Genomic DNA, 432,500 nt, shown 5'->3' on the forward strand with positions numbered 1-432,500 from the left:
ATGTTATTTTAAAATTCTAAATTAGTTTTCTGTGAGTGTTGTGTTTTGGAAAGAGGGATAAGAATTACAGTTTAAACAGTATAAAAAAATCTTTATGTCTCCAGGGAGTCTCTATAGACCACAAACAGTATACGAGTCTGTGTATGTGTGTAAATGTGTGTATGTGCGTGCATGTGGCCGGAAGTGTGCGTCTCTGTGGTTCAGTTCTGTAGGTGTGAATGTGTGTGTGCGTCAATGTTTCTAATGAATCTATGCATGGCTTCTGGTGGGCCTCCAAACAAATGTGATGAAACTCACCATTTATATTAGGGAGATGTTTCAGAAGTCCATCATTTAGGCATGCTCTTATGTAAAATAAAACCATCATTACAGTTTGTAAATTGAAATTCTATTGTCACGTTAAAAGAAGTGTTCTTGGCAGTGTTCAGTATAATTTAGGTTTTTACTTTCATCTGTTCTTCCTATGCAATAATGTGCTTACAAGAAAAAAAAAGTATGGATTAAAAACTTAATCTATTGAACTGCTATGCTGCAATGCTTTTAACTATCAAGTATAAAAATAAATGAATGTGTAAAACTTAAAAATGACAAAAACTTCATAAAATTAGATACATTTTTTATTTTTAGATGAAGTTAGACAAAAATTCTAATTGCTTCTACTTGTTAGACTGTATTTGATGTTATTATTCAGTCTGAACTTCAGTTAATTTCTTCCATGATTAGGGGAAATCTGGAAACATCAGAATCGTCAAATTGTGTTTCAGCTTTTCGGCTTAGTCCCTTTATTATTCTGGGGTCGCCACAGCGGAATGAACCACCAACTTATCCAGCATATGTTTTAAGCAGTGGATGACCTTCCAGCTGCAACTCATCTCTGGGAAACATCCATAGACACTCATTCACACTCATACACTACGGACAATTTAGCCTATACCCAATTCCCCTGTACTGCATGTCTTTGGACTGTGGGGGAAACCGGAGCACCCGGAGGAAACCGGAGCAAACACAGGGAAATTATGCAAACTCCACACAAAAACGCCAGCTGACCTAGCCGAGGCTCGAACCAGTGATTGGTTCTTGCTGTGAGGCGACAGCCCCACCTACTGCGCCACTGTCACACAAATTGTGTTTCATTCGTTCATTTTCATTTTCGGTTGTCCCTTTATTCATCTGGGGTCATTCCACAGTGGAATGACCCGCCAACTTATCCAGCATGTTTTACGCAGTGGATGCCCTTCCAGCTGCAACCCATCAATGGGGAAACACCCGCACACTACCATTCACACACATACACTATGGACAATTTTACTTGCCCAATTCTACTATAGCGCATGTCTTTGGATTTGAGGGGGAAACCGGAGCACCCGGGGGAAACGTTACATCTCACGGAAAGGACATGCAAACTTCCTCAGAAGGACGAACTGCGAGAATAGAGAACGCGTCCTGTGAGAAATGAGATGCTGCCTTCTTCCTGATGGTCACATGACCTTCATGTGTTTTTAAATGGAAAATTATTTAAACATTACAATATTCATATAACGATTTATTGTTTTTTTCCCCCTTTTCAAAATATATACTATGCATAAAGACTTTACAATTATACCTTGCACAATATAAATAAAACAGATTTTTATAAGAATTTCAGCAAATAAAAACACTTAATGTGTTAATTCTTTTATTAAGAATTTCATGGTGATGTTTACATTCACGTTTCATTTAGGGAAACTCCTAAAATAAATAAGTTATATCTCTGAACTTTAATAGTAAACCTATATAAAATGCTGCGCTTCCCACATCCAGTTGCAATGACATCTGGGACTTCTAGAGCGAGTTCGGTGCTCAAGTCTGCATCGGTGAGTCCTTGATATCAAGAACACATCCGGGAAGTTTTACGCGTCCTCTGTATCTAGAGTATTGGAACTGAACTTTGGCGAATGATGATGACGTTACACGAGAACACGAGGACGCAAGATCGCTGAAGAACGCATATTGAGAAACAGCCAATGTCTATATTATTGGTAGAGTGCCACTGAAAAATATGTGTTAAAAGGGAAATAAAAAGTAAGAAAAAGAAATGTGTAATCTGGCTGAGCAAAGATCTCTAAAGATCTCATTTTCCTTCAGCTTAGTCCCTTATTTATCAGAGGTTGCCACAGCGGAACGAACCACCAACTATTCCAGCATACATTTTATGTAGCAGATGCCCTTCCAGACACAACCCAGTACTGAAAAACAGCCATACACTCTCACACTAAGAATAATTTTGTCTATCCAATTCACCTACTGTATAGCACAAGTCTTTGGACTGTGAGGGAAACCGGAGCACCCAGAGGAAACTCACATGAACAAGGAGAGAACATGCAAACTCCAGACAGAAATGCCAACTGGCCCTGCCGAGGCTGGAACCTGTGACCTTTTTGCTGTGAGGGGACAGTGCTAACCACTGAGCCACTTTGACACCTCAACTGTATAATGTAATTCAACACATTCATAAGTAGAGCCTGTTTTACGGTTATTAAATGGTTCACCCAAAACTTGTTCCAAACCTGTATGAGTTTCTTTTATCTGTTGAACACAAAATATGTCCTTCTGAAACCTGTAAACATTTGTTTTTTCTACTATGGGAATCAATGGTTACAATTTTTCTACTTCAAAAATTAAAAACTAAGAAACTCATAAACCTCTTAAAAGGTGATTAAATAGTAAGTAAATGTTCATTTTGGGTAACAAACAATTAAGAAAGTAGAGAAAAATAAAAACAACACACACACAAAACAAAAAAATTATTAAAAAAAGGGTGAACTATATCTTTAATGGCTGGAATATTGAAATGTGATGTTTCAAAAATCTTCAGTTAAAAGTTTATTTAGTAACATTTCTGTACTACAGACATGTTAAAATGTAGATGACCAGCGCCATCTAGAGTAATAAAAGAAATAAGAAAAATATTAAATATGAGCACAAAAACAGTTTCTTTAGCAATAAATTAAATAAAAGTAGATATTAATTATATTATATTATATTATATTATATTATATTATATTATATTATATTATAAAGTCTGAATATGAAAGAAGACAGACTACTTTAGTACATTTGGGTATGTTAATGTTTGTACAATGTTTGCACATGGTTAAATAAGGTTCATATCCCCCCTATCAAATCTTGCTGACTGCTCGTGTGTTGATACTTAAATAGCTTATTATTTTAAAAGATTCACGCACCTATAACAACTCTGGGTTTTGAAATTGAAGTGTTTTAATTTTCATAAACCTTAAGTATTATTTCTTTTCTAATATACAGTATGGAATATTTAAGCTGCTTGTTGTAGTGAAATCTGTATAGGATATTAGTCAAAATCAATGTGGCCCCGCGTATTTGTCAAGCCTGTGCTGTTACAGGAAGGCAAGGATTGCAGGAGTTATGAAAACACGTAGATTTGTTGATTAACATTCACATGAATGGAAACACAGGAACGACATGGGGTGACGACAATGCACTGAACACAGGGACTTAAATACAAGGATTTGACTGATAACATACAGGGGAGAGACGCAGGTAAAACTCATAAGACATTAACAAATGGTGGGAACTAGAACAAAGGGGTCACATGATGAAAACAAACACACATGGAGAATGGAAACATGGGGAGGGTCACATGACGAACATACAGGGGCCTGACAGTATTGCAATACATATACTATTGTGAAACTATAGGCAATATACCCAGCTAGGCCAATCACAATAATCAATTAATCAACATATCGCACACCACATGGACATGACCTCAATCATTTTTGATGATGCAATATATATTGCTGAATAGGGATGTAACGGTATCAAGATTTCACGATACGGTAATACCTCGGTATGAATGGCACGGTGTGGTATTTATTGAATCATTTAAAGGAAATACCAAACTATTGAAGAGACTCAAAAAAAGTGCTAGAATGTTCAGGTTACCTCAACACTGAACAGATCAATGACATACAAATGATCTGTCTGTAAACTTTCAAACAGGAACTTAAATTATTCAATTTTAACAACAAAAAATATAAACCATGTAAAAAAAAAAAAAAAAACACCACTCGAAAGGACAAGCCATGAGTGAGATAGAGGTCTCTTGGTGGTACAAGTCAATGTCTCCATTAATCTGAGCAGTGTGCTGTGTTCTGCTGTCCCCTTGACTAAAAGAATCCCCATCATGTTAGACATATTCCCCGACTTGTATTTCAGCACAGCCTGGCAGTGTCTGCATATCCCTTTTTTCTGTCACCTTTTCTTCCTTCTTGTTTCTTTTCAGAGAGAAACTGAAATGCTTCCACACATCTGATTTAAAACCCGCTTTAAATTCGACCATTTCTAGCTCTTTTTCTTTGCCGCTACTAGCAGCACCCTCCATTTCTGCATTACTAGATCTGTAGCGACAACAGACCGCAAAGGATAATGGCCACGCCTGGGCTGAGGAAAATTGTAGTTTCCGCTACCTCCCATTCGCTCCATTCACCTGAGCAAACTTTTCACCAAAAGACCTATGATTTTATCGAGTCACAACCACAATAATATTGAAGGAAATTGCTATTGCGGTATGACGGTATTTACAATATTGTTACATCCCTATTGCTGATACATACTGAAAAATACAATTCTAGCAACATTTTAGTTAATTGCGCAGCCTCCTATCTCTATTAAAGGTGTATAGTATATCCTCATGTGGGAGTCTGACAGCTGAAAATAAATCTTGTTGCAGATATCAGAGCCTCTGCTACTTTTTACCTTGCGCTTTTATGTTAACATTTATTATTATTTATTTAGGATATGCGTTTTCACATTCTGATTCCAATGCCTGATTATTAAATAGTTAAAATGACTATAATTAAATGAAATATTGTTAAGAATAAAATATTATGTGTTACTTGGAAGAGTGTACCTACCTATAGCTGGTGTGTGGAGAGCGCACTTGCCTCTTTGTCCTGTGGGTGCCATTGCATCATGCAAGTAAATGCTGCACACTGGTCGTGTGTGGAGAGACCCCCCTCATGATTGTGAAGTGCTTTAGGTGTATGGCCATACTCGATAAATACGCTATATAAATACATACACATTACATTGTGATGATTTTATATTGTTATTCTGGCTTTATTTACTTAATTGAAAATGACAATAATGACGTTTATCGCAATATGTTTTGGTTCAATATATTGTACAACAGAAATAGATATCATGACAGGCTAATACCAAGCTGTATCTTACAATACTGTTGTCTGAGATAACTTACAGATGATGTTGAGGTGGTTGTTTGTGATATCTGTTGCTGTTTCTGTTGAAAACATTTCTCAATGTGATCTGAGAATACAAACATTAAAACAATTGAATGAGATACATTAGTTGAATTAAACAGTTGTTATGTGACCACAATATGTAAAGATGTTTGGCTCACATTGATTGATCTGCTGTTTGTGCTGCCAAGACTGAATGCTGTGAGAAAATACAAGGAGAGAGAGATAAGATATATACGAAAAGAGTAGAAAAACAGAAAAGTCTAGTCTGTTTTGCAGTGGTTGAAGGAACTCTACAGATTTTGTTATGCTATTATACAAAGTTACTGTTGTAGTAATAGTTCAACAGGCCTGTAGCCAAGGGGGGTTCAGGTGGTTCAGAAGAACTACCCCTCACTGACAAAAGTCCAGAATTTGTCTCAGAAATTAACTCATTTGTCCTATTTTGACTGCTATGCCATTATAAATAGTGAAACTAACCCATCGAAAAGAGCTTTAAGGCCAAGCTGAATCCTCTGTTGGCTGTCATTTTGGCGTTTTTAGCTAATCAGTTTTGGCCAATGCTAACACATATTTTCAGTTTACAATCTGCCGTAAGTGAAGTCATCTTTCGCTACTGCAATGTTTTTAAACAGAGAAAATATTTACAAGTAACTTTTATTCTAAATTTTGGACCTTATTCTTGAAACTAAAAATGACCAATAAAAAGGTGTGAAGCACCAAAAGTGACCCATATTAAAATTGTTTGAATACTAATTTGGCTATTGTTCTTATTCATGAACTTTCAGATGTCTTTTTTTAACAAAAGAGGCTAGAAACATTGTGAAGCTCTACATTATTAATATTAGTATTATGTTTTAATAATTTTTATTTTTATTTTAAATGGCTGAATTCTGACTGAGGAAAGTTGAACGTGCTGTCCAGTTTATTTGTCTAATAAATGACAATAGACTACAGTTTTTAATTGTAAACTTTAACAGATTCCTATTTTTTTCTAATGATATATGAAATCATATATGTCATAATAATAATCATAATAATTATAAATATGTGTTTTAAAAATAAGTACAGCATTATTTGACATTTCTTCACTGTAAATCTTTAGGCAATTGTTTTGTTATATCAAAAACTGTGGTTATAATGACCATCCGACAAACTAATTCAGCTAAAGATTATGCTTAAAATGTCTCTAAAGTCCTTTAATCTCATAATTAAATAGAAAATTGGGCGTATAATCGCAAAAAGGTCTACTTTTTGAAAAGAACCACCTCTTTCACTAGGCTGGCCACGGGCCTGTTTAAGTACTGTATGAAGTTTCAAATGGCGATTTTAGTTAAATAACATGTAGAGCCCCCCAGCCCACACGTGCATTTCTTTAGTCTCAAACACCAACATGCAAGAAGTGGACGTTATATACACAGCAATTTACAACAGGTGCGTATACCCCTTCGTCTTTCTTGTAAAAATAACACTAGTAAACAAACAAAAACACCACCGAAAGTTATTAACGTTACCTGTGGCCGAGGCGAGCAGGGAGAATTTCTTTGAATGTTTCCTGAGGGATCGTCGCGGATGACGTCAACAAGTGAAAGGTCATCATGTGTTTGTCGTTGTATTGACGTTTAATTTATTTTAATGTTACTAACAAATAGTTTAGACTTCGTAAAAGGCATTTAATTACAAGGACATTATGTCTTGACAAAAGTGTGTTTAATCAAACACCATCACAACTCCACTCAGATGTTAACACCACAGGTTGCACACATTAGCCAGGTGAAGTTGGTTTTACATTCGGATATTCAGACATTCTGCTTAATAATATACTTTCAGTAAAGTATTATTTGCAAATTATAAATTGGAAAATCATATTAGCAGCCAATGACTATCAAAGCATGTTTACAGTAAAATAGATAGTGTTGTTTTGAAGTCATACTTACATGCTGCTAATTCTGATTAAATATTCAAATTATCGTGGTAAACAATATAAAGACAGTAAATTAACGAAAGTACGAATATAAAACTTTACCTCAATACATAGCCAACTAATAATTTACAAGTATCCTAATGTAAATAAGTAAAAAATAATTTGTGTATACTTTGCTTGTTTTTATTGTAAAGTTGTAGAACAACAGCCTCCTAATGTAGGCCACATGTATGGACTGACTTTATTTTTATGAAAACACCATCAAATTTTTCCTTGAACTTTCTTGTTCAGGTGGAAACACAAGGATTTGTTTTGTGTTTTTCTCGTTAACCAGAGGAAAAGCAGACCAATAAGAAACCTTATCACCCTTACGAAAGTAAACCATGTTATATAATAAAAGTACACCCTGCTGATAAATCCAGCTTAAATCAGCCTAGGATGGTTGGCTAGTTTTAGCTGGTTGACCAGCCTGGTTTTAGAGGTGTTTTGGCCACTTACAGGCTGGTTTCCAGCCATTTCCAGCCTGTTCTTGACCGGTCAGGCTGAAAAGTGACCAGCTAAAACCAGCTTGACTATCCTGGTTTGAGCTGGACATGGCTGGGCTCCTTGCCTGGCTAGGCTGGTCAAGCTGGTTTTAACTGGTCATCTCCCATCCTGTCCAGCTAAAACCAGGCTTGAAATGGCTGAAAGCCAGCCTGGAAGTGGTAAAAACCTCTCTAAAACCAGGCTGGTCGACCTGCTAAAATCAGCCAACCATCCAAGGCTGGTTTAAGCTAGATTTTTCAGCAGGGTAGTAGTGTGGTTTGGGCACATTGGTTACCATTTGTTCTGTATAATACCATTTTACTAAAAATGTCATGTTTAACTTAATGTTTAAAAACCATAGTGAATTTGTGGTTATCATAGTCATTGTAGTGATTGTCATGTCAATAGGCCTGTTTCAGTAAGGAGGTTCAACCAACTCGGAGTTTAAACTTGAACTGAGTGTGAAATTTGACTGAGTTGACTTACCGAGAGATTAAAAGCTCAGAGTTTTCGGTTTCAGAATAGCTGATCTGAGTTAGGTCAATCAATTTTGAGTAGACTAACTCAGAGTTAAGCGCGCACACTGCAATTATAAAAAGGCATTATCAATGCAGCGCAGATATTACGAGTCTTTACAGGAAGTCTATGGGGAGAAAAGTCCAGTGTGACCAGAGCTTTACAAACTAATGCTGTGGTCACACTACAGTTTGAGCTTGTGAAAAGGGATGGGATTAAACCAGATGATTAGACATTAAAAAAGTGAGCGATTGCTCTATGTTTTAAATTTCTGTCCAGAGAGGTCATGTTTTGATCCTCAACTGGTCCCATGCAATCATGTGATGCGATTTCGTTGGTCAGAGTGCACCAAACTTAAACTTTCCGAAGTAGCGAACTACGAAACTCGTCGCACAAGCTTGCATTTCAGGTCCGACGCATTCACATGCATATGAATGGAAGTTTATAAGGAGAAAAGTGCAGTGTGACCTCAGCTTAATTTCTAGAGGATCACGTGCTATGACTGAACACGGCTGGTCTCACATCAACAATCATTAAAAAACCAGATGAATCCAAGCCTACATACAGTTCAAAGATAGTTTTTCTATATAAAATCCCCATCGACCCTTTCTACTCCTCGAGACCTAGCTGATCTCAGACATCCGTCTGTGCTAAATGACCAGTTGGGAGCCCTGGGCTCTAGTACTGTATCGAGCTCAGGGTTCTCTCCTGGGACAGCATGCCAAACTTGCAATTAGTATCAAGCATTAGCTAAGTGAGAGCTCTTGAAATAGCTAAGAAAAATGTGATATAATTAAAGTTCTTTAATTGTTTTACACAGAATGTTATATATATTCTGAATCTTTTATTAAGTACATTCAGAATCTCTTCCTCATTTCCTAAGCACAGATTTGCCCACTTTGAGACACCAAACCCTCTCCCAAACCGACAAGAGCAGGGGAGCTGCTTCTCCGTGTGTCTGCTGAGGATCTGATGTGTTCAATGCTGAGAATAAACACATGTAAAGCAGCAGAATGGACAATGTTGCCAGTTTGTCTGAAGATGGTCTGCTATCATCCCTGAGCCCATGAGTTCAGCGTCACATGCAAATAATTCTAAAGGTTAGTCATGGTCCACAGAAAAGACAATTGCCCCTTTCACACTTACAGACTTTTCTGGAAAATTACCAGTAAACTGCTGTGAAGTATTGGTGTGTGAACAGCCTTTTAAAATACCAGAAAATTAGTTTATGCAAATGTCCTGAATGAGAGGTTTAGATCTGCTGTGTGTGAAAAATCACAATTTTTAAAATTGTGCTGGTAAATTTGTTCTGATAATTATTTTGCAATTTACCAGTTTTACTGTATTAAAGGGGCTATTGTCAATATGTTCACCATTTTAATCCATTTCTCGAATTATTATTTAAACTTTGAAATACTTTTTTCACTTGACCAGACAAAGTCAATGGTGTGTCGTCTACCAAAACAAACAAATTACTGTTTATTACGGAGTTCTCTGAATTTTTTAGGGGTTTTACTCTCAATTTTGACTAAAAAACTTTTAGTTATTTTATGAACCAGCACAAACACATGGACAAAATTTAGATTTGTTGGGAATAAATGGCCTTTGTATTTCAGATAAATATTAAATCACATTGGTGGCTTACGTTTTTCAGGTCATAAACCTGTTTGCTGTTTGTTCTCATATCACTGTTATAATTTGACCTTTAAATAGTCACATGTTGGCCTGCCTGGCACAATTTTTGCAGATAATTTTTTTAATATTTGTGTAATTTTAAACAATGGGGTAAAACCAACAGTTTAATGCTACTAAACAAAAAGAGGTTACACTTAATGATCTATTAATATGTAAACTAAACGTTACTTTATTATAAACTAATGATGAGTTAATGTATGTGCTAATCATGAACTAACTCACGCCACAGCCATATCACCCTGCAGCCCAAGACCGGTTACTTACTGAAGCTAAGCAGGGCTCAGCCTGGTCAGTACTTGGATGGGAGACCACTAGGTTGCTGTTGGAAGTGGTGTTAGCGAGGCCAGCAGGGGGCGCTCAACCTGTGGTCTGTATGAGTCTTAATGCCCCAGTAAAAGTGAAGGGGACACTACACTGTCAGTGGGCACCGTCTTTCGGATGACACGTTAAACTGAAGTCCTGACTCTCTGTGGTCATTAAAAATCCCATGGCACTTCTTGTGAAAGAGTAGGGGTGTAACCCTGGTGTTCTGACCAAAGTCCCTCTATCGGCCCTTACGATCACGACCTCCCAATCATCCCCTTCCACCAAATTGGCTCTATCACTGTCTCTCCACTCCACCAATAGCTGGTGTGTGGTGAGCGCACTGGCGCCGTTGTCCTGTGGCTCCCGTCGCATCATCCAAGTGGATGCTGCACACTGGTGGTGGTGGTGTGGAGAGACGCCCCTCATGATTGTGAAGTGCTTAGGGCAGGGGTCCCCAATCCTGGTCCTGGAGGGCCGGTGTCTCTGCAGGGTTTAGCTCCAACTTGCCTCAACACACCTGCCTGGATGTTTCAAGTATACCTAGCAAGACCTTGATTAGCTTGTTCAGGTGTGTTTGATTAGGGTTGGAGCTAAAATCTGCAGGACACCGGCCCTCCAGGAACAAGTTTGATGACCCCTGGCTTAGGGTGTATTGCCATACACAATAAATGCGCTATATAAAAAATAAACACTACATTACATTACATTTTTAACTACAACATCACTTGAGTTCATGTGTGAATAATGGCCACCTTAATTACTTGTTAGTACATGTATAAACGAACATTTAAGTGTAAGCTAAAGTCTTATGCAAAAATTTGGGCACCCCTCTGTGGCTGCATAATAATGTGCTCTTTCTTTATAAGAGAAGATCGCAGTAGATGCCATTCACTTTCTGCAGAAAGACAATGCCATGATTTTTTTAGACAGAAGTACAGAACGTAGTGTAGCTGTATTGAGATGTGTGAAATTAAGTTGAAACTCTTTAGTGTGGATTTAAAAACCTGTAGTCACTTGGTTACAACAAAACAATAATTGATTTGAGGGACTTAATGAAACTTAACAATCCTAACAAAGGTGCAAGCAATCATGAAAAAGGATATTTAAGATAGCTGATTGCTAGTTGTGCTTCTCCTTATTGTGAACCTGAAAGTAGCAACATGGAAATCTCAAGATATGTCACCAACATGAATTATAGGAGCTCCAGGAACATCTTGCTGCTATAATATCATTGTACATGGTTCTATAGCTCACTCAAAGACCAGGTCAATGAAAGGTGATGCAGAAGAAACCTTTTCTGGAATCTGCAAACAAGAAGAGTCATTTGAGGTATTCAAAGGCTCACCTGGACAAGCCTGAATCATTTTGGAAAATGTGAATGTGTGGCACGCACAGGTTCTGGAAACTTTGTCAGAGTTGAAGGTCGCATGGATTCCATCCAGTATCAGCAGATTCAGAAGAACAATGTTCAGGAATCAGTCAAGAGGCTGAAGTTACGGCAGAGTTGGATGTTTCAGCAGAACAATGATTCAAAGCAGTTCCAGATCTACCAAGGAATTTATGCCCAGATATGATACAATAATCTAGAATGGACATCCTAGCCCTCAAACTTGAACATCATCACAAAATTTATAGATTGGTTTGAAAAAGGCACCCATCAAACCTGACTGAACTGGAGAAATTTTGCAAGAAATGGTCCAAAATGCCTTCAGCAGGAATTAGGGGACTTATCCCTGACTATACGAAGCATTTACAGGCTGTTATTTCAGCTAAAAGTGGCTGTGCAAAAGATAGTAGATGTCATTATTCTGTCATTATTCACTGTTATTTAGTGTAAACGCAATAGACGGACGTGCTTAAGGAGTTCATGAGTAGTTAAGAATGGGTTAATGATGACTTGCCCCTCTAAAGTCATGATATAAATATACATTAACATATCATGGGTTTATGATGGTAAAATTAACCATTAAGTAATGAGGTAATTTTACCTTTTTAACCTTTTTTTTTTTGTTAGTTCAATTTGCAAGAAAATGCCCTCAGCAAGAATTTGGGGACTTATCCCTGACTATAAGAAGCATTTACAGGCTGCTATTTCAGCTAAAAGTGGCTGTGCAAAAGATAGTAGATGTCATTATTCTGTCATTATTCACTGTTATTTAGTGTAAACGCAATAGACGGACGTGCTTAAGGTGTTCATGAGTAGTTAAGTAAGGGTTAATGATGACTTGCCCCTCTAAGTAAAGTCATGATATAAATATACATTAACATATCATGAGTTTATGATGGTAAAATTAACCATTAAGTAATGAGGTAATTTTACCTTTTTAACCTTTTTTTTTTTGTTAGTTCAATTTGCAAGAAAATGCCCTCAGCAAGAATTTGGGGACTTATCCCTGACTATAAGAAGCATTTACAGGCTGCTATTTCAGCTAAAGGTGGCTGTGCAAAAGATATTAGATGTCATTATTCTGTTGGGGTGCCCAAATTTTTGCACCTGTCTGATTTTGTTAAGACTTAAATTGCATTGCATCTCTTAATTAAACAAATTCTGTATCAGAACTGAAATGTTCCTATTTCTCTAGGGTATAAAATATATCCAAATGAAATAGTTGATCTGAAAGGCCAGCAGGCTATGGCTTGCAATTATGAAAATTGTCAGGGGTGGCCAAACCTTTGCATAAAACTATAAATGTAACCAACTCATGAGCTGTTAATGTATAATTATGTCATGACTTTACTTGGAGGAGCACATCACCGTTAACTACTCATGAACTCCTGTGTGTAAACTGTTTATGTTGACAAAACACTGTTACTTAGTGTAAACGCAATAGACGGACGTGCTTAAGGTGTTGATGAGTAGTTAAGAAAGGGCTAATGATGACTTGCCCCTTTAAGTAAAGTCATGATATAAATATACATTAACATATCATGAGTTTATGGTGGTAAAATTAAGCATTAAGTAATGAGGTAATTTTACCCTTTATGCGGTAAAGTTAGTTCATTATTAGTGCATGCATTAACGCATCAGTTCATAATAAAGTTATGTTTAGTTTAAATATCAACACATCATTATTTATGTACTGTTATTGTAAAGTGTTACCAAAAATAGATTGGTGTCTGAATATATTTTAGTGTTAATCAAATATATTTTAACTCATGTTTAAGAACAACAAATAAGTACAACTTTATTCCATTGTGAATTTAAGACATGCCAAAGCCAAGAAAGTCAAACAGCGTTTTGTTAAAAATTGGTCATTTATTTTTAAAGCATCAGTCACATTGCATTCATACATGTGCTCAGTATCATTTATCAATATCATCAGACTGAGGAAGAGCAGGATCGTGCCATGCTGGTCGGTTTTCAAGCTTTTGCAAAAAGTCCGAAGTGACTGGATCAAGCTGACAATTCATGAAGAGGACAAAAGAAGTCACAGATGACATGCAAAATGTACAGTATATGCTCATATTGCTTGTGGTGGTGTGAAGTAAACACTGCGCATGAGCAGAATGGGTCACACTTTACAACATGGATAATATTTTATAATACATGAATCAGTTAATGTATTTACTAACACAAACTAAGAACAAACAATACATGTACAGCATTTTTAATCATAATTCAGTATTAAATAATGCATTAATAAATCTAAAGTTGTACTTGGTAAATAAGGCATAGCCTATATAGGCTAATGTCCAAACAGAGCACTTCTGTATTAGACTAAAGTGCTTTATTCTGTGAAAACAACTGGCTTTATGTACATTATTCTGCTTATTACATGGATACTTGGCACAGACTTAAACTTTCAGATGACAAAAAATATTGATCTGAGCTGTAGTAGTTTACTAGCTCTTTTAAAAAGCTTGCAATAAGAATTCTCAGCGGGCACCTTGATATAAAAACAACATCAAACATGCTAATCGATTTGATGCTAGCTACCCACGTAGCAAAATATCTCTAGCCCACACAATCAGCTTTTGCTTGGCCCACATGCCGTAGTAAATTATGGTACATGATTGGACCAAGCCGGTCTTCCAGAAAAGGGCCAAACATAGACTATATCTGGGCCAAGTTAATAAAAAACTGAGCCTGAACTGGGCCATATATGTTGGTGTGTCATGACAATGCAATGTAACTGATAAACCCATGAAGCACTGCTCTTTAGGCGTGCTGTGGGTGTGCTTTTTACTTGATTGGTAGCCTTTTTTTCTGTATTTGAACATAATAAACATGTATTTTAAATGTGAATGGCACACATATCAATTATTAATATCTGGGCCAAATACTACAATTTACATCTGGCCCAAGTATTGTGTGCCACCTCAGCCAAACCAGGGAGAGGGCTTTGCATGAAGACCTGGTGCAGTGCAATCTGAGCTGCATCCAATGCTTTTTAATGCACTCACTAACCCACCCCTAACCCTACCTATCACAGTGACATCTGTCATGTCTGCTGTAGTGCCATCTTGTGGTTTTCTGGACACTAGTTATGTTTTGGTTTGTTCCTGCTTTGTAGTTCACGTGATCACTAATTGTTTCCAGCTGTCTGTCATTGTCTAATTATTGTTGTCTTTATAAGCCTTGTTATGTTGTGTTTAGTTTGCCTTTGGATTTTTGCTGTTTTGCTCGTGCACCCTGTTCACCCGATTCTGGTTTGTTTTGTCCGGCTCTTATCTGTACCTAGTCTGCTCACTGACTCATCGTTCTGGTTTGTTTGTTTGTTCACTTTGTTTCATGTTGTGATCATATTTTTGAATTCCTGTTCTAACTTTGTTTGATAAACTTTTGTTTATTGTGTTGTACTTTTGTCTCTGTTCGATTTTTGAACCTGGCCTGTCCCCTTATTTATTATTAAAACTTCTATTGCTGCATTTGGATATCTTTTTGTATTTTTGTAAGCCCATCGTGACAACATCACTCACTCCATTGAGTGCATTGTGTCTGAGATTGCATCGCTGAGTGATGCAATCTCAGCTTGCAGCATAAAGGCTGCATCCAGATACTATTATGTTTAGCCCACATGCTGTATGCCAGTGCCGGATGGATGCCTGCTGTGACAGAATCTGGGCCAGAATTCTTTTCTTCCTGGGTAACTAACTTGATGTCTAATAGACAACAAATTCACATCTAACACTGGCATCAAAACACGTTAAAGCTTGATTAGCCCACAGAACTGTCCTTTAATCGATTTTGGACGTGTTTTCTGTCATATCAATTAGACATCAAGGTAATTTACATGCGTTGTAGGGATATGAAATGCAGTGGAAATTTGGAGTTTGGAATTTAAGTTTCAGATATTTCCTTTATTATTAATGTTTGTATGTCCAATGGACATGGTTTTGTTTTGACACTAAATTGATTTGCGTTTTTTGACGTGTTTTTGATGTTGTTTTGACATCAAGGTGGTCGCTGGGTTGTCAACAAACAGTATCTTTTAAAATATTACACAGAATTTATCCTGTAAGAGTTATTTGAATGATTTAAAGTGGATACAGAGAACTCTTGTGATTTTTATGGTATTGTTAAGGAATCTGTTGCTCATCTTTTTTATGTGTATACTCAAGATTATTTTTGGATTGATGTTTCTAACTATTTCAAGAAAATTTGGTACACTAATACAAATTGGATTATTTGATCTCATGTTTGCTTTAGTACAAGATGGGATTGATTCAAAAAGTACAAGCTTTTTTTCTTATACTACTAATAATATTACTTGGAAAATCCAAATTGTGAACATTTTATAAAGAAAATTAAACAATATGGTACTACATATGTAAGATTAGAAACAGAAAAGCAAAAAAAAAAAAAAAAACATATAAAGCATTATGTACATTTCACTTGATTAAATAAAAGTTTATTATTATTATTATTATTATTATTATTATTATTATTTTCTTATTTATTTATCACCCCTGGCGTCTGTTTTTACTTTGATTGTTTAACTAAGATAATTTTTCTCATTTTATTTATTTTATTTTTATTTTATTCATAATTGTTGTGAGATCTATTCTCTTGTACTAAGTTTGTACATATTTACAATAAAGGAATTGAATTTAAAAAAAAGTTTGTAAACAAACAGCTGAAAGCGACCACAACCTGCTTAGTTTTCAGCCACAAGGTGGCGCCATATTATAAGAATTTATTATAAATATTAGATTCACTAAGGGTCAAGATTATTCAAAAGTACCCAGATGAGCCCGTGTTATTAGTTTCAGCAGTTGTTTTCTGTGAATAAAATATATTGGAATCTCATAATTGACCAATCAGAATAAAGTAATCCAGAAAGCCATCTACCAACATTCGTCATTGCACTGTAAGTTGACAAGTACTAACGATGAACTGTATGTTTATTAACAAATATAAATAAATACTGTAATAACTATACTGCTCATTGTATGTTCATGTTACTAAATACATTAACTAATGGAACCTTATTGTAAAGTGTTTCCACTGAATGAATGACTGTTTAACCTTATGAATGTTTCAACTAATGAAAAACACATTTGTCAAATACATAATGAAAAATTAGTACAAAACAAAAATGGAAGGAAATTAATGAGAAAAATGCATATTAATCGAGCTCTCAACTGGTTGCTGTGACATCTCAATTATTAATAATACATACTCACACTCATGTTCTTTTTAAACATGCTCTTTCAATCAATAAATCCACCATTTAACTAGCATGTTTTTCTTATTAATCCACTTCATACATTTAACAAAACTATCTTGGAAGTACAAATACTATGATACAAGTTATTGCTTCACATGTCGTAAGATGAATTTTTAGTCAATGATATAATTAAAATTGGCACCAATGTGGAATTAAAGGACGGCAGTACCGCTTATACCACCTTATGCAAAGATGATTGTTTTCAAATATGGTGATATATAATTTGCATACTCTATGTTCTGGGTTGCATAATCACTGAGAAATGTCGTAATAGTAATGCCGCAGTCTGGGTTCGACTACAGAAAATCCAGGTCTCTCATCTGGCCTGCAGAAATGAAACAGACAAACGTTAATTATTCCAAATTTTTTTGTAACAGAGTTTCAAATAAATGCTGATTAAAAGAAGCATCTTTACAATTACACTGTATGGTTGTTTACACTTGTTTCAGTTTGATCATATTTTGCCAATGGTTAACAATTAAATTGAGGTTCAATCAAGAAGATTTATACACGTTTAGGATTACTAATTTAAAAATGTATAGATTTTTTTTTTACTTTGCAATTCTGATCATTTTGAGTGTATCATACAATTTAATTTAACAATTTTTTCCTTTTGTTTTTGCAATTCTTGCTTTTTTAAATGTATTTAAATCCTGTCCTTGCAATAATTACATAATCATTAAGTAAGTTTTTTATTTTATTTATGTGATTGTGAAATTATATATTGGATTTTTGAATTTATAAATCCCTTTGTCTTTAAAATTCTAAGTTTATATCTTACAATTCCTTATTCCACCCTTTTTTTTCCAATATGGCATGATTTAGCATGAAATTGTTTCACACTGTTTTTTGGCATTGATTTACAGTGTGATAATGCTAAAGCCTTGCTTATCCTGTTTTCATTCATTCGTTTTCTTGTCGGCTTAGTCCCTTTATTAATCCGGGGTCGCCACAGCGGAATGAACCGTCAACTTATCCAGCACATTTTTACGCAGCGGATGCCCTTCCAGCTGCAACCCATCTCTGGGAAACATTCACACACACACGTTCACACTATGGACAATTTAGCCTACCCAATTCACCTGTACCGCATGTCTTTGGACTGTGGTGGAAACCAGAGCACCCGGAGGAAACCCATGCAAATACAGGGAGAACATGCAAACTCCACACAGAAACGCCAACTGAGCCGAGGATCGAACCAGCAACCCAGCGACCTTCTTGCTGTGAGGCGACAGCACTACCTACTTATGTCGCTCTATCCTGTTTAATAACCCAGTAAAAACAATGATGCTAACACTGCTACTGAATTATAACTGTAAAATGTTGCTTCCCTCAAAATTAAAAGTGATGTTCAGAATGGTATTAACCCATGGTTTTTCTAGTAAACGTTGACTTACTTGTATGTCCAGCATTTCTTCATGAGGTCGTACATCTCAGGTGGGCAGTCGGGCGGTGCGGACATCCGCTGGCCGTTCTCAATCATTTGGATGACTTCATTTCCCTTCATGCCCTACAAAAGACAAGATGAATAAACCAACATGAGCATCTTTGCTATTATACACTTGCCGGCCACTTTATTAGGTACACGTTACTAGTACCAGACTGGACCCTTTTTTGCCCTCAGAACTGTCTTCATGGCATAGATTCAGCAAGGCACTGGAAATATTCCTCAAAATATTTTGGTCCATTTTGACATGATAGCATCACGCAGTTGCTGCAGATGTGTCGGCTGCACATCCATGATGTGAATCTCCCGTTCCACCACATCCCAAAGTCCTCTACTGGATTGAGATCTGGTGACTGTTGAGGCTAGTACAGTGAAATCATTGTCATGTTCAAGAAACCAGTCTGAGATGATTTATGCTTTATGACGTATTTCTGCTGGAAATCATATCCTGCTGCCATCATAAGATGTGTACACTGTGGTCTTAAAGGGATGGACATGGTCAGCAACAGTACTCAGGTAGGCTGTGGCATTGACACGATGCTCAATTGGTACTAATAGGCCCAAAGTGTACCAAGAAAATATCCCCCACACCATTACACCACCGCCACCAGCCTGAACTGTTGATACCAGGCAGGATGGATCCATGCTTTCAAGTTGTTGATGCCAAATTCTGACCCTACCATCCAAATGTTGCAGCAGAAATCGAGACTTATCAGACCAGGCAACGTTTCTCCAATCCTCTATTGTCCTATTTTGGTGAGCCTGTGCCCATTGCAGCCTCAGTTTCCTGTGTTGAGTTGACAGTAGTGGCACTGGGTGTAGTCATCTGCTGCTGTAGCCCATCTGCCTCAAGGTCTGATGGTTTGTGCATTCAGAGATGCTCTTCTGCATACCTCGGTTGTAACAAGTGGTTATTTGAGTTACTGTTGCCCCTCTATTATCTCAAACCAAAAGTCATCTTTATTCCCCATTTTGATGCTTGGTTTGAACTGAAGCAGATTGTCTTGACCGTGTCTACATGCCTAAATGCATTGAGTTACTGCAATGTGATTGGCTGATTATGAACTTGTGTTAACGAGCAGTTGGGCAGGTGTACCTAAAGTGACCGGTGATTGCAAATTCACTACTATTAACACTTATAAAATCATGCTTGATAATAGATGGATTAAAATTTCAGATATAATATATACTGTATATTATATAAAATTTCTAAATAAATATCAACCCCATTAGGGCCACATTCCTTACTATATAGTAATCACAGTACATGAAATACAGCAGTATCAATCTTTTATTTTGAAATAATACTTTTTGTGCAATAAGTATTTTGCTACATTTTTACTCATTGTATCGAATAAGTTTTCCTAAACTAATTTCTAATAACTGATTTATTTTATCTTTGCCATGATGAAAGTAAATAATATTTACTTATACACAGCTTAAAGTGATATTTAAAGGCTTAACTAGGTTAATTAGGTTAACTAGGCAGGTTAGAGTAATTATTGTGTAACGGTCGTTTGTTCTGTAGACTGTCAAAAAAATATAGCTTAAAGAGGCTAATAATTTTTTACCTTTAAAAGGGTTTTAAAAAATTAAAAACTGATTTTATTCGTGCCAAAATAAAACAAATAAGACTTTCTCCAGAAGAAAAATATTATCATACATATTGAGAAAATTTCCTTGCTCTGTTAAACATCATTTGAAAAATATTTTAAAAAGAAAAAAAAGTTCAAAGGGAGGCTAATAATTCTGACTTCAACTGTATATTCTACAATATAAATATATTAGTCAATATTTGACAATACGATGTTACATAATGCATAACAGAAATGAGGGGCCCTTAATATGTTTCCTCCTTCTGAAACATACTCGTAATCTATACACATCAACTGATCTGATACAAAATATGTCGGTCAAAAATGTTTGAAAGGATCCCTGCAGCACTGGTCAACATAACACACAGATTCTACTCACCTTGTATGGTTTCTGTCCGTATGAAAAAGCCTCCCACATCAGGACTCCAAAGCTCCACACGTCACTCTTTGAAGAAAATTTCAAGTAGTTCATGCACTCGGGTGCGTACCATTTCAACGGCCATTTACCATGACTTTTGGCCTGAACAGGAGTAAACAAAGAGTGGTTAGGTTTTCACTCTCGTACACTATAAATAAACCATCACTTTGCACATTACATCAGTGAGTAGTGCCGTACATTAAAATAAAAGGCCACGACTAAACACGGAGGATGATCTCCAAATCAAAATCTCCTAAACAAAATAATAATGATTGAAAAATTATATGGTTGTTAGACTGCTGCACTTTTTTGTGTTGCCAATATGCTCATGTTTATATAGTTCCTATTGGTGTATGTACACGTTATGTGCAATATGTGTATGTTTATAACCACATTTGAGGATAGTGGGGGTCGCAAATATCTGGAATTGTTATTTTGGGGGTCCTTGGCTAAAAAGTTTGGGAACCCCTTGCCATAGAAGAACCATCTTCTACGTTGTGTTTTCCCAAAGTACATTTAAGTGAGCAGTTCTTAAAAATGCTTAAAAATGGAGTAGAAAGGTTCCATAGATGTTTAAAGGTTCTTCATGGAACCATCACATTCCTAATCTAAAATGTACATGAAAATACATTATTGTTGTAGGTATTTAAACCAGAATTTGTGAAAAAATAAACAAAACCAAACATTGGTTTGACGTGAATACTAACCCCAGGGGTTGAAAGTATTGCAAAGAATTAATTATTCTTTAAATTAATGAAGGGAAACTTTAAAAAAAAAAAAACATATTGTACCTTGTAATAGTTCTCATCCTCTGTCAGGGCTTTAGAGAGGCCAAAGTCGCTGATTTTTGCATAATGCTGAGTGACTAAAAGCACATTCCTGGCTGCAAGATCTCTGTGAACAAAGTTGTGCTCTTCCAGATATTTCATGCCCATTGACACCTGATGAACCAGCTCTGTGAGGTTCTTCACAGTGATGTGCCTGAAAACACAAGCATAAACAAAAAAGCGAAAACATTACAATGTAAAATGCTGTTATATAGGCCAGCTAATTAAATGTATTGAGAGTTACACACACTGCAAAAATTGCTTTTCTTACTTAGATTTTTTGTGTTGTTTCTAGTCTATATACCTAAAAATTCTTAAATCAAGAAGCATTTTTCCTTAAAACAAGCAAAATAATCTTCCAATGGGGTAAGCAAAATAATATTGTTTTTCCTTTTGGCATAAGATTATTTTGCTTACAGCGTTGGCAGATTATTTTAAGATCAAAATGATTAGCCCCTTTAAGCTATATATTTTTTCGATCGTCTACAAAACAAACCATCATTATACAATAACTTGCCTAATATACCTAACCTGCCTAGTTAACCTAATTAACCAAGTTAAGCCTTTAAATGTCACTTTAAGCTATAAAGAAGTGACTTGAAAAATATCTAGTCAACTATTGTTTACTGTCATAATTTTAAAGATAAAACAAATCTGTTATTAGAAATGAGTTACTAAAACTATTATGTCTAGAAACAGGGAGCTAATAATTCTAAAATAAACTATATATATATATAATAATCTAAAAAGACATTAACCATTAACTGCTTTTTTACAAATCGCCAAGAATCACAAATTTAGTTAAGAAATCTATAACGTGCTACTGAGGAAAAAAAGTCAGCTACATCTTGGATGACCTGAGGTTGAGTAAATTAACTGTAAGTCTTTAAAAAAGATCTTTAGCCATCACCATATTCATAACAGCACAGTATCTCAAGTCTCATTACATATTTGTAGCATGACGTACTTGTTCTTCTGCAGAAACTTGTGAAGCGGCCCCAGTTCAGCGAGCTCCATAACCAGCATAAGGTTTTCCGCTTCACAGATCCCAATCATGCGGACTATGTATGGATTATCCAGCTGCTGCATGACGTTCGCCTCCCGCAACATCTCGTCCTTTACTGCTGCATTATCGTCATCATTCTTCAGGATCTTAACAGCAACAACCTTCTGTGTTCTGAAGTAAACAAACCACATACACTCTTAAAATGTGTCTTAAAGAAACACTCAGTTAATTTTTGAAAATAAAAACATTTAGAACCCATTAAGCCAATTGTTTTAGTCAGGCAGTGGCACTTTGAACTTAGCTTAGCATAGATAAGACCATTAGCATCTCACTCAAAAAATCCAAAAAAGAAAATTAAAGCTTGACTCTTCTGTAGTTACATTGTGTAGACCAACCGAAAATGAAACGTTGCTATTTTATAGGCTGATATGTCCAGGAACTATAATCTTGTTCTGGCGTAATAATCAAGTAACTTTACTGCTGTACCATGGCTGCAGCGGGCACAATGTAATTACCTACTGCTTTTGCTATACATTTTGCTGTTTGTTCAAACAATTTTTTTTTAAATGAGCTGAAACAACACAATTATTGAGAGTTTTTTGACACATTTTATGTTCAATCCACTTAAATTTATAAAAAAGTATAAAAAGTTAAATTGATTGTGTGGAACCCAGCATTTTCAACAGTGTGTAGTTACCCAGCAAGGGGCTTTCATTTTTGGTCAGTTTTACAGTACACGATGTAACTACAGAGCAGTCAAGCTTTAAATAGGAAAGTGTTTAAAACTCTTTTTAAAGATTCTGAGATGCTAATTGTCAAAGAAAAATTCCATGATCTATGCTAAGCTAAGCTAAAATTGCTCCCGCCAGAGTTCAGCTGAAGGGTTTCAAAAATATTTGTTTTGTAAATGATTTATTATATGTTTGAAACATATTGAAACAGACCGCAATTTATGCAAATATGTCGTTGCACCATGCCTGATCATGGTAGATCATCCGCATTTTATGAGCATCGGCTCTGCTTATTTGCCACAATGCTAATTTGTTCTGTGCTTTTTGCATTTGTCAATATATAAATAAGATGCTACTGTTTGTTCTTTAATCTGTGCATTTTCTGTAAATCATCAGCAGATATTTTTACACCCATCAGCCAGGGGTGATTCTAGGGTTGACAGGTTAGGCTAAGGACTTTTCAGCAACGACCATGCCATCGGCACTGTTCTAAAGTTGTGCTGTCGCTCAAATTTGTTTTGTTTGTTTTTAAAGAGCCCCTATTATGGGTTTTTGAAAATGGCCTTCCATGTAGTGTGTAACACAGCTCTAAGTGAAGTGAAATATTCAGCTAAGACTTAAATCTGAAAGTGCGCCGTGTTTAAAACTATTGATTCATCTACAAAAGAGTTGACTCATAGTGCTTCAAATGAATCTTCTTGATAACATGTCTTTAGCCGTTTTGGCGTGATGTCGATAGGAAACTTAAGCCCCGCCCAATTGTTGCACGCGCAAACCCAGGAAAATTAAAACCCCAGGCCCCGCCCACAAACACTGTAGCATGAAAGAGGAAGACAAACACTGTAGCAGATCCCGATTGAATCAAGTAATGAAAGCGCTGTGCTCAGCTGGATATTATTGGTAGTGTGAGGGAAAGTTAGTGTTATTTTCTCTACCCAAACCATTGGTTGAGGTCCTTTTTCTGATGGGGGATTCATCAGCCGTTTGTTAACCCTTAAAGACCGAGACAGCCGCCCGCGGCTAAAAATAAGTATTGCTCTTAAATGTTTAATAACTTTTGATCCGCTGATCCGATTCATACAATTCAAAGATTGGCATAAAGGAGAGAATCTCAGCTTTCCAGCGCTGTAACATAGTACATTCGCGGACTTTCAGAGGCTCCGGAATCAGTGCGGTTACGTCATCAAAATTTGACAATGCTGATTTGACAAAGAAACGCTCGTCACTGTGTCTCCGGACAAACCAGAAATGATACATTGATGCATTGTCCCTCCTCCATGCCCAGATTGGTTCAAACTCACAATCTCTCAACCAATAAGCATAGGTTTCGCTTTCTGGACCAACAATGAGCTTTTTGAACAACACGGAATGAGAGATAGGCATACATTTACGCGCGGCTAAATAAAACGCAAAAAAAAAGTTTTGCATGAAATAATTCTCATACTAAGTACTTTTGCATGCACATCTGCACATAAACATGACAAAACAGTGACACAGCAAAGACGAAGTGCTGCTCTTGCTTTTTTCAAAAGACGCAAATGAAGGTGCGGCTGTTTGTCTGCATTGCAGACAGCCATATCCAAATCCATAGACAATCATGTCAATGCTGGCACATAAAACCTAAGGATGGTCCATATTGAATCTAGTTTAGTTATGTAACTATTTATAGTATAGTAAATATTTATATCTATTTTTTTTACTGAGGATTTGCACCATGTTTATTTGGACTTTGACGCATTATTTATTATTTTCTTATTTTTTTATTTGTTCATTGTAAGTGGTGTTGTTTATAGTAACTGAAAATATATTATTTGGAAAAAGTCAAAATTGCTTCACTGTTCTGTTATTTTGTAACATTTTTTTTTCTGTTTAGTTCATTCCCAAAACTTTTGGGCAAATACATTGTCAGTAAATAAATGCATTTTTTCCCCCATTGAAAAACGCCTTGGAATAACATTGAAATAAATTGCTATAACTTGCTCAGGGAATGGTGGATGTAGACAAAATTTATTTTGGAAGTATAAAACATCATAGCATGTATTTCTAAAGAAAGAAAAACAAACTTCATAAGGTTTTGTTTGTAACAACTAGAAAATGCCACTTTTTTAAAAATCGTTTCTGGAAAATTCTGGAATATTTTCTGTCTGTTCATATGTTTTTGGACCAAAAAATTTTTTAGACTGGACCTTTAAATGATACAGATTGAAACTTCAGGTTCTCCTGTTTAAAATGATATATGACACTTGAGGCTGACTGCTAAAATAAAAATAAAAACTGCTTTTAAAAAAATAATAATATAGGCCTATTAGGTGCCCACAAAATACCTCTAGGTCTTTAAGGGTTAAAGGAAGGATCAGAAAAGACTACTAATGTGTGGGACTTTGCCAGAGCTTGACAGGAACTTTATCAGTACACAGTTCATGGACCTGTTTCCTTCTCCATTTCACAAGTGTAAGTAAGTGTGATTAAAATGGTAGCCTCTTTGTTTTCTCTAGCTTGCAAGGTATGTATTTAATTGTGTTTTGTTTCTTGTAATCGCTTGTAGTACAGGAGACTCCTGGAAAAAACAGGAGTTTTGGCAGGTATGTTCACACTTACACTCTGCACTCTGACTAATTCAATATTGTTGATAAGCCGTGGTGGGCATTTCACTCTGTCTCGCGCTGAAAGCTGTCGACCAATCGCAACAGACTGTCATTGGTCCAATCAGCACAGATAAGCTTCTCGCTAAGGAGGGGTTTGGGAACAAATGAATCGCTAAGCGAATCATATGCGAGCCGCTGGGATAATTAGATAAAAATAAATGCAGATTATAAGACAATGAAAGTGTTTTTTGACCTTGCATGCATATCAGCCTGTTGTTGGAGACCCCCATATCCAAAATATGACCATTTTAATAGATAATAGGGGCTCTTTAAATCTGGCCCTTGATATTCTTATTAATGACAAAAATCCTCCTGAAATGATGTTCTACATAAACTTAGTTGACTCACTTTTTCATCTGGTAAACACCTCTCAGGACAGTGCCAAAGTTGCCTGAGCCCAGTTCTCCATCTTCCAGAGTCAGATCACTGCGGTTCACTTTAGTCGATCGCAGCTCATCGGGATCTGCATATGGACTTTCATACACCTGTGTGTCCATTGGCATAGCTGGTATGAAGACAATACAACAATAATTAAGAAGACAGAAAGAAATAATTACACCACAGTCAGGTTTAACCTAGCAGTCAATAGTTTGAACACTCATATTCAAATTTAATTTTATCAAAACTATAGAAATTGAAGTATGATTACAGTTCAGCACTTGTTAGAAAATATGTGGACATGGTGAAAATTTAGCAAAAATGATATGACCTTCACACACACAGTTGTCACTTAATAATGTTAAACTTTTTGTTCCTCTTTAAAATCCTGCCTAGATGAGATCTGTCCTCTTGCCACCAGGTCAATATTCTCTTTTCCCTGTAATCCCTGACTGTTCTGAGAGAACATTGAACAGCACTCAAGACAACAGAGCAAGAATGGTGCAAATCAAATCCCCCGCTGACCATAGTCCAGCTGGCATCATTCGCCTCCCAAATCCATTCGGCCAAAACCCTATACTACAGTAACAGCACTTTAGACCCCCGAAAACCTTTCAGGACACTTAATACCCTGCTCTGTCCTCCTCCACCACCTCCTTGTTAGCTGATGATTTGGCCTCCTTTTTTACACAAAAAAAATCTTAAATTAGCAGTTTATTTCACACCACATATATCTAAAATTTCCACCAAACAACACCCTCTGAAGAAAATTCACTCTCCCTTCTCCCTCCTCACTGAAGAAGAAGTATCTAAAGTTATCCTCTCTGCGCATTTCGCAACTTGCCCCGTGGACCCAATTTCCCTCACACATCCTGCAGGATGTTTCCCCGGCCATAGTGCTAGACCTAATAGACATCATTAACACTTCATTCCACACTGGCACGTTCCCGACTACTTTTAAGCAGGCCCAAAACTGGAAAATTACAGAATCACTTTCTATGTATTGCTGAAACACCGGAAAGAGTTGTTTTCAACCAAATTTCTACATGTTTACCACACAAAAACCTGCTGGATGCAGTCTAATCAGTCTTCAAATGTGGACATTTCACTGAGACTGCACTACTTTTGGTCACTTAAGCCCTGCACCCTGCTTTTACTGGACCTGTCTGCTGCTTTTGATACGGTGAATCATCACATTCTACTGTCTTGCCTTTCCTCAATGGGAACACTGGAACCCCGCTCTGCTTGTTGGAGTCTTACCTCACCAGCAGATCATTTAGAGTTGCCTGAAAAGAAGAAGTTTCTAAAGCTAATCAGTTGGTCACTGGGGTACCTCATGGATCTGTTCTGCTCTGCCTTTTGAGGTCCCATATTACTCTCGTGAGTGATTTTCACACCTGCTCCCCTTTGGTAAATCGACTGACTGACTGACTGGCTGACTGAGGGTGTACTTACACTATGCTATCCGAACTGTGCCCAGGCTCATTTCCCGGTCCATTTGAGAAGTGTGAGTGCTCTGAATTGGGCTTAGGCATGGTTCGCTTGGCCAGCCCTGGCCCGGTTGGAAGAGGTGTGCCAGACCGTGGTTCACTTGGGCTCAGTAGTGTGTGTAAATAGCATCTGAGCCCGAAACTGAAGATGAGACGTGACTTTTAAGACATGTTTCATATGTGTTTATTAATCATTCTTACTGTTCAATGAACGCAAACTGTCGTAGTTTATTAAAGACAAACCCCTCACTGCACCACAGCTGCACCTTCAGCAAACCTTCTAATTCCTGCAGCACAAGGACTTTGTAATTGTTTATAAGCATCAAAGTTGGCTGATCTGTTCGGCGAAATATTTGACTACGTGTCTAAACGACTAAAACAATACAACGATATAAAGCAATCTCCCTGTTTTGAGCAAGAGGGCTTCTTAAACTGAACAGCCCCTCATCGATGACGTAAGCGTGCTCAGGCCTAAATGCAATGTGAGTGCAGGGCCTTCGGGGGAGACGGGAGTGGGGGTTCAAGGCAACTGTACAGTGTGAGTACGCCCTGAGTGATTGACTGACCTAACCTCCTCCATCCCTTAACCCAACCAATAGTGTTTTCAAAACCCCCGGTTGACCAGCGTCCACCCACTTCCTTATACACAACTAATAGTGTTTTCAAAAGCAATCCAGAAAAGGAAAAACTGTCTGATTTTTACTGCATTTTCCAATTTTACCACATTCTCACTCTGTTTTTTACATTCTTTTTTGCTTTTGTTTTCCCCGCGTTCTTGAACTGTTCTTCACCAGACTCAAACCCCGTTTTCACGGTTAACTTCTCTCTTGTGTCCGTCGATATACGTAGCGAGCCAATGAGCAAACTGGTAACAGCGGGAAAGCCGTCCATATAAAGGTAAGAGGTCAGCTGGTCATATCACTCCGTAGCTTTCGTTTTAAAGACGAAGGGCAGCCATACATACTTCTGGTTACATAATTTACAATCTCCAGAAATCTATATAGGGCTACGCTTTTCAGAATGAGCCTATGTTGGATCTGTTCTAGATCTTCTTCTATTTTCTTTGTACACCACATCGCTGGGAGCCAAAAGGCCATTTGACTTCACAGCTCCATCTTTCATTTCATCCTGATGACCCATACTGTAGGTAGCTGCAAGGATTTTACACTGTCTGGAGATTATCTCAGTTTGGAAAATCACCTACAGCTTAATCTGGCAAAAACTGAACTTCTCGTCTTCCCTGACACTCCACACATTCAACAGAATTTCGTAATCCAATTGGGAACATCTACTATTACCCCATGTAGTTTGATAAGGAATCTTGGGGTGTCAAGAAACTCATTGGTTTGAGGACAAAACACAAAAACACACCTAAACGGTGTCTTTAGGTGTGCCAGTGTATCTAAAGATCACTAAATATCACTAAAATAAATTGAGTGATGTGTTCAAACTTTGACGGCTAGTTTGAGGGTTGAAGCACACCAACCTGAATCCAAGAAATTACCCTGCTTGGAATAGTCGTCTTTGCCGTTAGATGTGATTTTATAAGGGTTTTCAGCAGAACCCTACAAGCAAAGAACATAATTATATATGTGAAAACACACAGGTCCACGTAGCAAAAGCTGAAAGGACACAGGCAGGTAATCTGAAATGCCTGCATGCATCAATGGGAAAGAAGGACAGGGTCAAACCAAACGTTCCTGTGTTCTTCATGGCACCTTGAATCAGAACTGTAGAAATGCAAAATTACATTTACTAAGATGAGTCAATGTTATGTAAATGGAAACTCATTGATACAGCGTTTTACATGATGTGGTCAGTGTCCATGAAGAAGAGGAGAACCTTCTTCCAAAGGGTCAAAAAGCCAAAATGTAGTGTATAAATGAATAAAATAAGAAAAGAGATCTCTTGCAGATTGATAATTATGTCATTGGTACCATTAAATAGGAGTGATGGAGAAGGAAAATGGAAATATGCATGTATGATTGGGGCACCATTTAGAAGCTGAAAAATCAACAGATATCTAATATAATCATAAATGATTGCCATATCTTTAGACAATGATCCAGCCATTGCCTTTTTCCCAACCCTGATTTTATGCAGTTGGAAAAAAGCAGTCGACAGATGTGAACATTTGATTTATAATAGCATATATCAACAATGTTACTTTCACTTCTGTCAATTTAAATGTAAAACACACACAAGAACAAAACTGACCCAGTTTATCGACCAGTTTTGCATATAAAGGCAAGGTTTAAAATGACTTAAAATTATCCTGACTAATGCAGTCTCAATCTTGAGTCAATATGATAACCAACCTTACAGATGAGGGTTTTATTTTTATTTCACTGTTTTGGTTTTAATGTTGTAGAATAAAGGTTATGATTTATTTTACATCCTTGCTGGAGAAAAGAAAAACATCTTAAAACTGGACTAGCTGGTATATGATTGTGGTAAAATAAAAAACACCCATCTGTAAACAAATATTAATGCTGAAGTAACATACAATTGAAGTCAGAATTATTAGCCCCCCTTTCAATTTTGCTTGCTTTTTTGAATATTTCTCAAATGATGTTTAACAGAGCAGGGACATTTTTACAGTATGTCTGATAATATTTTTTCTTCTGGAGAAAGTCTTATTTGATTTATTTCGGCTAGAAAAGCGTTTTTTTATTATTATTATTATTATTATTTTAGGTCAATTATTAGCCCCTTTAAGCAATTTTTTTTCTCCATAGTCCACAGAACAATCCATCATTCTACACCGACTTGTCTAATTACCCTAACATGCCTAGTTAACTTAATCAACCTAGTTAAACCTTTAAATGTCACTTTAAGCTGTATAGAAGTGTCTTGAAAAATATCTAGAAAATATTGTCATCATGGCAAAGATAAAATAAATCAGTTTAGTACTAATTCAGGGGGGCTCATATTTCTGACTTCAACTGTATATGTATATAGTTTCATTGAAGAAAAAGAAAAATAGACGCAAGTTAAAATAATGTACCTTGACTTAAATCATGTATCCACCTTATTTTTTAAGGGACATGTAAACTATTTAATTTTATTTATAAAATAAATAAAATATAAATACAAGTGAATTGTGACTCACATACTGTAAAGGTCTAAGATCTAAGATAAAAGTGCTCCCGCCAGACCCAGAGATCAGCTGAATGAATTCATAAATGGTAAATCTTAACTGTTTAACTCCAGTGGAGTTGTAAAATGTGCCTATTTATTATTTGTTTATGTGTTCCTTAAGATTACATTGTGTTTAAAAATTAACAGTGTGTTAAGTTTTTGTTTCAAGTCCATATAGTTCAAAGATTTATAAGCATTACACAGTCCAAATTTGGAGAGTTGTTGGAAAAAAAAGGGATTAAGTTACAGACCTAATCTCTCTCTGTGTGCCAAATTTCATTAGACAACAGAAAAAATGACCAGTATATATGAATATATAAACTTCAACACAAACATTAAGGACACATACTACAACCGCAAATCAAAAGTTTGGTACTGTATGGAAAACGCAAATAAAAAAGAAAGTAGTGATTTCCAATGATTTACTTTGTCTTGTATTTCAATGCTGACAATATGAACACAAAATGTTTCATGTTTTGTGTTGTAAACTTCATTTCATTTGTAAATATACATCTTTTCCTGTCATTCAGACCTGCAGGACATTCCAAAAAAGTTGGGACAGAAGCAATTTAGAGCTAGTAACCAGGTAGATTTGGTTAAATAATGATGTGATTTGAATCAGGTGATGTCAATAGATGATTGTAATCATGATTTGCTACAAAAGCAGCATCCAAGAATGTTAATCGCCACATGGGCTCAGGACTACTTTGGCAAATCTTTGTCAGGTACCACAGTACATAGATACATCCACGAATGGAAGTTATAACTGTACTGTGCCAAAATGAAGCCCTTTGTTAACAGTGTCCAGAAGCACTGTCAATCTCTCTGAGCTCTAAGGCATGTATGATGAACCATCCCACAGTGGAAAGTGTACTGTGGTCAGATGAATTAGTATTTCGGGGGAGAAATGGACATTGTGTGTTTTTGACCAAAGAAGAAAAGGATCAAAACTCCAAAAGCTAGGGTCTGTAATGGTATGGGTTGTTTCAGTGCCTTTGGCAAAGGTAACTTGCACTTCTGTGAAGGCACTATTAAGTACAGAGAGTTTTTGGAGCACAATATGCTGCCTTCTTTTCCATGGACGCCCATGCATATTTTAACAAGATAATAACAAAACACATTTTGCACAAATTACACAGTCCTGGATGTGGAGGATACGGATGCAGGTACTTGACTGGCCTGCCTGCAGTCCTGACCTGTCCTTAATAGAGAGTGTGTGGTCATTTTGAAGCATAAATTGTGACAACAAAACCCCAAACTGTTGCCCACTATAAGACTTGTTTGCAGAAAAAATGGGACAAAATTACATCCCAGTTGGTGTCTTCCGTCCCTTAACATCTTTTAGGTGTTGTGAAAAGGAATGGAAACATTACAAAGTGGTAAATTTTTACTGGTGGTATTAATTTTTACTTTACTGGTCCAACTTTTTTTTTAAATGTGTTGCAAAAACCAAATTCTTTAATTAAAAAAGCTAAATCATGAGGAACACATTAAATAAAGTGCTGATGTATTGTCTGTAATCAAATACACGTTAAGATAAATTTAGAAATCACTTCTTTCTTTTTTATTTGTGTCAACCTTTCCTGATTTGGGGTTGGAATGCAATGGGTGCTTCTGTATCTTTAGTGCTTGGCTCCTAATAATCTGAATAAACAGATTGCTGTTTATGATCAGCTAAATCAAATGAAAGTGACTGACAATGGGGTCATCAAGGTTAAAATGCCTGTGTGATAGTGACATTAAAAATAAGGTGGATAGGCAATCAAGGTGAAAATGTATAAAACTGTCTGAAAATGGCAAGTGTACTGTGAAAGTGTACTGTAAATGGCAACCATTCTTTTAACTGAACTCTTAACTTCTTTAAAGGTCCCCTGAAGTGCCTTGAAATGCAGATTTATTTGATGCACAAAGTAATTTTAATCCGAAAGCTGGGTGGGATGTTAAAGTAGCCCCTCCCCCCATTTAAAAACTAGCCAATATGGTTTCGTTACTGTCCCAGCTCTACATTTTTGTTTCTATCACAGCTCAGACAAATACATTAAGCTAAAGTCAAAGACTATACAATAAACAAAATTTGTAACTTGTGTAGTTTTGTATCGGGAAAAAATGGTCAATGTGGCTGCTCTAGTGAAAGATGTCTAGTAAAGCAGCCAATCATTAATTACTATAGACTTACAATTATCCGGGGGAGGGGCTCGGTCCAGACATGCGTTCTCTATGACAGTTTCTGCAGCTTCTTTTTTATGAATCCTCTTGGGTTGGCAAATACACTGAATGAATGAATGAAGGCAATAACCCCATCAATCCGAAAAGACCCAGTCTTTCTCGTCTGACCTCTTTGTTTTAAAATAATTCCCACCTCCGCCATTCAAATGCAAGTCACATAACCAACCCAGGCTCAATCTGGAAACGTAGCCCCGCGGACGTTTCTGGAGGCTGCGAAATACGTCCCGGGAGGTACGTATTTGTGCAGTTTTTGTTTTCGCGAATCCGTGAGAGGCCGATATGCACGCTTTTTCGCGTCTTGAACGCCCCCACACTGTTCGCACCCGTGGTGTTCTCGCGTAAAAAGTCAACGGATGCTGCTTTCAAGGGACCGTCTGTTCGACTGAATGACTGAATGATTGACTGGGTGGCCTGCCAATAGGCCGACCCAGCCACCCTCCTCCTCCTCCTTCCATAAACCCAAGCGACGATTTACAAAAGGCGTCCAGAAAAAGAAAAGACCTTGTCCGATTTTGACTGCATTTTCGGATTTCACCACATTCTCGCCCTGTTTAAACTCGTTCACTTTCTTTTTGGATTCTGTTTTTTGTCTTACCTGATTTCAGGAACCGCTCTTCCCTGAACTCGACCCGGTCGTAGCCGCGGCCGGCTCCTCCTCCGGGCCTCCGCTCCGCCGACATAACACGACGAGCTAACTGGACAAACTGGTTGCGGCGGGAAAGCCCTCCACACGGAGGAGGTGAGCTGTCAGCCGGCGAGCGCGAAGAGGAGCAGCGTCACACCGCCCCATTGCGTTCGCTTGAAAAAACTAAATGCAGCCATACGTACCTCCTTCCACGTAAATCATGGTCTCCAGAAACATCCGCGGGGCTACGTTTTCAGAATGAGCATGAGTTGCAACATAACAGCAACCACTCGAACACCCACAATTGTTTTTGGAAGAGATTTGCCTTTAGGATTAAAGTTGCTAGTTACTTCAGAAGACCAACGTGAATGAATGCAGTGTTAATCCAGGAATTATATTGTGCAACATGCAAGTTATTGGTAATTATGTTGGTTACACAGTTTGACTGCCATGTAATGCCTAGTTCAGACTGCGTGATTTTAGCCCCGATTTTGGCTCGCCGACAGATTTTGAGAAATCGCTGACAAATGCCTGAAGTCACAGGCAAATCGCTGCTCGTGCACGTGAATGACAATCACACAGTATGAAGTATCAAAGACGCGATCTGAGAGAATCGCCGATGAGTCGCCGATGCCTGCGAGATATTTGGCGTGCTAAATATCTGGAGCTGTCGGCGATTCAAATCATGCCGTGTGAATTGAGTTTTGACTGAAAATAACATCAGCGATCGCATACAGCCAATGAGAGAGCGGCATTCACTAGTGTGTGTGTGTGTTTATACCTGCTGCAGACCAGCGGGAGGCTGGGGGAGAAGTTAAAAGCGCTCTTTTTTGGTTTATTTGGACCCACGAAATGGAGGAAAAACTAGTGGAGGTTTGACAGGACTCAGGAGCAACTGTCTCTGTTTGACGTTTCATACAGAAAGAAATTAGTTTATTATCAACGTTGAGGAGAAATGGCTAATTCCCTTTAAACCCAGGTGAGCAAACATGTACACGTTCTACCCCATTAAAGGCTTCTTTCTCATTATTTAGTTAATAACAAAAGATATACTACGTGTTTTTGGCTGTTAGACGTAGTTTGGACGAAGTTGTCGGCGAATCTTCCTATGGTAAAGTCATGCAATGTGAAAGTCCCTGTCACTGATCCATCTTGCAGTGTAAACAAAGCAGCGACGAAATGCTAGCCCAGATAGTCATGCAGTGTGAAAACATCTGTGACACGACTACTTTGAAAATCATGCAGTCTGAACTCGGCATAAGACACTTATGCTGCCTTTAAAATTCGATCAGTAAAAAGAACTTAGGAGACAGGAAGTGAAGCAGAATTTGAAATCAGATGCCTATTTCCGAAGGCACCCTTTAGCTTGCAGCCATAATTTTGAATGTCCTAGTTGCCTATACAATGAGAATGCAGTGCATTTCCTAATGCATTTTTGGCAGTACACTTGAATGCAGATATTAGAAAGCATCTAATTGGTCAGAAGATTTGATGAGATAATAAAGTATGAGGTGGCGTCATAAAAATTGTTGATCTATATTGGGGAAAGCGAGAAACTGCAAGTTTTGAATTTCGCATTTGTTTTGGAGTGCACTAAATTCTGTCATCATTTACTCACCCTTCACTTATTTGAGTTTCTTGTAAAATAGTACTGGTTCCACTTACTGGTTCTTCAAACTATATTATTTTGTGTCCAACAGAAAAAAAAGAAATCTCAAAGGATTATAATCACCTGAGGATGAGTTATTAGTGATTTTATTTTCACTGTTGGGTGAACTATCCCTTTAAGACTAACATATTGAGACCAAAAAACTTGTGTTTTAATTTCAGGGGACCTTTAAAAGAAAGTACTTATAGAGTAGCTGTATCTCTGTATCTGTAATTATGTCAGAGTGCATGTGACTGGATGTGATGTACAGGGCAGTGAATGGAGGAAGAGATCAGAGAGGGGGTAGGCATCCCACAGACGAAATCAGAAGCAAAAACCAAGCAAGGCGGGTGTCCTACCACTGCCAGTGGGGGATAGAGAGGAAGAGAGGGGTGTGTTAGTGCACCTTTTTTTGGCCAGGTTTTGGGAAGGAGTATGATTTGAGTCTGGAGATAATCCCACCTGTGGCACCCCGCTAGAAACCACAATTTTAAAGAGCACATGGTTATTTTTCTTTATCCTACCCTCTTATTTAATCTAACTATGACCCATTAGTGTTGTGTTATACATTACAACAGCAAAGCAAAATGCGGAGAAAATAGTGTTCTTTAACAATCAGCTCTGATAATGCACTAATTCAATGTACTGTATATTGGGTGTATATACGTGTGACCTTATATTCAACAACCCTAATGTTAAATTGGTCAGTGGTTCTCAGCGGGCTTTGATTCAAGACCCAGATTTAACTTTGAATGGCAAGTCCAACGCAGTCTCAGATTTCTTTAAATGTTGAATAATTAAATATAAATATAAGATATAGTATTAAATATAACGTTTATTCATTCACTCATTTTATTTTCGGCTTAGTCCCTTTAACCGCCAACTTATCCAGCATATGTTTTACAAAGCGAATGCCCCTCCACCTGTAACCCATCACTGGGAAACATCCATACACTCCCATTCACACACATACACTACAATCAATTGTTTTTAGCCTGCCCAATTCCCCTATACCACATGTCTTTGGACTGTAGAGGAAACCGGAGCACCCGGAGGAAACCCACTTGAATGTTTGAACATGCAAACTTCACACAGAACTGCCAACTGACCCAGCCAAGGCTCAAACCAGCGACCTTCTTGCTGTGAGGAGATCATGCTACCCACTGTGTCACCATATATTATTTATTTATTTTATTTTATTGTTTTATTATTATTTTTTAGGGGTTTTCACCTTTATTGATAGGACAGTGGAGATATAGAGACAGGAAAGCGTGGGGAGCAGAGACAGGGGAAAGATCAGCAAAGGACCTCGAGACGGGACTTGAACTCGGGTCGCTGCGAGCACCTCAGTGCTATGTGTCGACGCACTAACCACTAGGCCACGACAACACCATATATTATTTAATAATAATTAAATTTACTATCCAAATAAAAACTTTTCAGAGCCAATGCACTGTTTCTATGAAGATTTAAAATAGGTTTTGTGGAAAACTCAATAGTTCTCAATGAATCCAGATTTTCTCAGATTTGGGCTTTATTTATTTATTTAGCTCAGTGTAAAATGTGATTTCACAAGGAAACAACTGTTTTTCGTGTCGTCAGAAGAGTGGATAATTCATACAAATTCATATGGTGTATGTTTAGAAAACGTACACATTTTAAAAGGTGGCATGGCCGCAAAAACCCAACCCCTAAACCTACCCCTTATTGCAAGTGGTGCTCGCTGCAGAGCCATTTGGGCGAGCTGAGCTCCAGCGAGGGGGAGCATGAGCTTGAGCTCCACCTTTTTTGCACTTCTTCTACGAGTGATGTCACTGGGGGTAAGGTAAGGGATGGGGTTGGTGTACGCATTAAAACAGCTTACAGGAGGCAGAGCGAGAGCTCATGCTCCCCCTCGCTGGAGCTCAGCTCTGCTCAAATGGCTCTGCAGCGAGCACCCTCTCCCTTATTGTGAAATCAACTAATTATACTAAAACGGACAAATCCGATAGTACTAATGAATACAAATTGACCACAAAATTAAAAGGTTAAGTAAAACTATGAGATTGCATTGGATTTTTTTGTTGCATTTAGCAGTGTTTGTCCCTGTTGTCTGTCACAGTTTTGGGTCACAACTCACCAGCTGAGAACCGCTTTTTAATTTTTCCTGATAGCTTACATTGAGATTAATCGGTAGATGAAAAAAAGTCATTTCTTGTAGTTAAACATGTCAGTTCACTTTAAAAGCATGATCACATATTCAGGCTAATGCACACTGCACTGACAGACACTGACCAACATGATCAGAGAACTCAGTCTGGTTTTGTTAGATATTGTGAGTCATCCCAGCAGGCACAGGACGTCAACATGACGTTAGGTTGACGCTGTTCCCACATGTTGTGGGGACGTTGCATTTTGTTTTGTTTGGACATCAGGCCGATGTCCAACGTCCAACCTAAAATGAATCAACGTCTAATGATGCTACAGCTTGACGTTGTGTGGATGTAACCACTTTGACGTCTATCAGACGTTGGAGTTTGGTAGCCTTGCCCAACGAAAAAAATGTCAGTGTTTGACATCAATATGACGTTGGTTTAAGATTAACATATGATTTTGGTGACTTTTTAACAAAACCTAAAATCAATGAAATATCAATGTCATTTGACGTCATTATTGGACATCAAAATAATGTCCTTAGATGCTGACTAGACATTGAATTTCGGTCACCTGACTTCACAATCGAAATCTAACCTAATATTAACATCTAATGACGTTGTGCGCCTGCTGGACTGAAGTGTCTGAGAAGTGAAATACTATTATGTGGAGATTGTCCACATTGATTAGCATCTGTTGGAGCAGTGCAAATGTGGCTGTCCATCCAAAAATGAAACTTTGCTGTTAACTATCTTTTTATAACACAGCATTTAAAGCGCATTTTGACTGTAGTGTGCGTTTTTGATGATAGTTGTGGATGTACGTACCTCAGAATGATGTGATTTTCTCGGGCAGGACTCGGTGAGCACGCGGAGCAGGCCGTCAGGCTTGTAAGAATAGTGTTCTACCAGCTATAATATACAACACATTTCACATCAAATCAGACTCTGGTCACCATCACAGGCCATCGCTTCAGTGTTGTGGTTACGCTTTGTAAGCTAAGGCCATTTTGTAGAAAACTTTTGTTTTTCAGCGAACGGTATAAAAACCATCAGTGTGCGTGTATGTTTCTCTGCTATTGGCTGATCTTCAAACAATACACAGAATAAAACTTTTCCGTTATACTAACACAAAGCATGAAATCTATAAATACACTGAAAAAACATACTCCAGATTGACACACTTTTGTTGTGACGCATCATCACCTACTGTATATCTTAAAAAATTCAACTATTTCCATGTTAACATGCTTTAAATACACACCCACCTTGTTGAAATCTCATTTAAAGTTCTTCTAATCACAATGTGGCTGGAGTTTGTCAAGGCTACTGTAGTTAGTGGCCTTGCTATAGCCTTAACCTTGCTAAAGCTTTGATGCTTTGTGCTACGCTCAATCACACAAGCAGGAAATCTAAATATAACACGTCATTTGTCCCTTTGGTCACCACATACAAAGTCAATGTCTACCTCTGCAAGCCTGAAGAACTGAATTCTCCTTTTTTTGCCATAGGTATCAGAGATTCTTATTTTCTGTATAAGGGTCAAAGACAAAAAAGTGTTTTAAATTAAAAGGCTCTTTTAAAGAATTACAATAATAGCCCAAAATACTTGTTAATTGTCATTTTAAATTGTTATTATTTGCTGAAAATGTTTTGATTTATACCCGTTAAATATCACATTATCTGTATAGCAAACATTGGTACTTTGAGGAATAGCATTGAATTGCACTTGCTGAGTCATTAGATATTGAATTGCGTTGTACATTGAAAATCTACACTATTACAGACCTCGGGTTACCAGCGACCCTATTCTCCTTTCACACAAAATCATTATAAAACCTACATCTTTCAATAGCTGATTTTCCTTGTTGTATTGTTAATAAGGGATATATTGATGCATATTAAAAAGGTAGATTCGTTTAAGAACAAAAAGGGGGATGGTGGGTAGCGAATGGTTTTGTGGGTCATTTAAAATCTAATGCAGGGGTGTCCAAACTCAGTCCTAGAGGAACTTTGTCCTGCATAGTTTAGCTCCAACTTTCCTCAATACACCTCACTGGAAGTTTCTAGTATACTTGAAAAAGCTTAAATAGCTTGTTCAGGTGTGTTAAATCGGGGTTGGAACTAAAATATGCAGGACACCGGACCTCCAGGACTAAGTTTGGACACCCCTGATCTAATGTATGCACTTAATGCAGAGGTGTCCACACTCAATCCAGGAGGTCTGGTGTCCTGGAGAGTTTAGCTCCAACCCTAATCAGACACACCAAAACAAGCTAATGAAGCTCTTACTAGGTATTCTAGAAACTTCCAAGCAGGTGTGTTGAAGCAAGTTGGAGCTAAGATCAGAAGGACACCAGCCCTCCTGGACCGACGTTGGACACTCCTGACTTAAAGCATACCTGTCAACATTGGGATGTGAATATAAGGGATTCCCCAGCCCACACACAAATTACTAAATCGTTTTATCTGGAGCTGTTTCATTGTAAATAAACAGTTGAAACTGTCAGTAATATGTTTTTATTATTATTATTAATCATTATTGATAAAGGATAGAATAGCATACATATACATTAGAAAAAGCTGCAAATAAATTAAAGTTTAGCCTTTTAAACATGCTAGCTATTACAAATAAATTGAATCAAGTTTTCAAGCCTCAATCATTTCTTCCCTTTAATTTAAACATTCTGATTAAAGAGCAGCGATTGAATCTCATATAGCACATGAACTTACTGTTTTAAGTATTGCATAGGAGGGGCGAAGATGCCTTTAATGGAAACTAAGGAAATCCCGCCTTTTTATATTTATTTTAAAGTGTTTTCATGCCTAAATAAAATTAAAGCATAGAACAGATGCACATTTAGGAGCAAGGGGCGTCCCCTGGTGGATCGCCGGTATGGGTTGCATACTGATGTCTATTGCCACCCTTCATAGAAATATTAAAAATATGGGAGAAATATGGGGAAATACCTTTACGGGTTTATAGCGGCATTGAATTTTAAAATACGGGAAAATCCCGGAAAAAACGCGAGGGTTGACAGGGATGACTTAAAGCCACACCATGTATGATTTTTGTATTTACATTTCCAAAAACACTAGTACAGTGTTATATATTTTGCTGACTTATGTACTTACGTTATTCAAGATGTTTCATAGAATCCAGTGAAATAGGCAATATTAAATGCTGGCCAGGCTAATTACATCAAACACTCTCAATTTCCAGATTTATAGAAAACAAAAAAGAGATTTTAATATGTTGTGTGTTTTATTAAACTGCACTATAGCAGCTTTATAATACAACTTTAAAATCTTTTTACTTCTTTGGCATTCAGCATTCAAACTACCATGATAAGAATTTTGACTTCCCAGTTTAACTACACCCTTTGTTTGTCTTAAATAAGCGCCCTCTAGTGACAAAAATGTACATACCGTGCCTTTAATCAAAAATCTAAAGAAAATGAGAGGATCATTCACTTGTTTTCAATGAATAATTATCATTATACCTGAATGTTTGCTTCATACCGTGACTAATGTAAGTGCTTCCCTTGTTTAGTTTCTGTAAATTATTTTACATAATATTTTTAGCAGGCTAATTGTTCATTTTAATCTGTATTTTCCCCAATAAATAATGTTTTTCTTTTTTTTTAGATTTTACTGTTTCGACTGTTTGTTGACAACAAAACTCCTCTAAAAGAACACACAAAAAGTAATGTCAGGGTTTTTATTAACACACTCAAAAGGGTAAAGATTTACTTTGGCTCCCTAAAAGTTGAGGAAAAACACTTTTAAATGGGACATCTTGACTTCGACACACAAACTGCTTACATTTAAACAGTCATAAAATCCCTCAACACGTTTTTGAGACAGATTACACATTATTGAAAACAGCATTAGGAAGTTAAAATGGGTTGTTTTGTGGTTTTCCCAGCAATTTCAAAAGCATCTAAGGTCACAAAATGTGAGGTAACTCTGTCAATTCTGAGTTGTGATGGCTGCTGGGACTCAGCATTTGACAATTTTCTCTGCATTTATTACTGTGGAAGAGAGCTGTTTCAATCTAATCACCATGTCTAATCATCCCCATCTGCTCTAAAATCTTTTGTCATGTCTCTTTTTATTACCTGCCATAGTGTGTCGAATTTCTTGCCATCAGGAATGGAAAGCTTTCCAGCCCTGTCCTTATCAATTCGATAGTGCATGACTTGATTGTTATGCAGGAGACACAGCGCATAGGACTCGTTTCTGCCACTGTTTTCTCTTTGTCTGATTCTGTAAGAGGGAGAGAAAATTACAAATTTCAAGAGAATGGAAAAAATCCACAATACACTACAGCACTGTTAAATGCTTGATTCTGATTGGCTGATATGAACATTCTAAGGTGTGTATTTATATTTGGGGAACCATACAAACTACTAAAAAGCAGTGCTTGACCATATTTACGGTACAGAAGTACTTACCGAAATTACAGAACTATAGAGATACAAAACTACTTTACAATCTACAACAAACAAACTTCAATCAAAATATAGTAAACGTCTTAGGAGGAAATGTGTAAGAAACTAGTACTACACATTGGAGCTGGACAAAAACGTGACAAATATCTTGAAATACAGCATCTGAATTTGAGTAATATAAGCTGAATAATTCACTCTAGTCTATTGAATTGATTTATTTTGAGCAGCTCATCTTCGATTACTCTTCCTTCTCTGTATTATTCTATACTACAGGGCTGTTAAATGCTTGATTCTAATTGGCTGATGAACATTCTAAGCTGTGCCATAATCTTCATATAAACGCACATCTAAAGTAGTTCCAGGCAGGTTTTGACTACATTAGTTCAATATCACTACGCTGAATCATTTCAATTAAAACAGAACATTTTAGAAAATATGTGTAAGAATGTACAATACTACACACAAGAGCTGTTTGTGGATGAACCCAGCCTGATCTCACGAGAAAACGTAAGTATTTCATGTTTTGGCAGTTTAGTGGCTAATTTGTACGAGTTCAGTCGTACGAAATTGTACGATTTTAAAAAGGAGGCGTGGCACCTAACCCCACCTCTAAACCCAGCCGTCATTGGGGAATGAGCAAATCGTACTAAATTTGTACGAATTTGATCGTACAAATTCATACAAAGTAGCCACTAAATCAAACAATTACGAATTGCCGTGAGATTGTGTTGTGAAAACCTCCTGATCAATGTCAATGTAGGTGTGGTAACCATAGTTTAGTGCGGTAGAGTCTTTACTGTGGTAACTGGAATAACTGACCGCGATTTGTTGAACTACGGGAAAATAACGCACATCCGAGGTTTCCACCTAGCATTGTAGACACATCACAATGTCAGGTGTTCATTAAAGGGGACCTTTCATTCATATCTTTTCTTTTCGACTTAGACCCTTCATTAATCAGGAGTTGCCACAGGGGAATGACCTGCCAACTTATCCAGCATGTTCTATGCAGCGGATGCCCTTCCAGCTGCAACACATCCCTTGGAAACATCCATAGACACTAATTCACACTCATACACTACTGACAATTTAGACTACCCAATTCACCTGTACCGCATATCTTTGGACTGAGGGGGAAACCGGAGCACCCGGAGGAAACTCACGCAAAACCGGGGATGCAAACTTCACAAAGAAATGCCAACTGACCCAGCCGAGGCTTGAACCAGTGACCTTCTTGCTGTGAGGCAACAGCACTACCTACTGCATCACTGGGAGGCCCCCTCCTCCGGTCCTCACTTCCTCACTTTCATCCACGACACCCAAACACTTTCACTTCGCGGCACTTCCGTTTTCACTTTCGGGTTGAGGATGGCGTGATTGTCCTTTGCCTAGAGCGCTAATTCAGCTTGCTCCGTCCCTGCAAACATGCTCTCCTACAAAAACGTTTTCAACCTATAAAACTCATTCTTGAGGTGCAGATGACCACAGAGAGTTGGAACAGATCTTTTAATCCCAGTTTCTTTGTAAATCCTGTTCTATGGACATGTTTAAACGCCTTACAAAGGGAAAACCACACTGCTACATCAAGTTGTGGTGGACATCAAAATGACTGCTATTTGGATCCTATTTAAACGTCAGGTAATTTTAAGAAAGAGACTTATTGTGTTTATTTTACTCCAATATGACTGTGGACACACTATACACACAGCTCTGTCCAAACAGCTTCTAAAAGGTGATGTTGAATCATGGGTAAGGATGCAACGATTATAGATTTTGGTTGTACGACTATAGTCTGAGAAATAATCATGGTTTCACGGTTATCACGATTATTATGCATTTATTATTTTCAAACCCCACTAGTTTAGATAATAAGAAGAAAACTCTTTATATTTTACAGTGTTATTTACTGCTGGTCAGTAACTAATTAATACAGCACAAAATAATATAAAAAACAAACAATAATAAATTTCTCTCTTTGTGCTTAAAAATAAGTTAATTTTTTGACATTTAAACTGAAATAATTTTACACCATAAATACATGAACGCTCTTATCGGCGCCATTATTTGTAACTTTAAGTGGGTTTGCAAACCCGTGTACTCTTCATGTACTGCTTCTTCCTCAGACTTTAGCCGTTTGTAGTTCCCACAGTCTGTCATTCCAACGAGGTACGCCTGAGAAGCATGTGCGTCCCTACATTCAAAACAATGAACTTACACAAGTTTTTTCTTAGTTAATAGCCTCAATTATAGTTATTCTAGTGTGCGTGGTTATTAGTCTCAAACTAGCACACAAAAAATAGCACACAGTTTGCATCATTGTTTAGTTGCAGTAGTTTTGTTCCGTGCAGAAACAGTGTTGAGAAGCCTTTACGATTAATTAACTGTGACTAATTAAAGTGTGGTTAACAGTGAAACCGGTTAATCATTGCATCCATAATCATAGGTGGTCTTAAATACAACGTTTAGCTTTATAAATGTACATACATTTTTTTTTTATGGAAAAAGTTTCAAGGATTTAAGAAGCATTTCACCCTCTGGTTTTTCTGTATTCCTTACATAATTAACCAAGTCTGACTTTTTTCCTGATTATATTACACACAAATCAACACTAGATGGAGCTGTGGATGTTTTTAAAAACAAAGATTCAACGTTCAGATTCAGTATAAGGTTGGGGTATTTGGTAAACCACTAATAAATGCTTCACAAAAGTGCAAAATATACTAAATAAAGAGCCAATTGCTATTTTCAGAATGATATTTTCCTTTTTAAAAGGCTTCAGTAAATACTAGAGCACTGAAAGATGCAGACGCAACACTTTGATGACAAAAGAGTCTTTGTCTTGTAAACCAACATTCATCTTTTTCCATTATTCTGAGGACTACATACCCATCCTTTACATGCAAGTGTTCTATTTAAAGCAAACACACAGTCTACACACACTCACACTACCCCCACCTAGCCTGTTTTTGTTTTCCGCCTTCGGTCAGTTCAGGAAGTCCCTCTCAAACAGTGTCAGAGCGGAAACCACACAGCGCCTCTCTCTGCCTCATTGCTTTCACTTTAACTGCAGTCCAAAACCTCTGCCTTGAGCTTCATCCAGCCTCCTTTTCAAAATTCAGTGACAAATTTGATCTATACCATATACTTTTATTACTGAATAGTTTTGCTGTTCTTGTTTTGATATTTAATCGCACTAGTTTTGGATTCATATTTTAATATTCATGACGGCATATACAATTTTAATCAAGGTGTTACTGTATTTAACAATCGCTTTGCTACAAGTTTCAGGACCCTAGTGTCAACGTTCAAAACTCTAAACACAAAATTCACAACTGTAGACCTGATAGCACATTTTTACAAAACACTTTTTAGTAACACTTTATTTTGATGGTCCATTTAAGTATTAGTAGACTGTCTGCTTAATATATGCTGATACTGCTCCTTCAACAGACATTTAACTGACTATAAGAAACTTGGCAAGTACATGTCAACCAACCCTAACCCAAACAGTCTACTTAATAATCTAACGAGAAATAGTTGGCATGTAGATGCAATGTAACTTAAATTCAACAAACAGACCATCAAAATAAAGTGTGACCCAACTGTTTTCTTTTTAAAATGCTTGGATACAATAAGTCAAAGATATTTTGGTCATTGTATTAAAATCCCCTGTTCAATAACAAAATTTGACATCCAGTTAATTCTGTTTCAAAATGCGAGTCAGACTTTAAATCTGAAATAACCGTGCATTCACTTTAAATTTACAATTAAAATTATGGGTAACAAACATGAGAAAGGCTACCAAAAGGTGGAGCTACAAGCGCAGCTGAATGCTGACTGGTTACAGAGATACGTCACGATCTCGTGGAGCTAGCCAGAATTAAAACAAAGGAACTGCCATGTTCTAATACACAGCCAAGAGATTACATGGAAATACTATATGCATATAATGATGAGCCATGAATGACCCATGCTCAAACAAACTTTGTTGTTGTCTTGATGAACAGCCACAAAGCCAAGAAGAACAAAATCTGCCGTGTCCTGTTGTTGTTTTACGAGCCCGTCTAAAAGTCTCCAGGGATCTCATGATTGCTTCTATATTTGATATAGTGAACTTCTTAAGCTGATGACAATAATGTGTGTGTGATTATTAAAGTGTCCCTGTCATCTAATCTATTCAGAAAGAAAAGGACAAACGCGAGAGTGAAGCGCGAACAAAGGAGAAGCCTGACAACACACAGAAGCAAATTATTTCAGCAACCTGAATCACGAACAAACTGCCATGTCTTTCCTCGTCCTTTGGGACTATTATGAACTTGGAATGACGGAGTTACTCTCTAACAGAGCTTACATGTGCTGGTGAAGATTACAGACACAGATGAGAGGTCTGCTCTGACTGCGGGCTATGTAGCGTGTTGTTACTCAAATAAGGACTAAATGTCTGCTGTGTGTAGTTCTTCTTTAGTTGGTAACATATCAGAGACTGTAAGGGTCTGTTTGTGTTCATATATGTTGCATTTATTTATTTATTTTATATAATTGCAGATGTTACAGTAGTCATTAATCTGCAGTTATAATCAAATCATGTACATAGAAAAGTTAGTAATAAACATTTAGAAGCATGTGTAAAGCATCTGTTTTATTAAAAGTGCTTCTCTTATAATATGTGAACGATCTGTACAGCTTTACTGTAGACATTTATTTGAGCGAGAATGATGTTGACTTAATTTTTTTTCATACACCACGCCCACCAAAAGAGTACCCTTGGTAGTGGAAACGCAAGTCTGATAAGGGTGACCAGTACCTACCCGAACCGTACCGTACTGTACCACTCAGTGGAAACGAGCCATTTTGTAATTGTGTGGGGTTTTTTTTTAGCTGAATCTTCAGACACACTTGTAAAAATTTTAAAGAAAACACAAATTACTTTTCAAATGTTTTAAATGGCTCTCATATCCACTGTTAGTGAGTCTAAAAACATTTACATTAGGATCAGATGTTTCTTGATGTTCCACATGTTATTCAACAAGTGAAGAAGACTTACAGAAATTTGCCGTTGACCCGTGAGGTATTGAGCAAACGCAGCTCTGAATCCTCGCGATCTATCTTTCCGTGAAACCAGGGCATCTTCTCATGTGCTGTTGTGGCGATGAGTTTCTCCAGCTGAGGCCTCTGGCTGATGATGGCCTGGTCCAGCGCTGAACCCTGACGCACAACCAAACAACAACATTTTTAAACACCAAAACACAACCCTAATGTGCAAAGGCTGTTGTGAAAATTCATACGAGAAATGTTCACACCTTATTTTATTCTCAAAACCTAACATACTTCCGAGTAAAACAGTATATTTAGCACAAAACAAAACAATAATTCATTATTAATTGTGAATTTGATGAAGATCGAATGGGAAAAATGAGTTATGTAAATTAGAAAGGTGATTGAGTTGGAAGATAAGAAACATTTTTGTAATAAAAAAAGGAAGGCTTTTTTCACCACACACACACACACACTTGTATAACTATTTTTAAGGACTTTCCATAGACCTAATTCTTTTTTATTTTTTTATATTTATATACTGTATGCAGATATTTGTACTGTATTCTATCCACCTACCCCTTGTCATGATCACCAGTGATCTAGCCTGTGCAGATCGCTGGAGAACTACACATGTGCCAATTTAATGAACTACAACTCCTATCATGCACCTCACACACACACCAGTTCCTGATTCCCCCTGATTACACACACAGCTGGAAGCTCATGAGGATTATGAAAATTCATGGTTAGAAAAGTATGTTATATATTGTATGAATGTGAATAGTATGAATGAAACTCCGCTGTTCGGTCATGATCGCATGACCTTCCCACGCCAGTTGTCGCTTCACTTCCATTCATGAGTTCTCTAGTGGTGCATCGTTTCAAATTCTATGAATCCGGCCATACTGCTCGGCTTGCACACTGATTTTAGTGTACTAAATAAAATAGATGAATGAGATTACAGATGCAGCCTATGACTTCGCAAGAAATGCTGACAAAAGTCAAATATTTTCAATTGTCATGAGATGTTGAGATATTTACAAATAAAGAGTTTAGATGCAAAAACCTATATAAGAACGATACGGAGTGGTGCGACGCCGTTCTTTTACCGCTGTAACCAGTTTGTCCTGTTAGCTCATCATGTAGATTGGCGAACTTGAGACGCACAGAGGAGTTGACCATGACGACGGGGTTTGAGTCCAGTGAAAAACGGTTCCAATAAACGGGCAAATAACAGGGTGAGAATGTTGTAAAATCTTAAAACATGGTAAAAATCAGACGAAGGTCTTTTTCTGGATTGCCTTTGAAACTTGTTGGTTGGGTTTAGGGAAGTGGGTGGGTGGGCGGGTCAGTCAAGTCAGTCAACAGCAGCCTCTGGTGGATTTATGTGAAAACAGCAGGCGCAAACTGCATTAACAAGCGAAATTTGAGATCTCAAACGTGTGCAGAGGTACATTTTCAGAATGAGCCTGAGTTGCTTTAAAAAGTGACTTGTAATTTGTAATTTTCAATCAGGTTTAGATCAGGCCCCTGGGCTCTCATTTCATTATTTCTCTGTGTTAGATGACATAAATCCATTCATCTTAATTTAAGTCATTGGGTCTGCTAAGAAAGATTTGTAAAAATACAATTAATAAGATAATAATATTACAAAGATTCGGATTTTGTTTAGAAAAGATACAAGCCAGGGATTAAGTTATGCTAATATAATTACAAAAAAAAATAGTAAGGAATTACTATTTATTATTATATTATAAGTTTGTCCAAAATATAGAGGTATTATGAGGTATAAAAGGTATGACTATTAATTTATTCGTTAATGTATTTATTAACATGAACTTATAATGAACAGTACTTGTAAAGCATTTGTTAATAATTTACTTACACTTATTCAAATTAGTTAATGCACTGAATTAACATCAACTAACAATAAACAACATTATTTTCATTATAACATGAACAAATACTGTATTAAATGTGTTCATTGTTTGTTCAAGTTAGTAAATGCATTAACGAATACAGCCTTATTGTTAGTGTTACCAAAGAATGAAATGAAATAAACTCTTAAACTCTGTCACCAACCTTTAAATTCCAGGTTTGCTGGACATACTGCCTTATGAGCTGCTCCTTCAGGTCTTCAAAGGGCCCGACTTTAGGCTCTGTGCCGCGGGGCCGGTGAAAGGGCTTCTTCAGCAGGCAGATGAGGCCGTCAGACTCCTGAGAGTGGTAGTTGATCACATCTATAGGCGTCCGGTGAGATTTGCCTCCAGCGATGGCGTAGGTGTCGTTCAGCTCCCTCTCGATGGTATAGTGGTAGAACTGGCGGCCGTAGGACAGTGACAGGGCATAGCCGCCGAGGAAACTGCGGCTCTGGCGGAGCAGGTACAGGCCGTCTCCTGATCCTCCCTGTTGCAAATAAACCTCGGACTCCTCGCGGGTGATGTTGCCGAAGAAGTACGGCAGCAAATGCACCTTATCCACCATATCTGCTCAACCTTCTGGGAAACCTAGAGGAGCGCTAACAACCTGGAAAGGAAAAAGGTGGAGATCAGTTTTGTTGTTGTTGAAATCTATCTATCTATCTATCTATCTATCTATCTATCTATCTATCTATCTATCTATCTATCTATCTATCTATCTATCTATCTATCTATCTATCTATCTATCTATCTATCTATCTATCTATCTATCTATCTATCTATCTATCTATCTATCTATCTATCTATCTATCTATCTATCTATCTATCTATCTATCTATCTATCTATCATCTATCTATCCCATAGGATATAAACGTTTTCCTCCACTAACATCACATAGTGACCTGGCCGCTATCATGCAAGAAGAATGGCTCAGAATCTCTCTGGCTACTGTGCAGAACTCGTATCTGTCATTCCTAAGACCAATTGATGCTGTATTGACACTAAAGGGTGACCTAGACCTTACTAATGAATTATTGTGATCTAAAAACAGACATTCCAGTTTCATTGTCCATTATAGGTTCAAACCAGTGAGCCAGCAACCTTCTTGCTGTGAGGCGACAGCAATACCTACTGCGCCACTGCCTCGCCCACATACATACATACATACATACATACATACATACATACATACATACATACATACATATATATATGGACGAGGCAGTGGCACAGTAGGTAGTGCTGTTACCTCACAGCAAGGTCGCTGGGTCGCTGGTTCAGTTCATCCTCGGCTCAGTTGGCGTTTCTGTGTGGAGTTTGCATGTTCTCCCTGTCTTCGCGTGGGTTTCCACCGGGTGCTCCGGTTTCCCCCACAGTCCAAAGACATGCGGTACAGGTGAATTGGGTAAGCTAAAATTGTCCGTAGTGTATTAGTGTGTGTGAATGTGTGTGTGTGAATGTTTCCCAGAGAAGGGTTGAGGCTAGAAGGGCATAAGTTGGCGGTTCATTCCGCTGTGGCGACCCCAGATTAATAGACAGACTAAGCCGAAAAGAAAATGAATTAATGAATGAAAATAGAATATCTGCAGATTCTAATGCCAGGGTGTGTAAAATGAATTAAATCATCATGGTAACATTTTATTTTATCTCTTGGAAACAAGCAGGTATTAGCCTCTCAAGAGTAGCACTAAATAAAAAGTGTGATCTTATAACAGTATATGAAATTTTTACCCATTTAACCCCTGCTCTTTATTCAGTGTGTTTCTTTCTTGAGCACGGAGAATATTTAGTTTATCTAGAGCAAGAATATGTCAAACTCAATGACTGGAGGGCCACAGCCCTGCACAGTTTAGTTCCCACCCTGCTTTAACACACTTACTGGTAGTTTTAAACAAGCCTGAAGGACTCAATTAGTCTGATCAGTTGTGTTTAATTAGGGTTGGAACTAAACTGTGCAGAGCAGCGGCTCTTTGGGAACTCAGTTTGACATCACTGGTCTAGAGTCTATGTGACCATCTTTATCTTATTCAGGACTGTAAATAAAAACAACATGCAGTGTTATGCTTGATCAAAAGTATTAAGTAATTTGCATATTCTGCGTGGTGGACTGTATGTAAATTTAGGAACAGAAAAGGGATGTACCTTTAGATGCTTTTGCAGATTGGACATAATTAGCCTTCACTAAAATTATTCATCAGTATTACAGTCAGACATAGGCTAAAAATTGTCAGTAGTGTATGAGTGTGAATGAGTGTTTATGGATGTTTCCCAGAGATGGGTTGCAGCTGGAAGGGCATCTGCTGTGTAAAACATGTCCTGGATAAGTTGGCGGTTCATTCCACTGTGGCCACCAGGGATTAATAAGGGACTAAGCCGAAAAGAAAATGAATGAATGTTTAACTTTCAGGCTGGTATCCTATTCCTCCTCCCTGATGGCATCAGCTCCTATTCCTTATAGAGAATTTGGCTTGGATTACTAATAATTTCAATGCTCTGCTTCTTTACAGACTCAAAAATATCATGAAGGGAGGGTAAGACACCACCCCGGCTCTATAAAACACATTCAGAAGTTGTGTCCTACACTGTAAAAAATACACAGCATGATTTTGCCAACGATGCGATCCTGGATTACAGATTTTCTTGATTGCTTTCATGCAGCCTTCAACTAAAACTCCACATTTTCAGGCCAAAACAGCAGCACTCATGGTCATAATGACACATTTTGCTTGCAAAATACACATACCGGGTTAAAAAATTTAAAATATGCAACAAAAGCTAATTTTACCTTCAAACAACACAACTTGCAAACAGGTATATGAGCTCTTTCAATCAATCATTACACCATGGACAACAAAATACAGAACTCAGTGTCAATCCGTGCACCATTGCTTGCCATTGTAGCCTATTGGCAATGCCATTTGTTGTCTTTTTATCTGGACTGTCAAATTTGCCTTTTTGCAAAGAATTGGATCTAGAATAAGAAATGCTTTGATTAAATTTATACTGAATTCATGACATTTTTCAAACTGTGGCTGAAAGCTGAAATACTGTTAAAAAAAAACTGACAAAAGAAAAAAAACTGTAAATATTAGAGAAAACACATGTAAACCAATATACAGTCAAATTTATTGATCTATTGGGAGTATAGGACATAGCCAATATTAAAACTCCGTGCTGGCACAGAACAACACGGACCGTCCACGAGTTTAAGGAGTGTTAAAATAGTGCTACAGTGATTTCATATCGATCTTGGTAGTTTCTAATAGTTAGGAATAGATGGTTTCTGTTTGGTTACCATTGCCAAAACAATAGAGTTTGGACTGCTTGATTAACGTCTGTGTTAACTGTTTTGAAAAACGTTAGGGAAAATGTGTCACTCTAATGAGAAAGAGTTTATTCATTTGCAAGACATGTCTTCTGCTCTGCTGGGATAGTGATGAGAAAAATGGAGGGGATCCTAGTTTCCTTAACCAGGTCAAAGCAAACAAGAAAAACTGAAACATCTACAGTTGAAGTCAGAATTATTAGCCCCCCTGAATTATCAGACCGCTTGTCTATTTTTCCCCCAGTTTCTGTTTAACGAAGAGAAGACTTTTTCAGCACATTTCTAAACATATAGTTTTAATAACTCATTTCTAATGAGACAGTATATAATATTTGACTAGATATTTATCAAGACACATCTACAGCTTAACGTGATATTTAAAGCCTTAACTAGGTTAATTAGGTTAACTAGGCAGGTTAGGTTAATTAGACAAGTTATTGTATAACGATGGTTTGTCATGTAGATTATTGAGAAAAAATATATAGCTTATAGGGGCTAATAATTTTGAACTTAAAATGGTCTTTAAAAAAATAAAAACTGCTTTTATTCTAGCTGAAATAAAACAAATAAGACTTTCTCTAGAAGAAAAAATATTATCAGACATACTGTGAAAATCTCCTTGATCTGTTAAACATCATTTGGAAAATATTTTTAAAAAAGAAAAAAATTGAAGGGGGGCTAATAATTCTGACTTCAACTCCTGGAACATAATTTTTATTAGAAAACGTAATCCATACCTATTCCCTACCCCTAAACTAAACCATAACTGTAAATTATTATAAAAATCAGTGGGGAATATTCCAGCTAACAATCAAGTAGAAGTGCAAAAACCTAACCTTCTGTTTCATAACACAAATTCCCGGTAGTCTCTTACTCTGGCAACTTATGCTGGAAAACTAGCCTGGTCTGGGGCAGGTTAACTCTCAGGCTACGTCTTAAGTTCAAGCTTAATCAAAGTAATGTTAATATTCGCCTGCTGTAACTTGATGCCATTTTATTTCACCAAACCTCTTAATAATGAGTAAAACTTAAAACTACCTACTGCGCCATTGCGTTGCCCACTTGGTAAATATTTAGAAAATAATAGAAATTTCACAGGAGAGCTAATAATTTTATCTGTGTATAAACAATGAAGATTGTGCCTAACAACATTTAGCCATAAATACATGAAATACCTTAAACATAATGCATTTTCAAAGAGAATAAATATTGTACCAGTGCCGAAACACGTAGTGTGGGAATTATAGTTTCTGCATGTGGTGAACACATCTGCCTTTTTCTTATTGGTTTCTGTGAATTTAAAGTCGCTCACGTCACTTTCTTATAAATTAATTTCATATTTTTATCTTTACCACATCTATTAACATCTTTAGCATTTCATTTTCTCCCTTTCGTTTCATTTTCTTTTATCATAACTGTTTCAAGCTGTGTGTTCAGTCAGAATTATTAGCCCCCTTCAAATTTCTTTCTTTTTTTTCAAATATTTTCCAAATGATGTTCAACAAATTCAGGAAATGTTCACAGTAAATAGAAGCTTTCAGACGTCAGAATAAACATTAAACATGAACTAAAAACAATTAATGGACAAAACAACTATTAGTTAAAGCTAATTTAGACATTTACTATTGCATTATTCAAATCAAAAGTTGTGTCTTTTAATTAATTAATAATCCGAGATATTGCAAATATTTCATGCAAGTGATCAAAAAATTATATATTATATAATAAACAATACATAAGAGCACCTTTGTCTTCACTAGGAGACCAAAATTCAATAACATATAGGCGTTCACAGTAATATGTAGCCACATTTTGCACCAAAAAAATAATTTAAAGAGGTCAAAGATATTTAAAATTATTGCTATTGTAATTATTATTATTATTATTATTATTATTAAGCATTTTTAAGTGAATTAAGCTAATCAAATTACAGAAACAGAAAGTATTCACACATATGCATATGCGACACTTAACTTGTGAAAGAAGTTAAAAGACACGTGGCACCCAGAAACTAGTTCATGCAGGAAGTGGTCAAGCTTTTGCAATAACATCATATTTTTACAATAAATTAAGCTTTTTGCTACACTGAGCTTAAGGGTAATTCAAGATGACAAGTCCAAGTCAAGAACACAAATACAAGCATCCTATTTTTACATCGAAATTACAGAATCTGCGCCTAATAATATATTGTGCATAATGTACTAACATGAACAATACTTTCGCCCTTTATAGATCTTATTCCAAATTCAAATTTCAGCAAGGTACTAAACAAAACAGGAAAAGACTAAATTAATTGACTCTAGCTTGACCTTTATTCCCCCATTTCCAAAAATTAACAAACCATTGTCATATTGATGATCTTATGCATGCCTTTATGGATGTATTTTCAACAATTTCTTCCTAATATCTTATCTAGAATAATATGTTTCTAAAACAACCCGTGATTCCCCCTCTGCCTTTTTTCATAAATTTTTTAATCCTCTTTTTAATTTTGTATGTTTTTTTTTTATTGGTGCTTGTTTATTTAAATTAAAAACAAAGATGTAAATATGATTGTGATGTGTTATAGTCACATTTTTGTTATGTGGTTGAAAAAATAACAAAAAAAAACATGAACAATACTTTTTTGCATTTATTAATCGTCATTTAACATTTCCCAATGCATTATTCATCTTCAAAGTTGTGCTACTTTATTTACTTTACATTCATAAATGACTATCATCAATAAAGATGAATAAACACTGTAATAATTGTATTGTTATTTATTATTTTAATATATGTAATATATTATTGTTGTTTTATCTCGTCTCTAAACTAACATTAACTAATGCAACTTCAGTGTTACTATTTACACTGACAAAAAATATTCATTGGATTTACTTTATTTATTTGTAAGGTAGTTGGTTGCAAACAATTTATATGAGTTGAATTTAAATAAATTTATGAAATTTAGTAATGTTCAACTTAATATGTTTGTTTAAATTCAGCCCAAATTAATTGTTTGCAACCACCTACCTTAAAAATGTAATTCAGTGTTGTCTAATAACTAAAGACTGATTACAGTTTGATCAAATGTCCTGACAGAAATAAATGACTGAAATAGCTGCTTTACATTCTGCTTCCTTGTCTCCAATAATGAGCGCTTATAATGTGACTTGAGCGACCAGACAACATCCTCTGGCCCTTTTTTGCTGGCCAAAAAGCCACCTCAAACTCAGACGCTAATGCTAGACCTCAGGGCTTCGAGCGTCTGCATGAAAGAGAAGCGAGTTTGAGCAAACGCGATGAATTCAACCGCAGAAAGATTCCATGAAGAAGAAAGCAGATTGGCTGAGAAAGAGCAGGTCAGTGTTATTGTAACACGACTGATGTTTGTTATGGAAACTGTGGTCACAGACTTGTGAGCAAAGCAGCAGAAATCGCTAAAAGCAACAAAGCAGCAGAACGCCTAATTAAAATGAATGAGCGCAACTGGTCAGATGTGTAGGTTTACTGTATATTACAGTACGTGATTTGGGGATTTTCTGCTGAGATATTGTAAGATGTGCTTCACTGAGGCAAAATAATACCATTTTATTGAGTGCTATTATTTAGATTTAGTTATCAAATGAAAATATGCTAGTCAATATGGACACATAAGAACTTTTATAGACAATATTGAACATTTCTTCTAAAATTTAACCTTTGATTCTTAATTTTAAGTGTTTTTTTCTACTTTTTCCTGTTTGTAAGTTCAGATATTTCACTTTTATGCTGATGAATAGGTTATTTTCATTGCATTTTAAATGAAATAACAGCATATAAACATAGGAAACTAATGCTAATTTCATAATAATAATTATATATATATATATATATATATATATATATATATATATATATATATATATATATATATATATATAAATATAAATCTCATTTAGAGGTTTTTGCATCTGTTCTCTTCATATATTTATTTATTTTTTTTTTAAATGTGTCATATAAATAAAACTGAAATGAATATTCATAATATAATATATAAAAACGAAATAATAAAAAAAAAACATTTTTATTTCTGTCTAACACAAAAGAAGATATTTTGAAAAATGTTGAAAACCGAAAACCATTGACTTCCATAGTATGAAAAATAAATACTATAGAAGTCAATGGTTACCAGATTCCAACATTCTTCAAAATATATTCTTTTGTAGTCGACATAAAAAAAATGTATAAAACTAATTGAAAACACTTGTCGGTCAATAAACATTAAGTAAATTAACTTTTTCTGTGAACTTTCTTATTAATTATAGTTAATGTACTAACATGAACAATACATTTAAAGGTTTTTTCATTTGTTCTCTTCATATATTTATTTATTGTTTTTAAAATGTGTCATATAAATAAAACTGAAATTGAAATGAATATTAATAATATAAGATATATAAAAACGAAATAATTAAAAATATATAAAAAAAAATTTTAACACAAAAGAAGATATTTTGAAAAATGTTGAAAACTGGTCACCATTGACTTCCATAGTATGAAAAATAAATACTATATAAGTCAATGGTTACCAGATTGCAAAATTCTTCAAAATATCTTCTTTCGTGTTTGACATAAAAAGAAACTCATAAAACTAACTGAAAACACTTGATGGTGAATAAACATTAAGTAAATAAAATTTTTCTGTGAACTTTCTCTTCAGTCTTAGTTTATCTACTAACGTGAACAATACATTTAAAGGTTTTTGCATCTGTTCTCTTTATATATTTATTTATTGTTTTTGTGCATTTAAATCCGTCATATAAATAAAACTGAAATTGAAATGAAAAAAATAAGATAATATATAAAAACGAAAAAAAAATTTCTGTCTCAAACAAAAGAAGATAGTTTGAGAAATGTTGAAATCTGGTAACCATTGACTTCCATAGTATGAAAAATAAATACTATAGAAGCAATGGTTACCAGATTCCAACATTCTTCAAAATATATTCTTTTGTGTTCGACATAAAAAAAGCATAAAACTAATTAAAAACATTTAACAGTGAAAAACCATCAAGTAAATTTCCTTTTTCTTTGAACTTTCTTATTAATTATAGTTAATGTACTAACATGAACAATGCATTTAAAGGTTTTTGCATCTGTTCTCATAAATTTATTTATTTATTGTTTTTGTGTGTGTTTTAAGTGTGTCATATAAATAAAACTGAAATTTAAATGAATGTTGAAATAATTTAATTAAAAAAAAAACAAAATGATGTTAAAATGGTTAAGACAAACGTTGTACATAGACAAAATTTCATTCATACAGCGTAAACAATACTGATTGCCTTCATTTTTTAAGCTGAATCAAATTAACCTTGAGTCATTTGAACTTAAATTATAATAAACTGACTTAGAAAATTAAGTTAGAACACGATTAACTTAGTTTAATAAGTTACAATAAACTAAAAACATGTTGTCATGACTTATTGATTATATATATATATTTTTTTTACAGTGTAGTTTTAATTCAAATGATTACATCATAATTTAAAACAAATTGATTGAGAAGAATCGATATAAGGCCCTTTAACTTTAATTAATTAGCATTAACCAACACAGAGCTACACAATATTTTGAAATCTTTAATCATTACTTTATTGTTAGTTCATGTTAGTAAGTTCAGTTTAATAACAAACAAATACAGCGTTTGTTTTTTAAATGTAGAAATTGGGATTAATAAATGTTTTAGACAAATAAAATGAGATGTTTATTAAATGTAACCTATTTTGTATTAAAACTAATTCGTTCATTCATTCATTCGCCTTCAGCTTAGTCCCTTTACTTATCAGGGGTCACCACAGCGGAATAAACCACCTGTATTTAATCTCAAACAGTGAAAATGTGTTTAGTATAAATTATACATTTTAGTTATTTTAAATTATACTTTAAAACAAATTGATAACAATAGGAGTACAATTTCAAATAAGTTTCAAATAAAAACTTTTAAAATCTTACAAATCGTAAACATTAAACTACACAGTCAAAAATTCAGACTCAGATATTTAATCATATAAATTGCTTGTGAATTATTCAAATGACATCTGACTTTAAAACTGATAATGGCTTTCTTCTTTAAAAGAGTTGCGAAACAGCGACAACAGCGAAACATCTGAAATATTTCTACAGCTTTCTTTTTCCACTACCCTCAAAGCTACAGAAGTAATGACAGATCGATGCCACAACAAAGTGCTCTTATTATACTGATCATTTAAAACACGTCGCAACTTTTATCTATTATTTGCTTACTGCCACATCAAAATGGTAAGTATTCTAATAATAATAATAACCACAATTAACGTGAGGATCATTTCAAATGGAATAATCAAACCATGCTTATGAAATATTTCAAGAGCCAATCATGTGAAATGCAATAATATAATAATTTTCTTCAGCTTTTTCAGTCATTTAGGGCTTAAAAATTGTTCAGTTAAGGTCATACTCCAGCACAACATTATACACACATTACACATTCATAAAACACACATTTCATAGAAAATCAGGCAGATTCATGTGTTTAAATGTCTTTAGTTTTGGCCAATGACATTATTTTTTAAAAAATATTTTTCAGTCATTTAGTTTCATAATTTGCTATAGAAATTAGTTCAGCTTAGTTTAGCACATAATACACATTTTACATTAATAAAACTACATTTTTATATACAATCAGACAGATTCTTCTTGTATAAAGTGTTTTAAATGTCCTCAGTTTTGGCCAATAACATTATTTTTAAAATCTTTTTCAGTCATTCAAGTTCATAATTTGCTTTAGAAAATTAGTTCAGCTTAACATCATACTTTAGCACAACATTATACATTCATAAAACACTTTTTGTAGAGAATCAGACAGATTCTTACAGTATAAAGTGTTTAAATGTCCTAAGTTTCGACCACTAACATTATTATTATTTATATTAGTATTATTTTCTTTGTTTACTTTTTAAGTCATTTAGGCCTCATAATTTGCTTTAGAAATTGGTTCAGTTTAACCTCATACTGCAGCACAACATTATACACACATTTAACATTCATAAAAGACATATTTCATAGAAAATCAGACAGATTCTCACTGTATTTTGTGTTTAAATATCCTCAATTTTGACCAACAACATTATTATTTTTATTATTTCGTCATTTAAATTAATAATTTGCTTTACAAATTAGTTCAGCTTAACATCATACTTTAGCACAACATTATACACACATTATATATTCATAAAACATACTTTTTGAAGGGACTAAGTCTGTATAAAACTGTATACTGTATAAAGTGTTTAGGTGTCCTCAGTTTCAGCCAAAAACTTTATTATCATATTATTATTATTATTTATATTAGCATTTTGAGTCATTTAGGCCTCATAATTTGCTTTAGAAATTTGTTCAGTTTAACCTCATACTGCAGCACAACATTATACACACATTACACATTCATAAAAGACATATTTCATAGAAAATCAGACATATTCTCACTGTATTTTGTGTTTAAATATCTTCAATTTTGGCCAACAACATAATTTCTTATATATTTTGTGATCATTTAGTTTAGCTTAACATCATATTTTAGCACAACAAACATTCATAAAACAATCTTTTTTGTAAAGAATCAGATTCTTACTGTATAAAGTGTTTAAGTGTCCTCAGTTTCAGCCATTAACATTATTATTATTATTATTATTATTATTATTATTATTATTATTATTATTATTAGCTTTTTGAGTCATACAGGCCTCATAATTTGCTTTAGAAATTTGTTCAGTTATAGCCATACTCCAGAACAAGATTTTACACACACACATTACACATTCATAAAACACACATTTCATAGAAAATCAGACAGATTCTTACTGTATTATGTTTTTAAATGTCCTCAATTTTGGCTAATAACATTATTATATTTAAATTTTTTTGTCATTTAAATTAATAATTTGCTTTAGAAATTACTTCAGCTTAACATCATACTTTAGCACAACATTATACACACATTATACATTCATAAAACATACTTGTTGTAGAGAATAAGACAGATTCTTACCGTATAAAGTCTTTGTGTCCTCAGTTTTGACCAATAACATTATTATTATTATTATTTTTATTATTATTATTATTATTATTATTATTAGCTTTTTGAGTCATTTAAGCCTCATAATTTGCTTTAGAAATTTGTTCGATTTACTCCAGCACAATATTGTACATGCATTGCATGTTCATATACACACAAAGAAAGTCAGACAGATTCTTACTGTATTATCCGTTTAAATGTCCTCAGTTTTGGCCAATAACAATATATATTTTAGCTTTTTCAGTCATTTAGGCCTCATAATTTACTTAAGGAATTAGTTCAATTCAACATCATACTCCAGCTCAACATTATACACACATTACTCACTCATAAAACATACATTTCTTAAAGAACCAGACACATTCATTCTGTATGAAGTGTTTAAGTGTCCTCAGTTTCAGCCAATAGCATTATTTTTTTTTTTTAGCTTTTTCAGTCATTCAGGTTCCTAATTTGCTTTAGAAATTAGTTCAGTTTAACATCATACACCAGCAGAACATTACACATTTATAAAACAAATCATTCATACAGGATCAGACACATTTTGACTATATGAAGTGTTTAAGTGTCCACAGTTTCAGCCAATAAGATTGATATTTTTATTATTAGCTTTTTCAGTCATTTAGGCCTCATAATTTGCTTTAGAAATGTATTCAATTTAACATCATACTCCAGCACAGCATTCATAAAACAAATCATTCATAGAGAACCAGACCCATTCTTACCGTATTAATTGTTTAAGTGCCCTCAGTTTGGCCAGTGGCTGTATACCATGTTCAACTGTCTGTAACTGAACAGGATGTGGAGCCTCTTTAAACTCAGTGGATAGTTCAAAAGAAGCTGCCAGTTCAGGAGTTCTCGCTCGCAGACTGAACGCTGAAACTGTAAGCATACACTGATGCCAGAAGCGCAAGATTTTTCGCCTTTTCTCTTGCCTTTTTTGTACTGACACAAACCTTTTCTTTAGTACTTCAGTAAGAGCGGCTATTTGCAGACTTCCTCATTTTAAGAAACTTGCCTACTTCCTTCACCATTTTTTTGTCCTATCTTTAACTTCCTCTTCTATCTCAGAACATAAATATATATTATGCAATACATGAATAGTCATGCAGTTAGTTAGGCCTAATGTACTGTACATTTTCTTATATTAGTATATTAATTAAATGAATCAATCATCATAGTATGTACACTCTTTAAAAAGTGATTACTTGCAATGACTATCGATTAGTAGTTGACTTTACTTTTTACTTTAAGAAAAGTGGGTAGGTCACACTTTACAATAAGGTTCATTAGTTAATGTTAATTAATGCATTTACTAACATGAACAAACAATGAGCAATACATTTACTACTGTATTTGTTATTATTAGTTAACGTTAGTTAATGAAAATACAGTAGTTCATTGTTAGTTCATTTTAACTAATGGTGCATTAACTAATGTTAACAAGCATGGAGTTGGATGTTAATAATGCATTAGTAAATGTTCAATTATGATTAATAAATATTGTACAAGTGTTGTTCATGATTAGTTCATGTTAGTAAATGCATTAACTAATAAACCTTATTGTAAAGTGTTACCAGTGAGTACAATTGATTTGTCTTAGAATTATTAAGTAAATTTACGGCGTGCATGAGTGAAAAAGTAAGGTCAACTTGAGAGTTCCACGTTACAAAAGGATTTACTCACATATTTCGGTAAAATCAATGAATTGCTTTTAACAGAAAGTGCTGGGTTGCTTTAACTAAATTATAGGTGGAATATGGACAAACAATTTAACCCAGCAGCTGAGTTTGTCAACATTAAAAAAAATGAACTGCTTGTTGATTTATGTTCAATCCACTTAAAAAAATAATAATAATTATCGCTTTTGTGTTGGGAGAACATGAATGATTTGTGTTGAGTTTTACTGTGAAATTTCACCCAAAACTTGTTTGTTTGTTTTTTAGATTGTTTGATTAGAATAATACTGAATACTTCAAAATGATTTTGCTTGTTCAAACTACTTATTCAAAATGAGCTGTATCAACACAATTCTAGACTTTTTGTAACAACTTAAGTGTTTCATGTTCAATCCACTTGAATTTGTAAAAATAATTACGTTAACTAAATCGATTTGTGTTAGGATGACATGAAGGAATTGTGGAATTGTGTAGTGAATATTTAACTTTTTGCTCATTCCTTCACATCACTTTTGTGCCAAGATGTACATTTGGCACATATTTTAAAAAAGTTTATTCAATATGTACGATTTTTCTGAAATCAAATCTCTCCTTAAAGCATATAGTTGAAGTCAGAATTATTATCCCCCCTTTGAATTTTTTTTTCTTTAAAATATTTCCCAAATTTTTATAGTTTAAATGTTTCCCAAATGATGTTTAAAACAGCAAGGACATTTTCACAGTATGTCTGATAATATTGTTTCTTCTTGAGAAAGTCCTATTTTTTTATTTAGGCTAGAATGAAAGCAGTTTTTAATTTTTAAAAAACATTTTAAGGTCAAAATTATTAGCCCCTTTAAGCAATTTTTTTTTTCCGATAGTCTACAGAACAAACCATCATTATGCAATAACTTGTCTAATTACCCTAACCTTAACCTTATTAACCTAGCTAAGCATTTAAAATGTCACTTTAAGCTGTATAGAATTGTCTTGAAAAATATCTAGTTAAATATTATTTACTGTCATCATGTCAAAGATAAAATAAATCAGTTATTAGAAATGAGTTAAGTGTAGAAATGTGTTGAAAAAAAATCTTCTGTCCATTAAACAGAAATTGGGGGAAAAAATAAACAGGGGGGTGAATAATTCGGACCTCAACTGAACATCATTTTTATTGATTTTATTTATTTATTATTTATATTTTGATCTTTATTATTGTTGTTATTATTCTACTATTTTTATTGATTTTCTTTATTATTATTGCTATTGTAAATATTGTATGTCTTCAGCACCAGAAAGGCGCTATATAAAATAAACATTACTGTTAAAATTATATACAATAAACATTATTATTAGTATTACTATTGTTCACCCAGGGATGGGTAGGCATCCGCTGCATAAAAATATAAATATATAAATATCCTGGATAAGTTGGCGGTTCATTCTGCTGTGGCGACCTCAGATTAATAAAGGGACTAAGCCAAAAAGAAAATGAATTATTTATTGTTGTGATTGCCAGCAGTGTTTTCTCTGCTGGAGATCACTTCCTACATTCCTGCCGAACTACAAATCCCAAAAGTCATTGCATCAATCACTCCTGCCCAGTGGTGAAAAGAGTACTGAAAGATCATACTTAAGTGCAAGTACTATTACTAAATCAAAATATCAATGTTGAATTGTTCCAATATCATGCAGCCCCATACTGTCAAAGCATTCAAAAATAGTAAACACTTAAAGATACTCCATGAACCAAACTGTATGTTCACTAGTGGAAAGTGTGTGATCAGGAAAAACAGATGTGTGATGCGGTTCATTGAGCTGTGATGGACACAGTTTACTGTACTTCTGTAATGAGTCTTCAGTGCATCTGTCTGCGTGATGGAGTAGTATATCTTCTGTTTACACTGAGGCTTGTTTCATAAACAGAGAGAACCGCGGCACACCTGCAAGAGCAATCATCAGAGGATTTCACAACCCAGTGACATTTCCACTCTGAATGGTGGATTGCAGGTTAAAGAGACGGTTCACTCAAGAATGAACATGTGCTCACTATTTTCTCACCCTCAAGGGGTTGCAAATCTGAGCTTCTTTCTTCTGTTGAACACAATAGAAGATATTTTGAAGAATGGTGGAAACCGGTAACCATTGGCTGTTAGTGAATACCGTTACTGAAGTGAGTCTCCAACATTCTTCAAAATATCTTCTTTTGTGTTCGACAGAAAAAAGAAACTCAGTCAGGTTTGGAACAAGTAGAGTGGACAGAATTTTCATTTTGGGGTAAACTATTATGGGTATTATAGGATTAAGTGTTGGGTAAGTTACTTTAAAAAATATCTTTACTGATAAAATATATTTAATATATATTTATAATATATATTTAATTATATATTTAATATATATTTAAAAATATATTTACTGATAATTAAAATTGTATTTAAATGAATTTTCTAATTACTTTTTGACTGAAAAGTAACTCGATTACTCAATAAGTAATTTCAGCATGACATTTTAGTGTTTAACAGTGAAAGAGAGTCATGTGTAGACCAAGTATGTTACATATTTAATATCTGACAACATTGAGAATTCGGTTTGCCTCAACTGTTCAGCATATCAGCATTCATGGGCTTCAAAATGACTGGCCAATCAAATCAAAGAGGGTGGAGTCTCAGTTTATCTAGCAATGCTCAGTTTTTAACAGTGAAACAGTGTCAGTTATAAGATGTAAGCAGTATTGCAATGTTTATTATTTGACCACAAAGGAAATTTAGTTTGCCTCAATTGTATTACAGAATTTATGACAAACCAAATAAATAAATGAAAGAATGAACAACTGAATGAATGAATAAAAAAATATGAAAATTTAATGACAGCAAACATGAATTTCAGATAGCAAATATGATTTTTATGCAGTGCTTCAGTTTTTGTCACAAGTTAAGCAGGCCACACATAGCCGGAAACTTGGTAATAACTAATTATAGACATTGTATTTATTATTGTTATGTAACATATAATAAATGTATAAAAGGAAAAGGTTTAATGCAAAATACTGGACTTTTTTCCTCTTTATTGAAATATTTTATGAAATATTAACAAAATGTTTGTATTTTTAACATTGTATTTGGAGATTATTCTATATTTAAAATTTATTATTATTATTTTTTTTTTAAATAAAAGTAGGTATAATTTTGGGTCAGTTTTTTTTTTTTAAAGTAAATTATTTTGTTTACCACAGCGGCAAAATTAAATGTAATTTTAATTTGAATGTAATTAATTTAAATGTAATTTAAATGTAATTAAATGTAATTTTTTGTAATTTTATGTAATTTTTTAAAATATTTATTAAAATTTTAATTAACTGCTTTCTTATTTTATGTAGTTTCAAATTAAAATTATTACTATTATGCTTTTATTATTCTCACCATTATTGAAGTTTTTTCTGAAGGATCATGTGACTGAAGACTGGAGTAGTGAAGCTGAAAATTAATTTTTAAAATCACTGGAATAAATGTTTAAATTAAATTATAAACTACGTTTGAACAGTTAATTTATAGTGCAATATAATTGCAGATAAATGCAACCTTGGTGAGCAGGATAATCTTATTTTAAAACATTTAAAATCCTACTGACCCCAACCTAAATATAGTTGAAGTCAGAATTATTAGCCCACATTTTAATTTTAATTTTTTTTTTTTAACAGAGCAAGGAAAGTTTCACAGTATGTCTGATAATATTTTTTCTACTGGAGAAAGTCTTATTTGTTTTATTTCGGCTAGAATAAAAGCAGTTTTAAGGTCAATATTATTAGCTCCTTTAAGCTATAATGTTTTCGATAGTCTACAGAACAAACCATCATTATACAATAACTTGCCCAATTACCCTAACCTGCCTAGTTACCCAAATTAATTTTTTTTTTTATATTTATTAAAATATTTTAATATTTTAATACACCCCCACTCTCCTCTAACTTAAACTCCTCACAATCACTGCACTGTTTAACATTTGCACATTTAAAATTTGCACATTGCACAATGCACATTGCACCACATTGCACTGATTTACTTATTTGAACTGTACATACCCACTGCACATGGACATTTGTAATTAAATACACACCCACAGCACATATACATTTGTAATCATGTTTATTTATCTGCACACTTCTGATTATTAATAGCAACCTGTACATTCTACACATAGCAATACATACATATTCATTGTAAATCTCTGTTCATAGTACAACCTGTATATAATATTGATAGTACATCCATCTGTAAATATCACCATCGTTTTTCATGCACTTTATAACTTACCTGTATCCTGCACCTTCTGCTATTGCACTGCTGGTTAGACCTAACCTGCATTTCGTTGCATTGTACTTGTACATGTGTAATGACAATAAAGTTGAATCTAATCTAATCTAATTAACCTAGTTAACGCCTTTAAAATGTCACTTTAAGCTGTATAGAAGTGTCTTGAAAAATATCTAGTAAAATATTATGTACTGTCATCATGGCAAAAATAAAATAAATCAGCTATTAGAAATGAGTTAATAAAACTATTATGATTAGAAATGTGTTAAACAAAATCTCCCCGTTAAACAGAAATTGGAGTAAAAATAAACAGGGGGGCTAATAATACTACAACTGTATATTGCTGTCAGTTTTGAAGTATAAAATATTTTTTATGTTCACAGCAGGGGGCAGCACAATACCTCAGATAATCTGAAACACGTTCATAGCAACCACATCTAATATAGCAATAGATGTTGTGGTTAGAAGCCGTTTATTTTCCGAAACTGATCAAAGCTGATCTCATCAAGCCCACATGTACAGTACAGAAATCTCTGAATTGTGTCTGTAAATCGTTTACCGTAATACACAAATGTAAATGTGAAACATTATACAGCAGCTTTTGTTTTTCATTTAAAAGCATTGTATTAAATAATTTCCATAGTGTTTTAAAGAAAAAAAAATACTTTTATAAAGGGTTTATACACAGATGTGTGGCAAAGTCTGTCAATAGAACCAGCTTATATGGATAAAAATTATGCATTTTATTTTTTATAATCACACTTCATAAAAACAGTCTGCAGAAACATTTTGATTGACAATCTTCCATTGTACGTGTCAGAGGTGGAAAGCCCCGCCCATAAGTCATGGTCTCTAACTCATTAGCATAGGATGTTAGTCTTGTTTTTAAATCTGTCACAATGCTGACACATATAGTTGAAGTCAGAATTATTAACCCCCCTGAAATATTAGCCCCCCCCCCTCCCCGTTTATTTTAGAATTTAACGGAGAGATTTTATAAACAGATTTCTAAACATAATAGTTTTAATAATCTATCTCTAATAACTGATTTATTATATATTTGCCATAGGGACAGTTAATAATATTCAATTATTTTTCAAGACACTTCTATACAGCTTAAAGTGAAATAAGCTTAAAAGCTTAACTAATTAGGTTAACTAGGCAGGATAGGGTAGTTAGGCAAGTTATTGTATAACGATGGTTAGCTTTGTAGACTATCGAAAAAATATATAGCTTAAAAATATTAAATAAATTCTATATATAATTGACCCCAAAACTTCAAAGAATTTCTCAAGAAGCTGTTTTTTTCTAGTCAAAGTAAAACAAATAAGACTTTCTCCAGAAGAAAAAAATATTATCAGACATAATGTGAAAATGTCCTTGCTCTGTTAAACATCATTTGGGAAATATTTTTTTAAATTAATAAAAATTCAAAGCAGGGCTTTCTGACTTCATCTGTAGGCAGTTGTAACTCCACCTTCTTTTGAAAAGAGCACAATCTCATTTGAATTTAAAGCAACAGTCACCAAAATGGCACAAATAAAATCAAAGCCTGATAAAGGGCAGTTTTAAAGTGTTATAAAACATTATTTGCTTGGTACTTTAAGCTAAAGCTTCACATACACACTCCAGGGTAATCAGAGATTTATTTTAAATCTTGTAAAAAGGGTAATAATAGATCCCCTTTAATATTTTGTTTAAAAACTCTACAGAGAAAAAAAATCAGGGGTAAATAACTAGCGTAGACTGCCTGCTGCACATACTGTACGGTTAGCCATTGATAAACTTGTTCTAGTTGAGCTGTAAAACATGTCATTAAATCTAAAGTCACTTAAAAAAAAGGCCACTAAATGTGTTAATTACTCTATGGAAAACAATGTGACAGTTTGTGTTACTTCAGCATTTTAAAGAGTAAAATAGGATTAAGATTGTAATATACACACACACACACACACACACACACACACACACACACACACACACACACACACACACACATACATACATACATATACATACACTTTTTATGCTACATGCCAATACAAAGAGTGAATAGTTTGACCACAAATAATTTTGTCAAAGGAAACCTTTAGCAACATCGGTTTTAACTAGAGAACAGAATAATTTATCAGAGTTTATCATAATTTAAAATTTATGTTTGTTTTTCTAAGCTAACAATTTCATTTTATAAATACATTCACCGGCCACTTTATTATGTCCTATATATACTTTATTATAACCCAGTTAAGCCTTTAAATGTCACTTTAAGCTGTATAGATGTGTCTTGAGACTTGAGTCTTCAAAGATAAAATAAATCAGCTATTGTAAATTAGTTATTAAATATATTATGTTTAAAAATGTATTGAAAAAAAATCTGCTCTCCGTTAAACAAAAATTGGGGAAAAAAACAGGGGGGCTAATAATTCTGACTTCAACTATATATATATATATATATATATATATATATATATATATATATATATATATATATATATATATAAAAATATATATATATATATATATATATATATATATATATATATATATATATATATATATATATATATATATATATATATATATATATATATATATATATATATATATATATATATATATATATATACAGACCTCCTCTCCCTCAGTCATCTTTCCAATAAGGAAATTTCTCATGTTAGCCTATTTCAGCCTACCCTGTTCCTGGAGAGCCACCTTCCAGATTTCAGTTGCTACCCATATCAAACACACCTGAACCAATTAATTAGGACCTGAACATCACATGATAATTACAGGCAGGTGTGTTTGGGTTGCAACTGAAATCTGCAGGAAGGTGGCTCTCCAGGAACAGAATTGGCCACCCCTGGCCTAATTGGTTGGCGACGACACAGACCAGAGCAAGAGGTGGCAGTAACACACCAAAAAGTTTGTTATCGACCACCGAGAAACAGGAAGAAGAAGAAATCGTCACTCTCGCCATTATATGGATTTACTTTGATCAGCTAGACACCGGCCTCACAGCTCTGTGAATCTCGGTGCCGTCACTTATTTATCTGCGATCGGCAAATGTAGCGTGTGTTACTGCTATGCACTTAACTAGTAAAACAGCTTCGCTACTGAAAATCTATTTGATTTATAAAGTAGTGACGCTCCCGCTACGCTACTGAGAAATGTAGTTAAGCATCATTACTTGCAGCAGACTGATTGTAGTGGCCTAATGCTTTCAGCGGCAGAGAGGATTAACAGAACTGGTAGGAGCACCGCAAACAAACCGGAAAACCAATCAAAAGCATCAGAATAGCACCGCTCTAATAAACGGCCTTAGCAGAAGGCATCTTGCATATCAAAAACAGACAAAGCAACAGATTAATATTATTCAACATATTTAGATGTAACCCCATTTGTAATCTTTAACATTTTCATAAGTATCTGTAATTTAATTACACATTTTTTTAACCCAAGCTCATTCTGAAATGTAGCCCCACGGACGTTTCTGGAGACCGCGATTTATGTGGCCGGAGGTACATATAGCCGCATTCATTTTTTTCAAGCGAACGCTACGGGGCGGTGTGACGCCGCTTCTCTTCGTGCCCGCCAGCTGGGCTGACGGCTCACCTTCTCCGTGTGCAGGGTTTTCCTGCCGCAACCAGTTTGTCCGGTTAGCTCGTCGTGTAACGTCGGTGGAGTGGAGGCCCGGAGGAGGAGGAAAAGCCAGGCAGCGTTCGACGACCGGGTTCGAGTCTGAAGAAAAGCGGTTACAGAAGTCAGATAAGACAAAAAACAGAATCCAAAAAAATAAAGCGAACGAGTTGGTAACGGGGCGAGAATGCGGTGAAATCCGAAAACGCGGTCAAAATTGGAAGAGGGCTTTTCTTTTTCCGGATGGCTTTCGTAAATCGTCACTTGGGTTTAGGGAAGGAGGGGGAGGAGGGTGGCGGGGTCGGCCGATTGGCCGGCAGCCCAGTCAATCGTTCAGTCATTCAGCCAGTCGGTCAGTCGGACAGGCGGTTGCTCAACAGCAGCCTCCGGCGGCTTTTTACGCGAGAACAGCGCGCTCGCGAGAGGCGTTTGTGACACGAAAAAGCGCGCACAGCGGCCTCTCGTGGATTCGCGAAAACAAAAACTGCAAAAATACGTACCTCCTGGGACGTATTTCAAAGTCTCCAAAAAACAATTAAGTTAATTGAATAATCTAAATTGGCACCATAGATATGCTTCTAGTACGTAGTTATCTTCAAGAGCAATCACTTACTGTTCATTGGTTACTACAGCAGGGGAGTTCTCGAGATCTACCTGAGCTCAAACTCCCCTCCCGCCTTGCAACGGGAGGTAGCCCTGGGCTCGAGGATCTCATGAGCTCAGGGCTCTCTCCCGGGACAGCATGCCAAACAAGCTTTTATAATTAATCATCAGCTAAGTGTGAACTCTTGAATTATATTTGAAATGCTTGTCATTCAACAGTAAAAGCATATCATAAATACTGCCCATCCCTGCTCATAGTATCTTTAAGATAAAAAAGTGAACCTTCAAGGTACAAAAGTGTATACCCTAAAGCAGTGGTCACCAAACTTGTTCCTGGAGGGCCGGTGTCCTGCAGATTTTAGCTCCAACCCTAATCAAACACACCTGAACAAGCTAATCAAGGTCTTACTAGGTATACTTGAATCATCCAGGCAGGTGTGTTGAGGCAAGGACCGAGATTGGTGACCCCTGCCCTAAAGGTACTAATAATGGGCAACTAGAAACAAAAGAACAATAGTGTTTTTTGTTGTAAAGTTACCCCTGTGACAGCTTTTGTACTTGGATTTCTGAGAGTATGATGCTTTGGGGTCATTTTTAATCTGAATTAAATATGCTAGTAAGTAGATAAGGCGACAAGGTGGCGCAGTAGGTAGTGCTGTTGCCTCACAGCAAGAAGGTCGCTGGTTCGAGCCTCAGCTCGGTCAGTTGGCGTTTCTGTGTGGAGTTTGCATGTTCCCCTCGTGTTCGTAGTGTATGTGTTGTGTGTGTGAATGTGAGTGTATGGGTGTTTCCCAGTGATGGGTTGCAACCTGAAGGGCAACCGCTGCGTATGACATATGCTGGATAAGTTGGCGGTTCATTCCGCTGTGGCGACCCCTGATTAAAAAAGGAACTAAGCCGAAAAGAAAATGAATGAATGAAATAAATAAATCAACAGTAATAAAATATTAAAATAATGACAGATGTGCAGTACGCTCATATATCACCAACACAGGAACGGCAAAAGCCAACCTCAGCGCAGTACACAACCATGGCAATACTTTTCCAAAAGAAAGTGTGAATGAACTCATCGATGCCCTTCAAGATCTGTAAACTGTACAAACGGAAGCGCGGCATATAAATAGCCTCCGGGGTAATGAGGCAGGGCTGCTCATATGTGTTTTGCAGCAGCAGGAGGGAGAAGTGCTGAAATCCCTCGTGACGTCACGGAGAGATAATGGGAGAGGAGTCAGCAGCAGATGCAGGAAACAGCGCTGCCCCTTTAAATATCGCACTCATGCCTCGGATGGAGCTTTAGAGGAACCGCAGAGCTCCAGAAAAACAGCCCAAAAAATCCATCGTGACATGACAACCGGATTTTAACACTGCGTCTTTCATACGTCAACATTTGGGTGAGTTTCTGAATAACACTACCTGAATAACATCTAATTGTGTATGTTTTCCTTTTGTAACTATTATAAATAATTGATTATATATTATATAATCTTAAAGGAGTAGTATATAGGCTGTACTTACAGTCTGCGGCTGTTTTCTCTTTGTCTTTTATCCCGTCTGTGTTTTCTGCGCATCCTCATCCTGCCCGCACCATCAGCAGCGCTGCATCACATCCTTATCGCTTCACCGTCGGATTTAATCCGTACTAATGTATTCAAAAATCGTCCCCGTCGCCGTTTTTGCTCGCATCCATGTGCTCAGCAAACAATCGCTGCTCGTGAGGCTTTGATATTCGTTCTGGTGGCTCCACTAATCATGTCAGACTGGAAGAGAGTCTCATTGGCCAGCAGTCTCTGTTGACTCTGATTACTGTACATAGCGTATACAGTTTTAGTATGGAAGCTGAGTATGGAAACATTCATTTGAACTGTTTAATAAGATTTGTTTTTGTGCCTTATACTTTATATGTAGTAATATTAATAGTATATACTTTAATAAATGTTTATGAAAAGGTTTCTGTATTGAAACAATCATGGTTAAAGGCCCACTTATAGTACACCAAGAACGATAATTATAAGGCAAGGCTTATTTATATAGCACATTTCATACACACTGAAAAAAAATGATTCAAAGATGATTCCTTGGATTTACTAAATTGTTTTACGTTAAGTGGTTGTAAACAATTTATTTGTGTTGAATTTAAACAAACAAATTAAGTTTAATAATGTTTAACTTAATTTGTTTGTTTAAATTCAGCCCAAATAAATTGTTAGGGTTAGGGATGGACACTGTGTTTTTTGGACCAAAGAAGAAAAGGACCATCCAGATTGTTACCAGCAACAAGTCCAAAAGCCAGGGTCTGTCATGGTTAAGTGCCCTTGGCAAAGGTATCTTGCACTTCTGTGATAGCACCAGTGTTGCTGAAAAGTAGAGAGAGATTTTGGAACACAATGTGCTTGCTGCCTTCTTTTCCAGGGACATATTTCATAGGGGTGTAACGATATATTACAAACCGAACCAAATTATTGCGATACACCAACCACAATACGTATCGTGAAACTCTCGTAGCGTTCCACTGTACTCTCATGCCCCCTGCTGCCCATTGTTGAGGTTGATGTCACTTGTCTCTTACTAATTGAACCAATTTAAACATCTTTATTTCATCACATTTGATTAAATTGTATTAGTAATGATGAGCTTTTGTTCTAAATAGTATATTCTAAAGTTAGTATTTTCCATGAATTGAATTGAATGAGTTGAATGCCATGTCATGTGACTTGAGTGAGCGATCACTCGGTTACTGTATGATGGCTGCTTCACATAGTATTAAGACTGCAGATCCCTCAGACACATTTAAGTCGCCTGTGTGGGAACATTTTGATTTTTCAGTGGAGTACAGGAGTGGAATTCGTGTGATAGACAAAGCGCATGCCTTTCTGTCGTAACTTTACCGAAACTTACTTATAAGTATTAATATTGTGGTAATTTCACAATGTGAGGGTGTAAGCAAAAGACAGACAACAGAACAGCCAACAACAGTGATTTAATGTACAAAAGTGAAACCAGAATAATGCCCAAATATATGCTATAAACATAAATATTTACACTAATAAAAAATAATATAATAAATTAGCAAATTCAAACAAAGTAACTAACAAAATTTAGTTAAACTCGTGTAGGGGGACAACAGTGAAGCCAAACAAAAGAAAGAAATATAATTTCAACAAGACGATGCAAAACCACATCCTGCACACATTACAAAGTCCTGGCTGTGGAGGAAGAGGACTCACATACTTGACTGGCCTGCCTGCAGTCCTGACCTGTCTCTAATAGAGAATGTGTTTTGCATTTTGAAAGGCAAAATGTGACAATGAATCTTAAGACTTTGCAGCAAGAATGGGACAAAATTACACCTGAAACACTTCATCACTTGGTGTCTTCAGGCCCTAAACATCTTTTAAGTGTTGCGAAAAGGAACGACTACATTATGAAGTGGTAAATGCTTTACTGTTCCAACTTTTTTGAAATGTGTTGCAAGAACCAAGATTGGAATGTTTTTATTTTTGAGGGGAAACAATAAAAATCATGAGTAACACATTAAATAATGTTTGTTGTATTGTCTGCAATGAAATATAAGTCAAAGTATATATTTTTTAAATCACTACTTTCTTATTTTATTCGAATATTCCATACTGTCCCAACCTTTTTTGATTTGGGATTGTACTTGTATTTCAACATTTCTTCTTCATTTGCCTTCATCCAGGTCTTAACCTTCAGAATCATGCCAGAACAGAGCAATGATTATCGGGTGGTTGTATTTGGAGCCGGCGGGGTGGGCAAGAGCTCGCTGGTCCTGCGTTTTGTGAAGGGGACGTTTCGAGAGAGCTATATCCCCACTGTCGAGGACACCTACAGGCAGGTGATCAGCTGCGACAAGAGCATCTGCACCCTCCAGATCACAGACACCACAGGCAGCCACCAGTTTCCAGCCATGCAGCGTCTGTCAATCACCAAAGGCCACGCATTCATCCTGGTCTACTCCATCACCAGCAAACAGTCTCTGGAGGAGCTCAAGCCTATATTTGAGCAGATCTGCCAGATTAAAGGCGACATCGAGAACATCCCCATCATGCTGGTGGGCAACAAGAGCGATGAAATGAACATTCGTGAGTTGGAGAGCGGTGACGGAGAGGCCATGGCAAAGAAGTGGAAATGTGCCTTCATGGAGACGTCAGCCAAGACAAATCACAACGTCAAGGAGCTGTTCCAGGAGCTGCTCAACCTGGAGAAGCGCAGGACAGTCAGCCTTCAGATCGACGGCAAGAAGAGCAAGCAGCAAAAACGGGCTGAGAAGCTGAAAGGCAAATGTGTGGTCATGTGAAGAAGTGTGTCTGAAAAACCAAAACGTTTTCACATTCATGATATTGAAGGATTGGTTAACCCTAATATTTAAAATACTTTCATTATGTACTCAAAGTCGTTCCAGAAACATTGAGAGTGCATTATTTTCTAATCATTCAAAGTAATTATTCCACTTATCCAGTGGTTCCCAAACCTAAATACACTCGGATGTTGTATTTCAAGACATTTGTCAGGGTTTGTTGTCAACCCTGCAGGCACAGGACGTCAATATGATGTCATATTGACATTGTATCCAAATATACCCCAACATCATGAGGACGTTGGATTTTGTTTGGAAATAAAAATCAGGTTGACGTCAGAACCCAACGTCAGGCTGGCATCAATATCCAGCGTCAAACCTAAAATCAACCAAATATCAACGTCTAATCATGTTACACCTTGACGTCGTGTGGACGTTACCACTATGACATCTATCAGACGTTGGATTTTGGTCATTTTCAAACAAAACCTAAAATCAACCAAATACCAACGTAATTTGACGTCGTTATTTGACGTCAAAATAGCGTTGTCCTTAGACGGTGACTACATGTTGAATTTTGGTCACTTGACATCATGACCTAAATCCAACCTAATATTGACGTCTCATGATGTTGTGTACCTGCTGGGCAAGCTGCTTCTCTGTAGACATTGTAAAAAAAGTGATTGATTATCTACTTAACTTTTTTTAAAAGGTGAGTAAACCTATTGCCTTATGCGCAACAAGTTGATTCCACTTTCAAAAAAGTCTGTAAACCCAATGGCTCCCAACTTAACTTTTAACATTATGCACATAGTTTGTTCACTTACACTTAAAAAATTACTCCAAAGTACTTATTTAAAATGAGTTGAAACATTTATTCATTTTCTTTAAAACACAATTCAAATCTTTGAATGACACAACTCAAATCATTCTTTAGGAGACTGGAAAATATGTACATGTTAACTGATTTGTTAAGTATTTTGATGAAGTTCAATCTCTTCATACAAAAAACAGACTTTAAAAACCTAAATGAAATCTGTTGTGTCTTTTTAGAAGACTTGAATTAAGCTGCTTGATTCTAATGGATTTATTTACTTTTAATTTGGGGAAAATAGAGTTTAATTAAGAGACAGAAACACTTTCATTAAAAACGTTTATTTATGTTTTGAAGATGAATGAAAATCCTATGGTGTCTGGAATGACTTGAGGATGAGTGTATAATGACTATTTTTTGGGTGATCCAACCCTTTAATGCTTGGGTTTACACTGTTTACACATGAGGACAGGAATGGCAGACATCACTCAACCATTGTACATTTCCAGGAGCAAGGATTACATGAGGTGACCTTCATATACTCAAGTACCTTAAAGTTAATCCTAAGACTTTTCTTCTTACATGGAACAAAAGTTACAGTTATGAGAAATATCCAGGCCATTATTTATTATAGTGAATAGGAGAATGTCCAAAATGACAAAAAAGCATCATAAAAATGTAATTACAAACTTTGACTAATGATTTAAAAGGAATGCATCTGAAGTAATGTAATTTTATTCTCAGTAAGTTCATGTTTTTATGGTGCTTTTTCCATTATTCACTAAAGAGTGATATACATGTCGCAGTCACCAGCAATCTAGCCCATGAAGATTGCTGGAGAACTATAAATCTGCTGGTATATGGACTACAAGATCCAGTCATGCACCACACACCCACACCTTCTCCAAGTCTCCATTGATTACACTCCTATAGCTGACGCTGCTCATGGACTGATTACACCACACATACATACTGTATGGCTCACTCATGGCTGAGTCTTTTATAATGTGAAGTGATGATAACAACAGAGGTGCGGATCCAAACGCAGGGTTTATTAGCAGGCAAGCAACAGTCAACATAGGAGCAAACAGATGTATACAGGCAATCCAGAGTCGTGGTCAATAAACAGACAGATGGTCAAAATTCAAGAATAAACAAACAAAACAAAGCAAGGTTCAAACATGGAAGGCAAGGCAAGGAATACGCGTTGTAATGTCACAAAAACAGATAACAAGACTCAAGAATCTTAAAGTGACGCTGCGGTCACACTAGAGTTAGAGCTTGCGAAATTCTGTTGTACAGTGCTGCGAAAAGGGGGCGGGAATAAACAAGATTATTAAACATTAATAAAGCAAGTGATTGTTCCATATTTAAAATTTCTGCCGGTCGTTTTCGCAGGTTAGAGTTCACCAAGCTTGAACTTTCTATCGCAGCAATCTGTGAAACTTGATGCACAAGCTTGCGCTTCCGGTCTGATGCATTCGGATGCATATGAATGGAAGTCTATGGAGAGAAAAGTCCAGTGTGACCGCAGCTTTAGCCGCATATATGTGTGGTGTAATCAATCCATGAGCCGCATCAGCCGTGGGAGTGTAATCAATTGAGATTTGGAGCAGGTGTGGGTGTGTGTTACATGACCGGATCTTGTAGTCCATATACCAGCAGATCTGCATGGGCTAGATCGCTGGTGAATGTGACAATACTGTGGTCAAGAGAGCTTAAACTTGCTACAAGTTAAAACAACACATGCAAATAGAAAAACCCTAACAAACTGAGAATACATCTTAAATTTGATAGCACACACAAGTTCTCACATCACATGCAAATACAGAAACATTCTGCAAATAGCAAACACTACAACTGAAATATATCTGGGGACCATAAAGATGAGGAACCAGTCTGCTTCCTGTTTAGAGTCAGTAGTGTTGTTGGAGATCTGTGAGTTCTTTTTGTTTATTTTAAAGTCCTGATCCTATGGTTACTTGCTGTTTGTACATTTTCACTCTAATGATGTGAAGAATTAACGTTAAATAACTGCTCACTCTAAACAGGAAGTATCCATGTTCATTACTTTTTAACATCCCCCAACATATTTCTGTTGTGGTCTGCACTATTTGCAGTGTGTATCTGCATTTGCACATGCTGTGAGAATTTTCTTGCACTTGTATTGTCAAACTGATGCCCTTTTTTTTATTTGTTAATGTTTTTATATTTCCAAGTGTTTTTTTTTTCTTACCTTGCAGCGTGTTTGAGCTCTCATGGCCACCGTAGATATACCTTAAAAAATTCATACAATTTTTTATGGCGAAATTCTTACACTGCAAAAAAAAGTCAACAGTTGCCTATATTTTGTGATTCATTGCTGTTTTCAGGTACTAAGCTGATTAAATTAAATTAAATTAAATTAAATTTAATTTAATTTAATTTAATTTAATTTAATTTAATTTAATTTAATTTAATTTAATTTAATTTAATTAAACTATAAACAGTTTAAAACATTTTATTGTACAAAAAACAAATACATCTGTCCAATTACTGTATTTTTATACAATCCAGTATATATATTATATTATATATGTATATAATATTTAGACCAATCCAGACGATACATAATTTCAGACACTAATAAAATAAAAGTTTTTTATTTATAGTCTAATTTCGAGAGGATCACATGCTCATGACTGCTTGTGGCCGGTCCCACATTATTCAATTTATTATTCACCAATCAGACGATTCCTCAGCCACTAAAATACCCTACGTTCCTTAAAAAAGCCATCTTTCACCCCTACTCCACCTTTCCTAGATGGGTGGCACGGTGGCCCAGTGGTTAGCACTGTTGCTTCACTGCAAGAATGTCACTGGTTCTAGTCCTTAACATGCCAGCTGATGTTTCTGTGCTGAGTTTAAATCTTCTCCCGGTGCTCACGTGGGGTTCTCCCGAGTTCCCCCAGTTTTCTCCTACAGTCCAAAAACATGCAACTTGGCACCAAATCGGCACCATAGACATGCTCCTAGTATGTAGTTATCTCTTAGGAGCAATCACTATCTGTTCATTAGCTACTACAGTCGGGGAGTTCTTGGGATCTACCTGAGCTCAAACTCCCCTCTCACCTTGAAAACAGGAGGGAGCCCTGGGTTTGAGGATCTTATGAGCTCAGGGCTCTCTTCCGGGACAGCACGCCAAACATGCTTTATAATCAATCATCAGCTAATTGTAAAGTCTTGAATGTCAATGTGTTAAACTTATCAACAATAAATTTCTGAGTAGTCATAAAGTCATCAAATACAATTTTAGATGCAGAAATATACTGATAAAACATGCATAAATCATGAGCTATGGGCTACTGTGACTTAACAGATATTTATTACAGTATCAAAAACTAATATTAATGAAGTAATCATTGTAATAACTAAACTCTCCTAGATGTGATTGTGATGTAACTGAACCCGCTGAAGGTTTGCACCGGATTTCAGCATTACCTGGCAACCGCAAACTCTAAAGGGAAAATCCCCAAGTGTGCATGACCTCAATGACAGTACTGTAATGTACACTTATGACTTTTCAAAAAGCAGTAAAAACCAGTGCAAAGGGTTTTAAAAGCTCTATATCGATTCCAGGGATCGATCGAAATAGTCGGCTTTATAGCAGTTGTGGGGATAACAGCACCGGCTGGCTGAATTAAAGGGACGGTTCACTCACAAATGAAAATGTACACATCATTTAATCACGTAGTTTTCTATCTTCTGTTGAACACAAATCAAGATATTTCGAAGAATGTTGAAAACTGGTAATCAATCAGCAAAAATGCTTTTCTTACTTAGATTTTTTTGTCTTGTTTTTAGTCCAAATATCTAAAAATTCTTAAATCAAGAAGCATTTTCTAGGCGAGCAAAACATATAGTCTTGTTTTCAGAAATAATATGCCAATATTAAGTCAGTTTTTCCTTAAAACAAGCAAAATAATCTGCCAGTGGGGTAAGCAAAATAATCTAGTTTTTCCTTTTGACAAAGGATTATTTTTCTTACCCCATTGGCAGATTATTTAGCTTGTTTTAAAGAAAAACTCACTTAATTTTGGCATATTTTTCTAAAAACAAGACTATATGTTTTGCTTGTCTAGACAATTCTTCTTGATTTAAGAATTTTTAGATATTTGGACCATAAACAAGACAAAAATCTTAGTAAGAAAATCATTTTTTGCAGTGCCTTGACGTTCATAGTGGGAAAAATAAATACTATAGGAGTCAATGAATACTGCGTTCCAGCAATGTTCACAATGTCTTTATGTTTTACTAAACAGGAGAAAGAAACTCAGGTTTGCATCAAGTCAAGTGTGAGTAAGTGATCACAAAATGTACATTTCTGAGTGAACTTTCGCTTTAACATACTACAGTATACACTTTAACCTGATAAAAGTCTTGATAAAATTTGTGACTTATTAATAAAGTCATCTGTAATGGCAAAGAAAGCATCCCCGCAGGACTCCCAGAGTTCATTAAGATTCTTTGGATTCATCTTTAATGCCTCTTTAAACTTAGCACATATATGCTCAATAATGTTAATGTCTGGTGACTGGGCTGGCCAATCCTGGAGCACCTTGATTTTCTTTAGTCTAGGGAACTTTGATGTGGAGGCTGAAGAATGAGAAGTTGATAGGTTAACTGACACCAAACTTGACTGATTTCTGTGAGAATCTTGCGGATCCCAATAGGTCTTCTCAGTATTTCATGATGATTGGGATGCAGTGCGACAGATGATTCATCAGAAACATCTACCTTCTGCCACTTTTCCAAATGATCAACTAGAAATACTAGAACTAGAAACAAGTTTTTATTTGTTGCTCTTACAACTGGGATCATCGACAAGACTTTTATCAAGTAGTGTATAACAAATACATAATAAAAGGCCGTTTATAATTGCACATCAACTGAATGGTAACAAGTCAAGGCATGCAGCCAGTAGTGGATGTAGTAGCCAGCTAAAATAAGCTGAATGTTGCTGTGTTAGTTGTGCCATAGCTTCATTATACTCCCTATGCCTTAGACTCGGTTTGTATCAGAGCTTTAGAAAGAAAACTCTACAAATGTTAACTATTTTCCAAGTAATATATACAGTATTTTGTATGGATATTATGGCGTGAAAGGCTATATTCAGAGTGGATCTACTGTAATTGTACAGTGAACCTAACATGAATATGGTCTGAATATGAAATTTGTAATTCTATTGCTTATACAAGGTGACAATAGGTGGCTGTGGTTTTTCAAAGCGAGCTAACATGTGTTTACACGTATTTAGTGAAACATCAACAAGTGCTTTTGAGAGTAATAGCTTTTATAATGATATATTTTAGCATGACCGGTACTTGTACAGTGAGATATTTATCAAAATCAAGTGCTATGCTATATTTGTCACAAGAAGAGACTCACTTGTGTGTTTCTATCGAAGTAAACCGCTGTACTGTACACTCTCAGAAATAAAGGTAATAAAGGGGTGGTATCTTTTCAAAAGGTACATATTTGCACCAGTGGTGTAGTGGTTAGTGCGGTGATACCGTGTGGCGACCTGAGTTAGATTCCCGCCTCGCGGCTCTGTGCTAATCCTTCCCTTCTCTCTGCTCCCCATGCTTTACTGTCAATAATCTCTACTGTCCTATACATTAAAGGTGAAAACCCTAAAAAGTAATATATATATATATATATATATATATATATATATATATATATATATATATATATATATATATATATATATATATATATATAATAGTACCTAAAACTTTTAAGAGAAACACTTTTGTACTTGTTAGGTACCAATATGTACACTTGAGGTACTAATATGAACCATTTAAGTACAAAATTATTCTTTTCGAAAAGGTACTACCGCAATGACACATCGCGTACCTTTGTTTCTGAGGGTGTATATACAGTAGTATGCCTTTAACAAGTGCAATGTTTAAAGGATAGTCCACCCCAAATATTATGCCACCGTTTACTTTTGAAACCATTGTTTGTTGCAACCCGGGCTCATTGTGGAAACGTAGCCCCGCGGACGTTTCTGCGGGCCGCGATTTACGTCCCGGGAGGTACGTATTCCAGCGTTTTTTTGTTTTCGCGGATCCGCGAGAGGCCGCTGTGCGTTCTGTTGATGCCGCCGCGTTCTCGCCCTCATTTTTCAAATTCCATTGTTCCCCGGACTCGATCCCGGTCGTCGTCCACCGCGGCCAGCTCCTCCTCCTCGTCCGGGGTCTCCGCTCCGCCGACACAACGCTGTGAGCTAGGCGGACAAACTGATTGCGTCGGGAAAGCCCTCCACTCGGAGGCGAGCCGTCAGCCGGCGAGCGAGAAGAGGAGGGGCGGAGCGGCGCCACACCGCCCCGCAGCGTTCGCTCGAAAAAAACCAAACACGGCCTTTACTTACCTCCGGCCACGTAAATCGCGGTCTCCAGAAACGTCCGGGGGCTACGTTTCCAGAATGAGCTTGGGTTGGTTTGTTTCTTTTTTCTACTGAATATAAGGAAGATATTTTGAAGTTGGTTAAAAACCAGTACACTGCAAAAAATGCTCTCCCTGCTTAAATTTCTGTATTGTTTCTAGTGCTAATATCTACAAATTCTTAAATCAAAAGCATTTTCTAGACAAGCAAAAACTGTTGTCTTGTTTTAAGAAATATTAGGGAACATTAAAGGACACCTATGATGAAAATCATTCTTTGTAAGCTGTTTGGACAGATCTGAGTGTAGGCAAAGTGTGTCCTCAGTCATATTGGGTTAATATAATGATAATAAGTCTCTTTAAAATTTTCCTGATCTTAAAATAGGATCCAAATCCCTACTGTTTTGAGGCCCGCTGCAATGTGATGTAGGAGTACAGTTTTCCCTGCACAACAATTTGATTGACAGCTTTGTATTAGCAAAACAGAGAGTCTGTCTACCTCAAAAAAAAAAAAAGAAAGAAAGAAATTTACAGTTGTTACCGTGAAAATTGGTTACATTTTGGCATGGATAACAAACAACTCAATAGGCTATATAACATTTATTATAATTTTAAAGGTAAAAATAAAGATTTATGTTAGGCAATCATAAGTAGTAGTTGTTGTTGTTGTTGTTGTTTTTTTTTTTTTTTCTTCATGAAATTGTCCGGTTGGCATTTGCAGGTGCTCAGAGATGAAAATTCCAATACTCTGAAAGCTAATGAATAATTTTATTTGATAATTTGAGTGTTTTGAGCTGAAACTTTACAGACACATTCTAGAGCAGGGGTGGCCAATCCTGTTTCTGGAGATCTACCTTCCTGCAGATTTCAGTTGCAACCCTTATCAAACACACCTGTCTGTAATTATCAAGTGGATTTCAGGTCCTAATTAATTGGTTCAGGTGGGTTTGATCAGGGTAGGAACTAAACTGTACAGGAAGGTAGATCTCCAGGAACAGGATTGAGCACCCCTGTTCTAGAGACACAAAAGACTTTTCTGAATCTTAAAAAAGGGGTAAAATATGTCCCTTTTAAGTCATTATATAGCTTCCCTTCAAGCTATATAATCTGCCAATGGGGTAAGCAAAATCATCATATGCCAAAAGGAAAAACAATATTAGTTTGCTTACCTCATTGGCAGATTATTTAGTTTGTTTTAAGAAAAATATCACTTAATTTTGGCATAAAACTAGAGAATATGCAGTCGAAGTCAGAATTATTAGCCCCCTTTGAATTGTTTTTCTATTTTTTAAATATTTCCAAAATGATGTTTAACAGATTCAGGAATTTTCACAGTATGTCTGATAATATTGTTTTCTTCTGGAGAAAGTCTTCTTTGTTTTATTTAGGCTATAAAAGCAGTTTTAAATTTTTTACAATTTTTTAACATTTTAAGGTCAAAATTATTAGCCCCTTTAAGCTATATATATATATATTTTTCGATATTCTACAGAAAAAATATTCTACAGAACAAAGCTGTATAGAAGTGTCTTAAAAATATCTAGTCGAATATCATTTACTGTCATCATGGCAAAGATAAAATAAACCAGTTATTAGAAATGAGATATTAAAACTATAATGATTAGAAATCTGCCCTCCGTTAAACAGAAATTAATTCAGGGGGGCTAATAATTCTGACTTCAACTGTATATTACATGTCTAGAAAATGTTTCTTGATTTAAGAATATTAAGATATTTTTCCTAAAATCAAGACTATAAGAAAAACTAAGAAGAGCTTTTTTTGCAGTTTACCCACTGACTTCCAAAGTAGAAAAATGAAATACTACAGAAGTCAATGGATATTGGTTGTCAACATTCTTCAAAATATCTTCTTTTGTGTTTAATAGAAAAAAGAAACACATGAAGGTTTGAAACAAATGATGATGTGGGGTAACTATCACTTAACTTGAATATCAGAATGTGCGCAAACCCTTTATGAAAATTAACCAATATATTATAGTGTAATAAACATGTTTTGAACAGTTGACTACTTTGTATGATAATGACAGTTTTCCATCAAATACAATGGTTAAACTATGGGAAATGTAACAGATTTTGTAGCTACCATGATTTAGGTACGATAACATGTTTTTTTTTGCTGTAAGTATATGGTTAATTTACGTAAAGGAACGTTGGTGATCAGAATTGAATTTCAGGTACAGAAATTGCTTACAGTCGGTTTCTGTTTTACATTAGGAGATCTGATATACGAATTGTAATATTGTTTGGATGAAATGCCTGTATAAACATCATGTGTGCCTACACGTTTATATGATTGTACTACGCAACAAAAATAAATAATATTATGCAATTGATCGCATGACTTTATACTTCAGGGTTAAAAAAAACAATCCAACGTTTTTATATTTTAAAGGCTGCAGTAGATAGTTCTGCTTCCTTTTTGTGTAAACAATTACATAAAGGTCATTCTGCCAGCTAGCCGGTTTGTTTGTTTGCTTATTCAAACGGGATGAATAGTTTGACCCGGTGCTGGTGTGTGGGAGGAAGGTAGAGGAAGAATTTCTGCGGTATTTAGACATGTCAGAGTAATAAAGCCGGTGAGGCTCATTACCGCCATGTCAAGTGCTCTGCAGTATAATAGAGCACCTGCAAGCACTTAACCAGCATCTCGCCGCCAGTGCCATTAATCTGAGCATTAATCAGTAGCTTCACTGTAAGAGCAGCTTTTATAGACTATCCCTGCTGCTTATAGTGTGTAGCAGTGGTGTAGTCCTTGCTATACGCACGTATACTCAGTATTTTTTTCATGAGCTGTTTGGGTATTACCACTTCTGAGGATCAATAATTGAGTATACCCTCAGTATACTCACTTGTTTTTCTGATTAAACTTCCCTAATTTACATGTATTTGCGTCCCCTTTAACTGTATACCAAACGGGTTTTTGTTTTAACTCACAACTTAATTTGTTAAGATGTGCATATTTCTTACAATTCTTACTTAAATATTTATATGACACATTCTTTGTTTACCTCCAAAATGATCTGATCCTGACCCACACTAAAATTAAAATCCTAAAATCGCCCCTGTAAAACAGTATTTCACATTTGTCTTAATTGTGCCGCTAGTGAACGACACTATACCGTATATAACACTAAAAACAATTAGGCAAAGACTACTCATAAATCGCAAAACAATGTGCGATTTAAAAGGGTAACTACTAGTATGTAATAGCGACAACAGAAGACAGACTCCAAATAGTTTGGTTTAAAACAAGCATGCACGAATGTGACAATTAAAAATAATTGCTGATTGATGTTTAAAGGAACCTATAAAATGTAAAGTAATAAGCCAGTAAAGAAAGTAAGCTAAAAAGCTGTTTTTCCATGTATGCACAGGCTCTTTTGAGTTAACTTAAATACAGGTAACTAATGTAAAAAAAAAAAAAAAATATATATATATATATATATATATATATATATATATATATATATATATATATATATTAGGGATGTAAGGGTATTGTAAATACCGTCATACCGCAATATTAATTTTTTTCGATATTACCGTATAGTCGCATGACTCGGTAAAACTATAGGTCTTCTGAGAAAATTTGCTCAGGCGAATGAAGCGAACGGGAGGTACCGGAAACTACAATTCCCATCAGCCCAGGCTTGACCATAATCCCTTGCGGTCTGTTGTCGCTACAGATCCAGTAATGCGGAAATGGAGTGTGCTGCTATAAGCGGGGATGAAAAAGAGCTGGGTGTTGTCGCCGCGCGCGTACTGAATAGTGGTGTTGTCGCACGAGTTCTTATCAGCTGTGTTGTCCCGCGCGTACTGAATAGCGGTGTTGTCGCACGAGTTCTTATCAGCTGTGTTGTCGCGTCGCGGGGGCACTTTTGATCATTTTGGAAGGGAACTTTCTATCCAAGACTAAAAAGGGCATGTGCACTGCACAGGTTGAGCCCTATGTGTGCACGTGCCTGCAAGTTGGGGAATACGACTAATAACAGTCATGGGGACTGCAGAAACACAGCACACTGTTCAGATTGATGCAGACATGAGATCTCTATCTCACTTATGGTTTGTCCTCTCAAGTGGGGGAAAGACAATGCACAACGTTACCCACTGCTGTCAACCTGGGCCAAGTCATATCTCTCTTGTCCCAGAAACCTCAGTCCCAAATGAGAGGGTTTTTTCTGTTGCAGGGGACATTGTAAATACCCAGAGATACCAGCTTTTACCAGATTATATTTATATGATAATTTTCCTTTAAACCCATCTCTATCTAAGTAAGTGAGCGATTAAATGTTGAATGTGATGAGTTTTCAACAATACTAAATTGAAACTTAATTTTTTTTACATGGTTTAATATTTTTTTGTTATTAAAATTGAAGTTCCTGTTTCAAAGCTTACAGATAGATGGCTAATTTGTATGTCATTGACACTTTTGGCACTTTTTTGGAGTATTTTCATAAGTTTTGTTTTTTCCTGTAAATGATTCAATAAATACCGTACCGTGACATTCATACCGAGGTATTACCGTACCGTGAAATTCTGATACCGTTACATCCCTAATATATATATATATATATATATATATATATATATATATATATATATATATATATATATAATCTCCAATGAATCGAAGAAAACATTGACTTTCGTCGTTTCTTTGCCTACTTTCATTTAAAATTTGTGTCGGGTGTAGTAGTATACCACCTTTTTTTCTAGGACTACACCACTGGTGTGTAGTAAGCAGCATCGGAAAGGTTACTATTAAATTAAAAGTGTTATAAATACATTGAATAATTACAAAATAAATAAATATATACATACATTTCCTTTATTGAAGGATTGTTCACCGCAGAAAAAACATGCGTCATCTGTCATTAAATAAAACCAAATCACAAGGCTATATCGTAGTCGGAGAAGCAGGCCAAGTTTTAGATAAATAGTCCAAGCTTGTGCAAAAACAATTGTCCAAAAGCCAATAGTTGAAAAAGCAGACACAATGGTCATATTTCTAATAATAATCTGATGGTACATTAATATTGTGAAGGCAGCATTAAGCTTGGGCTTACATCTAAAAGTAAACACTGGCTGGGTGAGTGGTTACCAGTCCTGTTTGTTATAGCTGAGTGCTTTCGAGAACTAAGAAATATGATCATGTTACTCCAGTTCTGTCACCATTGCATTGGCTCCCTATTAAACATTTTATACACTCCAGAAAAAACAAACAAAAAGCGCTCTGGGGTAAACTCAAATGTATGGTCGGTGCTCTTTGGGTAAGGGATTCATCAAAACAGCAACAAGAATCAGTCCAAGGCACTCGAATAAAGTGAAAAAATTAAAAAGCCTTTATTCACATGGCTAAATCTCTAAAAACCTACGTGTTTCGGCAGAAGTCTGCCTTCATCAGGGTAACAGTGATATTACCACTGTTACCCTGATGAAGGCAGACTTCTGCCGAAACGCGCAGGTTTTTAGAGATTTAGCCATGTGAATAAAGGCTTTTTAAACATTTTATACATTTTAAAATCCTATTGACAACCTACAAAGCCTTGAATGGCTTAGCCTCCCAGTATCTGAGTGAGCTCCTGGTGCATCACAGCTCCTCACATCCACTACCATCAATTAATTCAATTGAGTATTGCAAAAATTTGATTTTCAGTCAAAACTTCTTCTCACCATGCAAAATCAAAGCAACATAAAGTTTCCACCCCAATAGGGAGACGTTCAAATGTTAATATCTAAGAAATACCCTGAGGTACAAAACTAGGTATTTAAAGAAAGGTGGCAGTAAAGTCAGGGAATCTGTATGCAGATCATCCGCACAACTTCTGTGTGTAGTTCTCATCTTCAGGTAAACATCTCTAAATTCTCTTTTCATTATGCTTATAGGTTTGATTTGATTAATTTGATTTGCTTAGGGTTGGGTTTAACACTATTGGTTGGGTTTAGGGAGGGGTTTAAGTCAGTGGTATGCATAGCTCACTTTGGTGTTGTACTTGTGAAGCAGAGCGCTCAGGTTTGAGTTTGAAAAAGTATGGTTCAAAAAGTAAAAGAAATAAAAGCAATATAAAATCAAGGTAAAACTATGTTGCTCTGGTGCACTTTTCTCTTATGTTTGCTTTGGAAAACACTATTGGTTGGGTTTAGGGAAAGGTTTAAGTCAGTGGTTTGCAGATCAAGACAACAAGTGCTGCCTTCTCATGGCCATGTACAAGAAGGACATGCATCTATGATGTAAATGACAAAACCCTGACGTTTAAAAAAACGCACCCATTTTATAGTATCTAGACAGCGCCCTCTAGTGGATTTGTCATCTGAAACGTGCAACAAAACGTACCCAGAGCAACATATCTTAGGTTTCAAAAAAATGTACAGTAGGCTGAGGCAGGTTTTTCAATGAGCCTGGGTTGCATTCCTCCATGGAAGAGAGTGTGTCAACAGAACACCACTGAATACGTAAAGATATCAACAAAACAATGTTCAATCACTCACTGCTGCTGCAACACAGGCTCATTGGAAATGCATGCTTCAGCCTACATTGTGAAACCAAGAAAATGTACTTCAGTAAATAGATAAATACCACAAAACAGCTTACATGCTTATGATGTGTAATCAAATATGTTTGCCTCTCTGTCTATCTTCATTTGGACAACATTTCTAGTGTGGTCATTTTAGTCGATAGCTCACTTTGGTGTTGTACTTGTGAAGCAGAGCGATCAGGTTTTAGTTTGAAAAAGTATGGTTTAAAAGCAAAAGAAATAAAAGCAATATAAAATCAAGGTAAAACTATGTTGCTCTTGTGCACTTTTCTCTTATGTTTGCTTTTGAAAACACTATTGGTTGGGTTTAGGGAAAGGTTTAAGTCAGTGGTTTGCAGATCAAGACAACAAGTGCTGCCTTCTCATGGCCATGTACAAGAAGGACATGCATCTATGATGTAAATGACAAAACCCTGATGTTTAAAAAAATGCACCTATTTTATAGTATCTAGACAGCGCCCTCTAGTGGATTTGTCATCTGAAACGTGCAAAAATACGTAGCCAGAGCAACATATCTTAGGTTTCACAAAAAATGTACAGTAGGCTGAGGCAGGTTTTTCAATGAGCCTGGGTTGTGTTCCTCCATGGAAGAGAGTGTGTCAACAGAACACCACTGAATACGTAAAGATATCAACAAAACAATGTTCAATCACTCACTGCTGCTGCAACACAGGCTCATTGGAAATGCATGCTTCAGCCTACATTGTGAAACCAAGAAAATGTACTTCAGTTAATAGATAAATACCACAAAACAGCTTACATGCTTATGATGTGTAATCGAATACGTTTGCCTCTCTATCTATCTTCATTTGGACAACATTTCTAGTGTGGTCATTTTACTCGATAGCTCACTTTGGTGTTGTACTTGTGAAGCAGAGCGATCAGGTTTGAGTTTGAAAAAGCATGGTTTAAAAGAGATAAAAGCAATGTAAAATCAAGGTAAAACTATGTTGCTGTGGTGCACTTTACTCTTATGTTTGTTTTGGAAAACACTATTGGTTGGGTTTATGGAAGGGTTTAAGTCAGTGGTTTGCTGATCTAGTTGACAAGTGTTGCCTTTTCATGGACATGTACAAGAAGGACGTTTCTAATATGTACCCTAACTAACATATGTAGACAGCACCCTCTAGTGGATATGTTATCTGAAACGTGCAATGAAACGTCTCCAGAGCAACATATCTTAGGTTTCGCAAAAATTTACAGTAGACTAGTACAGGAGTGGGTTGTGTTTCTCCAAGGAAGAGTGTGTGTAAACAGAACACCAGTGAATATGTGATGACGCACAGATGGTGTTTAATTGCGCCTCATCACAGGACCATAAATCTTCCATTACATCAGCTCACCAATGGAGCTGTGCATGCATGAGGCCACTCTAGTGTTTACTTTCAGATGTAAGCCCAGGCTTAATTCTGCCTTTAAAATATTAAAGTACTAAAAGATTATTATAAGAAATATGAGTTGTTAGAAATTGGAAAAGAACAGAATCTGAAGTTAAATGACTAATGGGAAACTCAAAGATAATTTTGATGTTTTGTGTGTGTGTGTGTGTGTGCGTACGTGCGTGCGTGCGTGCGTGCATGTGTGCGTGCGTGCGTGTGTGTGTGGAAACAAAAACAGTGTGACCGATTGCTGTGACTTTTCTTTTTCCACAGAAATTGCATCATTTGGATTTGTTATTAAAGTAAAGCGAATGCATATTTATGTTTAATAAATCGTGAAATCAGCATAGGACTTTTCAAGCATATTCCATAAATACATTTCACATATATGTATTATATATTGTACAAATGTATATGTATAATTTACATTGACCTTATACAAAATAGGGGCGTCACGGTGGCGTAGTGGGTTGCACGATGGCCTCACAGCAAGAAGGTCGCTGGTTTGAGCCTGGGTGAGTTGGCATTTCTGTGTGGGGTTTGCATGTTCCCCCCGTTTTGGCGTGGGTTTCCTTTGGGTTTCCTTCGGTTTACCCTGTCTAAAGACATGCGCTATAGGTGAATTGGGTAGGCTAAATTGTCCGTAGTGTATGTGTGTGAATGAGAGTGTATGGATGTTTTACTTGTACTAGGTTGCCGTTGGAAAGGCATCTGCTGTGTAAAACATATGCTGGAATAGTTGGCGGTTCATTCCGCTGTGTCCAACCCCTGATAAATAAGGGACTAAGCTGAAGGAAAATTAATGTATGAACGAATAATGTAAAATAATGCAAAATGCTTAACTGTAAACTATTTTGATACTAATAATTATTCATTCATTCATTGATTCATTCATTCATTCATTCATTTTCTTTTCGTCTTAGTCCCTTTATTTTAGACTGAAAAAATAGATCTACGTCTGCGCCTGGGTCTGCGCACGTCTCTCTGGTTCATGGTGAATGATACACTTTTTTTGCAGGTGCTGTGACATTAAGTCGCTTACAAGCGACCTCTAGAGGCTGGATGCAGTACAGGTCATAAACTCCATGAACTTCAAATCATTTTTAATCAAATATTTTTACTATGATATAATAATAATAATAATAATAATAATAATAATAATAATCATCATCATCATCATCATCATTCATTCATTTATTCATTTATTCATTCATTATCTTTTTGGCTCAGTTCCTTTATTAATCTGGGGTTGCCACAGTGGAATGAACCGCCAACTTATCCTGCATATGTTTTTGCAGCGGATGCCCTTCCAGCTGCAACCCATCTCTGGGAAACATCCATACACACTCATTCACAATGGATTATTTAGCCTACCCAATTCATGGAATTGGAAACCCATGGAAACACAGGGAGAACATGCATACTTCACACAGAAATGCTAACTGACCCAGCCGAGGCTCGAACCAGTGACCTGCTTGCTGTGAAACGACACCACTACCTACTGCGCCACTGCGTCGCCGCTTAATAATAATAATCATATAAATAGTAACAATAATAATGATAATGATAATAATAACAATAATAATAATAATAGTAATAATAATATTGATGATGATAGTAATAATCATAATAATAATAACAGTAATACTTATAATGATAATGATAATAATAATAATAATAATCACGACAATAATAACAATATTGACAATAATAACAATATAAAAAAATAATGATGATGATGAGGATGATAATAACAATAATAATAGTAGAAGTTATAATTGTTATTGTTATTGATATGTTTATTTTATAACTTGGTTGAATAATAATAATAATAATAATAATAATGAAAATAATAATAACAACAATAATAATTATAACAGTAAAAATAATAATAATAACTTGAATACTACTACTACTAGTAATGATAATAATAATGATAATAAGAAGAAGAAGAAGAAGAAGAAGAAGAAGAAGAAGAAGAAGAAGAAGAAGAACGATATAATTCAAATTGTTCAATTTGAATTTCATTCATCATTCATTTTCTTTGGGCTTAGTCCCTTTATTAATCTGGGGTCGCCACAGCGGAATGAACTGCCAACTTATCCAGAATATGTTATAAGCAGCGGATGCCCTTCCAGCCACAACCCAGTACAGGGAAAAACCCACACTCACATGTGACATACACTCACATTCACACACACACACAGTACGGCCAATTTAGTGTATTCAATTCACCTACCGGATGTCTTTGAACCGGAAGCACCGGAGGAAACATATGCCAACACGGGGAGAACATGCAAACTCCACATAGAAATGCCTACTGACCCAGCCGGGGCTCGAACCAGCGACCTTCTTGCTGTGAGGTGATCATTGTGCTATTCACTGAGCCAATGTGCCGCCTTAATTTGAGTTTGTTACAGATTTATTTTTTTACTTTTAAAAATAAAAAATAATTCCAAATTTAAAGTAAATTACTATTATTATTGTTTATTCAGTCTGTATAATTTTATTTAACAACAATAATAATTGCAATCAAATGTGTTTCCCCGATACATTCTGCAGCATGTTTTTGTCATTGGTGTTTTGTTTGTTTAATAAAATAATAAAAATTGTATTGCTGTACAGTTTCGCAGCTGGTAAAAATTATTTATTGCTATTGTAAAAGTTCTCAAGATACTAGTTCCTGTAAGTTGACCCTGTGTTGTAAATGACATGCAGTTTACACTCCGTCCTGTAGGTGCAGCAGTTTCCACAGGGATGCCGTGAATGCTCTGAGTTTTTGAATGGATGTCAATGGAAGAGAAGCTTCAGTAAACAGCTCATAAACCGCTTATCACTAATGAACAGACAGCCTGGCCGCTAATCTGCCGCGTGTTTGCCATTAAACACTTCTTCTGGGGTCAGTTTTTTTTCTTCTTCTTTTTATTTTTTGCAATAGGTACTATTTAGTACTACTTGTTAATTTGATATCATATCCTATCATATTTATTTATTTATTTATTTATTTATTTATTTATTTGTTTGTTTGTTTGTTTGTTTGTTTGTTTATTTATTTATTTATTTATTTATTTATTTATTGTATCAAGTTTACAAAACCAATCCACTTACTGCCAAATGGTATTCTAAAATATTTTTAATATTGAAAAATATTCAGTTTTTTGAATATTGAAATTTTTGAATATTAAATATTTTTTGAAAACAAAATGAATCACACATTTTGTGTTTAATTAAATCATTCATTCATTTTCTTTTCAGCTTAGTCCTTTTAATAATTAGGTGTCGCCACAACAGAGTGAACCGCCAACTTATCCAGTATATGTTTAACGCACTGGATGCCCTTCCAGCTGCAACCCATCTCTGGGAAACATCCATACACTCTCTTTCACACACATACACTACGGACAATTTTGCTTATACAATTCACCTGTGCCTTAGGTCTTGTGGGAGAAACCGGAGCACCCGGAAAAACCCCACGCCAACATGGGGAGAAAATGCAAACTCCACACAGAAACGCCAACTAACTCAGCCAGGGCTTGAACTAGCGACCTTCTTGCTGTGAGGCGATTGTAATTAGGTAATGAGTTTATTATTGATTCGATCTTTTTGTTGTCCTGTTGTACTACGTAATGTATATGCAGGGCCGGCGCGTCCATAGAGGCAACCCAGGTGGCCATCTAGGGCGACAGAATAGACAGAGAAGGTGTCGGCTACATCTCCTCACTTTCGTCCGCAATAATTCCCCCACTGCCCCGGTTCTCGCTGTCGTACGTACAATCCCACCCCCGTCTCTCGTTTTCACTTTCAGTTTGAGGGCGACATTATTATCATCTTTTGCCTAGAGCACCAGTTCAGTTTGCTCTGGCCCTGTGTATATGGAATCTCACTGATCAAAATTTTAAACGAAACGAAGGTTAAAATAAAATGTCTTTAACATATTCAAAATTATTATTCAATACATATTTGAAAAAATTTTATTTATTGAGTAAATAAAATGAAAAATAGAGTAAAAAATAAAAATCTCAATATTTTACATATAAAAAATTATTGTAAAAAATGTTTAAAAAAATATTTATAATTTATTATGTAGTGATTTTATTATAGTTTATTTATTATTAAATTTATTCGCTCTTTTGGTCTATTACACGTCATGCACAGCAAAATATGGGGACACAAAACAACGCTAACAGAGTTAATTTCAACACTTTCTGAAGTGTTGTCATATTGACACTTACAATAGGGTTAATTGGACAAAATCAAACAAAGCAGAAAACAAATAAAATGAAATAAATTAAGATAAAATGGCTTTAATCTATTCAAAATTATTATTCAAAAATGACATTTGAAGGATTAATTTTATTGGTTAATGATTTTATTAATGATTCACTTTATACTGTATATGAAAACTCACTGGTCACAACAGTCAAACTAAATAATCAAATAAAAAAATCTCAAGTTTTAACTTATTGTTAAAAACCATTTTAAGAAATATTTCTAATTTAAAAAAATAAAACAAAGCCACTGATAAAATAAAACAAAAGACAAAATAAAATACAACAAAACAAAATAAAACAAGACAAAATTAAATAAAATAAATAAAATAAAATAAAATAAAATAAAATAAAATAAAATTAAATTAAATTAAATTAAATTAAATTAAATAGATAAATAAATAAATAAATAAATAAATAAATAAATAAATAAATAAATAAATAAATAAATAAATAAATAAAATAAAAAATTTCCTTCCAGAAATAATGTGGTCTGTCTTTGTGAAGGGAGTGTCATGTACCTGTAGTCTGAGGAGCTTCAGAGGATTAGATCAATTAAGCTCCTTCTGGGCTTTATGTCAAGAATAGAACAATAAGAAGTGGAGCAGTGCCCTGATATCAGCTCATGCTGCTGTTTGCTCAAATACTGGCCTTTTCTTCGATACTTCTCTCAAGAAACCACTGTGGAGACCTGCACTAACTGCCTTCAGGTGAGAAAACGCGTTTACATGGATTCTCTGTCAAGTTTGAGAGTCTCTCTGTAGTTGTCGACTGTCATTCTGTCATCGCAAGGTTAGGACTTTGCTGACTCGTGCAAACCATGACGAGGGAAACACACGCGATTGACGTCTTTCCTAATTCATAGACAAAAATATCAAAGTATCAAACCAGTAAAACTACAAAATACCTGAGCTAATGCTGTGTTTATGGAGTAGTTTCTGTTTGTTATGCTTTTGTACGTCTGTTTGTTGACTGACTTTACTGACCAGAGCCTTATGGCAAGAAATACTATAGTAATTTTTAAGTAAATCGAGTTTTTGAACCATACTAAAGTATAATAAAGTACTTTGAGGTAAAATATAAAATATTTTGAGGTAATTTTAAACTTGCTTCGGCAACAATCAACGACAGTAATAGCTATGAACAAACGACAGAATACGTTTTCTAACTACAAGGAGTATACTACAATTCACCAGTTTACTCATTGTCATAAAAACTATAGTACTTCTTACAGTATACTATCAAATTACAGTAGTATGTTGTAGCATTCATTTACAATATGTTGTAAATGTAAATATGATAAATGTTAACTATATAGGTATAATACATTTTGCTGTAGTATGGTGAAAAAATATAACAACATATAACTACTGTACGTAGTATTTAAGTAGCCTATAATACACTTTGCTATAGTATGGTTCAAAAGCACTATGGTAACTTCTATAAAATACTATAGTGTTTTTTTGTTGTTGTTGTTTGTTTGTTTTTTTAGTTTAATGTGGTGTTTTTGAACCATGCTATTGTAAAGTACTTGAATTAATTATTTGTGGTAATCCTATGGTAACAGTAATTTAACCAAATGACTCAAATACTGTTGCTCGTTTTGCAACTGGGTATATCATACTACACAGCAAATTATGAGGTGTTGAATTTCTGGTGTAAGTCCCTGTAGTGTTATAGTGTTAATATCCAAGTGTACATATACTGTTTTTAACACTGATGTGGGTTAAATTAAATACTTAAACACTAATTTTACTGAGGCAAAAGAAAAGAGTTATTATTATTATTATTATTATTATTATTATTATTATTATTATTCCAGGGTGTTAAAACATATACATTTTTCTTACTCAAGTCAGTTTAAAAAAATGAATTTATGCTAAATATGACCTGGTGGTGGTGATAGAATATTTAATCTAGTATACAGTTTTTGCACTCTTAGTGTACAATTATTTACTCTCCTTAAGTGTATATATTCAACGCTTATTAAAGTGTAACTTTTACACTGGGCTGGTGGGACTCGTACACCAGAAGAGAGTGTAATTTAACACCTCTGGAGTTATATGTAACTAGACAATTTGCCCTACAGGTGTTAAAAATGTTTCATGTGGTGTGCATTTTTACACTCCAAGTTTACAATATTTTTAACTGGGGAGGTGTATATATTCAACACTTGAAAGTGTAACCTGGGCACTTTGATGGATGGACTCATATATACACCAGAAATGTGTTAAATGCAACACCTGTGGTTTAAAATGTACACTGGCAAACTTGCTGTGTATGGTACAATACACCCTGTAGTTAGAAAATGTATTGGGTCATTTGTATATATTACTGTTGTTTATGTGTTACCATACCAACAATTAAATTACCACAAATGATTCAGGTACTTTACTATAGTATGGTTCAAAAACACCACATTAACCATCAAAATAATTCCATTTAAATTGTATCAACCCCACATTAAAAACACTCTAGTAATATATAGAAGATAGTAATATATTTATATGTAGTTTTGTTATATGTATATTTTTTAACCATACTACAGCGAAGTGTATTATACTTACATGTATCATATTTATACTGTATTTACAACACTTTGGTAATGAATCCTACAACAAACTGTAATTTGAACTATAGTGAACACTGTAGTATACTTCAGTTTTTAAAGTAAGCTGTAGTGAATTGTAGTATAATAGTTGTAAAAAAAAAACTACAGTATTTGAGTCATTTGGTTAAATTACTGTTACCAGAGGATTACCACAAATGATTAATTCAAGCACTTTACTATAGTATGGTTCAAAAACACCACATTAAACTTTAAAATAATTCAATTTCAATTTACACAGCCCCACATAAAAATACACTATTGTATTTTACAGAAGATACTATAGTTTTTTTTGAACATGTAGTAAAAACTGGAGTATACTACAGTGTTTATCAGTGCACTATAGTTCAAATTACAGCATGTTATACATGATAATGGAAGTATTTAAATACACTTTAGTTAAAAATACTTTGGTTAAAATACTATGATGTATTTTTATATGGGGCTGTATAAATTGAAATTGAATTATTTTGAAGTTTAATGTGGTGTTTTTGAGCCATACTATAGTAAAGTACTTGAATTAATCAATTAAAATAAACTGGGGGGCTAATAATTCTGATCTCAACTGTATATATATGTGTGTGTGTGTGTGTGTGTGTGTGTGTGTGTGTGTGTGTGTGTGTGTGTGTGTGTGTGTGTGTGTGTGTGTGTGTGCGTGTGTGCGTGTGTGCGTGTGTGCGTGTGTGCGTGCGTGCGTGCGTGCGTGTGTTGGTAGGTAGGTAGACAGACAGACAGACAGGCAGGTAGTCAGGTAGATGGATGGATGGATGGATGGATGGATGAATGGACGGATGGATGGATGGAAGGATGGATGGATGGATGGATGGATAGATAGATTTTTTAAAAAGCATACACAGATTCAAAGAGAAGCACAGGTCAACAGCGATTACAAAAGAGCAGCTACTGGTTTAAACTGGACTGACTATTCAAAAATATAGACAAATGTAAAATACAGTAAAACACCCTAAATCTGTTGAAACGCGTCGGTCTGATGGCGGTTGAGTGTGCGGCTGGATATTATTGGGAGATCGCTGACAGGAACAGTGAACAGTTCCACCAGAGCACTCCTGCTCATATGCAAGTTTATTTGACATTCTATCGCAGAAACACCAGAAATGTCCTCGCCAGATCCTCCTGTATGGGTGCGCGTCCGTTATAAAACACTCACAGGACATTAATTTAGACAATTATGTAGATATATTAAATAGTTCACACAAAAATACACTTAGAGAGACTTTCACTTTTACTTCACCCATAGTTTGTGAATGAACAGACTTGTGTGTACTAGCTGCAGACGCGATCATGAGGCTATTTTTGCAGCTTTTTAAAATTTTTATTATTTTTGCATTTTTGCGAGTTTGAAGTAATCAATCAGAGAACAGGAGAACGTACATTACTTTGATCGTTTTAACATAGCATATTAATAAAATAATAAAATTATAGTATAATATTGAGAGCTAATTTTAAGCAGCCCACCTGCAGGATCGCAGAGGCCCACGCCTACGGCCCACTGGTTGAGAATCCCTGACTTTAATAATATGATCATTTAAAATAACCACAAGCAATACGTTTCAAGTGTGTTTCACTGGAGTACTCCATAGCTTTATGAATAAACAAAACATGTTTACAGATTATGATATTAATATCATCAGGGCTTGATTTGTGCCGGATCCGCCACCTCTGAAATCTGATCCGGCACCTCATTTTACCGATCCCCCTCCTCACCCGCTCTTCTCCTCCGTCCACTGTTCACTTTAACTTTGTTCTTCGACTCCCCAACCCTCTTTACTTTCGTTCACGACAACCAACCCTGGCCCCAGCTACTAACTTACATCCACAACACCCTTCCGCTATCCAACGCCCCCCGCTCTCCACTTTCCTGCGTGACACCTCTACATCCTCGGGTAGCATGCCGGATCTGTTACCCCGATCTGTTCCGGGACCTCGCGATTCACAAATTAAGCACTGGATATCACCCAAGCAAAAAAAAATTAAATACTATAGTAACTTACATTATAGTAAATACGGTTGTGTTTTGAAAACATGCTATAGTAAACTATTTTAATTAATCTGTTGCTGAAATATGGTATAATATAAACCATAGTAATATAAACTACTCAATATTGTACTACATTTTCTACAACGATGAGATATACTATGTTAAAATATACTCTAGTAAAAACTATCCATATATAAGTATACAACAGTATTTATAACAGTATGCTCATTAACTATGTTCTACTATATCTAAAACATGTGTGTAAAGCTGATGAAATAAGGTGAGATTGCTATGTCGACAACCTTAAAACATTATGCATTTCCGAGTGTGCCTCACACAGGTGAGTGGGCTTGACAAACCACCTGTAGAAAATACACTCTTTGATCTCTCTGACACTTTAGCCCACACTAACACCAGACAATAGCCCCTTTCAAACATACAGACCTTTCCAAAAAATTACCAGCAATTTTCTGGAAAGGGCTGTATGTGTGAACAGGCCCTTTTTGAAAATACTGGTAAATTCGTTCTGGCTATTTTCCGGAAAGAGAAGTTGTAACATTACCGCTAATTTGCCGGAATACTGCGCTGTGTGAACGCAGAAGGAAGATTGCCGGAAGGAGCGTGTGCACGTCTAGAACGTGCTGATGTGAGACGTCTGCTTTAGCCAATCAGAACAGTCAGAAGCATTCACGTCCGCTAAGTTTATGAGAGTAAAAGCCTTTGATTATTTTCCCAGACACATTTAGCAGCTAGAAGTTAGTCAGACAACATTTATATGTTCATCTTAATGCCAACTGTGTAAATAATTATCGATAAGATGCTTATGATAAGCCGTTGTTTGTTTACTTTCAAGCTCTGCTTCCTGTAGTTGCTTGACGTGTCGCTTGTGCCTGTGAAGCAGCCTGTGAGCGCCAGCACACACATATCACGTACATCTCGACATGTGAAAGTGTTTCTCTATATGTTTTCATCGAATTTGTTCGCTATACTGATCCATCCACAGAGTTTGTGATGTAGTCAAATGTTTACAAATGCAAGCCGTTTAAAGGTCATTTCTGGTTAATGATGTCAGAATTTACCTGTATTTTGGAATGGATGTGTGAATGCTCTTTTCCGGAAAAAATTCTGTAACGTCCTCGCCTGTGTGAACAGCGCTTTTTTTAATTTACCGGTAAAGTGGTTTCGGAAATTACTGTGTGAAAGGGGCTATTGTCTTTCTATCTCTTTATATCTCTGAAAAACAAAAACATTTATGAAGTGTACTTCACACAGGTGAGTGGGCTTGACAAACCACCTGTTGACACACTCCTCTCTCTCTAAAAAGTTAAAGACACTTCTCCTCCTTACTCTAGCACTTAATTCCCTAAGCACAAACCGTTCCTGTGTACAATTAGCCCTTCTTGTGTGTATTTCTTCTCATTATTCAATCACTGAATGCCTCCTCGATTGCAAATGGCTTTGCAAAGTCGCGTCTGCTAAATGACTAACTGTAAATGTTTTACAGGAGTGTAGATGTGCCGGTGCGCAGCAGAATGAGCCGGAGGAAGAGGAGGAACAGCCGCAGGAGGAAGAGCTCCAGCAGCAGTAAACGTGAGTGTGGATCTAAATGCGTCTGAGGGTCCACGTGTGCAGGATTATCAGCTAAACTCTGTCTGAGTCACGCTTAACCCATGCCTGATGCACAACCCAGACACGAGAGCCCGATTTGCACACACACCAGCCCACAATGTGCTTCATTACAGGAAATGAAGCACATAACAGTTCACATTAAGGCACATGTCCTAATTTATCATTTGATTTTTAATCTCATTTATTTGGTCAGGGAGTCATTCATTCATTTTCCTTCAACTTAGTCCCTTATTTATCAGGGGTGGCCACAGCAGAATGAACTGCCAACCATTCCAGCATGTTTTTATGCAGCAAACCAGTACAGGGAAAGTTCAGAGATTAGTGTAAAATACAGTTGGCACTTAATTTAATGTACAGTATTAGCACTCAGAAGATTCTTAGGTAAAGTTGTGCTCATAAGTTTGCACACCTCTTGCTAAATATATACAAATATTATCATTTCAAATATGAGGGATCATACAATTTCATGTTGTGCTTTTTGTCCCACTTTTTCTCAAAACTAATGTTTATTTACAATTAAACTTACTAGCCCATTAAAAAATTATTGAATTTCCTCGGTCAAAAGTTAACATGAATTTTTATTGTCTGACATTACCAGGATGATACACATATTAATGTTTAGGGATAGTTGTTCTGGAGTTACTTGTTATTTGTTATTATTCTAATTAGTTAAAAAAGTTAAACATTTACGATAATGTTATTTTTGGAATGTTCTTAGTACATTTAAAACATCCTATTTTTTTATATGATGTATTAACATGATTTTTTTGTTATAATGGAGACTTTTCACAAGACACATTTAACAGTCATCATAATCTTAAATCCCTGAAAATGTTTCACATTTGTTTTTTTTTAAACAACAATTGAAGTCAGAATTATTAGCCCCCCTTTGAAATTTTTTCTTTTTTAAATATTTCACAAATGATGTTTAACAGAGCAAGGAAATTTTCATAGTATGTCTGATAATATTTTTTCTTCTGGAGAAAATCTTATTTGTTTTATTTCAGCTAGAATAAAGGCAGTTTTAAATTTTTTTATGAACCATTTTAAGGTCAAAATTATTAGCCCCATTAAGCTATATATTTTCCATTGTCTACAGAATGAACCATCTTTATACAATCACTTGCCTAATTACCCTAAACTGTCTAGTTAACCTAATTAACCTACTTATACCTTTAAATGTCACTTTAAGCTGTATAGAAGTGTCTTAAAAATATCTAGTCAAATATTAATTACTGTCATCATGGCAAAGATAATATAAATCAGTTATTAGAAATGAGCTATTAAAACTATTGTTGAGAAATGTGTCTTCAAATTCACACTGTGCAAAAGACATATTGAGTTTTGAGGCAAATTCTTTTACTTATTGGAGCTTAGTTTGCCACTTGAGCATGATAAAATGATCATTAAATGTAAGAATGGTTTTTAAACCACAGCGGTTCAAACTGTAGTTCTGCCGAGTGACTAAAAAGTTATCAGCATCATGGTAAAAAACTGTACATTTCTAGTCAAACCACGCCTCTGCAATCTCATACCAAAAACGAAAATAAGGGCAGTATTAGCTATAAATGTGGGAGAGCGTTGATGTTATGTGATTGTATTGTATTGCACAATTATATAGAACAATTAAATGTTGATTTAAAATCAAAAAGTAATTCACAAATATTTGAAAATGAGATGATTCATCTATCTATGCGGTGTAAACTGGCCTTAAAAAGCACCATCTTTTAGATGTTAAGGCAAGGTTCTGACTCTCTGATCCTTCTTGTCAAAGAGTACGGGTGTAACCCCAGTGTCCTGGCCAAATTCCATCCATATGTTGTTTTCAGTCGTGTCCTACTAGTAATCCCTATCCATTGACTTGTCTCAATCACTCACCTGTCCTCACCTCCTATCTGCTTGTTAAGTTGTGGCATGTTAAATACCATGCTCGTGTTGTTTTCCGGTCCATGTCTCTACTCATTTAAATTGATAAAACTCTTTTGCAATAGCCATTTTTGCCCTATTTACTTACATCACATATTAAATCATTTACATTATCACAGTTAATCATAGTTAAAGTTGCTAGTGCAGCTGAAGTTAGACCACAAAAACAACTGAATGGAATTTCAGTAGAGAGCATGGCATTACTGAAGATTTTTCTCATTCCTTTTGTCATCAGAAGATGTTTAAGGTGACCCTGAGCATGGAAAAATATGCATCATGTGTGATTTGTGCTAACTGTTGTTAGAGTTTGATATACTGCAGTTTGAGTATAAGTATAGGGTTGATTGTGTTACTTTTTAAAATAGGATTCGGGTGATGATGTTAAATGTATTTGTGTTACTTGTTCCCTTTTATGTGATAAATGTGATGATGGTGAATGTAATTGATTGGTGAAGCCAAACACAAATTTCCACATGTGGACACTAAACAGTCAAAGTCAAAAATTGACTTCAATATCTGGAGTACGTATCAGATGTACATAATTGATTACGTTACTCAAGTATGCCCATGTAAGTTGCACAAGTGTCCACTACTAGTGGAACATCTGAATGGGTTTAAGTGTGGTTTATTTATAAACTAATTTCGAGAGGATCACGTGCTTATGATCAACACGGCTGGCACTTCGTTAGCTCCGTAATCTGCCCTAGTAGATGATTACGGAAGCATTATAAATAACGTTCGAGGTTACTAAAGTAACCCTTCGTTCCCCGAGGAGGGGAACGGAAGCACTATAAGTGGATTTGATTGTAAAATCCACGCATTGGGGAGGTTCGGTTCAGAAGCTACTCGTCTGAAAGAGTATTGAACGGGCCAATTAAGAATGAATTGGCAGCGCAAGCCTGCGCAGGTGAGCGGCATAAGCAATCAACTGAGTATATAAGCTCACCTGGCGCAGCAGACGCTATCCTTTTTAAGCTGAAGAGACTTTCAACAGCTAAGGGACAGTCATTATGGCGACGGAGTATAGTGCTTCCGTTCCCCTCCTCGGGGAACGAAGGGTTACTTTAGTAACCTCGAACGTTCCCCTTCGGGGGGAACTTCAGCACTATAAGTGGATTTGATTGTAAAATCCACGCATTGGGAGCCCATTGAAAGCGCCATAATGACTGCACCTTACCAACACCCCCGATGAGGAGATAGTCAAGCAAGCGTGACGCACCCACATCATGGGGGGCGCGGTCCTCCAACGTGTCCCTGGCCCTAATTTATCCTACTTCAACAGAAGTTTTACGGATTTATATATATTTTTTGGGGTGTCGTGAGCATCTAGATAATTCTAGGAAATACGACAGTACGTTGGGAAGCGTGCAATCCCGATAGGGAGGACGCTGCGGAGGCCATCCGTTACCCAAGGGGGGATAGATGGCAGAATTTACATATGGACTAGCCCTAAAAAAGGGGGAGTACGCATAGCAAAAGAGTGGTTAGCGGGGAGGGAAGACACGGGTCCGCCCAGGGGGGGGGGGACTTAACCGTGGCTGAATAAGCATATGGGATCGCCTAGTGGGGACCACGCATAGCAGACACCTTTACCCAAAACGCGGGCTGACCAGCGGGCAGACCTACAACGTAGTGGGCCAGCAAGTGACTCCTCCGCTGAGTCAGTGCTTGGGGCCACGGAGGAATCTGCAGGGCTCACCTGACGGGGAACTTTACTGACAGATAAAAAGGCGCACGTATCTCCGTGTTAGGGAAAATGGCGCAGCAAGCGTGTTTCAACACCCTACCGAATTGTTTCCTCAATCACCAAGGGTTACCTAATACCCTTGAGGAAACCGGCTCCACTCGCAGATTGTAAAACCTTGCAAATGTGTTGGGTGTCACCCAGCCCGCAGCTCTACAGATGTCTGTTAGAGGGGCGCCGCGTGCGCGCGCTCGAGAGGATGCGAAGCTCCGAGTGGAGTGCGCACGCGCTCTCGGGGGACGCGGCTCATCTCGGCTCTGATAGTGAAAGAAAGGCATCCACAATCTAGTGGGAACTTATTTCGGTACGGCACTTCCCTGCTGCCGACCGCTATAACAGACGAAGAACTGCTCAGATGATCTAAACTCTGAGTGCGGTCCGGATAATACGCAAAACGCGAACTGGACAATAAATAAGGGCTGGGTCTGCCTCCTCCGAGGGCAGCGCTTGCAGGCTCACTACCTCGTATTAAAACGGAGTGGTAGGAACCTTGGGCACATATCGCGGGCGGGGTCTCATACGTGAGAGAAGCCAGCCCAATTACAGGCACGAGTCACTGACCGAAAAATGCCTCCGGGTCCCCGACCCTCTAATCGATATCAACGCGACCAGCAGAGCTGTCTTCAGGGACAGAAATATACTGAGTCGAGGATCGAAGGGATCTGACGCGAGGGCGAGATCCTAAGAGGGCATGAGAGGGGGCGGGGTGGATTAATTCGCTTAACGCCCCTGAGGAACCGGATGATGAGGTTATGCGTTCCCACGGTGCTGCCAGCCACCGCGTTATGAGAGCGGAGATGGCAGCCACGTAACCTTGAGTGTGGAGGGCGACAGCCTGCTCTCCAACTTCTCTCGGCGTAAAGAAAGCACAACGCTGATCTGGCAAATTACGGGGGTCTTCTCAGCGAGAGACACACCATTCAGTGAATAGACTTCACGTCAGGGCACGTCAGCTGTAAGCCAGTGCATCCGTGCCGAGAGCACTCGGTCAGGGAAAGAACAACTGGCAATGAGCGATCTCGGGGGAAGCAACAGATCGATCTGGGCTTCCCCGAATCGCGCCCATATCAGCTGAACAGACTCGGGGTGGAGTCTCCATGCTCCAGGACGCAAGGCTGCCGTGAGAGCGCATCGGCTGCACGGTTGAGCTTGCCTGAATATGAATGGCGTGCAGCGATTTCAGCCGCGGATGACTCCAGAGGAGCAGACGGCGGGCGAGCTGAGACATGCGGCGAGAGCGCATACCCCCTATACGGCTGATATACGCCACCGCCGCCGTACTGTCCGTCCTGACCAGCACGTGTTGCCGCTCCAACACCGGAAAAAAACGGTGGAGAGCGGGGAACACTGCCAACAGCTCCAGGCGATATGCCAATGCAACTGGGTACCTTTCCACAGGTCCGCAGCCGCATGCCCGCAACGCACAGCCCCCCAGCCCGTGTTGGAAGCGTCTGCTGAAACGACAACAAGACTGGACGCCTGTTCTAGAGACACCCAGGCCTGTAGGAACGAGGGGTCGCTCCAAGGGCTGAGGGCGCGGCGACACAGCGCAGTAACAGAGACTCGGTGTGCGCGCGCGTGCCATGCGCGTCTGGGGACTTGATCGTGAAGCCAGTGCTGAAGTGGTCTCATATAGAATAATCCGAGCGGCATGAAGCGGCTGCGGATGCCATATGCCCCAGGAGCCTCTGAAATTGTTTCAGTGGGACCACTATTTTACTGTCGAGCTCTCTCAGACAGTACAGCATCAGCTGAGCGCGCTCTCCGGAGAGGCGCGCTGCCATGGTGACCGAGTCCAGCTCCAGCCCGAGAGAAGAGATCCTCTGCACGGGGGCGAGTTTGCTCTTTTCTCGGTTGACCTGAAACCCCCACAGGTGGAAGTGCCAGAGCACTTTGTCTCTGTGCATAATCAACTCTGTGCATAATCAAAAGAGAGGGCAATTCAACCAGTCGTAAAGAAATTGAGTATGCAGATGCCCGCGAGCCGAAGGGGCGCTGAGGCACCCTCCGCGGGCTTGGTGAGGACCCGCGGAGACAGAGAGAGCCCGAAGGGGAGGGCTTTGTATTGCCAAGCTCGACCTTCAAACGCAAACCGCAGAAACTGTCGGTGGCGAGGAAGAGTGGAGACATGGAAATACGCGTCCATCAGGTCTAATGCTGCAGACCAACCCAGAGGACGAACGCACCGGAGGATGCGCTTCTGCGTGAGCATTCTGAACGGCAGCTTGTGCAGGCAGCGGTTCAAAACGCGCAGATCTAGGATTGGCCGTGACCCACCGCTCTTTTTGGGCACGATGAAGCGTGGGCTGTAAAACCCGCTCTCCATCTCGGCTGGAGGGAGCGGCTCGATTGCATCCTTCGCCAGGAGGACAGCAATCTCCTCTCGCAAGACAGGGGCGGACAGGGGGCTGACCCTGGTGAATACACACCCGTGACTTGGGGGGCCGTTTCGCGAACTGAATCGCATAGCCGAGTCTGATTGTGCGTATGAGCCACCGCGAAGAGCTGGCCCGCGCTAACCAGGCAGGCAGAGCTCTCGCTAATGGACTCATCGCTACAATCGCTGACGTACCAGCAGTGGGGCAGCGCGGAGTGGGTGTGCTGATCCGGGAAGCTCGCGGGTCCCACGGAAAAGCTGGAGGTGAGATATTTGCTCTCACTCCAAACCCGAGCTCCGGAGGGGAGGCTCGAGGGGTGGGAGAAAGGAGACCGTCCTCCCAGCGCTCGTGAGCCACTGGCGAAACGCACCGAATCTGCAAGCTAGAAAGCATAGCGTCCCAGACTGGCAGATTTCGGGCTGTCACATCTGGGGAAGTGAAAAGTGCCCTTTCATAATGTTTTCATGGCAGTAAAAAGTGCCGTTGGAAATGGGGCCCCGCCCTCCAGCGGGGAAAGAGCAAGTTCCCTCTTCTCCAGATGGCCTGTCCCAGGGGCGCTTCGCGGTCCGTTGCCGGACTTAGCGGCGTTCTGGGCAGGGGGGCTGCCTGCTTCCGAGGTGCCCGACGCGCTCGCTTCGCCTTAGGCGTGTGCGGGGGCGGAGCAGCTCTCGTAGGCGGACGCCTTCGGCGAGGAGCAGGTATGAATGGCACGGCGGGCGGAGCGGGCTACGGACCGCCGATAAGACATCACCCACCAACTGCTCTCTCACCGCCTTGAATTCCTGGGTGAATTCACAGACAGTGTCGCCGAACCTGGCTGGGGATATGGGGAAGTCAAGAAAGCGGACTTTGTCGACTTTGCGCATATCAGCCAGGGGTGGCGCTCCTGGACCACTAATGTGGACATCGTCCTCCCCAACGCACACGCAGCGGACTCAGTAGTCCGAAGAGCTAAGTCGGCGGCGGTGCGAAGCTCGTAAGCCTGGGTTGGACCCACCCTCGTGCAGCTCGGCCAGCGCCTGCGCTTGGTAGCGCTGGTAGGTGGCTATCGCATGCAAGGCGGAAGCAGCCTGGCCCGCAGCTATGTAAGCTCTAGCCCCGAGGGAGGTAGATAACTTACAGGCTTTGGATGGGAGACGAGGCGGACCCCGCCAAGAAGAGGCGCCGCGCGGATTTACCGCCATCGCGCACTCAACCTGAGGAATCGCCACATACCCCCTGGCTGTTTCACCGTCAAGAGTGGTTAGGGTGGAGGAACACGCAGCACGAGCAGAAAAAAGTGCTTTACAAGACCGCGTGAGCCTACTGTGCACCTCCGGGAAGAAGGGAACGCCCCTCTAGTCGGTCCGGCCGCGGAGCTGGGGGATAAACCATCTCCAACCCACGGCCGAAGCAGCCCGGGAAAGCACGGCTAACATGTCCGTTTCAGGATCCGTAGTGACAGCGCTCACCAGCCCGAAGGGGGCGAGCGGGTCTGGATCATCATCGGACAATGAAAGCCCACCCTCCGATGCCGCGGTGGACATCTGGTCTCCGGTGTCATCGGGCGTAAGGGCTACCATCTGTTAGACGGATCGCTTCCTCCGCCCGAAGCTTGGATGGAGCGCTTAGAGGAGCGGGAGGTCCGCGGGCCCGTGGGCGACGGATTATCTCTCGCTGAAACCCTCAGATCTGCCCGAGTGCCCGCTGCAGAGCAGGGGACAACTGGGGTGGTTCGCCTTTTTGCAAAGGCTAACCGCGATCTTGCGCAACAGTCATGGCATCGCAATGACGACATGAACTGCCCGCGAGCAGCGCATTAACATGCTGGACCCCCAGACATGTAACACAGTGCCCGCGCCCATCATCCGAGGACAGGAAACCACCGCATCCAGAAACGCACAGTCGGAGCGCCGTCCTGATAAGGACGTGCTGCACGACTGTGTTGCTCTTTCTGTGAAGTTTGCAACTTTATACGCACCGCTCTGGAGGACCGGACCCAAAGAACGCCAGGCAAGGGAGAAACCCAGCTCGACCGTCTGCCACTGCGTGTACACACTCTGGACCGGGAGAATGCTCTCGTTCGCTCAGAATCGCTGGTCACAGCAGGAGGAACCCTCATCGACTCGATCAGAAAGTCTCTGAAGCGAAAAGGATAGCGTCTGCTGCGCCAGGTGAGCTTATATACTCAGTTGATTGCTTATGCCGCTCACCTGCGCAGGCTTGCGCTGCCAATTCATTCTTAATTGGCCCGTTCAATACTCTTTCAGACGAGTAGCTTCTGAACCGAACCTCCCCAATGCGTGGATTTTACAATCAAATCCACTTATAGTGCTGAAGTTCCCCCCGAAGGGGAACCAGAGTTTTCCACTCCAGTTATCTTCGTCTTGAAGTTTCCCCTCCTTCCCTTCTACTTCCCACCCTTTTTTCGGATAGGGCGACATGGTATCCCAGTGGCTAGCACTGTTGCCTCACAGCAAGAACACAGCTGGTCTAACCTCCTATGGGGCCGGTTGGCATTTCAGTGCGGAGTTTTGATGTTCTCCCCGTGTTCGTGTGGGTTTCCCCTGGGTTCCCCGGTTTCCTCCAACTGTCCAAAAGCATACACCATAGCTAATTGACTAAGCTAATCGATCTGCCTTCTGGCCTCTGTCCATCATTGCCTCCTAAACTCTCCCCATATCATAATTGGCTTCATCACTCTCTCTCCTCTCCACCAATCAGCTGGTGTGTGCTGTGCGGTCTGGCGTAAAATGGCTGCCGTCGCGTCATCCAGGTGGATGCTGCAGACTAGTGGTGGATGAGGAGATTCCCCCCCATTGTGTAAAGCACTTTGAGTGCCAAGAAAAGCGCTATAGAAATGTAAGGAATAATTATTATTAATCCAAATTATCACCAAAGACAACCCTACACTTCTCACACAGCGACAAGCAGGGGAGTTCTTGAGACCTACCTGAGCTCAAACTTCCCTGTCACCCTTCTAACGGGAGGGAGCCCCGGGCTTGAGGATATTACGAGCTCAGGGCTCTCTGCCGGGACAGCTTGCCAACTGTGAACTCTTGAAATGGAATGCAATAAAAAGTAATTTGCTTAGCTTACAGCAGGGCTATCCAATTGGCGGCCCGTGCGCCGAACTCACCCCCTGAGGCAATTAGTTCCGGCCCTCCAATTAGTGTGACCAAGACATCAAAAATAAATTTAGTTCAGTAAAAAATGGCCACTATAGTTATGAAGTGACATGCAATACAGAACGAGGTGCAGTGATGTGACATTAAGCGAGAGAGTGGCGCGAGCAGCCAAAAACATTTGGATATGTTTGTAGAAAAGGGTTTTTGTACCTGGAATGAAACTGCTGCAACTAAACAAAGTTATGCCAACTGTGCGCTAGTTTAAAGTTCTGAGCTTGCACATCGAGGCTAATACTGTCACGGTACGTTGAAAGGACAGAAACAAAAAGGTAGGATCCAAATGTTTTAATGAAGAAATAATAGTGCAGATAACAGAAAAACAACAGGACGTCCAAAAATCAAAGTATCAAAACAACAATAAAAAACAAAACAAGAAACTAAAGCAAGGTAAGGGAACACAGCACATGAACAACATACCATACAAAGACAAGCGACTCAGCAACATCAAACGGGTGTAGGGTGTATAAATAGTCCAAACAATCAATAATGATTCAGCTGCGTGTGTGATCAGTGGAAGTGAAACCTGGTGTATGTGTAGCAGAATGAAGGGATTTGTAGTTCATGACTGAATTGTAGTTCCCCTTCGGGGGGAACTTCAGCACTATAAGTGGATTTGATTTGTAAAATCCACGCATTGGGAGGATTCGGATCAGAAGCCGCTTGTCTGGAGAGTATTGAACGGGCCAATGAATGAAATTAATTGGCAGCGTAAGCTTGCGCAGGTGTGCGACATCTGCAATTATCTCAGCATATAAGCACACCTGAAGCCAGCAGACGCCATCCTTTTCGCTTCAGATCCTTTCTGAGTGAGTCGATGAGGGTTCCTCTTGCTGATCAGCACTTCAGAGCGAACGAGTGTGTCTCCCGGTCCAGAGTGGGTCTTCGCGGTGGCAGACGGTCGAGCTGGGTTACTCCCTTGCCTGCGGTCCTCCAGAGCGGTGCGTATAGTTGCAACTTTCCTAAAAGAGCAACACAGTCGTGCAGCACGTCCTTTTCAGGATGGCGCTCCGACTGTGCGTTTCTGGATGCGGGGGTTTCCTGGCTCCGGATGATGGACACGATCACTGCATTGCATGTTTGGGGGGTCCAGCATGTTAATGCGGTGCTCGCGGGCGGTTCATGTCGTCATTGCGATGCCATGACCGTTGCACAGCTAAGATCGCGGCTAACTTTCGCAAGAGAGCGAGCCACCCCAGTTGCCTCCTGTTCTAAAAAAGCAGCGGGCGCTCGGGCAGATCTAAGGGTTTCAGCGGGAGATAATCCGGCGCCCACGGGCTCGCGGACCTCTCGCTCCTCACGGCGCTCCATCCAAGCTTCGGGTGGTGAGAGTGATCCGTCTAACCAGATGGTAGCTCTCACACTCGCTGACACCGGAGATCAGATGTCCTCCGCGGCATCGGAGGGTGGGCTTTCACTGTCCGACGAAGATCCGGACCCGCTCGCCCCCTCCGGGCAGGTGAGCGCTGTCAAATCGGATCCTGAAGCGGACATGTTAGCCGTGCTTTCCCGGGCTGCTTCGGCCGTGGGGTTGGAGATGGTTTATCCCCCAGCTCCGCGGCCGGACCGACTAGATGGGTGCTACGTAGAGGACCAGAAGGCGAAGCCTTCGAAGCCTCTCGTCCCCTTCTTCCCGGAAGTGCACAGTAGGCTCACGCAGTCTTGGAGGGCGATCACCATGGTAGCGCACCTCTCCGAGGAACGCGCTCGCCTGTTGCTGAACTGTCTGAGGGAGCTCGACAGCAAACTAGCGGTCCCACTGAAGTTCTTTCAGAGGCTCCTGGGGCATATGGCATCCGCAGCCGCCGTCAGTCCGCTCGGGTTGCTCCATATGAGACCACTTCAGCACTGGCTTCACGATCGGGTCCCCAGACGCGCATGGCACGCGGGCACACACCGGGTCTCGGTTACTGCGCTGTGTCGCCGCGCCCTCAGCCCTTGGAACGACCCCTCATTCCTACAGGCCGGTGTGCCTCTAGGACAGGCGTCCAGCCATGTTGTTGTTTCAACAGACGCTTCCAACACGGGTTGGGGGGCCGTGTGTCGCGGGCATGCGGCTGCGGGCCTCTGGAAGGGTGCCCAGCTGCATTGGCATATCAATCGCCTAGAGCTGTTGGCAGTGTTCCTCGCTCTCCACCGCTTTTTACCGGTGCTGGAGCGGCAACACGTGCTGGTCAGGACGGACAGTATGGCGGCGGCGGCGTATATCAACCGCATGGGGGGTATGCGCTCTCGCCGCATGTCTCAGCTCGCCCGCCGTCTGCTCCTCTGGAGTCACCCGCGGCTGAAATCGCTGCGCGCCATTCACGTCCCAGGCACGCTCAATCGTGCAGCCGATGCGCTCTCACGACAGCTGTTACGTCCTGGAGAATGGAGACTCCACCCCGAGTCTGTTCAGCTGATATGGGCGCGATTCGGAGAGGCCCAGATCGATCTGTTTGCTTCCCCCGAGAACGCTCACTGCCAGTTGTTTTTTTCCCTGACCGAGGGCTCTCTCGGCACGAATGCACTGGCCCACAGCTGGCCTCGGGGCATGCGCAAGTATGCGTTTCCCCCAGTGAGCCTGCTCGCGCAGTTTCTGTGCAAGGTCAGGGAGGACGAGGAACAGGTTCTGCTAGTTGCGCCCCTTTGGCCCAACCGGACCTGGATATCAGAGCTCTCACTCCTCGCGACGGCCCTCCCCTGGCGGATCCCTTTGAGAGAGGACCTACTCTCTCAGGGACAGGGCACCATCTGGCACCCTCGCCCCGATCTTTGGAACCTCCACGTGTGGTCCCTAGACGCGAGGAAGACTTAGGTAACCTACCGACTGCGGTAGTTAATACCATCACTCAGGCTAGAGCCCCCTCCACGAGGCGCGCCTACGCCCTGAAGTGGAGTCTATTCACTGAATGGTGCGTCTCTCGCAGAGAAGACCCCCGAAATTGCCAGATTAGTGTTGTGCTCTCTTTCCTTCAAGAGAAGTTGGACAGCAGGCTGTCGCCCTCCACTCTCAAGGTTTACATGGCCGCCATCTCCGCTTATCATAGCGCGGTAGCTGGCGGCACCGTAGGAAAGCATAACCTGGTCATCCAGTTCCTTAGGGGTGCTAGGCGAATTAATCCATCTCGCCCCCCTCTCATGCCCTCTTGGGATCTCGCCCTCGTTCTCACGAGTCCGATCCCTTTGAGCCACTCGAATCAGTATCTCTAAGATTTCTGTCCCTGAAGACAGCTCTGCTGGTTGCGTTGGCCTCCATCAAGAGGGTCGGGGACCTGGAGGCATTTTCGGTCAGTGACTCGTGCCTGGAATTCGGGCCGGATTACTCTCACGTCATCCTGAGACCCCGCCCCGGTTATGTGCCCAAGGTTCCTACCACCCCCTTTAGAGATCAGGTAGTGAACCTGCAAGCGCTGCCCCCGGAGGAGGCAGACCCAGCCCTTTCTTTACTTTGTCCAGTTCGCGCTCTGCGCATTTATGTGGACCGTACTCAGAATTTTAGATCATCTGAGCAGCTCTTTGTCTGTTATGGCGGTCGGCAGCAGGGAAGTGCCGTATCAAAACAAAGATTATCCCAGTGGATTGTGGATGCCATTTCACTCGCTTATTCGAGTCGAGGTCAGCCGTGTCCCCCGGGAGTTCGTGCACACTCCACTCGGAGCGTTGCATCCTCTTGGGCGCGTGCACGCGGCGCCTCTTTAACAGACATATGTAGAGCTGCGGGCTGGGCGACACCTAACACATTTGCAAGGTTTTACAATCTGCGAGTGGAGCCGGTTTCCTCAAGGGTATTAGGTAACCCCTTGGTGATTGAGGAGACAACTCGGTAGGGTGTTGAAACACGCTTGCTGCGCCATTCTCCCTAACACGGAGGTACGTGCACCTTTTTTATCTGTCAGTAAAGTTCCCCGTCAGGTGAGCCCTGCAGATTCCTCCGTGGCCCCCAGCACTGACTCAGCGGAGGAGTCACTTGCTGGCCCACTACGTTGTAGGTCTGCCCGCTGGTCAGCCCGCGTTTTGGTTATAGGTGCCTGCTATGCGTGATCCCCACTAGGCGATCCCATATGCTTATTCCGCCACGGTTAAGTCCCCCCCCTGGGCGGACCCGTGTCTTCCCTCTCCGCTAACCACTCTTTTGCTATGCGTACTCCCCCTTTTTTAGGGCTAGTCCATATGTAAATTCTGCCATCTATCCCCCCCTTGGGTAACGGATGGCCTCCGCAGCGTCCTCCCTATCGGGATTGCACGCTTCCCAACGTACTGTCGTATTTCCTAGAATTATCTAGATGCTCACGACTTCCCAAAAAATATATCTAAATCCGTAAAACTTCTGTTGAAGTAGGATAAATTAGGGCCAGGGACACGTTGGAGGACCGCGCCCCCCATGATGTGGGTGCGTCACGCTTGCTTGACTATCTCCTCATCGGGGGTGTTGGTAAGGTGCAGTCATTATGGCGCTTTCAATGGGCTCCCAATGCGTGGATTTTACAAATCAAATCCACTTATAGTGCTGAAGTTCCCCCCGAAGGGGAACGTTCGAGGTTACTAAAGTAACCCTTCGTTCCCCGAGGAGGGGAACGGAAGCACTATACTCCGTCGCCATAATGACTGTCCCTTAGCTGTTTGAAAGTCTCTTCAGCTTAAAAGGATGGCGTCTGCTGGCTTCAGGTGTGCTTATATGCTGAGATAATTGCAGATGTCGCACACCTGCGCAAGCTTACGCTGCCAATTAATTTCATTCATTGGCCCGTTCAATACTCTCCAGACAAGCGGCTTCTGATCCGAATCCTCCCAATGCGTGGATTTTACAAATCAAATCCACTTATAGTGCTTCCGTTCCCCTCCTCGGGGAACGAAGGGTTACTTTAGTAACCTCGAACGTTCACCAGCGATCTCTGCAAAACTTGATTCCTGGTGAACATGACAAATACACACGCATGATGGATTAACTATAGCAGCGAGTCGTTCACATATTGTGTCTTTTTCGCGTGCAAGTTTGTTTTTTCTAATATAAGAATATTTGCCAGTATGCGCACACAAGTGGAGCAGCGCACTTGCGGCTTTCCGGGCACACCCAGTAGAAAACATATCACACAATAGCGGTGAGACTTGTGCGTGGCTTTCATTTTGTTGGCTTAGTCCCTTTATTATTCTGGGGTTGCCACAGCGGAATGAACTGCCAACTTATCCAGCAGGTTTTTACGCAGCGGATGCCCTTCCAGCCGCAACGATGCCCTTCCAGCCGCAACCCATCTCTGGGAAAGCGTGGCTTTCAGTGCAGTGTAAACAAAAGATATGTCAGGGGAATTATTATAAAATGATTATGTATGTATGAATACAGATGATAACAGCTAATTTAAATACTTCATTAATACAAAGCTTAAACTTACATTAGATGTGATAACAGTGAAACCATGATTCTTCAGACTATAATCAAACCAAAATCTATAATCTTTGCATCCGTATTTGTTATGCACTTCAAAACAACATATGAATGTGTCTGAATGTAGAAGAAGCCTACTTAAGCAATAGACTGAAATACAACATTTGAATATGTTTGTAAAAAAAAAAAAGCCTATTGTACAATGCAGTGATGTTATGTAGTTTCAACATACAACATATTAACATTTTAATATAGAAAAAGCCAACGCGGGTGTCTTAAGGAGCAAAAATACAACTTATATGCTGTTGTGTCATCACTCCTATTGCAAGTCATATCTCCCCGGCCCCTCATTTGGGATGCTTTTCATGAACTGCCCCCTGTCCAACTAATTGAATAGCCCTGCAAGGAATTATTTGCTTGAACAAATTGTAAGACATCAAGTCATTTTCAACTTAAGGGAATCGTTTGTCACCCCCAACTGGCAGTTCTAGTGTTATATTTATTAGGGATGGACTGCATTTTCATATGAGTGCTTGGGAACTACAATGTTGTGACATCACAATTGCAAATTGGTGCTAGAGTTGACATATTTAAGAGATGATAGATTTTCTGTCAAAATCAAGGGGTCAAACAGAGTATGTCCATGTAAGCTTCCCCTAAATACTTGATAAAGTGGAACACAGTTTAAAATGGAAGTGGGGATTCCCCTGAGGGGAAGTGCTTAGAGAGGTTTGTGAGTGGAATGCAGTCATACTCAGTCTGTGCTGCACATGGTGCTTGGTGATATAAGACCTGACATGATTGTAAAATGCTTTGAGTAAATGGTAAAAATTGTCATAAAAGGGCCTCATCCAGATATTAAAAGAGATCTGTTTGATGTGTGCTCATTATTTTTGAGGGAACTTTCATTTTTTGACAAAAGTTAAGCAAATACTTATTAAAATGCGTAAATAAATCTTTAAATCTTGTCTTTTTCCTTAAAAACTGAACAAAGATTATATTACAACAAAAAACAAACATGAAAAGATAGTTATGTGCATCTAATGCATCTAAACCTCTTCCCTTTTTCACACAGAATGCATCTCTCCATATAATTTCCAAAGGCACACTGTAATGGATGCTGTGGTTCATGGGGAGGATTTAGCAGAGAAGGGAGAAACGGACTCTTTCTGTAAAGAACATATAGTGTCAGAGTCTGAAGATGAGAAAGAGACAGAGGCTCCAAGCATGGAGAAAGAAAACGAATCCACGAGTAATGAAGATTTCTTCGAAGACAAACAGATGAGGGACAGGCAAATGCCAATCTCAGATTCAGTGAGCAGAGATCCGGGGTTGAAGATAACTCATTCACTGACCTTCGATAATTTTGGACTGACTTCTCCCAGAGTTGTGTTCGAACGGTGCCATGAGGCTCCTCTAGGAGGAGCAGTTAGCAGTGTGATAGCTGTTACAACCACTGAGGTCAAGTGCATGGGCCCGAACGTGAGGCTTGAGATCAGTGAAGTAGTGACGTCAGATGATTCAAACTTCAAGACGACCGTTACCCTTCAAAACGACAGAGGAGAAGAGACTCATTTCACAAGCCGAATGGAGAAACATCAGAATCACAAAAATCCCCAAATCTACTCATGGACTCAACATGGAGCACATTACCAACAAAATGTAAGCTATAAGATTAGCATCGCAGAGCTAAATGGGGAGTCGTCATGCGCTTCCAAGAGCCAGAGCTCATGGGATGATCCTGAAGAAGTGGCTTGCCGTAAAAGCTGCTGTAAAAATAACTTTCATTGGGGTGGCCAAACTGACACTGATTTCACTCTGGTCGATGGATCTTCCCGATGTTCATCGCTCTCTGATTTTTGGCAACGTCAGAAACAGCCATCACTGCCTACCAGCCCCAGTAATGAGGCATTATGGGATATCCCTCCACCTGAACAATTCGCTGATGGGAACAGCAGTGCATTGGATGCTCTTGCAGAAAATGTTGCGTCATGTCAGATCAGTCCCAGAGAAAACTTCATTAACCAAGACAACATCAATTGCACACAGACAGCATCTGAGGTCCCCTTATGCAAAGAGTTTATCCGCCAGAATACATTGGAGGAGAATAATGAGCCAAGGTACTGTGAAGAACTATCTGAAGCAAGTCCTCATGAACATTTATTCATGAGTCCCAGAGTTTCAATCAACAGATCCTCTTTCACTAAAAACTTTATCAACAATCATGAAAGAAAGACACGCTTGCGCAACAACAGCATTGCCATTCTAGAAACCCAAACACATCCTGCAGGCTACATGGAGATACCTCCCAAAAGACGAAAGACTTTCCCAGGAGTATCGTGTCTTATGAGCCAAGCCAGAGACAGCATTCCCTCATACAGAGAGTCGTTTTCTTCTGGCACGCTGTCTTCCTTCTTCATGCAGTCTCTTCCCTGTCAAGCAGAGAAGATGGGCAGATTCTTTGCAGAAGATGAAAGACTCCGTCCAGTTGGGAGTCGCAAATCTTCTAGTAGCAGTAGCTACAGGCCGAGCTCAAGCTCTACAACTGGTCCGGACTCTTTTGGTCCAAAATGTAGAGCTTATAGCACGATCAAAAACCCTTTTTATCCATCCAGGTCAGATGAAAGTCCAGAAGAAGTCTTCTTTAGAGGTGAACAGTATCATGAGCAGGAGCATCTAGATGAGATGGTGGAGCCCAGTTTGGAAGCTGATGTTGGGATGATGTTTGCTGATCTAGACAGCACCTCGGGGGGACATACTGAGCTGAATGAAGTCAGCGAGAGTGGATTTGATGAGGAGATGGTGGAACTGGACGAGTCCATTTCTGCAGGCAACACCATGGACAGTCATCAAAGGGAGCTTCTTATTCATGTCATCCCACCTTCACTGAGCAACTCTGAAGAAAAAATCAACGAAGGAATACACTACAGCCTCAAGCCCAACACATTTGAGGAAGAGGAGACTGACGGCTCCATGCGAAGAGCATCAGTGATGACAATAATCACTGGGGATAACGAGCAGAGATTTCTACAAGGCAACTACGTCTTCTCACTCGATGGGGAGGTTTCGCCGGATGCTTTGAGCCCAGTAAGTGAGTCTCCAACTGGGTCTCCAATAGATGACCTCGGCAGCATTAGAGAAGGTGTAGAAGAGCTTCAGGATTCATCCCAAGCACCAAAGACAACAACTGTACAGATGAATATGTCCTCTCAGTCGCCGAATGCAACCCTGGATAAAATAAGCAGAGATGTCTGTAGAACACCAAAAGTGTATAAAAATGATTTGTCTGAACGGCCAAATGCCTCAAAAAGTAAGTACTGAAATGTCTGATACTTTCTTAAAGGTGGTGAGGGATTGAGGTTAAGGGCTTAGAAGTTAAGGTTATAGTTTAGGTTTGTTTAGGATTAGGGATAGGGTTACTGGTTGGTCACAACCAAAAAGATATGTCCTGTTAAAAAGAAATTGGGTGAATCAACTAAAGTCATTTCCATTTAATATATTGTAGTGCATTGATAGTGATAGGATACCTCTAGGGTGGCCATCTGTTCATGGGTGTGAAATCATGAAAATAGGCTTTGTTTAAATGGGCTATATACAGTAGGCAGAACTCCCACATCCTTGTTATTAGTGACTCTGATGGCCGTTAACTGAACTGCAGCCTGCAATTTATTGCTTTAGCTCAAACTCTTTTGCACAAAACATGTTATACAAGAGGCCGAGCATGATATAACATCCAGATATACCCACAGTAAGGTTCCTTTTGTTTATTTGGTTAAAAAGAAATGGGAAAATTCAATGTAGTTATGGTTGAAAATCACGATACAAGCATAACCAACATAAGCTTTTTCTGAAAACATGGCCCTATATCTCTTTCTGTAGATCGCGAATTATGTAGCCAGAAGTTTAAAGGGCGGCGTTGTGTCTTTAAAACGAATGCTACGGGGTGGTATGATGATTTTTTTTTGGCACTTTCGGCTTTCCCTGTTTGTCTAGTTGGCTTGCTATGTTTGTTGGCAGACTTGAAACACTCAAAGATGAACGATTCCAGAAAGTGTGTAAGACAAAGACAGAAACCAAAAAAAAAATAAACCAACAAGTAAATAACAGGTTAAGAATATGGTAAAATATGCAAATGCAGTAAAAATCAGGGGAGGGCTTTTCTATTCCTGGATTGCTTTTTAAAACTGTCAGCAGAGTTTAGGGAAAGGGGTGGGCGGATTAATCTGTGCTTTTGAAACCACTATTGGTTGGGTTTAGGAAAGGAGGAAGGTGAATCAGTCGATTGGTCAGTCAGTCAGTTAGTCAGTAAGTCAGTTAAAAGCGGCCTCTGGTGGATTTACGCATGAACAGCAGGTGTGAATGCACTCGTGAGAGAAATTTGAGATCTCAAAAAGTGTACACAGCTGCCTCCGGTGAATTTGCAAAAACAAAAACTGCAAAAAAAAAAATGTAGCTCCTTGGATTTGGTGCTTTCCAGAAATGGATATCGCGGTACATTTTCAGAATGAGCCTGGGTTGAGCATAACATTCAAATCAAAGATTTTTTGTTCTCAAGTTTGTGGTCGCTAAAAAGTATTTTGGAGTGTACCTAGCATAAGAGGAATTTTTAGATGAATATGTAAATATGTGATGCATGCTTTGTCTCACTAACCAGACAGACACACAACACAAAAATATGTTATATGAGCAGGTTTGTTCAGGTAGTTATCAAAATAAATAATTTTAGAATTGAAGCATACGTTTAAAATGTCAAAAATATAACAACAGGCAAATATGCCTAATGTAAAAATGTGATCCTAAACCTGAAAAACATGTAAAAACACTATTGTATAAGTCAGGGATACCCAAATTCGGTCCTAGAGAGTCGGTGTCCCGCTTAGTTTAGTTCCAACTTCCTTTAACACACCTACTTGAAGTTTCTAGTATAACTAGAAAGACCTTGATTAGATGGTACAGGTGTATCTAACTGGGGTTGGAAATAAATTTTGCAGAACACTAGTCCTCCAGGACCGAGTTTGTGCACCCTTGGTATAAGTGTTTTGTTGGCCTTGGCCTTACAGTGTTGTATTAATCAACTCTATTCATTTTTCTTTACTCTGTCACACTGTAGATACATTAGAGGTCAAAGAGCACCTAAAGCCTCCAACAGATTCCATTCATAAAGATTCAGAGGATCATTCAGACCACTGGGCAAAGAGACGTAAACTCTTCAAGGAGAGCAAACAGCGTAGTTCTGCAGGAGGAAATTCAATATCTAGCAATATCACAGAGGAATCGGGTAATCACCTACACCCATGCTCATTGAAGGATTAGTTCACCCAAAAATGTAAATTCTGTCATTAATTGCTCAATTTTTATGTTGTTTCAATCCACCTGAGAGATTCGATTATCATCTGAACACAAATTAAGATAATTTAGATGAAATTCAAGGAGCTCCCTCATGCTCTATAGACAGACAAAACAAAAAGATTGTCAAAACCTTCCATGTCTCTTCAATGGTTCGGCTGTAATCACACAAAGCTCCATCTTCTCTTCTACATCAGGTCAGAGTGCACATTTAATACCGGCAATAAGGCAACGTCATGAAGAATGAATTTGTCATGACAGTGTGAACAGCCCAAACCACAATGGAATCTGATCTTTTCAATCCTATTTGTGGCACTTTCATATGTGGTATTAAGTCTGATACTGTGTTCATACCAGACTCGGAACTTCCTATTCACGCTTAAATAGACGCGTGAACATTTTGAGTTTACTCGCTTCCTCCGCGTGTCAAAATCCGCTTTATTCACACGTCAAATTCACTTCACAACAGACGTGGATTTGCATCATGGGCAGGGCTTCTGTCTGCGCGATGACTGTAGCTGCGTTGCTAAATGGCTAACGTGGATTTTATTGGAGAGAATAAAACTGAACAACGTGGAGAGAATAACTGTATTTATGTGCTTTATGAAGGCTGAAAAACAGCGCAGATTCATTTGGAGCCGTGTCTGAGTCCACTAGATCCTTTCAGAGGTGCGTCCAGCTCTGTGAGCTCATAAACTCTTCCAAAAACTTAACCTGGAAGATGGAAGCTTTCAGTGGTGCTTCTGACTGAGCCGAGCCCAGTTTGATCAACTGTTGCCCGGTGTCGGCAGGAGGATTTCCCCCTGGGACACCCAACAACAGGCGCTACGTTATAAGCACCCCCTTTTAAGAGAAAGCTCCTGATTGGTTAATGCAGCACGAATGTTTGATAAGGTTCAGATTTTTGAACTTGTGCGTTTTGCACAAAACATGCGTTAAGCAGTCAGTCGCTTCAATCGTGCAAAACGCTCAGTTCGCACCACTTTATTCGCACCCAGGATATCTATTCGCATATTTGCATTTACTTTACATGTAAAACACTCATGCTTGACACTTCTTCTGCGTCTGGTGTGAATGCAGGCATGACACAGATCTGATGTTTTGATATGCGTCTGCAGTGATAATGGTCATGTTGGAGTTCACGTGACTTTTACATATTTTTCGATTAACGCGTCATTATTTTGTACTGGTTCATTCTGCAAACACCCTTTACTCCTCAGTGGCATAGCAGAATACAGGGCAAACGCTTTACCCCAAAAATCTAAGGTTGTTCATTTTAAATATTTTCTGAATGACTACTAGAGCTAGTTATCGAAACAATAACCATTAAACATTAGCCAAAAAAAATATTGTTCGTTACAAATAACACCATAATAAAATTGCATATATAAAAAGAATAAAATATATTGGCCTACATGAAATTTCATTCACATAAATATTTATTAGATGAACAAAACCAAATGCTACAAGTGGAAGAAATGCTTAATACTTAATACTTTATTAACTGCGACTCATTTGGGTTCTGACCACATGTGCTTGGTTGTGTACTATATCAATAAAGTGTTTAGACTTTTAAAAACACAGTCCATAAGCATTGTTCTATGACGTTTTTCTACAGGAGGTCAACGCGAATTACATCCAAATACTTAAAATATAGTGTGTGCTGGTGAATTCAAGGCTAATTATGAAGTCCACGAATAACACTGTATGACAACTTTTCAGATGACCGTTATAGCCTACAGCTAATCAATCTGTCAGTGGAGTGCATTACAGCTCTAAAGAAACATTTAAATGATAAATGATCTCAAATAAAACAAATACATTTATAGAGATGGTATGTAAGTATATAATTTAATAATTCCAAAAGGCAACTGACTTTGTAAAACCACATAAAACAGAACAAAAATACGATGTATATGCCAAGTTCAGCGGCTAATCAGCCGGAATTAGCTGAGTTGAAGTGACGGCGACCAGCGAGACCTAGCTGTCACTCAAGTGGCCACGCCCTTAATTATGCAGACTTAATAAAACCTAATATAAAGGAAACGAATGAGTTATATTAGGGTAATATTAGCTATATGAACCAAAATCGTTCTATGTACCAGGCTGTACACCTTTTTTTCTGCTGTAAAGTTGGCCATTTTAATAGCAGGGTCAATAGAAATTTGCTACTAGTGGAATTTCGATGAATTTAGTTACTTTCGTATTTGCTTTAAGAGGGAGAGCGGGAGGTTGCCATTTGGTTTTGACTGGACACAGCATATGCTGTTACAATATAATTTTTAACACCGGACGTGATTCCTGCCCTTGCAGTTCAACCTGCAGATTAACTCTTGATAACTTCACTACACATCTGTGGTCAGTGAGAACCATGATCTGTTCACACAAGAAATCTGATATTAGCCACATTTATAGCAGCAGTGTGAACAGCTATGCAAAATAAATCAGATCTGATAAAAAATAACATTTTATTTGTGTTCCAACGCTAAGCGAATGTCTCAGGGGATTGAAACAACATAAGAGCGAGTAATTAATAACAGATTCTTCGTTTTTTGGGTGAACTAATCCATTAAATTCCATTTAAATTCATTCAGAAAGAAAAATATGAAGTAGACACAATCAATGTATATTTGCTGCTCTGCTGCCAAGCCATAACATGCAATACAACAAGCTGAAAAATCTAAAGTGCTCTAGCTGAAAAAATACTAAAATAGATTTAACAAAAAACTAATTGAGTGCTGTTTTGAATATTGTTTTCTGTTTGTTTCATCATTTAGACACAATGAACTCTGAGGACACTCGTTCGGTGGATATGTCAATGCGAGATATTGAGGACAGAGGATTTTACACTGAAACATTTCACTCAGTTTCATGGATATACCATGGGGCTGAGGTCACCCAGAACGACAGTCCACACTGCCTCAGAAGCTGTGCTCGACCAGCAGCAAGTGAGTCCTTAGCAGACTAATATAAAAATATGCTAGAACTGACTATTTATGATTTACAGTGTTTAAAGATGCATTTCTTTATACATTTCAGTTCGTGAGCGGACAGTAAAAATCTGCAAAGGTGTGGGCGAGTATCCCTGGGGCTTCAGAATTCAGTTCTCCAAACCCATAGTGGTTACTGAGGTGGATACAAGTAAGTCATTAATATTAAATTTCCAAACTCTAATGCACAAAAGCAAATATGTCTGTAAAAACGATTAGAAATGCACTGAGGGTTATATTTGATCTTCATTCTTGATTCTTTATACCAGTGGTTCTCAAACTTTTTTCACCAAGTACCACCTCAGGAAAAAATTGTCTCTCCAAGTACCACCATAATCAGCAGTATTGAAATAAAGTAGCGTAGTTGGCCAAATTAAGCAGCTACAGCACTGCACAGTTTAAAAAGGAGTCATATTCATTGAACGAAATTATACTCCATACAAAATATGACATTTTTCAAAATAAATTTTTTTTCAAAATAAATGATCGTTCAGATTCAGATCATAAATAAAACGGAAATAATTAATGATTTTTAGTTCAACCCGGTACCAATTGATCTTTAGACTGGTGCCGGTCTGTGGCCCGAGGGTTTGAGAACACTGCTCTAGCAAGTATCTGCTTGCAAGAACCACGCACCTAGTTTTGGGCCAATTGAATTGATTTTTAGCAGCTGATGATGCGATGCACTAATGTAAACATTTTACGCACATCGCTTTGATCGTAGGCTTGCAGCCAAAAGCTGATCACATTGGTGTTATTGTACGCATCAAATTCATTACTCAGTGATTCCTCCGCGTACCACTAGAAGTAAGCCCACGTGCCACTAGTGGTACACGTACCACAGTTTGAGAACCACTGCTTTATAAAATTTTTATTAGTGCTGTCAATCGATCAAACAAAACAACTAATTAATCTGCCTTTTATGCAATTAATCGAGATTAATCGCAATTAAAAGACTGAAACTTGTAATTTTGGCGATTCAAATGTGAAATTAATGTTAACTCTAGACAAATAAAAAACTATTTCAATTCAAAATATGATTGTTTATCAGAATTTTTGTTCAACTAGTAACAAAAACCATCAAGATTCTCAAACTGTTGGCTTGAAAGCCATATTTGTAACAGAAATAAAAACATAGGCATGTAAGTGCCATTTGAATTTTAAAACAATCAATGCCAATAACAAACAAATTGATTTCCATGTTGGATTCTAACTGGACTGCAAACTAAATCCAAAATACAGGCATTGCAAATATGGAAATTGGAAAATTATAATAATTAAATATTGAATATTAAAAAAACAATTGAAGAGTTTGGTTGCAAAACGCGATGAACGCCATTTTTGACATTTGGATTTTATTATTGGAAAGGTTAAGATGTACCTTAATATATGTGTAAATTGCTGCCATTAACAACATTTAAGAATGTACATTTTACCTACTACAAAATGCATTTTTTCAAGAAACACGATATCTGCCAGAACAGTTCCTTTACAAAGTGCGATATAGCAGTTATAAAACGTTTAGGATGCTGATCTATTTTTATTCCTCTTTTTTGTTAATTTTTCTCATTTGCTGTATATTTTATTGATTTAATAATGTTAATATATTACATACTTTATACAAATGTCAAGGCAATAAAGCAACTTAGAGAGAGAGAGAGAGAGAGAGAGAGAGAGAGAGAGAGAGAGAGAGAGAGAGAGCCCTTTACCTGTCAGTGGGTGCACATGGCTCCTAAATAGCAAGTGCGAGAAATAGTGGATTTCATTCATTTCAATAGCCTTTTGTTAAAATAACTTTAATCCATTGAAAAGAAAAGGTGTCATAATAAATACAAATATAGATAAAAATCATATTATTTTTTTATTTGTCGCATGTAGTTGACCATTTATGTGCTGTGGGTAAAACGTGTTTCAATCTGGCTACAACCGCAAGTGTATTTCAAACCTGTGGGAAGCCCTGCAGCTGATCCAACTAATCAAGGTGTTCAAGACTACTAGAGACTATTAAGCAGGTGTGAGGTGGTTGAAGCAGAAATCTCTATAGCTGTGGCCCTCCAGGAATTGAGTTTTAGACTATTGGTCTATATGAAATTATGTTCATGTCATGAACTGTTTTGTTCAAAACACAGAGATCACAAATATAGTAGGATACAGATGATGGTGTGCTTTGCTTCAGATGGACCAGCAGAGGAAGCAGGGCTGCAGGTTGGGGATTTTGTGCAGGCGGTAAACGGCACGGATGTCACCAGTGTACCACACTCAGAAGCAGCTGATCTTGCACGACAAGGTAGGTGGACGCTCTCAGACAGCTCTTAGTTTTCTCATAGACAAGGTTCATTTTTAACCCTAGTGGTATATCTAGACTCTCATGCACAGTCAAACATTTGCAAACATTAGCAAGGAGAGATGTTATAAGTGTCTTAAGTGCAAGAATACTCCGTATTATTATTGTAACTCGGGGAGTGACACAAACAACAGAAGTTTGGACCAAAATGCAGGTTTATTCGAAGTCAGGCAAGCAATGGTCAATATGGGTGCAAACAGGTGTTTAGAGGCAGTCCAGAATCGTAATCAGAATCGTAGTCAAAGTATCAGGCTAGAGGTCGGAAGGCAGGCGGCAGACAGGGAGAACTGGATAAACAAGGCTAGGTCAAAACACGGGAAAACAAGACAAGGAAAACGCGTTGTAGTGCTACTTGACAGATAACAAGACTCGGCAATGTGAATGAGTGTGTGTGCTGCTTAAATAATGTGTGTAATCAGTCTTTGACAATCCTCAGGTGGTGAGAGTGTAATCAGTCTAAACGAGAAAGCAGGTGTTTGTGTGTGTGTGTGGCATGACTGAATATGTAGTCCAGGGGTCACCAACATTGTGCCCACGGGCACCAGGTAGCCCGCGAGGATCAAATGTGTTGCCCGCAGGCCTGTTCTAAAAATAGCTCACCATAGCGCCACTTACCAGTAAGCTTCATCTAATATAGAAGTAATCATTTAAAAATGTAAATATTTGCAGAGAAATATAAAAATAAAGTGTTGCACATTGATACATTAAATACAGGGTATTTCCTACCCTGTTAAATCATTGTTGATAACTTTTGTGAGAATCATTAACATGATCAATGTCTTCACATGGATGAATATCATTAATTATTACCAAAAACATGAAGTATATTTAAAAGTAAATTGAGCAAATTTGTTATTTGAGAAGTGTTTATCAAACTGGTAGCCCTCCACATTAATCGGTACCCAAGAAGTAGCTCAACGCGACCCCTGATGTAGTCCATTTACAAGCAGATTTGTAGTTCCACGAGAGTGAATGTTTTCCAGCGACCTCTGGTGGTTAGAGGTCGCTGGTGATTGTGACAATTATATTAGGTGATTCTAAAAGTCAGAGACAGTCTGGAGATTTTGAACAGTCTACGCCAGGGGTGTCAAACTCAATTCCTGTAGGGCCAAAGCCCTGCACAGTTTAGTTCCAACCCTGCTTCAACACACTTACCTGTAGGTTTCAAACAAGCCTGAAGGACTCAATTAGTTTGATCAGGTGTGTTTAATTAGGGTTGGAACTAAACTGTGCAGAGCTGCGGCCCTTTTGGAACTGAGTTTGACACCTGTGGTCTACGCTCTAAAAAATTATGGGTTGCCATAACTCAATGTTGGGTTAATTTTTTTAAATTCTATTTAAATGACACTTGTTAAGTTTGACCTTGTCCTTATTTGACTCAACATTGGGCTACAACAGCCCAGCATTTGTAGAGTCTAGACAAAGTGTTTCAAATTGAATTGTGTAGGTTTCAACTAGAAGTTTCTAGCTTCATGAACTCATTTTGTGATTTCTGGTTTGAACTATGAAGGCCCAGACCTTTTAACTCTCACCATCGGCTCGGACATTGGTCGAACGCCCAACACTCCACGTCCCGCGTGCAGGGGCTACTTACATAAGCGAACGCAGTCGAGTTTCCTGAAGGGCTGGAGAAAGAGATGGTTCGTGCTCAGACATGACTGCTGCCTCTACTACTACAGAAACAAGCGCGTATGTTCAGCTTCCTCTTCTCCATGCTTTTTTCTTCTTGGAACATCTGAAATAGAATGACATACGAAATGAAGCTTTTGTTTTTCCTTCCACAGGATGAAGGGAAGAGTCGGGCCCTGTCTGTGATGAGTCTGGAGGGGGCGCTGGTGGAGGCTGACAGCACTTTAGGAAAGCCCTTCGTCTTCAGATGCTGCCCTGTTTCTGGCAACAGAGCTTACTACTTGTGTGCTACATCAAACCAGGAGATGAAAAGGTGAGAACATGCCATGCTTTTTGAGATGAAGAGGTCAATTTGTATATTTGATAACACTTTACAATATGAGGGCACTTGGGAGTAAGGGTGTCACGATTTCGATTTTAAATTGAAATCGATCGAAATTTATGCTTAATTTCGATTATCGATTTAAAAAATAGAATCGTCGATGCTGCCACACCCCCATGTCACGTCAGCTTGGCTTGCCAAGCGGGGAAAAAAAGACGCTTGTTGAAGAGCTTGTTAAACTGCAGACGCAAGAGACCCCTCGACAGAGCTTAAACCCTCTCCTCTTTCAATGAAGTCGCCGGTGTGTAAGCATTTGGGATTTCCAGTGAGTTATGTTGACAACGTTCGTGTTGTCGACCAAAAAAACACAGTTTGCAAGCTCTGCTATGTACGTATTACGGTTCGTCCAATAGACAACACCGGCATCGCGCTCCTCCACTCCGTCCCCGTTGCAAATCCACTCGCGAAAAGTACACACTCAGGCCCTGTTTACACTAATATGTCTTTGTTTTTAAATTGCATTTTAGAACAACAACGTTTTGACATCCACAGTGGCGTGTAGCATTTCTGAGCAGCCCTCCTTCCTCACTACTGCTGAAAACGCACATCACGTGACCACACACACTCAGACAAAAATGCACACACAGCCATGCGCTCGAGACAGCAGGTCCAGGCAGAGGATCAGTAGAGTGCTTCAATCTTTCACTCACTTGTACCTAGTCATTTTAGCGAACACCTCAGACACTGTTGGCTGGTTCCTGTTGGTTCTGTGCCTTTTTTACCGACGCCATTATAACGACACAGATCACTGCCTATTCACGAGTCCCGCAGAAAAAGTGATTGACAGGTGGTAATTATGTGTGTAACTTGCCTTTATTCATTTACTGTATGATTTGTTTGTGGGTAAAACAAAGACCATGCAGGTCAGGTAGTTTAAACGGTAGGCTACAAATAATTAATTGCTCATTAATTAATTAATTATTCATAATCGAAAATCGAATCGAACCGTGACCTTAGAATCGAAAATGTAATCTAATCGAGGATTTGGAGGATCGTGACACCCTTACTTGGGAGTTTGTGGGTCAGTCGATAACAAGCTGATATATTATTATGTATATCATATTATATATAATATGTATTAGGGTTGCACTGTTTACTGGTACTATGGCAGTTCCATGATACAAAATGGCGGTGCCACTGTAGTTTGTAAACGGTATTATCGTTATTAACGGTTTATCTACAATGTAATAATGTTACATATGAAAAAGTCAAAATGCTCACCCATTTGTGCAACAATTGACCCTTTTATTTGAATAGACTTCGGAGACCTTTAAGGTTGCAAACTTTGTAGAATTTACGTATTTTATGGTGATGCTTCAGATCAAATCTGAATCAGTTCATTTCTGCTCCTGTCAATACGATTTAGTAGCTACAAGAACTGCGACAATCAAGTTAAAATTTAAATTACTTACCTGATAAGACAGGTAAGTAAAAAAGTTAAAAAAATAGATTCTGGAAACACTAAAACTGATTTTTTGACCACTTCATAAAGCCTAATTTGGTTAGAAAAATGCTAATTTGATTATTAATGCAAATTTCATTTGGTAAAATGGTAACACTTTACAATAAGGTTCATTAGTTAATGCACTTACTAACATGAACTAATCGTGAACAACACATGTACAGCATTTATTAATCATAACTGAACATTTACTAATGCATTATAAACATCCAAGGCCGTGCTTGTTAACATTAGTTAATGCACCGCGAGTTAACATGAACTAACAATAAACAACTGTATTTTCATTAACTAACGTTTACTGACATGAACAAATGCTGTAGTAAATGTATTGTACATTGTTTGTTCATGTTAGTAAATGCATTAATTAACATTAACGAATAAACCTTATTGTACAGTGTGACCGGTAAAATTTGTGTCTTTATTTTAATGTATTTTTTGTTGGTCAGTTATCTACAAAATAAACAAAAAGAATGAATACATTTTAGGTGATGTGACATGCAAATACGTTTTTCAAAAATAAGGGAATCATTCATTCAATTCAAGTAGGCCTTTTATAACATAAAATATAGTATTTCTGACAGTTTTCTTTATTTCATGGATTTGAGTTGTTAATTACAGTATATAGTATACTGTAGGTATAGTATTGTAACATGAATTAATGGTATGGTGGCAACCCTAATATTTATATTATTATGTGTAAGAAGAACGTTAAGACAACCAGAAATTTACACAGCTAAATTTAAGAGAAATTGCACAAATAAAAAAAACATTCCACAGTAGCGTGTTTGAGATTGTCAAAAATGTACATGGCGGCCTCAAGTAGATATGTGAAAGTAAAAACCCAGGGTACATATTTTTTGGTTCTCAAAAATGCAGCCCTGGGTACATATATTCAGTGAGCCTTGGATGAATAAATTATTGTATTTGTCATAAAGAACTAAATGAATTTAATATACTGAAGCACTTTTGTTGTATGGCAATGTATCAAATATAAATAAATGTGCTATAATGTGTAATACTTACTGCTGTATGACTCTACAGCTGTCATGATCACCAGCGATGCAGCCTGTGCTGGAAATTAAACTAAAAACTGCTTTTATTCTAGCCGAAATAAAACAAATAAGATGTTTACCAGAAGAAAAAATATAATCAGACATACTGTGAAAATTTCCTTGCTCTGTTAAACATACATTCATTCATTCATTTTCTTGTCAGCTTAGTCTCTTTATTAATCCGGGGTCGCCACAGCGGAATGAACTGCCAACTTTACAAGAACGTCACTGGTTCTAGTCCTTATCAAGCCAGCCAACCTTTCTGTGCGGAGTTTACACATTCTCCCCATGCTCACATGGGTTTCCACCGGCTTCCCCGGTTTCCCCTCACCGTCTATAAGAACATGCAACTTAAGTTAATTGAAATTAACTTAAGTTGCATGTTCTGCATGAAAGTTAATCCAAATTAGACATAGACATGCTCCTAGTAAGTAGTTATCGCTTAAGAACAATCACTATCTGTTCATTAGCTACTACAGCAGGGGAGTTCTCGAGATCTACCTGAGCTCAAACTCCCCTCTCGCCTTGCAAATGGGAGGGTACCCCGGGCTTGAGGATCATATGAGCTCAGGGCTCCCTCCCAGGAAAGCATGCCAAACAAGCTTTATAATCAATCATCAGCTAAGTGTGAACTCTTGAAATAAACATTAGAAATTTTGATTTCATGCAGAAAAACTTTTTGGGAAATAATATTAATAATATATTTTATTTGTTTTCTCTTTATTTCCCCTTAGGTGGCTGGAGGCTATGGGTAGAGCTGTTCATCCCATCACTCAGGTAATTTCCTGATCTTTCTTTAATTTCTTATATGACAGCTCTGTGTGAATGCACAGGATCAGTAAATTAATCAGAATACATTTGGCCAACTGAGACAGAGGTTGTTTACAGGCTTCCAACTGGTTTTAACACATGCTTTCAATAATCCAATCTCAAGTGGTCAATCACAAAACATCCTCATTTCTAACTATTTAATTGCATCTTTTTTTGACCACTCCTGTTTGTATGGTATTTCATCAAGACCCCTCTCTCCTTTTCTCTCAAATTTTACATCTCTTTCATGAGAGTGCTAATAGTGCACTATACCTGACATACAATTGAAGTCAGAATTATTAGCCCCCTTTTAATTTTTTTCTCTTTTTAAATATTTCTCAAATAATATGCAACAGAGCAAGGGCATTTTCAATGTATGTCTGATAATATTTTTTTCTTCTGGAGAAAGTCTTATTTGTTTTATTCCGGCTAAAATAAAAGCAGTTTTAAATTTTTTTAAAAAACATTTTCGGGACAAAATTATTAGCCCCTTTAAGCTATATTTTTTTCTGATAGTCTACAGAACAAACCATCGTTATACAATAACTTGCCTAATTACCCTAACCTGCCTAGTTAACCTAATTAACCTATTTAAGCCTTTAAATGTCACTTTAAGCTGTATAGAAGTGTCTTCTAGTATACAAATATCTAGTAAAATATTATTTATTATCATCAAGGCAAATATAATATAAATCAGTTATTAGAGATGAGTTATTAAAACTATGTTTAGAAATGTGCTGAAAAAAATCTTCTCTCCATTAAACAGAAATTGGGGAAAAAATAAACAGGTGGGCTAATAATTCAGGGGGGCAAATAATTCTGACTTCAACTGTATGTGAAATTCTCTAAATTAACATGAACATGCAAAATATGGTCGCTGCAAAAATTGGCTGAATAAAACGATGAATACAAGCAATTGCTCTAATGAAACGAGCTATAGCTCTATATTTACATTTCTGTACTGGGAGGTCAAGTTTTGATTCTCTATTTTTCTCACGCATTCACATTTTATGAACTTGTAGATTTAGACTTGTAAACAATTTCTCAACTCAAATGAGGGGCAGCTTGGACCCGAAAGAGTATTACATACGTCACCAACACGTCATCACTTGACAAGCGGATTCACTCCAGTGCATTGAATTTTTAGAAAATAAGGCACACTCAAGGTTTGTGCATTATTTTATATTTATTCAATGGCCCGTTGTCAATTATCCCTTATATGACTACTAGTGCTCTGCAATTAAGAGGTTTTAGGAAAGATGAAATCGCTTGATTGGATTGATGCATGAAATCTCTTGATTGGATTAGTGAAAGCACAATGTAATATCAAGTGTAAACAGGGTCATGGTAATACTCATCATGTTAATGTTGGTGCTTGTCATGGCAGAATCACGTGTGGGTGGACGTCACTCGGCACAACTCAAATCTGCCCCCGCTGGCGGTCAAGAACCCAGAATGCCTTGGTTTGCTCCATCAGCTGGACAGAAGCAAAGACTCATGGGTGCAGTACTACTGCGTGCTGAAAGACGGATGCCTCTATTTCTACGTCAGCATTCGCTCAACATCCGCCATAGGTATGTTGAAGAAATGTTCATGTTTCTGATAATGTTCATGTTTCTGAAAATCTGATACATGTTACAAATTGTTCTTAATATGTTTAAACTAACACAATATCACGGCAATTCGTAACTTTTTGATTTAGTGGATAATTCGTATGAATTCGTATGATCTAATTCGTACAATTAAGTACGACTTGCTCATCCCCCAATGACGATTGGGTTTAGGGGTGGGGTTAGGTGCCGCGCTTCCTTTTTAAAATCGTACAATTTCATACGACTGAACTCGTACAAATTCGTACGAATTAGCCTCTAAACTGGCAAAACGTAAAATATTTACGTTTTCTCGTGAGATCAGGCTGATTTAAACACATTTATAAACTTTATAAACATAAATGTTTTAATAACGAATGTATTTTGTCTTTGCCATTATGTTGCCATGATGACAGTACATATTATTTTGCTAGTTGTTTAACAAGATACTTTTATTTTGAAGACCTATTTAATTTAAAGGGTGGCTATTATGCAAAAATCACTATAATATTACTGTAATTAATTAAAAAACTGAATAAATATAGATTTACACACATTTACTCAAGTTAATAAACAGAAGTAATGATGGGCTAACAATCTGCGGAATTCTAAGATTCTGTGTGGCCCTAGTCATTAGACAACAGCATTTTGTTTGTAGCCAATAACAAAAGCATGCTTAAGGGAGCTAATATTGATCTTAGCATATTTTACATAAAAAAACATTTATTCAAGCCAAACTAAAAGAAATAAGACGTTCTACAGAATAAAAATATAGTTCAAAGTTATTTGCAAATATTTCAAAAAGGGCTAAAACTTTGTGCTTTGATAATTAACAACAGTTTTTTGTGTTGTTATTGCAGGAGGAATCTATCTACATGGATACACAGTGAAAGATCAGCCGCTGGGGTCCAGAAGATCCACCATTGAGCTCAGGCCTCCGTCTGATGAGTTTAAAGTCTTCTACCTCTGTGCCGAAAATGGAAACGAGAACAAACGGTAATGAACTTTTACTATTTTCTGAATCATCTTCATTGTTATAGAAAAGGAGGATATTTTAAAGATCATAAGCATTCAAATTTATACTATAACATTTTAGACAAATAGGGTTGTTAAAAAGATGAAATTATTTTGTTAAATCAACACTCCACACAAATAAATATCAACCAAACAGTTCCAAGTTCTATGCTATTTATTGTGGACTAAATATGACTGTTAATAAAAGTGTTCATGATTCACACTCATTAAATAATTACTTTATATAGCTTTATTTTACATTCTTAGGAGATATAAAATATTTTTACTACATAAAGTAATTATAAAGTTATTATTGAATGAGTGCGAATCATGACCTTCTGCTTGATATCGTTAACAAGATTAACGCACCAAAATGTTAAAAACCACTAGTGTGCAGTGCACTTTATTACTGAACTTATTAACAAAAGTACACACAAAATATATATTTGAATTGTTTTGTCATAGCATTCATTCCTTTTTTTATGAACCAAACTAAATGAAATATCCAACATTTACTATACGAGTTAACTGTTTGTTAGTTCTATGTTTGGTGAACTAAACAATTTAAGTATAGTCTAAGCCAGGGGTGGCCAATCATGTTCCTGGAGAGCCACCTTCCTGCAGATTTCAGTTGCAACCCATATCAAACAAACCTGCCTGTAATTATTACGTGGTGTTCGGGCCCTAATTAATTGGTTCAGGTGTGTTTGATATGGGTAGCAACTGAAATCTGCAGGAAGGTGGCTCTCCAGGAACAGGATTGGCCACCCCTGGTCTAAGCACTAAGCACTGGTGGGAGGCATGCGTTGCGGCCGAGTGCCTTAGCGTCCCACCAGTGCTGATATACAGCCATATCGCACTGCTACGAGTGTGATATTGTGTTTATACAACAGTTCAACGGCACAATCGTGTATATAAATAAGACAATCAAACACGGAGAGTCCTTTTTATGAGGAACTACTTTCTTCCGCCATTCATTCACATTGTCAGGGTTGGTGATGGGAAATGAGGAAAAAGAAGCGAGGACTCAAGTGCAGGAATAATGGGAATTTATTAAATAATAAAAATAAAATGCAAAATAAACTACCCCGAGGGGGAAAACATTAACAAAACAAATACATACACAAACAAACTTCACTGGGCTGGATGGTCAGGAACAGGGCTGGAAACATGACAAGACAAGGGTTCAAACAACAACAAGTGATGACGAACTGGCACAGGACAGCAAAAGTGAGGGGTATATAAACTGTAGAAAATTAACACACAAACAGGTGAACACAATTAACTAATAATGGGTTAACAAGGAGGGTGGGACAAGACAATAGACGGGAGAGCGCATGACACAGAGGCAGCACAAGCCATGCGCTCACTTAACAGGACAAGAACATGCAGCCAATGAGAGAACTCATTAACTGCATGTTCATGACAACAAACACAACACTGAAGCACACGACAAAAGCACGTGACCACAATGTAAACACCAAGCCACGTGCTTTGACAAGAGACGCACGACACGAGCACACGATAGATAAACACCTTACCGTGCGCTCACACATAAGCAACGCGCATGCTTCATCTCAGCGCCAACCAAAACTGAAACCAACTAGACGGAGGCGCCGAGAATAAAGCAGCGCGCTGCTGACAGAACAAACACAAACACTAGTACAAGAGCGCGCGCGTCTGAGGGACGCAGAGCGTGCGCGGCCACATCAAGTGGCAGCGCGCACACTCTGCGTACACCCACGACGGCGCGCGCACGCACACAGAGACAGAAACAGGACCAGACATGGTCAGAGCTCTGCCACCAAAACAAGAATTTACAAGACCAAAGTGGCAGAACCCTGACACACATCTGCAGCTGACATCAAAACAGCAGAAGCCGTTACTAATTCACCAACGTCACTTTAGAGCTAGAGTTTGAATGACTCTATGTCTACAGCAGGGGTCAGCAACCCGCGGCTCTAGAGCCGCATGCGGCTCTTTAGCGCTGCCCTTGTGGCTCCCTGGAGCTTTTTCAAAAATGTTTGAAAATGCAAAAAGATAGGGGAGGTTAATATATTTTTTTGTTTTAATATGATTTCTATAGGAGGACAAACATTTTTAACGTTTTTAAATGCTGTCAAAGTGTGTAGAATTAGTATTTAATTTCAACATTTCTGTCAACGAAGATTTGCGTCATAGCCTGCGACACACGTTTCTATCAGCAGGGTGGGATGCCAGGCAAGTGGCTGTTGTAAACAAACCAGGAGATTATAAAGCATGGAAAACTGTTCAAAGATGGTATGACATATTAGAACACCTATTTGCAAACTTTAAAAACAAAACCAAGATAATTAAAAAAAATAAAGATATACCTTTCTCCACTAAGACAGTGAAGGAAAGGGCTATTAAAATGGTAGGTAATATCACCGATCAGCAAACCAAGGACATTAATTCAGTGCCAGCATACTCAATTGCCTGTGATGTGACCGATATTCAACGCGCTTTTATGCAGGTATGTGAACTCTGATGGGCCGCAAGAAGAAATGATCAAATTAATAACACTAAAAGACAAGAGGCTGTGCTGAAGTGTTTTAATGACAACAAAATAAACACCAACCACCTGATTTCAGTGGCTATTTAATCATGAAGGCTCATTATGTATTTGTAGCCAATTTAGTCATTTTGATAGTAGGCTAATATAGCTAATATAGATACATACAGCATTGGTTTCCTTCATTATAAGGCTTATATAAGGCTTTACATTTTTTGTGGCTCCAGACATATTTGTTTTTTGTTATTTTTGGTCCAATATGGCTCTTTCAACATTTTGGGTTGCCGACCCCTGGTCTACAGTGATGACAAAACTGCTGACTTTTGCTCACACTTTAAGATTCTAATGCTGAACGTGACATGAAATGCCATCCATCTACAGAGATATCTTCTTACATTGTTACAGTCTACAGTATTTCTCTGTTGCAATCGGGATTTCACAATAATTAACCCGAAAATAACAACGAATTCACTACCAGACTGCTGTTGTGTTTGCGATTAAGGAAAAAACGCTAAACACATGCGGTCTTTGCTTATTTCAATCTGCCAACACAACACACATTCCTGATATGAAAGCAAATCGATATAAATACAGCACTACAACATACAAAAGAGAGAGATCGACTTATAATATCATTTGTCTCTGAAAATCAGCCAACATGTCTCAATCCGGGAGACTGGGGGGGAGGGGGTGTTCTGGGGTGAGGTTGAGAACCGGGACAGTATGCTGCGGGTTTTGGGCGGGTACTGAACCAAAGTTGGCATCCCGGGGGTGTTTAGTTTACAGACTGTACTAAAGAGGGGAGTGGGTGAATTTAGTTTTTTTAGGACGAAATAAAAACGGGATGGTTGCGGGAGACTGGTCTGAAATACGGGATGCTCCCATGAAAAATGGGAGTGTTGGCAGGTGTGCTTACCAATTTAATGGTAATCTTCTAAGCGTAAGGGCTTATTATGCGGTTCTGTCGCCATCTAGTGGATAGAAATCGTCAACCGTCGCCGACGAGTTCTCTCAGATATTGTAAATATTTTAAAATAGGCACTATTCTTACAAATAAACTGCATAGTTGCAATCTAAACAACTACATTCTCGACTACTTCGAATCAGTGACCAGTTTTTTTATGCATATATATATATATATATATATATATATATATATATATATATATATATATATATATATATATATATATATATATATTTTTTTTTTTTTTTTTTTTTTCTCAGATGGAAAATACGTTAAATTAAAGAATAATGTATCCAAAATAAAGTTAAGAAACCCCCAATATCTTTGAAACTTCTCTGAAAACAAACAAAAAAAGTCTTAGCTGTTGGATGATGTTCTTTTCCTTAAGTTAAGCATAAAATAATAAAATAAAATAAAAACTGGTCACTGATTCAGAGTAAAAAAACATTAAGTGCATTGAAATATGTTGATCTACTCTTGTGTTGCCTTAATGACTTCATAACTTCATAATGAAAGCATCAAATCTTGATCAGACAGCATACCAATACATTTTCCAAACATTCAGTTATCTGGACAAAAAGGAAGTCCTTAGGCTGAGCTTAAAATCTTAAAACGCAAGGTTTTCCAACGAGGACTTCATCTTGTTTAATCCCGCCCCTTTTCGTAGCACCGTACCACAGAATTTCGCAAGCTCAAACTCTAGTGTGACCGCAGCTTCATTCTGATGCTTGATTTTTTGAAACATCCATGAATCTACTGAGCTGCTCCCTGCTGAAAAATCCAGCTTAAACCAGCCTAGGCTGGTTGGCTGGTTTTAGCTGGTTGACCAGCCTGGTTTTAGAGGGTTTTTGGCCATTTCCAGGCTGGTTTCCAGCCATTTCAAGCCTGGTCTTAGCTGGTCAGGCTGGAAAATTACCAGCCAAATCCAGCTACAACCAGCTTGACCAGCCTGGATTAAGCTGGATATAGCTGGTTTTGGCTGGACTCCCAGCTTGGCTAGGCTGGTCAAGCTGGTTTTAGCTGGTCATCTCCCAGCCTGACCAGCTAAGACCAGGCTGGAAATAGCTGGAAACCAGCCTGGAAGTGGCCAAAACCCCTCTAAAACCAGCCTGGTCGACCAGCTAAAACCAGCCAACCAGCCTAGGGTGGTTTAAGCTGGATTTTTCAGCAGGGCTGCCATGTGATTGGCTGATCTGATATTTGTATTAAAGAGCAGTAAAACAGGTATAGCTAATGAAGTGTGAAGTTGACATCTCCAACAGCCAGACAGTGAAATATTAAGATTATTCTGATGAATTAACACCATTCTTCTCTCTACGATTTCTCTAGATGGATCAGTGCTATTAAATCCTCTATAACAAAATGGCTGCCACTGCATCAAGCAATTCAAGACTACATGAGTCGGCCAGCCGAGGAAACGAGAATGTAAACAAGACTGACCTCGATTCTGCCAGCGTTGATGACATGATGGTGAAGATCCTATGCCTTACAGACAAATCATACTACTGCGATCCAAATCAGCTGGACACTTCTACAACCCAATTCAATGCAATACCCAATACAATTTTACAGTTTGACGAATTGGTGGATTTAATCAATCTATATTAGGCAAAAAGGCCGCCCTAAACATAACTAATATTAAACAGCACAGATCAAAGAAAGTGTAGGAGTCAGTGGTGTGTGAGCTAAATGGGTGAAAACGTGCAAATGACTCTGCAGAAATTACCCAAAATTTGAAAGAGTTGAGATAAGAATTGCTAGATTGTGTTGAGTCTTTAAGGTTTTGATAGACTTCATGGTTTTGATAAACTAGTTGTTGATTAGATCATGGAACTGATTCTGAATTTGAGTAATTACACTCCATGGCTGCGTCCGAAACCGCATACTTCCATACTATATAGTACGCCAAAATCAGTATGCGAGCCGAGTAGTATGTCCGAATTCATAGAATTCGAAAATCAGTATGCAAGAAGTACCCAGATGACTTACTACTTCCGGCGAGATTCCGGAGTGCGCATCCCATGCATGCTGCGCTATCCCATGATGCCCCGCGAGCGAATTCATGAATGGAAGTAAAGTGACGCAACTGACGCAGGTAGGTCACGTGACCATGACAAAATGGCGGATGTAGTACGTCCGAATTCCATTCATACTTTTCACATTCATACTGTATTCACCTTATTCTCAGCTGACGAGTGGGCGGTGCCATTTGAATCTTTTTGTCTCGCGACTTCCGGTCACATTCACTTCCATTCATTTTTTGACGTTAACAACTGCTCGTTACGCTGCTTGATGTTGCAATTTAATATTTTCTTATTATATTATGCTACTTGGTCTGTGTAGTCATGCAAACATTTGTTTGTTGAGCAAGTAGTTTGGCCATTTTCTGCCGTTTATTATTCCTTGTCATTTCTCCCATAGACGACTGAATCGGAAGTTCTAAGACAATCGCGAAAACAGGCACACTTCCGCATTTTAGAATAAGGTCAATAGAACGTACTTTTCTAAAAGGCCGAGTAGTACGTTTAAATTGAAACGCAGTACCTACTGAGTAGTAGGCGGTTTCGGACGCAGCCCATAAATGGTTAGTTGGCTTGTTGTCATAGGAGATGCTGCATGTAGGATTGACACCTAGTGGTTGAATTAGGAATTTCAGTTTACCTGGTTTACCTGGTTCAGTTTAACAATTCAATTTACCTGGCCCCCAACAATGATTTAGACAAACACAGGTTGCCAGATTGATGACACAAACAGGAATGAGCTTGTCTGGTGATCAAGCCCCGCAATGCAAGTTGATCAGACAATATTCACATTTGTAATAATTTAATTGTTTGCGTTATTGCATTTAATTTCAGAGGCTCATACATTGAGTTTTCATGACTGAAATTAAATACACTGGCTGCGTTCAGAATCGCCTACTACTCAGCAGGTACTGCATTTGAATTTAAACGCAGTACTTGGCCGTTTGAATGTGAGAAGTATGAATGGAATACTGACGTACTACATCCTCCATTTTGTTATGGTCATGTGACCTACTTTACCTGCATCAGTTGCGTCGCTTACTTCCTATTCATCAATTCTCTCGCAGGGCATCATGGGATACCGCAGAGTGATTGGGATGCGCACTTCAGAATCTCGTGGGAAGTAGTAGATCCTCTGGGTGCTTCTCGCATACTGATTTTCAAATTCTATGAATTCTGACATAATACTCGGCTCAAATACCGATTTTAGCGTACTATACAGTATGGAAGTATTTTGTTTTAGATGCAGCCACTGTGTTTTCCACCAAGGCAACCCAATGTGCCAAAAATGATTGGATAACCTTGTAGTGGGCGGAGTTACATAGACCATAGACCACATTGTTTTACATAGACCAAAACAGACAGACAATCCCACATGGGACCCAAATTAAAAACGAGAATAACTGACTTTAACATTGTTTTTCAGATAAACAAGCAAGTGAAAACGAGCTGCAAAGATATTATGGCATGTTTATACTTTAGAAGAATCAAAAACTTACATACAGCACCTTAAACCACTCCAAAGATCAACTAAAGAACCATTAACAATGCTACATATACAGGTAGTAGCACTTAAATTGGTTCCCCTATGATTGCAAGCCAAGGGAACCGTTTAGCAGTCCTAAACAGTCCCTCAAATACAACAAAGAATTGACATGACACAAATGTGCATATACAAAGTCACTGTGCATTAACAAAAATCTAAATATAATTAAAATAATTGTAAAAAAAAAGTTAAAGTAGTAGTAGCAGCAGAAACAATACACCATTCATCGACCATAGGCAACATTTACGCCTAATTTTTTGTTATCTGACCAAAACCAATAACATTATACCGCATTTGTTAGCATTTATAGCATTTAGCATTTATTGGCCAATATCAATATGGCTGCCAATATCATGCATTACTATGCATTGCATCCTCACAACTAAATTTGAAAACTGTTTAGTGTTTTCTGCTAGTTAGCGAAGCACTAGAGAACCATCTAAACTGTTAAATAACACACTGGTGGTTAAAATAATAGCAGATTGCTCTCAGCTTATTCAAACTCTAAAATTCCAGCTAAATTAGTTTCCCTATTGTTGATAAATCAGCTAGTAAAGGACTTTAACGTTTTGTTATGCTAGGCTAGCATGTGTGGAAATGCTAACGTGTGTTTCAGCTAAAGTTTGTTCCCCACCAACAAATACAAATATCTGAGCAGTCAAAGACTTAAAAATGCACAAAAATTCTCTGCAAACGTTCATGATGAATCTTAAAATAGCTCCAGAAAAAGTTTTCAAGTGCTTTTATGACAGCAGAGCAGCAGTGAGAACATGAAGTTGTCACAGCAAGCAGAAACACTGCATGCTGTGCTGTGATAGGCACCATTTATGCCTAATTGTGTTATAAGACCAAAAACAATTACATTATACAGCATTTATTAGCATTTATAGCATTTAGCATTTATTGACCAATATTAACATGGCTGCCAATATCATAACTAATCTGTTAAATAACACACTGGTGGTTAAAATAATAGCAGATTGCTCTCAGTTTACACAAACTCTAAAAATCCAGTCAAATTTTCAGAACATTTTTGAATTAGTTTCCCTATCTAGTGTTGATAAATCAGCTAGTAAAAGACTTTAAAGTTTTGTTATGCTAGGCTAGCATGTGTGGAAATGCTAATGTGTGTTTCAGTTTGTTCCACCAACAAATACAAATATCTGAGCAGTCAAACACTAAAAAATGCACTAAAATTCTCTGCAAACGTTCATGATGAATCTTAAAATAACTCCAGAAAAAGTCTTCAAGTGCTTTTATGACAGCAGAGCAGCAGCGAGAACATGCAGTTGTCACAGCAACCAGAAACACTGCATGCTGTGCTGTGACGGCAACTAGAGGCTTAGGAACATATAAGTAGAAACATAAAGACGTACAAGGCTTCAGACTAGCTTTACTTATTCATTTGACACAAGCAAGTGAAACTGACTGACATTTTTTTGTTTCTATCCCAAGTTTGCATGATTTCCTAGTGTTATTTTGAGATCACTTGATTCTTTACATTCTGCTAACCTTTTTGTTTCATACTTTGCATTTTTATGACATGTTTTTCATTTTCTGGATTTATAAACTTGTACATAATACACATTCTTTTTTAAACGGTTTTGCTGTATAGCTAGGAGCAATGCGTTTTCTACACTTGTGTTTATTTACTTGATCTATAGACCATTTCAAAGTGGTGATGTCACATTTCCTGCTTCTCATGAACTTTTTCATAACTGTAACAAGAGGGGATTCAATCATATCTTGACATCAAAACAGCTCTCATCACAATATTTATTAAAATGTGGACCTTTTGGGCTTCTCAGAAGCTATGGAAAATAAAAATGTAAAACAGGAAATACATTAGGACCATTGTTATTGTTTACATCCTTCAAAATGCTCTATAATTATAAGACAAGATATTGAATAGCAAACTACAATACACTACTATGGAAGGTGATCAGGGTCAAAAGTCTTTTAATGACTAGAAGCATTAGAAAACCATCTAATCTATTAAAGTACAGGTACTCATAATTAAAACGACTCAGGTAAAAGTTGAAGTACTGATTACACTTTTGCACTCAAGTAAAAGTAAAAAATGTACTTAAGTAAAAAGTATCCATTACTACTGCATGTTTGGTTACTGTAGGTAGGTCAATATCCGGTTACCCCCACAGTCCAAAAACATGCAGTATGGGTGAATAGATAAACTGAGTTGGTGTATGAGAGGGTGTTTTCCAGGACTGGGTTGTGGCTGGAAGGGCATCCCTTGCGCAAAGCATAAGCTGGAATCATGGGTGGTTCATTACGCTGTGGCGTCCCCTGATAAATCAGGGACTAAGCTGAAATATAGTGAGTGAGAATAGGTAGATAACTAGACCTTACATCCTATTTTAAAGTAGCCAAGCAGCATCACCCCCTGTAATAAAGCTCACAACGTTGTTTAAAAAGTCGACCCATGTATCATCATCCTGACGCACACTCACAGCGTTCATCGTGTAGTTTTACGGGCCTGTTAGATAAAAAAAAAAAACAGCTGCCATTCTAAAAATAATTCTGTAGGCCTGTCTATCTTAATAAATAATGTCATAATAAATCGTTTAATCTGGAGGTGGCACAGTGGGTAGCACATTTGCCTCACTGCAAGAAGGTCGCTGGTTCGAGCCTCGGCTGGGTCAGTTGGTGTTACTGTGTGGAGTTTGCATGTTCTCCTTGTGTTCACATGGGTTTCCTCTGGGTGCTTCCCGACGCGGTATAGGTGAATTGGATAAGCTAAATCAACCACCGCCCCCCCCCCCTCCAGGTCTTTACATATTAAGCGGTTATGATCTTCCCAAGAGATGCCATCCTGTAAACCAACGTCCCCAACCAACTTTAGAACCGCCTATGATAGACTCCAGATTTACGGGCATATCTTTTGGCCTGGAATCAGTCACCTACATCGGGTAACACTGGTTTTCAAGAAAGCAAGATGCAGGAAAAGTTTTGTTACTAGTTAAAAATATACAAATAGAGTCATGTAAATGTACCCATAGTCTCAAATGAAGCAATTTGATTGGCTGTTGTTCTTGTTTACAGACTGACATGATCAAATGCCACTCATTTCATTCAAGACTTCTGACCTCAATGGCCTTCCATACAGAACTGTCCAGTCCTAGTGTCATCTCACACTCTTTAGATAAAATATCTTGAACAGACTTTCTGATTGTATTTGTAAATAAGAATACATGACTTTTTCTATTAATGTTTTAAATTAGTAATATGTGATAATTTTTACGTTATGTTATTACAAACTAGGGGAAATTTACACTTGGTTACACTGGGTCCTATGTACATGTGATGCAACTGAACTAAACACGACACGACAGAAACATTTGAATATCGGTCACTGCATTCCGGACAAAATGGCTATAGAATAAATACATTTAACATTATTTAAAGTAGATAGGATGAGTGACCGGGGTTTTTGGCTTGCACAGAGTCACATTTCTGACTTTTATTTTTAAACCATCTTATTTTCATTATCTGAGGTGAACCCTCAGCTGCTGCTTTCTGTAGTATGGCAAAACAAAGTCATGTAAAATGGCATTCAATCTCACATTGGTACATTTAACACTGAATAACACTGAATAACACTGAATAAATCACATAATCTGATGTTGTTGTGACGTCATAAAAAAGAAGCTGTCGCTGTCTCAGATGGTTAGGACAGAAACACGTTTTAATACGAAAAAGAAACATTTTATCAAGTGTCGCCGTGCCGCGTTGTGTGCAGTTAGGACTTGGTGTTAGATGAAGGTAATCAGAGGATCCCAAATATGAGTACCAGATTCATCAAACTGAAATGATCTTTAGACCCTGAATTACTGAATCCCTTTCAGATCAGTACAACAACACATGACGTGTGAAGTTGTGAATATTCCCTTATGTTTACTTCAGGGTTTGATGTATATTGAAGTGCTTGTATTGTATGTAAATAGCCTGTGCAACTACAGTATACGTAAGCTTGCCAAAATACAGACCTGCATGATGTTCTACCTCACAGAAGTTGTTCTTGTAAAAAGAGTTCCACGATTAAAGAGTTATCAGCAATATTTGACTTGTTTCATTTTTTCAAGCAAAATTAAATATATGAATTGTCGATTAATAATCAGGTGTCTGTAACCGCCGGGGATGACACACACAACTGGAGGTAAGATCCAATATGCAGGTTTATTCAACGTCAAGCAACCAATGGTCAAATCAGGTGTGAACAGGTATATTTGGGCAGTCCAGAATCGTAGTCAGTAAACAGGCAGAAGGTCAGAAGGCAGGCGGCTAAACAGGATAACAAGGGTATGCAAGACTAGGGTCTAAACACAGAGAAAACAAGACAAGGGGAAACACGTTGTAATGTCACTAGAAGCGAACAAGACTAGGCAAACTGGATGAGTGAATGAGTGGCTTATGAAGGGTGTCTAATCAGTCTCTGAAAGTCCTCAGGTGATGTGAGTGTAATCAATCTAGATGAGTGAGCAGGTCTGGGAGAGTGTCTGGGAGAAGTGCATGTATGCATACGTAGTTCAGAAGAAGGCGGAAGTGTAGTCCATGGTTATAGTGGAAACCAGCGTTCTCCGGAGAGTGATCACTGGTTATCATAACAGTGACAGTGGTTCATATAAAAAAGCATATGTCATTTGGTGTAACAATGTTTTGCTAACTCATTACATTTTCAAGCATATTTAGAGCAATCAGTTGTTGGATTCTATTATTATATAATTTATTATTACTTCTCCAGGAACTGCCACCTTATTGTGATGGAGGGGTTTGAGTGTCTGAGTGATCCAAGGAGCTATGTTGTTGGTGGCTAAATGCCCCTGGTAGGGTCTCCAAAGACAGAAGGCCCTAGGTGACAGGTCAGACTAAGGCCCAATCCTAATTCTACCCCTTAGCCCTTCCCCTTACCCCTACCCGTATTCGTTTTACCTTTTTCCTGTGAAGGGGTAGGGGTGTGCCAATTCTCTTTAGCTTGAAGACGTAGGGCTAAAGGGAAGCAGTAGATACCCCTTTACATGGAGATTTTTCAGGACCACACTTGTAACCAAGAGGTAAGAAAATTTCCCAGAATACACCAGCCACAGCAGCAGGATAGCTGCACCCGGAAGTAAGGAGACCACAAATTTGTATTTTTGTCATTATGACTAATTTTTACAAGGGGGTGCAAAAATAGAATTGGTATTGGGCCTAAGTGTGGTTCAAAAACCCCTTTTGGGTCTAATGAAATCAAAGACCATAGCGTAGCCTGGTATGGCACAGCCAGAGCCTCACCTTGGAGCCAGGCCTGGGGTTGGGGTTCATGTGCGAAACCTCGTCGCCAGGTTTTATTCAACAGGACCTGATCAGGCTCAGCCCAAAGGACACAAGGTTATCTTTATAATGATATAAATTGTGGTTATGTGTTTATGACATTACAAATGACAAATGTAGCAGGACATTAAATTACTGCTTATTTCTTTGCATCTTTACTTTGTAAACTATAAAATCATGAGTCTCCTCACGGTTTGTGTTTCATTTTGTGAGCTAACTGACAACAGTTGTTCACGCCCCTCCTTCTCCCCTGCTCTGCTGGCCATCCCACTCCTGCCTCTGATTGCAGAGCTCCACACCCATTATGATGCATTTTTTTTAAATAGTGGTCATGGCGCTTTAATAATAATTCATTCATTCATTCATTCATTCATTCATTTTCTTGTCTGCTTAGTCCCTTTATTAATCTGGGGTACCCACAGCAGAACGAACCGCCAACTTATCCAGCACATTTTTACGCGGCGGATGCCCTTCCAGCAGCAACCCATCTCTAGGAAACTTCCACACCCACATTCACACACACGCTCATACACTACGGACAATTTAGCTTACCCAATTTACCTGTACCGCATGTCTTTGGACTGTGGGGGAAACCGGAGCGCCCAGAGGAAACCCACGCGATGCAGAGAGAACATGCAAACTCCACACAGAAACGCCAACTGAGCTGAGGATCGAACCAGCGACCCAGCGACCTTCTTGCTGTGAGGCAACAGCCCTACCTACTGCGCCCCTGCATTGCCCAATAATAATTAATATTATTAATAATATTGTAATTTTTCATTTATATGGCTTACAGTCACTTTTTTTACTAAAATGGGTAAGAAATTAGCTTCCATGTGTTGGATTATATATGCAGTAATATGAGTGTACATATTAAACAATGCATGTACAGTATGTCTATCCTATTTAGTTTTACAGTGGCCGAGCAATCTAAAATGTCAACAAATTCACAAGACCAGAAGTTGAAGATTGTTTTTGTGTAAAATGTATTTTCTTATAAATCTGACATCTCAAAAGTACATCACAAAAACAGTGTATCACATATAAATCAAATTAAAAAGCACATAGAAAACCTTTCAGCACTCTTCAAAAGTACAAAATACATTGCAACATAATCAAAAGACAAGTAAAACATTAAAAAATACAAATCGATCCTTAAATACAAATGAATGAAGGCATTGCATGTGGTCTTTCATAAAAAACACTGCAAATGCAGCAGCAAATTTTGCTCGTCTTGTAAGATCAATATTAAGATGAATAAAATTAATCAACATAAATTGTTTAAAATGTTTTGCTAGTAATGTATCCTTAAACCGAGTCAACCAGTAATAAATCCAGCCTGATCTCACTAGGAAACGTAAGTATTTTACATTTTGTCAGTTTAGTTCATACGAATTCGTACAAGTATAATCGTACGAAAATGTACGATTTTAAAAAGAAGGCGTGGCACCTAACCCCACCCCTAACCCCAACCGTCATTGGGTGATGAGCAAATTGTACTAAATTGTACGAATTAAATTGCATGAATTCATCCGAATTAGCCACTAAATCAAAAAGTTATGAATTGCCGTGAGATTGTGTTGAATAAATCATATGATGTCACATTAAGAATTTGGCACATTATTTAAGTAACACGCCAGATACTCCAACACATTTGAGTGAAATGACTAGTTTGATACACACATACAGTATAAATAATAGAATGAGTCAGTTTGACAAATGTTACATTAATTTATATACCCGTCCATGATTTTTTATTTACTGACAGTTAATTAGAAATGTTTCTTTTTTTCAGATAGAAAGAATACACATTCACATTGATTGGTGTTCATTAAAAAGTCTATATAACAGGTGAAAGACTGTGGTCTGTAAGTTCTTTTAAATAAATAATGTATATTTTATACTAAATCTGGCTTTTGTTTGTTATACTTACAGCAGGGGTCACCAAACTTGTTCCTGGAGGGCCGGTGTCCTGCAGATTTTAGCTCCAACCCTAATCAAACACACCTGAACAAGCTAATCAATGTCTTACTAGGCATACTTGAAACATCCAGGCAAGTGTGTTGAGGTAAGTTGGAGCTAAATCCTGCAGGGACACCGGCCCTCCAGGACCAGGATTGGTGACCCCTGACTTACAGTATACTCACTGGAAAATCTAACATTTGAGTAAAACTCAAAAAACTATATAGTATAAAAACAAATCTTTGAGGTTTTCAGCTGAAATGAACAACACTTTTATTCTAGCTCACATATTTTAGGGTGGATTATCAATTATTGATGACTCCCTTTTGCAAGGCTCTTTGCACAGTGGTATGATTTTAATTTAAACACTTTTGCAGTGGTAATTGATTTGTAAACTAATAAATCTTACAATGTTTCATCACCTATGTATCTCCTTATTTATGGCTTTTTCAATGTGGTAAACTTAGTCTGTGTTTACACTGGTGCTGTTTTGTAATAAAATGCCATTTTGAAATGAAAACGCTCCTGGTCCATATTGGGTGTTTTTACTGCATTTAAGAATTTTTACTGTACTGTACACAGCATTTTCAAAATGCTCCATTTGAGAAGTTTAAGGATGGCAGAGAAGTGTGGATGCCAGGTGTCTCTGTAAAAAAAGCATTCTAAAACACAAACGCACTAATGTAAACAGCGCCTTTTCAACAGTTTACCAACTACAAATACCACTTAAACCTAATATTATCAAAAGAAAAGTTCAGAGAGGTTTCACTAAAGTCAAAGTGCGCTGTTTACATTTACCTAGTGAAATAAAGGCAACTTACATGCCGAATTCACAAGCGCTCTTCCTCATGAGCAATGAGTGTACAGCCATCTGCTCTTAGAAACTAACCTAGAGCGCCATCTGCTGTTAGAAACTAACCCAGACTGCCATCTGCTGTTAGAAACTAACCTAGAGCACCATCTGCACCAAAAAACTAACCTAAAGTGCCATTTGCCACTTAAAACTATCCTAGAGCGCCATCTACTGATACAAACTAGCCTAGAGTTCCATCTGCAGTTAAATTCAGCTCAGAACCATTAAAAACTAGTCTAGAGCACAGTCTGCTGTCAAAAACTCGCCTAGAGCATAATCTGCTGATAAAAACTAGCCTAGCGCTGTTAAAAACCTGCCTAGATCACTGTCTGCTGCTAAAAGCTAGCATAGAGCTACATCTATTGTTAGAATTAGCCTAGATCATTTAAAAACTAGCCTTTACCGCTGTCTGCTTTTAAAGACTAGCTTAGATTGCCATCTGTTGTTTAAACCTAGCCTAGACTGCATCTGCTGTTAAAAACCAGCCTAGAGCGCCATCTGCTGTTAAAAAACAGCCTAGAGCGCCATCTGCTGTTAAAAACAGTTGAGTGCCATCTGTTGTTAAAAATTAGCCTTGAACGCCACATGCTGTTAGAAACCATCTTGAAGCTGTTAGCCTAGAGCACCATCTGCAATTTAAAACTATCCTAGAGTGCCATCTACTGTTAAAAGCTACCCCAGAGTGCCATCTGCCTAGAGTGCCGTCTGCTGTCAAAAACTAGCCTAGATCTCTGTCTGCTGTTAAAGGCTAGCCTAAAGCGTCATCTACTGTTAAACTAGCGCCTTCTGCTGTTAAACAAACTATCCTAGAGTATTTAAAAACTAGCCTATATCGCTGTCTACATTTAAAAAGTAGTATAGATTGCCATCTGTTTTTAAAAAACTAGTCTAGACTGCATCTGCTATTAAAAACCAGCCTAGAGAACCATCTGCTATCAAAATTAGTCTAGTGTCGTCTGTTGTTAAAAATTAGCCTAAATGCCATCTGCTGTTAGAAATCAGCCATAGATATATACACTAGATGTCGCCTGGCCTATTATTGTCTATTGGACGGAATGCGTCAATATCGCCGCCATCTTGCTACAGGGTAGCGCTCCTTTGAAATGAATGCGGGACCAAGGTACAGTGGAGGACTGTGGCCATGCAAAGCCAGAGATATACACATATATCTATGATCGGGAGTTTTCCTGGATGTTAGTATGTAATTTTTATTTTCTAATTACGAAAATTATTTTACATAACTTTTCTACATTGATGGATCAGTGATCGCACGGGCATTCCTGACAAAAAGCTTGTTTTTGTGTGCATAGAAATGTACTATTCACCCTCCCTGTTGAATTTAATCTAATCCATGTCCTGAAACACAGCTCCTCTCCTGCTTTCACTTCTCATACTGACGGAGAGAGCGATTCGTTTGTGAATGAATCCCCCGAACGACTCTTTCACTAACGTTAGGCGACAATAATACAAGTTTCTGGCAGTGCAGCATCTCGTTGTCATATTTCTTTTGCATTGTTTGCTGATTTTATTCAACAAAACTAGCATTAGCCGAGTGTTTAGTGCGAGTTGGAGCTCCTTTGCCGTATGGTGAATTCAGTAAGTGACTGTTATCATCAATAACGTTACCTGATTAGCACAAAAGTTCAGAACATACAAAAACAGAAAAACCCTTAATATTAGCTATAAAATGTTCTGCCTTTGTGCTTTGTTTTCTTTGTTTGCTCGTTACTACACCCGTAGACAGTGCTAAAGTCCCGCATCTTCACGTAATAACACTGTGTTGACTAGTGCGGTTGAATGACATTTGTCCTAGGAGCACTGTACCAATGTGGCGGCGCTATTGACGCATGCTCAGGGTCCCTATGCGATATCTAGTGTATATATCTATGGAAACCAGCCAAGAGCTGTTAGCCTAGAGTGCCATCAGCTGATAAAAACTAGCCTAGTGCTGTTAAAAACCTGCCTAGATCACTGCTGCTAAAAGCTAGCATAGAGCTACATCTATTGTCAAAAATTAGCCTAGATCATTTAAAAACTAGCCTATAGCGCTGTCTGCTATTAAAAACTAGCCTAGATTCCCATCTGTTGTTTAAACCTAGCCTAGACTGCATCTGCTGTTAAAACCCAGCCTACAGCACCTCCTGCTGTTACTACAGATGTCTGAAACTATTTTTCACCACAGCTCTACTTATCTTGTCACTCGATCATTGATACACTGACACTTTTTTATCATGTTAAAATGTTTACTGGTGTTATTGTGGAGGGTATGATATGGCACAACCTTAACAGGAACTACAATGATGTAGAGGTACACAGATTAAATGCAGCTTACGTCATTTCAGAGTTCCTAGAAACTATACAAATGCAGCCAGAAAAATATGTGTAGGGAAATTAGTTCTCTGGAAAACAAGCCTGCTGGCTAGTAAGTTCCTATAATTAGTTCAGTGTGAAAGCCCCTATTTTGAAAGTTTACCACCACAGAGACAGTGCTGTACCCTTTTCTGAAGGTGTGAAAACAAATAAAACCACAATGTCTCAGTGTCTTTGGCATTTTTTGGCAAGATAAACTCACCAAACAGAAGTGTTTATCTGTCAGTAGACGATTCACATCTAAAACATTGCACTTTGTCTACAGTTTTCAGTTTCAAGGCACGTTGTTTGTCCAAACGTCTGAATTCTGAGTCTTCTGTTCACAGTAAAGGTGCAGTGTAGAGTTGGGTCGGTAGACGATGCCATCGTCCATCGCTGATGGCCGATAGACTTCACGATGCTGAGCCGGCATTGCGATCCACCACCCCGCCCCCTTTCGAAAACCCGCTCGCAAAATACACACTCAGGCCCTGTTTACACTAATACGTCTTAGTTTTAAACAGCCATTTTAGAACGAAAACAATCCACGTCCACACTGGCGTTTATTAAGGATGTACCACTGGATCGCGTCTCACTATAGTTGTTAAGCGTTTTATTTTATGAATCTTATCTCAATCTAATGACTCTTCGGTCTTTTGAATCTATCAAATAACATGTCATAGCATCAGCACACTGCTTCAATCTTTCGCTTTTACGCTTGTACTTAGCAAATTTAGCGAAAACCTTAGATACTGTTGGTTGGTTGTGCAACTTTTTTACCAACCAAGTTTGTCGACGCCATTATAACGACACTGATCACTCTGCCTTTCAAAAAGTACGCAAAAAGTGATTGACAAGTGTGTAACTTATCTGTATTAATTTATGATTTAGTTATGGGTAAAACAAAGACCATGCGGGTCAGGTAGTTGAAACGGTAGGCTACAAAAAATAAATTCATTATGAATAAATTAATTATTCATGAATAATTAATTCACCGACGCCTACGACAACTATGCCATCGTCCATCCTAATGTTACACATTAGACATCGTACAATGCCAAATTGGTTGACATCGCACAACCCTAGTGTAGTGTCCATCCATGAGCTGCAGGTTAAGTTGATGTGCATTTAGATGTCGTGAGTTTCAGCGCCCCCTTGCTGTGCAGTTTTTGCAGCGTTTGAAACTCCAGTGGCATGCGATGAGGACCCGCATTGGAAAAATATCGATATTTCAGTCCATCAAAGTAATGATATTGAACAGGATTTCCGCTGGCGTCTTTGGCAAAAGGCCAGAATCCATACAGGTAGATCTCGTCACAGAAGCGTGTAGCCATCGTGTACATCAGTAATCCAGTAGTGGGTCGTTTGATATTGATTTTATTTGTAAGCCAAAACCTGAGAAATAAACACAAAAGGTTTAGATTTTATCCACAAGCATTAAAGACTTTTACAGTATTTTGGCTTGAATATTGTAGCATTTAGGATATTTGTAAAAATGTATTAGCCAAAAAGGTGTATATATATGCACTGTTTATCAATTATATATGAAATATATAATGCTGATGAAGCCAATTATGATATGGGGATGGTTAGGAGACCATGATGTACAGAGACCAGTATGCAAGTTTGGCCAAGATGCCCAGATTAAACCCCTACTCTTTTGAAAAACATCCTGGGATTTTTAACGACTACAGAGAGTCAGTTAGACCTCGGTTTAAATCTTTCATCCGAAAGACAGCACTCGCTGAGCATTATAGAGTCCCCATCACTATACTGGGGCGTTAGGACCCACACAGACCACAGGTTGAGCGTTCCTGCTGGTCTCACTAACGCCACTTAAAGCAGCAACCTAGCTTTCCCATGTAATCTCTTATCCAGGTACTGACTTAGCTTCAGTGCTTAGCTTCAGTGGACCATGTGAGAGTTGCAGAGAGCTAGCTGCCAGTTTTGTTTGTATCTGTTTTTTTTATTTATTTATATATACAGTTAAAGTCAGAATTATTAGCCCTGTTTATTTTTTACCCCAATTTCTGTTTAACTGAGAGAAGATTCTTTTTAACTTTTTAACACATTTCTAAACATAATAGTTTTAATAACTTATTTCTCATAACTGATTTATTTTATCTTTGTCATGATGACAGTAAATAATAGTTGACTAGATATATTTCCAGACACTTCTATACAGCTTAAAGTGACATTTAAAAGCTTAACTAGGTTAATTAGGTTAACTAGGCAGGTTAGGGTAATTAGGCAAGTTGTTGTATAATGTTATTGTATGGTTTGTTCTGTAGACTATTGAAATAAAATATTTTAAAATAAATAATAATATTAAAGGGGCTAATAATTATGACCTTAAAATGCTTTTCTTTTAAGTTAAAATTTGTTTTTATTCTAGACGAAATACAAAAAATATGACTTTCTCCAGAAGAAAAAATACAAAAAAATAAATAAAAGGGGGTCTAATAATTCTGACTTCAACGATATATATATATATATATATATATATATATATATATATATATATATACATCTATAATGTGGGAACCTGCGCTTGCATTTGTTTTGATGCAGGTGTGCTACACCTAGTTCAACCACTAGATGTCAAACTTACATACTGCATCTTTAAGCTAACTTATTAGTTTTTACAAAATGAAATGGATTGAACCTAAAACAATTAAGTTGTCCCCAAAAAACTCAAGAATTGTGTTGTTTCAGCTCATTTTAAAGAAGTAAACAAATTCGTCAATTTTTGAGTCTACATTTTTGAACTCACCCTCGTACAGCGTGGATTAGGCGGAGTGAAGGGTAAGCTGTGCGCACTTTCAGCTTGTGTTTAAGGATGAGCTCATTGACCGTGTCCACATGCTTCATGCCACCCTTCACCATGAAGGCAGGAATCCAGAGCACGCTGTCATTCAGCTGCCGCAAGCGCTGGATGAGATTCTCCTGCTGGGTTTCCTCCCGCAGACCCCCGTACACCCGCTGGATCACAGATGGGTTCATCGTGGTGAAGTCTGACCGCAATCCTACATCATCTGCGAAACCCTCCAGAGGAGCCAGGTTACATCTGCTCACCAATCAAAGAAAGGGCAAATGTTAAAACCACAATACATCTCTTGTTAAAGGGGACCTATTATATTATAATCACTTTTATAAGCGGTTTAAACACAGTTGTGTGGCAACATTGTGTGAATACAGCCAACTTTCTAAAAGTAAAAATCAATTAATATTTTTTTTTATAATCACACTTCAAAAAACAGTTTGTAAAAACACTTTGATTAACATTCTCTTTTTGTACATTAGCGCCAATCTAATTAGGATAGACCAGGCCCAGACAACCCCCCCACCCCCCGAAAAAAAAAAACCCAGAGGACCACCATGGATGAGGTTGGTTTCAAGTGGTTCATTTAAACCTAATTATTTTAAACATTTTAAAATGTCGTGGTATTCCAGAAACTATAAGACTGGTGGGAGCCCTGCTCTTTGTTTATTTGTTTGTTTGTTCGTTTCTTGTAATGACAGAAAAGAGAAGAAGTGGTTGAGTGCAATCTTGAGTCATGAAACTTTGGTTTTAGCATTATCGCAAATGCAGCTTTAAACTGGTTTTGGTGCTAAAGGGTTTGAGCTTTCTGTGGTCGATGTTCAGATTCAGGTCCTCATTCTGCCAAATTTCATAACCTTCAGCAAAAACTCAAGACATTCAGCAGAATGTACAAGGCATGTACAAAGCATCTAAATCCCTCAGAGCTATCATCAAATAGCATTAGAGCTAATTGAAGCACATTAGCCTACCTTAACATGTCTGAAACATGTCTAAAAAACAAGACATTATCTGAAAAACATGTCTGAAAAACATGACATTATCTGAAAAACATGTCTGAAAAACATCTGACATTATCTGAAAAACATGTCTGAAAAACATCTGACATTATCTGAAAAACATGTCTGACATTATCTGAAAAACATGTTTGACATTATCTGAAAAACATGTCTGAAAAACATGCCATTATCTGAAAAACATGCCTGAAAAACAAGACATTATCTGAAAAACATGTCTGAAAAACATGACATTATCTGAAAAACATGCCTGAAAAACATGACATTATCTGAAAAACATGTCTGAAAAACATGACATTATCTGAAAAACATGTCTGACATTATCTGAAAAACATGCCAGAAAAACATGACATTATCTAAAAAACATGTCTGAAAAACATGACATTATCTGAAAAACATGTCTGACATTATCTGAAAAACATGCCAGAAAAACATGAAATTATCTGAAAAACATGTCTGACATTATCTGAAAAACATGCCAGAAAAACATGACTTTATCTGAAAAAAATGTCTAAAAAACATGACATTATCTGAAAAACATGACATTATCTGAAGAACATGCCTGAAAAACATGACATTATCTGAAAAACATGCCTGAAAAACATGACATTATCTAAAAAACATGTCTGAAAAACATGACATTATCTGAAAAACATGTCTGACATTATCTGAAAAACATGCCAGAAAAACATGAAATTATCTGAAAAACATGTCTGACATTATCTGAAAAACATGCCAGAAAAACATGACTTTATCTGAAAAAAATGTCTAAAAAACATGACATTATCTGAAAAACATGACATTATCTGAAGAACATGTCTGAAAAACATGACATTATCTGAAAAACATGTCTGACATTATGTGAAAAACATGTCTGAAAAACATGACATTATCTGAAAAACATGTCTGAAATTATCTGTAAAAAATTGCTTAAAAAACATGACATTATCTGAAAAACATGACATTATCTGAAAAACATGACATTATCTGAAAAAACATGTCTGAAAAACATGACATTATCTGAAAAACATGACATTATCTGAAAAACATGTCTAAAAAACATGATATTATCTGAAAAACGTGTCTGAAATTATCTGTAAAAAAATTGCTTGAAAAACATGACATTATCTGAAAAACATGACATTATCTGAAAAAACATGTCTGAAAAACATGTCTGAAAAACATGACATTATCTGAAAAACATGTCTGAAAAACAAGACATTATCTAGCTTTCTCTAGAAACTGAATTTCATTGGACTGCGATCTTCTCTTATAAAAAAGAGCACATTATTACACATGCAGCCACAGAGGGGTGCCCACATTTTTGCACAAGAAGATTTTCACAATGCGACTTTAAAATACAGTAACATACTGCAGAAATGTCCTGCTGTAAAAAGTTCATATTACAGGTAAATACTGTGTAATTTACAAAATTGTTCAGATTCAGGTCCTCATTCTGCCAAATTTCATAACCTTCAGCAAAAACTCAAAACATTCAACAGAATGTACAAGGCATGTACAAAGCATCTAAATCCCTCAGAGCTATTATCAAATAGCATTCAAGCTAAGTGAAGCACATTACCGTATAACAAAACTATGGTTGTCTATCTCCTTTCCACATCCGCTCTTCAGGAGAATGCCTGAGTTTCCCACCACTGCACATGTCTTGAACGTCTTGTTCTTCAGAGGAGAGACTTCAGGAAGTAAACTATGGAGAGTTTGAGATACGCTGAATGTCCTGCGTCTGTCCAGAACGTAGCGGATGGTGTCGCCCGGCTTAAAATTGCTCTTGATAACCGACACGTCTCTCTCTGCGTCCAAGTAGCGGAGTATGTCTTTCCTGTGCGTGTGAAAGATGTAAAAAAAGGTAATCGATTACAGGCTAATACTGACATTTCATATTAGTTTACAAAGCTACCAGCATGCTAAAGTTAACCAAATGAACGCCATAAATTTGAGATTGTCATAACACAGTAGTGTGATTTGCAAAACCCTTCAAATTTCCATATTTGATATACCACAAAAACTTTGATGTCTTTGACAATTCAAACATGAGCTGGAAACACAGAGACAATCGGCTCCACACCTCACCATGTGGGAATGTGTGAATATGGGAACGCCAACTTCACCTTTCCTTCATTTACATTTGAAGCATACCCCTCTCTTCACTCACTCTCTCTTTATACTTACTCACACAGAATGGTCCTTTCCAATAATATTTAAGTTTTATATCAATCCAAGTGACTTTATCTATCATGTTTGATATCATTTGAAATGTTGATTGGTACAATGGTCTCATTCCCTCAGAAATAGACATAATCGAAATTATAGATATACAATTTAAGGTATCTTTTGAACCACTGCTAAGGGTGTGCCTTTACCAAGGGGGCTTCAATTCAAATAACCATTTGTTTCCTATCTGCTTGTTAAGTGGTGACGTGTTTGTGACGTATGTAATACTGTTTCCGGGTCCAAGCCGCCATCTATTTGAGTGAAGAAATCATTTGTTTATGATCACGTTTTATTCCTATCACACATTAAAGTTAATTTTATATAAAATCATAGTGTACACGACAATCTCTGGGCTTGCTGCATTACAAATACCAAAAATGTAACAATTTATAAAATAATTAATCACTTTCTGGCCATTGGATATTAGGCATGGACATATACAGTATACTGCGATCGTGATTTTCGAAAGCATCAAATCGCTTTTTAAACAATTATTATTACCATTTCATGAGTCTCCCCATTCAGTTGAATAGAGCACTTGGACCCGGAAGCCGCTTCAGAAACTCTTCAGATCTAACATGCCACTAAATGCACAAACCTTTTGTTATTCAACACACCCCTTTCCTCGAGGAGATTCTGTGATTACCTACTTAAGGGAAAGTTTCTAAATGTTCAGAGCGATTCTGTAACCAGATTAGCCTGTAGTGTGGAGCTTCATGCTCCATATTATGTATATTTTGAAGTCAGATATGCATCTTTTGATCTTGGATTTATCTTTGAGAATTTAATGTCTTGTATTGATTGTTTATGAATTGACTGACTGAATTGGCATAACACACATTTACCTGACTAATACATTTTTATGTTTTGAATTATTCAAACAGAGTTTGTGCTATTATCTCTAGATTACGTTAAGTCCATAACACTACAAGCACCTGTACAGGTTAGTAACGGACTAAAACACGGTAGACGGAGCAGCGTGGCACGCTTTACGATGCTCTTAGAGTTCCGACTAACACATTGGCCTTAATTCAAGTAAACTGAAACTGTAAAAGGCCTATCTAAGGGGATAGCAGATCTATGGGGACCACATAAAAAATATTGTAATCTGAGTAAGTAGAGGTTAATCGCCTCTGTTTAGTGACCAAGACTGGCATGCTTGTGTTTAAGAGATTGTATACTCGGCCGGTACAAGACTCAGGATGTTATAGGGATCTGAATGAAAGAGAATAATATACAATAACGAACTGAAGAAAATATTCAATCATAATCTAAAGTAATATTAAAAAGAAGTAAAATAATCCTATCAACATTTTGTAATTGGAGTCAGATAAAACGAGGATAAATATATATTAATATTCTAAACCACCTCATACTAAAATTGGAGTCAGATATAAGTTAAATTTAAAAGTAAATCAACATTGTGCACTGGAAAGACCGAACAGGCAGTGAACCTTCATCCACCAGTCGACACCATCGTTGGACTAACTGGCTGGACCTTACAACTTGAACTTAAGTCATAAGACTTCATGTAAATATAAAAAAAAACTACTACTGTTTTACCTCCACTGTTAGCAATTACCTAAAATTGTAACAGTAAATAAAATCAACAGTAACTTACTAGCAGCAGTTCACTAGTAACATAATGTAAATCAATTACAGCAAAAATACAGGTTTTACATTTACAGCACCATTTAACTTGCTGAATATGTATTTACAGAGATGTATCTTTACTGCAAAATATATAGTCATTTTAACAATGTGACTTTAACATACAGTAACATACTGCAGAAATGTCCTAGAGCAAAACAGAGTTCATATTACAGTTAAATACTGTGTAGTTTACAAAGATTGTTAACGAAAACCACTATTTTGATGCAATTGACACAAATTTCCTCCTAGTTTTCTGATGCAGAGCAAAAAAAAGAGAAATACTAACACACTGAGAGGAACATATATCATGAAAAACATTTTGGATCACCTAACCAGACCTTTATTCATCCCAGGCTCAATGGAATTATGTGCCCAGTAGGCATGGGCCGGTATAAGATTCTGACGGCATGATAACCTTGGTTTCATAGTATCACGTTATTGTGATTACTGCTCAAAAAATATGCTCTTTTTAAATGTCTGGGTATAAAACTAAAACATTTTGCCCTTTTAAACACAATATATCTGATTTTGAGAAACATTTTAAATGTTTTGGAACACTAAACATGTCAGGCTAAATGAATTATTGACTTCTGATGTCTTCATTTGTTTCAAAAACAGATTTTTTTACTATTAAAAACAGCATATGTGGATATCTGTAGATGCTGAAAAAAAACTAAAATCTTACACATACTTTAGAAACAGTATAGCAGAAAATTTTGGCGGTTTTAAAACCTTGACTTTTCTACACCGCGGTATACCTTGAAAACGGTTATCGACCAATGCTTAGTCCAGTGTAGAACAATTCCAGACACAGAGTAAAACGGTTCTGATGTTATGATAACCTTGGATAAAAATATCACAGCTTCATGGTATTGTGATTAGGTATGGGACGATAACCATTTTTAAGGTATATTTAAAAAAGTGAAGGTATTAAAACTGCCAAAATTTTCTGCTATACCGTTTTTACGGTATTTATAAGGTTTGCTTTAGTATCAACAGTATCTTCAGCAGAAAAGATATCCAAGATGCCGTTTTAAACTGTAATGAAATCTGTGTTTAGAGAGCTTAACTTGCTACAATTTAAGAAAACACATACAATTATAAAAAATACCTGCAAATTAAGAACCAACACAAACAACTGAAGAAACCCACTGCATTTATTAAACGCATCGCATCAGTTTATTTAGGCTAATAATTTACAAAAGACAATGGAATCATGTAATCAGGATATTAAAATAAATTATTAATTTGAATTATTTAGCCTGACATGTTTACTGCTGGGCAACGCAGTGGCGCAGTAGGTAGTGCTGTCGCCTCACAGCAAGAAGGTCGCTGGTTCAAGCCTCTGCTCAGTGTGTGGCAACCCTTGGATTAATAAAGGGACTAAGCTGACAAGAAAATGAATGAATGAATGAATGTTTACTGCTCTAAAATGTTTTAAAAGTTTCTCAAAACAAAATATATTGAGTTCAAAGGGGAAAAAGTTTTAGTTTTTTACCCAGACATTTAAAAAAAGAATATATTTTAGAGCAGTAATCATAACATCAGAATCTTACACCGGCCAATGCATATACTAGACTTGAACCTCGGTCTGCTTCACACCGCAACCTAAGTCAGCCACCGTTCATGCTGAGCTACTGAGCAAACCAGTCTTACTGGAAAAGCCATTCATATGGAGATAAGTACCATCTCGTAGTGTTCGTTTACACAGAAAATGCAGATAACATGTACCCACAAGCGCATATTTCTCAGTTCTCAAATAAGTAGCCCTGCACACATTTTTCCCAATTAAGCCAGTGTTGCCTTTATTTATAGTCCAGGTTACCCACCTTATTATGGACACAAGGGTGGCATTAATCTTCCATCCAACTCCCAAGTCAAGACCATTCAAGACATTGCCGAAAAGTTTCTCAGAGCCATTGGCCATCAGTCTAGTAGCACTTGGCTTCAAGTACCTATTGAAATGAAAGGCAGTTATTCACCAGCGATTTCAGCAGTGTATCTTCATTGTTGATATATTGAAATAGTTTGCCTTGTACCAAGTTTGGTAGTTATTTTGTTATATATATAAGTCAGAATTATTAGCCCCCTTCGATTTTTTTTTTCTTTTTTAATTATTTCCCAAATAGTGCTTAACAGAGCAAGAAAATTTTCACAGTATGCCTGATAGTATTTTTTCTTCCGTAGAAAGTCTAATTTGTTTTATTTTGGATAGAATAAAAGCAGTTTTGAATTTTTTTTTAAACCATTTTAAGGACAAAATTATTAGCCCCCTTAAGCTTTTTTTTTTTTTTGGATAGTCTACAGAATAAACTATCAACAGTAACATAGTAACAGAACAAACTACAATAACTTCATAATGGCAATAATAAAATAAATCAGTAATTAGAAATGAGTTATTATAACTTAATATGTTTAGAAATGTGTTGAAAAAAATCTTCTTTTCGTTAATCAGAAATTGGGGGGGAAAATGAACCGGGGGGCTAATAATTCTGACATCAGCTTTATATATGGGTGGCACATTTATTAAATCTGAAGCAACATTACAGCCATGAGGTAATTAGAGAGAGGTCTGGATGCAGACCTGGTGCAGTGCAATCTGACCTGCATCCAATGGCACTCGCAATTGAAATGTGAGATTTCAAAAATCGTACACAGCGGCCTCTGGTAGATTTGTAAAAACCCAAACTGAAAAAATACCTCCTGTGACATATTTGCCGCTCTTAAGAAATCTATATAGCGGTAAGTTTTCAGAATGAGCCTGGGTTTATGTCTGATTTTATGTTACACTCTAATAAAAAAAGAGTTTAAAAAAACCAACACTGTTGTATAATCTGAATATTTACTAAAAGAGCCACAAAACTGGAAAAAAACTCAAATGTATTAACAAAACAACAATATGAAATACTCATTTTACATTAGTGTGTAACCTAGCTGTTGGTGAATGTAAAAAGTCTTCAAACAAAAAATGAATGGCTTCCCAAAATAAAACTACTCTGAACTGCCAGTATTTCCATTAATACCGCACAAACTCATGCAAGGTTGCAACAAATTTGCATAATGGAAGTCTATAATTTACACTTGCTATTTGCAAACAACTTCTGCTTTGATAGAAGTTGGTTCTTGTTGTTGTAGAGTCAAAGAGATGCTGAATTTCTGTTCGGTTTGGTAAAATGACTCTTAAGTAATGGCATTGTCCATTCTAACTTTGTATCTTTTGCATTAGCATACACTTTTCCTGTCATCTTTATTAGTTTCCAATTTTGTACAGTGTTATTTTAGTATCATAGATATTAGCACATCAGTTTCATGTTCTCATGAAGTGTATTTACAGCACTCAGCAGTACAGTTTTATTTAATCAGTGTTTTTGTAAGAAAGTGTCACACATTCTGTGAATTTGCAGTGAAAACCCCCCTTTTTGAACTTTTATTCGTTAGCCTGTACGCCCTTGTCCATTATTAAACCGTTATATTGCATAATGGGATTTGATGACTTGTTTCTGAAAATCTGTACATATTTTTTAAACCCAAAATTCATTTACAAGACTTGCTGTTGTTGTATGGATAATGTCACTTTATGTACAATGTTCAGACAACAACATCTAATATCTTATGTCACGTCGCTAACCAGCAGACTAAGGAACAGCTTTTTCCCCAGAGTTGACTCCCTTTTGAACTATGCCCCCCACTGACACTTTTGCCAGCCCCTCAACCGTAGCCCTGTACTTGTACATGTGTAATGACAATAAAGTTGAATCTAATCTAATCTAATCTAATCTAATCTAATCTAATCTAATCTAATCTAATCTTCTAAATATATTTAATTTAAAAAGGTTTACATATTTGTGCTGGAAAACCAGAAAAAAACACAATTTTGTTAACAGAAAAAAATATATATATAAAATCTATCTATCTATCTATCTATCTATCTATCTATCTATCTATCTATCTATCTATCTATCTATCTATCTATCTATCTATCTATCTATCTATCTATCCATCCATCCATCCATCCATCCATCCATCCATCCATCCATCCATCCATCCATCCATCCATCCATCCATCCATCCATCCATCCATCTATCTATCTATCTATCTATCTATCTATCTATCTATCTATCTATCTATCTATCTATCCATCTATCTATCTATCTATCTAAAGCATAATATTATATATATATATATATATATATATATATATATATATATATATATATATATATATATATATATAATATTATAATAATATATAATAAAAAAAATAATATTGAGAAGAGTAATGAGAAGCAAATCATTCTGTGTGCTAAACACAAGTGAGTGGGCTTGACAATCCCCACATCTCTCCAAATGCACCAGACACTTTCTTATCAACGCTCCATATTTCTGAAAACATTGGTTAATGCAAGCCATACATACCTCTGGCTACATAATTCATGCTCTCTAGAAATGTATACGGGGCTACGTTTTCACAATGGGCCTATGTTGGTAAATAATACAACTATTAAATGTATGTTTAACACTATCTCACGACAACTTTTTAAATTAACAGCTAATTCATATGAATTTTTTATCGATCTCATTACAAACAATCTCATTTGTAAAAATTTAATATGATTTGCTAATTTCCCTATAACGGTTGAGTTTAGAGGCAGGGTTTGGTGCCACATCTCCTTTTAGAAACACTACATTTTTGTACGACTAATTTCGTACGAATTAGCCACTTAACTGACAAAACAGTTACATTTCCTCATGAGATCAGGCTGGTCTGATCTTAAAAACGACTAACTGAAGGTTTCTTTGAAGGATAAGTCTTAAGCACACCATAAAATAATAACACAATGCTAGCAGTTGAACACACAAATACACACCCGGGTTCCAGATCAGCACTCTGTACCTGAGCCCAGGTATGGAAATCAGTATCGGTAACATAAAAAAGGGACACCCAGGACTTAAATGAATTGTAATAGTTTACAAATTTGGACTGAATGCTACCTGCTTAACATTTCTCATATAAATATCTAAAACCACGTACAGAAAATATGCTGTCCTAATTATATCTCTGTTTGGCTTCAAGTGTCAACTGTCGAAATGTTTCTGTCAGTTGTTTGTGTGCAGAGCTCAGAAAAAGGAAGTGCAGAGGATGTGGCCATCCGGCTGACCGAATATGAATGCGAATATGAATATGACTGACAGATCTACACAGAACGAGCACTGACTCATAACTCATGTGCATCAGTTGTTGCCTATTTGAGTATTTTGTAATCAGATTTGGCAACTTTCTCATTATGGCTGCAACGTTTTTGGTTGTTGCGAAAAAAATAAATAAGTAAGGCAGACAGTCCGTCACTTGCAATGTTGTTCCTCATTATCGTTTCACCGCTAAATATAACAAGCACGGCCATTGTGTTTGACTTGGGGTGTTGTGGAGGGATTTTGTCAGACAGCATTTTGTTTGTAAAACTCAATTTTAGCAAAAGATGAGCAGAAAAGGGCCACACTGTCTGATAACAGAAATCATAAAATGTAAATGAGAACAGTTTTTACTATATATTAGGCTGTATTAAAAGACAAATGGGCTGAAATACAAGGAGATGATACCATGTGATTGTGTGATGAATATGCTAATTGGAGCATGACGTCATCTAACGTAATTAAGTGACTTTTTCTGGTGCCAATTCGTAACTTTTTGATTAAGAGGCTAATTCATATAAATTTGGACGATCTCATTCATACAATTGAGTATGATTTGCTAGATTCCACACAATTGATTTGTGTTGGGACAACATGAAGGAATTGAGTTAACCTATTAATTTTTTACAAATTTAAGTGGATTAAACTTAAAACAATTAAGTTGTCTCCAAAAAGACTTAATAAAGTTCAGCTCATTTTATATATGTAGATTGAACAAACAGCAAAGGGAATTTTTTGAGTCTATTTACAGTAAGTATTATGGTACTGTAATGCGTTTAGTTACGATAAGTATTATGATACTGTAATGTATTTAATACAGCATCATATAACTAAATTCTTCTTTAAATTGCAAATGAGCAAGCAGTCCCTCCACATAAAAAAGCCTTTATCACACGTCAAATCAATTCGAAACCTGACAGGAGGCTCAACATCAGATGCAGTTGACATTTACGTTGAGGTTTTTCATTTTTGCACTTCTGTTTTCAAATCATGCGCGAGTCTGCAGAAGTATAAAGGAAACCACATCAGATGAGCAGAAGCTGTCTGCTGTCCTCTCACTTACCCGACAACACATAACTGTCTTATGCACACACGCACACACACACATACACACACAAACACGCACATTCACAGGCACGAACGTCACTACTAAATCAAAAACAAAGTAACCTCTATTTTGAAAGGAAATGTGTCGTATCACAAGCTGTTTGGGCTCTGAACTGAAATCCATGAGCTTCTCTGTTGTGAAAAACTAAAGCGGCCCCAATGTTGTAAAGTGAAACAAATTATGAGCATGTATAAACTTGACCACATTTTTTTCTCTTCTTGGAACAAAACAAGCGTACGTTCTTCAGTGAGTAAGTTAAATTCACCTTAGCGAAGTGAACTAGATGAGTGTCTCAAATGTACTTCTGAGAAAACATTTGAGCAGGATGTTTGACTAATGTTGACACATTTCGCTTTTAGATGTTATGATAAAAGATTTACTGAAGCAAAGACACATTTATCAAAGACATGTTGAAATACAATGACCGGAAAAAAATAAGTAAAAAATATGAAAGTATGAAGTGTGTGTGTACCTTAATGTTTCAAAAATGTAAATATGAAAGTTAAATATTAATTTACATTTCTATTAAATTAAATTGCTATCTTGGCCTGCTTACATAGGATTTAAGTTTAAATTAGATAATTTAATTACATAATAATTACATAATTATAATAATTACTTTAAATAATTACTTGAAATATGGTTTAAGCACAAACTAAAATATATGATATATTAAAACAAAATTATTTAAAAATATATATTAAAAGTTATTACACTTATTTAAAATTATAAGCACTTAAGAGCTAATAATAACCATGTTTTTATTTATTTCAATTTATTATTTACCATACATTGCTTCTAAATACACCATTCAGACAGGTAGCTACAATTAAGTGTTTGTTTGTTTATTTGTTTGTTTTTTTGCAATGGGATGTAAGCTACATGTTAGCTATGGGATGAATGTAAAAAATGGCTATTTCTACTGAAACAAAGAAAGACAGTGTGAATCAATCTTAATTTAATTGAGTTGGGGCAGAAGACACGTCAGTTTAAGTTGACGACAGGACGCTTGCTACACAAATGAACGAATAAATACTCACAAACGAAGTCTAGTGAAGAAATACACGTATCGACCATCATTAAACCTCGACGCGGATCAGATTTATATTAACAGAAGAAGAAGAAGAGCTCCTTACCATGTCAGACTAGCTTTCTGGTGCACTTCGTTTCTGCCAATGTCTGTCGTCTTGTAAAACAATACAAGCAGAACGCTAATGGTGCAGACCGTCCAGTGTTTGCGTGAAAGCCGCATTTCGCGCGTTTATCTTGATTAATTGTTTAGAAATGATAAGAAAATGAACATCATAACCACCCATCTCATCTGAACACAAGAACCAACACCGCCTCCCCTCTCTCTCTCTCTCTCTCTCTCTCTCCCGAACACACACACACACACACTCTCGCTTTCTCTCTGACTGACACGCACATGAGCCAATAACTATAAGCTACAATTGAGGTCTGAATTATTAGCCTTCTTGTATATTTTAGCCAATCTCTGTTTGACAGGATGACTTTTTTCAACATATTTCTAACAATAATATTTTAATAACTAATTTCTAAATAACTAATGATGACAGTAACTATTTTTCAAGATAGTATTCAGCTTAAATAGCTATTTAAAGGCTTAACTAGGTTAATTAGCCAGTCATTGTATATCGATGATTTGTTCCGTAGGAAACAAAATTGCTACCTAACACTGACCTTAATGTTTTTTGTAAAAAAAAAAAAAAAAAAAAAAAGTTGAATTAAAACGTGCTTTTATTCTAGCTAAAATAAAACAAAAGACCTTCTCCAGAAAAAAAAATATATAGGAAATACTTTGAAAAATTCCTTGTTCTGTTAAAAAATCACAGGAGGGCTAATAATTTTGGTTTGGTTTATATATATATATATATATATATATATATATATATATATATATATATATATATATATATATATATATATATATATATATATATTTTTTTTTTTTAATTGATTTTCAGTATTTAAAATGAGAAAGAACAACATTGCAAACCCAAACCCATACCAATCCAACAGCGGGATAGTGCTCACATTAGCCGAAAATTAACAAATATACAATGGTACATGTAAGTTTAAATACAAATACAAAGAAATATTAATAATAGCAATAAATAAAAATAAAAGCAAATAAATAATAAACAAATAAATACATTTTACAAACATATAACCATACGTACCATATGTACAACAAAACCAAATTATTTGAGATCTTCCACATAATCAATAAAAGGTTGCCACACCTTTAAAAAAAATCCCCTTCGACCCTCCTAATGAAAACCTGATTTTTTCCAAGTAAAGACATAGTTTCTCTAATCCACTAAGCATGAGTGGGAGGATGAGAATTCTTCCATTTCAGCAAAACAGCCCTACGTGCCAATCAAGTCGAAAAAGCAATGATTTTACACTCTGAAGAAGGCAACTGTATTTCCTCTGAAGTAACAGCAGAGCTAATAATTTTGACTTCAACTGTATTCATTCATTGATTTTCCTTCAGCTTAGTTTCTTATTTATCAAGGGTCGCCACAGTGGAGTGAACAGCAGATTAAGCAGCAGATGCCCTCCCAGCCGGTCTATCTGTCTGTCTGTCTTTCTCCATCCATCCATCCATATGCTTTAACCCCAAATACAGAAAATGAAACTAGTAATGACTATGTCTGTTGTAAGTCTGATGTTTATATCACACGTTTTAATGTATAATATGAGTGCAGGTTTAATAAACATTTCTGCATTGGTAATATTTATACGTAATAGCATTTAATGTAATGTAATGTAATGTAATGTAATGTGTATTTATATAGCGCATTTATTGTGTATGGCAATACACCCAAAGCACTTCACAATCATGAGGGGGGGTCTCTCCACACCACCACCAGTGTGCAGCATCCACTTGGATGATGCGACGGCTGCCACAGGACAACGGCGCCAGTGCGTTCACCACACACCAGCTATTGATGGAGTGGAGGGACAGTGATAGAGCCAATTCGGTGGAGAGGGGATGATTGGGAGGCCATGATCGTAAGGGCCGATAGAGGGACTTTGGCCAGGACACCGGGGTTACACCCCTGCTCTTTCACGAGAAGTGCCTTGGGATTTTTAATGACCACAGAGAGTCAGGACCTCGGTTTAACGTCTCATCCGAAAGACGGACTTTATTTACTGTAAATACAGTTTTTCTCAGTGGCTTTGATGCATTTCTCACAACACTATTCACATTTGCACAGCAGTTAATGCACTTGTCCAAACAATTAGTCATTTGTGCACATCATAGTAGCAGTTTCTCATTCCTTCCAACAAATTGCGAATGCTTTTGGACATGCATCAATTGTTGTCATACAACTCTCTGCTGCTTGATAACGTTTGCTTATGTCATGTCTGTCAAAATGAACTAAACTTGTGAATGCTGAATAGTCATTCCATATAAAACTAATAGTCTTCATTTCAATACTTGAGTCATTACATATTACAGTTTTTCTCGATTGCTTGGATGCAGTTGTCAACTGAAACTCCACATTTTCAAAACAGTTAACACAAAGGCCTAAACAGCAGCACTCATGGTCAAAATGACACATTTTGCTTGCAAAAGGCACATATCGTGTCAAAACATTTAACATATGCAACAAAAGCTAGTTTTACCTTCAAACAACACAACTTGCAAACAAGTATAAGAGCTCTTTCAATTAATCATTACACAATGGACAACAAAATACAGAACTCAAAATGCACCACCATTGCTTGCCATTGTAGCTTATAGCCAATGGCATTTGTTGTCTCTATTTGGGCTGTCAAATGCGCCTTTTTGCAAAGAATTTGATCAAGAATAAGATGTGCTTTGATTGAATATATATTGAATATATATATTGAATTCATGACATTTTTCAAAAACACATGTAAACTACAGTTTTTCTAGTTTGCTTTGAGCTGGTTAAAGAAACTAGGTTCCTCTTCATTTTCATTATCACTATCCCAGCAGAGCAGAGGACAGGTCTTGCAAATGTGTAAACCCTTTCTCATTGGGTTGACACATTTTCCCCACCATTTTTCCAAACAGTTAACACGGATGTCATTCAAGCAGTCCAAACTCCATTGTTTTAGTTTTGGTAACCAAACAGAATCCATCTATTCCTAATTATTAAAAACTACCAACATCAGTATGAAATCACTGAAGCACCGGTTTGACACTCCTTCACACAAATCTTCAATTAGCCATCATTCTGCAAACCTTATATAAACGATGGAAGGTCTGTGTTGTTCTGTGCCAGCATTGATGGAGGAGGTCAATATGTCCTATACTCCCAATAGATTTGACTGTATATTAGTTTACATGTGTTTTCTCTAATATTTACAGTATTTTATTACTTTTGTCTGTTTTTTTTATATACAGTATTTCAGTTTTCAGCCACAGTTTGAAAAATGTCATGAATTCAATATATATTCAATCAAAGCACATCTTATTCTTGATCCAATTCTTTGCAAAAAGGCGAATTTGACAGCCCAAATAGAGACAACAAATGCCATTGGCTATAAGCTACAATGGCAAGCAATGGTGGTGCATTTTGAGTTCTGTATTTTGTATTTTGTTGTGCATTGTGTAATGATTAATTGAAAGAGCTCATATACTTGTTTGCAAGTTGTGTTGTTTGAAGGTAAAACTAGCTTTTGTTGCATATGTTAAATGTTTTGACATGATATGTGCCTTTTGCAAGCAAAATGTGTCATTTTGACCATGAGTGCCGCTGTTTAGGCCTGTGTGTTAACTGTTTTGAAAATGTGGAGTTTCATTTGACAACTGCATCCAAGCAATCGAGAAAAACTGTAATATACAGTCAAAACTATTGGGAGTATAGGACATAATCATATTGACCTCCTCCATCAATGCTGGCACAGAACAACACAGACCTTCCATCGTTTTTATAAGGTTTGCAGAATGATGGCTAATTGAAGATTTGTGTGAAGAAGTGTCAAACCGGTGCTTCAGTGATTTCATACTGATGTTGGTAGTTTTTAATAGTTAGGAACAGATGGATTCTGTTTGGTTACCAAAACTAAAACAATGGAGTTTGGACTGCTTGAATGACATCTGTGTTAACTGTTTGGAAAAATGGTAGGGAAAATGTGTCAACCCAATGAGAAAGGGTTTACACATTTGCAAGACCTGTCCTCTGCTCTGCTGGGATAGTGATAATGAAAATGAAGAGGAACCTAGTTTCTTTAACCAGGTCAAAGCAAACTAGAAAAACTGTAAATGTTGCACTAGTTGTACAAATCTGTCAAACAAACTTTATAAAAAAATCTTTACATCTTTTTTTTCCCAAAAAATTCTTCTAAATTTAATAATTTCATGGATGATTTACAGACCTGTGAATGTTGTAGGTTCAGTTCCAATATGTACTGCAGTATTGTTTACAGTTGTGCACAGCTCTACACAAAGGGAGCTTATTGTGAATAAGGGTGTATTTATACTTTTGCACAATGCTGTGAATAAATTAGAATCATAAAGAGCATCTGCAGTACAAATGTGCACCATACATATTCAGTGACTTGTACACAGATACCTCACCAAATGCAGTGATGTCTAACTTTACTGTTGTTTCCAAAGGCATATAGGGCTGTCTTGAGCATTTTTCAGGAAGTGTCACCAAAATCTGACTTTTTTTTGCATTGGAAAAAATTAACAGAGTAAACTGTCATAATGAAAACATTTGACTATCTTGTTCATAAACAACAGGGTCAGGACTTTTCATCTTGATCACACTTGCATTTTCATGAATACTTGCTTTTGAGGAATGAGCTATCCATTTTGAGCAAGTGACACACTTTTGCAGGTTATCAGCTAATAATGAATTACTGTTGTGCAAATGTAGTGTTGTGGGAAATGCACCAAAGCCACTGAGAAAAACTGTAATCTGATTCATTATTGTTGTGCAAGTTCAGATTAAAAAAAAAAAAAAAAAGCATACATGGACATACACTTCTGATAAGCTAAACCAAAATACATAATTATTAGCTGCACAAATTAGGCTACTCAATTGCTTTGCAGTGCTCATAAAAAATAAACAGGAGAAAGGAAATTTGCTTAAATCTGTTCCGATATAAAACGTTTACGTTTAACATAAGAGTAACGCACACCACATGACTTTATACTTGAATGAACAGTCTGCATTGAGCAAAGTGAATCCGATCTTCTGATCCATTCATCCAAAAATATTCCCCGAGTGTTCTTACATGTTCAGGCCAGCAGGTGACGACTATGTGCTAAGAATTTTCCTCATGATATTAACTGTCTAATCCGTTTTAAATATGTGAATGTGTTGTTTTCTACTTACAATGTTCTGTTTTTCTACTCAGTTTTAAAATTGTGTAGACTACAGAAGTTGTCATTTTTGTACCAAAAATGTTGTCTGTCAGCCATACTGAACAATAATCATTATAAAATTATATATATATATATATATATATATATATATATATATATATATATATATATATATATATATATATATATATATATATATATAGCCTATATATTTTTTTGCCACTATCATTTTAACAACTAGGGTATAACATACATTTGTTAAGTCATATAAGTGTGGAAAAATCTTTAAATGTTTATTTATCTATCTTTAGTTAATAGCCTATGTTTATTCACTAATTTATTGTCCTACAGCGTAGTCGTTTTATTCATGAACCGCCAACTTATCCAGCATATGTTTTACATAGCGAATGACCTTCCAGCTGCAACCCAGTACTGGGAAATACCCATACACTCTCATTCTCATTCCACACATTATCACGTGGTAACACACTCCTGAGCTCATGTATCGATTACACTGGTCTGACTGAACACTGAACATGAACAAAACAAGCACAGAAAATGAAGGTAAATAACCGACGTTTCTTTGAGCAGGGTGTCTCTGCATTTAATCTTCACTCATGCTTATAAAAGTCTGCCGTGTGTCAAACTGATTTTCTCAGTTTTGAGCCGTATCAGTGAAGTTGACTGAACTTCACGCGACGACGTCATCGGTTAGCAAAGCAACCTAGCAACATACTTTCGGAAGTTATAATAAAGAGGTACATTACTGGACCTCTGGCGAAATTGTATTTATAGCTTATATGAGGAATTTTGGAGGAGTTTAATTTTAATTTGGCGTTTTGAACAAGGTTTATAGATGTTGCCAAAACAGCTGGTTACATCTGACGTTATTTATTTAATATACGTTTAACGTTATTGTAACCTTATTCCATGACGTTGAAATGATGTTGTTCATTTATTTGCTCATTGCTGGTGTGTTAAGATGTATAGTATATTTGTATTAACTGCTATGGCATTTTTATTAACTTATATTTATTAATCAACATCAATTACAATTAATACTTTAATTATTTACATTTCTTTCTTTCTGATTTATTAGAATACTGTATAGGACTGTTTCTCAAACTTTTTTTCTCCAAGTACCACCATAATGACCAATAATGAAATACAGGAGCGTAACAGGTCTAATTAATGAGCTACAGTTCAAAAACGTGGCAGATTAATTCTTATTATTATGAGTATTTTATTATTGTCAGCCACTTTAAACATTATAAATAGTTTGAACATTAACACTGCACTGTGCTTACAGGTAAAAAATAAATAAAATGTCAACGTTTAAATTAAAATGTGCTTTTAAAAGGTAATTGAAAATTGCACTGTTCTTAAAAATTAAAAAGAAAACTGCTGTGCTTAAATGTATAGCGTTATCATAAAGTTGCCTATTCATCCAAACCTAGTAATGTTGCTTGGATCTCATAAATATAGGCATTTTTTGCTATTTCTGCGCAGAATTGTGCTAAAAATCTGCGGATTTATACAGAATTATTTTGGAAATGTCATAACTAAATGAAATAAAAAGTAATACATTTTTAACTTTTATTTAATGTTTACAATGCAAATCCGATCCACTTTATTTGGTAAACCAAGCAAGTCTCTTATATAATATATCTACTAAAAGACAGAAAATATTACTTTACAAACTGTATAGTTCATATATCATATGAATATTTTCATAATAGTCAATAATATTACTGTAATTAATAAAAAAATGAATGAGTATAAGTTTACACACATTTACAAAAGTAATTAAACAGAATCAACGATGGACTAAAAATCTGCGTAATTCTGTGCGCGCAGATTCTGTGTGAGCCTAGCTATATGTCACTATATTCATATAACTCTTTTTGATCAATTTTGAAATGTATGATACATGTATCTATGACTTATTTATATATCTTTGAAATCTAAACATTAACTTGTATTTTAGATTTATGAACTGGATTTACATATTGAAATTAGAAATTAGATCTGCTTACTGGATGTTAGAGTAGGCTATTTGTGTCAGAAAAGTTTTTTATAAAATTTGACCGATTTACGATTTTGATTTCGATTTTTTTTTTTTTATTGTGTTACTAGTCTTCTCAAAACATTACGACAACATGACTGAAGTAGCATTCTCTTTATAAGTAACTTGAAAAACCATCTGGTTAAGGAACATTGTATTTTTAATGGCCATGTCATACAAAAATCGGTCAAGGTGTAAATAAATGTAAAACAAATTCACGAGTTGAATATCGTTGCAGAAGACTTGAATAAGAAATATTTGTGTAAATATTGCAGTTGCAGGAATACAGAGGTATTTTTTGCAAGTTTTGCTGAGCCTAGGAAAGATTGGCTGTCAGCTCGGCTTTGACTTTGTCTTCTGATTGAATGACAGGTTGTAATGCTGCTGCCTTTTTCTTAAAAAGATACAATGAAAGTAAAGGACTGAATATGGAAACTGTAAAGCCTAATTTAACCCAATGCGGGCTATTGTGGACGTATAGCAGGAGCAAATACAAGCACCAGATGTGTGTCTAATATAAAATAATATATTTAATCTATTTTTCTTTTCCCCCTTTTAAATACCGATCGTTTGATGCGATCATTAATGAACTACGTCCTGAATCGTGGCTGGGCTGTGCCGGTATGTGTATAGAAACCTGTTTAGAATTCTAAAATCCATGGCGCTGCGTGGTGCTGCGTGTCGCGTCGCCGAGGGGCGCTTCTGGTGTGCTTCCTGCTTCATTCAGAGAGTGAACCAAGGCGCATTGGTGCCATTATAATGTATTAAATGTATATTTTTAAAAAATCACGATTCTCGATTTAATATAAAATTAAATCGTCATCAAAACGTAAATTCGAATTAATCGAAAAAATCGGAAAAATCGCCCAGCCCTATTTTCATCCATGCTGACTCTTACGCCTTCAGTAGAGACAGGATGAGATGACAGAGGCTGTGCTATCAGCTAATATGTTGCTGACATTGGTTTTTATGTATGGGTGATGTATTGTATCATGAAAAATTATTGTCCATACGTTTAAGTCGATATATTGATTATTATGACAGGCCTATTAATGACCAAACAGGTTGGCCTCTCACATGGGATGCAGCATTCCTACACCTTTATTTCAGGGCATGGAGTTTCAGCAAATGATTTAAGTCGGGTGTGTTTGATCAACAGTCTTAAAATATACTATTGGTGTGCGTGCAGAAACAGGCTTGAGTAACTGCCATTATAATGTGGCAAAACTTCCCTAAAACTTGTCACTGCTTGTAGCTTTTATGATTCTTGAAGCAAATATAGCCTCTTTGTATGTTTAACTCCAAACTTTAGCGTGTGTACTGTGACATTGGGAGTCATTTGGAAAACAAACCAATGTGAAAATAGTTCTGTGTACATAGGGAACTTAAGGAGAGAGAGAGAGAGAGAAAGATTTCAAAAGTTTTTCATCGACACTGAAACAACATGCTACGATAAAGTTAAGAAATATATATTTCTATATCTAACTCATAAAAACTAAATATTTAAGACAAATCAAGGCAAGGCAAAGCACGTTTATTTCTATAGCAAATTTCATACACAGTGACAATTCAAAGTGCTTTGCATAAACAGGAATAAAAAAAGAAAAGTATAAGAAAAGTCATTGCTGCAATCAAATATGATTGTATGATTCAGCATAGCGTGAACTTACCTGATATCAGGCCCGGATTGGCTAATCGGGAGGACCGGGAGAATTCCCGGTGGGCCGGTCAGTTTTTTGGCCGCGAGGGCCGGTGTCCCTAGCTCCAGAATCTGTAGCTCTCAGCAGTTACACTTTTTAAATTAATTAATTTATTTACTTGACCAGTCTTCTTATTCATTGTTTTACCGCAGCTCTGCTCTTTTTATCTATTTTCTCGTAGCCTTGTGAACATGATGCTGCCTGCAGGTTAATGATGATATAACTCGGATGAGTCACCATTCAACGTACAACTGTTGTGGTCCAGTGGTTAGCACATTAGTTTAGAATGCCGCCGATCCGGGTTTGATCCTCGTCTGAGCAATTTTTTATTTTTATTTTTATTGTTAAGACATACAATACTGTTAGGGTTGTTGAACATTTGAAGTTCTAAAGCAGCTGTTTTCTCAAAAAAGACGTGATAGTGTCATTAGAAACTGAATTGGAAATTACCTTATTTTAATATAGCCAGTCGTGAACTGAGGTGGGCCGGTCTGAGGCTTGAAACTCCACGGCTGAAAAGGAGTCCCACTCCGTCCCTGCCTGATATGAAATGAGAACTGCAGAGTCGAGCATTTTTAATTAGGCCCTCACTCCATTCAGCTCCCTTTTAGCCAAAGACGTCTGCGGTTGGCATTAAAAGCAGTGTGGTGTACGGTAAAAGGCTAAAAGCTAAGTTTTCGAATTTGGCATCCTACCGCACAACACCACATGTTTGCTATTGCAACCAATCTTTTTTTGCATTCGGGAACCCACGTGACGTCATGTGTGACGTAGGTTGATAATTCCTCTATATTTTCTCACAATTTTATTATTAAAAGCTCTTTTTTGTTTCGGACTAAGAAACTGTGCCATAAATGTTGAAGATTTGGGATTTTAGCTAATATTGATAGGACAGTAACTAAAAAACAACATTACCCACAAACTGTGAAAGGAGCTCCACATGAGAAGCTGCTGTTACCATGGAAACAAATATTGCGTCATAAGCGCTTGTCATCCTGCGAAGCCTCGTGTTGCAATTAGACTCGATCTCTACATCAGCAGCTGCATGCATTTAAATATCCAGCCGTAAACGCACATTATTTTTGGCTCTTTTAACCGAGTCAGTCGTTTCATACAGCGATGCGCTTCACACACTGACTTGCGTGGGCGTAGTGTTCATGGTGTATTGCTGCGCATTAGAGTCACTGACGGATCAATGTGGAAAGAGAGGCTCATGGGAAGGTACTGATGGTGAATGCCAGTGGGTGTGCGGTGGTTGCCATGGTTACATTCTCCTCAGGTCTTGGGTGTGATGATGATGTCAGCCAGCATGCTGGGCTGTCTCTCTTTCTCTCTCTCTCTCTGCCGCTCGCTCGCTCAATGAGTCAGTCAGGCTGCACTGGAGCAGCAGTTCATTTCTTCTTCTCTCGAGTTCTCTCTATTTTTGCTTCAGATCTCAATGTGACGAGCGAGCGAGGTAGGCATGGATTTGCATCTTTTCTCCATTGTGTCCTGCTTTAATGCAGTGAAAGCTTCGGGGCAAGAGCGGCTCTCTGTATTGTGATTGTTTAAGTGGATTTATTGCGTCAGTGAATGTTTATTGGGAGATTCTGTCATGAGGGAGATTGATATTTGGAGGACGATGATCAATAGAAAGTGCACGGATCGTTAGAAACGTCTGTTTGTTGTCTCAGAGAAGTGCTCGTGTCCTATCATCCATGATACACCTACGTCAATAAAACATTATTGGTGTTTGGAGCAAAGGTTATAGTTAAACAGAAAGCATCATGGGATTTTTCAAGATTGCAGGCTGTAAGTTTTACATTTCGTAACAGGTATGGATGACGTGCAGAGTTGCGCGTGTGGAGATGATTCATACGCTGCTAATGATGGGCTCAATAGATCATGCGCTTTCTCTTTCACTGTTTGTTTTGATAATGGGAGATGGAGGCAGTTTACGGCGACTGAATTGCTGTTGCGTTTTATGCTGACCTTCCTCACATCAAACATCAACAATACAGGGTCCCGGGTCAAACACGAAAAGGGGGTTTCAAGCATTATTTAAAGTGTAATATGGTTTGTATTTTTCTTTATGTTAGCATGTGGACACTAGGTATGGGCTGGTGTAAGATTCTGGCCGTATGATAACCTTGGATAAAAATTTTATGGTTTCACGGTATTGTGATTACTGTTAAAATATATTTTTTTTAAATGTCTGGGTAAAAAACAAACACTTGTTTGAACACAAACCTGCAACACACTCTTTAACACAAAGTATTAGATTTTTTGAAAAATGTATAATACTTTATAAATATTTATAAAGCAGTAAACACGTCAGGCTAAATAATTCAAGTGAATGGTTGACGTTTGCTGACTTCATGAGTTTTAAAAACAAATTTATTTACAATTTAAAACAACATCTTTATATATATTTTTTCTGCTGAAGATACAGTTGTCCTAAAATCCTACTATTGTCCTTCTGTAAATATATATGGTAAAAATGGTAAAAACGTTTTTTATCTCTCTTTGAAACAGAAACATTCGACACTAGGGTTGTAACAATATACCGGTATGACGGTTTACCACGATTTGAACGTGCACGATTATCATACCATGAACAATTGCATATCAACGGTTTTAACCCTTAAAGACCGAGACAGCCGCCCGCGGCTAAAAATAAGTAACGTTATTGCTCTTAAATGTTTAATAACTTTTGATCCGCTGATCCGATTCATACAATTCAAAGATTGGCATAAAGAAGAGAATCTCAGCTTTCCAGTGCTGTATCACATAACATTCGCAGACTTTCAGAGGCTCCGGAATCAGTGCGGTTACGTCATCAACATTTGACAACGCTGATTTGACAAAGAAACGCTCGTCACTGTGTCTCCGGACAAATCAGACATGATACATCGATGCATTGTCCCTCCTCCATGCCCAGATTGGTTCAAACTCGCTATATCACAACCAATAAGCATAGGTTTCGCTTTTGTTTGTGGACTAAGGTTTTTGAACAACACGGAATGAGAGATTAAATAAAACTAAATAAAACGCAAAAAAACGCAAAAAAAAAAGTTTTGCATGAAATAATTCTCATACTAAGTACTTTTGCATGCACAGCAGCACAGAAACATGACAAAACAGTGACACAGCAAAGACGAACTGCTGCTCTTGCTGTTTTCAAAAGACGCAAATGAAGATGCAGCTGTTTGTCTGCATTGCAGACAACCATATCCACAGACAACCATATCCATGCTGGCACATAAGACCTAAGGATGTTCCATATTGAATCTAGTTTCGTTATGTAACTATTTATAGTATAGTAAATATTTATATCTATTTTTTACTGAGGATTTGCACCATGTTTATTTGGACTTTATTTGGACTTTGACACATTATTTATTATTTTCTTATTTTTTTATTTGTTCATTGTAAGTGGTGTTGTTTATAGTAACTAAAAATATATTATTTGGAAAAAGTCAAATTTGCTTCACTGTTCTATTATTTTGTAACATTTGTAACATACCGTATACCGCGAAACCGTCAAACCGTGGTATTGTTTTAGACGATTATCATACCGTGAAAAATTCATACCGTTACAACCCTATTCGACACACACCAGTGTTATAATAGTTATAATAATATAATATAATAGTTTTCATAGTTTTCGTTTTGACTTTTTGTTTTCAAATGCAGTTAGTTTAATTAGTTTTTTAAAGGCAGATTTACTAGTTTTTATTAGTTTCTGTATTTTGAAATTGCTTAGTTTTAGTTTAGTTTTTATTTATTTCAGTATTAGTTTTAGTTATTTTTCTAAATAAGGATGCAAGATTCAAAACCATCAGAATAAATATTGTATAATAAAAACTCAACCAAAGATACATTTTTTGAAACATTTACTCAAGAGGACACGACCACTATCATCTACCCCTACCATCTACCCATCCTCACATTCATATACAACAGCCTACTGTAAAAATGACTTGAGAAAAATTTCTTGAAAAAATGACTTGAAAAATTTCAACAGTAAAAAACTGTAAAATAACCTGGTTAACGGTATGTTTCCTTAATATATACGGCGAATAACCGTAAATTGACTTACCCAGAATTCCCTGTATGGCACATCACTGTTTATGCTTTTTGTTGACATTACTATGGATTTTTTTATTTGTTTCCCCATCATTTATGTAAATTAGAGATTTTTGTTACATCTAATGTTGATAAACAATGTTAATTTTAATTAATTTAATTTTATGCGTGTTACCATACTGGTGTTTAGTAGCTGTGTAAAGGACACTTAGCACCTTCTATATGCGGATACTCTTTTCAGCTTGTTGGTAAAGTTGTTTGTGATGAGCATTGATTCATTATGTAACTTCCTCATCACCACCTGGATGTGGGTGTGCTAACGTGTCTATCTGTGTAACAAAAGATGTGTATATGTTGGTAATTCAAAATACGGACATATTACGTCTAGAAATTAAGAAATTACGGTAGTTTACTGTAAAAATTAGAAATTACTTTTACGGTTTGTACCGTATTTTTAACGGTAAAGTACTGGCAACCACAGCTGCTGTTTACCGTAAATTTTACGGATTTTTTTTACAGTGTAAGATAGCAGCCTTAAGTAAAATATGTGTGCAAGGCTGCTTCTGAGGTTAGATATAATGTAGTGATTGAAAGTTCAGATCTTTAATGCGAAACAGATCTTTTGTAACATGCTTGGACTCAACATACCAAATATATGTAGTCAGCAATCATCATTTCAGCAAGTTAAAACATCACCATGATCTGAAAAAATTCTTATACAACAGTCAGGCTAAATAATTCAAATGAATCATTGACGTCTGCTGTCTTCACAAGTTTTAAAAGCAGATTTCTTTACAATTTAAAACAACATCTTTGGATATTTTTTCTGCTGGAGATACTGTTGTCCTAAAAAACAAACAAAAAGTTAATAAAAAAATCTTACACATACCTTAGGAACGGTATTACAGAAAATGTTGGCGGTTTTAAAACCTTGACTCTTCCAAACCGTGGTATAACTTGAAAACGGTTATCGTCCCATGCCTAGTTTATAGTGTAACAATAGTTTATATATAAATACAAATGAAGAGTTCAGATGCAAAACCTTCTAAATCCATCAAAGCTCTTTTCTTGTAAATTAGCATTTTCTATCCGGCTTCTATATTAGGTCCAGAAGTTTCATTTTATAGATAATGAAAAGGTTGGTAGCTGGTAAATAAAGTAGCTTTTTTTCATAAATGTCACTTTGGACAATTCTCTGGTTTTTAACAAGGTAAATTTTAAAACCAGCTAAATCCACATCTGCTTTTTTTTTTTTTTTTTTTTGCAAAAACCTCTAAATCCACTTGTTGGGACAAGACAGCGTAATTAGTTGAAAGATCACTAAAGATGCCATTAGAAATTATTTTACCAAACATAAAACACATAACACAAACCACCTAAAATAAAAAATACATAAATCTGTCAAGTAAGTGGCAGTTCATTCCGCTGTGTAAAACCAGGGGAAAAGCTGACATTAATTAAAACTGTTAACAATCTGTTGTCATTTAGATTTAATGTAAGTAGAGCAATATAAACATTGTAAACTAAGCTTGTTAGAATCAAATAATGTAGTGTAAAACATTGTGAAACATCAATATCTGTGCATTGTCCATAATTATAAAAAGTTTATCAGACGTAAGGGTATTATGAAGTAATACAATGTAGAGTTTTATACATTATATTTATCTTTTTAAAAATAGCTTACATTAGCAAATAAAATGCAAGGCCTACATTTTTTCAGTACCTTCATGATCACTTAAAAGTTAATTTAATTGGCTTAATTTAAAAAAAGAAATAGAATTATGCAAAAGTATTGTAATGAAATATGCACAGTGTTTTAATACTTTTACAATACTAAAAACTGAAATAAACAAATAAATAAACACCTTTTTTCAGCCTGGCAGGGTTCAAAGATGACTACAAAAAACCTTGAAAAAAGCAGAAACGTCTTTCTTTAGAACAACTGAAAACCCCAATAACCCAAAGTAAACAGAGCACAAGATTGAAGATTATTGAGGATAAGAGTTGGAGACAATTATCTAAAGGCTCTAGTGGATATATTCTGAAGTATGATGATTATGGTATTATGGATTGCAACCCTCAATTCAGCGTATTAATACAATTTTTGAGTGGAGAACGGTAAGCTTTTAAAAGTATTTTCTTTTGCATAATCATATATACAATCTATGGTCCATAAACATCTTTAATGAAGTTTGAATTTGTTTAGCAACCTAATGTTCAAGATATACTAGCCAAATAAATGTTTATTCAGAATTGTAGAGGCTTGTGATCTCTCTTTCTCTTCAGTAATGCCAGACTGCATGATTTTAGCCCCGATATTGGCTCGCCGACAGGTTTTGAGAAATCGCCGACAAATGCCTGAAATCACAGGCAAATCGGTGTTCGTGAACGTGAGCGACAATCACACAGTATGAACTATCAAAGACGCGATCTGAGAGAATCGCCGATGAGTCGCCGATGCCTGTGAGATATTTGGTGTGCTAAATATCTGGAGCTGTCGGCGATTCAAATCATGCCGTGTGAATTGAGTTTTGACTGAAAATAACATCAGCGATTGCCTACAGCCAATGAGAGAGCAGCATTCACTTGTGTGTGCGTGTGTTTATACCTGCTGCAGGCCAGCGGGAGGCTGGGGGAGAAGGTAAAAGCGCTCTTTTTGGTTTATTTGGACCCACGAAATAGAGGAAAAACTAGTAGAGGTTTGACAGGACTCAGGAGCAACCGTGTCTGTTTGACGTTTCATACAGGAAGAAATTAGTTCATTAGCAACATGAGGAGAAATGGCTAGTTCCCTTTAAACCCAGGTGAGCAAATATGTACATGTTCTACCCCATTAAAGGCTTCTTTCTCATTATGTAGTTAATAACAAAAGATATACCACGTGTTTTTGGCTGTGAAACGTAGTTTGGACGAAGTTGTCGGCGATTCTTCCTATAGTAAAGTCATGCAATGTGAATGTCCCTGTCGCCGATCCATCTTGCAGTGTAAACAAAGCAGCGACGAAACGCTAGCCCAGATAGTCATGCAGTGTGAAAACATCTGTGACACGACTACTTTGAAAATCATGCAGTCTGAACTAGGCATAAGAAAGATAATAAGAGAGAGATCCTAATTTAGCTTGCCAACAAAAAAGGCTACACCACAACCATAGCTACACACTACATCAAATCTAGGTCAGCCTCCAAAGTATAAATTATTGAAAGTATGAATACAAAATACATGCGCCACGATTGCATTCTCTTATGTTTAAGAAGACTTGATAAGACTTGACATCATTATCTTTTGATATTTATTGCTAATTTTTAGATATTCATTGTATACATTGTTGTGGAGGTTAAAAAGAAATGGTTTCACTGTTAGATACAGTGAAATACTGTATGATTTGCATAATGAAATCACATTCATTTGAATAAATTAATTTGTATATTACACATATTAATTCCTATTAAACTCATTCATTTGTATTAAGCAGAAATGCAGGTTTATTGTTGGAAAATAGTGCCATTTGTCAAATTATGCCGGTTTAGTGGTGAGAATAAGTCTCAAGAAGACTGAATTTGATGTGTCTTTTGAGCCGTGTGTGTTTTTGATAACGTACGGCCCATAAAGATCACACGGCTCCTTGGCAATATGTTAATTTCTAACAGTGTGTGTCAAGAGGATTATTTCAGCGATTAATTCAGCTTTCACTGAAAGAGTGTAAGCCCGTTTCTGAAAGCCTTCCAGTTCCTCCCAGTCTGGTTATGTTTTTTTTTTTTTCTCTGCCGCGTATTTATCTTTTTCTGGATCCGTCTCTCCTCCTCATCATAAGGCATCTGCCTTTACCAGTATGATATCTGTCACGATTAGCGTGGCGGCATCTGTTTTTCATCGTATCGATTGCGTTGAAATGTCTTGCATGCTGACACTGAACGTAGACATATTGGTGTGATGATGCTCTCACGATAAACACATGGCACATTGAAAAAGCACTCCACTGATACCGGCCGTAATTCCCAGTGGTTCAGCCCTGGTCAGTTACATCCAGATCAGATCAATGATGTCTCCCAGAAAATAGCTCTTGAGTAGTAGTCGTGCAGACTTAAAACCTGTTGAGATATTGGCTGTTTTTAAAGGCTTAGTCGCCTCTATGTCCTATCAGTAGGCCTAAAGTGTCATGATGATTAGGCCTCATGTAAAATTGTAATTCATTTTTAATATATTGCCTAAATGCTGTTTAAAGAGTTCACACTTAGCTGATGATTGATTTATAAAGCTTGTTTGGCATGCTGTCCTGTAGGGCTGCTCGATTATGGGAAAAATCATAATCACGATTATTTTGGTCATAGTTGTAATCACGATTATTCAAAACGATTATCAGCTGAAGTCAAAAATATTCATCCGCAAGTGAATTTATTTTATATATAAATATTTCCCAAAGGATTTTTTTTTACAGTATTTCCTATAATATTTTTTTCTTCTGGAGAAAGGCTTATTTGTTTTGTTTCAGCTAGAATAAAAGCAGGTTTGAATATCTTGAAATCTATTTTAATAGCTTGATATTATTAGCCCCTTTAAGCAATACATGTTTGATTGTCTGCAGAAGTAACTACTGTTATACAATGACTTGCCTATTTACCCTAATTAAGCCTTTGAATGTCACTTTAAGCTGAGTATCTTGAAAAACATCTAGTAAAATATAATGTGCTGTCATCATAGCAAAGATAAAAGAAATCAGTTATTAGAAATGAGTTATTAAATCTGTCATGTTTAAACTGCGCTTTAAGCATCTTCACTGTATTTTTTATGTTATTATTGATTAATAATAAAAACAGTCGGCAGCAGCAGGAATACCGCACGCTGTCACTTTAAGAATAGTGCGGCTCTGATATGGTTTCTCTTTCTCGTGTCTTTTGATTCACAACTTGTTAGTTTATTACACAAATGAGGGTTAATATGAATAATCACTAAACACCGCGCTCTGACACAAATGTGCATGTATTTGACCATTAAAGCGCTCAAATTAAGATCGCTCTAGATGAGCAACAGCACATGCTCTTTTGCGCTTTTAAAAATATGAATTATGCGCATTCCGTGCTGCAAAAGTTACATTACAGCACATGCTTTTAGTCATTTTCATGTGGAACTGAGCTTTGCAGAGGCAAAGTTTTCACACGTGTACAGCTGGAAAGGGGGCGGTACGTGATGGAATAAGCCAAAATCAAAATCGAAATCGGATTAATTGCAGAGCCCTACTGTCCTGGGAGAGAGCCCTGAGCTCATAAGATCCTTGAGCCTGGGGCTCCCTCCTGTTTGCGAGGTGAAAGGGGAGTTTGAGCTTAGGTAGATCTCGAGAACCCCCCCTGCTGTAGTACACTGAAAAAAATTATTTAAGGATTTATTATCCTTGGATTAACTAATTTTTTTTTTTACGTTAAGTGGTTGTAAACAATTTATTTGGGCTGTATAATATGTATAATAATAAAAGAAGAACTCCACTATGGTGTTACCAAGACTTTCAAAAAAATGAAAAAAAATTCTAATTCTTTTTTTTGTAATTTAAATCAAAGGGCTCTATTTTGACGGTCCATGCGCAGAGCGCAAATTGCAGGGCGCAAACGCTTTCAGGGTGTGTCAGAACGCATTTTTGCTAACTTAAGGACGGGAAAATCCGCTTTGCGCCATGGCTAAAAGGGTTGAGTTTATTTTTTTAATGAGTTATAGGTGTGTTTTGAGAATAAACCAATCAGAGTCTCATCTCCCATTCCCTTTAAGAGCCAGCTGCGTCGCGCTATAAGCGTATTGCTATTAACATGACGTAAAGTAAGTTCACTTTCGCTTTTGCTCTCGTGGATAGGGAAACCTTACCGCACAGACATCAATTAGCCTATAAATAATTAATTTTGTTTGTTAAGCGCAAATATTTGTTTCAAAACTATTTCTAAATTCAGTTCTAATTTCCAGCAAACGAATAAATGATTAATAATAACAAAGTGTGCTCAAAATACTGAGTTATTTCCAAATACACCTGCTATGCCCCATATCTAAAACCTGACAGGTGGACAAATCTAAGCTTGTATTTAATAAAACAAATATAAATATGGATATAATAAATAATACTGCTAATAATAATAACATTATACAAAAGCAAATTGAATGAACTGAAAAAGCCTCCCGAGATGAAGAAAGTATGAAGGCAGTGGTTTTTAAATTCATGTAGGCTAGAAATAAATATGTTTTGTAATATTTTTATCATTTATATTTATATCCTGTATATATCCTTATTATATATATCTATATCCTTAAGATATTATATATTTTTCATATGTAAAGATATTTGCTCTGCATCTAATGTGTAAGCCAGGCGCACTTTGCGCCAGACAATAGACAGACTTTGTTCTGGTCTAAAGAACAGACTATTTACAGTTTCTCAAAATAGCAACGCGCCAAAACACGCCTGCTTTTTTAGACCAGAAAGCCTATGTGCACATTTGAGCGCAAATGCATTTGCTATTTAAACAGCGTGGCGCAACACCTCAAAATGACCCTTGCGCCAAGGGTAAAGTAGCAAAAGAGTATTGCGCTGCGCCTTGCGCCACATTGCACCGGGTGTATGATAGGGCCCCAAGATGACATAATACATTTATAAAATTTCTTAAATAAAATATAAATTTCCGGGAGATTATCACTCGTTTGCGGGCATCCAGGAGCCTCTATGCATTTGCGGGAGACTCCCAGAACTTCCAGCAGACTTGGGATGTCTGAATATCGTGTTTAACAACTATAGTGAGACGTGATCCAGCGGTACATCCTTGATAAACTGTCCGACATGCACTGCTCATTGGTAATTTTAACAGTGTATAGTGGCAAATAAATCAGAAGTCTTAGCACATTTGCAGAGAAGACCTTTACAAAATAAGGTGGATAGAAGATGTGACGCAAACTTCGAAGTCAGACTTGTCTTCTGTAGACAACATTTTTAAAATCTTTCGGATGCAGCCCTTCAGTGTAATGCCGTCACGGAAGTGACAACCCCCGTCACGACGCACTGCCGAGGCCCCTTCACTTCCTGTGTCTCCCTGGGAGCGAGCAGACAGTATTGTTATGGGAATCCTCTTTGATTAGATTATTGTGTGCTCTCTGTTTTCTCTCTCCACCTCGTTCCCTCCCCCATCTCCCTCTCTCGCTTCTTCATACATGTATTTTTCATGAATGGTGTTCGGAGAAAAGAGAATTGATCTCACTAATGATTCTGAGTGGAAAATTGTGTGTTATATGATTAAAATGAGGATTTTACGCTCATCTTTTCTCTTCTGTTGTGTTTCCGCAGGTCGTGACAGGAGCCTGATGCTAAATTCGTGATATGCTCTGCCCGGCGTGAGGAGCAAGGAGCCTTTCTCCTCCTCCTCTCCATCCCTCTTGCTGGTGTCACACTGTATCCGGACAGAACTTGGTGTGGAGGCGACTGACACTTTTATGACACATTTTTAAAGAGATTGAGCAAGTGAGACGAGCAGAAGAGAGAGAGAGTCAGAGGAGTTGGAGAACCAGCAGTATTGTCATTGCTTATGGAGGAGGAGGGGCAGGATTGACGTGGAACTCGCATCAGCTTGCTTTCAGTTTTATCATTGATCGCTATTCCGTCCAATCAGAGATGGGCGTCCTGTGCTGCAGCATCCTCGTGCTTGCACTTTTTTTGCAGTGCCATAGTCACAGTATCCAAAACCACATGTACAGGTTCAAGAGGTAAGTCAATTAGTGTCCTTAAGGAAAATGTAATTGGTGGTAATGTTACGCCCCCCAAGCTGTTGTTTTATTCGTGCATTGATCAGATACATGTCGGAAAAGAACAAACATTTAAATTCAGAAGTCCATCTTATACGTTTGAAACCAGAGGTTTACATACAACATAACCATTTTTTAAAAATGTCTGATAGTAAATCATACTAAACGTTTACAATTTTAGGTCCGTTAGGATTACCTAAATGATTTACATTTTCTAAACGCCACAATAATGAGAGGATTTTTTATGTTTTTGAGAATTTTTTTATATTTTACATTTCCTTGGTATTTTTTTAGCTTTGCTTTTAAACTGTATAACTTTGGACAAATGGTTTGTTCTGTAGACTATCGGGAAAAAAAATAGCTTAAAGTGGCTTATAATTTTGTCCCTAAAATGGTTTTTAAAAAATTAAAAACTGCTTTTATTTTAGTCGAAATAAAACAAATAAGACTTTCTCCAGAAGAAAAAATATTATCAGACATACTGTGAAAATTTCCTTGCACTGTTTAACATAATTTGGGAAATATTTAAAAAAGAAATAAAAATACAAAGGGTGGCTAATAAAAAACTTTAAAACCATATATTTTTAAATGAAATGTTATATTGTATCTGTTCTAACATGTAAAATGAAATGGTGTTTATTGCTAATTTATAATTTAGTGTGGTATACTTTAGTTGTACCATCAAAGTCCACTAATATTGCTAGGTTATTTGGACGAAGTTGTCTTACAGTTAATTCTGTTATATATTTATATAGAAATATATTTCAGTGAACAGTGTGAACCAGGACCAAATGTTTAATTTGTACCAAAAACAAACAATCAAGAGAATTAAATTACAAGTGTCAACACGTGCCCTTGGGCGAAGCAGTGGCGCAGTAGGTAGTGCTGTTGTCTCTCTGCAAAAAGGTCGCTGGTTCGCTCATTTGGCGTTTCTGTGTTCACAGTCCAAAGATATGCGGTACAGGTGAATTGGGTTGGCTAAACTGTCCGTAGTGTATGAGTGTGTGGATGTTTCCCAGAGATGGGTTGCTGCTGGAAGGGCATCCGCTGCGTTAAAAACGTGCTGGATAAGTTGGCGGTTCATTCCGCTGTGGCGACCCCGGATTAATAAAGAGACTAAGCCGACAAGAAAATGAATGAATGAATGAATGAACAAGTGCCCTTAGAATATTTTCACATAAAAATATATTTCGTTTGAACTTTTTGCTACTGACACTAGTTTCAAAAAATATATATCTGAACTCAAACCTTACTCAAAACTAGTGCCTTATTGTCAAATGTGCACTCTAGCAATGCATGTTTTCTGAAAGTCTGTTTTTGTTGATACTGTAGGTTTCAGGAAAATTCCTTTACAGACCCCAATGACTGCTCAAGGACCAGACAGCCTTTTGTCATGTCCAGTCCGTACAATTTTTCACTGGATATTCGCCTACCTGGGGTGGTCCCAACAGAGGTAAGAGTTCCCAGTCTGGACATTTCTTTGAAATGAAGGATCGTTTTTACAAATGCACATTAGTTTTTTTTTTTGCGTTACTACTTTAAAATGTAATGCAAAGTAATTCATCCTTTTTTTTCCTACTAAGCTGGGCATGTTTGTTTGTAATAATATAAACATCTATTTTTGACAAGTGTAATGTATTGTTAGAGCGAAAGTGAAATGATAAGTAAATAAACCTTGGGCTGAAGCAAATGTAAATACACGTCTGCAGTTCAGGAGCTGTTCAAACAAATCTTTCAGCAAAGCTGCCTTCCTGGATTGCGTAAAGAACGTTTAACATTTTTAGCAACCAACATTTGCACAATTTTTAACCAGTAAACCTGATTACTTATAGACATGATTACTTTCTAAACATGGTGCATTACTATTCATGATTGCATACAGTTAAAGTCAGAATTATTCGCCCCTCTGTTTATTTTTTTCCCCAATTTCTGTTTAACGGAGAGAAGATTTTTTTTCAAAACAGTTCTTTTTTTCTTTCTTTTTTCTTTTTTACTTAGTTTTTATAGATTTTTTAGGAACGTATAACCAGTGGGAACAAAACAAGCAAATAAAAAATAATACATATATACATAAATATACATATGTATACATACTTATATAGGCAAATACATCCATTCCACACATGTACACCTATATACATACATGCATAAAAATATTAAATTAACCTCATCAAAATAAATAAGTATAAAATAAGATATAATAAAAGGTTGCCAAACATATTTTCACAATGATAAATAACCTTTAGAATTACGTAAATGTTTAACTATAAATAATTATATTGTCGTCGAGGAGAAAGCCAGCCATTTACTCCATTTCTTTTCAAAGGTCTCTAATTGTAATCAAAGTGCATGTGTCATTTTTTCCATTTCCTCAACTTCTGCTATAATTTTGAACCATTCATCTTTAGTTGGTGGCTCTTCTTTATACAATTTCCAGGTTATAGCTTTTTACTTGTTGCCAAAAATATCTTAAATAGATATTTATCTTCCTTTTTGAGATTAATAGGAGTATCTCACAAATAAAGTACTTCAAATGACCTAGGAATATGAAGATCAAAAATATCATTGATGGCGAAGTGCTTTCAACACATTTCTTAACATAATAGTTTTAATAACTCATCTCAAATACCTGATTTATTTTATCTTTGCCATGAAGACAATAAATAATATTTGACTAGATATTTTTCAAGACACTTCTATACAGCTTAAAGTGACATTTAAAGGCTCAACTAGGTTAATTAGGTTAACTAGGCAGGTTAGGGTAATTAGGCAAGTTATTGTATAACGATGGTTCTGTAGACTATCGAAAATAAAATAAGCCTAAAGGGGCTAATAATTTTGACCTTAAAATGGTTTTTAAAAAATTAAAAACTGCTTTTATTCTAGCCGAAACAAAACAAATAAAACTTTCTACAGAAGAAAAAATATTATCAGACTTAGTGTGAAAATTACCTTGCTCTGTTGTCATTTGGGAAATATAAAAAAAAATAATAATAATTCAAAGGGGGCTAATAATTCTGACTTCAACTGTAAATCAAAATAAGCATCCGTTTGTAAGCTCACTTTAAATTATAAACACACCCATACCACATGACAGCTATAAGTTAATACTCATAACTCTGATATTTTCTTGGATATGAAAGTTTAATGTGTTACTTTACTAGTTACTAAAAGGTAATCTGATTATGTAACTGCTATATTTAATTCACAAATGAATGCACAGCTGTTTATATTTGTGCTCGGCATTAAATTTATGCTCTTATTTTTTTCACCTTTGAAAGCATCTGTCATAGAAAAGCAACTGTCGTGAATAATTAAAGTGAGCTTCCTCACATAGGACTGCAGTCTTATGAATACTCATGAGGCAAAGATGAGTCATCGATGTACAATAGGATACATTTAGATTTTATATACTCAACGTAGTGCATTAAAGCTTTAAATTAACTGGTTTTCAATTAAAGCTGAAATTAGTGGATGTTATTATTGTCTTCTGGACACAAACACTTTTGTTGAAATCTACAAAAAATATAGTTTATGTGTTTAGAAAAGCATTGGAAAGCAAGCATTTTCCCTAAGGGCAGAACTGTAAAAAACTTTTTCATTTGTTTGCTCTTCAAAGCCTGTGGATAACTTGACTAACCAGTTGACCAATCACAATACACATCATCTCAAATGTAGTTTTAGTCATCCTGATATCCGTGAGCCAAATCCTGTCATTAGAATTAATTGTTAACGACCTTCCAAAACTGTGCCACAAGGTTTCGTTCCCAAATATTAGTCATGTGAATGCAAGATAACACAACTGTTCGTGTGTATCAAGTGCACTGTGAGAAGCAACTTATTTATTATGTAAGAAAAACAGAGCTAATGTGGGGTCAAGCACATTCAGGGTGCTTTCACACCTGCCTCATTTAGTTCGATTGAATCGCACTAGAGTTCGTTTTCCCTTTTGGTGCGGTTCGTTTGGGCAGGTGAGAATGCAGCAATCGTACTCGAGCGCACCAATAGCGGACCAAATAAGCGTAACGAGACCTGCTTGAAGAGGTGGTCTTGGTACGCTTTCAAACGAACCCTAGAGCGGTTCGTTTGTGGTGAGAATATGATCCGTACTAAAACAGGTCCAACCGCAAAAAGTACTGCGCGTTTTGGACTAATTCAGCTGCCGTAGGCCGATGCGATGTGCATTATGGGATATGGAGGAAAAATATTTGTTGACAGCGCTTTACCAACAGAGAGAGAGGGGAAAACATTACCTGATGGCTCGTTGGTAATATTTCCGCAAGATGACCATGTCGCAGTTTAGCTAAATTACTTCACGCCTCCTCTTGAAGTGACGAGCGATGCATTAAAACACTGTTTTCCAGCCGCAGCCGCGCTTCATTTTTGAAATGTTTTGTTTGTCTAAAGCAGGCATACAATCAGCCAGCGCAGTCGTCCCTCCAGAGTAAAAACGACATTTTGTCACTTCTGGTTTTGTTTACTTGCGGGAGTTCATTGTTTACTTGCGGGAGTTCATTTTCCCCACACGTGAATTCTAACCAATCAATAAGCAGTTTAGGAAATATGTTCAAAAACATCTGGCCAATGAGAGAGGTGGATTTTGTCAGATGACTGCATTTTGGTTCGTTTCAAGTGGTTCGGACCAAAGCCAGCAGTGTGGTGCGAAAACGACCCAAAGACGGCAGAAAACGCAACAATGTATCATTTATTGCCCTTGGTCCAGACCAAATGAAGCGAACTACAGATGTGAAAGTGCCCTCAGACTTAAACCTTCTTAATATATTTTCAGAAAAGTATTATTTGCCAATTCTAAACAGGGAAATCATATTGGCAGCCAATGACTATCAAACGACAACATTGTTCACAGTCAATTTAATAATACTATTTTTGTTTTGAAGGCACACCTGCATGCTATTTAAGACCAATTATTTGGGGCCATGTCACAAGATGTCACTTTGCTCAAAGAAAAAATAAACGGTCGCATTTTAGGATGAAGGAGGATAAAGAATTAGCCTCCTTCAATAGGCCTCTTTTACTTTCTCTCTTTTATCGATAAGGAAATGGTGTTGCACACTCCACTGACATCCATTAGTTTACATATTTAATTTGTGTTTGTTAAGCACAAAGATTTGTTTCAAAGCTATTTTTAAATTCAGTTCAATTTCCAGCAAACAGATAAATTAAAAATAATAAGTGTGTCCTAACACATGTGCTATGCTCCATATGGTCTAAAACCTGACAGGTGGACAAATCTAAGCTTGTTTCTAATGAAACGAATATAAAATTGCATATAATAAATAATAATAATAATAATAACATTACACCAAAGCAAGTTGTCATGAATAAACTAAAAAAGCCACCTGAGATGAAGACATGGAGGCAGTGGTTTTTATATTTATAGAAAATAATAATTTTTGTAATATTTGTATCCTTTAATTATTTTTCATGTGTGAAGGCCCGTGCACACCGAGACATTTTTTGCTCACGTTTTCCATCAACGTTTAACGCCTCGTGACTAAATATAGGGCAGTGGTGGGCAAACTTTTTAGACCCGAGGTCCACATCAAGTTTTGCAAACTAAGTGAAGGGCCACATATCAAATCCTTAAAAAAAAATAAAAATTTATTAATAGTGGCAGTATGCATGGAACATGTAATATCGGACAAGAACATGTCACATTAACACATCTTTTTTTTAATAGTTATTATTGAGTCATATTTACAAGTCGAATTCATTTGCACTGCTATTTATATTTAATTATCAAACATCATAAAACAATAAAATAATCCCTTATAAATAATAATAATAATAATAATAATAATGTAATATTTTTAATGGGGAGAATAGAAAAGATATTGTTTGATTAGATAAAAATCTCATATTAACACATTAAAAATTGTTTGAATGTTTGAAAAATGCCGACTTAAGTTGTAGACTTTAAAAACAGCAATACTTTCTTGGCATATTAGACCTACAGCTTTCAGTCCGAAATTGGTGAAGAAGTATTTTGTGGTCCATTCTTCCTTAAACACACGACATTCAGAGTCAGTATTTATTTATTTATTTTTAGCCTGACCCATTTTCAGTCAATGAAAGTGTTTAGCGGGCCGCATATGGCCCACGGGCCATAGTTTGCCTACCTCTGATATAGGGCATCAATGTGATTGTGCACACCAACGTGCAAAACAGCATGCGCAAAAGCGTCATATAAAAAAAAAACACCTCATGCTCGTTTTTTTGTTTTGACGCGCCACGTCAAAGCCATCTCCACCAATCAGATTGGCACTGTTGTTCATGTGCACGGAGCTGCTGAAGTTACAGTAAACGGCACTTGGAGGCGCTCATGCGCAAAACTTGAAGAAGATGCCCAGAGGCGATATGAACGTGGAGCTGCTGATTGCGTTGGTGACCAATTGTTATTTCGATATTGCCAGAGCTGGAGCTGCTGCTTGAACCATCCATAACAACAAGCGTATCAACTTTGCTTCTTCTGTGTTACAAGCAGGTGTCAAAAGCTTAAAGTTGTGTAGCACCATCTAACATCAAGGAGTGATTTAATATACTCTTCCGCTTGATGCCAGTGAAAATCGCTTGGCTTGTGTATTGCAGTCTAATCCTCAAAATAGAAAACGCGTCAACAATGCGCCTTAACACACCTCCTTTCTAGACTGGAACATCCATGAGTCCAAAAAGTGGCGCAAACGGATTTGCTATTTAAACAATGTAATAATGGAAAATGTAATTGGCAGAAAATGGGAAATGTAGGGTTGTGCTGGTCTAAAAATATCCGTCTTGCGCCTTAAAGATAGGCATTTAGATTGGGGTGTATGATAGGGCCCTGGATGTGCAAATATAAAGCCAACTTTACTAGTTCATTTCAGCAATTCCTATTGTTTTACAAGTTAAATTCAAAACTTTGGATGCATACATAACAGTTTCACTTATCTTAATTATATTCAGCATTCCAGGTCTGATTTAGTAAACATGATCAGGAATGTGAATATGTGAATCTGAAATATTCTATGAACTTTCATATATATGCATCTGTGTGTGTGTGTGTTTTTCAACAGTCTGATAGCTACTACTGTATGGCTGTTCCTGTCCCAACCTCACGGGAGGCCTATATTGGTGAGTAAAGGTTTTATTAACTGTAGTAAGCACAATTTCTATATAATTTCTATTAAATAGCTCAATAAACTACTAATTAGCTGCTTATTAACAGTTCGTAAAGTAGTCGTCCGGTTTAGGTATTGTGTAGGATTAGGGTTGTAGAATAAGGTCATACTTTATACGTTCTAATAAGCAGCTATTATCCTTATAGCAGTGTAACGTACAGTCTGTAGATAAAACTACGTATTGATTTAAAAAAAAAACGATCTGGGTTCAGTCTAAGAGGACAGTTACGATCACCTGGTGCAAGGAAGTCTGCTCTGAGCATGTCTGGGGGACAATTCAATTACGCCGGGACACTTAGGCCCCGTTTACACTAGTGCGTTTTAGTTTTAAAACGGCGTTTTAGAATGAAAACGATCCGCGTCCACACTCGTGTTTTACCCAGCGTTTCTGAACTGCTCTCCGTCCACACCAAAACGCTGAAAACGCACATCACGTGACCACACACACACTCTCAGGCAAGCGCTGCAGCCAATCTACCCAGATGAAAGCTGTGCTTGTCGGACTTCTCATCAAGCATCTCCCACTGGATCTAATCTCACTATATTTATTAAACGTGATATTTCATTCATCTTGTTATCTTTATCTAACGACATATTCCCTGACTTTGGTCATTGGAATCTATTACTTGTTCTCAGGTAACGTGTTTTGGCTGAGCGCAAAGATAAGTTAATGATTAATGTAAGCACGTGGCCTATTCTGTATATTGACTGATCGCTTGCCTTTATTTCCTATAATGTATAAACTTATTTATGTTATACTTATAATGGCCATTATCGATTATTAAAACTGATAATAAGAGAGGGTTTCGTATTTTCACTGAAATTGAAAGGAGGCAGTTGTTATCGGCTCCGTTTTCTTATAAATATGCACACAGTGAAGATGACGCTCATATATGCAGCACGACACCTCAACATTTCTGCTGTCTGTTAAGTTGCTAATATTAAAATGAAAATAGGCATTTCTTTATATCATGTTTACATTTTATTGTTGAGAAAGGGAAACAACGTAGCCAGGGTGATGTGAATGAAGTTATAAAGTACACTGTTCCCTTTGAAGATTTACCCGTGTCCTCGGTATAGTCTGTTTTCCATATTAAACTGAAAAGAAGAGACTGCAGCCTTGAACAAACTTGCGAAGTCTTAACTTACACAAAGAAGATGCAGGACTGAACTGTGTGTGGGCTACTTAATATTGAGGAAAAGCCCCAATTAGAGAGGCGAATGTCTGCAGCCCCGCCTCCGTTTTCAGATGTCTCCGTTTTCCATCATCCACACTGAGACGGAGCAGCAGCGTTTCAGAATGAAAACGGCCTCTCCAGCGTTTTCGAAACGCTCCGTTTTCGGCGCTCGAGAACTCCGGCGTAGTGGACGGATGCTGTAACCGTAGCAAAACTTATGCGTTTTCAAACTAAAACGGATTAGTGTAAACGGGGCCTTAGCAGACTGGCCTGAGTCCCTCTTTCCAAACTTCAAAGGAACATGGCAGATAATGTAAAAGAGAGGCAAAAGCCCATTCTTTGCCTCAACCTTCTGCCCACACACACAGACATTCCTCAATATTAAACAAACAAACATTTAGAACCCAAATTTCTTTGTTTTAAGTACACCTAACTTTTAATTTGTGTAATCCCTCATATAACCTGTACGCCTTGTACTTTTGAGCCTGTTAAAGCATCAATAATGTAAGAAATCCTGAATCATGTTGATATTTTCCTAAAACTTTCGTGTTTGGTATCGATATGTTCCTCCGGCCGATTTACAACACATGATGCGTAGCGCATGATCATAATCACCACGGCTTACATTATTTAATGCTCTGAGTTAATGTCTCTTCGCATGCTTCCGGGCGGACCCTTAGTTTGCATATTAGCGGTTCAGAGACAAAGAAAATCTCCCGCTCAAACTTTGCCAGGAGACTATTGGTCAGTCAGTAGAAAAAGGGGTGTAACCAGACCAACAGTTAAAGGGCCATGAAACCCCCTCGTTTCAGCAGCGTGTTTTTACACCTCTATTTTGGAAAAAGTCAGAAAAGTGGGCGTGTCCAGCTCTGTTTAAGGGGGGGTGTCAGAGGAATTAAAGAGGGATGGTGTGGGAGTGTGTATTTCGGCACCCGCTGAGTTTCAGAGTCAAAACACACACACACACACACAGGAGAAATTGACTGTGTTTAAATGGACATCTGTAGTCAAATTATTTGCCAAATTATTAAATGTTGGACTTTAACTGCAGTTTGGCTCTTTCATTCAGGGAATTCAGTCATGTCCCTCGCGACAAACGAGATGTTTGATTCGAGGAACTGCTCTAAGCGTGTATTTTTCATGCAATGTTTGATACCGCACGGCGAATGAGAGAAAAAAAAACCCTCTGCGTTTCCCGGAAACTTAGATGCAAAAATAAAAATCCTATAAAAGGTTAAAGTTTGGTTGTGGTGCTAGCATGTTTACACTCAATAGTTAGTTCGATACGAACAAACTGAATAAACAAAGAGCACTGGTCGCTCACTTACCAGACAGGACAATCACCAGCAACTAGAGCCGCGTCTTTATTAAGAGGAGACTACAAGCGAATCCGGATCTCAGCGTTTGCAGATAAGAACAGCTCTCAGGTAAACAATGTTCCTCCTTAGACACGTAAGTTATTGTTGTCGAGCGTCGCGTACACTGTTAATCCACGCGTGACTCCAGCTGCGCTCTCACAGAGAGAAAATGAAAACAAAACTTAACTGCAGCAAACTATAAAAGTTTCACGCTTGTTTTGCCAATACAACGTGGCGTGTCTGTCGTCTAATCACTGTGACAGTAATGAATATTAATGAAGTTGCACAATAGAGCGCGCTGATTGGTTTGAAACAAGCCTTACTCATGCATTAATGCATCACACTGTAAGACGTAATAAGACACACTCTGGCACAGACGTCCAGTCTGCACGCTGGAATACAACGCTATTATCTCATGGTCGTGACGCAGCTTCAAAAAATCATTTCAAACCGGAAGTACGAATTTGCTTGAAATAACGCGAAAACAACCAATTTACACTTTTTAGTGAAATATAGGTGTCCTAATAGTGTTTTTAGCAGTGTGGGACACATATACGACTGTCAACAGTTTAAAAAATGTGTTTTGGTGTTTCGTGACCCTTTAAAACCCAAACTACGCCCAAAGCTCAGGGCAGAACGGCCCGGAAAAACTCTCTAAGAGGCTGCCCCCTTTGAGGCGGCAAAACGGAAGGTAATAAGCCAGTAGTAAATGGTTTGAATTGTTTCTTAACTTTAAATCTTTAAAAGAAGATTTATTAAATAAATTAAACCTAAACATGAGAGTCACAAAATAAAGTATCTACAAATAAACAGGATCAAAAAACAACAAAGAAAAAAACCCTCATAAATGTACAATAAATTATTTATTTATTTTTTTTAAATGAGTGCTTGTTCTGTACTGTTTGGACAGGGAGGCTTCGTCGCCCTGAATTTGTTAACTGTGATCCTGGTGATGAAATGAATGTTTAATCTGACCAGGCTTTAAATATAATCTCGTTCAGGCCAGTCTCTCCTTTTTAATTTTCATTTACTCAAAGAATCATAGTATAAACTCTCCATCCTGCTGTGTGCTTAAGCAGATATTTACATAAGTCATCTAGGCCAGTGAATCCCTGTAATATTGAAACTTGAGCAGCAGTGGCCGAGGGTTAACGGCAGGCTGTTTGTTGTTGTTATTCTCTGCCAATAAAAATCTTTATTCATACAGCGGATTAATGGTTGCAGCTGGTGGAGATCATTCATTCTGCTTTTAGAGATGATCTGATTCCCTTTTTTATATTCTTTTCTTTACAACATGCTAAAGTGTATGAAATGCTAAACAACATGCTAAAGTGTATGAAATGTGCTATATAAATAAACTTGCCTTGCCTTGCCTTGCCTAAAGTGTCTCTATTATCCTAGTTTAGAGGTTCATTATATTGATCCTAGACCACAGAACCAGCGATAAGGAAGTTTTAGAAATCTGAGATTTATACATCATCTGAAAGCAGAATAAATAAGATTTCCACTGATGTATGTACCCTATTACATACCCTATTAACTTACTGTAACTGCATAATGGCTGTGTCCAAATGACTTGCTTCGAATTTGTACATTTCCGCAAGTGTGTATTGTGTTACACTGCAGTGATGTTTGGAGAAAACACACACTGGTTTGCAAAATAACAGGCCCACCCACACTTATGCATGTATCTGAGAGATACATTATGTTTGTCTTGCTACTGCCATCAATCAAGCATCTCATCTATTATTCATAGCTATAACAGACGGAGATAGAGGCCTTGTCTGTAGATATCTATCATTTCAGTGTGGGCAGCATATTAATGCTCACAAAAGCAAACAGCATTCACCCTTTCAGACCCTTTACAGATGTTTCATGCAAAGCTGCACTGTAAACGATTATTTGAAGCTGTAATTGAGATCATTAAAAACAACTGTTCGAAATTTTATCGTAAATTTTACTTGCTAATTTTCAATCATATGCGTAAATTACTGAGCAAAATCTTTTCCAGAGGCCCAGATATACATATATACACCTCATCACATCAGAAACATTGATTTATTCATTTTCTTTTCGGCTTAGTCCCTTTATTAATCTGGGGTCGCCACTGCGGAATGAACTGCCAGCTTATCCAGCACATGTTTTAGGCAGCGGATACTCTTCCGGCTGCAACCCATTACTGGGAAACATCCATACACACTCATTCACACACATACACTACGGACAATTTAGCTTACCTAATTGACCTATAGTGCATACCAGCGCTCAAACCAGCGACCTTCTTGTTGTCAGTCGACAGCGCTACTCAATGCAACACCGCGTCGCTCATCAGATACATGTGAATTTAGTAATATGTTATATATGGGCTGCACGGTGGCAAAGTGGGTAGCATGTTCGCCACACAGCAAGAAGGTCGCTGGTTCGAACCTCGACTGGGTCAGATTCGCTATTTGTATCGATTATATACATTTCAGTAAAAATATAGACTAATCTTATCAGAGACAAATGCAGAGGACACAAACACTGTTGCTTTAAACAATTCTTTCTAATTAAAGCTTGTATCAGAGCTACAGCAAGAATTTGTCAGTGGTGGCTCTTTAGAGAGTTCAGCTGATTGTTGCGAAGCACTGACAGATGCCACACCAACTCATGAGGGCATTGAAATGAACGGCCCTTTGTATAGCACTTTATACAATAGATTCCTTTAAAATCAGAAGTTTAAAAGTACTAAATTAAATAAATATTGCTACTTTTAGTTAGAATTGTACGATTTTAGTATGAAGAAGCTCTCCAGTGTGCTCTTGTTTTTAATTGTTCATAAACTTCTTGAACCAAACAAGTGAACTAGCCTAGATTTCCTTGTCAAAGAACACACCATCACCTAGAATTTACATAATTAACTATTTTTTGCTAAATTTGTTTCCATTTTCTTGCCTAAGCGAACTTTTCTGGAAACATAGTAATATAAAATAAACAATGATCGTTATTGTGTCCTTAATTCGATCACGTCTGTTGTTCCTCAATTTTGCTCGATAAATAATTTATTTTGAGTTTAAATAACTCTACACTTTTCTGCCAGTTTAGCTTCCGTAAATGATCAGAAAATATTCCATCTTAATGTAAAGCAAATCTTTTCAAAGTTCTAAAAAAGAAAAATCCCCAATGTGAAATAGGTGCGTTTCCATCAAGTGTTTAGAGCAGCTGACTGTAGTATTGGTAACCTGGCAACCAACAATTAGCAAGGCAAGCTTAATGGAGACAGCTATTAGTTAGTGGGTGTGCTGTTCACTAAGTCAAAGTTTATACAGCAAATGAAATTCCATCTTCCATTTTTCACATTAACCTTTTTAGCATTAAAAAAATTAAGAGATTTTTTTAATATTACTTTCACATTTTTGGTGTTTCCATCATTCGTTTGTCATGTGATACAATAAAATAGAATATTTATGGTGAAACCCAGATATTGTTCGTTTGCAGAAAAGCTATGACATTGCAATCATGACAATTTATCAAGAAATTTCAGATCGTCATTAAAGATGTTCATCCTACCATCACCGTATTCTCTATAAGATTACCAAGTTTACCTTAAAATCATCTCTTCTCTTCTCAGTGGACTTTGTTCCCCATGCCAGTATGGACACAGCCCACCACATGATTTTATATGGCTGCAAAACCCCTTATGCTACTCAAGGATACTGGTGAGTTCCCTCTGATATTTTTATAAGCATTTTCATTTGCAGACAAAACTAAAGTGCCGCTTTACAAGCACTGTCAATTCAAGACAACATTTGTTATGTTGATTTACCTTATTCTAATATTCTAAAGTAATCAGGTTTCAGTGCATCCCACTCCTCTTGCCACTTATTTAAAATGTAAACGTTGATAAAAGGTCTCATTTCTGAAGTTGGAGTTCACCACTTGCTTCAATGCGTCCTTAGCAGCTGCATCAGCCCGCTCATTTACTAAAAGCCTAACATGTCAGGGAACCCAGCAAAAAAATGATGTGATAAAACTGGTTTCGTAGATGGTAAACTTAAGTTAAATATTAACAATCAAAGAATGACACCTGGAGGCATGATTTGGAGTCTGTAAAAATGACAGAGACTGTTAGAAAGATGTTGAAATTCAGCTTTGAATCATGGAAATAATTACATTTTTAAAAATATTTTTAAACAGAAAAGCATTATTTCAAAACTGTGTTAACATTTCACATTATTACAATATTTACAGTATTTTGGATCGAATAAATGCATCCTAGGAACGCATTAAAAACATTTAAAGGGCACATAGTTTAGCCCTTTTTTATGATTTAATATTATTATTATGGTTTTTCTGAGAGTGCCAGTTTAGGTTCAGTTCAAAACACAGTTCAGATCTTTTTACTATAATGTGTTCAAAAGTGTTATGTTAGGGTGTGTACACAGCTCGCTGTTTTAGGGGTGTGTTGATTCACATGGAAAATTTGTTTTAAATTCCTGCCCAACGTAACAAGGGGGCGGAGCCAAGAGCTCTCCCGCTCTGTGTTTGGCAACAGACAGGCAGACAGAGAGAAGCAACATCAGCATTCAGCCGTACAATTACGACTCGGACACAGACCAAGCAGAAAGTACACAATCATTTGTGTCTTTGTATAGTTTTACAGTCGACTGTGTGCTAGTTTAAAGTTCCGAGCTTGTACACCGAGACACATAACCACGCACACTGGATTAACTTTGACGGATGAACTGAATGACCCGCTCAGAGCCGCGACACGGCACTCCAGACACAGACATTCGCATGTTCAGATGGCGCTCTGTGGCGCGGCAGAAATATGAAGTGTCCCGAATCCTGGCTGGTTTAAGATGGACGCAATGAAAAGTACACTAGTTTGCAAACCTACCTACAAACAAACTAAGTTACAAACAATAATTCCGATTACAGCGATCATGTGGTGAAAGCTGATCTTGTGTTGAGCCCAATGAGCCTTGCATCTAAAAATAGAGCAAGGGTGTTCCTTTGGTTATATCACTTTGACTCGCACGCTGAAAATGGTGGATGAGAAACGACAAACTGAGGATATGGTGACGCGCGCCTGTCAATCAATATTGGTGGGTGGGGGGACCGCACTTCTACGTCAAGTTGCGGTCGATCTAAAAACTGCTACAATTAGTCCACCGTTTTTATGTTGTTAAATTTTAAAAAAAAAGGACTGTGTGCGTTTATATCACCCCAATCGGACGGTCTATACACTATACCTACACACATGTCTGTCCAAACAGCTTGAAAAGTAGATTTTTCACCATGGGTGCTCTTTAACAAATCAACTAAACCTGGTATTTTTAGGTTTTTTGCTGTTTAAATGATAGGGGTGTCAAAATTAATCATTTCTTCGGTGCACTGCCATGCAGACGCGGACAATTCGGTATCGGTTCATTAATAATCATAACCGGTTATTACTGACGTCATTTACCTCATATGCGCTCTGTCGCGAGGGAGGCGATCGCGAGTATTTACAGCGCTTCAACTACTTAAAACTCATAAACTGTGCACAATTTCACTGTGTGTGTTTGCTGGATCAGTCTTTCACTGACATATACAACAATAGCCCCTATTTCACTGAGATCGAGAGAATGAAAGTAGCCTACTCCATTTCTCTCTCTCTCTCTCTCTCTCTCTCTCTCTCTCTCTCTCTCTTTCTCACACACACAGTGGCCCATTTGACCTGCTGGCGTGGTTTTTCTTCTCTTCTCGGCTGTTTTACAGCGTTACTTTTGCATACAGAAACGAGCGCGTGTCTGCAGAGTTTTCTCCACCGTGTCTATCATACATCAGCTGTGAGATCGCCGCTGCCACCTGCCGCTGATCAGTATCACTCATCTATGAAGAACACAGCGCGCAAGAGCCAATCGCAACCGTTTTTTTTTGTTTTGAGGGTGTGACCAATCAAAGGGGTGTAAGAGAACTAGACAAGAATCAGAAATTGAGCTAGATATTTATATTTGTTTATATTATTTGCTAAATGCTCGTTTTGTTTAAAGTTACAGTTTATATATCTGACTGTATTAAATGAGAAAATTGTATTACAAATAGTATATAAATATAAATATATTCATACATTTTAATACAAGAAATGCTGCTGTGAAGAAAATATAAAACTGTGTATGGAAAGCATCATCAATGCACCGTGATGCACCGAAATATCGAATTGAACCGAATCGATGGCATGATAATCGTAACCGAACCGTGAGACTAGTATAGGTTCACAGCTCTATTAAATGACATAAACAATTGCACAAATTGTATTTTCAGCTTTAACAGACAAAGTGGTTCATTGTTCAGCGTTAAACATTACTCCTATCACTGTTTTATGCGTCAGCCATTAATAAACTCATGTTGGGTTTGCTGAAGATTGAACACACTGTGACCTTGCGACACACTGAAACATTGATCTCTGTTTGCTTTAACTGAGAGTGAGTTTCAGCTGAGATTACAGAACCTGTTTTTCCAAACCAATTACAAATGGGTGTGAGACGGTAGGAGCGTTCGGGAAAAAAGAACATCTTATTTTTGCACTGCTACTACTTAATAGAGAGTTTGTAGTACTTCTTGCATTACTACTACTACAAGAAACAACAGTTTTCAGTCTCATACATCTCATGTGAAGCATACATATATTACTATTTTACCGTTTTTGCTGTTAACACAAAGTAAGTTTACAAAGATAATGTTTTCAATGTAGTAGTCATACAATTTAAAATCATCTTATTCTTCTTCTTCTTCTTCTTCTTCTTCTTCTTCTTCTTCTTCTTCTTCTTCTTCTTCTTTGGCCTTAGGCCCGTATGGTTGCGTAACAACTTTTTTTACACGTTCCGGTCGGCCTGTCGTCTGGGCCTGTCACCCTCATAAACTCATACACTCACACACTACGGACAATTTAGCCTACCCAATTCACCTGCAGCATGTCTTTGGACTGTGGGGGAAACTGGAGCACCCGGAGGAAACCCACGCGAACGCAGGGAGAACATGCAAACTCCTCACAGAAATGCCAACTGAGCCAAGGTTCGAACCAGCAACCCAGCTGGTTCTTGCTGTGGGGCGACAGCACTACCTACTGCGCCACTGCTTCGCCCCACAATTTGAAATATAAGTTGTGCAAATGGGTCAGGAACAGTTTACCCAGAAATAAAAATTCAGTCATCATTAAGGCCCAATCCCAGTTTTAGCCCTTATCCCTTACCCTTACCCTCTGTTTTGTGCATACCCGTGAAAGGGCATGGCTGTCCCAATTCTCTTTAGCTTGAAGGCATAGGGCTATGGGGAAGGAAACCCACGCGAATTATATTGTGATGTAAATTATTAAGTGAGAAAACTGTGTGCGTGGCTTGTTTTGTCCACTGATTGGATGTAGTAAAGTAGGCATTTCATTCAGACAGATTTGTGAAATTGGTTTTAGAAGAGTTACTACAGCCTATCAGACACCTCCTCCTCACCATTTCTGTTTGCTGTCAAAACTAAAAGTTGGAGGGGCGTGGTTAAGTATGTAAGCCACACCCCAATACCTCAAAATAACCAAATCTGAGAATTTAACTGAAAAAAACAAGAAGTGCATTTTCATATTTTAATCTTAGATTGCAAGAGCAAACTATTTCTTTTTCTAAATAACATCCACAGTTGAATTTTTCACCACAAAACTGGCAGTGTGAGCTAAAAAAATGCTTAGTTTTGATTTCATTTGTATTTTGCAAATGCCTTTTTTTTGTAGATGCCTTTTTAAAAATAACCTAACTCCCAAATGATCTATGTGTCACAACTGCAGCTTCCCCATAGAAAGAGAGCGAAAATTAATAAACCTGCCAGTTGCCACGGCAACCGTTTGCACCTTGACAACGGTATCTGAGATGACCTAAAGAGAAAGGGAGTGGCTCTCATTCTTGTTCTCTCTCCATGGGCTTGAGTTTAGATGAGAAAAAAAACAATAATTATGTAAGAAACTGTCAGTCATATTACAAACTGATAAATGAACCGAATACATGTCAATGCTAATTAAAGCTTTCAAATAGGCACATTTTTTCACAGTGTTCTTTCCTTGTCTGTTGTCTTCACTGTACATCGCGTATGTTGCCATATCTAGAAGCTTTTGTTTTTAATGTCACCCATGACTTATAAAAAATTCATCATTGAGAGACTACAGTGTGTGATGTGAGGCTTCAGAAGCATTTTGGTTCAGTGTGAAAATAGGTTAATTATAGCAAATCTGCAAAAAAACAAATGTCATTTTGCAGCACCAGTACTGTGGAATGATGGGATGTTGGGTTCTGTGAGGAGAACATGTGTGGATAATTACAAGTCTGAATTGTGAGATGAAAAAAAAAGTCACTTTTTTATTCTGTGATCTTAGCAAGTATCTACAGATCTGTTTCGGTTGTGATACATATATCTTAAGAAAAAAAATGCATTAAATACGCACATGTTCTCCATGTGGATTAATCCTTAAAGAACAATATAAATGATAAATTATCCTAAATATATTTATAGAGATGGTATATAATTTCACTCACCTGGGAAACAGAGGCCACGTGAATGGTATGTGGGCACAATTAAGTGCTCACAGCATGCCATATCATCTGATAATTATAGGAATTATTCCAAAAGCCAATTGACTTTGTAAAGCCACATAAAACAAAACAAAAATACGATGTATCTGCTGAGATCAGCGGCTAATTAGCCAGAATCAGCTGAGGTTACGAGACAGCAAGCAGAGAGACCTAGCGGTCACTCAAGTGGCCACACCCTTAATTATGCAGACTTAAATATAACTTAATAAAAACGAAACAGGTGAGTTTTTAAAAAAAAAAGAAATCACCCCCTTACAGTTGTCATGACGGGTAATATTAGCTATATACGCCAAAACCATTGTTTGTACCAGGCTGTAAACCTGTTTTTATCAGCTGTAAAAGTGACCAATTTACCATTGCAATCAGTGAACATCTAGCGAGCCCCCAAAGGCAAGTCGATGAATTGCAGTTTTAGTTAATTCCATATTGGCTTCTCGAGGGAGAGCAGGAGATTGCCGCTTGATCTTAGTTATCCTCTGTTCATGTAAAGCTATACTCAATCAGGCCAACACCCATCCAATCACTAACCATTTATTTCAATAAAAGTTTTTAAGAAACATTGATTTACTCTATTCAATTATTAATGATTATGATTTAATTATCTTCCTTACAGTAGTGTTTGTTTTAATGTTTTTTTTTTAAGGTTTTAACTTGGCCATTCAAGAAATCTTTAGTGTTTAGTCTTGTGTAAGTCTAAAATTTCATTCATTCGGGTCTTAAAATGGTCTTAAAAACGTCTTTAAAAAGTCCTCAATTTGACTTGATGAAACCTGTAGATACCCTGGGTAAATGATGTTCTTCGTAATGAAAATTAGCTGCTGGGCTTGCGTTATCTTTAATTTGTGTTTCATCATTTGCACAATTGTGCAAGAACAGTCTCACACTGTTTTGTAAATTTCGGCTTGTTTTTTGGTTGAATCAGAACATGGTATTACATGGTATTACAAATATTACAATTAGCGGAAATGTCTATTTTGTGTAGCTACAATATTGCAATGTTTTGTATGTAATGTTAGATCACGCTCTCCACGCCAGATAAATAAGATCCAGCCCTGGATCTTGTCAGGAAATTTCAGTTTCTGGACAACATGTCAGCAGAGTTGCCAATGCCTAAACCTGATAACCAGTATTCAACTGAATTAACAGTCTACTATCAATATAGGGGTTGACTGTTGAAGGAAACCAAAGAGCAGAAGTAGAAGATGAAGTAATCTTAGTTGCATGTGTTCCGGTGCGCTCTCATACTTTATCTTAGCAGTACAAATATAACAAATGTCATTATACATCAGGCCACAAGACCTTGAATTAGAGACATACTCTCATATCAGTGGAGAGGAACATTTCATGAAACACCATCACTATAAGACTAAACCAGGGGTCAGCAACCCGCGGCTCTAGAGCCACATGCGGCTCTTTAGCGCTGCCCTTGTGGCTCCCTGGAGCTTTTTCAAAGATGTTTAAAAATACAAACAGATGGGGGAGGTTAATATATTTTTTTGTTTTAATATGATTTCTATAGGAGGACAAACATTTTTAACGTTTTCAAATGCTGTCAAAGTGTGTAGAATTAATATTTAATTTCAACATTTCTGTCAACGAAGATTTGCGTCATAGCCTGCGACACACGTTTCTATCAGCAGGGTGGGATGCCAGGCAGGTGGCTGTTGTAAACAAACCAGGAGATTATAAAGCATGGAAAACTGTTCAAAGATGGTATGACATATTAGAACACCTATTTGCAAACTTTAAAAACAAAACCAAGATAATACAAAAAAAATAAAGATATACCTTTCTCCACTAAGACAGTGAAGGAAAGGGATATTAAAATGGTAGGTAATATCACCGATCAGCAAACCAAGGACATTAATTTAGTGCCAGCATACTCAATTGCCTGTGATGTGACCGATATTCAACGCGTTTTTTTGCAGGTATGTGAACTCTGATGGGCTGCAAGAAGAAATTATCAAATTAATAACACTAAAAGACAAGAGGCTGTGCTGAAGTGTTTTAATGACAACAAAATAAACACCAACCACCTGATTTCAGTGGCTATTTAATCATGAAGGCTCATTATGTATTTGTAGCCAATTTAGTCATTTTTATAGTAGGCTAATATAGCTAATATAGATACATACAGCATGTGTTTCCTTCATTATAAAGCTTATATAAGGCTTTAAATCTTTTGTGGCTCCAGACATATTTGTTTTTTGTTTTTTTGGTCCAATATGGCTCTTTCAACATTTTGGGTTGCCGACCCCTGGACTAAACAATAGGGTTTAAAAAATTAACAGGGGGGCTAATAATTCTGACTTTAACTGTATTTATTTAGATATTGTTGTTAAAAATGTGGAGTTTAATTGGAGAAAGGGGTGCTTGACAGGTGTCAAATATTAGAAAGGGGCTGCACACATCAAAAAGTTTGGGATCCACTGATCTAAAACAACATTTTAGATCTTTTATTGTGGGATTGGTCTGCTGGTTTGTCAATTAATGCCCATCACACTCTTTTTTTGTTATCACATGATCTCCTAACAAAACCAGATGCCTTTTTTGATTTGCATGCTGGAATTGATTCAGTAAATGTGTTTCCATTGTAGTTTATGCACATTTATTCTTATCGGGTGGAAAGTTGATCTTAGTCAGCCATTTACAAAATTGATGCACGTCTTGGTGGATGGGCAGTACACATGAAACACACACACACACAAAAATGAAAACAAAGAACAACCCAAAAGGATCATTTCTGACATATTTGTTTCTGCTTGTGTGCTCAGGGATTGCGGGAAAGAGCTGGGGACCTGTCGGGATCAGGCCAAGATCATGTACGCCTGGGCCAGGAACGCTCCTCCAACCAAACTACCCAAAGGTGCTCGCCTATTCCATATCACTTCTCCCTCATCTCAAAATGCCTAATTGAAGTATGAAATGGATAGTTCAGCCAAAATGAAAAAATACCTCAGTGTTTACTCATATTCAATTTTTTCTGAACTTCATTAGAGTTCTTTCTTCTGTTGAACACAAAACAACATATTCGGATTAATGTTGGTAACTAGCAGCCATTGACATCCGTAGTATAGAAGTCAATGGCTGTGCTTTCCAAAACTTTTCAAAATATCTTTTTGCGTTCAACGGACGACTCAAAAACTGATGAATGTCCCAAAAAAGTGGACGATGAGTAAATAATGACAGAACTTGAACTTTGCTGTGTGTTTATTTTACCAGATAAAAAAAAAACCCATTGAGATCAAGATTTCATTTACAAGGGTGACCTGGCCATGAGGTCCGCAACTCACCACTTATGAAAATAATAATAATAAATCAAATCAAATCACTTTTATTGTCACGTCATCAGCAGCACGTGTGCTATGATGAGTGAAAAGCTTAGGTGCTGGCTCCAGACAGTGCAAAATACAGCAAATACAACGACAGTGAAAAATACAGACAGTGCAAATACAACGACAATGTGAAATTGACAGCGATATGTACAACGAATAGGCGTCCACATAGTTGTAGGCAGTATTGTTTCAAGTATGGGTTAAGTGCAGTGCATGCTACATATTGATGGTGTGCAGTGAGGGGTATGGAAGACTCTGTGTGGGGTGTGTTAAGTGTTCATCAGCCTGATAGTCTGTGGGAAGAAACTTTCCTTCAGCCGGCTGGTACGTGATCGGATGCTGCGGAACCCTCTGCCTGAGGGTAGCAGAGAGAAAAATCTATGGCTTGGGTGGCTGGAGTCGCTGATAATTCTCATGGCTTTCGTCATGCACCGTCTGGTGTAGATGTCCTGGAGGGAGGGAAGCTCACCTCCTACTATGCGTCCAGCAGTTCGCACAATCCTATGTAGGCCTTTGCGATTGCTGCTGGTGCTGTTTCCATACCAGGTGGTGATACAGCCAGACATGATGCTCTCCACAGTGCTAGTGTAGAAAGAGTCGTGGAGGTGGGGGGTCATTCCAAACCTCCTGAGACGCCTGAGGAAGAAGAGGCGTTTGTGTGCCTTCCTCAGCACTGCGTCTATTATTAATACAAATCTACTAATAATATTAATAATAATAAATAGAAAATAAAGATAATATAAAAAAGACAGTTTAGTTGTTCACCTATACCACATTAGAATATATTAAAAACACATACATTGAGAAATGGACTGTTGTTGTTTGTTAAAAAGGATAGAGCGAAACGATGTAATTGGGATGAGCTCAGATATTTTTAGATAGGACTGAAGAGTATTCCAGGATGAGGGGGCGGCATGACTAAAGGTCAAACTATCTGAACGCAAGTTTTCAAAACAGATGGATCTTGACTGACCACTTGTGGTCAGATAACAGTAAATGCATGATCATACCAGGTGTAAATATCATTTAGCATCTTGATTTAGCATCATCCTTTAGAAAGAAGCATCTTGAACGAGTTTTTGTTGTTGTTGTTGTTTTTTTTCAGATGTTGGCTTTAAAGTTGGAGGAGACACAAGAATTAACTACTTTGTGCTGCAAATTCACTATGGTGATGTCAACAACTTTAGAGGTACAGTAAACACTCATGTACCGCGAATCCAGAGCTAAACATTGTGGGATCTGCATGCTTTGATCCACCGAAAGCTGCTGTGTTTTTATCTGCAATGGCAGAGAGAAGGTTGTGGCTAATGTGTATATCTCGTCTTGACTGTAGATCATCATAGAGACTGCTCAGGACTCTCTTTAAGAATGACTTCCAAACCGTAAGTTATTTTTATTACAATATCTGGGTCAAACTTTACAACAAGGTTCGATTAGTTCATATATTTACTAACAAACAAATAGATTCATTACAGTATTTATTCATCTTTGTTAACTTTGATTAAAGAAAATAAACTCATTCATTGTTTTTGTTATCTCACAGTGTATTAACTAATGTTATCAAGCACAAATTTAGATTTTATAGATAATAAAAGCTGTGTTTATTCTTAGTTCATACTGATGCGAAGTGAGGGAGACATGAACACAGGAGTTGGATCTAAATGTAGTTTATTTAAGAGATTAGTCGAAAACCAGCATTAGGGACGGCTGATGAGAAATTGACAATTAGATACAATTTCGAGATCCCGAAGCACAAGTTTTTTGAAACGCTGCACCAAAGCATGATCCGAAACACCAAGGTCACATGACTAAAGTGTTTCAAAACACCAGGTCATGTGAATAAAGCGATTCAAAGCATGGGCCATTTAATTGCCGTTTTGAGAGCCACGGCGTTTGACTGCCAGCGATGGAAAAATCTCTATGATTCAATGTACTGTATCCTAGTCTTACCTGCCAATACTGGAGTCGGGAGTCTTTTTATTATTTTATTTTGTTTTAAACAGGGCAACACCACTGGTGATCACAATAAGTACAATACATTACGTAACATTAACTAATGGAGAAGTGTGACAAATACCTGTAACTTAAATATATATATATATATATATATATATATATATATATATATATATATATATATATATATATATATATATAAAATTGTGACTTCAACTGTGTGTGTATATATATAGATAGTTATATATACAGTATTAAACAGGGCAACACCACTGGTGATCACAATAAGTACAATACATTACGTAACATTAACTAATGGAAAAGTGTGACAAATAACTGTAACTAAAATATATATATATATATATATATATATATATATATAATTCTGACTTCAACTTTGTGTGTGTGTGTATATATATATATATATATATATATATATTTTAGTTGAAGTATATATATATACAGTTGAAGTCAGAATTATTATTAAATATTTCCCAAATTATGTTTAACATAAGCATTAATTTTTACAGTACCTCTGATAATATATTTTTTTCTGGAGAAGATCTTATTTGTTTTATTTTGGTTTGAATAAAGCAGTTTTTAATTTTTTTAAACAAATTTTAAGGTCAAAATTATCACCGCTTTTAAGCTATTTTCTTTCAAGATTTTTTGTATTTTTTATTTTATTTTTTTGTCTTCAGAACAAACCATCATTATACAATAACTTGCCTACCCTAACCTGCCTAGTTAATTTGATTAACCTAGTTGAGCCTTTAAATGTCGCTTTAAGCTGTATAGAAGTGTCTTGAAAAATATCTAGTCAAATATTATTATCTGTCATCATAACAAAGATAAAATAAATCAGTTATTAGAAATTAGTTATTAAAACTATTATGTTTAGAAATGTGTTGGAAAAATCTTCTCTCCGTTAAGCAGAAATTGGGAAAAAAAATAAACGGGGCTAATAATTCAAGGGGGCCAACAATTCTGTAGTCATTTTTATTTGAAAACTATTGCAAAATAGGATTATCTGTTATTTATGACTTAAAAAGGATGTTTGAAACCATTTATTTTAAAATATGTTGGTTTATCATAACTGTTTGTGTGATCTTAAAATGAGCTTACAAAAAGAAAGAAGACAGATCAGCATGCATAGTGTTGTGTTGTTTGAACATGAGTAAAAACAGAACGCGCAACTGAATTAGCTCTTGTCAGATTATGTCTGCTATAATTAATTTCGCACTTGCCAGATGTGTGCTTATGAGCTTTGAAAATATGAATGTGTTAATGTAGTCATGACAGAATTTTTATCGATGTTTTTTTTTCATGATTATCATTATAATTAAAGTAAAAGTAAAGTGACTAGTTAAAGTCCTTGATCCTGATTGGCCAATCCAGAGTTCCATGGATGTTACCATGTTGTAATTCACTGCAGAGCACACTTGTGTTCTCATTGATTTTCCTAAAGCGTGTGTTTTATATGCGAGTCGAGTGCAATATATTGACGTCAGCAGCATAATAGACAGCTGTAACAGGTCTGTAAATCAGCCTGAATGCAACAAACATGGAAAACCAATATATAAACAAATCACATATTAGAATCTCCTGTTTTATTTCATCATAATCAAAATAAGACCTTTTTTTATTTCTTTTATGCAGTGAATGATTTATAAAAAAATAAACAAAACAATGAACATTTATCAGGATTGAAAAGTGGTGTTTTTAGAATTTAGTGCTACTGTATGCAGTATTGTTTTGAGGGGGTGGCTTTTTTATTGAATGCCCTATTGTTACTGTAGAATAAAATCTATTTAAAATAAAAAAATATAAATGTTTTGTTTTATGCATTGTAGGTGTATTACATCTTCATATGAGCATTATCTTATTTAAAAATATAGAGATCAATGTTAAATTTAATAGTCAAAGTCTTGTTTTTAGCATAATATATTTACCTTGTTTATTACATTTGATGTAATACGTTAGAGATTCATTATGATGTTTGTGTGTGTGCAGACAGCCCTTTATTGCTGGCATGTATCTGATGATGTCTGTGGACACACTGATTCCTCCCGGGAAAAAAGGTACATTTAAACCTTTGTTTCTATTTATTCAAGTTGATGTGTTTCAGTTTTAGATTAGATCTGCCATTAAAATATATATATATATATATTTTTTTGGTTGTTTAAAGTATTAAAAAGGTAATTTATTGGCTTTACTGGTTTTATAAAGAGCATCTTATTGTTTATGTATTCTATACTACAAATTATTCTTTACAATGGGAAATAGTCTTTAATCTTTTGCTTTTTTGGTAACATTTCAATTTAAAGGGATATAGTTAAAGATGCAGGAGGTGATCTGCCAAAATGCTAACAGCTTAGCATAATATCTTTGGATGGCAGGGGAGGGACTGTGTTTTAAAGCCACGCCTGCTGAAATTGCGAACGCACCGCGACATGACAGCAGACAACCCACTAGTTCATGTCATTCACCAGTTGGAAATGTAGTTGGACGGCGGCGTGCAGGAATTACGCTTATTACTAAGCCATACTTACATGCTATTTCAGAGCGAATATTCAGAGCAGCATGATAAACAGTAAAGGGAGGCTGTCATTGTTCAAAAATGAACCAAGGGGAATATAAAAGCAACTTCAGCTCAGTAAAGCAGGCTTGGTGGAATAGCGCTGTTTACTGATGTTTTGTTGTCAAACTAAATAAAAATCTACATTATCAATGCTGTATATTTCGCCAAACAGATCCGCCATTTTTGCCGCTCATAAACAATCATGATGTGCAACACATTTTTGTTAACTTGCAGGACGGTAACACGTGCAACCAAACGTGCCTACAGACATATTTTGTCAAAGAAGGAAAATGAAAGAAGAATATTTCTGGTCACAGTTTGACACAGACGAGTTAACACAATCCAGCGCTGATGCTGACTGCGAGTGAGAGGGGGGAAAAAGTCATTATGACTTAATCTTTAAACCAATGACTTTTATTAAAATGTTAAAAGGGGTTTTGTGACATAATAATAACAGTGGAGGATTAATTAAATGCATATTTTCAGTGGAGCGATCGATTTAATAGCCTGAAAATATTATTTGACGGAAGAAAAAAACATGATTGGAAAAAACAGCCTATGTCGGTTCTTAAAAAGGATTCAGTCAGTGTTTTCGTTTTGTAATCTAAATTTGTCATTTAGGCGAAAAATATCTTGGGCAGGCCTGTTATTTTATTATTATTATTATTATTATTTAGTTTATTCTATTTTTCTATGCTGTAGGAAACACTGCATGTGCGTGAAGATGCTCTGTTATGTTCTGTATGCTGTTCGCATGATAAAATAAATCAGTATTTTTAAATATTTCTTGTGTCCTACAAGATAGACACCTCAATTATTTTTTTATTAAATAATATTTAAATATTTATCGGTTAACGGTTAATATTAGGCTAACTAGCTGCGGTTGTCTGTTGGTAAAATAAACTGAAATGAGCATCCCTAATGTGGTGTGTTGATTATTTATAACATGACATTTTTGGTGTTCACAGTTACCAATGCAGACATTGCTTGCACTTACACATCTTCCCCGATGTATCCATTTGCCTTCAGGACACACACACACAGCCTTGGTGAGATCATTTTTTTAAATGTGCTTGTAATATTTACATTGTCTGAGTTCTTGTTTAGTTTAGTCTTTGCAAATTCCTTTTTGTGTTTCGATAATTTTGTTTGTCACTGCCCTTCAGGTAAAGTTGTAAGCGGGTACAGGGTTCGAAATGGACAGTGGACTCAGATTGGACGACAATCTCCACTGTTGCCGCAGGTAAGAGTGTGTAGCAATTTCACAGTAAATCTAATTCTAAGACAAATTAAAAGCAATGGTTAGTGTTAAGAAGTAACTCTGAAGTCTTCATTCACTCGTTCATTTTCCTTCGGATTTAGGCTGATTTATACTTCTGCGTCAAGTGCACGTGTATGCTCTGGTGCAGCCCACGCGTGGACCCATAGCCCTCAACGTGGCCGTCAGCGCTAATGTGCACCTCTCAAAAAAAATTTACTACACCTCGCAATGATGCGTAGCGCAAGCTCTGTGATTGGTCGGCTTGGTATTGCTGACAGAGTGGGCGGAGATGAGAGCCGCGCGAGCCCAATGAATCGAGTGTTTACAAGTGTGGAGTTCCGTGAAGGAGCTCCAGATGGAAACTTTTGTTTTGTGTTTAGCCTATGATTAAAGTTGTTGCACGTCCACTGATTCCCGCCTCAAAATGAGCGAGTTTGAGCCTCTTGTACATTAAGGTAGCGTTCAGAAAAAACAAAACACCAGCAAAGAAACTCGACACAGAGGAACATTAACACCTACTGCCAGCTAGCGTTTCTGAAGTGTTATTGCTGAGCAACAGAAACAGCACGCAAAAGTATAAATACACGACAACGCCGGGTCACGCCGATCAGTCGACGCAGAAGTATAAACCAGGCTTTAGGGCATACTCACACTATGTACAGTTGCCTTGAACCGGGCCGAAGCACACTTGTCCATCCTCCCGTCTCCCCCGACGACCCGCGTTCGCATTCGGGCCTGAGCACGCTTACATCATCGATGATGCGCTCTTCAGTTTAAGATGTGCTCTCACTCAGCACAGTGGAGATTTCTTTAGTTATATCGTTTTAGTGGTTTGAGATGCAGTGACACGCAGTCAAATATTTTGCCAAACAGATCAGCCACTTTTGATGCTCATAAACAATCATGAAGTCCTCGTGGTGCAGGAGCTAGGAGGTTTGCTGAAGGTGCAGCTGTTGTGCAGTGAGGGGTTTGCGTCTTTAATAATTCATGACAGTTTGTGTTCATTGAAAATAAAGAGTGATTAATAAACCCATGTGAAACAGTCCCTTAAAAATCACGTCGCGTTTCAGTTTCGGGCTCAGACTTGCTTTGCACTCACACTATAAGCGTACCGCGCCTGAACATCACTCTGGCACACCTCTTCCAACTGGGCCAGAGCCGGCCATGTGAACCGCGCCTGAGCCCGATTCAGAGCACTCACACTTCTCAAACTATCCGGTAAACAGGCCTGAGCATGGTTCGGATAGCATAATGTGAGTACGGCCTTAGTCTCTATTTCAGAGGTTGCCACAGCGGAATGATCCGCCAACAATTCCAGCATTTGTTTTACACAGCAGATGCCCTTCCAGCCGCAACCCAGTACTGGGAAACACTCATACACTCTCATTTACAATTACTACGGCCAATTTAGTTTATTTGATTCAGCTATAGCGCATGTCTTTGGACTGTAGGGGAAACCCGAGCGCCCAGAGGAAACCCACGCGAACACCGAAAGAACATGCAAACACCACACAGAAATGCCAACTGAACCAGCTGGGACTCCAACCAGCAACCTTCTTGCTGTGAGACAACAGTGCTAACCACTGAGCCACCGTTCTGCCCTCTCAGTAGTTTTAGAAAACTAAATCAAACTTTGTAATGTGTAAAATTGTATTCAATATAACTGTGATATTTTGATTAGGCCACTCTATTTGTTTGGCCCACTGTCATGTCAGTTGAAATCATATAAAGATTCTTAAAATACGGTAAAATAAATGTCTGTATCATCATATTTTGATGGTCTTTTTAACATATTTTGTTGAATTTAAGTTACATTGCATCTACAGTACATGCCAACTAATTCACAATAAATTATAAGTAGACTGTTAGGTTGGGGTCAGGGTTAGTGCAAGTTGACATGTACTTGCAAACAGGGCTTGACATTAACTTTTTTGATCACCAGCCAGTGTGGCTAGTGACTAGCATCCCTTTTTGTCTAGTCTATTTGAAAGAGAACCGATCACACCAGTTGCGTTTTTAAGCATGGTTGCTTCAAGCAAGGAAATGGGAGCGCGCATCACATCAGCTGTTGGTGCGAGGGATTATCCTCTCATTCGGTATTCACCTGCTTTCTTTTGCTCGCCTGAATGCTATTATTTTTGTCAGTAGTGCTGCTTCTCGATTCTAAGATCACATTTGCACGCATACTGGACCATCCTTATTGTCGACCTCTGCTGTTAAGAAAACTACAATTTAAAAATTATTTTCAACCAGCCAAAGTGGCTAGTGGTGGTGTCTGTCTAACCCGCCAAAGCTGAAATCTACCCGCTTTTGGCGGGTTGGTGGGTGTTAATGTCAAGCCCTGCTTGCAAAGTTTCTCATAGTCAGTTAAATGTCTGTTGAAGGAGCATATCAGCAGATATTAAGCGGACAGTCTACTAAAACTCAATTGAGAATTATTTGGCATTTTGTTTCAATGCAACTTTAGGCAGTAAAATGTGCAATAGGACTATTCAAAATAAAGTCTTACCAATGTAAAAAATGATAATTGAACCATATTAACAAAAAATAACTGTAAGCAAAAGAAAGCAGATGAAAAACACACCGTGTGTGATAAAGGATGATCACACGCACACGGTTAACGTTAGGCCTATTAATAATCTGTTCAAATAATGGTTAAAGCGAAAGCAATCGGTGCTTGCTCTTGAAAGTAGCAAGACTGTGGGTGCAGGAGCATCACTTTTTGTCTAGTCTAGTTTGAAAGAGAACCGATCACACCAATTGCTCTTTAAGCACGGTTGCTTTTAAGCAAGGAAACGGTAGCGCCCACGCATTTAAACAGTCTCGCGCATCACATCAGCTGTTGGCGCGAGTGATTGTTCTCTCTTTCAATATTTACCTGCTTTCTTTTGCTCGCCTGAACGCAATTATTTTTGTCAGTAGTGCTGCTTCTCGGTTCTAAGATCGCATTTGCACGCACACTGGGCCATCCTTATTGTCGAACTCTGTTTTTAAGAAAACTACAAAAAATTACAAATTATTTGCAACCAGCCAAAGTGGCTAGTGGTGGCGTCTGTCTAATCCACCAGAGCTGAAATCTACCTCCATTTGCAACTGTAAGGTCCACCCAGTTGGCCCAATGCCGGTGTCCACTGGTGGATGAAGGTTCAATGCCTGTTCGGTCTTTCCAGTGCACAATGTTGATTCATATTAAACTTAACTCATATCTGACTCCAATTTTAGTATGAGGTGGTTTAGAATATTAATATATTTATCCTTGTTTTATCTGACTCCAATTATAAAACATTGATAGGATTATTTTGTTTCCTTTCACATTATTTTGGATTATGATTGAATATTGTTTTGATTTGTTATTATACCTTATTCTCATTTACTCAGATTCCTATAGCATCTCGAGTCTTGCACCGGCCAAGTATACAATCTCTTAATACAAGCTTGTCAGTCTTGGTCAATAAACAGAGGCGATTAACCACTCTCCTAAAACGGCAGAACCCTACATTACTCAATTTAGGAGAATTTTATGTGGTCCCCATAGATCTGTTATCTACTTAATCAAGACGAAGTATTTTAATAATAATCGCACAGGATTATACTATTGTAGATGAAGGCCTAAATACCCACATTTAGATTAGTTTCAACAATATTTTGTTGTTCTAAATAGAAAACCCATAGTTGGGCTTTTACAGTCTAAGTATACTTGAATTAATGCCAATTTGTTAGTCGGATCTCTAACAACATTGTATAGCGTGCCACGCTGCTCCGTCTAACATGTTTTAGTCCATTACTAACCTGTACAGTGTCTTGTAGTGCTATTGACACCAACATTTACCAGTGATAATAACACGAGGTTTGAATAATTCAAAACATAATTTATTAGTCAGGTAAATGTATTATGCCAAATTCAATCAGTCAATTCCTAAATGATCAATAAAGACATCAAGTTATCAAAGATAAATCCAAGATTAAAAGATGCATTCCTGACTTTAAAATATACATAGCATGGAGCATAAGCTCCACGTTACGGGCTGATCTGGGTAAGCAGAATCGCCCTTAGCCTTTCTCAAACCTTACCTTAAGTAATCCAAGAATTCCCTCAAGAAAGGGGGTGTGTGCATAACAAAAGGCATTTGCATTTAGTGCTGCCTGTGGAAAAGTCACACCCTTCACAGTGGTTCAAAAGATGCCTGAAGTTATATATTTATTGTTTTGATTATGTCTATTTCTGAGAGAATGAGACCATTGTACCAATCGCACTGAGACATTTCAAATGATATCAAACATGATAGATTAAGTCACTTTGGTTAATTTAGAACATTCAAGCATTGAAATGACCATATGTGTGAGTTGGGGTGGTTGAAGCTGAGTTTCAGCAGACTCAGATGCAAATGCAGCAGGAGCCGGTTTTTCCCGCATTCCCACCTGCTGGGTTGTGGTCAACAGTCTCTGTTTTCAGCTCATGTTTTGAATTGTCAAAGACATCAAAAATATTTGTAATATTTCAATTCTTACACAACTATAGGCAACAAAATGTGCAGCAGGAACCATTAAAATAAAGTCTTACCAATGTTATGTTACCATGCAATAAGTATGTGCAGAACTGTCCAAAAACGTATTTTTTTATTCAAATTTTTTTATGTCAGCCTTAAAGTATTAGTGAAAATGGAATAGTTCCCCCCAAAATAAAACAAATTCTACATTTTATCTGCTGTGCTGTTTATGTTTTAAACATTTTAACTTGCTTGCTACACAATCCTCTGTCTTCAGAAGACTTGGATTGAACTGCTCAATTCGTATGGATTACTTTTACAATCTCATTATGCATGTTTTAAAGCCTAAAGTCTTTAAGTTGATTTTATTGTCAACGTGTCTTGCAGTAGATTTCTTTAATTGAGTGTATTTGTGAGTGTATTTTGAACGTAACATGATGATATTAATTGGCTAAATAAATAAACAAGCTTCGTGTTTTTAGGCTTTTTATCCAGCCACCAACACAATTGATGTAAAAGATGGAGACATACTAGCAGCCCGTTGCGTCTTCACAGGAGAAGGACGAACCACTACAACTCAAATTGGGTAAGTTCATGTTATGACCAGTAAGGGATGCATCGAAATTAAACTTTTCAGATTCTTAAAGTGCTTAGCTGTAATTTTACGACCCTCCCCTGCTGTCCTAAGCCACGCCTCCTTAAATCATGAACTCGCAAACGCGCACTGATTTGTAGGCCCATCCGGAATCTGCGCATGCAGATTTTCCACAGATTTCTGCAGATTTTTAGCTCATCATTAATTTATTTACTTAAGTTAATGTGTGTAAATCTATATTCAGTTTTTTAATTAATTTCAGTAATAATATTGACTAATGTGAAAATGTTCATCTGATTTATGTACAATGCGGTGTTTACAGTAATTTCTAATATCAAATCTAATTGGATTTTCAGTTTAAACATTAAAGTTAAAAAATATATATTGTTTTTTATTTCATATATTAAGGTTTTAGGTATGATACTCCCAAAATAATTCCGCCGACTTTTATCAAAATTCTCAGCAGAAATAGCAAAAAAACGTCCGCAGATTCCGGCTGGCCCTACTGATTAGATATAACAGTAGATCATGTCATTCACCAGTTAATAAAACTGATGTAGACACACACTTTATCAAGCGTAGTTGTTGACAGGCTAGCGTGTGCGGGAATTATATTTCTTTAAAACTGTGTCAAAGGCTGTCACTGTTCAGAAATGAACAAATGTGTGAATAAAAATCTAATTTCTCCTCAGTATAGCTGGTTAGGCGGAAGAACACATTTACTTTAGTTTGTTTTAAAAAAAGCAGTGCTAAAAACAGAAATATCCGGTCATCTTTTTACATTTATTACATTTTTTTACTTATGTTTACATTACCACAATAACAAGTGACTTTTCAGTTTCAGTTGTGCTCGCTGATTCTCGTACATCACCTTTTCAACTTGAACAACTAAACGAATAGTTATGTCAATTTAACCGACTATATTATTGATGCTGTAAAAGGCTCTCTATGAACTCGAAAATAGCCAATCTTTTGCCGGACGTTTTCAGTAGCTAAACAACACTTCCGTGCATATAAACCCATTCATAAACAAGAACACAATCTACATAAGCTTTGCGTGGCTAAAATACTGTAGCTTTAAAACATACCTGTCTTAAAGAAATACTTGTGTATCCCTTCAGATTTGTTGTTTGAACTGCATAATGTCATTGCCCTCCAGCATGCAAAAGTAATTTTGATATTGATTCAGGGTTTGGAAAAGTTTTGATTCTGCATTTTTTGGCAAGAGCCCTTTCAGAAACAATCTTTCTGTTCATACATACAAGGCCACGTTGGTCTTTCAGAAAGAAGTTCGGGTTGACTATGAAAGTATAATATAAGACTATACAAGTCCACTATGAAAATCCATTGCAAAGTTGGTGGGACGGAGTTTTCAGGTAACTGTTTGCCACTGAATCTTCACATATTAAACACAAGATGTTCCAATGTTATTTAATCCTTTATTTAATCGTCACGATGCTGTCAGTCGTGCGTTCACCATCGCTAAAGAGCATGCATTCTCAGAGATGAAACTAATATTGCAGCTTATGAAAAGAACGCTATTGCCAACCCAGGCTGATTATGGAAACGTAGCCCCGCGGATGTTACTGGAGACCACGAAATACGTCCCGGGAGGTACATATTTGTGCATTTTTTGTTTTCGCGAATCTGCGAGAGGCTGCTGTGCGGGCTTTTTCGCATCTCGAACGCCTCTCAGGAGCGCGCGCCGTTTGCGCCCGCACTGTTTTCACGTGAAAAGAGACCGGAGGCCGCTGTCGAGCGACTGTCTGTCCGACTGACTGAATTCAAGTGCCGTGCGACCCAGCCACCCTCCTACTCCTCCTCCTCCTTCCCTAAACCCAAGCGACGATTTACAAAAGCTGTCCAGAAAAGAAAAGCAAAAGCCTTCGTCCAAATTTAACAGCGTTTTTGGGATTTCACCGCATTCTCGCCCCGCCGCGAACTCGTCCCTTTTATTATTTGGATTCTGTTTTTCATCTTACCTGATTTCTGGAACCGCTCTTCCCCGGACTCAAACCCGGTTGTCGCCGCAGCCGGCTCCTCCTTCTCCAGGCCTCCGCTCCGCCCACGTAACACTACAAGCTAAGCGGACAAACTGGTTGCGGCGGGAAAGCCCTCCTCACGGAGGTGAGCCATCAGTCGGCAAGCACGAAGAAGAGGAGCAGCGTCACACCGCCCCGTAGCGTTCGCTCGAAAAAAAACAAAATGCGGCCATACGTACCTCCGGCCACGTAAATCGCGGTCCTCAGAAACGTCCGCGGGGCTACGTTTTCAAAATGAGCCTGGGTTGGCTATTGCTATTGAGATGACGTATGCAAATAATAAGTTATATGGCAATATCATCTGTGCAATGTCAAGACATGAGAACAGCACAGTTATTATTGTTAATTTAATAATCAGTTCATCTCATTCACGTCAAGCAGTGCATGCAGGGCCAGTGAGCGCATACAGATTTTTGTTTATTTGTTAGTTTTGATTAGAGTAATTGCAAATGCAAAAAATCTGTTAATATAAAACGTGTAGTAGCGGTGCTACCAAGAAAAAAGTTAATTTCGAGCCCTGATAGTGTAGAATGGTAAAATACAGTTAAAAACCCAGGAAAAACCTGGTGCTTCACAACTGCACAATGAAAACAGCTGGATGGAAAAACGATTTCAGTTGATATTTTTGGTTATTTTTCTATAGCTTCTTACCAGTAATACATGTATGACTGTTGCAAATACTTAATAACCTTTCAAAATGTGCAACTGATGTCAGATTTCTACTTTCTGTGTTGTTTTATTCACTCCAATGTAGAGTAACTGCGGCAGTAAGTGTGTTTGATGAGTGGTGGTGTTCCTGCTGTTGACATTTCGCTCTGTTTGCATGTTTTTGGACTTCTGATCCTGCTGTGTCTCTGATCACCTGTCTTCCTGCTGAATGTCTATCTGATTCGCAGTAAGACAGGTGGTGGCTGTGTGTGTGTGTTTCTGTGTGTTGTTTAAAGCGTGATTAAACAAACAGTGCAGGTCTATGTTTATGTCTCCGTTTCATCATATCCTGTTTGAGTATGACTCTTTGGACGTATATATGTATATATGCCTCTGCCCTGCCGTTGCTGTTACTATGGTGACAGAGAGAGCACATAATAGTGCATTGACGCATCTCCCAGGAAGCCCAGCACCACCGCCTACGCAGCCGACTCAAGGCCACAAGATAAAGATGATTGTTGACTTAAAGTCTGCGCTTTGTCACTAAGAACCATCCATCTGGGAGCGAAGTGTGTACACAAGAACATAGACATGAATTCATTTTGAGTTCTTGGTCCTACATATAGACGGTTCTCACGATCTTCAAAAATAATCCCAGAACAAGCCCTGTAGTTTCGTTAATTCATTCATTTATTTTCTTTTCAGCTTAGTCCCTATATTAATCTGTGGTCACCACAGCGAAATGAACCACCAACTTATCCAGAAAGTTTCACACAGCGGATGTCCTTCTAGCTGCAACCCATCACTGAGAAACATCCATACACCCTCATTCACACACATACACTACGGACAATTTAGCCTACCCAATTCACCTGTACCGCATGTTTTTGGTCTTGTGGGGGAAACCGGAGCATCCGAATGAAACTGACGCGAACACAGGGAGAACTTGCAAACTAAACGTAGAAATACCATCTGAGGCTCAAACCAGCGACCTTCTTGCTGTGAGGCCACAGCGCTACCTACTACGCCACTGCGTCACCCCCCTTATTTACTTTTTAAACACAAAAATTTGATGAAAATATATACAATTCTCTTTTAGACACACCAAGTGGTATGGTGAAAAGCCTTGGAGTAACGATTGATAACCAACTAAACCTCTCTGACCACATTTCCAGAACTGCTCGATCGTGCAGATTCGCACTCTATAACATCAGAAAGATCCGACCCTTTTCATCTAAACATGCAGCTCAACTCCTTGTTCAAACTCTTGTTCTCTCCAAACTGGATTACTGCAACTCTCTACTAGCTGGGCTTCCAGCTTACTCTATCAAGCCTCTTCAGCTTCTTCAGAACGCAGCAGCACGAGTGGTCTTCAATGAACCTAAAAGAGCACATGTCACTCCGCTACTTATCCGTTTGCACTGGCTGCCAGTTGCTGCTCGCATCAAATTCAAAGCTCTGATGTTTGCCTGCAAAGCGACTCCTGGCTTTGCTCCTTCTTATCTGCTCTCACTGCTGCAGATCTATGTGCCCTCCAGAAACTTGTGTTCTGTGAATGAACGTCGCCTCGTGGTTCCATCCCAAAGAGGGAAGAAATCACTTTCGCGAACGCTCACGTTCAATCTGCCCAGTTGGTGGAATGAACTCCCTAACTGTATCAGAACGGCAGAAACGACTAAAAACTCAAATATTTAGTCTCCACTTCACTTCCTAATCTGCAATTGCCTCTCTGGATATACCACTAACTGTTCTCCAAAAAAAAATGTACTCAAAATTTACAAAAAAAAAAATTTACTAAAAAATTACTAATACTTTCCTTCTTAGACTTTACAGGCCTGAAACTTGCCTATAGCACTTATTCATTCTTGCTCTTATAGTTGTGTAAATTGCTTCCTTGTCCTCATTTGTAAGTGGCTTTGGATAAAAGCGTCTGCTAAATGACTAAATGTAAATGTAAGTTTTAGGTTAGTATCTTGAGCTAGAGCTCAAAATGGTGGAAAATGTCAACTCTGCTATTGTCAACTGCGTTAGTGATTTAAAAAGTTTAAAAATAAGTTAAAAAACAATTAGTAAGAGAATCAAATCTGCCCTATTAAATTTATGGATTTAGGTTACTCTAAATTATACATGCTTGGAAAATGCTTGAAATGTACCTGAAATTCTGATTTGAGTCATGAGCTTTAGAGGATTGATTGTCTGTCTGTCTGTCTGTCTGTCTGTGTGTGTGTGTGTGTGTGTGTGTGTGTGTGTGTGTGTGTGTGTGTGTGTGTGTGTGTGTGTGTGTGTGTGTGTGTGTGTGTGTGTGTGTGTGTGTGTGTGTTGTTCTGTTGGTTATTTTTATACTTGCTGCTTTGTAGCTGTACTTTTTTTATTTTTTTATTTTGCTAATAGTTTGTTCACATCTCGTTGTTTTCCTCCTCACAGAGGCACCTCCAACGATGAGATGTGTAACTTCTACATCATGTACTACATGGACAACACCCATGCTGTGCCTTACATGAACTGCAGAGATGATAGCAGCAGTGAGCTCTTCAGAAACATCCCTTCAGAGGCCAATATTCCAATCCCGGTCAGGCCAGACCATATGATGTCCATGAAGCATGAATCTTCTCCTCAAAAAGGTACCGTACAAAATCAAACACTTCAAGATTTTTCATACACAACTCTACATGTAGGCAGTTGAAACAGAGAGCTTGTGGAATCACTGAATGTTGCTATGTTTTTGGGTAACTCAAACACTGTTTTTCTTAATATTCTCATTTGCTTATTTGTCATTTAGATGCTGTGGAGCTCCAGGAGCCCAAGAGAGATGAGGAAGTACAGGATCAAGGTAAGCTTTTAAAATAATTCATAAGAGAATTTTGTCCATGAAACATAGTCATTACTGAAATATCATTACAAATCCCCCTCTATAAACAGATGTAGAGGTTAAATTATGCTTTTCAGTAAAACTATGGTATACACCAGGGGTTTTCACCCCGCCCCACTCCCAAGTTTGTCCCAATTTCACTCGCCCCACCAGGCACCCCTCCCTCCAACCAGAAATATAATGTATGTGCAAACATCATTCACATATTACTTCCTGTGTTTAAAGTCTCAATTACATTGAAACATAAATACACATTTTACCTGATTCAGTGTGATGGCTGAGCCTGTTTTTGTGAGGACAACATGCTAATCTGTGGTTGGATTTCGGACAGGACTAACTGTAAATCCTCTTCTTGTCAATAAGTGTGAGCCATAGCCTTTGATACATATGTACATACAGAAAATGCTGCTTCGCAAAGCCAAGATCGCAGAGCCCTGACGGTGCGTCAAACGTTGAGTATGTTTACATGGTCATTAATACTTTAATACAATTAAGACAATACTCTGATTAAGAGTCTACCATGTAAAAAGCGATTACCCTAATCCGACTAAAGTCATAACTGAACTAAACAGAAATGGAATTAGGGAGTATGGATATATTAGTGGCATTATTGAAGTAAACACCCCAATTAAACTATTACTGTCATGCAGGACACACACACATCACGAAATGCGGAAGTTTTTTTCTTTCCATTTGGCGTGCGGTATCAAATTCCATTAAAACAACACTCTTCCACCAGTCCTTACTTCATATTCATGTCAAGTAACCCAGTTTGTCAAGGGGGCATGAATGAAAGGTTCATAATTGAAAGTTAAACTGCCGAACTGCAGTTAAAGTAAAAAAATTTAAGATAAAACACAGAAAATTACACGAAACTGCAGGCCAGGCCAGAATAAAAACAAAAAACCCGCCATGTTTAAAATACACAGCCGATGAGCCGAGAGATTACAGCGGTATTACATATACGCATAATAACGAGCTATGGTCGACCCGGGCTCAAACAAACCTTGTCATCGTCTTGATGAACAGTCACAAAGCCAAGAAGTACAGCAGATTTACCCTGTGCCCCTTAGTTTTTTACGAGCCAGTCTGAATCGCGAGCGGTTTCGCTTTCTTCCTTGCGCTCGCCGCGCATCTATATCTGAAATAACAAACTTTTTGGACAAACGCAAGAGTGAAGCGTGAAAAAAAAGGAGAATCCGGAAAAAAAGGAGCACATTATTTCTTCAGCATACGTGAACAAACTGCCTTGTTTTAATTTTTATCATCACCTTTTGGACTATTACGAACTGGGAATGACGGAATGACTCTCTAACAGAGGCTACATGTGCTGCTGAAGATTACAGACACAGATGAGAGGTTAGCTCTGACTGTAGGCTATACTTTGTGTTGTTTTTAAACCTAAAAAAGGACTTAAATGTCTGCTGTGTGTAATTATTCTGTAGTTGGTAACGTATCGGAGACTGTAAGGATCTGTATGTGTTCATATATGTTGCATTTATTTATTTAGTTTATATAATCACAGACGTTACAGTAGGCTATGTCACACTGTCATTGATCTGCAGTTATAATCAAATCCTGTTCATAGAAAAGTTAGAAATAAACATTTTTACAGAAGTGTTTTTGTGTGTAAAGCATCTGTTTTGTGAGAAGTGCTTCTCATATGATATGTAAGTGACCCGTACACCCTTACTGTAGACATTTTCTTGAGCGAAAATTACATCGACTGAAGCTTTCTGTCGTACACCACGCCCACCAAAAGGTTAGCCTTGGTTGTGTGCACGCCAGCCTGATAACGGTGACCCGTACCGAACCGTACCGTACCGTACTGTACCAGTCAGTGGAAACGAGCCACATGTTAACCTAGTCAGTAGTGTCCTCAAAGTAAGTGAAAGATCCAGAAGGGCACTTTTTTGTCAGATGTTCACCGGTTTTACTTTCAATCATTCACCGTCATTTATTTTAAAAAGCACCTGGTCCATTTTATTTGTGTATGTTTTACTCAAATGCATTAATAATTACATGTTACGTTAATCATATTCCCTCTAGTAACGCATAAACATCATCATCATAATTTACTCGAGTGCACGCCTCAAATTCTTGCACCACTTTAATAGGTGCTGGCGCGCCCCACAGTTTGAAAACCCCTGGTATATATAGTAGCATGGGTGTGACGAGACACTAAATTAGGTTCACGAGATAAGATTTAATAATCCTTAATGATGAAATAAATGAATGAAAAATAGATTTTTATTCAACTGAAAAAAAAATCACAAAGTACAAAACTAGTTAGGTGCTTTTTTAAACTCAACTTGTAATAAAGGTGATTTTACTTCTGTTTTAAGGATTTCTATGCTGTAAATGGCATGCAAACACTGCAAAATAATTTGCTTATATATGAATGGAAATGGTGTTTATATAGAATTTTAAATATCAGCCAAATATTTGCTAAGATATGAAGAAAAAATAGATTTTTATTCATTTTTTTAAATAAACTTGTAATGAATGTTATTTTACTTATATTTTAATAAATTTTGCCATAAAAGACATGCAAACACTGCAAGATATTTTGCTATAAACTGACTGGACAAACTCTGAGCTACTGGATGAGAGTATGACGTAAGGACTGATGGGAGAGAGCTGTTTTAATAGAATTTGATACAGCACACCGAATATAAAGAAAACTTGTGGAGTGCTTTACTGACTCAGTAGGTGCAGAGAATAGTGTCAAACAGCCATGTGTGTGTGGAATATCCGGTCACAAAATGCGGCTACAATTCCTACATGGTAATAGTGTGATTTACGCCATTTACAGTGCATCTGGAAAGATATTGATAGAGCTTTACATTTTCTAAAAAAATTTTATATTACAGCCTTATTCCAAACTGGATTAAATTAATTTATTTCCTCAAAATTCTATTTTCAAAGGTTGCTAAGATTTATTTTGTATTTGACACAGTTTTATTTGTGTATCTTCAAATGAATAGAAATGAATAAGTTTGTTTATGTCCTTTTTTCCTGTTTAGAATATGACTGAGCCTTTAATTGTCATTTATAAGGGATTTATAAAGCATAAATAGTCCTCACTTTAGATTAAAACACTGCTTTAAGTTGAGTTAATAAAGCATTTATTAACATAATAATTAACTATTAATATACATCTGAATAATAAGAATTGTAGATGTTAATTTGAATAGTTTATTAATCATTTACTAACTCATGCTGAATGTTCTTTGAAAAACACCAACTTTTCTAAATCACTGCTTTGTAAATAATGCGATACTTTATTTAGTAAAGAAAAATTATTATTTACAAAGTATAAAAGTACAATCATAAGCACATAATAAATGTGCTTATAAGTCAAGAATACAGCATTTGTAGCTGCAGTTATAAACTGCTTTATTAACATTTATTAACGTAGAGTTAATGGTTAATAAATAATGAATTCACTATTTCTTTAATAAACGGTTTATAGTGTGTAGTTATTATAAAGTGTTACCAGTAAGGCTAATAAACAGATTATTTCATGACAAATTATTTACAATGCAAAAGAAATAACATGGAAAGCACCTCTTTCCACCAACTAGTCCATCTGCAGGCAGTGAAAGCGCTGCAGACTTCAGGGATGTGCATTTTGAAGCTGTGTGCTTTGACATGTTTAAGTTCTGGTTTGAGTCTTTGAGTCGTCTTTTGGCTTGTTTGAGTTAATACTGCTCCGGTGTTTGAAGATAAACATACCAGAGCACGACTGCCTTCACAGCAACAACACTTCGGCAGGCTGTCACGAGTTCGGCTTTAAAAATACATCTCTCACCAGGCATTGTGCCATTTGTGAACATGGAAACCTCCATCTCTAACACCTAATCATCACATTGTGTGGGTCATGTTTCATCACCACCCTTTTGTATATATTAAAAGTGTGTTCATGTTCTCATGTGGCTCATTAAATAGTTATTATTGTTATTATTTTTATTATTATTATAAGCTCACAAGTTTTCATTCATTCATATTCCTTTGGCTTAGTCCCTTTATTCATTAGGGATCGGCACAGCGGAATAAAGCGCTAACTTTTGCAGCATATGTTTTACATAGTGGATACCCTTCCAGCTACAATCCAGTACTGGAAAACACCCGTACACTCTTATTCACACATATACACTACTACCAATTTAGTTTATTCAATTTACCTGTACCGCATGTCCTGGATGAAACCACAACAACACGGTGAGAACATGCAAACTCCACATAGAAATGCCAACTGGCCCAGCCGGGACTCGAACCAGCAACCTTCTTGCTGGGAGCCACCATGTCGCACTCAATTTTGTCATCTATAAATGCCTTTGCTGTTTAAAAATGGAGGGGTTCTGATTGGCTGTCAGTGTCTTATTTTCTTATGTAATAAGCACATGCAGGAGATTACCTAGGAATTGCTTGACAAACAAAATCTACAAGAGTTTTGCCTTTGATTAGTTGTCCTATTGACCTTTTTTACATATGAGTGCCTGCAGCCATTAGAATCTTTTTGGCTCAAGACATCCAGTCTCATTGACTTCTATTGATTTTTAGACAGCTTGTTATGCGGATTGATGTTGCAAACTGATATTCTCTTAATTTTTTGTATATTCGTGAACACACTTGTTTGTATAGCAAGTAGCTTGACCGTTTATTATTTCTAGTCATTTCAGGCAACTGAATCAGATGTTCTAATTTTTCCCTAGGTTTTATGACACTTAATAGGTAATTATTACTCTTTATTTAAGAGAATCATTTAAGGATGTTGCATATTATTCGCTTATCTTAAGTAAATGAAAGAGTTACGTGTTTCAGGACATAAGAGCAAGTAATAACATAGCCTATTTCGTTGCACTCAGTAGATATCCGCTTATAAAGCTCTACATTTAAAATTTCATTTTTACATATGTATGTATATCTGGTCATTTTCTGGGCCTAGGGGACGTTGGAAAGTTGCACTTTTGGTGATATAAGTGTGCTCAGCCTACGCTTGGCAAACTGCACATCAAGAGAGGGACAAGTTTAGCTGCTGTGGCGTTTTCCATACAGTCTCCCACAGTCTGTTTACCAGACACATGTTGGAGTTTCCTTATGAAGGGGAACATCGTGGTTACATCTGTAACCCATGTTCCCTGAATAGGGAACGGCGACATGCTTCTTCACTGCCACAGCACCTGAGTCTACAGCTGTTAGCTAAGTGATTGGCTATTCAGCAGGCAAATTCTTGTGAGCGAGCTCCACAGCAGACTGATATAGTGCTGATGACTCATTAAGATCAGCTGTGGAGCTGAAACTCCGTCATTTGGCATTCATTGGCCCATTTTCTTACTCTTCAGTGTGATAGGTCGTACTCCCATACCCTACCCCTATAGACACGTCTCCATTCTCTTTTCAGGGAACGTGGGCTACAGAGGTAACCAGAACGTTCTGTGATCAGTAGTAAAGTTTTGTGAAAATTTTTTCGATGTGAGCTTGGAGTAAAAGCGAGTTATTAAATGTGGTATTTTCACGTGCAGCATTTACTACACATAGCCGTTTTTCACTGAGAAGCTACGCAAAAGCTGTCATTAATGCAAAATGATTATCTCAATGTCATCCATTTAAAATGATTTTGATTTTAAACACGATTTTGTGTAGCTTGTCAGTGAACTAAGTGAGACTAATGCTGGAGCACATGCAGGAGATTACCTAGGAATTGCTTTACAAACAAAATCTACAAGAGTATTGCCTTTGATTAGTTGTCCTATTGACCTTTTTTACATATGAGTGCCTGCAGCCATTGAAATCTTTTTGGCTCAAGACATCCAGTCTCATTGACTTCTATTGATTTTTAGACAGCTTGTTATGCGGATTGATGTTGCAAACTGATATTTTCTTAATTTTTGGTATATTCGTGAACACACTTGTTTGTATTGCAAGTAGCTTGACCGTTTATTATTTCTAGTCATTTCAGGCAACTGAATCAGATGTTCTAAAACAATCGCAAAAACAAGCACTCTTGCGCACTGCAGAATAAGGTCAATAAACAGTACAGAATATTGACATTGTCCCAAAGGAAATTAAATATTTTCTCAACAAATCCTGTAATTCAGGTTTCACAAAGTGAACCTATTACTAGGGATATAGTGTTGTTCTTCATCAGGGGCCACTTAAATACAGTATTATTTTATTTTTACATTTTATTTTTTTAAATATATATAGTTCTTTTTTAGGAGGGTTCAACCTTTAATGGATAGAATTGTTCAGGGAATGGACAGTAAATAGTTTGGAGCAGAGAGAGGGAAAGGGTCGGCAAAGGACCTCAAGCCGGGAATAGAACTCAGGTCGCCATGAGCACTATGGTGCACTTAACCACTAGGCTAATAAAAAGGTTTTGATTTAAAAGCCAGCACTGACATAAGTATTAAGGTGGCAACAAAAAACATATTTTCCATTCACATTATTTTTAAGCTACTATTGTTTTGGGTGAGGAGATATTGTCATGACTTAACCCCAGTGGTAAAAATTTTTCAAATTTAGCTTGCCTTGACCCATTTATTCGTTGCTACCCTGCTGAGAGCTCAGATCTTTTACTTGGAGGCATCTCCACATGAATTAAAAACGGAATCCGTTAGCTTCCTATTTCTGCTCTTATTTTGGCTAAATTTAATCCCAATCAAATTGGATTTTCCTTTTCAAATGCTAAGCTTCAATGCCACTTAAAACTATTGCAATATCCAGACTTTTCCATATATTTGCATTGTAATGTGTTGATTTATTAATCTAATGTATGAACGCAACATATAAGCTCACAAATAGAACAGTGACTTGAGATTTGCTCATGCATTATTCACTCCTTAAACCACAGAAAATTCACCCCCTAAACCGCCTCCGAAATACTTGGCAATTTTCCCAAAAATTAGAGTCTAAGCCAGATTGAAAAAATAATTGTAATTAGGATTTTTTTTCTCTGAATAAATATCAACTGGATGTGTTTTTGCATTCTACACTCTCAGAAATAAAGGTACACAAGCTGTGAGTGGGGTGGTACCTTTTCAAAAGGTACAACTTTGTACCTAAAAAGTCCATATTAATACCTCAAGGGTACATATTGGTACCTAAAAGTACAAAAGTGTTTTCTCTTATCCTTCTTTGTTTTGCCGCTGCTCTTGCATTGGCAATAAAATTATTATGCTGCGTCCTTGGTTTGGACAGTGAAAGACTTTTTGTTCATCAGAATCTACACTACCTGACAAATCTTGTCATCGATCCCAGTTGTAAGAGCAACAAATAATAACTTGACTTCTAGTTGATCATTAGGAAAAGTGGCAGAAGGTATTTTTATCTAATGAATCATCTGTTGAACTGCATCCCAATCACCACATATACTGTAGAAGACCTATTGGAACCAGCATGGACCCAAGATTCTCACAGAAATCAGTCAAGTTTGGTGAAGGCAAAATCATGGTTTGGGGTTACATTCAGTATGGGGCGTGCAAGAGATCTGCAGAGTGGATAGCAACATCAACAGCCTGAGGAATCAAGACATTGTCTTGCCCATTACAATACAAAACCACAGGAGAGGGCAAATTCTTCAGCAGGATAGCGCTCCTTCTCACACTTCAGCCTCCACATCAAAGTACCTGAAAGCAAAGAAGGTGAAGGTGCTCCAGGATTGGCCAGCCCATTCACCAGACATGAACATTATTGAGTATGTCTGGGGTAAGATGAAAGAGGAGGCTTTGAAGATACCCAAAGAATCTTGATGAACTCTGGGACTCCTGCAAGAACACTTTCTTTGCCATTCCTGATGACTTTATTAATAAGTTATTGGGGTCATTGCAGAGATGTATGGATGCAGTCCTTTAAGCTCATGCGAGTCATACACAATATTCATTCTGTTTCCACTGCAGCATGACTTTATATTCTATTCTGGACATTTTTTCTGTTAAGTGACCTGACTTTTGTCCTTTTTGTTGCTCCAAGATCAAATGAAAATCTATAATTTTACCATACAATAATAATAATAATAATGCATTTTATTTATGATGTGCTTTTCTAAGACCCAAAGTGCTTACAAGAAATTAAAAAACAACAAAGCACAGTAAAACAATAAAAAATTAAATAATAAACACAGTAAGATTAAAAAAGATATCACAAATTAAAAACAGTCCTAAAAAGATAAGTTTGAAGTAGCTTCTTAAAACCGCCCAAGGAACCAGCATTCCTTATATGTGTGGGAAGAGCATTCCAATGTTTGGGGTGCGCGGTAAGAGCATGCCTTACCTCCCATGGTGCTGAGTTTGCAACGAGGCTGAGGACCTGAGGCAGAGCGTAGACAGCGAGAGGCAGAGGAAATGGATGTCAAGTCACAAATGTAACCCGGAGCTTTGTATGTTAAAATTAATGTCTTAAAATCAGTACAAGACTTGACGGGCAGCCAGTAAAGCTGTTGGAGTACAGAAGCGATGCGAGACCGAGATGAAGTGTGTGTCAACACACGTGCAGCAAAATTTTGTATGTATTGTAAAATCTTGAGAGAATTAGCTGGTAACTAAACAGAGAATTGCAAAAACCCAAACGAGACGTGATAAAAGTATGGAAAAGTCTTTCAGCATAGGGCCTCGAGAGGAAAGGACAAATGCAGGCTAAATTTCGAAGATGATAAAAGGCCGTTTTTGGTAAATGTTTAAAATGAGGCTTCAGACTAGCATAATTAGTGCAATATCTCAGTTGGTTCTTATTGATTATGGTCAAATCAGACTGAACTGCCATACGTTTTGAATTATTAACGCATAACATACACTGTAAAAAATGCAGGGTTCCACAAAATTCATTCATGTTGTCCCAACACAAATCAATTAAGTTAACTTAACACTTTTAACAAATTTATGTGGATTGAACATTAAAAAATTAAGTTGTCCCAATTAAATTTCAAGAATTGTGTTGTTTCAGCGGATTTTAAATAAGTAGTTTGAACAAGTAAAAAAAAACTTTTTTGAGTGTATTGTGATAAATTTAGTTAAAGAGCGGATGAGTTGTGCACCATCAGATAAAGCACAATTTCTAGAAACGTTGAATAAAATATCTCCATGCAGCAGAAATCTGCATGTGTAGTCAATTCGTAATTTTTGACATATTGGATTAATATTTCTGGAGTTGATGACGAGGCACAGTGTCCGTTTTAAAGGATGCATTAAACGTTTCTTTTCACCTCCTTTAATTGCCCACAATCTTTTGTCAGCAATCTGATATCCTGAAAAATGGCAAAAAATGAGTCATGAATAACATTCATGTTTATATAAGCGAACACTCAACACTGATGAACACTTCCCATGGTGTAAATTAGTGGAGCATATTCATCAAATATATTTTCTTACACTGTTTTTCATTAGTATATCATCATTTAATATATTCATTTACTTTGGATGTGTATTTTTATTAATCTATTTCTATAGTATTGTTACAGTACTAAAATTACAAAGGAATAATAGTATTTTTATGCAGCTATTGGAAAAATAAAGAACATATTAACATGTTGTTAGCCTGGGGCAAAAACTTTAATGAAATAGTGCAGCCATATAGGCTTTCTTCAAGCCTTTATTCCATTATTCAGTGCTAAGGAGTTGTCTGACCTAGAAATACTGAAATAGTTCAACTACTTCAAGTTGGAGGCTCAACAAAATGAATTTTGGCAAGATCTGTAATAGTATAGTATAGACAGGGGGGTTTTGTGGCCTTTTAAGATTCAGTTGCGTTGTGCTGTGGCACATTTGCTATTTACACTGACTTTGTCAATGGAAAAACTGAACTCTTCACTAGTGAGAAAACAGACCATCTGCAGTGTGAGCCTCCTCCATTTGGCCTCTTTACTTTCTCTTTACTTTTACTCTTCTTTACTCTCATGGAGTAAACTCACTTCACTGAAGGCATTCATTAGCCTACATATTTAATTTGGTTTGTATATTAAGCAATGTGTAACCCTAAGACCAGATTTTGGTCGGTCAATGGCACGGCCTATTTTAGTTCCTCAAAATAGCAACATGCCAGCAATGCGCCTTAACACACCTCCTTTTTACACCAGCACGCCCATAAGTCAACAAAGTGGCGCAAATGGATTTGCTATTTAAACAACGTGACCCAAAATGTAAAAACTAATGTTGTGCTAATCTGAAAACAGCTACAAATTGTGCCAAACATGTTTTGCGTCTTGTTACTTAGAGTGTATAATAGGGCCCAGAGTGTTGATATCGTAGAACAGGGATCACCAAACTTGTTCCTGGAGGGCCGGTGTCCTGCAGATTTTAGCTCCAACCCTTATCAAACACGCCTGAACAAGCTAATCAAGGTCTTACTAGATATACTTAAAAACACCCAGGCAGGTGTGTTGAGGCAAGTTAGAGCCAAACCCTGCAGGGCACCAGACCTCCAGGAACGAGATTGGTGACCCCTGTCGTAGAATATCTAGAGTGTCTTCTGTGTGTGCACAAATACATCCCAAGATCAATCACCCTAGTAAAATGGTCAGAGTCAGTCCTGGGAAATTCCCTGGGGGAATAAAAGGCAGGACCATTGCCATAAGGACTGTTTCATAGTGATGATGCACATGTCGTTTGGAGTGACTGGAAGATTTAGATGCAGGTCACGACAAAAGAATCTCAACGCCGGAATGAAGTAGAGACCATGGATGTTCTCACTATCCACGCTAAAACTGACACATTGTCCTTTAGCGAAATGAGACACAATGTGCTAGTTTAATAATCAAACCCCCCTAAAAAACTGTGAACTGCAGTGTACATTGAGTACATTCTAATGTTGTGATTCTTTACGTGATCTTTCGGCGTGTATTTTTTGTATGCTATTTTTTCACTATTGGAAGTAGTCATACTTGATGCTCCTTTGGTCGTGCTTCATACCATGTGAGAGGAACTTACAAGTCTCACAAGCTCCTGATCATTTTTAAACATGTCAAAGGAGCTGTCGGCTTGAATTTGTGAGAAGTGTGTGGGTGAGCAATCTGATCTGTCAATCTAATTGAAGTGGACCAATCAGGGAGATAAACTCACTGAAAAGTGAGAGTTGTGTTGAGGTGTGTTATGCATCATGGGTACAGCCACCTGTTAAAAAACATACTGCCACCAAACCATTGTTTAAAGGACTTAGCTTATGATTTGATTACAAAGCCAATTGAAGGGAAACTTTGGTACATTGGATATTAACTAATAGCAATCATACAGTGGCTGGATTTTTCTGATGTACTGTTACGAGTGTGCAGCATAAAGTAACGTTTGACTGTTCGAAAAGTAAAAATCCCAATACGATGATTATCTTCACATAAGACCTACTGCAGAGAGTCTGTACTTTGCAGAAGTTTGGACAGTCAGTGGTTTGTGATGGTTGATGGAATATTTCAACAGCCTTGGGAAAGATAATCAATGGTTGAATCCAAACACTTCACATGATATCAATCCAAGAGTACAGATCTTTTAGGTAGTAGAGTCCCCATTCTTCCTTCTAAAAGTTTGGTGCCACTTAGAAAAGTTCAATATTTTCTTCATTCAAAATGATTCTGGCAACATCGGCAGATCTATTTTGACCTATTTGTTGCTTTTTTGAGGTTATTGTATGAATTTTATTCCATTCTTCCTAAAAGTTAACATGAATCAGAAGTTAGGATGTAATGATGTATATCCAATTAAAAAGTTCCTGAAGTGAGAAAAAATGTAGGACGGTGTTTTTTTTTTTTTTTTTTTGAGAATTGATTGGGTTGTTAAAGAATGGGCGTTGCTACCAAAATGGAGGAAGATTGGTGAATGGACAAAAGCAAGGCACACACTGATAGCTCCAACCCAAATACATTCCATGAGACCAGAAGACAAGAAAAGTTGTTGCGATGGGGGAGGAAATTCTTTCATAAAAGATTATAAAGGCAAATTAATTTTTACTAAATAACGAAGTGCAAATGCTGTACATCATACATTGTTTATAACAAGCACTATTACTTACATATAAAAATAGGAAGAATATATTTTAGATAATACATTTCAAATTCTATGCCAAGTTCAATTGTATTTGTTTTTATTACATGAGTCTATCAACCTTATTCTTCACAAACGAGCAGGCGACACCATTTGAATATTTTAGGCTTGAGACTTACAGGCTCATTCACTTTCATTTATTTTTAGATCTTAGCAGCTTGTTATGCTTCTTGACTTTGAAAACAAATATATTTTTTATTATATTATTCTGCTTTGTCTGTATATTCATGAATACACTTGTTTGTAGAGCAAGTAGTTTGACCAATTCCGTTTATTATTTATAGTCATTTCTTCCATAGGCAACTAAATCAGAAGTTTTATAACATCCCAAAAAAATGTGCGCTCTTCCGCACTGCAGAATAAGGTCAATAGTATTGTACCCTTTTCTCGATGTGAGCCCCTGACAGTCAGAAATTGACATACCATACCACAGCCAATTCTGTTTTTTCAGTCTTGATGATGTCCACAGCAATTGCGGTTTGTGATGCTAGTAAGGATTTAAGAACTTAAAGAGCCCCTATTATGGGTTTTTGAAAATGAGCTTCCATGTAGTGTGTAACACAGCTCTAAGTGAATAAAAACATCCGGCTAAGGTTTAAATCTAAAGGTGCACTGTGTTAAAAACTATTGATTCTTTAGTGATATTGTTGACTCAGAGTCGAATAAATGAATCGAGTTGGGTTCGTATCTTTAGTTTGATCGCATCAACTTCAACACGGTACATCACCAAATATGTAGTTCCAGTTCTGGTAAAATGTGAACGCGCTTTCACTTCAGACTCTAGAGGAGGTGCGGGGAATCACAGGACTGATTATGACGCGAAGATGACGCGGCTTGTGATCACGTATCGATTTTAGATCAGTGCTTGTACTGTATCTCTCAGGTTAAATCTGTATGAGGCTGTTCACATATCGTGTCCAAAACCACAAAAAAACATAACGTGTGCTTCTTCATTTAACAATTTTAAGTACGTTTCTGAACTAGTGATCCTTTGCTGTTTGTTGCTATGGCCACCATCAACTGTTCCTCACACACGCGGTCAATTTTCAAAATAGTTCAACTTTTGCCACAGTGTGGATTAATAATGAATGTGTGTCGTTGTTATTACTTGGGGTTAGGGTTAGAAGTAGAGTATATGCTGGTGTTCAACTGCATTGCTTTATTGCATTCCTGCATTGGGCTCTCACATACTTTCTGTTACCTCATACTGTAGCCGTTGTAGGCATTTCTTTCTGTCTCGCACTGAACGCAGTCGACCAATCACAACAAACTGGGTCATCGGACCAACCACTGCAGATTAGCTTCGCACTAAGGATGGGTTTGGGAACAAATTAATCATTGAACGAATCATATGGAATAATTAGGTAAAAATAAATGCATATTAAAAGAAAGTGTTTTTTGACCGTGCACACATATCAGAATGTTGTTGGAGACCCCCAAAACCAAAATATGACCCTTTTTAATGCAAAGTAGGGGCTCTTTAAAACCAGTTATAAGATGTTATCAGACGTGAAAAATCTACTTTTCAAGCTATTTGGACAAATATATGTGTATATATAGTGTATAGACCATCATATTGGGGTGATATAAACACACCCAGTCCTTTTTTTTTTCAATTTAACAACATAAAAACGGTGGACCAATTGGAGCGGTTTTCAGACCAACCGCAACTTTACATAGGAGTGCGGTCCCCCCGCCCACCGAATTGATTGACAGCTGCGCGAATTAACATGTTCCGGTAGTCAAGTGTATATGTCAACAAGACCAGGCAGACATACGCAAAGCAACCGGGAATCAAAGGTCTGTTCTGTTCGCTAGGATCAGCAATCATCATCAAATGTGATTAAGAGTAAGTTTCACATGTTTAAAGTGTTTTAAAACAGAGCACGTGTGTAATTAATTACAGCGTTTTACTTCAGCTTTACTTCATCAGCACAGCCGCTTGTCAGAACAATTATAAAAGAAGACGCTTCAATCCTGGTTTGTGGAAGTTAAATCAGGTTTATTTTGTACATTAGCATAACAGATATCCACACAGCAGCGGAGGTTAGCCTGTATCCTGTCACACTTGAGTGCAAAAACAGTGCTAAGCGCGCTCTGTCTGTCTGCCTGTCTGTGTGTGTGTGTGTGTCAGCTGCGGTGTGCGTGTGTACCTCTGTATGTGTGTGTGTGACTCATCAATGCAACTTCACAACAAATTCTGATTAGTAAAGATTAGTTCTTACTGTAGTATTTCTCACAAACGCTACATGAGACCTTCTTCCTTTAAGTCTCTCTGTTGTCTGACGCAGCCGAGGGAGGAGATTAAAGCACACGGGAAGGTACATAGAAACAGTAGGCGGGCAGAACTCGGCTTAAAAGCGCAGTACAACAAAACCACCCCCTGCTGGAAATCAGTATAAAACAGCATCTTGTAAAAGGTATAATGAAAAATCTGATGGGTGTTTTGAGCTGAAATTTTATATACACATTCTAGAGACGCAAAAGACATATATTAAATCTGAAAAAAGGGGTAACCTAGGTGCCCTTTAATAGATGTACTGTATACATAAAAGGCCTTTGAAGTTGCACAATAATGTCGTTTTTACATAAGATCTTATTGGGTGTGCGGCATGTCAAACAATCTGATTGGACAAGTTGTAAAGGACAGACAAAAGTATGACGATGTTTACCCACCCCATTGATTATGTTCAATACTCCACCAGCACAACCTCCCCTTCTCCACTCGAATGACTTTCTCACTTTTCTATTTACACCACCATTCCTCTTTTGTCTTTCCGCTTTTCCTCCTCTGTTTCTTCCTGTGCAGGTGACCTCTATTCCCTTCTTTCTAAACTGCTGGGGGAGAGAGAGGACCATGTCCGCATACATAAGTACAAACCTTCAGAGGCGGCTCGAGCCCAGACTCTTCTGCTGGCAGAGATTGATAGCATAATGCAGAAAAAAGACCTGGGCCGGCCACGTTTAGGCTACAAAACAAACGAAGATGCAATTCTGGCGAGAGACAGAGTGCACAAGTTCCACCAGTTAGAGTCCACTGTCAGCCCCTGGAGGAGCAGGACTGTTCCCGCCAGACTGCCGACCACAGGGGCGGCTCAAAGGGACCAACAAGGTGGGTTTCGGCCTCATTTGTTTACGCCTGACTAAAAGCAAGGACGTCAATGTATCAAGTGTCTCCACTTGTGTTGTGTGGACAGTGAGCTTTCACCACATGGACCGCAGTGTCAGCTAAGACGTGACTTGGTCTCCCACATATCCATTTGTTCTCCATTTGAAGCCTGCCTGCCTCCATCCATCTCACTGCTATCGTTTATACTTATGGTTGTGCTGAGTGTTTGCTAAGTGTGCAGTGTTTGAGCATGTGGTATTACTGATTCTCTAATGTCTGAGCTGGAAACATGAGAATAGATTTCAACATGCTTTGCTTTCATCTAGCTGGTAAAAAAACACCTCTGCAGGCTAGATGAACCATCCGCACACGTATTTGGTTTCCCCTTATGATACAGGTACATGCTCAGAGTATTCAGCTCTTACTTTTTCACATTATATTTACTGAAATTCTTGTTTCGTGAGAGCTTATTCAATTTCAAAGGTTTTCAGAACTTTAAAGGTGTGGTCACATTTACTGTTGCTCTGTCTGGGCAACAAACTGTAGTTTGTTCAAAGCTTCTATGTTTTAAGAACAGGGAGATTATTGGGTTCTTGGGAATCTGCTATGGAGTGGATTTTTGTAGCTTTCCCCAGTGCTTTGCAGGCAGTTACTTTGACCACATGGATTGATATGTTTTTAAATTTTAAAGACTGTTCCCCACCACATGGCAACCTCAAAACTATATGTTAGCATAGATTATTTTTTAATCTAGATTAATCTCACTGTAATCTTGGAATTAATCTAGATTAAAATGGCTCATTTGAATTCTGCCGAAGGCATTCAGAATATGTTTGCTACCTAAAAAATGACTAAAAGTAAGACTTTGAGAACGGGTTTCTCGAGCCAGGTGGCGCATTAGACCAGGGGCTCATCTCCTGTTTCCAAAATGCATCACAAACTGCTTGAGAAACTGCTCTACTATGAAAGCTGGTGATGAAAATAAATTATGTTCAATAAGACATACTTGTGTTTACTAACTGTTTATTCCGTTAAACATGAATTTTGAACTGTAGGCCTACATAAGCTCATTTTTGATCACCTTAATCTCTCTAAAGTCATGACTGAATTAAACAGAAATTAAATTAAGATGTGGAATATGCATATATTAGTGGCATTATTGATGTAAACACCGCGATCAAACGATTACCGTCATGTTTTTTCCATATTTTCTGACAAGATCCACACACACACGGCCTTCAGTAAAAGGCCGCGCACACACACACACACACACATACACATTGAGAAATGCTGAAGTTTTTCCTTTCCATTTGGTATGCGTTATTAAATTCCATAACACTCCCACCAGTCCTCCACTTACGTCTTATACCCTAGTTTGTCACAGGGGCATGAATGAAATATTCATGAGTCAATGTAAAACTGCCGAACTGCAGTTAAAGTCATCCAAAATTACAGGAAACTCTTATATGAAAGCACTTCACGTAAACACCTTAATTATATCACTGTCAATTAAGGCAAATAAGTAGATTACTGATGTCCATGTAAACGTTGTCAGTAGTGTCTTCGAAGTAAGGGAAAGACACAGAAGGGAATCCTGCTGATTTGATTCAGAAAGGCAGTTTTTTTTTCAGACGGCTCACCGGTTTGACTTTCGTTCACCGTCATTCATTTCACTGTAGAGAACTGCATCCATGTTAGCACATCACATTGATGCATAGATATATACACTAGATATCGCATAGGGACCCTGAGCATGCGTCAATAGCGCCGCCACATTGGTACAGTGCTCCAAGGACAAATGTCATTCAACCGCACTAGTCAACACGGTGTTATTACGTGAAGATGCGGGACTTTAGCGCTGTCTACGGGTGTACTAACGAGCAAACAAAGAAAACAAAGCACAAAGGCAGAACATTTCATAGGTAATATTAAGTATTTTTCAGTTTTTGTATGTTCTGAACTTTTGTGCTAATCAGATAATGTTATTGATTATAATACAGTCACTTACTGCATTCACCATAAGGCAAAGCAGCTCCAACTCGCACTAAACACTCAGCTTATGCTAGTTTTGTTGAATAAAATCAGCAAACAATGCAAAAGAAATATGACAAAGAGATGCTGCGCTGACAGAAACTAGTATTATTGTAATTACACTATAGTGAAAGTCGTTCTGGGAATTCATTCACAAACGAATCGCTCTCTCCGTCAGTATGAGAAGTGAAAGCAGGAGGAGGAGGTGTTTTTCAGGACATGATTAGATCAAATTTAACAGGGGGAGTGGATAGTACATTTCTATGCACACAAACACAAGCTTTTTGTCAGGAATGCCCGTGCGGTCACTGATCCATCAATGTAGAAAAGTGATGGAAAATTATAATTTTCGTAATTAGAAAAAAAAATTACATACTAACATCCAGGAAAACTCCTGATCATAGATATATGTGTATATGTGTATATCTCTGGCTTTGGATAGCCACAGTCCTCCACTGTACCTTGGTCCCGCATTCATTTCAAAGGAGCGCTACCCTGTAGCAAGATGGTAGCGCTATTGACGCATTCCGTCCAATAGACAACAATAGGCCAGGCGACATCTAATGTATATATCTATGACATTGATGTAGTAATTTCACAGTAGGGATACACACAGGTTCGAAGACTCGTTCTCGCCACCTACAGAGCAATTCGGCCAGGTATACATCCGCGCTAAAATCTCAAAGTGAAAGTCATCATAGCTTGTGTAAAATAGACCCAGATGTCAACCCAACTTTGAGAATAGATTAACTGTGATACATTTTTATCGCCCTATAAAAGTCTTGCGTTAATGCAGCACGTTAATGGCCATAACGGCCCACCACTACTCAAAACATTGTTCAATTCTAAGTGTGCCTTGCACAGGTAAGTGGGCTAGACAAACCACCTGTAGAAACACTATTCTCTCTATCAAAAAAAAAAAACTCCTCCTAACTTTAGCACTTAATTCTTTGAGCACTAACAGTTGCTTTGTAAAGCACTTTTCATGTGTATTTGCTGTTGAATCGCGTTTGTGAAGCAGATGAACACGCATAGCACTAGAGAAGTCCAAGGGTGTAGAATTGGCCCCACCAATATCCACCAGTTACTGAAATGTCCCTACCAATAATTTAATCGACTTCAAAATAAAATAATGCTCCGTCATCCTTAGTAACCTACACATGCACAAAGTCAAGTTCGCTACGAGTTCAACGTAATACTATTAACCAAGAAATATGGTTTCGATTTTGGCCTTCATGGTTATGAAAAACAATATTCTGGATAGAACAGTTCAATTGTGTCACGCACCTCTCTAAATTTCTCTACATCCATACATTCTCAAAAACTGACTGCAGTAAAATCATGCAAATTGACTTGCTGCATTATGGGACATGTATTATTTGTATTATTAAGTGTTTATTTTTTATTATGAGGAACTTTAATAATGTTTTTAAAAGCGCAGATTTGTGCTGTTCAATGCATGTGCTCCAGGGATGTTTGTCCCCTACAATGTCAAGAGCAAATCTATGCTCTTGGAGAAGCACTTCTGCAGACCAGTCCTGTTGTGCTGGCATTTCAGTTACTGCAAACTCGGGAATTTCCCCATGCTGCATCATTCGTAAAATAGTTATAACAAATGTGTTAAAAAGTTTGCTCGTAGTTGTGGAAAATATTGTGTGTGTTCCATATATAAAGTTATTTGTTTTGTAAAGCAGCGGTGCTTTCGGTTTAAGTTGTTGGCTCAGATTTAAGCTAATGATTTTGGATGTGATTCAAATGGTGCGAGACACAGAACTATACTCAGCCTTCAATGTTTTTGTTCAGTTATTTCACTTTAAAGGCAATGCAAAGACCCTATTTTTTGCCCTTAAGGGTGTATTTACTGAGCATACACACAGGAGCTTGAAAAAAATGCTCATTTTAGAAGAAAATTTCAGAGGTTTTGGCATTTGAATTCTTTATTTGTGTATATATATATATATAAAACTTAACAACAACCTTAACTCGGCAACACTGTTGCACAGTAGGTAGTCGCCACACAGCAAGGAGGTCGCTGGTTCGAGTCTTGGCTGGGTCAGTTGGCATTTCTGTGTGGAGTGTGCATGTTCTCCCCGTGTTTGCGTGGGTTTCCTCCAGGTGCTCCGGTTTCTCCCACAAGTCCAAAGACATGCGGTATAGGTGAATTGGGTAGGCTAAATTGTCCGTAGTGTATGAATGTGAATGAGAGTGTATGGTTGTTTTCCATTGTTGGGTTGTAGCTGGAAGGGCATCTGCTGCGTAAAACATGTGCTGGATGAGTTGGCGGTTCGTTCCGCTTTGGCGACCCCAGATTAATAAAGAGACTAAGCCTAAAAGAAAAGGAAATTACTTACTTTAACTCAATCATAACATAACATTGATCAACATAGAATGAAAACAAGCACCAACAACACCGGCATGGCTCCTCAGCGGCAGCTGCACAAGATACTCAGACCCTCATCAGGACAGCAAGAGACATAGAGATTCTCAGCTTTGTTTGAAAACAAAGAGCCACACGCACATTCAGCTTCCGATTATAAAGCTGACAATGCTGGATTAGCCACAGGTGCAAGGCAGAGTTAGCCTCAAAGAAAGAGACATAATAATTAATGTCAAGAAAACACACAGTTGAAGTCAAAATTTTTAGCCCCTCTAAATTATTAGACCCATTATATGATAATGATAATAATAATAGCTGGACCATAACAAATTAAACACACAAACAAATATTCAGTAGCATTCAAGCTTTGCCCCGTAAACTGTGTAAATAAGATGGCTTTATTACTAAAATATATATTTATATTTGTTACTAATGAGGTGATAACTTCACTGATTTTGTGAAACTCACATCTTCAATACATAAAGAATAAAAAGCTGAAATATGATCAGAAGATCAGACTTGTGCATACAGATTATGTAAATCAAGTGTAAAAACTATTAAAGGATTAGCTAATCCAAAAGATCTCAATTCATCTCCTTTAATATTTTAAATTCAAGTTCTCTCATACTCCATGGACAATAACAGTTCAAAGTCCAGTAAAGAAACCGAAAACATGTCAAAACACATCACAGGAACCAAAAAAAAAAAAAACACTGTAAAATGACTTTGTTCATGTAGGTCTTCCACATCTAATTGACAGTTCCATTGTGTGTGTTTGTTTGTGTGCAGGTGCCCATCTGGTGGAGGTGTCAGACTGGCCTGAGGCGGATCTGCAGCTCGGACAGGTCTCTGGTCTGGCTCTCAACTCTAACGGTGACCTGGTCATTTTCCACCGAGGCGATCACATTTGGGGAATTGAGTACGTTCTGGAATTTACACACATTACAAATATTCAAGCATTCTTCAACCAAAGGCGCTGAGAGAAAATATACACAGTACTGGTACATAGAAATATAATCATGAATACTGACCTTTTTAGTGATTGTTCTTCCCAAATTAAACCAATAAAACTATTTAATAATAAAACTATTAAATAGCTAATTAAGCTATTAAAAAAAACTTAGCTGTTGTGCTTTAAAGGAAAACCTGGGTATCAAGACATGTATGTCCTAATATAATGTAAATGATGCCTCTTTGTGAAATAGGTGGTTCATGGTCTTATAATCTGCATTTATTTTTACCTAATTATCCCAGCGACTCCCGTATGAATCATCCAGTCATTAATTTGTTTCCAAACCCCTCCTTAGCGCGAAGCTAATCTGCGCTGATTGGACCGATGACAGTCTGTTGCGATTGGTCGACACTGACTGCCTTATGCGACAGACAAGAAGTCTGAAGTAGTCACAGTGCATGCACGCTCGATAGTGTAAGGCGTGGAGTTTAGCTGCCAGTGGATGAATGTAAACACAGACAATAACTTGAAAATACAGACAACTAACTATTTTATTGAGCAAAAACTCCCAAGAACTGGCGAGGAGATCTCCTCGCTTGTCACATTCTGCTCTTTACACAGACACACACACACACACACACACACACACATTGCCCTCATCCTCGCTCACACGTCCACACACACACACATAACCCTCCTCCAGACGACATCGCGCACACAAACATACATAACCCTCCTCCAGACGACATCGCACACACACACACACACACATTACCCTCCTCCATGGGAACAAAACGGCACACGTCGCATTTTGCACGCGATATGAGAATATAGCGAATTAACCTAAAACAGTACACGCGGTTACAAGTAACAAATCACAACTAAATACATTTGCAAGCTAGAGTAAACGAGGCAACAACATTAATCGCACATACTTACACTTGAGAAATGGAGGAAGAAACTGATCCAGGTCCTGACATGTCCGATCAGTAGTCTTTACTGATCCTTCCTTTAACAAACAAAGTATTCTTTGTAGCATGTAGTTTCCAGAAGTTTCCAGTAGTTTCCAACTGCTTATGCTGAGGTTTCATCTTTGGGTAGAGACTCAATAATATCCATCTGCAGTGTGACTTCAATCGACCGGCATGTTTGTTTGTGTGTGTGTGTGTGTGTGTGTGTGTGTGTGTTAGAGGGCGGGGCCGCAGGTTTCAAATCTCCCTGGTTTGCGCGTTCACGTGAATAATTTGGTTTCGTTAGTACGTCATGGCGAAACACCTAATGACTCGTTATCAAGACGACTCGTTTGAAGCACTATGAGTCGACTCTTTTATAGATGAATCAACAGTTTTAAACACTGTACACGTACAGATTTAAGCCTTAGCTGGATATTTCACTTCACTTAGAGCTGTGTTACACACTACATGGAAAGACATTTTTAAAAACCCATAATAAGGGCTCTTTGAATACTGTGCATGTTCAGATTTAAGCCTTAGCTGGATATTTCACTTCACTTAGAGCTGTGTTACACACTACATGAAAGGTCATTTTAAAAAACCTATAATAGGGGCTCTTTAAAAGATTTAATTCATTAGGTAATACAATTAAAGTATTTTTTGCTATTTATTTCTGAATATTATAAAATAAATTAGGAAATTACCCAAATACCTTTGATCAACAACCCTCAATCAAGTTTTGTTTTTGGCCCTTCTTAAGAAAAGCACCTCTTAGTGAATGTTTTGATGGAAGCACTTTAGGTGTGTGGTTTATTTTTAGGTGCACTGTTCCACTGAAGTTGTGAATGTTGCAATATGTGGTTATAATCAAGTCAAATTGAATCTGCAGCTCCTTTAATATGAACGCCATCTACCAGCTGAGGGATCAAGGCCCGATTCAACAATCCACAATCCTTCTGGTGGATTCAGTCAAAGGAAAAGTGCTCAGAGCTTCAGGAAAAAACATGTAAGTTAATGTTTTTGTTTTTGCATGTGGAGTAATGCAGTTGTTTCTGTCCCTAATTCTACGCATTTGTTATTAAATCAAATGTTTGTTTGTTTAAAACAGGTTTTATTTGCCACATGGAATAACTACTGATCATGACGATAATTACTGGGTGACCGATGTAGCACTTCATCAGGTGAAGACACGCACTTTTTAGCTGAATTAGCTAAGTTATTGGAGGTGTTTGAAATCATATACTCTTGTCCACTGTTGCCTAAATTAATCCATTTATTTGTACACTTAAAGCAGTGAATGAAATATGAGTGTGCCGGAAGTTCTGTTGCTTTTACATTGTTGTCAATGCAATACATTGAAACAAACATAGCAAACTTGACGCTCAGGCAGTAATAAAATCTTTGATCTGATATTTATAAACCTGAATTAAACTAGTCAATTTAAAATGAATTCATGGCTGTTGGATAATATTCTGAATGCAACTTTAGAAAATGGATGATGGCTGATTCAGCTTCGGATGCCATCTTCTGGAGAGACGTGGGAATTACTGTATATTAAACACAGCCCTCAAAGTGCATTAAGGGTATCCTGTAGCCGTTAAGTGGACATTATTGAGGTCAGGGTGTCAGATGTCACAAAAAGTCTTAAAATGTCTTAAATGTCTAAAAATGCAGGCCTTAAAAAGTCTTAAATTCTCTGATATGTGGCATTGTGTGTCTTTTAAACAGGTCTTAATTTTTCTTTGTCCATGTAAAGCTTCCCAATAGCCACAACAACCCTTAATCCATCTAAAAAACAAAACCAAAATACGTTTAACAAAAGTAAAATTTATGAACTATATTTAATTTATTTAATTTAATTTAATGCTAATATGGTTTATTTATCTTCTTTACATCTTTACAGTGACATTTGTTTAAAAGTTCTCCATGTATTCATGCATAAATGTTGATGGTGAATAAATTATTTTAAATAAAATATTTTTTACACAGTTGGAGTTTCTGTTTAACGGAGGGGATTTAACGGACAAATCTAAACATAATAGTTTTAATAACTCATTTCTAATAACTGATTTATTTTATCTTTTCCATGATGACAGTAAATAATATTTGACTAGATATTTTTCAAGACACTTCTATACAGCTTAAAGTGACATTTAAAGGCTTTACTAGGTTAATTATGTTAACTAGGCAGGTTAGGGTAATTAGGCAAGTTATTGTATAATGATGGTTTGTTCTGTAGACTATCAGGGAAAAAATAGTTTAAAGGGGCTAATCATTTTTACCTTAAAATGTTTTTTAAAAAATTAAAAACTGCTTTTATTCTATCCAAAATAAAACAAATAAGGCTTTCTCCAGAAGAAAAAATATTTTCAGACATACTGTGAAAATTTCCTTGCACTGTTAAACATAATTTGGGAAATATTTAAAAAAGAAAAAATTCAAAGGGGGGCTAATAATTCTAACTTCAACTTATATATTAAATATTTTGAGAGATTTGAAGCAAGAATAGTGATTAAAATACTGAGAATAAAACACTAAAATATGTTCTATGAATGTTTCGACATTAATACAGCATTCATTATTTCTGAATTTTCTCCCAGCTTTCAAAATGTCGTTTGTTTTAAACATTATTTGAAACTAAAATGTGTATATAAATATAAAATAAACATAACTAACTATGTTTTGACACATTATTTAAAATATGTGGCTAAGAAATGACCAAATTTATATTTTAATAGGGAAAGTAAAAAAAAGAATTCACGGCCATTTAAAAAAATCCTTAGTGTTTTGCCCTGTAAAAGTCTGAAATCTTAAAAAGGTCTAAAAAGTTTTAAATTTGGTGAAACCTGTAGAAACTTTGGAGGTACATTATGGGTTTGAATTAGTGTACAAATATGTATAATTCACGATGGTTTTAGCTTTTTTTTTTAAGCAATAATAACTGACATACTTGCTCCTGCAAGTATAATAAAGTTGGTTTTCTCTCAAAATAAATATATTTTATTTGAGTCTATCAAAAAAAAAAAAAAAATATATATATATATATATATATATATATATATATATATACACACACACAATTGAATAATTATTAGCCCTTCAGAGGCATAACTAGGTTAATTGGGCAAGTTAATTAGGCAAATCATTGTACAACAGTGGTTTGTTCTGTAGACAATGAGAAAAATATTGCGTAAGAGGGCTAATAATATTGATCTTAAAATGGTTTTAAAAGAAAATAAAAAACTTCTTTCATTTTTAGCCAAAATAAAACAAATTATAATTTTACCAGAAGAAAAAATATTATAGGAAATACTGTGAAACATTTCCTTGCTCAGTTGAACATTTTTTGGGAAATATTTGAGGAAAAATTCACAGGAGTGCTAATCATTTTGACTTTAACTGTGTATATTTGAGTTTAAATATACATAATAAATATACATGGTACACACAAAATTGTCAACACAAACTTTTATTTTGTCATGATTAGTTGTGATTGATCATTTAACAGCACTCGTTTCTCCATATGTAGGTATTCAAACTGAGCGGCAACGGCAAAGATCAGCAGCTTCTGGTCTTGGGAGAAGCTTTTGAACCAGGAAGTGACAAGAAGCATTTCTGCCAGCCTACAGATGTGGCCGTAGACCCTGTTACTGGAAACGTCTATGTTTCAGATGGCTATTGCAATTCCAGGATCCTTCAGTTCTCACCTGAGGGCAAATACATTTCACACTGGGGAGCAGGTACACATTGGATGCTCGCTTTCATATTCAAAAAGAATGTGTGGAAAGTTCTGTCAGACTCAGTGTTACAAATATATATGATCATGCTCCACAAAACCAGTCATAAGTGTCAATTCTTTTAAAACTAAAACGTAAATATAGTCTGAAAGCTGAATAAATATGTTTTCATTGATGTATGGGTTGTAAGGATTGGAGAATATCTGTTTGAGATATGACTACAGTATGTGTTGTCTGGAATCTGAGGGTTAAAAAGTCTAAATATTGAGCATATCGCCTCTAACTGTATGTTACAACCTCTTTGATGTTAGTCCACAGGAGTGTCCAAACTCGGTCCTGGAGGGCTGGTGTCCTGCAGAGTTTAGCTCCAACTTGCTTCAACTCACCTGCCGAGAAGTTTCTATTATATAGCAAGAGCTTAATTAGCTGGTACAGGTGTGTTTGATTAGGGTTGGAGCTAAACTCTCTAGGACAGTTTGGACACCCCCGGTAGGACACCCCCTGGTTTACCTGGGGTAAAATGAATAACATTTAAAAGGTTTGGTAATTTCACAATATGATGGTGTAAGCAAAAGACACTGACAACAGAACTGCCAACAAATGTGATTTAATGTAGAAGTGGAAACCAGAATAATGCCCAAATAGACATACAAAAAAAGAGAAATATTTACAATAATAAAAAGGATGTAATAAAGTAGCAAGTTCAAACAAAGTATCAATCAAAGATTTGTTCAACTCAGGAGTAAGGGGATGATAGTGAAGCCAAACAAAAGAAAGAAATATAACAAAACAGTTCAAACTCATAAATAACACCTTACCTCTCTAGAAACAGATGCAAATCAAAGAAAAGAAAAGGTCTTCAGCATCATGCGCCGTAATCTACTGAACTGTAGAAAAAAATAAATAAAAAGATGGCGTTCACCTCTTACCTGATGTCTTTAACAATACATTTCCTACGTGTTTGCGAAATGGAAGTCGTACGACATCTTGCCTATCCACCTTACTCTGAGAAAAGAGTGAACTTGAGGAGGTATAGCTCAATATAGACAGGAAGGAGTTGGCCACAACAAACAAATCAAATCAAATGAAATAAAAATGTACAAAGTTCTCAAAAAGTAATGCAAAACAATTTTACCCAAACGAAAGTTAAGCAAAAACAACAAAAATCAAAACCATGTCAGCAAAAACGAGATCAAAGGAAAAGTGCGCTCTCCTCTGCTCTTCCTGGCGTCCTTTTTATATGACTGTACCGCGTCGCCCAATGATGATGGACGGGTTTCCTGACCAATCAGCTGTCATGAAGGAGGATCTAACAGAAATGACAGGCATGAAGAAAGATAGAGAGAGAAAGAGAAAGAACGGAAGACAAATATACCACTAATATACGGCAACAGCCGTAACATGAAATACATATTAATAATCAAAACTTTGATCTTTAATCAAACTTGGACTTTGATCTTTACTTAATATTTTTTTGGAATCAGAGCAAAATCAATTATTTTGGCGCTTACAATGATGTATTTTTGTCTGTTTCTAAAAAAAACAGCAGGGAAAATAAGTATCGAACACATCCATTTTTCTCAGAAAACATATTTCTAAAGGTGTTGTTGACTTAAAAATTTGCCCAGATGTTGGCAGTGACGCAGTAGGTAGTGCTGTCGCCTCACAGCAAGAAGGTTGCTGGGTCGCTGGTTCGAACCTCGGCTCAGTTGGCGTTTCTGTGTGGAGTTTGCATGTTCTCCCTGCCTTCGCGTGGGTTTCCTCCGGGTGCTCTGGTTTCCCAAACAGTCCAAAGACATGCGGTACAGGTGAATTGGGTAGGCTAAATTGTCCGTAGTGTAAGTGTGTGTGTGAATGTGTATGTGGATGTTTCCCAGAGAAGGGTTGCGGCTGGAAGGGCATCCGCTGCGTAAAAAAAAAAAACTTGCTGGATAAGTTGGTGGTTCATTCCGCTGTGGCGACCCCGGTTTAATAAAGGGACTAAGCCGACAAGAAAATTAATGAATGAATGAACAATAAAATGATTTGACGCGGTGAAAAAGTATTGAACACATGAAGAAAGGGAGGTGTGGTAAGGCAGTGAAAGCCCAGACAGCAGCTGAAATCTCTCAGTTGTTCTTCAGCAACCCTCTGTCCTTCTTCTGTGTAAATTAATATCAGCAGCTTCAGTCCAACATCTATATTATCAGGATGATGAAGATGAAACCAGGGTGGACATTTCAGCAAGACCATGATTCAAGACACAGCCAAGGAAACTCTCAAATGCTTTCAGAGAAAGAAAATCAAGCTGTAGAATGGCCCAGCCAATCATCTGACCTGAATCCAATAGAAAATACTAATTAAAGCTCAGATTTGATGGATGAGACCCACTAAACCATCAAGATTTTTACACTCTGTTGAAGTCAAAATCACATCTGAGCAATTCATTTGACTTCATTCTCTATATGAAAGGCGTCTTTAAGCTGCCATCACTAAAACGCCTTTTGTATAAAGTATTAAACACATTTCAGTAGTTCAGTACTTTCTCCTCGTGTCATTTCATTGTTATTAAATGTAACTTATTTTTCGTGTTTTATTTGTTTTGTTTCATTTTTATGTCCGTATTGTTTGGGTTTTTACCAAAATCTCAATTCCATGTCAAAAGCTCCTTTAGAAATATTATTCTCATGAAAAATCATGACATGTTCAATACTTATTTTCCCTGCTGTATACGTGTGCAACATACTATAAGGCTGGTTTGTGGTCCAGGGTCACATATAATACTTTAACAATGACCAGTTCTTTGATGTGTACTGTAATCAGTTAAGGAAGTTTCAGCTTTCATTTCTGATTAATAATCTTTCTTTTTGTTGGCAAAGGCTCCTCGGACAGGAAGCGGCGTGTCCCGTTCCGGATCCCGCACAGCCTGACATTCCTGCCGGATAAACGGGAGTTGTGTGTGGCGGATCGAGACAATGGGCGGATCCAGTGCTTCATGGCAGATACTGGCGAGTTTGTGAAGGAGATCAAGAAAGACGTGTTTGGCGGAGAAGTGTTCGCCATTGCATACTCACCTGCTCAAGGTGAGCATGATGAGAGAAGGATGTGTGTTTGTGAGATCTTGTACTGATTATGCATTGCAAGTTGAAATTTCATGTTGAGATTAGACGTATGCCGAGTTCAGACTGCATGATTTTCAAAGTAGTCGTGTCACAGATGAGAGGAAAGCTAGGTTGCTGTCGGAAGTGGTGTTAGTGAGGCTAGCAGGGCGCCCCCAACCTGCGGTCTGAGTGGGTCCTAATGCCCCAGTATAGTGACGGGGACTCTATACTGCTCAGTAAGCGCCGTCTTTCGGATGAGACGTTAAATCAAGGTCCTGACTCTCTGTGGTCCTTTAAAATCCCAGGATGTCCTTCGAAAAAGAGTAGGGGTATAACCCCGGCATCCTGGCCAACTTTGCCCATTGGCCTTTGTCCATCATGGCCTCCTAACCATCCCCATATCATAATTGGCTTCATCACTCTCTCTCTCTCCTCTCCACCAATCAGCTGGTGTGTGGTGTGAGGTCTGGCGCAAAATGGCTGCCGTCACGTCATCCAGGTGGATGCTGCACACTGGTGGTGGATGAGGAGATTCTTCCCCATTGTGTAAAGCGCTTTGAGTGCACAGAAAAGCGCTATATAAGTGTAAGAAAGAATTATTATTATTATTATTATTATTATTATTATTATTATTAATATTATTATTATTAGATGTTTTCACACTTTATGACTTTGTGGAGTAGCGTTTCGTTGGTGCTGTGTTTACACTGCAAGATGGATTGGCACCCGGGGGTTTCACATTACATGACTTTACAATAGGAAGAATCGCAGACAACTTTGTCCAAACTAAGTCTCACAACCAAAAACAGATAGTAGCCTATATCTTTTGTTATTAACTACATAATGAGAAAGAAGCCTTTAATAGGCTAGAAATGTACATACAGTTGAAACCAGAAGTTTACATACACTGTATAAAAAAGCACACAACCATTTAAAAAAAAAAAAGGCAGTTGTTAATGTGACTAAACTTTTTCTCTTTCAGGTAAGTTAGAATTATCACATTAGTTTCTAATAGCAGAATAATGAGAGAGATGTTTTGAGAAATTGTTATCACTTTTCTTGAAAGTCAAGTTTACATACAATAAGATTATTATGCCTCTGAAACAGCTCAGATGATGGCGTCAAGGTTTTGGAAGTTTCTGATTGGCTAATTGACAACATTTGAGTTAATTGGATGCACTACTGTAGAATAGTATTTAAGGAAAACCTCAAACACACTGCTTCCCTGTGTGACAACATTGAAAAGCCAGAATCAACAACAAAAGCCAGATTACAGTTAGCTAAATTACACTGGGAATAAGAATAATTTTTGGAGACATGTCCTGTGGTCTGATGGAACTAAAATTGAACTGTTTGGCCATAATGACCAGTGTTACATTTGGAGGACAAAGGAGAAATTACAGAGCGGCAATTCACTTCAGTTCATCTTTATTTGTAAAGCGCTTTTACAATATAGATTGTGTCAAAGCAGCATCACATAGAAGATAATAGTAAATTGAAACAGTGTCACTTCAGTTTTCAGTGTTAGTTCAGTTTAGTTCATTTCAGTGTGATTTAATATTCACTGCGTAGAGTTCAAACACTGAAGAGATAAATCCATCCATGCGCAGCTCCACGGGTCCCGAACCATGCAAGCCAGTGACAACAGCAGCGAGGAAAAAACTTCTCCAATTGGTGAAAGTGAAGAATTAAAAAAAAACACGAGAGTAACCAAGCTTAGTTTGGCACGACCTTTTCTCCTGTAGCTAAACGTCTCGTGCAGAGCTGCAGTCTAGGCGCCGGAGGCTGAAGAGCGCTTGGACGTCCATCATGGAGAAGTTGCAGGTGGGAGAGGTCACCAGCTAGTGTACAGGCTGGCCCTTCAGGATCAATGCGAGGACTCGTCTGTCACTGGCATCTTACAAGGATCAATCTCATTCTCTCCACTCCTCCATAACCACCACAGCAGCTGCTTAGAATACGGCCTGGTCCAGGATTATGGATAATGGAAAAATAAAAAAGACTAACATAAGCGCAGATGCTGTTCAAATATAATGTCTTTAGGGAAGTGTTCCTGGCTCCAGCTGAACTAAATAATGCAGACTAACAATCCTTGGAAATGTGGATTCATAGTGTGTTTAAACATTCATTCATTCATTTTCTTGTCGGCTTAGTGCATTTATTAATCTGGGGTTGCCACAGCGGAATGAACAGCCAACTTATCCAGCAAGTTTTTACGCAGCGTATGCCCTTCCAGCCGCAACCCATCTTTGGGGAACATCCTCAAACACTCACTCACTCACCCACACTCATACACTACAGACAATTTAGCCTACCCAATTCACCTGTACCGCATGTATGTGGGGGAAACCGGAGCACTGGGAGGTAACCCATGCAAACGCAGGGAGAACATGCAAACTCTGAGCCAGAAACGGCAACTGAGCCGAAGATCGACCCAGCAACCCTCTTGCTGTGAGGCAACAGCACTACCTACTGCGCCACTGCTTCGCCCTGTGTTTAAACAAGAGCTATTAAATATCAATGCAAAGATGAAGTGCTATAAGTGAAAATAGAAGTTATTTGAACAAACAAGTAAAGCATATAAGTATTTCTAACAAAATGTGTATTCATCTTTCTACTGTTATTTCTTCAGGTGGCCTACTCTACGCTGTGAACGGAGAACCTCCATATGGTCAGGCTGCACCTCTTCAGGGGTTTGTCATCAATTACTCAAGCAAGGAAATCCTGGATTCCTTCAGTCCAGACACACAGGTACAGATTGCAGCACATTCGGTACATACAATATACACACTCAGCTGAGCATAAGATTTGCTCAAAACAATCAAGAGGAGCTGCAGGCCCGGATTAAGAACTCAGGGGCCCCTGGGCACATTGGGCCCCCTACCTGGCCGCACCCCTATAGTTGAATTAAAAAATAAGAATAATATAATAATTTTTAAATAAAATGAATCTATAATTTGTTGCCCACATATTTAAATAAATGTAAATATATATATATGTATGTATGTATGTATGTATGTGTGTGTATATATAAATATATATATATATATATATATATATATATATATATATATATATGTGTGTGTGTGTGTGTGTGTGTGTGTGTGTGTGTGTGTGTGTGTGTGTGTGTGTGTATATATGTATATATATATATGTATATATATATATATATATATATATATATATACATATATATATATATATATATATATATATACATATATATATATATATATATATATATATATATATATATATATATATATATATATATATATATATATATATATATATATATATACATACACACATACATACATACATACATACATACATACATACATACATACATACATACATACATGCATGCATACATACATGAATCTGAGTCTTTCATAATACACACACGTATTATTGATTTACTGTCTCTCTCCTCCTCTCCCTGTATTTTCTCTACTCTTCTTGTGATGAAGACTTGATTATAAACCTAAAAGTATCCGAAATCAAGTACTTTATACCTCTTCTCTCCCGTCTCTCTCCTCTTCAGGGCATTTCTCTCTCTCTCTCTTTCTCTTCCTCTATCTCTTTCTCCTTTTTCTGTCTGTCTTTCACACGATGAATCCAGTCAGCGCTGCGCTGCCGTTAGCCTCCTCCGCCTGGTTAATGCTAGCTACTTATTTAACGTTACCATAACGTATTCTTCTGTACCCTCATTTTCCTGATCATGGGTCTGTTTGAAGAAGGTGTGTATAGAAAATGCCTCAATAAGATGCCTCCTCTCCTCTTTCTCTCGCGTTTGCTAAATCCACTTGTCCACTTATTTTTGATCTATGACAAATACTAACGTTACACTACAGTCCACTTTAGCGGGGTTATTTCAAAGCTGACGTTTCCGCGCTTGACCAATTACAGTATTCTGTTTAGTTAAAGACAGAAAGGCAATTTAAATATAATAATAATATTAATGTGTGATAGCTATTTTTTTTTTTTGCTCAGAGGAAATACAGTTGTCTGAGCAATATAGTTTTTGCAGAGAGGGAGGCACCTATAATAAGGCTAAACATTATTAAATACCCAGGAGACACTTGTGACTTTATATCACATTTGCATTATTTTTAAAAATGTTTCCTTCCTGTTAAAAATAAATATATTTCCAATCTGATATGTAACGGGGAGAAAAAAAGTGGCATGAGTTCAACTGATGGTGGATTCGAACCGAGTTGATGATCAGTCGCGTCAAAAGATGACGCTGTGCGCTTTACGAGGTGCACCACTGAGGCTGTAATGCTAAACAGCTCTTTACTCATATTGTCTCTATCAATCAGGCATCGATGGGCGTAAATAGCTTATTCCAACTAGATGTGCTATTTGCAATTAGCCTAAAAAGACACTCTGAAATTGTATTTTTTTTCTCCCCCCTCGCAAGGGCCCCTAGTGCGCATGGGCCCCTGGGCCTGTGCCCATAAGGCCCATAGGTTAATCCAGTTATGATGTAACTGAGAGTTGTTTATTAGTTGGTGTACATGTTGCACATGTACAGTAAAGGCCTCGGTTTCTTCATACTCTACATATAGTGATGTCTTTAATATGTGGCCAACTACTACTGTACATGCTTTAGGTTGCATGTTCATATCCATAGGCAGATATCTTTACTTGTTATGTATTGATTTTGTATTTTAGTGTCTGTTGAAATCCTTGATTCTGATTGGCTGGAAGGTGTGCAATAAAATTGTTTAATGCGCAAGTCAGTTTCGATCGTCGCTCCAAATAAATCAAACTGTACTAGTAAACATAGTAACTTAGGTGACAGATGATGTAGACTTTATTTGTCTCTGTAATCTGGAGAACACAGATGTGTGTGTTTCACCAGGGAGCCGATTAAGACCAGCCAACTCATAAATATGGTTACATTCATTCATTTATTTTCTTGTCGGCTTAGTCCCTTTATTAATCCGGGGTCGCCACAGCGGAATGAACCGCCAACTTATCCAGCAAGTTTGCAACCCATCTCTGGGAAACATCCACACACACATTCACGCACACACTCCTGCACTACGGACAATTTAGCGTACCCAATTCACCTGTACCGCATGTCTATGAGTGTATGAGTGTGTGTGAATGAGTGTGTGTTTGTTTCCCAGTGATGGGTTGCAGCTGGAAGGGCATCCGCTGCGTAAAAAAGTGTATTAATTCATTCATTCATTTTCTTTTCGGCTTAGTCTCTTTATTAATCTGGGGTTGCCACAGTGGAATGAACCACCAACTTATCCAACATATGTTTTACGCAGCGGATGCCCTTCCAGCTGCAACCCAACACCAGGAAACACCCATACACTCTCACATTCACACAGGGAGAACATGCAAACTCCACACAGACGTGCCAACTGACCCAGCTAGGCTTGAACCAGCGACCTTTTTGCTGTGAGGCAATCGTGCTAACCACTGCGCCACCATGCTGCCCAAAGTATTATCATAACAGAGGGAAACTTTGTTGAATTTACATGAATTTAATTCAGTAATGTCCAACTTCATGTTTTTAAGGTAAGGGGTTTTAAACAATTTATTTGGGCTAAATTAAAACAAATTTAGTAAATCCAAGGAATCATCTTTGAATCAGTTTTTTCACTTATTTTAATTGTTTCTTTGCTCTGTTGTAAATATTCTTGCCTGCAATTTTTTATTTTTTCTACATGATTCACACCCTTACAAAAACACCCCAATCAATCAAATAAATGATCCAAATTATCTGGTCAAATTATATTCACATCTCTATCTATATCACAGGAAAACAAAACCAATATGTTGTATATTTCCAATATTGCACAGCTCTAGCATCTTGCATTTAATATCCTTTAGCACACATCAAACCATTGATAATGCTTTAGTTGGATAATTTTGTCAACGCTTACTGTATGATCATGTTGAACACGTTGTCTTATTACAGATCTGTTTCCTCATTTTCTTTCTTGTTCTGATGTTTTTCAGGTATTTAAGTTACCACATGACATTGTTGTGACAGCAGATGGGACTGTGTTTGTTGGAGACGCAGCAGCAGATTCTGTAATGAAGTTCATTCAGTCCGCAAGTAAGTTATGATATATAAATGAAAAATTAATCATGAATAATCGCATCCAAAAAAAATTGTGTATGTTTATTATGTATTATTAAATAAACATCCATGAATTTGAGAAATGTTTACTTGTATTTAGATATAAAATATAAAAAATATCTAAGTAACAAAAATGTTTTGTATAGTTGTTTCCATGTATTTATGTGTATATGAATGTGTGTATGTGATGCACATACATTATGTCAAAACAAGCCTTTATTTTGGATGCAATTAATCGCAAATAATCTTTGCCCAGCACTAGTTAATATTAAAAAATTTGGATATTTCAGTGTCTTTGAAAATATAAACTGTAAACAAGATATGTGTTTATTAAAAATAAACAATTTTGTTTTGTCTTCCCCTGTAAAAAAATAAAATAAAATTAATAATATTGCTGATCTAAATTTTTAACTTTATAAGTCATTTCAAGTTAAAAGACATTAAACTGACTTCTACACTCGCCGGCTATTTTATTAGGTACACCTGTCCAACTGCTCATTAATACAAATTTCTAATCAGCCAATCACATGGCAGGACTTTGAACATGGCATGGTTGTTTCAGAAACTGCTGATCTACTGGAATATTCATGCACAACCATTGCTAGGGTTTATAGAGAATGGTCAGAAAAGGAGAAAATATCCAGGGAGTGGCAATTCTGTGGGCGCAAATGCCTTGTTGATGCCAACGTTGATTTCTTCTGTGACATTCGAATGGTTTAGAGTTCACTGTTCTCAAATGGCCTCCACAGTCACCAGGTCTCAATCTAATAGAGCACCTTTGGCATGTGGTAGATGGGAGATTCACATCATGGATGTGCAGCCGACAAATCTGCAGCATCTGCGTGATGCTCTCATGTCAATATGGACCAAAATCTCTGAGGAATATTTCCAGTAACTCGTTGAATCTATGCCATGAAGGATTAAGGCAGTTCTAAAGGAAGAAGAGAGTCCCACCCAGTACTAGTGAGGTGTACCTAATAAAATGCCTGGTGAGTGTAGTTATTGTAGTTAAACTGACGTATAGCTATTTCAACAAACCTAATAAAATGAAGTCGAAACAGTAAAAACTTAATTCTACGTTAAACTAACTTTTTAAAATGACTAGTGCATTTTCACTGTGTGTTTTTTTCTAAAAACAAATTGTCATTGTAGAGGCAGAACATCGCTCGGTTAAAAAGGGTGGAATCGAGGTCCAAGAAATCGAAGGTAAGTAATCTGGATTGTGTTCATTATTGTAGACAGTGCCATTGACCCCAGCAGCTGTACATAAACACTCTTGACTGAAGTGAGAAACGTTTACTGTTCCTCTGAATATCTCACTGATTATGAAGCATCCACAGTTGTCCACAGTTAAAAACCAGAACTACTGGTAAGAAATTAGAGAAGTAGTGACTGTAAAATCTGTACTGTGACTGTAATCTGCCTGAATTGAGTTGTATTTCCAGTATTTTCTTAGAAAATTTGCATAATGCATCTGTGGTTTGTGCTGACATGTCGAGAAGATGCAAAAAGCAAATCTTCTTTAGTCACACGAATAAAAAAAAATAATCTTCAAAATCTCAGACATCATACAACCACAAACATTCATTTTAGCAGCACAGTTCAGCACAAAAGTAGCAGAAAGGAATAGCAAAGTTTTGGGGAATTATTGTTGTGGGGTGCCAACTACACAGATGTCCTTTAACTGCCCTAGAGTTAAGACAGTTTAGTTTTACATTTTTTAATCCATTCGGCCGACTTCAAAAAAGGGAAAAACTCAAATTTTTAAGTCTAGGGCAGTTGTAATATCTTTCCAAAAAAAAAAGTGGATTGTTCTTTTAACCAGTTAAACTGGCACCGGGTCCGTGACCTCATCGACTTTCGCTTTAAGATTTAAAGGGCTACCATTGCACCAGACCCCCGTAAGTGGTTTCGTTTTATAGTGTGGAATCTATATTTTATGCACATATACATCACTTTGGTTTTTATTCTACCATACCAAAAGTTATTTACACTTAAATACACAGTATTTTGGATACCCGAGCTGGGTATTGAACATTGGTTCATTTTCATATGGTTCATATATGACACATGTACAAGTTATAGCTCAAATGAAAGCTCTTGCCGGTAGTCATACGGTTTTAGCATTCTTTTTACTGAATTATATTCACATATCAAACAGTTGTTGAATGAATCGCTGTGTTTCCATGGCGCAGAAGTAAAAACAATACATTTATGATCAATAGGCAGCCCCAGATAGCACAGACAGCTGTCATCTCTTACCTTATGCTGTGCGCTTCAGGGCCATTCTCCTCTGTTTTTGAGGTGATGTGCTTAAGTAATCCTTTTATATGTCTGACGTGGTCAAAACACAGTGAATAATGTTTGATCAAACAAAAGAATAGTGAAATATGAAAACAATGATCGCTCCCTGTGGCTTGTACAGCACCTCTCATCAGTTGGAATGCAATAACTTTTGCATAGATTATGGTGGAGACATATTTCTTTTGTCCTATGATTATAGACATGTGCAGGAACCACCAAAATTAATTACAGCAAGCTAGACCACACAGAACCTAAAAGGTACACTTTCAAATTTGAGTTTATAAAAAAAATACAAAAAGCGCCTCCTTTTTTAGGTGTTTATATAACACACACACAGCATATTTAGTTATTTTAAACACTTTCAGTAGTGTTTTATGAAAATTCAAAGGGTTTTCTTTAAAATGATACCAAATGTTTGTATTTACACCTCTGCATGTGGATTTGGGAAGCTTTTTAATTTGGGTAGGCGAAATCCAGGCGGAAATCCCCAAATAGCAGCAGAGTTTAGCTGGTTAAAGATGAGTCACGTTTACAGAAAATTACACATCTTTTTTATGTGTTTACTTCACGGAGGTTGTAAAAAGAGCCTATATTCCTCTGGGTGCTTCGGTTTCCCCCACAGTCCAAAGACATGCGCTATATGTGAATTGAATAAACTAAACTGTCCGAGTGTCAATGAGAGTGTATGGTTGTTTTCTAGTACTAGGTTGCAGCTGGAAGGGCATCCACTGCGTAAAACATATGCTGGAATAGTTGGCGGTTCATTCTGCTTTGGCTGATAAATACAGTGACCAAGATGAATAAATGAAGATTGTCAAATTTTCATGAGAACTAAGCATCCCCCAAATCTATAGTCATCTAATATTCTCCTTCCTTTCATTTTAGAAACAGAAACGTTTGTGCAGGCCAAGCTGAAGCCGTTACCCAAGATTCCCCCTCATTATGTGGAGGCGGCTGTGCAGAAGATCCAAGAAGTGTCTCCGCATCAGCAGCCGCTGGCAGCTCCGAAAGAGAAAGAGCCTCCGCAGAGCGTGGCCAATCACAGCCCTGAGAGTGTGGCCAATAAGAGCCCTGAGAGCGTGGCCAATCAGAACGCTCAGAATGTGTCTCCCGCCGTCATCACAAGCCTCCTGCTGGTCCCGCTGGTGAGCGTCATCGCCATCGGGGTCTTCATCCGCTGGAAGAAGAGCAGGATGTACAGCGGTAACTGCTTTTTTGTTTCTGTTCGTTCTCTTTCCTCTGTGTTGCTTTCTGCAGGACTGATTTTGATCTGTTTCTCCTTTTAAGATGATTGTCAGGTGAAGCTGGAGCCTTCAGGGTCAGCAGGAGGAATCTTGGGCAAAATCAGAGGTAAGAGAATATAGGATTTTCCCAAAGTAGTTTAGATTAGAGATCTGCGCGGGACTATATTTTGAATCCCGCTCCCGCCCGCACCCGCCAGGTTTTAGCCCGAACCCGATAGCTCCCGCTTATATTAAGCACTTGTTGTCCCGCTGCCCGACCCGCCCCGTTTTCTACCCGCCGCGCTCGATCCCGCTAAAGAGCGGGGGGAGAACAAAACCGAAAATCACTGAGCAGTATAGCAATATCATTGATATTATTAGCATCCAAAATAAAGATTACGTGGTGTTTATGTAGTATGTGTATATTTATTTTTTGTTTGTATATCTGCACAGTAAGTCTATATATTCTTACACACATTTATTTGAGAAAATGGTTATTTGCATTTATATATACGCTATTAAGTCTAATTCGATTCAATGATTTATGCTAAGCTAAAAGTGCTTCCCTCTGATTAAGAGTATAGTTTCTAGCCATATCAACCTAGAAAATAGCAACCTTTCATTTTACGCCAGTGTTTCTACATGATGTAACTACAGAAGAGTCAAGCTTTAAATAAGAAAAATATTCAAACTTGTTTCTGAGCTAGATGCTAATGGTCTAATCCGCTTTAATGATTTACGCTAAGCTAGGGTAAAAGTGCTCCAGCCTGAATGAGAGTATAGTTCCTAGCCATATTGACCCAGAAAATAGCAACCTTTCATTTTTCGTTGGTCTTAGTACACGATGTAACTACAGAAGTGGAGCTTCAAATAGGATAAATATTTAAAAACTCATTTTAAAGCGAAATGCTAATGGTCTAATTCGTTTCAATGATTTATGCTAAGCAATGCTAAAATTACTCTACCCTAAATGAGAATATAGTTCCTAGCCATATCAACCTAGAAAATGGCAGCCTTTCAGTTGACATCAGTCTAAGTACACGATGTGACCACAGTAAAGTCAAGCTTCAATTAGGAAAATATTAAAACTCGTTTTTGAGCGAGATATTAACAAACCACTCAATTTAATGATTTATGCTAAGCTAAATTAAAAGTGCTCCCGCATGAATGAGAGTATAGTTCCTATCCATATTGACCTAGAAATTACCAACCTTTCATTTTACACCAGTCGTAGTACTCAATGTCACTTCAAATAGGAAAAATATTTAAAACTCATTTTTGAACGAGATGCTAATGGTCTAATCCGAATCAATGATTTATGCTAAGCTAAGCTAAAAGTGTTCCACCTAAATGAGAGTATAGTTCCTAGTCATATCGACCTACTGTAGGAAAAGGCTATTTTCTACATCAGTTTTCGCACACGATGTAACTACAGAAGTCAAGCTTTAAATAGGACGAATATTCAAAACTACTTTAAAAGCGAGATGCTAATGGTCTAATTCGTTTCAATGATTTCTGCTAAGCAATGCTAAAATTATTCTACCCTAAATAAGAATATAGTTCCTAGCCATATCAACCTAGAAAATGGCAACCTTTCAGTTGACATCAGTCTAAGTACACGATGTGACCACAGTAAAGTCAAGCTTCAATTAGGAAAGTATTAAAACTTGTTTTTGAGCGAGATATTAACAAACCACTCAATTCAATGATTTATGCTAAGCTAAATTAAAAGTGCTCCTGCATGAATGAGAGTATAGTTCCTATCCATATTGACCTAGAAATTACCAACCTGTCATTTTACACCAGTCGTAGTATTCGATGTCACTTCAAATAGGAAAAATATTAAACACTCATTTTCAAACAAGATGCTAATGGTCTAATCTGAATCAATGATTATTGCTAACCTAGGCTAAAAGTGCTCCCGCCTGAATGAGGGCATAAATCCTAGCCATATTGACCTAGAAATATAATATAATATAATATAAAACTTGTTTTTGAGCTGGATGCTAATGGTCTAATCCGATTCAATGATTTATGCTAAGCTAAGCTAAATGAGAGTATAGTTCCTAGTCATATCGATCTACTGTTGAAAAGGCTATTTTCTAAATCAGTTTTCGCACACGATGTAACTACAGAAGTCGAGCTTTAAACAGGACGAATATTCAAAACTACTTTAAAAGCGAAATGCTAATGATCTAATTCGTTTCAATGATTTATGCTAAGCAATGCTAAAATTACTCTACCCTAAATTAGGGTATAGTTCCTAGCCATATCAACCTAGAAAATGGCAGCCTTGCAGTTGACATCAGTCTAAGTACACGATGTGACCACAGTAAAGTCAAGCTTCAATTAGGAGAATATTAAAACTTGTTTTTGAGCGAGATATTAACAAACCACTCAGTTAAATGATTTATGCTAAGCTAAATTAAAAGTGCTCCCGCATGAATGAGAGTATAGTTCCTATCCATATTGACCTAGAAATTACCAACCTGTCATTTTACACCAGTCGTAGTATTCGATGTCACTTCAAATAGGAAAAATATTAAACACTCATTTTCAAACAAGATGCTAATGATCTAATCTGAATCAATGATTATTGCTAAGCTAAGCTAAAAGTGTTCCGCCTAAATGAGAGTATAGTTCCTAGTCATATCGACCTAGAAATATAATATAATATAATATAAAAACTTGTTTTTGAGCTGGATGCTAATGGTCTAATCCGATTCAATGATTTATGCTAAGCTAAAAACGATTGACTAAATGTTTTAAAAATGTTACAGTTTACAGTTCCAGTTTCCCCTGTTGACGGTGTTTACCTCTCACTAGGCTTCTGTCTAATGCCTTTTCCTCATCCACAGGCAAAGCAGCAGGAAGCCTGAACCTGGGCAATTTCTTCGCCACTCACAAAGGCTACACTCGACATGGCTTCGACCGGCTGAGCACTGAGGGCAGCGACATGGAGAAAGACGATGAGGACGCCACCGACTCAGAGAACGAAGAGTACTCCGCTCCACCACCGCCAATCTCATCCTCCTAAACAAAAGAGCCCGTCCCTCCGCTTCGGTCATCTCTGTAATCGTTCGTATCGGCTGCTGAAACATTCGATCTCTAGTGTAAAACTGTCCTCCCCGAGACCCACGACTGCCACTTTAATTTATGCGTTTTTTTTTAAAGGGACCACGCCGAGATGGTCATTTTAAAGAGAAAGATGATTATTTTTTAACAAGAGAGTAAAGGTAGATTTATTTATTTAGTTTTTACCTGCGACTTCGTTTCTTCCGATAACTTATCGATCCGATAGCAGTGCAATTAATATATATAAAGGATCCAGGCATTTCATGTCATAACATTTTCTGTATGTTTGTGCCTTTTCTGTATTTCGCCTTCTGCAGCACCTATATATATATATATTATTACAGACGTGCCACATATTTAAGAGCTGCTACTGTCTACTGTGATTTGAGTTGGTTTTTTTGCATCTGATAAAACGGAAAAAAAAACGACAGAAAAAAAGATGACGTATTTAAGGCTGCATTTACTACATTTTCAAAGCTAATGTGAGACGTGTCTGATATTTGTTGTGATACTGAGGTTTTATTGCAAGAATACTATTTTCAGTAACAATGTTATTTGTGTAATAAAGTGTCTGCAAAGCATCATCTTTCTCTACCGCTTGTATGAAGCCTCTTAAAGAGTGCCTATTTTGCATTTTAAAAGGTCACATTTTGGGTTTTGGGGGTCTCCAGCAACAAGCTGAGGTCAAAAAACACTTTCGTTGTCTTATAATCTGCATTTATTTTTACCTAATTATCCCAGAGACTCTTATATGATTCGTTCAGTGATTCATTTGTTCCCAAATCCCTCCTTAGGGTGAAGCTAATCTGCGCTGATTTGACCGATGACCGTACCGTACCTGTAATTAACGTAGAAACACAATCACGTGTTTCGCATTTCACTGCATTCGAAAGTTCAAGCTTGGTGGCTGCAAAATCACATCAGGTGATTGTGTAAGACCAATCGAAGATCATTTAAAATGGAGCAATCGCTCACTTTTATTAATGACTAATCATATTGTTTAACCCCGTCCCTTTTCGCAACGCCGTACGACAGCATTTTGCAAACACAAGCTCGTGTGACCGCGGCTGAGTCTAGAAACACCAAAACACAATTTTAGAGATGTTGACAGTCATATTTGTGTCCCACGCTGCTATAAACACTATTGGGACAGATATATTTCACCAAAAAAAGTGAAAACTGGTTGTTTTTGCCAACTGACCATTTTGCCAAATGCCAGCTGACCCAGCTAGAACTCAAACCAGTAACATTCTTGCTGTGAGGTGACAGTGGTAACCCCTGAGCCACCGTGCTGCCCCTTATTAATAATTATTATCATGTATTCAACATAATCTTTGACTATTCAGTGCAAAATGAGGGTGAGTAAACTAAAAAAATAATAATAATAATTTTTTACGTGCGCAAACGCTTTAAAACCAGAGACTTTGTGTCGACTTTTTCATTATTTATTTCACCCTTTGACAACATTCTTTTCAAGAGTTCACACTTAGATATTGTTTGACAACTGTTAGCAGGTTTGGCATGCTGTCCCGGGAGAGAACCCTGAGCTCAGAGATAGTTGAGCCCAGGGCTCCCGCCTGGTCGATAGAGCAAGTAAGGGGAGTATAACATCAGGTGGTTCTCGAGAGCTCCCCGCGGTAAAGGAGGCGAAGGGGTGGATGGGGGGTTTCTTCGGAAAACGAAGATAAGGGAGTAAATCTAGCTAGGCTACTTATAGTGAGTTTGGATTAATTTGATTGGCTAACTAATGATTGTAGATGGGTGGCCAGCTGCAGTCAATCATATCACGTGCTCCTCGGAAATTGGTTTGTGAAACTTCACTTACCCTCTGATTAATTAAAACCAAAGTACTGCATTACCCACAATTCCAAAGTTGAACTCAACAAATGTTACTACAGAAATACAATGATTAGAGGACGTTTGGATAAAGTCTTTATTAGACCTTAGTATCAGCGATATACACATAAGTGATGCTATGACAGAAATGATATCACACAGAGATACATGTAGAAAAGGCATACGGTGAAACATTTGCATTTCATAACTGCCGTTTTAAATGTAGTGTTAGTTTATATTGGAGATCACGAGAACCACGGATACAAGGTTAACTCAAGCTAGAGCTCACATCCTGTTGCGTATGGGTAAAACGAGGAATATTTGAAATATGATCAGTAATACTTGTCAATAACGTAAAAATAACGTGCAACTTGGCACACTTTTTTTCAGTTTTCTTAAGAAAACTTAAAGCAAGAGAAATGACATCTCAACTTGAGACTGTGAAGTTTTAAAGCTCTGAACATTAACCACTGACCAATTAGAACACTGACTAACAGCTGACCAATTAGAAGATTAAACCGCTGGCCAATCAGAACGCTGACCAATCAGACCATTCAACCACTGGTCAATCAGAATCTGACCAATCAGAACATTCCCCTGACCAATAAGAATATCCAGGTTATGACTTGACTAAGCACTGACCAATCAGAACATTACACCACTGACCAATCAGAACAATCAGACACTGTCAGTGGTTTAATGTTCTGATTGATCAATCAAAACAATCAGACACTGATCAATCAGAACAATCAAGCACTAAGCAATCAGAACATGCAGTATCTGACCAATCAGAGCATTCAACCACTGACCAATAAAAACAATCAAGCACTGATAAATCAGAACATCCAGTCTCTGACCAATCAGAACATTCAGTATCTGAGCAAGCAGAACACTGACAAAGCTCTGGCCAATCAGAAGATTAAACCACTGACCAATCAGAACAATCAGGCACTGATAAATCAGAACATCCAGCCTCTGACCAATCAGAACATTCAGGATCTGACCGGGCAGAACACTAAACACTGACCAGTCAACATCTAGGCTCTGACCAATCAGAACATCCAGGTGCTGACCTATCAGAACGTTCAATCACCGACCAAATGAAAACACCCAGACAATGACCAATCGGAACATTCCACCCCTGACAAATCAGAACTTTCTGGATCTGACCGGGCAGAACACCAAGCATTGACCAATCAGAAGATTCAGGATCTGACCAATCAGAACACTAAGCACTGACCAATCAGAATAATTAATCACGACCAATCAGAACATTCAGGATCTGACTAATCAGAACATCCTGGATCTGACCAATCAGAAGATTCCGAATCTGACCAATCAGAACATTCAACCACCAACCAATCAGACCATTCAGGATCTGACCAATAAGAACATCCAGGACCTGATGAAGCAGAGCACTCATTAAGCACTGACCAATCAGAACACTCAGTAACTAATGACCAATCAGAGCTTTGAGTTTAAGTCTGCTCGTCAACAATGAGCAGTACAATGAAGAGAAAAGCCCAAATGAAGAGTCCAACCCAAATCTGTTGATATAAACCGTATAAGCTCTGTTTTTAATATTAAACCAACACAGTTGTGCACAGTGCTAAAGTCTGTTCCTATGATTGGTGATGCATAAATATAGAAATATCTGTAACGCTGAATGTCATTGAATTTGGTGAACTACGGATGATCAAATCAAGAACAGGGAGGCACAGTTGATCCAATCAGGATGTGGGCTCATGTTTGTGAATATCCAACCACATAAAATAATACTCTCTGAATAAATGGTGCAGCTCGAGTCCGCCGATGATCTCCAGAGCTGCTCTGACACACACTCCAGCAGCATTTACTGGTTTAATCCACTTGTTAAGTGGTGACGTATGTAATACTGTTTCCGGGTCCAAGCCACCATTCATTTGAGTGGAGAAATCATTCGTTTATGATCACGTTTTATTACTATCACACATTAAAGTTAAATTTAAATAAAATCATAGTGTACACGACAATCTCTGGGCTTGCTGCATCACAAATACCAAAAATTTAACAATTTATAAAAAATTAATCACTTTCTGGCCATCGGATATTAGGCATGGACATATATATTGCGATCGTGATTTTCGAAAGTATTTAATCGCTTTGTAAACGTTTATTATTACCATTTCATGAGTCTCCCCATTCAGTTGAATAGAGCGCCTGGACCCGGAAGCCGCTTCGCGTGACGTCACACTTAACAAGCGGATAAGAGAAGATCTGTCATCTATATGCGGAAACTCAATCATCCGCATGACGATTCCTCAACACTTTGGCTTAACTTGAAATCGTAACAGAAATGTATCACTATTATACGTCTGAATGTACTTCGCAGTGAAACAACAAGTACAATAAGAATGTTACATTTCACAAATAATCACACAATTACCCTCCAATGTTTTCCCGTTTAACAGGAATACAATCAATATTTGAGACTGAATAAAGCAGGTTTCATTGGTCAATTCTTGATAAACTCTTATCAAGCTTCTACAGCAAAAAAAATGGTGTGATTTCAAATACAGTGGTGCAAGAATGACATCAGAACCCAGAACAATAACTCACGGCATTGTTTCTTAAATTGGAATCTTCAATTGATGAGTAAAATAAGGCTGTTAAACATTAACATGCTCTACAAGATCAACTGCGCGGACACACTCCCAAAACCCTCCTATCAAGTTACATGCGTTCAGGCAGAAGGCGACGAGAGGGTCAAAGTAGCCGGAAGTCATTCATTTTCAATGGAAGCGGGCGGTGATAACAGGAGAGGAGCAGTGCGTCTTTGGCGTCTTTGGCGGTGTGGGAGTCGAGGAGAGTTGAAGTAAAGTTGACTTTATGGTAGTGAATGTGTATGACGCTTTTCGGCAGCAAGCCGAAATCGTAATATTCAAGTCCACCGCTTGAGAGGATTTCAAAGAACTTTAGTTTTGGCCACAATTGCCTAATTTCCGATTATTTACAATGTTTTTTTTACAGTATCAGTTACTGGCCTGCTGATGTGACTATTATATATGCATTTTTTTAAAAGAAGGGAATCTCATACTAACTATAACGGCAGTATTAAACAGGGGTGCGTTTCCCGAACAACAATGTAACTCGCGGCGGAACTATCATAGTACGATGCATCGTTTGGGAAAAGAACGATGTAGTGACGGGTGTTTCCCAAAACCCTAGTTTCTCTGTCGCAGAACCATTGCTTGAACCATGTTAGTTATAACGTTAAACCCCCATAATGACACTGGGTGGAGTAGCTACTTCTTTAGAGAAAAACCTAAATTGATTTGTCCAAATGATATTGTAATAAATAACCCACAATAAATTAAAAGAATTAACGTATGCTTTTTGTTTTCACAAGCTTTGGAGACGTAACAAATTCTGCTTTTAAATAATAGGTCACCTATAACTTTCGCCATGAGGCTGTGTTTAAAACGACATCAATATTTTCAAAGCGCACTGCGAAGGGAGCACAATTGTAAACGTGAAGATCGTTAAAACTGAACTGTAAAAATAGTTTGGAAGCAAATTACACCTAAAGGAGATAACCTTCATGCTTTTTTTATTTTTAATAACTCCAACATTGAATGTTAGAATGTTCTAAATAGGGCATATGGGGGGATGAGTGGGAATAGAACACAGCCAGGAACTATGTTTCTAACTACAGCTCCAAAGCTGTAGTTGCGAGTCCTCAAGTTTGCGATGCAGTTTGCGAATGTTCGTTGGAGCGACGGATTTGGGAAATGGCAAATCAACAAACTATGTTTGTAACGACGGAACTTGCGACCTTAGTTGGCTAACGATGGTTTTGGGAAACGCACCACAGTATTGCTGCTTCAGAATATTTCAGATAAATGGACAGATAAGTGATTTGCTGATATGCTGCAACAGCCCCTTTAAATACAAAATCAATGTAGAGAATATTGACGCTTTCGCCAGCAGAGCAGTAAAGGCAGACAGCGTTGTCTTCAGGGCGGCCAGATCGAACTTTGATCCTCTCGACGTCTTTAATGTGAACGCACAGTTATGTTCCATAAAATATTTGACTTGGAATAATTTCCATACTAGAGCAAAATGTTTATTACTATTGTTATTGTCAAATTTTATTTGCAACCACAAATTTAACTTCTCTCAGAAATTTGAAATTGAAACCTCACATAATTAAAAAAAATAAAGAAATCTGAACAAACTAATCAGAATACTACAGAAACACTGACCAATTAGAACGTTCTGCCATTGACAAATTGAAAAATTCAGTCACTGTCCAATCAGAACTCTAGCTAAGCACTGACCAATCAGAACATTGAGGCTCTGACTAATCAGAAGATTCAGACTCTGACCAATCTGAAATTTTAGGCTGTGACCAATCGAAAAATTCAGGCTCTGACCAATCAGAATTTTCAGGCTCTGACCTATCTGAATTTTTAGACTCTGACAAGTTAGAACACTAACAGCAATTAGCACTGACCAATCAGAAAACTGTCTAACTACTGAACAATCAGATTATTCAAGGTCTGACCAATCAGAACAACGACTAGGCACTGACCAATCAGAACATTCAGGCTGTGACTAATCAGAAAATTCAGGAGATGACCAATCAGAATTTTCGGGCACTGACCAATCAGAACATCGGCTGAGCACTGACCGATTAGAACACTAACAGCAATTAGCATTGACCAAAACACGGACCAATCAGAAAACCAACTAACTACTGAACAATCAGATTATTCAAGCTCTGACCAATCAGAACATTGAGGCTCTGACCAACCAGAAAATTCAAGATATGACCAATAAGAATATTCAGGCACTGACCAATCAGAACACTAACAGCAATTATTCTGGCATTAGTTCTGCACTCTCTGCTGGACAATCTTTTTCTTAATTGTAATCACTTGATTTTCACGATTAATCAATAAAATAAAACAAAATTTTTAAAAATATTTGAGTTTAGGTAACTAAAAAAAACGTATTTCAAGGGTCCTTATACAAAGTACACAAGATTCAAAACAACAGTAACATTTTAAAGGGGCAGTTCACCCAAAAGTGAACATTTCCTCACCATTTCCTCAACTCAAGTGGTTCTAAACTTTTTCACAAATTTCTTTTTTTCTGTTGAACACCAAACAATCATCAAATGGTAGCCAACGCTATCTATAGTAGCAATAAAAACAATACTACGGACCTCAATAGGCTCATGCTTTTCAACATTCAAACTCAAAAAAGTTTGGAACAACCAGAGAATTTTCATTTTTGGGTGAACTGCCCCTTTAAGGAAGTGGCTTTAATTGCCAGTTATAAACAGCAATGGCTGATCGTCCAGTAAAGGCACGTGGCAGTGTGAGTGCGATATCAAACCGTAGACAGCTTCACTGTTTTGTTTCGTTTTTTAAACGGATATTTACTTTTTAAGAATGCAATCTAGTGTTACTATACATGTCTAGCATAAGCCTGCAATCCAATTAAAACGCAACCTAAAAAGTTCATGCCAGGCACTTAAAGGTGCCCTGTGAAAATGTGGCTCTATACAGCTTACGGAAAAGTTCTGCTTTACTGCGGTCGATACCCGCTCTGCTGCGGCATGTAACTTAACGCCGGCGCATCATCCACAACGGGAGATGCTTCTTCCTCCTGCACCGCGCTGAAAACAGGCTCATCGATACTCTGCGGCTCGAGCTCTCGGCCCCGTCTAAAGTAAGAGTTCCTCTCGCCGGGATGATTCTCTGGATGCTCCTCGCAGTCCAGCAGCGGTTGTGTGGACTCGGAGCGGGCGAACGTTGGAGGCTGATGGTTTGGGGTTTGGCCCTTGTATCCGCTGGCCACCACTGACGAGTACTGGACGGTGCTGGCCGTGGTCTGGCCCGAGTCGCCCTCATCGCTGTCAGAAACACTGTGGCGGGGCGAAGACATGCAGGACGAGCCACCAATGCCGCTGCTGTGCTCCTCAGAGAGATACTTGTCCTTCTTTAGCGGCAGAACAACTTTATCTTCTTCGCACAAAGACTTGCCGTCAAACACGTCCACTTCCACCACGCTGACGTCTTCCTTGGGCATTTCGGTCTGTGGAGAGATTTACAACTTTATTTTTGTCAGAAAATGTCCGACTAATGACAATAAGTATAAATATAACATAAATATATAATATATTCTGGTCCACACCAGTAAAGGAAAATGTTTATGAATTTCTTTTTGCATTAGCCCCTTGTAACCAGCAGATGTCCTCAGTGTGCTGCTAGCGCATCTGACCAGTGAATCCAGCTTGTGTAATCAAATTTAAGAGATGCTTTCACACCTAGATGTTCCAGAACCTGATGCTTTTCTCCTGTTATCGCAGTTTGTTTGGCATTTGTGAATTCAGCAATCAGGCTCTGATCCGTAGCAAAATAATCAGTCCAAGATCGCCTGAATAAGGCGGCCTTGGCTCGTTCGAAACAAACTCTTAAGCAGATCGATTGTAGTGAAAAAGCAATACGATCCAACAAACTAACAAACCCGGCTGTATCACAGTGCATTACGGATATGTAATAGGCAAATATGGCTATATGGCCAGAGGAGAAAGGATCATGCCCAACTGAGCCTGGTTTCTTTTAAGGTTTTTTCCACTTCACTTTCGTCAATTAAGTAAAGATTTGTTTCTTGCCACTGTCGCCACTGGCTTGCTTGGTTTGGGACTTTTGTTGCTGCGCATCGATGGATTAGCTCTTTAGTGTTTGGACTTTCAGCAGTAAAATTTAAATCACACTGAACTGAACTGAACTGAACTTCATCTCTGAAAACTGGACTGACACAGTTTCAATTCACTAGAACTTCTATGTTAAGCTGCTTTGACAGACTCTACATTGTAAAAGCATACAGAGAAGAGAAAATGATGAGTAGGGCGAGATGTCATTACTACTGATAAATGTGTGTTTCATGACGAATATGAAAGTGAAAGCATGCTAAAATATTAACGAGAGCTGTTTAACTATTAGGTAAATTGACCAAAATTAAGATCTGATGTTTACTGATATTAAAATAATGACGTATGACAGCTGTGCGGAATTCATGGGACTCGGATAAACCCTGAAACTGACCACTGTGTGTTTTGGTCCGTGTAGAAACTTTGCTGCTTGAAAGCGAAGGAAAAAAATAAACACTGTAACCTGTTTCAGAACAAAACAATCAATCTACTGTACTAATGTGAAAGCACCCCAAGTCAAATTGCAGTCAGTAGCTATGTTTCCAAATATGCAACTTAGACTTAATTAACTAAACGCTGTTTCCCACCCGATCAACTAAAGAGAGCAAAATTGTCACTTACTGAAACTGAAACCAAATATAAAAAAGAAACATTGAATTTGCTGCAATAGGTGAAGGCAATGTTGACACCAAAAATCCTGTACTGTTGTAAGTCTAATAACTTTAGTGCTTAACAGTTGTGAGTAATTGGGTGCCTTAGATTTAATTGTAAATTTGTATTTAGTGCTTTTTTATTTTATACTTATAGTACACTACCTGACTAATGTCTTGCCTATTCAGGATTTAGAAAGAACAAATAATAACTTGACTTCTAGTTGATCATTTGGTATCAGAAGTGGCTTATATGAAAGACAAAGGCTTCTAGATTACACTCATTTTACCACAATAAAATATGATCATGGCTTGATTTTTAATTATTTAATTAGGACAGTAAGGTCTGACATTGCTTAGACAAAAGTCAGGTCACTTAACTGAAATAATGTACAGTATAGAATATAAAGTTATGCTGCAGTGGAAAAAGAATTAATATTGTGTTTGACTCCAATAACTTATTAAAGTCATCAGGAATGGCAAAGAAAGTGTTCTTGCAGGACTCTTAGAGTTCATAAAGAGTCTTTGGATTCCTCTTTAATGCCTCCTCCTTCATCTTACCTCAGACATGCTCAATATTGTTCATTTCTGGTGACAGATCGTTCGACAGATGATTCATTGGAATAATCGACCTTCTGCCACTTAAATGATCAACTAGCTGCCGGGGTGTTCAATTAATATAAATTTTGCTTACTGTAGCAGTTCTTATTTTAAATTTTTTTGCACTAATATTTGAAAAATCTTTTAACAATCACCAAAGAGCGCATTACACAAAATATTTAAGAGGGAGAAAAAAAAAAAAAATTTCACCCATGACAAATGTTAATATCTAACTGACCTTTACAGGGAAATCAGGTGACCAGTGGGCAATAGAGCTGTCAGACGGATCCGGGACTTGCGGCCATAACAGCTTCTTAATCCTGTGAGGAGAAAGTAATAACATTTCACATCACACAAAACCATTCAATACTATTATAAGTAGGGTTACTGTAGGTCAGGGGTGTCCAAACTCGGTCCTGAAGGGGCAGGTGTCCGGCAGATTTTAGCTCCAACTTGCCTCAACACACCTGGAAGGATGTTTCTAGAAAGCCTAAAAAGAGCTTGATTAGTTAGCCCAGGTGTGTCTAATTGGGGTTGGATCTAAACTGTGCAGGACACTGGCCCTCCAGGACCGAGTTTGGACATGCCTGCTGTAGGTAATATATCCATTTTCCACAAACAAGATCTAATAATGAGAGTAAATTTACATCAAAGAACTTCAGTGCTAAATAATTCTACTACAGAAACATTTATTTTCATTTTAAACTACTTAAAAAAAAAAAAAAAAAAACACTATGGAAAACATTACCAGGTTTTTACTGCATGTACATTGATTATTTCTACTTTTGAATCGTGTGCAATGTGCACAAAGACGCAGATCGGCAGATCGGCTGTTAAAGAAATTACTGTAGACACTATTAGGCAATCATCTACAAGCACTTCCAGACCAAGAGTTCTCAGAAGTGAACTGAAAGAGCAAGCTGAACTCTGAGTTTCATTCTGAGTAATGAAAAGGCCTGACTCACACTTCTCTCTTGCGAAGGCAGAGCATTATGGTGAAGACGCTCAGGAACAGGAAGCCGAGGCACACCAGCACTACAATCATCTCCACCTCTCCATCGGCTACAGGCCAAACACAGATCAAAGCATCAGCACGTGTCACATCCTATTGCAGTCAAAAGTGCCTCTATTATGCTATTCAGTTTCAGAGGTCTAATGGGATTTAAAGGAATAGTTCACCCAAAATGACAATTTAATGAAAATTACCCCATAATGTGCTCACCCTCAAGCCATGACTTATTTATCTGTCAGACGAACACAGTTTTAGAGTAGTTTTATTTTCATTTTCCTCCTGATTGAAAAGTGGCTTGTATTTTGAAACCTTCAAAAGCGAACAGATCTGTAAAGCGCATGATTGTAGTCGCTTGTGAAATCATTTAAACGTTGCAAACTCATCATATGTCAAGCACACATTGCCAATCGGCGTTGCTAGTCCTTTAGAATATGGATTTAGGTTGGGCTTAGGGTTGGGGAAGGTGTAGACGTTAATAACGATGATGGTTGGGTTTAGGGTTGGGGAAGGTGTAGACGTTAATAACTGTAATGGTTGGGTTTAGGGTTGGGGAAGGTGTAGACGTTAATAACTATGATGGTTGAGTTTAGGGTTGGGGAAGGTGTAGACGTTAATAACTGTAATGGTTGGGTTTAGGGTTGGGGAAGGTGTAGACGTTAATAACTATGATGGTTGAGTTTAGGGTTGGGGAAGGTGTAGACGTTAATAACTGTAATGGTTGGGTTTAGGGTTGGGGAAGGTGTAGACGTTAATAACTGTAATGGTTGGGTTTAGGGTTGGGGAAGGTGTAGACGTTAATAACTGTAATGGTTGGGTTTAGGGTTGGGGAAGGTGTAGACGTTAATAACTGTGATGGTTGGGTTTAGGGTTGGGGAAGGTGTAGACGTTAATAACTGTAATGGTTGGGTTTAGGGTTGGGGAAGGTGTAGACGTTAATAACTGTAATGGTTGAGTTTAGGTTTGGGGAAGGTGTAGACGTTAATAACTGTGAGGGTTGGGGTTAGGGTTGGGCAAGGTGTAGACGTTAATAACTGTGATGGTTGGGTTTAGGGTTGGGGAAGGTGTAGACGTTAATAACTGTAATGGTTGGGTTTAGGGTTGGGGAAGGTGTAGACGTTAATAACTGTAATGGTTGAGTTTAGGTTTGGGGAAGGTGTAGACGTTAATAACTGTGAGGGTTGGGGTTAGGGTTGGGCAAGGTGTAGACGTTAATAACTGTGATGGTTGGGTTTAGGGTTGAGAAAGGTGTAGATGTTATTAACTGTGATGGTTGAGTTTAGAGTTGGATAAGGTGTAGATGTTAATAACTGTGATGATTGGGTTTAGGTTTGGGGAAGGTGTGGACATTAATAACTAGAATGGTTAAGTTTAGGGTAGGTGTAGACGTTAATAACTGTTATGGGTACAGTGCTTACACACAGTGACAGCATAGTTTTGACACGTGGGTCACCATAACTTCAAGTTGCGCCTTTATTACAAGTTAAGCACCCTTCATGTTACGCCCCTGTCTTGCAGTCTGCAGACAGACCCTACTCCATTAATCTGTCATCAAATTAACCCATATGCCGCCAGGGGGTTAATGCATGTAAATTTAGTTTTTTTTGTACGTACAGCAATGTAAGAGTAATATACTGTACACTATTATAGAGTAATAGCAAACCTACTAGTTTCATTTTTTTTGTTGGCTTTTGTGATAAGCGAATTGTGGGGTAAATGATTTCTGTGAGAAATGTCTATTTTCCTGGAGCATCCGCTACGAATGTATCTTACGTTGTGCGTCAAACATCCCTCCCTTACATTCGTAGGGGTCTCCCAATTCTCTTTATCTTAAAGGCATAGCGCTAAGAGGAAGGGCTAGATACCCCTTGAAACAAAGATTTGTCAGGACCACACTCTTAACCAAGGGGTACAGAAGTTTCCCAAAATACAGCATCTACAACGGCAGCATGGCTGCACACGGAAATGTGATGAAAGGAGATGCACAAATCAGTATTTTTTTTGTCATTATTACGAATGTTTACAACAACCAAGCACATGTCGTAATATAATCATAACTGCATTTGTGTTTTACTGTCATACATAAAAAAAAATCAAAAACAAAAATAGCTAAATTTCGCTCTCTATAATCCATAATAGTAGCTCTTGTATAGTAGTCCCATAACATTCTGTCACTCAATGACACTCGTCAGAAAAGTCTAGTGGCTGGGAATGAGCTTTTTACAGTGTCTGCTATAATGTTAATGTTGTTTTGGTGTGTTTAAATAGATGAATATGGCCACGGTGTAATTGCACAGTACAGTTACAATCTTATTGCCACATTATTCTATTACGATAACATGATACCGTTGTCTTCAGTGATTTCCTGAAGATAAATACCAAAAAATGACCCTAACTGGAATAACTACAGCAGTCGCGATCATCATATCTCATATGAAGCAAGAGATTCCGATGACATGTGCAGGCATTGTAGTGCTGTCCTTTTTCTAAGGGGTACATTTTGAAAGGGAAGAGGAAGGGGTAGGGGTAAAAAGATAGAATTGGGAATGGGCCTTAATGTGTACGCCTAACCCTACCCCTTACAGCAATGTCACTTGCTCTCTTGAGTGCAGGTTATTGCTTAAAGAGATAAGCTCCAGCCGGATGTTAAGGAGAATATTTATATTATTTATTAAATTAACCATTATAGTGTGTTTTTTCACGTCACCCCCGACCCCAACCCTAAACCTGCAGGCAGACACTACTGAAAAATGAAGCTTCCCGTGTTCCTTCCTTGTTCCCCTGCAAGTGGTGTTGCTCTGTAAACTAATAGTGCTGCTGTTGTGCTAGGTACCATTTTGAAAGGGCCCTAACAAGTGTTACATTTGACTATATGTGTACTTCTGACAGTGCAAAACAGAAATCAATATGTGTTGTACTGTCCCGAACCATACTGTTAAGTGGAAATGAGCCATAAGTATTGCATCATCATACATTAATAAACTTGAATAGAGTTCAAATACATACCGAACTTCATTGTTTTGAAATTAAAATCGGTGCCGTTTTTGGAGCCAGCTTCCGTCGAGGCCATGATGTGAACCACATAGTCGCATTCACTGACCAGATCAGTCAATACATATGAGTGGATGTTAGCGGCCACTAGCACAGCTGCCAAAAAACAAGTGAGAAACATTAGATAATTTGTAGCTGCTTGTGAAATCATTCAAACATTGCAAAATTCTCATATGTCAAGCATACATTGCCACTCAGCGTTGCCGGTCCTGTAGAATATGGTGTAGTTTTGGATGAATCCATACCGGTGGTCCAGTGGAATTTCCTCCCATATCACTGTAACACTATTTTTCTTGGAAATGGTATCTGTGACAGTAGGGCCTTTCTCTGGTGCTATATAAAAACAAGCGACACAAAGTTGTTTTGTGAGTGAGAAAGCTGAAGCGTTGAAGGAGTGAAATCCGAATATGACATACATACCTCCTTGCTGAACGTAGGCTGGCTTGGTTACTGGTGTTCCTGCTTGGAAATGCCATCGACCATCATAATAGAACTTGTAGATTGGATAGACTGATATCTTGTACTGCTTGTATTTGGCTAAATTACCTTGGGAGAGCAGGAAAGATGTTTGTTAAATATTAAAAATGTAACAGACCTACTTTTTAATGTAATGTATTGCAGTGAAGCTTTAGCATACACATGAACTTTCAGAAATCATTTTAAAATAAACTCCAAAAATAAGTTAGTGTTATTAAGCTAAACGGTGGCTCCGTGGTTAGCACTGTTGCCTCACAGCAAGAAGGTCGCTGGTTCGAGTGCCGGCTTGGTCAGTTGGCACTTCTATGTGCAGTTTGCAAGTTCTCCCAATGTTCACATGGGTTCCCTCCAGATGCTCCTGTTTCCCCCACAGTGCAAAGACATGCAGTACAGGTGAATTGAATAAACTAAATTGGCCATAGTGTATGAGTGTGTGTGAATGTGAGAGTGTATGGGTGTTTTCCAGTACTGGGTTTTGGCTGGAAGATCATCCGCTGTGTAAAACATATGCCAGAACAGTTGGTGATTCATTCCGCTGTGGCGACCCCAGATAAATAAGGGACTAAGCTGAAAATGAATGAATTTAAATATGATAATTTAAACATTTAAATATGGTTTATTTCCCAGTGATGGGTTGCAGCTGGAAGGGTGTGCGTTGCGTAAAACATTTAATGAATAAGTTGGCGGTTCATTCCACTGTGGCGACCCCTGATTAATAAAAGGACTTAGCCGAAAAGAAAATGAATGAATGAATAAATATGGTTTTTAATGAGGCGGCAAGGTGACTCTGTGGTAAGCACTGTCGGCTCATGACTAGAAGGATGCTGGTTCGAGTTTCTGCTGGACCTGATGGTGTTTACACACAAGCTAATTATTCACTCATATTTTAGTTTATCCAATTCACCTACACCAAATGTTCTTGGACTGTGGAGGAAACTGGGGAAGACCCATGCAGACAAAGAGAACATGCAAACTCCACACAGAAAGACCTTCTGGTTTAGCCAGGACTCAAACCACTGACCTTCTTGCTGTTAGGCGACTATGCTTTGACCATCACCAAAAGTGTGAAAAATGCACATATTTCTTGTGGGTCAGATTAGTAACAGACTAGTAAAGCATCAGAAAATGCGAGTTGGTACCGTTCAGTATGGTGGTGTTGACATTTTTAGGAACCCTCTGCCACTGAGGCTGAACATCTTTTTCATTCACCCACTCCAGCAGATATTCTGAGATATGAATGCCATGAGGAGGATGCTGCTTCAAAGGACCCCATTCCACATGAAGCTTTCCATCATGAACCCACCACCTCATGCTCACCACGCCAAGAAACTCTGATGAAAATCAGCAACACGTCATTAATTACAATTCATTAAATACTGAAACAATAATCTCTTCAATTACACTGAAGACTGCACCACTTGCTAACAGTCAAATTAGGGGTTGATTTTTGCAGGATAACATCTATTATTTTTGTATTTGACATTATTTTGTTAGTAATAGAAGAGTTTTCTTCATTATGGCTTGTCCACACAAAGGCTCCAGTATAAACATACGCATTTAACAACTCTTAATTTTCAGCCACTATTTGATTTTCTTAGGAAATGTGCCCAACTGATGAAATATTCTTCATCACACCTGGCCTAACGACAGCAGTAGGGTTTAAAATGTGACCCTGGATAACTAAACCAGTCTTATGTTGCACAGGTATATTTTTGGCTATAGCTATGGTTCAAACTGATTGATTTTTCTTTTATGCCATTAAAAAGTTAAATATATCATACATAAACATTATCATACATATATTAACATCTTTGACTTGAAGCACTTCATTTTTTGAACCCTCAGATTACATATTTCACACATACAGTTAAAGTCAGAATTATTAGCCCCCATTGAATTATTATTTTTTTTTTATATTTCCCAAATTATGTTGAACAGAGCAAAGAAATTTCCACAATATGTCTGATAATATTTTTTCTTATGGAGAAAGTCTTATTTGTTTTATTTTGGCTAGAATAAAAGCAGTTTTAAATTTTTTAAAACCCATTTTAGGGACAAAATTATTAGCCCCTTTAAGCTATATTTTTTTCCGATAGTCTACAAAACAAAACAATGTTATAAAAAAGCTTGCCTATTTACCCTAACCTGCCTAGTTAACCTAATTAACCTAGTTAAGCCCTTCAAATGTCACTTTAATCTTTATAGAAGTGTCTTGAAAAATATCTCATGACAAAAATAAAATAAATCAAGAATTGAAAAATTACAAATGAGTTATTGAACCTATTATGTTTAGAAATGTGTTTTTAAAAAAAATCTGCTCTCTGTTAAACAGAAATTGGGAAAAACAAACAGGGGGGCTAATAATTCTTACTTCAACTGTATACTGTTGGTCACACCACTATATATAGTATCAATGGATAGCTTATTAATTCAGCTATCAGGTAATGTACAAATCTCAATTTGAAACAAAGAGTGACACTTGTGACTTGTTTTCGTGGTCACAAATGCTGAACTTAAAACGTTGAAATTCTAAACATCCTGTAAACGTACCGTCATTTGATCTTGGAATGAACAAAATAGTTTTGGGAGACCCTCCGGCTGAATTGAATGCAGTTATTTCAATACTGGCATTTTCTTCTGGTGGCACTTCCAGTGAATACCTCTGGTTGAGCTGATCAGCTTTTATAACGTGACTTTCAAAAGCCTGGTTATCTTGACTGATGATCAGGGAATAGTTACACATTTTTCCATTAGCTTTCACAGGAGGCTGTAATGGGAAAGAATAATAATAATCATTTAAAAACAATTCATATTTAACTTGATCACTTGTTTTTTTACACTTGAGAGATTTCTAGCCAGCACAAATAGTATTACTGATATTTAAGGGCGCACACATACTATCCGAACGTGCCCAGGTGCGTTTCCCGATTCGTTTGACAAGTGTGAGTGCTCTGAATCAGGCTCAGTCGCGGTTTAGTTGGCAACTCGGTTGGAAAAGGTGTGCCAGAGCACGGTTCACTTGGGCTTTGACACTGTACGCTTGTAGTTTGAGTGCAAATCGCGCCTGAGCCCGAAACTGAAGACGCAACGTGACTTTTAGGGGACTGTTTCGTATTTATTTATTAATCATTCTTAACTTTTAATGAATGCGAACTGTCGTAGTTTATTAAAGACGCAAACCCTTCACTGACGTCAGCTGCATCTTCAGGAAACCTTCCAATACGTGCAGCACCATACTTTAATGATAATTTATGAGCGTCAAAATTGGTGGATCTGTTGGGCAAAGTGTTTGACCGCATGTCACTGCATCCCAAACGACTAAAAATAGTACTAAACCATATGACTAAAGCAATCTCCACTGAGCTGAGTGGGAGCGCTTCTCTTCCTGTTAAACTGAACAGTCCGGCATCGATGATGTAAGCGCGCTCAGATTTGGTAGGTAAAAATGCAAGGTGAGTGCAGGCCGAGGGGAAGAGGGGATGGGGGACAATCGTACTTTGGCACGGTTCAAGGTAACTGTACTGTGAGTGTGCCCTAAGTGACCACCCAAATGAAAAACAATTAAAATTACCTTCCACATTAATGTGACGTTTCTTTTCCCAGGCGTGTGCTGGATGATTCTCCACAGGTCTGGTGGACTTGCTGGCTCTGAAAACACAAGATGTAGGTGAGCATGAATAATGCAGTCTCTTTATCTTTTGTGAATGCTAAGAAGGGTGAGGCAGTGGCGCAGTAGGTAGTGCTGTCGCCTCACAGCAAGAAGGTCACTGGTTCGAACCTCGGCTCAGTTGGCGTTTCTGTTTGGAGTTTGCATGTTCTCCCTGCCTTCGCGTGGGTTTCCTCCGGGTGCTCCGGTTTCCCCCACAGTCCAAAGACATGCGGTACAGGTGATTTGGGTAGGCTAAATTGTCCGTAGTGTATGAGTGTGTGTGTGGGCATCCGCTGCGTAAAAACTTGCTGGATAAGTTGGTGGTTCATTCCGCTGTGGCGACCCCGGATTAATAAAGGGACTAAGCCGACAAGAAAATGAATGAATGAATGCTGAGAGGTTATTAAGCAGTTATGACACTATCTTATATTGTGTATTTCAGTAGACAGACAACAAGAAAACGGTTAGTGAAAGTCATGTCTTTGCACAAAATTTACAGTCAAACAAGTTGAAGTAGAATCAAACTCACTCTTTATATTAAACTAAAAAGTCTGAAAACCTGTATATTTGGATTCAACTTAATAGGAGTGTAATAATACACCAATGCCACAGTTTGATTCAGTTTATGATACTGGAGCCAGAGTATGGTTCAGTTTGCAAACAATGAAGCTACCATTCATTCATTCATTTTCTTTTTGGCTTGGTCCCTTTATTAATCTGGGGTTGCCACAGCGGAATGAACTGCCAGCTTAAGTTATCCAGCATATGTTTTACGCAGCGGATGCCCTTCCAGCTGCAACCCATCACTGGAAAACATCCATACACTCTCATTCACACACATACACTTCTGAAAATTTGATTTTACCCAATTCCCCTTTCCCTTATGTCTTTGGACTTGTGGGGGAAATCGAAGCATCGGAGGTAACCCACGCCAACACAGAGAGAACATGCAAACTCCACACAGAAATGCCATCTAACCCAGGCGAGGCTCTAACCAGTGATCTTCTTGCTGTGAGGCGATCGTGCAACCCATTATGCCATAGGGACGCCCTGAAGTTACCATATCATATCAAATTTACACTATTTTTTAGTTATTTTTGTTGTACCTTGTGTCAAAAATCTGATAAAGAACCCTGACATCTACAATCCTTCCTCTGCAGGTGCCCAAAATAAAACACTACCAAACTGAAGATAGGGTGTGTCAATTAGCTTGAGGCTTGAGGACTGTGGAGTCCAATAGAGGGGAGTGTGACTAGTCGAAACTGGAGGACCAGGAGGGCAAAACAGATGAGAAACCAATGTGAAGCCAAGATGAGAATTGAGGTGGAGCCACTGAGAGTGGAGACTGAAGACGAGAGTAAAGCAGGAGCTGAAGGAGTGGGTGGATTAGGTACAGCTATAGCCCACGACTGAGACAGGTGGCTGGTGACCAACCTAGGTGGAGCTGGAGGAAGGAGGGAGATCATTGGAAATGCAAGGATGATTGCTATAATTGAGCCAATAGTATAAGGAATCCAGGTGGAACTGAATGGTCAATAGGCTCGGTTGGTGTAAAGGGATTGGAGGCCCTTAGGAAAGTGAGGCCATCAGCCCACTGAGGTAAAGCTAAATCAGTAAAAGGGACAAGACCAGCATTAAAGACAAAGGACAACTGGAAGGAGTTATGAGAAGAGACTGGAAGATGATAATGAAGGAGGAAGGAGATCCATGCAGTCCATTTTGTTAACTGTACTCATAGGGAGCAACTCAACACCAGCATTGAGCTTTCAAACAGTCCAAACCACTCGGACAGATGTTCCTGGAACTCACACCTGGTCAGACTACATTACAATATTAAACTCAAGTTTTTTCTGCCTTTTTCTGTGAATACAGCAGTTGCACTCTGGTGTGCACCAAACAAACTGTTGTTCAGTGCATTAAAGATGTGAATATGATCTGCCCTTGATCCAACACATTTGCCGAAAGCCCCACTTTTGATTCTGCACCTGTGGCAAGTCATCCACCAATGTGAACCACCACCACCACCACCACAAAAAAAAAAAAAAAAAGTCTATGCCCCAGGTCTAGCTGTGATAAAAGTTTTATTTATGGATAAAAGAAAAAAGACATGCAGTGTTTGCCTGTTCTGCTTTTGTCTGATGTAACTTGTCTACCATTGTAATTGAAATGTATATAATATAGCTTTCTTAAAAACGTTTCTCTCTATTTACACGCATCTACATTTGGGGCTCTATTTTGACGGTCCATGCGCAGAGCGCAAAACGCAGGGCGCAAACGCTTTCAGGCCATGTCAGAACGCATTTTTGCTAATATTTGGGACAGGAAAATCTGCTTTGCGCCGTGGCGCATGGTCTAAAAGGGTTGAGTTTATTTTCTTAATGAGTTATAGGTGTGTTTTAAGAATAAAGCAATTAGAGTCTCATCTCACATTCCCTTTAAGAGCCAGCAGCGATGCGCCAAGAGTGCATTCACTATTTACAGGACGTAAAGTAAGTCTAAGTGGAAAAACTGAGCATATCACAAGCAAACAGTTAACAGTTAACAGTTAACAGTTTTTTTTAACAGAAAAACTGTTAAACAGAGCATCTACTGCATCTAAACATCAATTAGTCTATAAATAATTAATTGCGTTTGTTAAGCGCAAATATTCATTTCAAAACTATTTCTAAATTCAGTTCTAATTTCCAGCAAACGAATAAATGAACAATATAAACGAAGTGTGCTCAAAAACCTGAGTTATATCCTAAAACACATGCAGTGCCCCATATAGTCTAAAACCTGACAGGTGGGCAAATCTAAGCTTGTTTTTAATAAAACAAATATAAATATGGATATAATAATACTGCTAATAATAATAACATTATACAAAATCAAATTGTTATAAATGAACTGAAAAAGCCTCCCGAGATGAAAAAGACATAAAAGCAGTGATTTTTCATATTTATGTAGGCTAGAAAATAATGTTTTGTAATATATTAATCCTTTATATTTATATCCTATATCTATTCTTATTATATCCTATATATATCCTTAATATTTAAATTTTTTCATATGTAAAGATATTTGCCTATTGCTCTCTTGTGCGTATTAAGCAGTGTGTAAGCGAGGCGCAACTCTGCACCGGAGTTTAGACCGGGTTAGTTTTGGTCTAATGAAAAATCTATTAAAGTTTCTCAAAATAGCGACGCGCCAGCAGTGCGCCTCAGAACGCCTTCCTTTTAAGACTAGAACGCCTATGGGCGCACAAATGAGCGCTAATGCATTTGCTATTTAAACAGCGTAGCACAACGCCTCAAAACGACTCTTGCGCCAAGCTCAAACTAGCAAACAAGTATTGCGCCGCGCCTTGCGCCACATTGTGCCGGATGTATGATAGGGCCCTTGAAATTAAGAACTTAAGACACCAGCACAAGTGTTTCTGTCCAATAAACGGCTGAATCTACACACAAGTGTGGGTTTGTTTACAATTTGTGGCTCACTTGCAAAAAAAGAAGGCAAAAGCGAACCACACCAAAGCAAATCGGGAAAGCAAGTGAACTAAGACTTTCCTGGTATGAATACACATTCAGTATATGCTCAGATTCTCTCAAAACATCAAAAGTGAAAAGAGAAAATAAGGAACGGGTTGGCTTAATGAATAAACCAATGAGTAACTGACGCTAACAATCTAAGGAAGACTCAGCCCTGTAAAAAGACGAGATACAACACACTCTGGGTTCCACTTCATTTTTTAAAATCCCCTTTGCTCTGTAACATCTCATTGACTTGGATATGCATCACTGATTATGTTGTAAGTGACTGCTAGAGTCAGAACCTTTGCAGTTGGCTTAACTGTGGTGGAAAAAAAATGCAATCTGTATTGATATTGCAGTCGTAGTGCACTGGTGTGTCTTAACTGGTCAATGTGCAAATGAAGAGACTCCCCTACCTTAGTCAAAATTGACAGGTCAAGGGTCTGTTCATATAAACTTGCATTGACCACTTCACAAAGTGCAACGCACTTCAAAAATGGCAGTGGGAATTCCCCTGAAAGAAAGTGCTTGTGGGAGTGTGTAAGTATGTGTCTAAAAGTGAAGTGAAACTCTAACTCTGAAAGTTTACCCTAAGAGTAAAAGTATAATACCTAACTATTTTAAAGCGGTAGCGCAATCATTTTTTTTGCAATCTGCAGTTTTCCCAGTCTTGTTCTGAAGTAATCCTCAGTGTTCAGAAATATTATTCTACCCTTTCATTAGATGTAAAATTCATACAATCATTTAGAAAAATTCACTTTAAAAACAAAAACATTAAAGATCATACTGGCTTCTGGAGTGCGAACTGTAACATTGGAGCTCCATTCACTCCAGATGGTGTAGTGCTCTCCGATGGATCGCATCTGTACCACATACTCAGTGTAAGGCTCTAGGGACTGCAGTCGATACGACGTAATGTGCACATTGGTGTAGTTCTCAGGCACCTAAAAAATAAACAAATTCATTATTAAAACAGAATAGCACTATATGTGAGGGCTAAATAAACGCATTCAAGACAGAAAACATTACAGCTTAGACTGGTTTGTTTGCAAAGAAAAAGAATGTGGCTTTTTTAATACCTTTTTCCAATCACTTGACCCTACTTGGCAGTATCTAATGGCACTGGAGAATCGCATAGTTGTGTCTTCAATGTCATACTCCCATTTAACCACAAAAGATGTAGGGAAGTCCTCTTCAACTTTAACTTCGACATTTGGTGGATTTGGTTTCACTGCAATACAAGTACAAAACCAATTAATGTTATGAAATGTTATGATAAAAAAGTATGCTTGTATATTTTCATTTAGATGGTGAAATGCATCCTTTTCTAATGCCAAACTAAAAATCTTACCAAGACTCAAGGAATCGTACTCGTGTTCGTCTGACCGTTCTGACCCCAGTGAATTTTTCACTTCAACCCAGACTTTCAAAGTCATATGAACAGGATAAGTGCTCAGGTTGACGGTGCAACTTCTTGCAAGACTCTGTTTACAGGTGCTGTTATATAAATCTTGTCTAAAGTACCAAAAAAAGACAATAAACATTTAGTTCTGAAGCTATTAAAGATGCTGAATCTACTATGCTGTAATCTAGAACAAGACTACTCTTATACGTACCCTACTTGGGCATAAAGAGTATAATTGGTGGCAAGCAGTGGGTCTCTCAATCCGGGTTCCCAATAACAGTTTAGGTCAGGAGAAATATCCTTCTTCCTTTGCAAAGCAATGCATGTCAGATTCTTTGGTTTCATCGGAGGGTCTAGAGGAAATAAACAGAAAAATTATTATAAGCATAACAAAGTTCAAATCCCTAGCAATGCATAAATAATCAGGACATTTCTAGCACTATCATACAGTCATTATTTCCCACTAAAGAAGAATTGAGACATGCTGCACGAAGGAAAGATAAAGTTTTTTTATTCTATTTTTTGCCTTAAGATAAATAAATAAATAAATACTTATCCATATACAAGCGTGTCTGTCTACATCGCTGTTTGGCACCATCTTGTGACTGAATAATATGTAGGTTAGTGTATGCTCCATTCAGCCATTTTCATTTCTGTCAGCTTTGCATTTAATTACAGACTTAATAAATTAATAGAGCTCAGAATGTTTTGTGTGTAATTTTTACGTTTTGTGACAAGTATATGTGTAATAAATAGGATAAATGGAAGTGTGTTTGAATATAACTTAATAGTTTTTTGCCCTCACACTACAAGTGTACCGCGGCAAAGCCCAAGTTTTTGGCCAGGGCCGGCCAAGTGAACCGTGCTTGAGCCCAATTCAGCGCACTCACACTTCTCAAACGATGCGGGAAATGGGCCTGGGAATGGTTCGGATAGCATAGTGTGTGTACGCTCTGTTTTATATATTTATATTTATATACGGTCTTATTCTGTAAAAAATTTATGTTCTTAACTGTTTGTTCTTAATTGTTTTGTTTTATTTATTTTTACTGTCTGTTTAGACAATGTTGTAGCACCTTTTATGCCCAAGACAAATTTCCTCTTGGGGACAAATAAAGTTAAACCTAAACCTAAACCTAAACCTTAAAGGTAATTGGTTTACTGCACATTATGCTCAAAGCATACCCCTTTTAAAACATGCGCCGGGTCCACAGACCATTTTTTTCCCATCCTTAAAAAAACAAAAGGGCATCCGGACAGACGTTATATTAAACTGCTCATATGAGCTTTAAACTATGCACAGTTTCTTAAAATAGAGCCCTTAGTCTTGCTTTTTTTCATAAAAATATAGTGTGGCAAATTAAAGTCTTTAAGCAGAAAGCTACACAATGTGATTAAGGCACTCACATCCTGCATCAAGGTAGATTCCGTAGGCACATTTTCCCATGTATGTTAAGGACTCTCTGGAGGCTTCGCACATCAACATGTGACCCATGTTTTTGCTGAGGTTAACTGTAACACTGACGGAGGTTTCATTTATTTTGTGATAAAATGTCTTTGATAAAATGTCTGTAGTTTCTTTGTTGCTAAAAGACCATTTGATGTCATTTGAGGTAAATTCAGATCCACCCTGGAGGTGGCATGTCGCTGTGAAGTTTTTTTCCAACTCAACAGGAATCTTAGTCTTGGAGTCTGGAAGAATTTTTAATACACAGCTACTGTTGGAACCTGTGTGGACAAAACACTGAAGTGAATATCATAAAAAAAAATGATAAAGAAACTCTTAAATGCGAGTTAACAGAGTAAATGACCGGTGACGTGGCTTACCTTTTGCATAATGCAAGAGCATCAAGACCAACAGCCAATGATGTGAAGTGTCCATGGTCACATCAAGCCTGGTGTCTGAGAAAAAATAGGAAATGATCAATTATAAAATGATTAGTTCAGGTTCTCTATTCTGATTGGTTGAGCTCATAGAATGAGCTGCATTCAAATCAAACGGCAACCTCCTGCTCTTCCTCGTGAAGCAAATACTGAAGTAACTGAAACTGAAGGTCATTACAATTCCGCTAGTCGTGGCTCCATAATAGAACAGATTTGACCCCACTGTTAAAATTGCCAACTTTACAACAGAAAAAAGGGTGTTTATAGACTGGTACAAAGAACAATTTTGGTTCATATAGCTAATATTACCCTTCATGACAACTGTGAGGGGGTGAATTTTTTATAACTCATCTGTTTACGTTATATTAGGATGTATAACATCTGCATAATTACGGGTGTGGCTACTTGAGTGACAGCTAGGTCTTGCTGGTCACCGTCACTTCACCTCAGCTGAATCCGGCTGATTAGCCGCTGAACTCGGCATATACATCATATTTTTGTTTTGTTTTATGTGGCTTTACACAGTCAGTTGCCTTTTGGAATTATTTATTACAATTATCAGATGATATGGGATGCTGTGTGCACTTAATTGTGCTCACAAACCATTCACGTGGCTTCCATTTCCCAGGTGAGTGAAATTATATACTTGTATACCATCTCTATAAATGTATTGCTTTTATTTTAGATCATTTATATTTTTCTTTAGACATGTAATGCACTCCAGAATCGGACAGATTGAATAGCTGTAGGCTATAAAACATCTGAGTCATTAGCCCCTTTCACACAGTGCTACCGGTAAATATCTGGAAAATTTCCAGAACGACTTTACCGGTATATTCAAAAAACTGCTGTTCACACAGGCAAGGACGTTACGGAAATTTTCCGGAAAAGAGCATTCACACATCAATTCCAAAATACCGGTAAATTCTGACATCATTCACCACAAATGAGCTTTAAACGGCTGCACTTGTATTTGTAAACATTTGACTAAATTACAAACTCTGTGGATGATCAATATTGTGAACAACTTTCGCAGGATCACTTTCGCATGTCGAGATGTTCATTATATGTGCGTGTGCAGGCGTTCACAGGCTGTTGCACAGGCACACGCAAAGCTTGAATGTAAACAAACAACGGCTTATCATAAGCATCTCATCGATGATTATTTACACTGTTGGCATTAAGAAGAACATATAAACGTGATCTGACTAACTTCTAGCAGCTAAATGTGTCTGGAAAAATATTCAAAGGCTTTTATTCTCATAAACCGCGCGGACGTAAATGCGTCTGACTGTTGTGATTGGCTAAAGCAGACGTCTCGCGCCAGCACGTTCTAGACGTGCACGCGCTTATTACGGCAATCTTCCTTCTGCATTCACACAGCGCAGCGTTCCGGCAAATTGCCGGTAATGTTACAACTTCTCTTTCCGGAAAATAGCCAGAACGAATTTACCGGTATTTTCAAAAAGGACCTGTTCACACATACAACCTTTCCGGCAATTTTCCGGAAAGGTCTGTATGTGTGAAAGGGGCTATTGTCATACAGTGTTATGCGTGGATTATATCAATAGCCTTGCATTTACTAAAACAAACTATATCTGAAGTATTTGGATGTAATTTGCGTTTTTCTTCTGTAGTAAAACGTCATAAGAAAATGTTTAATGTTAGTGGCTTAATATATTACATTGTTTTTAAAAGTCTAAACACTTAATTGATATAGTGTAAAGCTAAGCGCATGTGGTCAGAACACAAATGAGTGGCAAGTAATGAAGTATTGAGCGTTTCTCCCATAGGAAAGCCAGTCCAAGCAAAATGCCAGCATGCCTCTGTAGCTCCGCTCATGCTCCGCCTCTTTGCCCTTGTTTGGTATCCCCCGGTCGCTGCAATGACGCGTCAACAAAATAGCAACGGTTGGCCACACCTACGGGTAGCTTCTTTTGGGTTCTTCAGAAACCTATGGGTGACGTCATGGATACTACATCTATATCTTTTACAGTCTATGGTTCAAATCCGTTGTAAATAACTCTAAAAACAAACTCCTGTACTGTAACTTTTGATTGGCAACCATTCTATTATCATTACTGAGCCAAAGAAACAGAAAAACCTAAACATTTAAAGGGGGTCACACACTAGAACTATTCCAACATATGTTTTACGCAGTGCGTGTCCTTCCAGCTCCAACCCAGTATTGGGAAACATCCATACAGTCTTACATTCACACACTCATACACTATGGCCAGTTTAGTTTAGAAAAAAAAAGTCTATATAATTTAGGTGGGTTACTTTTTATTTTGATGGTCCGTCTGTTGAATTTAAGTTATATTGCATCTACATGCCAACTAATTCTCATTAGATTATAAGTAGACTGTTTGGTTGTGGTTTGGGTTAACGTTGGTGTAAGTTGACATGTACTTGCAAAGTTTCTTATAGTCAGGTAAATGCCTGTTGAAGGAGCACAGTATCAACAGATATTAAGCAGTCTACTAATACTTAAATGGATCATCAAAATTAGGTGTTACTTTAGATGGTTTAATCTAAATACTCTGAACAGACACAATAACTTTATTAGATGAAAAAGTTTTTTTTTAGATTTTTTAGACTTAACTACAATTTCTATGTTTGTATTCCAAACAATGTATTCCAACTCGAGTCATTTGGCTTTTAGGGTGAATTAAATATTCAATATTTTCATCCCATTGGGATAAGAGGATGGCTAGGTTATTGCCAACTTCTAATATTTGGGGAGGAAAACTTTTACCATGAATTATTATCCAACTATTATCCAACCTTAAGTGATAGATCAATATATTCTCAATTTTTCAAAGTAAACATAGTTAAAAAAAATTCAAAGCAGTTATTTAAATAAACAGTGATTAATACCTAAATGCGTTTTTTTGGTTTTGATTCTTGTCGCTTAAGCAACTGCTAATTTTAGAGACCTCAATGCCAGAAAAATTGCTGATAGAAGTGGAACATTTTGTGACTGATTCTGCAGGCAATATGCAAATTAAAGACCAGAGACACGCCAGTTAATTTCCATAATGACCAACGCAGTCTACTAAAAACAAAAAAGCTACATTTAAAAAAAAGTTGCTTGGTAATCAGTGAAATAATGCATTCATCTGCATTCTAAAAGTGTTTTAAGACCATTCTAAGACTTTTTAAGACCCCTTTTTGGAATTGTCCGCGGATACAAATATGCAGTGCAAACAGTGCAAATATGTTTATTTAAAATGGCCAATTTATCTTTATTAACTTCACATGTATGTTTATTTTCAAAGCGTAGGATTTTATGTGTTCCCCAGTTTGTACATGGGCAACCAGCAGCTGTGAAATTTCAGTGTTTTTTTTTTTTTACACAATTTACTATGAACTATTTGATTTTCTTGGCTTTTAAGTAAAACAAAATGAGTATTGCAATAAGTCGTTTTTTTTTTTTCTTCTAAACCTCTTACTGTTCCTATTGTCTATAGAATAACAAAAATTTAAAAAACACATGTCAAGCCAGAGAACCAATCCGAACCAAAAACCATGTTAAAAAAAAGAGGTATGTATTGAACCGTGGGCTAACTGTATTGTTGCATCCCTAGTTTACAGCATGCATTATGTTTTTAGTTAGATTGTGCTGTCACGTATAGTAGGCCTACAGGTCTGATATTTTTACTTAAAAAGATATATTTTTTGAGTTTAGCACCAGAACAATAAAAACTGTAATATGCTTTAAAAAAATAATAAATAAATAAATAAATAAATAATAATAATAATTAAATAATGGCACAGTATCGGAATCGGATCTGTATCGATCGATCGATAATTTTGGCATCAGGATCAGATCCAAAAAAATGGTATCAGTGCATCCCTAATTAGCACCATTGTTATTGTTTACGTCTCTCAAAATGGTCTATTACAGCATAAACTGACAGGCCACTTCATTAGATACACCTGTTCAATTGCTCGTTATTGAAAATAATTTAGCCAATCACAACCGCTCAATGCATTTAGGCAGATATAAACATGGTCAAGATGATCAGCTGAATTTCAAACAGTTTTTAAGTGACTGTGATTTACTTATGCCCAATCAAAGAAAGGCGGTTCATTCCGCTGTGGTGACCCAAGATTAATAAAGGGACTAAGCCGAAAAGAAAATGAATTAATGAATTAATTCTGTCATCATTTACTCTCCCTTTATTTGTTCCAAACTAGTTTGAGAAGCTTTCTTCTGTTGACACTAACAAAGACATTTTGAAGAAAGCTGGAAACCTGAAATCATTCAATTCCATAGTATTTGTTTTTCCTACTATGGTCATTTTCAGCTTTCTTTAATATATCTTATTTCGTTTCTTATAATAAAAGAAACTCATTAAGGTTTTGAACTATATGAGAGTGAGTAAAAAGTGTGTAAATATTCACTTTTGGGAGAACTATCCCTTTAATTCCAGAGGTCAATGGAGACCAGATTTAAGGTGACAAAAGGTGAACAGTAACTCAAATAACTACTCACTATACAATGACATCTAAAAACAGACATTTCTGAACACAACAACTTGGCATGGGACGTTAACCATTTTCAAGGTATACCACGATTTGGAAAAGTCAAGGTTTTAAAACCGTCAAAATTTTCTGCAATACCGTTCCTAAGATGTGTACAATTTTTTTATTTACGTTTTTTTTTAGGACAACAATATCTCCAGCAGAAAAGATGCCATTTTATATTGTAAAAAAAAATCTGTTTTTGAAGCAAATAAAGACAACTAAAGAGGTCAATAATCTATTTAGCCTGAAACGCTTACTTTTCCAAAATATCTTAAATGTTTCTCAAAATAAAAAATATTGTGTTCAAGGGGGAAAAGTTTTTGTTTTTAACCAAGGCATTTAAAAAGAATATATTTTAGAGCAGTAATCACAATACCGTGAAACGGCAATATTTTTATCCAAGGTTATCATATTGTCAGAACCTTAGCATCCTATGCCTAAACACAGCAAACCTTGAAGCAGACGAGCTACAGCATCGGAAAAAAAAACACTGTGCCACTGCTGTCAGAAAACCACAGCAAAACAAGGTGACAATTCACACATGCTCACCAAAACTAGACAACAGAAGAGTCAAAACTGCTTGAACATGGAAATGACAGGGTTCTTATATATTTTTCAAATTTAAAAATTTAAGCACTTTTCAATCACATTCCAATTATAGATTTATACACATATACAGTTGAAGTTTTTCTTTTTTTTTTATATTTCCTAAATGATGTTTACAGAGCAAAGAAATTTTCACAGTATGCCTAATAATATTTGTTCTTCTAGACAAAGTCTTATTTGTTTGACTTCGGCTAGAATAAAAGCAGTTTTTAATTTTTTAATAAACTTTAAGGACAAAATTATTAGCCCCTTTAAGATATATATCCTATCGATAATCTACAGAACAAACCATCGTTATACAATAACTTGCCTAATTACCCTAACCTGCCTAGTTACCCTAATTAACCTAGTTAAGCCTTTAAATGTCACTTTAAGCTGTATAGAAGTGTCTTGAAAAATATCTAGTCAAATATTATTTACTGTCATCAAGACAAAGATAAAATAAATCAGTTATTAGAAATGAGTTATTAAAACTTTTATTTTTAGAAATGTGTTGAAAAAATATTCTCTTTGTTAATAATTCAGAGTGGCTAATAATTCTGACTTCAACTGTATACTTCATCACATCACATCACATATCATATGTTATTATTTCATTAAACTTACATTTATTTTAGTTTTATGCATTGATTACTCATTAAGCTGTAATGCATTTTTTTCCACTGCTTAATCAAATTGCACGGATTAATGAAAAATACATAATATTTTAAAAAGAAAAGAAAAAAGAAGGAAAAAGAAAAGAAAAAAACACATTTTTTAATTAAAGGTTGTGCTATTTAGATAGTTTATTCTTATTACCTATTTAGATCAATTTTTCAAGCATTTTCGAGAGCTTTATGAAAAATCTAAGCACTTTTCAAACTTTGAAAACACTAGATTGAAATTCAGGCATTTTGAAGAATTTCCTTGTGAGTAACATTATACTTAAAAGCATAGTTCACCCAAAACTTAATAATCTGTAATAATAATTATTTACTCACTCTTCAATCCTCTCAAACCTGTTTTCTTTAAACCAGTTTCTTTTTTGTGGTGAACACTAAAGAAGTTATTTTGAAAAGTGTCAGAAATGTGTAATCATTGACTTCCATAGTGTTTGTTTTCCCTACTTTAAAAGTCATTGGTTACAGGTTTTCAGCTTTCAAACATATTTTGTGTAAGGGTGAGTAAATTGTTATTTTTGGATTAACTCCCCCTTTAGGTAGCAAGATTGAGGTAAAGTTGGTTTTATATTCGAACATTCGTTCATTTTTGAACAGTGACGTTAAATTTTGAATATTCGGTCTGAAATCACATGCAAGTATGACTTAAAAGCAACATTAGCGTAATTTAATTGACTGTGAACAATGTTGTATTTTGATAGTCATTGGCTGCTAATATGAGTTCACTAAACCTGTCACGATAAGGAATTTTGTTGTGCGATATATTGTCAGAAATTGTTGCGATAAGCAATATTACTGTCATTTTGAGATCATTCTATTCCACTGATTACATGACTATATACAGGATAATAATGCAAATAGTAATAAACTCTTTAAAACACTTATCATTCTTGAGGTTATTTTGATGCTATAATTTGATGTTAAAAAGGTAAATGTCCTATCATATATACTATCAAATGTCCAAGGGTAAATGTACAATAATAAACTATGACAGTAGCGAGGTAAAATGTAAACGTCATTGTAATACGAGTTTCAAGAGTTCACACTTGAAGAGCTCACACGCTATTAGCAGGTTTGGCATGCTGTCCCGGGAGAGAACCCTGAGTTTGGAGATAATTGAGCCCAGGGCTCCCGCCTGGTCGATAGAGCATGTAAGGGGAGTACAAGATCAGGTGGTTCTCGAGAGCTCCCCGCGCTAAAAGAAGAAAGGGGGAGCAGAAGGGGTGGATGGGGGGTTTCTTCGGAAAACAAAGATAAGGGAGTCATTTTTGCTAGGCTACTTATAGTGAGTTTGGATTAATCTGATTGGCTAACTAATGTTTGTACATGAGAGATCAGCTGCGATCAATCATATCACGTGCTCCTCTTGTAATTAGTTTGTGAAACTTCACTTAACGTTGAATATATATTACAACGGTAAATATTATTGAGTTCATCTCCAAGTATTGCACAATTAGGCATGGGACGATAACTGTTTTCAAGAAATACCGTAGTTTTGTTTTAAAACCGGCAAAATTTTCTGCTTTACCGTTCCTAAGGTATGTGTAGGATTTTCTATTTTATGTTTTTTTATAGGACAACAGTATCTCCAGCAGAAAAGATATCCAATGATGCCATTTTAAATGGTAAAAAACCATTATAATTGTAAAGAGACATTTAAAAAGAATATATTTTAGAGCAGTAACTTAATCACAATACTGTGAAAGCGTGATATTTTTATCCAAAGTTATCATACCGTCATATACATACATATAACATTATAACATATAAGTATAATGTTACTCACAGGAAAATTCTTAAAAATGCTTGAATTTCAATCTAGTGTTTTCAAACTTTGAAAAGTGCTTAGATTTTTCATAAAGCTCTCGAAAGTGCTTGAAAATTTTAATTGTGTTGCTTTATTAACAATTTATCTAAATATGTAATAAGATTAAATTATTTAAATAGCACAACCTGTCATTTAAAAATGTGTTTTTTTTTCTTTTGCATAAAATGAAAATGATGATAATCTGCATGTCTTTTTTAAATCTTATTTATGCATCATTAATCTGTGCAATTTGATTAAGCAGTGAAAAACACAAAATGCATTACAGCTTAATGAGCGATCAATGCATAAAACTAAAATAAATGTTAATTTAATGAAATTCTAGTGAAAGAAGAGACATTGGAGATGTGGGTAAATGACATTTAAAAGAATTAATGGCAGTAATTGAATATTGGGCTTTGGGCAATCATGCTATCCAAGTTTTCCTTATACTATATTATACTGTACTATACTATACTATACTATACGATCATATACTATACTGAGCAATTCCAGCATTATAAATGTGACATTTGCAGTAAAAACTCAAAACCTAAATTCACATGTATATGTTAACATTATATTGAAACATCTGTTCATATTTTCCAGAAAAACTGACTACAGAGTTAAGGAATCAGGAAAATATCAATCTGTAAACATGTTTTGTACTTTTAATGAGGACAATAAACATGCGTTATGAATATGACCAAAAAAAGTCTGCGAGTTTAAAGTATACAACATGTTTTGTAGAAGTTCAGTGAATTAAACTGCACAACCCCCCAAAAATAATGCTAATCATAAGGATAGGAGTTGACACACTATAGAACAAACATGATTGGTTTTATTTTATTTAATATTTTTGCATTTATAAGGAAAAAGCTTCGTTATGTATGTGACACCTCTGCATTGTGGATGTGACAGATGTGAAATCGCCACTTGTGTGACTTTGATAAATTAAATATAATTGTTTAAAAACATTGACTGAGACAAGTATTTCTAAAGTACTGTAAAATACTTGCTTACACAAAAACGTAGATACGGCTTCGGTATTTCAGTAAAAACTTAATTTTGTTCATGGCAAGGCTGACATTTGCATGGAATTGCTCTTCTATACTGTAGAGTACTGAAACAAATGACATCTGATATGTGATGACGTATAAATATAATTTGGAGGTGACTGAAAAGTGTGATAATTGTGTTTGATTCATGACATTTGTTGTTATTGTTTTTCAAGCATTCAATAAAAAAATAAAAAATAAATAAAAAAAAGTGTGATAATTGTTATAGGCCTACTGTATATTTCACTATTTAGAATTAGCAAAGAATGCTTTTCTGGAATTATATTATTAAGGAGAAAGTCCTAAGAAATGTGTGAATAAAAAAACAACCTCGCAAGGTGTACCTAATAAAGTGGCCAGTGAATATGTTATGTGTGTGTATATACCACATTTAAACAGTAATTTCTTCTGTTCTACTTTTACTTTACTACAAGTACCGTTAGTTCAGACCATAGGTTCAGACGCTTTTATCATACATCGTTTGTCCTCTTTAAACCTATACAGTATAGCAGCATAACAACACAGTGTGTATAGCTTTAATTACAACGGTATTCGGGTTACATTACATTTACTGAAGAGTGTGTAATTTAAATACGGCAGAAAATAGTTAGCATAACTGCGTGAGCGTTAAATAAGTAAGTTAAAGTAAATTACAGCGTATTTTACTAACCAGACTAGCGTTATCAAGTTTATTGACGTCATATCACGGCAACGTAATTCTTATAATCAACAAAACGAGCGTTTATACTGCAAACGTAACATACAAAACGACATAACAGGAATATATATATACGAGAATTAACGCTCTTACCTTTGTGTAATCATATTATTACTGTACATTTGAAGACATCGCGAATGATGAAGTTAACATGTCTGTTCGCCCTGTGTCAGTTGTTTCCGGTCACCTCTAAGCAGATGCATATATTCATCTGGAATGATCTACAGGCGCGCTCGCGATAGCTGTAGTCGTGCATGTCTTCTATATATCTACGCACTCTGATCGTGCGCAAAAGAAACACGCCCCCTGTAGCAAAACTCTTCGTGTGATTGGTCGACAGAACTGTCAGTCTTCGTGTGAATCATGATCTGTTCCATTTCCAGTCAGTCCACGCCTACTGCTCGAAAACATTGTAAAGCGATCTGCTCTCAGCCAATGTGAGCTCCAGCTGCTTGAGTGTATTTACATAAAGAACAAAATGAAAATAACAAATGAATGCTATTTTGAGAAGTGTCCTTCTTGTAGCTTGCTATAAATTCAGCTTTACACATTTATTGATGTTATCGTTGTTGTTATAGAATTGTAAAATACAGGGAGTTTACTGGAATTATGGTACGTTTGTTGCCAAAATCTGTTTACTTTAGGATATTTTGACGAAGTGAAAGTAATGTAACACTTCCAAATTGCCCTCAGCACCTTACTCATGGAGGACTGTGAGGTATTTATGAGAAGAGGTTTTTATTCATGACAATATTTGAAGATGCAAAAACCTCTGAGGGCCATCTGAAATTTTCTTCCACAATGAAGCTTTTTCTTGGCCTCTTGTGTTTATGTTTAGTTATTTCTTGTTAAAAGCGATTAAATAATCTGTTATTTATTAGCCATATAAGTTAAATTACTGAATCAAGACCAGCGGTGTAAATTAACAAATTACAAATACTCAAACTACTGTAATTGAGTAGTTTTTCTCAGGAATTGTAATTTACTAAGTAGTTTTAAAATTGTGTATTTTTACTTTCCCTTAAGTACATTTTTAGTGCAGTATCTGCACTTTTACTCCGATACTTCAACCTGCAGACACTACTTTTATTATTTCTTGTCTATGGGGATTAGAAAAATCAGTCCTGTGATTCCTGTCCAATCAAATCACACATTGAAGGTAAATCGCATCATAATGAACCAGGATTGTCACGATATCGGAATTCGGTACAATCGATACTGAAATTTTTAAAACATCAATTTCCAGATAACATTTGAGCACTATTGTGCACGTTCTTGAACACCGTTGTTTTGCCATTGGGTTCACATGCTCAACAGAAATGACAGTGATTGGCCGTGAAGGTCATCCGTTCACCAAACTCACGGCTGTTTACTGAGTATAACCACAGGTACAAGAACACTGCAATGTTTCAATGTCACGTCGATATGACAGGGTATTCGAGTGTCATCAAGTGTCAGAATGTTGTGGGCCTGCCATACAGGAATTATGATTATGGATTATAGATAGCGAAATTTTGCGGTTTTTATTTTAGCATTTTTTATTAAGTATGACGGTCAAACATGAACGTGGTTATGAATATATTAAAACATGTGCTTGTTCGTTGTAAAAAATGACAAAATATACTAATTTGTGAATCTCCTGACTTCCGGGTGCAGCTATCCTGCCGTTCTGGCTGGTGTATTCTGGGAAATGTTCTTACCCCTTGGTTTCGAGTGTGGTCCTGAAAAATCTTTGTTCAAAGGCCTATCTACCCCTTCCCTTAGCCCTACACCTTCAAAGAGATTTGAGATTTTGGTAGGGGGAAGGGCTAAGGGGTAAAATTGGGATTGGGCCTAAGTAAGTAAGCCGACAGAGGCCTTTGGTGGATTTACAAGAGAAGAGCAGGCGTGAGAGAAATTTGAGACCTGAAACGCGAACCCAGGCTCATTCTGAAAACGTAGTCCCGTGGACGTTTCTGGAGACCGTGCAGTACGTCCTGGGAGGTACGTATTTTTGCATGTTTTTGCTTTCACAAATGCGCAAAAGGCAACTGTGTGTGCTTTTTCGCATCTCAAATGCCTCTCGCGCCTACGCTGTTCTCGCATGAACCCACCAGAGGCCGCTGTCGACCAACTGAATGACTGAATGATTGACTGGGTGACTGGCCAATCGGCAGACCTACTCTCCTCCTTCCCTAAACCCAGCCAATTTTACTGATTGACCCGCCTACCCACTTACTTCCTTAAACCCAATTGACGGTTTACAAAAGCCGTCCAGAAAAGGAAAAGCCCTCGTCTGATTTTTATTACGTTTTCGAATTTTACCACATTCCCACCCTGTTGTTCACTTGTTTATTTTATTTTTTGGATTCTGTTTTTGTCTTACCTGATTTCTGGAACCGCTCTTCCTCAGACTCGAACTGCTCTGTGTCTCAAGTCCACCGACGTACACGACGAGCTAACTGGACAAACTGATTGCGACAGGAAAGCCCTCCACACAGTGGTAAGTGGTCAGCTGGTAAGCACCAAAAGGAATGGTGTCATACTGCCATGTAGCGTTCGCTTAAAAAAATTTAATGCAACCATACTTACCTCCGGCTACATAATTTGCGGCCTCCAAAAACGTCCGCTGGACTACGTTTTCAGAATGAACCTGTGTTGGAAAAAGCATACAGTGATTGGATTTGCGAAAACAAAAACTGCAAAAAAAACGTAGCTCCTGTGACGAATTTGGCGCTCTCCAGAAATGTACATAGCAGTACGTTTTCAGAATGAGCCTGGGTTGGTATAACCTCTGGCTATTGTGAATAAAATAGTGCTGTACTGTAAATTCCCTCTTACATAATAAACCATTTATTAAACCTAAAATGTCTAAAATGAATACCCCGCGATCATATTTCAAAGACAATAATAAGTTATTACTGCTTGATTTTTAAACAATATCCTTTATTAACAGTAACAGTAAACAATCCGCATGTTCAAATGTTACAGTTCGACCATGTGCATAACCATAGAAAAAGATCAAATCTGTAAAATTGTATGAAAAAATAGCCTGTGTTTGAGACTCTGCAGGTTTATCAAACAGTGATCCGTCATCGTTTAAACGAATCGAAATGAAAAGTCTGAACAGTGTTGAAACAGGAATCTCCATCAGTCTGTGATTTTGGAGTGGCTCAGGGTTGTGAGGGGAGAAGGGCTGCGCTTTCTCTGAGGAGGAATGGCAGGAAGAACTTGAATGTTTCGTAAAGGTTCTCCTGTGAGTGGAGTCGGGAAGGAGCCGAGCGACGGGCTTTGAGGAACTCCGACTCGGTGCAGTTTAGATGCAAAAGGAGGTGGAAGTACAGCCAAACCCACTCCTACAGAGGATTTGGACTTCCTCACTCCCTGGGACACCTGGTCAGGTGGTAAGGAAACTGTGGACGACATTAAAGCAAAAACAGCATGGTTCAAAAACATATTTACTGTAAATACCTATTTTAATTAATGTGGAAACTCACAACTGCAACAAATAAAATCCTAATTTTGAGAATTTATTTTAGAATTGTAGGTTTATATCACTTATATACTTATATTGTTTATACTGTATATACGTTTTATATATTCAGAATTATTAGCCCCCCTTTGAATTTATTTAACTTTAAATATTTCCCAAATTATGTTAAACAGAGAAAGGAAATTTTCCCAGTATGTCTGATAATATTTTTTTCTTGTGAAGAAAGTCTTATTTGTTTTATTTCAGCTAGAAGAAAAGCAGTTTTAAATTTTTTAAAACCCATTTTAAGGTCAATATGATTAGCCCCTTTACGCTATATTTTTTTCAATAGTCTACAGAACAAACCATCATTATACAATAACTTGCCTAATTACCCTAACCTGCCTAGTTAACCTAATTAACCTAGTTAAGCCTTTAAATGTCACTTTAAGCTGTATTGAAGTGTCTTGAAAAATATCTAGAAAATATTATTTACTGTCATCATGACATAGATAAAATAAATCAGTTAGAAATGAGCTATTAAAACTATTATGCTTAGAAATGTGCTGAAGAAATCTGCTCTCCGTTAAACAAAAATTGAGAAAAAAAAATAAACAGGGGGCTAATAATTCTGACTTCAACTATATATATCAAACTTTAAAATATATATATACAGTTGAAGTCAGAATTATTAGCCCCCCTGTTTATGATATATATATATGATATGATATTTTATGTGAAGTGGGTAGTGCTGTCGCCTTCAGTTGGCATTTCTGTGTGGACTTTGCATGTTCTCCCCGTGTTTGCGTGGGTTCCCTCCAGGTGCTCTGGTTTCTCCCCGAGTCCTATGTGCTGTAGGTGAATTGGGTAAGCTAAATTGTCCATAGTGTATGTGTGTATGTCCTGGTCCTCCAGGTTGGTGATTGAACATTGAGCTAACCTCTTAAAAGCTAGATGTTACGAAACACCAACATGGTGCGGCTAAATATCAACTTCGATATAAATGGCCATGGAGTAAGTAAGTATAAATCTTGTGAAAAACACACAGAATAAAACTCAACTCAAACACTTAAGATGCAAAGAATGCTGGGAACTAGAAACCTGGTTTTGTTGCAAAGAATAAAAATGTCAGTTCAAGTAACTTATTTCTTAAACAGTATTTCTCACAACATAATAATTACTTATTTGCTAACAATAATGACTTTTTTAATATTTGAGTGAAATGAACTCATTCAACTGAATTTAATTTCACAGTTTGGTGTTACAGTGCATCTATCTATAAACTGAACATCTCGTGATTCTGAAAAAAAAAAGTTATTTTTCATGGTTATTGACTTTATGATGCTGTTTTCCCTGTTTTTAGTTTGATCTAGTTTTCATATGATCTGTTTCACGCCACTCATCTTTCCACATTTACATAAAAAAAGTTATTTATGAACCTTAAGCTGATATTTCAGGCAACTGCAGTCTTATTGTTTAAAATATAAGGTGTAAACATTACAAAATCAACCAGAAATTTCAAATTTTGTTTGTCAAAATTTGTTGTCACATAAATGACAACGCGAAGAAACTCATGCAGCCTTTACATCATCATGAATTACAACTAGACTTATGAGGCATGAAATTATGTTACAGTAGGATGTAAACTTACATCTGTGAGTGCAGTGGTCACGGATGGGAGCAAGACTGTTGCGCGTGAGAGCAGATTCTCGAACTCTCAGAGGTAAAAGATGATTTTGAGCTGCTTGGAGAAGAAACACACACAAAAAAATGCAAGAATCAATTTCCAAAGTTCAAGTAAGAATTTAAAGGCTGATATACTCTTTTATAACTGGATGTTTCTTCAATTATTAAATAGAAATGGCATGCTTGAGTACTTTTGAAATCTAAGAGAAAAACTAAAATTGAGTTCTATGTGTTTACAGATCGACGTTTAAAAACATACTTGCAGATACAGTAAAATATTACTCAAATAAAAGATCACTTAACTGTAACAAAGAAACATGAAATGCTATGTTTGTAAAATGTATAATTTATTCATTCATTTTCTTTTCGGCTTAGTCCCTTTATTATTCTGGGGTCGCCAAAGCGGAGTGAACCGCCAACTTATTCAGCACATGTTTTACGCAGCGGATGCCCTACCAGCTGCAACCCATCTTTGGGAAACATCCATACACACTCATACACTACGGACAATTTAGCTGACCCAATTCACCAGTACCGTATATCTTTGGACCATGGGGGAAACCAGAGCACCCGGAGGAAACCCACGCAAACACAGGGAGAACATGCAAACTCCACACAGAAACACCAACTGACTCAGCCGAGGCTCGAACCAGCGACCTTTTTGCTGTAAGGCGACAGCATTACCTACTGCGCCACTGCGTTGCTGAATGTATAATGTTATAGTATACATATATATAAAGCACGTTATCGGCATTAACATGCTGTGTTAACGCGAGTCTCTTATCGGCCGATTAAAAAAATATTGCTGTTAATCTATTCTCAAAGTTGGGTTGGGAGCTGGGTCTATTCTATGCAAGCTATGATGACTTTCACCTTGATATTTTATTGTGGATGTATACCTTGCCCAATTGCACTGTAGGCGCGTTGTTATTTTAAGGAACTAAAATAGACTGCTGAGCTGAGAGCAGGTTTAAAGTCCTGCGCAGAGCGCGTTAGTTGTGCGCCTCACTTACACAAATGAAAAAGAAATTAAGAATTAAAATAATACAAAAATTATTACTTTCTATATAAATATAAAAACCCCTGCCTCCATGCCTTCTTCATCTTGGGGGGCTTTTTTTAGTTTATTCATGACAACTTGCTTTGGATAATGTTATTATTAATAGTATTATTATTTGTTATATGCATATTTATATTTGTTTTATTAAAAACAAGCTTAGATTTGTCCACCTGTCAGGTTTAGACCATATGGGGCACAGCATGTTTTAGGATGTAACTCAGTTTTTTGACCACACATCATTATTATTGTTTATTTGTTCGTTTGCTGGAAATTAGAACTGAATTTAGAAATAGCTTTAAAGCAAATCTTCGCGCTTAACAAACAAAATGAATTATGTAGGCTTATGGATGTCTGTGCGTACAACACGTTTCCTTATCCACAAAGAGAGAAAGTGAAAGTAAAGGCAGATTGGAGAAGGCTCATTCTTTATCCTCTCGCTGCAGATGTTTAACTGTTTTCCTGCTAGTGAAGCGTTCAGTTGTACCACAAAGTCCGTCATGTAAATAGCAAATGAGCCATGGTGCGACCTAACGGACTCTTAAAGGGAATGGGAGATGAGACTCTGATTGGTTTATTCTCAAAAATAAGCTCAATCCTGTTAGTAAATAGCAAAAGTGGATTCGGACACGCCCTTAATGCTTTTGCGCCATGCGCTTTAGACTTTGCGCCTAGATCATTAAAATAGAGCCCTAAATGTCTATTTGGGGGTAAGACATGTACAGATGAATACATAATAAATTATAAATGGATTGATTAATAAATTGATTGATAAATTGTATATACAATAAAAAAGATTTCTAAAATAAAATGTTAAAAGTTACAAATGTTAGCTTAATTGAAAAATCTACCAACCCAAAGCTCTTACCTTGGTCGTTTCTCTGTATGTATGGGGTTTGATTGGAGCATAACACGTCTAAAGGGCTAGAAGATGCGTGCAGCAGCTTGTCGAGCAGCCGTTCAGACGGAGTTGAGATCCATGCTTTGTGAGTCAATATGTGACTGGACTCAGTCTTCCATCCATGCCCAATGGCTTTCTGCTCTTTACTTTTACCATCAAACAAGTCATGCTCGCTCTTGCTCTTCTGCGACCTGTGCGCTAAATGTCCGACCACGTGACCTCCACTGGTTCTGTGAGCCAGAGAGTTTACAAGCAAGGATTTTCCCAGAGTGATTGGTGGAAGACTCTGTGTGCGGATGGGTGGGAGAATTGGGAAGTCCTTGCAGGATGTGTCTTCAACTAGGTGCACTTTCTCAGAGTCGTTGGTTCGCTTTCTGGCAGTGGAGCTGTTTTCGCTCTCATCTCTGGAGAACGGCTCTGCCACACAGTCAAACATGGTAATGATGTCGTCCACTTCAGATGTCTCCTCTTTGAGCTGACATTCTTGACTCGAGTCTGTCTGCTGACAAGGGTGCAGATCTTTTTTCTTCTTGCTGAAGATGTGGTTTAGCATGCGAAACTTGCCCTCCTTGCGTATTGAAGGGTCGCTGTTTTGAGCATGCAGTGGCCTGCTGGATTCAGACCTGTGGACAAAATGATCTAAATGAATCTAAATCACACCTGCAAAGTGCTACAAATGCCATGGCAGGAAATTACCTTAAAATAAAAGCAAAAATGTGTACAGCTTTATACTATTAAATTGAAAATGAAGTGTTTAAAATGGCACTATGGCTTTTAGGGGAAATTGAGAATGTCAACACATCTATTGGTAGGTAAGTAATGTGTATTTATGTAGGGCATTTATCATGCCATACACCCAAAGCGCTTCACAATCATGAGTGGGTCTTCCCACTTCACCACCAGTGTGCAGCATACACGTGGATTATCCACAGGACAATGGCGCCAGTGCGCTCACCACACACTAGCTAGGGGGAGTGAAGAGACATTGATAGAGCCAATTTGGTGGATGGTGATGATTTTGAGGCCATGATGGGTAAGGGCCAATAGAGGGAATTTAGGCAGGACATCAGGGTTACACCCCTACTCTTAAATTCTGCGTTCACACCAGATGCGGAAGAAGCGTCAAGCGTGAGTGGTTTACATGTTAAGTCAATGCAAAGACGCAAATAGACATTCTGCGATGCAATAAGCGAGAATGAGCCGGCACGAATTATGCGATTCGCATGAATGAAGGGGAGTTGAGCGTTTTGTGAGATTGACACGATTTATGCTGTGTTCACACCAGACGCGGAAAGTGCGGATAAATTGCGCTATTCGTGCGTAAATCGACACATGAACATTTTGAGTTTACTAGCTTCATTCATACGTCAAATCCGCTTCATTTGCGCGTGATGTGCAGGGCTTCTGTCTGCCCGGTGACTCTAGTTTCGTTGCTAAATGGCTAACATGGATTTTATTGAGACAATAAATGTGTTCATGTGCTTTATGAAGGTTGAAAAACAGCGTTGATTTGTTTGGAGCTGTGTCTGAGGGTGCTTTCACACTTGGTTCATTTGCCTGGACCGTACCCAAGTTCGATTCCCTCCCGCTGCCACCTCCTCGGTTGGTTTGTGTTCACACTGTGTTTTTTCCTTCTGAACCCCGGTACGCTTGCGTCATCGAGCTGCTGTTTTGTTTACAGCCGTTGCTAGGTGACGGTCACGAAAGCAAGCGCAGAAATGGAAAGACGTCCGCACATCGCGGTCATTCTGCTTTTACTGAAGCTTTTGGTTTTGAACATACAGAAAGCGACTCGCGTCCATTTGCCGCAAAAATATTATAAACATTCAGAACATCACAGTGTCTGCAGAAGCTGTTTTTGGAGGAGACAAGCAGACAACACTGTGTATCACTGTGTTTGCCCTGGCTCAGTCCTGCGCGTGTCACCAAGGTACGAAACGTGACACACACACACATAGACATGAACGAACGTAATGAAAACGATAGTTTGTTGTACAGTTGGCAGTTCACTTCCGTGATTTGGTACAATTGCATTCACATCATAAGTGAACCATACCAGAGTTCGCATGAACCGTACCCCAGATCACCTCTTTCAGGCAGACTCGGGTACGGTTCACGGGTGCGCACTCGAGTTTATTAGACACGTTCACACTAGCTAAACGTACCATACTATGACGTCAAACGAACCCGGGTGCGGTCCAAAATGCTAATGTAAAAGCACCCTGAGTCCTCTAGGTCCTTTCAGAGGTGATACACAGAATAATCCTTTATTCTTTTAACTTTTTAACTTAAATAACTTTTTCAAATTTGTTTTCATGCTCAAGCAGTAACATTACACACTAAAGGAATCTTTTATCCTAAAAGGGACATTGGTTGTCTGCAACATAAATTAGTTAGTCTAACTATTATGCCAAACCATAAATTGTATGTTTGACTTAAACTGATGCCAAGTAGGGCTGTCATGCTAAAGGTGTCGTTTAAAAAAAAACATATAAAAGCAGTTCATGCTACTTTTAATACAGGCCAATTTGCCAAATTACAAATAAATATAAGTGAATTTAACACAGGTTTGCATGTTATTTTTGCTTCCTCTGAGACTGGGATTTGATGTAAAGATACATGTAGATATTACTCTATATACATACACTACTATAAAGATTCATGTTACAAATTGTAATTGCCTGATGAAAGAGGTGCAGAGTTCACCTTCTGTCATTTCAACTGGTTGTGTGCTTTCTTTGACAGATATTCTGAGCTGGCAGACGTGCTGGCAGAAGTGTGAGCACAGTATTTGGCTGGTTGTCTCACAGAGGTTCCCGGAGGATGTTAAGGTGCATACATCTTTCAATGCTTGTGCTTCATAAAACTGCAATGCAATGCAGGTCCCAAAGAGTTTTAAACTGCTTGGCAGGTTATGGATGGTTGGTGAAGGGGGCCCATTTATAATGTGGACGCAACACAGCAAGCTCAAATACATCAGCTCAGCCAGAATGCTAAATTCAAGGCCCAATGGATCAACGTTTTGGGAACCCATTAGGGTGTTTTCTTTTCAACTTAATCTTTGAGTCTAGTTTAGTCCACTGAAATTCAAGTCCCGTTTGACTAATGTTTTGTCTTGTTTAGTGCTCCTCCATGCTTGCCTTGGGAGGCGTAATGACCAATCTGTCCCCCAGGTGACAAGCATCAGTAATATAGAAGATAAATCAGGGCTTCCGCTATTTATATTAGCCAAAGTAGCGGTCTGCTGCCAGCCCTACCACTCTTTAATAACTGCTGCTTCACAGTTTGCACGGTCATCATTACTTTGTACCTACTATACTACAAACTGATTTGCTGTAATATCTAATTGACCCTTCATATACACATATAACTAAACAGGTACATTACCTGACAAAAGTCTTGTCATAGATTCCAGTTAAAAGAACAACAAATAAAAACTTGACTACTAGTTGATCATTTGGGGCAAAAAATCCAATGAATCATCTGTTGAACTGCATCCCAATCATCACAGATACTTCAGAAGACCTATTGGATCCTGCATGGACCCAAGATTCTCATAGAAATCAGTCATGTTTGGTGATGGAAAATTCATGGTTTGGGGTTACATTCTGTATGGGGGTGTGTGAGAGATCTTCAGAGAGGATGGCAACATCAACAGACTGAGGTATGAAGACATTTGTGCTGCCCGTTACATTACAAACCACAGGGGAGGGCAGATTCTTCAGCAGGATAGGGCTCCTTCTCATACTTCAGCCTCCACATCAAAGTTCCTGAAAGGAACGAAGGTCAAGGTGCTCCATGATTGGCCACCCCAGTCACCATATATGAACATTATTGAGCATGTTTGAGGTAAGATGAAGATGAAAGCATTGAAGATCCAAAGAATCTTGATGAACTCTGGAAGTCCTGCATGAATGCTTTCTTTGCCATTAAAGATGACTTTATTAATAAGTAATTTGAGTCATTGCAGAGATGTATGGATGCAGTCCTCCAAGCTCATGATGGAGTCATACACAATATTAATTCTTTTTCCACTGCAGCATGACTTTATATTCTATACTGGACGTTATTTTTTGTTAGGTGACAAGACTTTTGTCTAACCAAATTAAAAATCAAGCCATTATATTTTATTGTAGCAAAATAAGTGTAATCTAGAGGCCTTTGTCTTTCATATAAGCCATTCTGATACCAAATGATCAAAATAAAGTCAAGTTATTATTTGTTGTTCCTAAAACTTGGATAGGCGACAAGACTTCTGTCAGGTAGTTTATAGTAGAGTAAGCCAACAGCTACCCAGAAAGGCCAAACCAGCAACCTTCTTGCTGTGAGGTGACAGTGCTAACCACTGAGCCACCATGTCATCTTAAAGCAATATTTGTTGAACTTTTATTTTTGATCTGTCGTGTTTATATATGCTTATAATTTATATTTTATACAGCTACACTGCATAAATAAAAAATACTTCTGAATGAATGAAATCTTTCCAAACAGAGCTATTCAAATCATTTGATGAAATGATATTCATATCACAACATATATTGCAGCAAAACAAAATATCGCAATATCAGATGCTTCCAATATCATGCAGCCCTACTGCTAACACATACATTTATTTGAGAATTTGAATAAAAATAAAAGAAGAAAACGCAAACCTGTTTTCCGTGGAGAGCAGTTTGATGCAGGCCGTATGCCCGCAGTACATGGCGTATGTGAGGGGTGTATTCTCGTTGATATCTCGAGGGCTGGGCTCCACTCCCAGCTCCAACAACACCTGCACACAGTCATCTTTCCCTGCTGCAGCGGCCCAGTGAAGAGGGGTCCTGACAGGAAAACACACATTGTGTAAAATAAAAAATAAAAACTGGATGTGTTGGGTTTATAAATAAGAATATTACATCATTACAGTAAACAGGACTATTTTTACTCCCCGCGTTTGCGTGGGTTTCCTCCGGGTGCTCCGGTTTCCCCCATACGTCCATAGACATGTGGTACAGGTAAATTGGGTAAGCTAAATTGGCCGTGGTGTTTGTGTGTGAATAAGTGTGAATGGATGTTTCCCAGTGATGGGTTGCGGCTGGAAGGGCATCCGCTATGTAAAAATGTGCTGGATAAGTTGGGGGTTCATTCCGCTGTGGCGACCCTTACATTAATAAAGGGACTAAGCTGAAAAGAAAATGAATGAATGAATGATGACTGTTTTTAAAGGTGCCATAGAACGGAAATCGATGTATAAGAAATAACTGACTAATCCGCTTGTTAAGTGTGATGTCACTTGAAGCGTGGCTTAAAGAATTCTCACTCACTCCCAGCTGAAATAAACATCTTTACTACTTCAATTGAAAATATTTCTACTCAATTTGTTAATATATTTTAACAAAATATTACATGTTACTGTACCTTTCATCCACATCTAAGGCTTGCAAGTTGGTCTCAGAAATGCGAGAGAGTTCATAGATGATGTCACTGAAACCGGCAGCGGCAGCGATGTGAACGCAGGTCTTCCCGTTCTCGTCATCGTAATTGATCACGGAGGAACCCAGATTATGCTCAAGAATGAGGGAACACATCAGCCGGCTGCCACTCTGACAAACAGTTAAAAACAATGAAACATACATTAATAACCTACAAGTAGTGTAAATAAAAAATAAAAAACATTGTTCACAATAAATGATCAATGCCTTCATCACTACAAAGCAAATAGTCCCTTTACTGCATCATTAGCATTTATCCAGCAAAATAACATCAACGAGAAAACAGCTGTTAATAAAACCATTCCAGTCAAGTCACACTATGTTTATTCATATAAAACCTTATATAGTTCATTCATTCATTCATTTTCTTGTTGGCTTAGTCCCTTTATTAATCCGGGGTCGCCACAGCGAAATGATCCGCCAACTTATCCCGCAAGTTTTTACGCAGCTGATGCCCTTCCAGCTGCAACCCATCTCTGGGAAACATGTCTTTGGACTGTGGGGGAAACCGGAGCACCCGGAGGAAACCCACGCGAACACAGGGAGAACATGCAAACTCCACACAGAAACGCCAACTGAGCCAAGGCTCGAACCAGCGACCTTCTTGCTGTGAGGCGACAGCACTACCAATCTACCATAAAGTAGTTTTACAGAATTAACCCTTATGTACTGTTGGGGATGTTTTCAACCACTCTAGTATGATTTTGAGTCTTAATTTGGCCGTAACCTTTTCTTGGTTTCAGCTAGCAGAATGATTTTGGCAAAAAAAACAACAACACTCTGAGCAAATTTATTAGCCTTTTCGTTATGTTTGGTATGAAAACATCCACGGATTTGCTGTAAAAATATATCAGATCTTTTTTTTTTTGCATAAATATATTAATCAACCTTAGTCCTGATTAAAACTACTAAATTGCTTCGAAAACTACATGATTTTAACTCTTTTATTGCCAAATTCATATCATGTCACTGATTTGCTGAAAACCCCCCACATAAAATTCCGTATTTTCAATAACAAATTTGATTTATTTTTCATTTTTCAGTCTTGGACATGTTATGCAACGTTGCCTTTGATGCAGTGATTTCAATTAATTATAATTTTTTATATATAATTTTTTTATTTTTTTGGTGGCTGTTTTTGTCCCATTGACTTCATTATAAACAAATATTTTATAGCAAAACCATGACACCATATAATCAGCCATTTTTGATTGTTGGTGGTTTTTGTCAAATTTGTCATCATCAGTTGGCACCATTAACCCTTTAACCCTGCATCTACAAAAAAAAAAAAAAAAGCTTGGTTTCTGGATTTTATATGGAGTAAAACAGCAAATTAAAGTGTGAGTATGTGTGTGAGAGTGTGAGAGTAAACTTTGCGCACTTAACTTGATGTGCCTAAGAAATGGAGTAAATAAAAACAAAGACTGTATTTATGCACCATCAAATGTGGTTATAATGGAAGTCAATGGGGCAAAACCAGCCACCAACAGTTAATTAAGGGAAACAATTTAAATCTAACAATGCATCAAAGCCAATGTTGTTACTAATCATTCACATGTCCAAGACTGATAAAAAATGTAAATAATCCAGTCCACGATTACTTTTTATATTGCAAATACGTCATTTTGTGTGTTTTTTTTTCACTAAATCAGTGACATCATTTGTAAACTTGGCATATAAAAAGTTAAAATCCTGTTATGAAAACATTTGGTAGTTTTGATCAGGACTGAGGTTGATTAAAAGATTTATGCAAAAGAATTGAAAAAATATTTATCTTCCGCATTTTTACAGCAGTTTAATTTAGTGGATGTTTTTATCTCAAACATAACAAAAGGGTAGTAAATTTGAACAGTGCACAAGGGTTAAACATGGGGGAAAAGAGTCACACCTTGGTGTAATAGCTCAAAGGTGTTTAAGAGTTTCCAGAATTTTTCAGACTGCTAAAACTTACTCCAAACAAACTTGTGGTTGAGATATCATCAAAGTTTCACTTGAAGTATATTGGAGTCTTCCCATGTGAGAAAAATCCTACAGTAATTTATAGTAAATACTAAAGTGATTTTGAACCCTACTAAAGTGCATTATAATGTTTATATACAGTTGAAGTCAGAATTATTAGCCCCCTTTAAATCTTTTTGTTTTTTAAATATTACACAAAAGATATTTAACAGAGCAAGGAAATTTTCACAGTATGCCTGATAATATTTTTTCTTCTAAAGAAAGTCTTATTTGTTTTATTTCGGCAAGAATAAAAGTAGTTTTTAATTTTTTAAACACCATTTTAGGGACAAAATTATTAGCCCCTTTAAGCTATATATTTTTCGATAGTCTACAGAACAAACCATCATTATACAATAACTTGCCTAATTACCCTAACCTGCCTAGTTAACCTAATTAACCCAGTTAAGCCTTTAAATGTCACTTTAAGCTGTATAGAAGTGTCTTGAAAAATATCTAGTCAAATATTATTTACTGTCATTTTGGCGAAGATAAAATAAATCAGTTATTAGAAATGAGTTATTAAAACTATTATGTTTAGAAATGTGTTGAAAACATCTTCCCTCCGTTAAACAGAAATTTGGGGAACAAAAATAAACAGGGGGGCTAATAATTCAGACTTAAACTAAATATATATCATATAGTACTTACAATCCTTAGCTAATGAATGCTATGCATATTGTAGTAGTAACTATAGCTAACAAATACTATAGTATACTTGTTTTTACTAGTATTAAACACCCTATAAAGTTGTAGAAAACAATAACTGGGTAATTGTTTATGTCGCTAAAGTTGTTGTTGTGTTAGCATAGCATCTATAGAGTAGTACAAAAGAGTATTCAAATATTTTACAAATAATATTTTTCATTTATAGTATGGTTCAAAACACTCTAAACTAGTATAGTATAGTTTCAAAATGACTATTTAACAATTCCCTTTGGATAAACGTGTGTCTACTAAACGAATTGCTATGGAACAGCTCACTACTGCCACCTTTTGACCCAAATCTGCACAGACTGGAGCCAAAAGGTGGGAAAAAAAGAAAGTGATCATTTTTTTCTGTTAAATCAGTCATCATAAGATCAAGATTGGTACCTGCACAGCCCAATGCAGAGCTGTTTTAAAGTCCTTGTCCACAAGTGTTGGATCAGCTCCTTTCTGCAGCAGGGCCTGTGAATGCTCTGGTCGGTTGTGGAAACAAGCCCAGTGAAGAGCCGTCATTCCCTGCCAAAACACAACCAGATGTTCACACTGGAACTGTAGTCACAACCTCATCAATGGAAACAGTTAAAGGCATGGTTCAACCCCTAAAAATGGAAATCACATCATCATTTATTTCAGTTTCAGAACACAAAAAAAGATATTTTGAAGGATGTTAAGGGAGGAAAACTCCTATTGACCTCCATAGCACTTGTTGTTCCTACTATGAATGTCAGTGGCTGCTGGTTTCCAACATTCTTCTAAATATCTTCTTTGGTGTTCAATAGAAGACAGAACTTCTCAAACGTTTTTAACCACATGAGTGTAAGTAAATGATGAGGATATTTTCATTTTCAAGTGAGAATTGTACATTTAGTTTAATAAGAGCTGAAATACAGCTGCTCAGAATCACCTCATTGTCTTGATGATTGATTTCACACAGTGTTGACTGCTGTAGTAGAACAGCCATGAGCCTTCAACAGACAAACAAAACATGTTTAGTACTTAATAAATGCTGCACGTACAATCATACTGATGAATCAGTACCCTGATAAATCAAAGACTGTAGGTAAGTAAATACTGCCGATATTTAGTTCCATGTTGATGATTTCAGTGATGAATGACTATCATGTTCATAACATACATAAACAAACTAAAATAAAAGTTTACATTTTGGCTTTCCATCTTTGAAATTTCAGTGTTTTTTTTAATTATCGTCGCATATATAATTATTTTAAATTATTAGTTTTCTGCTAATTGAACATTGGCTATGTTTCCATTCATGTGTTTCTGTGTACATATTAAGATATCATAAAGAAGAGAGTATTGTTCATTTATTTTGTGATTGTATTTAAACACAATTGTTTTGGTGTGATCTTTTCTTTTTGTTAAGCAGAGTACGAATATTGCATTGCAATTTAAAGAAAAAGATGTTTTATTTATTTATTTTATTTCATTTTTTTGAGAATACAGTCGACTTTAAAATTTGGCATATTGTTAATTTGCTTATTATACATGGAAAATGTTTTATTCATAAATATAAATGGGCAGTGAAAAACCCTAATTTTACTCACTTTAACCAGTTAAACTCTGCTATTTAGGGATTTTTGCCTGGATTTTGCCTACCCAAATTTAAAAGCTTCCCAAATCCACATGCAGAGGTGTAAATGCAAAAATCTGGTATAATTTTAAAGGAAACCCTTTGAAAGTCTTTAAAATAACTGTATATGTTGTGTGTGTTATATAAACACCTAAAAAAGGAGGCGCTTTTTGTATTTTTTTTTAATAAACTCAAATTTGAAAGTGTACCTTTTAGGTTCTGTGTGGTCTAGCTTGCTGTAATTAATTTTGGTAATTCCTGCACATGTCTGTAATCATAGGACAAAAGAAAAATGTCTCCACCATAATCTATGCAAAAGTTATTGTATTCCAACTGATGAGAGGTGCTGTATAAGCCACAGGGAGCGATCATTGTTTTCATATTTCACTGTTCTTTTGTTTGATCAAACATAATTCACTATGTTGGACCACATCAGACATATAAAATGATTACTTATGCACATCCCCTCAAAAACAGAGGAGAAATGGCCCTGAAGCACACAGCATAAGGTAAGAGATGACAGCTGTCTGTGCTATCTGGGGCTGCTTTGTGATCATAAATGTATTGTTTTCACTTCTGCGCCATGAAAATACCGCAATTCATTCGGCAACTATTTAATATGTGAATATAATTTAGTAAAAAGAATGCTAGAATGGGAATAAACAATATGATTAGACATTTAAAAAAGCAAGCGTTTGCTCCATGCTTTAAATTTCTGTCCAGAAAGGTCGTGTTTTGACCTCGATGGGTTTCACGCAGTCAAGTGATGCAATTTCGCAGGTCAGAGTTCACCAAGCTTGAACTTTGCACCGCAGCAACCTGCGAAACTTAATGCCTGACTCTGCATTTCTGGTCTGACGCATTCGCGTGCGTATGAATGGAAGTCTATGGGGAGAAAAGTCAAGTGTGAACGCAGCTTTAGGAAGGAAAGAGAGAAGTTGAAGATTACACCCTACACTGTTTGGTGATTCAAGTTTTTCTATCATTTTTACCCCCATTTATTTGTTTTTAAATTGCATTATGGGACCTTGATCTTTCTTCCAACAACTTTTATCCTTTGAAAAGTTTGAAAAGGTGACTTTTATTAACATTTTTAATAGTTTAAAGTGATATACTGCCTGGGTTTGTGTTGTACATTATGGTACAAAATTCTTTCAGTACATTTTCTATTATTGTCCACTTATTTCTCTCTATATTACTTTTTATACATTTTTTCAAACTACTAAAATGTCAATAAAGGTCACTTTGTTAAGCTGAAGAGTTGAATTTACAACATCAAAAGTCGACAGAGCTGAAATCAAGGCAATTCACAACCGTAAATAAACAGGAAAACTCATATGAAATCACAAAATATGAAAACTGTTAACAACAAATCATTCTTACAGTGTTCACAGATTTGCATTACAAAAAAAATCCAAGGTGAATGTATTGCTTCTCATGTACAGGTTTTTTTTACTGTACTACTTTTTTATGTGGTTGACCTGTTTGCAATATGTTCTGGTTATCCTTCTTACCTGAAGTCTGTTTCAGCAGTAGCAGCATGTATTGGCAAGCGTCCGTTCTTATCAGGAATGTTCTGTTTTGCCCCGTTACGAAGCAGACACACACAGCCTTCCAGCCAGCCCTGCAGGAGAGAAACCACGCCAGCGAAATTACAGTCAAAGTCGACTAAAAAACAAGCATTCATTCTGTGGCTAGCACTGGAAGCGTGAAACTCTAAAGAATCACAATCCACTAGTGGTGTGACCAGACGCTTACTCCACGAGACGAGACACGAGATTGGGTTCACAATAACGAGACAAGATAAGATTTTTGTACTATTTTTTGGAATGCTCAATAATGCAATATATGAGTAGGAAATATATAAATGTATGAAATATAAATAAATATTTTATTCACCAAAAAAATAATCACAAAATGCAAAACAATTTAGGTGCTTTTTAAAATCAACTTGTTAAATTTTTATTGTTTTAATGAATTATGCCATAAAGCAGTGGTTCCCAAACCTTTTTTGCCAGTGACCCCCTTTTCCCACGGAAAATACTGTAATGTCCCCTTTTCCATTTAATCACTCATATAAGTTGCAGTAGGTATGACAAAAAAAAGGTTGTTTTCAAACAAACGGTATGTTTATTACTATATCTAGATATGCACAAATAATAGCACCTTCCAGTTTTGGGGATGAGTCGTCTGCATATGTCTTATTAATTTGGACAGCCTCATGCATCCGTTGGCAAGAACTTTGCCACAGGTAATGCACTGTAGCTAGGTCAGGGACTTTTTGCTCCGTGAGAATGGAATAACCCCATAGTTCAGGTAACTATCTATGTATTTTCTGCATTTCGTGTTTATTGCTAGTATTGCTAATGCTGTGACCCGAAATGTTTGGAGCTTCCTCAACTCGGTCCAGTATGCTTGGGTCATTATTATTAGCTGCTGAAGGTGAATCAGAGTCTTTTCTGTGGAGGGAGAATTACAAATTTGTCCATTTTTGCTCAGCCAGGGGAGAAAATGAACTAAGGCAACATGATTTTTCTCCTAATTGCCCACTCCTAATTTTTTTTCTAAATATGACGAGACCTACCACAGAGCTTGCTGAGGCCCCCTTGTGGGCTGGGCCCCCCTGTTGGAAACCGCAGCCATAAAGGACATGCAAATGATGCAAAACATATTGCTATAAACTCTACTGAATGGACAAACTCTGAGCTACTGGATGTGAGTATGAAGTATGAAGAACCTCTGGTGGTTACTAAGGTAATAATAATAATAATAATAATAATAATAATAATTATCCATCACCAGTGTGCAGCATCCAGCTGGATGACATGACGCCATATTGCGCCAGACCGCACACCAGCTGATTGGTGGAGAGGAGACAGAGTGATAAAGCCAATTATGGAATGGGTTAGGAGGCTATGATGGACAGAGGCCAATGGGCAAAGTTGGCCAGGATGCCGGGGTTAAACCCCTACTGTTTTTTGAAGAACATCCTGGCATTTTTACAGTACACAGAGAGTCGGGACCTTGCTTTAACGTCTCATCCGAAAGACGGCACTCACTGCGCAGTACAGAGTCTCCATAAATATAGCTGCTGACGTGTTGTTAGGTGGCTGTTAAAGTGTCCTGAGTGGTTGCTAAGGTGCTAGTAGGTGGTTGCTAAACCAAAGGCGTTGCTAAACCAAAGTAAAGTTGAGTATTTGCACAGTTTACATGAACTTTTGTGCTAATTTCTTAATAATAAAAAATACAATCTGCTGGGGAATGATCGAGGCCTTAGTTAGGCTAGTGTTTGTTATTCAGCAATATTTAAATTCATTAATTTTCTTTTTGGGCTTTATTAATCCAGAGGCAACATGATTGTTCTCCTAATTGTCCACTGCTAATTTTTTTTTTAAATATGACGAGACCTACCCCAGAGCTTGCTGAGGCCCCCTTGTGGGCTGGGCCCCCCTGTTGGAAACCGCAGCCATAAAGGAAATGCAAACGCTGCAAAACATTTTGCTATAAACTCTACTGACTGGACAAACTCTGAGCTACTGGATGTGAGTATTAAGTATGAAGAACCTCTGGTGGTTACTAAGGTAATAATAATAATAATAATAATAATAATAATAATAATAATAATAATAATAATAATAATAATAATTATCCATCACCAGTGTGCAGCATCCAGCTGGATGACATGACGCCATATTGCGCCAGACCGCACACCAGCTGATTGGTGGAGAGGAGACAGAGTGATAAAGCCAATTATGATATGGAGAGGGTTAGGAGGCTATGATGGACAGAGGCCAATGGGCAAAGTTGGCCAGGATGCCGGGGTTAAACCCCTACTGGCATTTTTACAGTACACAGAGAGTCGGGACCTTGCTTTAACGTCTCATCCGAAAGACGGCACTCACTGCGCAGTACAGAGTCTCCATAAATATAGCTGCTGACGTGTTGTTAGGTGGCTGTTAAAGTGTCCTGAGTGGTTGCTAAGGTGCTAGTAGGTGGTTGCTAAAACCAAAGGCGTTGCTAAACCAAAGTAAAGTTGAGTATTTGCACAGTTTACATGAACTTTTGTGCTAATTTCTTAATAATAAAAAATACAATCTGCTGGGGAATGATCGAGGCCTTAGTTAGGCTAGTGTTTGTTATTCAGCAATATTTAAATTCATTAATTTTCTTTTTCGGCTTTATTAATCCAGGGTCGCCATAGCGGAATGAACCACCAACTTATCCAGCATATGTTTTGCGCAGCGGTTGCCATTCCAGCTGCAACCCATCACTGGGAAGCATCCATACACACTCATTCACACTCATACACTACAGACAATTTAGCCTACCCAATTCACAAGCACCGCATGTCTTTGGACTGTGGGGGAAACCAGAGCATCCGGAGAAAACCCACGTGAACACAGGGAGAACATGCAAACTCCACACTGAAATGCTAACTGACCCAGCTGAAGCTTGAACCAGCGACCATCCTGCTGTGAGGCGAACATGCTACCCACTGCGCCACCGTGCAGCCTCGATATTTAAATTGATGTCAGGAATTAAAACACTTTAATATGCAGCTCCTGTGTGTGTTCTGTTTACCAGGTATGTCCCGAGAGAGAGGGACGTCCGTCCACAGGCGTCTTGTGTGTTGATAGAAGCTCCCATCTTCAGCAGCAGCTTCACCGTGTCCACCTGCCTCCCAGACACTGCATGCATCAGAGGTGTAGAGCCTGCCATTCAGACACAAAAACAGTCCATAACATAAAATGTTTGCCAGCTCTACTGTAAAGCCCTTTATAGTTCTGAGGGGGGTTTCCTCAAATGGCAACATTTTACCAGTTATCTTTTGAAACTAGGATGCCTGGTCGGCCCATGTGTGTGAATTATAAAACTTAGTCCACATCAAACAGAACTAGCTGTGTGAGATTGTCTTCCACAGATCAGCTTGTTTAACCCATATACTGTACAAGATATGGGTGTGGTATTCGTGACGTGACCTATAGGTTTCTGAAGAACCCAAAAGAAGCTACCAGTAAAGCTGCGTCCCAAATCGCATACTTATGCACTATTCTACGCCATTTGGTAGTATAAATAGTGCAAGTAGTGTGTTCACACTGAAAACTCAAAAAATCATCAGTGCACTTTAACTACCCGGATGATGTACTCATTCAGCCGCTAAAATGAAGTGTGTAATTATGGACAGTTCGCGCACTAAACGACCGCAGGTTTGCTTACGTAGCGGAAGGGGCGGAGCTATTGGGCGCACATGTTGGATAACGATTTATTTTGGATAGTAAGGGCAAAATTCTCCTACTAAAGTGATTATAGCGCCTCCCGATGGTGAATGCGGATATACTCACGGCAGGTATTATCTAATAATTTGGTCGTTTATTTCACTGATTTGGCAACCGTCAAACGTCATCAGGGAAACGGTTTGAATTTCCGCTTAGTAAAAAAATTAGTATGGCATTTGGGACGACACTACATACATATACTATCCTGTTGATTGTGTAAGTGCATAAGTACATAGTGCATGAGTGCATAGTGTATAGTGTGCAATTTGGGACGCAGCTTAAGTGTGGCCAACTGTGTTTACGTGTCATCGCACTGACCGGGGGACACCAAACAAGGGCAAACAGGCAGAGCGTGAGCGGAGTGACAGACGCCTGTTGACATTTTGCTTAGACTGGCTTTCCTATGGGAGAAAAGCTTGCGACTCGTTTGTGTTCTGACCATATGTACTTGGTTGTACACTATATCAATAAAGCGTTTAGACTTTTAAAAATACTGTTGTAATACACTGAGCCACCAAACATTGTTCTTATGACGTTTTTCCACAGTAGGAAAACCCGGATTACTTCCAAATACTGCAGATATAGTCTGTTCTAGTAAATGCAAGGCTATTGATGAAATCCAGGCATAAAACTGTATGACAACGTTTCAGATGACTGTTTTATAGCCTTCAGGTAATCAATCTGTCAGATTCTGGAGTGCTTTACAGGTCTAAAGAAAATTATAAATGATAAATGCATTTATAGAGATGGTATACAAGTATATAATTTCACTCACATGGGAAATCGAGGACATGTGAAAGCTTTGTGAGCACAATTATGTGCACACAGCATGCCATATCACCTGATAATTGTAGGAATTAATTCCAAAAGGCAACTGACAATGTAAAGCCACAGAAACCAAAACAAAAATACGATGTATATGCCGAGTTCAGCAGCTAATCAGCCGGAATCAGCTGCGGTGACTTGACGGCGTCCAGCGAGACCTAGCTGTCACTCAAGTGGCCACACCCTTAATTATGCAGACTCAATAAAACCGAATATAAAGGAAGCAAAGTAGTTCTAAAAAAATTCACCCCCCTCACAGTTGTCATGAAGGGTAATATTAGCTATATGAACCAAAATTGTTCTTTGTACCAGGCTGTAAACACCTTTTTTCTGCTGTAAAGTTGGCCATTTTAAAAGTGTAGTCAATAGAAATCTGCTCTATTATGGAGCCAGGACTAGCGGAATTGCGACGAATTGCAGTTTCAGTTACTTTCGTATTTGCTTCACGAGGGAGAGCAGGAGGTTGCCACTTGGTTTAACCGCAAATATTTAATCCCAAACATTTTTGAAATGTGTAAAAATAATCACTCAGCTCAGCACAATTCCTCTCGAAAATTTCCCTTCAGCACAATTTCTCTCACACTATATGAGCCACAACCATTTGAGCATCAATGATTTGCAAGCGACGTCTCCCGATGAGAAAAAAAGTTGTGTACAACCAAAGAAGTAACAGTAACTGAAAAACGTAACTGCACAGTCACAGCCAAGCTTTGCACATTTTAAAATCTCTCCACGACTTCCCAACAAACCAAGAGAACTGAACTAAAAGAGTGAACACAACCCTAAATTTGTGCTTCATTATCCACTTCATGATCACAAGGGTCAAACCTGGGCTTCAAAAGTAGAATAACAGTTCACAGAGTTATGTGAAAACTACCTTCGCCATCACAGCACTCGAGGATGGAGGGGTCTTCTCGTATGACAGTGGTCAGCGTGTTGACGTCACCGTTCGCTGCTGCCTGGTAAACCACATTCAGATCAACCTCCTCAGCAGCTTCTGGAAGGAAAATGCATTAAATTTGATCATTTAAGATAACATCAGTTGGGCATAAAACTCAAAAAATTAGTTTTGCTGATTGTTTCAACTATTTAATTAAAATGAGCTGAATAATCACAGTTCTTGAGGGTAGAAAATCTTTTTTGTGACAACTTAATTGTTTTATGTTTAATCCAGTGGTGATTCTAGTTTAAATGGCACCCTGTGTGAACCACCCGAAACATACCCCCTCCCCATCCCCCAAGAAATAAAGACACTATGTGGTTGACTTTATATATATTGTAAATATTTGAATATTATATATATCTATATATATAATAAACAATTTGTAATATTTATTAGAAATAAATAAATCTATTTAAATATATTTATAATAATTATTTTAAATGTACATACTTGAAAAAAAAATATATATAATATAAATATATATATATATATATATATATATATATATATATATATATATATATATTTTTTTTTTTTTTTTTTTTTTTTTTTTTTTTAGGGTATATAGGCTAATGTTGGCATTAGTATTTTAATATTCAGCTTCTCTGTCACCTTACGCTCATTTTAATTTTTTTCTTATTTTTTAAGTATTTTTATGTTTAACAGAGCTAGGAAATTTTCACAGTATTCATTCATTCATTCATTTTCTTGTCGGGTTAGTCCCTTTATTAATCCGGGATCGCCACAGCGGAATGAACCGCCAACTTATCCAGCAAGTTTTTTACGCTGCGGATGCCCTTCCAGCCGCAACCCATCTCTGAGAAACATCCACACACACATTCACACACACACTCATACACTACAGACAATTTAGCCTACCCAATTCATTTCTTTCGGATGCCCTTCCAGCTGCAACCCAGTACTGGGAAACAACCTCAAATTAATATAAAATTTAGCATTTTATTTCATGGCCTGTTGAAATTCTTGATTCTGATTGGAAAGTTTGCATTAAAATAATTGAATGCACAGGTAGATCACAGTTCGAAACAAATAGGCTACCCTCAAGCATTTGTAGTAACCTTTTTTGAGTAAATTGTATTGACATTCCATAAGTGTAAGTGTTTTAAAGCCTTTATTCACCCTTACTCTATAGTCTCGAAAACACAGACATGTGCTTCACCAGGGAACTGATATCGACTACCTCACTAAACTGCTCAAAAATATTGGCAAAAAGGTAGCTAACACATGTTACTATGAGCTATTAGATATGCCAGTGTCATTTACAGACGCACCCAAGATCTCTCTCACATGTGCACTCTGTAACTCTACCTGTGACTGATTCAAAGCAGGAAGATCAAGCGTGTTGTAACGCTAATATTGTGCGATACTTGTTTTAACTTGTTTAAATTTTGACCATAGAATAAATAAAATAATAATAACTTGCCGTGCATTAAAGGATTTTAAATGCACTTTGTGTTCTTCTCAAAGGGTGGCTGTTTGCATTTACGATCATTTAAATTTATCCCTTACTTATTAAAGTCAATTTTTTACTATTTGATTTAGATGTATAGTGAAAAAAACAAATATTGTAATTATTTACTTAGTATTGTGATATAAATAGAATTTTTAATTCATAGTGTATCATTACGCCACTATACACTGTCGCTCAGTGGTTAGCACTGTTGCATTAAAGCAAGAAGATCGCTCGTTCGAGTCCTGGCTGGGTCAGTTGACATTTCTATGTGGAGTTTGCATGTTCTCCCTGTGTTGGCGTGGGTTTCCTCCGGGTGCTCCAGTTTCCCCCACAATCCAAAGACGTGCAGTACAGGTGAACTGAATAAACTAAATTGTCTGTAGTGTATGAGTGTGCATGGGTGTTTCCTAGTTATGGGTTGCAGCTATTTAAAAAACATATGCTGCATGAGTTGGCGGTTCATTCTGCTGTGGTGACCCCTGATTAATAAAGGGACTAAGTTGAAGGAAAATGAAGGAATGAATGTTTTATTAACACATGTTTTATAATATTAAACAGTTCAACCAGCATAGTTTTGATTATTGCTCAAAATTGATTTGATTCTTCGACTTCAATAATAGAAAATCTCCACTGGAAAGATCTGATCTTTTATAAACCCCTGTTGTCAACGACTCCTTCAAATAATTAATTTCTAAGGAGATGTACAGTGGAATCAGCACTGATGAAATGAACCATACTGAGAAATCATTACAGGTTTGGCAACCACTGAGAAATCAGACGTTCCTTTGGGTTTCTATATATTGTCTAGGGTGCTTGTAGGATGTTTTGCGCACACAACAACACAGAGAACATGCTGACAGACCTACAACACACCTCATCATCCCCTATTACACCTACAGCCCTTCCCATCTTCTGGTGATTTACCTACAGACAAACAGATGGCAACTCTCACATCACGATAGCAAATGATGGGCATTGGCAAAGCCCGTTGATAACATTACCATGGCAACAGTGGCAGCGGCACTAACCCCTTGTTGTTATCAGTGTGTGTGTGTGTGTGTGTGTGTGTGTGTGTGTGTGTGTGTGTGTGTGTGTGTGTGTGTTTTACCTTTGTGCTGCTCAAAAACAGATGAAGAGTTGAACTCCATAATAGATCAGATGCCGTCTTCAGAGAAATCCCTCTGGTGCCCACGACATGACTGACCGCTCACAGCCACCCCAATACGGAGGGGAAACCCGGAGGAAATGGACAGACACGGTAAAAGAGAGATGGAGAAAGGGATAACAGTGTGGAACGAGCGGCTGAGAGCGGGGTTGGAGGTGTCGCAGATCCGCTAGCATCAGTTCCTGGAGGCGGCAGGTGGAGGAGCAGCACCGTTTGATTTGGCGTGATGTGTGACGGGAATCACACTGAGCATGTGCAGAAGCAGCACTTGTCAGCCTGCTCGGAAGATTATATATGGTCTTATTTACACAAAGCAATATACAGAGCTTCTGAATGTGGAAGCCTAAATAAAAAGATTAAATGAATAAAAGAAAGGCAATTGAATTGTAATTGCAGTTTAACTCGCATGCGTGAATGGATAAAAGAGGTTTGCTTTTTTGTTGTTGTTTTTTTTCTTACTTTCCTTCTATTTGTATGGGATTTCATTATTAGAGAATGACTGTTTTGTCACCTTTTATGTGTTTATATATTATAATAAAATAATATAATTTTTTTCTATTTTATTTTTTCTATTCTATTGTTTCTATTCTGTTCAGTTCTATTATATTGTCATTTGTTCTATTCTATTCTGTTCATTTATATTCTATCCTGTACTATTCAATTCTGTTTTATTCTATTCTGATTTATTCTATTCTGTTATATTCGATATTGTTGTATTCTATTCTGTTGTGTTTTATTCTATTCTATTCTGTTCTATTTTATTTTATTCTATTCTGTTCCATTCTGTTCTATTTTATTCTATTTTATTTTTGTATATTCTGTTCTAGCCTCGGCTCAGTTGGCGTTTCTGTGTGGAGTTTGCATGTTCTCCCTGCGTTCGCGTGGGTTTCCACTGGGTGCTCCGGTTTCCCTCACAGTCCAAAGACATGCAGTACAGGTGAATTAGGTAGGCTAAATTGTCCATAGTGTATGAGTGTGTGTGTGGATGTTTCCCAGAGATGGGTTGCGGTTGGAAGGGGATCCGCTGCGTAAAAAACTTGCTGGATAAGTTGGCGGTTCATTCTGCTGTGGCGACCCCGGATTAATAAATGGACTAAGCCGACAAGAAAATGAATGAATGAATGAATATACTGTTCTTTTTTATTCTACTTTATTTCGTTATAATCTGTTCTATTCTATTCTGTTTTATTCTAATCTGTTCTATTATATTCTGTTCTATTATATTCTATTCCCTTTAATTCTGTTTTATTCTATTCTGTTCTATTCTATTCTGTTCTGTTTTATTCTGTTCGGTTCTGTTATATTCTATTCTGTTCTACTCTATTCTTTTTTAATCTATTCTGTTTTGTTCTATTCTAAAAGCTGCTTTGACACAATTTACATTGTTAAAGAGCTGTACAAATAGAGGTGAATTGTTTTATTGTATTCTATCCTGTTCTGTTCTATTTAGTTTAATTTTATTATGTTATATTTTATTCTGTTAAATTCTATCCTGTTCTGTTCTATTCTGTTTTATCATATTATGTTCTGTTCTATTCTATTCTGTTCCATTACATTGTATTTTGTTCTGTTTTATTCTGTTCTATTATATTATATCATGTTCTGTTCTATTCAGTTTTATTCTATTCTATTCTGTTATATAATATTCTGTTCTATTCTATTCTATTCTATTCTATTCCAGTCTGTACTATTATTTCTTGGTCCATTCTGTTCTATTCAGTTTAATTTTATTCTGTTCTATTCTCTTCGATTCTGTTTTATTCTATTCTGTTCTAATCCATTCTGTTCTAATCCATTCTGTTCTATTCCATTCTGTTTTATTCTATTCTGTTTTATTCTATTCTGTTCTATTCCATTCTGTTTTATTCTATTCTGTTCAAATATATTCTGTTTAATTCTATTCTGTTCTGTTCAATTCTTTTCTGTTCTGTTCTATCATATTCTATTATATTCTATTATGTTTTGTACTGTTAAATTCAATACTATTCTATTTCATTCTGTTCGATTCTATTCTGTTTAATTACATTCTATTCTATTTTCCTCATCATTACCTTTATATTCTTCAGTTCTGTTCTTTTCTATATTGCGCTCTATTCTATATTATTCATATCTCTGTCATAATATTTTAGTAGTTCCTATTTAGCTACATCCTTTTGTTATATTCTACATTATTTAGTTCTTTATTCTATCATGTTCCAATCTTTTCTTTTTCCATTCTATTCTAAAGTACTACTACTCCATTCTGCTCTTCTTTGCTCCTTCACAATCTGTACTGTTTCCTGCACCATGTCATCGTAGTCATTTCATGAATCGTCAGGTCTAATAAGCCACGGTCTCGCTAAAACAGAATCACCATCTTGGCGCTTCACACACATATTTTCATTTCATTCATATTTATCATGCAGCCCGTCGCCATGGGAACCCTGGAGGACATCAGCGACTGTGCAGCAGCGAGTCCATGTTTACACATTGATTCCACTGATAAAGTTCAATATCACGACCTCCACGTCACCATCAGTCACATAAAGAATAGCCCGTTTATTGTCAAGATGGCAATTCAGTTATGATCTATATGATCCTAATCACACTATTTGACGTTGACGTCAATAAATAGAACGAAATCTTTCATTCATAACAGCAGCTGCATTCCTCTGAGGGAAAGGGGGCGTTCCTGTGTGTGTGTGCCTGTGCGTGCGGGTGCGTGTGTATGTGTGGTTCAAGTATTCCCTACTTTAGGCAGTTATGTAGCCCTGGTGGTCTTCCTTTTCCTTTCCTTCCTTTTGCCCAGACAAAATGAATGTGAGCCTGAACTGGCCCACCAGTATAATGGTAAAGACTCAATTCATATATGGGCCATTTAAGGCAGAGATTTGGCCCATAAGGAAAATTATAAGATTGGCCCAAATGATAAAGGACAAATGTGGGCCACAGATGGCAAAAATGTGGCATAACCATTTAAGGGTAATCTGGGTCTAAACCTCAAGTGGCTCACATGTGTAAGTGCAAATGTGGCCCAGTTATCTTAAGACATATGGGGGCCACTTTTGGCCAATACTTGCCACTGTAAGCTCTGGCTATTGCGGCTGTGAGCCTAATGTGGCCCAGAGAAAATATGGCAAATATGGCTCAGTTATTTTAAAACATATGTGGGCCACTTTTGGCAAATATTCGGCACAGTAAATTCTGGCTAATGCAGCCGTTAGCCTCTAGTGGCCCAGATAAGATATGGCAAATGTGGCCCAGTCATCCTAAAACAAATGTGGGCCACTTTTGGCAAATATTTGGCACAGTAAACTCTGGCTAATGCAGCCGTTAGCCTCTAGTGGCCCAGATAAGATATGGCAAATGTGGCCCAGTCATCCTAAAACAAATGTGGGCCACTTTTGGCAAATATTCGGCACAGTAAACTCTGGCTAATGCAGCCGTTAGCCTCTAGTGGCCCAGAGAAGATATGGCAAATGTGGCCCAGTCATCCTAAAACAAATGTGGGCCACTTTTGGCAAATATTTGGCACAGTAAACTCTGGCTAATGCAGCCGGTAGCCTCTAGTGGCCCAGAAAAGATATGGCAACTGTGGTTCAGTTATCTTAAAACATATGCAGGCCACTTTTGGCGAATATTCGGCACCGTTAGCTCTGGCTAATGTGAATTTGAGCCTATAGTGGCCCAGAGAAGATATGGCAAACGTGGCCTAGTTATCCTTAAACAAATGTGGGCCACTTTTGGAAAATATTTGGCACAGTAAACTCTGGCTAATGCAGCCGTTAGCCTCTAGTGGCCCAGAGAAGATATGGCAAATGTGGCCCAGTTATCCTAAAACATATGTGGGCCACTTTTGGCAAATATTCAGCACAGTAAACTCTGGCTAATGCAGCTGTTAGCCTCTTGTGGCCCAGAGAAGATATGGCAACTGTGGTTCAGTTATCTTAAAACATAAGCAGGCCACTTTTGGCGAATATTCGGCACCGTTAGCTCTGGCTAATGTGGATTTGAGCCTATAGTGGCCCAGAGAAGATATGGCAAGCGTGGCCCAGTTATCCTAAAACAAATGTGGGCCACTTTTGGAAAATATTTGGCACGGTTAGCTCTGGCTAATGTGGCTGTGAGCCTAAAGCGGCCCAGAGAAGATATGACAAATGTGGTCCAGTTATCTTAAAACATATGTGGACCATATAGACCAGGGGGTGTCCAAAGTCGGTCATGAAGGGCCTTTGTCCTGCTGACTTTAGCTCCAACTTGCTTCAACACACCTAAATTAAAATCTATTAAAAGATTAGCCCAGTAAACTATTTGTTGTATTAGTAAATCATATTGTAATATAATGCCATGGTTAACCCTTAGCAAATACCTTGTTACATTTAACCCTGGGTTACTTTGTGCCCCGCGCTTCCCTGTTATGAAAAATGCTGGAAACCTGTAACTATTGACTTCCATTGTATTTGTTTTCCTACTGTGGACATCAATGGTTACAGATTTTCAGATTTGTATCTTCTTCAGTGTTCAACAGAGGAAAGAACCTCATCGGTTTAGAAACGCGTGAGTAAATAGTTGAGGGAGAACTCTCTCTTTAATTGAGTAAGGAGTCATTTAGAAAACTCACAGAAACGATGATCAGAGCTTCAGTTTGATTCACAGGATTTTATTTGACTTATTAGCCAACAATACATAAAAGCAGTTCATCACAAAACAATTCAAAGAACAAATCATTACAAAACAATCATGAACACTTCATTATAAAACAATCAGTCTCTCTTATGACAGAACACCAGATTCATTAATGAGGGAGAAAATAGTCGAGCAGATCTTTGATGACACTTTAGAGGAGAAAACTGTGACAGCACTGGAGTTAAAGTTCAGTTCACTGAAGAGCAAATCCATCGATGCGCAGCTCCACAAGTCCCAACCAAGCAAGCCAGCGGCGACAGTGGCGAGGAACAAAACTTCACTAATTGACAAAAGTGAAGGAAAAAACCTCGAGAGAAACCAGGCTCGGTTGGGCACGACCATTTCTCCTGTGGCCAAAGGTCTTGTGCAGAGCTGCAGTATTTATTCACCATTATTGTCATTAATTACTCAGCTCATGTCCTTAGATCAAATTCATGTTTAGTTCATATTGAGAACACAAATTAAAACATTCGAGATGAAATCTGAGAGCTCTCTGACCCTCAAACCGCACGTTCAGAAGAGCGCAGTGCACTGTATGTGTGTCGCACTGCTGACGTTTAACCCAGAGGCCTGCGCGACTTCCTCTCATTTAAACAAAGCGTGGGCACATCTGAGGTAAACGTCAGCAGTGGACACACACACAGTGCAGGACAGAGCTCTCATGGTTTGATTTCATCTTAAATGTTTTCATTTGTTTTCTGAAGATGAGGAAAGGTGTCAGGGGTTTGGAGCATTAAACTTCTTTAATGCAGAAAGAAAAACACAAAAATATTAAAATAAAAATAATGACTTCAGAAGTCCTGTACTGCACTGTATGTGTGTCGCACTGCTGACGTTTAACCCAGAGGCCTGCGCGACTTCCTCTCATTTAAACAAAGCGTGGGCACATCTGAGGTAAACGTCAGCAGTGGACACACACACAGTGCAGGACAGAGCTCTCATCAACACACTGACACTGAAAAGTAAGGTCTGAGGGGTTTGGAATGACATGAGGGAGTAATTAATAACTTTAACAGTCTTGTGAAATTTCTGGAAATGCTGCTGTTCTCCTCTTCGCTTCTTTAGTGTTTTCTAAAATGAAGAAAAACAACACAAAGTTCTTTAAGCAGTGATATGAAGGGCTGTCAAATAAGACTTGTGACTCTAAAAAGAGCAGAAGAGGAAAGAACAGGAATAGCATGAAGCAAAGAAAGACTGAAGATGTAGTTTTGTGCTCGGTGTGTTCCTCTACCTCCTCTTGTCTCACTGCTGCACAGGATTTGGGCTCGTTGGATTGAACCACCGGTGCTCTTCTAACTGATGTAACTGCAGTCGCTTCTCTGGATTGCGGACCAAACACTGGGAAATCAGGTCCAGGCAATCTGAAAAGTGACAGAGAGAGTGTGAAATATGTCTGCATACTCAAGATTCATGAACGTGTTTAAATCTCACTACATCAAATTACAAAACAAACGATTGTTCAGAAGAGTCTGCTTACCTAAAGATAAGGTGAGGTCTGTCTGGAGGTCTCCAACGATTATCGAATGCGTGTCGAAAAAGGCCAATTGTCCATGCAATATTTCATACAGGATGAGGCCTAATGTCCAGACATACGCCGGGTTAGGAAAGAATGTGGGATCCCTCAGAACCTCAGGCGGTGTGTAAAGTAAGGCTCCTGTAAGAGAGACATTTTCAGAATTCAGTCATTTCATAAGACAATACTGTGACCAAAGAAACTCCCACAAAATGCCCACTCACCTCGATAATCACTGCTGTTGAAAGGCTCGCTGGTAATTAGCCGAGCACAACCAAAGTCAATCAGTTTGAGCTCTGATCGGGGTTGAGTCACCAGGATGTTCCCCGAGTGCATATCTCCATGGAAAACTCCACGCTCAGCGCAGAACTTGACAGCTTGGATCAACTGACGCATTAACCGGCGTGCGTGGTTTTCATCAATGTCCAATGTACTTCTGACGTAATAAGCCAAGTTCTGGGATGACTCGGCGTACTCCAGAAAGAGAACGAAGTCGTTCTTATTCTTAATCCAGTGGTGTAATGTGATGATGCTGGGACAAGGTGGGTCCTTCATCAACTTAAGCATGATTGCCACTTCTGCAAGCACAGGTTTGGAATGACCATCCTAGAAAAACAAACAGATTTCAAAGATATTACCAAAGCAGAATGGCACAAAGTACAGAAACATTTTCACTTTTGTGTAAATTGTTCAACTTACAACGTCGAGATAACGGTCCTGTTTACGCTTCTTGATGTACTTCAGGGCAACCTGCGGAAAAACAACAACAAATGAAATTAAAGCCCACAAATGATTTATATTGAGTAATCAGGAGGAAAATGTTGACTGAATTTGAAAAATAGTTCTCTACCTTTGTTCTCTCATTAAATACGTGAGATCCCAGATACACCTTGCCATAACTTCCTTCTCCAATCAGGTCTTTCACTTCAAAAAGACCCACCCTAGATCCTGAAACACAGAAAAACAGCAGAGAGATTTACTTGCATTGTGTGGTGTGAAACGGATCAAATAAATGACTCGAATCCTTTAAATCTGGATCTAATGCAATGAGCTGAAAGCAGAAACTTCCATCAGAATTGCAGGAGTAAACTGATTACTAATTTATAATAATAAAAGGAAATGATCACTTACCAAGAGTCAGCCCAGAAGCCTCATTAGGCTCCTCAAGAACTGACTCTGACTCTGACTCGGACTCGGACTCAGAATCGGACTCGGACTCGGACTCAGACTCGGACTCAGACTCGGACTCAGACTCAGACTCGGACTCGGACTCGGGCTCGGGCTCGGGCTCAGGTTCAGGTTCAGGCTCAGGCTCAGGTTCAGGCTCGGGCTCTGGCTCTGGCTCAGGTTGTGGTGTAAGATGCTGGACTACATCCGTGTCACAGCACAGGAAAGGGCGCGTTGCAGCCTTCAATACTCTCTTAAAGAAAGCAGAGACTCTTTTGCCCTTCTTTCCTTTCTTGGGTTTTTCTAAAATGAAGAAAGCAAACAGAAACATCTCCATGAACAGAGCTGCAGCTACAGCGCTCAGCATATTCATATATGCAGTACACCCCATTTAGAAAAGAAATGTTTTTATCTATTTCTCAGTGAATCTGGGTCATATATATTGGTGCATTTGAACAAAACAGATTTATCAAACAGATTTATTTATTACAATAATAATTTAGTCACAGAACATCTTTAGAAATGGAAAGATAATACAATTAATATCATGCAAAATATTGCAAAATTTACAAACTACATTTCAACAAAATTGTCAATATTTTTTGTTTCTCTTTGATTTTTGCTTATTTAGAAAATTTAATTGAATATTTTCCCTGAACATATACATTTGGGCTACTTATTTTTGAACCATTATTTAGTTATTTTGTTAGATAAGCTCCAGATTTGGCTTCAGTTCTGACTAAACTAATGTACATGCACAAATATAATATTATAAAGCCTCCTATAGAAAATCTGAATTTAAATGAGAGATTAGTGGGGGGTGCACTCATATATGTTTAGCACTGTATTAATTAATACACAACCAACAGTACATCAAATGACACTGTCTGATTTATAAGCTAAAAACAACAAAGCATAAAAAATAACAGACGGCAGAAATAAAATGAACCACATTCAGGATGACTCACCATCAGTCCCATCAATATCAGAGGGGTCTTGAACAGACGGAGGCGACTCAGGACAGGCCGAATCTGCATCTGTCATGTTCTTAATATTGGAGAGGTCATGGACACTGATTGGCTGAGGATCTTCCCAGACCTGGCCTGGCAGACACACCAGCTCAGTATCAACATGACCTGTGAGGGCCGTCGAGGACTCTGGACGGGCCGGATCTGCATTTGGCACATCTGCTGTTTGCTCGATGCTAAAGGGGCCCGGAACACTCAACGGCTGAAGATCTTCACAGACCTGGCCTGGCTGCCACACCGGCTCAAGGTCTGCATGTGCTGCGACGGTCCTGGAGGGACCTGGAACAGGCAGATGCTGGAAATCGTCGACATCTGACCGTGGTTCAAAGGGAACCACTCTGTTCCGGTCACAGCAAAGGAAAGGGCGCTTCACAGCCTTCCATGCTCTCTTAAAGAAAGCAGAGGCTTTATTCCCTTTCCTCCTTTTCTCTGTGTTTTCTGAAATAAAGGAAATGAACAGGGAAATATTAGAAAACTCTTTAATCACAGGTTTAAAACAGACAACGTGCTGTAAATTAGACAAATAAAAGACAATCACACAAAAAAAACAACAACAATAAATGTATACCTATAATAGAAAATGTTTGAAAACTAAAATTAATTATGTGGAATTGCAAATCATTTCTATGATGTAAAATGACAAACACAAGCTGACAAATAGTCGGTAAGTCATAAGACCATATTAGACATCAGGAAAAAACCTAAAAGCAACTATTTAGCAAAAATATTTACTGTTATATTATTAAGGAGAAAGTCAGAATGTGTGAATATAAAACCAACTTTACCTCAATTATATTAATTCATCCCTGCTTGAACAAATAAAGACTTAAATATAATATTCTCACTCAGTTTGCTAAAATATAACAAATATTCCTCCACACCATCAAATACTAAGAAAATGACTGTGCAGGTCTACACGAAGGATTTAAATTAAAGTAAAATTAAAATGATTTTATCAGAAACATTAACAAGGCACAATTTCTGTTGAGTGGAAAGGAGAAACTTAAAAACCAGAATGTCATTACATATAAGAGCAGGGCTCTATCACAAAAATATACAAAACCATAACTACACACACAAAAAACACATTACAATGAAGAGACGTTGCATATTTGCTACACTAATAACCTTACATGGCGATATATTAATATTATTTTACTTTTAACTTCATAATTTACTGTATTATTAAATAATACGTGGGAATACACCGTTTTTGTAAACTCTCATCTCACCTGTTGGGCTTCTCAACACGGTAGGATGTGAAGGAGAAGCCATCGTGTCACTTCGATGATTTTCGTTGACAAACTCAGTCGTGATCGTATTAACTCGATTAAAAAACGCAGCTGACGTGTTATTTGCCATTTAAGATAAAAAAACAAGTCGCTAAAGTCGTTAAATCAATGTTCACTGTACTCGTTCGTTTGTCACTCTGAGTAAATTCTGAATTCTTTCCAGTGACGTAACGGCAATCGAATTCGTTCTATTTATTCGTCATCGGTGGTGGGGGAGAGGGAGGGGGGCGCAGGCCGCGGGTGGATCCAAGATGGCGCTCTGATCGGTGAAGTTCGTTGATCGTGTTATGATATAAGTAATGTCTGCACAAAAAAACAACCCAAACCCATCGCAATTTGTTGTCTGAGAGACGAGGCGACTTTTGCAGAGCATTTCTGTGCAAATCCTGAGATTTCTGAAGCTGTTCGAGGATTTCCTAGAGAAGACTTATTATAAAGAGCACATCTTTAATCAGTTTTTATTTCCGTTCTTGTTTTCTGATTATTTCATTAAACATTTGTTGTGTCACTTCATTTTTTTCCTTTTATTTATTTTTTCCTTTTATTTATTTATTTTTCTTTATTAACATTTTTATTTATTTACTTTGTTTTAAATGTACTTTCATATTTTATCTGCTTTTTTATTATAATTTGTTTTTATTGCAGGTTGGAGGAGATTGTCCATGTCCCACATGGGTGAAGAAAGAGGAGGTGAGTGTTTTTAATATGTCATTAGTTTGTCTTAGGTATGTCACTGTTTAATGCTGTACGATGTTTGACAAATATGAAAAGATCATAGAAGTATCATGAAACAAAAAATGTTTATTAAAATTTTTGAAATATGTTTATATCAAAACAATTATAATGATGGAAAACTACTGAGTTGCTCAATAAAAACTGCTAGTTCCAATTGAAAGAGTGAAAAAAGTGACCAGTGAAAGTGTTTGTTGTGTGTGATTTATCTTTTAGCTTCAAACCACTCCAGAGTCAGCACCCTAGCATTTTAGAGAAATAAACTGCAGGATAAAAAGTATATCACTCCATATATCCATATTCTTTATGGATCGATTTTTGCATTAATATTAATTGTTTTGTTGTTTTGTGAGTTCTTAATCAGTTCAGGACGTATATTTTATTAATAAGTACTGCATTTAATAAATTACTATTAAGTGTTGTTTCGTTGCAGAATTAGAATTTTTGCTTTTGGGATTTATAAAAAAAAAAGAAATCATCCTACAATCATATTATAGAATCTTCAATCTGTTTGCTAAATTAATTTAATGTGTAAAACCCCAGAAGGACACAATGTATATATATATATTTTTACAGCATATAGAGTTAAAGTCTGAATTATTAGCCCCCCTTTTTATTTTTTCCCCGTTTTCTCCGTTTTACAGTCTATGGTTTTTACATTTCTAATCCTAATAGTTTTAATAACCTATCTCTAATAGCTGATTTATTTTATCTTTGCCACGATGACAGTAAATCATATTTTACTAAATATTTTTCAAGACACTTCTATACAGCTTAAAGTGACATTTAAAGGCTTAACTAGGTTAATTAGGTTAACAAGGCAGGTTGGGGTAATTAGGCAAGTCATTGTATAACGATTGTTTGTTCTGTAGACTATCGAAAAAAAAAATGTCTAAAAGGACTAATAATTTTGCCCTTAAAATGGTGTTTAAAATAATTAAAAACTGCTTTTATTTTGCTTCATTACAGGCCACATTATTTGCCTGATTTATTTTGGAAATTGGATCACGAAAATGGGCCACACAATGGTGCAGTAGGTATTGCTGTTGACTCACAGCAAGAAGGTCGCTGGTTTGAGCCTCGACTATGTAAGTTGGCGCTTCTGTGTGGAATTTGCATTTTCTCCCTCCGGGTGCTTCGGTTTACCCCACAGTCCAAAGACATGTGGTACAGGTGAATTGGGTAGGCTAAATTGTCCATAATGAATGAATGTGAATGAGTGTGTATGGATGTTTCCCAGAGATGGGTTGCAGCTGGAAGGGCATATGCTGGATAAGTTGGCAGTTCATTCCGCTGTGGCCACCCCAGATTAATAAAGGGACTAAGCCGAAAAGAAAATGAATGAATGGACCGTGAAAATGAAATACAATAACGTTATTCTTCAGGCGTAGAAAAACTAAGAAGAAAAAGGAAAAAAGATAAACACAAAATCATTTTAGCATCGCTTTTAAGTGCTAATGATGATGGCAATCTAATAGCACATTTAGCGAAAATAGGCAAATACAGATTAATACACGTTGTCTACTTATATAAAATATCTTATTTTTTTCTGGTTTTACAGACCCATTTTTCGGTCTAAAATGCATTTTACTGAAATGCAATAGTACTTAAATGTCTTTCACTGACATATTTTGTACATTGGTAATATATATTTTTTCCTGAGACATGTTTATAAAAGGGTGGTGCAGTAGGTAGTGCTGTCGCCTCACAGCTAGAAGGTTGCTGGTTCGAGCCTCGGCTGGGTCAGTATGGCGTTTCTGTGGGGAGTTTGCATGTTCTCCCTGTGTTTGCGTGGGTTTCCTCCGGGTGCTCCGCTTTCCCCCACAGTCCAAAGACATGCAGTACAGTTGAATTGGATAGGCTAAATTGTCCAGGAGATGGGTTGCAGCTGGAAGGGCATCAGATGTGTAAAACATATGCTGGATAAGTTGGCGGTTCATTCCGCTGTGGCGACCCCAGATTAATAAAGGGACTAAGCTGAAAATGAATGAATGAATGAATGTTTATAAAAGTTATGTCCTAATTGAATTAAGGAACAAGGAAAGAGACTGAAGGGTATAATAAAGTGTGTGTCTGGGTTTTAACATTAACCCAGTATTTGTTGCTTCCCTTTTTCTTATATTTTTTTATATTAATATTTTTCTTATTTAATTTATATTATTTGCTTGTTGATTTTATTATTTATGGATCAATTTTACCATTAATGTTAATTGTTTTGTTGTTGTTTTATTTTCGAGTTTTTAATGAGTTCAGGATGTATCTTTTATACGCGGAATATACGCTGATCTTTTATAAGCCCTTAGCTGATGATTGATTATAAAGCGCGTTTGGCATGCTGTCCCGGAAGAGAGCCCTGAGCTCATAAGATCCTCGAGCCCGGGACACCCCCCTGTTGAGAGGAAAGTCTGAGTTCAGGTAGGTTTCGAAACTCCCCTGCTTGATGATGGTAGATGTAGATTATGAATGCTATAGATAGTGTGAATCATGGATTCAACGCTTGTCTATGATCTCAGTTTAGTTTTGTAAATTTACTTGTGTTACATGTTTTTGGTGTGTGGGAGGAAACCGGAGAGCCCGGGGAAAACCCACACAAACACAGGGAGAACATCCAAACTCCACACTTAAACGCCGACTTGGCCAGGTAAGATCTGAGCCAGTGACATTCTTGCTGTGAGGCAGTGATGCTAACCATTAGGCCTCCGTGCTGCCCTGTCTAGGAAATGGGAGGAGTAGGGGTGGAAGGGGGAATTCTTCAAGACGAAGATGGCTAAGGTAAGATACTCTATTTATTTTTAGTGATTTAGGAATCGTCTGATTGGTGAGTCATTCATTAGCTAATGAGGACCAGCTGCTATCAATCATAAGCATGTGCTCGTCTCGAAATTAGTTTATAAATAAACTTCACTCAATTATTGTTTAGTGTCATTTTTGCTTTTTGGATTTATAAAAAAATTAAATAAAAATAAAAATTTGTATGTACAATCTTATTATAGAATCTTTAATCTGTTTGCTAAATTAGTAGAATGTGTTTTAAACACTCCAGAAATTCTTCATTTTTCAAGCTGCTAGCGGACACAAACAGAGCTGTTTAAAAATGTATAAACCATTCAGACAGTTAAGTAGAAGAAATCAGGCTTTAATTACTGTTTCATTGATTGTCTTTAATAAGCAATAAAATCAATAAAATATTGTCGGCTGAATTTAACTATTTAGAGCAGGGATCACCAAACTTGTTCCTGGTGGGCCGGTGTCCTGCAGATTTTAGCTCCAACCCTAATCAAACACACCTGAACAAGCTAATCAAGGTCTTACTTGGTATTCTTGAAACATCCAGACAGGTGTGTTAAGGCAAGTTGGAGCTAAACCCTGCAGGGCACCTGACCTCCAGGAATGAGATTGGTGATCCCTGATTTAGAGCAAGGTAGGGCCCCAAAATTATTCAGCTTATAGTCCCCAAATGTACAGGGCCAGCCCTGCATCCCACATAGCAAACAGACTTGGCCCAAATGTGACCTCATTATCCCACATAGCAAATAGACTTGGCCCAAATGTGGCCTCATTATGGCACTGCTGGCGTGTTGCCGGCACTGGCATGCATAATGTCAGTTGAATGTGGGCCATGCATGGCAATGATGGCACTGCATGCAGGATGGCAAACTACATTTGGGCCAGTTGTGGATGGGAGGTGTGTAGCCCAGGGATTAGGCAACATTAGGCTGGGTTATGGCTCAGTTTTTAGATTTTCTGGTTAAAGGGTGGTGTTGATCTGGTTAACTTACAGCTGATAATCAGTACCAATAACAAACCTGTTTCGGGCCAGTTCAGCGCCAGTTAAGCAACCCGGGCTCATTTTGGAAACGTAGTCCCGCGGACGTTTCTGGAGACCGCAGATGACGTCCCGGCGGGTTTTTTTTGCAGTTTTTGTTTTGGCGAATCCGCGAGAGGCCGCTGTTGCGTGCTTTTTCGCACTTCAGACGTCTCTCGCGGGCACGAACTGTACTCGTGTGAACCCGCCGGAGGCCGCTGTCCGACTGACCGGATGATTGACTGCGCGACCGGCCAATCGGCCGACTCACCCTCCTCCTTCCCTGAACCCGACCAATTTTACCGATCGACCCACCCGCCCGCTCGCTTCCCTAAACCCGAGCAACAGTTCACAAAAGCTGTTCAAAAACATAAAAGCCCTGATTTTTTTTTATTCCACCGCGTTTTCGGATTTCGCCGCATTCTCGCCCTGTCACGAAACTCGTTCACTTAATTTTTGGGATTCTGTTTTCGTCTTACCAGATTGCTGGAGCTGCTCTTCCCCGGACTCGAAACTGGTCGCCGTGGTCTACCCCTCTCCGCATCTCGAGCCTGCCGACGTTACACGCTGAGCTGAGTGGACAAACGGGTTGCAGCGGGGAAGCCCTCCACAAGGAGGTGAGGCAAGTGCGAAAGGGAACAGCGTCACACCGCCCCGCAGCGTTCGCTTGAAAAAAAGAAACGCGGCCGTGCGTACCCCGCGGGACGTATTCCGCTGTCTCCAAAAACGTGCGCAGGACTACGTTTTCAGAATGAGCTTGGGTTGCAGTTAAGGGTAACAAATTGGCTGAGATTCGGGCCATGTTTATGGCCCATATGTGGCTCTTTTCTGTAATCCAGTTATGGGCCACTTCAGGACTGTCATTCTTTGCGATACCTGGGCCGAGGGAAAAGTTATTGTGTGGCCCTGAGCTGGGCCAGGAATAATTTGCTATGTGGGATGGGCCAGATCAAATGTAATTTTGACCCAGATGTTAAACATTTATATGTGGGCCACGTTAGTTTGCTCTGTCTTGACCCTCTTTAAAAATATGTTTAAGTTATTTTTTAGTAAAGAAAAAATTCTACCAATCGGTTGGTTTCATGGGTTTATCAAATTCATTGCATCCGTGTCACACCAACATATCTGGCCCAATTATGAGTTATTAACTTGGCTGAGACTTGGCCCAGATGTTTGGCCCTTGTATGGAAGCCAGACTTGGTCCAATCATGAACCGTAATTCACTGTGGCATGTGGGCCAAGCAAAAGCTGATTGTGTGGGCCAGAGCTGGGCCAGATCAATTCTGCTGTGTGGTATGCTAACTAACCGTGGGTGTGGGTGTGTATTGATATAGTTTAAGCGTAAACAAAGCAGCTTTAGATTTGACCTTAGACCATCTTTACTGATAGTCTGGCCCTCACATGTTTATGAGGTGTTTGGGAGAAAGACTACAATCTCATTTAGTCCAGCTGATACACAAGCAAACTGAAGCCAGTCGTCAAAATATATTGCATTTAGGGTTAGGGCATATATCACCCTTGGCAAAACAAACAAACAAAAAAAACGAGTTTATAGCTAACCCATGGTAGTGGAGCTAACTAAGCGTGTGTGTGTGTGTTGAATTTAGGTTTAGCGTAAACTAAGTGACTGGATTTGACCTAAGTCCATCTTTATACTATTATAGACTGGCCCTCTACATGTTCACAAAGTGTTTAGGAGAAAAAATGTCAATAAATTAATTTGTTGTTGTTACTGACTGTCTCATCTGTTGCAGTGCCCTCGTTTGGACATTTGAGGGCACTAGTTTGTTTTGTAGTTTTACTTCATTTCCCATAATCCTGTGTATTACTGATTGTTATGTTACAGCTGTTTCGTGTTTGTTAATTTAGTCCTTTATAAACCCTCTTGTTCTCTGTTTTAGTTGCCTAAGGATTTTGTTAGCTCCTCACGTTTGGTATGTTTGTCTGGTCATCTAGTTTTTGTATTTTGATAATTCTTGGATTCCTGTTTTGTGTTTGTTTTCGTTAGCACTCTTTAGCACTCCTACCCTGTTTTTGTATTTACTCGTTTTTGGATTTTTGCCTGTTCTCTTGTTTGGACTAGATTTCCATCCTGCTTTAGTTCTGTTCAAGTTTGGAAACCTTTGTCTTCTGGAAACCTTAGTCTTTGTTATAATAAATTGCTGCACTTGGATTTTTGCATTTTGTGATCATTCCCCATTTCGTGACATAACCTCAAATGTCCAAACTATGGCACTGCAACAGATGTGACACTGACATGTCTCTTGGAATTGGACATTACTTGAGCAAAGACGACATAATCTCCTTTAGTCCAGCAGATGGCGCGAGACCCAAGCAAATAAATGAAGCCAGTCGTCAAAATATATTACACCGTTTCTAAGCAGAGTTAAAGACATAGTTTACCAAAAAATACTTTATTTACTCGCCCTCAAGTGGTTCTGAAGATTTGTTCTAGTTTCTTCATTATGTTGAACACAAAATAATTTATTTTAAAGACAGTTGAAAACCTGTACACATTGACTTCCATACTGGGAGAAACTAATCCAATGGAAGTCAATGTATACAGGTTTTCAGCTTTAAGCTTTAAGCATTTAAGCATTTGTGTTCTACAGAAGAAGTAATATCATAAAGGTTTGGGTGAGTAAATGGTAACTATTTTTAATATAAATGTCAGTATCTTTAAAAAAAAAGAAAAAAAAAGTATTACTCCATGGAAAAAATAGCAACCGAAAATAAATATGAAATTAAAATAAATATTAGGCAAGTACATTATATAAATCAAATGTTGAAACAGCTTGTCATGAATGACAGTAATGCAAACTACTCGACTACTTATCTTAAATTATACATGGTGTAGAAAAGTTCATCTTTTAGGTTATTTATGTTGTAGGCTGTGTAGGCATAACAATATTATATAGTGAAAGTGCGCGTGTGCATATTGTCACTAATAATTAAATTCTTATCAATTCCAAATAAACAGAACTTCTTTACCCTTAAAACAAAATTCTCATGGGAAAAACTGTTGATTTGTTAAATGATTTTATATATTTTCAGATATTATGTTTTTATGTTGTGCATTGAAGAGTAATTTAAAAAAGGATTTATAGAAATTACTACAACTCATTTAAAAAAAAAATAGCCTCTGGAATTTCTCAATTATCTGTTTTTGCAATGTTTTGCAGAAACTCTTCATGTGTAAGAAAAAAAAGAACAATCAAGAAAAGCAAAGGAGATTGATATAACTATTAGGTAAGTGACACTTTATAATTACACACTAAGAACCATTTCTTAAGCATTAGCAAATAGTGAATTCATTATCTGTTAAGCATTAACTCTACATTAATAAACGTTAGTAAGCAGTTTATAACTGCAGCTACAAATGCTGTATTCTTGACTCGTAAACACATTTATAATGTGATTAATAATTGTATTTTTATACCTTGTTAATAATGAATTTTCATTACTAGAATAAGCATTATTTACAAACTAGGTATTTAAGCCTATATTAATATTAAATTTGAATGTTAATAAATGCTTTATTAACATCTAGTTTTGTGACCTAATCCAAAGTGAGGAATATTTATGCTTTATAAATCCCTTATTAAGGACAATTAAAGCCTCAGTTAAATTCTAAACAGGAAAAAAGGGACATAAACGACTTTATTCATTTCTATTAATTTGAAGAACTGTTTAAAATAAAAAAAATAATCTTTGAACCCTTAAGATTACTTTACAGTTTAAACATTGTATTCTATTTTATTGTTAAATTATTATATTATTATATATTCAGAAATGTTTAAGCTGTGCAGTAATTTTACTTTTTAGATAGGATTGCAAAAATTATTGTTCATTTGAGGAATAACTGAGCCTTTAATTGTCATTTATAAGGGATTTATAAAGCATAAATAGTCCTCACTTTAGATTAGGGTGCAAAACTGCATGAAGTTGAGTTAATAAAGCATTTATTACCATTCATAGTAATCATAACTATGTGCCTGCCCTGAATAATAAGATATATAAACGTTGATTTCAATAGTTTATTAATCATTTACTAACTCATGCTAACTTATCTTAAAAACCACCAACTACTCTTAAATACAAATGGTTTGTAAATAATGCAATACTTCATTTAGCGATGAAAAACCAACCAGTCACAAATTTTGAAATGACAATTATTAAGCACATTATACATGTGGGTATAAGTCAAGAACAGAGCATTTGTAGCTGCAGTTATAAACTGCTTACTAACGTTTATTAATGTACAGATAATGTTTAATAGATAATGAATTCACTAGATCTCATGCTTAATAAATGATTTATAGTGTGTAGTTATTATAAAGGGTTAGGGTTAGGGTGTTAGGGTTAATCATAATTTCTAATTGAAATAAACTGTAAAAAAAAATATGAAAACAAGTTTATAATACAAAATACAAATCGATAATATTTTTTATAATTTCATATTTAATAGACCTTAAATCCAAAATAGTCTCATAATACATCAGCAGACAGATGCTGTAAGATCTTATCAGCACACATTGACCAAATATGACTGAGCTGTTTCTTACTACATTTTTAGAACAAAAACTATACATCTGCCATATATTCTGCAATCACTGGACACTTCTGAAGTGTGTTAATGCCTTCTTTCTCCTTCTCTTCTTAAGAAAGGCCTTTTCATCTTTATGAAGTGAATTATGAACACATTCTTTTAAATTCACCCCTGTTCTCTTCATTTGCGCAGAAAAGGGGGATGTATTTCTCTTGCTCTGAGTGGCTTTCTGCCAAGGGCCCTGTGTCCACTGGAGCACTGCGGGCCGCTGTTTGTCTGTGGGCTGCCTCTTTTGTTCCTTGGAATTCGAAATGGGAACGTCAGTAGTGTGGGAGACGTCTGGTTTCACCCAGATGCCAGACAGAGCAGGGTGGGTGGATTTTAGGGGGATGGGAGAAGCACAGACCCTACAGTGGGTGTACAGTACAATATGCATTTGTGCTCATTCAGATAGACTGTAATGGTGATATGTAATTATGTGTAATGCATCATACTCCATTACACTTGATATTTAGTCCTAGGGCTGACAAATTTACTATGATATTCTGCAAGAGTTCACTTTCTTCAATCCAACCAACCAACCAACCAACCAACCAAAAAAAAAAAAAAAAAAAGACCACTAACCAACCAACCAACAATCCAACTGTCAACCAACCAACTAACAATCTATCCATCAACCAACAATCCAACAAACGAACCAACAATCCAACCACCAACCAACCAACCAACAAATCAACCTTCAATCCAACCATCAACCAACAATCCATCTATCAACCAACAATCCAACCAACCAACCAACCAACCAATAATCCAACCATCAACCAACAATCCAGCCATCAACCAACCAACCAACAATTCATCCAACCAACCATCCCACCAACCAACAATCCAACCGTCAAACAACTAACAAACAGTCCAACCAACAATCCAACCGTCAACCAACCAACAATCCAACCAACCAACAATTCCCGCCACCAATCAACCAATCACCAACTAACAATCCAACTAACTAACAACTATAACCAACCAACAATCAAACTTACCAATCACCAACAATCCAGCCAACCATCTACCAATCAACCAATTACCAACTAACAATCCAACTAATTATAAACTAACTATCCAACAATCCAATTAACCAATCGCAAACTAACAATCCAACTAACCAATCACCAACCAGCAATCTAACAATTCAACCAACCATCCACCAATCAACTAATCACTAACAGTCCAACTAACAATCTCCAACCAACATTCTAACTATCCAACCAACCAAACAATAATCTAACACTCTAAACAACCAACCAACAATTCACCAATCAATTAACTTAAAATCCAGCTAATTATTAACTAACCATCCAACAATCCAACTAACCAATCCCTAACCAGCTATCTAAGTATTCAACCAACCAACCAATCACTAATCATCCAATCACCAACTAACAATCCAACTAACCAATCACCAACCAACAATCGAACTATCCAACCAACCAATCAATCAACCAACCAACAATTATCCAATCACCAGCTAACCAATCACTAAACAACAATTGAACTATCCAACCAACCAACCAACCAACAATTATCCAATCACCAGCTAACCAATCACCAAACAACAATCCAACCAACCAACAATCTAACACTCCAACCAACCAAACATCTAACCAACCATCCACCAATCAACCAATTACCAACTAATTATTAACTAACAATCCAACTAACCAATCACCAAACAACAATTTAATTATCCAACCAATCAACCAACCACCAATCACCAACTAACAATCCAACTAACCAATCACCAACCAACAACCCAACCAACCAACCACCAATCAACCAATCACTAACTAACAATCCAACAAACCAACCAACCAACAATCCAGCCAATCATCCACCAATCAACCAATTACCAAGTAGTAATCCAACGAATTATTAACTAACCATCTAACAATCTAACCAACCAATCACAAAACAACAATCTAACTATCCAACCAACCAACAACCAATTAACCAATCGCTAACTAACAATCCAACTAACCATCAACTAACCAATCAGCAATCCAACTAGCCAATCAACACACATTTGAATCTGTATCAAGGTTTTGTTTTTCTGCTTGCAAACTCTTTTTGTGTTTGACCCATGTGCAGATTTTAACATGGTACGTCAAAAATAAAGTAAATTGTTCAACTATAAAATGTCCTTGGGTCTCTCGGGTGCAGAACAGAACATTAGAGCAGATCAAGGAAAGAACGGTCCAGTGTTTTGTATCTGACTAGGGTTGTTTTTCCACAAATGACTTGGATATTCCCTCTCTAAGCATTTTTTAGAGATGTCCGTGCCAGCACCACTGGGGCAATGTTGGACGATCATCACAGAGAATCTCTGAAAGCGTCTGCCAAGTGTAACGGGGTAAAGCTCCTGATCAGGAAGTGTGAGTAGGGAAGTCCCGCTGCTAGATGGAGCACACATCCTCTTGTCATTAATCCATCCCTCCACACCCCTCTCTTATCTGCACAAGGACATGCGCATCCACTGGCCACTATCAAGGAAATGTTTGTGCTGTTCATTATCATACTATGGGTTTGGGATTTGAAGTTCGACAAGAACTTTGATCTTTCCAGTGACTTTGAACTTTCCCTTCTAACTGTTCATCAAGTCAGATTTGCTGCCTGGAGTCGCCTTCACCAGCTTCACAAGGCCATTTTTTACAGAAGTGAGAAGTAGAGACAGTCAAACTACTGTGGAAAACACAGTGATGCAAATAAGAACATTAATGATGGTTGCAGGAAAAAAGACATATTACTTCTTTTTAACTTCTCTTAAAAGAGAAGTTAAAATGTCTAAAGCATACAGCAGGGGTGGCCAACCCTGTTCCTGGAGAGCCACATTCCTGCAGATTTCAGTTGCAACCCATATCAAACACACTTGCCTGTAATTATCACGTGGTGTTCAGGTCCTGATTAATTGGTTTAGGTGTGTTTGATATGGGTAGCAACTGAAATCTGCAGGAAGGTGGCTCTCCAGGAACAGAGTTGGCCACCCCTTGCAAACAGCAAAATGAGTAGAAAGTCAGCATGCCCCTGTTTTGAATGGATTCAGCATATGTGGCCACAGGACATCTCTAGTCTCTCACAGACTGTTACGATTAATTAAGTTGTCCAGGGAAAGCACATTTAGAATATTCTAACATTTAGAATATTTAATATTTAGAATATTAGATTGTTATGGAGTAGATGGATGGAAAATACACCAGGAAACAAACTTAACAATCAATTTGTTTATTCCTCTTATGAGGAGAAGATGAAGTACCAAAAAAACAAAAGTTTCAGGGGAAAAGGAACTAGAGTGGCGCCAAAGCAAAGAACTTAACAAAACCAAAAACCACCTAAACTAGAACACAAGATCCCCTCTAAACTTACTGATAAAAATCTAAACGTGAAAAAGAACCCGAAATCTTCAGCGTTTGCGACCTAAAATAATAAACGAAAATACAAAACAGTTTTTAACATGATTTCAACATTTAACAGAGTGATTTTAAACGCAGTAGGCAGTGCTGTCGCCTCACAGCAAGAAGGTCGCTGGCTCAATCCTCGGTTCAGTTGGCGTTTCTGTGTGGAGTTTGCATGTTCTCCCTGCGTTCGCGTGGGTTTCCTCCGGGTGCTTCGGTTTCCCCCACAGTTCAAAGACATGCGGTACAGGTGAATAGGGTAGGCTAAATTGTCCCTAGTCGTGTATGAATGTGTGTGTGTGTGTGTGGATGTCTCCCAGAGATGGGTTGCGGCTGGAAGGGCATCCGCTACGTAAAAATGAGCTGGATAAGTTGGCGGTTCATTCCGATGTGGCGACCCCGGATTAATAAAGGGACTAAGCCGACAAGAGAATGATTGAGTAAATGAATTTTAAACAGGAGGCGACACGGTGGCGCAGTAGGTAGTGCTGTCACCTCACAGCAAGAATGTCGCTGGTTCAAGCATCGGCTGGGTCATTTGGCGTTTCTGTGTAGCGTTTGCTTGGGTTTCCTCCGGGTGCTCTGGTTTCCCCCACATTCCAAAGACATGCGGTACAGGTGAATTGGGTAGGCTAAATGGTCCGTAGTGTATAAGTGTGAATGAGTGTATGGATGTTTCCCAGAGATGTGTTGCAGCTAGAAGGGCATCCGCTGCACAAAACATATGCTGGATAAGTTGGCAAGTCATTCCACTGTGGCGGCGCCAGATTAATAAAGGAACTAAGCCGAAAAGAAAATAAATGAATGATTTTTAAACAGGAGTATCTGTACTTGCACTTGAATAAAGGATGTGTGTATGTTTGCCATCTCTCGCCCTGACATACTTAAACTGAAATTGAGGAAAGAGCTAATATGACATAATTTAAAAAAATATAGATCAAAGTAAATTTTGTTTTCCTTTCAGGAAAGGTTTGGTTTGCCTGGTAAACCCCATCAAACTTTTGGTCTGCAGCAATGATGTAATCGTTTTGATCTAAGGCAACACTCTGGTCTCCAATAAGTCCATAACGTTTCCTCAGAGAGCATCCAAACCATAAGACATTGCTGTATAGTTCAATAGCAGCACCCTCAGGCCAATGAAAGGGTCATTATCTCTGTACCCTCAACCTGTGGTATTCTCCCTCAAGACAAAGAAGAAACTGATGTCTGCTCGTTTTACATGACCTGACCTGAAGCTGCCACTTTTTTGTGATTTGTGTTGCAGGGAAAGAAAGGCAGGGGAGGGAGCGCAGAGCGTTGGCTGGGCGTGGAGGAGAAAGAAAGGAAAAGACAAAAGGAGGCTTTGAAAAGGGCTCTTTTTTTCCCCCTGCAGTAAACTTTGCCAACCTCTAGATGATTTGCAGTCAACAGAGTACAAAGGCTGCTTAGGGCAGCACAAAATCCTGACAGAGAATTAAAGAGCGGCCATATCGATGCAGGAAACGACCGGACAGTTTTCTGGATGAATGCCCTGCTTTTAATTATTAGCCGCACACGTACTGTAAATCCGTGATCAAATTAATAATGACCATTGTAATAGTAGAAAAACATGTAGAACGAAGAACATGTATTAGTAACACTTTATTTTGATGGTCCATTTGAGTATTAGTAGACTGTCTGCTTAACCACTTAAACTCTGCTGCTATTTGGGGATTTCCGCCTGGATTTTGCCTACATAATTTAAAAGCTTCCCAAATCCACATAAAGAGCTGTAAATGCAAAAATGTGGTATCATTTTAAAGAAAACCCTTTGAATTTTCATAAAACACTATTGAAAGTGTTTAAAATAACTGTATATGTCGTCTGTGTTATTATAAACACCTAAAAAAAGAGGCGCTTTTTGTATTCTTTTTTATAAACTCAAATTTGAAAGTGTACCTTTTAGGTTCTGTGTGGTCTAGAGTGCTGTAATTAATTTTTGTGGTTCCTGCACATGTCTGTAATCATAGGAAAAAAGAAAAATGTCTCCACCATAATCTATGCAAAAGTTATTGTATTCCAACTGATGAGAGGTGCTGTACAAGCCACAGGGAGCGATCATTGTTTTCATATTTCACTGTTTCTTTTGTTTGATCAAACATAATTCACTGTGTTTGGACCACATCAGACATATAAAAGGATTACTTATGCACATCACCTCAAAAACAGAGGAGAATGGCTCTGAAGGGCACAGCATAAGGTAAGAGATGACAGCTGTCTGTGCTATCTGGGGCTGCTTATTGATCATGAATGTATTGTTTTCACTTCTGCGCCATGGAAACACCACAATTCATTCAACAACTGTTTGGAATATGAATATAATTCAGTAAAAAGATTGCTAGAACTGTATGAGCACCGGCAAGAGCTTTCATTTGAGCTATAATTTGTACATGTGTCATATGAAAAATATGAAAATGAACAATGTAAAATGCCTAGCTCGGGTATCCAAAATACTGTGTATTTAAGTGTTAATAACTTTTATACAGTAGAATGAAAACCAAAGTGATGCGTATGTGCATAAAATATAGATTCTACACTTTCAAACGACACCACTTATGGGGGTCTGGTGCAATGCTAGCCCTTTAAATCTGAAAGCGAAAGTCGATGACGTCACGGAAACTCGCGCAGAGTTTAAGTGGTTACTTTCTGCTGATACTGCTCCTTTAACTGACTATAAGAAACTTTGCAAGTACATGTCTACTTACACTAACCCTAACCTAACAGTCTACTTATAATCTAATGAGAATTAGATGGTATGTAGATGCAATAAAGCTTAAATTCAACAAATGGACCATCAAAATAAAGTGTGACCCATGTGTTCGATCAGAATGGATGTCTATTTACGTGTATCTGTCACTACTCAAAGATGACGAAGGAACCCAAGTGCAAGTGACAGTTTTATTAACGCACACAAAGATAACACAGAGAGACTGGGTGGCTGGAAGTCGAAGGTCATAGAAGCAAATATTCACAGTAAACAGAGAATCAAGAGTTCATCAGGAAGAACCTCAATCTCCGTCAACAGAGCGTATCAAAAGTTCATCGGGGAGCACTCCAATCTCCGTCAACAGAGCGAATCAAAAGATCATCGGAGGAGAAACTTCAACCAGCACACTAACCAGCGAACTCAACGGGGAGAGCCTGACAAAGGACACAGAGACAAGTGAGGACAACGAACTGACAAGGTGAGACAGGAACGCTGAACATTTATAGCCACAGTAAATGCGCTACACCTGGAGCGCAATAATCAGCTGAGCGGTGCTAGGCGACCGATGACCATGATCATGTGACCGCCCAGCTGATAACATGAAAACAACAACAACACCGACAGCCACGCGACTCACACAAACACAGAGACAAACGCAGACACACACCGCAAACACAAATAAACAATTCGCACCACGCAGACACATCATAGAAGAGCAGATAGATCCACAACCGTGACATTACCCTCTCCCCTAGGGACGCCTCCTGGCGTCCCCAGACGAGCCTACCTGGCGATTGTAATCATCGATAAGAGAGTGATCCAGTATGTCCCCGGCCGGAACCCAACTTCTCTCCTCAGGACCGTAACCTTCCCAATCCACCAAGTACTGAAATCCTCGTCCCCTCCGTCTAGAGTCCAGAATGCGCTTAACCGAATAAGCAGTCTCCCCATCTACGAGGCGCGGCGGGGGGGGAACTGGTTTGTGCGGATTAATTGCCGTATGAAAAACGGGCTTTATTTTAGATACATGAAACACGGGATGAATTCTCCTGTACGCTGGAGGTAATTTGAGGCGGACTGCCACAGGATTAATGATTTTAGTGACAGTAAAAGGGCCAATAAATTTAGGAGCTAACTTATTACAAACGGTGCGGAGAGGAATGTTTTTAGATGAAAGCCACACTTTTTGACCGACAACGTAAACGGGAGGCTTAGACCGGTGGCGATCGGCTTTAGCCTTAGTGCGCTCCCCCACCTGGAGGAGGGTCTGTCTGGCCCTGTTCCAGGTGCGGCGGCACCTCTGGACAAAGGCGTGAACGGAGGGGACCGCGACTTCGGATTCCAGACTGGGAAAAACTGGTGGCTGGTAACCTAGACTACACTGAAACGGAGAGAGGCCCGTAGCCGACACTGGTAACGAATTATGTGCGTACTCCACCCACGAAAGTTGCTGACTCCAAGAGGAAGGATTCTGCGAAACCAAACATCGCAATGTGCGCTCAAGATCCTGATTGGCTCTCTCGGTCTGACCGTTACTCTGGGGATGAAAACCCGAAGAAAGACTAACAGTAGCCCCCAATAAACGACAGAATTCTCTCCAAAATTTAGAGACAAACTGAGGCCCCCTGTCAGAAACCACGTCTGTCGGGAGGCCATGAATGCGAAAGACGTGATCAATGACAGCAACCGCTGTCTCTCTGGCTGAAGGTAATTTGGGCAGAGGGACAAAATGAGCAGCCTTCGAGAACCTGTCCACCACGGTTAAAACCACCGTGTTGCCGTTAGAAGATGGAAGACCCGTAACAAAATCTAGCGAGATGTGTGACCAGGGTCTCGAAGGTACTGACAGCGGTTGAAGGAGTCCAGCAGGTGGGCGATTGGAAGTCTTAGAAGCGGCACAGACAGAGCAAGCCAAAACAAAATCGCGCACATCACGAGCCATTACTGGCCACCAGAATCTTTGTTTAATAACAAATAATGTGCGACTCACCCCCGGATGACAGGCTACCTTGGAGGAATGACCCCACCGGATAACGTCGGACCGAAGATCCTCTGGCACAAATAATCGACTCGGCGGGCATCCGATCGGGGGCGTTACCCCATCCAGGGCTGTGCGAACCCGCGACTCGATCTCCCAAGAAATATTCGCCACAAAAACCCTCTGCGGAAGCACCGGATCTGGAGATGACGTACGATCCGAGCGATCAAAAAGACGAGATAACGCATCAGGTTTGATGTTCTTAGAACCAGGTCTGTACGAGATTGAAAAATTAAATCGTCCGAAAAATAATGCCCACCGAGCCTGCCTAGAGTTTAGTCTCTTGGCAGCTTTGATGTACTCAAGATTCTTATGATCGGTCCAAACGATAAAAGGCACCCCAGAACCTTCCAACCAATGTCGCCACTCCTCCAACGCAAGCTTGACGGCCAGCAACTCTCGATTACCAATGTCGTAATTTCTTTCTGCAGCAGATAAACGATGTGAGAAATACGCGCAGGGATGAATCTTGCCGTCCAAGGCAGAGCGCTGGGACAGGATGGCTCCGACCCCCACCTCGGACGCATCGACCTCCACCACAAACTGCCGAGAAGGATCAGGGGCTATAAGAATCGGGGCTGAAACGAAGCAACCCTTCAGTTTTGAAAATGCAACCTCGGCTGCGTTAGACCACCTGAACGGTGTTTTGGAGGAGGTCAAATTAGTCAGAGGTGCGGCGAGCTGGCTGAAATTGCGAATAAAACGCCGGTAAAAATTGGCAAAGCCCAGGAACCTCTGCAGGGCCTTACGGGAATCTGGGGTTGGCCAATTTACCACAGCCTGAATCTTCTCTGGATCCATGCGCATCCCCTCGACCGACACGATATGCCCCAAAAACTGAACCGACTGTGCATGAAAAACGCATTTCTCCGCCTTGACATAAAGCCCATTCTCTAACAGCCTCTGCAACACTCGCCTGACGTGCTGAACATGTTCCTGGAGAGAGTGAGAAAAAATCAGAATGTCATCCAGGTAGACATAGATAAACTGATCTATCATATCTCTCAACACATCATTGACGAGTGCCTGGAAAACCGCCGGAGCGTTAGAAAGGCCGAAGGGCAGAACGCAGTACTCAAAATGCCCTCTAGGGGTGTTAAACGCGGTCTTCCACTCATCCCCGGGTCTTATGCGAACCAAATGATAAGCATTGCGGAGATCTAATTTTGTGAAAAAGTTCGCCCCCTGCAGGCGCTCGAAGGCTGAAGACATCAACGGCAAAGGATACGTATTCTTAACCGTGATGCTGTTCAGCCCTCGATAGTCAATGCACGGACGAAGAGAACCATCCTTCTTTTTCACAAAAAAAAATCCCGCCCCCGCCGGTGAAGAAGACGGGCGGATGATCTTGGCTGCTAGAGAATCAGAAATATATTTCTCCATAGCCTCCCTCTCTGGAACAGACAGCGAATATAACTTGCCCTTAGGCGGAGACGTACCTGGCAATAAATCTATAGCACAGTCATAGGGACGGTGAGGAGGTAGAGAAGCAGCCCGAGACTTACTGAACACTCTCTTCAGGTCGTGGTACTCACGAGGCACGTTTGACAGATCCACCTGCTCCTCCTGAAACACAGAACAAGGAACATTAGGACAGGCAGACAATAAACAAGATTCATGACAGCTCTCACTCCAGGAAAAAACTGCATTATGACCCCAATTAATGTGAGGTTTATGTAAGACTAACCACGGATGTCCCAAAATAACAGAAGTATCAATGGTGTCAGTGAGAAAAAATGTAATGAGTTCTGTGTGATTTCCAGAAGTAATGAGTCTTATGGGAGCAGTAATGTGTGTGATGGTCGGAAGAGACAATCCACTAAGAGCGTGCACCGCTATTGGAGAGGAAAGAGGAAAAATAGGGATCTTCAGACTGTTCGCTAATTTAGAATCAATAAAATTCCCCTCGGCTCCGGAGTCGATGAGGGCGTGGCATGTGTGAGAAGTGGAGTTAAAACACAGTTTAATAGGTAAGAAAGTCATATTAGCAGAGTTCTTTTTAGGCATAATTTCACCCACCAATAAACTCTTACCCATAGATGGCTTATCATTCTTGGCCGGACAAAAAGCCACAAAATGACCCCCAACTCCACAGTACATACACAAACCCCCAGAACGGCGACGACGTCTCTCCTCAGCAGAAAGACGAAACCTTCCCATCTGCATGGGTTCGGGCTCCGATTCAGGGGGCGTTGCCTCTTGAAAACAGGTCTGCGAAGCCAGGCGCTGAAGACGGGGCTCCTTGTGAAGATGTCTGCGTTGGAGACGATTGTCCACTCTAACAGCCAGATTAATGAGACCTTCGAGTGTTTTCGGCAACTCCAGCGCGTAGATCTCGTCCTTGATGTGCTCCGCTAATCCATGAAAAAACATGTCCCACTGCGCCTCGCTGTTCCAGCCACACTCCGCTGCCAGCGTACGAAACTCAATTGAATAGTCCACAACGCTCTGATCTCCCTGATGGAGCTCTGCCAGCTTTCTGGACGCCTCTCTGCCCGAAGCCGCTTGATCAAACACCACTTTAAGTTCTTCTGAAAAGGCTTTGAAGGTGTTACAACAGGGATTCTTGTTCTCCCAAACCGTAGTTCCCCATAATGCCGCTTTACCTGTTAGCAGATTGATCAAAAAGGCTACTTTGCTCTGCTCGCTGGGAAAAGACGAGGGCTGGAGAGCGATGTATAGCGAACATTTTGCCAGGAAGGCTCGACATAAATGGGGTTCGCCCGCGTAACTCTGCGGCGGAGGTAGTCGTGGTTCGGTGGAGCGGGTTTCGATAACAGCTGGGCTGGCTGGTGGATTAACAGGAGGAGGTGGCTGAGCGGATCCGGCAGCGAGACCCGTGCTGAGACGCTGGACTTGAGTGGTGAGTTCGGAGACCTGGTTAACAAGCGCTTGAATGGCCTGACTGGTTACCTTCATCTGTTGGTCTTGATGGTCTAGGCGAGCGATGCTGCGAGACAGGATCTCCTGAACTTCCGATGTACTTGCTGGGTCCATAGTGGTCAGTTCGTTCTGTCACTACTCAAAGATGACGAAGGAACCCAAGTGCAAGTGACAGTTTTATTAACGCACACAAAGATAACACAGAGAGACTGGGTGGCTGGAAGTCGAAGGTCATAGAAGCAAATATTCACAGTAAACAGAGAATCAAGAGTTCATCAGGAAGAACCTCAATCTCCGTCAACAGAGCGTATCAAAAGTTCATCGGGGAGCACTCCAATCTCCGTCAACAGAGCGAATCAAAAGATCATCGGAGGAGAAACTTCAACCAGCACACTAACCAGCGAACTCAACGGGGAGAGCCTGACAAAGGACACAGAGACAAGTGAGGACAACGAACTGACAAGGTGAGACAGGAACGCTGAACATTTATAGCCACAGTAAATGCGCTACACCTGGAGCGCAATAATCAGCTGAGCGGTGCTAGGCGACCGATGACCATGATCATGTGACCGCCCAGCTGATAACATGAAAACAACAACAACACCGACAGCCACGCGACTCACACAAACACAGAGACAAACGCAGACACACACCGCAAACACAAATAAACAATTCGCACCACGCAGACACATCATAGAAGAGCAGATAGATCCACAACCGTGACAGTATCAGCACATTACAAAAGGACATTAACATTTGGAGATGTTTGATGAAGTCTGGTTGTAAAGTACAATGCAGATCAACAAAAGCTTGTACTGTTTATTGTGAAAGGTTAGTTGGATTATACCTAAAGCTAATATTAGAACATCTACAGACACAGCCCTGCTAATGGACTCTTTGAACCAAGCCCAGCAGGCACCTTGATGTCAAAACAACTTTAAAAAAACGTTTGACCAACAAAATAATAAAACATTTCATAATATAAGAAATTTAAATTTTACTGTAATAAAAATACATCCTACCTTGATCAGTCTTAACATTGATCTCAGAAAACTATGGATTATAGAACAGTACGTGTTTTTGCCACCAATCTTAGATGTCAATTTGACGTCATTTTGGGGATATAAAATCTGGAGTAAATTTGTAACTTGAAATTGAAGACTAAAATAGAATAAAAGTTCTATTTTTACAATTCTGGAAGAGAGGACTGCAGAAAGAATTAAGGGGGTTATTGTCATACAAGTGGAAGCATAGGAAAGGTAACAAACAGTTCAAAAGGTGATGATGGTGAGTAGTGCAGGAGAGCCCCCAGTGCTCTTGGTAATTTACAGTTGAAGTCAGAAATATTAGGCCCCCTTTTATTTTTTAAATTTTTTATTTTTTTTTAACATTTCCCAAATTATGTTGGACTGAGCTAAGAAATTTTCACAATATGTCTGATAATATTTTTTCTTCTGGAGAAAGTCTTATTTGTTTTATTTTGACTGGAATAAAAGCAGTTTTTAATATTTTAAAAACCATATTAAGGTCAAAATTATTAGCCCCTTTAAGCTATTTTTTTTCTCGATAGTCTACAGAACAAACCCTTGTTATACAAAAACTTGCCTAATTACCCTAACCTGTCTAGTTAACCTCATTAACCTAGTTAAGCCTTTAAATGTCACTTTAAGCTGTATAGAAGTGTCTTGAACAATATCTAGTCAAATATTATTTACTGTCTTCATGGTAAAGATAAAATAAATCAGGTATTTGAGATGAGTTATTAAAACTATTATGTTTAGAAATGGGTTGAAAACATCTCTCCGTTAAACATAAATGGGAGGGAAAAATAAACAAGGGGGGGCTAATAATCTAGGGGGGTTAATAATTCTAACCTCAACTATATATATTACCAAGACCAACCTTAGGACTTGTTTGCAATATATATATATATATATATATATATATAGATAGATAGATAGATAGATAGATAGATACACCAAGATATGCAAGATAAACCAAGTGATGAAGTGTTTCAATTGTAATTTTGTCCCATTGTTCCTGCAAACAAGTCTTAAGGTTGGCAACAGTACCAGGTCACAGATTTTCTATTGGAGATAGGCGGGACTGCAGACAGGCCAGTCAAGTACCTGTATCCTCTTCCTCCACAGCCAGGACTTTGTAACATGTGCTGAATGTGGTTTTGCATTATCTTGTTGAAATGTGCATATGTGTCCCTGGAAAAGAAGGCAGCATATTTAAAATCTCTCTGTACTTATCAGCATTAATGGTGCCATCACAGAAGTGAAAGTTACCTTTGCCAATGGCACTGACACAACCCCATACCATGACAGACTCTTGTCTTTTGGACTTCTTGCTAGAAACAGTCTGGATAATCTTTTTCTTCTTTGGCCTCGGCATCTGTCTATCTAACCCCCCCCCCCCCTCCCCACCATCCACCCCCGCTCCCTCCCAAAAATACTTGAAATACTGATTTATCTGACCACAGTACATGTGTTCACTGTGTCATGGTCCATCCCAGATGCCTCCAGAGAAGATGACAGCGCTTCTGGACACTGTTAGCGTAGGGCTTCCTTTTGGCACTGTACAGTTTAAACTGTCATTTGTGGATGCAACTACATGTTGTGGTACTTCACAAAGGTTTGCCAAAGTAGTCCTGAGCCCATGTGGTGATATCGCTTATAGATGAATGACGATTCTTAATGCAGTGCAGCCTAAGAGATCAGAGATCACGGTTGTTCAGCTTAAGCTTGTGCCCTTGTATATGCACTGACATTTCTCCAGATTCTTTGAGTCTTTTAATCATGTTATGCGTTGTTGAAGGTGAAATTCCTTCTTTCTTCCTATCTTTCTTTGAGGAACATTGTTGGTAAACATTTCAATCATTTTCTCATGTGTTTGTTGGAAAACTGTCGATCCTCTGCCTATCTTTGCTCCTAAAGAACTAGACCTTTCATGGATGCTGCTTTTTGTACCAAATCATAATTGCAGTCACCTGTTGACATCACCTGTTTTAGGAAAGTGCCAGTCTTTTTTTTTTTTTTGTGACAGTTCCCATGCATGACTTTCAGGTTTGAGAAACACTCTCTGGCTCTATTTAATGATTTATTAAGTCATGACAGCCTCTTTCATCTACTGCTTTTTAATTAAAAGAATATGAAACTCTCGTGCTGCCTTCCTCTCGCAGAGTTCTGCAGCTTTTTCCCATAGTATCTTTCCGCGGCAATAGCTTATTTCACAGCTGAACAAATAAAAGCTGTTTTGTGTGCCAGTGAGAACGCTGCATTTTCCAGTTATTCATCAACATCCCATAAAACCAGCGCAGGTGTTATCTTAGCAACAGAAGGCCAGAGCAGCCGTTTGCTTAAGCAGAAAGCAGAGTTCCAGCACATATCTTGACATAGCAATAATTCACGTTACTGCGGTACAGTATATGAGGCAGCAGAATGAAGGGGTGATAACAGCCTCATAAAGGTCTCCCGGCCTCTCCTGTCACTCATCAGTATGATAAGCCTGAGGGACTATAGAATTATATGTAAAGCACAGAATTTGGTCTTATTACTTATGACTGCTTTTTTTCAGAAGAAGAATAAATGCTGTGGCAATGTTTAAATATGTTGATTCTTGGAGCTATTGTGGCAGTTTGGTCAAAGTCCCTTTAAGGCAAGTCATTTCACTCGGCAGCTGTGTTTGAAACACCTCTCGGGTATATGCTCTTGGCATTCTGTCTGAATGGGGTAACATCATACTCTCCAAAATTACTTGCCAAGCTTATGATTACGTTTCTTATTACAAATAACCGATGTAGTTACGAGAGTTTTCTGGGAGAAATAACAAAACGGGAGGGTGGTGGGAGATGGGTATTAAATACGGGTGTTGGCAGGTATGGCTATATGTGAATTGGATTAACTAAATTGAGCATAGTGTATGAGTGCGTGTGTGAATGTAAGAGTATATAGGTGTGCCCAGGCACATGCACACGTAGGGCTCAACCTGTGCAGTGCACATGCCCTTTTTAGCCTTGGATAGAAAGTGCCCTTCCAAAATGATCTGAAGTGCCCCCGCGACAAACACCCCCCCCCCCCCCAACACACACTTTCCTTGGATAGAAAGTGCCCTTCCAAAATGATCTGAAGTGCCCCCGCGACAAACACCCCACCCCCCACCCCCCAACACACACTTTCCTTGGATAAAAAGTGCCCTTCCAAAATGATCTGAAGTGCCCCCGCGACAAACACCCCCCACCCCCCCCACCCCAACACACACTTTCCTTGGATAGAAAGTGCCCTTCCAAAATGATCTCAAGTGCCCCCGCGACACCCCCCCCCCCCTTAATTTCACGACAACCCCCCTTCCGCTCTTCAATTCGCGCACGACAACAACCCCACTCCCCACCAACCCAACCAACCCGCACCCCTAGTCTTCAGTTCGCGAACCAAACCACCCCACTTACCCATCTAATCTACTAATAATCTACTAATATTGAGAATTAGTACTTAAAGTTTGTGTGAAATGATAATTTACACCTTTGTAAAAAAGGTACGCAAGCGGTCACTGGGGTGGTACCTTTTCGAAAGGTACAGATTTGTATCTAAACTATCCATAATAATACCTCAAGGGCAGGGCTAAATTTGTGCCAGAACACACCGTATCCGGCTCCTTTGAAATCTGACCCGTCACCTGATGTTACTGATCCCCCTCCTCATCTGCCCTCCTCCCCCGTCTGCTGTTGACTTTCACTTTCTTCCGCGGCCCCCCCCCACTCTTCACTTTCGTCCTTCGTCCGTGACATCCGCCATACAACTCAACCCAATCCCCCTCCTGCTTTCTGCTTTCTTGCGCGATACCTCTCCATCCTAAGGTAACATGCTGGATCTGTTAACACGATCTGTTCCGGGACCTCGCAATTCACGAATTAAGCACTGCTTTAGAGTACATATTACAACCTAAAAAGTAGGTACTAATATATACTTTTGAGGTACAAATATGGACCCCTCAAGATCAAATGTGTACCATTTGAAAAAGGAACAACCCAATAGTGTATCACACTTTGTTATTCCTTGGGAGAACAATTCCAACTGTTTGTTTTGGTAATCGACAACAAAAGAGCCATTATCTTCTGCGTTTGGAATGGCCGTCGTTCTCTGTTGACATCAGTTTGATGGCTTCAGCCACAATATTTTTAACCACGCCCCTCTTACTGTTCGTTTGCTATGAGGGAATGATGTGCAAAAACAAAACCCCACCTCCTGCTTAATATTCTGTTTCAGTTGGAATTGGTAGGATTAGGGATGTAGAATATGAACATTGGCCAACTTTCTTTCAAAAGAACTGAAACAAGTCATTTTAAATAATAAAGTTGCCCAGCAAATATTCCATGAACATAATGAAATCTAAGTGAAAAGTTTCTTAAAATATTGGTCAGACTTGACTTTATTTTGATGGTCCGTTTGTTGAATTTGAGTTACATTGCATCTACATGCCAACTAATTTTCAATACAGGTAGACTGTTCGGATGGGGTTTCACAGTGATGGGTTGCAGCTGGAAGGGCATCCGCTGTGTAAAACATGTGCTGGATAAGTTGGCGGTTCATTCCGCTGTGGTGACCCTAGATTAATAAAAAAAATTAATGTTAGGTTGGGGTTAGGGTTGGGGTTAGTGTAAGTTGACATGTACTTTACAGGTAGTTAAGTTTCTTATAGTCAGGTAAATGTCTGTTGAAGGAGCAGAATCAACAGATATTAAGCAGACAGTCTACTAATACTCAAATGGACCATGAAAACAAAGTGAAATGTTTTCTTTGGTGAAAGCATAGTATGGTGAGAGGAAACTCATCGAAGTGAATCTTAAATGATAATCAGTTCTGAAATCCGCTTTCGTGTGAAACAGTAATTTTTTTACAGTCTCTGCAGCAGAATATAGGCTTATAGTTAGGTTTTGTGTTTCAAAATAGATTTTTTCAAGCAGCCTCTTAATGGAGTGAGTTGAAATATTCTGTCACCATTTAATAAGACATGAAAACACGCTCGGGATTGTAGCCTACAGACGCAGTTTCCTGATCACTCATCATGTCTGCATATTGTTGAATGACACCTCTGAGTAAAAACACTGAAGCAGCTGTATCTGTTCTTCCTCAGAACTGTTTGAATCCAGGTGAAATAAACATGTAATGAAGGTGTCATCGGGTTTCTCTCATGTGAGCTTTCCCACTTTGTGGCATTCCAAAGTTTTGACGTCTTCGTTAAGATCAAAAATAAAAGCTCTTAAAATTCAAAACCTCAAACTTAGGCTGTGGATTGAAGCGTGTTGTAACCTGACCTTCCAGAATGATTGCTTTAAAGAAAACTTGATGCACATGAACTTTGTATAATCATTTTTAATATACTGATTTAGGGCGGCACGGTGGCTCGGTGGTTAGAACGCTTGCCTTACAGCAAGAAGGTTGCTGGTTCAAGCCTCGGCTGGGTCAGTTGGCGTTTCTGTGTGGAGTTTGCATGTTCTCCTCATGTTAGTATATGTTTCCTCCGGGTCGCAGTCGAAAAACGTGGTACAGATGTCCGTAGTGTATGAGTGTGGACGTTTCCCAGTGATGGGATGCAGGTGGAAGGGCATCCGCTGTGTAAAACATATGCTGGATAATTTGGCGGTTCATTCCGCTGTGGCGACCCCAGATTAATAAAGGGAATAAGCCGAAAAGAAAATGAATGCATAAATTAATGATTCAGGGTGGCACAGTGGCTTAGTCGTAAGCACTGTCTCCTCACAGCAAGAAGGTTGTTGGTTCAAGTCCTGGCTGGGCCAGTTGGCATATCTGTGTGGAGTTTGCATGTTCTCCCCATGTTGGCGTGGGTTTCCTGCGGGTGCTCCGGTTTCCCCCACAGTCCAAAGACATGCGGTGGTGAATTGGATGAACTAATCTAGCCGTAGTGTACGAGTCTGTGTGTGAATGCGAGAGTGTATGGGTGTTTTCCAGTACTGGATTGTAGCTGGAAGTAGATAGATAGATAGATAGATAGATAGATAGATAGATAGATAGATAGATAGATAGATGGATGGATGGATGGATGGATGGATGGATGGATGGATGGATGGATGGATGGATGGATGGATGGATAAAGAGTTCAGATGCAAAACCTCTAAGTACCGCCTAACATTTCCATAGAAAACAAACATTTTTTTTATGCTTCTTTATTTATGTTGAGATATTTCACTTTAAAGACCTGGAAAAGGTCCTAATCTTTGGCATTAAAGTGATATTATTGAACATACACACAAGAGCCTGATAAAAATGCTCATTTTAGATTAACATTTCAGATGGTATTTAGAGGTTTTTGCATCTAAACTCTATACTATATATATTTATATATAAATATATATATATAAATATATATATATATATATATATATATATATATATATATATATATATATATATATATATATATATCCAATTTACATTGTGTCATTAGTAAAACAGATTTCGGTAACACTTTACAGTAACAGTACATGAATACTGTAAATATGTAAACATTATTATGAACTAATGATGAGTAAATGTATGCGCTAATCATGAACTATGTTTAACTATAACATCCATGAGTTCATGTGTGATCAACAGCTACCTTAATTACTTGTTAGTACATGCTTGTTTGTTAATTAACATCAGTTTAAGCTTAGTTTAAGCGTCATTAACTCATGGTATGTTAATGCATTATTATATTGTGACTTTATTAGAGGGTCACAGCATCATTAACCCATTCTTAACTACTCGTGAAATCCTTTCGTCTGATTAGTGCGTTTACGCTGAATAACAGTAGAAAAGTGTTCTGTCAACATGAACAGTTTAAACACAGGAGTTCATGAGTAGTTAATAATGTGTCCCTCTAAGTAAAGTCATGACATAATTATACATTAACAGCTCATGAGTTCGTGTTGATTACATTTAGCTTAAACTTAAATGTTAATTAATACATTAATTAACTACATGTACTAACAAGTAATTAGAGTAGCTGCTGTTCACACATGAACTCATGTTGTAGTTAAAGTTCATGATTAGCGCATGCATTAACTCATCATTAGTTCATGATAAAGTAATGTTTATTTTACATATTAATACATCATTCCCAGAGATGGGTTGCAGCTGGAAGGGCATCCACTGCATAAAACATATGCTGGATAAGTTGGCGGTTCATTCCACTGTGGCGACCACAGACAATTAAAGGGACTAAGCCAAAAAGAAATTTAATTAATTAATTAATTAATACATCATTAATGTACTGTTGTGGTAAAGTGATGTCAGGATTTCTGATCAGAAAAATCCCTGTAAAATATCAATGTGTAATCACAGATATGGTTAATTCTTTAAATAATTCTTTAATGTAGAGAGATTACATTAAGATATCAATGTATATCACTAATTTGAGAATGAGACAGCTAAATTCAGGTTACATAGTGTGGATATTAGGACAGTTGGGGCCCCTTGGCTGAAATTGCCTGGGGCCCCCAAATCACAAAATCCACCCCTGGAATTTAGCCAATTAAACAACTGCTGGAGAAACCAGCCGACATCTTAAACCACCACAACGTGATGTCATGTCTTGAAAGCCCATGTTTACATCAGTTACTTGAGAGGAGAATGGTGACATCAATCATTACAGCTTGTAAACAATGCATACCTGGTACACTGAGTCACTTTTACACGTCTGCCAAAATTGTTTTATATGTACAGTAAATGAAATTGAATAAACATAGATCATAAAAGTGCACAAGATATACTGAAGCAACAAAGCATCAAGCAACACCCGTTGAATTTGTTCTGCAGTCAGTGGCGTAGCGCAAAATGCGGAGGCCCCCCTGTAGGGATCGCTGACGGGGCCCCCTGATGAAGTGGGGGGGTATACGTCATACGTCAATTTGCATATCACTGACGTCATCACGTTCTACCATTTGTTTGTTTAACAGCCTATGGTTAATAAAGGGGTATTTATAATTGCACTACACTTTATATAAGCATGTTTATTTAACTAAATTTATTGCTGTTTGAATACAGTATGTCATTATAGATGTGTAACGTTAGTGAATGTGCAGTAATCTCTCATATGGAATAAACTCAGACAAGTTCAGAAACTAAAGTCACTAAAATATCTGTGATTGTGAACAAAAAAAGAATAAACGGTCCAAATAAATTGTTAAAATAAAGGAGAAGTAGATCGGTTTGACTGTACAAGGGAAATACCTTCACACTGCCTGTGCTAAATCATTTGTCGTCGGTACGCAGAGGGGTGATCTGCTCTCGGGCTGCAGGTGGCAGAGGCTGCTGTACGAGGACTGACTGGACCGCCTGTCAGTGCTGTGAGGTGGGGGAGGGGCCGGCGGCATCACACGCAGCTCGTTAAAAAGAGTAGGGACGGTACAGTATGGACAAATGACAGTCTAAAAAAAAATCTCCAATAACACACAAAAAAGTCGCTAGATTTGTCGCTAGGGGGGGTCTGAAAAGTCGCTAAATCTAGTGACAAAGTCGCTAAGTTGGCAACATTGGTGGCAAGAAATCAGAATGAAGTAGTCCACCGCTTGAGAGGTGTTCAGAGAACATAGACCTGTGAACTTCGGTTCCGACCACAATTGTTCCCAAGAATTTGATTATTGAGGTTGCTGGATTTTCAGTTATTGAAAATCGCGACGACGCGGGGCCCCCTGCGGGCCCGTCCGCTACGCCACTGTGTGCAATTCATGGATTATACTCTGGAAAATATTAATAAACAAACATTGTATTTAAAACTGTATGTTCAGGACAAGAATGTCCGAAACAGCAAAATAATATCAAACTAATAGCTCTAATATAGCTGGTTTTAAAACTACTGCTGTTGTAAGGGCCAGATCAAATCAACACAGGCTCATTCTGAAAACGTAGAAATTTATGAAGACTGCGAATTACGTAGTTGGAGGTACGTATGGCTGCATTTCATTTTTTAAGCGAACGCTACAGGGCAGTATGATGATGTTCCTTTTGGCTCATCAGCTGTCCGCTTACCTGCGTGTGGAGGGCTTTCCCGCCGCAACCAGTTTGTTCAGCTAGCTTGTTGTGTACGTCGGCGGACTTGAGACACAGGGAGGAGTTGACCACGATAACGATGACGACCGGGTTCGAGCCTGTGGAAGAGCAGTTCCGGAAATCAGGTAAGACAAAAACAGAATCCAAAAAATAAAATGAACAACAGGGTTAGAATGTGGTAAAGTCCGAAAACATGGTATAAATCAGACGAGGACTTTTCCTTTCATGAACGGTTTTTGTAAATCGTTGGTTGGGTTTAGGGAAGTAAATGGGCGGGCGGGTCAATCTGTAAAATTAGTTTAGGGAGGGAGGAGGGTGGGTCAGTCGATCGGCCAGTTGCCCAGTCAATCATTCAGTCTTTCAGTCGGTCGACAGCGGCCTCTGGTGAGTTCACGCGAGAACAGGGCGGGAGCGAATGGCCCTCTCGAGAAACATTTGAGATGCAAAAAAAAAAAACCAGCAAAACATGCTAAAACGGCAAAAATACGTACCTCCCAGTACGTCTTTGCGGTCTCCAGAAACATCCACAGGACTACGTTTTCAGAATGAGTTTGGGTTGGATCAAACACATTCACTTTCTCGTTCTACTAGTTGGCCTGTTCATACGTGTATATGAGGATTTAGTCATACATCACTTGGAAAAAAAAAGAAATCAAAAATACAAATACACCTTTTGTTGCATTGAACAATGATGTCATTGAGGACTGCTGTGGAATTAAAGCCTGGCCGACTTACGTGGCCCTTGTTTTGGGATCTAATCTGTTTGGACCATTTGGATAAGATTAGTTTGTAAACTAATTGGCCGAGGCAAAAGAACACAGTGTCTGCGGGGAATGTGTCTGAATCTCCCCGCTGCTGAGATTAAAGCAGATTAATTGCAGTTCCCACTCAAACCCAACCAGCCCTTGAGTTCATTCATTCTCTCTCTTCGCTGATCCCCTTTCCATTTATGCAACTGCTTCAGGTTTCACAGAAGCCAGAGGAGCTTTGACCTTTCCTTAATTAATACTGAGCAGCTCGGCAGACAATCAATTCATCCGTGGTATGGAAAAAGTACTTTCCTGCTCATTACTGTGATAGAGCAATCAAACCCCTTTCAGACATAAAGATTATTAAAAAAGAATATTTCTTACATGATTCTATGTTGTTTGTGTTTATCACACTGGGCTTTGCAGGCACTGTTTTTCAGTGGTTCAGATCTTACCTCTCTGACCTCATTCAGGGTGTCTTGGAGGGGAGAGGTGTCCAACCTACAGCATATAAACACTGTAGTACCACAGGGCTCTGTTCTTGAGCCACTTCTCTTCTCCATCTACACATCATCTCTAGGACCAGTCATCCAGAAACATGGATTCTCCTACCACTGCCATGCTGATGATACCCAGCTATACCTCGCTTTTCACCCTGATGATCCCTCGGTTCCAGCTCGCTTCTCTGCCTGCCTGTCAGACATTTCACACTGGATGAGAGATCATCATCTTCAGTTTAACCACACGAAAACGGAAATGCTTGAAGTTTCTGCCAACCCGACTCTACATCATAACCTTTCAATCCAGATTGATGGGGCAAGCCTTGGAATAACGATTGATGACCAGACCACATTTCTAGAACTGCTCGATTGTGCAGATTCGCATTCTACAACATCAGAAAGGTCTGACCCTTCCTATCTGAACATGCAGCTCAACTCCTTGTTCAAGCTCTTGTTCTCTCAAGACTGGACTATTGCAACTCTCTACTAGCCAGGCTCCCAGCTAACCCTATCAAACCTCTTCAGCTGCTTCAGAATGCAGCAGCATGAGTGGTTTTTAATGAACCTAAAAGAGCACATGTCACTCCACTGCTCATCCGTTTGCACTGGCTGCCAGTTGCTGCTCGCATCAAATTCAAAGCTCTGATGTTCCCTACAAAGCGACTTCTGGCTTTGCTCCTTCTTATCTGCTCTCACTTCTGCAGATTTATGTGCCCTCCAGAAACTTGCATTCTGTGAATGAACGTCGCCTCGTGGTTCCATCCCAAAGAGGGAAGAAATCACTTTCCCGAACTCTCGCATTCAATCTGCCCAGTTGGTGGAACGAACTCCCTAACCGCATCAGAACGCTGCTGGTTCGAGCCTCGGCTGGGTCATTTGGCGTTTCTGTGTGGAGTTTGCATGTTCTCCCTGCGTTCGCGTGGGTTTCTTCCAGTGCTCCGGTTTACCCCAGAGTCCAAAGACAAGCAGTACATGTGAATTGGGTAGGCTAAATTGTCGATAGTGTATGTGTGTGACTGAGTGTGTGTGGATGTTTCCCAGAGATGGGTTGCGGCTGGAAGGGCCTCCGCTGCGTAAAAACGTGCTGGATAAGTTGGCGGTTCATTCCACTGTGGTGACCCCAGATTAATAAAGGGACTACGCCGACAAGAAAATGAATAAATGAATAATAAAATTTTTTTTATAAAACAGCAATTTGAATTATTTTGGATTCTTGGCAGTGGTCGGGGCCCCCTAATTCCCCGGGGCCCTAAGCTGCTGCTTACCTTGCTTATTGGTTAAATCCGCCCCTGCATTTATGTCCCCCTGTCAAAGGAGCTGAATCCATCATTGCTGAATGCAGGCGGGCTTGGCTCTTCAGCGAGTAGTTTGATGAGCTCCTCTGCGCTTGCTAATCTCATAGGCATTGTATTGGCCCATTTTATACAACTTAGAGTGATTGGTGATTCTAACTGAATCCCCTGGCTGACCATTTCCTCCTTCAGGGAACAAGGGTTTTGTACACAACCAAGACATACTTAGCCATGTTTTTAAATGTTTCCCAAATGATGTTTAACAGAGAAAGAAAATTTTCACAGTATGTCTGATAATATTTTTTCTTCTGGAGAAGTCTTATGTTTTATTTTGGCTAGAATAAAATCAGTTTTTATTTTTTTTTAAACCATTTTAAAGGTCAAAATTATTAGCCCCTTTAAGCTATATTTTTAAGTTATATTTTCGGCGAGTCAGGTAAAAGATGAGGTGAACCATCCAACATTGATTCCAGCCGCTGACTGACCAAAATTGCTGGGCCATATGGGGAGTCCTGATGATGGGTGCAGGTGTTTCTAATCAGAACTCAGGTGAATGTGCTCGGGCGGGATGAGAGGTGGCAGGAGATTGGGAGCGATGATCGGTGCTGAGGGAACGTGACAGTGAGTGATAGATGGAGCAGCAGGAACAAGCCAGGGATTTGAAAGTCATCATGGCAAAGATAAAATAATCATTACATTATTAGTATGAGTTATTAAAACTAATATGTTTAGAAATGTGCTGAAAAAAATCTCTTTGTTAAACAGAAATTGGGGAAAAAATAAACAGGTGGCGAACTATTCAGGGGGGCTAATAATTTTGACTTCAACTGTATATGACTTATCAAAAAATTTGTTTTGATACATTTACAGTAGGAAATTACCAAAATACCTTTATGAAATATAATCTTTACTGAGTTTTTGGCATAAAATAAGAATCTCATTTTGACCCATGTATTTATTGCCAAAAATAAACCTGTGCAATATTGCATTTGTGTTTGAGAGTCACATATATGCACAATTTTTTTCATTAGCAAATACACATTGATATTGATTATAATACAAAAATAAAGTTCAAATTTTTTAGAAAACAGTAAAAAAAAAAAAAGAATTAAAAAATAAATCTTTTAAAAAACAAACAGTAGCTACAGCAGATACATTTTAGCACCGTATCTGCAGTGTTTGGGAACATAAGTGTGAGTGGTTCGACAAGCTGCTTTTGCACTCACCACACAAAAGAGCTTTTTAATTCGACTCGTATGCGTGTGGTTGGCGTGCAGATGATCATGATAGCTTGTGTGTAGAGTTACAAAGTAAAAACACAGTTGGAAACGAATTAGTAAATGCATAACAGAAGCCTCACCATCATGTGTGTGTTGCGGGCTTTCTTTGTAGAGTTTAAAGGCAAGTTCCTTGGCAATTGTCAAAAGCTGTAAAAGCAGAGCTATAGCACACTGATGTGTAGCCACTGTATATGCTGTAAATCTTCACATACCCGCACTGGTTGTTTTGGTAACCAGACTCTTGAGAAGGAGGAGGTTGTAGATGAACCTCTGCTGTACCAGGCACTGCGTTTCTGCAATCCCAGGTGGGAGTAAAGGCATATCAGAGCTTTGATATTAACAGTTCCTTCATTCCCATACAGCAAGCAATTGCAGATTTTCTGATACATTTCCAAATATATAAATAATATTTACAGTTGAAGTCAGAATTATTAGCAGCTCTTTGAATAGTTTTTTCTTTTTTAAATGTTTCCCAAATTATGTTTAACAGAGCAATGTTATGTGTGATAATATTTATTCTTCTGGAGAAAGTCTTGTTTGTTTTATTTTGGCTAAAATAAAAGCAGTTTTAATTTTTTAAACATCATTTTAAGGTCAAAATTATTAGCCCCTTTAAGCTATATATTGTTTCTACAGTCTACAGAACAAACCATCGTTATACAATAACTTGCCTAATTATCCTAACCTGCCTAGTTAACCTCATTAACCTAGTTAAGCCTTTAAATGTCACGTTAAGCTGCGGAAAAAATAAACAGGGGGGCTAATAATTCTGACTTCAACTGTATATACAGAGGTGTGGGAAAGTGTTTACTAGTTTTATACTGGTTTCTTAACCTTACTGTTATGGAACAGTTTTGTTTTTTCTTTGAACTTTAAGGTTTTAAAATAAGTATTAGTCAAAGATATCACAAGTAAACACGTCATGCAGTTATTAAATGAAGTTTTATTATTAACAGAAAACAAAATACAAAACTACATAACCCATGTGTGAAAATGGTGTCGCACCTCAATTACAGTAGAATTTCTCTAGCCCCACTCATGCCTGAGTACTGCCACACCTGTTCACAATCAAGAAATAACTTAAATAGGATCTGGCTGACAAAGTGAAGTAGACCAAAGGATCCTCAAAAGCTAGCCATCATGATGAGATCCAAAGACAGTTAAAAACCATTGAGAAAAACAATAGATCTATAGATCACTCTGATCACTAGGATCATATAAACTAGAAATTCCAAGAGTTCAGTCAAAACAGGGTGAATCTGCTTTCAGCCACTCGCTGCTGGAATCAGCTTCCAGAAATGATCAGATGTGGTGCAACATTAGGCACGCTCAAATCAAGACTGAAAATACATCTGTTTAGCTGTGCCTTTACTTAATGAGCACTGTGCTACATCCGACAGATCGCACTATTACGTTTTTCTCTTCTCTTTTATTTTTTTATAGCACATTTTATCTGTTTTTATGTTTTTTTTTATCATTTTTATTATTAGTTTTTATTTTTCTTATACCTGTTTCTTTTATTCTTGTTTATGTGAAGCACTTTGAATTGCCACTGTGTATGAAATGTGCTATATAAATAAACTTGCCTTGCCTTGCCTATTAACCTGGAAAAGGCTATAAGGCAGCTTCTAAAGCTTTGGGACTGCAGCGAACCGCAGTGAGAGCCATTATCTACAAGTGGCAAAAATATATAACAGTGGAGAATCTTTGCAGGAGAATCTTTTCCATATTGTTACTGTACATTTTGGAAACAAAAAGAAAACAAACAATGTTATGAACACACGTGTAGATTACCGGCAGCTAGCTCTCTGCAACTCTCACATGTTCGCCCACTGAAGCTTAGCAGGGCTGCGCCCGGTCAGTACTTGGATGGGAGACCACATGGGAAAACTAGGTTGCTGCCGGAAGTGGTGTTAGTGAGGCCAGCAGGGGGCGCCCAACCTGCGTTCTGTGTGGGTCCTAATGCCCCAGTATAGTGACGGGGACGCTATACTGCTCAGTAAGCGCCGTCTTTCGGATGAGACGTTAAACCGAGGTCCCGACTATCTGTGGTCGTTAAAAATCCCAGGATGTCCTTCGAAAAAGAGTCGGGGTTTAACCCCCGCATCCTGGTCAAATCTGCCCACTGGCCCTTGTCCATCATGGCCTTATAACCATCCCCATATTCCAATTGGCTTCATTAATGTCTCCTCTCCACTAATCAGCTGGTGGGTGGTGTGCGGTTTGGCGCAAAATGGCTGCTGTCGTATCATCCAGGTGGATGCTGCACACTGATGGTGGATGAGGAGATTCCCCCCATTGTGTAAAGCGCTTTGAGTGCCCAGAAAAGCGCTATATAAATGTAAGGAATTATTATTATCATTATCATTAATATTAGATTATTTAGAGAATATTGTCCTCACTTTAAGGAAGGGTTTCTGAAAACTACAACAAAATATCTGCTAAAAATGTTAGAGAATAATATTTCAACAATAACGAGATTAGAATGTTTTAAAGAACATTTACCATTTGTCTTTTAAGAGATTGTGCTGGTAAGTCAAAAAAAAACAATACGTTGAAGCATTATAATAATGTTAAAGTATAATGTTTCAACAGTGTTACAATTAAACCGGTTTAAAATGTTTTAGAGAATGTTTACCTACACCTTTTAAAAGAACATTCTACGAACTAAACTAAAACTAGCTCTAATAAGGTTCCAGCAACGTTACCACCAAATGTGGTGACATTGTATTAGAGAATGTTTTCATGTATTTTAAGAGAATGGTCTGGGAAGTGAAATAAAACAATACGTTGAAACATTATAATAATGCTAAACTATAATGTTGTAGCAATGTTACTTTGAAACGTATTTAGAATGTATTTAGAGAATGTTTTCTTACCATTAAAGAGAACATTGTGGGAACTTAAAGAAAACTACCCACTATTTATGTTATAAGAATGTTAGAATATAATGTTCTAAAATTTGTTACCAGTAAATGTGGTTTGAATGTTTCTAGAAAATATTTTCCTATCTTTTAAGACAATGTTCTGGGAACTAAAACAAAAATACCCATCAAAAACAGTAATGCAACATTGCTCTGAAATATTCGTAGAACATGTAGAGAACTAAAATATTCTAGTTGGGTATGCACACAATATCATTGTATTGAATGATTACTTTAAATATAAATACAAAAAAATCAAGGTCACGTAATATAAAGTGGGACCCACAAGTGTTCTGTAAGTTTACTGTGATAAAATAAACACTATAAAGCATTATAATAAACACAAACACAAGAATCAAGTGCTGCTGATATCACTATTCAGAATAAAGGCCAATAAGTAAACACACACACACACGGGAGGACGACTGAAACTGGGGGAGTTCAGTTCCTTCATCTGTCATCATGGCCTTATTTCCAAGAGAAGTGAAACAGCAACTGCTGATATTATAAATGCCAGAGTTTCCCCTCATCCTCTGAAAGCTCTCAGACACAAAATGAATAGAAAATGATCCGTCTGCCATCCTTCTAGCACAGTAGTTTTCATGTCAAGTGCATTCAAGCCACTTTGGTCTAACATGTAGTTGCTCGGGTGTTGTGGGTGGTTGCGGTGACATTTCGAGATAGTTTCTAGAATGCTTCCAAGCATGTTCTCACTATAGTTGTATAATGTAAAGCAGCTAATTCCTTTTCTAAAAGGATCCATATTAAAAGGTTTGTCAGTAAACGTCTACTGTTTTGATGGGTCACAATGCCACACACACACACACAAGTGATTTGACAATATATTTCATAAAACGGCAGCTGATTGCATAATTTGCAAACAGAGGTTCGTTTGCAATCTCTCCACAGTGTTGCCTTGGTTACAAAACAATCTGTCGCCGGATTACTCCATAATAAATAAGTAAACCATACACTTGTTTCTGAGAACCTGGGACCTTCTTGAAGTCTAAGGCATAATTCATAGCTAGTTACTTGACGTGCTAGTTCTTGTTTCTTTTTTCCTGTTTTTAGTTTCCTCTGTGGTCACTTATTGAGCCACTGATTGTGTACACCAGTGTCTGGTTTAGTTTCTCATTACCTCTCTGTGTTTAAGTTCGCTTTGTCAGATTTATTTTGTAATCGAGGACTGTTCATTACTTTGGTTTAATCCTTAATTTATCAGGGGTCACCACAGCGGAATGAACCACCAACTTATCCTGCAAATGTTTTACACAGCAGATGCCCTTCCAGCTGCAATCCAGTACTGGGAAACATCCATACACACTCATTCACACTCATACACTATGACCAATTTAGTTTATTCAATTCACCTATAGTGTATGTCTTTGGACATTGGGGGAAACTGGAGCACCTGGAGAAAACCCATGCGAACACGGGGAGAAAATGCAAACTCCACAGAGAAACACGAACTGACCAGCCTGATCTCACGAGAAAACGTAAGTATTTTACGTTTTGCCAGTTTAGTGGCTAATTCGTACGAATTCATACGAGTTCAGTCGTACGAAATGGTACGATTTTAAAAAGGAGGCGTGGCACCTGACCCCACCCCTAACCCCAACCGTCATTGGGGGATAAGCAAATCGTACTAAATTGTACGAATTAGATCATACGAATTAGCCACTAAATGAAAAAGTTACGAATTGCCGTGAGATTGTGTTGAACTGACCCAGCTGAGACTCAAAGCAGCAACCATCATGCCGTGAGGCGATAGTGCTAAGCACTGAGCCACCATGCTGCCCCTAATCGAGGACTATAAATGGAAGAAAAATGTACATGTCTATCTATTGGCTCTTTATTTATAGTCTATAGTCTATACTATAGCCATGCACATAGTGCTAGTTTAAATAGTGACATCACCAGCTACTGGCCTGGTGAGTAAAATACTGTACAGTAAACGTCTCAAACTCGATTCGTGGAGGGCCACAGCTCTACACATTATTGCTCCAACCCTAATGAAACACAGCTGATCCAACAAATCAAGTTGTTTAAGTCTACTACAGTGGTTGGAGCTAAACTATGCAGAACTGTGGCCCTACAGGAATTGAGTTTGAGACCACTGCTGTTCAGCATTTTCTAGTACAGTGGTTCTCAAACTGTGGTACGTGTACCACTAGTGGCACGCAGGCTTCCTTCTAGTGGTACATGGAGGAATGAAATATGTACATGCTACACACATTTCAAAATTGATCAAAAATGATGTATATAATATGCCATATATGACATATAGCCTATATTTCTGAGGTAATCTGCCACGTTTTTTAACTGTGCAGAGTTGTAGCTGCTTTACTGGGCCTACTATGCTACTGTATTTCAATGCTGCTCATTTTGGTGGTACTTGCAGAGACTATTTTTTTCTGAGGTGGTACTTGATGAAAAAAGTTTGAGAGCCACTGTTCTAGTAGTTTCTGCAGATCTGCATGAACAGGGATCCTTCTGGCAGTGGTATTATACAGTGCATCCAGAAAGTATTCATAGCACTTGACTTTTTCCACTTTTTTATGCTACAGCCTTATCCCAAAATGGATTAAATTCATTTATTTCCTCAACATTCTTCACACAATACCCCATAATGACAATGTGGAAAAAAGAGTTTTTGAAATTGTTTGCAAATTTATTAAAAATAAAAAACCTGACAAATCACAGCCTTTGCTCAATACTTTGTTGATGCACCTTTGGCAGCAATTACAGCCTCAAGTCTTTTTGAATATGATGCAGCTAGCTTGGCACACCTGTCTTTGGGAATTTCTGCTCATTCCTCTTTGCAGCACCTCTCAAGCTCTATCAGGTTGGATGGGAAGCGACGGTGTACAGCCATTTTCAGATCTCTCCAGAGATGTTCAATAAGATTTAGGTCTGGGCTCTGGCTGGGCCATTTAAGGACATTTCCCGAGTTGTTGTGAAGCCACTCCATTGATATTTTGGCGGTGTGATTTGGGTCATTGTTCTGCTGGAAGATGAACCGTTGCCCCAGTCTGAGGTCAAGAGCACTCTGAAGCAGGTTTTCATTCAGGATGTCTCTGTATATTGCTGAATTCATCTTTCCCTCTATCCTGACTATTCTTCCAGTTCCTGCTGCTGAAAAACATCCCCACAGCATGATGCCAACACCACCATGCTTCACTGTAGATATGGTATTAGACTGGGGATGAGCGGTGCCTGGTTTTCTTCTGAAAAGGACGTAACGTCTGGCATTCACTCCAAAGAGTTCAATTTCAGTCTCATCAGACCAGAGAATTTTGTTTCTTATGGTCTGAGAGTCCTTCAGATGCCTTTTGGCAAATCACAGATGGGGAGTGAATTCCGTCTGGCCACTCTATCATACAGGCCTGGTTGGTGGATTCCTGCACAGATGGTTGTCCTTCTGTAAGGTTCTCCTCTCTCCACAGAAGAACGCTGAAGCTCAGACAGAGTGACCATCGGGTATTGATCACCTCCCTGACTAAGACCCTTCTCCCACATCTTCCACTTATGGATGATGAAGGACACTGTGCTCATTGGAACTTTCAGAGCAGCAGAACATTTTCTGTAACCTTCCCCAGCCTTGTGCCTCGAGACAATCCTGTCTCTGAGGTCTACAGACAATTCCTTTGTCTTCCTGCTTGGTTTGTGGTTTGACATGCACTGTCAACCCTGGGACCTTATATAGACAAGTGTATGGCTTTTCAAATCATGTCCAATCCACTCAATTTACCACAGGTGAACTCCAATTAAGCTGCTGAAAGATCTCAAGAATGATCAGCGGAAACAGAATGTACCTGAGCTCAATTTAGAGCTTCACGGCAAAGACTGTGAATACTTGTGTGTACTTGTATGTACATGTGATTTTTTAGGGTTTTTTATTTAAATTTCCAACAATTGCAAAAAATCTTTCTTCACATGGTCATTATGGGGTATTGTGTGTAGAATTTTGAGGAAATAAATTAATTTAATCCATTTTGGAATAAGGCTGTAACATAAAAAAATATGGAAAAAAAAAGTGAAACTTGTGAAAATCTGCTTTTAGCACATTGTTGTTATGAAAGTTTCTCAAAGTGTTTTGTTTAATTTGATTCTTATTGAATAAACAGGTTCTGCTGTAATAGATCTTGCTCCTGAAACCAACCTTGAAAACTTTCAACATTTCAAAATGCCACGCTGTGCCAAAGTCAAACGAACTTTACTGACCTTAAACGTACAGTTTACTTGCACATTCACTGACTGAAACATAAACTTCAGCAGTCGTGTTAGCATACATTGTACAGTTGTTGCATCCAGGCTTTGGTCCAAGACCAGTTGCAAGATACTTATAAGTTATGATAAAAGTGCTACTCAGCATTTTCTTAACTTGACAGATTTTTAGCAACCTCACTGAATCCTTCAGACACACTGCTATGTGAGTGCTAAAGGGCACTCTGAGGTATTTGTCTGTAGAAAGATAAGATGAGATATCCGTGTCTGGTCCTTCATACAGCTATTCAAAACAAGGCTTCTTTTCTTTCAGTGTTCCAATAGTTAAAAAGAATAATACAAGCTAGACAGTAAAATGTTTTATGTAGCCATCTTTCTAGCATGGTTAGCACATTGCTATCATGTTTGTAGTTTAATCTTAACATGTTCCTGCCAGAGTTCTGTCGATTTGTCCTACCTTGTCAGATTTTTCTCCCAATTTTCTCCTCCCTATCAAAATTTAGGTAGCACATTTTGATGACGCAATATGCTACCCTGCTGAAAAAACCAGCTTAATCCGGCCTAGGCTGGTTGGCTGGTTTTAGCTGGTCGACCAGGCTGGTTTTAGAGGGGTTTTGGCCATTTCCAGGCTGGTTTCCAGCCATTTCCAGCCTGGTCTTAGCTGGTCAGGCTGGGAGATGACCAGCTAAAACCAGCTTGACCAGCTTAGCCAGGCTGGGAGCCCAGCCAAAACCAGCTATGTCCAGCTTAAAACATCTGTGACACGATTACTTTGAAAACCATGCAGTCGGCATTAGTTATAGCAGTCTAAAAGGTCTCATTACTTGGATATAACAGATGAATCAGGGATTCAGTTCATCATTCCAACTCATGAAGACTATCCAAGTAAAACTATCTCACAATCATGAACGAAAAACCACCCACCCAGACTCGCAGCACAGCTCTCTGCGTCACACTTTTCCTTTCATTAGCTGGAAACAATAACATCTATCCACAAAGCTGTTTCCTGCCTTTGACCAAACTGGCCTCCTATTCCTTTGAATAAGCTTGGAAAAATCTCTGCTTTTGTGCATTGGTGCACTGTTTATGTGATATTCCACAGGAAGACTTACATTTTTGAAAATGTCCCTAATAAAAAATTAACCTTCCCGTAAAAGAAAAACAGATGGTTACTCCTTGACAATGTATGATGGATGATATTCAGAATAACTGCCATGCTATTCTATTATTTAGAAAAACAGGCTGCGTCCGAAACCACATACTTCCATACTATATAGTACGCTAAAATCAGTATGCGAGCCGAGTAGTATGTCCGAATTTTTAGAATTCGAAAAACAGTATGCGAGAAGTACCCAGATGACTTACTACTTCCGGCGAGATTCTAGAGTGCGCATCCCATGCATGCTACGCTATCCCATGATGCCCCGCGAGCGAATTCATGAATGGGAGTAAAGCGACGCAATTGATGCAGGTAGGTCACGTGACCATGACAAAATGGCGGATGTAGTACGTCCGAATTCCATTTATACTTTTCACGTTCATACAGTATAGAACGTACTTTTCTAATGGCCGAGTAGTACGTTTACATTCAAATGCAGTACCTACTAAGTAGTAGGCAGTTTCGGACGCAGCCACAGTCTATTATTATCATTAATGGTACTTATGGTGGCTCAGTGGTTAGCACTGTCACCACAGCAAGAGGGTCGCTTGTTTGAGTCCCGGCTGGATCAGCTGGAACTTCTGTGTGGAGTTTGCATTTTCTCCCCGTGTTTGTGTGGGTTTCCTCCAGGTGCTCCGGTTTCCCCCACAGTCCAAAGACATGCGGTACAGGTGAATTGAAGAAACTAAATTGGCCGTAGTGTATGTGTGTGTGTGTGAATGTGAAAGCGCAAGCATGTTTCCCAGTGCTGGATTGCGAGTGGAAAGGCATCCGCTGCGTAAAAAAATAGGCTGGAATAGTTGGTTGTTAATTCCGCTGTGGCGACCTATGAAATAGAGACTAAGCTGATGAAAAATGAATGAATAAATTATTATTAATGTTTTGCATTTTAATTGTTTATCAGATAATTGAATTTGAAGTTTTGAAATTCTGAATTTCTCAGAGAATCAGAGTCTTAAATATCCGAAACAGTGTTTTTTTTTTTTTTTTTTATCCCACGGACAAGCCATAAAATTGTATTCTCTTATTAAGTGTTAACCCTTAAAGAGCTACAGTATTTTGCGGGCACCTAATGGTCTTATATTATTATTTTTTAAAAGCAGTTTATTTTTAATTTTAGCAGTCGGTCTCAGGTGTCAAATATCATTTAAAACAGGAGAACCTGAAGCTTTAACCTGTATCATTTAAAAGTCCAATCTAAAAAATTTTAGGTCTGAAAACATATGAACAGACAGAAAATGTTTCAGAATTGTACTAAAAACGATTTTTAAAAAGTAGCATTTTCTAGTTGTTTCAAACAAAACCTCATGAAGTTTTTTTCTTTTTTTTTTTTTTGGAAATAAATGCTGTATTTTATACTTGCAAAATAATTTTCTTCATTCAACCATCCCTGAGCAAAATTATAGCATTTTATTTCAATGTTGTTCTAGGCCAGGCATCACCAACCCTGTTTCTGGAAAGCAACCTTCCAGCAGAATTCAGTCCCAACCCTGATCAAACACACCTGAACCAATTAATAGTACCTAAAGCAGCACTTGATAATTACAAACAGGTGTGTTTGGTCAGGGTTGCAACTGAAATGTGCAGGAAGGTAGGTCTCCAGGAACAGGGTTGGTGACCCCTGTTCTAGGCGTTTTTCAGTGAAAAACTGGTAGTCTATTTACTGACAATGTAGTCACCATCAAGTGTCATACATCATTTTAAACAGGAGAAGCCAAAGTTTCAATCTTTATCCTTAAAAATTCTAGTTTCACATTTTTATGACTTAAAAAAAAAAGATTAATTTCACAAAATTTTAAGAAAAACGAAAACTGGAAAAACTGTAAGGGCATGCGCTGTATAAAACATATGATGGATAAGTTGGTGGTTCATTTCGCTGTGGCGACCCCTGATGAATAAAGGGACTAAGCCAAAGAAAAATAAACTAATTTTCACAAATAAAAATATATACTGATCAAATCTTTTGATGTAAATATTTTTATTTAAAACTATTACTAATATTTCTAATTAATAATCTGAAACTATATGAATATATAATATAACCGTAGTCTAAAAGATTTATATGAATAAATGATTAGCAACAAACGATTCAAATTGGAAATGTCAAAAGAGTCTATTTCAGTTATTTAAAAGTGGAGTTTATTTATAAACTAATTTCGAGAGGATCACGTGCTTATGATTGCTTGTGGCCGGTGTCACATTATTCAATTTATGATTCACCAATCAGACGATTCCTAAGCCACTATAAATACCCTAAGTTCCATGTAACAGCCATCTTCATTTTGAAGAATCTCCCCTTCCACCCCTATTCCTCCTTCTTTCCTAGATAGGTGGCACGGTGGCCCAGTGGTTAGCACTGTTGCCTTACAGCAAAAACATCACTGGATTCTGTCAGCTTTCTCTGTCTCTCTAAAATGCTTTCCATCATTGTTTACATTTTGTTTTTGTCTTTCTCATTTTGTTTAATTACCACTTGTGATTGAACTGCACTGAGTAGTGCTGACATTACAGGAGTTAGAGCAAAAATACTGTGTGGTGGTCAACGTGAGCAGGAAATGCAGAAGCTGCAGGAAGCCTGACTGGCTAAGAATAGTGCTTACTGATGGAGTGGATCTAGTTTAACAGGAAATTGCTTCCTCTAGCAGCCATCGCCTTAAACGAATACTCTGCTTGCTTATAATCAACCAGCAGGAGGGTGAACCGCTGGACTAATGCTTTTTTTTTTGCTGATTCGGGGGATTTGATGCTTGCTGTTCAAAGTATTTTTCACTACATTTGGACTGGATTGCTTGCAGTTCAAACTAGAGTCAATGCACCATCAGTTTTAAACAGAATGAAAGACTGGTTCAGCTTGAGATTTAATATCTATGAATTGTTGTTTAAAATACAAGTGGTCTGCACATCATCAGGGCCCTGTTTCAGAAAGGAGGATAAAGTTTGTTATCCCTGAAATGAGAGAAACTCTGGATTTTCTGTTTCAGGCAGGTTTGAACTGGAGAAAGCAGGGTAAGTCAAGCCTGTTTTTGGAAGAGAGGTAACTTTAACTCTGAGTCAGTTACCGTTTAACTTACTCTGTGAACCTAACCTGGTCAGGAGCAGGTTTTATCCTCTAAACTCTGAGTTTTCGTCTGTCTCCTCCCCTTTTATAAAGACAAAGCGGTATTTCTCGCCTTAGCCTTACGCTTCCATCAACCTATTTTTATGCACATTTTGGTTATGCACATAAAAAAAAACGGTTGATGGAAATGCCAAGATACACATAATTGTTGAAAATGTGCATAAAAAATTACCACAGAGATATGTTAAGACTGTCAATAAATTTGGTGAAAATAAAATAAAACTAAACTACACTTTATTGTAGTCTGATATGACATTGGACAAATTATACCTACACACAGCTCTGTCCAAACAGCTTTGAACAAAAGAGATTCAGTTGTGGTAAAGAGAAGTATGGTTCCTTTGAGCTACTTCAAACTGTTTGTATTGTGAAGTCCTAGTTTCGAATCCTTGCCTTTTAAGCTCAGCCCAAGGACTACCCTATTGTCCAGATAACTGAATGTTTGGAAAATGTATTGGTATGCTGTCTGAATAAGATTTGACGTTTTGGATATCATCATTATGAAGTTTCATTCCTCAATTATCTGCAAGTCGTAAATCAACGCAAAAGTAGATCAACATGTTTCAACGCAGTCACTGTTTTTTTTACTCTGAATCAGTGACCAGTTTTTTTTCTTTCAGTTGTCAATCTGTAGATTGCTAAAACGGAACTGTAAAAATACTTTGAAAGCAAAATACATCCAAGAGAGATGACTTTACTGCTTTTCTTAAAAAAATGATTCCTAGTTTAAATGTTAGAATGGTCTGAAATAATAGGGCATAGGGGGGATAACTGGAAGTAGAACACAACAAGTCGTTGTGTTACTAACTACTGCTCCAGACGTGTAGTTGGATGTGCACATGTTTGCGACACAGTTTGCGAATGTTTGTTGGAGCGTTGGATTTCGGAAACGTCAAATCAACGAACTATGTTTGTAACGACGGAACTTGCGCCCTTAGTTGGCTATCGATGATAGAAAACCGTAGAACCGTAGAACTTTCATTCATCCAGACTGCAAATTGGACAAAACTGGAGGCCAAAAAGTGTGCTGTATCCTAAATCAAAATTAGGATGTGTGGTGAAACTGTTCTTAAGCTTTTCTTCATGTGTATATGGGTTAGGCTTTTACACCGATATCTTTTTTACGCTGTTACATTCAGACAGCATATCTTGTCCTCTATCAAACTGACTGAAGCTTGTTCTTTGGTATAATAAAATATAATGTGGTTATTGAGAGTGTATTTCATATATTAAATGATCCCATTATTCCTCATTTAACATTTGTGTAGTTAAAGAGACAAAATCACCAACAAAAATGTAAAAACAAGACACCAAACACAGCTCTCAGGAAAGTACACGTAAACATGTAAACTGAGGAGTCTAAAATACACTCAAAGTGGTAATTAACCAAACAGAAACTAGCAGAGGCCACTAATCAATAGCCTATGGAATTAACTAGAAACTCAGTCAGAGAGGTTGGCACAGAAAACTAAACCAGAACACGCTGAAACTTAAAAAAAATATAACCCTGAAGCTTAAGGAATTCAGAATGTCATTGCTACTACATGCTACAAAGGAATCTGGTTCTGTCAAAGGGTTCAGGGTACCATGCACTGTACTACAAAAACCTAATCTGCTTAAATATGCAGACCCAACAGCTTTCAGAATCTACCTGTAACTTTAAACTCTGCACGTCATACTTTACAAAACAGCTCGAAATCTGTTCTCCTCTATCTACTCTCTCATCTACACCCTGTAAAAGCAGCAGTACTGTGCTGTGGGGGTGAACTGAAGAGTGGTAACGAGGGGTGGGGGGTTATGAGGATGGAGGTTGCGATAGCAATTTGTGATTTACTACTTGCATTTTACTAGTATGTGATTTACTTGTATCGATTTACTATTCACTATTAGTATGATTTACTGTTTGCAATATAGTAGTATACAATTTACTATTTATTTATGTTTATACGCTATTTACTATTTGCAATTTACTATTATGTAATTTACTATTTATTACTATTTAGTATGTGATTTACTATTTGTATTGTGATTTACTAGTATCTATTTACTATTTAGGGCAACGCGGTGCCACAGTGGGTAGCACGATCGCCTCACAGCAAGAAGGTTGCTGGTTCGAGCCTCGACTGGGTCAGTTGGCGATTCTGTGTGGAGTTTGCATGTTCTCCCAGTGTTCACGTGGGTTTCGCGTACTCCGGTTTCCCCTACAAGTACAAAGACATGCGGTACAGGTGAATTGGGTAGGCTAAATTCTCCGAGGTTTATGTGTGTAAATGAGTGTGTGTGGATGTTTCCTAATGATGGGTTACGGCTGAAAGGGCATCCGCTGCGTAAATCATATGCTGGATATGGTCATTCCTCTGTGGCAACCACCGGATTAATAAAGGGACTACGCCGAAAAGAAAATGAATGAATTAATCTAGTATGCGATTTACTAGTTTGCAATTTACAATTTATTACTATTTAATATTTAATATTTGCGATTTACAGTTTGCAATTTAGTATTTTGCTACTATTTATTACTGTTTAATATGCATTTTTTAATTTGCAATTCTCTATTTGCGATTTACTATTTATTACTATTTATTATGCAATTTGCTATTTGCAATTTACTATTATGTAATTTACTAGTTTATGATTTACTATTTGCGATTTACTGTTTGCGATTTACTATTTATTAATGTTTACTATGCAATTTACTATTTGTGATGTACTAGAATGTGATTTGCTGTTTATTAATAATTAGTATTAATATTTGGATGGTGGCGGGAGAACGGGAGAGGTTGGCGTTTGGGGATCCTGAAGAGCAACTTTTGTTGAAGAGAAACTTTTGTTTATTTTTGAAGGGCACTTTTTAACCGAGACAAAAAAGAGCATGTGCACTGCACAGGTTGAGCCCTATCTGTGCACGCACCTAAATAGCAGATGTGAGATTGTTATACTACATTACAGGCCTTTTCTTCTTTTCTTCTTTTCTTATTTTTTTAACCAGTTCCCTATTTACTGTACAAAGTACAAAGAGAGTACTATCTCTGAGGAGCAAAATAAAAGAAAAAACATTCAAATAATGATAATAATGATAATAATAATAATAATAATAATAATAATAGTAATAATAATAATAATAATAATGACAATGACAACAACAACAACAATAATAATAATAATAATAATAATAATAATAATAAGGGGCGAAGCAGTAGCGCAGTACGTAGTGCTGTCGCCTCACAACAAGAAGGTCGCTGGTTCGAGACTTGGCTCAGTTGCCGTTTCTGTGTGGAGTTTGAATGTTCCGGGTGCTCCGGTTTCCCCCACAGTCCAAAGACATGCGGTACAGGTGAATTGGGTAGGCTAAATTGTCTGTAGTTTATGAGGGTGTGTGTGAATGTGTGTATTGATGTTTCCCAGAGATGGGTTGCGGCTGGAAGGTTATCAGTTGCGTAAAAACTTGCTGGATAAGTTGGCGGTTCATTGCGCTGTGGCGACCCCGGATTATTAAAGGGACTAAGCCGACAAGAAAATGAATGAATGAATAATAATAGTAATAATAATGACAATAATAATAATAAGAAGAAGAAGATGAAGAAGAAGAATTGTATTTCTTTACAGTCTATACTGTTACGACCCTGTCTTCTCTTTCCTACCTTTCGGTGGCCTCGCCATGTGACGTCACCGTTAATTAGTTAATTTATGGGTGGAGAAAGTATATATTTGAATTTTTTGTGAAGAACGGCACTTCCTCTGGTGGACCGTTATTCCACAGAGAGGTCATTTTGCTCCAACTCTTTTGTGTTGCCGTCTTATGTTTGTTATGTATTAGTTGAGAGAATTTCACCTGATTTCTTATTTATTTCAAATCCCTAGACAGTTTGTTATACTTTATTATTCCCTTTAATAAATGTTTTTTTCATTATATATCTTTTTGTGTGTCTGATCCTTTTTATGGTACGGTCGGGAGCGAGCTGGCCGTAACATAAATTGGGTGGCTCGTCCGGCATTCCTTTATGCGGGTGAGTAGTTTTTTTTGGATTGGCTATTCACCTTTATATACTAGAAACTCCGGTTAGAAAGAGTGTATCCAGCTGGGTTGTGAATACAATCCTTCCATCGGTGCACTGTTTGTTGTTTTGTTTATTATTTTGCCTTTCTTATTTTTGGAGGTTATCCTAGGTGGAGATTTTAATCTCTGTCGGGGGTACGCTTTCGGACTTTTGGTCTAAAGACCGATTGTCACTGAGCTCAGCGTTTAATGCCGCCCCGAGCCTGGTACACCTCTGAAGACTAGATAGGAATTAGTTAGTTTTCTTCTTAGATAGGAGCTGGAGTTTCTCTGAGTATAAAGGTGAATATATTTTGTTACTGACGGCGTTTGTGATTCGTGCGCTTCTCTCTTCCTCGCGTACCTACGTGTCCGACTTGTGGTAAGTCTTTGAAGTTTTTTTTGTGAATGGGTAGATGCGTAACGTTCAGTTGTAGTTCGTTCCGAAGCAGTGGCTTATGGGAATTGTAGTTTTTGTACAGAGGGCAGTTTCCGGGTGAGTACGGGAGTGTTTGTTTGTTTATTTGTGTTGTATTCGTGAATGCTAATACAAAAATGTCTTCAGTACTCGATGATTTTTTTGCTTGTCCCTCGGAAGCTTTAATTGAGCGTTGTACAAAGGAAGAATTGATACAAATTGCCGAGCGTTTTAGCATCGATCTCACTACACATGATAAGAAAAAAAAGGACACCCTTATAGCAACTTTGAAACGATCTCTGGTTGAAAGGGGAGTTTTAGAGGTAAGAACTGCTGTTCTTTGTGAATCTTCAGTGTTTTCTTCCTGTGATATTGATGTGGAAAGTGAGTTAAAATTCCCAGAGATGTCAATACAAGAGAAACAGCTGTATTTAGATGCAGAAAAGCTCCGTGCTGATCGCGAGGGTCGCGCTATGAAAGAGAGAGAAACAGAACGGGAATTTGAAGCTAGGAAACTAGAACAACAGTTGTCTGTACGAAAATTGGAACTTGAGTTAGAGAGAGAACGGGAAGAGAGAGCGTTTCAGTTAAAGAAGTTGGAGTTGGAATTAGCAGCAAAACGAGCGGAAACACCGCGAGCTGACGTGCATCCGGTGCCAGAACAGTCGTCTGCATTAGTGTTTGATGTTCATCGTAACATGAGATTAGTTCCGCCATTTTCTGAAAAAGAGGTAGAAAAATATTTTGATCATTTTGAGCGTGTTGCTTTATCGCTGAAATGGCCAAAACAGTTTTGGACTTTGTTGTTGCAGTGTGTTTTCACAGGAAAAGCTCAAGATATTTATTCTGCTCTCACTCTGGAACAAAGTGGTGAGTATGAAACTGTGAAAACTGCTGTATTGCATGCATATGAACTGGTGCCTGAGGCATATCGTCAAAAATTTAGAAATTTAATCAAAACTGAAAATTGTACATTTGTTGAATTTGCAAGGGAAAAAGAGAGTCTATTTGAGCGATGGTGCACTTCAATGAAAGTTGAAACTAAAGAGCAGTTAAGAGAATTGTTACTTCTAGAGGAGTTTAAACACTGTGTTCCTTCTGCTGTAGCTACTTATTTAAATGAACACAAAGTGAGTAAACTTGCAGATGCTGCCATTATGGCTGATGAATTTGTTTTAACTCATCAGGGCACATTTAGTTCAGCCAGTTTTCGAAGTGACATGAATAAGTTTAGGTCTTGTCAAGTCAAACAAAAGCCTGCTGTGTTTGGACAAAATATAAGGGCACCTGTTGTTGGTAATATTGGAAAAACCACTGTTTCAAGAGACCTCATCTGTTTCTATTGCAAAAAGTCTGGCCATAAAATTTCTGAATGCCCTGTTCTGAAAAAGAAAGAGAAATTTTCAAAACCTGTTTCTCTTGTCGCCCCATCGACTGTAGATGACACTTTCATAGAAAGTGCTGGTCATTTATCTCATTCCTGTGGTGCATTGTTTGACCAAAAGGTGAATGATTTTGTTGATTATACACCCTTTATCACTGAAGGAGCTGTGTCTTTATTAGGTTCTGAGGAAATGGTCCCTGTGCGTATCCTCCGAGACACTGGATCAGCACAGTCATTTCTTTTGGAAGGAGTGTTGCCTTTAAGTTCTGAAACTGCTACTGGAACTTGTGTATTGGTAAGAGGTTTTGAAATGGGATTTGTTGACGTGCCATTACACCGAATTCATCTTTCCTCAACCATAATCTCTGGTGATGTTGTAGTTGGTGTTCGATCTGCACTTCCAGTTCCTGGAATTACATTTATTTTAGGAAATGATTTAGCTGGTGGAAATGTTTGGGGAGAGAGTAAGGTGACTGCTTTGCCCATAGTAATATCTGCACCTAGTAAATCTGATGTTGAAAAGAGTAACATCTTCTCTAATTTGTTTCCAGCCTGTGCAGTCACCCGATCGATGGCAAAACAACTGCCTGAAAACCAAGCTACAGATGTTTCACTTGGTAACACTTTCTTTTCCACTGTTGATTCGGGTGAATTTACATGTGATCTGCCAGAGAGTCCGGAAAAAGACAAAAATATCTGCTCTTCACTATCCCCTGATCTGGAGGAACTTACAAATTCACCCCAAAGTTTAGACTCTGATGCCACTGAGGTCTTACATACTGCTTCTTCTGATGTTGATAAGTATCCTTTAACTTCTCTGTTGCAGGTTCCCAGAGAGGAACTAATTCATGCACAGCAGCTTGATGACACATTGAAAACCGTAGTCTCCCAAGCAGGGTCTAATATGGGTGATCTTTCTTCTTATTTCTTTGAAGATGGTCTACTTTGTCGGAGAGTGGCCATGTTTGATGACAGTTTAAAGTCTAGAACCCAGATTGTAGTCCCTCTTGCTTTTAGGGAATCTGTGATGCAGTTAGCCCATCAAGGACTCGCTGGTCATACAGGCGTTCGGAAAACCTATGATCGTATTATGCGACAGTTTTACTGGCCTGGAGTAAAACGAGATGTGGCCAGATTTATACGTTCCTGTCACACATGTCAACTTACTGGTAAGCCAAACCAAAAAGTGCCAACCGCTCCATTACAGCCTATTCCTGTGACATCTAACCCTTTTGACCATTTGATTATTGATTGTGTTGGTCCTTTACCTCGTTCCAGGGCTGGTCATCACTATCTCCTTACCATTATGTGCCAGACTACTCGTTATCCTGCGGCTTACCCACTGAGATCTATAACTACGAAGTCCATTCTGAAGGCCCTTACTAATTTTATGTCTATATTTGGTATCCCCAAAGTGATTCAATCAGACCAAGGTTCTAACTTCATGTCCAAACAGTTCGCAAAAGCCCTCCGTCAACTTCGAGTTAAACACAATATTTCTAGTGCATATCATCCACAGAGCCAGGGAGCGCTTGAAAGATTTCATCAAACCCTGAAGTCTCTTTTAAGGTCATATTGTGTGGAGCTCGATGGTGATTGGGAAGAAGGCCTGCCATGGTTGCTATTAGCTATACGTGAGGTAACTCAAGAAAGTATTGGCTTTAGCCCAAATGAATTAGTTTTTGGACATGAAATACGAGGGCCCACTACTGTTTTGGCTGATGTGTGGCATTCATCTAAACCTCCAGACAACCTTATAGATTATGTAAGTGGTTTTCGTCGTAGACTTTATGAGATGCAAGCTGTTGCTAAAAAGAAATTGGGTAAGTCACAAAAGAAAATGCAGCAACACTTTGACAAGAAGGCCAAATTTCGGAGTTTTCAGACAGGTGATCAGGTTTTGGCATTGTTGTCTCTTCCTACTAATCCATTCCAAGCGAAATTCACTGGACCTTACAGTGTAGCTAAACGTCTTTCAGACAATAATTATTTGTTGAATACTCCTGAACGTCGGAAGAAAGTTCAGGTTTGTCACATTAATTTGTTGAAACCTTTTGTTGCTCCTGTTTGTTCTGCCTCTGTCAGTGTGGCGCCCCTATGTGATCATTCTGGTTTAGAACATCTCTCTGTGTTCCCTTCTCTGTCTTGCAGTATGGGTGAGGACTTATCTGAGAAAAATGAGGATGGGAGTCTTCTGTCCCAAGGGAAAATAGATGGACGCCTTAACAATTCTCAGATTCTTTCTGATTTGTCTGGCCATCTGTTTTATTTGACGGAAGATGAGAGAAATGACATCATTGAATTAGTGATGTCATTTCCTTCACTTTTTTTGGATGTCCCTGGTCGCACTACTGTCATTGAACATGACATTGATGTAGGAAATTCTTGTCCTATCAAACAAAATGCTTATAGGGTCAATCCAATAAAACGAGAGCTTTTAAAAAGAGAGGTGAACTACCTACTTGCTCATAATTTGGCTGAACCAAGTTTTAGTTCCTGGAGTTCCCCTTGTGTATTGGTGAACAAACCTGATGGTTCATATCGGTTTTGCACCGATTATAGAAGATTAAATTCTTTTACCAAACCAGACTGTTTTCCCTTGCCTCGAATAGATGACTGTGTAGATCATGTTGGCTCTGCCAAATATGTAAGTAAGTTTGATCTACTTAAGGGCTATTGGCAAGTACCTTTAACTGCTCGGGCAAGAGAATTATCTGCTTTCGTTACCCCAGACTCTTTCCTTCAATACACTGTGATGCCTTTTGGGGTCCGTAATGCCCCCGCAACATTCCAACGATTGGTTAATCGTGTATTGCATGGAATGTCTGGATGCGAGGCTTATCTTGACGATGTCGTTTTGTATAGTTCTACCTGGTCTGAACATCTTGATCAAATCAAAGACCTATTTTCACGTTTGGCAGAGGCTAATTTAACAATCAATCTAGCGAAGTCCGAATTTGGAAAAGCCACAGTCACCTATTTGGGTAAAATAGTGGGAAACGGGTACGTTAAACCAATTGGAGCAAAAGTTGAAGCCATTTGTAATTTTCCAACTCCCAGTAATCGGCGTGAGTTACGACGATTTCTTGGGATGATTGGTTACTACCGGAGTTTTTGTAAAAACTTTGCTAGTATCGTTTCACCTTTGACTGATTTATTGAGTCCAAAAATTGAGTACCAGTGGTCGGAGACATGTCAACAAGCCTTTGAAAATTGTAAGGCCTTGTTAGCTAGTTCCCCAGTTTTGACAGCTCCCAACTTTGAGAAGTCCTTCCGTCTCGCAGTTGATGCTAGTGGTTGTGGTGCAGGCGCGGTTCTTTTGCAAGAGGATTTAAATCAAGTAGAACACCCTGTAAGCTACTTTTCAAAAAAGTTTAATCGTCATCAACAGGTTTATTCCACCATTGAAAAGGAAGCCCTTGCTCTTGTTCTGGCTGTACAACATTTTGAGGTTTATTTAGGGTCTATCGCCGCACCGATTGTTGTTTATACTGATCATAACCCCTTGGTTTTTTTAAATCGGATGAAAAACCGAAACCAACGAATCATGCGATGGAGTCTAATTTTACAGCCTTTCCATCTTGAAATTAAGCATGTGCGCGGGAAAGATAATGTGATCGCGGATACACTCTCTAGAGTATAGCTATTCATATTGCATGTTTCACTTTTGTTGTTCTTTTTGCACTTCTAGGGCCCAGAGGTGCTGGAAGAGGAGGAAGAGTGAGCTGTTTTATGAAAGGATGTATTTCTGTAATTGTTTGCTAATTTTTTTTTCTTTTTGATTCTTTGCAGAATCTTTTTGAGGAGGGAGGTGTTACGACCCTGTCTTCTCTTTCCTACCTTTCGGTGGCCTCGCCATGTGACGTCACCGTTAATTAGTTAATTTATGGGTGGAGAAAGTATATATTTGAATTTTTTGTGAAGAACGGCACTTCCTCTGGTGGACCGTTATTCCACAGAGAGGTCATTTTGCTCCAACTCTTTTGTGTTGCCGTCTTATGTTTGTTATGTATTAGTTGAGAGAATTTCACCTGATTTCTTATTTATTTCAAATCCCTAGACAGTTTGTTATACTTTATTATTCCCTTTAATAAATGTTTTTTTCATTATATATCTTTTTGTGTGTCTGATCCTTTTTATGGTACGGTCGGGAGCGAGCTGGCCGTAACAATACAAATAAACTGTTATATTTATTGAAAATAAAAATACCAGCGGCTGGAATGTGGTCCGTCCAGGTTGCCATTTAAACCAGAATCGCCACTGCTTTTCACATTATGTAGTACAAAAGAAAAAGCAATGAGCTTACTATTATACAGCACAATGTTTTAACATCTCAGCACATCAAAGCGATTCAGTATTTGCAGTGTAAACTTGTTATACTGCACATTACTAGCTTTCTGTATAGGGCCAGAAACTGCTTTACAACAATTACCATTATTAAAAAAAACTCTCTGTAACAGGCCTAAAAAAAGTACTGCTTGTTTATTAATGATGCTGTTTTTCTTTGTCTTCTGAGAACCACTGTATTCAGCAGGGATTGGGCCAGATCAGCCAGTTTCTTGTGATTGTTTATTGATTTGACTGTTGAAGCCAGACGTTGTAAGAGCTTATGTAAATAACGAATTTACAAACCCAAGTTCAAGCTTAGATGCTTCAGTCATTTGTGCAGAGACTTTGATTCTGCACAAAGCCAATTTTCTCTTTTATCTGACAGTTAAATTCTTCCTTTGAATTTATGAAGTTAGGAATAGGTATCGTCAGAACACCTGGGGCCTCATGCATCAACGCTGCGTATGCACACAAACTTTGCGCCAGCTTCATGTCTGGTGTACGTGCATTTCTTGTGTGTGTTTGTTTTATTTCCATTGGCAACTCCTAGAGGCAATTATGTTAAAATGCACACTACAAAGTATCTTTGAGCCGTGCAATGGCAACTAAATCAAACGGGATCATCCTCATGTCTAGCAGGTATATAAGGTTTCCATACCATGCAGTTGACCGGCAAAACATTAAAGCGCAACTTGTAGCGATCGCCAATTTTTCTATTGTAACCGGAGTGATCGACTGCACGCACATTGCTATAAAGGCGGCATCTGACGACGGATTTGCAAACTTGAATCCGAAACATTTCCATTCGATTAATGTGCAAATAATATGTGATGCTCAAATGCGCTTAGCTAATATTGTAGCAAGGTGGCCTTGGTCAACCCATGATTAATTCATCCTCACAAACAGCATGGTTGGGATGAGGCTCCAAGGTGGCAGGCACTCGGTCAGTTCTAGAGCAGCTGAAATGCCGGTGGCGCTGCCTTGATAAGAGCGGAGGAGTGCTGCTATACCGCCTTAACAAAGTTTTCCTCTAATGGGGTCACCAATCTCGGTCCTGGAGGGCTGGTGTCCCTGCAGGGTTTAGCTCCAACTTGCCTCAACACACCTGCCTGCGTGTTTTAAGTATACCATGTAAATGCACCCATGTAAATGTGATACAAGACTGACCCCCAAAAGAGTGTGGAAGTGATAAATGGTTTGTAATGACTGTATATGTGTTGATGTTATAAAAGTCTAGATGGGTAAACTGTCTCAGGTGTGCTGGTGCAAAACATCATGGTCAGTGTAGTCCAGGTGTATGTCAGAGGTTATGTGTGGAGTGCTCTATAACGTCCCTGTGGGCACTCCAGCTGATATATCGGGACAGAAACACATAGCTCAGCCATTCTAGCCACTTAATGGAAATTCACAATTGGGATTTTTTTTTTTTTTATTGCTATAACTTTGAAAGGAGTTGTTTTGCATTTGGATGGAAAAATCCCCAGTAAGCTCAAAACCATAACAAATGAGGGACACAATGATAACAAAATTTAAGAAAAGAAATATTTATATAGGCATAACACAACTAAGGAGGAATAAATAAAGATCAATGAACATAAGATGATAAAGTTTGCATATTAATAAGAGTATTTATGCTGTTAGTTTGTGTTTCTTGGTGTTATAAAGTGCGAAAAGCAATAAAACAAATGTCACTGATGAATATTTTGCGCTGTGACTGAGAATACATTTAACATTGATTTCAAAAGCTCAAGAAAGATACTGGTGTTACTGGACATCAAAATAACAGTGACCTACTAAACGCTGAATTTTATTCACCGGACATCACGACCTAAATCTAATCCAATATTAACGTCTTATGCCCATAAAAAAAAGGTTTTAAAAATAAGTTTAGCTTGAGAGCTTTGAAATATTGTTGTGGTTGGAATAACACATGTTTAGAACCACTGAGATTTTAAAATTACAATAACTTATTGCATGAAAATGTCACTAGGAGAGAAATTGTGGAAAGTTTTGTTATAGGAGACCTTATGTTTATTGTTTAAGCCTATTTTATTTTATTGTGTACTTGGTTTCTTTGTACATGAAGGTTTGTGTTTATTTGGGTATTTGTGTATATATGTAGGCTATATACTGTTTGTTTTGTGTGTTTTTGGTTTTATTGTGTTTTTCCTCAGTTGTTTTTGTTCTTGTAATTTATTGACTACTGCATAGAATTGTGAGTATTTATGTTGTAAGTTTGTGTTTTTTTAACATCATAATGCAATAAAATATAAATAAAAAGCAATAGAAGCGATAAACCTTTTGCGCTGTGAATTTTGAGTCAGGAACTAATGTTAGAGTGTACTTTTAATCTTGATTTCAAAAGCTCATGAAAAGTTCAATCTCATGATATGACCCTTTAAAAAGTTGTCTTACAACACCGTGCACGTAGGTAAGTGTGTTCCCAAAGGGGTCCCTGGGTCCCTCCTGTATTTCAGAGCACCCCTCCCATCCATCCCAAAGCCCCTCCTTTTCATCCTCCCCCAAATTCCCGCCACTCCCTCTTTCATAGAATCTATTAAGTGGCAAAAATTCAGGACAGAAAATGGCGACGGCGGGGAGCCGGACGTCGTCGTTAGGCGGATTATTAGACTCCAGTAGCGGCACAAACGTCGGGAACGGACTTCAAGGCACTTCCAACGGTTCCACGTCTCAGAACAATAGCGGGAAAGTGAAGAGAAATGCGGGTGAGAGCTCTCAGTGGAGACGAAAGGTGAGGAGTGTGGATCTGGATAAATGCGAGAGCGGGACCGCAGCGCTGCACTTCCTCACGGTGTCCGGTCCCGGCTCGATCCAGACCGCTTTACTGCAGCAGAGCCTCGCCGACCCGCCGCTCTGTGACAAAATAAGCAATAATTTGTGTACAAGTGCTCAGGAATGGATGAAAAGCTCTTTAAAAAGCAGCAGTGAAAGTCCGAGCGCTGAACATGGAGGGGCTGCTGCTGCTGTGGACGTGAACGCTTCGCAAAACAGGTAAAAATAACGGCAAAACTACTTTTCAGATACGCGCGTCTGTCGTATTTGCGCTTGAGGACAATGTATAAAGTGACTTAAGATGTGCAAAAATGCTCCCTCTGAAAGAGCTCTTTCTGTTTGTGTTTGTATGTAAGTTGAAGAAAATTTGTGACGCAAGTTTGAAAAGTGACAGTCACGGGGCAGGTGACTTTTAAAGTTATTAAACATGAATATAAGCCAAACTACGGGATGTGGCTGCAAGTTTAAATTGTTTATATTGATTTAAGATTTGTTTTGTGTGGACGAAATGGTTTGTTTTGATGTTCAACTTGCTTTCAAAGGACTGTTTTTCAACAAGATTGTTTTTGTCAACGCGATTTTTATTATTGTTTTTTCGGAAGTTTTGTATATAGACACGCGAAAAGTGGTTTGTTTATTATTATTGTTATTATTTTATTTATTTTTCTCCCCTTATTTAAATAAATTGAGGTAAAGTTGGTTTTATATTCGTTCATTTAACTGTCTCTATATTGTTTACCACGCTAATCTGAATATTCAATCAGAATTAGCATGCAAGTATGACTTCAAAACAACATCAACACTATCTAATTTACTGTAAATAGTTGTGCTTTGATAGTCATTGGCTGCTAATATGATTTCCCAATTTAGAATTTGCAAATACTTTTCTGAAAATATATTATCAAGCAGAATGTCTAAATATCCAAATATAAAACCAACTTTACCTCTATTTTAAATAACACGTTAGTTCGAGTAACAGATATTTGACCTGTGACATTTGTAGCTATATTTTGATGGTTAATGTTCATATCATATTTGAGTGTGGTGTTAAAAGCTGTATGTTTAGCTGAGTGTGGGATGTGTAATGATGAAGTGTGAATCTTATCATGTGAGAAAGTTCAGCGTCTGCAGGTTGAAAGCCAGCTTTTTCTCTTTATCTAACGTTAATGGAGACGTTGAGCGCAGGGTTTGATGCAATGTGAGTTGCAGGCTTTGAGACTGTAAATATGAGAAGCTGAAACTGAAAGAAATCAGGAATTATAGTCTCTTCTGCGCACAGAAGATTGTGCTATTTATTTCCTCTGCGCTGAAAAATATGACCTTTGCTGTTTGTTCAAACTGCGTATTTAAAAAGAGCCTAAAACAATATATTTCTTGTATTTTTGTGGGGGGACAACTTAATTATTTAATGCTCAATCAACTTAAATTTGTCAAAACTAATGAGTTATCTTAATTCCTTCATGTTGTCCCAACACAAATTGATTTTTACCATTTTGATTTGTCTTTCTCTTGTGTGTTTATGTGCCATGCTGGCATTCAGAGTCTGTGATTCCTTGTTTTACGTCATTGAGCTTATTCATTTACTGCCGTTTTCCCCTCAGGTGGGAATAGGAGCGTTGGTCATTGTCTGCTCATGTAGGCCGTTTTTAACGGATTGAGCGTTACAGGTGGAAACAGCCCTGCTGAGAAAAACAGGTGTTGCACGGTGTCAGTTTCTGTCACTGCTGTTGAAGCAGATGTTCTTGTGTCTGAATAATTTAGGGACAACTCATCCACTGAAACAGTTTTTTGTTGAAAGATCAAAGCAGCAATGATCCCTGAGCTCTTTTTACTCATGTTAAAGGTGAAGAAAGGTATGTTTACATGGCAGTGATGTACTAAAAATGGACGACAGCATTGTTCAAATGATCCCTGTTTGCACAAAGTAGCTACAATGAAGTGTCTAAAGCAGTGGTTCTCAAACTTTTTTCATCAAGTACCACCTCAGAAAGAAATTGTCCTTCCAAGCACTACCATAATGACCGGTATTGAAATACAGTAGCATAGTAGGCCCAGTAAAGGAGCTACAATTCTGCACAGTTTAAAAACTACTATTATTAAGAAAATTATTATTATCAGCTACTTTAAACATTATAAATAGTTTGAACATCAACACTGTACTGTGTTTATGTAAAAAAAATAAGAAACAAAATAAAATATCAACACTTAAATTAAAATGTGCTTTTTAAAAATGGTTGGTTACTGTTCTTAAAAAGTAAAAAAAACTCCTGTACTTAAATGTCAAGTGTTAATCTATAGTATCCTGTTTATCAAAACCTAGAAATGTTGCTTGGACCCCATATAGGCTATATGTCTTAATATTCATATTTGAACCATTTTTGATCAAATTTGAAATATATGTTGCATGTACATTTGGCATATTGGATTCCTCTGTGTACCACTAGAAGGAAGCCCGCGTACCACAGTTTGAGAACCACGGATCTAAAGGAAATGCTGTCATTTCAAGTACGTGTGAAATCAAAATTTCATGTTTAATTTACTGTCGCACATGATTAGTCTTAAGGTGAACAATTAATCCATGCAAGTTTTTTTTAAATACATTTCATCAAAACCATTATCTTCTGCTCTGGATTGGCAGTTTTCCTCTGATGTCAGAGTGATTTATGCTTGGTCAAAACCGTTAGTTTGCTGTGAGCAAAAGATGTGAAAGAAGTAGCATAGTAATAAACCCCTGTCCGCCTACTCAATATTCTCTTTCAGATGTAAATACATCTTTAAACTGAAGTAAAAGTCTGCAGCAAATTTTGGTTTACGCCATTGTTGTTTTGCTTGTCAATTCGCATATGTGAGGGATGTAAGGCATGTTTATTTATATAGCATATTTCATACACAGTGGCAATTCAAAGTGCTTCACATAAACAGGAATAAAAGAAACGGGTATAAGAAAAATAAAAACAAATAATGAAAATGATAAAACAAAACGAAAACACATAAAATGTGCTATAAAAGAATGAAAAAGAAGATAAAAACATAATAGTGCGATCTGTCGGATGTAGCACAGTGCTCATTAAGTAAAGGCACAGCTAAACAGATGTATTTTCAGTCTTGATTTGAATGTGCCTAATGTTGGAGCACATCTGATCATTTCTGGAAGCTGATTCCAGCAGCGAGGGGCGTAGTAGCTGAAAGCTAATTCACCCTGCTTTGACTGAACTCTTGGAATTTCTAGTTTATATGATCCTAAAGATCTGAGGGATCTTTTAGGTTTGTATTCAGTGAGCATATCTGTAATGTATTGAGGTCCTAGGTCATTTAGTGATTTATAGACATGTAATAATACTTTAAACTCTATTCTGAATGTATCTGGGAGCCAGTGAAGACCTGAGGACAGGTGTGATGTGCTCTGATTTTCTGGTTTGTAACCAGATGTAAACAATAACAATGGGCCTGATGTATTTCCATAGCTTCTGAGAGTCCAAAAAGTTCCGCATATTAATAAATAATGTTATGATAGCTGTTATAACATTGTTTTGATTGTCACCTCTTGTCAAATTTATGAAATAGTTTGACAACAAGCAGGAAATATTCATGGGCCAATGACATCACCACGTTGAAATGGTATATAGTATAGTGAACGCACAATACGCTCTAGTGTTGTCACGATACTCGAATTTCCAACTTCTATACGATACTTTGAAAAATATTGCTGTTCGGTATCATTTTCTGTACCATTGGGAACACATTTGTCAGCATTAACAGTACGCAAATAAAGTAAAAAGGTGAAAAAAATAACTAAACCTTATAATTCTGATGCCCGTTACGTCAGCAGTCTTTACCTCCAAAAGACAATAAACTACAAACAAAAAACTAAATATGTATGCAATCTCGTTTCTTGTCTGATTAAATCAGAGTTTAAATTTTAATATTATTGTTAATTATACATCAACCTCGTTGTGAGAAGAGAGAGCAAAGCCATTATCGATACTAATTACGGCTGCACAATATATCGCAATATATGCATTCCCAGTAGTCTTATGGCAGCATCTGCAATGAGGAATTGGGATAATTATAGTTGATCGGCAAAGAAGAATGTACAGTGTTTACATTGCATACAATTAATTCAATAATAGGGGCAGGACAAAATATCGATATGCTAATTTATTGTGATAACTCCACCCACGATACATTATCACTGTAGCCAAGTATTGATATTTATTTAAAGGTAAAAGATCTGAATTAATTCATCAGCCTTGCACTGCTACCGTTTATCACTTAGGCAGCAGTACATGCTTCTCGTAATGGCGGATCGAACACATAACAGTGTTGCAATTCTGCAAAATAAACGTGCTGTTAGTAAAAGATGCATCTTTTTGATGCATTTTTTCCTCTTCATTTACAAAATGATATATTATGGTTTTCTTGTGATATCGCTGATATCCTGATCTATCATTATCGTGAGCAAAATATCATGATGATTTTGTATTGTATTGGTTTACTGTACCTGAATATCTGACTTATTTCTCTTTTTTTCTCTGCTCTATCTTATTTTTCATGCTTGCAATTTGTTTGATTCACTTCTCTACAATTTTATATGTTGTACTATATTTAATTCATAATAGAGACATTTTTGTTCATGCCGACATTGTTTTCATATAGCAATAAATATTGCAGAATAATTAAATATTGCAATGTCAGTGCAACCCTAATACTAAGCAAAACCAAAAAAAAACAAAAATAAATAAATAATTATATTTCAAGCTTGTACTTGCATATACTTATGCTCTAGCGGTTCAACCAATAAAGTGGATTTGGAGCATATGTTATGCCTAATTGAGATTCTTAAAAGTGTAATGTATTGATAGTGATAGGACCAATATAACATTTGTCCTGTCAGAATGCAAATTTTCTACAAAAACAGGAAAACATTTCTGTGTTTTGGCTGTTTGCTACACTGTAAAAAGTGATTAGTTCAGTTAAAGTGAGTAAAACCATTGCTTTAGAATTTAGTAAATTAACTCTGATCTTAATTATAACAAATAGGTCTACTTAACAGTTACAACAGGTTTACTCAATTTTTTTTTAAGTAAAGTCAACTTGTTGGTTTTAAGGCATTGGGCTTTTTGAGCAACTTACTGATTTTACGGTTTATGTATTAACGTGGGCGAAGAAGTGGCGCAGTAGGTAGTGCTGTCGCCTCACAGCAAGAAGGTCGCTGGGTTGTTGGTTTGAGCCTCGGCTAGGTCAGTTGGTGTTTCTGTGTGGAGTTTGCATGTTCTCCCTGCGTTCGCATGGGCTTCCCTCAAAGTCCAAAGACATGCGGTACAGGTCAATTGGGTAGGCTAAATTGTCCGTTGTGTGTGTATGTGTGTGATCCTGGAATAAGCTGATTAAGCCAACAAGAAAATGAATGAATAAATGTATTAACGTCATGCACATGTCTTTTATGCTTGACATCAAAAATAATGGTGAACTACAGGACATCAGTTGCCAAAATCTTTTTTTTATTCAATTTAATTAATCTTTATTATTTTACAATGTACCTTCTGTCAAAGTAGTTTAACAGATGAAGATAGAGAATAAAAATCCATAATTATTCAAATTGTTTAAAAGTGTCTATGTGAACTGATTATTTTGACACTGTTGTCGTCGGTTTTAATTATCAATGTCATGAAAATATACCCTGAAGTTTTGCCACCAAGTGAATAGGGTAAATATATGGTATTGTATTAATATGATATGCCTACTTTTTGAAATTTACTTTTATTTATTTAAAAAAAAACTACACAAATAAAGCAAAAAAACAACAATATTAATAACTCAATTTAGCCTTCAAAATGTGTTAGAAATGGAATGAAGTATAATATCTTTTTAAATATGTGGTTTTGTCATTGATAACTTAATCGATCATTTTACAAGAAGCATTTTTGATATCTAAATGTCCTATGAATACTCTGGTAAAAAGAAAATAACCAAGTGCAAAACTATTTCTTAATAATTTGAAAAACAAAAAGTGTTTTCAGAGTGTTTGTAAAGTTTTGTTTGTTTTTAAGAAATTCTGTGTCCCTTCTGTATCAAACAGACCTTTTCAAAGCAAATTAACATGCAAATATATGAAGTGCAATAAAACCCAAGTGCATTCTGGATGTTTTCCACTTCTCCGAAACATGTCTTGATAAGCAAACTAGGCCAAAATCTCTAAACTCACCAGCGCACAACAAAACAATGTGTTGCCTGTTGCATCTTGCCCCAAACAGAATTATTAGATGTGCTTAGAGCAGCCGTTATTTATGAGATTTGTGATTGCTTAATATACGTGGGCAGATTTGCAATCAGAGCCTCAGATTGTGAAATATCAGCTTGGTTTTCCCTCATTGTCCGGTGAGCCTGCAGCGAGGATCGGAGTTTCCTGTGTGGTTGACACAGTTGGTGTGCTTCCATTGGGTGTTTCCAGCCCACAGAATCGTAATTAATTTGTTTGCGTTTCCAGCGGATGTGGCGGGGGTTTGACCATCCCCTTTAAGCATAGATGTCTGGTCCTGTGCAGGACAGGATGGTTCCCCTGGCAGATATCGCAGGTCTTTGATCTAGCTAAACAAACGCATGAGGTTAAATGGGTTTATGTTCAACTTGCGTGTAAATATCAGGAACGAGTTTCTTGACATAAGGGCTGTGTTTGAAAAAGTCCTTGCTGTGTATACAAAGATTTGAGATGTAAATGAATGCGTTTGTTTGGCATGGATGCATTGAACTAATGGTAAAAAATGATGGTAAGAAAGATTTCTGCTTAAAAAAAACATTGTGTTCAGTGATTCCTGTGGAAAAACTGCATTTTCACTACACTGTAAAAACAATTTTTTGCTGCTTTCAATTTTTTTCTCTTTAATCTCCAAAGATTTGATCCCAGTTTAGTTCTAAACAACTTGATATTTTGGTTTTTACCTCACTAGTAGCCTGGGGTCCGTTCTTCGTACCTCGCTTAAATGATCTAAGATGATTTGACAGATCCTGGACCTTTTAATCTTGATAACTGATCTCTCGCTAATTTGGTTCTTCAAACAAGTTCGCGAATCAGATTAGAATGTCTGGATGAACTGATCTGAGATCGCTGCGTGTGTTGTGAAGGACAGATCTATCGATCCTCGAAATCATGATCAGCAATGCAGCGATTGGCTGACGGCACAGCAGCGTAATGACATCATCTGATTAATATTCAATTATACATGTGAGCAAAATTACATCAAATTAGCAGAAACGGTTTGTTAAATATGACACGCAATAACCTTCCACATTTGTTGTGAGCTGCAGGCTTTACACTTTCTTGTGTCAAGAGTACTCATCATGTATTTCAGTGCATATCAGTGTATTTAGTTCTAAATTTAGAAAAAATTTTCTTTATTATAGTAGCCGTTTTTTAATCGGCGTAAAGAATAACTGGTTGTTTACAAAAGCATTTTGATATTGGTAAAGGCGTCTGCAACTTTTGTGAAGCTTCAAATCACTATTAACTATCAAAACATGTTTATGACTGCATAAATGTATTATTGCTTTAAAATAAGTCACATATTCTGCATTTCTATCATACACAATTTGTACTAAAGCGATCTAAAAAGTTCATATCAATAAGTTTTCTTTTTGCACCACCAGGTGACAGTCTTTGTACTTTCATTTCGATAGTACAGGTTGCATAAGTTTTATTAATATGTATAACTTTATTTATTTTATTAATGACTATAACTTTATATATATATATATATATATATATATATATATATAGTTAAAAATATGTACCATTTTCCCAAGTGTATATAACTACTACTGTAAGAAAATATCAGAATTCAGAACATACTTTCTGTATTATCTTTGCTTGAACTGAGCCGATCTAATCCTGTTTATATGAATTGAACCTGCTCCCGATCAGGTTTGACCTAGCAGAACTGTTGCTATGACAACAACTCTCGGATCAGCTTTGAAGAACGAAACGATCCTGGATCGTGTCAAATCGTCAATATCCAAATCCAGCTAATTGAGTAATCCACGTACAAAGAACGGACCCCAGGCCTCTTATTCTGCTTCACTGGAAATCAAACAAGCCTCCAACTACATCCCAATGGCTTGTAGATAACATTTATTTTTTAAAGTTGGAAAAGATTAGATGCTCTGGGAAAACTAATTTCTTAAAAAAGTGGCAATGTTTTATAACTTTAACACTCGTAAGGTATTGCCTTCCATTTAATAAATGCAGTCTCCTTTCTTTTTAATTAATTTATTTTGTAGTAACTTAATTTTTCTTTGTTTTTAACGATTACTTTTTTATACTGTTTAATTGTAAATATTTACTCTCAACATTGACAATGTATCCGAACATTTGATTGTGATAGCTGGTTGTAATTTTCTTTACACTTATTACTCTTGTTTTAATTTTTCTTTTCCCCTTTCATTATTATTATTATTATTATTATTATTATTATTATAATCATTATCATTTTTTTAGGTTCCCCGACTTTTTTTCTCTTCTCTATTTAAAAAAACAACAACAAAGATGTAACTATTTTTAATTATATAGTGTTTGTTTTTTCACAATAAAAAGTTTGAACATAAAATACTGAAAAAAAAGTCTTATCATTTCTTACATTAATACAGCTGACAAAAATAGCAACTTAAATTTAGTTGAAACTTAGTACCTTCATAAATAAGTTCCAGTAACACACAGACCTTGGTTGACATGTCATTTGTCATATTTTTAAAATCGCAATACCAACAATAATAATATTTTTAACATTGCAAACTGTTTTCAACATTGACAATAAGAATATAAATGTTTCTCGAACTGTAAATATGAAAAAATTTATCTCTTCTTGTATTAAAATGCATACTAATTATTTTTGAAGTTGCTAAAGGAAAACACTAGAATATCACATTTACAGAGGTTTTTTTTTCTTTTTTGCAGAGTAATTTGTGAAATAAAATAAGCGAAATTAATTTCTACACAATTTATTCATTTAAAAATCTTCAATGTTTTTAATCAAATAAATGCAGCTTTTGAAAGCATAAGAGACTTCCATAAACATTAACAAGTTAATCAGAACCCCAAATAACCTTTACTCTTTATTCATTTATTTATGATTTATTTCTTTTTGGAAGCAATGTAGTTAATTAATGTCTAGAAGTTATGTATATAGCTTTAGTAAATGAGTATGGAAAAACCAAGCATCCCAAAAGACGTTGTTTTTCAACTCTTAATTCTGGATCTTTCACTGTAGCTTATTAACTCATTAGGAAAGTTCACAATGGTGCTAATTTGTTTAATTGAAGTAAAAAGACAGCATTGGTATTATATTTAATTTATTTTAACTTCATCAAATTATTAGTTAAAAGCATTTCATATTATCTGTTACTTTGTTTTTGCTCTTGCAATGATAATAATAGTAAGATTGTCATCCTACTTGTCTGCTGGCAGAACAATGTAACCTGCTGAAAGAGTGACTGAAACCCCCCAAGTGGTAATGCATTCTGACAGACTGAGACAAACACACACATGTGGAGAGATTGAAGTCGTGAAAAGTGCCAATGCTGCAGGACTTTGTGTCTTTGTGTCTGACTCTTGGAACACTTTTCTACCTGTCAGATTTTACCCAGGACAGATTTTTTATTTTTTATTAAATTAATTTTAAAAATGAAGTGACGTGTGCATTTGTGATGTAGTTGTATCAACTTGCCCCTAGGGTGCTGTTTGAAAGGTAACTTTGTTGATATTGTAGACTATGAAGTAGAGCTGCACGATTCTGGCTAAAATGAGAATCGCATTAAAAAAAAAATAAAGATAACGATTTTCTCGCGATTCTGTAGATGTAAAATAAAGGTTAAATTGAGTAGGCTATTATTATTGTTACTTTCAACCGTGTAAAACAGCAATAGGCTTTGTGTAGTTGTACTGTTGGTTAAAATGCTTAATTTTGTATAGACTTTGAATGGTAGACTTGAACAGACTTTAGATTTGTCCTGGTCATTAATGCTGATGATAATTCTGATGTTGAATTATTGTGTTTGAGACATATGCTTACAATCTGATATTCGTGAATACAGAAGACTGGGTGGGTATTTTTTCATTTCGGCGGGTTTTGGATACTTTTTGGGCTGGAATCAGTCAGCTACATCTGGCAACACTGTGTGCGCTTTCGGTTTCATTTTTACTGCTAAGAGCGGTTCAGTTCTCGCGCGGCTCCCAACCGATCACTCTGTGTGGTAACAGCTGAAGGTCAGCTCACGTCACGTGTGATTTTGCGGTCGCAAATACATTACATGAAGACAGAAAGGAATTTTTTGAGGTGAATTATATCTTATAAATGCAGCGTGTGACTCTTTCAACACCATTTGGAGGTGTCCATGTTGCTGAACAGCATATGTAGGGTTGTAACGGTATGATTTTTTTACGGTATGATAATCGTCTAAAACAATACCACGGTTTGACGGTTTCGCGGTATACGGTATGTTACAAATGTTACAAAATAATAGAACAGCGAAGCAAATTTGACTTTTTCCAAATAATATATTTTCAGTTACTATAAACAACACCACTTACAATGAACAAATAAAAAAATAAGAAAATAATAAATAATGTGTCAAAGTCCAAATAAAGTCCAAATAAACATGGTGCAAATAATAGATATAAATATTTACTATACTATAAATAGTTACATAACGAAACTAGATTCAATATGGAACATCCTTAGGTTTTATGTGCCAGCATGGATATGGTTGTCTGTGGATATGGATTTGGATATGGTTGTCTGCAATGCAGACAAACAACTGCACCTTCATTTGCGTCTTTTGAAAACAGCAAGAGCAGCAGTTCGTCTTTGCTGTGTCACTGTTTTGTCATGTTTCTGTGCTGCTGTGCATGCAAAAGTACTTAGTATGAAAATTATTTCATGCAAAACTTTTTTTTTTTGCGTTTTATTTAACCGCGCATAAATGTATGCCTATCTCTCATTCCGTGTTGTTCAAAAAGCTTGTTGTTGGTCCACAAACAAAAGCGAAACCTATGCTTATTGGTTGTGATATAGCGAGTTTGAACCAATCTGGGCATGGAGGAGGGACAATGCATCAATGTATCATGTCTGGTTTGTCCGGAGACACAGTGACGAGCGTTTCTTTGTCAAATCAGCGTTGTCAAATTTTGATGATGTAACTGCACTGATTCCGGAGCCTCTGATCAGCGGATCAAAAGTTATTAAACATTTAAGAGCAATACTTATTTTTAGCCGCAGGCGGCTGTCTCGGTCTTTAAGGGTTAAAACCGTTGATATGCAATTGTTCATGGTATGATAATCGTGCACGTTCAAATCGTGGTAGACCGTCATACCGGTATATTGTTACAACCCTAAGCATATGTAAAACAATATGAAGACTTCTGCGGCCACCATTGCTTCTTTCCTGAACTTGAAAATATGACTGATAGAATCGTAGAAATGCTGGATTAAGATCGTCTAGGGGGTCGAATCGAGATTGCGATCTTTTTACAATTAATTGTGCAGCTCTATTTTAAAAATTTGTGTTCATAATTACTTGTATGTAAGTTGTCTTTTTATTTGGTTTGGACAATAAATTTATGTCTTGTGATACATGGATTGATCCTCACATTTTTAAAATGTGTTGATTTTTGTTGAGTTGAACAATATATGGCTTGAGCATTGATATCAGTGTGTGTATCTGCAATAGTCACATCACAGGATTAGATTATTTATTAAAGATTAATATAAGAAACTATTGAATAACATTATTATTATTTTAATTATTATTATTATTTTACAATGATGACTGGGCGATATAGCAAAAATGCAATCTCGATAATTATTTTCTCTATTGAATGATGAAGATTAGTGGTGTAACAGATTACAAATATCACAGTTCGGATCACATTGTTTTTTTTAGTCACAGATTAGACCATTTTTCACTTAAAATGGGAGTATGCAGCACATGCTAGTCTGAAGTTTCTGTGCCATTGGTGTCCTAAAAAGAGCACGCGATTCCTTGGCCTGTCAGATCTCTAAAACTGACCTTTCCAGGGCCGTCCTCAAATTAGCTCCCGACCAACATCTGGAGCCAAAATGACTTCATTGCAGAGCCGGAGCTCCTCAAACGTTTGCTCTCACATGCCCCCGTCCCGTCTGCCATTGTTCGTTTTAGAAACTGCCACTTCCACGAGCTCATGCTGTCAGAAGACTCCCAAAGACTCACGAGGCTTTATTGCGACAAATATAGGCTCTCGTGGGAGACCGGGAGAGGGCTAAAATAAAGATCTAGGGTGGATGATCTTCGGCGGTGTCCTAAACGTGCACCGAGGGAGTGACTCACTGGCGTTTGAGTGCGAAATGTGACACTTCTTTAAATTGAGTCCCGCGCTTCACCTATAGAGGATAAATTTAGCACTCTCGTTGTATTTTCTGTCATAGCACATGCTTTTCTGCTTAAGCGAAGGGCTCTTTCACAACTTAATGATCTGTTAGGAGGAAACGTTTATGTGTAAAAGGCACAGGGCAGATGTTCATTTATGGCAATTTCGATACGTCTCACTTGCACAAAGTTTTATTATTCTCCATAATGACTTTGAAAACAGGGATTCTGTTGAATTTTTTAAGAAGAGAATGAATGGGTTGTATTACCAAAATGAGTGGTGTATTGTCTGCTGTATTTTCTGGAAAATCTGCCATTTATTTGTTTCACTTGGAGAACAAAATTGAGTCAAAGTTATTTTGCCTTTTTTTTATACATTTATCTAGAAATAAGCTATATGGGTGGTAAATGTATATACTCAACGCTTTTCATGAATGTTTCCTGATTTCATAACTTATGTAATCATGTGATAATGGGATTGTTCATTAAATTATAAAATAGTACGAAATGCAAGTATAATAATTGAACTTATCGTGCTGTTAAAAAAAAAATGTATCTATATTTTGCTTGTCATTTAAAGGTGCAGTATAGAGGTCTGCATTCCCGCGGCTGTCCCACGGGCGCCGCAGGACCCGACCAGATTTCTGCGGTGCGGGTATAAATTTCCGAATAAATCACGGGAGCGGTCGGTAACGGGTTTAATTTAGGACGGGAGCGGGCTGTCTAGCAATATCGCTCCCGAGTGAGCATGCGTATGTATGTGTGTAAATGAAACAGCGCGATGCTGTGTTTAGCTTGTTTGTTGCTGTATGTGTGTGTATGTATGCGCACGCGCGAATGAGAGATGTGTGTGCGCGCACGAATGATAGAGAGAGAGAGCTTTGCCTGTGTGTGTGCTTGATGCTTATGAGTGTGCGCGCGCGCGAATGAGAGAGAGAGAGAGAGAGAGCTTTGTCTGTGTGTGTGTGTGTGCTCGGTGCTGTGCGTGTGTTTGTTTATACAGACAACTTGTTATAGGCTGTCTGGACTGTATACCTGGGGGATTTTTGGTTTTGTTCTCCCCCCGCTCTTTAGCGGGATCGGGCGCTGTGGGTAGAAAACAGGGCGGGTCAGGCAGAGGGACAACAAGTGCTTAATATAAGCAGGAGCGGTCGGGTTCGGGCTAAAACCTGGCGGGTGCGAGCGGGAGCGGGATTCAAAATTTAGTCCTGCGCAAATCTCTAGTGCAGTATGCAAGTTTGACACCCAGTGGTTGAACTATGTATGGCACTCCTGGATCAAAACATACGCAGGCCAGGTTGCCAGATTGACGACACCAACAGTGTGACTGACTGTTGACCCTAAAGGATGTATTAAACGATGTCCTAAATAAAAGCAACTGCAAGCGATACAAGGATTATTTTTCATATTAAAGGAGAAATTTATATTTTAGAAGCGGCCACTATTTTTTGGAGCTGATCAACAGAAAACTGACAATGATCACCTTAAGCCTGGTTTATACTTCTGCGTCAAGTGATTGGCGTGACCCACGGCGCAAGCAACACGCTATGCGTTGTTGCGACGTGTAGTTACATTTTTTGACAGGTGCGCGTCAGTGAGGGCTATGCTTGCGCTTGATGCAGAAGTATAAATCAGCCTTTAAGTACACCTCATGTGCTTTATTCAGTGCTAAATGCTAATAATGTGAGTTTGAATGCCATTTTACATGACATTTATTGTCATACTACTGAAAGCAGCAGCAGATTTAACACGGATCTTAAAAATAAAATAAACTGTTTGAAATTGAACTTTAGAACTGCGATTTCAGTTTAAACCAGCACATGTCAGTGATTCAGTATCTACATTTAATAATTAATATGTATTAATTAGATTATAAACCTTACCATTTCGTTGGATTGCAGTGAGTGCACATCTATTCTGTGCTTCTGAATGGCTGTTTAAATTTCTGTCGTTTTTCATTTGCTTATCAAATGCTTATCACTGTAAATCTCGTCAAGTAGCATGTTTTAAGGACACGGGGTTACAATGTGACCTGCTCAACTAACGTTTACGGTTGTAATATTTATATTATTTACCAATTAATAACCTCATGTTGAACTCTGAATCAGCATTTTATTTCGGATTCTGCTACTGTCCACTGGAGGTCGCATTTTTCGGTCACGGATACAAACGTTGAGAGCCATTCTGACTGAATTAATGAAGGCAACCCGAGGTGCTGAAATATAATTGGCTAAACTGCGGGTTAAATGACCAAAACAAAGGCAGACGTTCCTCTATGCAATGCACAGTTTCAAAGCAGAATAACTGACTTCAGCATTGTTTTTCAGATACACTAAAATGCTCACTTGGCATGTTTCTTAATTATCTGCAAACATATTATAGTATTTTTATGCTTTAGAAGAGTCAAACTTACATACAGCACCTTTAAGAGAGTCGAATGAAAGACTGCTAACAATGTGTTTGTCCGCTGGCACCGTGAATTGTGCAAAAATGAATCTGCTTTTCAGAACTTTTATTCAAGAGCCTTGATCTTTCTGAGGGGATTTTTGTCATAATTTTGTCCCAAATGTCTTAAATTTGTATTTTTGGCAGTTTTAAGTTACTCTTCTATTGCTAAAGTCAATTAACAAATTGTTTTGTTCAATTACTCCTTTATAAGTAGTGAATAAGTATCTGAATTTAGCTTTTTTGTGCAGAATTTTGTAAAAAAAAAAAAGATTTTGTGGAATGATTTTGTTTATAGGAGCTGAAACTTACCAAATAAAATAATTACTTTATATTTAATTTGAGGTTTACAATGCAAATATTATTAGATAGTATTTACACTAAAAGAAAATACTCTATATAATGTATATAATGCTATATTAAATTAATAGTAATACTGTAATACAGCAAAACAATACATTGAAATTTGTAAATGTATTGTACACAAATAATCCGAAACATCTAAACATTTGCGTATTGTACTGTAAATAGGGCTTGACACATTAACACCCGTCAAATGCGAGTAGATTTCACCTGTGGCAGGTGAAACAGACACTGCCACTAGCTACTTTGGCTGGTTTAAAGTATTTTGTTTTAAATGCCAGTGCTGCCTTGTCACTAAAGATAAGAATTTTAGTTTAAGTCTGTTTGTCTGTATACGTGCAATTGTGATCTTAGAATCGAGAAGCAGCACATCTCATAAGTGTTCGCGTGAGCAAAAGGAAGAAGGTAAACACCGAATGAGAGGATGATCAGGTGCATGGTGAGACACAAGCGATCCTTGCTCACTGATGGCAGTGTTGGCACGCACAGCTGGTGATGTGTGTGAGTGCCCTTGCGATGCGCATGCGTGCGGGAGCTCATTTCATTGCGAGAAGCAAGCGTGCCTGCGAATACAACTGCTGCGATTTTGTTTCTCTTTGAAATAGACTGGAAAAAAGTGGTGCTCGTGCACCCACAGTCCTACTTTCAAGAGCTTGATTTTTTGTAAGCAGCTGTGGTTGCTGTGTTCACTTCAACTATTCTTAATTATTCTAAATATTAAGATTATTAATGGGCCTAATGTTAACTGTATGCATGCCATTATCCTCTTATTATCGCACACAAAATGTTTTTATTCTATTTTGCTTGTTTTGAGGCATTATTTAAAATTTGTGGCAAGGAAATAAATAGTTTGGTTTTTCCAGAGAAAAGATTGGTAAATCCTTAGGAGGCATGGGCCGGTAAAAGATTCTGACATTATGATAACCTGGGATAAAAATATCACGGTATTGTGATTAATACTCTAAAATATATTATTTTTTAAATGTCTGGGTAAAAAACAATAAACAAAAAAACAAATTTTATTTTGAAAAACATTTAAAATATTTTGAAACGGTAAACCTCCCAGCAGGGACAGGATGTCAACATGTCAATGTTGTACTTCGTCGTGGAGACGTTGCATTTTGTTTTGAAATGAAAATCGCACATCAGAACCCCAAGTCAGGCTGATGTCCGTGTCAAACGTCCAACCTAAAATCACCCAAATATCAATGTCTAATGATGTTAAAGTTTGACCTTGTGTGGATGTTACCACAATGGTGTCAGACGTTGGATTTTGGTTGCCATACGTGACAAATAATTATTATTATTTAAGGTCAATATGTTGTTGGTTTAAGATGTTGGCTCGATGTTGGATTTTGGTCACTTTACAACCCAACATAAAATCAACCAAATATCAACGTCATTTGATGTCTTTTTGGATATCAAAATAACGTTGTCCCTAGACGATGGCTAGACATTGAATTTTGGTCACCTGACATTATCACTTACAATTAACATTTATGAAGTTGTGTGCCTGCTGGGATGTCAGGCTAAATAATTAAGGGTGCTTTCACACCTGCCTTATTTAGTTCGATTGAATCGCACTAGAGTTCGTTTCCCCTTTTGGTGCGGTTCGTTTGTGCAGGTGAGAATGCAGCAATCGTACTCGAGTGCGCACCAAAAGCGGACCAAATAAGCGTACCGAGACCTGCTTGAAGAGGTGGTCTCGTTACGCTTTCAAACGAACCCTGGAGCGGTTCGTTTGTGGTGAAAATATGATTCGTACTAAAACAGGTCCAACCGCAAAAAGTACTGCGCGTTTTGGACTAATTCAGCTGCCGTAGGCCGATGCGCTGTGCATTATGGGATATGGAGGAAAAATATTTGTTGACCGCGCTTTACCAACAGAGAGAGAGAGAGGGAAAAACATTACCTAATGGATCGTTAGTAATATTTCCGCATTAAACACTGTTTTCCAGCCGCGGCCGCGCTTCATTTTCGTAATGTATAGTTTGTCTAAAGCAGGGATACAATCAGCCAGCGCAGTCGTCCCTCCAGAGTAAAAGGTTTTGTTCATCTGCGGGAGTTCACTGGCATTTTCCCGCACGTGAATTGTGACCAATCAAAAAGCAGTTTAGGAAATATGTTCAACAACATCTGGCCAATGAGAGATGTGGATTTTGTCAGATGACTGCATTTTGGTTCGTTTCAACTGGTTCGGACCAAAGCCAGCAGTGTGGTGTGAAAACGACCCAAAGACGGCAGAAGATGCAACAATGTATCATTTATTGCCCTTGGTCCGGACCAAATGAAGCGAACCACAGATGTGAAAGCCCCCTAAAATAAATTATTGAATCAATCATGCTGTCTTCATTTTGTTTCAAATGAAGAAAAACCTTACACATACCTTAGGAACGGTATAGCAGTACATTTTGCCACTTTTAAAACCTTGACTTATCTAAACCACGGTATACTTTGAAAACAGTTATCGTCCCATGCATAATCCTTAGTGTTGAACCCTAAAAATGTGAAGTAAAATTGCAGTGCGACACTATGAAACCACAACCCATTTGCCCATGCACGTTTAGCAAGGTCACAAATAAATTAATGAGGGGGCACGTGGACATAACACAAAATTAATAAAAAGTAATTTTAGCATGCCAAAGTCAAATTTATGCATAAAAAATATATATAGGCAAGTGGCTAGTAACGTTGGAAAACTACCATCCACAGTGTCTGGTGATTAAAAAAGTTAATGTCAAGCCCTGACTGTAATGTAACTGAAATAAATATATAAAGCTGGATAAATAATATTTACATTTATATATTTCAAGAAATAGGCTGCATGACAATCTACACAAGTATCATGTGGGCCTGTTCATAATCCATTTAAACTTTTGATAATAATGTGGCTAATGCAGTCAATGTAGCATTAAATAAATGGGTATTTTGATTGCACATTGAACAACTTGTTGTTTGTTGTATAGTGTCGTCTACAGCACATGCTACGATACTCCATCACAACACAAAGCAGTGGCTGTTGATCAAGACTGAATCTGTGCATTTACTGAACTGAAGTGCTTCTGAACAACCCTCTTTGTCTGGTGATTGTGTCGTCCTTTAAATGCCATTTGCTTTGTTTATTTCCAGGATTACAGTACGACAATAACTTGATCAAAATCCATTGTTTATATATTAAGACGTTAAGTCAAAAATAATTGATTGTCTGCATATTTCTTGATAGAAATTGCTTCAGAGCGTGTTCTAATTCTACTGGTTGCACTAACTGTACCATGTGCCATCAAAACGCATTCACTTGTATTGCATCATTAATTTATTAATTCTGAAACTAAACTGTTAGTCAGAAGCTGCATTTAGACTGTAACCACGGCTGTTCCTACCGCGTCACTCGTCGGTGCACAGTGCTGACATTTTTTTTTAGAGCCAATCGCTGGCTGCCCTTTCTGTTGAGCAGGTGACCAATCATAACTTTCACGACAACACTCAAAAAGCAAGCAGGATAATATTTACGTAAGTTTGTTTGCTATAAAGGATCATGTTGTCTTCTGTAATTGAATTTGAGCTTTGTTTAAAACAGTCAAAAAAGAGTGTTTTCATTAGGCAGGTCAAATTAAAGGTACAGTTTTTATATCTGACTGCTTGTATTAAAGGACAAAATTGTATTACAAATTATATATAAATATACATGTATGTATAGATTTTAATGCATTTTTTTTCTTGTGTTGTGACAAAAAAAATCCAATTGTGTATGGAAAGCATAGTCAATATAACGCGATGCACCGAGATATCGAATTGAACTGAATTAATGGCATGGTAATTGTAACCGAACCGTAAGACCAGTAGGTCAGTGTGAGGAAAGGCTTTATGCAATATAGTCATGCTTACACTGTGCGCACAGATATATTTAGTAAATATGATTTAATTTAAATTAATCGGTTAACAGTTCCTAAAACAATAGATTTTTTATTTTGTCCATATTGTTGTATTATAAATAGAGGTGTGAACCTACACTAGTCTCACGGTTCGGTTACGATTATCATGCCATCGATTCGGTTCAATTCGATATTTCGGTGCATCACGGTGCATTGACGGTGCTTTCCATACACTGTTTTATATTTTCTTCACAGCAGCATTTCTTGTATTAAAATGTATGAATATATTTATATTTATATACTATTTGTAATACAATTTTGTCATTTAATACAAACAGTCAGATATATAAACTGTAACTTTAAACAAAACGAGCATTTTGCAAATAATATAAACAAATATAAATATCCAGCTCACTCTCTTATCCTTGTCTAGTTCTCTTACACCTTTTTGATTGGTCACACCCTCAAAAAAAACCGGTTGCGATTGGCTCTTTCGCGCTGCGTTCTTCACAGATGAGTGATACTGTTGCTGATACTGATACTGCGACAGAGCGCATATGAGGTAAATGACGTCAGTAATAACCGGTTATGATTATTACTGAACCGATACCGAATTGTCCACGTCTGCATCGCAGTGCACCGAAAAAACGGTTATTTTTGACACCCCTAATTATAAATATGAACAATTCCGTGCAAATGTCAAGCTTGCCATGAAAAAAAAAAAAGTTTCCACCAAAATACGTAAACAGTTTCTGGGTTTTTTGTGTAAGCAAGTATTTTACAGTACTTAAGAAATACTCAAATGTCTCTGTCAATGTTTTCAAACTATTCTATTTGATTTACTAAAGTCACACAAGTGGCAATTTCACATCTGTCAAATCCATAACGGTGAGATGTCACATACATAATGACACTTATTCCTCATAAATGTGAAAATATTCAATAAAATCAATCATTTTTGTTTTATAGAGAGCCAACTCCTATCCTTTTGATTAGCATTATTTCTTTTGGGTTGTTCAGTTTAATTCAGTGTGTCTTATACTGTAAACTTGCAGACTTTTGTCGTATTGCGCAGCCCTAATGTATAGCTAGGGAAGGTGAAGTAATGATGACGTTTATATACGCTCTGCTGATGTTTGAACTGAGCCGCTGTACATCGATTTGTCACATCAAAGCCAAAACAGCATTTATTGTTTACATTTTCTGATGAAGTAGTGCAGGAAAAAAGATGAAACCTGAGGCTTTGTTTCTTATCTGAAATAACAAAACCCAATGCTTCTTGGAATTGTCAATGTGCCTGTAAATATATACAGTTGAAGTCAGAATTATTAGCCCCCTTTGAAGTTTTTTTTCTTCTTTTTAAAATATTTTTCAAATGATGTTTAACGGAGTAAAAGAATTTTCATAGTATGTCTGATAATATTTTTTCTTCTGGAGAAAGTCTTATTTGTTTTATTTCGACTAGAATAAAAGCAGTTTTAATTTTTTTTAAACACCATTTAAGGGACAAAATTATTAGCCCCTTTAAGTTACATTTTTTTTTTCTCGATAGTCTACAGAACAAACCATCGTTATACAATAACTTGCCTAATTACTCCAACCTGCCTAGCTAACCTAATTAACCTAGTTAAGCCTTTATATGTCACTTTAACCTGTATAGAAGTGTCTTGAAAAATATCTAGTAAAATATTATTCACTGTCATCATGGCAAAAATAAAATAAATCAGTTATTAGAAAGGAGTTATTAAAACTATTATGATTAGAAATGGGTTGAAGAAATCAAACCTTGCGATTAGCTAAGCGCAAGAGGCTGCGATATGAAATTTATATATATTATTTAACTTCCCCCGCTCAGAGCAAATGCATGACTGCCGTCTGTGTGTGACAGTCTTACTAGCCAATTGTGCCCAATCAGAACTGCACAACCGAACAATGAGGAAAGCCCACTATAAAACAAACAGGAAAGCGCGGACAAGAGGGATGATGGCGTCTGCCTCTTAAGAAGCATTAATAGACGAATTAATATCAAAGAAAAAATTTGGGTCCCACTTTATATTAAATGTCCTTAACTACTATGTAGTTGCATCAAAAAATAAATACAATGATGTACTTACTTTGTTCATAATGTATTTGAGAACACTTGTGGTGCTCTTGAGTTGGGATAGGAGTTGGGTTATGGGCAGGTTTGGTGGTATGGGTAGGTTTAAGGGTGGGTTAAGGTGTAGGGAATGGTCAGCAGTGTATTTACAAATGTAATTTTAAAAGTTAATTACAGATGTAATTACATACAGGTATTTAATCAAGCATACGTACACAATAAATACATGCATTTACATGAGTACATTGTAACAAACTATTAATCATGTGTAAGTACATATTAGTTAAGGCCACTTAATATAAAGTGGGACCAAAATTGGTCTGTAATATGGTAATATTGTAGTTTCAAAGTTACAGACACCAAACAAAAACAGGTCATTTGTAAGAGCTGTCACAGAATTGTTGCCAAAGTACGAGGAAATACAACAACAAGCACCTGAAAAGGCACAACAAATGGTTATATGAGTAGTGTCTTGCTAAAAAGTAAACCAAAAGTATTGCTAATGACCCTCAATCTAGTAGCGAGCAGCAGGAAAGTACAATTTCAGAGTTGTTTGTAGCTGCTACACCATATGAAAAACCATCACGAAGAGACCAGAAGATAACGCCATATCTCACTACTGTTTGCTCCAGAGAAAAATGAGTGTTTAATTTCTGAATATTTCTGAACAGATTTGATTAGAATTTGGTGTTAATTAATATCTTTTTAGTTCCTTTTTTTGACTAACACTCACTGCATTTTAGCAGTAAGAAGCTACGAATATTGAGCTGAAGCTTGACTACAAAATTAAATCACAAATCAAAAATCGCAATATTGGTAAAAAAAAAAAAATCGCAATTCGATATTTTCCCCTAATCGCACAGCCCTGCTCATGAGTGTTTTGCAGACGTTTAGTACCTGAAGAAAATCATTTCATGTTTGTGTTGCCATACTCCTTTTACAGAAAGAGGAAGTTCAAGTTGCCTTCAAGCTGCAGCTCAGTCGAGTGTGAACGCATGCGATTATTCAAGCTACATAAAATGTGCATTTATTGCTTGACCATTTTAAATGCCTTTTTTCCTGCATTACAAGGACCAAAATCTAGCGCAGTGACTTGTATGGTCTCTGTCGAGTGTTTTAGCATGTTTTGTCTAATAAGCGGAGGCCTCTCCAGGGTCACCAGGAACTGCGTGTTTAAAGCCCAGGGTTAGCTGAATGATCACGCCTGGACGCCGGACACAAAGGCCCGGATATTTCCATACCCATTAGGCCCTGTCCGCAGGCATAGGGGTCCCCCCCTCCTCTCAGGTTTTGTTTGGTTAACAGCAGGACGAGGCAAGCTGGAGATTACATGTGAAAAGTAAACACACGGGAGCGTGACTAATAAGGCGCAGATTACTGGTTAAAACAACAGGTCTTGTGGCAGGCCTCTGAGATAGATACCCACGATGTGAGTCAGCGTGCTCTGAACCCGGTGGTATGTCTTGGAAACCGTATACGATCGATGTCGGAATGCAATGGACGGAGTGAGGCCGTCCCATCTAGATTGGAGCGTGTTGATTGTACACAGTCCTTTCCAGCACGTCCAATGAGAGCTGTTGACACACTGTGTGTTGTAACGGCATGGGAAAGGGCCATCGATTTTCCCAGCGTCTCGTTGGCCTCCGGGGACCATCAGCGGGAAACTTGATTCCGCCCGTAAATTGGGAGTGACTGTCAGTTGATTGGCGCTGCGGACAGGCACGCAATCCATGGGCTTAGAAGGCGACACAAAGAGATGCATTGTGAAAGCCAGCGCTGTTGTCATAATGAGGAGGATCCCAGTTCTGGGCTTCAGCGCCGAAGGGGCCAAAATAGGAAATAGCCAAGTGTCCCTTGACCACCTCTCGGTCCCTCTGGCCTTCTCTTTGCTAAAGTAAATTTTAAAATGTGTGGCCTTAACACGGCCAACTCCCAAAATCCATCCGGGCAGCTGTCTTGGGCCGGGGCTTCCCTGGGGACATTGTTCCCCTGTCGTCTTTTGTTTTACTGTTCTTTTGAGGTCGGATTTAATCTCAATTGACCTTTTTCCTGAGTCTCTGCCCTTGTTTGGTGGACAGGGAGCACTTCATTAAACTTTTTTTTTTCCCTCACTACTTTAGTGTTAGGTTGGAAGCAGTCTTGAATCTTTTAATGGAGCTGTACTTTGGCGGTCACTTGCCACAGTGAGCTTGTAACCTCTTCACCTTCAGGCCCTGTTTACTCCTGTTGTTGAAATTGATTTTTGGCAGTCTGGTCGAAATGGGATGGCACTTTATAAAGGTCTAAAATGGGTCTAAAATGTTTAAACAAAGTAAAACTTTTATTAGTTGCTCCTTATATGGTCCTAAAGGCACCTTTTTGAAGGAGGAAGGTCCTGGTGATCATTTTTGCACCTGTTTTTGGTGAGGGTAACCTGCCAGCCCCACATTAAGGCCAAAAATGGGCTCTTAAATTGGCTTGTAACTTTATTAAGAGCTGCAACATAATTTATGGAATAAATAGTAAGAACGAGTGTGTGCCTCTGGTTTATTTTTATATGACGTGATTTATTTTGACACCCTGTTAATTTTGGAACTTGCCCATACACTCTAAATGCAAAAGTATGAGGGTGTACTTAAATATCAACTAATATTAATAATACTAATAATTGTAAAAGTAATAATTATATTAATAGAATAATAATAATAATTAATAATAAGAAATAATAATAATAACAAATAATAAAATAATAATAATAATAATGATGATAATAATTATAATAATGATGATGATGATGATGATGATGATGATAATAACAATAATAATATTAAAATAAATTATAATATATAATAAATATAAAATATAATATATAATAAATAATAATATTTAAATAATTTTATTAATAATATTCATTTTGTTTGGGAAGATTAATAGAAATACTAATTATTTTAGATATTGTTATTATTATTATTATTGTTATTATTACTATTTTTATAAAATTAATAATTATAGTAATTGTAATAATAATCATAATAATAGTTGTATTTCTGTTGATATTATTATTATTATTATTATTTGTGAAAATTAATAATTATAGCTCTAATAGTTAATATTATTATTACTATTTTTACAAGAAAAAAAGACACAATTTTACTATTTCTATTTTAATATTCTACTATTCAAAAAAGGAAATATAAACATCAAATACATTGATTCATAGCTTAATTTCTTCTATTCAAACATTAAACAATTAAGCTTCAATATTTATTTTCAGTACTCTAATATAATATTAGTAGTTATTTGCTCATTGTAGTTGTAGAATAATAATCTCAGTTTTTTTTTTAAAATTCTTTTTCTAAGAACTTTTTAGACGGATATTTTTAGTCATGGTCCACTCTCATTAGAACTTGCATTGCAATGTCTCAGGTTTTGTTCATCAGTTTCTGCCCTCAGATCTTTTTTCTTTCTTTTCATTGGATGTTGAGAAAGCAGTTTCATTTGTTTGTCTGATCGATGTGCTGGAACACTCCTGGTAAGCAGGGAGCTAGCTGGAAGTCTGCAGAGATCTGTAAACCCTTAAGGGAGCAAAGGAGCAAACGTTGTGTTTTACTGCTGAGCAAGAGCTGGGCATTGGATTCCTCTCTCTATTCGTCTCAATATAGGCATAAACTGCAGCACTTCAAATTCACCGGAAAATAAATTAAGGTGGCTGCAGATTTTTTTTTTTTAGCTAATGAAATGGATTCACAAACAAATCACAACAGTACTACGTATGATCCTAATGTACAGGACTACAGTGAAGGGACTCTTTGCACATTCTCTTGCTTGTGTACTTGCTCATCTCATATAGGCAGAATATGTAGGATTTTATCATTAAAAAAATTCAAAAGTTATTATGTACTTTCATGTACAAATTTGTCTGAAGAATGTTTATATCCAGAGAAACAAGCTTTTTTTTTTTACAATAGTGATTCAGGTCGTGTCCTGTGATGTCATGCTAATGATGATGTCATAAACCCTGAATTTCCAGTTTGGTTTTATAAAACAACAACATAAAACATGAATATAAAACTATATAAATGTTAATAGTGATCATAAGCTGATAAACCTTAGACAGCCTACAGCCTTCATCCTACTATGTAGAGTTGGGCGATTATGGGTATACAAGTCTTATGGAGCAAATAGTGTTTTCATCTATAAATCGACTGTTGTGCTCTGACTGCTGTGCTATTATTGAACAAGCTATGACCTTGTGGGAATGCTTTGATGCCATTTGTTTGATACTACTATAAAAGCATGGATTTAAGAAGACTAAAGCCTGGTTTATACTTCTGCGTCAAGTGACTCACGGCGCATGCAACGCGCGCAGCTGTGCATTTATACTTCTGGGCGCTGTCTCTGTCGGTCTGCATTAACACTTCCGAAACGCTAGTTGGCAGTGAGGTGTAAATGTTCCTCTGTGTCGAGTTTCTTCGCTGCTGTTTTGTTTTCCTGAACACTTCCGGGATGTACAAGTGACTCAAACTCGCTCATTTTGAGGCAGGAACCGGCGGACGTGCAACAACTTTAACTATGAGGTAAACACAAAACAAAACTTTCCATCCGGAGCTCCTTCACGGGACTCCACACTTGTAAACAATCGCTCAATCAGTTTCGCACCATTCACGTGGCTCTTGGTCCCGCCCAAACTCGTCAGCGCTACCAAACAAACCAATCACAGAGCTTGCGCTACGCGTCGTTGCGACGTGTAGTTACATTTTTTTGAAAGGTGCACGTCAGCGACGGCCACGGCGAAGGGCTATGCATCAGCACCATAGCATACGCCAGCGTTTGACGCAGAAGTATAAATCAGCCTTAAGCTTTACATCAGATCCGAAATAGATTGATACTCTTTGTCTTTCTTTGTGAAGCTCAAACTGGGTTGTACATGAAAAAGAGATACACAGTTGATTTGTTAAGTGATTAGCAAAGTGTATAAGTAAAACTCCTGTTATATATCTTAATTTTAGCAAGATTCTCTTCAAGTAAAAATACAAACTGGACAAATAATTGGGCCAGGTTTTTATTTTTGATATTATAATTGTGATGAGACATTTTAAATGGATTTTTTTTATATTATTCAATTTAAAATACAGATAAAATTAGCTCAAAATGCTTATTAATAATGCATTTCAGATTTGTTATTGATCCAGTTTGTCCTTAATTACATGGTTATTGTTTACTTTAATACTTAATTTGTTTCCTACCGAATGTCATCCACTGAAATCTTAAAAATGAACATGAAGGAAAATGCTTTGACTCTGTGTGACCTAGAAAGAGTTTAATCGCTGCTGTACTGTAAAAGAGCTGTGGAGTGTGTAGAGGAGTTAAATATAGATTTTCAGTTAATGTAGTTGTTGGTTTTCTGAAACGTGTGTGCTTTGTCAGCGTCATTGACTAACCTATATTAACAAGGATGTTGACTCTAAAGTTACTTTATAGCTGATTTTAAAACTCTGCCGAAAGGCTTCAGTCTAAGAATGTGGTAAATGTTTAACATGTTTTGCTGGTGTTCATAAACCAGCGCACAGGGAGACGTAATGTAGGTCATCATGTGATCAGTACGTGTGGAGCAGAACATTGGGTGTTCAGTCATCAGTTATGGTTTCCAATGGGATTTCCAATGCAAGTGTACATTTACACAACAACAGTACACTGAAACAGCAAGATTTTTCTCTTTTTTGCATATGGCCCAGTGTGATTTAATCAAAAGGGATTTTTGTGTGCATTTTGTCAGCCGGTTCTAATTAATCCCAAATACTTTTTTATATGTTGTTAGATAGTAAACTTTTAGTTTGAGTAATGCAACAGGGATTTTCTGGGTTTCTTCTTTATGGTGTATTTTAGATTTGGTGTCCGCTAACACATTCTCTAGACCACATGGTAAAGCTAGGTTGCTGCTGGAAGTGGTGTTAGTGAGACCAGCAGGGGGTGCTCGACTTGCGGTCTGTGTGGGTCCTAACACCCCAGTATTTTAATGGGGACTATATACGTCTTTCAAATCTTTCGAGTTCCTGACTCTCTGTGGTCATTAAAAATCTGGGTGTCTTTGAAAAAGAGTAGGAGTTTAACTCTGACATCCTGGCCAAATTTGCCCACTGGCGTCTGTCCATCATGTCCTTTCAACCATCATATCATAACTGGCTTCATCACTCTGGCTGTTTCTTAATATGCGTTCTTCAGCGGTCTTGCGTCCTTGTGTTCTCTTGTAACGTCATAATCAGCTGCAAAAGTTTAGTTCCAATACCCAAGACCGCAAGTACGGAGGACGCGTGAAACTTTGCAGATGTGTTCTTGATATCGAGGACGCACCGATGCAGACTTGAGCACCGATATCACTCTAGAAGTCCCAGAAGTCATTGCGACTGGAGGTGGGAAGCACAGCATTTTATATAGATCCATTATTAAGTTAATAAGTTTAGAGATATCACTTATTTACCTCAGGACTTTCCCTAAAATAAAGGAAAATATAACCACATCTTAATAAAGGAATAAACACATTAAGGGTGTTTGTTTGCTGAAACTCATATTTTATTTATTTATTTATATATATTTTATTTATATTATGCAACATCTATTTATAATGATTTTATGCATAGTATTTATTTTGAAAAGGAGAAAAACAAATGGTTGTATGGATGCTGTAATGTTTCAATAAGTTTCCATTAAAAACGCGTGAAGGTCATGTGACCATCAGGAAGAAAGCAGCATCTCATTTCTCACAGGACGTGTTCTCTGTTCTCGTGTTCTCCCGAGTTCGTTCTTTCGAGGACACCTGGCAAGACCGGTCTCCACAAGAACGCAAATCTGTTCTCTGCAGTCTTGGAATTGAGAAACAGCCTCTGTCTCCTATCCACCAATCAGCTGGTGTGTGGACTGTGGTCTTGCGCAATATGGCTGCCGTGGCATCATCCAGGTGGATGTTGCACACTGGTGGTGGATTAGGAGATTCCCTCCAAAGATGTGTAAAGCACTTTGAGCGTCTAGAAAAGCGCTATACAAATGTAAAGAATTATTGTGGTGGGGATGAGCAAATCATACAAAAATTAATGAATGAGATTGTACAAATGAAAACAAATTATCCACTAAATCAAATTTACACATTGCCATATGATTGCGTTGGACAATTAAAGCTTTGCTAATCACATTTTTTCATTTCTTTTTAATTATTGGCCCACCAAACTTTGCCAAAACGATCTACAATGCTTCAGTGTATTTTTTGTGTCAGATCAGAAGGTGTCACTAGATTGGTTTCCTTCTCTGTCTTCTAGTGTGTTTTGAAGTACAGTGGTCCCTCGTTAATTGTGGGAGTTTTGTTCTAAAAATACCCCCAAAATAGGCTAAATCTATGAAGTAATCTGCTTTTTATATTTTTAATTATTAAAGATGTTTTAAGCCTGTAAAAACGAATCTAACAAACCGAAGATCATTTATTCCTTAATGGCGCCCTGCAGCCACGTAATTTCTACTTTTCTTTAGCATGTCCAGAAGTTCAACTTTTGGTGCAATGGATGGCATCTTCCTCTGCCTTTTGGGTGCTACCGCAGATGCCTTTGACGGTGCAGAATGTTGTGTTGACATTTTCACATTTCACATGATAGACTCCCAATCAGATGATTGTCTTAATCGTGTTAAAATCAGATTATTGGTGTCCATGTAAATATACTTAATGAATTGTAATTGAGTTGCCAAAACAAATAAAAATGTTCTACTCTAAGGTTTATATATTCATAAATAACAATGTAAATACTGTAAATAAAGCAACCATTATTGTTTTACTCACTTTTTTTGTTAAATTTGATTTGCTAATATTAAAGAACATTTCTTTGTATTAATTATTCTGCAGTGTTGCTCTTTGGTCACCCCAAACACATCTTAATGTTTCTTAATGTCTGTTTCAAATATAGCGGATGCAGTTTGCTGATGAATTAGTGAATTGTTGGCTAAATTATTTTTTAAAGTTTTCTTTTTGTCAGCAGTATTGACACGTGCTTTCTGCTCAAGTTCAGATGCCCTGTTATAGCGCTTAATATTTAACCTCAGGAAAGTTAGCGACTCAGCATGGAGTGTTTTTCTTTTTGATGTCGAGACAATGACTTTGCAGAATAGTCAAAATAACTGAATTGAAATGGATTAAATGGAAAATTCAGCTGTTTTGTAAATGTATTTTGGCCAATGTTTTTGAGAGTGTGTTTGATTATTGTGAATGTCTCCACCTGTGTGTTTCCTGCACGTTTCGTGAGCTTTGGCTGCCCCGTGCTCCAGTTCCAGCACTTCTCATCAGTGCTCTAGGCTCAATCGCCCTGACACTGGAGCTGAGTGTGTGTGTGTTGGGGGTTGTACACAAGTGCCCTGTGATGGGGGTGCAGGAATGTGATCAGGAACACTAGTTAGGAACTGCACTGTTGCAGTATTAACATTTCAGAAGTGTGTATTAATACCGGTAAAATTCTTTGACTTTTTTTTTTTTTTTTTACATTTTTTTTTTTTGTAGCATAGCAAAATCTATTGCAACTTTTAAAAAATGTTTAATATATTCATTAAATAATAGATTAAAGCATAACATGTTCAATATATTGCATTCGTATTACTTAGACTTAAAGGGCTTGTTCAACTCAAATAAAAAATTGCCTTTTATTAGTCTTCTAAGCACAAATGAAGGTTTGTTTAGTCAATACAACTGATTTCTGTTCCTCTGATTTCTTCAAAAGTCTTTGAACTCTTCAAATTGTTCTTGTTAAAAAATCAAAATGGATCAGTCTATTTAATACAGATCTTCTAAAGGGAACAGATTCGTTTTAAGCAGGTGTGATTTTTTTTTTCCTTCTTTTTTTTTAATGCAGATAGGTATTTGTCAAATATGATGTATTTATGTGTTCAATTAATCTGCAAAGCAGCTAATGCAATATATCTGAAGACAGATTATTAGGAGATTTTTAGAGCAATGAATAATTTTTATATGCGTTCTTGTAGCCTGTGCTAGAAATTTTCACAATATGTCTGATAATATTTTTTTCTTCTGGGGAAAGTCTTTGTTTTATTTTGGCCAGAATAAAAGCAGTTTTTATTTTTTTAAAAACCATTTTAGGGACAAATTAATAGCCCCTTTAATTCCCTTTGACATAAAAAAGTGGATTATTAACATTCATGTACAGATAATCGAGACTCTGAAATATTTATTTTTCAAATACATTTTTCTCATTACCTTACTCAAATCATAACCATTTTTTAATATATATAAATTAAAAATATTATTTAATATAAATTAAAATATAAATTAATATATATATAAATTAAAATCTTACATTTCGAAAATGATCCAACAAACCTAATATAACATAATCAGTAGATTCTGCAAATGCATTGAGGTGACTTATCCGAGTGTTACTTGATAGTGAAATTATTTTCTCTCTTCAGTCGGACACTGGTAACAGTGTTATGCTGTAGTGCGTTTTTTTTTTTAAAGCAGTCTCAGATCATATAAATGAATGTAGGTGGCGCTGTGGTGCAGTGGATAGCGCTGTCGCCTCACAGCAAGAAGGTTGCTGGTTCGAGCCTTAGCAGGGTCGGTTGGCACTTCTGTGTGGAGTTTGCATGTTCTCCCCGTGTTGGTGTGGGTTTCCTCCGGGTGCTCCGGTTTCCCCCAAAAGACATGCGGTATTGGTGAATTGGGTAAGCGAAATTGTTCGTAGTGTATGTGTGTAAATGAGAGTTTATGGGTGTTTCCCAGTGATGGGTTGCAGCTGGAGGGGCATCCACTGTGTAAAACGTATGCTGGATAAGTTGGCGGTTCATTCCACTATGGCGAGCCCTGATGAATAAAGGGACTAAGCGGGAAAAAAATTGAACTAATGAATAAATAAATGCAATGTGATTGACTGCTGCCTTGTTGTGCTCGTGTGGACAAACATTGCGTTTATCAGATGCTTTCTCAACCTCATTTTTTTGTCATTTTAGCTGTTTAATGTTATTTAATGTTGAGTAAAACACATATTTGATTTTTCAACTAAATGCCACTCTCACCAGTGTGTACTGCTGTAAATTCAGCTAGCAGTCTGTCCATGTTCAGGCATTTTAACTATTTTTTTAACCTGCAAAAAAGGAATGAAAAAGAGCTTTGCTGTGTGTGTTGGATCCTTTAGCACCTCTAATTGGTCGTTGAGTTCATCTGCTCAACAAACATGACTGTGATTGGCTACAATGCTCCACAATGCAAAGCACTTTGTAAACATTAACCTCTGACGCGGAATGTGTTCACACACACAAATGCACATGGGGGCGTTTGGAAACAGCCATCTATCAGTGCATACCCGACTGACCCTGGTGCAGTTAAATGTAAAAATGCAACTGTTGTTTTGGTGCATCCACCGTTTTGACAACACACTCGAACATGCATTCAAGAAATGTCAGCACGAAGCACTCATTGGCTGTTGTTGTCTGTTGTTGTTGAGCAACGTTCATGTTTGTGTGCGTGTGTGTGGGTGGCAGTGAGGTTAGTCGGACAGTCCTGCTGAGAGAGGGGCCGGTGGAGAGATTGTGGGGTCACTCTGCTCCAATTGGGTAGCGTGAAGCAGCCTGGTGGGAGGAATTTCTCTGCATTCCTGCTACATGCCAGTGCAGTGTGCAGATTCAAGCTTATAAAAACACATGTAAATACATGAATGTAATAAGCTATGCTGTGCATTATGGGAAAAATCTGATAAAAATATATGCACTAAAAAATGTATAGACAAAAAAAAATCACAACAAATAAATATGATGTTGCTTTATTTTAATAAGTTATTTTTGGTTTCAACAAAATGTAAGTTATACTAAGTTTAACTTCATATTTTTAGTCTATTTGATTAATGCAAGTTGAGATTAGGCATAGGCCGGTTTAAGGTTCTGATGGTATGATAACCTTGGGTAAAAATATCTCAGTTTCACAATATCATGATAAAATATGCTGTAAAATATGGTGTTTTTAAATGTCTGGGTAAAAAAACTACATCTTTGTTCCCTATTGAACATAGTATATTTTTTTAACATTTAAAATATTTTGAAACAAATGGCAGGCTAAATAATTGAAATAAATCATTGACTTTTGTTGTCTTAATTCGTTTAAAAAACACTTGATTTCTTTTCATTTTGAAAAAGGAATCTTTGGATATCTATCTTTTCTTTGGGTTTAAAGTTAATTACTGCACTCTTCAGGTCTGTAGCATGCTGGATGTTGGTTTATAAGAGATAAATGCTAATTTTCAGTAGGGCTCTGCAATTAATTGAAAATCCGATTTCGATTATGGCTTCTAACGATTATGAAAAACCATTAATCAAGATAAACGATTATTGCATAATATACCAAGAGCGCGAAAGACCGCGTGCTTATGTGAGTGTGAAAAACACACGCATAAGCACGCGGTCAGCATTCGGTCTCATTCGCACACTGAGACGAGCAGAGGAGCGCAGACATCTAAAGTAATCTTAACATGAGCGCTTTAATGGTCAAATAGGTGTCAAAACGCGGTGTTTATTCATATTAACCCTTATTTGCGTAATAAACAAACGAGTTGAGAATCACAAGACATGTGAAAGAGAAACCATTAAAGTGACAGTGCGAAATGCTGGCGCCTTTGTTTTATCTATAATCAAACGACGAGAACATCCCTTCCTGCTCTTGACTGAAGGATTTTTGTAGCTAAAGTGTTTTTCTTAGGGTGAAGATGCTTAAATCACAGTTTGTTTTATACTTTTATTCTATTGTATTTATTTCTCTTTCCTTTGCAGGGAGGAAAATAACTGTATATATACAGTTGAAGTCAGAATTATTAGCCCTCCAGAATATTAGCAACCTTTTTCCTCCATTTGCTCCGTTTAACATAATTTGCGAAATAGTTATTTAAAAAAACAAAATTCTCAGGAGCGCTAAAAATTTTGACTTCAACTGATAATCGTTTTAAATAATCGTGATTACAATTATGACCAAAATAATCGTGATTATGATTTTTTTCCAAAATCGAGCAGCCCTAATTTTCAGATGTTTCTTGACTCATGGACTGACCATTGGCTCTTGATGTGGAGGGTCCTTGTCTACTGTCGCTCTAAAAAAAACTCATAAAATAGTCATAAAAAAACTACAAATACCTTAGGAACAGTATAACAGAATTTTAAAACCGTTTTAAAACCTTGACTTTTCAAAACCGCGGTCAACCTTAATACAGGTTATCGTCCCATGCTCAGTTGAGATGATTAGAAAAGTTTGATTCAACAAATTATTTTAACCCTATACATTAGGGCTGGGCAGTGTATCGAGTTCTGGGGATATATCGATATGATTCCCCAACACTATGCGGGATTATCCAATATCTTTCATATTGATCTGGTTTGAGGCCACATATACGCATTCAACAGACAAATCCAAGGTAGCACGCGAGCTCCACTGGCACAACTCAGCGCATGCGCAAATTATGATTCAACTTTAACTTAAGCCTGGTTTATACTTCTGCGTCAAGTGACCGGCGTAACCCACGGCGCAGGCAACGCGCGTGGCTGTGCATTTATACTTCTGCGCGCTGTCTCTGTTGGTCTGCATTAACACCTCCGAAACGCTAGTTGGCAGTGAGGTGTAAATGTTCCTCTGTGTCGAGTTTCTTCGCTGTTGTTTTGCTTTTCCTGAACACTTCCGGGATGTACAAGTGGCTCAAACTCGCTCATTTTGAGGCAGCAACCGGCGGACGTGCAGCAACTTTAACTATGAGGTAAACACAAAACAAAACTTAACATGCAGAGCTCCTTCACGGGACTCTAAACTTGTAAACAATCGCTACATTGGGTACGCGCCATTCGCGCGGCTCTCGGTCCCGCCCCGACTCGTCAGTGTTCCAAGCCGACCAATCAAAGAGCTTGCGCTATGCGTTGTTGCGACGTGTAGTTACATTTTTTGAGAGGTGCACGTCAGTGACGGCGACGGCCACGGCGAAGAGCTATGCATCAGCGCCGTAGCATACGCCGGTGTTCGACGCAGAAGTATAAATCAGCCTTTATACTCATGCCTAATCCCAACTAAGGTTGTTAAGCAAATTAGGCAATTAGTTTTCACATGTGCAGTTCTTTTACTTTAACCAATTGCATGTTTATGCAGTTTTTGTTGTTTTTGACTAGAATTGTAACGTAGGACATTATATCAATGACACCTCAAAGAAGGTTTTGTTTATTATTTACTTATTTTATTTAATGTACTCATGACACCTCTGGAGATAAATTGTCACTCAACTATACATACCCTTACATTATCATAAAGGTGGTCAGTTTTTAAGGTGCTTACACTTTGTAAATGGTTACCGAGTAAAACTGTGTATTATACACTGTGGCTAATAGATAGAAACCTTCACCTTGTTGCTGGGAGATGCATGACAGATGAAAACAAAACATGGATGTACAGGAACGAGAACACAGGGCTGTGGCTGGTTCCGAAATGCTAAAGAAAGAGCAAAGTACTTTAGGATATGGTCTCGGGTGGATTGATATGACTTGGTCAGTGCCCAGTGTGACTTGGACGCACTGCAGTGAAAGTCGGAGGTGAGTTCTGTCAGGCTTGTCCTAACACTTATATACAGTTGAAGTTTTGACTCATTAGCCATCCGGTGAATTTTAATAAATATATATATATTTCCTAAATGATTCTTAACAGAGCAAGGAATCTTTCACAGTATTTCCTATAATATTTTTTTCTTCTGGAGAAAGTCTTGTTTGTTTTATTTCAGCAAGAATAAAAGCAGCTTTTATTTTTTTTTAAATCAATTTTGAAGGTCAATATTATTAGCCCCTTTCAGCAATATTTATTTTCAAATGTCTACAAAACAAACCATCGTTGTACAATGCTTGCCTAATTGCCCTAACTTGCCTAATTACCCTAGATAAGCCTTTAAATAACACGTTAAGCTCAATACTAATATCTTCAAAAACATCTAGTAAAATATTATGTGCTGTCATCATGACAAAGATAAAATAAACCAGTTTTTAGAAATGAGTTATCAAAAGTTTTGAAATTTGTTAAACAAAAATCTTTCCGTCAAACATACATTTTTATAGGTAATTTGGGAATAAAAATATGGGAGAGCTAATAATTCTGACTTTGACTGTATATTTTTTCTAAAACTGTCAAAATCACATACTAATTGTCTCAATTCAGAGGTTGCATTTTTTTAAGTGTGCATTGAAGCCGTTTACTGGATTATTCGTTTACTTAAATACTTAAATGTGAACATTTCTTACAATGACGCAATTTTAACGGGTTACGTTATTACGTTTACTTTTTTGGACCAAGAGAAAACTATTTCTGATTTTTAGTTTAACAATTAAATATTCGTTTTAAAATCACTTTAATACGTCACTGTTGCTAGATCAGTGTTCTGTATGTCACCACACTTGGTTTCAGTCTGCACAAACTCAAAAGATCTCTCCTTTACACGGCTACTGTATCTTAGATGTTCTTGGTATGGACAGAATTCTGAAGCAAGTAAAATCTGGTGAGTTTTTGCTAAGTTTCATGTTCTATAAAAGTTTGGTTTTGTCATCTGGTTGTGTGGTGTATTCAATAGGGTGTGTGATTGTTTGTTTAGGGAATTGTTATACATGTTGTTTTGAAGACATCTTAGCTAATGTGGAATCGGTCACTCGGTTACCTCAAAACTGTCTAACATTAAATGTGATTAAATATATGACTATCCCTTTTTCATCACACATTTTGACAAAAGTCAATCGTTACTCTGACCCAGAGGTGGAATAAAATTTGATGGAGATGGCGATATTGTAGTTCTTTTTTTGTTGTCTCATGCATCTTTCAGCCTCAAAGGAAACCATACTTTTTATTGTCATTGTATGTAACATAGAATGACATTTCATTGTGTGATATTCAGTGACCTTTAGGTACTGTACATTTTGTCTTTACCTGTAATTCTTGTCTGTCTGTAATGCTCTGTTGGGATTTCTGCAAAGCCTCTCTGTGGCAGAAAAAAAAGGTTTGTAAATGTTGATTACAATTGTTATCAGGTCATGGTATTCACTCAAAATGTGACATTTGCAGTTGTTCAAACTATTTATTTAAATTAAGCTGAGAATTCTTGAGGGTTTTTGGGGAGAACATAATTGTTTTATATTCAATCCACTTAAATTTGAATAACTAATAAGTTAACCCAATTCCTTTACGTTGTCCCAACACAAATCGATTGTGTGGAACCTGACGTTTTTAACAGTGCTATTAAAGGGGGCAGAAACGTGAGGAATTCTGTTGTCAGTGTTTTCATTTAAAATGTTCTGTAGGGCTGCAACAACAAATGGATTAAATCGATTAAAATCGATTACTAAAAGCATTGGCAACGAATTTCATAATTCATTGTGTTGTGCAACGCGGAGACGTTTGATTATAAAAAAAACTTTAGTTGAGCGTAGAGCAGAGTGAACGCACTGCCTCTCTCTCACACACTGATGCCAGCAGAGTTCAGCACCTCATAGACAGAATAGAGCAAAAATTAGAGAAGGTAGAAACATTGCGAAGGTAGAGAAATCTGTGCGACCATAGGTGTGGTAACATTTCACACTACATAAACAAAAAAATTGTGTTTAAGGCCAAATATGCAAAAGTGGTGACGGGAGCAACACAGCAATTATCCAGCACCTGAAACGCAAACATGTTGGAGTCTTTGATAAGGAGGAAGGGAGCAACAGCAGGGTAAATCACTACAGAATCCTACTTTTGTCCCGTTTTGAAGTGAGAACTGTAATGTCCCTGGTGCTGGTGTTTACCTGTTATCCAGCTTGACAAGCATGACTTGAAAAATTCAAACTGAGCTTTGGTGCGTTGGCTGGCACTGAGCCAGAGAAAGACGTGTCATATTATCACAATACAGTGTTTTTAACCACCCAATGCTTATTTTATGTTTTAGACATGTAAAAACACACAAGCACTAGTAAAACAATACATTTAGAGTTTGTAAAACACAATTGAAAGTCTGTGGAAGTCTAACAATCCATTCAAATATAATTTGCCGATGTGTATTATTCTTATCAAATGCATGCAGTGAAAGTAACAATAAAATTCAATCTATTCTTCTCCCAGCTGGCCAGCCACTTGCTTGCATTTTGGAAGTAACTGATGAATTTACGTGCTGAATCCTGCATGTTCTGCTTTTATAAACGACACATGCGCCCGGCCGCAAGTAAACATAGCAATGATCTCACGTTATAGCTAACGATCAAGATCATTTATACGTCTTTTAAACAACAAAAACGCTCCCTTAGATATATCCCTTTTATTATGTTTTTCTGTTTTAATACAAAATATTTGTCATGCAGCGCTATTGTGGCTGCAGTGTCACATGACAAACATGACGCGTCACCACAGAAACATTAAGGGTGAATGTTCTAAAATAATGATCACCAAACAGTCACTTCATTTTGGGTTTTTGTTTTCAGAAAACAAGACATAATTTCTTGTGCTATTTCATGTGT

The 432,500-nt window shown here is 37.6% G+C and overlaps 9 protein-coding genes and 7 long non-coding RNA genes across 36 annotated transcripts in view; 7 read left to right on the top strand and 9 right to left on the bottom strand.

Moving 5' to 3' along the window:
* Positions 1–6,853, bottom strand: part of LOC141376294 (uncharacterized) — a 72,442-nt gene extending 65,589 nt beyond the window's left edge. For both annotated transcript variants that reach the window (XR_015500799.1, XR_015500798.1), the window contains exons 1-4: positions 6,794–6,853; positions 5,441–5,478; positions 5,279–5,346; positions 4,935–5,085 (exon numbers count right to left, since the gene is read on the bottom strand). This is a non-coding gene — a long non-coding RNA (uncharacterized LOC141376294). The remainder of the gene's footprint in view (positions 1–4,934; positions 5,086–5,278; positions 5,347–5,440; positions 5,479–6,793) is intronic.
* On the top strand, positions 6,575–23,308 carry LOC147834981 (uncharacterized). Of its 3 annotated transcripts, none has more exons than XR_015500802.1 (3): positions 6,575–6,713; positions 9,133–9,344; positions 22,185–23,294. It is a non-coding gene; the product is annotated as an uncharacterized LOC147834981 (long non-coding RNA). The 3 variants fall into 3 exon arrangements; XR_015500803.1 differs by lacking the exon at positions 6,575–6,713 and adding an exon at positions 6,756–6,871 and having other exon boundaries at positions 22,185–23,308; XR_015500804.1 differs by lacking the exon at positions 6,575–6,713 and adding an exon at positions 6,848–7,052 and having other exon boundaries at positions 22,185–22,320.
* syk (spleen tyrosine kinase) lies at positions 13,482–61,098 on the bottom strand. 2 transcript variants are annotated; one of them, XM_087269142.1, is made up of 14 exons: positions 60,767–61,098; positions 48,799–49,242; positions 46,724–46,884; positions 41,347–41,494; positions 38,054–38,137; positions 35,500–35,568; positions 28,940–29,018; positions 25,934–26,090; positions 22,171–22,380; positions 21,168–21,357; positions 20,338–20,478; positions 18,314–18,426; positions 15,157–17,241; positions 13,482–14,684 (listed from the first exon to the last, which is right to left on the bottom strand). In XM_087269142.1, exons 2-13 carry the CDS (start codon positions 49,198–49,200, stop codon positions 17,169–17,171), a joined length of 1,827 nt encoding a protein of 608 aa, XP_087125268.1. In that variant the 5' UTR covers positions 49,201–49,242; positions 60,767–61,098; the 3' UTR covers positions 13,482–14,684; positions 15,157–17,168.
* Positions 61,099–71,535: 10,437 nt separating this feature from the next.
* On the top strand, positions 71,536–77,722 carry diras2 (DIRAS family GTPase 2). Of its 2 annotated transcripts, XR_015500778.1 has the most exons (3): positions 71,536–71,639; positions 73,946–76,233; positions 76,960–77,722. XR_015500778.1 is itself a non-coding variant. In XM_087270190.1 (2 exons), exon 2 carries the CDS (start codon positions 73,964–73,966, stop codon positions 74,561–74,563), a length of 600 nt encoding a protein of 199 aa, XP_087126316.1. In that variant the 5' UTR covers positions 71,536–71,639; positions 73,946–73,963; the 3' UTR covers positions 74,564–76,628. The 2 variants fall into 2 exon arrangements, 1 of the variants encoding a protein (XP_087126316.1); XM_087270190.1 differs by lacking the exon at positions 76,960–77,722 and having other exon boundaries at positions 73,946–76,628.
* Positions 73,211–257,331, bottom strand: LOC147834982 (uncharacterized). Its single transcript, XR_015500811.1, has 2 exons — positions 256,821–257,331; positions 73,211–74,536 (listed from the first exon to the last, which is right to left on the bottom strand). It is a non-coding gene; the product is annotated as an uncharacterized LOC147834982 (long non-coding RNA).
* On the top strand, positions 81,723–84,163 carry LOC147841948 (uncharacterized). The gene is made up of 2 exons (XR_015500812.1): positions 81,723–82,635; positions 82,829–84,163. It is a non-coding gene; the product is annotated as an uncharacterized LOC147841948 (long non-coding RNA).
* pdzph1 (PDZ and pleckstrin homology domains 1) lies at positions 94,493–144,580 on the top strand. Of its 6 annotated transcripts, none has more exons than XR_015500749.1 (14): positions 94,493–94,723; positions 100,125–100,210; positions 115,899–118,133; positions 119,934–120,101; positions 122,947–123,117; positions 123,209–123,310; positions 125,336–125,446; positions 127,014–127,192; positions 127,288–127,445; positions 130,763–130,805; positions 132,226–132,412; positions 133,288–133,423; positions 138,271–138,806; positions 139,516–140,675. XR_015500749.1 is itself a non-coding variant. In XM_087270088.1 (14 exons), the coding sequence occupies exons 2-13, from the start codon at positions 100,153–100,155 to the stop codon at positions 138,368–138,370; spliced, it is 3,648 nt and encodes a 1,215-aa protein (XP_087126214.1). In that variant the 5' UTR covers positions 94,544–94,723; positions 100,125–100,152; the 3' UTR covers positions 138,371–138,411; positions 143,331–144,580. The 6 variants fall into 6 exon arrangements, 3 of the variants coding, with proteins under 3 accessions (XP_087126213.1, XP_087126214.1, XP_087126215.1); XR_015500750.1 differs by having other exon boundaries at positions 94,533–94,723; positions 138,271–138,938; positions 140,073–143,058; XR_015500751.1 differs by having other exon boundaries at positions 94,533–94,723; positions 138,271–138,841; positions 140,185–143,058.
* On the bottom strand, positions 146,806–166,699 carry st8sia4 (ST8 alpha-N-acetyl-neuraminide alpha-2,8-sialyltransferase 4). 5 transcript variants are annotated; one of them, XR_015500391.1, is made up of 6 exons: positions 166,158–166,384; positions 160,552–160,677; positions 156,420–156,677; positions 153,774–154,067; positions 148,348–152,395; positions 146,806–147,808 (listed from the first exon to the last, which is right to left on the bottom strand). XR_015500391.1 is itself a non-coding variant. In NM_001099416.1 (5 exon segments), coding segments are annotated over 5 exon segments (1,077 nt in total). In that variant the 5' UTR covers positions 166,274–166,699; the 3' UTR covers positions 151,477–152,112.
* Positions 171,859–266,594, top strand: pam (peptidylglycine alpha-amidating monooxygenase). 5 transcript variants are annotated; one of them, XM_087270101.1, is made up of 26 exons: positions 171,859–171,922; positions 186,501–186,916; positions 188,288–188,408; positions 194,026–194,083; positions 200,277–200,364; positions 208,035–208,126; positions 209,701–209,784; positions 209,929–209,977; positions 212,565–212,632; positions 214,101–214,181; positions 214,299–214,375; positions 219,363–219,466; positions 224,590–224,786; positions 224,945–224,995; positions 239,873–240,175; positions 245,370–245,499; positions 247,375–247,491; positions 247,594–247,666; positions 250,015–250,225; positions 253,081–253,284; positions 255,935–256,053; positions 259,288–259,387; positions 260,564–260,617; positions 262,601–262,918; positions 263,003–263,065; positions 265,797–266,594. In XM_087270101.1, the coding sequence occupies exons 2-26, from the start codon at positions 186,825–186,827 to the stop codon at positions 265,973–265,975; spliced, it is 3,033 nt and encodes a 1,010-aa protein (XP_087126227.1). In that variant the 5' UTR covers positions 171,859–171,922; positions 186,501–186,824; the 3' UTR covers positions 265,976–266,594. The 5 variants fall into 5 exon arrangements, 4 of the variants coding, with proteins under 4 accessions (XP_087126227.1, XP_087126229.1, XP_087126228.1 ...); XM_087270102.1 differs by lacking the exon at positions 171,859–171,922 and adding an exon at positions 176,482–176,579; XR_015500755.1 differs by lacking the exon at positions 239,873–240,175 and having other exon boundaries at positions 260,564–261,235; positions 262,224–262,918.
* LOC147841949 (uncharacterized) lies at positions 200,362–208,484 on the bottom strand. Its single transcript, XR_015500808.1, has 3 exons — positions 207,524–208,484; positions 202,857–206,626; positions 200,362–202,630 (listed from the first exon to the last, which is right to left on the bottom strand). It is a non-coding gene; the product is annotated as an uncharacterized LOC147841949 (long non-coding RNA).
* A 6,442-nt stretch (positions 266,595–273,036) lies between the features above and the next one.
* il6st (interleukin 6 cytokine family signal transduce) lies at positions 273,037–300,316 on the bottom strand. Of its 2 annotated transcripts, none has more exon segments than NM_001365484.1 (16): positions 273,037–273,933; positions 276,041–276,122; positions 276,768–276,864; positions 279,818–279,958; positions 280,049–280,195; positions 280,283–280,408; positions 281,479–281,670; positions 282,890–283,106; positions 283,911–283,987; positions 288,288–288,444; positions 288,580–288,731; positions 288,852–289,015; positions 289,117–289,258; positions 290,313–290,633; positions 290,733–290,807; positions 300,261–300,316. In NM_001365484.1, coding segments are annotated over 15 exon segments (2,580 nt in total). In that variant the 5' UTR covers positions 290,788–290,807; positions 300,261–300,316; the 3' UTR covers positions 273,037–273,423.
* Positions 300,317–303,071: 2,755 nt separating this feature from the next.
* ankrd55 (ankyrin repeat domain 55) lies at positions 303,072–326,976 on the bottom strand. 2 transcript variants are annotated; one of them, XM_087270118.1, is made up of 11 exons: positions 326,657–326,976; positions 324,009–324,128; positions 321,612–321,742; positions 318,545–318,654; positions 316,344–316,404; positions 315,827–315,955; positions 312,660–312,844; positions 311,915–312,082; positions 307,230–307,885; positions 305,270–305,359; positions 303,072–303,559 (listed from the first exon to the last, which is right to left on the bottom strand). In XM_087270118.1, the coding sequence occupies exons 1-11, from the start codon at positions 326,694–326,696 to the stop codon at positions 303,297–303,299; spliced, it is 1,953 nt and encodes a 650-aa protein (XP_087126244.1). In that variant the 5' UTR covers positions 326,697–326,976; the 3' UTR covers positions 303,072–303,296. The 2 variants fall into 2 exon arrangements, with proteins under 2 accessions (XP_087126244.1, XP_087126243.1); XM_087270117.1 differs by having other exon boundaries at positions 305,270–305,362.
* A 1,214-nt stretch (positions 326,977–328,190) lies between these two features.
* LOC147841950 (uncharacterized) lies at positions 328,191–332,815 on the top strand. The gene is made up of 3 exons (XR_015500820.1): positions 328,191–329,889; positions 330,230–330,374; positions 330,489–332,815. It is a non-coding gene; the product is annotated as an uncharacterized LOC147841950 (long non-coding RNA).
* On the bottom strand, positions 331,337–336,723 carry LOC103908726 (uncharacterized). Its single transcript, XM_087270131.1, has 9 exons — positions 336,319–336,723; positions 335,027–335,524; positions 334,023–334,361; positions 333,742–333,839; positions 333,591–333,641; positions 333,116–333,497; positions 332,856–333,032; positions 332,610–332,739; positions 331,337–332,449 (listed from the first exon to the last, which is right to left on the bottom strand). The coding sequence occupies exons 1-8, from the start codon at positions 336,446–336,448 to the stop codon at positions 332,621–332,623; spliced, it is 1,794 nt and encodes a 597-aa protein (XP_087126257.1). The 5' UTR covers positions 336,449–336,723; the 3' UTR covers positions 331,337–332,449; positions 332,610–332,620.
* Positions 336,724–364,916: 28,193 nt separating this feature from the next.
* LOC147841951 (uncharacterized) lies at positions 364,917–367,200 on the bottom strand. Its single transcript, XR_015500827.1, has 3 exons — positions 367,106–367,200; positions 366,594–366,712; positions 364,917–366,304 (listed from the first exon to the last, which is right to left on the bottom strand). It is a non-coding gene; the product is annotated as an uncharacterized LOC147841951 (long non-coding RNA).
* Positions 367,201–394,589: 27,389 nt separating this feature from the next.
* Positions 394,590–432,500, top strand: part of map3k1 (mitogen-activated protein kinase kinase kinase 1, E3 ubiquitin protein ligase) — a 98,072-nt gene continuing 60,161 nt past the window's right edge. Inside the window, exon 1 of the mRNA XM_087270053.1 lies at positions 394,590–395,042. Within this exon, the coding sequence (XP_087126179.1) occupies positions 394,615–395,042 (428 nt within the window). The 5' untranslated portion in view covers positions 394,590–394,614. The remainder of the gene's footprint in view (positions 395,043–432,500) is intronic.

Source organism: Danio rerio, chromosome 10 (genome assembly GCF_052040795.2).
Source record: "Danio rerio strain M-AB ecotype USA chromosome 10, GRCz13ab, whole genome shotgun sequence".
NCBI lineage: Eukaryota > Metazoa > Chordata > Actinopteri > Cypriniformes > Danionidae > Danio > Danio rerio.

Coding starts and splice junctions, on each gene's coding strand:
- pam (XM_087270101.1), top strand. CDS start 186,825: ATGGGCGTCCTGTGCTGCAGCATCCTCGTGCTTGCACTTTTTTTGCAG. Junction 209,978..212,564: donor TTAAGAATGACTTCCAAACC/GTAAGTTATTTT, acceptor GTGTGTGTGCAG/ACAGCCCTTTATTGCTGGCA. Junction 262,919..263,002: donor GAAGAGCAGGATGTACAGCG/GTAACTGCTTTT, acceptor TCTCCTTTTAAG/ATGATTGTCAGGTGAAGCTG.
- diras2 (XM_087270190.1), top strand. CDS start 73,964: ATGCCAGAACAGAGCAATGATTATCGGGTGGTTGTATTTGGAGCCGGC.
- syk (XM_087269142.1), bottom strand. CDS start 49,200: ATGGTGGATAAGGTGCATTTGCTGCCGTACTTCTTCGGCAACATCACC. Junction 41,495..46,723: donor CGGGTCAACGGCAAATTTCT/GTAAGTCTTCTT, acceptor TCCCTCTTACAG/AATCAGACAAAGAGAAAACA. Junction 26,091..28,939: donor GGGTAATTTCTTGGATTCAG/GTTGGTGTGCTT, acceptor TCTTCATACCAG/CTATGCCAATGGACACACAG.
- pdzph1 (XM_087270087.1), top strand. CDS start 100,153: ATGAGCCGGAGGAAGAGGAGGAACAGCCGCAGGAGGAAGAGCTCCAGC. Junction 100,211..115,898: donor GAGCTCCAGCAGCAGTAAAC/GTGAGTGTGGAT, acceptor TTTTTCACACAG/AATGCATCTCTCCATATAAT. Junction 133,424..138,270: donor AATGGAAACGAGAACAAACG/GTAATGAACTTT, acceptor CGATTTCTCTAG/ATGGATCAGTGCTATTAAAT.
- ankrd55 (XM_087270117.1), bottom strand. CDS start 326,696: ATGGAGTTCAACTCTTCATCTGTTTTTGAGCAGCACAAAG. Junction 318,655..321,611: donor TCTCTCTCGGGACATACCTG/GTAAACAGAACA, acceptor TCTCTCCTGCAG/GGCTGGCTGGAAGGCTGTGT. Junction 312,083..312,659: donor GCCTTAGATGTGGATGAAAG/GTACAGTAACAT, acceptor TTTTCCTGTCAG/GACCCCTCTTCACTGGGCCG.
- LOC103908726 (XM_087270131.1), bottom strand. CDS start 336,448: ATGGCAAATAACACGTCAGCTGCGTTTTTTAATCGAGTTAATACGATC. Junction 334,362..335,026: donor TGATATTGATGGGACTGATG/GTGAGTCATCCT, acceptor TCTTCATTTTAG/AAAAACCCAAGAAAGGAAAG. Junction 333,840..334,022: donor GGCTTCTGGGCTGACTCTTG/GTAAGTGATCAT, acceptor TCTGTGTTTCAG/GATCTAGGGTGGGTCTTTTT.